The sequence below is a fragment of the Thalassophryne amazonica genome, chromosome 3 (genome assembly GCF_902500255.1).
Source record: "Thalassophryne amazonica chromosome 3, fThaAma1.1, whole genome shotgun sequence".
Taxonomy (NCBI): Eukaryota; Metazoa; Chordata; class Actinopteri; order Batrachoidiformes; family Batrachoididae; genus Thalassophryne; species Thalassophryne amazonica.
In genome coordinates, this window is record NC_047105.1 from 80405146 (window position 1) to 80981861 (window position 576716).

A 576716-nucleotide genomic window follows, 5' to 3' on the forward strand; every position below is an offset into this window, starting at 1 on the left:
ACTACAATTTAAGGAAGCAGAAAACCATAAAGAATGGACAGTAGCTGCATTTGCAATAAAAACACCATCTGCTTACTTTGATTTCACTCTCGTACCGTCTACTTGCTGAATGCTGCTCATCCACCTGTAACGTGCCTGTAGTCAATGTGACGCATGCGCATGACACCCCGCAGGGCATTATGGGAAAAACGACTTTTGCCAAGTCGTTCTAACTGCTTAGACTATATATTTTAATGACTTTGATCATGTTTTAACGACAGAGTCCAATACGTTCGAATGACTTTATACTATGTTAAAACAACTTTATAATATGTTAAAACGACTTTGTAACTCATTCAAACAACATAGCCCAATACGTTCGAACGACTTTATACTATGTTAAAACGACTTTATAATATGTTAAAATGACTTTGTAACTCGTTCAAACGACATAGCCCAATACGTTCGAACGACTTTATACTGTTAAAACGACTTTATAATATGTTAAAACGACTTTGTAACTCGTTCAAACGACATAGCCCAATACGTTCGAACGACATTATGTTAAAACGACTTTGTAACTCGTTCAAACGACATAGCCCAGTACGTTCGAACGACTTTATAATATGTTAAAACGACTTTATCAACATGTTCGAACGACTTTGTAATATGTTAAAACGACTTTGTAACTCATTCAAACTACATAGCCCAGCCAAAATAATTGAATCCACAGTGGTAGTTCAGAGCTTCCGTATATACACTCTAGTCTAAGGCAGTCTAAGGCACACCTGTGCACTAATCATGGTGTCTAATCAGCATCTTGATATGGCACACCTGTGAGGTGTGATGGATTATCTCAGCAAAGGAGAAGTGCTCATTCTCACAGATTTAGACTGGTTTGTGAACAATATTTGAGGGAAATGGTGATATTGTGTATGTGGAAAAAGTTTTAGATCTTTGAGTTCATCTCATACAAAATGGGAGCAAAACCAAAAGTGTTGCGTTTATAGTTTTGTTGAGTGTATTATAGATATGAATGTCAAGTGGATACAAATTTGACACATTCACCAACTAGAGATGCACTTTTTATGGCTGAGTGAAGTCATTGAAAACCTGGATTCAAAATGACATGCCTAAAATAATGCCAGAAAATCCTAACCTCTGCAGTGCTGATGATTTATTGAGATAAAATCAATGTGGTGGCAACAAAGCATTGATAAGCATTTATTGTTTTTGCCGTTAATAAATAGTATTTAACTGGGTCCTATGTAGACATGGACAAGCAGTATAAATGTATTTCCTATATTGATATATCTGGTAGTCAGCTTCTTTTTTTTGGTGAGTTCCAGTCTGCTTGTCAGAGAGGGCCCGAGCACACGACATCATAAAGTAGACTGTGATTGACGGTATCTTAATGGAGGAGGACGGATCAATAAGTAATATCAGCAGGTTTTAATTCAAGGCAACACACATAAACCTTTACCAACTTCACAATGTCATTGGGTGTTCATTAAAGTTTTCTCCACATCCCCTTGGACAAAAAGAGATAAATCCATCAAAAAGTCGTCTCAGTTTTATAGTCCTCTCTCCTCCACACTTCCTTCCCTCCTTTCATCCCCCCTCATCTCCATTTTGATGTCTGTCTATTAGCAGAGGGTGAGGCCTTTGCTGCTCTCACATCCAGGGGCTAAATTAGCTCAATCAGCCCCCTTTCACCTCCCTTACATGTGCTTGAAGCAGAGTGACACACTGCTCCCCTGGGATGGGAGGGAAGGAAGCATCGCACACACTTCCAGCCCAGCGGCCAGAAGAAGGCTCAGGGAGGGGGAGTGAGAGGGAGAAGTTAGGGAAGGAGGCACCATGAAAAGAAGCAGATGGCAAAGGAGACATTGAGGCTTAATTATTTCACCAATTCTGAGGTAAGAGTCCCTCTCAGTTCTAATGAGGCTCCTTAGTTACTGATTTTTTTTTTTTTTTTACTCACCCCTCTGTCGAGGTAGTGTGCCAAACATTTGACCAGTGGTGGGCACAGTTCGACTCATCATGGTTCACCTTCTAGACTTCTCCTACATGTTATATTTCTACTGTTTATCTCCTCGTGATATCTGTTGTTATCTTCATGCTTTTATTTTGACGGTCCTGCTCCCAGTATATGTTACTGGATTTACCTCTTGGACAGTTGAGTTTTCAGGTTCCTGTGCATGCTTACTTCCTAATTCATTGGATTATAAACTATTTAACAGTTACGATTCTTTAACTCTGGTGACAGATTGCCTTCTTTGTGTAACCAGCTCTGCGTTCTACTTCCCAGTATTTCCCACAACAGCTAGTTGTACCTTTGCTAATGGCCTGCTTAGCTAAATGAAGACTGTTTGAACTTGTGTTGTTTTCTTCTCTGGGGTCTTCATTTGTAAAATAGCATTACAATAAGCTCTCAGTCAGTTAGCAAAGCTAACATTTATGTTAGTGAATTTGCTTTGCAGCTAACTTTGAAAACCATTAACAGACTAATTACATTCCACAAAATTTAATTCTACTACCTTTCAGTGAGCTAACTTTTTTTTTGAAGAAACCTTAAAAGCTGAAAATGTTTGTAAACCCTAAAATCATACATGTATGTTCCTCTTGGAGCTTATATACTTGAATCCAGCCAGCAAAACTGCCAACAAACGTCACCTCAAAGAGATGGAGGAGCAGGAGGTCAAGCCAGAGTTTTTCCATGCATATTTTTATGTATTAATATTTCGCATGTAATACTTTACTGACTGTGAATAAACTGTATGTTGAATGTAAAGTAACGGTTTTATTTCATTTGTGTGATTATTTATTTATTTACATCTTTATCATTGTCTGAGCTTAGCATTTTTTAGGAACCTCAATGTTTGTGCTTCAACATATTAACATTTCAACTCTTTAGGTCTGTTTTTCAGGGCTTTAGACCAAGCAAAACAAAAAAAGCCAAAGCTAAATTCATAGACTAAAAGTTAGCGGTTATCGGTAGCTTCGGGTAAATGTTTTATGGGTTGAGTGTCATCACAGTTAATGTTTCAGTCAGCAGATTAGTGGTTATGAAAGTTTCAGACTAGGAGGACCAACGAGTGGTAAAGGAGGTAATGAATGTTGACCCCCGCACTGAGCACACTATATGCCGACGCCAAACGCTGTGCTGCCGTGCCAACATGTCTTTGTGTTTGATTTGTCTCAACCCTTCCTCTCTCCGTCTTACTAAACAGCCACCCTGGAAGTGCAAGGCAGGCACTTCTGCTGCAGTAATAACACTGCATCTATGTGTCTTGGGGGAGACGGGCGAAAAGGTGGCGATCGGAGTGTGCCATAAGATCTAGTCTTTGCAGCTGTGCGGGGATTTATTATGCTTGGGGAGTACATTAGCATCATAAAGACCAGAGAGAATGGGCCTATGGATGAGCGGCAGACATAACCACTACACTTTAACATGTCCCTGCACGTGCACGCGTTTCTGTGTGTGTGTGTGTGTGTGTGTGTGTGTAGATAAGGAATACCATTACCCCTGTTTAACTCAAGAGGCTGTTAAATGGTTTATGGATCATCCTGAAGAAGCAGTGAATATATACATCTGAAAAAGCTGGAAAGATGGATGAATGAAAGAAAAAGGTGACGTGAGGACCAAATATGCAGAGAGCTGCCCTGCTGTGATCAGATTTCACAAAGAGGTCTTAATGTACTGGGGAAAAGTGCAACCAACACAGCTGATTACTTATTTGTGCATGGAGACTGTTCAGCTGTCTGTCATTTCTGAACAGTCACAACGGAGATGTTGCAGCTGAGTTTCCTTCTTTAAAAGCACATCTGAATGAAAGCTCACTTGCTTCTTGTGACTGTTACATGAACAGAATGCCAGAATGCCATGTCATCTCCATAGTGCAGATCTTTGCTGCTCCCCAGTGGCTATACAGTGCAATAACTGATGATGTGTCTCAAACAACCTGCAGGTGATTTATTTCACTGCCACATCTGCTCAAAGCCACAATTCCTTTTGCAGTCTACAGCTTAGATGTTATGTTGGAACACAAAATAGTGTTTTTGATAATAATAAAAAAATCGCTACATTGCACAGTAAAGTTTGCTGAGTAAAATTTACTCTGCTGGGATAACATTTGGTCCCAGTCTAAATAGAATAAAATACACTCCATTATAGAGTGAAATCAGCTCTACCGTCTTGTCAAATAAAGTGTTTCTACTCCAATAACAGTTGATTTTACACTGTGATAAAACTGATTTATCACAGCAGCTTGACTGAGCCACGTCGAAAGGAGTCAGTTGAGGTGGCTCGGGCATCTTTTCCGGATGCCCCCTGGATGCCTCGCTGGAGAGGTGTTCCGGGCACGTCCCACTGGGAGGAGGCCCCGGGGAAGACCCAGGACATGCTGGAGGGACTACATCTCTCGGCTGGCTTGGGAACGCCTTGGGGTTCCCCCAGAGGAGCTGGGGGAGGTGTGTGTGGATCGGGAGGTCTGGGTGGCTTTGCTTGAGCTGCTGCTCCTGCGACCCAACTCCGGATAAACCGGAAGAAAATGGATGGATGGATGGATGGATGGATGGATAAAACTGATTTAGCACTGTGTTAGAGTATATATGTTATCCCAGCAGAGTAAATTTTACTCTACAAAATTTACTGTGTGGTGTTCAGTTGAGCATCTTGCATGGCAGCACCCTGACATTGAAGTGCGTGTGTGTGACTGGCTAAATGTGACACGTTGTAAAGCCTTTGGGGAAACAAAGCTATGATCTACTCAAAAGCTGTTTGTCACATTTATCAATTTTTTTCCCCCTGATAAATTCCACAGTATTTGTCATTTTAGATCAGTAGCTGTTTAAAATGTAACTTTATAGCATTGTGATGCTGTGACTTTGTTTAAAAGCAGCATATTTCACCTCGATCACCTTAGTATTTTCTCTGCTTTCCTGCTGATTTGTTAATGAATTATTACACCTTTGGTGTGGTTTTTCCGTCCGTCTGATTCTGCTTTTTTTTCTCTCTGTCTGAGGTACAGAGGAAAATATGGAAGAGTGGCGTCTGTGGACAGTTGGATGCTGGCCATACGGCGGGATCCCATGCCTTAAATTATTACAGCTGATGTTTTTTTGTTTTTTTTTACAAACTTTATAAAACTTTGTAAAACCTTGTAACTGTTAGAACGTCCTAAGCAGTGGGTCACCCCTTTGAGCCTGGTCGGCTTGAGGTTTCTTCCTCAATATTATCAGAGGGAGATTTTCCTTACCACTGCCACCTGTGTGCTTACTTTGGGAGTTGGTGACGTTAGACCTTTTTTGTGTGATTGATCATTGTTGTGATTTGGTGCTACATAAATGTAATAAATGCATATTTGGAGAAATTATGTTGGATTGGGCAAGCTTGATACAGCAGTGAAATACAGGAACTGCTCTCCTTGCGAGCTGTTTTCTGCATTTATTCCTTCTCACCCACCACTTTATACTTTCATACTTTAGATCTTGTTTTGACTTATGGTATGGAAATTGAAGACTTAACAGTATACCCTGAAAACCCCCTTCTGTCTGATCATTTCTTAATAACATTTACATTTACTTTAAAGGACTACCCAGCAGTGGGGAATAAGTTTCATTGCAGTAGAAGTCTTTCGGAAAGCGCCGTAACTAGGTTTAAGGATATGATTCCTTCTTTATGTTCTTCAATGCCATATACCAACACAGTGCAGAGTAGCTACCTAAACTCTGTGAGTGAGATAGATTATCTCGTTTAATAGTTTTACATCCTCATTGAGCACAACTTTGGATGCTGTAGCTCCTCTGAAAAAGAGAGCCTTAAATCAGAAGTGCCTGACTCTGTGATATAACTCACAAACTCGCAGCTTAAAGTAGATAACCCGTAAATTGGAGAGGAAATGGCGTCTCACTAATTTAGAAGATCTTCACTTAGCCTGGAAAAAGAGTCTGTTGCTCTATAAAAAAGCCCTCCGTAAAGCTAGGACATCTTACTACTCATCACTAATTGAAGAAAATAAGAACAACCCCAGGTTTCTTTTCAGCACTGTAGCCAGGCTGACAAAGAGTCAGAGCTCTATTGAGTCGAGTATTCCATTAACTTTAACTAGTAATGACTTCATGTCTTTCTTTGCTAATAAAATTTTAACTATTAGACAAAAAATTACTCATAACCATCCCAAAGAAATATCGTTATCTTTGGCTGCTTTCAGTAATGCTAGTATTTGGTTAGACTCTTTCTCTCCGATTATTCTGTCTGAGTTATTTTCATTAGTCACTTCCTCCAAACCATCAACATGTCTATTAGACCCCATTCCTACCAGGCTGCTCAAGGAAGCCCTACCATTAATTAATGCTTTGATCTTAAATATGATCAATCTATCTAAGGTGGCAGTAATTAAAGCATTACTTAAAAAGCCATCACTTGACCCAGCTATCTTAGCTAATTATAGGCCAATCTCCAACCTTCCTTTTCTCTCAAAAATTCTTGAAAGGGTAGTTGTAAAACAGCTAACTGATCATCTGCAGAGGAATGGTCTATTTGAAGAGTTTCAGTCAGGTTTCAGAATTCATCATAGTACAGAAACAGCATTAGTGAAGGTTTCAAATGATCTTCATATGGCCTCAGACAGGGACTCATCTCTGTGCTTGTCCTGTTAGACCTCAGTGCTGCTTTTGATACTGTTGACCATAAAATTTTATTACAGAGATTAGAGCATGCCATAGGTATTAAAGGCACTGCACTGCGGTGGTTTGAATCATATTTATCTAATAGATTACAGTTTGTTCATGTAAATGGGGAGTTTTCTTCACAGACTAAGGTTAATTATGGAGTTCCACAAGGTTCTGTGCTAGGACCAATTTTATTCACTTTATACATGCTTCCCTTAGGCAGTATTATTAGAAAGCATTGCTTACATTTTCATTGTTACACAGATGATACCCAGCTTTATCTATCCATGAAGCCAGAGGACACACACCAATTAGTTAAACTGCAGGAATGTCTTACAGACATAAAGACATGGATGACCTCTAATTTCCTTTTAAATTCAGATAAAACTGAAGTTATTGTACTTGTACACAAATCTTAGAAACATGGTGTCTAACCAGATCCTTACTCTGGATGGCATTACCCTGACCTCTAGTAATACTGTGAGAAATCTTGGAGTCATTTTTGATCAGGATATGTCCTTCAATGCGCATATTAAGCAAATATGTAGGATGGCTTTTTTGCATTTGTGCAATATCTCTAAAATTAGAAAGGTCTTGTCTTGAGTGATGCTGAAAAACTAATTCATGCATTTATTTCCTCTAGGCTGGACTATTGTAATTCATTATTATCAGGTTGTCCTAAAAGTTCCCTGAAAAGCCTTCAGTTAATTCAAAATGATGCAGCTAGAGTACTGACAGGAACTAGAAGGAGAGAGCATATTTCACCCATATTGGCCTCTCTTCATTGGCGTCCTGTTAATTCCAGAATAGAATTTAAAATTCTTCTTCTTACTTATAAGGTTTTGAATAATCAGGTCCCATCTTATCTTAGGGACCTCTTAGTACCATATCACCCCAATAGAGCGCTTCGCTCTCAGACTGCAGGCTTACTTGTAGTTCCTAGGGTTTGTAAGAGTAGAATGGGAGGCAGAGCCTTCAGCTTTCAGGCTCCTCTCCTCTGGAACCAGTTCCCAATTCAGATCAGGGAGACAGACACCCTCTCTACTTTTAAGATTAGGCTTAAAACTTTCCTTTTTGCTAAAGCTTATAGTTAGGGCTGGATCAGGTTACCCTGAACCATCCCTTAGTTATGCTGCTACAGACTTAGACTGCTGGGGGGTTCCCATGATGCACTGAGTGTTTCTTTCTCTTTTTGCTCTGTATGCACCACTCTGCATTTAATCATTAGTGATTCATCTCTGCTCTCTTCCACAGCATGTCTTTTTCCTGATTCTCTCCCCTCAGCCCCAACCAGTCCCAGCAGAAGACTGCCCCTCCCTGAGCCTGGTTCTGCTGGAGGTTTCTTCCTGTTAAAAGGGAGTTTTTCCTTCCCACTGCCGCCAAGTGCTTGCTCACGGGGTCGTTTTGACCGTTGGGGTTTTTCTGTAATTATTGTATGGCTTTTGCCTTATAATATAAAGCACCTTGGGGCAACTGTTTGTTGTGATTTGGCGCTATACAAGGTCTATTAGAAAACTAACCGGCAGTTTTATAAAAAAAAAAAAAAAAAAACTATATGGATTTGAATCACGTGCGATTACACCAGACATGCTTGAACCCTCGCGCGCATGCGTGAGTTTTTTTACGCGTCGGTGACGTCATTCGCCTGTGGGCAGGCTTTGAGTGAGCACTGGTCCAGCCCTCTCAGCTGAAATCCTTTGTCTGAGACACTGCTGGAGACGGCGCGCGTTGCTTTATCAAAATTTTTTCAGGACCTGTGAGGGATATCCGAGTGGACACTATTCGAGAAATTCAGCTGGTTTTCGGTGAAAAGTTTAAGGGCTGATGAGAGATTGTGGAGTTTCTTTCACTTTAAGGACAGCTCACAAAGCGGATCGGCGCGGTCGGAGGTGGCGTCCGTCTGGCTGTTTCGAGCTGAAAACTTCCTAATTTAAGGCTCTGTTCACCCAGGTCGTCGTCAGAGAACAGAGAAGTTTCAGAAGAAGTCGGCATGAGGAGTTTATGCGGACATTCCACTGTTAAAGGAGATTTTGTAATGAAAGAACGTGCGGGCAAATTCGCCGAGTCGGTTCCGTGACGACGACGCATATCCTTCCACAGCATGTCTTTTTCCTGATTCTCACCCCTCAGCCCCAACCAGTCCCAGCAGAAGACTGCCCCTCCCTGAGCCTGGTTCTGCTGGAGGTTTCTTCCTGTTAAAAGGGAGTTTTTCCTTCCCACTGTCGCCAAGTGCTTGCTCACAGGGGGTCGTTTTGACCGTTGGGGTTTTTCTGTAATTATTGTATGGCTTTTGCCTTATAATATAAAGCACCTTGGGGCAACTGTTTGTTGTGATTTGGCGCTATACAAGGTCTATTAGAAAACTAACCGGCAGTTTTATAAAAAAAAAAAAAAAAAACTATACGGATTTGAATCACATGCGATTACACCAGACATGCTTGAACCCTCGTGCGCATGCGTGAGTTTTTTCACGCGTGTCGGTGACGTCATTCACCTGTGAGCAGGCTTTGAGTGAGCACTGGTCCAGCCCTCTCGGCTGAAATCCTTTGTCTGAGACACCGCTGGAGACGGCGCGCGTTGCTTTATCAAAATTTTTTCAGGACCTGTGAGGGATATCCGAGTGGACACTATTCGAGAAATTCAGCTGGTTTTCGGTGAAAAGTTTAATGGCTGATGAGAGATTGTCGAGTTTCTTTCACTTTAAGGACAGCTCACAAAGCGGATCGGCGCGGCGCGGTCGGAGGTGGCGTCCGTCTGGCTGTTTCGAGCTGAAAACTTCCTAATTTAAGGCTCTGTTCACCCAGGTCGTCAACAAAGAAGTTTCAGAAGAAGTCGGCATGAGGAGTTTATGCGGACATTCCACTGTTAAAGGAGATTTTGTAATGAAAGAACGTGCGGGCAAATTCGCCGAGTCGGTTCCGTGACGACGACGCATATCCTTCCACAGCATGGCTTTTTCCTGATTCTCTCCCCTCAGTCCCAACCAGTCCCAGCAGAAGACTGCCCCTCCCTGAGCCTGGTTCTGCTGGAGCTTTCTTCCTGTTAAAAGGGAGTTTTTTCCTTCCCACTGTCGCCAAGTGCTTGCTCATAGGGGGTCGTTTTGACCGTTGGGGTTTTTCTGTAATTATTGTTTGGCTTTTGCCTTACAATATAAAGCGCCTTGGGGCAACTGTTGTGATTTGGCGCTATATAAATAAAATTGATTTGATTTGATTTAAAAGAGCTGTATCTACTGGTTACATCTAAGGTTTTCCAGGGAGCTAGTTGGCCTGCCTAGAAGTATAGTAAGTACAGTGGTTGGAACTCTCACAGGTCACGACCTATTGAACAGACATAGGTCAGTACATGTGCCGCCTGTGGGGAGGAACCTGAGACCTTCACTCCACTTTTTGGGCCAGTGTCCAGTATGGGGTAGACTGAGGCAGAGGTTTTTGAGTTCTTTTATTTTGGAACCTGACAAGATTAGGAAACTAGTTAAGAAACTTGGTAACTTGTATCAAGGGTACCAAAAGGTTTAACTAAGAAGGGTCATTTTGGGGGGAGCAGTGGGCCGTTTTGTGGCCTACACTCTACTGGGCTGATAGTTCACCCTCTCTTTCCTAACCTACTGGTTACATCAGCGACATATGTCCTAGTCCACATACAGAGGCTGCGCTGACTGAATCCTTTAAGCAGTGGTGGGCACACTTCCGATAATCCGATAGATAATTATCGAAGATAATGTTTTCATTATCGGATTATCTTTTTAGATAAATTTAAAAACCGTCATCGGACTAATTATCTTCCAATGAATTACCGTCCGATAACTTTTAGACCGATAACATACTAAACTAAGCTGAACAGTGTAAAACATTTTTAAAACTGTTAAAGCTGTTGAGACAACCTGTTAAAAGTTTCCTTATAGGCATGTTGTTCTACCCTCTGCAATCAGAAACCACTCTATTGTCTGTAAGCAAAGGAGAACTGGTGACCAAAAAAAAAGTCATTTCCTTTAACACCATACTGATATAATCACAATGTCACCAAGTCATCCAGAGGCATACATGTTTAACTTATGGTTCAAATTTTAACCACTCATTTTAGACAAGTTATTTAAAATTATTGTCATGCCTGAAGTTTATAAAGTGAAAATATCAGATATATGTTTTCGTTTTAAAGTAATGTGCTAATTTTTAAGGTTTTGTGAGCACATGCTGTGCCAGGCAGCAATGCATTATGGGTAGCATAAGGTAATCTCAGATGTTCACGACAGGACAAATGCATTTCAGACACTGTTCAGGGTCCACAGATAACAGCATTAAACTCTAGTGCCTAAAACTCTCGTGAATTCTCTGGGTTTATAGATGTTAGTAATTCCGACTCCTTATCGGTCCACACGAACGAGGTTGGCGCCATGTTTTTAGTTTTTGTGGAAGTGACGACAAGAGAATAAGGCTACTGATTGGATAGAATTTTAATCAGTACCACCACCCAAAGGTTTGGCAGACTAATTACAACACATTTATATGGTTCGATGTGGATGGATTTTTTTTTAAAGGACATAGTGTGGATGAAGTTTTTTCCCCAAACTGAAAGGGTAAGATATTCGGTTTTACAAATACCCGACAACGTGTGTACATGGCCTTATGTCTGTGAAAGGCACTATATAAATAAATTGACTTACTTACTTACTAATATTGAGTGCACGTTTTACAACATCATAAAAGTTTTAAAACATGCAATTGCGATGACACTTCCAGGGCTCCGTAAAAATGCCCGTTTTTACAAATAAAAATGGAATATTTTACAAAAGCACATTTATCTTTAAACCAACACACGACACACGTCACATTAACGTGTTGGTTTACATAATGGATTACTGAACCAATCACTGTTTAGCACTTTTACCCAGAATGCTTTGTGGTCTGTGTTTGTTACAAAACCTCAGAATTAGTGCCTTATTCAACATTAAAAGATATATATTTTAACTTTGTACAAATGACAGAATTGACATTAATGGAGTTATTCTATCAGTATTTTCAAAAACCCATAAGTTAGTATGACTTTATTTTTCAAGACCTCCGCCTGACCGAGTGTTGAAATTGATAGGGAGCTGGCCTTATGGCTGTTCTCGGTGTGTCTCTGTGGTGGGAGCGCTGTTGTAAACAAGAGCTTCCAGCAGGAGCAGAATGTTGAAAGAAAAATGATTATGATTAGTAAAGAGTTGATTTCGTGGGTGTTCTCAGGATTTGTTTGTGCTGCTTCCTGCAGGGAGCAGCATGGTCAAACATTCTTGCTTATTCTTTAGGTCTTTTACCGCTTTTGATACTTTCAAAAGTGATCGTGTTAAAAATCAATTGCAGCTCTTTAGTAACGGCAAATGTCCCATAAATAACACCGGAATTCATCGGTTATCGATGATCTGTAACTTCCGATACATTTTTGGGTGGTTTATCTTTATCAAAGATAACTTTTCAGTTATCTTATTATCTGTTATCGAAGTTAATTTTTTGGTTATCTGTGCCCACCACTGCCTTTAAGTATGAAATTCATAACATGAGACAGATGAAAGCAGGTATTTTTCGGTTGATATGCAGCACTGGTCTTCAGTATATGCCCACTGAAGTTGAGGACATATAAGATGATCACGTTTGTTTTTAAGTTATTGCAAACACAAAGTGGCATGGGTGGATTAACTTACCTACCCAACCATTTACGTATATATATTTGTGCTGTAAAAGGCCTATGCTGTTACCAGTACAGGGAAAACTCCCCAGGGAAAAGCAAACATGAGTGTTAAGCTTAGGCTTGTGCCCTCGCCCTCTGCGCACTGAAATTCCTCCAGATTCCCTCAGTCATTTAATATTTTACACTACAAAGGGAGAACTATACAATCCTTTCTCATGTTTGAGCAGCACAGTTTACCTCTTAACATCACTTGTTTGAAATAACTAGCCCTAACTTGGGGGTAGCACAGTGGCTTAGTGGTTAGCACTGATGCCTCACAGCAAGAAGTTTGTGGGATCACTTCACGCCCTTTCTGTGTGGAGTTTGCCTGTGTGGGTTTCCTCTGGGCACTCTGGGTTCCTCCCACAATCACAAACAGGCTTATTGAGGGTCTGCTCCTTTCATCTGGAGTTTGTCCCAGACACTGGCTGCCCACTGCTCCTCTTGGTTGGATTGTGCCTCACTGAAATTAGGATAGGTTAAATGCAGAGGACAAATTTCATTGTACACGTACAATGACAATAAAGGTCCTGTTATTACGTCCGCCAAGGATGTAATAAAATCGTCAGCATTTACGAGGTCTGTTAGAAAAGTATCTGACCTTTTTATTTTTTTCAAAAACCTGATGGATTTGAATCACGTGTGCTTGCATGAGCCAACCTTGAACCTTCGTGCGCATGCGTGAATTTTTTCATGCCTGTTGATTGCATCATTTCCTGGTAAGCAGTCTTTGTGTGGGACGTGTGCTGTGCGCTCGGCATTTTTTCATTCCAAGGAAAAAGACGGAGCGACTGGAGCAGCGCAACTGCATCAAATTTTGCCAGAAACTGGGCGACAGCCAGGTAGAAACCACTCGGATTATTGAGACGACTTTCTGTGACGATCCTATGGGCATCACACAGATTAAGGAGCAGTACAACCGGTTTAAAGATGGCCACACAACGGTGGAGAGCGAGCCACACTCCGGGCGGCCATCAACATGCCGGAAGAGGTGGACATCAGCACTTTTTCAGCACATTCCACTGTGACAGAAGATTTGACCATGAAAAGAGTTGCAGCGAAATTCATGCCGATGGCTTCAGCACGAAGCTGACGGAGCAAAAGCACCTCCGTGTTGAAGTCTCACAGGACATGCTGCCTCTTCCACAATTTCTCGGATAGTCACACAACTGAAAAGCCACCGAAAGCCGTCTGAATCTTCCGAATGGTGGAAGAGGTGGGCATCATTTTCAGAGTCCAGCATGTCCTGTGAGACTTCAACACGGAGGTGCTTTTGCTCCGCCGTTAGCAGCCGTTCAAGCCATCGGCATGAATTTCGCTGCAACTCTTTTCATGGCCAAATCTTCTGTCACAGTGGAATGTGCCAAAAAAGTGCTGATGTCCACCTCTTCCGCAATTTCTCGGATAGTCACACGACAATCCCGCATCACCACAGCGTTCACTTTGGAAATGATCTGGTCATTTCAGTATGTTGATGGCCGACCAGAGCGCGGCGCACTCTCCACCATTGTGCGGACGTCTTTAAACCGGTTGTACCACTCCTTAAGCTGTGTGATGTCCATAGGATCGTCACCGAAAGCCGGAATCATCCGAATGGTTTCCACCTGGTTGTCGCCCAGTTTCTGGCAAAATTTGATGCAGTCGCGCTGCTCCAGTTGTTCCGCCATTTTCCTTGCAAAGAAAAAACGACGGGAGACTACACCCATCCTCACACAAAGGCTGCTTACAAGCAAACGACGCAATCGACAGGCGTGAAAAAATTCACGCATGCGCACGACGGTTCAAGGTTTGCTCATGCAAGCACACGTGATTCAAATCCATCAGGTTTTTGAAAAAAATAAAAAGGTCAGATACTTTTCTAACAGACCTCATATTTATTTATTTGACTGTTAGCAGGATTATGTCAAAAGTACTGCACAGATTTTGCCAAAATTTTCACCACAGATAGATATTAGACCAAGGAACAACACATTAAATTTTGGAGGCGATCGGATCTGGGGTCAGATTCTAATCTAATTCATTTTATATAGGCTTTGAAGGATTACTGTTAGCAGGATTATGTCAAAACTACTCCACAGATTCTCACCAAATTTTCAACACAGATATATATAAGGCCATGGAAGACTTCATTAAATTTTGGAGGTGATCTTGATCCGGATCTGGATTCTGGGTCAAGTTTCACTTTATATAGTTTTTGAAGGATTATGTCAAAACTACTTCACAAATTCTCACCAAATTTTCAACACAGATATATATTAGCCCATGGAAGAATCCATTAATGCTTGGGGGTGATCTGGTTCTGAATCTGGATTCTGGATCAAGATTTCACTTTTTATGTGTTTTGAAGGATTACATCAAAACTACTTCACGGATTCTCACCAAATTTGAACCACAGATAGATATTAGGGCATGGAAGACTCCACTGCATTTTGGAGGTGATCTGGATCCGGATTGGTGGATGTCAGAAATCTGATTGCTCTTGTATTATTATTATTATTATTATTACTAACTTGCCTTGTCCCTACCTTTTCTGTTTCAGGACTTCAATGCAGAAATGGATGTATATCAAACAAAATGAAGTTGACACAAAATTAGAAATATCTTGGTTTCATACTGTCTGCAATGAAACAGAAGTCAAAGTAAATATAAGAATCATTGATGGGTTTTTTATTTCCATTTTCCATATCTTCCTAACAATTTCTGAATTGCGGTTGCCAAGCAAAACTGAAAACAAAACACACCAAAATCAAATTATGTGTTGGCTCAAATGCAAGACGCATGGTGCAAGGACATGACGTAAAACATGAGAGTGATCAAACAACAGTACACAGTTGTATTGGTCTAACCTATGATCTATATTTTAGATGTGCTGTAATAAACATCCTATTAGTTTTTAATTAAAAACAAAACACAACATTAGCATCCCATCCTGCCTAGTTAATTAGGTGGTTGTTTGGCTCACATCATGATGAATGTGTGGAAGAGGTGAACAGAGACACATGAAACAAAAGGATGATCAAACAACAGCACAAAACTGTATTATCTGGACCTATGATGTAGATTTTGGATCGGATATAATCATCATGTTCGTTTCAGAATTATGCACATGGTGTTTTAATAAGATTTTGATCAATCAAATGACCTCTCATTCCCAGTGACGTTGCTTTAAATCTCTCGCATGATTTTAGATGCCACCTTTTATCAGGAAATAGGCAAATGCAGAAGTTCAGTGTGAGGAAGGCTGATGTGGAAATGTCAAATTTCCGCTGTTGTCAAACTGTTTTCAATAACTGTAACCAGTCACATGGGAAAAAAGGGGCTCAAGTTATACAATCAGTGAAAATCAGCTTGTGGAGTCTTTGGTTGCAGTAAAACCTGCAGACTTGTTTCTTTTTAGCTCCGTGGTTTGAAACCACCATGTGAAAAATATACACGCTAAAACATTATTAGTAGTAGTATTTTTGTACTTTGTCAACTACACCACAAATTTTAATTCTACCGTCACAAAATGATGCCAAACAGTGGCATCTTTAATTTTAACTACATTTCTAATGGGGTTTCACTCTTGATGCAGGAGCTTCCAGATTCATACTCCAGTGCAAGTTTACAGAGTATCACCCTCATAACATAAAGACGTCCCCCCCTTACACATATGTGCACACTCACACACGTCGTATTACTTCAAAATAAAAACCACTGGAAGCCAGCATCTGGATTCTTGAGAAAGAGTTTATATCTTAAGTAAAATCACAGCCACTTTTCTGTATAGTTTAAATTAGAGCGCCTTCAGGTGCAAAGGTGGAGGAGGCCTGAGCAGGTCTTGGAGTGTTGGCTGAAATGGTTGAGAAATGTACAAATCGGGTGCAGGGGATGAAACACAGGCAGAGTCAGTAATAGTAAAAGTGACATCATGGCAACATAACTTTAAAGAGTTTATGTGAAGTCAGTCATCTTCCAGACTCCATGGAAACCAAAATTAAGGAGCAAAAAAAACAAAAAAAAAAACCTGCTTCATTCAGTCTGACGAGAGCCACTTACAAACTTCACATTCATTAAAAGAGCAGTTTGATTTATAATTAATTACAAAAATGGGCTCTTGCCTGGCTCCAACTCTAAAATAGAGAGAAAAATAAGATTCTATTCAATATAAAAATGGCATCACAAAAGTACATATCCTGATCATTTCTCTAAAGTCAGTTGAAATCTTGCACTTTTTAAATGGCATTGAAACTTTCAATGACTTAAAAACCTTTATACAATAACAATGGCTTTGAGAAGAAAAGCCAGCTTTAGAGGGAAAACGAAACAGAACTAAAACAAATTAATACCAAAAATGCATTTAAGTGACTTACTGGCATAAAACATCTGAAATAAAATCTACTTCCATAATTCTTTCCTGTACAAAGACAAAACAATTACATATTTCCAGTGCTTTGGGAGATAAACAACAAACTTTACAACTGATAACATCTTTTCATTAAAGAAAAAATCCACACACACAACCCACGTTTTCTACCTTTATGAGTACTAATCAGAAGCTTTGTCAAATCAATCATCAGAACTTTATAAGATCTACCACAACAGGTAGGACTCAGGTCGGCACTGACTTGCCCTGGCCACGATAACTGTGCAAGCCCAACTGAGTTTAATTTCTGAAGCACAGCGGCGTGGTTAATGTGCTGATGTGACATTAGCCTCAAAGCACACTGTATGTCCTGTTTATGTACAACCCCTGGCAATAATTATGGAATCACCGGCCTCGGAGGATGTTCATTCAGTTGTTTAATTTTGTAGAAAAAAAGCAGATCACAGACATGACACAAAACTAAAGTCATTTCAAATGGCAACTTTCTGGCTTTAAGAAACACTATAAGAAATAAAGAAAAAAAATTGTGGAAGTCAGTAACGGTTACTCTTTTAGACCAAGCAGAGGGAAAAAAATATGGACTCACTCAATTCTGAGGAATAAATTATGGAATCACCCTGTACATTTTCATCCCCAAAACTAACACCTGCATCAAATCAGATCTGCTCGTTAGTCTGCATCTAAAAAGGAGTGATCACACCTTGGAGAACTGTTGCACCAAGTGGACTGACATGAATCATGGCTCCAACATGAGAGATGTCAATTGAAACAAAGGAGAGGATTATCAAACTCTTAAAAGAGGGTAAAACATCACGCAATGTTGCAAAAGATGTTGGTTGTTCACAGTCAGCTGTGTCTAAACTTTGGACCAAATACAAACAACATGGGAAGGTTGTTAAAGGCAAACATACTGGTAGACCAAGGAAGACATCAAAGCGTCAAGATAGAAAACTTAAAGCAATATGTCTCAAAAATCGAAAATGCACAACAAAACAAATGAGGAACGAATGGGAGGACACTGGAGTCAATGTCTGTGACCGAACTGTAAGAAACCGCCTAAAGGAAATGGGACTTACATACAGAAAAGCTAAACGAAAGCCATCATTAACACCTAAACAGAAAAAACAAGGTTACAATGGGCTAAGGAAAAGCAATCGTGGACTGTGGATGACTGGATGAAAGTCATATTCAGTGATGAATCTCGAATCTGCATTGGGCAAGGTGATGATGCTGGAACTTTTGTTTGGTGCCGTTCCAATGAGATTTATAAAGATGCGTGCCTGAAGAGAACATGTAAATTTCCACAGTCATTGATGATATGGGGCTGCATGTCAGGTAAAGGCACTGGGGAGATGGCTGTCATTACATCATCAATAAATGCACAAGTTTACATTGATATTTTGGACACTTTTCTTATCCCACCAATTGAAAGGATGTTTGGGGATGATGAAATCATTTTTCAAGATGATAATGCATCTTGCCATAGAGCAAAAACTGTGAAAACATTCCTTGCAAAAAGACACATAGGGTCAATGTCATGGCCTGCAAATAGTCCGGATCTTAATCCAATTGAAAATCTTTGGTGGAAGTTGAAGAAAATGGTCCATGACAAGACTCCAACTTGCAAAGCTGATGTGGCAACAGCAATCAGACAAAGTTGGAGCCAGATTGATGAAGAGTACTGTTTGTCACTCATTAAGTCCATGCCTCAGAGACTGCAAGCTGTTATAAAAGCCAGAGGTGGTGCAACAAAATACTAGTGATGTGTTGGAGCGTTCTTTTGTTTTTCATGATTCCATAATTTTTTCCTCAGAATTGAGTGATTCCATATTTTTTTCCCTCTGCTTGGTCTAAAAAAGTAACTGTTACTGACTGTCACAATTTTTTTCCTGATTTCTTATAGTGTTTCTTAAAGCCAGAAAGTTGCCATTTGAAATGACTTTAGTTTTGTGTCATGTGTGTGATCTGCTTTTTTTCTACAAAATTAAACAACTGAATGAACATCCTCCGAGGCCGGTGATTCCATAATTTTTGCCAGGGATGGTATGTGTGTGAGCACATTATCATGCACATGCATATGATGTGAGCAAGAGCATGAAAACTACAAGTGTATTGCTGCAATATCATGCTGGTGTCTGCAGATGTGGTGTGCTGTCTGTCTCCATTTCCCTCCCTCCAGTAGTTAATACTGACCGTGGCCTATTTGGTTATGTTCACAGTACAGGCTGAAGTTTCTCTAATTCAATCCCCCGCCCCACCCACCAATGAGACATAACTATTTTCTGAATAATGTGCACTACTAGATCTTTTTTCTTCTTTTTCTTATCTGCAAAGTTTATATGCAGTCTTTAGATACACATCTCTGGACATGTGTCCTGATTGAGTACTGTCAGGTCAAATGTTATGCCATATGTTCATGTGTCGCGTCTCGGCACATTTCACTGACACCATTAAGTGTCGCCACCTCACAGCTTGGTAATAATGTACATGGAGGATAAGTACAAATGCAACAGTGGTCAGCAAAGAGAGGAGGGTGTTAAAATCTACACATACACTTTTGTTATCTGAATGTGGATTACATGTATATGTACTAGCAGGAGTCCTATATGGGCCCTGAGGCACACTGAGCTTAAGGTGCACCGACACGTGCATGACTTTGATTCACACACTTACACGACTTGTGTCGTGCAGGAGAGTAAACTCGTCTTTAATGGGTGCAGACTGAATTTGAGAGGGACGCCGGCGCGTGCAATTGCGCAAAGAGAATTTTGAAATGTTTAAAAAAATCCATCAAGCATAAATGTCGTGCTACGTGGCGCGATCTGCTCGCCAACACTACATGCAGCTCTTCAAGTCGAGTAAAGAAGAAGTGAAGAGAGTGAGTGGTTGCGTCAGTGGATCGCATGAGAGCGCAGTTTGAACGATTATAATGAGATGTTAAATCTATCATAAACATACTTTAACAGCTTCAGACAAGAAGGAAAGAACATGCAACTGCTTTACCAAGTCATGACAATGTAAACATGACAAATAATTACTTTTTTAGACGACTCCAAATGCTTTCTCCAGCTCATTCAGCGTGTGTGAACGGTGCTGCTGGAGCAGTCCTCTGTGATTCAGGAAGCAATTAGAGCCATTTTCAACAGACAACTTGCAGAGAAAATGATTAATCCGCTATGAAATAATTAATTTATATACACAGCGTCCAGCGTAGAGCACGTGGCAGGCGGTGGAACAAAGCACAGCATCCAGCTGGGCACACAGCGGGTGGGATCATCACGACGACATGCGTGCAAGTGCATGAATCAAAGTCATGCACACATCATTGCACCTTATCCCTGGAAAAAGAAGAGTGAAGTGGATAAGAGTCCTTGACTCCTCCTGGATGTCAGTCTATCTCAGGTTACTTCCCCAGCCTAGGCTGGCACCCATTTACAGCTGGCTGGACTGGGACATTGCAGATGAACAGTCTTGTCCAAGGACACAGACTGGCTGCATGACTGGAATAATACAGATTCTGTATTATTTAATGTTGTGCAGTAATGTGAAGGTAGAACTGTGCTTCACCCAGTCTGAAATTTTGCTCCAATAACACAAATGTGAACTCTAGCAACTAACAACAGCAAACATATAAACATGAGCACTAAGGCTTATAATGTGAACACAGCCGAAGTAAGGAGTGGAGGGAAAAAAGAAAAAAAATACCCTTTTTTCCCTTGTTTGTTGGAAAACAAACTCTGAAGCTTTTAATAGCCATAATTAATATCAACTATCAACCCTGGGCATGACCTCTGAACTTTGTAGGTTAGTAGGTTCAAAAATCAAAAGGCACCTTGGCAAAGATTAGCAACCTGCCATCTGCAACTGTTTCGAAACAACATACCCTGATTACCCGAGTGTAGTGACAGATCAGTTTTTGGTTACGATAATAATGGATTTACTGAATCCTGGAGTATTGCCTCTTACATTGTCTGACTTTTGTGTCCACTCAGCCAAATGGACACATGTGGACATCAATGTTACTGGACTCTTTAATCTGAATTATGCATGCAGGACCATAAAACTATTTCCTTTTAATTCACTAACATTCATTCAATCACTTAAGGTGAGGTTGATGTAAGCGGAAAATAACTTGTCCTCTACTGCGTGAGATGATGCACTCAGTTGTCCTTGTGTCCTTCCATCTAATTAACTGCTGGTTTTGGCCCCTCTTCAATTATGATTCTGAGCCACCTTTATGGAACCACCAAGGCCATACGTATTATATACCTCTGGACCTGTGAGCGCTGTAAATCCTCAATGTGATGGGAAAACTTTCAAGCTGCTCAGTTTACAGTTTACCTCACTAACATTTGTACAAAGTGTTTCTCACTGTGCATGTTCACAGTTAAAGGGAGATAACTATGCCATTAATGAATTTTATCAATGCATGCGCAAACTGTGTGATGTGGGTCGTATGTATCACATGTTACTATGTGTTGGTGGAATTTCTGTTGTCTCAAGTTGGTCTCCCACTGCAGATTTTTGGCCTTCCTGATTCCAAAAATTAGGAAATCGGGATGGATTTATTACAATAGCAGGCAAACGTTCTGTGTCATATTTATTAAACAGTAGGTTAGTGCAGACTACAAACGATTTTGAATGCAGCCCCATGAGAGGACAGCTTCCGAGCACGCTCACAGCTTTACACTGTGCAGTCTACGCACTAACGCCCACGGTTATAACAAGACTTTTCCACAAAGGTAAATGCATCTGTGACCATCTGAAAACTATTTTCTGCTGAAGAGTGCAGCATGCTTTTCATGAGATTATAGATGTCTATTGTAATTCCAGAGGAGATTTAAAGGGGTCAGTGAACAGTGACTCTTTGAATGCACCACTACTCACACACCACATACACTGTTGCACTTGCTGCTTGGTCCGGTCAGTTTCACCCCAGTGTAATGAAATCGGCCAATTATAACACAATCTGCATTGTATTTTAGCTGCCAAATCCAGATTCAAGCAGAAACTATTAATTTCAAGATGCACTGATGAAATAATAACAAAGCCATCCATAAAAATGCAGTAAGACACATGGTATGTGTTGTCTGGCAAAGGCTATGCAAGGCGGAGCGACAGATGATGGTCTAGCTTCTTATAATATGACACTCCACACACGCTCTGGCCACAGTCCATTCTCTTGGCTCCACACTGCACTTGGGCCACGCTCTTATTGCTCACATGCCCTGACTTTTGCAAAATATTGCCCCATATCTGCGCAAATTACATCAGACTATTTATTCACTGTTTGGGATCATGATGTGTACCCACACCACAAAATTTTAGAACATGTTCAGAACTTTCATAATAGCTCAAAAGGACCTACAGTGCTACTTTTACTACCTATTAATGCCTTTTACACCCCATTTTAGGCCGTAATTGAGATGTAGCCAATCGTCAAAAACCTGCAATGGGAAACTAGTACTATTCCTCCTTGTCTCATGTGCTGAAGTCGTTTTGCTGAAGTACCAATATTTTCTAAACTGTTCACATTTTAAAGCAATCTATCTGGCACTTCTGTGTGTGTGTGTGTGTGTGTGTGTGTGTGTGTGTGTGTGTGTGTGTGTGTGTGTGTGTGTGTGTGTGTGTGTGTGTGTGTGTGTGTGTGTGTGTGTGTGTGTGTGTTCTCTACAGTATGTCACCATCTTCTATGCTGAAGCTTGATCTGCGACTGGAGTCAACTGAGGCTTCAGGAGACATCGCAGAGAGCAGCGGGTCTCCGCCCATAGGAGACAATGGCTCGTCCATCATCAGGAAGCCTAAGTCACTTCTCCTCCCTTGCAAATCCAGTCCACCCAGATCACCCAGCCCCGACATGCCATCTGAGAAGTGTGGTATCCCATCACACAAGTCCAGCGACGGCGCAAAGTCAAAGGGCTGGGAGCTGCCCACAGCCGGGAACTGAACAGGCAGCTGGGGCTGGAGATGCTGGGGCGGTGGAAGCAGCTGCCTGGGCTGAGGTGGAGCCTGGCTCTGGTGGTGGAGGTGGTGCTGAGGAAGAAAGTAGTGCTGCTGGGCCTGTGGTTGAGCCTGGTTCTGATGTAGGTGCTGGTTTTGGTGGTGGACCTGTGCATGGGTGTGGAGAAATGTCTCTTCTGGGCTGGTCTCTTGTTTTATATGAGAAGACATCAAGTCAGCCAGGTTGGGGCCAGAGGGAGACGTGTTGGGCAAGCCGTGCAGAAGAGCCTGCATCTCCAACTTCTGTTCAGAGTGGGTGGGGTAGTACTGTCAGTACTGACATATTTGCTGAATCAATGCTGCCATTATTTAGGAAATTTCCCTTCCCAGCAATTATTGGCAAATCCAATAACAACTTAGTTCCAATTTGATGCTAGCATAATGTTTTAATGCATCAAAAGTTCACATTCTGCTCAGCAGTCAATTTGGTTTGAGTCACTGCTTTTAAATGTGATACCTCAAAACAACAAAAAAAAACCTTACTTTGCAAATAATGTGTACTACTGTATTGTAAAAAAAAAGTAGGTTGCAGTATTTTTCAAATTGTAAGTTTGGCTTTGAAACTACAATCAATGTCTAGACTTCCCCACGTCTGATATGTGTATTTTTACGTGTGTGGTTGGTTTATTCATACCTGAATGCGTAGCAACAGCTGTTTGTTCTCCATCTCCATCCTTTTGAAGTTGTTTTCTACCTCTCTGGTCCGCTGCACATCCTTCTGCATACGTTTGATGTATTCTACAGATGCTCTCAGTATAGTGCCCTTGTTCCAGCGCACATCACTGTGCACATACAAAATTACACACATGCACTTGTCATTCTGTGGGTCTGCAACATGCAATGCAGCAGTAAGTACTGACATTTCAATCAACATGCTGCATCTACACTTCAAATGCAGATTCACAAAAGCAGCTTACAGATCGTTTGTTTTTGGGATCATGGCGCCTAGCTCTTTAATGCGATCATTAATGTTGAATCTCCTCCGTCTTTCAACTATAGAAGAGGACAGAAGAGGAAAAGAAAAAAGAAATAATGAGGACAAGAGCAAACAGCAACCTTTAGAGTTCCAAAAATAAAGGTGCAGTATTATCAGTAATAGTTCCAGCGTATGATAGGTTGGCAACAATGGATATGCATAAAGAAAAGGACAGACAGCGACACACACACACACACACAGGTTCACAGGCAATTGCACTTTAATGCCAGAACAGCAGAAATAAGCAGGTTAACCATCCACCCGCTGGTTGCACTGTGTCAGCTAAATCAATGTAGAGTATAAAATGTTTTTTGCAAGGTAGAGATTATGGTGGTTGTGTGGGAGTGTGTACGCATGCCTGCCTCTGTGAGTATAACAATGAGAAGATTGTAACTACCATCATATAAATTATAAATCATGCTGAGAGGGAAACACTTACTCAGATTGTGGTTGTCTTTCTTTTGTCTCTCCTTGGCCAGTGCACGGGCTTCTGTTTCTTTGCAATAACAAAACTTAATTAACTAATGGCAGTGATTGTGCCACATCTCAACACAAACAGTGTTTCAAATGTGTCAACAGATGACAAAGACAGACATAAATTACAGACCAGACTACAAGAATCCTTTAATGACTAAATGACTGGAGAACATCATGACCTTATTCTTCAGTATAACTTAACGTCTTAATTGTTCCAGGCTATAAACAACATCATGCAAAATTTCTCATTTTTCGCACCTGACAGTTCTCTTTTGATAGTCAAATTTGCAGGACAAGAGTTACTGGTCATGGCACCGGCTGGCCCCTTCATCCCAGGACCCGTATAAACATCCAGATGACTGCTGGACAGAGGGAGCTGGGAAGGAAATACACACACTTAGAAAAACCTACGAAGGACAAATACAATGAATCAACTGTTATATGTCAACAGCAACAGGACATCTGCAATAGGAGCAAGGCCAGGAAGAGACATTTTACCAGCTCCTTTTACCTTTAGCGTCCACTTATCTGAAACTACACCAGAGGCTGAAGAGAGCACATGGAAGTTTTGTGCTCCTGGGACACTTTGATGGATTAGTGTGAGGGAAGCTCAGTTCTTAATCCTGAAATTTCAACAACTGTTACATGATGAGTTTGCTCTAACTCATCTCAACAAAGTCTGTCTGTCTGCAGACACTAAAACTCAAAAAGTGTTCAGACTACAGCAAATCTTCGTAGAGATTTGGTTGCCGGGTTAAAGAAGAGCTGAGCATATTTTTCAAAATTTTCTTTCATGCTTTTGTTTCTTTCAAATATTGTGAGATACGGGGTTTACTTTTATCTCAGTCTTTAACATTCTCCCCTCATGATGTCATGAAGTGCTGATTGGAACTTAAAAAACAAAAACAACTGAATGCAATCCTCTGTCAGTTGACAGACATAACAGCACTCAGAGTGCAGCTTACATGTGAGCAGACGGAACGCTCAACTTAATCACACTGAAATGTAGCAACAAGTCAAACTGAGGTCACACTGACCTGAACTTAAACTCCACATTTCCTGAAGAACTCATTTACAACTTAAAACCCGAAACCTGAAGTACTTTTATAAAGTGAGTGGTTGTGTTCAGCATGCAGTAAAGTGCTGATAACAGGAGATAATGCAATAATCTCACACCTAAGTACAGTCTGTCGGACAGAGAGCAGTGGCTGCCTCTATCTTATCTCACTCTCTCTTTATGACATGATTCTCCTGAATGTCCTGCTACTCTTCCATGTTTTGTGGTCTCCTAACACTTGCACTTTAGACATTGCATAGTGAGAGCAACTAAATAGATATGATTTTCTTTTAATTGTACAGTATACTTTCATGAGTGTGAGGACTTTTTACATCTTTTTATGACTTGTGCCGTACTCCCTGAAGTGAGGGCACGTGTGTCACAACTAATCTAATGAGACCTGAAAGATAATAATAAAAGATATCTTATCTGGCGGCTACTGTCTGAGCAGAGAGATCAAATACATTCATAACCACAAACATGCACACAGACCTCTGCAGAGTCTCTCCTGTATGTAAACTATGGGCTCTGTGAAAACTACACAAATCTTCTGAAGACTGCAAGAAATAAGGACAAATTTTCATTAGATGTAAGAACTTGATAATGTAGGGTTTTGTTTTGTTTTTTAGAAATAAGTGTTGGGGATTGTTTGGGGGGAAAATGAACTGTCCACATGATTCTTTGTGGTTCTTCAATGAAAATCCCTCGTGAACAGCCCCTCTAACCACATTAAATCAGTCTTAATCACATTAATCAATTCTAACAGAGAACAATTATATTATGACAGTCACTAACATTATTTTGAATGATCCGATATACAATGCACTTATTACAGTCAATACTGCAATATACAGTAGTGTTCAGAATAATAGTAGTGCTATGTGACTAAAAAGATTAATCCAGGTTTTGAGTATATTTCTTATTGTTACATGGGAAACAAGGCACCAGTAGATTCTCACAAATCCAACAAGACCAAGCATTCATGATATGCACACTCTTAAGGCTATGAAATTGGGCTATTAGTAAAAAAGTAGAAAAGGGGGTGTTCACAATAATAGTAGTGTGGCATTCAGTCAGTGAGTTCATCAATTTTGTGGAACAAACAGGTGTGAATCAGGTGTCCACTATTTAAGGATGAAGCCAGCACCTGTTGAACATGCTTTTCTCTTTGAAAGCCTGAGGAAAATGTGACGTTCAAGACACTGTTCAGAAGAACAGCGTAGTTTGATTAAAAAGTTGATTGGAGAGGGGAAAACTTATACGCAGGTGCAAAGAATTATAGGCTGTTCATCTACAATGATCTCCAATGCTTTAAAATGGACCAAAAAACCAGAGACGCATGGAAGAAAACGGAAAACAACCATCAAAATGGATAGAAGAATAACCAGAATGGCAAAGGCTCACCCACTGATCAGCTCCAGGATGATCAAAGACAGTCTGGAGTTACCTGTAAGTGCTGTGACAGTTAGAAGACACCTGTGTGAAGCTAATTTATTTGCAAGAATCCCCCACAAAGTCCCTCTGTTAAATAAAAGACGTGCAGAAGAGGTTACAATTTGCCAAAGAACACATCAACTGGCCTAAAGAGAAATGGAGGAATATTTTGTGGACTGATGAGAGTAAAATTGTTCTTTTTGGGTCCAAGGACCGCAGACAGTTTGTGAGACGACCCCCAAACTCTGAATTCAAGCCACAGTTCACAGTGAAGACAGTGAAGCATGGTGGTGCAAGCATCATGATATGGGCATGTTTCTCCTACGATGGTGTTGCGCCTATATATCGCATACCAGGTATCATGGATCAGTTTGGATATGTCAGAATACTTGAAGAGGTCATGTTGCCTTATGCTGAAGAGGACATGCCCTTGAAATGGGTGTTTCAAGTCAATGACCCCAAGCACACTAGTAAACAGGCAAAATCTTGGTTCCAAACCAACTAAATTAATGCCTCGCAGATGTGAAGAAATCATGAAAAACTGTGGTTATACAACTAAATACTAGTTTAGTGATTCACAGGATTGCTAAAAAAAGCAGTTTGAACATAACAGTTTTGAGTTTGTAGTGACAACAGCAGATGCTACTATTATTGTGAACACCCCCTTTTCTACTTTTTTTTACTAATAGCCCAATTTCATAGCCTTAAGAGTATTCATATCATGAATGCTTGATCTTGTTGGATTTGTGAGAATCTACTGGTACCTTGTTTCCCATGTAACAATAAGAAATATACTCAAAACCTGGATTAATCTTTTTAGTCACATAGCACTACTATTATTCTGAACACTACTGTAGATATATATCACGGGCATGAATATCAGGTTTTAGGGTTTTATTGATTTTTTTGCCAGGGTGGAGTGATTGTACAGAATACCTCATGAATGATATTAAAAAGTAAGAATTGTGTGATGTTTGTCCTACACATGTCCCTGTGTGGGACAAATAGCTATGTCGATGGGATAAAGGGCAAAGCTGAATGATAGCTTTTTATTTTATGTACGAGGTCTGTCAATAAAGTATAGGTCCTTTTTATTTTTTTCAAAAACTATATGGATTTTATTCATATGTTTTTACGTCAGACATGCTTGAACCCTCGTGCGCATGCGTGAGTTTTTCCACGCCTGTCGGTAACGTCATTCACCTGTGAGCACTCCTTGTGGGAGGAGTCGTCCAGCCCCTCGTCGGAATTCGTTTGTCTGAGAAGTTGCTGAGAGACTGGTGCTTTGTTTGATCAAAATTTTTTCTAAACCTGTGAGACACATCGAAGTGGACACGGTTCGAAAAATTAAGTTGGTTTTCGGTGAAAATTTTAACGGCTGATGAGAGATTTTGAGGTGATACTGTCGCTTTAAGGACTTCCCACGGTGCAAGACGTCGCGCAGCGCTCTCAGGCGCCGTTGTCAGCCTGTTTCAAGCTGAAAACCTCCACATTTCAGGCTCTATTGATCCAGGACGTCGTGAGAGAACAGAGAAGTTTCAGAAGAAGTCGGTTTCAGCATTTTATCCGGATATTCCACTGTTAAAGGAGATTTTTTTTAATGAAAGACGGGACGCAGCCGGCGCGGTGCGGCGGCACAGGAAAAACACCTCTGTGTTGATAACCATTTGTAAAATCCAGGCGGCTTTTGATGGCTTTCAGTGGAGTGAGTATATGAGAAATTGTTTAACAGCTGGACATGTTCCAACTTGTCCTTAAGGCTTCCAACTGAGGTGTTTTTCCTGTGGCGGAGCGTCGCAGCGGCTGCGAGCCGGCGCTGCAATCCGTCCGCACGTCTTTCATTAAAAAAATCTCCTTTAACAGTGGAATATCCAGATAAAATGCTGAAACCGACTTCTTCTGAAACTTCTCTGTTCTCTCACAACGTCCTGGATCAATAGAGCCTGAAATGTGGAGGTTTTCAGCTTGAAACAGGCTGACGACGGCGCCTGAGAGCACTGCGCGACGTCTCGCACCGTGGGAAGTCCTTAAAGCGACAGTATCACCTCAAAATCTCTCATCAGCCGTTAAAATTTTCACAGAAAACCAGCTTAATTTTTCGAACCATGTCCACTTCGATGTGCCTCACAGGTTTAGAAAAAATTTTGATCAAACAAAGCGCCAGTCTCTCAGCAACTTCTCAGACAAAGGAATTCCGACGAGGGGCTGGACGACTCCTCCCACAAGGAGTGCTCACAGGCGAATGACGTCACCGACAGGCGTGGAAAAACTCACGCATGCGCACGAGGGTTCAAGCATGTCTGACGTAAAACATATGAATGAAATCCATATAGTTTTTGAAAAAAATAAAAAGGACCTATACTTTATTGACAGCCCTCGTATATGCAATAGCTATAAAGAGTGTGAATTTGCACATATTTTATTATTTATTGTACTTATTTATGATGCCAAATAGGGATGTCCCAAGCAAGCTTTCTTTTTCATTTGTTTATTCATTTGTTTATTGCTCCAATCCTGATCCAAGTCACTTAATATTGAGTATTTGCCGATACAGAATCCCGATATCAAATCAAATCAATTTTATTTATATAACGCCAAATCACAACAAACAGTTGCCCCAAGGCGCTTTATATTGTAAGGCAAGGCCATACAATAATTACGGAAAAACCCCAACGGTCAAAATGACCCCCTGTGAGCAAGCACTTGGCAGCAGTGGGAAGGAAAATCTCCCTTTTAACAGGAAGAAACCTCCAGCAGAACCAGGCTCAGGGAGGGGCAGTCTTCTGCTGGGACTGGTTGGGGCTGAGGGAGAGAACCAGGAAAAAGACATGCTGTGGAGGGGAGAAGAGATCAATCACTAATGATTAAATGCAGAGTGGTGCATACAGAGCAAAAAGAGAAAGAAACACTCAGTGCATCATGGGAACCCCCCAGCAGTCTAAGTCTATAGCAGCATAACTAAGGGATGGTTCAGGGTCACCCGATCCAGCTCTAACTATAAGCTTTAGCAAAAAGGAAAGTTTTAAGCCTAATCTTAAAAGTAGAGAGGGTGTCTGTCTCCCTGATCTGAATTGGGAGCTGTTTCCACAGGAGAGGAGCCTGAAAGCTGAAGGCTCTGCCTCCCATTCTACTCTTACAAACCCTAGGAACTACAAGTAAGCTTGCAGTCTGAGAGCGAAGCGCTCTATTGGGGTGATATGGTACTATGAGGTCCCTAAGATGGGACCTGATTATTCAAAATCTTATAAGTAAGAAGAAGAATTTTAAATTCTATTCTAGAATTAACAGGAAGCCAATGAAGAGAGGCCAATATGGGTGAGATATGCTCTCTCCTTCTAGTCCCTGTCAGTACTCTAGCTGCAGCATTTTGAATTAACTGAAGGCTTTTCAGGGAACTTTTAGGACAACCTGATAATAATGAATTACAATAGTCCAGCCTAGAGGAAATAAATGCATGAATTAGTTTTTCAGCATCACTCTGAGACAAGACCTTTCTAATTTTAGAGATATTGCGCAAATGCAAAAAAGCAGTCCTACATATTTGTTTAATATGCGCACTGAATGACATATCCTGATCAAAAATGACTCCAAGATTTCTCACAGTATTACTAGAGGTCAGGGTAATGCCATCCAGAGTAAGGATCTGGTTAGACACCATGTTTCTAAGATTTGTGGGGCCAAGTACAATAACTTCAGTTTTATCTGAATTTAAAAGCAGGAAATTAGAGGTCATCCATGTCTTTATGTCTGTAAGACAACCCTGCAGTTTAGCTAATTGGTGTGTGTCCTCTGGCTTCATGGATAGATAAAGCTGGGTATCATCTGCGTAACAATGAAAATTTAAGCAATGTCGTCTAATAATACTGCCTAAGGGAAACATGTATAAAGTGAATAAAATTGGTCCTAGCACAGAACCTTGTGGAACTCCATAATTAACCTTAGTGGAACTCCATAATTAACCTTAGTCTGAAGATTCCCCATTTACATGAACAAATTGTAATCTATTAGATAAATATGATTCAAACCACCGCAGCGCAGTGCCTTTAATACCTATGGCATGCTCTAATCTCTGTAATAAAATTTTATGGTCAACAGTATCAAAAGCAGCACTGAGGTCTAACAGAACAAGCACAGAAATGAGTCCACTGTCTGAGGCCATAAGATCATTTGTAACCTTCACTAATGCTGTTTCTGTACTATGATGAATTCTAAAACCTGACTGAAACTCTTCAAATAGACCATTCCTCTGCAGATGATCAGTTAGCTGTTTTACAACTACCCTTTCAAGAATTTTTGAGAGAAAAGGAAGGTTGGAGATTGGCCTATAATTAGCTAAGATAGCTGGGTCAAGTGATGGCTTTTTAAGTAATGGTTTAACTACTGCCACCTTAAAAGCCTGTGGTACATAGCCAACTAATAAAGATAGATTGATCATATTTAAGATCGAAGCATTAATTAATGGTAGGGCTTCCTTGAGCAGCCTGGTAGGAATGGGGTCTAATAGACATGTTGATGGTTTGGAGGAAGTGACTAATGAAAATAACTCAGACAGAATAATCGGAGAGAAAGAGTCTAACCAAATACTAGCATTACTGAAAGCAGCCAAAGATAATGATATTTCTTTGGGATGGTTATGAGTAATTTTTTGTCTAATAGTTAAAATTTTATTAGCAAAGAAAGTCATGAAGTCATTACTAGTTAAAGTTAAAGGAATACTCGACTCAATAGAGCTCTGACTCTGTCAGCCTGGCTACAGTGCTGAAAAGAAACCTGGGGTTGTTCTTATTTTCTTCAATTAGTGATGAGTAGTAAGATGTCCTAGCTTTACGGAGGGCTTTTTTATAGAGCAACAGACTCTTTTTCCAGGCTAAGTGAAGATCTTCTAAATTAGTGAGATGCCATTTCCTCTCCAACTTACGGGTTATCTACTTTAAGCTGCAAGTTTGTGAGTTATATCACGGAGTCAGGCTCTCTTTTTCAGAGGAGCTACAGCATCCAAAGTTGTGCTCAATGAGGATGTAAAACTATTGACGAGATAATCTATCTCACTCACAGAGTTTAGGTAGCTACTCTGCACTGTGTTGGTATATGGCATTGAAGAACATAACAAAGAAGGAATCATATCCTTAAACCTAGTTACGGCGCTTTCCGAAAGACTTCTACTGTAATGAAACTTATTCCCCACTGCTGGGTAGTCCTTTAAAGTAAATGTAAATGTTATTAAGAAATGATCAGACAGAAGGGGTTTTCAGGGAATACTGTTAAGTCTTCAATTTCCATACCATAAGTCAGAACAAGAGCTAAGATATGATTAAAGTGGTGGGTGGACTCATTTACATTTTGAGCAAAGCCAATTGAGTCTAATAATAGATTAAATGCAGTGTTGAGGCTGTCATTCTCAGCATCTGTGTGGATGTTAAAATCGCCCACTATAATTATCTTATCTGAGCCAAGCACTAAGTCAGACAAAAGATCTGAAAATTCACAGAGAAACTCACAGTTACGACCAGGTGGACGATAGATAATAACAAATAAAACTGGTTTTTGGGACTTCCAATTTGGATGGACAAGACTAAGAGTCAAGCTTTCAAATGAATTAAAGCTCTGTCTGGGTTTTTGATTAATTAATAAGCTGGAATGGAAGATTGCTGCTAATCCTCCGCCTCGGCCCATGCTACGAGCGTTCTGGCAGTTAGTGTGACTTGGGGGTGTTGACTCATTTAAACTAACATATTCATCCTGCTGTAACCAGGTTTCTGTAAGGCAGAATAAATCAATATGTTGATCAATTATTATATCATTTACTAACAGGGACTTAGAAGAGAGAGATCTAATGTTTAATAGACCACATTTAACTGTTTTAGTCTGTGGTGCAGTTGAAGGTGCTATATTATTTTTTCTTTTTGAATTTTTATGCTTAAATAGATTTTTACTGGTTATTGGTGGTCTGGGAGCAGGCACCGTCTCTACGGGGATGGGGTAATGAGGGGATGGCAGGGGGAGAGAAGCTGCAGAGAGGTGTGTAAGACTACAATTCTGCTTCCTGGTCCCAACCCTGGATAGTCACGGTTTGGAGGATTTAAGAAAATTGGCCAGATTTCTAGAAATGAGAGCTGCTCCATCCAAAGTGGGATGGATGCCGTCTCTCCTAACAAGACCAGGTTTTCCCCAGAAGCTTTGCCAATTATCTATGAAGCCCACCTCATTTTTTGGACACCACTCAGACAGCCAGCAATTCAAGGAGAACATGCGGCTAAACATGTCACTCCCGGTCCGATTGGGGAGGGGCCCAGAGAAAACTACAGAGTCCGACATTGTTTTTGCAAAGTTACACACCGATTCAATGTTAATTTTAGTGACCTCCGATTGGCGTAACCGGGTGTCATTACTGCCGACGTGAATTACAATCTTACCAAATTTACGCTTAGCCTTAGCCAGCAGTTTCAAATTTCCTTCAATGTCGCCTGCTCTGGCCCCCGGAAGACAATTGACTATGGTTGCTGGTGTCGCTAACTTCACATTTGTCAAAACAGAGTCGCCAATAACCAGAGTTTGATCCTCGGCGGGTGTGTCGCCGAGTGGGGAAAAACGGTTAGAAATGTGAACGGGTTGGCGGTGTACATGGGGCTTCTGTTTAGGGCTACGCTTCCTCCTCACAGTCACCCAGTTGGCCTGCTTTCCCGGCTGCTCGGGATCTGCCGGAGGGGAACTAACGGCGGCTAAGCTACCTTGGTCCGCACCGACTACAGGGGCCTGGCTAGCTGTAGGATTTTCCAAGGTGCGGAGCCGAGTCTCCAATTCGCCCAGCCTGGCCTCCAAAGCTACAAATAAGCTACACTTATTACAAGTACCGTTACTGCTAAAGGAGGCCGAGGAATAACTAAACATTTCACACCCAGAGCAGAAAAGTGCGGGAGAGACAGGAGAAGCCCCCATGCTAAACCGGCTAAGAGCTAGTAGCTGCGCTAAGCTAGCGGATTCCTAAAAACACACAAAGTGAATAATGTGTAAATAATTTAGAGGTGATTCAGCAGAGGGAGTGCTTTAGTTAAGGCACGTGAAGATTACACTGTGAAACAAATCGTTATCTAGTTATCTAGATCAATCTAACTGCGCAGATTAAACAGCTAACAGATACAGCAAAACACCGCTGTGCTCCGGAACAGGAAGTGATACAATACCGCAGTGAGAGCCAACCACCAGTAGATATGAAGCTTACATTTTTGTAGACAGTGCCAGTGTGAATATGTTTGTCTGTCTGCATGTTGCCCTGCGATACACTGGCGTCCTGGCCCTCTGACTGCTGGGATAGGTGCCAATACCCTGAAGAACCTTAATTGGAGTAAGCAGGTCTAGAAAATGAGTGAGTGAATGAATGAATAAATACACATGCAGAGAGCATACTGCAAATACAAAGTTAAAGTCAATCCACAGTATACGCTTGACAACTGTACAGTTTTGCAAATGCATTAAAAAAGACTAGCCGCAATCCAACCTGATTCTTATTATTTTCTTTTTAACACAAAGATGGAAGAGAATGTAGAAGAAGACAAGACTGGATGAGACAAACAAAAATCTACTGAAACCGTGATTTGGAAAAATGTGTAACTTGAAATAAAATCCACTATTTACCTCAATATCTTGTTGTTTTACTCCACTATTGATGAATCTAAGAACATTACATTTATGGTACTACTACACTTGAATCCAACTCATTTTCCTAAAAAGCGATTTTCTGGCAGATGGAACATATAATAACCCATTTTCATGTAAGACTTTATTTTTGGGTATGCCATTCTGGTAAGTCAAAAAAATTAAGGACACTTCAAATTTTGCTTATTAGGGCTACGCTTCCTCCTCACAGTCCCCCCCCCCCCCCCAAAAAAAAAGATAGTGCTACAGGCATTGTAGCTCACTTGGATGATACAACACATCATAGTTTCAGCTAGAAAAGTGGGCATGGCCAAACTCCAAAAGTCGTATCAAGGTCAAAATTGAAAAATCTTAAAAAGCTATCGGATATGTTTTGGAGCTACCTACTAACTACCCTTGTACCAAATTGCAGCTCAGTATCTTTAAAAACTGCTGACCAGTGGCTCTAGGTGGCATTTTCAATATGGCCACCAAGGCAGCCATGGCTGACACTGGATTAGAATGTCTCAAAAAATTTTGGTGTCCTTATTGGATGGAACATTTATGCCAAGTTTCAGCTTCATTGGCTCAGCTATTTCGGAGAAGAAGATGTTTACACATGCCGTCGCCGATGCCAACAGACGGGCAACCCACGACATCAGCCCACCGGAGCTTTGGTCCAGGTGAACTAAAAAGAGTTGGCTCCTTTCATCACCAACAGGTTCGTAAAATGGGCTTTTTTATTTTCAAGATGGGAATAAGACTGTAATTTTAATCACACATCTCTTGCATTTTCTCCATATCACACCTTTCACAGCTTCAGTTAAGTGTTGTAATCTGCAGTCTATTATAGCCATCTTGAAAGTAACTGACCATCCTCAGCCTTAATCAATCACCTAAACTAATCAATCACTGGATGACATGAGCACACAGTGGCAAACACACAGAAAGATACATACACACTGTACACAGAATAAACCAATCAACCACAGAAGTGCTACTATCAGATAAAACTACAGCAGGCTGTCGAGGTCTACAATTTCCAGTGATAATATTCACAAAGCCATGAATAGTCTAAGACCTAGCTGAGACATGAATGCACATCATTTAGGAGAGGATAACTCAACTGTTCTACATTAATATGACACCAGTGAACACCTTGGGATATATGCCAAAATCTCTGTCCAGGACAAACAGTCCAAAAACGACCACGCCCTTTGTCGTACTGAGTGTTACTTCAAATACAGCTGTATTTTCTAAACTGCAGCAGCTATAGATTAAGGTATTAACAATGTTCAGAATGACCAGTACATGTTTGGATGGGTCATATAAGAGTGTAAAATTTCTATTTTGATATTTTAAGAAAAAATGGTTAAATAAGTGGGTCTTATTCCTGAAATTACAAGTTATTAATGAAATTTTATTTTCAGTCATACTGTTATCAATGGAATACTGATTTGAAGTGAAAAATGCAAAACAAAACTTGTTTCTTTAGCAAACAGCGGTATCTAGAGATCTTAAATGTTTTAAAGATTATCAGGGAAATTTCCCAACAGCCAGTAGCCCACAAAGTTTAAGTTACTAAATATGTGGTGATTTCGGACTGTATGTAGGTTGAATGACCTAAAGTTTTCTCGCAGCTTTCTTTCAAAATATCAAAATTTGAACTCTTACATGACCCTCATGAACATGTACTGGTCATTCTGAACATTCTGAATACCTTGAAAAATATGTAGCTGCTGCAGTGTAGAAAATACAGCTGTATTTGAAGTAACCCCCCGGACGAAAAAGGGTGTGGACATTTTCGGGCTGTTCGTCCCGGATAGAGATTTTGGCATGTCTAAGCTAGGTCTTAGATGAGAATGCCTACCTTCATCTTGATGTGATTCTTTCAGCACCACCATCCATCCATCCGCACACGCACGCATGCTGGCATGCACGCACGCACACCCACCTCCCGCTGCACCGCCCAAGTTGTGTCAGAGGCTCATCTTGTAATCAGGGACCTGAGGCTGGCAGTTAAAGCTGCTACTACAGCAGCACAAGCCATGGTCCCGAAATGTATCACACAGACCAAAGCCACAAAAAGTTCAACACACAACAGCATTTCAATGTCTCACCAGCTGAATCTGTTCTCCTTCAAAAACTTCCACAATGGCATATGTCTTGCTCATCTCCTTCATCCTCTCACTCCTTCCCTCTGTAGGCCAGGACTCCCTCTTCTTCTCTTCTAGGCACAAGCAGTGCACAAACCTCCCTCTGCCACTGCCGTCTTGTCCTGACAGACTGACCGCAGCAGCACCAATCCCGTTATTTCTACTGCCTCCGCTTTCCACCAAACACAAGTGAACTTTCCCCTAACTGGACTTTCAGCCTGTTTTTCCTTACACATATTGCCTTCGTCCCCCTCTCCTCCTCCCTTGCTCCTCCACCTACCCTCCACTCTCCTTCCCCACCTCACTCCCTCCTGTCTTGTAATCAAGTTGAACTCTAACTGCCAGTAGTTTAATTGTTAATTTTCTGAGTTTGTTAGCTCATACACAAAGCGCTGTATAGTCCCTACTGGACTGGTTGTTAGGCTGTTCAAATCATCTCCGACATACATCAGGGATGGAATGTTCAGAGTTTAAGACAATTATTCACTTAAAACCTGTGTATCGGGGGAGAAAACAAAATGTACAGAGCACATACATTTGCCAAGGATGTAATAATGGTCAACAGACGTCAGACAGGTGGTGTTTGTTAGCATTAGTCTTCACAGTATCATAAGCTCTTTATGACATGATACAGAGAGTTAAAGATAAATAACAGGAAAATATGTACACCTTACAAAGTTAAAGTTGAACTGTGACCCAATTGATGGTCTGCATACTTCTAAGGCTGCATTCATCAGCTGCTTACGTCATAAGTGTTTCTGGCTGTCCCAACTCAAAGGCTCCTTGGAATGCGGCCGGCATGTCCAGCCTTCTTTCTTCCGAAAACTAAGGATACAAGCATGGCTTTGAGCCAGTTCATGGAATGAAAACAAAAACCAGAAACTTTTGGTATTTTGCTAGGAACGAAAATGAAACCAGCAACTTTATATTTTGTAATGTTCCGGAACAGAACCACTTATTTAAAATAATGGCAACCACTTAATACTGTTATTATTTCCGTTCTTGAAAGATTTCCCTTTACAATGACCCAGTGAGGACATCAGACTCCATTAATGCTCCGCACCCAAACAGTTGGTGGCGGTAATGCACCATGTCAGTTTGCAAACTGCCAATAAACTTGACTGAAGAAGAAGACGACGACGACCCAGTGAGGTTTACTTCCGCCTGTTTATTCTGCATGTTGTTAGCGGCACAAAGCACTGCTGTCCCATGTTTCACACTGAAAACTGCACATAGAGCAGACAAACATTGACGGACTTCTTTAGAAACACTACATTTATTCGGGTCATTATAATGCATTTTTTTTTATCTTGGTGGATCAAATGGGAGTTCTCCGATTCAGGCTGAGAAACACACCCAGAGCAGACAAACACCAAGGGACTTCTTTAAAAACACTGTTTCTTCAGTAATTTTCACGATACGAAATTGAAGTATTTCCCAAACATCGTCTTCCAAAACAAGAATGTCTCCTTGTCAGGCTGTGATGATGAAAGATAAAGATCGACTTTATTTATCCCGAAGGAAATTATTTTGCTAGAGTACAGAAACAGTAAACAATGGTTAGTTAACTACACAATTACAGAAAGTGGAAGTGGCTATTCATACGTAGCCATATTAGTAACATTCATATGTAGCACAGCCTTGTTATGGTTAGGGGTTTATTATTATTGTTGTGGTCTTGTGAGGACTGTAGCTTTTGCTGTTGAGCACTGATAAGTCTATTTCATCAGCGTAGACCCTCTTTCTCTTGAAAGGCTTTATTTTACTCAGTGTCCCACTTCTGCTGCCTGCTACAGTACGCTGTGTTGTCTTCTCCTTCTTTTCATGTGAGCGCGTTACAGCGCCACATACGGATTTGGCATATATAAGTTTCAGTGTCCCACAGCTGAAATGGATGCTATTAACCAGTTCGGGAATGATATTTTTTTGTTCTAACCGGTTAGGGATCATCAATGTTGGGTTGGAACCCAAAACCTGTGTCGCTGACCGAACGGTTCCCCCTAAAAATCGGTCCGCCCTGCTTTCATTGCGCATGTGTTATTTCGGCCCACAGCAGCATGCCTGAGACAGACCCTCTTCACCCAAAGCGATCAAATGAATGAATGGTGTTGTGTGGGCCGCTGAAGAGGAGGTACTGCTGGCCCACCACCACCAGATGGCGCCCTGCTTGAAGTGCGGGCTTCAAGCATGAGAGGGCGTCGGAGCAACAGAGAGTGACAGCTGTCACTCATCATCAGCACCAGCTGTCACTCATCATCCACATCACCATAAAAGCCGGATTGCAACTCCACCTCCCCGCCGAGAAATCAGCTACCGTAAGAGGTAATTTCTCTGCTGACTTAAAACTGTGTCTTAAACTGAACTCTTTTGCAGCTGTTTTCCTGTGGTGTTTTCCTTATTTGTGGAATTGGCGTTTGGTGTGATCAGCGACAGCTTCGCTTCACACTCCAACCAGATAAGTGGTTAGACAGGAGCTGCACGAGTGTGTGATTGGAGGTGGAGGTGCTCCCTCCCAAAAGAATACAGACTGTGGAATTACTGAGTGTGCGAACACACACTCATCTACACTGTTTCTGTTCTCTGCCAGCAGTACCAGGTCTGACAGCTGGAGACGGTGGCCACCTGGCGATCCAGGACTTGGCGGCTCCGGTGTTCTTCCGTTGGCGGTGAGGGCCGTGTGGGATCCGGCTCGGTTCTGGACGGACGTCTTCTATCCTCAAGCCTGCCCACACGTCACTCTACATATAATTGTCTGTATTACCAAAACTGTATTTGTCTGTATTCCGTTGTGCACTTCACAACATTAAAAATTGTTACTGTTTGGCTTATCCATTGCCCGTTCATTTAACGCCCCCTGTTGTGGGTCCGTGTTCCTACACTTTCACAACAGAATGGGATTATTAACCATCAGATGACAATTCAAAAGTTAGTTTAGAAATGAGGCAATAATTGCCGAGTCGATACTGGTGCTCTGAATTGACATAGTAATATTTGTAAGTAAATGATAAAACGGTAAATGGACTGTATTTATAAAGCGCTTTTCCATCTGCATCAGATGCATAAAGTGCTTTACAATTATGCCTCATATTCACCCATACGCACAAACACACTCACAAACCGATGCCAGGGTCCTGCCATGCAAGGCGCCCAATACACAACGGGAGCAACTTGGGGATTAAGGACCTTGCCCAAGGGCCCTTAGTGATTTTCTGGTCAGGCTGGGGTTTGAACTGAGGATCCTCTGATTTGAAGCCCAATTCTTAACCACTAGACCATCACCTCCCCAGGGAAGTAGAAATAAGTATTGAAAAATGATTATAAAACTACAGGTTACACCCACTGGCTGCAGCTGTCAAATCTTCCAGGCAACAGGGAATGGATCAGAAAGAACTAATAATGCAACAGCAAAAGGCTCTGTGAGTTACACAGTCTCATTTCAAAGTGGTTTGTTCCAGCTTCCAGTGTGTCTGAAGGCCTGAAGCCTGAAGAGTTTTGTGGGACACAGCCCTAATTCAAACTTGTCCATTAGTTTTGGAGACATCTCTTCACCCTCCTCTATTGGTTGAAAACAGCAATAAACCACAAACTACAAAGAGCTCATACACCACCATAGTGTCACATTTAGGTGAACACCAATGAAGAAGTCTATAGAGGTTTGTGAAATCACCAGGCAGGATTTTATTGACATTATAATGTTGGTTGTTCAAGAATATTAAAAAGAAAAGGAAAAATCCTCAAACATAGTTGTATCTCCACATAAATTTATTCAAGTTATCACTGATTAGTCATTCGTATAGATCAGGGGTGCTCAAGTTCGGTCCTCGAGAGCCACCATCCTGACACTCTTAGTTGTTTCCCTGCTCCAACACACCTGAATCCAATGAAAGGCTCATTAAAAGCCTGCTAACGAGTCTTTCATTGGATTCAGGTGTGTTGGAGCAGGGAGACAACTAAGAGTGTCAGGAGAGTGGCTCTCGAGGACCGAACTTGAGCACCCCTGGTATAGATTTTAGCCACATCAACAAACATGTTTTATTATTAGTCACATTTGACTTTGGGAACACATACTAGTATGACTAAAATGTGTCTAAATGTAGAAGACATTTTTGTTGATAAAATCAAGTGTCAAAATCAACACTACTCTGAACCATGGACAATCAACACAAAAATATTAATAAAATCTGTCCATTACTTTTTGATTGACTGTATACACAGACAGCAAACCAAATATGGGTGATCACATAATGTCCATCCCTCCTCTGGGGGTGTAGGGTAAAACATCTGCCTTCCTGTGTCGGTTAGTACTGGTAATAAATACACCAGGGACTGTCCTTTAGAAATATTTTGTCTTAATACTTGGAGTTCCCCTAAAAAGCACTAAATGGCGTGATCATGTGCTTGCTGTGACGCACAAATTTGCCAAAAAAAGAAGAAGAAAAAAATAAACAGGCAGAATTTGAAGTTAATGAAAATGTTGACAATGTTACCAGATTCTATAACACATTTGTGTCAAAAACCAGAAGACTTTCTTTTCAGGTGTAGTAAAATAAAATGCTGTTGCACTTGTACATAGATGAAGTGCTCCACTCCATTCACAGGGGTTAGCTTAACACAAAGTCTTAAAATGCCTTAAAGAGGAACTTTAAACATCTTTTATCTGAAAACCAGCCTTGCAACTTTAGGGGACGCCGACCAGGTGTCCTTTGAACGAGAGTCTCAGTTCTCATGAGAAACACAAACTGCTTTACGGTACTACAAGAATACATACACACTCCCCTATTGAAGCACTGGCGAGAACAAGCCAACACTGGCTTTATTTCTTACAGAGCCAGCAAAAAATAAAAAAAAATCTGTAGGAAAAAGCAAGGATGAGAAAAAGGGGTCAAACACAAGTCAACCTCAGTCGGGCTTTCTCAAGCAGCAACCTGAGCCCGCTGGAATGGACGCCAACATGGAAGTGCAGTACCTTGACTGGCTGCTTGAGGCTGGCTCCAAAACAGAGCACTTTCCCGTAGGACTCCATGTTAACATGTCCAATTATAGAACAGAAATAAACATGTTTAAAGCCTGGTACAAAAATGGTTTTGTGAATTTTTTGGTTGTACTTACTGTGTTTGGCATCTGGACGGATTCAGCGTAAGCCTGAAAATCATCATAATTGGACTGCATGCTGATAATGTCATCAATCACTTCATTTATCTGTGAACAGAAAAAAGCAGGGCAACAGTGTTTCTATTGTGATTATAGCAGCCTTAAGAACTGGAAATGTTTAACTTTTAAATTCATACTGCAACATGACTGTGATTGAATGTTTAGCACATAAGCAAGTGGTAGTCGAATACTCGTGCAGTTTTAGCCAGTGTAGTGAATCTAGAACTGGTTAAATACATCCACTTATAGAGGTGAATGTATTATTCAAGAGAGAAGTTTTTCAGATGATATCTAAGTCATGTAGGCTACTCTGTTTAACTATATTCTCCCACTTAGAAAAAAACAGAGGAGGAGGACAAGGAGAAAAACTGGGCAAAGTCTGTTAGGTTCAAAGATTAACACATTCTGCTTTCATAGCCTCTTGTTAAGCTGTAATTACTGTTGTAAGGCCATAATGAAGCATTTAAATTTCAATGATAACCAAATTCAGTTACTGCTAGTTAGCCATCACTAAAAGACACAGTGACACAAGCAACTTGACTGTATGACTCATTAACACAAAGACAATTAAGCCATTATGCTACTTCCATAAAAAAAGTGAAGATTATGTCACTTAGGAAGTACTATTCAACTCTGACAATGATTATAAAGGCAGGCAATCAAGTCAGATTGTAGAGTTATTTATTCCATCTGGCACATGTCAATATCTATCATGTGCCAATTTAAAAAAAAATTATGTTTATGATGTAGGTGTCGAATCCACACTTGCATGCACCTCTTTCTCGTGGGTAGAGCCAATGTTCAGCATAGCCATAGGGCTGTTAGGGGCACTGTTTCCAGACAGGAGCTGCTCTGTGCACATGTGTGGGGAGTGTCGGGGAAGGGGTGCTGATGCTGAGCTCGCTGGGGGTCCCATAGTTTTAGGAGGGGAAGGTGGCATCAGACCTGCTACTGCATGTACCGTCTGGGGATAGGGAGAGATGGTGAACATACACACAATGGACACGCATATAGTTTAATGACTGATGACATATTGACAGATTTCAATGTTTTACAACACTATGTGAAGGGCTGAATAAACCAGACAACAAGACAGAGTTTGTTTATCAGTGAATAAGCTGATCTAAAGGAAGGCACGTACCTGTTTGGTAGCATAGGTGGTGGACAGATATTCTTTCACCTGTTGCCTCCGAGACTGGCGGATGTGGTAGTCTGTAGGATTCTCAAGATGGGTCTCCACCTGTGGAAGTAAGAGACATTGAACGGATATCTAGATATTTCATATGTAACCTATTATACATAAAAGTAGGTGAATATCTGATTTAGTTTTCAAGATGTTTCACCATTCATACAATGGTTTCTTCAGGACAAAGCAAAGTGATGCAGCAGGCTGAAGTTGTGCATTTCACATTGAAACACTACTGTAAAAACACAATAGTAAGTGTTGAACTGATTGAGTACCAAGCAACTGACATAGGATTTTGTAATGAATGACCCTTGCAAGTACTTTACTTAGCACAAAAAGCAAAGTAATACCACTGTAGTTGTTTGGCGTACAGAAAATAACCCACTTCTTTGCAACACAGGGACTGTGTGGAAAGGGTCAGCTCCATCAGGTTCCTGGGAGTGCAGCTTTCTGACAGTCTCTCCTGGACTGCCAACATCACAGTGATGGTGAAGAAAGCCCAGCAGCGACTCCACTTCCTGAGGGTGCTCAGGAGAAACAATCTGGAGGAGAAGCTGCTGGTGTTGTTCTACAGAGCCACCATTGAGAGCATCCTGACATACTGCATCACAGTGTGGTACGGGGGGGGGGGGGGGGGGGTGCTCAGCAGCAGACAGGAGAGAGCTGCAGAGGGTGATCAAAATGGCCCAGGGGATCACTGGTTGCTCTCTGCCCAGCCTGGAAGACATTGCCAGCTCTCGCTACCTCAGCAGAGCTGCCAGCATCTTCAAAGACACATCCCACCCCAGCAACCAGCTGCTTGACCTACTACCCTCTGGCCGACGGTATTGGTCAATCAAAACCAGGACAAACAGACTCAGGGACAGCTTTCTCCCCAGAGCGATCACTGCACTGAACAATAACAAATCACTCTAATCTGCACCTTTCAAGTTTCTTGTGCAATATCTGTAAACCATGTGCAATATTCCCAAGCAATATGATTCCACAGTTGTATATAATTCTCATTTTACATTTTACTTGGTCCACATTTTATTTTATTTTACCTTGTGTTTATATTAGCTGTACATATACTCTGAATTATTTACTGTTAAATTTCACTATCTTTTATTTGGCTAAAAATTACTCGCACCACGGAAAGCACCTTTTTGGAGTTGCACTCAAATCTCGTTGTAATGCAAATTAAAATGACAAAGGCGATTCTGATTCCGATTCTGATGTCCTTTGTTCCCATGGCAGAGCAGGGAGAGATGGAAAATGTGTAGGACAGGTGATACTTGGGGACCAGTTTGGGAACCACTGCTCTAAATGTTAAAAATGCTGAATTAACTTGATGACTGATTTACCAGATCACTACAAAACAAATACATACACCTGTTTGAACCTCGTAAAAGACGGCATTCAATTTTGGGATATAATTTTCATAACAGGGCAGAGCAGGTCATCTCTGGGGGTTTGCACTGGTGAGGACTCGAGCAATGGAGTCCTCAATGTTGAGGCACCTATGTGTTGAATAATAGCCAGAGAAACATGCCACATGGCTAAACTTTTGTAGCTCACATTCACTCACAATTTAAATGGCATTTCTCATCTGGGTCACCCTTAGTAAGCCTTCACTGTACTAAAGACATTCCAGTGGCACCTAAGGATATTCCGCAGGGACCTAGTACCAAAGACATTCAATTGTCACTTTAGATCGCTGGTTATCATGCAAGTCTCACAGCTACCTATATATTAAAAACCAAGTGGCCTCTGTGTACATGTGTGTGTGCGTGCATGCATTTAACTTTGATCATGGACAAACTGGGGAGAGCTGACATTTTCCATTTGGTGTGCTTATGTATTTTGGGTCAAGGATGAATGCCACCAAAATGGAATGTTAACAGGATTAATATTTTGTACAACGACTAATATATATTTTTGGAGAAACTATGGGTATTAGCTAACAACAGTGAATAATGGACAGTGATAAATACATTCAGGACACTCACGCCATTCCAGCAGGGGCTGGTAAATCATCTATACATTAAAAGCCAAGTGGGCTCTGTGTATGTATATGCGTGCGCGTGTTTGTACCTTCGAACACGAGCAAACAAGGGAGAGCTGACATTTATCATTTAGTATGCTTATGTATTTTGAGTCAAGAATGAACGCCGCCAAAACAGAACATTGATAGGACTAATATTTTTGGAGAAATTACAGATATTATGCAACCACAGCGAACAATGGACATTGATAATTCCATTCTGGACTCACATGCCATTACAAATCATTATAGACTTTGCATAATTTATTAACACCCTTGAAAAATGTCAGGGCCAAGTTTTATAAATACTACCACGCTTGCGCCCATGGATCCCCATAGGCAACGCACTAGTAGCCACTCTAATTTTCAGATGAAGTGAAGGTGAAATCAGACATCAAGCAACTGCTTGACAAAGTCCTGCAGAACAAAGAGCAGATGCACCCTGAGGAGGAACTGAACTCCATTGAAGGAAAAATTACAATGATACAGTAAGACAGGAAGCACCAGGACCCTAAAGACTTGGACTTTTGTCCTGCTACAAAGGTATCTGCATCATGAAACACATCTGTCCAGAGATCTCATGATTCCACAAGCTCTTCCCACATCTCTCTCAATCTCAAAGACTGAGGGCTCAGAGACAAGTGAATGCTGAGACAAGTGAATGTCTCTGCAAGTTTGACATTTTCACCAAAAACATATGCACTTCTGAAGGCCAAGTCCAGGAAGTCACTGAAAATCTGGATTTTTGTCTTAGTCTTATTCGGGACTGCAACAATTCTGTCTTTGCATATTTGACATTTCCTTGTTATGTCTTGTTTTATTTGTTATTTTGTTATTGTTCGTGTGGACAAAGCAGATGGTCACCCCACTGAGTCTGGTTGGCTTGAGCTTTCTTCCTGTATTGAAAAACCCTTGGAGCTTTTCCTTACCGCTGTTTTCAATGTGCCTGCTCATGGGATGGGTAATGTTGGACCTTATTCTTGTGATGCGCCTTATGTTGTGATTTAGCACTGTACAAATAAATTGAATTGACACTAACAAACCAAGACAGTCTGATTCCTCTGACCGTATCATGAACTAATAGATTAAATTGCTTTTCGTGATGCGATCACAAACTGGTCTGAGATGGGGTTGCTGATGCACAACCACCGAAGCTCTCTCACAACATGAACAAAACACTGAGAATTATAGATTCTTTCATAAATCCCATTTCACGCACAAAATGTACTGACACAGCTAAAATGCACACATTACCACAAAATGCAGGAGCCCGTAATAAAGAACTGCACAAATTGTCTCTCTCTCTCTCTCTCTCTCTCTCTCAAACACACACAAACAAAGACAATAAAAGATAAGAACACACAGGCATCTTTGGAATCAGGCAAAATGTCATTTCAGGTTTATCTTCTCCAGTCTGACTCACACTATCACTCCTGTCTGTCCTATCACCAAATATGTCAAACCTCCCTTATCTGCCCCTTTCCTCTCCTGTCTGTCTCCCTACCTGCCTGTTGTTCCACTGCAGTTTTTCATTTTTCTCTGTATTGAACAGCAGTGAACAACAGCAGCAACAACAGAGCACATGAGAGACAACAAAAGGACAGAAATGATTTTGTGAAATTCAGATGAAATTTTCCTTACCTAAAAATTTTAATTTAAAATTTCATTTCAATTTTTTCTCTTTATATGTATCAATAGCATAAGCTCAAAGAGTCTTTATACCAACTGTCTCCACTCTGCATTTTTTTATATTAAAATTCATTTTTCTTTTTATAATCGTGTGGTGGAGTGAAAGCTTTGTGATGTCCCAACCACCCAGCCTGGCCACATTTGTAAGACATTCAATGTCAGATCTTATTCAGAGTCCTTCAAAGTCATAACATATGGCCAAGGAAAGTCTCCTGCTGCATCTGTGTCCCAACCTGCAGGAAGAAAAAATTGTCAAACTTTTATGCATGTCGCTAAAATAAATAAAATAATGTCCCATTACTTCACACTTTTCATCGAAAGATCAATACTGTGATGCCAAAAGCACTAGCCACGTGCACATACCCTTACAACAGTGAGCACACATGAAAATAAAGAAAAACTTTCTAATATTTTAAATAAATATGTCAAATGTGTGATCACCCTTTAACTTTTAAAAATACATGTTTTCAGAACATAAAACTACAGTACATAATTTAATTTAGACATTCGACTGTCTTTTATATGAAAACTGGATTGTACTGAATCAATATTTTACTTTTGTTTTTTAACAATCTTTGGCAACTGCAATTACCACCTGTGAAGTAAGGCTGGTTATTACATATACGAGGTCTATTAGAAAAGAAACCGACCTTTTTATTTTTTCAAAAACTATATGGATTTTAATCACGTGTGATTGCATCAGACAAGCTTGAACCCTCGTGCGCATGCGTGAGTTTTTCCACGCCTGTCGGTTGCGTCATTCGCCTGTGAGCAGGCTTTGTGTGAGGAGTGGTCCACCCCCTCGGCGGATTTTCATTGTCAGGAAATGGCGGAATGATTTGGGCTTTTTTTCCATCAGAATTTTTTCAGAAACTGTTAGAGACTGGCAGCTGGAAACCATTAGAAAAATTTATCTGGCTTTCGGTGAAAATTTTACGGGCTTCACAGAGAATAAGGACTGTTACTACAGCTTTAAGGACGGCTTTAAGGACAGCTTTAAGGACGCTCGGCGCGCTGCGCTCCGTGCCGCCATCGAGAGCCACAAACCACCGGATCATTTCTAAACGGATGGCTCTGTGGATCCGAGACCATCGTGTGCACTTTCTCTGGTTATCACAAGAGCTGGACATCAGCCATTTTCCGGCAGATTTCACTTTTAACAAGAGATTTTGTCATGGAAAGCCGAGCGGAGGCTTCGCGCGTCACGACCGATTTGCTGATGGAGCGAGACAAAGGAACACCTCCATTTTGGTCTCACAGGACGGCTTTGAGATGGCGTTCAGACAGCTGTCGGTGGTTTTTCCATCGAGTGATTATCCGAGAAATTGTGGATGTGCCTAGAAATGCCAGAACATGTCCCGTGAGGCTTCATCACGGCGTTGCTGTGCGCCATGCGGCACCGCCGCGACGCGCGAAGCCTCCGCTCCTCTTTCCATGACAAAAACTCCTGTAACAGTGGAATGTGCCGTTCATTTCTAAACTGGACACTGTGTTTTATCCGGGACGTCGTCTGACTAGCACAGGAATTGTGAAAAGACGTGGACATCAGCACTTTTTCGGCACACTGAGACAGACGTGCGGAGGAATTCCGCGCATCTCGGCGGTGCCGCATGGCGCAAAGCAACACCGTGATGAAACCTCACGGGACATGTTCTGGCATGTCCAGGCACATCCACAATTTCTCGGATAATCACTCGATGGAAAAACCACCAACAGCTGTCTGAACGCCATCTCAAAGCCGTCCTGTGAGACCAAAACGGAGGTGTTCCTTTGTCTCGCTCCATCAGCAAATCGGTCGTGATGCGCAAAGCCTCCGCTCGGCTTTCCATGACAAAATCTCTTGTTAAAAGTGAAATCTGCTGGAAAATGGCTGATGTCCAGCTCTTGTGATAACCAGAGAAAGTAAACACGACGGTCTCGGATCCACAGAGCCATCCGTTTAGAAATGATCCGGTGGTTTGTGGCTCTCGATGGCGGCATGGACCGCGGCGCGCCAAGCCTCCTTAAAGCCGTCCTTAAAGCTGTAGTAACAGTCCTTATTCTCTGTGAAGCCCGTGAAATTTTCACTGAAAGCCAGATAAATTTTTCTAATGGTTTCCAGCTGCCAGTCTCTAACAGTTTCTGAAAAAATTCTGATGGAAAAAAAGCCCCAATCATTCCGCCATTTCCTGACAATGAAAATCCGCCGAGGGGGCTGGACCACTCCTCACTCCTCCTCAATATCTCTGATGAGTTCCTACATGAAAGTCATGGGTCAATGCTGCAGGTCTTCCACTCATTCTAAATTATTTCTAGTTTTTCTTGTTGATGGTAGGGGTTTTGAATAACAATTTTTGACATGATGATTGAGTAATTTCTTGCATGGGATACAAAAAGCATGTCTTTTGTTTGTATAGGAATAGTTGATTATTTCAAATATGAACATCTGCTTACCCACTGATGCAGAAATATATACATTAGACATAAAAAAAACTGTTGCACAGTATTAAACAGGCATGAGAATGAGACATTCTGAAAACCCCTGAAAGTCAGTTGGGGGTCTGTAGTAAAATCAGGCCCATTAACAAATCAAGCCTTACTTTAGCAGCCAAGCAGCCGCTTGAAAAAAGTTAGAAATACTTCATTCAGATCGTCCTAAAAAATATTCAAATTTCAGGAAAAATCCTGAAAATTCTCATGCCTTATTAAATCCTGGAACAATCATTTCTTTAAAAAAGTTAATTAAGAACTTGTGTATTATTCAGTCTGCAAATTATATATCATTTCTAAGATGAACTCCTCTGGTTTAGCAGTCATGTCCACAAATAATTGGACAGCGACACAGTTGTAATTTTGCTTGTTTACACTGCCACGACGGAGTAGAAATGAAATGATCAAGATGTGACTGCAGTGTAGACTTTGTGCTTTCAATCCAATGGTTCAACAAAATGATCAAATTCACCATTGAGGAATAACAGCCATTTTTATACAAAGCCCCTCAATGTTCAGGTGCCAAAGCTAACAGGACAAACTAAACATATCATTGTTAATAGACGTCATCACTGTTGCAGATGGTTTTCTTTAGATAAGGAATGACTACATGAACATTTCCAAGTCACTGAATGTCTTGGACGTCCTTATATCAATCAAAAAGAGATACAAACTGTATGGTACTGTATGGAAAATTTGTCAGTAGGTACTTCTCAAAAATTGAGTGAAGGTACAAGAAGAAGACTGGTGAAGGAAGCCACCAAGACAACCATGACAGTGCTGAAGGAGTTCTGTGGATGCTATCACAGAGACTGGGCATAGAGCAAGTTTTGCTTGTTGAATCCCCAATCACAGCTTCTTGGTGGAGTGGAACAGAGAAGGATTTCCACATTAGGAAACATACAACATCTAGGAACAAGTCTCCCGTGTGTCTTCTAGCAAACTGCAGTTGAAGTTCCACACCTTTTAAACTAAAACATTCTCTCTATTCACATCCAGTGAATCAGCAAAATGTTTAGACTGTATTCACACATATAAACTGACCTTAAGTACTTCCATAGGGACCTGCATGCTTTGGTAATGCTGTGGTGTGCTAATGGCTGGGGTAGGTGCAGGTGGCCCAGCCATACGTTGCTGAATGTACTGCACTGCTCCATTCTGCTGCTGCTGCTGCTGCCGCTCACGCTGCTCCTCTTGCTGCAGCTGGTCTCGCATCAGCTGGAATCACACAATCATAGGGAAGCCGATTAAAACATCTGGGCCTTTAAAGTGATTATGATGTGTGACTACCTGGTGAATTTTGGAATTTTTTTTCTGACCCTTTTATTTATTTACGCAATGGCACAGAAAGCAGAGCGCTTGCTCATTGTTATTGGCTTTTTGTTGTGTGAACGCACAAAAATATAGTAAGTAAATGCTGATGACAAATGAAAGAAAAAAAACAACATTAAGTGTTTTAGTAAAGCTTTGGGTCACCACGTGCTGCCAGAACTGCTTCAGTGCACCTGTGCATTGATTCTATACATCACTGGAAAACTACTTGAACTATTTTTCCAAAAGGTATTCCATCATTTGGTGTGTTGATGATGGTGGTGAAGAGCGCCGTCAAGCATCAATATAAGGGCCCTGTCCCACTGGCGTTTAGGAGGATATGCGCATGAAATGAGGAGACAAAAGCTGAGCGTCCGCAATAAAGGTGGGCGGAAATGACAAATGTCCCGGGGTGGATCAGCGAATACATGAGGAAGAAAAGCGGATATAACAGGGAACAGAAGCGAAGGCGACCGCGGAGGCGCCCCCATGAGGGGCACAGCGGCCGTGAGGCACTCGCTTCATCCGTGCCCACTCTGTCTGCAATAGAGGATGATATTTTTCGTGAATTCCCGTGGGTCACGTGATTCCTGCGGGATTCCCGCGGGATGGGAGTCAAAATTTGATCAATCCCGTGATTGGGATGGGACGGGAATAAAAATTAACAGGAGCGGGCAGGAGCGGGAATGCCAAAAATAGATGATGATTTTCATCTATTTAATGCCGCGTTCACACCGGGCGCGATCAGACGCTACAAATTCGCGGGGGTCGCGTGGCGACGGACGCGCCTCCTTCACCCGGCGTGTCGCTCTGCTTTTGCTGTGAAAATTCACCCTGGTGCGTCATCAAATAGGAGGAGCTTCCATTCCGCTAGCCGGCTCCGGTTGTCAGTCAAGTTAACATGACAGACCTTGATCACACTGAGCGAGTTGTTGTGGAAAGCTCCCAATACAGAGAGTGTCATTATTTGCTGCAGGAGCTGAGTCTGGATGACGGCTGCTTTCAGTGGTCCTTCCGCCTTTGCAGGACCCAGTTTGAGGACCAACTGTCCCGTTCACGCGCGCACATGTAAACAATTAAAAAAAAAAAAAAGAAACTCCGCTGCTTGCTGCAGCTCACTCTTCCACCAAAAAACTCTGTCATAATTGTGTTTAGAAACCAGTCACCATTTGTTCTATTATACACCTGTGTAGTTAATAAGTAAAATAATCTCCATTCGCTTGCGCGCGCACGTAACATAAAAAGAAAAAGAAACTCCGCTCCTGCTGCTGTGGTGCTGCTGCTTGCTCCAAAAACTCTGTCATAATTGTGAAATAAAGGACAAAAGAGACATAAGTCCTGCTCACAGGCTGCTACCAGATACAGGACATGTTTACATCTTCAGTCAAACTCCAGACATCTCCACATCACTACATATTTAGTCCCTGATTGATCATCACGGCGCGAGACATACGGGAGTGGGATGGGAGTGGGACTGATTTTGAGTGGGAGCGGGATGGGATTGGGAGTCATCTTTACAGGAGTGGGACGGGATGGGATTTATTTTTTTACTCCAGTCCAGGATTGGGACAGGATGGGATTTTTTTTTCTGGGAGCGGGATGGGACGGGAGTGAAAATCCACTCCCGTGTCATGCTCTAGTCTGTATGCGCGACATACAATTTGCGACCGTGATGTGGCCGTGCTGGGCACGCGTCATATCTGTTTTGCACGCTGTCCCGGTCCGCCACCAAGCCGCGCCAACCCGTCGGTTGCGGATATCAGCGGATGACAGGGGATATGCGGAGCGTTGGTTGTGTATGTCCTGCGCATGTCTTCAGTATATGTTCAGGCAGTGATGCGGATCTCATCCGCAGCAGGATTTTTGAGCCGCTCAAAAATCCTGCTGCGGACATGCGTGCCTCTGCGGATGATCACGGACGTGTTCGGATGGCGGCCGACTCACACAGGAATGTTACACGGTTATTGCGGTTGTTTGGCGGATGTGGGCCACTTTTGTGCGCATTCCATCCGCAAATCCTCCTAAACGCCAGTGGGACAGGGCCCTAAAGTAGGTGTTCAACTGAGTTGAAGTTTGATGACTGCGAAGGCCACAGTATATGATTTACATCATTTTCATACTTTTCAAACCATTTGATAACCCTGTTGTGCCCTGTGGATGAGTGGAGCATTCTGTGTTTCTCCACTCATTTTAGGTTTTTACCATCATTTGATATATGACTGTATATTACAATATGTACGGCCCAAATAGCCTGGTGAGTTCCCAAGCAGGAAAAATAGTTCCTGAATTCAGAAGTCGTTCAAAAAATGGAATATACTACTGTGCAAAACATTTATACAACATAGAATTTTGATGTATTTTTTCCCCCAGAAAACCCTTGGATTGACTGATCAGTATCTTCCTCTTTAGTATCACAATAAATAGATTACAGACCATTTCAGACGTATTATTATACATATTATGAATATTTTCTATTTGTGCAATGACAAGAATATTTTCATTTGTTGAAAGATAGAATGTTCCATCCAACTGTTATATATGACACCTAAATCAATCACAGTCAAGATGCTATAGATACATGCCATATGCTATAGGTAGTGTCCTCGTATCATGGACACATTTTTATGAAAAGATAGTGAAGTTGTTCAATGGACCAAAATGTATGGAACCAAAATGAATGGTAGTAGGAACCAAATTCCACAAAAAACGCTGCACTATTTTCTGTGAAGCGATTCTTATAACAGCCATTTATACAATCAAACTGTACACAAGTGTCTGAAATCCTGGGAATTGCTTTGACACTGAAATTAAAGAACTGGGTCCACATTCGTAAAATTTCAAAAGGGTTCCCTCAGAGAGTTCCTCACTTATCTTATAAAGGTTGTGATTCGCTGTCCATAAAGAAAAAAAAACAAAACAAAATACGCACATAAAAGTACTCTTAAACATGACATATTATAAGCCTTTACTTGGAAATAACATTTTGCCTATTTTCACTTAGCTGCATGCACATTTATGCTATATTTTATTTACAGTGCATATGGACATTATTCACAGTGCTTCACTTTTCCCATATTTTGTTATGTTTTGGAGTAAATTTATTTTTTCCCCTGAAAATTCTAATCACAACAACCCATAATAACAACATGAAAAAAGTGTTTTGTTTTTGTTGCAAATTTCTTAAAAATAATTTTTAAAAAAGGAATCACTTGTACATAAGTATTCACACCCTTTGCTCAATACATTGTTGATGCACCTTTGGCAGCAATTACAACCTCAAGTCTTCTTGAATATGATGCCACAAGCTTTGTGCACCTATCTGGGGGCAGTTTTGCTCATTCCTCTTTGCAGCACCTCTCAAGCTCCATTAAGTTGGATGGGGAGTGTCGGTGCACAACCATTTCCAGATCTCGCCAGATATATTCAGTCAGATTCGCATCTAGGCTCTGGCTGGGCCACTCAAGGACATTCACAGAGTTGTCCTGAAGCCACTCCTTTGATATCTTGACTGTGTGCTTTGGGTCATTGTCCTGCTGAAAAATGAACCGTCACCCCAGTCTGAGGTCAAGAGTGCTCTGGAGCAGGTTTTCATCCAGGATGTCTCTGTACATTGCTGCATTCATCTTTGCCTCAATCCTGAGTAGTCTCCCAGTTCCTGGTGCTGAAAAACATCCCCACAGCATGATGTTGCCACCACCATGCTTCACTGTAAGGATGGTGTCTGGTTTCCTCCAAACATGACACCTGTCATTCACACCAAAGAATTCAATCTTTGTCTCATCAAACCAGAGAATTTTGTTTCTCATGGTCTCAGAGTCCTTCACGTGCTTTTTGGCAAACTCCAGGTGGGCTACCATGTGCCTTTTACTAAGGAGTGGCTTCCATCAGGCCACACTACCATACAGGCCTGATTGGTGGATTGCTGCAGAGATGGTTGTCCGTCTGGAAGGTTCTCCTCTCTCCACAGAGGAATCCTGCAGCTTTGACAGAGTGACCATCGGGTTCTTGGTCACCTCCCTGGCTAAGGCCCTTCTCGCCTAATCGTTCAATTTAGACGGGCAGCCAGCTCTAGGAAGAGTCCCGGTGGAGCCAAACTTCTTTCATTTACAGATGATGGAGGCCACTATGCTCATTTAGACCTTTAACCCTATTCAGGACCTTTGGGGTCCATTGGACCCCATGGCAATTGCTTTCTCCATATTGTGCTCACTAAAGTCCTGAATAGGGTTGAAGCAGCAGAAATGTTTCTGTACCCTTCCCCAGATTTGTGCCTCAAGACAATCCTGTCTCGGAGGTCTACCAACAATTCCTTTGACTTCATGCTTGGTTTGTGCTCTGATGTGCACTGTCAACTGTGGGACCTTATATGTAGACAGGTGTGTGTCTTTCCAAATCATGAGGTGGACTCCAATTACGCTGTAGAAACATCTCAGTGGATACAGGATGCACCTGAGCTCAATTCTGAACTTCATGGCAAAGGCTGTGAATACTTATGTACATGAGATTTCTTACTTTATTTTTAATAAATTGACAAAAAAAAAAAAAAAGACAAAAATCTAAAAACTTTTTTCACATTATCATTCTGGGGTATTGTGTGAAGAATTTTGAGGAAAAAAAATTTAATCAATTTTGGAAAAAGGTTGTAACATAACAAAATGTAAAAAAAAGTGAAGCACTGTGAAAACTTTCCAGATGCACTGCACATTTTATTTACCATGCGAATAATTTAATGTTGACATTTGATACTAATAATAAAAAACCTTTATGCTGTGTTGCCTCTTTCTATTTACATTAATGCCTTCATTGTCTGAAAACCTGCTATGTTCATAAACGTCTTTTTCTGAACCTGCATGGTCTCAATGTCCAGTGGAAGAAAAATGAACCGACACAATATGAGGTGCTGAAAGTACTGTAGTTAACCTGTGCATCGGCAAAACAGCAAACGGTATTATTTTCACTGGTGTGTGTGTGTGTCTACTGACAAGACAAATCAAAAACTCCTGGAAGAACTTCCTTCAAACTTGGTGGGAATATTACTTGGATAGATATCTAGAGGTGATTACATTTTGGAGTACTTTCATCAAGATAAGTTCATTCCACATGGGAAAATTTGAAAAGGTTAAAGGTCAAGGTCATAGAAAATGTGGTAAAAACACTTTTTTTGTACATCGCAAAATGCTGGATTGCATTAAGATTAAGGCATTAAGGTTCTGTTATTAACCTATAAAATTATTCATGGACTAGTACCTCCCTAATTAGCTGACTGAATTACCTATGTACTGGCCCGTGCTCTGCGTTCTAGGGCGCAGGACTACTTTGTGTCCCTAAGGTGAATAAAAAGTCTGCAGACCAGAGAGCACCTGTGGCCTGCTTTTCGTGCGCCTGTTTTGTGGAAGGATCTCCCATCTATTCTCTCCCTCGCATGGCTAGCATACAGTGCTGGTATAGTATACTTCCTATCCTGTTACTTCATTTTATTAGCAACAGAACAGGTCTCAGCCTCACTTCATCATTATTACTTTGCTGTGGAAATGAATGTCTATTGTGTCGGTGCACAACCATTTCCAGATCTCGCCAGATATATTCAGTCAGATTCGCATCTAGGCTCTGGCTGGGCCACTCAAGGACATTCACAGAGTTGTCCTGAAGCCACTCCTTTGATATCTTGACTGTGTGCTTTGGGTCATTGTCCTGCTGAAAAATGAACCGTCACCCCAGTCTGAGGTCAAGAGTGCTGTTCGTTTGCGTGCACACACACACAGACAGGAACGTCTGTTCTTGTGTGTTTTTACGCCGCAGTTCTTTGGGTCATCAGACACTTTGCTGTTTGATAAAGACATTAATCTGTATTGATTGACTGACTGCTAATTCTATTTTATCTGGACATGAGGAAAAGCTCAAAATATTAACACGACGATCGCTCTTTTAAAGAATGCTTTAAGTCTGACCCGACTCGTTTCTCAATGCGTACTGAAAGTAATCAAGCAAGTAATCAAGCTCTGTTAGGAAGTTTCCACCTTCCTCATTTTTTAAAACAAAAAAGGCAGTTTAATGGTGTGTTTCTCATTTCAAGTGTAAAGAAAATTTGTGGCTGTGAATCATGATTTTTTTTTCTTCCCCTCTATATAAGTCACACCAGACTACAACCCCTGGCAATAATTATGGAATCACCGGCCTCAAAGGATGCTTATTCAGTTGTTTAATTTTGTAGAAAAAAAGCAGATCACAGACATGACACAAAACTAAAGTCATTTCAAATGGCAACTTTCTGGCTTTAAGAAACACTATAAGAAATCAGGAAAAATAATTGTGGCAGTCAGTAACGGTTTCTTTTTAGACCAAGCAGAGGGAAAAAATATGGACTCACTCAATTCTGAGGAATAAATTATGGAATCACCCTGTAAATTTTCATCCCCAAAACTAACACCTGCATCAAATCAGATCTGCTCATTAGTCTGCATCTAAAAAGGAGTGATCACACCTTGGAGAGCTGTTGCACCAAGTGGACTGACATGAATCATGGCTCCAACACGAGAGATGTCAATTGAAACAAAGGAGAGTATTATCAAACTCTTAAAAGAGGGTAAATCATCACGCAATGTTGCAAAAGATGTTGGTTGTTCACAGTCAGCTGTGTCTAAACTCTGGACCAAATACAAACAACATGGGAAGGTTGTTAAAGGCAAACATACTGGTAGACCAAGGAAGACATCAAAGCGTCAAGACAGAAAAGGCAATATGTCTCAAAAATAGAAAATGCACAACAAAACAAATGAGGAACGGATGGGAGGAAACTGGAGTCAACGTCTGTGACCGAACTGTAAGAGACCGCCTAAAGGAAATGGGATTTACATACAGAAAAGCTAAACAAAAGCCATCAATAACACCTAAACAGAAAAAAACAAGGTTACAATGGGTTAAGGAAAAGCAATCGTGGACTGTGGATGACTGGATGAAAGTCATATTCAGTGATGAATCTCGAATCTGCATTGGGCAAGGTGATGATGCTGGAACTTTTGTTTGGTGCCATTCCAATGAGATTTATAAAGATGACTGCCTGAAGAGAACATGTAAATTTCCACAGTCATTGATGATATGGGGCTGCATGTCAGGTAAAGGCACTGGGGAGATGGCTGTCATTACATCATCAATAAATGCACAAGTTTACGTTGACATTTTGGACACTTTTCTTATCCCATCAATTGAAAGGATGTTTGGGGATGATGAAATCATTTTTCAAGATGATAATGCATCTTGCCATAGAGCAAAAACTGTGAAAACATTCCATGCAAAAAGACACATAGGGTCAATGTCATGGCCTGCAAATAGTCCGGATCTTAATCCAATTGAAGATCTTTGGTGGAAGTTGAAGAAAATGGTCCATGACAAGACTCCAACCTGCAAAGCTGATCTGGCAACAGCAATCAGAGAAAGTTGGAGCCAGATTGATGAAGAGTACTGTTTGTCACTCATTAAGTCCATGCCTCAGAGACTGCAAGCTGTTATAAAAACCAGAGGTGGTGCAACAAAATACTAGTGATGTGTTGGAGCGTTCTTCTGTTTTTCATGATTCCATAATTTTTTCCTCAGAATTGAGTGATTCCATATTTTTTTCCCTCTGCTTGGTCTAAAAAAGTAACGTTACTGACTGCCACAATTTTTTTTTCTGATTTCTTATAATGTTTCTTAAAGCCAGAAAGTTGCCATTTGAAATGACTTTAGTTTTGTGTCATGTCTGTGATCTGCTTTTTTTCTACAAAATTAAATAACTGAATGAACATCCTCCGAGGCCGGTGATTCCATAATTTTTGCCAGGGGTTGTATAAATTGCAGGACGTCTCAAACTAGTCACAAAATGGACTTGTGCTCCAGAAAATATGGTACAAACATTATGTGTTTTAGTTGGCAGAATGTAGCTGTACTTTTACCTGCATCCGCAAGCCAATGCGAGAAGCCATTGCTGGGGGCCGAGGGGGCAGGGGAGGGCGAGCCGATGTCAATGCACCGCAGTCCAGCCCGAGAGGTGGAGGAAACTGTGACATAACACAGAAATGAAAAAGGAAAGAAATGTAAAAGGAAGAAATGAAAAGAGGAAAAACATTTTATAATGGATCGTGCAAATTCACAAAAATTAAAAGTAATGGATACAGAAACAATATCAAAAGCTGAACACAGTATCCTTCTACCTAAAAATGTGCATGTGGTCTCAGTATTTCAACCTTCAGAGACATGGTCTCTTGTTCTTGTTATTGTTTGGACTCATGATGAGGAGAGGAAGAGAAATAACACACCTTTAAATTTGCCAACTGAAACACATCTTTGTGGTCAGCTGTTCTTTATATTCATATGTATTTATACTTCTATTGTTATCTATTACTGCAAGTTTAGCTGTTGATTTTCTTTTGTTTTTTCTTGTTTCATTATAAACAATCATGAAAAGACAAATTAGGTTCATATTAATAAGGATGCTACATGCACTTATTTAACTGTTATACCAATGAAGTCATCTTTATGTATACAATATACCACCTATATTACAGAACCATGTGATGCGGGGGCATCCCACCATGTTTGGTCATGAAATCCTGCTTGCACTGAACTCATCACACATTCCTTTACAATGAACCAAATAAGATATAAATACAAAAATATTTTGATAAGTTGTAGCAGTTTGAAAAGACCATTGACGGACCTTAGAAAACTCCTAAACCCTGCATTCAATATTTGAAGTAAGCTAAGCTAAACATAACCCTAACCCATCTCTTTGTACAGATATAATACTGATTTTCACTCAACCCTGTGTGAGGCAGCAAATAAAACATCTCCTTTTGGAGCTATTCAACATATAGGAACCACTGAACATAAGAAATTGTTATCCATCTATCCGAAGGCCTCTACATAAGCAAATATTGAACATAACAACTGGAAAAAAGTTACTTACTTACCATATACTATACAAATTCAACAACTGTAAAACCCAGCAATTTTACTACCTATGAAGTTACAGTGGTAATGTTTTCAGACCTGCAGTCAGTTTGGGGGGGGAGCAGAGAGAGAGAGAGAAAGAGCGAGAAAGAGCAGTAACGTGGGAACCATTAGACTTTTGAGAACCAAACTTTACAGGTATGTGCTTTGGCATAATATCTCAGAGCAGTTTGAAGTAGAAGATCATAGGTCAAAGTCAAGGTCAAGGTTGTGGCTGTTGAAGTAATTGCCCAGTTACACGGCACACGAGGATTCCTGAACGAAGGGGAAAAAAGTCACAATTCGTTGAGAAAAGGTGGACGAAACAGCTTTATCACCGAATAGCCTGCGAAGCAAGAGCGCAAAAGGGACAAAAGAGGAACTAAACAAAACCGAAGCTCACGATCTTGACGCTTTAAACAAAACGCGCCTGGAGCCACTGCTGGAGCAGTGTGTGTCTGCATCTCTGAGTTCCAGGACTCGGTGCTGGGACGGAGCTCATAGCACCTGAGTCCTGGAGAAACTGCAAACAGAAGCTGTGGAGATCTGTGTGCATGTCGGTGGACCCACCTGCTCTGGTTCCTCGTCCAGAACAAAAGAGGGATCATCTCCTCCATCATCAGAATCCTTACTGTTTGATGACACACTGAGCGTTCCCTCTTGCTCCAGTTAAAAAAAAAAAAAAAACTTCTGTTGTGCTGTGGTCACTGCTGTATCACTGTATTATGTTACTAAGCCATATAAATTGATTTATAACAGAAAACTGTCAAAACAGGCAATAAATATAAGTGTAAAGATGATTGAATATATTAGAGCAGTAAATTGATCAGTCCGCGTGAACGCTGCATATTGACTCCCCATGTGCGGTTGGTTATTCCATCAGCTGCCACTGATCCACAACGTGAATTCCGTCTTCCAGAACAGCTCTTTATATAATCATTTGAATCATCTACCTGTTGCCACATGTACATAAGGGCTGGATTGTCATTCCTACACTCATATTGTTATATGTAATAAAAAAATAATAAGCGCAAGCAGGAGATGCAGCTCTCGCTGCCACTGTGTTCAAGCACTGTCAGAAATTACCCAACTTTTTTGTTGTTTCAAATTCAGCAGTTGCTTGTGGCAAAATAACTAATTGTATTCACACAAAAGATTAATTCTGACCTATGTAAGGTGCCTGAGCCCAGTGAAGCTGACCCCCCACCCAGATTAAAAAATCCAAGCAAACAGGCTGAGTTTGCCCTGTAATATCCGACAGTACATGAACGCAGTAGCAGTGATCACAAACCGGCTTCTGCACTGTGTGAAAACATTCAGCTGGTCGAACGAAGTCAAACTAAACAATAATGTTATAAAAACTAAACAAACGATTAAAAAACATCAAGAACGACAGCAAAATGAAACACAGACGAATTGAGGTTTTCGTTGCCCTTCGTTTAAATTTTTCAACAGTTTAAAAATCCTGACAAAGTGCCAGCTGCAGGATCGAAGCTGCGTGAAGGTTAAACGATGTCAACAAAAGTCCAGATTTCTTGTTTTGTTATGTCTTCGTTGCCCTTCGTTAAGTGCCGTGTGACTGGGCCATTACATCCTAAACCAGATTCTCAACAAGGGGTACCGTTGTGGTCATACGTTTCCATACATCTTTATTTAAAAAATAAATTAGCACACACATTTTCATTCATTTTGGATTGTCTGAAATCAACGACAGCCGATATTGTACTTTTGTGTGCACATTTCTTTGAATTGATGAGCTTAGAATCTGCAGTCATTTAGAAATGGCTGCAAGAGATGTTCCTGACTTCTGTAAATGTGTGTATTGGTCATTGGTCATATTACAGATGTACAGTGCTCAAAAGTGTACATACCCTGGCAGAATTTTTGATTTTTTTTTTTTTTTTTTACCATTTTTCAGAGAATGTGAATGATAACACAAAAACTTATTTTTCCACTCATGATTAGTGGTTGGGTGAAACCATTTATTGCCAAACAACTGTGTTTACTCTTTTCATCATAATGACATCACAGAAACTACCCAAATAACCCTGATCAACAGTTTATATACCCCTGTTCTTAATAACATATCAATGACAGCTTCGAGTCTTTTGTGGACGAGGCTCTCTGATGGTAAAAGTGCCACTGAATGTGTCTTGGACTTAATTTACATCAATTACGAAGAAATACAAACAGTATGGCACTCTATGGTAAATCTGCATGGAGTAGACAGTTCTCAAAAACTGAGTGACTTAGCAAGAAGGAGAAGAGTGAGGAAAGCCACCAAGACACCCAGACAACCCGGAATAAGTTATAGGCTTATGTGACTGGGATTGGAGAAATTGTGCACAGTGCAAGCTTTGCATTTTGCTTCACCACTCTTAAGCCCAGGTTACACATAGACGGTTTTGTCGGCGGGTAGTATGTAGACCGAAGTTCATGGTAGTTCCGGCTGTTTTCGCGGTGGAAAGGGGCGGAGCATTTCGCCGGCATTTTGAGCGCGTACTAGCCACAAATACGCACATAAAACGCCGCTAAATCTGCCGAATAAAGCAGCGTTTTAACACCGTAGCATCCGGCACACGTCAGGCAACGGGGGTTAATACCCAGTTCTATCCATTACAATCGCAGGTTAAGACGTGCGTGAGAACGGCGGTGTTCTACTGCCGCCGATAATGCCCTGTGTACCGCTGGATTTATCCAGGCAAATCCTGCGTTACTCCAGGAACTTTTGCATATAGGCACCGCCCCCAGAGTATAATAGGCTGAAGCAGCTGTCACTGCAGGGGAAGGGAGCTCATCTCTCAGCCTTTTCTTCTCCTTTCCTTTTCCCCTCCTCAACGTGTTGCTCGTCTCCATTACAGGGCTACCCTCTGCTTCTGAACCAGACCTCTTGGTAAGTCCTTGCCGCTGCCAATTTTCTTTTAGGAGGCATATTGGAGCTTCTCTGCAAAAATATCTGGAGCTGGCCGTGAGTGAGAGGCCTGCATGCAGCGCGCTAGCGTTTTTATATTGACCGCTGCCTATCGGCCGTTTGGAACGCCATTAACCGGGAGGTGGCATTTAGAACGGTGTACTGTCCGCTAGCGCCGCCGTTTTGTCTGCCTCTGTCGCCGGTTAAAACGCCTTACATAAAACATAGTCATTAAAATCAACAATGAAAAGAAACTACATAAAAACCAAAATAAAAAATATTGTAACATTAATATAAAAATAAAGGAAAACAGTACCAACCATCAGTGACTGTAAGCAGCTTAGAACATATATAAAGATGTCATATCTACTCTCATTGTTTGAAGACGGGGTGTTGTGGTTAAAAAAGATCTCTTGTGGGCTATGGAGTCCACAGTAACCGTGAGGAGGTCATGTGTGAGTCATGTGTTGGTGTTATGAGGTCATCTTGTATCATGTGGACTAACGATGGGGAATACACACCTATTTTACAAAGTCATCCTGTTTACTTTCATATACAAACGCGCCTACTCCCACACTATGAGAAAGGAGTCACAGGTCTGATGGTTCCCCTTTTGTAATAACATGCAGTTATTTCCTGTAAATCTAAGGTCTTAACATCTCTGGGGAACGACTGAAGCCAGTTACTACTGCTGTCTCAGTTGTCAACACACAGTAAAGGCTGCAATGAACTGATTATTTTCGTGACAAACTAGCTATCTAATATCTGAATGCATTAATCAACTGCTTTTCATCAAGTATTCAGCTTTTATCTTGTTGTCTCATGTCAGTAACGGGCACATATTAGCGAAAGGCCCTTACTGATTTACAGCTTAAAAAATTAAAGTTTTATTATATAAATTTTGAGGGGGTTAAAAATAAAGTAGGAATAACCTCTCACACATTTAATTTATTCCATTCCAAGTTTATCTCAAAAAGGATTTACACTCTATTTAAGAAATTCACCTTTTTTGTTTAGTTTTACTAGCTAGGTAGTATTTCAGATAAACAGAAAAATACATAAGTTTTAATATGAAAAAAAATAAGTCTGTACTGTTACTGTAGCTGAACACATGCTGGTGATATTGTGACACTGCACACGTGATGCAGTGACTTTTGCTAGTAAGCAGCTATATATATATACTCGTATATGTGGTTGAATGGCGCATGAAGCAGGAATCGTATGCAAAACATGTAAAATCGTAGCTGCTTCGAACACCTCGTACACCTGTTGCTACAACTATTTTCGCACACCAGCGGCTGAAAGACAGAGTGTGCGCTGTGAGAGCCCATCGAACCCTCTCACAGCAGGTGTCAGCCAAATTCCTGCTGACACACACCAACATGTAACACCGCTCGTTTGGCACTTAGGAAATGTATGGCCATTCACACTATCATCACAAAAACAGTCAGCAGATGATCACTGTAGAGCTGGATGTGAAATTTGTTTAATGCCCTCATGAGTGTGGAGTTGCAAAAAGCCACACACATGGAGAATGTTTCTCGCACGTGTGCGCGTGTGTCACGCATAAAATGCTTATATGTATGTACAGATCTGATCACATGGGGCCGAACAGCAAGGTCTGATCACACGCAGCATGGGGAGGGGTCTGTCAGCTGATCACAGCACACTGACAGCTGGATGACGGCTCAGTGCACACATTACAAACACAGAAACCCCCACCAGGACAGATATATAAATAATTACGACAATACCTACATACACAATTACATAACAAATAATGAAAATGAGTGTCCACATAACACAGAGAGTGACACATTGGTCTGGGCACTTAGCAGACAGGGTGGCGTGTCCGCTCACAGCTGCGGCTGTAAAGATCTCTGCTCCTGGACGGCCCAGCTTGAGAACACGTTCTGTGTTTGGAAGGACATGAACTTACAACATTCCTCCATGAGGCGCGTGTCTCTGCCTGCTGTCCTCACGTGGAAATATATAAAACATCTTTCGCCTTTGCACCAGGATGCAGCAGCCATACAAAGCACCTCCTTCATGTCCTTGTTGATTTCAGGCATTTTTCCGCACTGATTACAGGCCCCCCCACTCTGCCAAAACTGGGGTTAGCTCATCAGGGGCTCAATCTTGATTAGCCAAGCACAACTGAGTTATGGAGTTAGCGTTTGAGAGCAATGAGAGATGAAAAATATGTAGGACAGGGTTCCCTGAGGATAAGGGTTGGAAACCACTGGTTGAGCATTTACTGATGTATCGAGATTTGAGGTGAGGGATAAATTTAATAAACTGATTTAAACTGATCTTTGCAGAATCAATGCATGCCATAATTGCAGCATTTGAGAAACTGAGTGTCAGGGCTTGCAAATGTCCTGGATCAAGACTAAGATCCAGGCTTTTGATGGCTTCCTGGATATGGCCATGTGATGCTTTTCTTTGGGAATAATCAAGCAGAGAGGTACGTCAGTGTTGAGGACCCAGATGGCTGGAAAATTCCTTGGGGATGCCCACATTTGAAGTGACTGGGGTAGATAGATGGTTATTTTCCTGAAGTGAGAATGGACCAGTTGTCTGCATAGATGGTTGCCAACCAGGGCCGAAAAGGTTCCGTAGTGTGGTGGATATAGCGACAGACCTGAGCTGAATTGTCTGAACCACACTCACTTTTCATTACCTCCAGCTCCTGTCACACCGGCATGTTTTCGGATACAACATGTTTGCCTTTGTTTGTAGCTTTGTATACTGTTCCCACACTTGGGTGGACCTACACTTTATGGCCACCAACATTTTCTTTAGGCTGGCCTTTTGTGTACTTTACACAGCCTCATGATCTTTGGATACAGCGCTCCTCTGACTGAAATACAACAGCACTGCCTGACTTTTAAATAACTTTATTATTATTATTATTGTTGTTGTTGTTGTTTTAATAGTTTCAGCTGCAAGTGACAAGTACGTCAGACTCTAAACAACCAATCATAAATCTCTCATGAGAAGTATTGTCTCTATATGGTCATAAAAAGAGAGAATTAGACAGACAAAGTGATAGAAAAGCTCATTGTGTGTGAGGTACAATAAGAAGGGCAGCTCCTATTGAGGAGGACTGAAGCCGCCTGTTGTCCAAAATGTACATTTCAGCAACTGAGGGAGCAAACACTGCCCTCTTTGTGCCCACTGCATGGTCCACATGATAAATACACACTTATGCAGAAATAGACACACACTCACATGCTACTGTATGTACAGGAATGACTATTTCATACAGTTCCAAATTCACCACTGAATTAAAGTAAAATGCTGTAATGTTTTTTAAAGAAAGACACTTTTAAGACCAGTGATGAAATTGAGAAAACTTCTACTTTTCCTGTTCTGACATGTGAAGTCCTGTTGAAATACATGTATAAAAAAAAAGTAGGGCTGTGGAGTAACAAAGCTGTTGGACTTTCCCCAGAAGACTGAAAACAGGTCTGGCACTTTCTTCTATTAATGGTGTTCAAATAGCTGTAACAGAGGTGTAGTCTCTTTAAAGGTATTTGCCTAGACTAACATGCACACATGCTAAATACACACATCCACAGAACTTCGCACTGTGCAAAGACTAATACCCCCGTCACACATAGCCGGAATCACGCAGAGTGGCATCAGAATTATGAAGCGGCGCACATCCGAAAAGTGTCGGATTTCAGTTCCAAAACGTTCTGACAGCCATCTGCGGAAGTCGACACAGTTGATCAAAATCAGCCGCTGGCCCCGAGTGTGATGCACATGTTCAAAACCCTCCGGGCGCCGTTGAGATGGGACACCTATCCGATGGCGGTCCATCTGCAATCTGAGCACCATCTGACTGCAATTTACATATTCTGATGGTGCCAAAACAGGATCCGAAATAATTTGAGGGCATATGAGGGAACCTCAAGATGGATCTGGCACGGCAAAGGCTGCCAGTATGACCTGCACGTGCCATGTATAATAATGTCCACTCTCCCCCCACCCCCGGGGGCACAAAGGAACTGTTGAAATGTATGTGGCACACTTCATCATGATAATAATTATGAATTATTATCATGTACAGGGAATGTGAACAGCGGCTATCAAACCAAAAGCACTGTGCACACAGAAGGCACGCCGCCGCAAATCTGAACAAGCCGTTATATCCACAATAGACCTTACGGTACAGATATTTGTCCATTCCTTGTGGACCAGGAGTGTTTCACAGTGCGGAGGTGGAGCAGAAACCGGCAGCCTGTGGTTAAAATCATCTCACCAAAAATAAAAATTAATTCTTATGTGATAATCCAACCTTCGCGGTGTCCAGAGGTGTGTTGTGCAACTGAAGTGAGCAAAAAAGAAAAAAGAAATTAAAGTCAGACGCAGGGGACAGCATGGCCCAACTGCCAGCAAACTTTCAGTGAAGCTGTCCAGTGGCACTAAGCGTGCGCACTCTTAGTGACTCATATAAGCATATACACACACACACACACACACACACACACACACACACACACACACACACACACACACACACACACACACACACACACACAGAGCTGTGATAATTGCAGCCCCACCCGTGTGCGCGGAGCACACCTGGGCCACGCACACACACGCGCTGTGCACTCACGCACACATGAGGAACACAGTGCTCCAGTTCTGTGCTTGCCATCCAGACGTTTGGATATCGGGCAGTGCAGCGCCTTTTATTGCCGTTTGACGGCAGTCTGTGTCATCTAAACTGTTGTCTACATACGCTTTGGAAGCCATCGTGCAGGTGTGGATGAGGTACTCGGCATGCGTTCTGACACGGCTGACCACGCCTCTTTTCCTCCCGAATGCATCAGATTATGGCAAGATTTGCCATGTCGGCATTGTGTCTCCACATTCTTACTATGTGTGACGGGGGCTTAACAAATGTGATGATTACGAACTCAATAGGGTTGGTAGAAATACCATGCACAGTGACATCCACTGCTATATGCTTCATCCAATACCCACACAATTGGACCACTGTAAACAATTCCATAAGCATGACACACAGTCACGTATCTATATTTCCGCAGTTTAGCATTGTGGCGAGCATGTAGTTTGAATAATCAACAGCCAGTTTGTGCTGAGATGGATTCCTGGTGCTGCAGGCACTGTGGCAATTCGTCAGAAAACAAAACTAGGAAAAAGACAGAGCGCATACCTCTGCCAAGGTGCAACAGTCCTCTGTTTGTCTGGGTTTAAGTGTAGGTATGGGTGCTGTTTTGCCAGAGTACAAATAAATGCAAATAAATTGGAGACATTTAATATTAAGTCCCATAGTTACTCTATATAACATTTATTCTTGAGTTACCCATTTGCTTTTGTTAAATTACCTGCAACCAATCAGTAACTTTAATAAGTATGAAACCAAGTGCATTAACCACTTGGCCACCACCCCTGCTATAGTTACCCCAAGTTATTCAGTTATATTTACTTTTAAGTTACTGCTTTTCTCAATGGTTGTATGCAAGAGCTGCCCCTTAATCTGGATCTGTCCTAAAATTTAATCAACTCTTCCATATCCTAAAACCAACCTAACAAATAATTGTCACTGAAATCTTCTCATGTTTTTCTGAGATATTCTGTTGATAAACAGAAATATAATCCAACTACAATGAAAACATAACCTCCTTGGCAGTGGAAACAATATTAAGGACAGTGGTAGTTACCTTACCATCCACATGAGATGATGCATTACAGATCAGAAAATACTACACACTACTCTGCCTTTGGAGGGCTACACATGTAGATGGCCCAAAGATAGGTTCAAAATGTCAGTTGGGGCAAATTTTTCATAACCAAATGAAACTTTCCAAAACATGAGTAATAAGAATCCTCCAAAACTGACACACACACGCTGGCAAGACATCACTTCCTGATCTTCTGTAATGACACACTGCTACCAGGCAGTGTGGAGTTCCACGGGAAGCCTTCCCATGTTCGGCTATCCACTAGGCTCAGGAGGCATCTGTGACGCAGTCACAGTACACTGCAGCCATTGTGTGTCCAGTGCTGTGATGTCACAGCCTTTTCACTTCAAAAACCCAATAGCAGTGGGAGGATGCAGAGTGGAGGAAGCCAAGGTCAGAGGTCAATTTTGGATTGTTCCACAGATTCGTCACAAACATCTATGCCAAGAATAAACACACAATACACAAAGGTGTGTAGAATATAGTATATGTTAAATATTTTGGCACATGTAACAGCAGCCCCAGGAAGCTGCAATTAGAAACAAGGCTTAAAAAGCAACTACACAGACCTGTCTGACTGCTTTGCTTTGCATGTTAAAAAAAGATCAAATAAATGGTTCACTGGTGGTAAAATTTCAGACCTGCACATGCTGTAGTTTATATAGACTTTTGTATAGAAATTTCACAGATCCACTCACTAACTCCATTAATCCCATGCTTGCCCTGCTAACTGAAAGAAAGAAAGAAAAAGTCTTACTACACATGCAAAGAGCAAGACAGATGTGCACACAGTCAACACACTACACTTGGGGGCAGTGTGGGGCCATGGTACCTGTGCTCAGGAGCATGACATCAATTTGTGGAAGTGTATATTTTTAGAAGTGACAGCAAAATGTCAAGGAGGCCTTCTTAAACACACACAGGCGTCATTTCATAAGAAAGCATGTGCAAAAATGTGAACACAAGCCCATTAAAACTCAAAGACACTTCAGAGGCCGACCGACTAAAATGGTTTATGGGGCAACCAAGTACAAAATTAAAAAAAAAAAGACTAAAAGGTATTTCTGAACATATTTCTGAACTTTCTGAGTTCTGCAAACCCAAAATAGAAACAAAACCTCAAAAACCTCTCAAGTCAACAACACAAAGTGACATGTCAAGGTGAACTCTGACAAATATTGTTTCAGGGACTTGAATATATTGAATCTCCTCCATCTTTCCACATATGCTTTATTCACTCATCTTGACAGATATACAGATAGATATATCTATAAATCTATCTATACCTATATTATATAGAGAGCTGAAAGGGAGAAAATCATAAAAAACCAAGACCTTAAAAATGACCTACAAACAACATGGTTATTGAAAGAAATAGATATCATACCAGTTGTGGTGACAGTAACAGGGCTTATGAAGAAGAACCTGATGAAATACCTCAAGGCAATCCCTGGTCACCCAAGTGCCCATGAGGTGCAGATATCTGAAATTAAGGGAATGGTGACCATCTTGAAGAGAACCCTCGGATACAATGCCAGTAATATTTAGGGATGCAACTGTAGGGCCCAGGTTTTGGGCCCATTGCACTCGGTAAAAAAATAAATCTAAGAGAAATAAAATAAAGGCAAAATATAGACTTAAAAAAAAGGTTAGAAATGAAGCAAAATGCACATGAGCCATCTAGCTTCAGATAAATCATAGCCCATGCTCCTGGTAGTTAATCTTTTAAATTCATATTCTAATCCAATTACATTTGTTCCACAAATCTGATTGGTTAATCATGTGAGATTTCAGACCATAAAGTAACGCGTTGACAGTGGCAAAATATTTGACCGTTTCAAATTTATGTATTACTCCACGCCCTGACCACGTTGCTCCGCATTTGTCAATAATGGAGCTGTCAGATGAGAGCAAGAGAAACAAGCGCAGTGACAACGATGCCAAAATGCGTGGTTTTAAGGTACCATATGAAAGCATTGATGTGGATTCTGATACAGAATTACTCAATGCAGTTAACGAGATGGAGATATCTGTGGGTCTGCTCACAGAATTTCCAGTTTGGCATGAAGACGCTGAATTACTCAATGCAGTTAACGAGATGGAGATATCTGTGGGTCTGCTCACAGAATTTCCAGTTTGGCATGAAGACGCTTTTGCTACGGTAAGCTTTGACGACCAGTGGTGGGCACAGCTAACCAAAAAGTTAGCTTCGATAACCATTAATCCAATAACTGAAAAGTTATTTTATGACGCTAAACTGATAAACTTCTTAAAAATGTATCTTTATTACAGATAACCAGTAACTGATAACTTTTAGTATTGATTCAGACGCGGCCACACCAGATTACACTGTCAGCTTCTGATAAACCAGTTTCACTTTCACTTTTCGCTGCTGGATAAATTCAAGGATCACAAACATAAAAGAATGCACGAAAAATGAATGAATAAAAAAAATAAAACCCCAAACACTGTCATCATCTTTCAAAAGCAGCAAAACACAGTATTAGAAGTCACAGTTTATCTCGTTATTAGATACATCATAATTTATGAACTAAAAAGCTGCTGCTTTTTTCACATGCTTTGAACCCTGTATTTCAGTCAGGGTTAAACAACTGAAATACGTCCATTAATGCATTGATTGGCAGAGTAAAATAAATTTAGTAAATATAAATTCTTACCTGTTAGTTTCAGTGGGATTCATCTGAATAAATACTCCACATAAAGCATCCTTTTTTTTTATATCCAAAACAGTGTCTAAACGTGAAGAAAAGTCCCTCTGTACCCAGCTGCGCTGTGAAATCTCCTCTCCCCCACTGAGTCTTGGCGGTTAAATTACAGCCACAAAGAAAAAAATAAAATAATGTTAAAATTAGTCCGTTTTGTTTTTGTGTCAAGTGGACTCACTCGCTGTAACGTCCAAAGTGAACCTGAACTACACTACCCACAATGCTCCCTGCGTCGACCGGCAAGTCACGTTTTGCGTTTAATAATGACGTCATCAGCAAGAGACAGGCAGCCAGTCTGCTACAAACACACAACAGACGGACTAAAATGTTTGATTTTAGGGTTTACAAACGTTTTTGACCATTAACGTTTGCTCACTTTACCAGCAAAAAAAAAAGTTATCGAACTGAAAGTTATCAGAACTAAATTTAGCGGAAGATAATTGGTCCGATGATGGTTTTAAAACTTATCTGAAAAGATAATCAGCTAGCAAAAATGTTAGCTTCGATTATCTGTTATCGGATTAGCTGAACTGTCCCCACCACTGTTGACAACCGAATTACATACAGAAAAATAAACCGTGCAAATGATGGAACTGAATTAGAATGAGAATAACCCCATTGTGCCTGATGATTTGCGGACGTTAATGCTGGATTACTGTCGCAAATATCCGTTTTACCAGTGATGCATTAGCAGAGCCAGCAAAACTCAATTTGTGACCGTAAAATCCAACATTAATGTCTGCAAATTATCAGACACAACAGGGTTATTCCCTAATTAAAGCAAGACAAGTTAAAACTGGAACAAGTTAAAAAAGAAAAAAAGAGAGAGAGAGAGAGAGAGAGATAATAACTGTATGGGGGATTTTTTCATAATTTATCAGTTTAAGATATTTTAAGCCGTGAGTTAGGCCAAGTCTGGAAGCATGCTTCACCACATCCACAACACCGCTTTGGGTTCTGGACAGCAACCACCCAGGCAGACAACCGGTCCATTCCCACATCTCTGAAATAACCATCTATCTGCAGGCAGGTGAAATGTGGGTGTCCCCTTGGCCTTCTGCTGCTACTGGGATCCTCAACACTCCTTTAAGCCATGAAATTTCAATTCAATTTTCAATTTATTTCATTTTATATAGCGCCACATCACAACAAAGCTGCCTCAAGGCGCTTCACACAATAAGGTCTAATCTTACCAACCCCTAGAGCAAGCACACAGGCAACAGTGGTAAGGAAAAACTCCCTCTGATGATACTGAGGAAGAGGGGTGACCCACTGCTTAGACCACTCGAACAGTTACAAAGTTTTACAAAGCTGAAGAACAGAAAACAGGAAATCAAAACAACATCTGCTGCATCAGCTTCAGGCAGAACATCTCGCGGTCAGTCCAGCGTCCCATTGTCCGCAGACACCAATCCCATGCAGAATCAGTTGGCCAGAAAAACCACACCTAAAGTATAATTTATCAGCAGTAAATCAATAGGAAAGCAGAGAAAATACTAAGGTTACAGCTGGCCGCTAGCCCTAAGTTTCACTAACAGACCCAGAATTTAAATAAAGTTGAGGCTGAGACCTCTTCTGTTACTAATAAAATAACTTTAAAAAGATAGAAAGCATAGTTCCATACTATTACAGTATGCTAGCCATACTAGAAGGAGAATAAATGAGTCTTAAGTCTGGACTTGAATGTCTCTACAGAATCTGTTTTATCTCCATAGGGAGATCATTCCAGAGAACAGTTCCACGATAAGAGAAGGAAATTATGAATAACCAGGGGTGGTGTGACTGAGTGACAGGTAGTGTGTGTCATCTGAGCCTTTCCCATAGCCTCGATACCATAGACAAATCTCTGAGATAATAGGACTTACTGCGAGGTTAATAGGCCACCACAGTCTCGTTTAAACCCTGCGAGATATTGCGGGACTTAACCACTTATGGGGACAGCTGGTCCCATTGTGCAAAATATACACAGCATAACTTCTCATGGAAAAATGGTGTACTGTTTTGTTTTCGGCTTCAATCACCGAAGCAGTCGCGAAAACTGTTTTCTTTTGTTGTTGTTGTTGTTGTTCCCAGCGGGGAAGAGAAGATGAGGCAAATGTGAGAGGTTGTGTCAGTAAGTGTTAGCCTAGACAGCTAACCAGAGTAGCTGTGTTACCTCACCTGCAAAACTGCCTTGACATGTTTGTGCTCCGGGTCATAAACACACCGCAACACATGTCCACTTTCCCACCACAGCGTCACTTTTTCTTTGTATTTTCACTTTGTTGGCATGTAATTTGCCCAAAAACTCAGAGAAAATGCTGTGTTTTTCCCCAGAAATAGAGAAATTATGCCATATGAATCATATTTTACCCCCTTAGTGCCTGCCCTCAAACAAGACTGCACTGCCCAATTGTACTAACAGACCATCGAAGAAGTTTGCGCCTCAGTATTTTCGTTGAGTGAAATTTTTGTGTTATTTAATTTGTATGTTAGCCAATAGAAAGCGCATATCTGCGCGACGCCATGTTAAGAGCCCCGACAGCACTGACTCACAATGAACATATTAATACATAAAGAGGTGGAGTGTGGATGGCTCAGTGTGTGATGAAAGAAGCCTGAACGTGCCCCTCTTTGGGCCCAAATCAGCTAACAGGCTAGCTCAGTTTCAGTGTTTATTAAATAATATTTCTGGGAACTGCCCACTGATTTTTCTAAGAAGTTGCTTTGGTGTGGACATGAAAACTTATGAGCAGTGTTGCCACAGTTACTTTGAAAAAGTAACTTAGTTACTTTACTGATTACTCAATTGTAAAAGTAACTTAGTTACTTTACTGATTACTCAATTGTAAAAGTAACTAAGTTAGATTACTAGTTACTTTTTTAGTTACTTTTCCCAGCTGCCGACAACAACCCTCTGCCACCTCAACATGACAATGATACCTGTTTTGCCAAAACTCACTTTATAGTCACCCTTTCTTGACTTCAATGAAAATAAATACTTGTTTTATAAAAAGTAAAATAAAGATGTCTTTCTTGACCTCATATTTAACTGTTGACAGCACTGTAACAGTAAAACTTGCAATTTCGAGCCTACATTGTTTATAAAGGTAACTATTAAATTCTAACATTTTTCTAACATTTAAATTCTCTCTAAACATTTTACTTGTCGAAATTATTATTATTTTAAGCAATATTAGTTGTAGTAAAAAACGGCTTCAAAATTGCACCTTTAATCTAGGGGTGTTGTGGGGGGGCACATCCTTGCCCCACGCCCCCATTCCATCTAGATTCGCTCCTGCTTTGGCGTTTGAGCACAAAGAATGGATAACATTTATTTATGCAGAAAACATGACCAGATTTACAGGTAAGAAAGTTTTATTGCGTTTTCACATCATGTGGTCCTCAGAAAGAGAGTTTAGGTGCATTTGAGTGGAAAATAGTGTTAGTTGTTGACGCGTCGCGGAGGATCAGCTGTTTTTAATGAGACGATACAGAGCGGCTCAGCTCAGAATTCTAAATAAAGAAGGAAAAAAAGTATAAAAATGTCTTTGTAAAGTTCAGTGCAGGTGTGCTGATCACCGCGCTTTAAGAGGTGAGGACGAGTCGAGCAGCTGCAAAAAACTGCGGATTAAAAGCTCACAGCTCGCTTAAAGTGGGCAGTTCAGTCGAACCCCGACCTCCTGCCCATAGACCAAGTTTAATGCTGTTATCGACCCACAATGAAAAATAATAGTAACGCACAGTGACATGGAGAAGTAACTTTAATCTGATTACTGATTTGGAAAGATTAACGCGTTAGATTACTCGTTACTAAAAAAAGTGGTCAGATTAGAGTAACGCGTTACTAAGTAACGCGTTACCGGCATCACTGCTTATGAGTGGCTTATTTTCTCAATAAACTGAGTAAGTGGACATAACGGATGAAGCTACCGATGGCGGCTAACAGTGCTAACTAACATTGTTAGTATACAACATCAAATAAGATGAGAGTTTCACTAAGTGCAAATATTGCGGCAGAAATGTCTTAGAAGATCTGATAGGACGTTTCACCACACAAGCCATATTATACCAGGTGTTTGTAATCAAACAGCCCAAACATACAGACACAGCCCTCCACAACAGCTACCAGCTACACTGAGAGGACACGAGTTACGGTCGGACGCCACAAGAGGTGGAGTCGCAGAGCTCATCCACTGTCACTCAAAGCAACGACGCCCCCAATTATACAGAACTTTATGGCTTAAAACGCCTTAAACTAAGAAGTCAGAAAAAAATCATCACCCATACAGCTGTGTTGGAGGAGGAAACTATTTATAGACACCAAAACCGTTTTTTTTTTTGTTTTGTTTTTTTACCAGGCTGTAAACATGTTTATCTCTGCTCTAAAGCTGGACATTTTAACACAGAGGCCTATAGGGATGTGCTCTATTTTGGAGCCAGCCTCAATCAGCCATTCAAGGAACTGCAATATTTTGGACTTCCAGGAAGGCTTCATCAAAGCTTACCACTTGGCTGGGGAGAGTGAGTTAGAGCCCAGTGAGGGACGAAGCAACACACACACACACACACACACACACACACACACACACACACACACACACACACACACACACACACACACACACACACACACACACACACACACAGAGTCTTGCCCACGTCCCACCACCCATTTATGGGTTTGCCAGAACTTAAGCAGTGTCAATATGGCGACAACCAGACCCACGCTTTTGGAGCTTCAAAACCGCTCTTTAAAAAAAAATCTAAGCCGACGTAACAGAGGATTGTCCAGTGCACGTACAGTCGGTGGTTCCAAACCTGTGTTTCTTACAGCAGTCAGGTGACACAGTTTCTGTGTGGATTAAAGACTGTCCTTTGGTCCGTGGGAAAATGTTTAAATGATGACACCATTAATCGTAATGGTCCAAACATGGCGCTGCTCTCTGCACTTCATCACTCTCTCAGTCAACGTACATACTTTCGGCATTATCTGTCTGCCTACTGTAATGACTAAAATATCCCTCCCTGCTCTCTGTTCTCCTTTTCAGAAACAGTCTGCTCCCCTGAGCCCTGATCTGTTTTTTTATTGTTTGTTTATTTATTGCTATTGCTTGTTTTATTTGTTTACAACTGTGCATATGTGTGTTTATGATGGTGTGGCATGGGGGGAAGCTGAGAACATGTGTATTATAGCTCTCGACTCTTTGTGAGTGTTTAAGACACATCAGATCATGTAAACAAACTGTATCAAAATTCATAAGGCCACATGCACAGTTAACAAATGAGGGAGGCAGGATTTTGTGACTGGCATAGTAAACATAGCGTCCTTACCCCTTCCATCTTCATTTCACACTCAAAAAACTGTATCCCTTAGCAACATAAGGCATCAAATTAGGCTGCATGGACTTGCAGACAGACAGACTTGCAGACAGACAGATCAGTTTCAAACAACCAAGATGGGTTTTCTGATGGGTCTAATGAAGTCTAATGACGTTTGAGCTATAAAAAAACCTTCCTCCTACTACTTCACTCTAGGCGTAGCCCAATTACCAGTTCCATGGTATACTGCTTTTTGAAAATACCAAGTTGCATAAACCATAAAAATATTGTATAAACAAACCAAACAACAACAACAAACCTGATATAGTTCAAGATGATTCACACCGCAAGCTTTGTGAAGGAGTACGAGACTATTTTGTTATCAATACAAAACAAAAATAAAAAATAAAAATACATGACCTTATCTTTGTGGAGGAAAGCTACCTAACACACACCTTGACACTTGCATGAATTTGATCCCCGCACTGGCACATGATCTTGCATGCCAATGAGTAAACCCGTCGTAAACTGTGTATGAACTGTGCGCGGCTGTGTGCCAGTGTGCAAAGAAAATTAAAAAATGTTCAAGATTTCTGGCACACATTAATTTTGTGCCACTTGCGTGAACTAGTCGTGAACATTGCGCAACTTATTCGAAATCATCTAAAATGAACTTAACTTTACAGATACATTATCTAACTCATAAGAAGGAATGAAAATGCAACTGTTTTACCAATCAATTACAATATATAATACAAATAATTACCTTTGAGCCCAAATTCCAAATGCGTTCTCCACAACACAGCACCTGCAGCAGTGGATAATTTCTCTGTGATTCTGTAAGCGATGAAAGAATGGTTTCATCAGCCAAGTTCTGAGAGCAAATGCGTCATCGGCTACGAAATGATTATTTTATACAGCGTGGCATCAAGGGGGACAAAGCGGGACGCACTGGCATGACCACTTGCGGGGCAGTGTGGGGATCAAATTCGTGCCTTAATTATAAGAGAAGAAACTACTAACTATGAGAGATGAAAAACATACCACCATCCACACCTCCTTGCTGAATTCAAGGTAACATTATTTTGAAATCAATGAGGAGCTGCTCTATTAATTAAGCACCATAGTCTTGATAACAAGGTAGACAACTCAGTTAATTAGCAAACTTAACACAAATGAACACTACGCCCCTCCCCAGCACACACCCATCAATGTCTGTGGTCAAATCTCACAGCAAAATGCAGAGTATGATATTAACATTCATCTAATTGTTGGACAGGTAGAAAAGCTGTTTGGACAACAGCACACTCTACTGCATATTCCAAATTAGACAAGCACAAATTTGGATTTAAAGTGGCCAAACTCTTTATTTTCTCCAAATTTTTGATGCAGAAGTCGACTACAAAAGAGATACATTTGTAGTCTGAAGTGTATGTCTGAGGACAATGCAAAGTCTTGTTTGCCTTTTTATTTGGAGGCGGGTGGGGTCGTTGGATGTTCTTCCTGCGTACAAATGAGAATAATAGTTGTGTACTTATAAACCTCTTGATGGAGTGTTCACTTGTAGCATTCAATTCAATTTCAATTTAATCAGCTTATAAAGCACCAAATCACAACAAAAGCTGTCTCAAGGCGCCTCACATAAAACAGTTCAACACAAAAAATTTAAATAAATAAAAATTACAAAATTCCAATACATAATTATAAACAGAAGTAAAATAATGAAACAGATAAGAAAATAAAAACTATTCATAAGAAAGAGAATAAAAATAGGTTTCAAGTCTTGACTTAAAAATGTCCACAGACTCCGGACTGCCTCACGGTCGCAGGAAGACCATTCCACAGAACGGGTGCACGATAAAGCATGTCTTGGAAGATAGAATTTGGTCAGAATATTTTATATTAATAAATATTACACAACACCAAATATGTAGTGATGACAGTGATGATAGATAGTGGTGACTAGATAAAATTCACACTTCAGTGAGCTTCCCAGCTAATTGTTTCACTAAAAGCTTCATGACCTGAAGCTTCATTCAGTAGCTCATTAAAAGTACTGACATCTACTGGTTAGATATTGTATGGCACATTTAATATATTACAATTTGGAGGTCCCATCGTACAATAAATGTGGCCATAAACCAAGCAATAATGTCGTCATTGCCTAGATGAGACTGACAGACACAGAGGAAGAAAACTGTTTAACACCCAGATACCAATACAGCACACACACAGCTCATTTCTCTTCTGATATCATATAAAATAGTTCAGGCAGATGGATGACTCAAGCACATGAACTGCTCTCATCATTAAGACAGACCGCAAACAATCTTCATTTATGAGAGAAATGTTTAATTGCATGACCTGTTATTTCTCTCATTAACTTTTAGTATGATGGGCAGAGTTCAAATAAGAGTGAACAGAACTCTGTCACTTTCTGCATAATTTATCAATATTTAATTTAGCCACAGGGCGGACCAATTTTTAGAGGGGACCATTCAGTCTGCGACACCGGGTTCACAACGACCGCCACCAGTGCTGTTGTCCAACAGGGTGCCGGTGGAAATTGGGTTACTGCTGTGCGAAGAAGAAAAGGAGGAAAATGTGTCCAGAAAATAGCAGAAGAAGAGGAAAACTAGAAGGGTGGAAGTGAGAGCCAGGACTTTGAATTTTGGCAGTATGACTAATAGCTGGCTGACATGATGGAGAGGAGAAAGGCAGACATATTGTGTATGCAAGAGACCAAGTGGAAGGGAAGTAAGACCAGGAACATAGGCGGTAGGTTCAAGTTGTTGTATCACAGTGAGGATAGGAAGAGAAATGGTGTCGGGGTTATTTTAAAGGAAGAGTATGTTAAGAGTGTGTTGGAGGTTAAATGAGTGTCTGACAGGGTGATGAGTGTAAAGTTAAAATTGAAGGGGTGATGATGAATATCATCAGTGCATATGTCACACAGATAGGTTGTGAGATGAATGAGAAAGATTATTTCTGGAGTGAGTTAGATGAGGTGGTGGAGAGTGTACCCAAGTATGAAAGAGTGGTGATAAGAGATGACTTACAGTAACTGGGCATGTTGGCGAAGGGAACAGAGGTGATGAGGAAATAATGGGTAGAGATTGTATCAAGGACAGGAATATGGAAGGGTAGATGGTAGTTGATTTTACAAAAAGGATGGAAATGGCTGTGGCAAACACCTACTTTAAAAAAACGGAGGAGCACAGGGTGATATATAAGAATGGAGGAAGGTACACACAGGTGGACTACATTCTTTGTAGGAGATGCAAGCTAAAAGAAATTAGAGACTGTACGGTGGTGGCAGGAGAGAGTGTATCTAGACAGCATAGGTTGGTGGTTTGTAGGCTGACTTTAGAAGTGAAGAAGAAGAAGAAGGAGAGAAGAGTGAGAACTCAAGAAAGGATCAGATGGTGGAAACTGAAGGAGGAAGATTGTTGTGTGAAATTCAGTGAACAGGTGAGAGAGGCACTGGATGAAGGGGAAATAATTTTGGACAACTGGAAAAGTACTGCAGATGTGGTGAGGGAGACAGCTAGGAAGGTACTGGGTGAAGAAAGTAGACAGGAGTACAAAGTGCGGTGGAAGGCAAAAAGAGAATTGGCAAAAGCTAAGGAAAAGGCATATAGCCAGCTGCACAAGAAGTTGAATAGTAAGGAAAGGACTGGCAAGACAAAGGGACAGAGCTGGAAAGGATGTGGCAGCAGGTTCGGGTCAATCAATCAAACAACTTTATTTTTCATATTTGTGTCATAAACATTTATCATGAAGAAGAAGGAACGGAAGGAAGATAAAGCTTGTATTTTCTGGTCCTTATAACACAAACAAAGTTAAAAAAAGTAAAACAAAAATAAAAGTAAAAAAGAAATCCATTTTGTTACCTCGATTCCCACCCCAATAGTTTCCTCATCAAGTCACCAAACATAAAAAAATATCAACATTAACATGATTGTCTTACATTTCAGCAGTTACATTCACTTTTCTTCTAACTTACTATATTCTCTCAGAATTTTATCCTTATCCATCCTTTTGAATCCAGAAACATTTGTACAACATTTAATTTCTTCATTCAATGCATTCCAAAGTTTAACTCCATAAACAGAGGGACACGTCTGTCTGATAGTTGTCTGTGCAAACACAGTCCAAAAATTATATTTATTCTATGGCAAACAACCCATGTAATAAAACTAAAATTTCTGGCAAATCATCTGGCAAACTTCGTGGCTTAGCCTTCCACATAATAAGTACAATTTTTAAGTCAACAAGATCCTTAAATTTTAGTTGAGTAGTTGCAATAAACAACTTATTGGTATGCTCTCTGTAACATTTTTTGATGATAATTCCAATGGCTCTTTATGTAACAGATACAAGGACTTAGTGGTATTGCTATATGTATTACCCCAGACTTCAGTGCAACATCTGAAGTATGAGAGAATCATTGAGCAAAGCAGCATATGCAACAAATTACAGTCAAACAAATCTTTTACTTTTAATCAAATTCCAATACTTTTACTAACTTTCCTTTTTATATAATCTATGTGGGCTTTTTGATTTAATTTTTCATCTAAAGCAACACCAAGAAACTTAACTACATTAACTCTTTCAATAATAACTCCACCAATGGTCATTCTCACATCACCACTCTTTCTCTGATTACCAAAAATCATATAGTTTGTTTTGTCCCAATTTAAAGACAACTTACCACTCAACAAAAATATAAACGCAACACTTTTGGTTTTGCTCCCATTTTGTATGAGATGAACTCAAAGATCTAAAACTTTTTCCACATACACAATATCACCATTTCCCTCAAATATTGTTCACAAACCAGTCTAAATCTGTGATAGTGAGCACTTCTCCTTTGCTGAGATAATCCATCCCACCTCACAGGTGTGTCATATCAAGACGCTGATTAGACACCATGATTAGTGCACAGGTGTGCCTTAGACTGTCCATAATAAAAGGCCACTCTGAAAGGTGCAGTTTTGTTTTATTGGGGGGGATACCAGTCAGTATCTGGTGTGACCACCATTTGCCTCATGCAGTGCAACACATCTCCTTCGCATAGAGTTGATCAGGTTGTCAATTGTGGCCTGTGGAATGTTGGTCCACTCCTCTTCAATGGCTGTGCGAAGTTGCTGGATATTGGCAGGAACTGGTACACGCTGTCGTATACGCCGGTCCAGAGCATCCCAAACATGCTCAATGGGTGACATGTCCGGTGAGTATGCCGGCCATGCAAGAACTGGGACATTTTCAGCTTCCAAGAATTGTGTACAGATCCTTGCAACATGGGGCCGTGCATTATCCTGCTGCAACATGAGGTGATGTTCTTGGATGTATGGCACAACAATGGGCCTCAGGATCTCGTCACGGTATCTCTGTGCATTCAAAATGCCATCAATAAAATGCACCTGTGTTCTTTGTCCATAACAGACGCCTGCCCATACCATAACCCCACCGCCACCATGGGCCACTCGATCCACAACATTGACATCAGAAAACCGCTCACCCACATGACGTCACACACACTGTCTGCCATCTGCCCTGAACAGTGTGAACCGGGATTCATCCGTGAAGAGAACACCTCTCCAACGTGCCAAACGCCAGCGAATGTGAGCATTTGCCCACTCAAATCGGTTACGACGACGAACTGGAGTCAGGTCGAGACCCCGATGAGGACGACGAGCATGCAGATGAGCTTCCCTGAGACGGTTTCTGACAGTTTGTGCAGAAATTCTTTGGTTATGCAAACCGATTGTTTCAGCAGCTGTCCGAGTGGCTGGTCTCAGACGATCTTGGAGGTGAACATGCTGGATGTGGAGGTCCTGGGCTGGTGTGGTTACACGTGGTCTGCGGTTGTAAGGCTGGTTGGATGTACTGCCAAATTCTCTGAAACGCCTTTGGAGATGGCTTATGGTAGAGAAATGAACATTCAATACACGAGCAACAGCTCTGGTTGACATTCCTGCTGTCAGCATGCCAAATGCACGCTCCCTCAAATCTTGCGACATCTGTGGCATTGTGCTGTGTGATAAAACAGCACCTTTCAGAGTGGCCTTTTATTGTGGGCAGTCTAAGGCACACCTGTGCACTAATCATGGTGTCTAATCAGCATCTTGATATGGCACACCTGTGAGGTGGGATGGATTATCTCAGCAAAGGAGAAGTGCTACTATCACAGATTTAGACTGGTTTGTGAACAATATTTGAGGGAAATGGTGATATTGTGTATGTGGAAAAAGTTTTAGATCTTTGAGTTCATCTCATACAAAATGGGAGCAAAACCAAAAGTGTTGCGTTTATATTTTTGTTGAGTGTATTTTCATTAAACCAATTTCTCAGTTTTGTCATGGTAAAGGTGATAAAAGATGTACATTTAATTTGCTGACAAGTGAGGAGAGTGTGTTGAGAAGGTGGAGGGAAAATTTTGAGGCGCTGATGAATGAAGAAAATGACAGAGAAAATGATGGATGATGTGGAGAGTGTAAAGCCCCGTTTACACATAGATGGTTTTGTCGATGGGTAGTACGTAGACCGAAGTTCACGGTAGTTCCGGCTGTTTTCGCGGTGGAAAGGGGCAGAGCATTTCGCCGGCGTTTTGACCGCCGTACTAGCCGCAAATACACGGATAAAATGCCGCTAAATCCGCCGAATAAAGCGGCGTTTTGACGCCGTAGCATCCGGCACACGTCAGGCATCGGGGGTTAATACCCAGTTCTATCCTTTACAATTGCAGGTTAAGACGCGCATGAGAACGGCGGTGTTCTGCTGCCGCCGATAATGCCCTGTGTACCGCTGGTTTTATCCAGGCAAATCCTGCGTTACTCCAGGAACTTTTGCATATAGGCACCGCCCCCAGAGTATAATAGGCTGAAGCAGCAGGAATACATGCCTCTGTCACTGCAGGAGGAGGGAGATCATCCTCAGCCTTTTCTTCTCCTTCCTTTTCCCCCTCCTCAACGTGTTGCTCCATCTTCACCACAGGCCTGCCCTCTGCTTCTGAACCAGACCTCTTGGTAAGTCCTTGCCGCTGCCAATTTTCTTTTAGGAGGCATACTGGAGCTTCTCTGCAAAAATATCTGGAGCTGGCCGAGAGTGAGAGGCCTGCATGCAGCGCGCTAGCGTTTTTCTATTGACCGCCGCCTATCGGCCGTTTGGGACGCCGTTAACCGGGAGGTGGCATTTAGAACGGCGTACTGTCCGCTAGCGCCACCATTTTGTCTGCCTCTGTCGCCGGTTAAAACGCCCTTGAGAACGCCGATGTGGGCTCTATCGCCATTTTACATGCCGTTGATTAGGGATACAACGGCGGCCGCCAATTACGGTGGTGTAAACTGCGGCACTACAGGAAGGGGCAGGATGAAACGGGGATTAAAAAGTATCAAACGCCGTTGTTCGCGTTGTCTCCGTCGTCACGTGAATTCTCCGGGAGCGCTCGCGGAATTATTCAACATGTTGAATAATTTTTTCATCGATTCCCGGTAAAGCCGGAACTAAACCACGCCCCCTAGTGCCAGCGTTAACAACGGCGTTTGATCCTTAAGATGGCCAAAAACTCTTCCGGGACGCTTCCGGGAGCTCTTACCGTCTATGTGTAAACGGGGCTTAAATCAGGAAGTACAAGAGATTACCAAGGATGAAGTGAGGGCAGCTATGAAAAGGATGAAGACTGGAAAGGCAATTGGCCAGATGGCATTCTGGTGGAGGCATGGAAATGTCTAGGAGAGATGGCAGTGGAGCTTAGCAATAATAATAACACTTGTGTTGGTCTTTGGACAGGGTATACAATAGGACCCTATAAAGTGGAGGCAATGATAATCTGAGGGTGCCTCTCACCTGTAAATGTATCATAATCTGACAAAATCAATTGCCCTACACCTTTACTGCTCATAGTTTTACTTTGTTGTTGTTATTGTTGTATTGCTATTTTTGCTTGTTTTTTACGTTTTCTGAACCTCATGCCCTTGAAATATCACAATAGATGTGGCTTATGTTTTAAGTCAGAAAGAGATGGTTTATGTTTCCTTCAGCATCATGTAAAAAAAAAAATCAGAGTTTATAAAATCAAAAGTGCTCAAATGTTAAAAGAGCTTTTAAACAGTCACGTTCACGTACAACAAAATATCTGATCTCATTTCCACAAAATGTGTCATTTTTATAAATTAGCATGGGGCTGAAAATTTGACTTTAGCCTCTGACCTATTGACCACTGATTAAATTCTAATGTATTCCTTCCCACCGTAGGTCCAATGTACATGCAAGTTTGATCACAATCGGATTATGATATTGTGCGTCGGTGCATCCGTAAAGTATTCACAGCGCTTCACTTTTTCCACATTTTGTTATGTTACAGCCTTATTCCAAAATAGAGTATATTATTTTTCCCCCTCAAAATTCTACTCACAAGATCCCATAATGACAACATGAAAGAAAGTTTTTTTATTTTTATTTTTACAAATTTCTTAAAAATCAAAAACTAAGAAATCACATGTACATAAGTATTTACACCCTTTGGTCAACACTTTGTTAATCCATCTTTGGTAGAAATTATAGCCTCAAGTCTTCTTGAATATGATGCCACAAGCTTGGTGCACCTATCTTTGGGCAGTTTTGCCCATTCCTCCTTGCAGCAACTCTCAAGCTCCATCAGGTTAGATGGGGAGCATCTCTCCAGAGATGTGAAATTGGCTTCATATTAGATTCACATATGGGCTCTGGTTGGGCCACTCAAGGACATTCACAGAGTTCTCCTGAAACCACTACTTTGATATCTTGGCTGTGTGCTTAGAGTCATTGTCCTGCTGAAAGATGAATCGTCGCCCCAGTCTGAGGTCAAGAGCGCTCTGGAACAGGTTTTCATCCAGGATGTCTCTGTACATTGCTGAATTCATCTTTCTCTTAATCCTGGCTAGTCTCCCAGTTCCTGCCAATGAAAAACATCCCCACAGCATGATGCTGCCATGACCATGCTTCACTATACAGATGGTGCCTGGTTTCCTCCAAACATGATGTCTGGCATTCATGCCAGAGAGTTCAATCTTTGTCTCATCCGACCAGAGAATTTTGTTTCTCGTGGACTGAGAGTCCTTCAGGTGCCTTTGGCCAAACTCCAGGCGGGCTGCCATGTGCCTTTTATTAAGGAATGACTTCTGTCTGGCCACTCTATCATACAGGCCTGACTGGTGGATTGCTGCAGAGATAGTTGTTCTTCTGGACGGTTCTCTTCTCTCCACAGAGGAATGCTGGAGCTCTGACAGAGTGACCATCGAGTCCTTGGTCACCTCCCTAATGAAGGCCCTTCTCCCCTGATCGCTCAGTTTAAATGGGCAGCCAGCTCTAGAAAGAGTCTTGGCGGGTCCGAACTTCTCCTATTTACAGATGATGGAGGTCACTGTGCTCATTGGGACCTTCAAACCAGCAGAAATCTTTCTGTGCCCTTCGCTCAATTTGTGCCTCAAAACAATCCTGTCTCGGAGGTCTACAGACAATTTCTTTGACTTCATGCTTGGTTTGTGCTCTGATATGCAGTCACAACTGTGGGACCTTATATGTAGACAGGTGTGTGCCTTTCCAAATCATGCCCCATCAACTGAATTTACCCCAGGTGGACTCCAATTAAGCTGTAGAGACATCTCAAGGATGATCAGTGAAAACAGGATGCACCTGAGCTCAATTTGAGCTTCATGGCAAAGGCTGTGAATACTTATGTACATGTGATTTCTTAGTTTTTATTTTTAATCAATTTGGAAAAATCTCAAAAAACATTTTTCACATTGTCATTATGGGGTACTGAGTGTAGAATTTGAGGGAAAAAATAATTTCATCCCTTTTGGAATAAGGCTGTAACAAGAAAATGTGGAAAAAGTGAAGCACAGTGGATACTTTCTGGATGCACTGTACATATACAATCCCTGGCAATAATTATGGAATCACCGGCCTCAGAGGATGTTCAATCAGTTGTTTAATTTTGTAGAAAAAAAGCAGATCACAGACATGAAACAAAACTAAAGTCATTTCAAATGGCAACTTTCTGGCTTTAAGAAACACTATAAGAAATCAGGAAAAAAAATTGTGGTAATCAGTAACGGTTACTTTTTTAGACAAAGCAGAGGGAAAAAAATATGGACTCACTCAATTCTGAGGAATAAATTATGGAATCACCCTGTAAATTTTCATCCCCAAAACTAACACCTGCATCAAATCAGATCTGCTCGTTAGTCTGCATCTAAAAAGGAGTGATCACACCTTGGAGAGCTGTTGCACCAAGTGGACTGACATGAATCATGGCTCCAACATGAGAGATGTCAATTGAAACAAAGGAGAGGATTATCAAACTCTTAAAAGAGGGTAAATCATCACGCAATGTTGCAAAAGATGTTGGTTGTTCACAGTCAGCTGTGTCTAAACTCTGGACCAAATACAAACAACATGGGAAGGTTGTTAAAGGCAAACATACTGGTAGCCCAAGGAAGACATCAAAGCGTCAAGACAGAAAACTTAAAGCAATATGTCTCAAAAATCGAAAATGCACAACAAAACAAATGAGGAACAAATGGGAGGAAACTGGAGTCAACGTCTGTGACCAAACTGTAAGAAACTGCCTAAAGGAAATGGGATTTACATACAGAAAAGCTAAACGAAAGCCATCATTAACACCTAAACAGAAAAAAACAAGGTTACAATGGGTTAAGGAAAAGCAATCGTGGACTGTGGATGACTGGATGAAAGTCATATTCAGTGATGAATCTCGAATCTGCTGCTGATGCTGGAACTTTTGTTTGGTGCCGTTCCAATGAGATTTATAAAGATGACTGCCTGAAGAGAACATGTAAATTTCCACAGTCATTGATGATATGGGGCTGCATGTCAGGTAAAGGCACTGGGGAGATGGCTGTCATTACATCATCAATAAATGCACAAGTTTACACTGATATTTTGGACACTTTTCTTATCCCATCAATTGAAAGGATGTTTGGGATGATGAAATCATTTTTCAAGATGATAATGCATCTTGCCATAGAGCAAAAACTGTGAAACCATTCCATGCAAAAAGACACATAGGTTCAATGTCATGGCCTGCAAATAGTCCAGATCTTAATCCAATTGAAAATGTTTGGTGGAAGTTGAAGAAAATGGTCCATGACAAGACTCCAACTTGCAAAGCTGATGTGGCAACAGCAATCAGACAAAGTTGGAGCCAGATTGATGAAGAGTACTGTTTGTCACTCATTAAGTCCATGCCTCAGAGACTGCAAGCTGTTATAAAAGCCAGAGGTGGTGCAACAAAATACTAGTGATGTGTTGGAGCGTTCATTTGTTTTTCATGATTCCATAATTTTTTCCTCAGAATTGAGTGATTCCATATTTTTTTCCCCTCTGCTTGGTCTAAAAAAGTAACCGTTACTGACTGCCACAATTTTTTTTTTCCTGATTTCTTATAGTGTTTCTTAAAGCCAGAAAGTTGCCATTTGAAATTACTTTAGTTTTGTGTCATGTCTGTGATCAACTGAATGAACATCCTCCAAGGCCAGTGATTCCATAATTTTTGCCAGGGGTTGTATATACAAAGATATTTATACTGAGATCAAGATGATTACAAGAACATGAGCGTTTTAATATACTCTATTAGTCACTAATAAAGAGTGAAAAAAAATCCTGGTGGCTATGGATCTTGAAGGGGTGCATGGTTGGCTATTTTGGCTCTGAGGCTACTCATTACAGAAATAAATAAAAACAAAGCTTTAAGTCAGACCTGATTTACCACTAAATTTGAATCCAGTCTTCCGTAACCCTAGTATTATGTCCTCACAAAATAACAGAAATCCATCCATTAGTTTTGCATGCAGGCACGCGCACACACATACACACACACACACACGAAGGGACCACCTTACCTCCTTCTCCTCTGTCAGATGGTTCAGACCTCAAATGGGTTTAATTAACCACTATGTTTCCACAAAAGCAAACACATGCACATACATGTGGGCACGTACACACGTGGATGTTTACCTATTTGAGCGAAATGTTCACAAAGCAGGATATGCAGATTACATTTCAGCATTTGCTGCAGAAAGTGGATGAAAATCTGCAGGGTGAAGTGATAGAGCACACGGGTGGAAAGGTGACAAAGATTGTACAAATAGAAAAAAGAAAAGGGGAAAAAAAGACAAAGATAGTTACAAAATTATCAAAAATGTCAGGGTTCAAATAAAATAAAAAATGGAACAAATTAATCTGACAGAGATAATGTGATTCTGACAGTGGTGCTGAAAAGACAGAGGAGGCAGTAGTGTCTCTAGAAGCAGCAGGTGTGCCACACACACTGAACAATTCAAAAAGACTTTCCACAGCGGAAGCAAAGCAAGCAACAGACCATGGAAGAACTATATTTATGCACTTAGTCACTGTTATGCATCAATGCATTCAAAGTGTGAAGAATTTTTTTCCCCACAGTTGTTTTAAGAATTTTTCATTTAATGATTTTATATTGATTTAATCATTTCTTTTTTCTTTTTCCTCACAAATCAATTATTTTAATAGGTTTAGGTTTACTGTTCATTGTCCAACATGGCTGCAAACCGCCCCAGTGCACGCTGAAGGTCCTGATTTGACGAAGCCAACAGAACTACATCATCCGCAAACAGCAGAGACGAGATTCTGTGGTTCCCAAACCAGACCCCCTCTACACCCTGGCTGCGCCTAGAAATTCTGTCCATAAAAATAATTAACAGAACCGGTGACAAAGGGCCAGGGCTTCTCTTGCAGCCGAGTGTGAAGCGTCCGGGATGAAAATCAGCACCTCCAAATCCGAGGCCATGGTTCTCGACCGGAAAAAGGTGCTTTGCCCTCTTCAAGTCGGTGGAGTGTCCTTGCCTCAAGTGGAGGAGTATAAGTATCTCGGGGTCTTGTTCACGAGGGACGGATGGAGCGTGAGATCGACAGACGGATCGGTGCAGCATCTGCAGTGATGCGGTCGCTGTATCGGACCGTCATGGTGAAGAGAGAGCTGAGTAGGGGGGCAAAGCCCTCGATTTACCGATCGATCTACGTTCTGATCCTCACCTATGGTCATGAGATTTGGCTCATGACTGAAAGAACGAGATCGCGAGTACAAGCGGCCGAGATGAGTTTCCTCTGCAGGGTGGCTGGGCGCTCCCTTAGAGATAGGGTGAGGAGCTCGGTCACTTGGGAGGAGCTCGGAGTCGAGCCGCTGCTTCTCCACGTCAAAAGGAGTCAGTTGAGGTGGCTCGGGCATCTTTTCCGGATGCCCCCTGGACGCCTCACTGGAGAGGTGTTCTGGGCACGTCCCATTGGAAGGAGGCCCCAGGGAAGACCCAGGACACGCTGGAGGGACTACATCTCTCGGCTGGCTTGGGAACGCCTTGGGGTTCCCCCGGAGGAGCTGGTGGAGGTGTGTGTGGATCGGGAGGTCTGGGCGGCTTTGCTTGAGCTGCTGCCCCCGCGACCCGACTCCGGATAAAGCGGAAGAAAATGGATGGATGGATGGATGGATGTCCAACATGGCCTGCAAGTATACTCAGGTTTGGTATGGACAGTTCTGCCGTTACATTTCTGCATTGATTTTTTTTTTCTAGCTAAAGAACCCATGTCCTTTGACTGTCAGTAAAGCTGAGGGGATACTGTCAAGCAGAAAGAACAGAGTTCTTTACTCAATAAAGTCAAATGAACTGCCATCCAAACATTTAACATTTCTGCACAGAAAAAAAATTACTGACACCAGTTTCAAAGAATCACCATTACACTGCAACACTGCATGTGAATCACAATGTGTGCCACCTTCTAAACAGTCTATAAATAGCCAGTGAAGAGACACCCTTGTTCAGAGTCAATATGTGAAATTCATTCCTGCTTTGCTCCAATTACAGCTTTGCTTCTGGTGCAGAAGGTGGCTCACAGGACATGATGTGAAACTAGCAAGGAAAGGAAAAGTAGCTCATCAGCCCCAACACACATTCCAGCTATACCCATAACACAAGAAGACAATGAACCAATATCATCAGTAATAACCACAGTGCACAACTTCCTCTTTCCTTTTAATCACTTTGCACAACTCTTAGTGTTTATTGGCAATGCCCTCTGAATGAAAACAACCATCACTGTTTCCATATCACATTTCTTACACCTTAAGATCGGTTTACAGGTAAACCTTTAATGTTCAGTACTGGCACTTGTTAACACTTGTGCAATCGTACAGTAGCTCAGTTTATCTCACATACAATGCTGCAAAGGGCTTTCTGCCTGTCTAAGAAGACTGCTGATCTGTAGTTGTACATGCTACAAAACTATAAATATAAGCATTTCACATGCATAATATGCTGTAAAATAAATACATATTTACATGTACTGCACAAGCAAAAATTCACTGTCAGACAAAGAGATAACACATTTACTCAACCTGTCATACAAGTACTGCCAGTGCAACAATATAATAATCCAAAAACACAAAAGATATCTCAATAGTCCACTCAGTTTACACTTTCACTTCTCACATTCACATGCATTTATTTTGGCATGAAGGAGCACTGCTTATCATGTGTTAGCTGATTTTCACTGTCACAGGCTTTGCTGAGACATTGTCTCCATTTGGCATCAAGTAATAACAAACCATTATGTTGGTCAACAAAACCATTTAAAGGTTGCAGAACCTCATCCCTGTCCTACCACCCAGTTTGACTTTAAAACGGGGACGTCATGCTCTGAGGTGACAGTGTTCACCACGGCATCACTGTGCCAACATCATCTCAGTTCTTAGTCTGATGTCAGCTATGCAGCAGTGTCTCCTTGTGGTGTGACATAATATAAGTATTTGGGTCACAGCAGTATTTCTCTGTGGCAATGGTTGCCAGTCCTCGTGTATGCCTGACGTGCATGTTTTCCATTTCTCCCTGCTCTTTTCACACATCATTAGTTGGATCAGGTGTGTTCAAGCAATCACAAGTGAGAGGAGAGCAGGGATTACTGGAAAACATGCACAGCAGGTTACAAAAAACAAAAAACAAAACAAAAAAAATATTTGGGAACCGCTACTCGACAGTAACAAAAGATGAAAATTTAAAAAAGATGAAATTTAGGAAATTTTCGAAAACTCTGTCCATTACTTTGTGAGTCACTCCATTTACAGTTAACCATAACGACAAAGGATCACATATAATCATCTCCATAAGGGATGTGGTCTACGAGTGGTCTCGTATATGTGGATGTGGTCTCGTATAATGCAAAAATAACGACACAACTCTCGAAAAGTTACACAGTTCATCAGTTTACAAGCTACAGTTCATATAGTTATTGCTTCTTCAGCTAAATCCATGTTCATTTCTTCAAATCAATGAAAATCTTAACTGATTCAACAGCAAATTACCATGAAAGAAGCTCAGACTGTTAATACAAGTACACCCCACAGAGCAGCCGTGCACAATTTATAATACATATAAACATGGGTTCTTACCAGGGGCAAGCAATTCTCTTACTATTCCACTGACATGTCGTATCCAAGAGAAATCTGCTCCTCCATGTGTTAGCGTGTACACTCAGTGAGACAGAAAGCTGTTTGCTGACTGGGACCAACTAACAAGTGCATGCTGGGTGAGACGCCACTCCTCCCTTCACAGGCGGCATTACAGTACAGTGAGTGACTGTCACTATTAGTCACCATTCCTTCCTCCCCGTCTCTAACCACCAGCGCAGCTTCCTATTCCTCCTCCGCCTCCTCCCACACTTCTCCTCTTCCCCTAAATTAGCCTGAAGGCCATAGCCTGGGGTAACAGCAAGGGGGGCCGTCCAGTAAGACCCACTCCCTCCCCTGCCCTCATGCAGTACCCTTACTTCAGTTGAGTCTTCTTGCTTAAGCAGTATACGATACATACATACAAATGACAAACACAGTTCCCCCACATTTGCGTGCACACATCCACATATCCTGTGGAGCAATTCCTCATTTGTCTGCTGCATCACAGTGTGTGTGCGGGCGTGTGGTCTTATGAAGTATAGTGAAAATGAAACACCATGGTCAACAAATTTTAGTTTTTTCCTGCATGAACTTTGAGAACTGATTTGGAGTAATTTTTGGACCCTGAATCATAATCTGAGCTCAGATTTCCTCGATCACAAATCATGTCTGATCGTCTCGATCATGTCTGGAAACAGCTGTTTTTCTAACTTCATGCCTACTTCTCGTATCAAGCATTGAAGCAAAAGCTTCAAAGGCATAGTTTTTAAACTATGTTTGTGAAATGTGAACAAAGAGCCATAATATCATTTATGGCACGCAGAGGTGTTTGAGACTGCAGCTTTTGCTTCAATGCTTGATACGAGAAGTAGGCATGAAGTTAGAAAAACAGCTGTTTCCAGACAGTAAGTAGTAAGGTTAAGAAATGTTGTCATTTTCAAACATGTTTTGACTGTACCTGCATTAGTTTCTTAACAGGAGTGTTTGTTATTGTGTGACAGGTTCAGCAATTTACAGTTTAGTGAAGACTTTGCCCCGATTCTTCTTTATGCTAAGGTATTTAACATGTCTACGACTTTGAAGCGAAAGGAAGTGCTGCCATGACCCAGATATTTTCTGTTATACCTGTGGTTGCTTCACTTTATCACCTCAAAGACGTAACATCAATACTTTTATCAAAGAGTGTATCTTGTTTATTTTGGAGTACCACTTGGTGACCAGGACAAAAATTGGGCGCCTCACCAAGTTTGCACAACTTGTGCCGAAACACTGAGATCCTGATCTCAAGGAAAGAATGCTAAGTTCAAATTTGTTGAGCCAATGGTTTGGAGAAAACCAAAAAACACTTAGATGACTGATATTTCTACCTTGTAAACATAAAGGGATTTAATAAGAAAACAAACAATACTTGCAATACTCCAGCGTACAATCTGCTATACGACTGGTTCCCCACAGTGATGAAACACCTGTACCCATTTTCACCAAGCTCCCATTGGTGAAAACGTTCATGAGGATGAGTTTACTTCTTCCACATCTTCATCCACTTATAATGATGAAGAAGAAGAGGAGGTATGGAATGCACATCAAGTTTTACTGTACAGCCAGTCCTACTACTGATCGTTTTAAAGTGACAGCGTGTATTGTTTGCATGCTTTTGGTTTAAAGGTGCAAATTTAATTCTGCGAGAAAGACATAAAACAAAGAAAAAATTTGCTTTTCAGTGGTGCCCTACCTGTGATAATGCTCCAGATTGTATTTTTTCAATATACTGAACTTTAGTATTTGTATACTGCGGTCAATAATGCTCACAAGGGGTGCAAGCAACTTTAGTATTTGTATACTGCGGTCAATAATGCTCACAAGGGGTGCAAGCATAAAAGTAGTTTTGGAAATGCATTCATAAGGGAGCAGCTGCCTTCAATTGCAAAGACTATTTCATATATGGGTGCTTAAACACAATGTTTTATCTTTCTGCAAAAAATATAAATAAAAAAAAATGTTGTTTTCATATCTCGAAAACCTGATGTGATTGCCAAAAACTAACACCAGACTCAGATTCAGTGCCCCCAAATTACCCTGAACCCATTGGAAAAACTCCATGCAAAAAAAATCATGTTGACCAGTGTTATATACCCATTCTGGACCCCAAAAATTACACACACCTGACACATCAATTTTAGAAATTATAGAAAGCAAAAAGACTGAAACAAACCTGTACTAATTGCTCAACAGAGCAGCAACATCTACAAATATGGTGACCGGTTTTTTATGGATTGTATGCCTACTCAACTTTAACCCGTAGTTTCCAAATAAAATACATTAGATAATGGTTAATTTGTTACTCTTTTAATGAAAGTCCTGCTTGCTGCATTGGAGACCAGTAAGAATAGGTGTGAGAATAATAATAATAATAATAATAATAATGATAATAATTAAAAACTCCAGACACAATGTGAAAATATCAGACAGAGAGCACTTAAGCATGGTTTACACATAGACGGTTTTGTCGGCGGGTAGTACGTAGACTGAAGTTCGCGGTAGTTCCGGCTGTTTTCACGGTGGAAAGGGGCGGAGCATTTCGCCGGCATTTTGACCGCCGTACTAGCCGCAAATACGCGGATAAAACGCCGCTAAATCCGCCGAATAAAGCAGCGTTTTGACGCTGTAGCATCCGGCACACGTCATGCAACGGGGGTTAATACCCAGTTTTATCCTTTACAATTGCAGGTTAAGACGCGCATGAGAATGGCTGTGTTCTGCTGCCACCGATAATGCCCTGTGTACCGCTGGTTTTATCCAGGCAAATCCTGCGTTACTCCAGGAACTTTTGCATATAGGCACCGCCCCCAGAGTATAATAGGCTGAAGCAGCAGGAATACATGCCTCTGTCACTGCAGGGGGAGGGAGATCATACTCAGCCTTTTCTTCTCCTTTTCCCCTTCTCAACGTGTTGCTCCATCTCCACCACAGGGCTACCCTCTGCTTCTGAACCAGACCTCTTGGTAAGTCCTTGCCGCTGCCAATTTTCTTTTAGGAGGCATAATGGAGCTTCTCTGCAAAAATATCTGGAGCTGGCCGCGAGTGAGAGGCCTGCATGCAGCGCGCTAGCGTTTTTATATTGACCACCGCCTATCGGCCGTTTGGAACACCGTTAACCGGGAGGTGGCGTTTAGAACGGCGTACTGTCCGCTAGTGCCGCCGTTTTGTCTGCCTCTGTCGCTGGTTAAAATGCCTTTGAGGACGCCGATGTGGGCTCTATCGCCGTTTTACACGCCGTTGATTAGGGATACAACGCCGGCCGCCAATTACGGCGGTGTAAACTGCGGCACTACAGGAAGGGGCAGGATGAAACGGCGATTAAAAAGTATCAAACGCCGTTGTTCGTGTTGTCTCCGTCGTCACGCAAATTCTCCGTGAGCGCTCCCGGAATTATTCGACATGTTGAATAATTTTTCGACGATTCCCGGTAAAGCCGTAACTAAGCCACGCCCCCTAGTGCCGGCGTTAACAACGGCGTGTGATCCTTAAGACGGCCAAAAACTCTTCTGGGAGCTCTTACCGTCTGTGTGTAAACGGGGCTTTAATCACAGAGTACTAAGACCTTCTATCCTTGTCCTTCAGAATTATACTACTACAACAGTCACACTTATGGAACAGTGTATTATATCATAGAGATTCAAATGAATTATTTAAGGGCAGCATGCTGGTGAAAGAAAACCCTGGATTCAAACTCAACTCAGCTTGGCTGCTTTTGTCAACATGGCACTCTGTTTCACTGACATGGTCATTGGTTGCTCTGTATGACCAGTCAGAGGCTGGTTAATTTGTTTTACATATTTTGACAAAAGAAGTGCACTGCAAGACATATTTCCAAGAAATGGTCATAACATAAATCATTCAGCCACAAGTCTTTCTGCTTCCTCTCCTCTCCATCATACCCGTTGCAGCATCAATAAAACTTTTTTCCGTGTAATATTATACCCAAATTACTGTCACTCATGAAAGTCTGAATGCAGCCACAATCACTGGTATTAAAATGCCACTCAGTATGTTGTGCCTATCACAACAGAGAACACCCAGCATGGTTCAGCAGCACCAGCTGACAAGAATCCCTTGTTTGTACACAAAGCATTCATCAGTGGGCTCGCTTCACATCTCATAGTGACTGTAGAGTATTTACAGGGCTATTTTGATCCAAGGGCAGGACCAGCCAATAAGCTTGTAGTTTATTGGCTCGGAAAAGTGTATTCCTGTCAAATCTGGCCAATTGCAAGTTGCACGTGTAGGAGCAGTGATAATTAACCAAGGCAGTGTTGTATGCTTGACAGTGGCCTATTGAGGAGGTAAGATCCAGACATGTGCACACACACACACCTTACTTCCTTCCTTCCCGTCAAGGATTTTTGACAGGAACACATAATGCCATTTTTGGAAAAACACTGCAATGTCCAACCCAGTCTCACGGCAGTTTGTGGTGGTATTACGAAAAGTACATTCATCTATGGGTTCATGACAGGGGCATGAAAATGGACTGCTTTTCATGACAGGGGCACAAAATGTGGTGTAACGGGAGAGTCTGGGGGGTTATAGTTGGGGCCAGGGGAGAGTAGACACTTACACTATCATTATGGTTAGTGTTAGGACAAGGGAAGGATTATAAATAGCAAAATAAAAAAACATGCCACAAAAATCAGGCATGACAGAGGCATGAAAAAAATGTGAGACTGGGCTACAATGTCACATTTATATCCTGACCAGAATTTCAGTATTGTACATGTTCTGCTGCAGCCAATCGGACTGCTCATTCTTATCACGTGATGCTTCTGAAGCAATGAGCATGTGATGTACATATATTTGTTTTTATTTCTTCTTATTCAGTGGGTAACTGGACATCACATGCATGCACCAAAAAACAGAAAATGTACCACTGTTAAAACAATATTATACATAAATATTGTAGTCAGTCATTATTTAGAACAGGCATCAATACTGGCCATGCACACATTGTTGGCCCATAACTGTACACTGCTGGAAATGAGCCGTTGTGTTTAGGATGAGAGGGCTCATGGACATTGCCATTTTTACCAGGGAACATTCCTGTGATCTGTTTCATAGTGTGAAAATTCTCCACTGTGACTGGTACAGCTGTTCACACAGGTGAGAGAAAAGAAATATTCTCATTTATATTTCATGTCTACCAGCCCATTTGTGTATAGTGAAAATGAACCGCATAACAGAGTAAACGGATGATGGAGGCCACTGTGCTCACTGGGACTTTCTAAGCTTTTCTGGGGACAGAACGACTGCATCGTATTGAAGGGAGGATGGATAGGGTCAGGTATCGTGAGATTTTGACAAACAACCTCCTTCCCTCAGTAAGAGCATTGAAGATGGGTCATGGCTGGGTCTTCCAGCATGACAATGACCCCAAACACACAGCCAGGGCAACTAAGGAAGGAGGGGCTCTGTAAGAAGCATTTCAAGGTCCTGGAGTGGCCTGGCCAGTCTCCAGACCTGAACTCAATAGAAAATCTTTGGAGAGAGCTGAAACTCGAAACCTGAAAGATCTGGAGATCTGCATGGAGGAGTGGACCAAAATCTCTGTTGCAGTGTGCAAACTTGGTGAAGAACTACAGGAAAAGTGTGACCTCTGGAACTGCAAACAAAGGTTTCTGTACCGAATATTAAGGTCTGTTTTTCTATTATATCAAATACTTATTTCATGCAATAAAATGCAAATAAATTATTTAAAAATCATTCAATGTGATTTTCTGACTTTTATTTTTAGTTTTTATTTATTGATTGATACAGCTGTCCCATTAGTTAACCCTCTGGGGTCAGAGGGCATTTCTTGGACAGTTCACTCGCCTGGCATAAATGTTTTATTATTGCTGTTAACAGCTCTCCCTGCATCCCACAATCAAGTTTTATGCCTCTTTTTTTCAGGACAACCTGTGCTTTCAGAATATATATGATTTTGTTGTGTTTTATAAGTGTAATAAAGGTTTACAATAAAAAATAAGCAAGGAAAAAATAAAGCAAAAAATAATTTTCCACACACATTTATTCAAAACACATAGTAAACTATAATAAACAACTGTTTTGACACTTTACAAAAGTAATTTGAGGTCTTGTGTGAAAATCTGTACTACAAAAAGGTTCAAACAATAAACACAAATGCACATTTTGAACAATATATACAAAATCGTCTATGTGTTTTGTTGTCCACTGATATGGTAAACAGTGCTTTACGCAGAGAAAGCAAGAGTTATCCAGTAACATTCACATGCAAACTGTTGGCGCAATCCTGATAGTTACACACTCTTTGTTTGAGCATGTGAAATTGTCATCAGAGGCTCTCCGTGTGGTCCTGCTTTCACTGATCGCTGTGCGTAATGGCGCAGGGCACACTGAGTATGTACTAATAGTATGTACTCATTGGAGCACACAGGGGGCTATTCAAACGGGCCAACTAGTAACATATCACTCCTGAAAACGATCTTTGGCTTTTCACGTGAGGTAAATGTGCCCTACGATTGGATTTTGGAAAACCATGTGACGGTGAACCAATTCCGATCGGACACTCACATTGCGCACGTCAGCACACAGCTTCTATGAGGAGTACAAAGATGGCCGATGGCTGGCTCAAAATTCCGGAGTTAACTTTTCAGCAAAAAAAAAAAGTACGTTTCTGTCTCATATCATTCAAAAGTTATTTGTAATTTAGTAAAGCTTGGTCTTAGCCGTCGTATACAAGTGTTTAAAGACACTTTTAAAACTGCTCTGGAAGAACACAAGCTTTTCTAATTCTGTTGCTACTGCCAAAAACCTGAAACCATTGGTTCACAAAGAATACACTACATAAAATATGTTAAAGGAGTGCAGAGAGGAGAGTATCCCACAAACAGGCTGTGGACATTCATGGTGTTGATGGTCTTCAATATTTCTACAAAGACCTCAGAAGGTAGAAGTGTGTGTCATTTGTTCTGGACCTCTACAGTTGCAGTGAGCTGTATGTCCAGACCACCACAGACCACCTCTGTAGTTCAACCTACAAAACATACACAACAGCACAGCTACAGTGCAAGTCTCAGCTGAGCTGGCATTCTAACAAGAAGCACACGGACCAACACTAGTCGAAAGAGGATATGAGACACTGGAATGGAGCAAAGATGAGGAAGAAAAGTCACACATTCAGCATATGTCCTAAAATGTCCTACCCACACCCACCTTGAATCATGGGTCATTGTGTCACTTATCACATGCAATGCTGTCTTTCCTATGACTTTCAAGAAAAACTCCCAAGCTTTTGAGACACGCATGCAGTGAATTTCAACTGTTTGTTTCAAAGGGGAATCCTGTAAACACTTCCGCATACAAGACTATTTCCTGGTTTTGTCATGAAGCAGAAAAAATGAACAACTCCTGGGAGACCTTTCCACATGGAAAACATTAGAAGCTGTGTTTACACACACCTGATGCTCTTTCACACTCGAGTACATCCACTGAGCCAGTGTGCCGTGTGAGCGTGTCCGTGTGTAACCATGTTTGCCTGAAGAAAATTAACCCCATGACTAACACAAGCAGACATGAGTCCAATGAGGCTGAAGACGCGTGTATGCCCAGCGCAACTTTCCATATACACAGCAAACAAGACACAATGCTGGCAATAATTTGTGCATTGCAGCAAGATCAGGATTTATTGGAGGCTGCAAAAAAATGTATGTTTGCTTGATAAATCACTTGAATAAATCAGCAGATCAAATAATCATTACAGTTCTAGTTGTGTATGTCCCACATGAACATACGTCTGCTCAGAAAACACTCAATACAAAAAAAGTAGGCCGGTACATCCAGAGTTTATAACCTGCACAAGTTAAAAAAAATGTCTTGCAGAGCAATATAAATATACACATTTCCCAAAACATTTTTACATGTAGTATTTGCACAAAAAAATGTTTTGATACATTTTAACATTGGAATGAACCGGTTCTCACATCAGAGGGCCCACGGCTCTCCATGAACAATCTTGCCTGAAGACAGGGTAGGTCAATGCCCAAGCATGGCCCACCCCAATAAAATGTCTAATTTCATCACAAATAACTCACCTGTTTGTGTCCACTTTTTGTCCTTTTTGCATTCATTAACTGTATTTCATGTCATTTACTTCAATTTCAGGTGGATGTTTAACCAGCTTATTTCAAAAAAAGGTGGTGGACCGATGTTTGGCCCTGTGGCCTCCAAAGGGCAAATATAAGAAGGTGGCGTAACTACATATGCACACCTGATGAATATCAAGCGATCAAAACATTGTACATGTGTATCTAACAATGAAAATATCTTGAAGGAATTCAACAGATTGTTCAAAACATTTTTTAAGTGATTTTTCTACTTTTATTGGCCTTTCACACTTCACACCAAGTGCAGAAACGCACCACACATTGCTCTAAAACCCATTATTTTAATATGAAGCTTTGCGCAAATGCTGCATTGTGGCACTATGTGCAAAACCAGAGATTGCACGATGCTCTGCTGTGAGTGCGCACTGCCACTTGACGTCAAACTCACAGCAGTCAAAGTTCAACTGAATCCAAATTGCATCGCTGCGTGCTGTCAAAGTTCGGCACGTGCAATAGAAATGAGGCATCAGGCCAAAACATGGACGACAACAGAATGCAGAAATGTGTCAGAGGAACATCAGAACTGCTAATTAACAGTCATTTTCTTAAGAAAATCCTTACAATTTTTTTTAATCTCAGGATTAATTTGTGATTACTGTACATTTTGAAGTTGAAAAAGTTTCTGACAGAAAATTTGCAATTAATATCATTTAAAGTAAAAAAAAAAAAAAAAAAGATTCTTTAGAAAATTTTGATGTTCATCTGTAAATTAAAACCATAATGTATCTGTGGTTGTTTCAGATGAGATCATTTCTTGATTAACATGATAATGTACCTTGGACATTTATTTTTAGACAAATAAAACAGCATGAAAAGTAATGTGTACATTTTTAAGTCTGGGAGAGTCCTTCATTTATAATTGCATTTCAACCAGGAAAAAAGATACCGTTAGTCCATAGGCCAAGCAGGTTTTCGATACCACTTAAGGTGATGAAACAACACTTAGAATCTAGCCTCAGTGTACCATGGTCTACATAAAAAAGTATTGCAGCCACCCCAGGGTGGCAGTTGCAGCCAGGTAGGGGTCAATTGATAATTACAATTGTAAAAATGCTCCAGTCATGTTGAAAACTATACCACATTATTTATCTGATCATAACGATTCTAAAAAGGTATAGTTTGGACTATCTAAGAGTGAATGTTTTGGAGTTATGGGGTAAAAACAGCAAAAATGGTGGCAAAGGTCAGTTTCAGTTTGTACAGGGGTCAAAAATTAAAGTTGCTCCAGTTTCAATGAAAAATTATGTAAATTATTGTTTGGGTTAATAAGGTTCTAAAAAGGAATAGTTTGCACCATCTGTCATGCTTAGTTATGTTACAGAGTAACATACGTCACAGAATCCAATGGACATCGTTTATTTCAACCAATAATCACCTTAAGTGGTACCAATTAGATCAAAATTGATGGCTGGTTCATGGACTATGTAAATAAATGTATTTATTATAAAAAAAACAATAGGTGCAACAATGACTGCAGTGTGTCTGTTAAAGATTAATGTATGTTTTCTATGGTCATATTTCATTCTAGTGATTGTGAATGCTTTGAAATTATGCACAATAAGGGTGAGGCTTCTACTAGTGCAAGTGTCTTATTGACTGAACTTTGACTTCCTGGACATGCTTAATGGTTCATTAATTTAATGTTAAAATATAAAAGAGAACAGCATTTTCAAATAGTAAAATAGTTGCTCTTTAAAGAACCTTTGTCTTATTTAGAAGCGTAGCAGCATGTGTTGGTTTTCAGAGATGACAGGTGAGCGGGACCCTCAGGACATTTAACCAGAAGAAGGACTCCTCTGCAGCTTCTCCCTCTTGAAGGAGTTTTTGGACACACTTTCCTCACATTTTGAAAAGCAGAGATATTCTTTTCTTCCATCTAGACTGGAGGTTTTAGCGTTCAGCTCCTTCACTGGAATTTGAAATACATCTGTATTTACTATATTTACAAGGTTCTCTGCACAGTACATGTTGAAATGTTCCTGATGGGGGACAGGTGAAGAAAAATATTTAAACATGAATAAACATGAAACAGCGCTGTGCTATTTTCTTTAAGGTCTGATTACTAGATAGTTAAAAACATTTAAATAAAAAAAAAATCTAAGTAATTTAAAGTTGAGACTGTTCTTGTAGTCAGAAGAGTAACAATTGAAAAACTAGTGTGTAGACTTATTTGTTAAAAACAAAAATAGGTCAAACAGTTAAATAAAAAACAGCTTGACTGAGTGATTGATGCTAAAGGCTAAGCTAGCATTAGCTGTTGCTCAAACTGGGTGGATGTGTGTATCCAAAAGCGAAGAATTTTGGACCAAGTGTGTGCTCAAGCACACCGGCTCTTTCAGCTCCACCCGGCCTCACTGACAAACAGTCGCTGAAAAAAGCTCCTCCCAGCAGGGTGATGTCCGTCACTCGTTCTGGTTTTTGCTGCTATTCTTGAGGTTATGACTCGCAGACTGAGTCGCTTTTTATTTAATACTTTTTTCAGGAACACAAGTCTTCACAAACATAGCAACGGTGAGACTTGTTGAGCCTCCAGAACACAGAGTGATGTAGAAAAATCCACCCCTATGCTCCCTCTGCATATGCAGATGCAGCAACGTGAGTGCCACGTGCGCGATCTGAAAGGCTCATTATGTACCAGTAAAGTGATTTTGGTATTTTGAATCTGAATTACAAGTCACTGACTTTTAGCGCCTGTTTGGTTTTGCTGTGTAAAACTCGACCGTTTTTCTTTGGTGGTCAATTCAGAAGCATGCAGCTGCGCTGCTGGAGAGACCCTGATTAGTTTGTCGTCATCACTATTACTCAACAGACTGAGTGTTGACCTTTGACTTAGCTGAGAGTGACCTCACGGTTCAATGTGTTTACTAACCTCTGACTCTTCATACTATATACCCTCTTTAACGGCACTGATTCCTCTATGTGCACATGTCCCTCTGTCATCGACGCTTCTACACTGGTTTGGGAAATGGAAAGATAAAGGGCCCTTCAACATCTGGATCAAAGGCAGACGGTTTTAAAGCACAGTGTAAGTGCATATGGGCCATGTCCAACTGTACTACAGCATGCAATCTGTGTAATCAAAGTGAGCCACAAGGTGCAATGTAGTTGTATTTACTCACTTATTACTTATGGCATAACATGAAATAAACCAGGGCAGCAAGGTCACTTAGTGGTTAGCACTGTTGTCTCACAGCACGAAGGACATGGGATCGCTTCCCGCCTGGGGCTTTTCTGTGTGGAGTTTGCATGTTCTCTCCATGCTTGCATGGGTTCCCTCTGGGTGCTCCAGCTTCCTCTCGTATCCAAAGACATGCAGGTTAGGTGAATTGGAAGCTTTAAACTGATCGTGCATGTGAGTGTCACTGTATTTGTTTGTCTATATGTGGCCCTGCCTGGCCTCACACCCGAGAACTGCTGGGGTAAACTCCAGCGCCGCCCCCGTGTGACCCTTAACTGGAGAAGCGGGTATAAATCTCAGACAGGTCACCGCTCTGTGGGATGTCAACAATGAGAAATGCATTGACACTTTCAGATAATGCTGCAATTTGACCACTGCACGCGGACAACAGCTTCAACATTGCAAGGTTAAACTTTTTGTATATTGTGCCTAAAACTCTTGTGAATATATTGTCTAGGTTTTTAGATGTTGCTATTGTGTTTGTTTTATGTAAACATGCAAGAATGTCAGGTTGTTTCTCCGTTATTTTCAACGGGATTTGCCCTGAGCTACAATCACTTCCTGTTCTAGTCATTCTGGTGGAAAGTGAAGTTTGCTCAAACACCTTGCTTATTGTCTTGTACAACACTGTTTGTGCTGTTTGCTCCAGAGTAATACACACACACATATATATATATATATATATATATATATATATATATATATATATATACACACACACACACATACATACATACATATATACATATACACTCAACAAAAATATAAACGCAACACTTTTGGTTTTGCTCCCATTTTGTATGAGATGAACTCAAAGATCTAAAACTTTTTCCACATACACAATATCATCATTTCCCTCAAATATTGTTCACAAACCAGTCTAAATCTGTGATAGCAAGCACTTCTCCTTTGCTGAGATAATCCATCCCACTTCACAGGTGTGCCATATCAAGATGCTGATTAGACACCATGATTAGTGCACAGGTGTGCCTTAGACTGCCCACAATAAAAGGCCACTCTGAAAGGTGCAGTTTTATCACACAGTACAATGCCACAGATGTCGCAAGATTTGAGGGAGCGTGCAATTGGCATGCTGACAGCAGGAATGTCAACCAGAGCTGTTGCTCGTGTATTGAATGTTCATTTCTCTACTATAAGCCGTCTCCAAAGGCGTTTCAGAGAATTTGGCAGTACATCCAACCAGCCTCACAACCGCAGACCACGTGTAACCACACCAGCCCAGGACCTCCACATCCAGCATGTTCACCTCTAAGATCGTCTGAGACCAGCCACTCGGACAGCTGCTGAAACAATCGGTTTGCATAACCAAAGAATTTCTGCACAAACTGTCAGAAACCGTCTCAGGGAAGCTCATCTGCATGCTCGTCGTCCTCATCGGGGTCTCGACCTGACTCCAGTTCGTCGTCGTAACCGACTTGAGTGAGCAAATGCTCACATTCGCTGCCGTTTGGAACGTTGGAGAGGTGTTCTCTTCACGGATGAATCCCGGTTCACACTGTTCAGGGCAGATGGCAGACAGCGTGTGTGGCGTCGTGTGGGTGAGCGGTTTTCTGATGTCAATGTTGTGGATCGAGTGGCCCATGGTGGCGGTGGGGTTATGGTATGGGCAGGCGTCTGTTATGGACGAAGAGCACAGGTGCATTTTATTGATGGCATTTTGAATGCACAGAGATACCGTGACGAGATCCTGAGGCCCATTGTTGTGCCATACATCCAAGAACATCACCTCATGTTGCAGCAGGATAATGCACGGCCCCATGTTGCAAGGATCTGTACACAATTCTTGGAAGCTGAAAATGTCCCAGTTCTTGCATGGCCGGCATACTCACCGGACATGTCACCCATTGAGCATGTTTGGGATGCTCTGGACCGGCGTATACGACAGCGTGTACCAGTTCCTGCCAAGATCCAGCAACTTCGCACAGCCATTGAAGAGGAGTGGACCAACATTCCACAGGCCACAACTGACAACCTGATCAACTCTATGCGAAGGAGATGTGTTGCACTGCATGAGGCAAATGGTGGTCACACCAGATACTGACTGGTATCCCCCCCAATAAAACAAAACTGCACCTTTCAGAGTGGCCTTTTATTGTGGACAGTCTAAGGCACACCTGTGCACTAATCATGGTGTCTAATCAGCATCTTGATATGGCACACCTGTGAGGTGGGATGGATTATCTCAGCAAAGGAGAAGTGCTCACTATCACAGATTTAGACTGGTTTGTGAACAATATTTGAGGGAAATGGTGATATTGTGTATGTGGAAAAAGTTTTAGATCTTTGAGTTCATCTCATACAAAATGGGAGCAAAACCAAAAGTGTTGCATTTATATTTTTGTTGAGTGTATATACACATACATACATATATACACATATACACACACACACACACACACAATATATATATATATATATATATATATATATATATATATATATATATATATATATATATATATATATATATATGATGTCTGAAATTCGGTTTGTGTTTATGAAGTTCCATGCAGGTTGAAGGTAGCAGACACAGAATATTTGGAAAATTTGATTTAGCAAATTTTCAGGGCTCTTGTGTATGTTGTCTCTTATATTATGAAAGGCATCAAAATGTACATTTTGGTAGGATAATGTCAATTTGCAATTGTCATCGATTTCTCCGTGTTTTTTTTTTTTTATTACAGCACCTCTCTGGCGCACAAGGGATTACAGGATATCTCAATAGGGCGAATGATAATCATTAAAGCAAGTTACTTTGGCATGATAAGTATTTAACATGTATTTTATCTGCATGTCTCGCTAAGCAGGCGGAACAACATAAAGTAACCCATACTCTGTGGATGCGTGTGTTTTTCATTGCCGCCATTTAAAAATATCAGGGACATATTCACATACCAGCAGCTCAGAAAACATCCACAAAAAAATATGGGCCCTGAAGTCCAGTCCACACAATGTTCATCATACATCTATCCTTCCCCGACTTCACAAAAAGGATTTTGCTCTTAGATTGCAGAATTTTGGAACATTCGGCTGCTGTAAACAATTGATTTCTTTCTATCATTTCCCATCAAAGATGGAGGTATACCATCTCCAGGTGCAGCTTGATGACGTCAGCGCATACCCTCCATTGCAAGACTAAGACGGATTAGAAGCCAGAGTACCCAGAGGGAACACACACAGACACAGGGACAACACACAGAGCCTGATTACTATGTTCCCAGATAATGAGGACTGAACTGCATGGGCAATCCCAACTTTTGCACTTTTGTATGGAGACCATTTTGTGGGTAATTTACTAAGAGCATATGTGAAATTTATGTGTAATTTATTTTGGGAAAGGGATGGTCTAGTGGTTAAGCGCTGAGCTTGAGACCAGAGGATCCTCAATTCAAATCCCAGCCTGACCGGAAAATCATTAAGAGACCATGGGCAACGTCTTTAATCCTCTAGTTGCTCCCGGTGTGTAGTAGGCGCTTTGCATGACAGCAGCCAGACATCAGGGTGAATGTGAGGCATTATTGTAAAGCACTTTGAGTGTCTGATGCAGATGGAAAAGCGCTATATGAATGCAGTCCATTTACTATTTATGTAGTAAGCAGTATGTTAATAGGAATGTTGCATGTGTTAATGGCCGTGAGCACAATATTAAATGTAATCAACCAATTAAGTTAAATTACTGGATGCAGATGCGAGGCACCTCTTTATCCAGAACTAATACACATGGAAGACAACTCTACTCAAATAGCTGTCTAATGTTGTCTGTTACATGTGCTATCATTTCTCCAGTGTTTATCTGATCCATTTTTAAAACCGATTATACTCATCGCTGTTACTAAGTACTGTGCCAGGCTGTTCCATGGATCCACTACTCTCAAGGTAAACAAGAATTTCCTCAAATCCAGATGTGACCTTCTTAAGCTCTTGCAGTGACCCCTCCGCTGTTGCCCTCTGATCATGGTAGGAGTGCATTCACTTGCAGTTTGTGCCTCGTGTTTCAGTACGCATGAACTCTGCTACATAACCGAGCGTGTTCACACACTTGCAATTAAAAAATAAGAGAGAAAAAACCACTCTCCTATTTCAGACATTTTATTCTTGTTTTAACCATGGTGTTTTCACCAACTGGTGAATAATTATGTGCATTCTGCCTGTGAAATGCACACAGCTTTGTGCACAGTTCTCTGTGCATTCCACCTGTGATCCTTAAAAGGAATACGTGGGTTCAGAAAATGAATGTTTGTTGTTACTGAAAGAATAAAGAAATTTTTTGCAGCTTTTTTAATAAAGGCATTTTAAGCATTATTTATAACATTCACTTCTATTTTAAGAACTATTCTTTATTTTTCAAACTGAGCTGTACAAATACAGGACACGTGTCAGGACCCAGTGCATAATGCTTGTCATTATCATTTAAAAGGCAGTTTTTAAGACTCAGTCAGTTTGTGACATATGACTGTCTCAGATTTGCCAGATTTTTTTTTTTTTTTTTTTTTTTGTGGAAGGTCTATGGGCAGACAGAAATTTCAAAAATTTGAAGTCCCTAAATCAAAGTTTTTTCCCTACATTCTCTAGATGGGTCAATTTCTTGAGGGCCAAAATTGACTTCTTGAAAAATTAGGTATGGAAGTTGAAATATCTCGATGTGCCAAATGACTCACCAGCTTCATTTTCATTGGTGTCAATCTGTGATAGGAGTAGTTCTGGAAAATTGCAAATGCTACTTTTTCCTAAAGTGATGCTTATTTTTGGGGCATTTCTGGACTGCACTCTCAACATCCAAAACTAGTTAATGCATGGTATGATTCCATTAGCAAGCCCAATATTATGTTGTTGTCCATTCAGCTGCTCCCGTTATGTTTGGGCTTGCCACAGCGGATATAACTAGAGCCGCACTGGTATTTGGCACAAGTTTTACGCCGGATGCCCTTCCTGGCGCAACTCCAGTGTAACCTGGAGAAATGCACACAGCCGCTGGTGTTCCAAAGAGGTCTCCCACTCCAAGTACTAACCAGGTCCCACACTGCTTAGCTTCTGAAATCTGATGGGATCAGGCTAACACAGAACAGATCATCTGCAGCAAGCAAGCCCAATATTATGCCACTTGAAATTAATATGGGATAATGAAGGTGCAAGAGTACAGGTGGCACTCAAGTCAGTAAAAATGTCAAATTCTGTGTTTATGGGGGTTGCATATCTTTGGGGTGCTGGAGCCTATCCCAGCAGGCTGCTGACCCCTAGACTGCAGACCCCCCTGCCCAACCCACCCCCACCCATGTTTGAAGTAATCTGGTATAGGAAATGAATGAATGAACACACAGATTCATCTAAAATCACCACTGGTAGTACTATGTTTACACTGATTGTACAGATGTATAGGTACATATATCCTGGCTCTACATTCACTCACATATATAATAAATGTACACCATGTAAATAAAGATGCAAAGGAGGCATAATTGTCTTCATCTTTTCTGTGTTGACACTATGGTGCCCTTCGAAGCAAAGTAGTCATTAAATAAGCACACTATTACCATTGGCAGTTTATACATAGCAGCATGCCTCTGGGCTGAGGTGTTGTCACTGATACTGGCCTGACTATTGCTTATAAAAGGCAAGGGGGCAGCACTCAGTAAGTGTAATACAGATTACAAAGCCGCCTGATGCATTTACAAAACAGAACACGGGTGAAATATTTAGATATTAAAATATAACTCTTCATTTCTAAGTAGAAACATGTTTTGGATGGCTATTTTCTTTTATTTCAAATACAGTGCAAATGTTTTAGGAACTGGAAAAAATTTTTATGCACATGTAGTATTTAGTATTTTCTTCCTCATTTTTCCTTAGTGACAGTCAACAAATGTCCAACAATAATAAATAAATAAATCTTTGTAGGAGTAGTGCCTGGTACATGAAAACACAAATGCTCTCAGTTGCCATAAGCAGTGAGGCATCACAAGCAATGGGTGAGGGCGGGTATACGTCACACCTGGCGAATCTGAAGGCAAGAATTCATCTGATGTTAAATCCCTTATCTCACCATCAATAGCTGATTGTACCATTCAGAATCCTTTCTCAGAGAGAGAAACCAAAACAAACACGCTCAGACTGTATGCTGTTATGAAAGACCCGGATGTAGTCAAATTCCAGTCTGCCTGACCCCGGACATAACAGGAGGCTCACTGGTCCAGCATCCATCAGAACCCACAATCTCACACCTTTAATATGCAGTATAGGGAAATAGGAGAGAAGCTTGATCTTGCAGAAGCATCCTCAGCTAAAATTATTGCTCGCAAGAATTTTAGCTGAGGAAAGCTTCTGCGATTAGAAGCGAAACGTCCTTGCGTCAAGCAACCCAGTCCAGTCGAAGATTCAAGGTTCTCTACTATGGAAACCTCCTGGACAACTAGGAGCCTTCACAGAAAGTATAGGGAAATCTTGTGGGCCCACTCACTCATTGGCTGACTTCATTCTTGCTCTACTAATCCGAGGAGAAATCATTTTAAAACTTTACTAAATACAAGTATATGGAAGTAAATCTGTCATCAGAGTTTGAAGTTGAATTTCTAAGGATGAATTTGTTTTGCATCGAAAACCTCAAAAACTTTAACCTTAAAAAAAAAAAAAAAATCAACCTCAAAAATTAAATACAGAAAATTCAACCTCAAAAAATAAAAAGCAGGGAGAAGCAATCGATCGACCCGTTTCAATCATCCAATGTTCAGCAATGTGTCAAATCGTTGTCTTCTTTTGATTTGGTCTTGGTGTCACATGACCAATGGAGCAAAATATGATTGGCTGAATGTTGGATGATTGAGACAGGGATCAATTGCTTCTCCCTGCTTTTGTATTTTTTGAGGTTAAATTTTTTTTAGGTTGCATTTTTTTTTTTTTTTTTACATTGAATTGTTAACGATTTTTTTTTTACGTTTAATTTTTTTTTAAGTTTTTGAAGCTGAATATTTTGATGCTAAACAAACCTTAGAAATTCAACTTCAAACTCTGTTTTTGCTAAAAAAAAAAATTCAAATTCCAAACTCTGATGGCCCAGATTTATTCCATATAAGTACAAACTGATTTTTTTCTTTGCCAATTAGGGACAACTTCCCAAAACAAACCATGTCTTTTTAAAGAAAAGTGATGCACACTTATGAATGAATAAACTAACTGGCATCATTATCTTAAGACTTATTTATTTATAAATACTGCGCGCTCCATTACGTATGTCCACCTGGCACCAGTAACAACAACCTTTAAGACGTATTTGCTCTTCAAAGAACAAAAATAAATAAAAATACCTCAGCAAGACAATTCTGGACTCCGTGTGGACACGCCTCCTGTACAATACAGAAACGTAATTTCTGCCTTTACTGTAACCAGGAACTATTAAAGTCTCGTTGACTCCAAAATGAGCAACAATTCAAAGATGTTGCTGCGTGTTTTGTTTTGGGTTTTTTTTTTTTTTTTTTTTGGTTTTAAGTGGAATGACATGTCGCTTACCCGCTGTGAAGGTCACGCAGAACACTCCGCTTCACCAAAAGTCCGCGTCCAGCTGTCGCGCGCGCTGACAAGCTCAAACGTAGCGGACGCTGTCAGATCAAAAGGTCATCTAAAACGGAAAACTTTTGACTTTCTTCATGTTATCGTTGAGTAAAAGTGCACATAAACGCTCCTGGCACCCCTCCACCGGCAAATTTGTTTTCGTTTTGAACGTCGAGATGTCACAACTTCTGAGCGTCTGCGGTCACCTGCGCTTGCCAATGGAAAAAAATTGCACAGGGTTTCTGGGAAATGTAGTTTTCTTCCACTAAGACAGAGGCCGATCGACAGAGGGTTTTCATTTATATTTGGAGAGATAAACTGAAGAATTTGGGTTTCACCTCACAAGTACTGTTTATGGTCAACGAAGTTACTTTTAAAATAATATATATATATATATATATATATATACATATATACACACACACACACACACACACACAAGTATATATCTGCGGACACAAGTTTACATACAGTCTGGTTAAATTTTTTTCATACTCAGTTTTAACTACTGCATTTGATGTGTGTGTCAAGTCGGAATGCCTACTTTATTACCATCTAAAGTTATTGAAATAACAGTAACAAGATACAGAATATCTGGTTTTTCTTCACTGTGCCAGACTTTCAGTGGGTCACCAGTTTACATACACTTCTTTAAACTGCCAACACACACACACACACACACAACTCGACAAAATCTGTTTTTTAACTCATAAAAAATGCTTAATAACTTAAGCATAAATGTGAATGAGTCAAAACACTACTTAAATGAGGGTACCCTCAAATCATGAAGTCACTTTTCCTAAAACACAAAATTTATGGCATATTAATTAGCTTCTAGCTTACTCAGTAATCTTGGGATTTTAGCATAAAATATACTGAACAAAAGCTCATTATGTGCATAATTCCCCAAAACAAGTTTTTGTGGCATTCCAGTCAAAACAGACTTTTCATTCTTTAAAATAATAGAAGCGGGTTTTTAAAAAAAATAACTGTCTTCCATAATAAGCAAATAATAAATAAATAATAAACTAATTGTAGCCCAAAATTTTCAATGCTATCATTCAAATTTATGTTAGAAAAAAATTATTTTGTTGAGCTGGGGGGCGGGGGGTTCCACAAGGGACCCACTTCTGGCCCATGGCCTAGAATAGATTAACATTCCACTTCTGAATCAGTAAATTACATAATTCAGTCCCTGAAGAACCAATGCCTTGTTGCATTAAGAGAGGGACTCCAAAACTAAAATAATTTCCATCTTGCAACTATTATTTTAAAAAATTTTACATGGAAACAAAGTAGACATTCAGGCAATGTCCGATTTTCAAAACGCATGACTATTCAAGAACATCCAGAAACTGAGTTACATGCAAAACCTTCCGAAAAATATGAAATGGCATAATTCTGAGTTAAATGGGGAAAGGGTGGCTGCATTTCAAGTACACCTGAAGAATCTCGACGTACTGTTGCATCTAAGAGCAGGAAGATTCCAGAGGAAAATTTTGGCTCTTAAGTCACATTCCTTCTTTGGAGCCATCCTAAAAATATCCATGGTACTACAAGCAACTGTACACACTGGGACCACGGTCCCAAGCTTTTTAAGATTTGGGCTTCTTTCCTCAGTGAAATGAGTCTGCATGCATACAGACTCATATCATTGAGGGGAAAAAAGCCCAAATTAACATCCAGGAAATAAACTTTTGGTCTAAAGGTTTAAACAGAACCGCAGAGTGACATTGTCCACCTTTAACAGAGCACTTTATCACCGCAACACCCACCCAAAAAATTAAAATAAAATCTGTCGACATGATCAACTGTAAACTTTCTTCAAACTAATCATGTACATTTTCGACCCATCTGACACTCATGCAGTGGGTTCGGCGACAGATGATATTCAGCACACATTTTTTTTTGAGTCTGATCCAGAACATGTTTGCTTCCGTTGCCTCACCTAAAATGTTAAACCCATTATAAGGGAACTATTCAAACTGGGCTAATTCAGTGATTTATTGAGACAATTTATGGTGCAGGTATTTCAGGGCAGATACATAGACCAATGCACACTAATAGAATCCTCTGCCTGTTGACTTAAGAGCATGGTTGCATAAATTTCAGTAAAATTCCCCCACGCTACATGGAGAAAGTCTAGTCAGAATTTTGCCCAGGCCCGTCTGTTAGTGGCAGTCAGTGGAATTAGCCATTATTACTCCAGCAGAGGTATGAACTCAGAATGACCTTCAAGTCTTTATAATAACACACTGCAATGCTGACATGGGTGACCCTCTGCAATCTGCATTGCTATAAAAACCTGATGTATATGAATGTAGTGGACAAGTCCACTAGCACAATTACAGCAACCAAAATTCATGGATATAAAAAAACGTGTGACAAGCTGTACATTATTGGGTGACCTTTGCAGACAAGAACCTCTACATAAATGCACCATGAGTTACTATACAGTACCTGGTACAGCCACAAGAGAGAAGCAAAACACAAATACAAGTGCTCTCCATGGCAGGGGTGGTGGGCAAGTGGTTAGTGCACTTGGTTTCAGTGTGGAAGGTTCGTGGTTCAAACCTCACCCCTGTCACATCTCTCTATGTAATGTGGAGTTGTGTCAGGAAGGTCATCTGGTGTAAAACTTGTGCCATAATCAATATGGAGACCCACCTTGGATCTGCTGTGGTGACCCCTAATGAAAACAAGAGAGCAGCTGAAGGAACTTACTTTTTACAGGTGCTCTCCATCACAAGGTTAGAGGCTCTTTGAATGAGCAGTTTGAGTTTTTATTTCACTGCAATCTGCTGATCATTTGAGTTCCTCTGCCAATACCCAATCAGTGAAACAACTGCTGTTAACTACAAACCAATGTCTTTTGCCAATGCCCCCACCCCACCCCCTCCAAAACAAACAAACAAAAAAGTATAAACTCCATGTGCTCATTCATGGGGGCTTTACAATATATGTAAATCAAAACTGAATTATTTTCTTGATGGAAAGATCAGTGTCCATCCCATCAATGACAAGTGTCTCCTACCCCATAAGCACAGGGGTGGGCAACTTGTTCCATAAAGGGCCAAGAGGGTGCAGGTTTTCTTTGCAGCCACTAATTCCACCAGGTGATTTCACTGATTAATATCACTTTGAGCAGATGGAATCAGTTAATCAGTGAAATCACCGGTGGAGTCAGTGGCTGCAAAGAAAACCTGCACCCTCTTGGCCCTTTCTGGATCATGTTGCCCACTCCTGCCATAGCAGCTACATCAACACAGTGATTCACATGATTCCATTCAAATTCATGATGCAAAAACTATGACAAACATTCTGTCCTGATTAAATTGGAAGTTGAAAAGACTTGACAGATAGCACCAGGGGGATAATGTTCAAATAATCATTTGGAGATAATATAGACATTTTTGGTAAGAAAAATGTCAGTAGGTTAAAAAAGACAAAAACAAAAAACCCTTAAATCAGCAGAGTGGTCGACCTGGGAGGTGCATTTCTTTGGCTCATCTAATGTAGAATAGCGTCACTAACATTCAAATAACAGTACAGCTGCAGAAAAACACTTTAAAATGGGCAATACAACATAATCATTTAAACCCAGTCAAAATTGTTTTCAGGTCTTCAAGTGAAGTAAATCATGTCAGGATGATAAATTTTTCACCCTGTTAAACCAAAAATCTTTCACAAAGTGACTCTAAAGTACTTTGTCAGAAGTTTAACATCCAATAAATATGCATTGGCAGTATGATTGAAATGGTTTTTGTTGTTAAAAAGAAAAATCACTGCCTTATGAGTGGGCAATATATTCAGTTATCACTGAAGTCATTCATGGGAACATAACAGTCTAGTAGTTAAAGCAGAGGATCTTTGGTTCGATTCCTCGTCAGACCAGAAAAATCACTAAGGTATCTTGGGCAAGGACCTTAATCCTGAAGGTGCTCCCTGTGTACAGTTGAGCGCCTTGCACAGGAGCATGTTGACACTGGGGTGTGTGTGAGAATGGGTGAATGTGGCACACTAAAGCCCTTTGGAGCAAAGCGCTACACAATTAGTCCATTTACCATCTTACTATCGTGTATAATTTGAAATATGATGCACATTTCTCTGTGGCAAACAGAAACTAGCCAAATGAAGATATATACAGCAGGAACATGTATCACTGCACCTGAAACAATATATGGTATTGGGACAACACCTATAATGGACTATTTGGCAGTATGTTAGATCCACTGGCAACACCTAATCTTTAAGTAACACAGCAAAGAATCAAAGGAGAGGAAGAGTGTGTGATGTGTTTGATTTTGGCACTAGATAGTGAAGTGTTTCTTCGATACTTAAAGATCTTTCTCCAACCTCTAATTTTTTTTTTTTTTGATTGTTTTTACTTTCCTTAACTTTGATCCTACTGTAGTTGCTCTGTGTTTGGTTCTCTAAGAATAATCAGCTGGAATTTTTTAAAGTAACTGAATGTTCAAAGTCTCGTCTCATGACTATCTATCCACTATCATTTGTTATTGGTAAATCGGATGGCAAAACAGCAGGATTCTTTGTGAAATATTCTGCTGTAGCAAAAATCGAAGAGAAGAAAGCTCTCATGTGTAAGGTGAAGATGGGTATTGTGGATGCCACCAGTCCATGAGCCTCACACTATGTACAGGATCGAGCACCACCTGGGTCCCACCCTGATCCCCTCTCCATTTCCCACGCTGGAGTGGTGAGTCCTGGAACACCAGACGGACGCGGTGGTGACGCATGTCTGTGCTGACATTGATTGTGAACTGTGAGAAAAGCAAAGACCACAGGAAATTATGAGATCAGACCACAGTCGAAAATACTGGTAGGGTACGTAGTTTTAAGTTAGTGCAACTTTAAAGTGCTTTCAAAGATTTAATGCCATTTACTGTGAAGTGTGCATCCTTGCACTCCTTTGCAACATGCAAAAGAAAATATTTATACTTATACACTGCAAATTGTTAAACAATTTATATTTCATGCACACTCTTTTTAACAGTGTAACAAGTAGTATAGAGTTCAAATGTGATTAATACGAAAGATTTTTCATATTCCAAGTTAAAAGAAAAAAGAGCAATGATACACACTGCGGTTCATTTTTTTACAGCATAACATTCAGTCATAGTCCAAACTTTACCTTTTTGGAATCGTTAAGATCAGACAAATGATGTGGTATATTTTTCAACATGATTGGAGCATTTTTAAATTTTGACCTCTGTGTAATTCTTCACTGACCCTTACCTGGCTATAGCTACCCCCCTGGGATGGCTATCATAGATTTTTGGGGAAGCCATTGTTCACTAAGGCTGGTTTAGTTCCCTTAAGTGGTACCGATTAGGTCAAAACTGATGACTCGCTCATGGACTCATGTCCAAACAACAGTCACTTAAGCCTCATTTACACCGAGCGGTCCAGGTCAGTATGGAAGGGTTAAGCATGGCTTGCCTTTCCGCTGCCAACAGTACGCTTTCTTTGGTAGGTGGAGTATGGTAGACTGACATGCACGTCATCAAGAATGCGTTACAAGCTGTCAGACACCCCTGCCCCCTCCACATGGAAAGGGGTTTAAGCATATCTGCATAAGTGTTATATCGAAATGGTGTTTCATCCACACAGATTATTCATACTTTTTTTGGTCTTGGTGGATCATTTGTAAGATTTATTTTCATCATAAGCAGAATGCTGAAGAGATGATGGATAGCTGTGTTGAACATTGGTGTGAATGAATGGAGTGCTGGGAGGCTTTCACCTTTTAAAATAAGTAATTTTTTCTTCTTGTTGACAAGACAAAGCGCTGGCATTCTCAGGTTCAGGAATACAAAGGCACCCGGAGCAGACAAACAATTAGAGACTTCTTTAAAAATGTTGTGTTCAATCAGTAATTTCCACAACAAGGTATTTCCAGACGTCGTCTCCCAAAATGAGGGCGTCTTATTTGGATAACAGTTTTCGTCAGGCTGTCAATATGAATCCAGTTTAAACTACACAACAGGTAAGACTTTTTCTGTTTACTCAGTGTGTGAATGGTTTTAATATTTGAAACAGTATAAGTTGGAGCTGTATGAATGGTCACGTGGGACCTGTACTGAAAAGAACTATAGGGTCTGTAGATGTTATACTGCACCTCTGTATTTATCTGAACCATCCTGAATAAAGATATATTTATTATTATTGTGTCGTTTCGTAGTGTAGCTTTAGCTTTTGCTGTTGAGCCAATCAATAAACAGCAGTGGGTTAGCGCTTCCCTTTTGTTACTGGCTTATTATTGTGGTACTTCAAGAGAAGGGTTCCAAAACCACATCTAACAATGTGTCTCAAGGATGAAGGCCTGGATGGCACCAGGACCTGATATGATCCACACCTACTGGCTGAAGCAGCTAACAGCACTCCATGTGCACCTGGCAGCACAAATGGGTGGGCTATTAACAGCAGGTACTCACCCAGGCTGGCTAACATGGGACAGAACAATCCTGATCATGAAGGACCCCACAAGGGTACGACATTCTCAAACTATGGGGAAATTACCTACCTAACCACAACATGGAAATGCCTCTCAGGCATCATAGCAACCAAGCTGGCACACAGTAGGCACATGAGTCAACACATGATCACAGCTCAGACGGGCACTGGAAACAATACCAGAGGGTCAAAGCACCAGCTACTGGTTAACCAAGTAGTACAACAGGACTATAAGACCAAGCAGACCAACCTGAGCACAGGCTGGATTGACTACAAGAAACTATACGATGCCTCACATAGATATTTGAGTGCTTGCCACTATACAAGGCTAACAGTGCACTGATAACCTTGATCAAGAACTCAATGGGACTGGATGATGTCATAGGAGGCCAACACCAAGGTAATCACACAAGTCACCATCAAGTGCGGAATATACCAAGGTGATGCACTGTCCCTGCTGCTGTTCTGCATAGGCCTCAATCCCCTCAGCCAACTAATCACAAGGAGTGGATACGGCTATCGATTCAGAAGTGGAGTGACCGAGACACTGACTCACTGATTCACCTCACCAGAGTAAGAATCTACAGCAAGGATATCGGACTGGGTTATCATTCAGACTGGATAAGTGTAATCAAATGGTGGCAAAGAGAGGGAAGGTGATCCAGACTGAGGGGTTGGAGTTGCCAGAAGGCAGGACACGAACATAAAAGGACAGCTATAAGTACCTGGGAATCCCTCAAGCCAATGGGAAGTATGATGAAGATGCAAGAAGGTCAGTCATAGCGAAATACCTCCAGAGGGGAAGAAGGGTGCTGAGAAGCCAACTTAATGGTAGGAATAAGATCTGATGAATTGTAGTTTACCCGAAAAATCACGTCTTATTAAATAAAGCTTTTTTGTATGGGAGTGCTGTGGTGGTGCGGAATATTCTATTTCAATTTTAGGAATAAGATCTGAGCCATCAAAACATACGTCCTAACAGTCACCAGATACCCAGCTGGGAAAATAAGTTCACCATAAGAGAAGATACGAGGTCTATTAGATAATAGACCGACCCTTTTATTTTTTTTTTAACTATATGGATTTGAATGACGTGCGATTACACCAATCATGCTTGAACCCTCGTGCGCATGCGTGAGTTTTTTCACGCGTCGGTGACGTCATTTCCCTGTGGGCAGGCCTCGAGTGAGATGTGGTCCCGCCCTCTCGGCTGAATTCCTTTGTTTCACACGCTGCTCGAGACGGCGCGCGTTGCTTTATCAAAATTTTTTCTGGACCTGTGAGGAATATCCGAGTGGACACTATTCGAGAAATTAAGCTGGTTTTCGGTGAAAAGTTTAACGGCTGATGAGAGATTATAGGGTGTTTCTGTCGGTGTAAGGACTTCCCACGGAGCGGGACGTCGTGCAGCGCTTCCAGGCGCCGTCGTCGGCCTGTTTCGACCTGAAAACATCCTAATTTAAGGCTTAATTCACCCAGGATGTCGTGAGAGAACAGAGAAGATTCAGAAGAGGCCGGCATGAAGACTTTATGCGGACATTCCACTGTTTAAGGACATTTTTTAATGAAAGACGTGCGCGTAAATTCGCCGAGTCTTTTCCGTGACAACTCGGCGAATCTGTGTGCGCCGCGACAGGAAAAAAACCTCCGTGTTGAAAACCATTTGTAAAATTCAGGCGGCTTTTGATGGCTTTCAACAAGTGAGTAACTGAGAAATTGTTTAACAGCTTGGGCATGTTCCAACTTGCCCGTTAAGGTTTCCAACGGAGGTGTTTTTCCTGTCGCGACCCCCCGCGGTTGGGTCCGGCCCGACATGCGACTCTGCCTGCACGTTCTTTCATTACAAAATGTTCGTTAACAATGGAATGTCCGAATAAACTCCTCATGCCGACTTCTTCTGAAAGTTCTCTGTTCTCTGACGACTTCCTGGGTCAACAGAGCCTGAAATGTGGAAGTTTTCAACTTGAAACGGCGAGACGCTGCCGCCTCGAAGCGCAGATCGCCGTCAGGCGCCGTGGGCCGTCCTTACAGCGACACTACCAGACCAAAATCTCTCATCAGCCATTAAAATTTTTTACCGAAAACCAGCTGAATTTATCGAATGGTGACCACTCAGTTGTGCCTTACAGTTTTGAAAAAATTTTGATCAAACAAAGCAGCAGTCTCTGAGCCATTCCTAAACAATGAAAAAAATCGACGAGAGGGTGGGCGACTCCTCACTCAAAGACTGCCCACAGGCGAATGACGTAACCGACAGGCGTGAAAAAACTCTTGCATGCCCACGAGGGTTCAAGCATGTCTGATGTAATCACACGTGATTCAAATCCATATGGTTTTTGAAAAAAAAGAATAAGATCGGATACTTTTCTAATAGACCTCGTATATGCCACTGGTGTCGTAGAGAAGCTTGAATCTTCCACTGGACTAGGTTGCTTGACGCGAGGATGTTTCGCTTCAAATCGCAGAAGCTTCCTCAGCTAAAATTCTTGCTCTGGTAGTCTGACTTCTGTCTCGACTCTTGTAGAGAAGAAGCTGAGGAAGCTTCTGCGATTTGAAGTGAAACGTCCTCACGTCAAGCAACCCAGTCCAGTCGAAGATTCAAGCTTCTCTACTATGGAAACCACCTGGACAACTGAGAGCCTACACAGAAACATTGCCACTGGTGTCAAAACACAAAAACTCCTCACAATCCAAGGAGGTCTCCAGCCCAAAGTGGAGCAATATGAGGCTCTATGAGCAAGAGAAAAAGGGAGAGCAAGGATTAGTGAGTGTCAGAGCCACAATCCAAGATGAGACAAGGAGCATCCATGAATACATCAGAAAGATGACACCCCCGCCGAGATCAGTTGCTACAAGAATGCCTCAGACAGCTGAAGACAGATGTGATAAGGAAGAGGAAAAGATATCATGGAAGACCAAGTGCCTCCATGGGATGTACCATCGACAGATAAAAAGATAAAGGTAGTGGCTGACATCAAGAAGTCCTACCAGTGGCTGACCGGCCTAAAGGACAGCACAGAGGCTCTGATGATGGCAGCACAAGAGCAAGCCCTATGCACCAGATCTATAGAGGCAAGAGATGATCACAGCCAACAGGACCCAAGTTGCAAGATGTGCAGATGTGCCCCAGACACAGACCAGCACATAGTAGCAGGATACAAGATGTAAGCTGGGATAGCATACACTGAGAGGCACAACCAAGTGTTGGGAATCGTGCGCAGGAACATCTGTGCTACATACGGATTAGAAGTCCCCAAGTCCTGATGGGAGACACCACAGAAGGTGGCTGAGAACGACAGGGCTAAGGTCCCGTGGGACTTCAAATTCCAGACAGACAAGCAGCTTCTGGCCAACCAACCAGACATAGTGGTGGTTGACAAGGGAAAGAAAACCACAGCTGCAATCGATATGGTAATCCCAGCTGACAGCAACATCAGAAAGAAGGAGCAGGAGAAAAATCAAGAAATGCCAAGGGCTGAAGGAGCAACTGGAGTAGATGTGAAAGGTAAAGTCTAAAGCGGTCCCAGTGGTAATAGGAGCTTCCCCGTCAGTGCAGGAGGAGTGATTCCCCCCCAGCCTGCTGTGTCTAAATGAAACAAAGGATAATAGTCAGTCATCCTTTGTTTGATCTGGTAGAACTGCAGCTTCTACCCATACAGATTGCGATCGGAGTCTCTACCAGTAGAGATTGCAATGTCAAAGTAGTTCTCAGAGAAACTTGCAACTAAAGTTACATTATTGAGTTTTAAAACCAAAATTTTTGAAAAAACTCCATTTCACATATTTGAAATACACAATGTTTGATGATGCAGAACTACAACACTATTTTAATTGCTGAAAATAGCAAAAATATTACTATGACTTCCCAATTTATATTTCATGACATTTCTGATCAATGTTTACTTTTTTCAAGTATAGTTGGTTTCTGTTGTTGCAAACTCTACTGGTAGAAACTCTGATCCAAATGTTGTCAAAGTGGTACTCAGAGTAAGTTAAGGCAAAAATGGAGTTTCTACTGGTAGAGACTCCGATCACAATCATAGTTTCTACCTTGACACACACACACAGTAAAACTCTCATATAGTAGATTCAGGTGGACCAGCCAATTTTGTCTGTTATAACGAAATCCGCTATATGTATAAAATGGACAAAATCCGTTATATGTATGTAACAGATTATACAGGTACAGTCAGCAGGCACTGAATGATCTAAGGGAATCCCCAGCACCACCAATTAGGCTTACGTATTTCCTTGATTAAACGCCTACCCTTGAATAGGGGCCCACCTCATTTAATGTTCGGATCAAAAATTTGTCTGACAAAAATAAACGCCTGCCTTAAATAAGCGCCGGGTATTATGTGCCCATTCTGAAGGATTACATTTGGTCAAGTCATTCTTTTTCTAAATCAGCTGCAAGTACCTTAAAACCCTAAAGCCTGATTTATGCTTCTACAATTCCATAACTCTGTCGCCATCCAGGGTTTTCATGTATCCCATAATCCCTTGCGTGCCAGAGAGTCGCTGCACTCAAAACAACATAGAGAATCCACATGATGACAATTGTAAATGAATATTATACTATAAAAATGTATTTTTTATGCTTTTCATCATGTTAATAACTGCTGCATGATACCAACTGAAAACTTGCTAAAACAATTATAACAAATATGCGTGGAATTTAATAAACGCAAACCGAATTTCAGACATATTATATATATTAGTCTGGAACAAAGAGGACAAACAGTGTTTTAAAGAACAATAATCAAGACGTTAAAGAGAAAACTTCACTTTCCCCCAGAACGACATGATCAGGAAGCGAGCGCAGCTCACAGCAGCTCCCATTAAAAATAACGGAGAGACAGCCTGTGATTCTCGCATGTTTACATGAAACAAACGCAATAACAATGTCTAAAAACCCAGAGAATATCTTCATGAGAGTTTTAGGTACAATATAAAAACAGTTTTATGTTGCGATGTTAATGCTGTTGTCCGTGTGCAATTAAAGTGCAGCGTGATCAGAGCGTCTCAATGTAGTTCTCAATGTTACTGAGATCTCGCAGCGTGGCGACCTCTCCAAGGTTTTGCGGGATTTCAAACCTGAAAAGGGTGGCTGCAATGACGTTGACGTGCGCATGACCCTTTAAAAGTTCCCCCGTTGCGTCTTAATGCAATTTAACACAGGAACACTTTTTTTCTGGATCAATTTGTCCTTCAAGAGCTCCACTTCTTCATACAATCATCGACCTCCAAACCAACACTACGGCACATGTAATTTTCCTCCATGAACTGCGGGTCATCTGAGCGTCATTTGACTTTGTGTTGTAAAGTTGGTCATATTTGTTGGTGGTTGCCTTTGGTTCTCCACACAAAGGGATATGTGTGAAACTCAACACCATATTACAGTGCATGCAGCAAGCAGCATTTTGTTAATAACCATCTCCCCTGAATTACGCCCCAGATCTGAGCACGGTTTGAATAAACATAAACAGCTAGGCTTTTAATCAAAGAAATACAGTACACACATTCAGACTGCTCTGTCCGGTACATGTGAAGGATTTTTAATGGAAATGCATTGAAATGGGATGGTACGTTCTGTCCAATGTGAGTGAAAATCCATTATACAAAATCCGGTATATACAGTGTTTATTGCATGGAAAACCATACAAAAACATTGGGACTTCTGCTTTTGTTCAGTGAGTGCAAAAATCCGGTTTATATGATGACAGTTTAGGCAAGTTTTACTGTGTGTGTGTGTATATATATATATATATATATATATATATATATATATATATATATATATATATATTGAGAGAGAGAGAGAGAGAGAGAGAGAGAGAGAGAGAGAGAGAGAGAGAGAGAGAGAGAGAGAGAGAGAATGTTGTTTTTATACATACAGTATCTACTAGCTCCTTTTTTGTGTTATTTCTATTCTGCTTGTTGACCTTTTTTGTTTAAACTATGCTGTAGAAACTGCAACTTTCCTTCTTCCAGGTGGCTTAATTTTGGATGTCTGATGCTTACCTTTCATGTTTACTTTAAAAAGAAGTCAATATGACAATAAATCTGTCGTTCACACCACTGTGCAAACTTTGTAGTTAATCCGCAAGTACAGATCAAGTACAGATCACAGCTCAATTACGGTCTGTTGCACCACTACTTTCACAAACCAGTGGGTCATGTGACTTGAAGCATTATTAAATTATTTAAGAAAGTTTGGATTTAAACTTATTAATTGTGATCTATTTGATGGAATGTCAGGCCAAGAAACTCTTGCAGGTTACTGGTCCAATGGTCTGGTTGTTAAAAAGTTAATGTCAAACTATGCGAAGACATAAACAAATCTTGTGTGCAAACTAACCTTAAATCAACTCTGAAGGCCAGCTCAAATAAAAATAAATCTCATGGTAATCCTTTGATTTAATGCACTAACCAATGTGAGGGTCATGCCCATGACCACAGGGATGAAGATGAAGTTGAGGGTCGTGACCTGAAGCACGTAGCAGTCCGAGTCTGGGTTCATGTGGACCTCTTTGTACTGCCTGGGCATGAGCAAGGACTTTGTACCACCATTCTTCCAGTGTCCTTGCTGTGGCAGAGATTATTTGGAAAAAATACAAAAATAGCCAAGATATCAACAGCCATAACAGGACAATCGTAACTTTGCACAAGCATATCATTTTCATTAAGAAATATCACTTTGAAAAAAGTTTTTACCTGCTTCATAAACTTAAAGTTGAATTCCCACAAGGTCTCTGATCGGGTTCCTGAGACCTTTTTGATGCCAAAAAGTAAACACTACAAGAAGAGAAATTAAATATAGAGAAATGATGTTTTGACAGTGGTGACCATATTGTTTCTCTAAAGACCATATGAAAATGAGAAAGCCAAAAATACCTATCTTTTCCCTTCGAACATGGATGTGTCAAACCATTTATTATGCAGGTCTGATAATTTAATCATCAACTCTTGCCTCTGATAGTTAAAACAAGCAAGGTCTGATGCAACTATAAAAGCAATGTTTCCCTATTTCTTATCTACCAATTTTTCAATTAGTAAATTTCCTTCAACAATAGAATATTTCCAAGCTATAATTGGTGACTGATGACGCATCTACCTTGGAATTAAGCAGGGTTGTAGGTGTGGCTTCTGGCAGGGCAGGAATTCTTGAGACTCTTGAAGAAAATGGCTCATACAAATGGAATAAAGAGCGAATCACACGGGCCCGTAGGCAGTGCATCCTGTCAACAGAGTCAGGCTGGAGACGAAACGGCAGATCAACATCAATCTTGTAGTGCCTTCAGAAAAGAGGATTGAAAAGTTAAGAGAAAGAAAACATCAGTTCCACAACATAGCCCATTGAAATTACTACATCCTTTTTTATTATTACACAACATGCACATTTCCTTCTCTGAACCCAGGGAATGAATTCAGTTTGATTCACTCTACCCATCATTTCCAACAATTTAATATAAGCCAAAACCAAATTATCTAAAAAGAAATACAAAAACCATTAAAAAAAAACCTTGCTCAAAAGATTCCTAGTGTAGACACTGTACACAATCACATTAAAAATTAATTACTGCTGATGGCAGACAAATTGTTGAAAAGAAAAAAAAAAAAAATCTCACTTTCTGTAGAGCCTTGTCCAAAAAACTGCTGTGCAGGTGACCATCCAGGCGTTCTTACAAATAAGTGCAAATCGACACACGTCTTCTGGCCGGATATAGGACGACAAAACTAACCAAATGTCCACTGGATATTCTTCTCCATCACTGCTCTCACTGCTTTCTGCATAAAAATTGTCACACACAAAAAAATATTTCTATTCCATATCCAACTTATTCTATACAAATGAAATGACAAAACAATACCTTTTCTCCTCTTGTTTTTCTTTTTGCGTGTGAGTTTAGTTTCATTTTCTCCATTTTCATCGAGGTGAAGTTCATCACTGCTGCCCAAATCCTCTCCATTGACACTCCGTGCAGACGAGAGAACTTCTTGTACAGCACCCTGAGAGGCTTCCAGACTGCACAGTAATTTAACTGTAACACAGTGTTTGGATAACCTAAATTACCTTTTCAAATTGAGTGAACATGGTATATACACCATCATTCACTTACCTTCTTTTTCAACTGCATTAACAACAGCCTTTTTCACCCTCCCTGACTTCACAATGGCTGGATCAGCATTAGCATAATCAGCAACAGTCACTACAAGGAATTCAAATGAATTACCATAGTGTTATCCTGCTTCAATGTCACCTGCTACGAGCTTGACCACAGAAATACTCCCTTTTCACTTTCACCAAGTATAAAAGTGCAGCACCTTTACCTTTGATTTATAGTAATGTATAACAACACACACACAAAAATAAAGGGTAATACCCAAAAAACAAAAATCACTTGTTTCCATTGCGGCCCTTGGTATCACAGACAGAATAGGATGTGGGGAAAAAACTGCAAATAATGTACGCAATCCAAATAAACTGATAATAGGTAGAGATTACAAACAGAAATAGTGGAGTACATTCTCTAGTTCTCAATATATTAAGACTATTTTCTTTAATGTGGACCAATATATTAATGTTTGCACTTGTTATTTATTGGTTTTAGTTTATATCAAATGGATTTAACAGGTTTGGGCTTCAAATTTAACAATAAAGCTTTGAGCAATTGATTTGAAGTAAATATGCTCTCACAACCAGCTTGGGACATCAGTCGCCTATTATCAACATATGACTTGATCAGTGGATTTTCTCAGTGGTGGGTTTATGAAACCTTGCTCACCCACCCTTGTCCTAATAAAATTACACACATATTGGTCAGTTTAGCTTCCTGAGTTGGAGTAAAAAAGTAACTCCACAATCAAAAAACTGAAAACTTGAATAGGAATAATGGCACCTGCAGGTTTCTGTCATTGAAAAATAATCTGTTATATCGTGTTCTATGTTTTGCTCAGATCCACACCTTCTGATAAATGAGTTAAGCCTTTTCACAGTCTTGCTCGCTTCAGGGTCTGATGTGCAAGGTCAAAGAGCAAGAGCCGTAAACTGCAGTCTTGAGGCATCATGACTGACTGCATTGGCAGCGAAAATGACAGAGACTTTGATTATTTTTCCCGATGGAGTGTTGATTCCTTGAAAGATTTTTGTGAAAATGTGGTATTGGTGTCCAAGGAAGAAAAACTGAAGCTTATGCTGCACACGAACTGAAAACTGAGGTTTTGCCCGACTCGACCCACTGCTGACTCCGAACCCAAGTCAGGCTGGCTGAATGATAAGAGACGGTATGACTCGATGGCACTGCCGCACAATTCGCAGGTCCAACGCGACCTGCTGGATGTCGTGCTGTGTGCCACCGGATGCTGTGTTATATAAAACAATTATTTTGTAGCAGATTAATCATTTGCTCTCAGAGATTGGCTGATAAAACTACCTCTAATTGCTCCGGAAGCACAGAGGAATTTTCTCCAGCAGCTTGTCTTGTGCGCTTCTTGGGGTGGAGAAAGCATTTGGAATAATCTCAAAGGTAATTATTTGTAATATTTATATTGTAATGTCTTGGTTAAACAGTTGGATTTTCACTCCTTCTTATAAGCATCTGTAAAAATATGTTTATTATGGATTTAGACCGTTGTTTCACTGACTGACCGAGCATCTGTTTACGTTATTACACATCTCAACCTTTGAACCAACGTGGTCGCGCATGCGCATTCCCAAAAACAGTTCAGTGTTTCAATGATTAATAGTGCAGCAGATAACTGAAACAATCTTTCAAATGGTGATACAAACACCAAATTTGGCACACATATTCTTTAAACATTACTCTTTTGAGAAAGCAGACTATCCACTTGATTGTTCAATAGGTGGCCAAGTAGGGGTCAATGAAGAATTACACAGGGGTCAAGATTTATAAATGCTCCAATCATATTGAAAAGTATACCACATTATTCATCTGATCATACAGATACCAAAAAGGTATAGTTTGGACTATCTTTGATTGAATGTTATGAAGTTATGGGGTAAAAACAGCATAAATGTACCAACGGTCAATCTCAGTTTGTACAGGGAGCCAAAGTTAAGGTTGCTCCAATTTTGGTATAAAGTGATGCAAATTATTGGTTGAGTGAATAGGGTTTTAAAAAGGAATAGTTTGCACCATGTGTCGTACTTAGTTATCATGTTACAGGGTAACATATGTCATATGCCATAGAATCCAATGGACGTTGACATTGTTTGACCTTTACTTTTGACAGTAAACATTCAACACGGTGAAATCTATTTAATTTATTAATCCTATTAGCTCAACCAATAATTTGCATCACTATTAACCAAAATTGGAGCAACTTTAACTTTGGCCTCCCGTACAAACTGAAATTGAACTTTGTCGCTGTTTTTGCCCCATAACTTCATAACATTCAGTCAAAGATAGTCCAAACTATACCTTTTTGGAATCTTTATGGTTGGACAAATAATGTGGTATAGTTTTCAATATGATTGGAGCATCTTTTAATTTTGATCCCTGTGTAATTCTTCACTGACCCCTACCTGGCTGCCTATTGAAAAATCAAGTGGATAGTCTGCTTTTTCAAAAGAGTAATGTCTCAGGACTATTTGTGTTGAATTTGGTGCTTGTATCACCATTTGAAAGATTCCCCTGTAAATATTCTCTAATCTGCTGCACTATAAGACTTTAGTGGTTCGTCTATATCCTGAGCTGCAGTTTGTTTAGTTAAACATGCAACATTTCCTGTTTTTTGACACAAAATAGCAGCGAAGCAGCCGGAATTAAACGGGTGACTTGAGAAGTGTTCAAAGGAAAATCTAACAGATAACATGACACTGCATAAAATTATACAAAAAAAAACCAAACAAAAACGGTAGAATAACAAGCTTTACAAGAATTCATATTAAATAAGTAGCTTTTGATATAACCACAAAGCATCCAATTTCGTACAACATTTGCTAAGTAATATTCTACGCTTTAAAACGAGAATAAATGCAGTTATATATCGAATGTTACGCAGGCTAGCTTTCTGGCTAATGAGCATTCCGACCTGATTCCAAACAAACGTCCCCGGGACGAAATTTCAGCCGTTTTCGGTTCCCTTTCTTGGGCATGTCGACACCAATGATTCGTGAACCTTTAATGGGGCAGCTGGTCCTGCCATGTCTCTATGGCAAGCGGGAGCAAAGAGAAAAAGAGAAAAAAGATAAAGAAATTGAAAAATGTTCCGCCAGGATCTTCAGCCATCATGGAATGACGTAACGCTCAAAGTAACGCGAGAGTGTTGTCTTTTTTTTTTTTTTCTTTTTTTTTTTGCAACATGCCACATTTTTGGTTTTTGGGGTGGAGATAGGCGATACAGGGAATTTTGGTATTGATCCGATACCAAGTAAATACAGGCCCAGTATCGCTGATATCAATACTGATACCGATACTTTTTCATATGTAAGCTTCATAGATCCAAAGGATCTAAAAGACCTAGGATAGAATTTCGCCAAACACTGTACGTGACAACAAAATACTTTATTATCATAATCAACATTTTTGCTTAAAAAAAATCACTAAACACAACTTAAAACTAAATCTCCTGAGGTAGAGGGCTGACAAACCACAATACAAGGGTGCGCTGCTCCGTGTTGTGTGACACAGCACAGCGCTGCTCTTACAGAGAGTAGACTTTGATGAATCTGCGTGCACAGCACTCAGTGTGTGCAGGAGAGAAAAAAAGCTTGAGTATCGATCTTTTTACACAAGGATCGCTCAATATCAATACCAGCGTTGGTATCGATATTATCAATATTAGGATCGATCCGCCCACCTCTATTTCGGGGTTGGTTTTCGGTCATGATAGGTGACTGGAATGCAAACGCGAATGATCCAAATAATTCCTAATTTACTAAGCACATGCTTCACTTGTGTGAAGGTCACAATCTCATAATTTCTTCTTGTTTTATGTATGTCAGTGACTCGTGGGGTTCTCTTGGGGTTAGACCATGTTGGGTCTGCAGAAGCCTTTGACAGTGCTATCAGTGATATGAATGTCTATTATAACTTGATAACTTGAAGATCATATTCCAGTTGCTCTATCTCTGGCGGTTGAAGTGATAACTATAGCCTACCAAATATTACCAACAGTTGCACCCCTAGACTGAACTGGTAAATTCTGTCTGAAGTAGAGTGTAATAGAAATGCCTGTATAATTGAGGTTCTGTTAAAGGATGTTCCTGTATGTGATTGTGTGTATTGCAGAGATAGAAATTGTAGCAATATCCAGTATGCAGATCTAGCCAAATTATTGTTTGACATTACCAAGTGCCTTAAAAATGCTGGGATTCAGGTTTTCAATAATGTTGGAAACAAGAGAAGATTTAATATGCCAGGATGTGGCTGACTTATGCAGAGTTACCAAAAAAACAAAAACAAAAGAAAACAGAACTCATAAAAACTGTAATAAATCCTACAAAGGTACAACAAACTTCAGTCTGCGTAAGATCATTCCCCACAGTTTCAGTTATCTTGGTCACATTGCATAAAAGTCATGTTCTTTCAAAATTATGCCCCAAATGGTATAATTTGTTGGTGAAATAGGCCACCAGGAAAAATATCTTTTTCTTGGTTGACCAAGACATGTTGGGGAAGACGATTGGAACAATAGTCCAATCGTTTAGTTGGACATTTATAAGTGACATTCTACGTATGAGACCTGATCTAAATCCTACTGAACATCTGTGGAAGGATCTGAATCTTGCAATCTGGACAATCTGGAGAAGGCCCCCTTCAAACCTGGAGCAGTTTGCTCAGGAGGTGTGGGCCAAAATACCTGTCGACAGGTGCGGAAGTCTCATTGAGTTACAGAAATCATTTGATTGCAGTGATTGCCTCAAAAGGTTGTGCAACAAAATAAGTTAAGGGTACCATCAATTTTATCCAGGCCAGATTCATTAGTTTGATTTTTTAAGTGATTCTGTCAAACTACAATTCAAAAGCAATGTCTGATTTTCATTAGTTAATTTTCAATATTTGTTATTATTACTTTTGTCAGTTTCAAGTTATTTCAATGACCATTGTGGGTCTTTCTTTCTCTAACGGAATGGTACCGACAATTTTGTCTGTGTGTGTACGTGATCAGACCTTGAGCAACCTTGACTGTGACCTTTAAATCAGTATCAACCTTTTGGAGTAAAATGTCTTAAATTGAGTTTTCCACAATGGATTTACAAATCAGGTTTGAGACAAATTTTGGTTTTCAAATAATCATGATTTTGACAATCCTGCCAGATGTCTTACTGTGTCTGGAATTGGATTTTTTTTTTTCTTAAACAAAAGCCATTTCTCAGTCAGTAGACAATCACATTCAGGAGGTTGTGTCTAATTTATTATCTTTAGCAATTATGTTACATTAATATTTGGATCAAACAGCGCAGCCACATCCACAGCACACAAAGAAAGTTTGTTTCAAAAATATTTTCTATTTATAGTATATGTGGTACAACCAATGGTAAATTGAAGCAAAAATTCATTTTCAGACTTTAGTTTTGCAGCATCTTTTGATATTATTTACTGCCTAAGAGCAAGGTTGGGTAGGATTACTTTGAACAAATACATGTGGATTACATGTATGTATGTACATACATTTGGATTACTTGTAATCTGATTACCTTTGGATTACATTTCAAAGTAATCCTGCCCAACCCTGCCTAAGAGTACTGAGAACTACTGCAGATTAGACTCCACAGAAGTATCTGCAACAAGGATTCATGTAAAAGTCAAGGGGTGTCATACCGATTTAGCCACTGGGTGGCAGCAAATATCCATTTTTTTAATGGAAACATTTGGAGATGAACTTGGCAAAGTCCTACACCAAGGCAAATGTTTCCGAATTTGTACCTCATGAACACTTGTTAAAAGTGGAGCAAATCAGCATGTTCAAATGCCTTTCAACATAGGTTAAATCGGAAGAGACTTCATCTATTATTTATACACAGAGCAACAACAAACCTTGAGAAAGTAGTTCATGAAAACACACCCAAAGACAATCAACAAGACACGGTAAGCCGTAGCTATATAAACTGTACAGACTATGCCAAAGGTTTAACCAGTCTATATAACAACACAGACTGCTTGTTAAATAAATTCAGAGTTATAAACACTTGTATCGCTGCACTAAACTGACATCATGGGCATAACAGAAATATTCACAAAGAATGGCGACAGGGATCCTGAAGGTTTGGAATGGAAACTCCAAGGATATGACCATTTCACGAATTTTGAAGTCACAAGTAGGACAGGAGTTATACTGTGTATAGTAAAGAGGGCTTGAAAGCAACAAGAGAAATAGTTCCAGGAGAAAATACTTTGAAGAGTCTCTCTAATGCTGGGTCAGTCTCCACCAATAAGCCGAGCTTCTGGTTGGAGTAATATACACATCACCTAACAGCAACTTAGAGAATAACAATCACCTCAGGCAGTTATTGCGGAATGCACTTGGGAAAGACACCACTTCCTGTGATGGGCAATCTTAACTACCCAGAGATAAATTGGAATTCAGATATAACCCCTTCAAGCATTCACCATCCAGCAACAGCTTTCTTGGAATGTTTGAGGGATACTTATTTTAGGCATTTTAGGGATACTTATTAAAATTTCAGTCAGGGTTCAGAACAAGGCACAGCACAGAATCTGCACTCCTCAAAGTCCACAATGATGTGGCTCTGTCGCTTGATGCTAAATGTCCAGTTCTTTTAGTGCTTCTTGACTTGACAGCAGCATTTGATACTGTTGATCACAGGATCCTCTTGTCTCGTTTAAAGCACCATGTTGGCATTTGTGGCACAGCATTAAAGTGGTTTAGTTCCTATCTAATGAACAGAACATTTTCTGTCATGATAGGTGACTTGTCCTCCTCTGCTGCAACCTTGTCTTGTGGAGTACCCCAGGGTTCCATTTTGGGCCCCATTTTGTTTTGTCTTTATATGTTACCACTGGGCTCCATTATGGAGAGACATAACATGTCTTTTCATTGCTATGCAGATGACCTGCAGATTTATCTGCCAGTGTCTTCAAATACAAATGACGCTATCAGACGTTTGTCAGACTGCATGGCTGATATAAAGCTGTGGCTACAGCAAAATTTTCTTCATTTGAACGAGGACAAAACTGATTACATTTTGTTTGGTGACCCTGCTCTTCTAGGTTCTGGTTTGTTGTCTGCGTCTTTGAAACCTATAGTAAGAAATCTTGGGGTGGTATTTGACAATTCTTTTAGATTTGACAAACAAATTGACAGCGTGGTAAGAACAAGTTTTTATCAGTTGCGTCTTTTATCTAAGGTTAAACCATTTTTAAACCACACTGACCTTGAAAAAACTATCCACGCTTTTATCAGCTCTAGAATTGACTATTGCAATGCCCTTTATGTTGGAGTTCCTCAGACATCTCTGAGTCATCTCCAGCTGGTGCAAAATGCTGCAGCCCGATTTTTAACAAACATATCAAGACGTCAGCACATCACCCCAGTTCTTTTTAATTTGCACTGGCTTCCAGTCTTTTAGAGTTGATTTTAAAATTTTGATGTTTGTCTTTAAAGCCCTTAATGGTCTGGCTCCTCCTTATTTGACTGAGCTTTTGCATCCTCGTGTCTCAAACAGGTCTTTGAGGTCTGTAAATCAGCTTTTACTGGAAGTGCCCAGGTCCAGGTCTAAACGCTGGGGTGATCGGGCCTTCTGTGTTGCTGGGCCCAAACTTTGGAATAACTTGCCCCCTGAAATGAGAATCATCTCTGACTTGGAGCTTTTTAAGTCCAGGCTCAAGACGTATTTGTTCAGGCTGGCTTTTAACACTCAGTAGCATGATGGTGCTTTATTTTATGCTATTAAATGTTTTTATGCATATTTTATTTGTTTTTGTAATGGTTTTACTGCTGGATATTTGTTTTTACCATGTTTTGTTTTTACATTTTGTTGTAAAGCACTTTGGTCACTTTGAGTGTTGTAAAGGGCTCTAGAAATAAACTTGATTGACTGATTGATTGACTTATCTCATACAGCATGTAACAGAACCTACCCACTACTATGGATAACAGTGACAAAACTTACTTGACTTAATACTGATGAATGAAGATGGTATGGGCAGCAACATACGTCAAATGGCACCCCTAGGGAAGAGTCACCATGCATGTATGTACATACAGACATATCAGAATGGAAAAGCGCAAGACATCTATATCATAAAAGGCACCATGACCAAATGAGGGTGGAAACCAAACAGCCAAAGTGGTGTAGCACTGAATGACATTTGGAGAGCAACTGAAGATTATTCTCCAACAACATCAAGCTGTTAACATAGAATCATGTACCTAAAGTTCTACCATCAATGAAACACCTTAAGAGAAGACTCATCTACATGACAAATACAGCCTTAAGCAAGATAAAGGAGAAGTCAACCTTGTTCCATAAATGCCAACACTCTAGAGATACTAACAACTATAAACACTTTGCTTGCTCTAGAAATAAAAGCAAAGTGTTCTTGTAGAAGCGCAGAATGAGACTGTGAGAAGAAACTGGCACGAGAAGTTAACATTAACCCTAAGGCAAAGGTATGCCAGGACCAAACTCAAGACGAGGACTGGTGTACAGGACCTAGTGACAAATGACACAAACATTCATACAACTGACAAGCAGAAAGCTGAAATACTAAATGAGTTTTTCTCATCAGTGTCCACCCTGCAGGACCCAGGAACCCTTGCCTGATTTCCCCCACAAGACATATGACACACCACTGGATGATATCATCATCAAACAAGAAAATGTACTGAACATGTTGAAGCACCTGAATGTAAATATATCTAGTGGGCCTGATGCCATGCACCCAAGAAATCTTTACAAACTCCGGGATAGCAGGACCCCTCACCAAAATTTTCTGGCAGAGTGTCTCTTCGGGAAAGCTACCTGACAACTGGAAACCCGAACAGATCACTCAGGTTTTCAAGAAAGGCAGCAAGAAGTAAGCCCCCTTGGCTGCTCCCTTGTTTTGCACTCAGGAGCACCATGGCAAATCTGCATGTTGAGCTGGCACAAGTTTCTTTTACACTGGATGACCTTCCTGACACAACTCCACATTACATAGAGAAATGTGGCAGGGTCAGGGTTTGAATCGGGAACCCTCCGTGCTGAAAGTGCACTAACCACTTGGCCACCACCCCTGCCAAGAAAGGCAGCAAACTGTGCGAAAAACTACTGGCCTGTCAGTTTGACGTCAATACTATGCAAGAACTTGGAACAACTGATAAGAGAACAGATTCTGGAACATCTACTGACGAACAATCTGATGACAAAGTGCTAACACAGGTTCATCGGCAGCAGATCATGCATAACTCATAAGTGGCAGTCCTAGACATATGGATGGAAGTTTTAGACAGAAGAGGCAGTATAGACTGTATCTACCTAGACTTCAGCAAGGCGTTTGACTCTGTGCCCCATCGTAGGTTGATCCATAAGCTGCAAGCTTTTTTCATCGAGTGAAAGGTTCCCAGATGGCTAGAGAGTTTTCTACAAGGTCGTAACCAGAAAGTATTTGTCTATGCTGGCTGTTGCTATCAGTTAAATACCACAAGGGAGCGTCCTTGGACCAGTGCTTTTAATCATATTTGTAAACAAAATGCCTGAAGCTGTCCAGTCCATGTTACAGATGTTTGCAGATGATACAAAAATTTTCAGTGCACTCAAGAACACAGCTCACAGAATCAAGCTCCATGAAGATTTAATTATGCTTGAAGAGTGGTCACAAAACTGGCTCCTGTAATTTAATGAAGGCAAGTGTAAAGTGATGCATTTAGGCATACCTCTAAACAAGTTCAAATATATGATGAGAAAAGATGACTGTCTGGTAGAATTAGAACAAATTGCTCTGGAGAAAGACCTAGGCGTCAGTATTTATCTATCCCTGACATTTAGCTCCAACTGCAAACAACAGGTCGTAAAGCGCTTCATGGCACTAGTATGCCCCCACCTTGAGTAAGCTCACGTGGTTTTCTACCCAGTCTACAAAAAGGATTCTACCATAGAGAATGTCCAACGCAGAGTTACCACATTGGTGCCAGACAGACATATGAAAGTCGCTGGAGTTGCCAAGTCTACAGTACAGAAGAGTGTGTGGGGACATGATAAAACCATACATGCATGGCAAAGTAATCAACAAGGTTCATGCAAACTGGACAGTAACAGCACCAGAGGACATGACCTGAACATATAAAAACAGCTTGTAACCAAAATTGTGATGCAGAAATTCCTAACTCTAAGAGCAACAAACACTTGGAATTCCCTCCCCCAAGAGGTTATAGGAGCACCTATACCTAATTCTTTCAAATCTAGACTTGACAAATACTAGGCCGAGTTCCTCTTCAGCCGCTCATCCCTGTATGATTTCTATAAACCCGAAGGCAGCCACTCAGATAGGCCAAATCTTCCAACAGGTCTTTAATGCCTAACATTAGAAGAAGAAGGTATGTATGTAATACATATAATGATCTCATGTGAGCTAATTCTTGTTCCTTTCCATGACTGTCTAAAGAGGCACTCAATAGAACACATCTCTCAGGCTGTTCAAACATATTAACCCCAAAATATATTATATTTTTACAGACATTAAAACCTTTAAACTTATTTTCCACTTAATCTTCACTGTTATCCACAGCTGTCCAAAATGTGTTTGTGCATATTCAAATTTTACATTTTTTTATTCAGGTCCATGCCTTTTTTTCATGACAGACTAATGAAAATGGGGGAAACGCATGCGCATTGAGAAACATGACAAATATGTTCTGCTGGATTTGCCCGAAACTATAACTGGTTCTTTCATGTCTTATGCCCCACTCTTCCACCAAGTTTAATCAGAATCACTCTTCAAGTTTTTGAATCATGGTAGCAATCAAAGTTGCTGTTGCAAACTGGGCAGCTTATATAACTTACCTTTCTCAGTTGAATAAAAACATTTCTTGAAGTTGAGTTTACTTATGTTTTGAAGCAGCAACTGAACTTAAGTTTTTAAGCTGAATCACTCTGATAATTTTTATAGTGCAGTCATGTTCAATCACATTCAGGTCTGGGCTCTGGCTGGGCCACTCAAGGACATTCTCAGAGTAGTCCTGAAGCCACTCCTTTGATATCTTGGTGTAACGGGTACCGTAGCAACGGCACCGTGGTTAACAGATTGACTCCTGTAACACAACCTGTGATGCAGGAGAAAAGGGAGGACACGGCTTGTCAGGTTCAAGGATCTTGCAGTAATAAGGTCAAACACAATACAAGACGCTAAACCAGTCGCCCGCCCTCGCCCCCTGCTGGCATGGAGCAAACATTACAGCATACACATTGAATAGGGAAGCCAAACCAATGCACAAGGAAATGCAAAACTCTTGGGGGTACCTTTTTCAAAATAAAATAAATTAATTCCTTTTACTCTTATTTCCATAAACACAAATGTGACACTTTTGTGGTCGTCACACACTCCCCGACAAAAAGAAATGGGTCCCACCATTTTCTACACAACTCACCTTAACTAAAGTTCTCTTTCTTCCTAACAGGTGACAGGAACAGGTAAGATGTATGGGTGTGATGGTAAGGGGTAAGGCATGTATGTAAAGGGGGGATACAGAGTGGAATAGGGGTTAAGAGGATATGTTGGTGTTGTGTAGGGGTTGAGTGAGTGAAGGGGTTGTGTAGTGTGAGGTGCGGTGTAAGCAGGTGAGTGTAAGTTTGTGTTTGCCATGTTAATGCTAGCTTGTGTTGTCACTGTGGGCTGACCAAGTCTCTCATATGTAAAGATCTGTCTAGGTCATCTGTCCCGACTTGACCTTCTGCCCTCTGTCTGTCGGTCCGGCATCACATTGACCAGAGGCTGTTCTTCCTGGATGGGCTCTGGAGCCTCAGCATATCCATCTTGCTCCTCAGGTCCCGTTTCAACAGACTGGACTTCATCCTGCTCAGGTTCTACTGTCTCTGCTTCTCTTACAGGTACCCGGTCAACTTCAGGTAAGTAGTCTACGTTAACTCTCACCTCTTCTCGTACATGTACTGGAATCGGGCGACTCACGGTGATGGCTGGTCGTTGTGGTGGGGCTACCATAGGTACCTCTTGTATCATATCAGCTGGTATCCTCAGCCAGTAACGAGGACCATCAGAGTCGCAATCCGAGTCGGAGTCTGAATCTGCTCCTGGCACTGGGACTGCACGCTCTGGGATGGCACGTCGGGTCTGGCGTTTACTCTTCTGGGTTCTCTTCTCAGGAGTGGCCTGGCGTGGAGGCTCTTCAACTGGGAGGTCATTCACGAGCAAGAGCAGATTGCGATGTAGTGTTCTTGTCTTTTTCTGGTCCCCAGACTCGAGATACAGTACGTACACTGGGTTATCAGCAAACTGTTCTTTCACGACTTAGATGGCATTCTCCCAGTACGACCTTAGTTTTCCTGGTCCACCACGCTCGCTGAGCTTCCTGACTAAGACTCGATCGCCAGGTTGTAGCACCACTCCTCTTGCTCGCTTGTCATAGAGCACTTTGCCTTGCACTTTGCCTTTGGCGCTGGCCTGCTTGCTGTTCTCACTGTCAATTCGATAGGCCTCAGACATCTGCTTTGCCCACTTCTTTGCGTATCCCTTCGGCGAGTTAGGCTCTGTGTCTTCAAGCAATCCGAACAGCAGATCAATGGGGAGACGAGGATGACGGCCGTAAAGGAGAAAGAAGGGCGAGAAGCCTGTTGACTCGTGCCGAGTACAATTGTATGCATGTACAACTCTCGGGATCTGATCTTTCCATCATTCTTTTTCTTTGTCAGCCAAAGTCCTCAACATCAATCAATCAATCAATCAATTTTTTTTATATAGCGCCAAATCACAACAAACAGTTGCCCCAAGGCGCTTCATATTGCAAGGCAAGGCCATACAATAATTATGTAAAACCCCAACGGTCAAAACGACCCCCTGTGAGCAAGCACTTGGCTACAGTGGGAAGGAAAAACTCCCTTTTAACAGGAAGAAACCTCCAGCAGAACCAGGCTCAGGGAGGGGCAGTCTTCTGCTGGGACTGGTTGGGGCTGAGGGAGAGAACCAGGAAAAAGACATGCTGTGGAGGGGAGCAGAGATCGATCACTAATGATTAAATGCAGAGTGGTGCATACAGAGCAAAAAGAAAAAGAAACAGTGCATCATGGGAACCCCCCAGCAGTCTACGTCTATAGCAGCATAACTAAGGGATGGTTCAGGGTCACCTGATCCAGCCCTAACTATAAGCTTTAGCAAAAAGGAAAGTTTTAAGCCTAATCTTAAAAGTAGAGAGGGTGTCTGTCTCCCTGATCTGAATTGGGAGCTGGTTCCACAGGAGAGGAGCCTGAAAGCTGAAGGCTCTGCCTCCCATTCTACTCTTACAAACCCTAGGAACTACAAGTAAGCCTGCAGTCTGAGAGCGAAGCGCTCTATTGGGGTAATATGGTACTACGAGGTCCCTAAGATAAGATGGGACCTGATTATTCAAAACCTTATAAGTAAGAAGAAGAATTTTAAATTCTATTCTAGAATTAACAGGAAGCCAATGAAGAGAGGCCAATATGGGTGAGATATGCTCTCTCCTTCTAGTCCCCGTCAGTACTCTAGCTGCAGCATTTTGAATTAACTGAAGGCTTTTTAGGGAACTTTTAGGACAACCTGATAATAATGAATTACAATAGTCCAGCCTAGAGGAAATAAATGCATGAATTAGTTTTTCAGCATCACTCTGAGACAAGACCTTTCTGATTTTAGAGATATTGCGTAAATGCAAAAAAGCAGTCCTACATATTTGTTTAATATGCACTTTGAATGACATATCCTGATCAAAAATGACTCCAAGATTTCTCACAGTATTACTAGAGGTCAGGGTAATGCCATCCAGAGTAAGGATCTGGTTAGACACCATGTTTCTAAGATTTGTGGGGCCAAGTACAATAACTTCAGTTTTATCTGAGTTTAAAAGCAGGAAATTAGAGGTCATCCATGTCTTTATGTCTGTAAGACAATCCTGCAGTTTAGCTAATTGGTGTGTGTCCTCTGGCTTCATGGATAGATAAAGCTGGGTATCATCTGCGTAACAATGAAAATTTAAGCAATACCGTCTAATAATACTGCCTAAGGGAAGCATGTATAAAGTGAATAAAATTGGTCCTAGCACAGAACCTTGTGGAACTCCATAATTAACTTTAGTCTGTGAAGAAGATTCCCCATTTACATGAACAAATTGTAATCTATTAGACAAATATGATTCAAACCACTGCAGCGCAGTGCCTTTAATACCTATGGCATGCTCTAATCTCTGTAATAAAATTTTATGGTCAACAGTATCAAAAGCAGCACTGAGATCTAACAGAACAAGCACAGAGATGAGTCCACTGTCCGAGGCCATAAGAAGATCATTTGTAACCTTCACTAATGCTGTTTCTGTACTATGATGAATTCTAAAACCTGACTGAAACTCTTCAAATAGACCATTCCTCTGCAGATGATCAGTTAGCTGTTTTACAACTACCCTTTCAAGAATTTTTGAGAGAAAAGGAAGGTTGGAGATTGGCCTATAATTAGCTAAGATAGCTGGGTCAAGTGATGGCTTTTTAAGTAATGGTTTAATTACTGCCACCTTAAAAGCCTGTGGTACATAGCCAACTAACAAAGATAGATTGATCATATTTAAGATCGAAGCATTAAATAATGGTAGGACATCTACATCTGCAGGATCGTTCGATTGAACCATTCTGCAGGGTTTCCCTGGGGATGGTAGGGTGATGTTCTGGAATGACGGATGCCTGACAGCTGCTGGAGAGTATTGAACAGTTCATTCTCGAATTCACGGCCTTGATCATGGTGTAACTTTGAGGGATATCCAAAGCGAAGGACGAAGTCATTAAAGATGCGCTCAGCCACTGTCTTTCCACTCTTATTATTCATCGGGTATGCCTGAACGAATCTTGTAAAATGATCAATGACCACTAGGACATACTCATAGCCACCACGGCTGGTCTCCAGATGTAAGTAGTCGATACACACCAACTCTAGTGGTGAGCTTGATGTGATACTACCCATCGGTGCGCGAACATGAGTAACTGGCTTCTTTGACTTTATGCATGGACATTTCTCAGTGATATGGTCCTCGATCTCTCTTGCCATGAACGGCCAATAGAATCTCTCTCTGGCGAGGTTGAGGACCCTTTCTGTGCCAGCATGAGCCATGTCATTGTGGAGTTTCTTTAAGACAATGTCTTTGTACTTGGTGGGGAGTACAAACTGCTTTCTGCCATTGGCACACCGGTACAGGAGACCATTTTCCAAGACTAGCTTCCCCCATTCATGGAACAGCCTTTTAGTAGCTCCACTCGCGGCTTTCCGTATCTCATCAGTCAAGGGTGTACCCGCCTCTTTCAACTTGATTATTTCACTGATGGCTTCGTCCGCACGTTGCGCTTCAGCAAACTCATCATGACTGATTGCATTCAAGTGATCGAGGGGAGGAGGCGGGTCGGCTTGGGAGGAGATGTTCAGAGCCGCCACCCAGGCTACGTCTTTCTGCTTGGCTACTTTACTCCCATCCCAGACAGCACGAACCACGTCTTCAGAACACTCTTTGGTGCAGGACTCACTGTACGCTTCAATGTCTAAAGAGAGACGTGACAGCGTGTCTGCATCTATGTTGGACTTTCCAGGTCGGTACTTTATGTCGAATCTGAAATCAGAGAGTTCCCCAACCCACCGATGGCCTACAGCGTTTAGCTTTGCTGTGGTCATTACATAAGTAAGTGGATTGTTGTCTGTATATATCGTGAAGTGAGGTGCATAGAACAGGTAATCTCTGAATTTTTCACATACAGCCCACTTCAGAGCAAGGAACTCTAGCTTCCCACTGTGCAAATGGTAGTTTCGTTCAACTGCAGTTAAGGTCCTAGACCCGTACCCGATGACTCTCAACTTGCCATCCTGGTGTTGGTAAAGGATTGCGCCCAGTCCCTGGTCTGAAGCATCTGTGTGCAACACAAAAGGCGCATTGAAGTCTGGGTACGCCAACACAGGGGGGCTAACAAGAAGAGAAACGAGTCGGTCAAGGGCTTGCTGGTGTCCAGTGGTCCACTCCACAGGTGTTCTGGATGGTAGTTGTGGACCTTTGTCTTTACCACGCTCTACAGCTGCTTGTCCTGGCTTGACTTGTAGTAGCTCATATATGGGCTTTGCTATCCTCGAAAAGTCCTGGATGTAGGAGCGGTAATAGCCCAGGAAGCCAGCAAGCTTTCTCACATCTCCAACCGTCTGTGGCGTCCTGCTGGCTAATGCTTGCACTGCCTCCAGGTCTTTGAGATCGATCCTCACTCCTTGAGCTGACACAAGGCGACCCACGTATCTCACTTCTCGGCGAATCAGCTCACACTTTTCAGGTCTGAGCTTCACCCCGTGTCTCTGAAGTGCTTGAAGTACTTTGCAGACCCCTTCCACGTGCTCGTCAAAGGTTCTTGCATAGCACAACACGTCGTCAAGGTACGGGAGACAGCAGTCATCTCTCAAGGGACCTAGCATCTCTTCCATACTCCGCTGGAAGGCTGCAGGGGCATTTGAGAGGCCAAATGGGATACGGACCCATTCATACAGCCCCCAGGGGGTAATGAAAGTGGTGAGGTGTTGAGAGTCTTTGGCAACAAAACCCTGATGATAGGCTTTTCCTTGGTCGAGGATGCTGAACCAGGAATAGCCACCAAGGGTGTCAGTCAGGTCTTGTATTCTAGGTAAAGGATGTCGATCAGGGATCGTTTTCTGATTCAAGAGATGATAATCTATGCAGAGGCGGAGCGTGCCGTCTTTTTTCCGGACGCAGACCACTGGCGCAGCATAAGAGGACTTTGACTTGACAATCCAGCCTTTCATCAGCAAGTCTTGCACATACTCTTTCACCTCTTTAAACAGTTGCTTGGGGACGGAGGAGTACGCTCTCTGCACTGGAATCTCGTCCTTGAGGTTGATCGACATCTGCAAACTCGGAATACAGCCAATATCATGACTGTCTCGAGCGAAAGCAGCTGATTCTTCCCACAGCATTTTCTTTACTTTGTCTTGTTCTTCTTCACTAAGGTGGCTGAGGTCCACGGGAGGCTGCCACAAGGCGGGAGCAGTTTTAGCAGCTGGTGTTGTTGCTGCATTAGCTACTACTCTGGGCCTGGGCATCTCCTGTGGATTGGTCTCAATCACCCTAGCAACAGTCTGGATGCTACCCAGGACGGTCTTCCTCGGTATAATGACAGGATGCTTTGTAATATTTCTTACTGGTATTGTGACATAAGGTCGCTTTGCCGTTTACATTTCGAGCAGACCCTCCCCAATCTCAAACTCTGTGAGGTAGGCGCTGTTTTCTTCTGGCTCAAACAGGAGAAGGGGGTCTGACTGCTCTACAGCCGGTGGGACCTGACACTTGACCCAGGCTACTTGTCCAGCTGGGACGGAGGTGTCATAATTCCCAGTTCTTAGCAGTCTTGGACACATGGAGGGTTTGTCTGTCTGAATGAAGTTCACCAACAGCTCCACCTGATCCACAGAGGCAGATATTGAATCAGAGAGGAGCGTGGTGAGGGCTGGAACAAGCTCTGCTGGTCTATCCTGAACCACTTCCTCCAGCACATTGAATCCAAGGATTGGCCGTTCTACTGATGAGGAAAGGCACCATTACAGACTGGCTAAGTGTACAGTTTCCGGAAAAGCTGACTTCAATGGGGACCCAGCCGTCAAAAGGAAGAACTCCTCCATTCACAGCTTGTATTTCCAGCTCTTCATCGTCGAACATTTCACTGAGGGGCCGCACCGGTGCATCTGGTAGGTACTTCTTCTTCCAAACCCTATCAATCATGCTCACCTGAGCTCCGGTGTCTAATAACGCATCGACTGTCAAGCCATTAAGGTCACATCGTGCAAGGGCCTTGGCGCCTATAAACTTGGCTAGGTGCCTGCTTGTCTGAGTGGGTAGGGAAAGGGGAGATTGGGGGTCGCTTTCAATGTTTACTTTTGGCCTTTTATTCCGCAAACTCTCTCTTGCACGACTCTCAGAGCTAAACACATTGCACTTAACACTGTGGGACTGAATACGAGGCCCAGTCACTGGTTGTCCCGTTGCAAGCGACTGGCTCCAGTTTTCCTGATGCTTCGGTTTCTTCAGGCAGCCTACTGCTCTGTGACCGTCTTCACCACAGTAAAAACAGTGAGTGCAACCTGGGAGGTTCTGTGCGAGGCAGTTAGCACAGCTATATGACTTGGGTTTCTTTTGTTCCACTTGAGCTTTGCAATGGTGGCAAGATTCAGAGCTGTGAGTCTGCTGTGGCCGTTGCAGTAGCTCAACTTTAGTCATTAACTCTCTACTTTTTCAGTTAACTGCTGGAGTGCATTAGCCTTTGGCTGTTTATCTGGGGCATCTTTCTTTGCACCACTGCCTTGTGCAGCTGCGACTTCAACCTCCACTAGCTCGGTGCTGTGCACGCTTACTTGTTTCTGTTTCACGTCTGGCCCCAAACGTCTCTGTCGCTCATTCTCTGTGTTTGTTATCTTCATCATTTGTTTCAGAATTGTCTCGTCAGACACACTGCTATCAGAAAGCAACGTTCTAAGTTCTCTGCGTATGTCATTATGTTTGTGGCTAAGGCCTTGATATATGGTGTGAAGGAAAATGTCTTGAACTGTGTTCGCATTGTACTTCACTTCTGTGTCAGCGTGTTTTGACGCAAAGAGGATCTTTTGTTTCAGACCTATGACACGGTACAGGAACTGTTGGGGGGTTTCACTGTCATTTTGTTTTGTGCACATCAGCTCTTGGAAGAGTTCTGTGTTGCTCTGACCACCTAAGTGGGACTGCAGGAATCCCTTCAGCTCGTCTATAGTCAAATCGTCTTTGTGCATTAGCATGTCTTTAAAATACCCTGGTCTGATAACTCTGAGAACGCCTCTCAGTATTTCAGTCTCACTGAACTGGTCTTTTACGCCGTCATCGATTTGTCTGCATATGTTGGTGTAGCTTAAATCTGAGCTCTGATCACTGATCTGTCCGCCTTGAACCTTGAACTCATGTCGCAGCATTGAGAGATCCCGAAGGGGGACAACTCGGTCATGCTTGTCCTGTGTGTGTTGTTCAGGTGTGTGTTTGGTGTCAGAGGGAGGTGTAGGATGCACCTGTGTAGAGGGGAGAGTAGGCAGTGACGTGGTGTTCATGTATTGTAAGAGGCTGGAAAGTATTTTCTGTAACTCTGTGTCGGTGTTCTGTGTAGTGGTGACTGTGTGTGTGAGTGGTGGAAAGGTGGTTGGTGAAGGGGTAGCTGAGCTAACCATAGCTGTGTTGGGTGTGTTAGTATTAGGAATACTAGTTGTGGCATTATCAGTTGTCACGTCATCACTAACTACATCTGACTGACCCGTTGTTGCATTCTCACTCAGCTCTGGGGTCGCCATTACATTGTGCGTATCAACATCTGCTACCATCCTAGACTGAGCATTACGAACCTGAATGACATTATTCACAGTATCATTTAGCTCCAACAACACAGCCATACCTGAATCCTCAGATTGCATGAGAGTGTCACTGTTCATGAAAGCTAGGATGTACTCAAAGCAACTTTCTTCCTCGCCAACCTGAAGCGTGGATGCATCCTTCCCCGGCACAGGACCAACACTGTGAGCTAGTTGGAAAAATTAATCGGCCGTCAGAGTGAGCAGACTCTTCTTGATGCCCCACACCAAGCCTTTTCTCTCACTGTCCGCCATGACTGCTGTTCCGTCTTCCTCACTTTTGGTCGCTCTTCCAGGCAACTCTTTCACCCGTGGCTCCAGGTCTGGTTCCAGTTGCGTTGCACCGTCGTCGCTTCACAGGCACTCGTGGTGGTGGATGTACAGCCTGTGCATCTGGGATGATGGATTGTTGAGGTAAATTGCGTCTTCACACGCTGGAGGGCAGGGGAGGCACTGACATCGTGGCTGTGGGACCTAATCTTCCTCCAGATGAATGGGCTGAAGAGTCGCCAACTGCCAGAACGCTTCACACGGCTGATTCTGGTTGTGCTCGTCGCCTGCGCATCTGACGCCGTTCCCCGTACGGGCCACCAAAAATCTGTAACAGGTACCGTAGCAACGGCACCGTGGTTAACAGATTGACTCCTGTAACACAACCTGTGATGCAGGAGAAAAGGAGGACACGGCTTGTCAGGTTCAAGGATCTTGCAGTAATAAGGTCAAACACAATACAAGACGCTAAACCAGTCGCCCGCCCTCGCCCCCTGCTGGCATTACAGCATACACATTGAATAGGGAAGCCAAACCAATGCACAAGGAAATGCAAAACTCTTGGGGGTACCTTTTTCAAAATAAAATACAATAACTTGTATTCAAAATAAAATAAAATAATTCCTTTTACTCTTATTTCCATAAACACAAATGTGACACTTTTGTGGTCGTCACATTGGCTGTGTGGGCCGTTGTCCTACTGAAAGATGAACCATTGCGCCAGTCTGAGGTCAAGAGCGCTCTGGAGCAGGTTTTCATCCAGGATGTCTCTGTACATTGCTGCATTCATCTTTCCCTCAATCCTGACTAGTCTCCCAGTTCCTGCCTCTGAAAAACATCCCCACAGTATGATGCTGCCACCACCATGCTTCACTATATAGATGGTGCCTGGTTTCCTCCAAGCATGATGCCTGGCATTCACACCAAAGAGTTCAGTCTTTGTCTCATCAGACCAGAGAATTTTGTTTCTCATGGTCTGAGAGTCCTTCAGGTGCCTTTGGCCAAACTCCAGGTGGGCTGCCATATGCTTTTTTACTAAGGAGTGGCTTATGTCTGGCCACTCTACCATACAAGCCTGATTGTTGGATTGCTGCAGTGATGGTTATCCTTCTGGAAGGTTCTCCTCTCTCCACAGAGGAATGCTAGAGCTCTGACAGAGTGACCATCCGGTTCTTGGTCACCTCCCTCTTCTCCCCCAATCGCTCAGTTTAGACAGACGGTCAGCTCTAGGAGGGGTCCTGGTGGATCCGAACCTCTTCCATTTACAGATGATGGAGGCCACTGTGCTCAGTGGGACCTTCAAAGTAGCAGAAATGTTCTTGTACTCTTCCCCAGATTTGTGCCTCCAGGCAATCCATTCTCTGCGGTTTACAGACAATTCTTTTGGCTTCGTGCTTGGTTTGTGCTCTGACATGCACTGTCAACTGTGGGACCTTATATTTAGACAGGTGTGTGTCTTTCCAAATCATGTTCAATCAACTGAATGTACCCCAGGTGGACTTCAATTAAAGCTGTAGAAACAGCTCAAGGATGATCAGTGGAAACAGGATGCACCTGAGCTCAATTTTGAGCTTCATAGCAAAGGCTGTGAATACTTATGTACACGTGATTTTAGTTTTTTAAATTTTTAATAAGTTTGTAAAAATCTCAAAAAACTTTTTCCACATTGTCATTATGGGGTGTTGTGTGTAAAATTTGGAGGGAAAAAAAAAAAGAATTTCATCTATTTTGAAATAAGGCTGTAACATAACAAAATGTAGAAAAAGTGAAGCATTCTGAATACATTCCTGATGCACTGTGACAAGACAGAACAAAAGCAAAACACAAGACTGACAGAACATGCAATAACAGAAATGATGCAGCTAAACAATCAGTGTTCACACCGACTTGGCAGTTGAAAAGAAATTGATGTATAGATTACAATTTCAGACTGAATGAATAAATCAGTGATTGTACTGATGACAGATCCATCATCTAGAGTTCCCACAGCTCACCCCAACCCAGATGTACCTTCAGTCACTCCTCAAGATACTTTGTCACCCAGCAAAGCAAGTTCCTGTGTTAAAAAGTTCCAATATATCTTCCATGCATATTGATAGTACAGTAGATAACTGTAAGAATCGTTCATATCCGGTTACAAGCACCAAAATTTGACTGTGTATACCTATTGGTACATATTGTAGAAAAATAACATTAGCCATTTGAATTTTCAATAGGGGGCCCAGTAGGGGTCAATAGAAGAACTGCATAGGGGTAAAAAAAAATTTTTTCCAATCATATTGAAAGCTATACCACATTATGTGTCTGATCACAAAGATTCCAAAAAGGTATAGTTTGGACTATCTATAACTGAATGTTCTGGAATTATGGGGTAAAAACAGCAAGAATGGTGACAAAGGTCAGTTTCAGTTTGTACAGGGGTCTAAAGTTAAAGTTGCTCCAGTTCTGGTAAAACGTGGTGCAAATTATTGATGGAACTAATAGGATTAACAAATGGAATAGTTCTGACTGTGCTGAATGTTTGGTCTCCAAAATAAACGTCAAACAATGTTGACGTCCATTGGATTCTATGACATGTGACATATGGTACTCTGTAACATGATAACTAAGCATGACACATGGTGCAAACTATTTCTTTTTAAAACCCTACTAACTCAACCAATAATTTGCACCATGTTTTACCTAAACTGGAGCAATTTTAACATCTGACCCCTGTACAAACTGAAACTAACCTTTGTCACCATTCTTGCTGTTTTTACCCCATAACTCCAGAACATTCAGTCACAGATAGTCCAAACTACACCTTTTTTGAATCTTTGTGATCAGACACATAATGTGGTATAGCTTACAATATGATTGGAACATTTTTTTTTTTACCCCTATGCAGTTCTTCAATTGACCCCTACTTGGCCCCCTATTAAAAATTCAAATGGCTAAAGTTATTTTTCTAATATATATACCAAAAGGTATACACAGTCAAACTTTGGTGCTTGTAACCGGATTTGAAGGATTCCTCTGCAAATATTCTGTTATCTGCTGCACTATGATGGGGTACAGCCTTGGGATCAAAGAATGACAGGATCAAAGACCAGAAATCAGGTCAAAGATCAACACCATAGAGATAATCGGGATTAAAATGTAGCAATCAGGATGAAAAAGCTGCAATCAGGAATAAAGATCAACAATCAGGATCCAAGATGTGAGCAATAAGGTCAAAAATAAAAACTTTCACAATGAATAATAAAGTGCTGAAAGGAAAACGTCAACAGTGCCATTCTAGTTATTCTTATTACTGCAGAACTGACCAGATCCTAACGTGCTGAATGCTGCTGATGTGTAAAGTTAATGTATATTTGTAATGAATGCGGCTCGTCCAGCTCTGGAAGCGGCGCACGTACGCGTTGGAGATGTAAGGCTGTGATGGGTGGTCTCTTATTTCCAGTGCTGTGTCCTGGAGGTGACAACTGCAGATTCCCAAATGTGTGTGTAAGACAGAGCGGGTGAGGAGGAGGAGGAGGAGGAGTGAGGGTGGGCTCGGTGGAGGAGTGGAGGGATGGAAGGCGGATGCAGATAAAGCTTTATTCAGTCGCTGTGTTAACATCTAACGCCGATGGGATCTTTACGTGGGTTTTAATTTTGCTGAGCGTGTACTATGATCGGCGTCGTGCACGCGGGCACCACCCCTGCAGCCGGAGCCGTCTCCCTCTGAGCTGTCAATCACATTACGGCGGGATTTCGACATGTGAGTGCGCGGCGCGCGCAGGGCGGATCTGCTCACGAGGTGAAAAAACGCCGGTTAATATGGACGGAAGGTCAGCCGTCATCTCATCGTTCAAGTCACACTGATCAAGGTAAGGCGACGTAATGCCATCAAACCGACGTACGCGCGGCTGGTTTTATTGATTTATTTATTTATTTTTGCACGGAATGGGCGTTCATAGGCCCTCGTGTCCATTTTTGTGCGTCCTCAGCGCAGCGCCTTGTTCAGACCACAGAGGAGGCGAAGATGATGTGCGAGGTGATGCCGACTATCAGTGAGGGAGACTCGGCCGGTCCTCCGAGAGGAACCGGCGGCGTCCCCAACGGCTCAGATCAGGAGGCCAACTTCGAGCAGCTGATGGTCAACATGCTGGATGAGAGGGATAAGCTGCTGGAGTCCCTCCGGGAGACTCAGGAGAACCTCATTCAATCACAAACTAAGCTGCAGGGGGCGCTGCATGAGAGGGACGTGCTCCAGCGGCAGATCAACGCCGCGCTGCCTCAGGTGAGGAGCACAGGTGGACTTCCGGGGGGGGGGGTACACAGCATATAGTGGACAACTGTACACTCTAGGTCATTCAGTATATCAATTTTCCCTTTAACTGATCTGCATCACATTCTTTCTTTCAACTTGTCACATTTTGAGTAAAACCGTTGTGACCGAAGGTCAATGTGTGAAGAGTTGGGTAGCAGGGAAAAGCTAAAGGCTTATCCGAACCCTGAGTTTAACAATACTGCTCTGTCAATGGATGGTGCAGGAGTCAAGCACTGAAATGGCCCACACCTAATTAATGCAAACCAGTCTCATGGCATGTCCTGATGCAGCAGCAAGAAATACACATTAATCTATTGGTTTGTCATATTGTCACGAAAAGTGCAAAATTTTCGTCATGGGAGCACAAATGTATTCTAATTAATTCCGTGAAGGGTGCACATAATTAAAAGTGCAGCGGGGGTCAGGGGTGGTTAGGGATGGGTATTGATAGGATTTTATCGATATCGATACCATTATCGGTTCCACTTATCGAGCCGATTCCTTATCGATACCTCTTGTGAATTTTCTGTGTATTAAAAGTAGGCTTTATAGGTTTTCTATGTCAGCAACATTTTATTGAGTCTTAAAGTAAATAAATATCAAATTAGTCGCTGGATCGTTAAACTCTGTACCTAAATAAACTCTACATGGTGGATGCTTGATCTCTGGACATAAATAGAAATAAACAAAACCTGTAGTTGTTGTCAAAAGCATTTCCTTTCAGACATTATTGGCATCAATGTCTTTCCATACATCTGCGCTGAGCTCAGCTGACTGCGCTGCACGTCAGGATGTAATTCATAAAGAATGTAGGATATCTCATTTTGGGAGGAAAAAAAAACGTTTTAGTCGATTGTACTTTATTGTCTGTATTACAGCGTTTGGAAAGAGGTGTCATTTTATTTAAAGCGGCAATTTGCTTTGAAGTTATTAATTCCGAGCAGACTCTGTCTTGGCAGAGAGTCGCACAGCGTTTGGAGCTGTGCCAACGGAACGAAGGACGATTCTCGTTTCTTGACTGCAACAAGACAAGAGTCCCAGTTTGTGACTTTAATCCACATAAAAGTGACTCACGATTGACATATTTTAATGGCTTTGAGAGGGGTTAAGAAGCGGACTTGTCGCTTCTGAAGAGCAGCGAATCAGTGAACCACCGAGTCAGTGGATCGAAGCATTGCTTTGTAGGTTCATGCTTCAAAGTGGAGTCACGCTGCAGAAACGGTTGATTACAGATCCACTGCAGGGTCTGTAATCAACATAGAGAAATGATCATTTTCCCGACAAACACCCTCAAAAACAACGGCCGCTCTGAAGGACCGATAAGGGAATAGTTAAGCAAAAAGACTATTGACATTGGTGGATCGAATCATTTCTTAATGATACCCAAAAAGAACCGGTTCTCGATATCCAACCCTAGTGGTGGTTATGGTTATGGTTAGGGGAAGGAGCAGGGTTAGTAATAGTGAGTAAAAAAAAAACCCTGTCACGAAAATTTGATAAAAAAAAAAGATTTAAAAATGTGAGAGTGGGCTGAATTAATGACAGGAAGGGGCTACCCAAGTCCTCACCAACCCAGTCTCACAAGTTTTTTTTTCATGCTCCTATCACGAAATGAGTCACATTTTTGTGGCAGCATTTTTTTTTAATCTTACTATTGCTAACTCTCCCCCTAACCATAATCATAACCTAACCCTACCCCTTCCCCTAACCTTAACCATAACCCCCCAGACTCCCCCCCCCCCCCCATCACTTTTCATTTCGTGCTCCCCTCACGGAATGTATTTGAATGAACTCGTGCTCCCATTACGAAAATGTGGCACTTTTCGTGACAGTATCAAGAACCAATAGATTAATGTATATTTCGTGATGTTGAGTCATGAAATGCCGTGAGATATGGTAGGTCATCACATATTGGCTGACCAAGCCAATATGTGTTGAGTTGGGAGCGAGAATGTGTTGTTTGAAACCGGTTCTGGAAGGATGTCTGTGATGAACCTGGAATTTTTTGTTTTGTTTAAACCATGGCTGGATTTTCACTTTTTAAAATTCATTATTTCCATCTTGAACATTGACATGCTTGGTAATCCCTTGTGTTTCTGTGGAACCCCTATGTTGTTGTATATGCCATGACATCGCAGGGAGATTTTCCTACATGGCTGAGGTTGTGTGTAAAATTATACTACAGGTGTTCTGCAGTTGTGTTTGCACATGCACGTGATACAAGTCTGGCTTATTGTATCATCAAATTGTGCGCGAGTATACAAATAATGAATGTTTATGTGTACGAATATTTTCATGAGTTGCTTCAAAATGAGATGAAAAAGTACTTGCGTCTGCTTTCTTCAATCCAGTGAAAAATCACATTTGGAATTTGTCCAGTTCTTCATCTGGTAGTGTTTCTATGGTTAGAGATGTCCCAGAGAACACGGCATACTGGATTTAGCTTACTCGTGTTATGGATGCATTTTTACTCAAAGGTGGTGGAGTTGTTCAGTGGAGCAAAATGTATAGAACCTGGATGAATGATAAATGGGACAACATTGCACGAACAATGACATAAAGCATAGAGTGGACTATTTCTCTATACGGTAGGACAAATAATAAATGCCATGTGACATACAATCCAATCAAATGACGAGGATCTGTTTTGGTGTTATACAAGGATAAATCACATCCAAAGTATAGGCAACTGTGATTGTAACATGCCGGTGTTGCAGACCAAACGGTCCCCCCTAAAAATTGGTCTGCCCTGCCTTCACTGCGCATGTGTTAATAGCCGTGGTTCGCGGATTATCATCTCATTTCTGCTTAAAACGGCCTTGTTTCTGCTTAAAACTGACTTTAAAATGAGTTAAGAAATTTTACCTTGTCAATAATCCCATTAATCTAATCCATTTGATCGCTTTGGGTGAAGAGACTCTGTCTTAGATGAGCAGCTAAGCTCTGAAATGGCCCTTGCGCAGTGGAGGCAGGGCGGACTGATTTTTGGGGCGGACCGTTCGGTCTGCGACACTGGTTTGTCATGGTGACATGCAGTCACCTTTGCGGATACATACGAGGTCTGTCCATAAAGTATCGTACCTTTTTATTTTTTTCAAAAACTATATGGATTTCATTCATATGTTTTTACGTCAGACATGCTTGAACCCTCGTGCGCATGCGTGAGTTTTTCCACGCCTGTCGGTGACGTCATTCGCCTGTGAGCATGCCTTGTGGAAGGAGTGGTCCCGCCCCCTCGTCGGATTTTTATTGTCTGGAAATGGCGGAATGAAAAGGACTTTTTTTCCATCAGAATTTTTTCAGAAGCTGTTAGAGACTGGCACCTAGAAACCATTCGAAAAATTTATCTGGCTTTCAGTGAAAATTTTACGGGCTTCACAGAGAATAAGGACTTTGACATGTCCAGCTCTCCACAAGTTATTTTATACTCACTCGACTGGTAAGCACTGAAAGCCGAGATAGACATGTCCCAACTTGTCCTCTAACACTCCGAAACGGAGGTGTTCCTTTGTCTCGCTTCATCAGCGAATCGGTCGTGACGCGCGAAGCCTCCGCGCGGCTTTCCATGACAAAATCTCTTGTTAAAAGTGAAATCTGCCGGAAAATGGCTGATGTCCAGGTCTTGTGATAACCAGAGAAAGAGCACACGACGGTCTCGTATCCACAGAGCCATCAGCTTAGAAATGATCCAGTGGTTTGTGCCGCATCGTCGCAGCTCGCAGCGCGGTGCACCGACCGTCCTTAAAGGGGTCCTTAAAGCTGTAGCTGTGAAGCCCGTAAAATTTTCACTGAAAGCCAGATAAATTTTTCGAATGGTTTCTGGGTGCCAGTCTCTAACAGCTTCTGAAAAAATTCTGATGGAAAAAAAGTCCTTTTCATTTCGCCATTTCCAGACAATGAAAATCCGACGAGGGGGCAGGACCACTCCTTCCACAAGGCGTGCTCACAGGCGAATGACGTCACTGACAGGCGTGGAAAAACTCACGCATGCGCATGAGGGTTCAAGCATGTCTGACGTAAAAACATATGAATGAAATCCATATAGTTTTTAAAAAAAATAAAAAGGACCGTTAATTTATGGACAGACCACGTATCTGTGAAAGTGAGAATGGGACTTTAGGTTGAGTCTACTATGATATTTTTAGAGGAAACCTGGTAAACCGATACCTAAAGGCCTGGTTACACGGCACTTAACGAGGTGCAAGGAAGCCCAAATGAAACAAGAAATCTGGACTTTCGTTGACTTTCGTTGGCATCATTTAACCTTCACACAGCTTCATCCCTGCAGCTTGCACTTCATCAGGATTTCTAAACTGTCGAAAAAATTTGAACAAATGCCACTGAAAACCTCAGTTTGTTTGTATTTTGTTTTGCTGTCATTCTTGATGGTTTCTTGTCATTTGTTTAGTTTTTGTAATGTTAGGGCTCCTTCACACATAGTGCAAATTTGGTCGAAGTGCGCACAAAGTGAGCATGAAGCAGGAATTGTATTCAAAACGTTTGTCTAAGTGCCCCACGACTGTGGAGTTGCTGAGTGCACATGTGATGTGCCAGAGTGTCGGCTCCCCCCTCACAACATGTGTGCGTGTGTTGCGCGCTCCCCCCGCTCTCCCCCACAACACGTGTATGCGTGTGGTTTGTGTGCCTCCCCGGTGAGATGCAGAGTGACACCTTGGTCTGTGCGCTGAACGGACGGAGCATAGCAGCTGTTGACATTCTGGTCCTGGACATCAGAGCTGCAGAACACGCACTGTGCTTTGGCGGACACATGCATGTGTATGCTTGCTGTCCTCACGTCAAAATACATGAAAACATACATCGCTTGTGCGACGGGCTAGAGAGCATGCACATTGACAGGCTGTTCCAGGTGGACCGGACCGCCAGTTCATGTGGACATGCAGCAGGCGATCTGAATGTTACGTTTGTCTGATAGGACAGTGAGTGGCGCACTGCAGGACCATATGACAGGCCAACAGTACAACAAATACGCCACTTTCAGTCACATATCAGCAGAAATACACCATACCATATGCCGTTTGGTCAGTTATCACAACGCTTTAGAAAATACATTTATTTGCTTGTTGATTTTAACCATTTCACGCTCCTGTTATGAGACAGTGGTTGTGGCGCAGTGGTAAAGTTTCTGTCTGGTAATCAGAGCATGCAGGTTCAACTCCCAGGAGTGGCATTTTTTTATTTATTTAACCAGGGCTATTTAACCGTGGGGCTCTGTGTTGCTTCCCGATCAACCGAGTGATCTTCACTAATTATACAGCTGTTTTTTATTTTATTTTCTTCCACATCAGCAGCGCAATGTGGTGCAGTTCCTCCCACAGTGCGAGCAGCTGCAGCAGCTTGCACTGTGTTCCTGCTCGAAAGACACCGGCGCGTACATGAACAGTTGCACCGGGATTGTACACGCCTGCCCGTTGGCGCGATGTTTCATGGTGCGCTAATTCAAACTGTTTCGCCATAATTCAACCAAATGTGCACTATGTGTGAAGGGGCCCTTAGCGTTTAGTTCGACTTCATTCGACCAACTGAACATTTTCATACCGTGCAAAAGCCGGTTTGTGAGCGCTGCTGTGGAGGAGAGATGCAGCTCCTCTGCTGGCAGTACTGGTGTGTGGTGTGGAGCTTCTGCCGCTGCATGTGATGGGGCGAGTGTGGCTGCTGTAAAAAAAAAGGCAGAGAGAGAGAGAAAGAGAAAGAGAGACAGCGCTATCTCTCTCTCCTTCTCTCCTTCTGTCTTGCTCTCAATGCTGAAACAAGAATCTTTAAGTTTGCTTGTGAGTTTAAATGGTAATATTTTCTACTTTTTTCGGGGGGGGGGGGGGGGGGGAGGACACAGAAGCACTCTGAACTTTACGATCTGATGTTCCCAGCCCTGACAAGGAAGCAGTGTGTCCCGCTGTATATGTTCGATCTGGAAACGTGAGTGCCTTTTGCTTTACCGATTTGAGAACAGAGCGCATTTCTGCAATGAAAAAAAAAATTGGCATGTTTGGAGTGTATATTATTTTGGTGGAGTATTTAGCATGTGTGGTTAGTGTAGTGGTGTTTTTTTTTTTTTTTTTAGTAAAAATGAGACGTCTTGTGAATGTTGAGCAAGTGCTTCAGTTTTTTTTTTTTTTCTTAATTGGAGCAAGACGGTGTGCGCAGAGTGTCATCAGAGTCTGAACCAGACAGGATTCTGATGATGAAGGAGATGATCCCTCTTGTTTTCTGCACAAGCAACCAGAGCAGGTGAATCCACCGATGTGCACACAGATCTCCACAGTGGGTTGGATCGCGTGCAAAGGCTGCATACACCACGGTGGCGTGAATAATGCCGCATTGCATCCTTATGCCGCGTTCACACCGGACGACATGTGAGCGACAGCGGCGACAGGTTGCCATGTAATCCCTATGGAAGGATGCGTTGTAGTGCCACAAAAGTCCAAGCCACGCAACGCGACGCGATGGATGCGAATGAAGCAATTGGCGCGTTTGTGGCGCGATATTGCGTCGCGTTGCCCTCCTCCCCAAGTTGAAAAATCTGAACTTTTTCGTCTTGTCGCGTCGCGATGACCAATCAGGGACTGGATATGTAGTGACGTGGAGATGTCTGGAGTTTATACTTGATGTGGACGTGTCCTGTCTCTGGCAGCCAGCCTGTGAGCAGGACTTATGTCCCTTTTGTCCTTTATTTCACAATTATGACAGAGTTTGAGGGGAGAGCGAGCAGCAGTACCGCAGCAGCGGCAGCAGCCATTTTTTTTTCACGTGCGAGTGCGAATGAATCGTCCGTGAAGATAATTTTATTAACTACATAGATGTATAACAAAACAAATGGTGACTGGTTTATAATGAATGAATGAATGAATGAATGAAAATGAATGAATGAATGAAAACTGTTTATTTCGAACATTTGATACAACAACAATTACAAGATAGATCTGTAAAGACAACAACAAAAAAGTTCCTACTGTGTACCCAACATGTCCGAAAAGGGGTAGGGTGAAGCATCAGCTTATTTATCCCTACCCCTTCTTCCCCACAACCAGTAATACCCTTTGCCACATATACACATAGATTCCTACACACCTAAACCGATATCAATATATATATATATACATATACATACACACATATATATATATATATATATATATATATATATATATATATATATATATATATATATATATATATATATATACATATACATATATACACATATATATACACAAACATAAATATACACCTACACATACCTACTTACATACAAAATACTATATATTTACAAGCCGAAGCAAAAAAACAAAAACACCCTAACCCTCATTACCCTTCCTCCTCCCTATACCCAGAAAAAAACATATTTTTGTACCGCTGTTTGAACTGGTTCATGCTTGGACATTGCTTGAGCCCCACTCCCAATCTGTTCCACATCCTCACCCCACAGACAGAAATACAGAAACCTTTTAATGTTGTTCGTGCCCACTGATGCTTTAAATTCAATTTCCCCCTCAGACTGTAATCCCCTGATCTGTTAAAAAACATATTTTTAATATTTGCTGGAAGTAAATTGTTTATTGCTTTATACACAATTTGTACTGTTTGAAAATGAACCAAGTCTGTGAATTTTAAGAATTTGGATTGTAAAAATAGTGGATTTGTATGATCTCTATAGCCAGTATTATGAATAATTCTTATAGCTCTTTTCTGCATTACTGATAGTGATTGTGTTGTACCTTTATAAGTATTACCCCATACCTCTGCACAGTACTGTAAATATGGTAAAACCAGTGAGCAGTAAAGAATGCGGAGTGAGTTGTGGTCCAGAATATGTTTCGCTTTGTTTAGAACTGAAATGCTTCTTGACAGTTTACTTTGTATATGTTTTATATGAGTCTTCCAGTTTATCTTATCATCTATTATCACCCCCAGAAACTTATTTTCATGTACCCTTTCAATATCTACCCCCTCGACTTGTAACTGAACCTGTATGTCTGTATTACAATAGCCAAATAACATGTATTTTGTTTTACTTAAGTTTAATGATAATTTGTTTCTGTCAAACCATATTTTCAATTTTCCCATTTCTATACTGATCCTCCTCAGTAACTCCTGCAAATCCCCCCCCTGAACAAAAAATGCTTGTGTCATCTGCAAATAATACTAATTTTAATATTTTGGAAACATTGACAATATCATTTATATAAATTAGAAACAGTTTTGGACCCAATACTGACCCCTGTGGGACGCCACAAGCATTGTTCAAGCATGATGATGTATATTCCCCCAACTTCACAAACTGTTTTCTGTTACTTAAGTAGCTTCTCACCCAGTGCAACACCAACCCCCTAATCCCATACTGTTCAAGTTTATTGATTAATATGTCTTGATTAATTGTATCAAAAGCCTTTTTAAGGTCTATAAATATTCCAACTGAATGTAATTTGTGGTCTATGGTGTTTGTAACACAATTATGACAGAGTTTGAGGGGAGAGCGAGCAGCAGCGGCAGCCAGGATTTTTTTTTTAATTGTTCACATGTGCACACGCGAACGGGACAGGAGGTCCTTAAACTGGGTCCTGGAGAGGCAGAAGTATCGCTGAAAGCGGCCATCATCCAGATGCAGCTCCTGCAGCAAATAATGAAACTCCCTGAATTGGGAACATCTCATGAGGATGTTGTGAACCCAGGGACAGCGCCACTGGAGACGTTTGTCAGCTTTCCACAACAAACAGAGCACAGCAACTCGCTCCGTGTGATCAAGCTCTGACATGTTGACTTGATGGCGAGCGGAATGGAAGCTCCTCCTATTTGATGAAGCATTGGGCTGAATTTTCGCAGTGAAAGCAGAGCGACACACTGGGCAATGGTGGCGCGTCCATCGCCAGGCGAGGGATGCGAATTTGTGGCGTCGTGTGTTGTCCTGTGTGAACGCGGCATTATATGCACCACGGTAGTGTATCTAGCCAGTCCTTACTGCTCCAGCAATGGCTCCAGGCGCGTTTTGTTTAAAGCGTCAAGATCAACGTTAGCTTCGGTTTCAGTTTGTTCGTCTTTCTTTCTTTTTGTGCTCTTGATTTGCAGGCTATTCAGTGATGGGAAGAGTAGAAAGCTCATTCTGCCACCTTTTCTGAATGATTTGTGACTTTTTTACTTTTTTTCCTTTGCTCAGGAATTGTCATATGCTGTGTGACCTGGCCATTAGACATCCTCAACATCTCTAGACCAGGAGCATAGCCAGTGGTTGTCTCAGCACCAAAACCCCACTACTGAACCAGTTGAACCAGTCCACTGCAGACCCCCTTTCCCCACAGCACAAAAAAAGAAAACAAAAGAAAAAGACAGTCTTGTTGACAGTGTTCGGGGCATTGTATTTTAGATGCTACCATCCAGTGTAGTGACTTGACTGGATTACTGACCTTTGTTTAATGAACAAAGTGAGTATACGAGGTCTCTTAGATAATAAACCGACCCTTTTATTATTTTTTTTAACTATATGGATTTGAATGACATGTGATTACACCAATCATGCTTGAACCCTCGTGCGCATGCGTGAGTTTTTTCACGCGTGTCGGTGACGTCATTTCCCTGTGGGCAGGCCTTGAGTGAGATGTGGTCCCGCCCTCTCGGCTGAATTCCTTTGTTTCATACGCTGCTCGAGACGGCGCGCGTTGCTTTATCAAAATTTTTTCTGGACCTGTGAGGAATATCCGAGTGGACACTATTCGAGAAATTAAGATGGTTTTCTGTGAAAAGCTTAACGGCTGATGAGAGATTATGGGGTGTTTCTGTCGGTGTAAGGACTTCCCACGGAGCGGGACGTCCTGCAGCGCTTCCAGGCGCTGTCGTCGGCCTGTTTCGAGCTGAAAACATCCTAATTTAAGGCTTAATTCACCCAGGACATCGTGAGAGAACAGAGAAGATTCAGAAGAGGCCGGCATGAGGAATTTATGCGGACATTCCACTGTTTAAGGACATTTTTTTAATGAAAGACGTACGCGTAAATTCGCCGAGTCGTTTCCGTGACGACTCGGCAAATCTGTGTGCGCCGCGACAGGAAAAACACCTCCGTGTTGAAAACCATTTGTAGAATTCAGGCAGCTTTTAATGGCTTTCAACAAGTGAGTAACTGAGAAATTGTTTAACAGCTTGGGCATGTTCCAACTTGCCCGTTAAGATTTCCAACGGAGGTGTTTTTCCTGCCGCGACCCCCCGCGGTCGGGTCCGGCCCGACATGCGACTCTGCCTGCACGTTCTTTCATTACAAAATGACCGTTAACAATGGAATGTCCGAATAAACTCCTCATGCCGACTTCTTCTGAAAGTTCTCTGTTCTCTGACGACTTCCTGGGTCAACAGAGCCTGAAATGTGGAAGTTTTCAACTTGAAACGGCGAGACGCTGCCGCCTCGAAGCGCAGATCGCCGTCAGGCGCCGTGGACCGCCCTTAAAGCGACACTACCAGACCAAAATCTCTCATCAGCCGTTAAAATTTTTACCGAAAACCAGCTGAATTTATTGAATGGTGTCCACTCAGTTGTGCCTTACAGTTTTGAAAAAATTTTTATCAAACAAAGCAACAGTCTCTGAGCCATTCCTAAACAATGAAAAAAATCGACGAGCAGGTGGACGACTCCTCACTCAAAGACTGCCCACAGGCGAATGACGTAACCGACAGGCGTGAAAAAACTCTCGCATGCCCACGAGGGTTCAAGCATGTCTGATGTAATCACACGTGATTCAAATCCATATGGTTTTTGAAAAAAATAATAAGGTCGGATACTTTTCTAATAGACCTCGTATGTTGTCAGGAAGTCAGCAGTATTGTCCAGTATTCTTTAGAGAGCTGTGTAGGATCAGACAGCATCAGTTTACATTAGTACCACCACAGTTTACATGCTTCCCGTATTTTCCAGAGTATACTTTTTTTACTAGTTTGGGAGGTCCTGCGATAAACACTTCAGTGTGACTTAAATACTGAAAAATCACACATTCTTTAGCAATAATAATAATAATAATATGTATATGTAATTTAGGTCCTTCAGACTTTTTTTGAGTAAATACTTCAGGGTAGCATGAGCATGGCTAAAACCTTTCAGCTTCTGGGGGGCTCCGCTCCCCCAGACCCCCCGCCCTTTAAATATATATATATATATATATATATATATATATATATATATAATATATATATATATATATATATATATATATATATATATATATATATATAATTTTTTTTTTTTTTTTTTTGCCTTACACATGTACAAATTTGCTCATGAAAGTTTTCCAGCTAAAAGCCCTAAAGGAGGACTAGAGTTGAGTATCGCGAACCGGTTCTTTTTGGGTATCGTTAAGAAATAATTCGATCCACCAACATTAATAGCCTTTTTGATTAATGATTCCCTTATTGGTCCTTCAGAGCGGCCGTTGTTTTTGAATGTGTTTGTCAGGAAAATCATTTCTCTATATACAATTATAGACTTTTGATTTTGGTGTACCCATGATTATGCGGACCATGCTGACCAGGTCCGCATAATCACGGGTACACCGAAATCAAAAGTCCATAACTGCTTTATTATATGGTAAACAAGAAAAGTGGGAGTTTGTCAAACATACTAAAAGTGAAAAATCAATCTCAAGTTTCAGCTCTTTATTATTACTGTCATACTGCACCAACTGACATCCCGTCGATCGACTGGAGATGCCTGTTAAGTCTGTGACGAAGAGTCATCAGGCTTGTTTTCTTATAAAGTGTGCCATTCGCCTGTCTAGCTTCTGTGTAAAATCGACCGAGTACTCCGTCAAGCATCCGTGTGTCATAAGTTTTCAAAGTTGGGCTCCTCTTCAGAAGCGGCAGGTCCATTTCTTATTCCCTCTCAAAGCCATTAAAATATGTAAATCGTAAGTCACTTTTGTGCGGATTAAAGTGACTAAATGGGACTCCTGTCTTGTTGCAAGAAAGAAACGAGAATCGTCCTCTGTTCCATTGCTCCAAATGCTGCGCCGCTCTCTACTGAGTCAAGTTAAAAAGACTTTCAAAGCAAATCACCATTTAAATCAAATGACACCTCTTTCCAAACGTTGTAATACATCCAATAAACTGCAGTCAATCAAAATGTTTTTTTCTCCCCAAAATGAGACGTCTTGCGCTGACGTGCAGCAGCCCAAGACTGTATGGCTGCAGACCTGCAGACTCCAGCAGCCGTCTGAGTTCAGCTCAGATGTATGTAGAGACTTTCATGCCATTAATGTCTGAAAGGAAATGCTTTTGACAAAAACTACAGATTTTGTTTATTTCAATTTATGTCCAGAGATCAAGGATCCAGTGACCAATTTCATATTTATTTACTTTAAGACTCAATAAAATGTTGTTGACATAGAAAACCTGTAAAGCCTACTTTTAGTACACAGAAAATTCGTAGGAGGTATCGATAAGGGAATCCATAAGGAATCGGATCAATAAGTGGAATCGATAATGGTATTGATATAGATAAAATCTTATCAATACCCATCCCTAAAGAGGACAGAGCTCTATACAGAGCTCTCTGCAGCTCTCAACACCTTATTATAATACTACTACTAATAATAATACATTATATTTATATCGCGCGTTACACAGTGCTAAAAGACACTTTACAGAACAGAGAAAATAAAAAGAACAAAACAGCTTTATTATGGAAAGATAAAAAAAACAATAATATTAAATCAAACCTTCACTGTGCCCTTTGATGGAATCACTGTGATGACTGGTGTTCTGTCAAGATAGGTGCACCGTTGAGATGAGGTGCGTGGCACTTAACGAAACTTAATGTGAAGCTAGCCAAACATAACATTACTGAATATAAAGCTAACAAATACAAAGCTAACTGGCTAACTCATTGGAACTGAATGGGAACATAGCCAAACATACAAACTTACTGAATATACGAGGGCTGTCAATAAAGTATAGGTCCTTTTTATTTTTTTCAAAAACTATATGGATTTCATTCATATGTTTTTACGTCAGACATGCTTGAACCCTCGTGCGCGTGCGTGAGTTTTTCCACGCCTGTCGGTGACGTCATTCGCCTGTGAGCACTCCTTGTGGGAGGAGTCATCCAGCCCCTCGTCAGAATTCCTTTGTCTGAGAAGTTGCTGAGAGACTGGCGCTTTGTTTGATCAAAATTTTTTCTAAACCTGTGAGACACATCGAAGTGGACACGGTTCGAAAAATTAAGCTGGTTTTCAGTGAAAATTCTAACGGCTGATGAGAGATTTTGAGGTGATTCTGTCGCTTTAAGGACTTCCCACGGTGCAAGACGTCGCGCAGCGCTCTCAGGCGCCGTCATCAGCCTGTTTCAAGCTGAAAACCTCCACATTTCAGGCTCTATTGATCCAGGATGTCGTGAGAGAACAGAGAAGTTTCAGAAGAAGTCAGTTTCAGCATTTTATCCGGATATTCCACTTTTAAAGGAGATTTTTTTAATGAAAGACGTGCAGACGGGTCCGCGCATCGGGACGCAGCCGGCGCGGTGCGGCGGCACAGGAAAAACACCTCCGTGTTGATAACCATTTGTAAAATCCAGGCGGCTTTTGATGGCTTTCAGTGGAGTGAGTATATGAGAAATTGTTTAACAGCTGGACATGTTCCAACTTGTCCTTAAGGCTTCTAACGGAGGTGTTTTTCCTGTGGCGGAGTGTCGCGGCGGCTGCGAGCCGACGCTGCAATCCGTCCGCACGTCTTTCATTAAAAAAAATCTCCTTTAACAGTGGAATATCCAGATAAAATGCTGAAACCGACTTCTTCTGAAACTTCTCTGTTCTCTCACGACGTCCTGGATCAATAGAGCCTGAAATGTGGAGGTTTTAAGCTTGAAACAGGCACATTCCACTGTTAAAGGAGATTTTGTAATGAAAGACGTGCAGACGGATTCGCGGGTTGGAAACCATTCGTAAGATTCAGGCGGCTTTCGATCGCTTTTCAGTCGAGTGAGTATCAGAGAAAATTGTTTAACAGCTGGGCATGTTCCAACTTGTCCTGTAAGGCTTCCAACATGGAGGTGTTGTTTGTCAAGCGACATGAGCGGCTGCGTCCTGACACGCGAATCCGTCCGCACGTCTTTCATTACAAAATCTCCTTTAACAGTGGAATGTGCCGATAAAGTGCTGATCCCGACCTTCTCTGCAAGTTACATGACGTCCTGCATCAACAGAGCCTTAAATTTGGAAGTGATCAGCTCCTTTCAGCCTGTCGATAGCGGCTCGGAGCGCGGCACACCCTCCGGCGCTGTGGGCCGTCCTTAAAGCGGCAACAATCCTTAATCTCTCTGAAGCCCATAAAATTTTCACCGAAAGCCAACCGAATCTTCAAAATGGTTTCCAGCTGGTTGTCTGGCAGAGTTTCTGAAAAAAATTTAATGCAACAAAATGGCAGTCCTTCAGACATTCTTCTGACAATGAAAAAACGACAAGAGGGGTGGACCAGTGCTCACACAAAGCCTGCCCACAGGCGAATGACGCAACCGACAGCCGTGAAAAAACTCATGCATGCGCACGAAGGTTCAAGCTTTGCTGATGCAGTCACACGTGATTCAAATCCATATGGTTTTTTAAAAAAATAAAAAGGTCCGATACTTTTCTCACAGACCTCGTATGGTGAAAAAAGAGGTATTTTTGTTGCTGCAAATGAGCAATTAGCATAACCAGTTAACCATAAAACCTAAATCAAAAGCTGTAGCCTGACTCATTATATGTGGAACATTCTCTGTATAACTTGTAAACTATGTGGTCATTTCACAATGACACATGTGACTCATGTCTCGTTCTCTAAAATTGTATTGTAGCATTATTAGTTATTATTACTATTATTATTGTTGCTATTATTATTAATATATAAATAAAAATAAATTAAAAAATATAATTATAATTTGTAATACATTTGACTCTTTTACGACAACAAATGCTGAGCCATTAATTATTATACAGAAAATAAATCCACAAACATGCTGAAATGCCAGCAGCTTAATGCTAACTTTAACATTGAAAACGCCATAGACATGCTAACACATTAGCATTGGCGTTAGCATAAAATACATCTATCAACTGTTTCAGAAGACCATAACAGGTCAGTTTAACATAAAAAAGGTAAATATTCTTCACAGACATATGCTCTTTAGGGTTTTCGTGTGGAAAAATTAAGATAAAGTGAAATAAAGCAAATGAAACCAACGAAGCAGCAGCTCGAAGCACTCCTTCATTGGTTCAAGATTCAAAGCAAAGCTCGGTTGATTATATGAAATAAACGAAACAATTGCAGTAAAACAAAATTATTTAGCAACTAATCGATGACTAAATTAGTTGACAACTATTTTAATAATCGATTTTAATGGATTAACTCGATTATTTGTTTCAGCTCTAATTAGCAGGGAGTACTGTATGGAGTGATCGGTGGCTGTAGGTCACCATACTTTAAAAAGATATTAACGATTGTAGTTAAAAATACTGTGATGATGCATCCTGTTAAAATAAATAAATAAATGAAATTTGGTATCTCATAAACAGGCATGAAAAGAAGCTGTTTCTGAGGCTGACCCATTCTGATCACAATGCAACATGTTACATCATGATCAGGATGTCAGCTGGTGTCTGGTTCTTCCCACGTGTGTGAGCAGTGGTCACAGTAATGCATGACTTATACAAGACGATGATCCGGTTTATAAAGGGAAAACAGCATGACAACATGAGTAACATGAAAATCACAACACATATTGCTGTGGTCACCCAGCAGCTTTTCTCATTCACTTTTGGTATAAGCTGTAATGATAACAGCAACAACGAAAAGTGGTTCCACCATGAATTTCTGGACACTGAACATATGAATGACAGGTGGCAGAGTGTTTCAAGCTACAAGAAATTCATAATAAAGTCTACCCAGACATCTTCACACCCTGCGACCCCATCCCAGATAAGCAGTTGAAGGTGTATGTACATCTGTACATCTTCACATCACAACACAATGACACAGAGGTTTTGAACATGCCCAAAACTCCTAGATAAAACCCACATGCTCTGATACCAGGTCAGTAAGAGCTGCGTTGTACCTACACATCGTAACATATACTGAACAGTAGTGTCCCATCCAGATTTCCTAGCAATTTTCCTTAATTTCATGTGACGTCTTCTTTATGTCTGTCTCCCACAGCCAATGTTGGTATGTCACATAGAGTGAAGACCAGCCCAGTTAGAGTGGCTCACTGATCAAGCAAGAGTCCAGTCTTACATGAGCTGTTACAGGACTAAATTTTAATTATAGGTAGGGAATGCCTACATCCCTGATATGCGATTGTGGCTGTTGGTCTTGCTTTGATCCTGTAATCAGCTTCAAAGGCATTGAGGTCAAGGGACAGCTCATGCCTTTGATGGTAAATGGTAAATGGACTGCATTTATATAGCGCTTTTCCATCTGCATCAGACGCTCAAAGCGCTTTACAAATAATGCCTCACATTCACCCCGATGTCAGGGTGCTGCCATACAAGGCGCCCACTACACACCGGGAACAATAAGGGATTAAAGGCCTTGCCCAAGGGCCCTTAGTGATTTTCCAGTCAGGCGGGCATTTGAACCCATGATCTTCTGGACTCAAGCCCAACACCTTAACCACTAGACCATCACCTCAGACCATCCCCTCAGGGGAGGTGATGGTCTAGTGGTTAAGGTGTTCGTCAATAAGGATCAAAGCTCTCTCTGAGCTTTGATCCTTATTGCAATACTTACATTCTGAATGCTTTGACCCTGTAATCAGGAGCTACAGGATCAAAATCAATAATCACATGAGCTCAAATGAATTTGTAAAGTTACATACTTATAGGTATATACTTACTGTTAGTTATTCACAGAGTACCCAGTTATAGTTTCTCAGGTACTTTTCCTTGTAGTACCTAACACACAAAATAAAAATGGTGCTAAATAGCACTAATGTGTGTATGTATGTGATTGTGATTGTTTTGGGACTCAGATGCACCACGTTACAAGGAGTTCCTCTCATATTACCCATTTACTTTACTCAGTTATCTACTGTATGAACCATCAACTTCTTTTTTGTAATTTCTATAGTTACCTTAAGTCAGTGGTGTCTGTTAGTACACGATTGGCTGAATGTGCTAATCGGCAGGGAGAGATGGAAAATGTGTAGGTTATATGATACTCGAGGACCAGGGTTGAGAAGTACTTCCTCAAGTTATTCAGTTACTGTTACTTTTAAGATCTTTCCCTTGATCTGGATCTACACCATAATTTAATCAGTTTTTCCTGAGCTCAAAGGATTCCTCAAGGGACACCTCAAGGAACTGGTTCTTTTCTTTTTGAGAGATTCTGCTGACAACCAACTAAGCAATCAATGAAACAGCAATAAAACCTCTTCAGAGGACATAAACAAGAACACGAACAACAACGGCAACAACAACAACCATCATAATCATAATAATAATAATATAGAAATGCTTTTGTGACTAGACAGGGGGATTTAGTGAGCATATAATGGCTTAATAATGACCATCTTTTGGAATTTAGACGTTTTTTGTCTCATTCGGTCATTATGCATTCATAGGACATATTCTGGATGAGTTTGGATTTTGAACGGCATCAACATGTGCATGTTTAATGATGGGGGTATTAATAAATATGCATATTTTCTTTCTTAATCCAATAGAAAGTGAAGCAATCAGTGAACTCCCACCTAACATGTTCATACTTACATCATAAGAGAACAATAACATGCTCATCATTCCTCAGACATCAGAGTTTTAACTTTCGTCTCAGACGTTTTGAATTGCGAAAAATCACCTTATCTCACTATGTTACAGAGTAAGATAGAAGAATGGATTTTGAAGCACAGCTGTATGTTCCTCAGAATTTATCTGTCTTCCATTAGTCACTGACTATCGCCACAATATTTCATTGAAACACGTGTTAACTCTTTCAGTTGTAGTGTACACAGACTAGCACACAGATTATTTAAAGAAATTTAATTTAACTCGTGCAGTGCCCGTAGGAAGTTTGTATTCCTATAGAAAATTAGGAGCTTAAGTAGATTATTCATAGATGGTCATATGAGGCTGTGTTGGGATGTTGGAAGAGGTGTACTTATATAATTATTTGAATATAGTATTTCATATTGTTTTGAAAAGTCAGTTTTATTATCAATTATATGAAAATAAAAGGATTCCTATTAAACATCACAGTGCACAAGCCATATCTGAAAGCTGAGGTCGATCTGACAAATAGAGAAATGGATGGAATGATGCTACTGAAGTCATAGTTTTGCATACTTAAAGCTCAGGTTCTTGATCGAGGTTCTTCCCTTCAGACACTTCGGGGAGCGCCCTCTCTACACATTCATTTACTAGAAAAGAAGGTGCAACAGGCTAAATAGGAACTTCCAGATATTTTAAGGAGGATCCAAGTATATGTTTTACTCCATGCAGACACAAAGAGGAGGGAAAGGTCCACTTATCATCTTCTGGATGGAACCAGGCTCACCTGCGTGCACTGACCTGGTTTTCGGTGCCATTCTGCAGTAATGTGATGGAGTGAAGGGAGCTGATGGTAAACTAGGGCATCTGTCTTTGAAGATGTGTGGTCGGTGTATGTTGAAATAAGGACGTCTGCAGTCACCGAGTGTGATGACAGTGAAGCAGCGGTCACCCTCTGACCTTATCTGCTGGAAATGCACGGCATTGTGTCACGCAGCGTGATGAGAAGCGTGAGAACCGTGCTGACGGAGGCAGCCTCACTGCAGCCTCTTGTGAACGAAACATGGCCGCTTGCTAGTGTACATGGCCTTGGGCTGCTTGCTTCTACACATTCGTAGTCTGTACGTACGTTAGTGTGTGTCAGAGAGAAGAGAGAGAGGGGGGGGGGTAGGAAGACAGGCTGTCATGCTCGTATCCTAATCCTGCTCGCGTCAGCGTAATGTTTTATTCCAGCAATAATACTATTAGTTATACAGTCACAGACATCATGCAGACATGACTAGGGTGCGCATGCACAAACGGTCTCTCACTCATATAATCGACACACAATCGTGTATGTGTGCACAGGAGTGGTCATTTCTGCACAGACCGTATTGGTTGAGGTTGGATGGAGAAATTTTTACTTAGTTCACCTGAAGAATAAGATAATGTATCCTGTTGCTTTGTGCAACGGTTTCCTGCTTTTGTGTGTAAAAATAACACGCTGTGTCCAGTGTTTCATCCTTAAGTGTGGCAGTGATATGGCAGCAATGTGGGAGCAGTACACAGTGTCGCTGACCTGCCAACTATGTGTCAGCGGGAATTAGGTTGAAAGGTAGCAACATGCAACAAGAGCACAGTGTGTCTGTGCCCTTGACACGAAAATACTATATAACAACTTCCAGTTTGCTGTTGTCATCTCTGCTGTGTTGCCTTCCAGTTACTAGTATCTGTGTTGTAAAGGTGTTAACCCCCAAAACATGATTCAGCTGCAAATCGTGAATTATCCGCAAAATGTGAATACTGAAAAAATATCTCCCAAAACATGAACGCGGGTCTCACAAAACATGAATATCATTCATGATATATATATATATATATATTTTTTTTTTATGGATTTCATGGATTTATATATAGTTGGATTTATATATAGTTTATGGATTTCAGTTTATGGATCATTACTGCAGGAAATCTTGATCGCAAACCCGATCACCGCAAAAATGATTATTTAATTTATTACTATTTTTTTTTTTTTGAGGTGAGGTGTGGAGGTGATCCAAGCGCGCTCTCTTCTGGTGTCAAGCGCCCGGCCCCACTGGGTGTGTCCCCCTCCAGGGACAGTGTCAGGTGAGGACCTTCGGATGGTCCATCTGTCAGACTCAGAGAGGAGAGAAACCTCCATGAACTGGAAAAATAATACTGACCCGAATGAGCAGACAACAGAGAATGGGAAGCGTAAGGACCGTCTACAAAGTGCAAAAACAAGACACCAGAAAAATATTCAGTAAATTCAGGTGTGATGTCACCACATTCACTGCACACATCAGTGGTCTCCTGCTGGTTATACCACAGTCAGGAACTTCAGAAAGACTTGTTTATATTTTACAACTTTTTTTGTCATGCTATACACAGCATGGTGGTGGAAGCACTTTGTTCACACGCCTCCCAATAGGAGTGTCCCTGGATTGAGGCCACCTGGGCCCCATTCTCTATGTGGCTCACAATATGCTAAACCGTTATATTACACCTGAGGTACTTCATGAATGTGTTTATTAAATATGGATTATTGAATAGAAATGTTTGTTATTGTTAACACTAATGTAACTAATGTATATATAGTATGCATGATTTGAGTGTATTTCGTTGCTCATAAAATAAAGAAAAATTGAAAAGAAGTGTGGAAAATCCACTTTTGTTCATCACATAAAATAACATGATTGGACCTCACTTTTTCAACCAGGTCATATTTTTTTCAAACCAACCTCAAGGCAATTGCATTGTGTGTTAGTCAATAGAAAAACCCATGAAATGAAAAATTAAAAGTAAATAAAAGGCCCTTGAGTCAATTTTAAGTACAAAAAAATTAAATTAAAAATGACCCTTGCGGATGTTACGCCGTCTGTCAAAACGAAGTGGGAGATATACGAGGGCTGTCAATAAAGTATAGGTCCTTTTTATTTTTTTCAAAAACTACATGGATTTCATTCATATGTTTTTACGTCAGACATGCTTGAACCCTCGTGCGCATGCGTGAGTTTTTCCACGCCTGTCGGTGACGTCATTTGCCTGTGAGCACTCCTTGTGGGAGGAGTCATCCAGCCCTTCGTCAGAATTCCTTTGTCTGAGAAGTTGCTGAGAGACTGGCGCTTTGTTTGATCAAAATTTTTCTAAACCTGTGAGGCACATCGAAGTGGACACGGTTCGAAAAATTAAGCTGGTTTTCGGTGAAAATTTTAACGGCTGATGAGAGATTTTGAGGTGATACTGTCGCTTTAAGGACTTCCCACGGAGCGGGACGTCGCGCAGCGCTCCCAGGCGCCGTCGTTTCCTGTGCCGCCACACCGCGCCGGCGTGCAGACCCGTCCGCACGTCTTTCATTAAAAAAAATCTCCTTTAACAGTGGAATATTCGGATAAAATGCTGAAACTGACTTCTTCTGAAACTTCTCTGTTCTCTCACGACGTCCTGGATCAATAGAGCCTGAAATGTGGAGGTTTTCAGCTTGAAACAGGCTGTCTCTCAGCAACTTCTCAGACAAAGGAATTCCGATGAGGGGCTGGACGACTCCTCCCACAAGGAGTGCTCACAGGCGAATGACGTCACCTACAGGCGTGGCAAAACTCACGCATGCGCACGAGGGTTCAAGCATGTCTGACGTAAAAACATATGAATGAAATCCATATAGTTTTTGAAAAAAATAAAAAGGACCTATACTTTATGGACAGACCTCGTATAGGAGAAAACAGATCACATCCAGGAGAAAACATCACATCTAGGAGAAAACAGATCATATTTAGGAGAAAACAGTTCATATCTAGGAAAAACAGATGACATCTAGGAGAAAACATCACATCTAGGAGAAACCAGATCACATCTAGGAGAAAACAGATCATATAGAAGAAAACAGATCACATCTAGGAGAAAACAGATCATATCTAGGAGACAACATCATATAGAAGAAAACAGATCATATCTAGGAGGCAACATCATATAGAAGAAAACAGATCATATCTAGGAGAAAACAGATCATATAGGGGAAAACATATCTCAGAGAAATCAGATCATATCTAGGAGACAACATCATATAGAAGAAAAGAGATCATATCTAGGAGACAACATCATATAGAATAAAACAGATCACATATAGGAGAAAACAGATCATATAGGGGAAAACATCATATCTCAGAGAAATCAGATCATATAGGGGAAAACATCATATCTCAGAGAAATCAGATCATATAGGAGAAAACAGATCATATATAGGAGAAAACAGATCATATAGGGGAAAACATCATATCTCAGAGAAATCAGATCATATAGGAGAAAACAGATCATATATAGGAGAAAACAGATCATATAGGGGAAAACATCATATCTCAGAGAAATCAGATCATATCTAGGAGACAACATCATATAGAAGAAAACAGATCACATCTAGGAGAAAACAGATCATATAGGGGAAAACATCATATCTCAGAGAAATCAGATCATATAGGAGAAAACAGATCATATATAGGAGAAAACAGATCATATAGGGGAAAACATCATATCTCAGAGAAATCAGATCATATAGGAGAAAACAGATCACATCTAGGAAAAACAGATCATATATAGGAGAAAACAGCTCATATCTAGAAGAAATCAGATACTAAAGGAGAAAACAGATCATATCTAGGAGAAAACAAACACAATTTCCCATCTTTTTTTAAGAAAATCCTTCTCTGTGCCACACCACCATGTTATTGGTGATGTAACAAACAAAAGTTGCACTATGTGCAGATTCTCCAGTCACAAACACAGAAGCCTACTACTCCTTCAGTGTTGTCACAGGTATCTTGGTGGCTCCCCTCACTACTGTCCTTTCATGCCATTGTGGTGGTGTCCAGAGGCAAAATGACAAAAATTGTTTGACTGACAAGATACTTATGAAGCTAAGTGTATTTCAAAGAGAAACTTTCTCTCTTTTTTTTTTTTTTTTTTTTGACGAGACTTGATGTCAGCACGTATTTGTGTGGACAGCTTGTAAGTGGGCAGGCAGAGTGACTGAGGAACACGACAGAGTTGGACACGACCCTATTTTGAAGTTGATCACTATCAGCTTCCTCCCACACCTCTGTCACCTCTGCTCTCACACCAGCCGCCTCCATGTGAACAAATTCAGTCACTTTACACCACAAAGGCTGTTCTACAGCAGATGGAAATAACAGCTGACGTCCAAACACACACCTCATACTGATGAAGACAGCCTGTATTTGGTCTGTGAGCGACTACAACTTAATCACACTTAGTAGACTAATTACTTAATTACTGCTAATGAACATGTTTATATGTTTTTATGCATGTTGTGTGAGATGGGGGAAGTTTTCTGACGGGAAAATGATATTTGATAGGAAGAAATGTGTGTGTAAAAATAGCTGAATGGAGCTACTGTGATATTCCAAATTGTGGTCAGACTTCAAAAACCATGAAAGAGCCCCTCCCTCAAAAGAATAACAAAATCTCAGTTTATCTTGTGATGCTCCTCCAATACAATTTTACACGACACTATATGGTGCTCTCCAAAAGTATTCGACCCCTTGGTATTTCACACATTTTAATTAGTTTATGCCATTTCAAATACAAAATGTAAACCAGGAATCTCAATATAAAGAGTTCTAAAATTATCTTCCTCAAACTCAAACTGAAAGCAAATCTCTACAGCTTGATATAAATTAATTAAAATATAAAAGCCAAGATGATGAGTTGCATAAGTAATGGGTGCTTTTGGTATAATTCCTATAAATAATATCAGTTATCAAGTTATGAAGAAAACCATACATGTGTTTGACAGGTGTATGGTTTTCTGAAGGGTGCAAAAAGCCATATTCATTGGCAAAACAACTTGATAACAATTTTATCATATACAGTGGTCCCTCATTTATCACGGGAGGTATGTTCTAAAAATAACCTGCGATAGGCCAAATCCACGAAGTAGTCAGCGTTATTTTTTACAATTATTATATATGTTTTAACGCTGTAAAACCCCTCACGACACACTTTATACACTTTTCTCAAACAGACATTAACATTTTCTCACTTTTCTCTCCTGTGTAAACACTCAAAGTTCAAACCTTAGTAAAAAAAAGAACATTTTCCTATAAATAATTATGATGGCTTTTAGAACTAAGGAATTTAATTTTAACGATCAACCTACGAGGTTGGACACATAAGAAATTATTAATAGTGACTCACAATTATTATCACTTTACCAGGGTGTTGCTAGGCCGGTATCGTAGATTTACGTCGACGCTACCTGGCTATACCCGCCCACTGTGTGTAAACAAATGATGTCATAGCGCGCGCGCAGCCCAAAAGCTGTCCGCAAAGGAAAAGATGAAAAGGCCAGAAGTGTGTTTTGGTCCCAATATGGATATTCCGGATGATTTTCTCATGGATAGTACGACAATGAACAGCAGCTAAAGCAGCCAGCTTGATGAGGACGCACTGCTGAATTTGGAGAGCAGCGCGCGCCAGCTGACACAACAAAAGTTAAGTGAGCCAACTTTTTATGTACGCATTATGTGTTGTGTATCTTGTTGTGTGTAAAAAGTGATAATAATGCAAATAACATGCTGTTGTCGTGTGGTATGCATTTTCTGAGTCCCTCCGTTCACGCCCAGTCGCCCAAAATGACAGATATTCGCCAGAACGTCAGGCCTCTGAAAATGCATACCGCCAGTCAGGGGATGGATACATGAACATTTCCAAGTCACTGAATATGTCTTGAACTTTATTTACATGAGTTATGAAGAAATACAAACAATATGGCACTCTATGGTAAATCTGTGTGGAGCAGACAGTTCTCAAAAACTGAGTGACTGTGCAAGAAGGAGAAGAGTGAGGAAAGCCACCAAGACACCCAGACAACCCAGAAGAGTTTATAGGCTTATGTAGCTGTGATTATAGAAATTGTGCATGTTTTGCATTTTGTAGCCCCAGTTATACAGCTTCTTGATGACGTTGTATAGAGGAGGATGTTCTTTCACCAAAACATTAAATCTAGTGTTGCATCTCAGATGTACCTTCTGGCAAATTACCGCTGAACTTTCAGGTCTTCTTTTTAAGAAAATCCTCCTTGAAACCACTTCATCTTGGCTTTTATATTTCTAATTCATTTATATAAACTTGTAGAGATTTGCTTTGAGTTTGAGTTTAAGGAAGATCATTTTTTATTTTTATTTTTTATTATTATTTTTGTTTTGAGAAGCCTGATTTACGTTTTGTAATTGAAATGGCATAAACAAAATTAACTTCTGAATGAATGAATTTAATGAATGATAAATGAATGAATGAATGAAAGAATTTTATTTATTTGGCACATACAAACTCAAAAATAACAAAAAAGTTTATAAAGAAAACAATTTAGCAACATACCCATGTGGCCAAAAGGGTGCATTAGCAAAAGCTTATAAACACAAACCTTTTTTAACATAAAAAAGGTAACATAAACCCAAAAACCAAAACCTTGATCAAACCGAGTGCTAGTCTTTGAGATCAGATTGGGACGAGCTCAGTATGAACAGTTGTAACTACACAAGTGTTTAATGTCATTTGCTCCATGAAGAAAATTGTTTGGGAAAATGCTGTCCAGGACTAATGGTGCTGGTGTCTTAGAAACCTAAAATTAAATTTTATAATCAAAAATACCCCATAGACACTGAAATGATGATTCCCCCCCACCCTCAAACATGATCTCTAAGGACCAATCAGAGCCAAGCACAAGTCCAGACTTGCATGTCATCCGGTTGTTAAGTGTGACATAATGCATTATGTGATTTTCAACTTCCGGCTCCAAACAAAAAAGGCGCGCTGTCATTAACATGGAGAACTGCACTGAGACGATGTGATCAGGCTGCACTTACACCGTTGCACACGGACAACAGCATTAACATTGCAACATAAAACTCTTTATATATTGTGCCTAAAACTCTCCTGGATATACGTATTAACTGGGTTTTAGACGTTGTTACTGTGTTTGTTTTATGTAAAAATGTCAGACGCTCAGGTTGTTTCTTCGTTATTTTCAATGGGAGTTGCTGCGAGCTGCGATCGCTTCCTGTTCATGTCGTTCGGGGAGAAAGTGAAGTTTGCACTTTAACGTCCTGTTTATTGTAATAAATAATTTTTTATTAACAAACAGACATGTATATTTTACCTGTGCATAATAAAATATGTAAAGTAAAAGAAAAAAAAGTTTTATTAACTGTTCTGACCATAGAACCAGACGAATGCGGTTAACGGAGGTGGAGGCGGAGAAGGGAGGGACGGAGGTTTGCGCACAATGTAAACACAAACTAAACTTAAACTGTAAATCCTTAAAAGGATCAAACAGACGTAACTTTAATTGTAAACTTGGAGGTCTTTGGACCCCGAAACAGATTTATCACGTGATGCGTTACGTCAGCGCTTAGCAACCGGATAGTATGTCACAGGAGTTTAAAATGAGCGCTTTCAGGCCTAAATTGTAGGAGAATGTCCACATGTACAGTCATAGAATTTTGGGACTTTTTTGAGATGTTTGACACATAACTCCAGTCACATAGAACTGAACATGTTAGAAAGTTGGGTAAAAATTTTATGGCATAATATAACCCCTTTAAAGATTAAAGTTAGTGAACAAGACTTTCTTTTTTACTGTATTTTTAACCAGTAAGTATTATTTTATTTATTTCATCATCTCCATGACATCAGACCACAGAGATACGGGCCTTTCATCCCCCTCCCTGAGCGTGTCTCTACAGTAAGTCGAGTGCTACATGAGTTCGTGTTGTGATGTCTGAACACCTGTTCTGGTCAGACTATTTTTGTATGGCAGCATACAAATACACACAGAGAAAGACACACACATACACACACACACACACACACACACACATTCTTCTCTGTCCTCCCAAAACAACAGCACACTGTTGCATCTACACTGAGGCACACAAAGATATACATTTTTTTTACTCAGTCTTATAGATACACTGCTGTCCTGTTCAAACGGGGCAACCTTTTTGCACATAGTCATTTTTGCCTCATGCTGAAGAACAAATGGACAAATGACACAAATGTGCAAATGGACTACATTTGTGTGGCACTTTTACATGTAATGCAGATGCTCAAAACACTTTACAATGATGCCTTGCATTAAAACACACACTCACACTTAAGGTCTGATGGAGGAAATACACCTATAAACACGTGATTACAAACCAATTCTCCAACCTTGAGACCACACATAGTACATGAAGGTGTCAAGAGGTCAGCAAAGTCATCATCTGAGAAAGAAGAAGTCCTCTGTAAGCTTTGAGGCCCACTGGTGTCGATGCTTATCCCAGAGCAGCAACTAACATTTATTTTTGTCATTGATTAAACTAGCAGTTATTTTTTGAGGAATCTAACAATTCTTTTTTATTAGTGTATTGATTATTTTATGATGGCTTAATCGTTGAGTTGATTTACTAGTAAATCAGAGTCATACATTTCACAACAGCATTCAAATATTTTGTTATAAAAGTATTTATCTTATGAATTAAAAAAGATTCTACTCATCCATATATATAAAAAATATAACAAATAAAATAGAAAAAAAAATGTTGCACAGTTTTTCCTCTTTATGGCACAAAAAGATGAAAAATAAAATAACATATTTTATATTTTATATTTATATTATATTTTATAAGATATTTTCTCGCCGGCTTCGGGAGGGTTCGCAGCCCACGGAGGAACTGTGATCTAAAGTGGTTCTGTTTGGCTCATCACACCCAGGGAACAGTGTCAAACTAACAACATTTTACAGCCAACAAGCAGCATTTTGTACAAAAACTGTTTTGTTGTTGTTAACAGGCTTCCATTCAAAATTCTTATGAAGTTTGTCTGTTTTGATCCATTGCGGTGTTTTCGCAGTAATTAAAGACGGCTCCATTAAATGTGTCCAACATACGCCGCAATAGAGCCTTAAAAAGTGGTGTAAAAAACGTAGTTTAGATGCACAAAACATGTCAAATACACAGTCACGGTTGGGCGAATAAGATAAGACATTATATTTATCTGCCCAACAGTTGGGTGTATAGCCTTTGCCATAAAATAACATGTTTCTTAAGAAATATTATCATTGTCAGATCAGCTAATCTTGTTAATATTCTGGATTAATACATTGCTTGAAAAGCTGCAGAGAGGTGTGTAAGACTACAGAGTTGTAGTCTTACACACCTCTCTGCAGCTTCTCTCCCCCTGCCATCCCCTCATTACCCCATCCCCGTAGAGACGGTGCCTGCTCCCAGACTACCAATAACCAGCAAAAATCTATTTAAGCATAAAAATTCAAAAAGAAAAAATAATATAGCACCTTCAACTGCACCACAGACTAAAACAGTTAAATGTGGTCTATTAAACATTAGGTCTCTCTCTTCTAAGTCCCTGTTAGTAAATGATATAATAATTGATCAACATATTGATTTATTCTGCCTTACAGAAACCTGGTTACAGCAGGATGAATATGTTAGTTTAAATGAGTCAACACCCCCGAGTCACACTAACTGTCAGAATGCTTGTAGCACGGGCCGAGGCGGAAGATTAGCATCAATCTTCCACTCCAGCTTATTAATTAATCAAAAACCCAGACAGAGCTTTAATTCATTTGAAAGCTTGACTCTTAGTCTTGTCCATCCAAATTGGAAGTCCCACAAACCAGTTTTATTTGTTGTTATCTATCGTCCACCTGGTCGTTACTGTGAGTTTCTCTCTGAATTTTCAGACCTTTTGTCTGACTTAGTGCTTAGCTCAGATAAGATAATTATAGTGGGCAATTTTAACATCCACACAGATGCTGAGAATGACAGCCTCAACACTGCATTTAATCTATTATTAGACTTGATTGGCTTTGCTCAAAATGTAAATGAGTCCACCCACCACTTTAATCATACCTTAGATCTTGTTCTGACTTATGGTATGGAAATTGAAGACTTAACAGTATTCCCTGAAAACTCCCTTCTGTCTGATCATTTCTTAATAACATTTACATTTACTCTGATGGACTACCCAGCAGTGGGGAATAAGTTTCATTACACTAGAAGTCTTTCAGAAAGCGCTGTAACTAGGTTTAAGGATATGATTCCTTCTTTATGTTCTCCAATGCCATATACCAACACAGGGCATAGTAGCTACCTAAACTCTGCGCTGCAGTGGTTTGAATCATATTTATCTAATAGATTACAATTTGTTCATGTAAATGGGGAATCTTCTTCACAGACTAAGGTTAATTATGGAGTTCCACAAGGTTCTGTGCTAGGACCAATTTTATTCACTTTATACATGCTTCCCTTAGGCAGTATTATTAGACAGCATTGCTTAAATTTTCATTGTTACGCAGATGATACCCAGCTTTATCTATCCATGAAGCCAGAGGACACACACCAGTTAGCTAAACTGCAGGATTGTCTTACAGACATAAAGACATGGATGACCTCTAATTTCCTGCTTTTAAACTCAGATAAAACTGAAGTTATTGTACTTGGCCCCACAAACCTTAGAAACATGGTGTCTAACCAGATCCCTACTCTGGATGGCATTACCCTGACCTCTAGTAATACTGTGAGAAATCTTGGAGTCATTTTTGATCAGGATATGTCATTCAATGCGCATATTAAACAAATATGTAGGACTGCTTTTTTGCATTTGCGCAATATCTCTAAAATTAGAAAGGTCTTATCTCAGAGTGATGCTGAAAAACTAATTCATGCATTTATTTCCTCTAGGCTGGACTACTGTAATTCATTATCAGGTTGTCCTAAAAGTTCCCCGAAAAGCCTTCAGTTAATTCAAAATGCTGCAGCTAGAGTACTGACAGGGACTAGAAGGAGAGAGCATATCTCACCCATATTGGCTTCTCTTCATTGGCTTCCTGTTAATTCTAGAATAGAATTTAAAATTCTTCTTCTTACTTATAAGGTTTTGAATAATCAGGTCCCATCTTATCTTAGGGACCTCTTAGTACCATATCACCCCAATAGAGCGCTTCGCTCTCAGACTGCAGGCTTACTTGTAGTTCCTAGGGTTTTTAAGAGTAGAATGGGAGGCAGAGCCTTCAGCTTTCAGGCTTCTCTCCTCTGGAACCAGCTCCCAATTCGGATCAGGGAGACAGACACCCTCTCTACTTTTAAGATTAGGCTTAAAACTTTCCTTTTTGCTAAAGCTTATAGTTAGGGCTGGATCAGGTGACCCTGAACCATCCCTTAGTTATGCTGCTATAGACTTAGACTGCTGGGGGGTTCCCATGATGCACTGAGTGTTTCTTTCTCTTTTTGCTCTGTATGCACCACTCTGCATTTAATCATTAGTGATTGATCTCTGCTCCCCTCCACAGCATGTCTTTTTCCTGATTCTCTCCCTCAGCCCCAACCAGTCCCAGCAGAAGACTGACCCTCCCTGAGCCTGGTTCTGTTGGAGGTTTCTTCCTGTTAAAAGGGAGTTTTTCCTTCCCACTGTCGCCAAGTGCTTGCTCACAGGGGGTCATTTTGACCGTTGGGGTTTTTCCGTAATTATTGTATGGCTTTGCCTTGCAATATAAAGCGCCTTGGGGCAACTGTTTGTTGTGATTTGGCGCTATATAAATAAAATTGATTTGATTTGATTTATAAAAGTATTTAGCTTATGAATTAAAAAAGATTCTACTCATAGTAAGTCCTCGGGGTCGCCACAGCAAATCCAAGGTGGATCTGCATGTTTAATTGGCACAGATTTTACGCCGGATGCCCTTCCTGACGCAACTCCACATTACATGGAGAAATGTGGCAGGGGTGGGATTTGAACCCGTAACCTTCTGAACTGAAACCAAGCGCATTAACCACTTGGCCACCACCCCTGCCATATATAAAAAAATAACTAATAAAATAGAAAAAAAAAATCTTGCACAGTTTTGCCTCTTTATGGCACAAAAAGATGGAAAATAAAATAACATATTTCTTAAGAAATATTATCATTGTCAAATCAGTCAATCTTGATAATATTCTGGATTAACATATTGCTTGTTTGTTCCATAAAACAACATAAAATAGTAAAATGTTTGTTTGGAATCTGTCGCATTTAAATGTTGACACATGCTGCAAGTGAGCCGCTACTTGCTAACATTTTAGCACAGCAGCTGAAGTTGATATGCGGACTGAAACAAAGATTTTCAAGATGATGGTGACATTATTTGTTTCAACGTCACTGACACATTCAATAAAGTGAGACGGGTCAGTAAACCTTTTTTGACAAGTGTGTTGTCCTGTTGCTAAGCTAAACTAAGAATGCTTAGCAGTAACAGCCGTCAGGCAGCCATACAGTTTAGCTGGTGAAAAAAAATAGAAATCAGTGCTGGAGACATATTTTTAATAATGTCAATGAAAAATATCCCCAAACATTCATTAATCATAAACATTAAAGAGGGGAGTTATTTGCAAAGTCATCATCTGAGAAAGAAGTCCTATATAGGCTTTGAGGCCCACTGGTGTTGATCCCTTGGTGACCTAGGAGTCCCCCTAGGTATTGTCCCTTCATTCCACCCGCCTTTCTTTCTGCTTTTGTCTGTGTACATGAGTTTAAGCTTCTTCAGTGTTTCTAGCCTGCTCCGCTGGCTTTACCAAATATTAAAAGTGACACTTCTTTGTTTCACTGCATCTTTTTTTCTGTTTGTGTGCTTTATTTTTCTTCAATATCCATTTTTATGCTAATGTTTAGCCTGAAGGGTACTGTCATGACTTGAATCATCTGTCCCTTGATATTAAATTTGAAAAGAATACTATTGTTGAAAGATCTGTGAATAACTTGTCACCTTGTTTAAAAAGCCATAAGGCTGATTCTGACATATTTAATAACTAAATAAGCCAGTACGTATTTCAGGCACAAATATGCCTGATGTGCAGTTTTTGGTCATAACATCTGTAGACCCCCACAAAAGAACTCCCCCAGGTCTGAGGGGCATTAGTTACTTTCATCTTTCTTTCTGTGTTTGTATCTCATTTGTTATCTCTAACGTTATCAGTAGCCCAGTAGTCCATTAACAGGTCCTTGCGACAGTTCCCATCCTCTTACTCCTTCACCTGACATTCGTCTGCTGCACAGCTCAGTCTGTTATAGTAACGTGATACAGTGCTTTCTGTTAAACTGCATGAGAACATCTCAGATCAGTTCCTCTCAGCTCCCACAGCCACAGTGCAGGAGCTTTTGAAATAGCATCCATTCATATGTGCTTCCATCCACCCGTGGTTTTTGGGTCATAACTATAGGTCTTTGCTAAGAAATTACTCTAAACCAAATATTCACAGACCCAAGGTGTTTGGGATATAAATTCATCTTGCCACCATTTTACATGTTCAGAGGTAATCAGACTTGGACTACTTTTTCTTGGTCAAATCAGATGCGATTGAAATGTCAGAAAGTGCCTGAAAACGTGTTCCTCTACTGCAGTATAATACCCATTTGGTGGAAGCAATAAGGGGATTGCACGTGTCAGTGCGCATGCCTGGAAGTAGCCCTTGCACATTGCATCATGGGATAGTCTGTATGCCTACAGCTGGTGACCGTGGATGTAAACAAAGAGGGATACGGTACTTTTAAATCAATTTTGAACCCAAAAGCTGTACCTGAAGCTGTTATTAATTCACCATTTGAGGCAGCAACAGTAGTGGAACTAAAAAGATGGTTAAAGTGCAGAATTGCAAGTTTAAAAGGACCTGATGGAGAGGTGAGTTCTGACTAACTTGCTTATACGAGTTATTACCTTGTGAGTTGTTGTTGATGTCCATTCAGCTGCTCCCGTTTTGTTCAGGGTCGCCACAGTGGATACAGCCAGATCCACATTGATATTTGGCACAAGATTTATGCCAGATGCCTTTCCTGACGCAACTCCAGTTTTACCTGGAAAAACACACACAACTCCTGGTGTTCCGAAGAGGTCGTGAGTGATGGGGTAACAAATGTTCATAAAACACTTAATATTTGGTGTTTTTCCATGGGGGGGGGGCTGCTGTAGTCAGTGGTGGGCACAGTTCAGATAATCCGATAGCAGATAATTATAGAAGCTAATGTTTTTGCTATCGGATTAGCATTTCAGATAAGTTTTAAAGCCATCATCGGACCAATTATCTTCTGATAAATTTAGTTCCGATAACTTTCAGTCCGGTAACATTTTCTTTGCTGGTAAAGTTTAATGGTCTAAAACGTTTGTAAACCCTAAAATCAAACATTTTAGTCCATCTGTTGCATGTTTGTAGCAAACTGGCTGTCGCTTTTTGATGACATCATTAAGCGCAAAACGTGATTGGCCGGCCAACGCAGGGAGCATTGTGGGTAGTGTAGTTCAGGTTCACTTTGGATGTTACAATGACTTGTCCACTCGACACAAAAACAAAACAGACTCATTTTAATGTTATTTTATTTTATTTTATTTCTTTGTGGCTGTAATTTAATCACCAAGACTCAGTGGGGGAGAGGAGCTCTCATGGCGCTGCCGTGTACAGAGGGACTTTTCTTCACATTTAGACACTGTTTGTTATGTGTCGGACGCAGCTCGGAGAACCGACCAGCGTTTGAAGGACCCAGTATGAAATAAGCAGAGCACGGTACAAAGGCTAACTGAATTTAATACATAACAGTGATCATAATAATAATAAAAGGTGCGGTCTGGCGTGGTGCGCTCCCAGCAGCGCTAATGGTCCGGAGCCAGAAGCTGTTTCGGACCCAAGGACCCCGCCGACACCCCCCAGGTGGCCGCAACAACCGAGTCTGTGAAAGAAGGAACCATTATGTGAGTCCACACTCTACACACAGAACACTTAAAGGTGTACAAACAGCAAACACTTCCTGGCTTGATTACTGATCAGCTTCCAACCTGCAGGCATGGAACATCCCGTTCACAAATCACCACCGCAGTGGAAGCTGATACATGACTAACATACAGCTCAATACAATAAGGTGTGAGGGACACCACATTTACTGACTGTATAACTGTTAGTCACAAAATCCAACGTACCTCAGGAAGTGTGCTGACGAGCGTGAGACCTCACCCTCTCCTCTTTCACAGACCGTGCATCAAACCTGGACATTCTCAGCGTCCGCTGCTGATGAGATGGCTCCCAAGACGACGATCTCACCCGTCTGGTCACAAGGTCGAGTCTCTGGCAAATGCACACTGTGCACTTCAGTCTTAAATGCCAACATACTCCAATCCCTCCAGATGCACCTCAGCTGTGAGTCCTGACGAGTCGCAGGTGATCAGGGTGAAGTCCTAACAGCCTCAGCAACACAGCCACTCAGTCCCAAATGCATGCCACCTGGGAGGAAACACAAAAGGCAAACAAACCGGCAGCCAGGCCCCCCCAGCCATACAACACTGTTTTGGATTTTAAAAAAAGACGCTTTACGAGGTCTGTTAGAAAAGTATCCGACCTTATTATTTTTTTCCAAAAACCATATGGATTTGAATCACGTGTGATTGCGTCAGCCAAGCTTGAACCCTCGTGCGCATGCATGAGTTTTTTCATGCCTGTCGGTTGCTTCATTCGCCTGTGAGCAGGCTTTGAGTGAGGTGTGGTCTACCCCTCTCGTCTATTTTTTTATTGCGAATAAATGTCTGAACGATTTGGATCTTTGCTGCATCAATTTATTTCCAGAAACTGTAAGAGACCTCCAGGTGGACACCGTTCGAAAAATTAATATGGTTTTCAGGGACGATTTTATGGGGATTAAACAGATTACAGGGTGTTACTGCCCCTTTAAGGACGGCCCACAACTGCTGAGAGCGCAGCACGCTCCCAGCGCCGATGGACAGGCTGACACCCCGCACAAACAACCAGATCATTTCCATCGTGAAAGCTTTGTTGATCCGGGACCTCGTCTGATTTTCACCAAAAGGCAGAAGATGTGGACATCAGCACTTTTTCCGGCACATTCCACCGTTACAGGAGTTTTTTTTTCATTGAAAAAGAAGCTGAGGGACGCGCCATGGAGCCATTCATTACGCGGGACAAAACCACCTCGGTGTTGGTCTCACAGGACGGCTTAAAGGTGGATTTCAAACGGATTCCGGTTGCTTTCCAGTCGTGTGAATATCCGATTGTGATTGTGCATGAGCTGAACATGCCAGAACATGTCCCGTGAGGCTTCATCACGGCGTTTCTTTTCGCCATGCAGCTCCACCGCGACGCGCGGAACTCCTCCGCCTTTGTTCCTCTTTCCATGACAAAAACTCCTGTAACAGTGAAATGTGCCTTTCATTTCTAAACTGGACACTGTCTTGATCCGGTATGTCCTCTGACTAGCACAGGAATTGTGAAAAGATGTGGACATCAGCACTTTTTCTGGCACATTCCACCGTTACAGGAGTTTTTTTTCATGGAAAAAGAAGCCGAGGGACACGCCACTGTGCCGCTCTTGATGCGGCACAAAACCACCTCGGTGTTGGTCTCTCAGGATGGCTTTCAGACGGATTCCGGTTGCTTCTCTGTCGTGTGAATATCCGAGAAATTGAGCTTGAGCTGGACATGCCAGAACATGTCCCGTGAGGCTTCATCATGGCGTTTCTTTGCGCCGAGCGGCTGCACCACGACGCGCCGAACTCCTCCGCACGTCTGTCTTAATGTGCCGAAAAAGTGCTGATGTCCACGTCTTTTCACAATTCCTGTGCTAGTCAGAGGACATACCGGATCAAGACAGTGTCCAGTTTAGAAATGAACGGCACATTTCACTGTTACAGGAGTTTTTGTCATGGAAAGAGGAACAAAGGCGGAGGAATTCCGTGCGTCGCGGCGGAGCTGCATGGCGAAAAGAAACGCCGTGATGAAGCCTCACGGGACATATTCTGGCATGTCCAGCTCATGCACAATCACAACCGGATATTCACATGACTGGAAAGCAACCAGAATCCGTCTGAAATCCACCTTTAAGCCGCCCTGTGAGACCAACACCGAGGTGGTTTTGTCACGCGTAATGAACAGCTCCATGGCGCATCCCTTGGCTTCTTTTTCCATGAAAAAAAAACTCCTGTAATGGTGGAATGTGCCGGAAAAAGTGCTGATGTCCACATCTTCTGCCTTTTTGTGAAAGTCAGACGAGGTCCCGGATCAACAAAGCTTTCACGTTGGAAATGATCTGGTTGTTTGTGCGGGGTGTCAGCCTGTCCATCGGCGCTGGGAGCGTGCTGCGCTCTCAGCAGTTGTGGGCCGTCCTTAAAGGGGCAGTAACACTCCTTAATCTGTTTAATCCCCATAAAATCGTCCCTGAAAGCCATATTAATTTTTCGAACGGTGTCCACCTGGAGGTCTCTTACAGTTTCTGGAAAAAAATGCAGCAAAGATCCAAATCGTTCAGACATTTATTCGCAATAAAAAATAGACGAGAGGGGTGGACCATACCTCACTCAAAACCTGCTCACAGGCGAATGAAGCAACCGACAGGCATGAAAAAACTCACGCATGTGCACGAGGGTTCAAGCTTGGCTGATGCAATCACACGTGATTCAAATCCATATGTTTTTTGAAAAAAATAATAAGGTCGGATACTTTTCTAACAGACCTCGTATGTGTATTATTTATTCAAATGAATCTCACTGAAACTAAGAGGTAAGAATTTATATTTACTACATGTATTTTACTCTGCCAATCAATGCATTAATGGATGTATTTCGGTTGTTTAAGCCGCGGGGTTCAACGTGTGTGAAAAAAGCAGCAGCTTTTAGCTCGTAAATGACGGTCTATCTAATACCGAGATAAACTGTGACTTCTAATAATGTGTGTTACTGCTTTTGAAAGATGATGACAGTGTTTGGTTTTTTTTTTTTTTTCATTTATTCATTTTTCATGTGTTCTTTGTGTTTGTTATCCCTGAATTTACCCAGCAGCCCCTGCGGTGCTTAAAGTGAAACTGGTTCATCATAAGCCGGCAGTGTAATCTGATGTGGCCGCGTCCAAATCAATACTAATAATTATCGGTTATCAGTTATCTGTAATAAAGATACATTTTTTCAGCAGTTTATCAGTTTATCGTCATAAAAGATAACTTTTCAGTTACAGTAGTGTTCTGAATAATAGTAGTGCTATTTGACTAAAAGATTAATCCAGGTTTTGAGTATATTTCTTATTGTTACATGGGAAACAAGGTACCAGTAGATTCAGCAAATTCTCACAAATCCAACAAGACCAAGCATTCATGATATGCACACTCTTAAGGCTATGAAACTGGGCTATTAGTAAAAAAAGTAGAAAAGGGGGTGTTCACAATAATAGTAGTGTGGCATTCAGTCAGTGAGTTCGTCAATCTGCTGTTGACGCTACAAACTCAAAACTATTATGTTCAAACTGCTTTTTTAGAAATCCTGTGAATCACTAAACTAGTATTTAGTTGTATAACCACAGTTTTTCATGATTTCTTCACATCTGTGAGGCATTCATTTTGTTGGTTTGGAACCAAGATTTTGCTCGTTTACTAGTGTGCTTGGGGTCATTGTCTTATTGAAACACCCATTTCAAGGGCATGTCCTCTTTAGCATAAGGCAACATGACCTCTTCAAGTATCTTGACATATCCAAACTGATCCATGATACCTGGTATGCGATATATAGGCCCAACACCATAGTAGGAGAAACATGCCCATATCATGATGCTTGCACCACCATGCTTCACTGTCTTCACTGTGAACTGTGGCTTGAATTCAGAGTTTGGGGGTCATCTCACAAACTGTCTGCGGCCCTTGGACCCAAAAAGAGCAATTTTACTCTCATCAGTCCACAAAATATTCCTCTATTTCTCTTTAGGCCAGTTGATGTGTTCTTTGGCAAATTGTAACCTCTTCTGCACGTCTTTTATTTAACAGAGGGACTTTGCGGGGGATTCTTGCAAATAAATTAGCTTCACACAGGTGTCTTCTAACTGTCACAGCACTTACAGGTAACTCCAGACTGTCTTTGATCATCCTGGAGCTGATGAATGGGTTAGCCTTTGCCATTCTGGTTATTCTTCTATCCATTTTGATGGTTGTTTTCCGTTTTCTTCCACGCGTCTTTTTTTGTCCATTTTAAAGCATTAGAGATCATTGTAGATGAACAGCCTATAATTTTTTGCACCTGCGTATAAGTTTTCCCCTCTCCAATCAACTTTTTAATCACACTATGCTGTTCTTCTGAACAATGTCTTGAACGTCCCATTTTCCTCAGGCTTTCAAAGAGAAAAACATGTTCAACAGGTGCTGGCTTCATCCTTAAATAGGTGACACCTGATTCACACCTGTTTGTTCCACAAAATTGACAAACTCACTGACTGAATGCCACACTACTATTATTGTGAACACCCCTTTTTCTACTTTTTTTTTTACTAATAACCCAATTTCATAGCCTTAAGAGTGTGCATATCATGAATGCTTGGTCTTGTTGGATAGCACTACTATTATTCTGAACACTACTGTATCTGATTAATGGTTATCGAAGCTAACTTTTTGGTTAGCTGTGCCTACCACTGGTTGTAGTGAAGATCATATTGGCTACGCATCTTTGAGATCATTCAGATCAGCAAGTGTGCACTGCATCTTCTCTGTGCTGAGCCAAGCACATGTATTTCTCTGTGGACGGGACTCCGAACCACTGGGGAAGAAAAAGAAAGAAAGAAAAAAGAAAGAAAGGAGTTGTTCCTGCACTAAAACACAGCAGCTGCTCTGGGCAGGGGGGATTTTGGGCGGATTTACTAAGTTACGCACCAAATAGCGGCCATGATTTTGCTGAAAGTTGTGGACAAAACTGCTAGTACATTGTTGATTTTGATGGAAGTGGTTTCAGTGGAAAATCCGTTGGTGTGTCTGCCATGTAGGTTTTCTGGCTGCTACAGACTCAGTGGGTTGATGTCGGCTTGAACTTGATAAACTTTCTCTTATTTACAGTCCTTTCAATATTGTGAATGTAGCTACTTGTTTCTGAAGTCCCCGTCACACATAGCAAGAATGTGCCGCAGCCATGCTGCCTCGTCAACACCTGTCAGATCGCATCCAGAGCGTATGCAGATGATACAGACTGGTGTCAGATGGCCATAAAAGGCACTGCAGACTGCCCGATCTTCAAATGTCTGGATGGCAAACACAGACCGGAGCGTTGTGTTCCTCCCTTTGCACAGGACCTGTACTGGACATCAAAGAACAACCAACGTATGGACCGGACTTAGGTCTTATGTGTCCATCCGTGCGCTCACTCACTCCCATTCAGTCACTCCTTCGCTCGTCCCCTTTTCCCAGGGTCACTGACCTCACGTGCGTGTGTGTGCGTAAAAGTGCTGACGAGGAAATGTCCGCTCAGTGTGCGTGTATGTTTTCATAATAAGCCGCTACGTGTGCGCGCACACATGTGCATGCGCGTGCAACCCTTTGCTAAGAGTCAGGACACTTTTGCTTAAAGGTTTGCAGTGAGCTTTCCTACTATATTCGTCAGACGCAGACTTTCCACCAAACTTTAATTTCTTTTTTTCCCCAACAACACAACTCTACATGGTGATTTCTGGTTGAATTATTACATGGGATTTATTTTTGGTGTAGTTGTTTCCAGCGTTCCACCACAGGCTGTGTGGTCCTGGCTCCTGGCACACTGTGCTGCTAAATGCTCCTGGAGGTGAGATTCATGTTTCACATGTTGTCATGGCAAAACAGTTCCATGTCATATGTCTGACAGAATTAAATGTGATCAAGCAATAATTTGTTTCTTACAGTGGTGAGATCTGTTCAGCTCTGAGCCTCTTATGTGCGGTGTGACAGCGTGCGCACCTGCCCACCAGCCGCCGTGGTTTCACAGATCTGATGGGCACAATATTCCACATTATTATCACTTTACTGGGCCGGTATCATAGATTTATGTCGACGCTACCTGGCTATACCCGCCCGCTGTGCATAAACAAATGATGTCATAGCGCACAGCCCAAGAACTGTCCGCAGAGGGAAAAAAAAACTGTCCGCAGAGGAAAAGATGAAAAGGCGAGAAGTGTGTTTTGGTCCCAATATGGATATTCTGGATGATTTTCTCATGGATAGTACGACAATGAACAGCAGCCAGTTACGCAGCCAGCTTGATGAGGACGCACTGCTGAATCTGGACAGCAGCGCGCGTGCCATTCGACACGACAAAAGTTAAGTGAGCCAACTTTTTATGTACGCGTTACGTGTTGTGTATCTCAGTAAAAAGTGATAATAATGCAAATAACATGCTGTTGTCGTGCGGTATGCATTTTCTGAGTCCCTCTATTCACACCCAGTCGCCCAAAATGACAGATATTCGCCCTCTTCTAACTCGGGCAAATATCTGTCATTTTGGGCGACTGGGCGTGAACGTCGAGCCTCTGAAAATGCATACCACTCTCCAAAAGCATGTTATTGTATTATTATTTATGTTGCCCATGAGGAGGAATATTATCTGTACTGTAAGGACTATTGTGGATATGACAGCGTGTCCAGGTCTGCAGCACTGTGCACTGTGCGCTGTGTGACACATTGACCCGCAGTGGACGTGGTGCTTTTGGTTTGTTTGCGCTGTGTTCACATCACCTGCACCTGACTGCGTGCCACATACATATCAACGATCAACAGTTCGTTTGCCCTCCGTGGGGGGGGGGGGGGGGGGGGGGGGGGGGGGGGGGGGTGCTGTGTCGCTGCATTTGTTCTGTGCATGTCAGTACACGGTGGCAGGACGTCAATTTGCCCATTCCTCACACAGTGCTATGATAGCCGCTGTGTGATGCAGATTGATTATGTGTTTATTGTTTGGATGTTTATTGTGTGCCCACCCCAGATGTGTCATGTAACCTTGTATGTGACACTTGCACGGATGTGGTCCCTGCACTGCGGCGCCATGCGTCATGCCAAAATTAAAATAAAATTATAATCTATGACTTAAAGATTAAAAAACCCAGTGGTGGAACACCTCTATGAAGGTATATTATTTATCTGGTTTCTAAAAACCTTTGATCATCAATGATTATTTGACTTCTAAATAAAGGCCATAGTAAAAAATAATTTTATTTACTGCTTTACCACTATATTAATATTACGATAGATCTTGTTAATCCCTGTTTCCTGTACTAGAGCAGTTAGTACGTTTAATTTCAAAACACACACTCAGGTCAGGTAGGTCACATCTGGGAGGACGCCCCGGTGCCACACTACGAAACCGGCATGAGTAATTACTTGGCAACCACCAATCCCCATCTCGTCAAAGTGGCCATCTAACTAAGGAAGCCAGGTGATATTGAGCATCTTGGTGGTCTTGCAATGAGATGGGGTCCTCAGTAAATGTGGTACCTGTGAGCTCGGTCAAGCTCAGGGAAATGTGCCACATATCCATAGTGTTGTCTCTAGGGCTGTCCCGATCAGGTTTTTTTGGCCCCGATCCGATTCCGAGTCATCTGATTTTGAGTGTCTGCCGATACCGAGTCCCGATCCAATACTTTAAAAAACTGAATGAACAATGAACAAATGCTAAATATATAATATTTTCATTTTAATCACCTTATTTTATTATTTATCACTTTAACAGTGCACTTCTCCTTGAGGTAGCTTGAACAATCAAGTAATAATCTACCAGACTTAAAAAAATGTACAAATTTCCATGTTATTTCATTTGTCTAAAAATAAATGTCCAAGGTTCCGTATGTTAAACAAGAAATTATCTAATCTGAAATAACAGGTGGTTTTAATTTATAGATTAAAGGTTTCTAAAGAACCATTTATTGATTTAGCTATTTTAATTACAAGTGTTCTAAACTTTTTTAAACAGTAATCAGAAATTTTGAGGTAACAAACAACAACAACAAAAAAACATTTCCAAGGATTTTTCTTCAGACACATGGTTTCTGTACTGATCTGTGGTTCAAATCCCCGCCTGACTGGAATATCACTGAGGGCCCTTGGGCAAGGTCTTTAATCCCCTATTGCTCCCGGTGTGTAGTGAGCGCCTTGTATGGCAGCACCCTGACATCGGGGTGAATGTGAGGCATAATTGTAAAGCGCTTTGGGCATCTGATGCAGATGGAAAAGCGCTATATAAATGTAGTCCATTTACCATTTGTACAGATCAGTGGTTTCTGCCACTAGTCTTCCGTGTTTTGGCCCGACGCGTCCTTCCTGTTGGACAGCGCGAAGCTACGTCACAGCTCAGAGCTTCGAAAGTTCAAAAGTCAACTTGAAAAGGAAAAGGAAAAAAAAAACAACTTACATTTGCGTCCTGACAGTCCTCAGTGTCCCTCTGATGCTTTATCAGTGTTCAACAAGTTCAGAGCAGCGCAGTGAACGTGAATGAAGACGGAAGCTCTTTAAGACGTGCTCCTAAATGTGATGAGTGCGCACGTCACTCGTGCGCACACCATCTCTCGCTCCGTTTTGCAGACAAACGATCACAGGACAATTTGTTTTTTCTTTTTGTTAATCAAATGATGATCATCGTCCTGATGACTTGGTCAGTACCGGGTCCTGTTGCGCACGGAAGGATGACTGAGCAAGAGTTTCGGTGGGAAAGTGTCCATCATCCTCTTGTCATTCCATCGAGGCGTCAGGCTGAGCGCGTAAACACACAAACAGCAGTTCTGCGAAAGAAACTTTGCACGTGTAACTCCCCCCACCTCTGTCCGGGCAACAATTCCATCGCATCTTCCCAAATTCACTGCGCAACTCTTGTTCCCTTTTCTCCTCTGGAATCGGTTTCAGATGCACGCGTGTGTGAGAATGTCCGGTTGAACTTATGTTTTTTCTTTTGTTCAGTTAAAAAAAAAATAAAAAATTGGGTTGAACTTTGACCGCGTCAGCCTGCCGACAAGCGGCAATGTGCACTCCCGTCAGAAGCGTCGCGTCAAAAGCCGAGCTAAAGCGACGCTTCTGAAAAGCAACGTGTCTCACGCCTCTGACGCCTCTGACGCTTCCGACGCGTGAAAGGCCCATTAATCTGCAATAATGAGCTTGACATAGTGCTGATCAAAATAATGAGGATAAAATCTATATCGGATTCCTGATCGGGATGCAACGTCCGATTTCGCTCAAGTCTGAAACCACGTGATCGGGCCTGATTTCCGATCACGTGATTGGATCGGGACATGCCTAGTTGTAGTGAACCTTCCCTGATAATGCAAGTGATACACCTCATCTTAGTTTCCCTCAGAAATCATTCATTTTGAATCCATGTCATTTCAGTGATACCCAACACGCTATCAGACAGACAAAGTACCACAAAACACAGTTTTATTTCCATTAATTAAAGCAAATAACTATTTTGACAAAATGAAAACAAAACAAAAGATCTGTCTTGAACACCCAATAGAGGGATTGCATACCCGCCATATTGGATTTTGGTCCCGCAGGGGATTATGGGAAATGTGTGCCTGCTGTGGATGCACAGACACAGTCAGAAAGTAAACAAAAGGCTCAGAATTCTGGTGTCGCAGACCGAACGGTCCGCCCCTAAAAATTGGTCTGCCCTGCCTCCACTGCGCATGCGTCATTTCAGAGCTCTTAAATCATTCTAAAGTCAGTTTTAAGCAGAAACGAGGCAATATTCTGTGACACTTTGAAATGATGGACACCCAGTGAATGCAACAGCTAGCAGCTTGTGTAGCTGCAGCGCTCTGATCTCTTCCTCCATCTTTTATGATGAAATAATGCTGAATTTATGTGGAAATGATTGTTGCACAAAAGCTTCAGATATCTGTCGCTGAGATAGATGATGACTGGAGTGCAGTTTGAAGCAGAAATGAGGTGATAATCCATGAACCGTGACTAATGATGCATGCGCAGTGAAGGCAGGGCGGACCGATTTTTAGGGGTGGACAGTTCGGTCAGCTACACCTGCAACCAACAGGGAAGACGCAAGTGCTTAAGTGCAGAACAACAAATGAAAACAGGTGCGTGGAAGTAAGGACAGGAACAGAAATCCACGTGGGAAAAGAACAGAACACAAGGTGACAACAACCAATAAAACAACAGTCAGTGAAATATAAACATAACTGGCATCAAAAGGTGAGAGGAAAATAAATACCAAGGAGAGGAGAAATTATTATGCAAAAACAAACATAATACAAAGAAATGAACAATAAGCAACAGGGGACAAACAAACATAATAACTAAGAACAAACTAAGGGGTGAACACAACACAAAAGAATAATCAGAACTAAGCCGTGACAAACATCTAAGAACTAAAGTGCCAGAGCAACATGGAATACAGAATAAGGAGTGAGCATATAAAGGCAAGAACAGACACGGGATCACGGACCGGTGCCAGAGCTAAAAGGGCAGTACACACACACACACACACAAGCCACTGAGTGGGGATTCACACTCACACGAGAGACGAGGGCAGGGACACACCCACGACACTGACAGGGCACACACGATAGGCGGGGGAAGGACCCGCCTACACACACACACACACACACACACACACACACACACACACACACACACACACACACACACACACACACACACACACACACACACACACACAGGGAGCACTGACAACCAAAGATAATGGCATAAACCAAAAACATAATGGACTAAAAATGAAAACTATAACCGGACAGACCCGCATACAACAGAATAATGACCCAAAACATTATGTCATAGAGCAGCACGGTTGCTTAGTCACTAGCACTGTTGCCTCACTGCTAGAAGGTCAAGGGATTGCTCCCCCCGATTCTGTGTGGACATTACATGTTCTCCCCATGCCCGTGTGGGTTACCATCCAGGTGCCCCGGTTTCCTCCCACTTCCAAAGATATGCATGTTAGGTGAATTGAAATCTTTAAATTGACCACAAGTGTGCATGTGAGTGTGAATATGTCTGTCTGTATGTGGCCCTGCGACAGACACGTCCTGTCCGAGGTATATCATGCCTCACCCCCTGTGAGTGCTGGGTTAGGCTCCAGCAAACTGGGGTATAGAAAATGAATTAACATACAGCCATAGCTACCCAAGAGTTTCTCAAGTCAAAGGTATAGAATTTTCTTCAGTGGTCAAGTCAGTCATCTGACCTCAAATAGAGCATGTTTTTCACTTAATGAAGACAGAAAGACCCAAGAAGAACTAGGGATGCACCAATCCACAATTTTTCACTTCCGATCCGATCCCGATACCTGAATTTGGATATCTGCCAACACCAATACTTTTCTGATCCGCTACCAGAGCTCTGTTTGCTTTTATATTATTATCATTATTGTTGATTTTATAAAGTTGAGCTACAATTTGCCAGAAGGTGTATCTAAGATGAAAGCCTAGATCTGGTGTTTTGGTGAAAGAATTAATTACTTTTATTTTTTATAGACTTTTATAGCCTTATTTTTACAGACTTAAAGAGAAAAGACAGCTCTCTCTCTCTCTCTCTCTCTCTCTCTCTCTCTCTGCCTCTTTCCCTCCCTCTGCCTGTCTGTCTCTCTTTCTCTCTTGCTCGCTTTCTCTCTCCCTTTGTCTCTCTCTTTTTCTTCCTCTTGAAAACAGTGGTTTTCATGCTGCGCAAACTTCAAACTCTTTGGAAACACAAAACCAACTGTAAAATAAATGTATCATCATCGACGCTCACGCACAGGATTTTAATGGAGACTTTTTCCATTTCAGTGGACAGAATCTCTGTTCAGCTTCTCCTCCTCGGCTGTATGCTGAGCTGGTCTTACAGCCTTGGGACAGTGAAGCAGCTAACTTTTTAGCACACATTTTCAGCAACAATTCAGTTAATTTTTCGGAAAATCCATGCTCAACGAACAGACAATTTGAACCCGAGAGCTGTGCAGAAATTTGCCACTAACCGCAGCTAGAACACTGTGGAAGAGAGCTCTCTCAGACAGCCTAGCTTCAGAAACCTCCCCCTCTCCTCCTCTCACTCAGCAGTAAACAAGCAGAAAGAAAACAACAGCAGTTGAGAGGATTCACAGTGGCTCTTCTCCAGTATCGGAAAATGTCGCAGGTTGGATTGGTATTTTACGATACGTGAATTACGTATTGGATCGGTCCCATCCCTAAGAACAACCAGACACTAGAGGGTGCAGTGAATGAAGTCAATCAATTAGAACAACTAATACCCTGTAACATGAATGAATGGATTTATTCTGAACAAAGAAAACACAAAAAAGGGGAAAAAAAATCCAAAAGAAAAATTTGTCAACCAAGAAACAATGCTTGAAAAGGTGCAGGAAGAAGGAAACACTTATGAATTCCTACCCCCTTTCTTGCTATTCATATATTAAAATAACCAACATCAGCTTCAATAACAAACTAACAGACAACATGCTGACAAGCTTGCTGGCAGCAACATTCTAAACTCCTCGAACATTCAACAGGAATTTGATTTGGATGCAACTGAGTCGTTCTCCACACATAGTGCCACCAGTAAAAGTACAAGTACAACATGCTTCTAGTAATTATAAACTGGTGAAAACAAACGAGTCTTTAAATCTCGATTTTAATATCTCCAAGATTCAGATGGTTTGATCTCGGCAGGCAGACTGTTCCAGAGAAGAAGTATCACCTTGTTCTCCTGCTCTGACTCACAAACTCCATGTTGGGGCATTGAAAGACAAGACCTCAGTTGCAAAACATGGACTGGCTTTCAAGTGTAACTCTGTACTGTTAGGTTCTTTTATGTGGTGAGTGATCTCAAAAAGAATTGGACAGGAAACAGACTTCAAAGTTTAGTGCCTACACTGAAGCAGAGAGTCATTTAGCAGCATCTGGAACAAAGAGCCTAGATTTTCTTCCTCTGCTAATTTTTATTTCTGCATCTAGGCCAGTCCCATGTGGGCAGTCCTTAGCCTGTCATGAATCAGTGGCTATGTGATTGGCTGCAAAGTGAAGTGAGAAGTGGGTGTCGTGAGAAGTGGGTGTCGTGCTCATGTTGCATTCAAGGCAGTATGTAAAAATCCTACGGTGTATGCCTGTGTGTCATGTAACAAATCAGAGTGTTCCATCATACCATCCAAATAGATGCAAATACTTTGGTTTTATCAATTAGACAACTATAAAAAGGTCAGATGGTTTTATCAATTAGACAGCTATGAAAAGATGAGTTGTGCCAAATACAAGGACATTTTGGATGTGCGTCAGCCATTTTGTAATATGCATTATGGAACACTACTGGCGATGAGAATGTGCTACATTTGTCTGTTATAGTAATAGTAGTTAGGTATTATCACTATAACAGCAAATAGGTGTCAATCTAGCTGACTTGGTGCTCATTATAGTTCATCTATAGAGGGCGGTCATTATAAACACATTATCAAAGAGAACACATTTCAACTCGTATTTCCTACAGGTCAGAGGCAACTTAAAGACCTCTGAGGTGTCCTTGCACAGTGTTTTCTGTGGCTCATCATGCCACATGCCATCACAAACATTCTTGGGCACATCTGCAGTAATCCATAAGCAATAAAAACACGTGTTAGTGTTCTCTTAAATTTCACCTGCATGTTACCCTGTATTTGTATGGATGAGAGCGCGTGCACTCACAGCCAGCGTTTGTGCATGAGTGGTTGAGGCAGCTTTGTGCAGCGTGGTAGGAAAAATGTTTAGGAGGGGTGGGTGAAGTTAATTGGAAAAAAACACCAAATTTCATTGGTCTGATACTAAAGCCAAAGTCTTATGCTACACGTTACGTAACCACCAAATAGTGATATTTGAGTTGATGTGGAGGAAAGTAGAGCATGAAGTGAAAAGCTGAATGTAAGAAAGCCTGTAATAGAGAAAAATTGAAGGGGTGCACTTCCAGTTTTCACCATGGTTCCCAACACTGACTGAAGTGAAGCGCAAGTATTTACCCTGAAGTATTTTTTTCAAACCTCAGCCTTCCAGAGGTTAACAATTATTCCTACTAAAAATGTGAATTTTTCCACACATGATATGCTTACAAACTGTATACGAGACACTGATGGCATCACTGCCTAACTGATAAGGTGACTGACTTCAGAGCAGAAGACAAAGGGTTTGAGTCCCACTGTGGTTAGGTTTTTTGCATAAAACAAAACTTCCAACACAAATGCTGTTAATTCTAAATGCAAAACGTCTATAAAGAAACAGTTTTGGTGCAAAATCAGTTTTATTACTGTGACTAGGCTGTTAACACCCAGTTGGGTGTTGGGTAGGGTTGTGACAGTGTTGAGACATTTTAGACAGATCATGGTTAACCCTCTGGGGTCCCAGGGCATTTTTTAGACAGTTCACTTGCTTGGCATAAATGTTTTATTATTGCTGTTAACAGCTCTCCCTGCATCCCACAACAAAGTTTGATGTCTCTTTTTTCAGGACAACCTGTACTTTCATAATATACTGTATATGCTTTAGTTGTATTTTATACGTGTAATAAAGGTTTACAATCAGAAATAAGAAAGAAAAAAGTAAAGTGGAAAAATTTCCCACACACATTTATTCAAAACAGCAAACTATAATAAACAACTGTTTTGACACTTTATAATGGTAATTTGAGGTCTTGTGTGAAAGACTGTACAACAAAAAGCTTCAAACAATAAACACAAATGCACATTTTGAACAATATATACAAAATGGTCTATGCATTTTCTTTGTCTTCATCTCAAAGCAATTTCTGTCTGCTATTACACAAAGGTGACATCACAAACTTCTACTTCTACTGTGTTTTGGAGTGTTCTGTGCTGCTCCTAAAGCAGCTTTCATTCACACTTTGGCTCCTTAAACTCTGAGGAGCGACCCCTCCCCCTTGCTCCATTGATATGGTAAACAGTGCTTTACGCAGAGAAAGCAACAGAGTTATCCAGTAACATTCACATGCAAACTAGTGGAGCAATCCTGATAGTTACACACTCTTTGTTTGAGCATGTGAGATTGTCATCAGAGGCTCTCTGTCTGCTTCACTGATCGCGGTGCATTGGAGCAGCGAGGGGGCTATTCAAATGGGCCAACTAGTAACATATCACTCCTGAAAATGATCTTTGGCTTTTCACGTGAAGTAAATCTGCCCTACGATTGGATTTTGGAAAACCATGTGATGGTGAACCAATTCTGATTGGACACTCACATTGCGCACATCATCACACAGCTTCTGTGAGGAGTACAAAGATGACCAACAGCTGACTCGAAAGGCCGCGGAGTTAACTTTTCAGCAAAAAAAAAAGTATGTTTCTATCTCATATCATTAAAAAGTTATTTAGAATTTAGTAAAGCTTGGTCTCAGCTGCAAAAACAGGTTTGTGACTTTTTTTTTTTGCTGTCAAAACACAAAACATGTCTAAAATAGGAAAACATATATGTGAAATCTGTCTAAAAGTAAATTAATCACATAAAAATACTTAAATATAACAAAATTCTGTGCTAAGCATGGTACAACAGCATACACATGGGATATACTGGAACTCTGTATTTTTCAGTATGTAGCAAAAAAACAAACAAACAATAATGTGACAAAATATAACTTTGGCTACGTTTAGCAAACTGTCGCTTTAGTAAAAAGTCTTGTCTGCAGATTTCTCACACTTGTGGCAAAACTCATCTCTTTATGATTGTATCCAGGGAGGCTACTTCAAGAGGTATTTAAAACAAAATTGGCCTTCAATTTTAACTGGCACTGACTTTAAAAGCATTGTGAGCCTTTGATTTAGGTGTAAACATGGAGTGGTTTGACAGTAAAATGCAAAGCAGATACATCTGCTATCAGTCATCACTTTGGATTACAGTTTTCTATGGTTGATTTCTTAGAAATCATACTGTAGTCAGTCAGACAGGAATGCTAGTAATTATGATGTGATTATATTACTTCCAGAAGAAGAAGGGGTTTAATACAAAAAAAAAAAACTAACACAAGTGTTATTTATCAATTTGCATGTTATGAATATTGTGGCAATTTTCCCCACCCCATTACCCAAATTCTCCATAGTAGTTTTTGCCACATTATTTGCCTGTAAACCAATCTACTATTATCAAACAACAGGTATAGATGGTAGGACATCAGATAAGGGGTATGCAGTGAATATATGACATTTAAATGGAAGTTTATACCAGGACTTCATAGGTTTTTGCCTTCCGTCCGTCTGTCCATCTGTCTGTCTGTGCTCACCATAAATCCAGTCCTATTACTGCCAGGGTCTTCAAACTCACAGGGAGCATTCTTGGGACACAATCCTTGAACAAGTTCACATATGGTTAACCTTGACCTATTTTAAGAGGTCAAAAGGTCACATTCTGTTTCCTATTTTTATGCTTATACAGCTGAGGGTATTTTAGCATTGCGTTATATTTTGTTACCCAAGGCCAAAATATGGCCATCCGATATTGCGAAGGCCTTGTCTCCATCCATCCGTCTGTCTGTGCTCAGCATGAGTCCAGTCCTATCACTGCCAGGCTAACCTTGATCTATTTTAAGGAGTGAAAAGATCACATTCTGTTTCCTATTGTTATGCTCATATGGCCGATAGCATAAGTCCAGTCCTATTTAAAAATCATACAATGTGATTTCCTTTTCTTTTTTTTTTTTTTTTAGATTCTGTCTCTCATAGTTGAAGTGTACCTATGAAAGAAATTACAGACCTCTACATTCTTTGTTGGTGGGAAAACTTGCAAAACCGATAGTGGATCAAATACTTATTTACCTCACTGTACCTGCTGGCTGTTTGCTCAAGCAAAATTAACCAAGATGGAGAAAAATGCTCCAAAACAGCTTATTTCTAGGCAAATCTAATATGTTTCTCATATATTTTGTAAAAGTTAGCAAGAAATAAACACTTATGAATCTAAAAGGCTGTTTTTGAAACCAGATACCACCTCTGAAGTGATTTACAAGACATCTTACAAATGTTAGGGCCCCTTCACACATAGTACGAATGTGGTCGAATTGCGCATGAAGCGCGCATGAAGCAGGAATCGTATACAATAGGTGTAAAATCATAGCTGCCTCCAACGCCTCGTACACCTGTTGCTACAACTGTTTGCGCACACCAGCTGCTGAAAGACAGAGTGTGCGATGTGAGAGCCCATTCGATCCCTCTTGCAGCAGGTGTCGGCCAAATACCAGGTGACACACACGCACATCTAACACCTATTGCTTGGCACTTAGAAAATGTGTGGCCATTCGCACTATTAGCACAAAAACAGTCAGCTGACGATCACTTTGGAGCTGGTGGTGAAATTTGTCCAAGTGCCCCTCGACTGTGGAGTTGCCGAGTACACATGTGATATGCCAGAGTGTCGGCTCTACCCACAACACGTGTGCATGTGTTTCATGCACTCCCCCTGCTCCCCCCAACATGTGCGTGCATGTGGTTCGCACGCCCCCCCCAGGCGAGGCGCCTCTCTGATCACAGAGTGACACCTTGGTCTGTGCGCTGAATGGACAGGGGCGTGGCTGGCTGTCTCTGGTCCTGGACGTCACAGCTGCAGAACACGTACCGTGTTTTGACAGACACGCGTGTGTGTGTGCTTGCTGTCCTCACGTGGAAATACATAGAAAACATATATCGCTTTTGCAATGGGCTGGAGAGCGCACACATTGACAGGCTGTCCCAGCTGAAACGGACCGTCAGTTCATGTGGACACGCAGCAGGCGATCTGAATGTCACATCTGTCTGACAGGACATGCGTATCCTGTGAGCAGTGCGCCATAGGACTATATGACATGCCAACAGTGAGACAAATACGTCACTTTCAGTCACGTATCAGCAGAAATACGCCATAACAAACATCGTTTGGCCAGTTATCACAGCGCTTTTTCCTCTTCCTTTAAAAATACGTTCATGTCGTTGTTGATTTCAGGCATTTTTCAGCACCTTTTACAGGACAGTGATGGTAGTGCAGTGGTAAAGTTTCTGACTGGCAATAAAAGCTTTAGTAAATTGCAGGTTCAAATCCGGCATGTATTTTTTTTCACAGCAGCTGCGCGATGTGGTTACACATGCTCTAGCTGCTCAATTTCAATTTATTTTCAATATATAGCGCCAAATCACAACAAAGTTGCCTCAAGGCACTTCACACAAGTAAGGTCTACCCTTACCAAAAAGTAGTATATGCAAGTATGTTTCAAGTATACTTCGAGTTTACTTTTTATATACTAATCAGTACTATTTTTTGGTAAGGGTAACCTTACCAACCCCTCGCACTGTGTTCCCGCTGCGATGGTTTTGTGCATGAAACCGTCGCAGTGGGTTCGTTCATGCCTGCCCATCTGCTCCATGTTTTCGTGGTTCACTCATACGAGCTGTTCCACTGTGATTTGCCCTGATTTGTACTCATTCGTACTATGTGTGAAGGGGCCCTACTGTAAGTGTGCATGCCCTGAGCACACACATCACGTGAGTGGGTCTGGTTATGAGTAATATCAAAACCTCATGCATGTACACATGCACTTCCTCCTGTTGATAGCATAAGAAGGAAAACAAAATATTTGCTATGGAGCCCCCCCCCAACATGTTTCCAAAATAACCCTACATTATAATGCTTGGATTTCGGTAGAAGCTAAAGTTTGTTAGTTTTGTGAAATTTGAAAGGCCGCACGGCTTTAATTTGTTTTATTTACGCACAGGATGCATGCCTCACTTTGTCTGTCGGTGACAAATGTCCTTTTCTTCTTAATTACCTCAGTTTTACATTTGACATACAACAACAAACTTAAATTAAGGTTAGGGTCTGTGTAGTCTGTCTAATTATGTTATCGCTTACGGATGTGGGAAGTGCATTTAGCTCCAGGGACCGTCTTCCTTTTTGTATATGCAGACTTAAAATGTCCTTTTGGATTGATAAAATTGGTTAGTTTCTCAAAACAGCTTCTTGCAGTCTGATTCAATTGTTGTGATATCCTCTGGTTGGTTCTTTCAAATATGCCTTGTCCTCCTGAACGTGCTTAAGCTTTATGTGGCGTCATCAAAATCAAATAGATTACCCGTTAAACCAACTTTTACATGCTGACTAAGTCTGTATAATGCCTGATTGAGCCCATGTATATGAATAGTGCAGGTCAACGTCTGGGGAATTTCCACTATGACATAGAGTTACTGCCAAAACAATGTAGGGCGTATTATTGCCTTATTTTGCCAAGATCTGCAGTCAGCCTTACTTCCTTCCAGCTGATATTATAACCTACATAGTGGTCAGAAAATGAATATTGAAAATACATCAAATAAGTCTAAACCAGATTGGACAAACTACGTAATTATTACATACCTTGCAACACAACTTAATTTTCCGTTCTCTGAAGTGGCACATGGCAAACACATACAATATCATCCTGCTGTCCAATGTTGCTTGGGCTTCACACAGCTTTGTCAAATTTGTAGGGTTCGATACTTCCAAAGTTCTACCAGTTTGGCATATCAGTAAACATGTGATAGCCATCATCACATTTTGTTTCTTGATTCTTTCATTCATCACCACTGTTATTAAGCAGGTAAGCATAGACATCGCTAACATGAAGAGGTGTGTAACTATTTAAAGTCCCAAGTCTACTACACTGTTTTCCCATTGAGATCACAAACAGAGCCGTCCGCTGTAGTCACTTGAGTCTTCATGGTCCCACTCTTCAAAAAATCAGATGAACTTGTGCAGCTTTCTTGCAGACATATGTAGAAATAAAATGAAGTCACTGCATTAAAGTGGCCAGAAGTTCGGCTGACTGCACAAAATTCCAGATGTTGATGATGCAGTGCATTCTGGGTAAATTTGTACCAGTAAGCCATATGGAGAATTCACTGTGAGTGAGTGGGTGTGTTGATGATCTTTCTATCATGCAAGTGGCACAAAACCTGAGGAATACAGACATCCGGGAGTGCAGGAGAAGGGCCATTTACACAAAGAAACAAACAAAAATACAAAACTGAAGAGAAGACAAGAATCAGGAACTCCTAACAAATCAGATTTCCAAATTGAGCAATGGAAAAATTGTCAGAAAAAATTCAGTGAAAGCCAAGACGGACACATCCAGAGTTCGTGTAACAGCTGGAGTAGCTGCTTGGGAGGTATACTGTCCGTACTCGTGGTAGATGTGCTGTTGTTGAGGTGTAGTGACACATGGTGGGTCATTTGCGCTGCCTGTGTGGTTGCATCAAGCCCACATCCTCAAAAGATGTCAATAGACTGTCTGCACGTTGCTTCTGTTACATTCCACCAATAACAATGACAGTTATGCTTTTTGCTTTTATTTTCAGGTAAATGTATCATAACTCCAATTTGTGTGCAAACTGGGATTTACTGCAGACCTATCCATGGATATTTGTTAAGCAAATTTTCAAAGGATTGACCAAAGACAATGACGTACATGTGGGCAAAGGAGCAAATTTTACACATCGGTAAAGAAACCAGAAGTTATGTTTTCGTGCCAGGAAATCAAAGCTCTTAAGAGTTCTTAATAACAATTACAAGAATCATTTTCTAAAAAATATTTGATGACTTACCCAGTAAATCATCATCTGTTTTTTGCTGTTAGTGTCAGAGGTTTTACTCGCAAAACATAAACGGAGCCTGTCTTCGGGTTAAGGCTCAGTTTTACTTTTGTGATGCTGCTGCATTGTGTGTCCTCTGGCATTCACAAATAAAATAAATATTGGTAATCAAACAATGTGAAAGTTTTTCTGAGGAACTGATGTGTTTCCCCACCTATTCTTAACTGTGCACGACTTCTGGTGCATTTCCAAAGAAACTGTTGATTTTATGCACTCTAAGAAATGAAACTGCATTCAGATAATAGTGTTGAACCACAATGTTTTTTTTTTCATAGAATATAATCCCCTTGGGACAGATAATATGCTCGGCTATGTTTTGCTGGGCAAACAGGGTGAAAACGCTTACAGTCATGTTTTACAACCACACAGTCAACACTTGTTGAGGGAGAACCCATGTGCAGCAGGACAAAAATAAAATGTGGACTTCACAATGCTTCTATCTAACCACCTTTTTGTCTCATGTAGATTTTCATGAGGCACAGAGCCGTATTGTAATGGCTCATTGCTTGGCCTTGGCATTAAGGTGCCTTGGCCTTTGCTACACTCGAAGAAATAAAATGATGAATTTAACTGATAAAGTTAAAGTAACTTTTTCCACATAACATTGTCAATTAAGTGCAAAACAATATTGTAGTTGAAATTAATTAAATCAAATGAAACATTACTACTTAAATCCTTAGGGTTGGCCTTGGTCTTTGTTATAGCCTTGGCCACGACCTTTTTTTACAGCCTTGGCCCTGGCCTATGCTACGGCCTTGGCTTTTGCAATGGTTTTGACTTTGCTGTGGCCTTGGCCCTGGCCCTGGCCCTTGCTACATCCTTGGCCCTGGACTTTACTACATCCTTGGCCCTAGTCTTACTGTGGCCCTGGCCTTTGCTACATCCTTGGCCCTGGTCTTACTGTGGCCTTGGCCCAGACTTTTTCTATGGCCTTGGCTTTTGCAATGGCCTTGACCTTTGCTGTGGCCTTGGCCCTGGCCCTTGCTACATCCTTGGCCCTGGACTTTACTACATCCTTGGCCCTAGTCTTACTGTGGCCTTGGCCCTGGCCCTTGCTACATCCTTGGCCCTGGACTTTACTACATCCTTGGCCCTGGCCCTTGCTACATCCTTGGCCCTTGTCTTTGCTACAATCTTGGCCCTAGTCTTGCTGTGATCTTGGCCCTGGCCTTTGCTACATCCTTGGGCCTGGTTTTTGCTGTGGCCATGGCCCTGGTCTTTGCTGTGGCCTTGGCCCTGGCCTTTGCTACATCCTTGGCCCTGGCCTTTGCTACATCCTTGGGCCTGGCCTTTGCTGCGGCCTTGGCCTTGGCATCGGGGGTTCAAAGCCCTGGTCATCGCAACAACATTAAAAGCATTTTTAAGGCATATGGAATTTTGCTGTAGTTTTTCTTTCAAGTAAATTTTTAAAATAATTAGCTTACTGTGATTGATAACATTATATCCATCCATCCATCCATACCTGCTTACTCCAATTAAGGGTCACAGGGGAGGGGGGCTGGAGCCTTTCCCAGCAATCAAAAGGCATGAGGCAGGGTACACCCTTGACAGGAGGCCAATTTGTCACAGGGTCACATATAGAAAGACAAGCTCATTCTTACTCACATGCACATGTACAGTCAGAGTCACGATTTCTCCTAATCTGCATGTCTTTGGAAGTGGGATGAAGTCAGAGCACCCAGAGGGAGCCCACGCAAACACAGGAAGAACATGAAAACTCCACACAGAAGCCCATGTGGGAAGAAATCGCATGACCTTCTTCCTGTGAGGCAACAACGTTATAACCACTAAACCACTGTGCTGCCTGATAACGTTATGAAGCTAATACAAGTTCTAGTCAAAAATAACTGGCATACGCAATGAACACATGAACCATTATATAATTATTAATAGTTGTTTTCCTAAATATTGTCACGTGTTCCCATTTGATTGAAGTTGCCCCATTTGCTCTTCTTGATGTTGCGTTCATAATATGTCACGTGTTGGATATGTGTTCTTTGTGAACCTCTGTTTTTGTATAGTCTATTTTCTTTTTGACCTTGAGGTTTGGTTAAACCCTTGACCTTTGGGGTTTGGCCCATGACTAGAACACCAGCACAGAGAGACAACCCAGATAAAGACAGAAGAGAGACGAAACAGAAAGCTTTCCACCACTCAGCAGCTCACTGGCACTACACCTCTGTGTGTGTGTGTGTGTGTGCCTTTCAAACCATGTGTCCATTTCTTTTTAACATCATCCTCGAGCAGTTCCCTCGTCTACTTTATATGTATATTTAATTATCCACTGTTCCAGCTCCCCAGTGCTCTGACAGGGTCAAACTGGCCCCTGGCAATAATCTGCTCACAGCTTTCGGGCCCCTGAGCACTAATGTAATATTAGTGTGCAAATCTTGTTCCCCTCACCCATCACACCATGGCTTCATTGCTCCATCTCTCAGTGGCATCCATCCTTTGCTCCCTCCATCCCTCTGCCAGTACCATCTGGCTCTCAGCACCAGGCACATTTAGCCCAGCCAGGCGCCAATTTGTCCCCCTGGCTGACAAGGAGAGAGGAGACCAAGGGAAGCAAGAGTCATGCAGGCTGAATAAAATGTAGTGGAAAGAGAAAGAAAGTGAGTTAGACAGAAATGCAGAATAAAGACTACCTGTCCCCACGGTGCACACACAGCGCTAATGGGGAGAATGAACATGTGTGTGTACGTGTGTGTCTTTGGGGGAGCTGCTATTTCTTGTAATAAGAGCAGAGTGATTGGAGTTGCTGGACCACCAGTGGGGACGCCGAGACGAATGAAGGAGGGATGGAGGACAGGACAGAATAAGAAAAGAGAGGAGGAGGAGGAGGAGGAGGAGAATTGGGGAACAGGAGGATGTGAGATGAGGTTTTCCAGCCGGCAGTTAAGCCCACAGCGGTCCTGCCATGTCTAACAACTACACTACTGGAAGTCTGTCAGTTCACTTTCTCTCTTGCTTCACTTCGACAGCGGAGATACGATTAATGTTGGACTGAGGCAGAGGAGGAAGTGTGCACGTCTGTTTCAGGCAAGGAGTGCTCCCGTGAAGTCACCGTCTGTATATGTGATTAAAAGAAACAAACATTTAGTGCATACACACACATGCAGTACATACATGCATGCATAACCACTCACGTGGCAGCGGGGAAATAATATGTCTTCTAGACCCAAGTCCTCCCAGTCAGAGAGTTAAGCAGCAGCAGCAGAAGCTACTGTAAGTCCCTGACTGGACCCTTAAAGGGATTTATAGAACTTCAAAATGCTTCATTTGCTCCATGAAATACAGCTTGTCAGTGTCTCACAACATAGCTCACCCCCTACTGCTGACTGTCAATAACACACACACACACACACACACACACACACACACACACACACACACACACACACACACACACACACACACACACACACACACACACACACACAGATCTGACAGAGTGTGCTGTGCAAGTGAAACGCAGGATTTGTGAGAAGGGCACCACTGTAGGACAAACATTTGCTGTATATACTGTAGCTAAGGGGAGTGATGGTCTAGTGGTTAAGCATCAGGCTTGAGATCAGAGGATCCTCGGTTCAAACCCCAGCCTGATTAGAAAATCACTAAGGGCCCTTGGGCAACGTCCTGAGTCCCTGAGTTGCTCCCGATGTGTAGTGAGCGCCTTGTATGGCACTCACACACCGACATCAGTGTGTGAGTGTGTTTGTGTGAATGTGAGGCATAATTGTCAAGCGCTTTGAGCGTCTGCTGCAGATGGAAAAGTGCTATATGAATGCAGTCCATTTAGCACATAAGCATACCACATAAAGCACCTATTTCTGCATAGGCATTTGCATATTATATTGTTTGAATAATTCAATTTAATTAAATTTATTTCATTTATATAGCGCCAAATCACAACAAAGTTGCCTCAAGATGCTTCACTTAAGTAAGGTCTAACCTTACCAACCCCAGAGCAGCAGTGGTAAGGAAAAACTCACTCTGAGGAAGAAACCTCAAGCAGACCAGACTCAAAGGGGTGACCCTCTGCTTGGGCCATGCAACCGACACAGTTGACAAAACAATTGACAAAATGAATATACAGGAAATTCTGCAGGTGCACAGGACGGGAGAGTTGCAGAAGTAGACACCACTCCCATCTCTGGATGGAGCCGCTCCTCAAACAGAGAGAAAAAACAGAATCAGGCATCGGAAAGACAACAAATACAGTATAGTTTTTCAGCATTAAGCAACAAGAAAAACAGAAGAAATACTAACGTGATCAATTTATGCAAATTAAATATTACCGTCCATTCCTAACTCTAAAAAGTAGCAATCTACCTGCCAGAGCCAGGTGATTTGTGGGTGTCCACTTGGCCCTAGACCTTTTCCAGTTCAACAGTGAAGCCCCTGCATGCTGCTGCTCAGGTAAGCAGGCCACATGGTTGTAGTGCTGTACCTGATGTTTCCTCATAGTGTAAACAGTACACCTTATCTTATCCTGAGACAAACATAGCCAAACAGCTCTGTCCAGCAAACCCATAAACTCTTAGCTCAGTAACATCTTCCCAGATATTTCAAATGTTCCAGAAATATGAATGTCATTGCTGAGACAAGTGAATTTCTCAGCAGGTTCAACACTTTCACCACCTACAGATACACTTCTTGATGGCTGAGTTCAGGAAGTCATTGAAAGCCTGGATCTTAATCTTGATCAAGGCCCATCGCAAATCCAGACAGTCCAACTTCTCACTCACTATCTCTCATGCCGCAGTCAGGGGATCCATTGAGTTTACAAATATCACAGCATCTTCCACAAAATCAAGGTCAAGGTCCTTGTCAACAAAGGCGCCTACGCAACTGGTTTCCACAACACCCAGTCCAAGCAAGCACTGAATAGAACAGGGCCAGAACACAGTTCTGTCAAATTCCACAATTCATTGGGAAGAATTCCGAGATTTTGTTTCCACTCAACATAATGCTTATAATGCCCGTGTACAATATAGTCCAGCTATGATGCCCGGCCACTTGTTTAGGGATCCTGACAATTTCCAGGATGATCCACAATGCAGCCTAATCATTCAAATCAAACAATCTGTAAAAATCAATATATGCTGTAAAGTAGTGTTGGCAATATTCAGACATGCATTCAGTGAGTACTCACATAGCTTGGAGGCATTCAGTGGTTGACTTCTTTATGCCGCGTTCACACCGGCGTGACGCGAGCGACAGCAGCGACAGGTTGCCATGTAATCCCTATGGAAGGACGTGTTCTAGTGCCAAGCCATGCAGCGCGATGCGATGGATGTGAATGAAGCGACGCGAGTGAAGTGATTTTGAGCAATTGGCGTGTTTGTGGCTTGATATTGCGTTGCGTCACGTCGCGCTGCCCTCCTCCCCAAGTTGAAAAATCTGAAATTTTTTGTCTTGTTGCGTCGCGATGACCAATCAGGGACTGAATATGTAGTGACGTGGAGATGTCTGGAGTTTGACTGAGTTGGATGTGAACATGTCCTGTCTCTGGTAGCAGCCTGTGAGCAGGACTTATGTCCCTTTTGTCCTTTTTTTCACAATTATGGCAGAGTTTTTGGAGCGAGCAGCAGCCCCATAGCAGGGGGAGCGGAGGTTTTTTTTTTTTGTTTATGTACGCGTGCGAGCGAATTGTCCCTAAAGATTATTTTATTAATTAACTACACAGATGTATAATAAAACAAATGCTGACTGGTTTCTAAACACAATTATGACAGAGTTTTTGGAGCGAGCAGCAGCCCCGCAGGAGGGGGAGTGGAGGTTTTTTTTTTTAAATTGTTTACATGTGCGCGCATGAACGGGACAGGAGGTCCTCAAACTGGGTCCCGCAGAGGCGGAAAGACCGCTGAAAGCAGCCGTCATCCAGACGCAGCTACTGCAGCAAATAATGATACTCCCCGAATTGGGAACGTCTCATGACGTTTGTCAGCTTTCCACAACAACTTGCTCCGTGTGATCAAGGTCTGTCATGTTAACATGACTGACAACCGGAGCCGGCGATGATGATGCACTGGGGCGAATTTTCGCAGCGAAAGTAGAGCGACACACCGGGCGATGATGCGCGTCCGTCGCCACGCGACCAACGAAAATTTGTGGCGTCTGGTCGTGCCCGGTGTGAACGCGGCTTTAGTGTGAAACCAGACTACCATATAGTTGCTGAACAAGTATTTGGCACTCAGTCATGTGGAAAAAGTCCACTGGTTGTTCAATGCAGACTGACAGGTCAGCCACCAGAACCCTGTCACTGAACATGTCCTCTATCCTGGCAGAAGGATCATCCTTATGCACCTGCTCAAAGTAACTGACCCAATGTGACAATCCTGAGAGAGTAATCTCTCAGGACCTTGCTACCACTTGTCATGAAGTGCGTTGCAGTGGGATGAGGTGTAGGTTTGGAGGAATGTAATGCTTCATTCCTCTGTAAGAGGCATCAGACATCTGATATTTCACCTGCTAACAAATTCCTCCAACACCATGTTAACTCAATTGGTAATTGAGTTAACATGGCTTTAAAAAGGAATAATTTGGACCATGTGTCATGCTTAGTTATCATGTTACGGGGTAACATATGTCACATGTCATAGAATCCAATGGACATTGACCTTGTTTGACATTTACTTTGGAGACCAAGCATCAAACTGTCAAAACAGTCAAAACTATTCCATTTGTTCATCCGATTAGCTCAACCAATAATTTGCATCACTTTTTTACCAAAATTGGAGCAACTTTAACTTTTGACCCCTTTACAAACTGAAACTGACCTTTGTCACCATTTTTGCTGTTTTTACCCCATAACTCCTGAACATTCAACATAGATAGTCCAAACTATACCTTTTTGGAATCGTTATGATCAGACAAATAATGTAGTGTAGTTTTCAATTTAATTGGAGCATTTTTAATTTTGACCATTGTGTAATTCTTCCGTACCTGCTGGCCTATTGAAATTCAAGTGGCTAGTCTTTTTTTTTTTTTCAAAAGATGTCTAAGGAGTATTTATGCCAACTTTGGTGCTTGTTTCAGTTATCTGCTGCACCATCAGACAAGATCATCCCAGTCAGGTGTGTTCAGCTAATCAACAGCTGGCTGAACAATGGAACACACCTGATTTGGCTCAATATGTGGAGTTAGAGCAGGGAGAAAAGTATAGTACGTTGGCTCTGGAGAACCGGGATTGGGAAACGCACCTCTAATAAATGCCATGCAGTCAGTCTGCTCTGTGTAGTCCTGATCCCGTCAGATCTGAGAAGCTAAGCAGAGTGGCTCCTATAGTTCATACTTGGATGGGACACCTCTTCAGAAGACCAGGGGTGTAGGTGCATCATGAAGGACATCCGGCTTAAAACTTCCACCAAATCCAATTGCAGATCCGTAATGGATCTGCTGTGGTGACCCTGGCAAAATGCCACAAGGCCACAAGGTGGTGCCCTCAAGGCAAAACGCGAAACTATCGTGAAGCAAATGCAGCCATGGTTTGGCTTCTGTGTCTGTTCCTCTGTGTCCTGTATGCACTCTGCTTGGCAAGAGGACGAAGGGGGAGGGAAATGGTGTGTTTGAGTGTCTCACAGCCTCACAGTGCGGTGGCACCACAGCGAGCTGAGTTTTTCAAACATATTTTTAGGCTTTTCTTTTCTTTCAAAGTCTCCTCTGAGTGTCTCTGTGAGTGTCCTCACTGTGGTTAAACTAAAAACATACCTGCACACCGGCAACACGTCAACAACAAACACCATCTTATTTTTCATTTTTAAACACACCTAAAATCGCTTTCTGGAGATGACTTAACGTTTCTGCTCAGAGACTGCAAACCGCAGGGGCAAATTCAGATGGAAAGAGGGGGTTGTGTGGGGTTGTGTGGGGGACGTGTCCTCCACAACACCCCTCGATTAAAAGTCCACTTTTGAAAACATTTTTCATACTACTACTTCTTATAATAATAATAATAATAATCATTTTAACAACTAAACAACTAAAATGTTTAAATCAGTATTACTCTGGGTCTAAGGTTTACTATTGTTCTGGACTAAATTTAATTGATTAGCCATATGAAGATAATTTTTTTAATGTAATGCCTAAGCATTACTGGGTCTGTTTGGGGTTCTAGTTTTAAAATCAGGTTAGTTAACCCTCTGGGGCCGACGCCGTCGTATACGACGACTGAGACCAAGCTTTACTAAATTATAAATAACTTTTTAATGATATGAGATACAAACTTACCTTTTTTGCTGAAAAGATAACTCTGTGAACTTTCGAGCCAGCCATCGGCCATCTTTGTACTCCTCAGCGAAGCTGTGTGATGACGTGCGCAATGTGAGTGTCCAGTCAGAATTGGACAGTTGTTTATTATAGTTTGCTGTGTGTTTTAAATAAATGTGTGTGGAAAATTATTTTTTGTTTTATTTTTTCCTTTTTTATTTGTGATTGTAAACCTTTATTACACTTATAAAACACAACAAAAACATATATATTCTGAAAGTACAGGTTATCCTGAAAAAGAGATAAAACTTGATTGTGGGATGCAGGGAGAGCTGTTAACAGCAATAATAAAACATTTATGCCAAGCGAGTGAACTGTCCAAAAAAATTCCCTCTGACCCCAGAGGGTTATGATGAGGGAAGCCAAAAATATGAAAATGATTACAGCTCTTGTGGTTAGTAATCTTATCAAACAAACATGTAGGTTGTGTTGACAATTTGGGATAAAGGCAAAGAAAATGTGCAAAAGAAAAAACAAATACAACACAGATTAAGCAATACCACTAATAATTTTTTGGGGGGGAGTGAGAAAAATAGTCACCAAAATCCTCCAGAATGCATCCCTGAACATCAAAAACCCCAAACTTTACCAACAAAACTCCACTTTCACCACACAAGAACCCCCCCCCCCCCCCCCCCCCCCCCCCACACACACACACACAATTTCAGATGGCTACAAGTCTGAGATTTTAATTGGTATTGAATGAAGTACTATCACATAATGTGATAGTACAGTTGAATAACATTTGACAGACAGTTTTGATTGCTTGAACTTTGACTTTTTATTACTTGAATATCAATTATTATAACTTAGTTTGTTACCTTGTTTTGTTCACATAGGTTGCGAAATGTGGTTGATTAAACAGTTTATTCTGTTGCAGTCATGTACAGTAAAACTTGCATATAATGGCTTCAGGTGGATCAGCAAATTTTGTCCGTTATAATCAAAATCCGCTATATGTATAAAATGGACATAATCCGCAATATGTATGAAATGGATAAAATCCGTTATATGTATAAATTGGAGGAAATCTGCTATATGTATCAAATGGATAAAATCTGTTATAGGGATAAAATGAAGAAAATCCGTTATATGTATGTAACGGATTAGTTATAACCAGAAGGCACCGAATGATCTATGGCAGGGGGTGCCCAACCTTTCTTGAACCGAGATCTACTTTTAAAGTTGACAGTGTATCGAGATCTACCAAGCCATATCAAAAGCCATAGCGTGGCTGCAATTTCTTGTGCACCAATATAACAATTTCCTGGCACACAGATAAAGTTTTAACAATAATAATGCATTGTGCATGGTGCAAAGAATAAGCACATAGGCCTAGGACTGGCCCATAACAACACAACATCAAAAAACTCAAATTACACAATGCCTAATTAAAGTTGGAAAAGTTGTTCGCTACCTTAAGGCCTGGTCACACGGCATACGATGATTCCTGAACGAAGGTAAAAAAGTAAGAAAAGTCACCATCTCCTAGCTTCAAATGAAACATGCCTGGAGCCACTGCTGGAGCAGTGTGTGTCTGCATCTCTGCGTTCCAGGACTCTCGGTGCTGGGACGGGGCTCTGTAGCGCCTGAGTCCTGGAGAAACTGCAAACAGAAGTGCGTGATCTGACCCACTGTGGAGATTGGGCACACGTCGGTGGATCCACCACGTCCAGAGTCAGTGAGACATGTGAGGGGTTTGCAATGAAAATGCATTGTGATCGGACAGGACATTTTGTCCGATGTGAGCAAAAATCTGTTATGCAAAATCTGTTATATACAGTGTTTATTACATGGAAAACAATACAAAAGTATTGGGACTTTTGTTTTTGTCCAGTGAGTATAAATATCTGGTTAATATGATGACTGCTTAGCCGAGTTTTACCCAAATTTGTATGATAAAATGCAGGAAATGCAAGGAAAAGGGAAAATTTTCCAGGGGAGCATGTCCCCAAACCCTCTACCTTCCTCTTCTTTTTCAGTTCAGTTTTCAGCATTCACACCCCTGACTGAATCTTCTGTGTTGTTATGCAGCATGCAAGGAAACATGGGGAAATTGTTTTTCACTTTGGTAGAAATAATTGGGACCTTAAATCTGGAAACAGGCCTGAACCATTTCTCCAAACCTAACCTTAATCTTTACTCTAATCCTAACCACAAACACAAAGAGATCAGCAGCGGTCTGAAGTGGTGGAGAAATATGATTTCCAAACACACTGCCATGCTGACACAGTGAGTTGGTGAACGGATGGTAAAAGCTCCGACAAAGTATTGCTATTTGACGAATGAGGATGGGTTGAAATAGTGTGCTGGAGACCTTGGAGACGACATGCACTCTAATGAGTTAAGTGGCCAACATGCTTGAATAAGATTCATTACTCCTCATATCAAGACACCGATATTCCTACAGGTCTGTTCTGCTTCAAATCTTTGCTGTATAATCTCAAAACTCCATTTCCCAGCAGAGAATCAGCTTTTGCCAGACAATCCAAAAGTAATAAGAGAAACCAAAACATCACTCTTGCAAGATTGCCTTGGTGTAATCTTTGCAGCTTCAGATGCTTGTTTTTGTTTGTCTTTTTTTCTTTGGGGGGGTGTAAAGCTAGGCGCATGACTGTTTACAGGTGAGGTGACATAATATGTAGCATATCTGCATTTTAATGTAGTAGATGCCAGTATTACTTGGCGGGCAATGTGGTGGGCAAGTATTGCTCTCTTTCTCAAAACAGACGGTTCACAGTTCAAGACCTCCCATTCTCCATGTAATGTGGAATTCTGTCAAGAGGGTTGTTTGGAATAAAAGTTGTGCCAAAATAACATGTGGGCAGAGGTGTCAAATCCAGCTTCAGAAAGTAAAAGTCCAGCCACATATTCGTTCCATCTTCCCAATAAACCAGTTGATTACTCAACAAAAATATAAACGCAACACTTTTGGTTTTGCTCCCATTTTGTATGAGATGAACTCAAAGATCTAAAACTTTTTCCACATACATAATATCACCATTTCCCTCAAATATTGTTCACAAACCAGTCTAAATCTGTGATAGTGAGAACTTCTTCTTTGCTGAGATAATCCATCCCACCTCACAGGTGTGGCATATCAAGATGGTGATTAGGCACCATGATTAGTGCACAGGTGTGCCTTAGACTGCCCACAATAAAAGGCCACTCTGAAAGGTGCAGTTTTGTTTTATTGGGGGGGGATACCAGTCAGTATCTGGTGTGACCACCATTTGCCTCATGCAGTGCAACACATCTCCTTCGCATCATCCGTGAAGAGAACACCTCTCCAACGTGCCAATGCCAGCGAATGTGAGCATTTGCCCACTCAAGTCGGTTACGACGACGAACTGGAGTCAGGTCGAGACCCCGATGAGGACGACGAGCATGCAGATGAGCTTCCCTGAGACGGTTTCTGACAGTTTGTGCAGAAATTCTTTGGTTATGCAAACCGATTGTTTCAGCAGCTGTCCGAGTGGCTGGTCTCAGACGATCTTGGAGGTGAACATGTTGGATGTGGAGGTCCTGGGCTGGTGTGGTTACACGTGGTCTGCGGTTGTGAGGCTGGTTGGATGTACTGCCAAATTCTCTGAAACGACTTTGGAGACGGCTTATGGTTGAGACATGAACATTCAATACACGAGCAACAGCTCTGGTTGACATTCCTGCTGTCAGCATGCCAACTGCATGCTCCCTCAAATCTTGCGACATCTGTGGCATTGTGCTGTGTGATAAAACTGCACCTTTCAGAGTGGCCTTTTATTGTGGGCAGTCTAAGGCACACCTGTGCACTAATCATGGTGTCTAATCAGCATCTTGGTATGGCACACCTGTGAGGTGGGATGGATTATCTCAGCAAAGGAGAAGTGCTCACTATCACAGATTTAGACTGGTTTGTGAACAATATTTGAGAGAAATGGTGATATTGTGTATGTGGAAAAAGTTTTAGATCTTTGAGTTCATCTCATACAAAATGGGAGCAAAACCAAAAGTGTTGCATTTATATTTTTGTTGAGTGTAGTTCAGCTCTTCAGGCAGGTGGATGAGCTAATTATTGAGATCACCTGCTTAAGGTGCACAGGTAGAAGCAACACATGGGAGGGTTTTTACTTCCTGAAGCCGGATTTGACATCTCTGCATGTGGGACGTTGTGGGATCCACTGTGGTGACCCTGAGCAAAAAGTTAAAAGACCTTATTTCTTACACAAGGTGCTGTTTTCTGCTGTGCCAAGCTTGGCACAGCATAGGTATCGTGTGCATGGAGTACTGAAGTGTGGGGAGTAATTATATTGATTGCACACAGTAGTATTTTCAATAGTGTAATAATCGTGGCTTGGTTACATACACACACACAAACAAATGGTGCTATGTAGCAGTAAAAGTGGTTCTTTGGCTCATAATCACAAAGGAGCCATGTATTGTTGCTGTATGGCACCACTATGGTGCTATGTAACATTGGGCACCAAAGTGGTTCACCTATGATCACAGGGCAACCACATTTGATGACATATATATATCACCAAAACATGATGCCCCTGACTACAAGCTTGTAGTGAAGATGAAAAAGAAGTGAACGGATGAATCAAGACAGGAGTTACAGGTCTGTTTTGATTGCACAGACTGGAGCGCCTTTGAAGCTGCATCTACAGACATTCATGGACTTTGTGACACTGTGACATCTTACATCAGTTTTGTGAGGACCTGTGTGTGCAGATCAAAACCTTCTGCGCATACAGCAACAACAAACCTTGGTTTACTGGGAAACTGAGAGAGCGCCACCAGGCCAACAAAAATTAAGACAGTCTCCTGTACAAAAAGGCCAGAAACACACTGACAGATCAGAGTAGTAAAGAGGATCTACTCTGATAACCTGAAAAAACAATTCTCAGCCAAGGATCCTGGGACAGTGTGGAGGCGTGTTCAGCATGCCACCAACTACAGGAGGCCATCCCCCAACCTGCGGAGAACCCCCAACTGGCTGAGGAGCTGAACTAGTTTTACACCAGGTTTGAAATAGACCTACACACACTCCTCACCTACCCCAACAACAATGGACTACCTGCTCCCCTGGACACATCTCCCCCCCTCCCATCTGCAACCCCACCCGCACTCACGATCTGCGGAGAGGAAGTATGCCTGCAGTTTTGCAGACAAAAGATCAAGAAGACTCCAGGACCCGATGGTGTCTCTCCTTAATGTCTGAGAGCCTGTGCTGATCAGCTGGCCCCTATCTTCACCCAGATTTTCAACAGATCTCTGGAACTGTGCGAGGTCCCCTCCTGCTTCAAATGCTCCACTATTATCCCAGTCCCAAAGAAATCCTCCATAACAGGACTAAATGACTACAGGCCGATTGCCCTGACATCTGTAGTCATGAAGTCTTTTGAACAGTTGGTGTTGAGCCACCTGAAAGACATCACAGGACCCCTGCTGGAGCCCCTGCAGTTTGCCTACCGGGCAAACAGGTCAGTTGAGGATGCAGTCAACATGGGATTGCATTATATCCTGAGTCACCTGGACTCTGCACGTGAGGATCCTGTTCGTGGACTTCAGCTTGGCGTTCAATACCATCATCCCTGACAATCTCCACCAAAAACTCTCCAACCTCTCTGTGCCAGCTCCCACCTGTCAGTGGATCTCCAACTTCCTGATGGACAGGACACAGCAGGTGAGGGTGAGGAGCATCACATCCAGTACATGGAGCACTGGCGCCCCTCAGGAATGTCTGCTCTCCCCACTGCTCTTCTCTCTCTGCACCAATGACTGCACCTTAGGGAACCCCTCGTATCCACAAAGCAACTCAAAGTCCTCTCAAAGAGCTCCTAACTTAGCCTAAAAATTAAAAGAGTGATCCAAGAGGTGTCTGAGAGCAACTCAGAGCAAGGAGGGGACAGAAACTCCAATCATTGTGAGGAGGCGGGGTTGACCCCGTTCCTACGTATGACTCAGTCCTCCAAGAGCTGTGATTGGCTGTCACAAAAACAAATGCGCTCCACACTCCGAGTTATGAATGGACAGTGAAATCATCTGATCATGTAACTTGAACTGCATTAAAAAATGTGTAATCATGAGGATAATATAATGTCATGATGATGATGAAACTCAGCAAACTTAAATGAATCATTGCACAACTTGAAAATGTTTGAACATACTTCATTCACATGCCGATTATTTATATATTAAAAGCATGCATGCTTTGCGTGTGTGCATGCGTGCGTGAGTATATTTAGTTTATTCATTCTGTTTGTCCCCTTCTCCTTTGCACACATTTTTTATTGCACATTATATTTGTACATTTTTATTGTGAATTATTTAGTGTTCAGTGTATTTATACATGCTTGTACAGAGCGAGTAAAGTTTAAACTGGAGCCAAAGTCCTTGTATTCTTGTAGATACTTGGTGACTGAAGCCTATTCTGATTTTGATTCTGATTATTTTTGTTGTTTTTCCTTGAAAAACAGTGGAAGCTTTGCAGATGTGTTTGAATTATGGAGCAATATATATATATATATATATATATATATATATATATATATATATATATATATATATATATATATATATATATATATATATATATATATATATATATATATATATATATATATATATATATATTTTTTTTAATTTATGGACCACTTTGAAAATAAGTCAGACATAAAACTATGATACCTCCGTTGTTACTCAGCTAGATTCTCTTGGGTAACAGAAGTGAGAGGTGTTGAAATCTTACTTACAAACTGCTTGGAGTGACAAATTGCCCACACGAGTCAGCACTTGGCAGTAGTGTGTGCGGCTGGACCGACACACCAGAGGCACACACACACGCACACACAGAGTGCAGTCAGAGTTTTATGCTTCTCTGACAGATTTACACGTTGATGTGAGTGAGATGTTCAGAAAGCTGTAACGTCTGGCCAAAATGCTGCAGCGCTGAGCAGACTCAGACACTACAGCTTCCTGATTAAACAGCCACACTTTAGAAGCACATATTGGAGGAACTAACAAGACAGGTTGCATCCACAGATTGGTCTGAGATCATCTTGTCTCGGCAGTAATCAAGAGCTGTTTATTCATCACCACCTACAACATGCCTTCATTCTCAGCCGTGGCCTGCTATTCATTTAGCTCCAAATCCATTCACAGACATGTGGGCTGGTGCTGAAAACATGCTCAAATTTGTGTGCACCCATGTAGAAATGTGTGTCACTGAGTTTGTAGCATGGACTGAAAAGATACTAGACAAACCGTCCACGATGTCACCCACAGGTTTTCTGAAGAGTGGTTTTGAAACTGCACAGTGACGGCTCCAAATGCTGCTATCTTGGCCTGAATCCACCTAACGCCTGACTAGGGTTGGGTATCGAAAAGAATCCTTAAGGAACGGTTCGATCTACCAACATCAATGTCTTTTTTGCTTAACCATTCAGTTCAGATAGAAAGATTATTGTCACTAAGTTACCTTGTATTTTGTTTAGGAATTTTTCTTTCAGCTCAGAAAATCACAGATACATAACCAGACATACTGTGGTGGGAAACTTTACACTACCTGCAGCTCGAACTAATGCCATTAAGAACACTGTCATCTTTAGGGGTATGAAGAAATGGAATTTATTACCTGATCACATCAAACTCACTTCAAATGAATGTTTTTTTTTAATTTCTGAAATTGCAGTTATTGACATGACATGCAATCTGGGTTAAATCTTTAAACATTTATAGACAATTTTTTTATATGTATATAAACTGACCATGTGTGATGATTCATTTGATTGGAATTTTTTATATACAGTAGTGTTCAGAATAATCAGTGGTGGGCACAGATAACCAAAAAATTAACTTCGATAACAGATAATCAGATAACTGAAAAGTTACCTTCGATAAAGATAAAACAATAAACCACCCAAAAATGTATCGGAAGTTACAGATAACCGATAACAGATAAATTCCAATATTACCTCTGACACAACTACAACAAATTTAATAGCTTATAATAATATTAAAAACAACAGACCCCAAGAATGAGACCACACTTCTCTTTCAACATTTGGCCCCTGCTGGAAGCTCTTGTTTACTACAGCGCTCCCAGCACAGAGGCACCCCGAGAGCAGCCATAAAATCAACTCTTTATCAATTACAATGCTCCGGTCAGGCGCAGGTCTTGAAAAATAAAGTCATGCTGACTTATGGTTTTGATTATAAATAACATTAATACCGATAGAATAACTCCATTAATGTCAATTATGTCATTTGTACAAAGTTAAAATATAACATATATCTTTTAATGTTGAATAATGCACTAATTCTGAGGTTTTGTAACAAACAGATCGCAAAGGATTCTGGGTAAAAGTGCCTCTGCTAAACACTGGCTGAGTCTCTCTTTTTGGAGCGAGGCGGAGGGGAAGGCGAAGGGCTACAAATCCCTCCGTTCGGAGGGGTAGGAGGAGCTTACTGCTGTCTCTGAAAAAACAAACATGGCGCTGAAAGAGCCGCACAAATGAAGTGGCTTTCATTACAAATTACGCTGTTTAGAAAGTTATAACTTGCCAAAAAACTTTACAGGCAGTTGTCTATGACAGCAACGTGTATGCTGCTGGATGCATGTTGCGTATGTTGTCGTTCTGAAGAATATCGTAACGTTGCTCATGCGCTGCGTTATAATGCATATACACACGAACGATACGATAAGACACTTTTATATCTCACAATGGAGAAAATCACGATAAAGTGTAAGCACGTTAATTTGTATGTTCATAAATCTTTGGATAATATCAATCACTGCTGTTGGATTTCAAGGTCTGTAATGTGTGTGTATTTTGTAAACAAACGGAGCCCTCAACACACTCATCTAATAAGCTTTCAGGCAGAAAATGAAAAGTTTCATCAATGGGAATAAGTTGGAAAATATATACACACACATGTATATGTGTAACACATAACCTGACTTCCTAATAGACTGATATTATTTGTCAAGGAAATTTCTAAATGAAATAAGGCTGGATGCAAAAAATTGGAGAATTTGAAAAAGAAATAAGGTTGTAATTCCATTAAAAAAGTGAAACTTGTATAATGTATACATTCATTGCAGACAAAAAAAGCCATTTGCAAAGCCAAAAAAGTTGATTTGACAATCATCTGACATAACCGGGGTCAAAATAAATAGAACACTGCTATCTACTGGTTCCCACATGCTTAGTGAACACTACTGACCAGTAGATGGCAGTAGAGGCCTTGAAAACAAAATTCCAGATACAGTAATCCCTGTCTGCTACATTTAAAGTGTGTGGAATTTAACAAACACAAATAAAACCAACATCTATAAACGCAGAGAATATATTCAAGAGAGTTTTAGGCACTAGAGTTTAATGTTGTTGTCCGTGGAGCCTGAACAGAGTGTCTGAAATGCATTTGTATATCTGATATTTCTTACCATTGGCAGAAGTTTCTAAACTTCTGCCACCAGTAGAGGCAGAAGTTTCTGCCTCTACTGGTGGTTGGCTCTCACTGCGGTATTGTATCACTTCCTGTTCCAGAGCACAGCGGTGTTTTGCTGTGTCTGTTAGCTGTTTAATCTGCGCAGTTAGATTGATCTACTTAACGAGATAACGATTTGTTTCACAGTGTAATCTTCACATGCCTTAACTAAAGCACTCCCTCTGCTGAATCACCTCTAAATTATTTACACATTATTCACTTTGTGTGTTTTTAGGAATCCGCTAGCTTAGCGCAGCTACTAGCTCTTAGCTGGTTTAGCATGGCGGCTTCTCCTGTCTCTCCCGCACTTTTCTGCTCTGGGTGTGAAATGTTTAGTTATTCCTTGGCCTCCTTTAGCAGTAACGGTACTTGTAATAAGTGTAGCTTATTTGTAGCTTTGGAGGCCAGGCTGGGCGAATTGGAGACTCGGCTCTGCACCTTGGAAAATCCTACAGCTAGCCAGGCCGCTGTAGTCGGTGCGGACCAAGGTAGCTTAGCCGCCGTTAGTTACCCTCCAGCGGATCCCGAGCAGCCGGGAAAGCAGGCCGACTGGGTGACTGTGAGGAGGAAGCGTAGTTCTAAACAGAAGCCCCCTGTACACCACCAACCCGTTCACATCTCTAACCGTTTTTCCCCACTCGGCGACACACCCACCGAGGAACAAACTCTGGTTATTGGCGACTCTGTTTTGAGAAATGTGAATTTAGCGACACCAGCAACCATAGTCAATTGTCTTCAGGGGGCCAGAGCAGGCGACATTGAAGGAAATTTGAAACTGCTGGCTAAGGCTAAGCGTAAATTTGGTAAGATTGTAATTCACGTCGGCAGTAATGACACCCGGTTACGCCAATCGGAGGTCACTAAAATTAACATTGAATCGGTGTGTAACTTTGCCAAAACAATGTCGGACTCTGTAGTTTTCTCTGGGCCCCTCCCCAATCGGAACGGGAGTGACATGTTTAGCCGCATGTTCTCCCTGAATTGCTGTCTGTCTGAGTGGTGTCCAAAAAATGAGGTGGGCTTCATAGATAATTGGCAAAGCTTCTGGGGAAAATCTGGTCTTGTTAGGAGAGACGGCATCCATCCCACTTTGGATGGAGCAGCTCTCATTTCTAGAAATCTGGCCAATTTTCTTAAATCCTCCAAACCGTGACTATCCAGGGTTGGGACCAGGAAGTAGAGCTGTAGTCTTACACACCTCTCTGCAGCTTCTCTCCCCCTGCCATCCCCTCATTACCCCATCCCCGTAGAGACGGTGCCTGCTCCCAGACCACCAATAACCAGCAAAAATCTATTTAAGCATAAAAATTCAAAAAGAAAAAATAATATAGCACCTTCAACTCCACCACAGACTAAAACAGTTAAATGTGGTCTATTAAACATTAGATCTCTCTTCTAAGTCCCTGTTAGTAAATTATATAATAATTGATCAACATATTGATTTATTCTGCCTTACAGAAACCTGGTTACAGCAGGATGAATATGTTAGTTTAAATGAGTCAACACCCCCGAGTCACACTAACTGCCAGAACGCTCGTAGCACGGGCCGAGGCAGAGGATTAGCAGCAATCTTCCACTCCAGCTTATTAATTAATCCAAAACCCAGACAGAGCTTTAATTCATTTGAAAGCTTGTCTCTTAGTCTTGTCCATCCAAATTGGAAGTCCCAAAAACCAGTTTTATTTGTTATTATCTATTGTCCACCTGGTTGTTACTGTGAGTTTCTCTGTGAATATTCAGACCTTTGTCTGACTTAGTGCTTAGCTCAGATAAGATAATTATAGTGGGCGATTTTAACATCCACACACATGCTGAGAATGACAGCCTCAACACTGCATTTAATCTATTGTTAGACTCGACTGGTTTTGCTCAAAATGTAAATGAGTCCACCCACCACTTTAATCATACCTTAGATCTTGTTCTGACTTATGGTATGGAAATTGAAGACTTAACAGTATTCCCTGAAAACCCCCTTCTATCTGATCATTTCTTAATAACATTTACATTTACTCTGATGGACTATCCAGCAGTGGGGAATAAGTTTCATTACAGTAGAAGTCTTTCAGAAAGCGCTGTAACTAGGTTTAAGGATATGATTCCTTCTTCCTTCTGAAAAAGAGAGCCTTAAATCAGAAGTGCCTGACTCCGTGGTATAACTCACAAACTCGCAGCTTAAAGCAGATAACCCGTAAGTTGGAGAGGAAATGGCATCTCAGTAATTTAGAAGATCTTCACTTAGCCTGGAAAAAGAGTCTGTTGCTCTATAAAAAAGCCCTCAGTAAAGCTAGGACATCTTACTACTCATCACTAATTGAAGAAAATAAGAACAACCCCAGGTTTCTTTTCAGCACTGTAGCCAGGCTGACAAAGAGTCAGAGCTCTATTAAGCCGAGTATTCCTTTAACTTTAACTAGTAATGACTTCAATGACTTTCTTTGCTAATAAAATTTAACTATTAGAGAAAAAATTACTCATAACCATCCCAAAGACATATCGTTCTCTTTGGCTGCTTTCAGTGATGCCGGTATTTGGTTAGACTCTTTCTCTCCGATTGTTCTGTCTGAGTTATTTTCATTAGTTACTTCCTCCAAACCATCAACATGTCTATTAGACCCGATTCCTACCAGGCTGCTCAAGGAAGCCCTACCATTAATTAATGCTTCGATCTTAAATATGATCAGTCCATCTTTATTAGTTGGCTATGTACCACAGGCTTTTAAGGTGGCAGTAATTAAACCATTACTTAAAAAGCCATCACTTGACCCAGCTATCTTAGCTAATTATAGGCCAATCTCCAACCTTCCTTTTCTCTCAAAAATTCTTGAAAGGGTAGTTGTAAAACAGCTAACTGATCATCTGCAGAGGAATGGTCTATTTGAAGAGTTTCAGTCAGGGTTTAGAATTCATCATAGTACAGAAACAGCATTAGTGAAGGTTACAAATGATCTTCTTATGGCCTCAGACAGTGGACTCATCTCTGTGCTTGTTCTGTTAGACCTCAGTGCTGCTTTTCATACTGTTGACCATAAAATTTTATTACAGAGATTAGAGCATGCCGTAGGTATTAAAGGCACTGCGCTGCGGTGGTTTGAATCATATTTATCTAATAGATTACAATTTGTTCATGTAAATGGGGAATCTTCTTCACAGACTAAGGTTAATTATGGAGTTCCACAAGGTTCTGTGCTAGGACCAATTTTATTCACTTTATACATGTTTCCCTCAGGCAGTATTATTAGACGGCATTGCTTAAATTTTCATTGTTACGCAGATGATACCCAGCTTTATCTATCCATGAAGCCAGAGGACACACACCAATTAGCTAAACTGCAGGATTGTCTTACAGGCATAAAGACATGGATGACCTCTAATTTCCTGCTTTTAAACTCAGATAAAACTGAAGTTATTGTACTTGGCCCCACAAATCTTAGAAGCATGGTGTCTAACCAGATCCTTACACTGGATGGCATTACCCTGACCTCTAGTAATACTGTGAGAAATCTTGGAGTCATTTTTGATCAGGATATGTCATTCAATGCGCATATTAAACAAATATGTAGGACTGCTTTTTTGCATTTGTGCAGTATCTCTAAAATTAGAAAGGTCTTGTCTCAGAGTGATGCTGAAAAACTAATTCATGCATTTATTTCCTCTAGGCTGGACTACTGTAATTCATTATTATCAGGTTGTCCTAAAAGTTCCCTGAAAAGCCTTCAGTTAATTCAAAATGCTGACAGGGACTAGAAGGAGAGAGCATATTTCACCCATATTGGCTTCTCTTCATTGGCTTCCTGTTAATTCTAGAATAGAATTTAAAATTCTTCTTCTTACTTATAAGGTTTTGAATAATCAGGTCCCATCTTATCTTAGGGACCTCATAGTACCATATCACCCCAATAGAGCGCTTCGCTATCAGACTGCAGGCTTACTTGTAGTTCCTAGGGTTTCTAAGAGTAGAATGGGAGGCAGAGCCTTCAGCTTTCAGGCTCCTCTCCTCTGGAACCAGCTCCCAATTCGGATCAGGAAGACAGACACCCTCTCTACTTTTAAGATTAGGCTTAAAACTTTCCTTTTTGCTAAAGCTTATAGTTAGGGCTGGATCAGGTGACCCTGAACCATCCCTTAGTTATGCTGCTATAGACTTAGACTGCTGTGGGGTTCCCATGATGCACTGAGTGTTTCGTTCTCTTTTTGCTCTGTACGCACTACTCTGCATTTAATCATTAGTGATTGATCTCTGCTCCCCTCCACAGCATGTCTTTTTCCTGGTTCTCTCCCTCAGCCCCAACAAGTCCCAGCAGAAGACTGCCCCTACCTGAGCCTGGTTCTGCTGGAGGTTTCTTCCTGTTAAAAGGGAGTTTTCCTTCCCACTGTCGCCAAGTGCTTGCTCACAGGAGGTCGTTTTGACCGTTGGGGTTTTTCCGTAATTACTGTATGGCTTTGCCTTACAATATAAAGCGCCTTCGGGCAACTGTTTGTTGTGATTTGGCGCTATATAAATAAAATTGATTTGATTTGATTTGATATTTTCACTTAATAAAACTTCCGACACGACAGTAATTTTAAATAACTTGTACAAATTTGTTTGGTTAAAATTTGAACCATAAGTTAAAAATGTATGCCTCTGGATGACTTAGGTGATATCGCGAGCATATTGGTATGGTGTTAAGGAAATGTTTTTTTTTTCTTTTGGGGCTGTTTCTCCTTTGTCTGCAGAGGATTGAGATGCTTTTTATACAAGCGGCTCTCTTCTGTTTGTAAAGGTTATAGCTGTGCGTCTGTTACAGAACTTTTAACAGGTGAGTGCTAAACTAATTTTAAAAATGCTTGTCGCTGTTCAGCTTTGTTTAACGGTTTAAAAGTTATTGGACAAAGATTAATTGGAAGATAATTGGTCCGATAATGATTTTTAAAGTTATCTAAAAAGATAATCCGATAAAGAAAACATTATCTTCGATAATTATCTGTTATCGGATTATCGGAAATGTGCCCACCACTGAGAATAATAGTAGTGCTATGTGACCAAAAAGATTAATCCTGGTTTTGAGTATATAACAAGGTACCAGTAGATTCAGTAGATTCTCACAAATCCAACAAGACCAAGGATTCATGATATGCACACTCTTAAGGCTATGAAATTGGACTATTAGTAAAAAAAAGTAGAAAAGGGGGTGTTCACAATAATAGTAGTGTGGCATTCAGTCAGTGAGTTCGTCAATTTTGTGGAACAAACAGGTGTGAATCAGGTGTCCTCTATGTAAGGATGAAGCCAGCAGCTGTTGAACATGCTTTTCTCTTTGAAAGCCTGAGGAAAATGGGACGTTCAAGACATTGTTCAGATGAACAGTGTAGTTTGATTAAAAAGTTGATTGGAGAGGGGAAAACTTATACGCAGGTGCAAAAAATTATAGGCTGTTCATCTACAATGATCTCCAATGCTTTAAATGGACAAAAAACAGAGACACATGGAAGAAAACGGAAATCAACCATCAAAATGGATAGAAGAATAACCAGAATGGCAAAGGCTCACCCATTGATCAGCTCCAGGATGATCAAAGACAGTCTGGAGTTACCTGTAATGCTGTGACAGTTAGAAGACGCCTGTGTGAAGCTAATTTATTTGCAAGAATCCCCCGCAAAGTCCCTCTGTTAAATAAAAGACATGTGCAGAAGAGGTTACAATTTGCCAAAGAACACATCAACTGGCCTAAAGAGAAATGGAGGAATATTTTGTGGACTGATGAGAGTAAAATTGTTCTTTTTGGGTCCAAGGGCCGCAGACAGTTTGTGAGACGACCCCCAAACTCTGAATTCAAGCCACAGTTCACAGTGAAGACAGTGAAGCATGGTGGTGCAAGCATCATGATATGGGCATGTTTCTCCTACTATGGTGTTGGGCCTATATATCGCATACCAGGTATCATGGATCAGTTTGGATATGTCAAAATACTTGAAGAGGTCATATTGCCTTATGCTGAAGAGGACATGCCCTTGAAATGGGTGTTTCAAAAAGACAATGACCCCAAGCACACTAGTAAACGAGCAAAATCTTGGTTCCAAACTAACAAAATTAATGCCTTGCAGATTTGAAGAAATCATGAAAAACTGTGGTTATACAACTAAATACTACTTTAGTGATTCACAGGATTGCTAAAAAAGCAGTTTGAACATAATAGTTTTGAGTTTGTAGCATCAACACCAGATGCTACTATTATTGTGAACACCCCCTTTTCTACTTTTTTTTAATAATAGCCCAATTTCATAGCCTTAAGAGTGTGCATATCATGAATGCTTGGTCTTGTTGGATTTGTGAGACTCTACTGAATCTACTGGTACCTTGTTTCCCATGTAACAATAAGAAATATACTCAAAACCTGGATTAATCTTTTTAGTCACATAGCACTACTAATATTCTGAATACTACTGTATATTTTGCAGTGATTTTGCAGTCAGTAACGGATGAAACCAAAGTTAAAAGTTGGATCACGGTGTCAAAGTGACTGTGTGTTTGAAGCCACGGAAGAAATAACACCAGTGAAGCTGCGAGAAGGAGGACAGAGCTGTCCAGGAACGCAGGATGAGAGAGCACAAAAGGGCGATTTTGAAGACATAACACAAAGATAAAAGTTGGTTCATGGTGACTGTAAGCTGCGGAAGAAATAAATAAATTATTATTATTGTTTGTTTTGTTGTTTTTTTTTGTAAGTGATCCACAGTTGCAACAGCGGGTGTATATACAGTGAGGAAAATAAGTATTTGAACACCCTGTGATTTTGCAAGATCTCCCACTTAGAAATCATGGAGGCGTCTGAAATTTTCATCTTAGGTGCATGTCCACTGTGAGAGACATAATCTAAAAAAAAAAAAAAAAATCCAGAAATCACAATGTATGATTTTTTTAAATAATTTATTTGTATGTTACTGCTACAAATAAGAATTTGAACACCTGTGAAAATCAATGTTAATATTTGGTACAGTAGCCTTTGTTTACAATTACAGAGGTTAATCATTTCCTGTCATTTTTCACCAGGTTTTCACACACTGCAGCAGGGATTTTGGTCCACTCCTCCACACAGATCTTCTCCAAATCTTTCAGGTTTGGAGTTTCAGCTCCCTCCAAAGATTTTCTATTGAGTTCAGGTCTAGAGACTGGCCATGCCACTCCAGGACCTTGAAATGCTTCTTACAGAGCCCCTCCTTAGTTGCCCTGGCTGTGTGTTTGGTGTCATTGTCATGTTGGAAGACCCAGCCATGACCCATCTTCAATGCTCTTACTGAGGCAAGGAGGTTGTTTGCCAGAATCTCACAATACATGACCCCATCCATCCTCCCTTCAATACGGTACAGTCGTCCTGTCCCCTTTGCAGAAGAGCACCCCCAGAGTATGATGTTTCCACCCCCATGCTTCACGGTTGGGATGGTTTTAATAATAATAATAATAAATTTTATTTCTAATGCACTTTTTGTTTGATACCAAACCTCAAAGTGCTACAAGGGCAAACAGAGAAAACAGATAAAACAACAAAATACAGCAATTTCAACAATTTAAAACAGTGCATTAAAAAAAAGCAAACAGCATTTAGTCCATATATGCTTTTCTAAAAAGGAAGGTTTTCCAATGAATCCAATGAAAGACTCGTTAGCAGACTTTTAATGAGCCTTTCATTGGATTCAGGTGTGTTGGAGCAGGGAGACAACTAAGAGTGTCAGGAAGGTGGCTCTCGAGGACCGAACTTGGCCACCCCTGTTCTAAGCCGTGTCCTGGGCGGGAGCAAATGGTGCTGTTGGCCTGACCGGGTCTGGGTTGATGTTTGTGGTGTGAGCAGTTCGGTGAGGTAAGTGGGGGCCGCACCGTGCAGACAGTGATGCGTGTGCAGAAGGATTGTGTATTCTATACGGAGGTGAACAGGGAGCCAGTGGAGGGTGTGGAGGATGAGAGTGATGTGCTCATGTTTCCGCACCCTCATCAGGATCCTGGCAGCGCTGTTTTGAACATATTGGAGCTTTTGAAGGCTCCTGCCAGGGATCCCAATGAGGAGTGTGTTACAGTAGTCCAACCTGGAGGAGACAAAGGCATGGACAAGCTTCTCTGCAGCAGGGAGGGAAAGGGAGGGGCACAGTCTGGAAATATTTCGTAGGTGAAAAAATGAAGTTTTGCATATGGAAGTAACGTGAGCATCAAAGGAGAGCTGGGGGTCAAACTTAACCCCCAGGTTGGTAACAGAGGGAGAGAGGGTAATGGTGTGGCCAAAGAATGAAACAGAGGTGATGGGGGAGGAGCGTAATTGATTTGAGGTTCCGGTTTGGATGGCTTCTGTTTTTGAGCCATTTAGCTGCAGGAAGTCTTGACTCATCCATGCCTTGATCTCCTCCAAGCAGGAGCTGAGATGGGTGAGGTTGGCGGAAAGTGGGTTTGAGGGAGAGATCTTGAATATAGTTGTGTGTCATCAACATAGCAATGGAAATTGATTCCATGCTTGCTGATGACACAACCGAGGGGAAGCATATAGATGGTGAAGAGGGTAGGACCAAGAACGGAGCCCTGGGGGACCCCGCAAGTGACTGTGTGAGGGCTGGATTTCGCCTCCCCTCCAGTGTCATGCCAAAGTAGTTTTCCCATCAGAATATGTATCCTCTGGCGCGGGAGCGCACACTCACTCAGTGCAGCGTCTTTTTTGGACTGCGTTTAAAAAATGTGATATCTTGAATGGATGCTGTGAATTAAAAGCCCATCTTTTAAAGGGACCAAGTGTGGGAGGGCTGGAGGTTTGGACCAAACCCATACCTAAACGTCACCAACGTCGCTTTAACATGGCACTACGTGGATCATATGTGGCTCGACGTGGATCATATGCGACGACACAAGCCATTCGAGGTTGGGCGGAGCTCAAATGACAGGTCGGTTGTGGCTCACTAGAGGCTGATATGTGGCACATGCGAGGTACAGAGAGGCGCCTTAAGCCCCTGTCACAGTGGCGTATTCATAGAGCTGCTCATTACAGCGTTGTGTTTCATTTAAATACACCTGAAATACGCGCGTACTCAGCCTTTTTCAGTGTTCGTTCATACTTGCAGCTGCGTGTGTTCGCGTTTTAATGTGTGCACACAGTTGCGTGTACCATGCCGCTATTAAAGTTCAGTGCTATTTTCTGCCTCCGTGGAAGTGCGCTGTTTTCTACTGCATGGTGTGGTGCGGCTCAAAAATAGTCATTTAACATTTTTTTTTTTTTTTATGCAGTGAGTGCGCGTTTATTTTATTATTTTATTAAAGAGTCACAGCTCTTTTCAGCTTTGATCAGACTGATCGATCAGGGCATTTGATGAGCGCACCGACATGCAGCGAGTGCACGTTTATTTTAAAGAGTCACAGCTCTGATTAGACACACAGAGAGAGAGAGAGGGAGAGAGTGAGGGAGGGAGAGCGCGTGCGAGAGCGCTTTTATGGAACGACAACACAGTCCTCATATAATGAGTCCAGTATGATAAAGTGAAGCAACGATCTTGCAGTATTTATAGCTCCAGAAGAACAACAGGGAGATGTGAAATGGTGTACAGTACCGTGTTGAAGAGTGGGCGGGCTCACAATAGCGGACAGTAGCACGTCGCTGCGTGTACCCGCGTGAAGGCTCCATGCTGTGCTGTACGCCGAAGAAAATTAAACATTTAATTTCTTCCGTCCTACGCGCGTAGCCCTCAACATACTGCGGTGTATTGAGAAAAAACTCCTCGTGAAGTGGGCGGAGAGCTGCTCATTACAGCGTAGACTGTAATGATTTGCTAAGCTTATAGTTAGGGCTGGATCAGGTGACCCTGAACCATCCCTTAGTTATGCTGCTATAGACTTAGACTGCTGGGGGGTTCCCATGATGCACTGAGTGTTTCTTTCTCTTTTTGCTCTGTATGCACCACTCTGCATTTAATCATTAGTGATTGATCTCTGCTCCCCTCCACAGCATGTCTCTCCCTCAGCCAGCAATTGCTGGGCAAGAGGCAGGATTAGTAGTGTGAGATAGGAACAGAAATGTCTATTTTTTGTGATTTTGAGAATAATAATATCTCAATAATATTGAGAAGATATTCTTCAAAAATGTGTTTGTCCTTGTTCTGCCATGGTCTCAGGGCCCTACTCTGAGGCTGTGGGGCCCAGGGTTCCGTGAGAGCAGAATGAGGTGTTAATCCGTGAACCGTGTCATCAGGGGGGGACCAATTTTTTAGGGGGACCATTCGGGTCGGCGACACCGGCGCTTCAGCTCCGCTGGCATCACTCTGTACAGTCACTGAATAAAGCTTCTCCCAGCAGGGTGATGTCCAACACTCTTTATTCTGTTTTTTTCTCTTAATATTGTGGTTATGACTCACAGACTGAGTGTTTCGCTTTCTCCTGTCGCAAATCCATGATGGCGATTGTCCAGGTTGTTCACCGGACCCTTAAAAAGCCAGATAGTGATGTGGAAATCTCCGCCCCTTCTGCACGTCCACAAGCATTGTTGCCACATCCACACACAAGCTAATGTGTCATAATGATCAGCCGACTCACTCGGAGCAGAGCAGAGCTACAACCAGAGGCTTCTACTGCATGTAGCATTTTAAATGGAAAAATCAGCTATACAGACCAAAGCTGAAGCTGTAAACACTCTGTTTCTGCTGTAACGTTGGGGATTTTAACTTGGGGGTCTATGGGGAGTGGGTCACTTTTGGAGTCAGCCTCAATGGGACATTCAAGGAATTGCAAGATTTGCCATTTTTACATTGGCTCCAGTTTTCAGTGCAGGAGTTTGCCGTGTGGTTTGTAGCAAAATAGTTTAGTGGCTTTTTTTTTTTTCTTTTTTGCATCAAGTCTCGATTTAGGTTTTCTCTGTGTCATACAGAAACCTGACATGAATACTCTATAGCTGCCTCTGCAAAACTCCATTAACCATGCGAACATTACTAACACACCAGACTGTTCCCTGGCTTCAAAGTCTCTCATTTCTGTTCCCCTGACTTGCACTCAGATTTATCAGCAGTCTTAGCTTTAAGCATGTGTGCTGAGTGGCCTATTAGTTAGCTATCATTCCGTCAGATAAGGCTTCATATCTTTCAGCTGGCTTGCTGTACTTACAACTTTACCCCGATGACATGAGGTAGAGGCAGAGCTGCTGAGATGGAAGTCTGGTGTGCAAACATCCAGGATTCAATTCTTTTTTAAATAATTGTACACTATTAAAGAAGCACGCTGGTATTTTTCAACCAAGGCTCAATTTTTAGATGGTTTTGGGGGGGGTATATTTTCACTCTCAACAAAAGCAAAAGTTATAATATTGATTTAGAATGCTAATGCCATCACAGGCTAACCAGCTAATTGGATGTGACAGTCTAAAAACAGGGTAAAAACACTTCTTTTCACCACTGAACAAGTGAAAACAACATTAGATGCCATTACCATGAAGATGATCTCCCATTGAGGCTTTTCAGGTTTCAAATCCCGCAAAACTTCGAAGAGGTCGCTGTGCTGCGAGATCTCAGTAACATTGAGAACTGCATTGAGACACTCTGATCACGCTGCATTTTAACCGCTGCACACAGACAACGCCATTAACATCGCAACATAAAACTATTTTATATTGTACCTAAAACTCTCATGAATATATTCTCTGGGTTTATAGACGTCGTTATTGCATTTGTTTTATGTAAACGTGAGAATCACAGGCTGTCTGTCCGTTATTTTCAGTGGGAGCTGCTGTGAGCTACACTCGCTTCCTGATCATGTCGTTCGGGGGAAAGTGAAGTTTGCTCTTAACTTCTGATATTGTCTTTACAACACTGTTTGCGCTTATTAAATTCCACGCAGATTAAACTGTAGCAGACACGGATTATTGTTATAATTGTTTTAGCAAGTTTTAAGGGTATCATGCAGCACTCTCTTATTAACGTGATGAAAAGTATAAAAATTACATTTTTGTAGTATTTTGTAGTCATTTATAATTGTCATCATGTGGATTCTCTATGTTTTTTTTACTTGCAAGCAGCTCTCTGGCTCGCAAGCAATTATGGGATACGTGAAAACCCTGAATAGTGGCAAATGCGTACGTTTGCCTCAGTAAATGTAAAGAAATATTTTAAAATGATGATGATTATACAGTGAAATCTTACTCTAGCCCCAAGGGTAGTGGCAGTTGGTCCATAGGGGGCGCTCAGGCACTGCTGTCCCAGATGTGGAGGGGAAAATTATAAAACATTTAAAAAAAAAAGTATTATCAATGTCGATTAGTTTTATTTAATAGTATGTGCCTGCATGTAATCTGAATTATTAAAACAACATTTCCACCAGCTGACTCTCATTCAACAGTGCATTTCCACTGACAGAATGTATCATTTTGCTTCTTGGTTGCTCACTCAAAGACCCCTTGAAGTGCAGTGAAATGACCAATTGTTTATAGTTGCTAAGGAAAAATAATAAATATTTGGCCAATCAGCGTCCCCAAATTTAATAGCTTGGGGACGATAGAATTTTGCCCCTGGACCAACTGTGTATGGTTGCTAAGGAAAAGTAATAAATATCTGACCAATCAGCATTGCCAAATTTAATGGCTTGGGTCGCCCCTGAAAGTGCTGCTGTTTTTGGTGGAAACAAAAACCCCACCGATGTTTGGGTTATTTATTTTTTGTCTGTGTGTTTTGCTGGAGTAAGTAAGGGGGGAACCTAGGATAAAGGAGCGACTACAATCTGCCACACACTGGCTGCGCTCACGTCAGCGGCTGGGAGTTTGGTAGGTGGAAAAGAAGCAGCACAACGCTGACTAAAAGCAGCTCCCAGCCTCAGTTCTTACAAATGGAGCCAAGTCTGTTGGAGTTTTGAGTTTGTTTGTTTTTTTAAGGAGGCGTGTGGTCGCACATTGCGCTCAGGTCTGCAACAAAAAAAAAAATGCGCAAACTGCTTCGCTGAATAGTTCAGAGCAGGACGACTGTCATAAGTCATCGCTGTTTGATGAACATTTTCCTCTACTTGCACCCACCCTGTGTGTTTTCTTAAGAGCTGATGTAACGTGAATTTCTCCTCTGTGAGATCAATAAAGTTTATCTTTATCTTATCTTATAACGGGGACAAGGTGTGAGGATTTGGAGAAAAGTTTTCTGGATCGAGTCTCGGTTGTGGATTTGACTGTTTGGCAGCTCTTTGCCTCTTTAAAGTGAGTCACGACTTGCTCCTCTCGATTTTGGCCTCTCTCTCTCTCTCTCTCTCTCTCTCTCTCTCTCTCTCTCTCTCTCTCTCACACACACACACACACACACACACACACACACACACACACACACACACACACACACACACACACCACCTCTCTCTCTTTTCGTACAATCACTCAGTCCCCCAGACCCCCACTCATCTTAGAACCCCCACACACTCCCCCCCCCCTCTTTTTTGGAAGGTGGTGTGAACATTGTAGTATGTACATAATGTTCTTTTGTCAACTGAAGAATTTTTCCATATTTTGAAAGAGTCTAAATTTGATGATATTTTCTATTTTGTTAAGGGGGTGTCATTGTGAACCCCAGGATCTGTTTGGCTGAAGATAATGGCAGTGCAGTACAGTTTGGTGTACTATGTGTGTAATTGGTGTCAAAAGGGTGAAATGTTCTTTGCTCAAGAACTTGAGTGTTGTGTTGTATTTGATACTGTTCCTTTCCAAAGTATAAATGAGGCCTAATATAGCTGTAAATGGTTAACTTTATCTGTGAAACTGCTGATTTTGAGAAGGCCTTGGGGCAACTGTTTGTTGTGATTTGGCGCTATATAAATAAAATTGATTTGATTTGATTTGACATCTTCTCCCTAATCTGTGAACACAAAATCCATTATTCAAACTACATACCTGAAACCCTAGATTCTTGTTACAAAACTGAACATTCACCTCAAAACACTTTTAACTGTGCTCAAAACCAACTAATGGTTTCAGAATCAGTCACAAAGCAGTCAAAATTAAAATCGTGCTGAGCAGTGATCACACAATACATCAAACAATGGAAGACACAGTGTTCAGGGCAAATAGCTCCTGGAGGATTTTTTTATTCATTGCAATACAGAACTGTAAAAGAAATAGGGGAAATCTGCAATCAAAAAATAAAATATTACAATGAAAATAAATAAGGAATCGAGAAGCTCACTGAGCTTCATCATGCCTTTGGCCTGGGTCAGGCCACAGGACTTCACCGACATCACAAGCGATATTCTCCCTTCAGAGGCAACGGGGGAAGAAGGCTCTAGTGTGGCGCAACCAGCCTTGGCACGAGTCTTCATGTATGTCACCACAAGCCAACTCCATGGCCTGCAGGAGCTCAACCCTGATATAGGGTTGCCTGTCATAAACCTTCCACCTCCAACTTGAGAAAACTCCTCTATGGGGTTTAGGAAAGGGGAGGATGGTGGGAGGTACAAATTGATGAGCTGGTCATTGATGTTAAACCATTCCCTTATTTCAGCAAGTGTGATGGAAGCTGACATTGTCCCAAACAATGACATAAGTATATTGATCATTCAGCTCATTCTGCCTCTCTGTCAAAACATCCCGAAGACCTGCAAGAAAAGTTAGAAGGTGCTGAGTGTTACATGGCCCCACTGTGACATGTTGATGGAGAACCCCATGGTTGCTTATAGCAACACAAATGGTCACATTGCCACCACGTTGACCAGGGACATCAACAATGGCTTGCTGACCAATTATGTTCCGGCCCCTCCGTCTGCTCTTCGCAAGATCAAAACCTGCTTCATCCACAAATATATATTCATGGGGTCTTTCACTGGCATCCAGTTCAAATATATGAAGAAATAGATTGTTTTCCTAAGTGAACAAGACAGGCCGATACTGATTAGTAGATTAGTAGATTTGTACTGCAAAGCCACTGAGTCTGATAGTAGTATGTACGAGGTCTGTTAGAAAAGTATCCGACCTTTTTATTTTTTTCAAAAACCATATGGATTTGAATCACGTGTGATTGCATCAGCCAAGCTTGAACCTTCGTGCGCATGCGTGAGTTTTTTCACGCCTGTCGGTTGCGTCATTCGCCTGTGAGCAGGCTTTGTGTGAGCACTGGTCCACCCCTCTCGTTGTTTTTTTATTACGAATAAATGTCTGAACAATTTGGAGCTTTGCTGCATCAATTTTTTTCCAGAACCTGTGAGAGACCTCCAGGTGGACACCGTTCGGAAAATTAATATGGCTTTCAGGGACGATTTTATGGGGATTATACAGATTAAGGAGTGTTACTGCCGCTTTAAGGACCAAACCACCTCGGTGTTGGTCTCACAGGACGGCTTAAAGGTGGATTTCAGATGGATTCCAGTTGCTTTTCAGTCGTGTGATTATCCGATTGTGATTGTGCATGAGTTGGACCTGCCCCAACATGTCCTGGAAGGCTTCATCATGGCGTTGCTTTGCGCCATTCCGCACGTCTGTCTCAATGTGCTGAAAAAATGCTGATGTCCACTCTTTTCACAATTCCTTTGCTAGTCAGACGACATACCGGATCAAGACAGCGTCCAGTTTAGAAATGAACAGCACATTCCACTGTTACAGGAGTTTTTGTCATGGAAAGAGGAGCGGAGGGACGTGCCACGGAGCCGTTCATTACACGGGACAAAACCACCTCGGTGTTGGTCTCACAGGACGGCTTAAAGGTGGATTTCAGACGGCTGTCGGTTGCGTTTCAGTCACTCCACCGCGCGTCGCGGTGGAGCTGCATGGCGCAAAGCAACGCCGTGATGAAGCCTTCCAGGACATGTTCCGGCATGTCCAGCTCATGCACAATCACAATCGGGTAATCACACAACTGAAAAGCAACCGGAATCCATCTGAAATCCACCTTTGTGCCGAAAAAGTGCTGATGTCCACGACTTCTGCCTTTTTGTGAAAGTCAGATGAGGTCCTGGATCAACAAAGCCTTCACGTTGGAAATGATCTGGTTGTTTCAGCGGGGTCTGAGCATGTCGATCGGCGCTGGGAGCACGCCGCGTTCTCAGCAGTTGTGGGCCGTCCTTAAAGCGGCAGTAACACTCCTTAATCTGTATAATCCCCATAAAATCGTCCCTGAAAGCCATATTAATTTTCCGAACGGTGTCCACCTGGAGGTCTCTCACAGTTTCTGGAAAAAAATTGATGCAGCAAAGCTCCAAATCGTTCAGATATTTAATCGCAATAAAAAAACGACGAGAGGGGTGGACCAGTGCTCACACAATGCCTGCTCACAGGCGAATGACGCAACCGATAGGTGTGAAAAAACTCACGCATGCGCACGAAGGTTCAAGCTTGGCTGATGCAATCACACGTGATTCAAATCCATATGGTTTTTGAAAAAAATAAAAAGGTCGGATACTTTTCTAACAGACCTCGTATGCAGTAATATTGTACTGTGTCTGAATGTACACTTACTTGGACATACTCATATCTGAGCTCTTTCACTCTCAGAGTTGCATTCAAAGGGTACCCTATACTCCTGCTTCGTGTGCACCCTGTTGCGCTTGAGGACATGGTCAATGGTGGAAAGGCTGACGGTGTTTATTGCTTCAAAATTGACATTGTCTTCAGTCACCCAATGTTGGATTTCTCAGAGTCTAATTGTGTTATTTTGTAAGACCATATCAACTATCAGGGCCTCCTGTGGCTGAGAGAACATAGGGGTCCTTCCACCGTCACCTGGCAGTCTTGCAATTCTACACAAGTGAAAATACAGTCAAAGAAAAGGCAATAGGACAGTGACACAGTAAGCTTTGGCCCAGTGAATTCTTACATGTAAACATCTGCCGTAACTGTGGACTTTGTACTGTGTGGCCTACTGTATACAGTATGGACATTTACACTGTACCTGTTCTCTTGTCTGAATCTCCGGATTATTGAAGCCACTGAGAAACGGCTGATGTTACAGTTTTTTTAAATTGCTAAAACACATTTCACAAAACTCTCCCCTATTTTCTCAAAACGCTAAGCCTGCAAAAATGTAAACACTATATGCATCATTACACACTACAACAAAACAACTGAAAACACAATGTTCAGTGTGTGAGAATGTCCTTTTTACGTTTGTTCGCAACTGCCAAAGCATAGTATCTGTATCTGAACAGTATCTGTTCTCAAAATATATTACTGTAGAGTATGTAGCATTCATAGATTTGTGTGTTTCATATGAACAGTATAAATCTACAGAGAATACAGTATGTACACTACTGTATCACAACTCAATGCAAACACTACAGAGGATCCATTACACACAATACTCATTGAAGACACAATGTTCAGGGTGTGATGGTTTTTTTATTTATTGAACTATACCACACACACACACACACACACACACACACACACACACACACACACACCATTGTGTGGCAACACATCGTCGAGCTGGGTCAGGCCACAGGACCTCATCTACATTGCAAGCGTGATGGCGCGAGTTTGCCTTGCTCTCCCTCCTTGGCCTGCTCCACTCCCTCCTTGGCCTGCTCCTCTCCCTCCTTGGCCTGCTCCTCTCCCTCCTTGGCCTGCTCCTCTCCTTCCTTGGCCTGCTCCTCTCCCTCCTTGGCCTGCTCCTTTCCCTCCTTGGCCTGCTCCACTTCCCTCCTTGGCCTGCTCCACTCCCTCCTTGGCCTGCTTCTCTCCCTCCTTGGCCTGCTCCTCTCCCTCCTTGGCCTGCTCCACTCCCTCCTTGGCCTGCTCCACTCCCTCCTTGGCCTGCTCCTCTCCCTCCTTGGCCTGCTTCTCTCCCTCCTTGGCCTGCTCCTCTCCCTCCTTGGCCTGCTTCTCTCCCTCCTCAGCCTGCTCCTCTCCCTCCTCTGACTCTAACTCTCTTCCTCTGATTCCACCTCTGTCCATTGTGGTACTGTATACATTTGGAACCTTCAGCAAACTGTGCACTCTGAGCTGGCTTCTATAGGTGTGGTCACATAATTTGCAACAAGTGTCTACAATGCTGAGTCGTTATGTTTAATGAATGAAGCCAGGTGTGTACATTGTGTTCAGGTTTTGCTGACTGTGGCAAGCATTTTGCATCACTTGAGCTTTAAATTGAGAATCTGAGCAGAGTTTTATGCAACTTGTGTTTTAGCAAGGCAAAATGTGTTTAGATTGATGAGAAAAGGAGGACTGCGTTTTGTGAATTGTGTCTTCATGTGAAATGTGTTTATGGTTTTGGCAAATGGGGGCTAGTTTTATTAAATATGTTTAGAGAACTGGCCATTTGGTTTAGAGAATTGGGTTTTGTGTTTTAGCAATTAAAAAAACTGTATATTGGTTGTCATATCATTAGATACATGTGTTATCAATTTTGAGTTGATGTACCTGGTCTACCTGGTGTCAATTGTGCTTTAATTGTGTTTATCTTCTGCCTGGTTTGGTTGGCAAGAAGTGCATCAAAATGTGTTTTATTGTATGAGAATGTGTTTAGAGTTTTGCAGAAAGAGTGAATGTGTTTTGCAAAATACACCTACCAAGGTGAAAGTAGTCTATAATAAATGTGTTCAGGCATTTGAGAATTTGATTCAGGGAATAGAGTTTAGTGTTTTAACAACTGTGAAAAATCATACACATAGTACTTTTACAGTACAAAAACTAACAGAAATCCTGTGCTTTTAGCACTTGTACATAGTAAAAAAAAAGTATGTAAAAAAGAAGTCCTGTGCATTTACATGTATCACTTGTACAGTACAAATCTAACAGAAATCACTTGTATACAGTAAGCCTACGTAAAAATAAAGTACAAAAATATACATGGAATACTAGGCCTACAAACAGTTAGACTGACCCTCCATTACAATACTACAGTACATTGGCACAGTGATGTACTGAAACATATATTTACTTCCAGTGTACTGTGGTACAGTATATAGTATAGTCATACAGTAATTCCTGTCAATATTTACATACTATAATGTCAGAAAAGGTCATGACCTGTTCTCTTCTCTAAATCTTTTGATTCTGGTGGACACAGTGAATCTACTGATGTTTGGTTGGACCCGTTGTCCAGCCTCCCTCAGGCTCATACCATGGACAAGAACATATTCAATCACAGTAGCTCTGATTTCATCAGATATTACTCTTCTTTGTCTTCACTGAACACTTCGACCACCTCGACCACCTCTCACATGAACTCCTCCTCTCAGATTTCTATCCGTTGTCGTGACTCACAAACCAGTGCTCTCTGAACTGGCTTATATATGTTCCCTCACATCATTGGACACAAGTGTAATCAGTTTTGAGTTGTTGTGTTCACACCAGTGCTTTAACTGTGTTTGACCTTTGCCACCTGTGCTCACCATTATGCTACACAGGTGCATCACAATGAAAATGTGTTTGCAAGTTGTGTCTAAACAGGTGAAAAGTGCTTATGGTTTTGCCAAAAGAGTGACTGATTCAGCCAGTGGGTTCAGACAACTGAGCATTTGGTTCAGACAACAGGGTTTAGTGTTTTAGTAATTGAGAAAAACTGTAAATGATTATTGTGGAATTGTAGTAATTTTCCGACTGTTCATTTGTATGCCTGTACTGGACCAGGCAGGGAAATCTATTGGCACACCAGCCCCACCAAGATTTTTTTCACCAGCCGCCACTGCGCAAGGGTCGAGCACTGCTGTCTACTGATGCACTACAAGTCGATTGCCAATGAGGAACTCATTCTGCAAGACAGAGCCCGTCATTGGCAACTACAGCGGACAGGAGTGCCACCAGACTACAGTAAAGCTAATGTAAGCAGCTAACTCTAGAATCGGTCACATTTAGGGTCTGATTTAGTACAGTAATGTGTGCCTAAAAATGTGCAAACTCCATAGCAGATGCCGCATTGGTTGCTGAGGTGCAAGAAATGCAGCCGCCATCTTGCACCGGTAATCATAGTGACTCCATCACAAGACACAGTGAAGGTTTGATTTTCTAATCTTATTTTTTATTCATTCTATATTTTATTTGTTCTTTATTATTTTCTCTGTTTTGTAGTGTCTTTTAGCACTATGTAAAGCGTGATATAAACAGAATGTATTATTGTTCATTGTAAGGCGCTGCAGCGCTGCAGAGAGGGTGAAGCTTCAACAAAGCAGCTCCAAAGGTGTCCACAGTCTCACACACACACACACACACACACACACACAAACACACACATGGTCCAGGAGGAGATTGGAGCGGAGGATGTTTTTCTGCACCACACTGCCAAACTCACCTCTCTTGGCCTGCAGAAAGGGAGCATGAGAAAGAAGCTCTGCAAAAAAGTCCTCTTTCAGGGCTTTTAGCTGGGAAACTTTCACAAGCAAGTTTGTACATGTGTGAATATGATTTGGGGCGGGACGTCATGTTCTTGTGTTAATCTGACAATTTACATTTACTTTACATTTTATTCTCTCTCTGCTTTGTACAGCCTTGGAACTCTCTTTCTCTCTCTGACCTGATATGAAGAAAATTGATACTCTATATATGATTTATATATATATATATATACAGTATATATATACACGAGGTCTGTCAATAAAGTAACGGTCCTTTTTATTTTTTTCAAAAACTATATGGATTTCATTCATATGTTTTCACGTCAGACAAGCTTGAACCCTCGTGCGCATGCGTGAGTTTTTCCACACCTGTCGGTGACGTCATTCGCCTGTGAGCACGCCTTGGGAAGGAGTGGTCCCGCCCCCTCGTCGGATTTTCATTGTCTGGAAATGGCGGAATGAAAAGGACTTTTTTTCCATCAGAATTTTTTCAGAAGCTGAAGCACCTGGAAACTATTCGAAAAATTTATCTGGCTTTCGGTGAAAATTTTACGGGCTTCACAGAGAATAAGGACTATTACTACAGCTTTAAGGACCCCTATAAGGACGCTCGGCGCGCCACGCTCCGAGCTGCGTCGACGCGGCACAAGCCACCGGACCATTTCTAAACGGATGGCTCTGTGGATACGAGACCGTCGTCTGCTCTTTCTCTGGTTATCACAAGAGCTGGACATCAGCCATTTTCCGGCAGATTTCACTTTTAACAAGAGATTTTGTCATGGAAACCCGAGCGGAGGCTTCGTGCATAAAGACCAATTCGCTTTGGAATTGAGACAAAGGAACAACTCTGTTTCGGCGTGTAAGAGGACAAGTTTGGACATGTCCAGCTCTCCACAATTTCACTGATACTTACTGGACTGGTAAGCATTGAAAGCCGAGATCGACATGTCCAACACGCCGAAATGGAGGTGTTCCTTTGTCTCGCTTCCAAAGCAAATCGGTCGTGACGCGCAAAGCCTCTGCTCGGCTTTCCATGACAAAATCTCTTGTTAAAAGTGAAATCTGCCGGAAAATGGCTGATGTCCAGCTCTTGTGATAACCAGAGAAAGAGCACACGGCGGTCTCGTATCCACAGAACCATCCGTTTAGAAATGGTCCGGTGGCTTGTGCCGCGTCGTCGCAGCTTGGAGCATGGCGTGCCGAGCATCCTTAAAGGGGTCCTTAAAGCTGTAGTAACAGACCTTATTCTCTGTGAAGCGCGTAAAATTTTCACTGAAAGCCAGATACATTTTTCTAATGGTTTCTAGGTGCCAGTCTCTAACAGCTTCTGAAAAAATTCTGATGGAAAAAAAGTCCTTTTCATTCCGCCATTTCCAGACAATGAAAATCCGACGAGGGGGCGGGACCACTCCTTCCCAAGGCGTGCTCACAGGCGAATGACGTCACCGACAGGTGTGGAAAAACTCATGCATGCGCATGAGGGTTCAAGCATGTCTGACGTAAAAACATATGAATAAAATCCATATAGTTTTTGAAAAAAATAAAAAGGACCGTTACTTTATTGACAGACCTCATATATATATGTATATATATATATATATATATATATATATATATATATATATATATATATATATATATATATATATATATATATATGTGTGTGTGTGTGTGTGTGTGTGTGTGTGTGTGTAATGATTATAACTTATATAACACACACATGCACACACATACGAGGTCTATTAGAAAAGTATCCGACCTTATTATTTTTTTCAAAAACCATATGGATTTGAATCACGTTTGTTTGCGTCAGACAAGCTTGAACCCTCGTGCGTATGTGTGAGTTTTTCCACGCCTGTCGGTTGCGTCATTTGCCTGTGAGCAGGCTTTGAGTGAGGAGTGGTCCACCCCTTCGGCAGATTTTCATTGTCAGGAAATGGCGGAATGATTTGGGCTTTTTTTTCCATCAGAATTTTTTCAGAAACTGTTAGAGACTGGCAGCTGGAAACCATTCGAAAAATTTATCTGGCTTTCGGTGAAGATTTTACAGGCTTTACAGAGAATAAGGACTGTTGCTACAGCTTTAAGGACGGCTTTAAGGACGCTCGCCGCGCTCCGTGCCACCATCGAGAGCCACAAACCACCGGATCATTTCTAAACGGATGGCTCTGTGGAGCCGGGACCGTTGTGTGCTCTTTCTCTGGTTATCACAAGAGCTGGACATCAACCATTTTCCGGCAGATTTCACTTTTAACAAGAGATTTTGTCATGGAAAGCCGAACTGTGTGTAATTATATGTATAATGTATGTGTTTGCAGTGTTTGCTAAATACCTGTCTAAAGTGTAGGCTATACCATAATATTCTATTACTGTTAATCCCACTATGAATACTAAAATACGACGAACCATTTGTTCTCTATCATAGCTACATGTGTGACGTTTGCAGAAAAGAAAACTGTGTGAAAATCAGTTTAGTATTCAGAGTGTTACGATGGAAAGCCAAACTGAGGCTTCGCGCGTCACAACTGATTTGCTGATGGAGCGAGACAAAGGAACACCTCCGTTTTGGTCTCATAGGACGGCTTTGAGATGGCGTTCAGACAGCTGTTGGTGGTTTTTCCATCGAGTGATTATCTGAGAAATTGTGGATGTGCCTGGACATGCCAGAACATGTCCGTGAGGCTTCATCACGGCGTTGCTTTGCGCCATGCGGCACCGCCGCAACGCGCGGAATTCCTCCCCACGTCTGTCTCAATGTGCCGAAAAAGTGCTGATGTCCACGTCTTTTCACAATTCCTGTGCTAGTCAGACGACGTCCCGGATAAAACACAGCTTCCAGTTTGGAAATGAACGGCACATTCCACTATTACAGGAGTTTTTGTCATGGAAAGAAGAGCAGAGGCTTACTGTATATATACTGTCTCTTCAAATTACTAAAATAGTTGACTTTACTGTCACTATCTGCTTCTCTGTCATATATTAGTGTGTGTGTGTGTGTGTGTGTGTGTGTGTGTGTGTGTGTGTGTGTGTGTGTGTGTGTGTGTGTGTGTGTGTGTGTGTGTGTGTGTGTGTGTGTAATTATATGTATAATGTATGTGTTTGCAGTGTTTGCTAAATACCTGTCTAAAGTGTAGGCTATACCATAATATTCTATTACTGTTAATCCCACTATGAATACTAAAATACGACAAACCATTTGTTCTCTATCATAGCTACATGTGTGACGTTTGCAGAAAAGAAAACCGTGTGAAAATTAGTTTAGTATTCAGAGAGTTACGATGGATTACTGTAAATGCGCGGACACTCCATTGCACTGAGTGGAGCGGGTCGGATGACCAGTTCAAGATGGCGGCACCACGGCTCGTCAGCGGCAACAGGCAGCAGCGGTCGATGTGGTGTCTGCCCTTTATAATGTCTATGCTACAAACAATTGAGAAAACTGTTCGGGTTACCATTTGGTCTCAGTCTAAATCGAGTAAAATAAACTATTATAGAGTGAAATCAGCTCTATTGTCAAATCTAGTTTTTCTACTCCAATAAGAGTCATTCACAGCATGATGGAGTTGATTTTACACTGTTTTAGAGTATACGAGGTCTATTAGAAAAGTATCCGACCTTATTATTTTTTCAAAAACCATATGGATTTGAATCACGTGTGATTACATCAGACATGCTTGAACCCTCGTGGGCATGCGAGAGTTTTTTCACGCCTGTCGGTTACGTCATTCGCCTGTGGGCAGTCTTTGAGTGAGGAGTCGTCCACCCGCTCGTCGATTTTTTTCATTGTTTAGGAATGGCTCAGAGACTGTTGCTTTGTTTGATAAAATTTTTTCAAAACTGTAAGGCACAACTGGGTGGACACCATTCAATAAATTCAGCTGGTTTTCGGTAAAAATTTTAACGGCTGATGAGAGATTTTGGTCTGGTAGTGTCGCTTTAAGGACGGTCCACGGCGCCTGACAGCGATCTGTGCTTCGAGGCGGCAGTGTCTCGCCGTTTCAAGTTGAAAACTTCCACATTTCAGGCTCTGTTGACGCAGTAAGTTGTCAGAGAACAGAGAACTTTCAGAAGAAGTCGGCATGAGGAGTTTATTCGGACATTCCATTGTTAACGGTCATTTTGTAATGAAAGAACGTGCGGGCAGAGTCGCATGTCGGGCCGGACCCGACCGCGGGGGGTCGCGGCAGGAAAAACACCTCCGTTGGAAACCTTAACGGGCAAGTTGGAACATGCCCAAGCTGTTAAACAATTTCTCAGTTACTCACTTGTTGAAAGCCATTAAAAGCCGCCTGAATTCTACAAATGGTTTTCAACACGGAGGTGTTTTTCCTGTCGCGGCGCACACAGATTTGCCGAGTCGTCACGGAAACGACTCGGAGAATTTGCGCGCACGTCTTTCATTAAAAAAATGTCCTTAAACAGTGGAATGTCCGCATAAATTCCTCATGCCGGCCTCTTCTGAATCTTCTCTGTTCTCTCACGATGTCCTGGGTGAATTAAGCCTTAAATTAGGATGTTTTAAGCTCGAAACAGGCCGACGACAGCGCCTGGAAGCGCTGCAGGACGTCCCGCTCTGTGGGAAGTCCTTACACCGACAGAAACACCCCATAATCTCTCATCAGCCGTTAAACTTTTCACAGAAAACCATCTTAATTTCTCGAATAGTGTCCACTCGGATATTCCTCACAGGTCCAGAAAAAATTTTGATAAAGCAACGCGCGCCGTCTTGAGCAGCGTGTGAAACAAAGGAATTCAGCCGAGAGGGCGGGACCACATCTCACTCAAGGCCTGCCCACAGGGAAATGACGTCACCGACACGCGTGAAAAAACTCACGCATGCGCACGAGGGTTCAAGCATGATTGGTGTAATCGCATGTCATTCAAATCCATATAGTTAAAAAATAAAATAAAAGGGTCGGTTTATTATCTAAGAGACCTCGTATTTATCTCTATTTTGACTGCGACCAAATGTTATCCTGGTAGCGTATATTTTACTCTGCAAAATTTACTGTGTATAGGCTGAAAAATCTAGGAGTATTTCATTTTGGGATTCTTTTCTTATATGCACATACCATGTCAGCTGAGAGTGTATGCATGTGTGTCTTTCACCCGTTGCTTCTGTGCACTGACTTAAATGGGGTCATTATTAACTGGGAGGTTTCCATGTCTCCATAATAGCCTGAGAGCATTTCATCATGTTCCAATGAAGGCATACCCTAATGTGCATGTGTGCCAATGCCATGTTTTGTTGTCATGATAATGAGTAATTTATTTATTCCTTTGCATGGTGTAGCCTGTGTAGTTAGAATATCATTAAAATCCCATGTCTTATGACCAGATGATCCTTGGGTCGATTACCCATCAGGGAAAAAAGTCATTAAGTTACCTTGAGCTGGTCTTTTTAATCCCAAATTTGCTCCCAGTGCACAGTTGAGCACCTTACATGACAGCACTCTAATGTGTGTGTGTGTGTGTGTGTGTGTGTGTGTGTGTGTGTGTGTGTGTGTGTGTGTGTGTGTGTGTGTGTGTGTGTGTGTGTGTGTGTGTGTGTGTGTGTGTGTTATAATGGGTGTGAATTTGAGGCATCATTCTGAAGTGATTTGAACATCTGCATCAGGCCTAACATTCTTGGCCTGGATCAGTCCCACATACACGTATATGCAACATCATCTATATGTCCATGTTTACGTGTCAGTGATGGTCAGTAAGCATTGCTAGAGTAATGGGGAATGTGCTGTGGGCCACCCCAGTGCAAGAAGAACATCATTCACACTTAGCTGATTTCTTCTCACTCTACCGCCATATGCCCTGCACCCTCTCTTCATGCCCTCAATTCCACACTCTAATAGGCTTTCATTTACTCATACATTTGCTCACACTATTGCATGTAACACTGTGATACTACATGCCAGTCAGTTGTTTTCATCACTTTTGACATTTAAATCTTAAGTAACCCTCTCGGTGTACAAATACGAGGTCTCTTAGATAATAAACCGACCCTTTTATTTTTTTTTTTTAACTATATGGATTTGAATGACATGCGATTACACCAATCATGCTTGAACCCTCGTGCGCATGCGTGAGTTTTTTCACGCGTGTCGGTGACGTCATTTCCCTGTGGGCAGGCCTTGAGTGAGATGTGGTCCCACCCTCTTGGCTGAATTCCTTTGTTTCACACGCTGCTCGAGACGGCGCACGTTGCTTTATCAAACTTTTTTCTGGACCTGTGAGGAATATCCGAGTGGACACTATTCGAGAAATTAAGCTGGTTTTCTGTGAAAAGTTTAACGGCTGATGAGAGATTATGGGGTGTTTCTGTCGGTGTAAGGACTTCCCACGGAGCGGGACGTCCTGCAGCGCTTCCAGGCGCTGTCGTCGGCCTGTTTAGAGCTGAAAACATCCTAATTTAAGGCTTAATTCACCCAGGACGTCGTGAGAGAACAGAGAAGATTCAGAAGAGGCCGGCATGAGGAATTTATGCGGACATTCCACTGTTTAAGGACATTTTTTTAATGAAAGACGTACGCGCAAATTCGCCGAGTTGTTTCCGTGACGACTCGGCAAATCTGTGTGCGCCGCGACAGGAAAAACACCTCCGTGTTGAAAACCATTTGTAGAATTCAGGCGGCTTTTAATGGCTTTCAACAAGTGAGTAACTGAGAAATTGTTTAACAGCTTGGGCATGTTCCAACTTGCCCGTTAAGATTTCCAACAGAGGTGTTTTTCCTGCCGCGACCCCCCGCGGTCGGGTCCAGCCCGACATGCGACTCTGCCCGCACGTTCTTTCATTACAAAATGACCGTTAACAATGGAATGTCCGAATAAACTCCTCATGCCGACTTCTTCTGAAAGTTCTCTGTTCTCTGACGACTTACTGCGTCAACAGAGCCTGAAATGTGGAAGTTTTCAACTTGAAACGGCGAGATGCTGCCGCCTCGAAGCGCAGATCGCCGTCAGGCGCCGTGGACCGTCCTTAAAGCGACACTACCAGACCAAAATCTCTCATCAGCCGTTAAAATTTTTACCGAAAACCAGCTGAATTTATTGAATGGTGTCCACTCAGTTGTGCCTTACAGTTTTGAAAAAAATTTTATCAAACAAAGCAACAGTCTCTGAGCCATTCCTAAACAATGAAAAAAATTGACGAGCGGGTGGACAACTCCTAACATTCATCCATCCATTTTCTTCTGCTTTATCCGGAGTCAGGTCGCGGGGGCAGCAGCTCAAGCAAAGCCGCCCAGACCTCCTGATCCATACACACCTCCCGCAGCTCCTCCGGGGGAACCCCAAGGCGTTCCCAAGCCAGCCGAGAGATGTAGTCCCTCCAACGTGTCCTGGGTCTTCCCCTGGGCCTCCTCCCAATGGGACGTGCCCGGAACACCTCTCTAGCGAGGCGTCCAGGGGGCATCCAGAAAAGATGCCCGAGCCACCTCAACTGACTCCTTTCGATGTGGAGGAGCAGCGGCTCGACTCCGAGCTCCTCCCAGTGACCGAGCTCCTCACCCTATCTCTAAGGGAGCGCCCAGCCACCCTGCGGAGGAAACTCATCTCGGCCGCTTGTACTCGCAATCTTGTTCTTTCGGTCATGAGCCAAATCTCATGACCATAGGTGAGGATCAGAACGTAGATCGATCGGTAAATCGAGAGCTTTGCCCCCCTACTCAGCTCTCTCTTCACCACGACGGTCCGATACAGCGACCGCATCACTGCAGATGCTGCACCGATCCGTCTATCGATCTCACGCTCCATCCGTCCTTCACTCGTGAACAAGACCCCGAGATACTTAAACTCCTCCACTTGAGGCAAGGACACTCCACCGACCTGAAGAGGGCAAAGCAACTCTTTCCGGTCGAGAACCATGGCCTCAGATTTGGAGGTGCTGATTCTCATCCCGGACGCTTCACACTCGGCTGCAAACTGCCCCAGTGCACGCTGAAGGTCCTGATTTGATGAAGCCAACAGAACCACATCATCCGCAAACAGCAGAGACAAGATTCAGTGGTTCCCAAACCAGACCCCCTCTACACCCTGGCTGCGCCTAGAAATTCTGTCCATAAAAATAATGAACAGAACCGGTGACAAAGGGCAGCCCTGGCGGAGGCCAACGTGCACTGGAAACAGGTTTGACTTACTACCGGCAATGCGAACCAAGCTCCTGCTGCGGTCGTACAGGGACCGGATAGCCCTTAGCAAAGGACCCCGGACCCCATACTCCCGGAGCACCCCCCACAGGGTGCCCCGAGGGACACGGTCAAACACCTTCTCCAGATCCACAAAACACATGTGGACTGGTTGGGCGAACTCCCATGAACCCTCGAGCACCCAATGGAGCGTGTAGAGCTGGTCCAGTGTGCCGCGACCAGGACGAAAACCACACTGCTCCTCCTGAATCCGAGGTTCGACCATTGGTCGAATTCTCCTCTCCAGTACTCTGGAATAGACCTTACCGGGGAGGCTGAGGAGTGTGATCCCCCTATAGTTGGGGACACACCCTCCGGTCCCCTTTCTTAAACAGAGGGACCACCACCCTGGTCTGCCAATCCAGAGGCACTGTCCCCGATCGCCACGCGATGTTGCAGAGACGTGTCAGCCAAGACAGTCCCACAACATCCAGAGACTTAAGGTACTCAGGACGGATTTCATCCACCCCAGGAGCCTTGCCACCGAGGAGCTTTCTAACCACCTCGGTGACTTTGGCCTGGGTAACGGATGAGTCCGCCGCTGAGTCCCCAGTCTCTGCTTCCTCTTCGGAAGACGTGATGATGGGATTGAGGAGATCCTCGAAGTATTCCTTCCACCGCCCGACAACATCCCCAGTCAGGGTTAACAGCTCCCCACTCGCACCGTAAACAGTGCTGGTGGAGAGCTGCTTCCGCCTCCAGAGGCGCCGGACGGTTTCCCAGAATCTCTTCGAGGCCAACCGATAGTCCTCCTCCATGGCCTCCCTGAACTCCTCCCAGACCTGAGTTTTTGCCTCTGCGACTGCACGGGCTGTGGCATGCTTGGCCTGCCAGTATCTGTCAGCTGCCTCCGGGGTCCCACCTACCAACAAAGATAAGTAGGACTCCTTCTTCAGCTTGACGGCATCCCTTACTTCCGGCATCCACCACCGGGTTCGGGGATTGCCGCCGCAACAGGCACCAGAGACCTTGTGACCACAGCTACGAGCGGCCGCATCAACAATGGAGGTGGAGAACATGGTCCACTCGGACTCCATGTCTCCAACCTCCCTCAGGATCTGGGAGAAGCTCTCCTGGAGGTTGGAGTTGAAGACCTCGCTGACAGAGGGTTCCGCCAGTCGTTCCCAGCAGACCCTCATGATACGCTTGGGCCTGCCAGGTCTGACCGGCTTCCTCCCCTCCCAGCAGATCCAACTCACCACCAGGTGGTGATCGGTCGACAGCTCTGCCCCTCTCTTCGCTCGAGTGTCCGAGACACGTGGCCGAAGGTCAGATGATACGACTACAAAGTCGATCATCGACCTCTGGCTCAGGGTGTCCTGGGCCACGTGCACTTATGGACACCCTTGTGCTCGAACATGGTGTTCGTGATGGACAAACTGTGACTACCACAGAAGTCCAACAACTGAACACCACTCGGGTTCAGATCGGGGAGGCCGTGCTTCCCGATCACCTCCCTCCAGGTCTCACTGTCGCCGCTCATGTGGGCGTTGAAATCCCCCAGGAGAACAATGGAGTCCCCAGTCGGAGTGCTATCTAGTACCCCTCCCAGGGACTCCAAGAAGGTCGGGTACTCTGCACTGCCGCTCGGCCCGTAGGCCGAGACAACGGTGAGAGACCTGTCCCCGACCCGAAGGCGTAGGGACGCGACCCTCTCGTTCACTGGAGTAAACTCCAACACATGGCGACTGAGCTGCAGAGTAATAAGCAATGCGACCCCAGCTCTCCGCCTCTCCCCATGGGCAACCCCAGAAAAATGAAGCGTCTAGCCCCTCTCCAGGAGTTGGGTACCAGAGCCCAAGCTGTGAGTGGAGGTGAGCCCGACTATCTCTAGTCGGTATCTCTCAACCTCCCGCACAAGCTCAGGCTCCTTCCCCCCCAGCGAGGTGACATTCCACATCCCAACAGCCAGGGGCTGTGAGCATGGACTGGGCCGCCGGGCCACCCGCCCTCGACCGCCACCCAATCCTCTCTGCACCCGACCCCCATGGCCCGCTCTGCAAGTGGTGAACCCACAGGAGGGCGGGCCCACGTCGCTCTTTTGGGCTGAGCCCGGCCGGGCCCCATGGGCTAAGGCCCGACCACCAGGCGCTCGCGCGCGAGCCCCAACCCCAGGTCTGGCTCCAGGGTGGGGCCCCAGCTCCGCCATACCGGGCGACGTCTCGGTCCTTGATTTTTTACTGGTCATGGAGGTTCTGAACTGCCCTTAGTCTGACCCGTCACCTAGGACCTGTTTGCCTTGGGAGACCCTACAAGGGGCACAAAGCCCCCGACAACATAGCTCCTAGGATCATCCGGATACACAAACTCCCCCACCACGATAAGGTGGCAGCTAGAGGGGGAGTTTTTTTGGTAACAATTTTTACAAAAAAAAAAAAAAACTACTTACAAAACTCAGCAGGAGGGAGCAACATGAGCAACATAAAACCAACATAAGTAAAGTGAAGGAACCACCAAATATATAAAGGCAAACATAGGCTTAAATACACACGGGGTAATGACACAAATGCATGTCAGGTGAGGATCATACAATCAATCACAGCTGGTGAAGTAAACACAGGAAGAAGTTATCAAAAACATACCACCTGGCATTCACACCAAAGAGTTCAATCTTTGTCTCATCGGACCAGATAATTTTGTTTCTCATGGTCTGAGAGTCCTTCAGGTGTCTTTGCTAAATTCCAGGTGGGCTGCCATTTGCCTTTTACCAAGGAGTGGCTTCCATCTGGCCACTCTACCATACAGTCCTGATTGGATTGCTGCAGAGATGGTTGTCCTTCTGGCAGGTTCTCCTTTCTCCACAGAGGAATGCTGGAGCTCTGACAGAGTGACCATAAGATTCTTGGTCACCTCCCTGACCAAGGCCTTTCTCCCCCAATCGCTCAGTTTAGATGGGCGGCCAGCTCTACGAAGAGTCCTGGTGGATCAGAATTTCTTCCATTTACAGATGATGGAGGCCACTCTGCTCATTGGGACCTTCAAAGCAGCAGAAATGTTTCTATACCCTTCCTCAGATTTGTGCCTCAAGACAATCCTGTCTTGCAGGTCTATAAACAATTCCTTTGACTTCATGCTTGGTTTGTGCTCTGACATGCACTGTGTTAGCTATGGGTCCTTATATAGACAGGTGTGTTCCTTTTCCAAATCATGTCCAATCAGCTGAATTTACCCCAGGTGGACTCCAATTAAGCTGCAGCAACATCTCAAGGATGACCAGTGGAAACAGGATGCACCTGAGCTCAATTTTGAGCTTCATGGCAAAGACTGTGAATACTTATGTACACTTGATTCCACAAATTTGCAAGAGTCTAAAAAACCCAAACCGTTTTCACATTGTCATTATGGGGTATTGTGTGTAGAATTTTGGGGGAAAAAATTATTCCATCCATTTTGGAATAAGGCTGTAACATAATAAAATGTGGAAAAGTGAAGTGCTGTTTATACTTTCTGGATACACTGTATGTATGTATATAGCTATAGCTGTATATAGTGTATATAGCTCGTTACTTATTCGTGGCATGTTTTGCGACCCCAGGTGGTAGTGACATGCCTATTTTCAGGGATTTTGTTCAAAGCCTACTGATAGTCCCTCACCATGCAAGTGATACTTCTCATTTGAGTCTCCCTCAGTAACTGTTTGTTTGAGACAGAGTCACTCAACCATGTGACAGAAGTTGTGAACTAGTTGTGAACGTCCTCATCACCTTAGGTCACTGGTTAGCATCCAGGTCTCACAACGATACAGTAAGAGAGGAAGCACCAGGACTATTGACTATTGGAATTCTCTACATTCTCATCTCCTTTAAATGAATATAGTTCAGTTACAGTTACTACAAAACTCTACTACTAAAACTACTAAAACCAGAAAAAGAAACACATTACATCTCTTGTAACATCTCTGAATTGACAACCTGTTTGCTTAAGAATTGATTTAATGTTCTTTGTTTGGTTTACAAAGCTCTTTGTCAACTGACACGTCTTGGTGATCTATTGATCAGATTTGCTTTTAACCTGTGAACCCTCTGGTAGTGGCCTTTTAACTAACCTAAAAGTCGGAACAAAACCACATGGTGAGACATGCTTTTATTACTTCTGTCCACATCTCAGGAACAGCCTTTCTCAGGGCAGCAGATTGTTGATATTTTTAAAAAATAAACTCAAATTTGCTTTTTAGTCTGGCTTTAAAGTAAGTTATATTGATTTATCTCTAATTATTTATTGTATTTAAACCTTTTTAATCTTGATTTTACCTGTTATCTGGCCATCAGGTAAAGATTATTTATCTATATTTGTTTCCGTATTTTTGTCACGTCTAATTATGCTTCTGATGTTTCCTCCGTTTTTTTATTTTTTTATTTTGATTGAATGTTTTTATTGTTTTATTACTTTCAAAGACATTTACTGATTTTGGTGTGGTTGGGAGGGGAGTTGTTATTGTTCTCGCCATCCATTTTCTGTACCTGCTTACTCCAATTAGGGTGCGCTGGAGCCTATCCCAGCAGTCGGGTGTGAGGTGGATCCACCCTGGACAGGGTGCCAGTTTGTCGCAGGGCCACACATAGACAAACAAACACAGCCACAACTACAGTCAAAAGTTTCCAATTCACGTAACCTGCATGTCTTTGGATGTGGGAGGAAGCCGGAGGACGCAGAGGGAACCCACGCAAACACGGGGAGAACATGCAAACTCCACACAGAAAGACCCCAAGTGGGAATCAGTCCCATGACCTTCTGCCTGCCCTGTTGTTGTAGTACTGTGTGAAGCAATTTCTGTTGCATTTATTTTCATGAAAAGTCCTACATAAACAGTCTGATTGATTGATTGAGTAACATTGCTGTTGGAAGATGGTATTTTAATATATGTGGTATAGCTGAGGGTCTTAATCATGTTCTCACATTCTCTGTAGAAGTGTCCAGTTTGTGAAGTCAGACCACACACTTGATGTTGTGTACCCAGAGATTCATAAATGTCATATCTCGGTCTATTGCCTCCAACTCCATTGCTTCCTGAGTCATGATCCTGACCAAATCTCCATACAGTGTGTCTTTTTGGATTTAATATTTCTTGCCTACTCTGTTATTTGTGTTCTATTTTCCTTTTGGCTGACTAGAGCCCATGTTATTTGATTTTCCTTCTGCCCTGCATTGCTTCATGAGTGAAGTCTATAAATAAAGTCAAATGACCTTATTTTCCAAACAAGTCACAGTTTCTTTTCTAGTTTGGGAGGTCTTGCGACTTATATGTAAAAGAAAAAATAGTGGTGTAGTAATACACAATAATCACTGTTATGTACATTCTCAGTACAGTGGAAACAAGAACTGTAACATTCTACATATTTATTTTTCTTTAATTCTTGTCAAATATGTTTCAGATTAACTGTGATTTATACTCGGGTGAGAATTATAGTCCAGAAAATATGGTAAGCATTTGGACTGTTGAGATGGAAACCCAATATCTAACACACATAACAAAGCTGTGTTTTCGTGATTTTCACAGGACTGACTCTGTATAGAAGAACATTGCTGTAAAATTGTTTTAGTGTGGACACCGTGGTGGAGGCGGAGGCGGCGGTGTGGTTGTTAAACTGATAAGCTTGTGACCAGAGGAAATAAAGCAAATGAGGGAAGACGACACACAGAAACTGTGAATGAGACACACAGACGAGATGCATGTCGTTGAGTTTCTTAAAGGTCACAAGAAGCTCCTCACCCAACATCAGTCAGGGTCATATTCTTCTACTCCTCCTCCCATCCCCTTTTGCTTTCTTCCACTGCCACCCCCCCCCCCCCCCCCAAAAAAAAAATTTGCACCATCCTCTGCCTCTCCAGTTTCAGTCACATCCTCTTTCCATTATGATCTGTTCAGACTTCACGCCTGATTGTTGTATTCTCTCTCTCTTTCTCTCACTCTCTCTCTCTCTCTCTCTCTCTCTCTCTCTCTCTCTCTCTCTCTCTCTCTCTCTCTCTCTGTCTTCCAGTGATGACATGTCAGCAACTGAATGTCTCCACTCTGCTCTTCTTTTCTAATCTAACCTCTTGTACCATCTTGCATAAGCCAAGTAAATTGTGTGTGTGTGTGGGGGGGAATGTACGCACACTCATGTGCACACTCATTCTGCACAGTTCCGTGCTTTAATTGGTCTGGCTGTCAGGAGGGCGATGGCTGATTCGTAGCATGTACCACAGCCACACACACCCTATTTAAATGGGATTCTATTTTCCTTCCCTCTCAGTCTTTTGCAGACAGTGTAGTTTCACTGTCGCCTGTTTCTGTAATGCTGTACTGTTTCCATAGCGGCAAAATTAATAGATCTCCCTGCTCGCAAACAATACAGCATCTCAAAGAGCGATGCCAAGAGCTCTAACAGTGAAACTGTATACAAATGAGCTCCATCTTCACTGTGGTGTGTTTGTGGCTTTTTGCTATGTTACAGTTTTTCATAATTGCTGAGACACATTTCCTGAAACCATCCAGTTTTCCGAAAACTGTAAACACAGAACGCAGTTTTCAGACTGCAGTCACAAAACCTCTGACTCCTTTTGCAAAATCAATCAACTCAAAATACTTTAATATGTGATCAAAGTCAAAGATCGGACACAAAGCCCCATCAAAATAATAACACGACCAATAAATAGTGCAGCAGATATCTGAAACAATCCTGCAGCTGGTGATACAAGCATCAAATTTGGCACAAATACACCTTAGACATTACTTTTTTGGAAAAACCAACTGGCCACTTGAATTTTCAGTAGGGAGCCAGGTAGGAGTCAATTGAAGAATTACACAGGGGTCAAAATATTCAAATGCTCCAATCAAATTGAAAGCTATACCACATTATTGTCTGATCATAACAATTCCAAAAAGGTATAGTTTGGACTGTTTGTGACTGAATGTTATGGAGTTATGGGGTAAAAACAGCAAGAATGGTAATAAAAGTCAATTTTAGTTTGTACAGGGGTAAAAAATTACAGGAAGGGCAAAAACTGTACAGGTTCTCCTCACAACCAGTCACCTCAGTGGGTGGTTTTTCTGATGAGCTGCTGACTTCAACTTAAAGTCTTGGTCATCTGCGAAATCACCTGGTGATCAAACGGAAAGAAAACCTGCACAGTCTTGGACCTTCAGGCCCGTGTCCCCTCTTGTGCTTCTCAGATGGTTTCCATCAATTTTTTTGTTTTAGCAACTTTAAGCTCATGCATGCCGACTGTGCACTCTAAACTGCTTCATATTGGCTTCATCACATCATTTGCAACATAGCGAGGAGGGAATCTGTCAAACTCTCCTATAATTGTGCACTTGGTGACAAGTTTTTGAATTTGGTATGATGGTAGATATGACCTAGGAGATTTCAAAACTATCGCATACAAAGTGAGCCTTCCCCCTGGTGGCCGGTATGCACACAATCCTATATGACCACCGTGAAAACGAAAAACGCCATATCTCAGTCACTAAATCTTCATTGCTGCAGCAAGATTTTAAAATAATGTTGCTCTGGGAATTTTGTCTTTTTTTTCAGGGGTTTGTCACCAGTACCTGACTTATCAGTGAATATACTGTACATTGTTAAGACTTCATAATTATAGGGGAAAGGTTTGTGGTTAAGGGTGGATAGATATGACTGTGCATGACAACACAGACCCATATTAATATAGTTTCTTTTTCAGAGTCTCAAGGTGAAAGTTGTTCCTGTTAACCTGATATAACTGTATCCATATCAGCACGAGTGAAGATCAGCCCATCGTAGGAAGCAAGACTACAGACTGGGCACTGTGTTCCCTGTGCCAAAGCGAATCTAAAAGGACATTCGTTGTCCGTTCAAGAAAGAATGCCATCATGAAGCGTACAGGTCTCTTGACATGGATCTCCTCAGTTTCATTGAGAATGAAATACCACTTCCGCTTAGTGTCACCTTGAACTGTCTAGATGACGGTCCTGGAGTTGCAAGCACTTTGTTGAAAAATGAGGCCAAATACCACAGTGGGTGCAGAAGTGGATGTCGCAACCATGTGGTACAGAGAGTGTTGGAAAAGAGGGCCCCGGATGATAAATCTGATGAAGAGGACATGGTCAGTCTTAAAAAGACAAGATCAAGTTTTAGTGCCTCATTGAATGGAGAAAAAATGAAGTGTATCTGCTGTGAGCTTGTCCTGAGCAATAAGCAGGTTGACATCAGCGGCTTATCTCCATGTCAGCAGGAAGACGCTGACACCTGTATGATGTTGCACCTGCATCACGCTGCTCAGCAAAGTCACACCAAAGCCTTCCTCATAACTGTGGACAGCGATGTCGTGGTACTGGTTGGTTATCAGCCACTTCCATGAGTTGGGCCTAACTGAACTGTGGATTGGGTTTGGACATGGCAAATCTTACAAAGATATTCCAGTCCATTCAGTTGTTCAGATTCTAGGTCATCAACACACTACAGCTCGTCCACTCTTTCACGCCATGACAGGTTGTGATATTACATCAGCTCTGTATGGCATTGGGAAGACTTCATGGAATACTTGGAAAAGCTTTCCCCAAGTGAATGAGGCATTTGTAGCATTAATCCAAGATCTAGAATGTCTCAAACTTGATTCTCAGCACATGCAAATCCTGGAGTGCTGGGTTGTACTTATATATAGCAAAAACAGTGACACAGGTTCCCTGGATGAAGCAAGGAGGCAGATGTTTACAAGTGGTCTCAAGGACCTAGATTCAATTCCTCCAAACAAGCAGGCTTTCTTCCAGCATTCGAAGTGGGCGCTCCTTTGCGCAGCATTCATCTGGAAGCAGTCTCTCTGCAAAACTCCACAGATTCCATCTCTTGGCGACTGGGGCTGCACATGGAATGCCAGAACCAGAGAATGGGTGCCACACTAGACTGACCTGCCAGATGTGAGCCAAGCTTGCTCTATGCTGCTGCATTGTGGGTGTGAGGCAACTGCAAGTGCAGTAAAGCTAGACTTCTCTGGACTTCTCTGTGTAAATGTCAGGGAGGCTGCACAAACAGCACCTCATAGGAACTTGTTTGATTGCGTATTCTGTTGTTGATTGCTGTCACCCATGATTAAGTATAACCAACCAGAACATACAGATAAAATGTTGACAAATTCTTTACGATAAACAGCAAGTACTTTATTGTGACGTTAAGAATTTAGTGCTAAGCCCTTGATCACCAGTTTTAAGTATCTTTCAGTTTCTCTACTGGTCCAACCACCTGAAGGTATAGTTCAGGTACTTTCAGTTTTGACATTGATCCTGGGGAGAATGGGAACTTCAGATGGGCAAAGTTCAGTCTCATGTGCTTGTTGTCATGTTTAGAGATTCACAGGAATAAGAATGATATTTAACCCCTAAACCCCCCACATGATGAGTTTATCCACAAAAGGTTGAAATGTTGATCTTGAACTGATAAAGTATTTGCAGTGGTGTCATTGATCATGCAAGGATCAGAATGACAGATAGGCAAAACTGTGGTGCTATGCACATAACTGTCTATACTACTGTATGTTTGATGTCATATTAAGTATTTCAAATGACTTAAAGTATATTGTCTATTTATCCAAGGAAAGTTGAAGTTTTAGTCTAGAAGTTATAATACAAGATTTCAAGTATAGCTGGCATTGATCTTCTAAAGGAAGAATAGACATTTAGTCCATGCATGTTGCAGCTGTTTGCTATAGTGTGAAAAAGTTCTTTAGAAGGCTATTTATCCAAGATAGGCTACAGTTTGCTTTCCACTCTGATAACTCAACCTCCCAATTTTAATCTAATTGGACCCAAGAAAAAAAACACAATTTGCATGAAACCATGTAAAAATATCACCCTGAAAATCACACTTTACAACAAAACTAACCCCAAAAAGATATTTTTATATCCAAAAATGTTGAAAACTAGGTATTACACATGAATTTAGAACAAACTGTGACTGAGATATGACATTTTCCTTATTTCACAATGGCCATTTTGGATTTTGCACATAACGGCCACCAGGGGCAGTTTCTCTTTCTATGCAATGGTTTTTGAAATCTTCCAGGTCATATCTACCACCATACTCGGACTGATAATCTGTGATTTTGGGCATTTGCCCAGTGGGCCGCTGCACGTTTTCATGTGCGTGGGCCGGCCCTCCCATATTTATAGAGATTATGGAAATACAGTGTTCTTGAACCGTGCGCTGCTGTCAACACGAGGAAAGTCCGTGATCGGTGAAGCTACAGCATTTAATCGGCGCAGCTGCAGAACCACTTCCTGAATTTGTGTCAAAATATAAGTTCTGTAGTGTTTCATACACGGCGCAGTCTTATTCTAGGTTTCAGTTTTGTTTCCGTTCGATCACAACGGTGACTTACATCGAGCACAATGATTGACATGACCAACAGCTAATGACAATTGGAGAAGCATACAGGGTGGCCAATCAGATTGCAGGAAGAGCAGGCGGCCGCTCCCGCCCCTGCAGTGTTGCCAGATGTACGATAATTATCATATTTGTACGATAGTTTTACCCTCTGTACAATGTACGATCAATAATGGGAAAAAATCCAAAATGTACGATAATTTCAGTTGGTTGCCCAAACACACATCTCTCTCTGACACCCAAGAATCATTTTGCAGGCGTTGCACTCAGGCGGCATCAAAGACACACCACACACAGGGCTGCTGCTGGCTTTGGCCGCCCGGGACAAAGTCATTTGAAAGCCCGCCCCCTCCCCATACAAAGTAATGAGTTCCATCCAATCTGTGCCGTGACAGGAAGATTCCCCAACCAACATCATCTTCTTTTTTTTTTAACTTTATTTCAACAAATGCAATAACAAACGAACAAAACACAAGAGCAAAGAGATATACAAGAAAAATAAAAAAAGTTCAAGTTCCTTATGGAGGTGTCAACATTTTTTCTGTGTTGAACAAAATCTGCACAAGTGTCCATGGCATCGGATGACGACAGCGACCTCGAGGTTGAATTCGACTCTTTCTAGTCTGGTAATTAACACGTTTGTGTCCCTTCACAGAAAAAAAAAATCTTTCTAGTTGTGCGTTCTAGTTTCCCCATTACTATAATTACTGTTTAAAAATGTGACATAAAATTCTTTGGAAATTAAAAAAACCCCGCTAAAATAGCTGCGTTGTATGCGTACTATGTACATGTACTATGATCAAGGTGAAATGACAGTGAAAGTGTGTGTTTAGGTGTGTGTTCATGGTGTTTAGGTGTATAGTATTTGTTCATTGGGGGTTTGGTATGGACGGGTGGGTGTGCGTGTTTGGGGGTGGATTCGTCGGGCCAATAGTGGGCTGGTCCAGAGGAAAAATGCCAGGGCCGAAATTTGTTCCCAGTCCGACCCTGTCTACCACCATGCCAAATTTCAAAAAATTTGGCATCAAAAAAGAAGTGTAGACAAAGTTAGACACCAATTAGCGAGAATATCTAGCAATTTTTGAAAACCCAGAGGTGCTCTGGTCAAACCATCACAAAGAAGAAAAATGAAAAAAAAAAAAAAAATTTTGTGTGCTTGCAGAAAAATCAGGAGGGTTGCTACTTTGCACTTCTCTTTTAATGGCCAGTCATTCGATATATGTTTGCATCAGCACTTACAGAAACTGCGTGATGCCTCCCAAATGAGCAGCTCCCAAATTCTGAAGCCTTATCCTTCTATTTTGGCCACAAATGTCTCTGCGTTTACATGCATGTTTGTGTCAAGTGAAAACCAGCCAAAAACCTGAAGAACAATTCCTTTTTAATATTTTGTGAGTAGTGAAGGTAGTCCTAAACTTTTAAACTATCATGCTAATTTAGGGGATTATCTCACTGGACTGCAACAGCTTGTGAACGGTATTGGCGAGGGATCTCTCAAAATTTATTTCCACAGCATCTTTTCACATAATAGCAGCTCACAGCCATCCTGGGCACTGTGCGTAAACATGTCATATTTCAGCCACACGAGTGCCGATTGACATTCACAAGAGTGCTGCGCGGCATTCAAGTGGCACTCGCATGCTATGTATGTGCAGTACTCATGAATTTTGGCCATATGTTAGCCACCAGTCCATGCAACACTCAGCCCAGATTTGAGCAACATGTGCTAACATGTCATTAGTACCAGTTCAGTGACATTGCAACTGCAAAATTGCTGCTGAATTTGCCTGTTTTGTTATGATTTTCTGTCTCCACCTACTCTACAACACTAGCAGCCCATAATGACTGCCGGAGCCTTCTGTACCTTTGGCAGTCAGCCATATCATAAAACTCTCTAGTAAGTCAGCAGTTGAAAGTATTTGGGATTAATTATTGATATGGAGCTTCCTTTTAAAGTTCATCTTAAACACTTGATCTCCAAATTAAGGGTGAAGCTAGACTTCTTTTATATAAATAAGTCATGTTCTTCCTTAAGGGGTTGGAAGCTCCTGATAGCTACCTTCTTGCCTGTACTGGACTATGGTGATGTCGTGTATATGTGCACTTCAACCAGCTGTCTGCGGTCCTTGACCCCGTTGTATCATTGTGCTCTGAGACTCATCATTGGTTGTAGCCGCCGCACCCATCACTGTGAGTTGTATGCTAATGCTGACATGCCATCTTTGAATGTAAGCTGATATACACATTGGATGATGCTCGTTTACAAGACTCTTATTGGGTTGGTTCTAGTTTATTTATCCAGCTTACTCCGGAGATCTGAAAGCCATTATGCTTTGTGCTTGAATGATGTGTTGGGCTTTCGTGTACCTCGTGTTTGCACTGAAATGGGGAATAAAGCTTTGAGTTTTTCTGCTCCTTCTGAATGGAATGTCCTCCAATCTGAATTGAAACTGTCTGGGTTAGTCTTTTCGAACGCTTTCCGCTCTATTTTAAGAGACCGCGAATGGAATTATTTTGCACAGTGCCCGTGTTTAAACAGTTTAAACTTATATATTGTTATCATGACCAAGCTGATTGTTTTATTTGTATATTGCTTGTATTTTATTTGTTTTTAACATTTTCTTCCTGTTGTTAACTTGTTTATTATGATGTGTGCTGCTGCTTTTCTTGGCCAGGTCACCCTTGTAAAAAAGTTTCGATCTCAATGGACTTTTGATCTGGTTGAATAAAGGTTTATATATATATATATATATATATATATATATATATATATATATATATATATAAACTTGTAGCTTCCATGGTTCATAGAAAGTTAATAAAGCACTATTTCTACAGTTTGGCATTTCTGGAAAAAAAAAAGGCTACATTTGTCATCGACACCAGTGGGACAGATGTGTTTTCTGCTGTCATTCAAACACCTCAAAATTATTTGTTTAATTTGCACTGATACTCAAATTTGGATTCAGCATGAAGCAATGAACTGTGAATCCACTTTGTCAAGGGAGAAATTTCTTGGTTTATCCCGAATTGACATGTTAACTATAGAAAAACAGTTGGAACAGGAGTGGTGTCATCTACAGATGGTAGACACACAGCTGAGTACCAGCTTTGGCTGGAGAAGTAACCTGCAATGGACTGAAGAAACATGTAGGAGGAGGACTGTCATCTACCGTACTTCACGGTACGGAATCCTGGGATAAGCACAGACACCAGCGGGCCTCAGGTGTGTGTAGGACTCACACACATAAATCCATAAATGTACAGACTCCACACACCACCCCACCATAGATCTAGTTGGCTCTTATTTAATGCTGACCCAACAGAATATCCATCCCCTCAGTGCTCACTTCACCCAAAGGGCGTTGCAGTAATGAGTACTATGATTATTTATGGGCATGTACACATAGAATCCACTCAGAATTCTGCTGTTTGGTTTCTTGCCCAAGCAATCTACCTGATTGTCAATCTGTTGATCACTCAGACTCTGTATATGCTCTGTGTGTGTGTTTTTACATTGAGAGTTTAGGGTTTTCTCTCCTCACCTCTCACAGCCCTGCAACGCCAGTCTCCATGGAGACAGGAGGAAGGAGAGGGAGGGGATGATCTTGACTTCCTGACACCTTCTGTCCTGTGGGAGACCAACTGTCAGCAACTCCTTCTGTACATGTTTGTGTGCATATCGTCTCTTATGTATTAGCAGGGTTAATATTTTTACTGCTTAAACGTGAGCTGCGCTACCTGATGTGTAGATCATCCGTCATTAAAGAAGGTGGCATTATATGAAAAATTAAATTTTTTATCTAAATTTGGCTATTTTGCTACTTTCGTGGGTGTTTATACCCATGTTCATGTGTGTGATCTGTACACACATGCTGCAGCACAGTATGGAAGTATAGGGTATCACATTTGTTTGGAGCTACATAGAAACATAGTAAAACACTCCATCCTTTTTTTCCACATAATTTCCATATGCAGAGATGCATTTTTCCGATTAGTGCTCTGTAGTGCATTCTGGTAGAACCATAAAACTGCACTGCCTAAGCTACTGATGGCCATCACTCAGTGTCATCCTCAAATATCCATTTTTTCCATCAGTTTTTAATACAGGTTATAATAACTGCTAGGTGGAGTGAACAGGGTGGGTGAGGTGTCAGTCGACAGTAATGTAGAGCTGCTATGGCAGTTTAACTGGAGCAGAATGGTGCAATGTGTGGGTGGAAGATGATGCCAAGGTGGATTTTACCACTGTGCCTTTTAACACATCAGTGCAGAAGGTCAGCATAACATTCGCCCTTTGATGTCGATGTAATTGCTGTCTTGACTCTCCCAGAAGCTAGTGGGCCAGATAATCTTTGTCCTTGGAGATGCCGCATGTTTTCCACTTGTCAAGGCGCTCTCTGCATGGGTTGTAATGATTGTAAAGTTCTTCTTTGCAGGATGAGGCTCTGAAATGAAATTACATCCATTCATCCATTTTCTATACCCGCTTACTCCCATTAAGGGTCACGGGGGGGTTGTAGTGACATGAAATTACAAAGGGTTGTTATTGTTTTTAGAATTACTCAGGTGTTTCTTAGACTAAAAGTTCTAATTTCAAACTCTCAACATTAAATGCTCAAACCAAAATGCACAAAAAAACTTTGTACATTTCTCAAAAATCATTAAAGACAGGGAGCATTACTGTCAACCTGAGCTGGAATTGTTTTTGTTCTCCACCATTTTGTCTGCGGGTCCCATGTTGCACAAACTCTGTGAGCATCCTTTTCACTGGATCTTCATTATCAGTCCGTCACCTCAGTCCTGATTTGTTGGGACACCAGTGGGGACGTCATTGTGTCAATTCAACGTGGGCACGTTTGGCCTTTTGGAGACAATGCTGTTTATTACGTCTGCCAAGAATGTAATAAAATCATCAACGTTTATTTATTTGTCTATCTGTCTGTCTTTTAGCAGGATTAAGTCAAAGCTACTGCACAGATTTTGACGAAAGTTTCACCACAGATAGATATTAGGACATTGAAGACTCCACTGAATTTTTGGAGGTGATCTGGATCCGGATTCTGGATCAGGATTTCACTTTATATAGGTTTTGAAGGGTTACGTCAAAACTACTTCATGGATTCTTACCAAATTTGCACCTGTTTGGGCAGTATGTCTCATGGTCATGTTCTTGTCTATTTGATAACTTCATATGTCCTCTGGGACGCCATGATGCGTACTGTTCTTTTGCTTACCACGCTACACAGACAAAAACAGTTTTAATTTTACACATATTGTTTATATACAATGCGAGCAATCACCACACATAAATGTCAAATGCAACATTTTTCAACCAATCACATAATTTAAATGATCCACGCAACGGCCCACCCATCTGGGTGCGGAGCTGAGGAGAGGAGGAAAAGGCAGGCAGAGCGCTGTGTGTGTGTGAGCAGTGTGCAAGCTGTTGTAGAAACTTTGTTTCACTTAGTGAAAGTGTCTTTCAGTACAACAGAGTTTGCTCCACACAACTTGCACATTAACCCGGGAAAGTCGGGGAAACCCCCCTTACACACCACAGATAGATATTAGGGCATGAAAGACGCCACTGAATTTTGGAGGTGATCCATGTCCGGACTGGCAGACGTCAGAAATCTAGGATTGCTCTTGTTTATTTATAACCCCAATTCCACTGAAGTTGGGACGTTGTGTAAAATGTAAATAAAAACAGAATACAATGATTTGCAAATCCTCTTCAACATATATTTAATAGAATCACAAACACAAGATATTTAATGTTCAAACTGATCAACTTTATTGTTTTTGTGCAAATATTTGCTCATTTTGAAATGGATGCCTGCAACACATTTCAAAAAAGCTGGGACAGTGGTATGTTTACCACTGTGTTACATCACCTTTCCTTCTAACACTCAATAAGCAATAAGTGTTATTCGCAGATAACGTCTAACTCGGGCAAATATCTGTCGTTTTGGGCGACTGGGCATGAACGGAGGGACTCAGAAAATGCATACCGCACGACAACAGCATGTTATTTACATTATTATCACTTACTGAGATACACAACACGTAATGCGTACATAAAAAGTTGGCTCACTTTAACTTTTGTCATGTCGGCTGGCGCGCGCTGCTCTCCAAATTCAGCAGTGCGTCCTCATCAAGCTGGCTGCTTTAGCTGCTGTTCATTGTCGTACTATCCATGAGAAAATCATCCGGAATATCCATATTGGGACCAAAACACACTTCTCGCCTTTTTATCTTTTCCTCTGCGGACAGTTTTTTTTTTTTCCTCTGCAGTCAGTTCTTGGGCTGTGCACTATGACGTCATTTGTTTATGCACAGCAGGCGGGTATAGCCAGGTAGCGTTGACATAAATCTACGATACCAGCCTAGCAACGCCTCGGTAAAGTGATAATAATGTCCAGTACCGTACTGTTCATATTACTCAATGACTGATGAAAATGAAGTAAAAGACATATTCAGTGAGTTGAAAATGTTGATGTTTCTACCCCCACGACTTGTCCAAAGATAACTGACTATAAAAGTGAGGATTTGGTTTGTATGTATACTCGTGCAGGCTGTTGTTGTCGTTTTGACTTTTATATTTCTAATTTGTTTCTGTCATATTGGAGAGATTACTTTTCACTGTGAGTTTAAAAGGCATCATTTTAGAAACTTTAATGTAAAAATCTTCGACTACCACCATATATACATCAGTCGTGACCAACGCTGAAGTGATATAAACCAACACGTGTGTGTGAGTGAAGGTTTTGAGGTGTACCTGTATGACATCACTCAGTTGCATGCTGAGAATTGTCTACTGCAGGCACGTGGCTTCTACAATATTTATAGCATCCAAGAACAGATGAGCTCACTCAGTCAACTCAGTATGAGCGGCTTCACATCTCCAAACACACCAAGAGCAAAGAAGTGGTTGAGCAGTTAATCACGCAAGCCTTCCCTCCATCCACCCCTTCACATAAATATTTCCTCAACTTTTTCTTTCTTTAACTCACTGGCCTGAACTCGTTTCATAACCAGCTTAAAATTACAGTAGTCTCACTAAGCACAGCAATTAGACAAGTCTGAGTGTGACCCTGTGCCATATACGATTATTTTTACACTGAAAAATTGTATGAGAGTGACATGAAAAGTATCTTTCTTCGCAGTCAGAATGAGTTGCCTCTGAGTCATAAGGGCAGAGACTGGTCCTCATGAGGGATTAAACTTTCAGCAAAGGTTCCACCATACTAACCCAACACATCTTGCATGGTGTGGGTATGTGTTATTATGACTCTATTTAATAGGTGAACCTTTAATTGTATAACCTCAGAACAGCCAAAACCTGTGATTTTTGCCCCCCACTGGACCCCAGGTTGGGAACCAGGGGCTTAGACAGCTGCTCCTCTTTGATTCGGTAAAAATGTTTGGAATTGGAAACTAGTGTTGGCGGATGTTTGCGCTCTAGTCTATGGTTTAGACTATATGTCGCACCAGAGTCACATTTGTCCCCCCCCAAAAAAAGTGTCACAAACAGGAAAAAACACATACGAGGTCTATTAGAAAAGTATCCGACCTTATTATTTTTTTCAAAACCCGTATGGATTTGAATCACGTGTGATTACATCAGACATGCTTGAACCCTCGTGGGCATGCGAGAGTTTTTTCACGCCTGTCGGTTACGTCATTCGCCTGTGGGCAGTCTTTGAGTGAGGAGTGGCCCACCCTCTCGTCGTTTTTTTCATTGTTTAGGAATGGCTCAGAGACTGCTGCTTTGTTTGATCAAAATTTTTTCAAAACTGTAAGGCACAACTGAGTGGACACCATTCGATAAATTCAGCTGGTTTTCGGTAAAAATTTTAACGGCTGATGAGAGATTTTGGTCTGGTAGTGTCACCGTAAGGACGGCCCACGGCGCCTGACGGCAATCTGCGCTTCGAGGCGGCAGCGTCTCACCGTTTCAAGATGAAAACTTGTTGACCCAGGAAGTCGTCAGAGAACAGAGAACTTTCAGAAGAAGTCTGCATGAGGAGTTTATTCGGACATTCCATTGTTAACGGACATTTTGTAATGAAAGAACGTGTGGGCAGATTCGCACGTCGGGCCGGACCCGACCGCGGGGGGTCGCGACAGGAAAAACACCTCCGTTGGAAACCTTAATGGGCAAGTTGGAACATGCCCAAGCTGTTAAACAATTTCTCAGTTACTCACTTGTTGAAAGCCATCAAAAGCCGCCTGAATTTTACAAATGGTTTTCAACACAGAGGTGTTTTTCCTGTCGCGGCGCACACAGATTCGCCGAGTCGTCACGGAAACAACTCGGCGAATTTGCGTGCACGTCTTTCATTAAAAAATGTCCTTCAACAGTGGAATGTCCACATAAAGTCCTCATGCCGGCCTCTTCTGAATCTTCTCTGTTCTCTTAAATTAGGATGTTTTCAGGTTGAAACAGGCCGACGATGGCGCCTGGAAGCGCTGCACGACCTTACAGCGACAGAAACACCCCCTAATCTCTCATCAGCCATTAAACTTTTCACCGAAAACCATCTTAATTTCTCGAATAGTGTCCACTCGGATATTCCTCACAGGTCCAGAAAAAATTCTGATAAAGCAACGCGCGCCGTCTCGAGCAGCGTGTGAAACAAAGGAATTCAGCCGAGAGGGCGGGACCACATCTCACTCAAGGCCTGCCCACAGGGAAATGACGTCACCGACGCATGAAAAACTTACGCATGCGCACGAGGGTTCAAGCATGATTGGTGTAATCGCACGTCATTCAAATCCATATAGTTAAAAAAAAAATAAAAGTGTCGGTTTCTTATCTAATAGACGTTGTATAAGTCACATTGGTCTATAAGTCAAGTTTATTTTTGTAACATGGTGCTTCTAACATGCAAAAAGAAAGCATGACAGGAAAATCATTTATATTGTTCTCCTTGGCAATTACGTGGGCAGGGAGACGTAATCGCACCATTGATCAAGGAGAATTCCACCTTGATCACTTTCATTATTTATTTATTACTCAAACATTGCATTAGCAAGCACAAGCTAACAAGCTTATTAATGTTATTGTACAAGCCAATAACAACAACAAAAAAATGTTATTAGAAGTGCAAGAGCAGTTTTAACAATACAGAGCTAAATGTGCTCACGTTTACCTCACTAAATATAAATTCATTCATTCATCTTCAACCGCTTTTCTGGGTTTGGGTTGTGGGGCAACTGCTCCAGCAGAGGACACCAAACTTCCCTTTTCTGTGCCACATTGACCATCTCTGACTGGGGGATCCTGAGGTGTTCCCAGGCCAGTGTGGAGATATAATCTCTCCACCTAGTCCTGGGTCTTCCCCGGGGTCTCCTCCCAGATGGACATGCCTGGAACACCTCCCTTGGGAGGCACCCAGGAGGCATCCTTACCAGATGACCGAACCACCTCAGCTGGCTCCTTTCAACGTGAAGGAGCAGCAACTCTACTCCGAGCTCCCTACGGATGACCGAACTTCTCACACTATCTCTAAGAAAGACACCAGCCACCCTCCTAAGGAAGCCCATTTCAGCCGCTTGTACCCGCGATCTAGTTCTTTTGGTCATGACCCAACCCTCATGAGCATAGGTGAGAGTAGGAACGAAGATTGACCAGTAGTAGATGGAGAGCTTTGCCTTTTGGCTCAGCTCCCTTTTCGTCACAACAGTACAGTAGAGCGAATGCAATACCGCCCCTGCTGCGCCGATTCTCTGGCCAAGCTCACGCTCCATCGTCCCCTCACTTGTGAACAAGACCCCGAGGTACTTGAACTCCTTCACTTGGGGCAAGACCGCATTCCCTACCCGGAGTAGGTAATCCATCTGTTTCCTGCTGAGAACCATGGCCTCAGATTTAGAGGTGCTGATACTCATCCCAGCCGCTTCACACTTGGCTGTGAACTGACCCAGTGAGTGTTGGAGATTACCAGCCGATGTAGCCAACAGGACCACATCATCTGCAAAAAGCAGTGATGAGACCCTGAGCCCACCAAACTAGAATCCCTCCTCCCCCACTAAATGTAAATAAACTTTTTAAAATGGCAGATTATACAGATTATACTTAGCCTACTGCACCCACTTCTCAAACATTAAAACCATAGACTGTACATATACTGGACAGAGCCTGTATGACTCCTGCACTGATTCACGATGAACTCATTAATGCATAAATAAATGTAGTGGGGCAGCTCTGTGTGTGATGGAAAAAGCTTGAACATGCCCCCCCTCCTGAGTCCAAAGCACAAGCTAACAGCTAACCTTGGTTTGGGTGTTTATTAATTCATATTTCTGGGGACTGCGCAGTGGCTCTCATAACAGTTTACTTTGGTGTGGACAAAAGTTATCCGCTGCATTAAGTGCACCTACCCACAGCTGCTAAAAGTGCTAAATGGACTGCATTTATGTAGCGCTTTTCCATCTGCATCAGATGCTCAAAGTGCTTTATAATAATGCCTCACATTCACCCCAATATGAGGGTGCTGCCATACAAGGCACTCACTACACACTGGGAGCAACTAGGGGATAAAGGACCTTGCCCAAGGGCCCTCAGTGATTTTCCGCTCAGGTTAATATTCCGGTCAGGTTAATATTGTATGCTAATGTTGCTAACAACATTAGCATACAATATTAAATAAGACGAGAGTTTAATTCAGCATGAATATTGCAACAGGGATGTCTCTGATGCATTAAGCCGTTTCACCGCACAACAAGACAGATTATTCCAGGTAACATCTTCAGGTAATTATTCAGGTGATTATTCCAGATAATCACATCTTCATCAGACTCTAATGAAGATGTGATTTGCACATCGAAACGTTAGTCTTTTACTATGTCTTTAGCACCTTAATAAACTTTTCAGCACCTACTATTGTGTTGCACCAGCTGTTTTCCTTTTATACAAGATTATTCCAGGTGTTTGTAATAAAATACTCCAAACAGGCACAAAAGCGAGTGGCTCCGTTTCAGAGCCACAGCTGCTGTCACTCAGTTTAGATTAGATTAGATTAGATAGAACTTTATTGATCCCTTGGAAAGACTCCCTCAGGAAATTGAGGTTCCAGCAGCATTGTATAGCAGCACACAGGGTAAGAAGCACACAGAGTATCAAAAGTGAAAGTTAAAAATCAGTTTGCAGATAGGAATATAAATAGACAAATATAAATACCAGAAATACTGATTGCGACTGGTTTACTGGCTACTACTGTTCCTCTCATTCCCGACCTCTGTCTTCCTGTTACTTCCTGTGAGGAGTTGTACAGTCTGATGGCCTGATGGACAAAGGAGTTTTTCAGTCTGTTGGTCTTGTACTTTGTGGCTGAAGAGGCTCCTCTGGTTACTGATGACGGTGTGCAGACCATGCCCACAATTATAAAGAATTTTATTAATTAAAACATGTTGAACTAAGAAGTTAGAAAAATCCCCCCCCCCATACAGTTGTCACGGAGGAGGAAACTGTACAGACTAAAACTGTTTTTGTACCAGGCTATAAACATGTTTATTTCTGTTCTAAAATTGGATGTTTTAAAATGGGCTTCTATGGGAATGTGCTCTGTTTTGGAGCCAGGCTCATGTGGCCATTCAAGGAACTGCACTTCCTGGTTTGGGGGCTTGAGTGTTGATTAAAACATTCATTGACTGTGTTATGCAAATAAGTTAAGTGTTCTCTAACACCTCGCCCCTCTTCCACATTCAGATCAAGGTATAGCAGCAACATTCAGATGTCACAAGTGTAGACTGTGCCATCTTGTGGTCATAGATGATAATGCAGTATATTTTTGCCTTGATGAAACGCAAGTCCCACAGCCAGGCACACAAGTAAAAAAAAAAAAAAAAAAGTGTGACTATAATCTGGAATACATGGTATTTGGAAAACCTTTATTGTATTTTGTATCAGTTTCATAGTTTGGACAAATTGTAAAGGTGAAAAGCTTCTGTGATGTTGTTTCAGTTAAGATATATTAAAACTGACACATTTGTCACTTCTATTCAGACAACACTACTCACACAATTTCAGTTTATTTATTTTAATTTATTTTCATTTATATAGCACCAAATCACAACAAAGTTGCCTGCAGAGGCTTCACATAAGTAAGGTTTAACCTTACCAACCCCCAGAGCAAGTACACAGGCGACAGTGATAAGGAAAAAACTCCCTCTGATGATTTGAGGAAGAAACCTCAAGCAGACCAGACTCAAAGGGGTGATCCTCTGCTTGGGCCATGCTACCAACACAATTTACAAAACAATTCACAAAACGAATAAACACAACATTTTTCAAGTTTGACAAGAAGTAAATTGATTATATCAAGAGGAGTCACTCATGACAGAAAATATTTGGGACCACTGGGTTGGTGTCACATGGATAGACATGTTTGATAAATGTTAGAGAAAATCAATGCAAGTCAATGCAATGCTCTCAATAATAATAATAATAAACATAGTTGATGTTGTGTGTAAATGCATTTGTAAGGCTGGAGAGTTCAAGACAGAAAAATCACACTTTGTGAATAAATTATGCAACATCTGGTGATGGATGTGCACGACCACGAGCCTGCAGTGCCTCATGCCGTGGCCATCAAAATATGATCCAGATTAGAGAAAAGTCATTTTTAAAGAGCTATATGCTGCCGTTTCTGTCTCTCTGCGTTTGAATTTATGTTTGTTGTTGTTCACCGCTCTGCACAAACAGGACAAACAGAAGACTTCATCCTCTGCCACAGCATATTGTTCACACACAGGTTTTTTTTCCAGGACTCAATCCCTCATCAAACAACACCGTAAACAAATGTTTCAGTGTTTGTGGTTTGGGTGCAGCAGGGGAGCAATGGATTTACTGCATGTTAATTGTGTACATATTGCAGCCAAAAACTGTATATAAACTGAACAAATCCTCCATGAGGTCACCCACTGATTATCTGAAGAGCTGCTTTGAAATTTACAGTGCAGCTGGAAAGTATTCACAGCCCTTCATTTTTCCGAAACTTATGTTGCAGCCCTATTCCAAAATGGAGTAAAATTCTACTCACAACATGACAACATGAAAAAAAGTGTTGAAATTTTTGCAAATCAAATCAATCCAATTTTGCTTCAACACAGAGCACTACAGGTGCCCACAACTGCAGAGGGAAGGGCTAAAGAACAACAACTTCTCCGGAAAGCCCTCACGATATGTGGGTACCCACAATGGTCCCTGGACAAAGTGCAGAAGTCCCAGAGAACAAAGAGACCAGATAGACAGGAGATGGAGACAAGAAGAAGAGGAGTGTCTCTCCCTTATTTAGCAGGAGTAGGGGAAAAACTACAGAGGATCTTCAGACAGCACAAAATCCCAGTTTACTTTAAACCTGTTAACACCTTGAGACAGAAATTAGTTCACCCTAAGGACAGGATCCCTAGTTACAAACAGAGCAATGTAGTGTATTCTATCAGATGCCAGAAAAACTAACAAACACTACATAGGTGAGACTAAGCAACCTTTACACAAAAGGCTATTCCAGCACCGCAGAGAGGGCGCCAGTGGACCTCAGCCTGCAGTTCATCTCCACCTTAAAGGCACTAACCACACATTTGAGGACAAGGAAGTTAAAATATTAGCCAGAGAGAAGAAATGGTTTGAGAGAGGGGTTAGGGTTAGGGTTAGTGTTAGGGTTAGGGAGGCATTCTAAGTGAAACAGTTGAAACACAGCCTTAACCGGGGAGGGGGTCTGAGACACGTTTTGTCCCCTGTTTACAATGGGGTACTCAGATCAAAGCAGTTTCAGTCCTTTGTTCATGGTAATGAGTCATTCACGTCATCAGCAGAGGCGCCAGTCCCATCGTTAGGAGGGACAGCTACCCTGTCATTAGGAGGGTGCTAACTAGAGCACAATAGGTGCTAATTGAAGCAATTGTTTAATCACTAGCCAATAGCAATCTGCCTCTCGGTAGGAGGCATCTGGTTAGATTTAAAACTCCAGCTTTTGTGGCTTCTGTTTGCTCTTCTCGACAAGGGTCAGACAGGTCAGACTACCAGAGCAAGAATTTTAGCTGAGGAAGCTTCTGCGATTTGAAGTGAAACGTCCTTGCGTCAAGCAACCCAGTCCAGTCGAAGATTCAAGCTTCTCTACTATGGAAACCACCTGGAAAACTGAGAGCCTACACAGAAACATTGCAACCAACTGTGGGCATGAGGCCCTGGCACTGGTACGTAAGCTGGAAAAGACTGCTAAAAAGATAGCTGACTTTAGAAACCACTTAAGATTTAACCTGAGATGCAAACAAAACAACGTTATTCCCAAATGCATGAAGCAAACGGCACTAGAAGCAGGTCACACAGCAGAAAAGATCCAGCACAGTTACCTTAGGAGGATTTTGGGTCTTAGAATTAGAAGGCTTCATTTTAAAATATTAGACCTCCAAAATGATCTTGGTAGTCTTCACAAAAGGTTAGAAACTTTAGCGGGTGAAGAGGCCCATAATAAGATCACAAAGTTCATAGTTAAAATTCAAATGTCTGAGCATTTAAAAAGTAAGGAGAGGCAAATCAGGAAGTTTCATAACCTTTTAGTGCAGAAAAGGCGTACTTTCAGTGGGAGTATTTTTAAAGATACACCCAGACTAATTAGTGACAACAGGGAAAATTGAGTAAAGAATCTCTCCGACAGGGTTCTTACACAGACAGAAAAGGATGTGCTCGCTAAAGGACTAAATTTCTCAGTGACCCCTAAACATATTCCGACAGTAGATTACATCAATGCAGTAGAGTCAACCATTAAACATAACAGTTTGTCAGAGACAGAAGCTGGGGACCTCCGACTAAGAGTCACAGCAGTGCTGAACAGTGCTAAGCCTCCTCCGTCCAACATCACAGGAGAAGAACGGAAAGCTTTGTCAGCACTGCAAAAGGACCAAAGCATCCTTATCCTGCCAGTGGATAAAGGCAGATGCACGGTGGTCCTGAACACATCTGACTACGAGGCCAAGATCAACAACTTGCTCAGTGACTCCAATACATACGAGCGTCTGAAGAGAGACCCCACAAGCAGCTATAAGAAGAAAATCATTAACCTGGAGAAAGAGGGACTCATCGACAGGCAGACATACTACAGACTGTACCCTGGGGACGCCACTCCGTGCATCTATGGACTGCCCAAAATCCACAAACAGGACGTGCCACTCAGGCCTATTGTATGTAGCACAGATTCCATCACGTACAATTTGGCCAAGCACCTCAAGTGGATTTTGGCTCCTCTAGTGGATAACTCAGACCACCATGTGGAGAACACACAAGATTTTGTGAAACAAAATCAAGGACCTTCAGTTGGAGGTAGATGAAACTATGGTGTCATTTGATGTGACATCGTTGTTCACCTGCATCCCCACTGCTGAGGCCGTCTCAGCTGTGAGGCAGAGACTGCTGGAGGATGTGTCTCTACTTGAAAGGACCAAACTTACACCAGACCACATCTGCCAACTCTTGGAGATCTATCTTAACACCACGTATTTCCTGTTTAGGGGGAATTACTACAGGCAGATCCATGGTTGTGCAATGGGGTCTCCGGTATCCCCCATTGTGGCCAATCTGTACATGGAGCGAGTGGAGAAGAGAGCCTTGACGTCTTTCACGGGCATCCCTCCCAGTCACTGGTTCAGATATGTCGATGAAACGTGGGTTAAAATCAAGCAACAGGAGGTTGAGGACTTTACAGAGCACATCAACTCGGTGGACTCCAATATCAAGTTCACACGTGAGGATGCCAGAAACAACCACTTAGCCTTCTTGGACTGTGATGTTACGATTGGAGAGAACAGGCAGCTCCAGACAGGGGTTTACAGAAAACCCACTCACACTGACCAATATCTGCTCTTTGGCTCAAACCACTCCCTTGAACACAAGCTCGGGGTGATCAGGAGTCTTCAACACAGAGCCCTACAGGTGCCCACAACTGCAGAGGGAAGGGCTAAAGAACAACTTGTCCGGAAAGCCCTCATGGTATGTGGGTACCCATGATGGTCCCTGGATAAAGTGCAGAAGTCCCAGAGAACAAAGAGACCAGATAGACAGGAGATGGAGACAAGAAGAACAGTGTCTCTCCCTTATTTAGCAGGAGTAGGGGAAAACTACAGATGATCTTCAGACAGCACAAAATCCCAGTTTACTTTAAACCCGTTAACACCTTGAGACAGAAATTAGTTCACCCTAAGGACAGGATCCCTAGTTACAAACAGAGCAATGTAATGTATTCTATCAGATGTCAGGAAAACTGTAACGAACACTACATAGGTTAGACTAAGCAGCCTTTACACAAAAGGCTATACCAGCACCGCAGAGAGGGCACCAGTGGACCTCAGTCTGCAGTTCATCTCCACCTTAAAGACACTAACCACACATTTGAGGACAAGGAAGTTAAAATATTAGCCAGAGAGAAGAATGGTTTGAGAGAGGGGTGAAGGAGGCATTCTATGTGAAACAGTTGAAACCCAGCCTTAACCGGGGAGGGGGTCTGAGACATGTTTTGTCCCCTGTTTACAATGGGGTACTCAGATCAAAGCAGTTTCAGTCTTTTGTTCATGGTAATGAGTCATTCACGTCATCAGGAGAGGCGCCAGTCCCATCGTTAGGAGGGACAGCTACCCTGTCATTAGGAGGGTGCTAACTAGAGCACAATAGGTGCTAATTGAAGCAACTGTTTAATCACTAGCCATTAGCAATCTGCCTCTCGGTAGGAGGCATCTGGTTAGATTTAAAACTCCAGCTTTTGTGGCTTCTGTTTGCTCTTCTCAACAAGGGTCAGATAGGTCAGACTACCAGAGCAAGAATTTTAGCTGAGGAAGCTTCTGCGATTTGAAGCGAAACGCCCTCACATCAAGCAACCCAGTCCAGTCGAAGATTCAAGCTTCTCTACCGGTGTGTAATGAGTACCTTGTATGGCAGCACCCTCACATCGGAGTGAATGTTAGGCATTTGTGTGTAAACTGGTTTGAGCATCTGATGCAGATTGAAAAATGCTATATAAATGCAGTCCATTTATGTGATTACTTAGTTTTTTATTTTTAATAAATTTGCAAAAATCTAAAAATAAATTGTTTTTTTGCATTGTCATTACGTTGTATTGTGTGTAGAATTTTGAGGAAAAAAATAAATTTTATCCATTCTGTAATAAGGCTGTAACAACAAAATGTGGAAAAAGTGAAGCACTGGGAATACTTTCCATATGCACCGTAAATGGGCCATTTATAATGTCACCATCTTGCCAGTGCTCCTGGACAACCCATAAATGGGAAAAGAGGTGGCACATGGACAAGATGGCATGTCCTGGGTGTGATTAATGAAGCCTAAATATGCCCCTTATCTCTGACTTATCAAACAAGTTTAAGCTAATCAGCTAGTCTTGGTTCTGGTGCTTGATTAATGCATATTTTTTTGCGCAAGTGCAGTCGTTCTCATAACGTATGGCTTGGGTGTGGTTATTAAAAATTATTACTGGCATATTGCTTCAGTAACCATAAAGTCACCGTGGAGATAATGCCACAGTGCTCTTGAAACCTGCTAACAGTGATAAAGGTGCTAACATATTAATTACACAACACAAAATTTCACTCAACTGAGTCTGGAGTGTGGAGCACAAACCTCTAAGAAAACTGCTCAGAAAGGAGAGACAGTTGAGTCCACAGCAACTAGGATCTGGACTCTGGACTCGGTGCACAGTGCTCAAGGCAAAGATGCCTCTAGTTTGTTATACTGGTGTTTTTTTGGGGGGGCTTATATTATCTTAAAACAATGGTTTTCAAACTGCGGGGCACAGAGTGCCTTGATTGGAGAGTGACATCAACTCCATTTTGGGTCTAACTGCGCTGAACGTCAAAGGTTCCTTATGTTAAACAAGAAATAATCTAATATGAAATAACAGGTAAGTTATGGTTTTAATTTACAGATGAAGAAAGGTTTCTAAAGAACCTTTTATTTATTTATTTGCTATTTTAATTACAAGTGTTCTAAACTTTTTTTTTACAGTAATCAGAAATTTTGAGGTTAAAAAAAACATTTGCAAGGATTTTTCTTCAGAAAACTGCTCTATAAATGAGCAGTCACATGTTTCACACTTTTCATTTTTTAGCGGTTTCTGCACCGATCTGTTTTGTACAGATCATTGGTTTCTGCCACTAGTCTTCCATGTTTTGGCCCGACGCGTCGTTCCTATTGGACAGCGCAAAGCTACGTCACATTTCAGAGTGGCGAAAGATGGATTGGGTTGAACTTTGACTGCTTCAGCCTGTCGACAAGCGGCAATGCACGCTCCCGTCAGAAGCGTCAGTTTAGCTCTGCTTTTGACGCGATGCTTCTGACGCCTCTAAAAAGCAACACGTCTCAATGAAAATAATACTTTTTAGACCGATTCGTGATGCTTTCAAAGTGTCCGGTGTGAAAGGCCGTTTAGATGTTCGTGCGTGTCACATGGAATTTGGCTGGCACCTGGTATCCTTAACTGGTATGAGAGAGTACACATCCATCGATACACAACCACACATTGAAATTAAGCATGAACTGCTGTAGCTGGGCAATGCAGCGGAAAATGAACTGTAGAAAGTACTTCAAGTTATACTAACCCTGTGTGAAGATACCTCTGTGAATATTCTGTGATATCCTGTGGAAAAGGAGTTTTGTTTGATTTTCTTGGCTATGGAGGCACTTGAAGATGCCTCATTCAGCTCTTCTTAGTGCGGTCTCTCATTGCTGGTTTTTAGCCCCAGCTTGTATCCTGATTCCAGAATTGAGGAAATCTGGCTGATTTATGAAAACAGCAGACAAAATTTGTATTTCCTCCTCCTCTTATGTCTGTTTAAGAATGAGTGTGAGTGCCATGTATTATCAGTTATCAAGTTTTTGTACCAATGAATATGGCTTTATACACCCTTCAGAGAACCATACACCCTGAGGCCGATTCTTTGGTAAAACAACTTGATAATTATTTTATCATATATGTTATGGTCTGGACGCAGGTTGAGCAGCAGTCCAGCGTCTGACTGAACCCAGCGCTAAATAACCAGAAGCAGTTCCAAAAGAAACAAATGTATTTTCTTCCCACTGTGCTGTACACAAATACAAAATAAATGAGTCTGGTGGGGTGAAGAGGCGGCGCGCTCTCCCAGCGCCTCAACGGATCGGAGCCCGAACGTTCTGGACTCAGGAGTTCCGCCGACACCCCCCAGGTGGCTTTTCCCAAGACTGTACTCTGTGAAGGAGGAACAGAGGTGAGGTTATTCAGTACTTTTATCAAGAAAAACTATTTAGAGGCACACTTATCAGCAACACGTTCAGGACTGATTTCAGGCTTAATTCAAAAGAACAGCTGCTCACAGCTTGTGGAGGATTATCAATCTGCACGCCACAGCCGAGAGAAGCAAACAAGACGATTCTCTTCAATACTTAAATTTAGCTGCGCAACAACGCCACATTATATTCACAGATAAGCTTTTAAGGATAATCACCTCTGACGTGTGCTGACAGCGCTTGCCTCTCACCCTCGTCCTCCTTCACAGGCGCAATGTCAGCTTCTGGAGCGGCCCTCAGCGTCCTCAAACGGTCATATTCTCCGGCACTTAAGCCCAAATCACTGCTGGCTTAAATGCAGTTCTTCATCTCTTCATTGGTACCAGCTGAGAGTCCCCAGAACTGCACGTGAACGTCACAGGTGTCATAGATCGTCCTGATTAGAGAATTGCACGTGAGTGCAACAGGTGCAGCAGATCACCGTGACAGAGGTGAGAGACTCTTCTGCAGCACATTCTCCCCAGAGATCAGCCCCAAACCACCTGGGAAGGAAAACAAACACAAAACCGCAAAACAGTGTCCAGCCAAGCCCCCCAACACACAACAATATACCTATAAATGCACGCAGGACACAATGCGCGTGCTCTCCCTTCGCTCACTGCCTCTGGGGGTACAGATGCGCGACCCACAAAGAATCCAAGTCATGGCCACGGAGCTCTGCGGCTGCATAACCAAGACCATGCAGCGGGCGCTGCGCATCAAAACAGCGAGCGTAGTCTCTGGACCTGTTGCTGCATGCAGCTCGGCACAGCAGACAGGGGGCGGTGTGAGTGGCCCGCTGCGGCGCTTACCGAGCCCGCAGACTCAGTAAGCGAACCGGAGGCAGTAAGAGCAATCGTGATGCCGACCGGTGTCACGTACAATTCTTTCTGCCTCGCTTAGGAAATAGCACATGGAACTTGAGGTGGATAGATGATGAAAGAAGCAAAACACCTTCGCAATTTATGTCGATATTTTGATGAATTTCTTCATTTGCAGCAGCTTCATTAAATAAATGTACTCAAATGATTATCAGCACTATGGCGAGCTTACAGGCTAACCTCCGCTAGCACTAGAAGACAGTTGCCAATTATGGCTTCTGAAACAAGGGAGAAAAAAAAGAAACAGCACAGTTCAGCTGAAGCAATAGTGGACGTACGTGACACTGGTGGGAAATACACACGTGGAACAAGAGGTGAAGCTCTTAACAGACAGAATATTTTACGTCCACTAATGCTTCAGCTGAACGGTGCTGTTTCTTTTGTTTCTCCCTTGTTTCAGAAGCCATAACTGGCAACCGTCTTCTAGTGTTAGCAGAGGTTAGCCTGTTAGCTCACCGTCATACTAATAATCATTCCAGTACATTTATTTAATGAAGCTGCTGTAAATGAAGAAATTCATCAAAATATCAACATAAATTGTGAAGGTGTTTTGCTTCTTTCATCATCCATCCACCTCAAGTTCCAAGCGCTGTTTTCTAAGCGAGGCGGAAAGAATTGTACGTTACACCTGATTGGCTAATTACTCGGGTGGTATGAAAAATATTACCCGTCCGCAAAAAGGGTGTATTGCTATTTATTCTTTAGTGTTTTATCCAATCATGTTGGCGTATCATTTATAGGTATATGATAATGCTGGTTATTGCTGAATACCCCCACGTATGGATGAGTCCCATTACTTTAGTGTTTGTGTGATATCCGATCGCGTAATTCTGACCAATGATATACCGATCCAGTATATGAGCTCACTGTACCCTAAACAAAGCTTCAATCTATTTTCTTATCACAGGCGTGCATCCATAAAGCACTGTTACAACTACATATATGACCTGAACACAGAGGTGGACTCAGTCAGCAGTAAAATCTATCCTCCTTAGGGACGTTACACACATTGCATCAGTGCACGTTTAAAGAGCAGACCTGATATTTTTGAACAGTTTGACTTGAAGTCGCACAAACAGCTCAAGAGTTTGATATTAAGTGGCCTTCCTTCATTAAATATTATTTTGTGCATAACCATCAAATTCATAATCATCCGACCAGGCAGGCTGCACATTTGCATTTACCTTTGCGTAGAGCGACTCGTTATCAGCATCACATCAGATATCATGGCGTTAAATCTTGGAATGATAATGTACATCTTGTAAATCCATCTATCACCTTATATACATATAAAAGTGGACTAAAAGCGAAGATTCTGCAGGAGTATTTACAAGATTTGTTATAATCTGGAAAAAAATGGTGTAATTCTGTTGTATTCTGTTATGTTTGCTTTCTTCAGGAGTGAATTCTCTATAAGCCTTTTTGGCTTCCACCACTCCCTTGCACATTACTTATGTTGTATTTTTTTTCTCTTTCTCTCTCTTTTGTTGTTTTTTGTATATACATTAGTTTGTATGAATTTATTTTGTGCTAAATAAATAAATCAAATCAAAATTCCATCCTGTGTTGGAGGCAAAGGCTGTGGGGAAAGGACAGGATGATGAGAGGGGCTGGTCGTGCCTTAGTCCTTACAGTTACAGTTATTGTAGTCGTACACACACACATACACACACATCGAGATAGAATTACATCCTGCCACTGCAGTTTATGAAGGACAAGAGCAGCGTTCCTGACCTCCACAGATCGGGGACGCGACTCACTCGTTGTCGTTCTTAGGTGGTGAATAACTGCAGAGAGATTAATGAAAGTTATAGTAGAGCAGCTCATATTATTTACACTGAATCAGAATCAAAATAGCCTTTATTCGACAAGAATACAAGGAATCTGTGCACTCTCTCTGTACAAGCATGTATAAATATACACAAAACACAAAATAATTGACAGTAAAAATGTTTAGTACAAAAAGGAGAGTTCTCCGTACTTCTGTACAGAAAAAAAAATCCGGTGCAACCAGGTAGGACTGACTTGTAGAAAAGGAAAACAGCTGGTGCAACACAGAAGTAGGTGCTGAAAAGTTTTTTAAGGTGCTAAAGACATAGAAAAAGACTAATGTTTTGATGTGCAAATCACATCTTCATCAGAGTCCTGAAAAGACGTGGATGGTGCAGGCTAGATACTACAGGAGCCAGGTGTCATAATGCGTAAAGGGGGTGTGACCATCCGTCAATCAAAGCACTCACTCAATTTATAATTAGTTCATAATTAGAGACACACCGCACATCATTTTTTTTTTCATTTTTCTATATCTTTACCACCTTAATAAACTTTTCAGCACCTACTTCTGTGTTGCACCAGCTGTTTTCCTTTTCTAAAAATATTTAGTGTTTTAACTTGTACTTTTATATTTTATTATGCATTTTACCTATGGTTTGTTTTTATACTTTTCCAATGATATAGTCATTTATTTATTTATGGTTTTAATGCATTTATACTATTTTCATGGTAGGAGCACTGTTTTACTCAATTTTTGTGCAACACTGTGAACATTCTGTTTGTAAAATGTGCTATAGAAATAAAGTGGATTGGATTGGATTGGAAAAATGTGCAATAAAGAGCAGAATGTGCGCAAAGGAGAGATTGAAGTATCACATTAATGTGGAAAATGCAGAAACATTGCACACTTGCATCCTGCTTTTCTGGATGAGCTCCAACCTGCAGACCCCAGCTGGACAAACTGATATAGAAAATAGTGGATTAAACCATTAAGAATTTTTTATTTTAGTCCTTGTGCACCAGGGGTGCAGCATGCATGGTATTGATCACTTGTGCGTGTCTGACTGTGTACAAAATAACTCAAAAACTGATAAGTAGGTTTTCCCCAAACTTGGTAGGATCATTCCTCTGGTAACTGGTGATTACAATACAGGAAGGTCAAGGTTAAAGTCATTAAAAATTTAATGTATGTTTTGCTCCAGATGATTCAAAGCTTGTCAATCTGCTAATCTTTTGTCATTTGTTACTGAAGCCATGATGACATCACTAAAATGTTATGAAATGATCTCTCTCTCTCTCTCTCTCTCTCTCTCTTTACTCCAAAAAAACATATTTCCTCCAATATGCAACGAACAGAGGGCAAGATAATGGTCATACTCTTACAGCACTGTATTATGTGCACGTGCACGTGGTCATTGTGTGGAAGAAGTAATCAAGTGAAGTTAGGCAGCAGCAAGAAGAGAGATTTAGGAAACGAGAGTAACGCTGAGAAGCAACTGAGAGAAGCTGATGGATTAAAAAAATACAAGCGGTAGCTCTCTCCTGTCAGCAGATTTGGCAGAAAATAACTCCTGAAAAGTGTCACATTTCTGCTGTTTTTGTCTGAGCTGCTGATGTGCATGTTCATATTTTGTAATCTCACACACACACACATATATATATATATATATATATATATATATATATATATATATATATATATATATATATATATATATATATATATATATATATATATATATATATCCTGAATATCAGTTTGTCAGAATGTTTTGAACATTCCCACTGTGTTTTTCCAACCCACGATGGATTTCACCAGTTGTCCTGAAGCTGACGCAGTGACCTCATATTCTGCAGGTTTTGCTCATTTGTGTGGAAGAATTGCTGCATTTCTGACTTTGCTTCTCTTCTGTGTGAGAATCTTGTGCTGCCAGCAGGTGTCGCTGTCTCCCCTCTAACATGTAGCCTCAGTGTCAAGCAGTCAGGCTGCTCCAGTGGACGTGATAATAGATGATGGTGATGAGAATAAATCCTGCAATGAGCTGTCGGCTAATCATCAGGATGTTTCCATATCTGATTGATTATTTGTTTCTCATAAAGGTCACAGTGCTGAATGATGATATCTCACCGCCTAAACATTTTTGGAAAAGTGTGTGGTATGAGCACAAGAGAATAGAGGGACAAGAAGTAATGGATGATAAAATAGAGCAGAAATGCACAATGATGTTGGTGAACAGTTAAATCATTGGTGATTAATAAGCTGTTTGCTGCTTCTAACCTGATGAAGCAGAAAATAAATTCTGCTGTGGGCACGTTTTTGGGCTGTTAATCACCTTCACAAAGGTGCACGTTTGCTCTCAGGTTTTCATGAAAAATGTTGCCAAAAAATAATTTAAATCTTCCATTTCAAAAATATTTGGACACAGCAGCGTGAAATATTAAATGTCCGTCGCACGGAAAAAAAATTCCTCATATGATGCACTCAGTTTGTGTGACATAGTGGTTAGCACTGCTGCCTCACAGCAAGAAGGTTCTGGGATTGATTCCCACCTGGCCTTTCTCTGTGGAGATTGTAGATTAGATTAGAAACAATTGGGAAGACTCCCTCAGGGAAACTGAGGTTCCAGCAGCATCGTATAGCAGCACACAGGGTAAGAAGCACACAGAGTATTAGTAAAAAACAATTTGCAAATATAATTTAAATACACAAATATAAATATAAATACCAGAAACACTGCTTGCTACTGGTTTACTGGCTACTACTGTTCCTCTCCTTCCCGTCCTCTGTCTTCCTGTTACTCCATCACCATGAATGTGTTTGTCAGTCTATATGTTGACGTGCAACACACTGGCAGCCCGTCTAGGGTGTACTGTGCCTGCTCTCCATTGACCACTGGGATAGGGCCCAGCTCCCCTGACCCTAATTGGAATAAGCGGGTCTAAAAAAATGAATATAACACATTTAATATACATTAGAACAAATTTAATTCATGTTTGAACTGTTTTATGCTCAAATATTCTTGTTAGATTAGATTAGACAGAACTTTATTGATCCCTAGGGAAGACTCACTCAGAGAAATTGAGGTTCCAGCAGCATGGTATAGCAGCACGCAGGGTAAGAAGCACACAGAGTATCAAAAGTGAAAGTAAAAAAGAAAAACAGTTTTCAAATATAAATACACATATATAAGTACCAGACATACTGATTAATACTGATTTACCGGCTACTACTTTCGTTCTCATTCCCACCCTCTGTCTTCCTGTTACTCCTCCTCCCCCTGAGTGAGGAGTTGTACAGTTTGATGGCCTGATGGACAAAGGAGTTTTTTAGTCTGTTGTATGCAAACATTTAGGTACCCCTGGACAAATTACACATTTCTGTTGCATGTTATATAATTAAATTCATCATTAAAAACATTTCTTCAAAGAAAAATTATGCTGTTTAATTTAAAATTTAAAACAAATCTCCAAAATATTATATAATGCAAAACTCAAAAAATATATATAGTAAGCTCCTTCAGCATCTCCCTTGTTTTCAGCATAGCAGGTCCAAGGTGGATCTGCATGTTGATTTGCCACAGGTTTTACACCAGATGCTCTTCCAGATGCAACTCCATAATGGAGAATGGGCAGGGGTGGGTTTGAACTGGGAACCTTCCGCACTGGAAACAAGCGCACTTAACCACCACCCCTGTCCCACATATTCATCTTAAAATTCAACTAAGTCATTGATTCTGAAATAGTGGGCCACAGCCCCCTAGTGGGTCATGTGTAGTTACTGTAGGTGGTCCATGAAAGGTCATTAAAATAAAGGCAAAACAATTTGGATTTTTATGTAAAATTACACAAAAAATATTTTGAAATATAATCATAAGTAAGAATAAATAAGTTGCCCCTAAGGGCAAGGGATACAACTATAAACTGATAAATTGACCATCAGCCCTTAACCCATACTAAAAGACTACAGTAGGGTTAGCGTTTTATCCCAACTTGAAACCTAAAATTTGGTACCAAAAAAAAGGCATTCATAAATGTCAGAAATGCCTGTGGGTCCCCCCCCCCCCCTTTTTTTTTCTTTTTTTGGCAGGCAGTGCTTTGATGTCTCAGTGTTAATGTATAAAATATTTGACTTTGAGTGTTTTACAGTTCTTGGGTTTTAGGATGTGGAGGGGTTAGCCATACGGAAGGATGGAATCCCACACACGGGATTCAAATTATGTTAGTATTCATTTATCTGACTTCCTTTAACATAAACATATAGAAATACTTCATCGTAGTGTTGTGTGTCAATTGTGATAAAAAGTTGGGAGGGCTGCAGAAGATGAGCGGCGATGTTCTTAGGCTTGGGAATGGCTGAAATAAATCTTTACAGCCAGTGCACTTCAGACAAGACATGTAATAGATACAAGGAAATGAAAGAAAATAAATTAATAAAAATGAGATGATGCATTCATTTTCTTTATACACTTACTCCAGTTAAGCGTGATGGGGTTAGCTGGAGGCCATCCCAGAGGTCACTAGGTGACAGGCAGGGTACATCCTGGACAGGATCCCAGTCTATCACGGGCCGGGGCCACAAATAGACACACACATTCACACCTGCAGCCACGCCTATGGTCAACTCCACACAGAAACGCCCCAGGTGAGAAGTGATCCCTGGGCCTTCTTGCTCTGACACAACAGTGCTAACCACTAAGGAGCGCTGTCAAAACTAGCACGTATTATACATAATTGTTACACTTTCCAATTAAATTACATGACTTTGAAAATATTTGGACAAAAACATTTTTTTCTTTTCAATATCGGAAAAGTAAAAATATGTATTAATATGCACAGGGATTCCCAAAACATTTCCATATAGTTTTTAAACAAATAAAATACAAAGTGCACACTGTGGTGGCAGCACCTTCAGGTGGGAGGTGGCCAAAGGAAAGAGCCAGCAAAGGATGGAGGGATTATATCTCCCAACTGGCTTGGGAACACCTAGGGATCCCCCAGGAACAGTTGGAGGATTTGGCAGAGGATAGGGAAATATGGATTGAGCTGCTTATTCTACTGTCACCACTATCTAGATACGTGGCAGAAAATGAATGAATGAATTATCACACGACATAGTGTTTTCGTGCCATAAAATGGGCACTTTTTCAGTCTTCCAACCACAAAAGAATCATCACCAATACCAGTCATATTTGTTTTTGTTGTTGAGATTTCTGTAATGTTTCGACACTCCCTACACCTTCTTTCTTTTTCATTATAATGTACCATGATAATTTAAATGAAAGTGCAGTTTTCCCATGCACTGATGCTGTGTGTCACCACATCCATCAGACCTGAGAACTGTCTTGGAACCTTATGGTAAGCACCCAGGCACACAGTTGTGTCTGGATGTTTACATACACTCATGAAGGTCATGAATTTCATGGTATTGTTGGGCTTTTATTGATGTCTTTGAACTGTTCTTTTGCCAGGGTGGAATGATTGTACAGCATACATCATTTATAACTTTAAAAACAAGAATTGTGCGCACAAGATTGAATGCATTTTCTCTAATCCATACAGGCTCAAATATATACATATACCCCACTAATATTTGGTTAAATATCACTTAGCAAGCTGCACCTCGACCAGATGCTTTTGCTAGCCATCAGCAAGCTTTTGGCATGATTCTAGCTGGATATTTGACCACTCTTCTTGGCAGGATTGGTAGAGTTCATTTAAACTGGTTGGTTTCCTGGCACAGACCTGGCTTTTAAGCATAGTCCACATACAGTGAGGAAAATAAGTATTTGAACACCCTGCAATTTTGCAAGTTCTCCCACTTAGAAATCATAGAGGGGTCTGAAATTTTCATCTTAGGTGCATGTCCACTGTGAGAGACATAATCTTAAAAAAATTCCGGAAATCACAATATATGATTTTTTTTTTAATTATTTATAATTTATTTGTATGTTACTGCTGCAAATAACTTTTTCAACACCTGTGAAAATCACTGTTAATATTTGATACAGTACCCTTTAGTTGCAATTACAGAGGTCAAACATTTCCTATAGTTTTTCACCAGGTTTTCACACACTGCAGCAGGGATTTTGGTCCACTCCTCCATACAGATCTTCTCCAAATCTTTCAGGTTTGGAGTTTCAGCTCCCTCCAAAGATTTTCTATTGAGTTCAGGTCTGGAGACTGGCCAGGCCACTCCAGGACCTTGAAATACTTCTTATGGAGCCCCCCCTTAGTTGCCCTGGCTGTGTGTTTGGGGTCATTGTCATGCTGGAAGACCCAGCCATGACCCATCTTCAATGCTCTGACTGAGGGAAGGAGGTTGTTTGCCAAAATCTTGCAATACATGACCCCATCCATCCTCCCTTCAATACGTTGCAGTCGTTCTGTCCCCTTTGCAGAAGAGCACCCCCAGAGTATGATGTTTCCACCCCCATGCTTCACGGTTGGGATGGTTTTCTTGGGGTTGTTCTCATCCTCTAAACATGGTAAGTGGAGTTGATTCCAAAAAGGTCTATTCTGGTCTCATCTGACCACATGACCTTCTCCCATGCCTCCTCTGGATCATCCAGATGGTCACTGGTGAACTTCAAACGGGCCTGGACATGTGCTGGCTTGAGCAGGGGGACCTTGCTGCCCTGCAGGATTTTAAACCATGACAGCATCATGTGTTACTAATGTAATCTTTGTGTCTGTGGTCCCATCTCTCTTCAGGTCATTGACCAGGTCCTCCTCTGTAGTTCTGAGCTTTCTCAGAATCATCCTTACCCCAACAGAGTGAGATCTTGCATGGAATCCCAGACCGAGGGAGATTGACAGTCATCTTGTGTTTCTTCCATTTTCTCTTAAATAATCATTAACAGTTGTTGTCTTCTACCAAGCTGCTTGCCTGTTGTCCTGTAGTCCATCCCAGCCTTGTGCAGGTCTACAGTTTTGTTCCTGGTGTCCTTAGGCAGCTCTTTGGTCTTGGCTATGGTGGACAGGTTGGAGTGTGATTGATTGAGTGTGTGAACAGGTGTCTTTTATACAGGTAACAAGTTCAAACAGGTGCAATTAATACAGGTAAAGAGTGCAGAATAAGAGGGCTTCTTAAAGAAAAATTAACAGGTCTGTGTGAGCCAGAATTCTTGCTGGTTGGTAGGGGATCAAATACTTATTTGCAGCAGTAACATACAAATAAATTATTAAAAAATCATACATTGTGATTTCCGGATTATTATTATTATTTTTATTTATTTTATTTTTTTTAAGATTATGTCTCTCACAGTGGACATGCACCTAAGATGAAAATTTCAGACCCCTCCATGATTTCTAAGTGGGAGAACTTGCAAAATCGCAGGGTGTTCAAATACTTATTTTCCTCACTGTATTTTCAACAGGTTTGAGTTCAGGACTTTGGAAATGCCTTTAAAGAAGTTTAATATTAGCCTGTTTTATCTAACCCACAACCAGTTTTCATGTGTGTTTGTGATTATTGTCCTGTTGAAACATCCAATTGTTTCACCAAAAGTTTCAGCCATCTAGCTGTTGATGTAAGATGATGGTGAAGAATTTAGCCCTCATTTTCATTATCCCATCTACTTTGTCCAGTGCACCTGTGCCACTGGCAGCAAAACAGCACGATGCTACCACCACCATGCTTGACAGTTTGTACAGTGTTCTTCAATTTGAAAGCCTCGCCTTTACTCCTCCAAGTCTTGTCATTATGGCCAAAAAAGTCAATCTTTGTCTTATCTGACCATCAAACTTTTCTCCTGAAGGCATTTGGCTTCTCCATGTGTGCAGCTACAAATTTAAGTCTAGCTTGAAGGTGTTGAGGGCTTCTTTCTTAGTCGGCATCCTCTCAGTTCATGGTGATCTAAAACTTTACTGAGTCTTGGTGGTTCCTATTTCCTCTTATCTGGGGGTGACAGTTTGGGTTTTCTTACAGACCTTTGGAAAGTGGTGACACAGCTGACTAACTTGTTGTTTGAAGTGATGTTCTTGGAATCTGCAGCTGTTTAGAAATGGCTGCAAGAGACCTTCCCATCTTGGGCAAATCTGCAGTTCTCCTTCTTGGACTTCCCTGAGTTCCTTGGCCTTTCCCATTGTTCTGAGTATTGTCAGTACAGTGAGTGCTGTCAAACACGTCCTTTTTATGCCGGCAAAGAGAAACTACCGGTTGTAATCAATCATGATGACTAACCAGGAGTTAATAGGTCTTGGCCTTGTCATGTTAAAAGACACTGTAAAACCTTCAGCACCACTTATTAAAAGCTATAAGCAAACATATGTATATATTAAAGCTTGTATTTATAATTTTGACCATGCAAATTAGAGAAGATCCAAAATAAATTCAAATTTGGGCACCCAATTCTTGTTTTTAAAGTCAATAATGATGTACGAGGGCTGTCCATAAAGTATAGGTCCTTTTTATTTTTTTCAAAAACTATATGGATTTCATTCATATGTTTTTACGTCAGACATGCATGAACCCTCGTGCGCATGCGTGAGTTTTTCCACGCCTGTCGGTGACATCATTCGCCTGTGAGCACTCCTTGTGGGAGGAGTCGTCCAGCCCCTCGTCGGAATTCCTTTGTCTGAGAAGTTGCTGAGAGACTGGCGCTTTGTTTGATCAAAATTTTTTCTAAACCTGTGAGACACATCGAAGTGGACATGGTTCGAAAAATTAAGCTGGTTTTCAGTGAAAATTTTAATGGCTGATGAGAGATTTTGAGGTGACACTGTTGCTTTAAGGACTTCCCACGGTGCGAGACGTCGCGCTGCGCTCTCAGGCGGCGTCATCAGCCTGTTTCAAGCTGAAAACCTCCACATTTCAGGCTCTATTGATCCAGGACGTCATGAGAGAACAGAGAAGTTTCAGAAGAAGTCGGTTTCAGCATTTTATCCGGATATTCCACTGTTAAAGGAGATTTTTTTAATGAAAGACGTGTGGACGGGTCCGCGCGTCGGGACGCAGCCGACGCGGTGCGGCGGCACAGGAAAAACACCTCCGTGTTGATAGCCATTTGTAAAATCCAGGCGGCTTTTGATGGCTTTCAGTGGAGTGAGTATATGAGAAATTGTTTAACAGCTGGACATGTTCCAACAGAGGTGTTTTTCCTGTGGCGGAGTGTCGCGGCGGCTGCGAGCCGACGCGCGGACCCGTCCGCACGTCTTTCATTAAAAAAATCTCCTTTAACAGTGGAATATCCGGATAAAATGCTGAAACCGACTTCTTCTGAAACTTCTCTGTTCTCTCACGACGTCCTGGATCAATAGAGCCTGAAATGTGGAGGTTTTCAGCTTGAAACAGGCTGATGACGCCGCCTGAGAGCGCTGTGCGACATGTCGCACTGTGGGAAGTCCTTAAAGCGACAGTGTCACCTCAAAATCTCTCATCAGCCGTTAAAATTTTCACTGAAAACCAGCTTAATTTTTCGAACCGTGTCCACTTCGATGTGTCTCACAGGTTTAGAAAAAATTTGATCAAACAAAGCGCCAGTCTCTCAGCAACTTCTCAGACAAAGGAATTCCGACGAGGGGCTGGACGACTCCTCCCACAAGGAGTGCTCACAGGCGAATGACGTCACCGACAGGCGTGGAAAAACTCACGCATGCGCACGAGGGTTCAAGCATGTCTGACGTAAAAACATATGAATGAAATCCATATAGTTTTTGAAAAAAATAAAAAGGACCTATACTTTATGGACAGACCTCGTATGCTGTACAATCATTCCACTCTGGCAAAAGAACAGGTCAATGGCATCATTAAAAGCCCAAAATGACCATGACATTAATACCTATGAAGACTGTATGTAAACGTCTGACAATAATGCAATAATTGTAAGTGAATATTTCCACGGCTTCTACAGTTTCACCACAAACATAGTGATGTCTGGACATCACTGAAAGCCTGGAGCATAGTCTTGATCCAGGACAATCCCAATCCCAATTCCAGACACTGTGATTCCTCACTCAGCTTCCCAAGTGCTGCAATCAGGAAAACCATTGATATAATAGAAAATACTCAAAATGTAAAGATTCATGTCTGTTTTACTTTCTGTGTTGGGTTTTTCACATTTCAGTAAGGACCTCTGCTCTGCAATGTTAAGGTGAAAAATTTATGTTAAAAAAGACTGTGGCATGTGACCAGGTTAAGATTTAAGAGAATAATCTAACTACTCTGTGGACATTGACAAAATATGTGGAATATTGTTTGCAGTGAAGGTGTTTGTGAGATCCCACTGAGAACGAAGTGACGAAACAGGCTGGCATTTATAAATAGAAACAGTACGCACAATGTCATGCAGGAGGAAAATAGGTCTATTGAATTTGTGTTGAGTAAGCAGTGAGCGAGGTTTTGTGAGGAGGAAATAGAGCAGCTAATATCAGTCTGATTCTTAGGAATTTAACAAATACATTATTTTATGTGTTTGAGCAAAGACAAGTGGCTAATCTAAACCTCGGCCGATTACTGTGAGCTGCTCCTCCTCCTCCAGCTGATCCACCACAGCACTGCAGCAGCTCCTCTTCTCCATCATCCTGGGTGCTCCTCTGTTCCTCCTCTCTGTTCCATCCTGTGCTGGGCTGCAGTTGGAGGAGGCTGAGGAGAGGAGTGTCCCAACAGAGAACAGAGGGAGCAGCACAGGAAACTCAAATAGTTCAGCTGCAGTCGATGCCGGGCAGGACTCAAAGACACCACCAGCCCTCGTCTGAATCCTTTGTGTTTACAGGCAGAACTGGATCTGACATATTTTGTCTCCACCATGAACCCATCAGTGAAGATTTGGCTTTAGAATGGGCCTCGCCATCCTCCTGTTCCTGACTGAGACTCAGCGCCTGTCTCTGGACACAGTGAATGATTGTCTCAAGCTCAAACGGCTCTCCTTGTGGTTTCCATGTGTCCTCGCCTGAGTATTGATTCCAGCGCTGATGACTCTTTTCTAGAACTGAGATATGGCCTCCACTCCACTTCCTCCTTTTCACCACTGTGCCACAGTCATGATGCAAAGAGTGATTTATGCTTCACAGTGATGCAAATTGCACACCGGCGTAAAAAGCTTTTATGTGATCACACCCTCTCCATGAAGGTCAGTGCTGCCAGCCTTTGTGTCTTTAGCTCAGTGAAGAATGTCCACAAACAGAAAGTACTATAGAAATGTCTGAATGCACACTTTCATTTTATAGCCCTCCCAACATTTACACAGTATCTCATCATGCGGCCATGCTTGTGTCTTTGTGTACAGAGGCATCCTCTGAGGAGTAGATGATTGTTTGATAACTATATTTTCATATTATTGAGGTATTTTTTACATGAACATAACTCATTAACAATACTTTATACTTACACCATAGGTATTCCTAAGGAGTCAGTGAATTGAAAGGATTGTGGGGTTGTTTGGTGAACATATATTCATATGAAGGATGAAGTGATTTGTGTATGTAAGGCAGCGAGAGAGAGAGAGAGAGAGCATGATAACTCAACAGTACATGATACACACTTGATACTTAAAACATGGATGCTACCAGAGGGGTAGATGGTTGTTTGGCAACTATATTTTCATATTAATGAGGATAAAGTGATTTTTTTTATATGACCATGATAAGTCAGTACATGATGCACATGTAATCCGGGTTGTTTGTAAATATAACTTCAGATTACTAAGGATAACATGATTTTATGAGTGAGCATGACACCTCACAAACAGCACATGATATACTCTAGATACTTACACCTTAGGTACCCCCCAAGGAGTCGATGAGGTGATAAAATTTACAGTTGTTTGGTGAATACATCTTCATATTAATGAGGATAAAGTAATTTTACGTGTGAATATGATAACTCACAATACATGACTTGAACTTGATACTTATACCATTGGTAACTGTCATGGTTCGTATACACTGAACTGAAAATGCAGACAGTGAGCACACAGGATGTATGGGGGAAAAAATTAGTTTATTCTACTACTCAATTCAGTCCAGTCCAAAAAACAGGGAGGAGTCCAACAGTCAAGGAGCAGGAACATGGAGCCGAGGAGTAGGCAAGGAAATACACTAAGCTGTAGGGGACACAGGAATGCAGGAACCAAAATGTAGGAGCAAAAATAGTCCAGCAAACCAAGGGGGAACAGTGAAGAACTTAAATAGTGACATATAATGAGGAGACAAGAGACAGGTGTGGGGACTGTGATGAGACACACCTGTGAAGGAACACCAAGTGACAGGGCCGTGCCAACAATCACACAGACACAGACTGACAAACACAGTGAAACACCAACCTACAAGAAACCCAGGGTGAGTAAAACTAAAACCCCAAACCCCAAATGCCTGTGCATTGACAAAAGGAGATCTCAAGCACACATCAGCCACAGAAAATCAAAGCAGAACTCAAAAATGGCAAAAGTATCAAACAAAGGTAAAGTGTCAAAAAGCAACAACATTTAACAAACAGGACACAAGACAGGGACAATAGGTGGAATACAAGAGGTGCCCCCCTTGGAGGAGACGTAATCATTAAATCTTGGGTTTGTTGGGCACCTGTATTAATGATGATGGTACAATTTTTGGAAACATCTTGTCCTTGAGATTGCTTTATGATAAAGACTTAATGCTCAGGACGTGTATATTATGGAGACATAAATAGGATGAGACGTGGGGTAACATGTGCCTTGTGAGTGACTGAACTCCACTGAATGCCCATTACCACCCACATTAAATTGTCATCACTACTGTTGTCTTACAAAGTGATTACTTGGTCTGCACACATCTGCTTAAATGCTCTCTTGAAGGCTTCTGCCAGCCCTTGGCTGCTGTGCTCCTCCAAGGAGCAGCATGTGGCACCGTCATCCCCATGCACCGTCTCCCAATGGTGGAACAAGCTACACATTTCTCAAGAATGGGTGAAATTTTGACTCACTGGGTGCAATGTTGAGAAATGTTGGTTTCTCAGAATGCAAAAAGTTGAAGAACCATGTCCTGCTTTTTCTGGATCAGGCTCAGAACTTCTCAGCCTCCCTTCGTATACTGTCTTGGCACAGACACAAGGACATATAGGGATATGTTTATTTGGGTACATTCAAAATATGCACCCTTGGCAGGAGAGGATACAGCTGAAGCTGTTTTTGTTATGTTGTGATTGCGTGCCTTGCCGTATCTTTGTTGTGACATGAGATGCAAAACTGAAATTGTTTGAGTTTCTCCTTTCAGCCATGTACGGGCAGCATCCCCCTTTTACCTCTCCCTTCCACCATCTTTTGTCCCCATTCTGACACACTGCTGAAAAAAGAGACCCGGTTTTATTTATTTATTTATTTTTGCTTTATTGAAGAAAACTGAGACGCGTGAATGGATACTATTCTCGCCTTAGGCCTGCGATAGGCTTAGAGGAGCAGAGAGACTGGAGAACTCTGATGCCTCTTTGTGTGCTCAACTAAAAGGATGTTGGAGAGACAGAGAGGGGCGGGGCTAATGTGTCATTGCCGCACCGTCTGACTGCTGTAAAAATGCTTTTGCTGCATCAATCAACTTTATGATGCATATTCAGACAATTAAATACCTATTGATAAGCCTGTATTTAACCATAATGGTTTATTGGGTTTCTGCCAGGGTTCATTTTAAAGCTCTTCAGAGTGGTTAGAACTCTTTCAGATTCACTAACAATCAAATCATTAAACGTATTCCACATTTTTCTAAGTGTGCCTTGGTAGCCTGAGCAGGATCGACTGAGCCCTATGTACCCTGAACATGTCTGCTGTTGTGTTACAGCTTCCATCAGTCCTCTAATTAACCCGAAAGTGCTTCACACAGACTGATTTGCCTATGGGTCACAATATTTATGAAGAATCCAAATTTGCTGTCTCAGCTTTAAAGTATAATTTAAAAATGTATGTGCGCTGATTCCCCCCCCATCTTTCTATGAGCTATTAGTACCTGTGGGCGTGAAGATAGTAAGGGCTACGACAATCTGACATTTGACCGCTTGACCCCAAATGACTGACCTCTGGCTGACCTTGCTGGGACAATTCCAGAATCCACCTGTGTGCTACCTTTAGTCCGAAACAGCTTGAAAATCTAATTTGTTGACCAAGACCTTTGCCAAAATGAATTCGTTAAGGGCAATTTCTGGGTCAACCTTCAATGATGTACCAGGATTGGTAGAAATCAGTAAAGAACCTTGGGAAGAGCAGGCCAACAACAGACAGGCAGACATGACCCTGACCAAAATGAATGACCTCTGGCAAATTTGACATTGCTGGGGAGTTCCAGAAGCCACTTCCATGTACTGTATGTGCCAAATTTTGTGCAAATCAAAATGAAAAACTTAAAATTTTGGCCTGTAATCCCACTGACCTTGACCTCCAATGATTGACCGTTAGCAAATTTAATCTTGCCTAAGCAAGAGCCACTTACACAGGTCCGTCACTCCAGAAATTGATGCCAAAATTTTAACAATTATTTCAACCAATGTATTTATTTAGCTGGGGGAGGTGTGTGTGGATCGGGAGGTCTGGGCGGCTTTGCTTGAGCTGCTGTCCCCGTGACCCGACTCCGGATAAAGCGGAAGAAAATGGATGGCTGGATGGATGTATTTATTTACCACTATATAGAGATACTGTATATATTCATCTATTTCTCTATGGATATTGATTAAATTCTTTGTTAAATTAATTATTGAATTTCTAGCACCACAAGTTTCTGGAGGGTCTGATATGTACTAGTGTGGTGGACATTGGTGTAAGGGCCTGGTCACACAGGACATGGCGATAGCTGAACAAAGGATAAAAGTCAAAAAGTCACAAATTGTCGAGAAAAGCTGGACAAATGAACCTGCACCTATCCCATCACCGAAAAGCCTGTGAATCAAGAGAGCAAAAAGGAACAAAACAAAACTGAAAGTAACAAAAGAAATATTAAGCAAACGTCAACCTTGACGCTTTAAACAAAGTTAAAACAAAACATTCACAACGACGTGACCAACAGTGGGTATGAGACCAGTTCCAGCCCTTTGTGGCTGGCTTGCGTGTGCATACACGTTGTGCAGACAAACAACATCCCGCACCCAGCCCTGTCCTCATGTCCGCAGTACTTGCAGGTGCGGGATGTTGTTTGTCTTCACAACAACGTGTGTGCACACAGGCCAGCCACAAACAGCTGGAACGTGCATAAATAGTTAGTTGATAAAACGTTCTTACCGCTATTGTTTCTGTACGACAACGTTGCTTTTTCTCCCAAACATGGACAAGTCATTAGTGATATTCAATTCAGTCTACGAGGTCTATTAGAAAAGTATCCGACCTTATTATTTTTTTCAAAAACCATATGGATTTGAATCACGTGTGATTACATCAGACATGCTTGAACCCACGTGGGCATGCGAGAGTTTTTTCACGCCTGTCGGTTACGTCATTCGCCTGTGGGCAGTCTTTGAGTGAGGAGTCGCCCACCCTCTCGTCGATTTTTTCATTGTTTAGGAATGGCTCAGAGACTGCTGCTTTGTTTGATCAAAATTTTTTCAAAACTGTAGGGCACAACTGAGTGGACACCATTCGATAAATTCAGCTGGTTTTCGGTAAACATTTTAATGGCTGATGAGAGATTTTGGTCTGGTAGTGTCGCCATAAGGACGGCCCACGGCGCCTGACGGCGATCTGCGCTTCGAGGCGGCAGCGTCTCGCCGTTTCAAGTTGAAAACTTCCACATTTCAGGCTCTGTTGACCCAGGAAGTCGTCAGAGAACAGAGAACTTTCAGAAGAAGTCGGCATGAGGAGTTTATTCGGACATTCCATTGTTAACGGACATTTTGTAATGAAAGAACGTGCGGGCAGAGTCGCCGGACCCGACCGCGGGGGGTCGCGACAGGAAAAACACCTCCGTTGGAAACCTTAACGGGCAAGTTGGAACATGCCCAAGCTGTTAAACAATTTCTCAGTTACTCACTTGTTGAAAGCCATCAAAAGCCGCCTGAATTTTACAAATGGTTTTCAACACGGAGGTGTTTTTCCTGTCGCGGCGCACACAGATTTGCCAAGTCGTCACGGAAACGACTCGGCGAATTTGCGCTCATGTCTTTCATTACAAAATGTCCTTAAACAGTGGAATGTCCGCATAAAGTCCTCATGCCGGCCTCTTCTGAATCTTCTCTGTTCTCTCACGACATCCTGGGTGAATTAAGCCTTAAATTAGGATGTTTTCAGGTCGAAACAGGCCGACGACGGCGCCTGGAAGCGCTGCGCGACGTCCCGCTGCGTGGGAAGTCCTTACACCGACAGAAACACCCCATAATCTCTCATCAGCCGTTAAACTTTTCGCCAAAAACCAGCTTAATTTCTCGAATAGTGTCCACTCGGATATTCCTCACAGGTCCAGAAAAAATTTTGATAAAGCAACGCGCGCCGTCTCGAGCAGCGTGTGAAACAAAGGAATTCAGCCGAGAGGGCGGGACCACATCTCACTCAAGGCCTGCCCACAGGGAAATGACGTCACCGACGCGTGAAAAAACTCACGCATGCGCACGAGGGTTCAAGCATGATTGGTGTAATCGCACGTCATTCAAATCCATATAGTTAAAAAAAATAATAAAAGGGTCGGTTTATTATCTAATAGACCTCGTATTTCATTTATCCGAATCCATTGCAAGCAGAAGATCATTCACCACTTTAGTGAGAGCCGTCTCTGTGTAATGATATTTTCTAAAAGCAGACTGCAGTGGCTCAAAGAAATTATTCTCAGTAAGATCGTCCACAAGCTACTGTGAAACCATTTTTTCCAGAATTTTAGAGCAAAATGATAGATTTGATATAGTTTGATATAGCCTATAGTTTTTCAATACACTAGGGTCAAGATTAGATTTCTTAAGTAATGGTTTAATCACTGAAGATTTGAAACATTTAGGAACAGATTCAGAAGTTAATGAGAGATTAATCATTTCCAGCACAGTCGGCCCAAGAGTGGGCCACAGGTCCTTAAACAGTTTTGTTGGTATAGGATCAAATAAGTTGTGCTTTTTTGTATACTCATTAATTCTGTAAATCTAGGTAATACCTCAGTAATGGCACCCACCTCAATAGAAGGTTGTAGTGGCTGGGTTAAGGCATGCTGGGATATGCTCAACCTAATGCCTTCTATTTTCTTCTCGAAGTAATCCAGTTAATCTTGTGCTGTAAAAGGAGAGCGAACGACAGGTAGTTGTCCATGTATAAGTGTTGCCACCGTGTCGAACAAGAACTTTGAGTTATGCTTGTTTTTGTTGATCAAATCAGAGTAGTAGGTCTGCTTTGTAGCCAATAATGCATGCTTATAGTCTAAGATAGCATCACGCCACGCAAGGTGGTATACTTGTCATTTTGAATTACACCATTTCCATTCTAGACCTCTAGCCTTATGCTTGAGGTCACGCAAGTAATCATTGAACCAAGGTGACTGTGTTTTGGGGGACTGTGGTTTTAATATAGGTGGTGCAGTTATGTTGACTGCAGTTTTGAGCACTGAGTTTAAATGATCCACAAGTCTGTCAACCGATTGGGTATTTTCCAAATGTGAAGCTATCAGGCAGTCTAGCTTCGAGTTCAGTTATAGTTGAGGAGTTGATGTGTCGCCGCAGTGATAAATAAGGTTGTTGTTTCACTAAACACGGCAGTGAAACTGTGAACCTAATACATGAGTGATCAGAGACCACTGATGCAAGAGGCATGATGTCAATATCTGTGACAGCAATACCACATGCAAGAACCAAATCCAGGGTATTTCCACTAATGTGCGTCAAGTCTTGAATGCTTTGCTGGAATCCTAATACATCCAAAATTTCCATAAATGATTTGCAGAGGGGATTATTTATATGAATGATGAAGTCACCAATAATCAGAATGTTATTTGCACGAGTTGACAAGTTAGAGATGAACTCACCAAATTTATCTAAGAATTCAGAGTGTGGGCCAGGGGGCCTACATACAGTGACAAAGTAATATGGCTGATTTTTATTCTTCTGACCTTGGCAATACGTAGCATCGTGGGCAGAGCGAAGAATCAGATGTTTAAACGAATTGTAATTGTGATCCCCAACAGGTAATAGACTAAACCTAAATTTATAAATAAGAAAAACACCCCGCCTTGCTTTGCATCACGAGGGACTTGACTAAATGTGTATGCCGGTGGGCAGGCCTCATTTACGGGGAGAACAGCTGTAGGCCAGCTGTAGCCAGGTTTCGCATAACCCAGTCATATCTAAGTGATGATCCATAATTATATCATTAATCAGCAATGATTTTTAGGACAGTTATCTTATGTTAATGAGACCCAGACAAAGGAACTCAGTGGGGTTGACAGTTGGACCATTTGGATTTAGGGGTGGTTCCAGAGTAGCATATATAAGATGCCTGTAAGTAGGTTTAGGTTTGAGACATTCCACACGGGTTGTAGGTAACAGACACAAAATATTTGATATTACTGGAATAATATCCATCGTCAATTTCAACGTCATCCAATGTAGTAATGGGTATTAGGTTTGCAAAGCATATCCCTCTATAATTTTTATGGACACGTTTGCAGAAACAGGCCACGGTTTCAACTTGTTGAATTTCCCTACCTGTCACATAAACTGCACTATCACCATAGTGGATTTTCTGCACTAATTTCGCCGCTAAGCAAATAGATTCCACACCCACATTTGTCATAAGCCTTGCAGGTCTCTAATCACCTGCTCTGTGGCCTGCTGTAAAGTCTGAATGTTACCCTCCTTGTAAAACTCTATCTATGTTCACAGACAAGATGGTGGCACCTTCCCCAGTAGGGTGAAGGCCATCCGGCATCAGCAAGCCACGGTGGCCCCAAAACAAAGGCCAGTTATCAATAAAACTAAAGCTTGCTGTCTACAAAATTGCACCAGCCACCTATTTAACAATGTCAGCCTGCTAAATGCCTCATCATTACCCAGGAAGAGGAGGGAACCAGAGACTATTAATTGATGACAACACATCTTTCTGGCAAGGTCACAAGTCCTCTCTATGTCCATTTTTGTGACCTAAGAATGCTTCATTCTGACATCATTGGCGCCGACATGAATAACTGTCTGACTGTATCTAGTGTCATGTTCCTTTGTCTGTCTACCTTTCTGCAGCATCAGTACCCTAAGATGAGAGGCAATAGATTTAACGTCAGCTGGCATCTGTAACCTAACTTTGTGAGTGATACAATCCCCTATCATAAAGCCCGGTGTTTTGGCCTGAACAGAAGAATGGAAGTCACCCGTGAGCTCAAAGAACTCACATCAGGCATATCCAAGGGAGAAAACCAGTTCACAGTGGCGAGTGTGTTTGGGGTACCGCAACCGGCACCAAATCCTACGTGACTTCGTCCACCTAACCATGGTCCGAAAGCTGTCATCCACAGCCGGTGTTTCTAGGCTAATGCTAACTGGCACGCTAGCCGGCCCAACACTAACCCCGTCTGGAGTCCCCGTAACATTTAACTCCACTAAGCTAAGAAGCTGTTCTAGCTTACGGACATGGCTCTCTAAAAGAGTCACCCTATCTGCCAGCATTGTGCAGTATTTATGTAAAGTGTAAAGTAGAGTACTTTGTGCACCAGAAAATCCAAGAGTGTAGTCAAGCTAGTGCGAGGTAACTGCTAACAAAAATGCTAACTACTCCTAAGATTCACACAGGAGTAAAATACTGAGCTACAATCCCCACAGTTACAATGAAAAACTAACAGAAGTATTAGACTGGTAGTAACAAAATAAAAGAAATGATTTTTAAAAAATGCAGCTGTCCTAGCTAACGCAAGTTAACCGCGAGCGAAACGCTAACCACTCCTCTGATTCACAACAGGAGAAATTTAGTTAAATAAGATTCACAATAGATGCACTTAAAAGAAGTGTTAAACAGGAATAGAAGAAACGAATACAACCTTGTTGCGATTAGAAGCACACAGTCTGTCAGAAGCATGTTGCCAGAACTATGAGCCAGTGTCTGCAGCTCACAAATGAATCAACCAGAGGTTTACAAGGATGTTATATTCAGCTTGTCTGAGCTTTGGTTGGGACTTGGGAAGTTGGACGAAGTTGGACAAAAGTCAAACGGAATGCTGACATTACAGAAACTATGCAAATCATAAGGAACCGTCAAGACAGAAAGCAAAACGAAATACGAATGAATAGAGGTTGTCGTCGGGATTCGTTCATATTTTTCAACAGTTTGAAAATTCTGACGAAGCGCCAGCTGCAGGAACAAAGGTTAAATGATGCCTCCGAAAGTCAACATAAGTCCAGAGTTCTTGTTTCGTTTTGGGCTTTGTTGTTCTTCGTTAGTCCTGTGTGACTGGGGCTTAAAAAACACCTTTGATCCCAAGGACCTTGACCTTAGCCAAAACAAATCCTTCAAATGGCACTTCTAGGGTTGACCAACAGCCACATACAAAGTTTGGTGGGAATCACCAAAAGACGTGGGAATAGTAGGGGAACAGAGACAGGCAGACTAACAAAATTTGCTTAAATTCCAATATGATTTTTTTTTTTTTTCTGTATTCTGAGGCACATGGGAAAGCTTTTAGAAAAGTTTTCAGGGGAAAGTTGTTCCTCCACAGTGTCAGTAAGCTGGAGATCAGTCGAGTACCAGAAAAGCTCGTCTCTCCAGTCACACAGTCGTGCAGAATTTAGGATCTCAGCATCTTTGTGCACATTTTGATTCTGTTTTAATGTGAGCTGACATGGATGTGCATATTTGCCTGTGTATGTCTACGTTCAGCCTATGAAGCGCTCGTGTAAAGTTTCCTTGTCACTCAAACACTTCACCTTCCTAACGAGCTGTTGTCATGGTGATGGAAGTAGTGAGCCAATACTCCAATCTGTCTGTCTCTCTCTCCCCCCCTCTCCCTGTCTCTCTTTCTCTCCCTGTCTCTCTCTCCCCCCCTCTCCCTGTCTCTCTTTCTCTCCCTGTCTCTCTCTCTCTTTCTCTCTCTGGCTCTCTCTTTCTCTCCCTGTCTCTCTCCCCCCCTCTCTCCCTGTCTCTCTCTCCCCCCCTCTCCCTGTCTCTCTTTCTCTCCCTGTCTCTCTTCTCTCCTCTCTCCCTGTCTCTCTCCCTCTCTCTCTTTCTCTCCCTCTCTCCCTGTCTCTCTCCCTCTCTCTCTTTCTCTCCCTGTCTCTCTCTCCCCCTCTTTCTCTCCCTGTCTCTCTCTCTCCCGTCTCTCTCTCTTTCTCTCCCTGTCTCTCTCTCTCCCCCCTCTCTCTCTCTCTCTCTCTCCCTCTTTGTCTCTCTCTCTCTCTTTGTCTCTCTCTCTCTCTCTCCCTCTCTCTCTTTGTCTCTCTCCCTCTCTCTCCCTGTCTCTCTCCCCTCTTTGTCTCTCTCTCTCTCTCTCTTTGTCTCTCTCTCTCTCTCCTCCTCTCTCTCTTTGTCTCTCTCTCTCTCTCCCTCTCTCTCCCTCTCCTTGTCTCTCTCTCTCTCCCTTTCTCTCCCTGTCTCTCTCTCCCTGTCTCTCTCTCTCTCCCTTTCTCTCCGTCTCTCGCTCCCTTTCTCTCCCTGTCTCTCTCTCTCCCCCCCCTCTCTGTCTCTCTCTACCCCCCTCTCTCTCTCCCCCCTCTCTCCCTGTCTCTCTCTTTCTCTCCCTGTCTCCCTCTCCCTCTCGCCCCCTCTCTTTCTCTCTCTCCCTGTCTCTCTCTCTCTCTCCCTCCCTCTCCCTGTCACTCTCTCCCTCCCTCCCTCTCCCTGTCACTCTCTCCCTCCCTCCCTCCGCCTCTCTCTCCCCTTTCTCTCTCTCTTTCTCTCCCTCTCCCCCTCTCTCTCCGTCTCTCTCTCCCTCTCTCCTCCCTCCCTCTCTCTCTTTCTCTCCTCTCTCCCCCTCTCTCTCTCTCCGTCTCTCTCTCCCCTCTCCTCTTTCTCTCCCTCTCTCCCTCTCCCCCCCCTCTCCCCTCCTCCCCCCTCTTTCTCTCCCCTTTCTCTCTCTCTTTCTCTCCCTCTCTCTCTCCCTCTCTCTCTCCCTCCCTCTCTCTCTCTCTCCCTCTCTCCCCCCTCTCTCTCCGTCTCTCTCTCCCCTCTCTCTCTTTCTCTCCCTCCTCCCCCCCTCTCCCTCTCTCCCCCCTCTTTCTCTCCCCTTTCTCTCTCTCTTTCTCTCCCTCTCTCCCTGTCTCTTTCTCTCCCTCTTTCCCCCCCTCTCTCCCTGTCTCTTTCTCTCCCTCTCCCCCCCCTCCCTGTCTCTCTTTCTCTCCCCTCTCTCCCCCCCCTCTCCCTGTCTGTCTTTCTCTCCCTCTCTCTCTCCCTTTCCCCCCTCTCTCCCTCTCTCTCCGTCTCTCTCTCCTCTCTCTCTCCCCCTCTTTCTCTCCCTCTCCTCTCCTCTCTCTCCGTCTCTCTCTCTCTCCCTCTCTCTCTCTCTCCCCGTCTCTCTCTCTCTCTCTCCCTCTCTCTCCTCTCTCTCTCTCTCCCGTCTCTCTCTCCCTCTCTCTCCGTCTCTCTCTCTCTCTCCCCTCTCCCCGTCTCTCTCCCTCTCTCTCCGTCTCTCTCTCTCTCCCGTCTCTCTCTCCCTCTCTCTCTCGTCTCTCTCTCTCCCTCTCTCCCGTCTCTCTCCCTCTCTCTCTCCCCGTCTCTCTCCCTCTCTCTCTCTCTCCGTCTCTCTCTCTCTGTCTCTCCGTCTCTCTCCCCCCCTCTCTCCCTCTCCCTGTCTCTCTCTCTCCCGTCTCTCCCCCCCTCTCCCTCTCCCTCTGTCTCTCTCCTTCTCTCCCTCTCTCCCCCCCCTCTCCCTCTATATCTGTCTCCCCCCCCTCCCTCTTCATCTCTCTCCCCCCTCTCTCCCTCTCCCTGTCTCTCTCTCTCCGTCTCTCCCCCCTCTCTCCCTCTCCCTGTCTCTCTCTCTCCGTCTCTCCCCCCCTCTCCCTCTCCCTCCCCCCCCCTCTCTCCCTCTCCCTCTGTCTCTTTCTCTCCCTCTCCCCCCCCCTCTCTCTCTCTCTCTCCGTCTCTCTCCTCCTCCGTCTCTCTCCCCCCTTCTCTCCATCTCTCTCCCCCCCCTCTCTCTGTCTGTCTCTCTCCCTCCCCTCTCTTTCTCGCCCTCTCTCTCTGTCTCTCTTTCTCGCCCTCTCTCTCCCTCCCCTCTCTTTCTCGCCCTCTCTCTCTGTCTCTCTTTCTCGCCCTCTCTCTCCCTGTCTCTCTTTCTCGCCCTCTCTCTCTCCCTCTCTCTGTCTCTCTCCCCCCCTCTTTCTCTGTCTCCGTCTCTCTCTCTCCCTGTCTCTCTCTCTCTCCCTGGCACTCTCCTCCCCACCCCCCTTTCTCTCTCTTGGTTGTGATGTTGTGATATCAGTATCTCTCGCTGAGACTTGCTCCTCGTCCCTGCATTCATCCTCCATCCTCAGTGAGTTCTTGCCAGGGTTTTACATCAGAGTTAATGTTGTGTGTTTTTGCTCCACACAGCTGAAAGCATTTCGCTCATTATATATTCTGCCTCTGATGAGGAATGATCAGTGTCGGACATGCGTTCACTGTCCTCTCCCTCTCCACAACCACTCATTTCTGCTGCTGAAGGAAAATTTCATGCCTTTACTGATTCTGCTCTTATGATGAACAGCGTTCCTTCAGACAGCCTCAGATAGATGCTCCTGTCTTCCTTGGCTTCTGGTGTAGTTAAGTACTTCCTTTGTAGAGTAGCATTTATATTTTGTGTTTTTAGTGGGAAAAAGAGGGAGCCTGAGGAAAAGCAAACTGATTAAGTAATTTTGCAGCCAGGGTAATAACCAGAACAACTGAAAGCCATTATAGCGATAAATGTTCAGTTTCAATACATAAGAACACAGTTTTGGAATCTCTTACCTATTCAATAATTTCAGTTTCATGTATTTCAATTTATTTAGTTTATATATCGCCAAATCACAACAAATCTGCCTCAGTGCGCTTCATACAAGTAAGCTCTAACCTTACCAAACCCTAGAGCAAGCACACAGGTGACAGTGGTAAGAGCTCCTTCACACATAGTGCGAATTTGGTCAAATTGCACATGAAGTGCGCATGAAGCATGAATCGCATGCAATACATGGAAAATCGTAGCTGCCTCTAACGCCTCATAATCCTGTTGCTCCAACTATTTGTGCACACCAGTGGCTGAAAGACAGAGTGTGCGCTGTGAGAGCCCTCTCACGGCAGGTGTCGGCCAAATTCCAGGTGACACGCACGAACATCTGACACCGCTTGTTTGGTACTTAGAAAATGTGTGGCCATTCATACTATTAACATGGCAACAGTCAGCAGATGATCACTGTCGAGCTGGGTATGAAATCTGTCTAAATGCCACACGAGTGTGGCTTTGCAAACAGACACAGTGGTTGTGTGTGCTCAACTGACAGGGGGTGTAATCACTGACAGAGCAGCTGTGGAGATCTGTGGTTCTGGACGTCACCCCTGGCGAACATGTATCGTGTTTGGACAGACATTAACTAACAACTGTCCACTGTGACGCGCGTGTGTCTGCTTGCTGTCCTCACGGGGACATACATAAAAACATATATTGCTGTTGCAATGGGCTGCAGCGAGCACGTGCACGCCACACACATTGACAGGCTACCCCAAATGATCTGGACTGTCAGATCATAACACGTACCGGGCGATTTGAATGTCACGCCACCACGTGAGCTCTGTTCCACATGAGTTCCACAGTGTCTGTCCTGCTGTGCGCTGTCCATAAGACATGGGTGTTGGGCAGGACACACGCACGGGGCAGGCGAGACACGCCACCAGCAGATGTGGACATGATAAGAGCGCCCTGCTTCTCATTCATGTCATTTCATTACTGCACATCCGTGACCATGGGTCATCTACAGAGGAACAGATGGACATTTTCCCGCACCTTTCACAGGACAGTGATGGTAGCTCAGTTTTAAAGTTTCTGACTGGCAATCAGAGCTTTTGGAAAGTGCAGGTTCGAATCCCGTGGGTGGCATGTTTTTATTTTTTCAGAGCAGCTGCACGATGTGGTTGCACATGGCGCAGCTGCTCGCACTGTGTTCCCACATGCACGAATCGTCGCAGCGGCATCGTATACGCCTGCCCAACGGCTCAATGTTTTTGTGGTTTGCTCATACAAGCTGTTCCGCTGTGAGTCACCCTGAGTTGTACTTATTCGTACTGTGTGTGAAGGGTCCCTATAGAAAAACTCCTTCTGATGATATTGAGGAAGAAAACTCAACAGCCAACACTCAAAGGGGTGACCCACTGCTTAGTCCTTTCTACCAAAAAAGTTTACAATACAGAATACAACACAACAGTAATTGACGATAGTCCACGCAGGAGTGCAGTCCCCCGTCAGGAGGGGAGGGGGTTGGGGGTTCTGTGGTCCATTTAAAAACACACTAAAAACCTTGGCAAATTTTTGATGTTCGCTCTTGTCTTTTTTCATTTCTGAGGTTTTGGACTCGCATGTAAGGCGATCTGAAGAGTACACCAAACCTAACTTAACCATAAGCCAGCTGATTTGTTGCATGAAACCAGGACTTCAAATTTTCTGAGCTGAAAATTCTGAGATGAAATTGATAAAAACTTTAAAGTTAACTTAAAAAGATGAGTGACCACACATAGCCATCCCCATACAAAACACTGCAACATTTTACTCTTGTATTTTCTCTGCTGTGTCACACTAGGTGTCCTGTTACATCACCCCCCCCCCCCCCCCAAAAATGGCCCACTTTATGAAAGTATACTTGTAAGGGTACTTTAATTTTAAGTGCAGTTAGGTTTGAGTATACATCTAGTTATATTTTAGAATTGAAGTGAACTCATCACTAGTCATAGCTATTCCTTGGTGGAGAGGAAGATAGTCTTTTGATCAATTCATGGACAGGATGGTGGAGACTAAGATGACGGGCCCACTCTTGTCGCACACTTTTTCTTACAGATGCTGCACATGATTGCTGCGGGAACTTCAGCCAGTCAGGATCTTGTTTTGTCTCCTTACACTTTCTCCTCTTCTCCTCTGTGTTGTTTGTTCAATTTTTTTTTTGAGACTTCCACTCTAGTGCGGATCATTGCTTGCGAACTGGCTCGTTCTTTTGTATGTTCTTCGTGAGCCTTATAGTCAGTGGAACAGTTCTTGAGGTTGTGCTTCAGGAGGTCCTTGTAATGTTTCCTCTACCATCCTCTGGACCATTTTTCTTTGCTCAACTGGTAGTAGAAGATCCACTTAGGAAGTCGGCTGTCATCCATTCTAACAATGTGACCCACCCACCAGAGCTGGTTCTTGATGATAGCACACTCTATGCTCTCTAGCTTAGCGTCAGCCAGAATGCTGACATTAGTACAGTAGTCTTCCCAACTGATGCAGACAATACTCCTTAGGCAACATTGGTGGAATTGCTCGAAGGTCTTCAGGTCATGGCGGTAGGTGGTCCAGATGTCTGATCTGTACAGCAGAGTTGACATGACGACAGATTTGTAGAGGAGTTTTGTCTCATGTCAAAGGTCCCTGCTGTTGAAAACATGGGTGTGTAGCCAGATGAAGGCAGTTCCTATTCACTTGTCAGTCTTGGATCTCATTATCAATGTCAGTGTTTGATGACACATGGCTGCCCATGTATGGAAAGTGGGTCATGTTCTCTAGGACCTGTCTGTGCAGTTTCACAGCAGGGAGCTCTGGATTGACCATGTTGGGTGGACACTGATACAGGATCTGTGTCTTCATCAGGTTATTGTGAAGAACAAGCTTTGTGTAGGCTTCTTCAAAGGTTTCAAGGATTTTCTGAACACCTTCTTTCGGAAAGGATGACAAATTGCTGTCAGCATACTGGAGCATAGGGGTGACAACGCAGCCCTGCTTTGCTGTTGATTGAACATTGAAGACTTCAGTTTTTGTGCCATTTACTAGAACTGTGGCTGACATGTCATCGTGGAGAAACCTCAGGAACTTGATGAATTTCTCTGGACAGCCCATTTTGCTCAGAATTTTCCACAGAAGTGGGCATGATACACTGTCAGAGACTTTGTAGATGTTGGGAATCACTGAGTCTTTCAGGTCTGCTGGTATTTCTTCTTGAGTCCACATTTTGACAATTGCTGCAGTTGGCATTCTAGAAAGGGACCTCCTTCTTTAAAGACCTCAATGGGAATGTAGCCTTCCTTGAGCACTTTGTTGTTTTTCATGCCTTTAAGGGCAATGAGAGTTTCTTCGAGAGTTGGGGTTCGGCTGAGTTATTCAACATTGTCTTGTTTTGGTAAATGGCTGAGCACTTTCTCCTCTTTCACGTTTTTGTTGGTGTTCAAGAGGTCTTCAAAGTGTTCTTTCCACCGAGTACTGATGTCATCTCTGGTCTTCACCAGGCTTAAGCCATCTTTGCTTCGAAGAGGTGCTTGTCCTTAGGTGGAGGAGCTGTAGATTGCCTTGGTGTCATTGAAAAAGCCCCTGCTGTCATTTAGGTTGGCAAAGGCTTGGATTTCAGCAGCCTTGTTGATCCACTGCTGATTTTTCAGTTTGCAAGTTTCACTGCAGAGCTGCTATGCTTTGCTGCAGTTGAGACTTTTTTGTTTTGCATGGTCAGAGTTTTCTAGAGATCCAGGAAAGCTTTTTGGTTTTGGTGAATGAGTCTTTGGAGGACCTGTTTACTCTCATCAATCCAGTCCTGGTGCTTCCTCATCTGGTACCCGAGTGTTTCTTGGCAGGCTGTTGTTATGGCTGTCTTGAGCTACTCCCAATGCTTAGGAGCCAGGACATAGTACTTTGTGGGGAGTTCTTTTATCGGGTGCTGTTGAAACTCTGCTTTTGCTTCTGGGTCTTCAGGTTTGGCAATGTTGAACATTTTGACAGTTTTGCAGTGTCCAGCCCTCCTCTTGGAGTGAATGTTTAGCTGGATCCTGGAGCAACTTCCCTGTTAATTTATTGCTGGTGAATTAATGCCTTAGGTGCAGTTATTTCCGGCCTGCCGATTCAGTTGTTTATTTCTCTGTTTGAAGGCACTGACAGGACCTTTAATGGATGCTGGCCCTGCATTCCAGCACATTGGACTGACCTCGTTGGACTGCTTTTTAATTTCAGTCAAGGACTCTGTTTTTGTTGTTCTTTTGTTTTTTTTCTGTTTCTTCTGTTTGTAAAGAAATTCTTCTAGAATTTATAAAAACCTTTAAACTGTTAGAATGGCCTCAACAGTGGGTCTCCTGTTGCCAGGAGACTTTAAACTTTTCCTTTTGCCTGAAGATTGTGTTAGTGATGACAAGATTGTGTTTGGCGCACTTCGTGAACAGCAGGGTACCATTCATATAGGTGCCAGCCTGACTCCAGAAAGAGCAAAGAAGGTGCAGGTTTTTTTGTAATCGCCAACTCTTGCTGTGATTGCAGATAGAATAGTGTCCAGCTTTTTCTTCATGGTCGCCATTAAGTGTTGGTGCATAAGCACTGATGATTGTGGCATGGCGAATGCTCGCAAATCAGAGATGGAGTGTCATCAGTCATTCACTGACACCCACTGAGAGTTCAGGCACTTTTGAAAGAAGAGAGTTGTGGATTTGTTGTTTCTCCTCAGGAAGCACTTTCCAGAAGAAAGTGTAACCTCCTTGCTCCTTTCACTCAAGGGGACAATGTTGAGGCCAAGTTTCTGGAGTTCATAAGCGATAAGAGTTGTTCATCTTCCTGGTAGCCTGACTTTTTTTGTCTATCAAGGTTTGTATGTTTTATGTACCAAATTTCATCACTTTTGTCTTTGTTTTTCTACCACAGAGCTGATGACCCTCTGGATGCAGTAATCCAGACAGGCTAAGGTGAAGCAGGCTATGTTTAGGGCACTTTTTCTTGCCCCCTCCCCTTTCATGGTGAGCAGAACGGATCCTAAATAAGGCTACTCAGTCACAGATGTAATTACCGAAAAGAGTCTGATTGAATCACACATCTGCTGCTTTTGTGCTGGGTCCAAACTAAGGGCTTCCAGATTCACTATCCTGCCTCTGTCACTCTTTACCAGTCACTGAAAGACTTGTGGGTGTGCAGTGCAGCATAGAAAATCTACATCCATGGCTGATCTAGAGAAAATTGTGCATGAGTTTGTTTAACATGGGAATGTCATTGCATGTTGACAAACACACAGTCCTTGACAGATCCTGAGTCTGGCCAGATGGCTGGGAAAAGCCAGATGATCAGGGTCTGAGGACCTGTTGCAGTATTCATCCACCTTCACAGCCGCTGGGTGACAAAGCCATCACCTCCTCTGCCTAATCCGCCATTGAGAACTTGTTTCACCGGATCCCCGTTGTCTTCTCATGTTCAGGAGTCCTGTTGGGCCTTCATGGCTACCGTAGCGGCCACACAAGGTCCCCACCATATTTTCACCCCAACAGCCAAACCTGATCTGTTGCCCAGGTGTCATGTCATGGGCATGGGGTTGGACTTTGGCACCCTCATCAGTAGTAGTTAGTTACCAAGAGACCTTAGTGATTTTCCAGTGTGTGCAGGATTCAAACAAAGAAATCTGTGGTCACAAGACTACCTCTGTAACCCCTAGACCATCATCTCTGGTAATACAAGCGTAAGCCACTGCAAGTATATAGGGGAATATCCAAGCATATGCTTTTCAGTATATCAATCAATCAATCAACTTTTTTCTTATATAGCACCAAATCACAACAAACAGTTGCCCCAAGGCGCTCCATATTGTAAGGCAAGGCCATACAGTAATTAAGAAAAACCCCAACGGTCAAAACGACCCCCTACGAGCAAGCACCCGGCCACAGTGGGAAGGAAAAACTCCCCCTCAACAGCAAGAAACCTCCAGCAGAACCAGGCCCAGGGAGGGGCAGTCCCCTGCTGAGACCGGTTGGGGCCGAGGGAAAGAACCAGGAAAAAGACACGCCGAGAAGGGGGGCAGAGACCGATCACCAACGACCAAATGCAGAGTGATGCACACGGAGCAAAAAGAGAAAGAAACAGCGCACCATGGGAACCCCCCCACAGTCCACGTCCAAAGCAACACAACCAAGGGATGGTCCAGGGTCACCCGATCCAGCCCTAACTATAAGCCTTAGCGAAAAGGAAAGTTTTAAGCCTAATCTTAAAAGTAGAGAGGGTATCTGTCTCCCTGATCTGAATTGGGAGCTGGTTCCACAGGAGAGGAGCCTGAAAGCTGAAGGCTCTGCCTCCCATTCTACTCTTACAAACCCTAGGAACTACAAGTAAGCCCGCAGTCTGAGAGCGAAGCGCTCTAATGGGGTAATATGGTACTACGAGGTCCCTAAGATAAGATGGAACCTGATTATTCAAAACCTTATAAGTAAGAAGAAGAATTTTTAATTCTATTCTAGAATTAACAGGAAGCCAATGAAGAGAGGCCAACACGGGTGAGATATGCTCTCTCCTGCTAGTCCCCGTCAGTACTCTAGCTGCAGCATTCTGAACCAACTGAAGGCTTTTTAGGGAACTTTTAGGACAACCTGATAATAATGAATTACAATAGTCCAGCCTAGAGGAAATAAATGCATGAATTAGTTTTTCAGCATCACTCTGAGACAAGACCTTTCTGATTTTAGAGATATTGCGTAAATGCAAAAAGGCAGTCCTACATATTTGTTTAATATGCGCTTTGAATGACATATCCTGATCAAAAATGACTCCAAGATTTCTCACAGTATTACTAGAGATCAGGGAAATGCCATCCAGAGTAACGATCTGGTTAGACACCATGCTTCTAAGATTTGTGGGGCCAAGTACAATAACTTCAGTTTTATCTGAGTTTAAAAGCAGGAAATTAGAGGTCATCCATGTCTTTATGTATGTAAGACAATCCTGCAGTTTAGCTAATTGGTGTGTATCCTCTGGCTTCATGGATAGATAAAGCTGGGTATCATCTGCGTAACAATGAAAATTTAAGCAATACCGTCTGATAATACTGCCTAAGGGAAGCATGTATAAAGTGAATAAAATTGGTCCTAGCACAGAACCTTGTGGAACTCCATAATTAACTTTAGTCTGTGAAGAAGATTCCCCATTTACATGAACAAACTGTAATCTATTAGACAAATATGATTCAAACCACCGCAGCGCAGTGCCTTTAATACCTATGACATGCTCTATTCTCTGTAATAAAATTTTATGGTCAACAGTATCAAAAGCAGCACTGAGGTCCAACAGAACAAGCACAGAGATAAGTCCACTGTCCGAAGCCATAAGAAGATCATTTGTAACCTTCACTAATGCTGTTTCTGTACTATGATGAATTCTAAAACCTGACTGAAACTCTTCAAATAGACCATTCCTCTGCAGGTGATCAGTTAGCTGTTTTACAACTACCCTCTCAAGAATCTTTGAGAGAAAAGGAAGGTTGGAGATTGGCCTATAATTAGCTAAGATAGCTGGGTCAAGTGATGGCTTTTTAAGTAATGGTTTAATTACTGCCACCTTAAAGGCCTGTGGTACATAACCAACTAACAAAGATAGATTGATCATATTTAAGATTGAAGCATTAAATAATGGTAGGACTTCCTTGAGCAGCCTGGCAGGAATGGGGTCTAATAAACATGTTGATGGTTTGGATGAAGTAACTAATGAAAATAACTCAGACAGAACAATCGGAGAGAAAGAGTCTAACCAAATACCGGCATCACTGAAAGCAGCCAAAGATAACGATACATCTTTGGGATGGTTATGAGTAATTTTTTCTCTAATAGTCAAAATTTTGTTAGCAAAGAAAGTCATGAAGTCATTACTAGTTAAAGTTAATGGAATACTCAGCTCAATAGAGCTCTGACTCTTTGTCAACCTGGCTACAGTGCTGAAAAGAAACCTGGGGTTGTTCTTATTTTCTTCAATTAGTGATGAGTAGAAAGATGTCCTAGCTTTACGGAGGGCTTTTTTATAGAGCAACAAACTCTTTTTCCAGGCTAAGTGAAGATCTTCTAAATTAGTGAGACGCCATTTCCTCTCCAACTTACGGGTTATCTGCTTTAAGCTACGAGTTTGTGAGTTATACCACGGAGTCAGACACTTCTGATTTAAAGCGCTCTTTTTCAGAGGAGCTACAGCATCCAAAGTTGTCTTCAATGAGGATGTAAAACTATTGACTTGATACTCTAACTCCCTTACAGAGTTTAGGTAGCTACTCTGCTCTGTGTTGGTATATGACATTAGAGAACATAAAGAAGGAATCATATCCTTAAACCTAGTTACAGCGCTTTCTGAAAGACTTCTAGTGTAATGAAACTTATTCCCCACTGCAGGGTAGTCCATCAGGGTAAATGTAAATGTTATTAAAAAATGATCAGACAGAAGGGAGTTTTCAGGGAATACTGTTAAGTCTTCTATTTCCATACCATACGTCAGAACAAGATCTAAAATATGATTAAAGTGGTGGGTGGACTCATTTACTTTTTGAGCAAAGCCGATAGAGTCTAATAATAGATTAAATGCAGTGTTGAGGCTGTCATTCTCAGCATCTGTGTGGATGTTAAAATCGCCCACTATAATTATCTTATCTGAGCTAAGCACTAAGTCAGACAAAAGGTCTGAAAATTCACAGAGAAACTCACAGTAACGACCAGGTGGACGATAGATAATAATAAATAAAACTGGTTTTTGGGACTTCCAATTTGGACGGACAAGACTAAGAGACAAGCTTTCAAATGAATTAAAGCTCTGTCTAGGTTTTTGATTAATTAATAAGCTGGAATGGAAGATTGCTGCTAATCCTCCGCCCCGGCCCGTGCTACGAGCATTCTGACAGTTAGTGTGACTCGGGGGTGTTGACTCATTTAAACTAACATATTCATCCTGCTGTAACCAGGTTTCTGTTAGGCAGAATAAATCAATACATTGATCAATTATTATATCATTTACCAACAGGGACTTAGAAGAGAGAGACCTAATGTTTAATAGACCACATTTAACTGTTTTAGTCTGTGGTGCAATTGAAGGTGCTATATTATTTTTTCTTTTTGAATTTTTATACTTAAATAGATTTTTGCTGGTTATTGGTGGTCTGGGAGCAGGCACCGTCTCTACGGGGATGGGGTAATGAGGGGATGGCAGGGGGAGAGAAGCTGCAGAGAGGTGTATAAGACCACAGCTCTGCCTCCTGGTCCCAACGCTAGACAGTCACAGTTTGGAGGATCCAAAAAAATTGGCCAGATTTCTAGAAATGAGAGCTGCTCCCTCTAAAGTGGGATGGATGCCGTCTCTCCTAACAAGACCAGGTTTTCCCCAGAAGCTTTGCCAATTATCAATGAAGCCCACCTCATTTTTTGGACACCACTCAGACAGCCAGCAATTCAAGGAGAACATGCGGCTAAACATGTCACTCCCGGTCTGATTGGGGAGGGGCCCAGAGAAAATAACAGAGTCCGACATTGTTTTTGCAAAAAGATTCACATTATATGTGAAATATACTTAGATTTTTCTGTATACGAGGTCTGTGAGAAAAGTATCCGACCTTTTTATTTTATGCAAAAAATATATGGATTTGATTCATATGTTTTTACGTCAGCCAAGCTTGAACCTTCGTGCGCATGCGTGAGTTTTTCCACGCCTGTCAGTTGTGTCATTCGCCTGTGGGCAGGCTTTGAGTGAGCACTGGTCCAACCCTCTCATCGTTGTTTCATTGCGAGGAAATGGCGGAATGATTTGGGCTTTTTTTCCATCAGAATTTTTTCAGAAACTGTTAGAGACAGGCAGCTGGAAACCATTCGAAAAATTTATCTGGCTTTCGGTGAAAATTTTATGGGCTTCACAGAGAATAAGGAGTGTTACTGCAGCTTTAAGGATGGGCCACAATGGCGCACATCGCGCCGCGCTCCGAGCCGCCATCGAGAGGCAGAAACCACCACATCATTTCTAAACGGATCGCTGTGTGGAGCCGGGACCGTCGTGTGCAATTTCTCTGGTTATCACAAGAGCTGGACATCAGCCATTTTCCAGCAGATTTCACTTTTAACAAGAGATTTTGTCATGGAAAGCCGCGCGGAGGCTTCACGCGTCACGGCCGATTCGCTGATGAAGCAAGACAAAGGAACACCTCCGTTTCGGAGTGCCAGAGGACAAGCTGGGACATGCCCAGCTCTCCACAATTTCTCTTATACTCACTCGACTGGTAAGCACTGAAAGCCGAGATAGGCATGTCCCAACTTGTCCTTTAACAGTATACACTAAATATACTTAGATTTTTCTGTGTACTTGTCCGTATACATAAAACATTTCAGTGTAAGTGCAGGTATAGTCAAAATAAACTTTTCTCTATACTTGTCACTGTAAACTAACTATACTACAAGCATGGTCTCTTAAGTATATCTTTGAGTATATAAATAAAATGAAAGTATACTCACTCTTTTAGTTTAAAAGAGATATCCTACTAGTAAACATGGATAAACTTGTTTTTTGTGAAAGTGCACTCTTTGCAGACACTTTAACATCTAATTATTGGCCTTCTAACAGCTTCCAAAGTAACAGCTGGGGTGCACATCAAGTGTCTGTGATACCAACCAATCATACAACTGAAGCCACCAATGCCTGTTAATTGTCAAACATCAATGCAATGAGCTCTGACCAGACTCTACAGCAGATCTGGCGTGATTGAGGAGTGCACAAAATTCTGTAGATGAGACAAGAAAGTTGTTGAGTTAATGTAAATGCAGTCGCCATATTTCTAAACACACACACACACACACACACATATATATATATATATATATATATATATATATATATATATCAGTGGTGTAGTCTACGTGGAACGCAGGTAGACGCCGTCTATTCACCTAAAATGACCGGGAATTTCCGTCTACCCACTTCAAATTGCCCCGGGGAACGTGACGGTGTAAATAAAATAAGCGCTTATTGACTGTAATTTTATTTTCTCCCTTTAAAAGACAGCCATCAGGTGTCCATCACTGCAGAGTGCACCGTATGTCCCACCCCCGCTCGCTCTGCTAGATAAGAATTTTAATTGGCTCATAGAGAGATGGGGCGGGGCTACCAGCTAATCAGCACGAAAGCCGCACACAAACAAGAAGAATGCTGGAAGTATCGATGGTGATTAAACAAGAAGAATGCTGGAAGTATCGATGGTGATTATTACCCAAAAAAATTAAAAGAAAACAGACCTTGGTTTTAGATTTTTTTTTTTTTCCAAAACATCCACCTGCTGCTTCAGGGCCGATTGATGAAATTTGCACCCTGAGTGGAGGAGATAAACCTGGCGCTGTCTGCATTTCTGGTAAGTGGGCTAGCCTACGACAGCTAGTTTTTTATTTGTTCACTAAGCTAATGGGCCTTTCACACTGAATACGTCAGGCGCGTCAAAAAATGGTCTAAAAAGCATTATTTTCAATGAGACGCGTTGCTTTTTAGATGCTGACGGAAGCGCGCATAGCCGCTTGTCGGCAGGCTGACGTAGACAAAGTTCAAGCCAATCCAACTTTCTGAGCCGTGACGAACCTTTGCGTTGTCCAATAGGAACGACGCATCGGGCCAAAACACGGAGGACTAGTGGCAGAAACTATAGGCATATACAACCCCTGGCAAAAATTATGTAATCACCGGCCTCGGAGGATGTTCATTCAGTTGTTTAATTTTGTAGAAAAAAAGCAGATCACAGACATGACACAAAACTAAAGTCATTTCAAATGGCAACTTTCTGGCTTTAAGAAACACTATAAGAAATCAAGAAAAAAAGATTGTGGCAGTCAGTAACGGTTACTTTTTAGACCAAGCAGAGGAAAAAAATATGGAATCACTCAATTCTGAGGAAAAAATTATGGAATCACCCTGTAAATTTTCATCCCCAAAACTAACACCTGCATCATATCAGATCTGCTCGTTAGTCTGCATCTAAAAAGGAGTGACCACACCTTGGAGAGCTGTTGCACCAAGTGGACTGACATGAATCATGGCTCCAACACGAGAGATGTCAATTGAAACAAAGGAGAGGATTATCAAACTCTTAAAAGAGAGTAAATCATCACGCAATGTTGCAAAAGATGTTGGTTGTTCACAGTCAGCTGTGTCTAAACTCTGGACCAAATACAAACAACATGAGAAGGTTGTTAAAGGCAAACATACTGGTAGACCAAGGAAGACATCAAAGCGTCAAGACAGAAAACTTAAAGCAATATGTCTCAAAAATCGAAAAATGTACAACAAAACAAATGAGGAACGAATGGGAGGAAACTGGAGTCAACGTCTGTGACCGAACTGTAAGAAACCGCCTAAAGGAAATGGGATTTACATACAGAAAAGCTAAACAAAAGGCATCATTAACACCTAAACAGAAAGAAACAAGGTTACAATGGGCTAAGGAAAAGCAATTGTGGACTGTGGATGACTGGATGAAAGTCATATTCAGTGATGAATCTCGAATCTGCATTGGGCAAGGTGATGATGCTGGAACTTTTGTTTGGTGCCTTTCCAATGAGATTTATAAAGATGACTGCCTGAAGAGAACATGTAAATTTCCACAGTCATTGATGATATGGGGCTGCATGTCAGGTAAAGGCACTGGGGAGATGGCTGTCATTACATCATCAGTACATGCACAAGTTTATGTTGATATTTTGGACAATTGAAAGGATGTTTGGGGATAATGAAATCATTTTTCAAGATGATAATGCATCTTGCCATAGAGCAAAAACTGCAAAAACATTCCTTGCAAAAAGACACATAGGGTCAATGTCATGGCATAGGGTCAATGTCAATGAGCAGATCTGATTTGATGCAGGTGTTAATTTGGGGGATGAAAATTTACAGGGTGATTCCATAATTTTTTCCTCAGAATTGAGTGATTCCATATTTTTTTCCTCTGCTTGGTCTAAAAAAGTAACCGTTACTGACTGCCACAGTCTTTTTTCTTCATTTCTTATAATGTTTCTTAAAGCCAGAAGGTTGCCATTTGAAATGACTTTAGTTTTGTGTCATGTCTGTGATCTGCTTTTTTTCTACAAAATTAAACAACTGAATGAACATCCTCTGAGGCCGGTGATTCCATAATTTTTGCCAGGGGTTGTATAAGAGTAGACTCCGTATTGACCGCTGCTTCCTACTGGTGCTGGAAGGGGCACCCGCTCCGCTCAGTGTCATCTATTTGACAGGCGCAATGAAGTGTCAGTGCGTTTAATCAATCATAACTCGCTGTATACAAAACGGATTTTCACAATTTTTTTTTGTTTCAAACGTTATGCATGTAGCCATTAGGCAGGGCACATGGTTCAATGAATGTAATTTTAATATTTATAGTGGGCTTAAAAGTAATATATTCTGATATACCTATAGGGTGCATTGGCTTAATTCTTTGCATTTCAGAATATTGAAGTAAATTGTGATATGAATTCAATTGACTATATATACACTCAATAACATTTTTGTAATCATTACTTTTTCTACTCAAATAAAAAAAAAGAAAATGTAGACCTCACACTCCAGAATGAAATACTTAGACCATTTATAGTAAGAGTGCCAACATTTCTCAGACAACCCATTTGGCATTGTCCTAAAGTGGGAAATGTATTTAGTATAGACAAATCATTCAAATTCACATGCAATGAAGATAGACAGACATACACACACACACATATACATATATATATATATAGAGAGAGAGAGAGAGAGAGAGAGAAAGCACATTTTTAACACTAAAGCCTACACCTACTCTTTGGAGGTAAACCGGGAAGCTGAAGATGGATGGAATAACACCATCCCACAGTCAGACAATCTGACCTGTCCTGTCGAAATCATCATTCTTAAAGTGTTCACTGCACAGCACAGAAGAATCATTTGCAGTGAATCCTTCTCTCCTTACTGCTACTTCCCATTTCTTCCGGACATCTTTGTCTTTGGGAAACCTTCAAAACAAAAATGGCCAATTTTGGAGAGCCTACAAAAAACACTGTAAATGTTTACTTATTTACTTCCTCCTACTTTCTTCAACAAAACTCCTATTTTAATGCATATCTACAGATAATGAACCAAAGCTGCTGAAAACTATGAGTAAGCTTGTTTTGCAAACTATTGTACAATCAGATATTCTGTTGTCAGGATTTTTAAGGATGTAAGTGGGTGGGTTTGAGACACGAGAGGTAGCCTATACTGTTTTAAAGTGAAATAATTAGCTACATGTGAATAATGCAGTCTCTGCCACCTGTGTAAAATTAGCTGATCATTGTTATACCAGTAATATTTATTTTATTTCGACAGGAGCATTCTTTTGGCACTTGTAATACAGCTGTTATGTCTCAGTTAGCCTCCGGCACTAAACTATAGTTAGCCGGCCAGCATCTCGCTAGTGGTACAGTAAGTAATATTCTATTCACAAAATACAATAATAATGTTCAATCTTACTTGTGAAAAGTAATCCCCCCATCCATGCTTCCAATAGTCCGCCTATGTGAACAAAAATAGGCTGCACAATGGGCAGGCATCTTCTGTGACTTTGTGGACTTGTTTTGTTTACAATAGGACTAATTGGTAGGACGCCCCTTCAAAGATGGCGGCCACATTTCTTGCGCCACAGCAGCCAATGCGGGTCTATTCATATATATGCCTATGGCAGAAACCACTGATCTGTACAAAATGGATTGGTGTAGAAATAAACCACTGATCTGTACAAAACAAACGTGTCACAAGACTGCTCATTTATGGAGCAGTTTTATGAAGAAAAATTCTTGGAAATGTTTTTTTGTTGTTTGTTACCTCAGAATTTCTGATTACTGTTAAAAAAGTTTAAAACACTTGTAATTAAAATAGCTAAATAAATCAATAAATGGTTCTTTAGAAACCTTTCATCTGTAAATTAAAACCACCTGTTTTTTCAGATTAGATAATTTCTTGTTTAACATAAGGAACCTCAGACATTTATTTTTAGACAAAATAACATGGAAATTTGTACATTTTTTTTTAAGTCTGGTAGATTATTTATATCTCATTTCAACCAGAAAAACAGACACTGTAAATAAATACAAATGTTTATTATAAATGCAACAGGAAATAATTTAACAATGACTGCAGTGATTGTAAAGTAGGATTTCTGTGACATAAACCTCTTGATGAATTTTTTTAATGCTCATTTCAACTTGTAATTTTGACAAAATATGTAATTGCCTTTAGTGTTGTTATCAGGACAGAGGTATTTCTAAAAATATGAATTTGAGCACAATAAGTGGAGAGCTTCTACTTGAGCAAATGTCTTTTGACTTTGATTTGTGGACATTTTTAATGATCCGTTCATTTATTGTTAAAATATAAAATGAAACAGCTTTTTAAAAAATAATAGAGTTTTGCCGGTAATCTACAGATGTCTCTTGAGCTTGAGTCCCGTTGGCTGTTGGATAGTGTAGTTTTAAAATGACTGGAATTGGTAAGTCGCATACTCTCAGTAGTTGCATGGTTGTCTTAGTTAGTTAGTTGGTTGTCTTCATACTGTACTTTTGTGCCACTGATTTGGCCTACAATGTTTTTGTCATGGGTTGAAAAGGTTTCTGCAAAGTCAAGCATCTACCATATTTTCATTGTTGTATGTGAATTTTCTGGGAGCTAGCTTCTGTCCCAGTTTCTGTCCTTCAGCCTAGCTGCTGTCCATCTAATGGAACTTAACATATACTAATACTAGCTTGTTTATACTGGGTAGGTTTCCTTATGGACCACAAAGTCTACAGGTTCCAGTCCCCCGTCTGGACCTGATGATGGACTGTCAACTTTAACAGAGATTGTGGTAGGAGGCGTGAGGCTCTGCAGCCAGTGCATGCTCATGTAGACCGGTGTGTTCTGTTTTGTTTTTGTTTATGCGTCTAAACTGTCCACAAACAATGTGGGGCCATGCGGATTATATGAAGGGTGAATCTTGCAGCTGCTGAATTTGACAGTACAGGCTCATATCCAATACTAAATAGAGGGAGGAAAAGTGAACTCTTGCAATATACTTAGTTGGGAGGCAATAATCTGCTCCTTATTATTGTTAAGAGAACTTTTCTTTCTTAATAAGAAGGAGTCACAGTCACTTTTTTTTTTTGAGTGACTGTGACTTAAAGTTGTCTTATTTACTGTTAAACAATACACAGTAGCTTGCATATGATACTTTTGGCTGGATTTAAACATTGTTTATTCCTGGTTTATGACCTGATTAAATTTCTTTATTAAATTAGGTTTTCAGATGCCAAAAAATAAATGTATTTGATCTTTGTATTTTTTAATCACTCTTTTAGATTTACTGTTGTATACTGTATTTTGCAATTGGTGCAAATTACTTACTTACATTCTAACACATTTCTCACATTTATAGTGGCAAATATAGAATATAAATGATCAGATGGAAAGTATAGATCTATTTGTTGTTATGGTGTTAAAAATGTTAATAACCGGGGCGCAATGCATGAGGTTGATGACGGACAAAAAACACAGTCTACCCACTTCAAAAATGTAGACTACACCACTGATATATATATATATATATATATATATATATATATATATATATATATATATATATATATATATATATATATATATATATATATATATATATATATATATATATATATATATATATATATATATATATATAAAAGAGGTCTATTAGAAAAGTATCCGACCTTATTATTTTTTTCAAAACCCGTATGGATTTGAATCACGTGTGATTACATCAGACATGCTTGAACCCTCGTGGGCATGCAAGAGTTTTTTCACGCTTGTCGGTTACGTCATTCGCCTGTGGGCAGTCTTTGAGTGAGGAGTGGCCCACCCTCTCGTCGATTTTTTCATTGTTTAGGAATGGCTCAGAGACTGCTGCTTTGTTTGATAAAAAATTTTTCAAAGCTATAAGGCACAACTGAGTGGACACCATTCGATAAATTCAGCTGGTTTTCGGTAAAAATTTTAACGGCTGATGAGAGATTTTGGTCTGGTAATGTCGCTGTAAGGACGGCCCACGGTGCCTGACGGCGATCTGCGCTTCGAGGCGGCAGCGTCTCGCCGTTTCAAGTTGAAAACTTCCACATTTCAGGCTCCATTGACCCAGGAAGTCGTCAGAGAACAGAGAACTTTCCGAAGAAGTCGGCATGAGGAGTTTATTCGGACATTCCATTGTTAACGGACATTTTGTAATGAAAGAACGTGCGGGCAGAGTCGCATGTCGGGCCGGACCCGACCGCGGGGGGTCGCGACAGGAAAAACACCTCCGTTGGAATCCTTAACGGGCAAGTTGGAACATGCCCAATCTGTTAAACAATTTCTCAGTTACTCACTTGTTGAAAGCCATCAAAAGCCGCCTGAATTTTACAAATGGTTTTCAACATGGAGGTGTTTTTCCTGTCGCGGCGCACACAGATTCGCCGAGTCGTCACGGAAACGACTCGGCGAATTTGCGCACACCTCTTTCATTAAAAAATGTCCTTAAACAGTGGAATGTCCGCATAAAGTCCTCATGCCGGCCTCTTCTGAATCTTCTCTGTTCTCTCACGACGTCCTGGGTGAATTAAGCTTTAAATTAGGATGTTTTCAGGTCGAAACAGGCCAACGACGGCGCCTGGAAGCGCTGCAGGATATCCAGCTCTGTGGGAAGTCCTTACACCGACAGAAACACCCCATAATCTCTCATCAGCCGTTAAACTTTTCACCTGAAACCAGCTTAATTTCTCGAATAGTGTCCACTCGGATATTCCTCACAGGTCCAGAAAAAATTTTGATAAAGCAACGCGCGCCGTCTCGAGCAGCGTGTGAAACAAAGGAATTCAGCCGAGAGGGCGGGACCACATCTCACTCAAGGCCTGCCCACAGGGAAATGACGTCACCGACGCGTGAAAAAACTCACGCATGCGCACGAGGGTTCAAGCATGATTGGTGTAATCGCACGTCATTCAAATCCATATACTTAAAAAATAAATAAATAAAAGGGTCGGTTTATTGTCTAATAGACCTCGTATATATATATATATATATATATATATATATATATATATATATATATATATATATATACGCAATGCAAGAAATTCTAGCCTGTGAGCTGGGTAGTTCATCTGGGATTTTGACAGTGTTTTGCTAGTGAAAGCGACTGGCCTTGCAATTTTCTCACCATCTTGAAGCTGGGAAAGAACAGCTCCAATTCCATCAAATGAGGCGTGAATGAAAGGCTTTCCAAAGTCAGGATGGGCTAGGGTCACACTATGTGACAAATCGTATTTCAGGGTGTCAAATGCTTCCTTACACTCGGATGTCCAATCATCTGCCGAGAGTACCACCTGACCAGAGCACTTCTCATGTATCCTCTTGCGTCTGGTTTTTCCCCCAGTTTTTTGTTCTGAGAGGAGCTTGAAAAGGGGTCTCGCCTTAGTGGAGCAATCCTCAATGAAATGCTGATAATACAACACCATCCCCAAGAATGACCGAATCTTTTTTTTGCGAAGGAGTAACACCGTCACTGTCCATCAAATCAGACACCTGTACATGATTAATGGCATCAACCTTTCCAGGGTCTGTCTGCACCCCTGACTCAGAGATGACATGTCCGAGAAACCTAACAGATCTCTGCAGGAAGTGGCACTTTTTTGGTGCCAGTTTGAGGTTATGGCTCTTCAGGCGAGAGAATACCATCTCCAAGTGCTCAAGTGCAATCTGCTCATTAGGCCCAAAGACCAAAAGATCGTCCAAGTAGCACAAAAGGCTGGTGAAATTCTCATCTCCAAAGATTGACAGCATCATCCGCATGAACGTAGCTGGGCTGTTGGACAGACCCCGAGGCATCCGGTTGTATTCATGCAGGCCAAAAGGGGATGAGAAGGCAGTGTACTTCTTGTGGTCCTCATGCAAGGGCACGTTGTAGAAGCCAGAGGTGAGATCCATGGTGGAAAAGAAGACATTTCCTCCCAGTGCAGCGAGAGCGTCAGCCTGATGAGGCAGTGGGTGTGCATCCTTCACTGTCCTAGCATTGAGCCATCTGAAATCCGTGCAAATGCGCAGATCTCCATTTTTTTTCCAAACGAGGACGAGGGGCGATGCATACTCGCTGGAGGACTTACGAATGATGCCTTTCTCTTCCATTTCACTGAGGGCTGTTCTCAGCTTTTCATAGTGGCTTGGTGGCACTCTGCGGTAGGGCAAACGAAATGGCTTCTCATCCACTAGATGTATCTTGTGCACAAAGTCAGTTGCCTCCCCACAGTCCATTTTGTGTTGTGAGAAGATTGACTTATGCCTCTCAATGATCTGGAGAAGCCTGTCTCTCCACAGGTCAGAGACTGCACATGAATCCAAGTCCAAATCAGACAGACCAAGCTCGTCTAATGCTCTCCTAACATACTCCTTGGAACTTGGCTTCGTAGCATCAGCCAGGGATTGAGAGTGCACTCGGATGTGGTCAGGTTGGGACAAATCCTCAGTTGCAACACAGGGAAACACATCCGCGAGTTTTGTGTTCCTCTTCAGCACTATGGGCTCATTGGTAGGATTGATGATTTTCATGAGCAGACATCTGTCACCCCACATAGGTGTAAACAATCCTGCCAATCAAGACATTTCTGGGTCCGCATCTTGCACGGGTTGGTTCAACAATCACTGTACTACCAACCGACACAGGTGCAGAAGCAGGAAGCTTGCCCCACACGAGGTGTTCACTTTGTGGCTGTAGTGTCACACACCGCTGCAATTTCAGTGTGCCAACCTTGTCAGGCACCGTGTCACCTCTCCACCTCTCTGTGTTGGAAAGAAGAGAAAAGAAGTGGTGGCAGTCATCATCAGTTACACTACTGGGCTCAGACATGAGGCGCCAATAGCCGTCAGTCTTTCTTAACAGTCGGATAATCGTCTTTATGGCATTGCTGCCCAAGATCATGTCATCAGTCTGTCCAGGTACCACGAACATGGGGATAATCATTTTGCAATCATACACCTCTACTCCGACATCGCCCACAGCTGAAGGCGTGACTTGATGACCCCCACATCCAATAATGATAACATCATCCGCAGAGTAACGTTTCATATCTGGATTATGACGCAGGAGGCGCTGTACAGCAGATTCACTCAATGCGCACCCTGTCGATCCACTGTCCATCATTGCCTTCAGAGAGACACCTGCTGCAGTGACGGTGGTGTAGAACAAGCTGTCTGACTTCTGAATTCTGTGTGTGCCTTGAAATATGACAGTTTTGATGAGGGCACACTGGAACAGACCGACTCAAAGACTGACTCAAAGTCTTCAATATTAACTGAGGGAGGAACACCAGTAGGATCCGCACCGTCCTCCCCTTGATGCAGATCCTCTAGTTTCCCAACTGTGCAGATGCCATCTGCCCGGAGCAGCTGCGTCTGGAGTGACCGGCTGAGAAACATTTAAAGCAGAGGTTCTTGTCACAGCAATGAGTGAGTGCAGAATGGTTTGCATCGCCACAGACAGCACACGGTAGTTCATTCAGACCCTCAATCCTGGGGGCTCTCACTCTAGGCTGCCTGGTGGTATTAGCTTGGGTTGGAGTAGTTCCCCCCAGCAGAACTTTCTCCAGCATACTGATGACACGTTCAAGAGCCGCCAGGTCTGATGACTTGGGTGTGTGAGGGTCTGTTAAGTCAGGCGGAGGTACCGCAGTGTGAAGCACCTCAACATTGTTCACATACACATTCTCACTGGGCTTCCTACTCACAGCAGCAGTAGCACCTCTCAAACCTCTCTCAGCATGGTACTCTACTCCTCCAACACATCCTGAACCTCCGCCGCAGTCCACTTATCAATTGTCTTCGACCTGAAAGTCATAGCAAGCTCTTTGCAAGGACAATTCTTTATAAACATATGCGTAACTTCCAGACTGGGGCAATGTAGTTCCTTGCCCTGTTCTTTGAGGTGGTCAGCAGCGACATCTGCAGCTTGGTTGAGCCTCAGCCAGTAGTCATACGCATCCTCGTTACTCTTTGGGAGTGTAGTGTAAAAGTCTGCTAGGGGAACTGGGGACAGCAGCAAAATGTTTCCGGAGGAGGGCATAAATGGCATCTGGGTTTAGAGTCACGTCGATGCCGCTGTTCCTTATTCCAAACTTCACAACATCTTTAGCTCGACCTCTGAGGTGAATGAGTATCTCCTCAGCCTGCTGCTCTGGCTTGACATTTGTCCTCTGTATGTAACCCTTCATCAGGTCTTCCCACTCGTGCACATCCACAGAGTCAGAGTTATCTCCTGTGAAGGTTGGAGGCTCTTTCACCTTCCTAGGAGGCAGTAGTTGAACTTGTGACAAATTCTGACTATGTGTATACAAGTTAGTGGGGGCATCGTGTACATTTGGGGGGCTTGGTGTAGGTGTACTATGCATCGGGCTGAGGCGTGCAACTACGCTATCCGCTAGCTGTTGTCCAACATGCCTGATAATGTCGCTCAATTGACTGACTACATCAGAAGGTGAAGCAGGGTTTTGCGTGAATGTAGCAGTAACCGGTGTGCTCTGAGTAGGCTCAGCATGACAGCTCCGAGAAGGAACTCCATCCCCACTGACTGAAGAGGTCCCAGACAGCACATGCTCACCCCCCATCACATGAACAACACCCCCCTGTACATGTATGTAGCTCATATTCAAATCTCCACTCAAAAAGGATCTCATAAAACACAATAAAAACTGAAAAGAATATAATAAGACAAAAGAACTGGTGGAGCAACAACCAGATATGCTATAGACTGGCAGATACTCTGTCCACCTGGAAGTGCAAGGTGGAAGCTCTCCAGCAAGGTAATCCCGGTCCAGGGTGAAGAACCAGCAACAGATCAACAGGTCACGGCACCAATGTGACGGGTCGCAGGCTACCACACTGCTGTTGCTTCCAGAGACGACGACCAGGTGGATTATGCGGGGTACTTTATTACAACACCTCTTTTTTTCTGCAACACAGCATATAGCACCGCAGTGGTGTGGGAAAGATTGCGTCAGTGTCGGGACAATCTGAATACACCACAGTGAAGTCCTCTTTTTTCTGTGCTTGACAGTAATTAAGTCAATCGTTGCAATTAAATACAGAAATCTATTCATATAAAATAAAACAAAAGAAAAATACATTCTAATGTGATCGTATAGTGTATTATTTTGTTGTTCTAACATCATAAATTAACAATCCCTACATAATCATTATATGACATGAAGCATCTTTGAAGAACACAATAAACATCTACTATGAGATATCTTACCAGTGACTCATTAACATTAAATACAGAACTACATGAACAAATGCGAGCCCTTTAATTGAACAAATAAAAGGTGCTCACACAGGCTGATAAACAAAATAAAACATCAGGAAAAGTTACATTTACAGGAAAAATACACAAGAAAATATTACCTGCAACACAGCATATAGCACCACAGTGGTGTGGGAAAGATTGCGTCAGTATCGGGACAATCTGAACACACCTGCCACGAGGGAAAACATGTAAGCTAGTTTAGCATCATTAATAAGTCTCTAAACATCTTTTTTTTTGGTCCAATAACTCACAGAAAGTGGTCAAAGCAGTTAGCTTAAGTCACACTGAGTACATGCCGCAGCAAAATGTTAAATATAACTATCTGAAATGTAAAGAAAATAATTAATTATCCCGGACCGTAGAAAAGGACGTCTTACCACAGTGAAGTCCTCTTTTTCTGTGCTTTACCCAAGTCCACCACTGCGCCACTAGATGGCGATGTTGCACCTTTTTGCCATAATTTAACAGGCACAATTCAACCCCGTTATATATATATATATATATATATATATATATATATATATATATATATATATATATATATATATATATATATATATATATATATATATATATATATATATATATATATATATATATATATATATATACGAGGGCTGTCAATAAAGTATAGGTCCTTTTTTATTTTTTCAAAAACTACATGGATTTCATTCATATGTTTTTACGTCAGACATGCTTGAACCCTCGTGCGCATGCGTGAGTTTTTCCACGCCTGTCGGTGACGTCATTCGCCTGTGAGCACTCCTTGTGGGAGGAGTCGTCCAGCCCCTCGTCGGAATTCCTTTGTCTGAGAAGTTGCTGAGAGACTGGTGCTTTGTTTGATCAAAATTTTTTCTAAACCTGTGAGACACATCGAAGTGGACACGGTTTGAAAAATTAAGCTGGTTTTCAGTGAAAATTTTAATGGCTGATGAGAGATTTTGAGGTGATACTGTCGCTTTAAGGACTTCCCACGGAGCGAGACGTCACGCAGCGGTCCCAGGCGCCGTCGTCAGCCTGTTTCAAGCTGAAAACCTCCACATTTCAGGCTCTATTGATCCAGGACGTCGTGAGAGAACAGAGAAGTTTCAGAAGAAGTCTGTTTCAGCATTTTATCCGGATATTCCACTGTTAAAGAAGATTTTTTTAATGAAAGACGTGCGGACGGATTGCAGCGTCGGCTTGCAGCCGCTGCGACGCTCCGCCACAGGAAAAACACCTCCGTTGGAAGCCTTAAGGACAAGTTGGAACATGCCCAACTGTTAAACAATTTCTCAGATACTCACTCCACTGAAAGCCATCAAAAGCTGCCTGGATTTTACAAATGGTTATCAACACGGAGGTGTTTTTCCTGTGCCGCTGCACCGCGCCGGCTGCGTCCCGACGCACGGACACGTCCGCACGTCTTTCATTAAAAAATCTCCTTTAACAGTGGATTATCCGGATAAAATGCTGAAACCGACTTCTTCTGAAACTTCTCTGTTCTCTCACGACGTCCTTTCAGCTTGAAACAGGCTGACGACGGCGCCTGGGACCGCTGCGCGACGTCTCACACTGTGGGAAGTCCTTAAAGCGACAGTATCACCTCAAAATCTCTCATCAGCCGTTAAAATTTTCACCGAAAACCAGCTTAATTTTTTGAACCGTGTCCACTTCGATGTGCGTCACAGGTTTAGAAAAAATTTTGATCAAACAAAGCGCCAGTCTCTCAGCAACTTCTCAGACAAAGGAATTCCGACGAGGGGCTGGACGACTCCTCCCACAAGGAGTGCTCACAGGCGAATGATGTCACCGACAGGCGTGGAAAAACTCACGCATGCGCACAAGGGTTCAAGCATGTCTGACGTAAAAACATATGAATGAAATCCATATAGTTTTTGAAAAAAATAAAAAAGACCTATACTTTAATGACAGACCTCGTATATATATATATATATATATATATATATATATATATATATATATATATATATATATATATATATATATATATATATATATATATATATATATATATGGCACATTTTTTTGCAGAAATTTCTAAAGCTGCTTTCGATATCAAAAACCAACTCCTCAAAGGCTAATGGGTATGTGTTGTTGCTAATGTCTGATGACGTTTTAAAATACAGTGGAAAAAAAAAATCCACTCTGCAGCACTCACTTTCTGATTGTGCATGTGTACATGATAAATGTGCAAGTTTCTTTTTTCTTTTTTAATTGTCTGCACTTCAGTCTCTTTCCTTCTCTCTTTTTCTGCAAGCACAGAGCAAAAAAGCAATTTTTTTTTCATCCTTTAATCCCAAACGGCTTAAGGAAGCGAAGGGGAAAAATCCCTTTACAATGCCTGGGCTCAGCGGTAACCACTTGCGATCACACATTGTGGTTGGAGGCAGAAGAGCATTTTCCTCCAGACGCCCAGAACCTTCTCTCGCCTGCACACGATGCACACAAGACAAATATCTGACTTGTTTTGTCAAAGCGGCGTGTTTGCACTGCATGTGAAGCTGAATGCAGTTTGTGGGATTTTAAAGTGGGGCTGGTGTTAGCATTGCGTCGTGCACGCAGCTATTTGTTTGTGTTTGTGAGGACAGAATAGACAACAAAAGTAAAATAAGCTGCCAGAGGGAATGTATTATTGCAGGAGAAAAGTGAGAGTTTTTTTGTGCCTAGAGAGTGATGTGTTGTGTGCCTTTTCATTTATAGCAGCTGTGCTTTCTATCCTGTATTAATTATGTCATCAGAGATTTTGAAGTATTGATTTTATCCATTCTCATCCCCCACTATTGAAGCAGTTTATGTGCAGTGGGTGTCCAAAAGGCAGAGGGATGAAAGGATGTACTTTTAAGTGAGTTGTCCTGTTGAGCTTTTTGCTATGATTGAAAGAGACAGTGAGCTCTAACATCTGTCGGTGGATTTGTGCTGAGCTCCTCTGTTGGTGCACTGCTGTGCAAGAAGAAAAAAATAAACAAGCTGACCCGTGTTTCCTCTGCTGGGGAGGGAAAAAAGCAGCGGCGTGCATCTTTCCTTCAGTAAAAAAAAACATGCATATCCAAATACATAGCCAACAAAACGATTCAGGAACGATCATTTTTCTTATGGAACAATAAGAAAATGGTAAATGGACTGCATTTATATAGCGCTTTTCCATCTGTATCAGATGCTCAAAGCGCTTTACAATTATGCCTCACATTCACCTCGATGTCAGGGTGCTGCCATACAAGGCACTCACTACACACCGGGAGCAATAGGGGATTAAAGGCCTTGCCCAAGGGCCCTTAGTGATTTTCCAGTCAGGCGGGGATTTGAACCCATGATCTTCTGACTCAAGCCCAACGCCTTAACCACTAGACCATCACCTCCCCCTTAGACAAACAATGTACATTTTTTAAAATTTGTGTTTAATGTCTTTAATTAATTAGAATAAGCCCAAAGTGGAAAACCACACACTCATCCCAGCAGTCATGGAGCATGAGGCGGGGTACACCCTGGACAGGATGCAGGGCCACATACAGACAAACAAACACATTCACACCCGCACACCAGTGGTGGGCACAGTTCAGCTAATCCGATAACCGATAATTATCGAAGCTAATGTTTTTGCTAGCAGATTAGCTTTTCAGATAAGTTTTAAAACCATCATTGGATCAATTATCTTACGATGAATTTAGTTCCGATAACTTTCAGTCCAGTAACATTTTTTTTCCTGGTAAAGTGAGCAAAGTTTAACAGTCAAAAACGCTGTAAACCCTAAAATCAAACGTTTTATTCCATCTGTTGTGTGTTTGTAACAGACTGGCTGCCTGTCACTTGCTGATGATGTCATCATTAAGCACAAAACATGATTGGCCGCTCGAAGCAGGGAGCACTGTGGGTAGTGTAGAAGTTAACTTTGGACATTACAGTGAGTGAGTCCGCTTGACACAAAAACAAAACGGACTAATTTTAACATTATTTTATTTTATTTCTTTGTGCCTGGAATTTAATTGCCAAGACTCGGTGGGGGAGAGGAGCTCTCACGGCACAGCTGTGTGTACAGAGGGACTTTTCTTCACGTTTAGACACTGTTTTGGATTTACAAAATGACACTTTATGTGGATTATTTATTCAGCTGAACCCCACTGAAACTACCAGGTAAGAATTTATATTTCTTACATGTCTTTTACTCTGCCAATCAATGCATTAATGGACATATTTATTTAAAACATTGTTTTTTTAAAACATTTAAAAACATTGTTTTTATTTATATAAAACAATGTCGGACTCTGTAGTTTTCTCTGGGCCCCTCCCCAATCGGACCGGGAGTGACATGTTTAGCCGCATGTTCTCCCTGAATTGCTGGCTGTCTGAGTGGTGTCCAAAAAATGAGGTGGGCTTCATAGATAATTGGCAAAGCTTCTGGGGAAAACCTGGTCTTGTTAGGAGAGACGGCATCCATCCCACTTTGGATGGAGCAGCTCTCATTTCTAGAAATCTGGCCAATTTTCTTAAATCCTCCAAACCGTGACTATCCAGGGTTGGGACCAGGAAGCAGAGTTGTAGTCTTACACACCTCTCTGCAGCTTCTCTCCCCCTGCCATCCCCTCATTACCCCATCCCCGTAGAGACGGTGCCTGCTCCCAGACCACCAATAACCAGCAAAAATCTATTTAAGCATAAAAATTCAAAAAGAAAAAATAATATAGCACCTTCAACTCCACCACAGACTAAAACAGTTAAATGTGGTCTATTAAACATTAGATCTCTCTCTTCTAAGTCCCTGTTAGTAAATTATATAATAATTGATCAACATATTGATTTATTCTGCCTTACAGAAACCTGGTTACAGCAGGATGAATATGTTAGTTTAAATGAGTCAACACCCCCGAGTCACACTAACTGTCAGAACGCTCGTAGCACAGGCCGAGGCGGAGGATTAGCAGCAATCTTCCACTCCAGCTTATTAATTAATCAAAAACCCAGACAGAGCTTTAATTCATTTGAAAGCTTGACTCTTAGTGTTGTCCATCCAAATTGGAAGTCCCAAAAAACAGTTTTATTTGTTGTTATCTATCGTCCACCTGGTCGTTACTGTGAGTTTCTCTGTGAATTTTCAGAACTTTTGTCTGACTTAGTGCTTAGCTCAGATAAGATAATTATAGTGGGCAATTTTAACATCCACACAGATGCTGAGAATGACAGCCTCAACACTGCATTTAATCTATTGTTAGACTCGATTGGCTTTGTTCAAAATGTAAATGAGTCCACCCACCACTTTAATCATATCTTAGATCTTGTTCTGACTTATGGTATGGAAAATGAAGACTTAACAGTATTCCCTGAAAACTCCCTTCTGTCTGATCATTTCTTAATAACATTTACATTTACTCTGATGGACTACCCAGCAGTGGGGAATAAGTTTCATTACACTAGAAGTCTTTCAGAAAGCGCTGTAACTAGGTTTAAGGATATGATTCCTTCTTTATGTTCTCCATGTTGTGAAAGTGACGTGACACGGACCCACAACAGGGGGCGTTAATGAACGGACAATGGATAAGCCAAAAAGTAACAATTTACTGTTGTGAATCACACAACGATGTACAGACAATAACAATATAGTGACTGTCAATCATACACCAGGTGACGTGTGGGCAGGCTCGACGATAGAAGATGCCTGGCGAGAGAGAAGCCGGATCCACACAGCTTCCACCACCAACGGAGCTGAAGAACACCGGAGCCGCCAAGCCCTGCGCCCCAGGTGGCCGCTGTCTTCAGCAGTCAGACCCGGTACTGCTGGCAGAGAACAAAGACAGTCCAGATGAGTGTGAGGACGCACACTCAGTAATCCCACAGTCTGTATGCAGTAAGGAGGGAGCACCTCCACCTCCAATCACACACTCGTGCAGCTCCTGATTAACCACTTATCTGGTTTGGGGTGTGAGGTGAAGCCGTCGCTGTCACACCAAACGCCAATCCCACAGATAAGGTAAACACCAGGAAAACGGCTGCAAAAGAAGTTCAGATTATTATTCGACGTTCGAGTCAGCAGAGAAAATTACCTGATTGGTAGTTGATTTCTCGGCGGGGAGGTGGAGTTGCAGTCCGGTCTTTATGGTGGTGGTGATGAGTAGTGGATGAGTGACAGCTGGTACGGATGATGAGTGACAGCTGTCACTCCTGGTCGCTCCGACGCCCTCTCGTGCTTGAAGCCCGCACTTCAAGCAGGGCGCCATCTTGTGGTGGTGGGCCAGCAGTACCTCCTCTTCAGCGGCCCACACAACACTCCAATGCCATATACCAACATAGGGCAGAGTAGCTACCTAAACTCTGTGAGTGAGATAGATTATCTCGTCAATAGTTTTATATCCTCTTTGAGGACAACTTTGGATGCTGTAGCTCCTCTGAAAAAGAGAACCTTAAATCAGAAGTGCCTGACTCCGTGGTATAACTCACAAACTCGCAGCTTAAAGCAGATAACCCGTAAGTTGGAGAGGAAATGGCGTCTCACTAATTTAGAAGATCTTCACTTAGCCTGGAAAAAGAGTCTGTTGCTCTATAAAAAAGCCCTCCGTAAAGCTAGGACATCTTACTACTCATCACTAATTGAAGAAAATAAGAACAACCCCAGGTTACTTTTCAGCACTGTAGCCAGGCTGACAAAGAGTCAGAGCGCTATTGAGCCGAGTATTCCTTTAACTTTAACTAGTAATGACTTCATGACTTTCTTTGCTAATAAAATTTTAAGTATTAGAGAAAAAATTACTCATAACCATCCCAAAGACATATCGTTCTCTTTGGCTGCTTTCAGTGATGCCGGTATTTGGTTAGACTCTTTCTCTCCGATTGTTCTGTCTGAGTTATTTTCATTAGTTACTTCCTCCAAACCATCAACATGTCTATTAGACCCCATTCCTACCAGGCTGCTCAAGGAAGCCCTACCATTAATTAATGCTTCGATCTTAAATATGATCAATCTATCTTTATTAGTTGGCTATGTACCACAGGCTTTTAAGGTGGCAGTAATTAAACCATTACTTAAAAAGCCATCACTTGACCCAGCTATCTTAGCTAATTATAGGCCAATCTCCAACCTTCCTTTTCTCTCAAAAAGTCTTGAAAGGGTAGTTGTAAAACAGCTAACTGATCATCTGCAGAGGAATGGTCTATTTGAAGAGTTTCAGTCAGGGTTTAGAATTCATCATAGTACAGAAACAGCATTAGTGAAGGTTACAAATGATCTTCTTATGGCCTCAGACAGTGGACTCATCTCTGTACTTGTTCTGTTAGACCTTAGTGCTGCTTTTGATACTGTTGACCATAAAATTTTATTGCAGAGATTAGAGCATGCTATAGGTATTAAAGGCACTGCGCTGCAGTGGTTTGAATCATATTTATCTAATAGATTACAATTTGTTCATGTAAATTGGGAATCTTCTTCACAGACTAAGGTTAATTATGGAGTTCCACAAGGTTCTGTGCTAGGACCAATTTTATTCACTTTATACATGCTTTCTTTAGGCAGTATTATTAGACAGCATTGCTTAAATTTTCACTGTTACGCAGATGATACCCAGCTTTATCTATCCATGAAGCCAGAGGACACACACCAATTAGCTAAACTGCAGGATTGTCTTACAGACATAAAGACATGGATGACCTCTAATTTCCTGCTTTTAAACTCAGATAAAACTGAAGTTATTGTACTTGGCCCCACAAATCTTAGAAACATGGTGTCTAACCAGATCCCTACTCTGGATGGCATTACCCTGACCTCTAGTAATACTGTGAGAAATCTTGGAGTCATTTTTGATCAGGATATGTCATTCAGTGCGCATATTAAACAAATATGTAGGACTGCTTTTTTGCATTTGCGCAATATCTCTAAAATTAGAAAGGTCTTGTCTCAGAGTGATGCTGAAAAACTAATTCATGCATTTATTTCCTCTAGGCTGGACTATCCTAAAAGTTCCCTGAAAAGCCTTCAGTTAATTCAAAATGCTGCAGCTAGAGTACTGACAGGGACTAGAAGGAGAGAGCATATTTCACCCATATTGGCCTCTCTTCATTGGCTTCCTGTTAATTCTAGAATAGAATTTAAAATTCTTCTTCTTACTTATAAGGTTTTGAATAATCAGGTCCCATCTTATCTTAGGGACCTCGTAGTACCATATCACCCCAATAGAGCGCTTCGCTCTCAGACTGCAGGCTTACTTGTAGTTCCTAGGGTTTGTAAGAGTAGAATGGGAGGCAGAGCCTTCAGCTTTCAGGCTCCTCTCCTGTGGAACCAGCTCCCAATTTGGATCAGGGAGACAGACACCCTCTCTACTTTTAAGATTAGACTTAAAACTTTCCTTTTTGCTAAAGCTTATAGTTAGGGTTGGATCAGGTGACCCTGAACCATCCCTTACTTATGCTGCTATAGACTTAGACTGCTGGGGGGTTCCCATGATGCACTGAGTGTTTCTTTCTCTTTTTGCTCTGTATGCACCACTCTGCATTTAATCATTAGTGATTGATCTCTGCTCCCCTCCACAGCATGTCTTTTTCCTGATTCTCTCCCTCAGCCCCAACCAGTCCCAGCAGAAGACTGCCCCTCCCTGAGCCTGGTTCTGCTGGAGGTTTCTTCCTGTTAAAAGGGAGTTTTTCCTTCCCACTGTCGCCAAGTGCTTGCTCACAGGGGGTCGTTTGGACCGTTGGGGTTTTTCCGTAATTATTGTATGGCTTTGCCTTGCAATATAAAGCGCCTTGGGGCAACTGTTTGTTGTGATTTGGCGCTATATAAATAAAATTGATTTGATTTTGATTTGATATTTCAGTTGTTTAAGCCGCAGGGTTCAAAGCCTGAGAAAAAAGCAGCAGCTTTTTAGTTTGTAAATGACGGTGTATGTATTACCGAAATAAACTGTGACTTCTAATACTGTTTTTTACTGCTTTTGAAAGATGATGACAGTGTTTGGGGTTTATTTTTTTATTCATTAATTGTTTGTGCGTTCTTATGTGTTTGTGATCCTTGAACTTACCCAGAAGCAAAAAGTGAAAGTGGCTTATCAGAAACCGACAGTGTAATCTGATGTGGCCGCATCTGAATCAATACTAAAAGTTATCGGTTATCTGTAATAACGTTAATTTTTTAGCAGTTTATCAGTTTAGCGTCATAAAAGATAACTTTTCAGTTATCGGATTAATGGTTATCGAAGCTAACTTTTTAGTTTGCTGTGCCCACCACTGCCGCAGACACCTACGAGAATTTAAAGTTTCCAATCCACCTAACCTGCATGTCTTTGGATGTGGGAGGAAGCTGGAGCACCCAGAGGTAACCCACACAAACAAGGGGCGAACATGCAGACTCCACACAGAAAGGTCACAGGTGGGAATCGAACCCATGACCTTCTCGCTGTAAGGCAACAGTGCTAATTACTAAGTCACCGTGCTACCTTAAAAAACATTTCATGAAAAAGTTGCTGCATTATTTGGAATGCAAACAGATTGCTGGAAGGAGACTACACTGTAAAAAAAAAAGTATGTGAACTTAATGGAGAAATCCTGTGAAATCACAGCATAAAAAAGTGTAAAAAGAAAATCGATAGAATCGTGTTGAATTTACAGCAATAATGTGTAAAATGTCGAAAGAAACCAAACTGTGAATTTAACAGTACAAATGTGTTAAAACAGTCATAAACCTTTGTAAAATTTACAAATGAATGTAGTTTAAACACAGAAAATACCAAAAAGTGTACAATACAGTTAGAGTTTCACAAATACAGTAAAATACTGATAATTAAAGGTTTGAAAAAAAGAGGTGATGTGTCTGTTTAAACTACATTTTGAGGATATTTAAACATAATGTGACTGTTTTGCAGAGATTTTATCTTCTAAATAGACAATAAACAGGTTTACACTGTAAAATTTACATATTTTATGTAAATCCATTTACATATTCACTGTAATTTTTACAGAATTCCCCTGGCAACCACAGCTGCCAAAATGTTTCCGTAAAACAAGTTTTGTTTTGTTTTTTTTGCAGTGTAGTGAGGGAAGCCACTTAGGGCCCTGTCCCACTGGCGCTTAGGAGGATTTGTGTATGGATTGCGCACAAAATTGGCCCATATTCGCCAAACATCCGCAATATCCGTGTAACACGCCTGTATGAGTTGGCCGTCATCCGGGGCGGACAATCTGTGAATGCATAACAAACACGTCACGTAAACCCAAAGTACTATATGTGCCAGAAAGTGACATACCTGCCAGTCAGTGCCGGTCCGGCTGTGTAGATCCACAAAGACGTAGCTGCTGCAATCGTGTCTCCTCCAGGACTTTTATTTAACACCAGCAAAAGGAAGAGTTGCTATTTAGCCACAACTCACGCTGAAGTCTGTTTTCTGTGACACTCTTAAAAAAAATAAAAAAAAAACACCGTCTCACACCCCGAGCAGCTTCCCCCCTCCCGCTCCCCAAACTCATGAACAGTTAACCCTCGTATGACAAAATGAACATTAACTCTGTGATCAACTTGTCCAAGTCCAGCAAATGCTCCAGAGGCTGTATTGTTGGTGTGAATAGTGATGCCGAAAGGCCCGAGTGAGCTTCTAATATGACCGCAATGCAGATGCCGTGCACGCGCAACACGTGCGCGATGCATTCATAATACATCCGTAACACTGCCGTGATAATCTCAATGTGTCGGATCAGTTTCCTCACTACATGAGTTATATAACCGTGATTGTTCATCATATATTCGCTATATATTATTAATATATCCATAATTCATACTGGGATATTTGTCATTTTTGGCCATTTTTGTTGCGTACGACAACGAACACCCGTAATTTGTGTACTCAATTCATGTGCTATTGATCCTCTCCCCAGTGGGACAGGGCCCTAAGACATGATTGCTGTTAGAGAAATTGTGCATTGTGTAACTTTTGTCTGTTGCATCATCAGTTATTCCGCTTCATGATGAAGCGGTAAAGAGGAGGATTTTCTCAAGAACTACTTGAGAAATTTCAGCTGTAGTTTGCCAGAAGGCACATGGGAAACCCAATTGTTGTTGTTGCTGTTGTGCTGAAGAAAAATGTTTTCATATGTTTGGAATAATTTGACACCAAAATCAAGATGATATAACCAGCCAAAAATCTACTTGGGGACAACACAGCGGGTCTTGTTACCTCAGACACTGTTTGCAGTTATCAAAAATGCTGATGTGTGTCTCTCGTGACAGCAGCCAGCACATCAGAATCCAAAAGCAGAAAGCTACTTTTAATATCAAATGTGCCAGTAAACGTTTTGGATGCGGGAATGTGTTGCCAATTTCTATTGAAATGTGTGTTCATTTAATCCCACTTATGAAGCCAATAAAACCATCACAGTGGTGATTTAAAAAAAGCATGAGAAGGAACGTGTTGTCATGGCAGTGATGTCATCATTCCCCTAAGGATGCACTTAATGTCAGATGGAGCGAGTGCAGGAACTGATGGGAAGGGATGTGCATGATTGCAAAGCACTTCATACTCTCTATTGTTCATTGGTTGCTCCCTACTTGGCTTACTGTGCTGAAGTTTGGGGCAATAATTATAAAACTACATTGCAACCATTAGTTATTCTTCAAAAAAGAGCATTAAGAACAATTCACAATGTAGGTTATCAAGATCACACCAATTCATTGTTTATTAAATCAAAATATTAAAACATCACAATATGATTACATTTAATACTGTGTAATTAATGTATAAACTGAAAAATAAGCAACTGCCCCTCAGAATTCAAGAATGTTTCAAGGAGAGAGAGGGAAAATATAATTTAAGGGGCTTGTATCATTTATAAAAGGAACTGATGTTTTCTGAATATGTGAAAACTGTCTAAATTCTCTGAATTCTCTGAAAATTCAATTCATGTTTGAAGGACTATATAGCTGTTGGTTAAAGTATGGACAATTAAGTTATTAATTTTCTGTTATTTATTTATTTATTTATTGGATTATGCGATGTGTGCTGTTATTGGTGTGGATATGATGAGGAATTTGAGTTTATTGATTATTTTAAGATGTCTATGTTTGCTGTTCTGCTCACTTTGTTTTGTTTTGTTTTGTTTTAGTTTTGCTGTAATAAGTAAAAGTAGCTAAGGTAAAAGGAGTAGGTGTATATAAGCTTTCCTTCTACCTACACCAGTTTTGTTTTATTTTGTTGCAAAGTTCTTTCCTTGAACCGAATAAACTTGAACTTGAACTTGGATAAATGCATGCAAATGCAGCGGACAGTGAAACAGTGCATGAGAGGGTGTGCCGAGTTTGTGTTAGGCAGTGTGGTGTAAGGTGTGAGAATGTCGCACTGCCCCATCAGTCTTGTCCAGCATCAGGCCCAACTCTAAGAAATGCAAGACCAAGACTGTCTCAAGGTACACCAGGACTTTGACGTGCATCTTTTGTGTGGGAGAGACAGCACGTGAGCCTCTGGGTATTGGTTTGGACCACAGCTAAGCAAATAAAAAATGCCAACTCAGCCACAAGAGATGTTGAACCAGTATGAACGCACAAACAGGACTCACATGCACACTCACAGAATGAGCATGATCCGCCCAGACTCTGCTTCAATGTGATCACACCACAGAATTAGAAACAGCTTCCAACAGGAACAGTGCATGTCACTGGACTTCCACAGCAGCTTGCTTCTCCTCTAGTCTTTCTGACTCTGATTGACAGCTCATCTGCAGAATGGCAGAAAAACTTTTACGAGCACGTGTAAATGGTTTGGAGCTGGAGATCAGCAAATACATAGAACCTTTTCAACACAGTTTGATCTTCTGATCAAACTGGTAATTGCTTGTGAAATAGTAAAATATATAACTACTGGGGGACTCAGCAGAGGGCATACCGCCTGTGGAGGAAAAATTGCTATTTTTTTCATGTCTGCAGGAGCAGAGCATACTGGGCCAGGGTCATCTGTCGCTTGCTTGTCTTTGTTGATCGAACATGTGTGTCTCCAAATTCACAACTAAACATGTGATCATGGCCCAGACAAGCCAAAGGACATGTTTGTATTATGATTTTGTTTTCATTATGGGAGAGGTCCTTAACAGGGCTCTCAGTGTGTGGAAAGCCAGAAGGCTCTACAGGAGTATTTGCGGGACCTGTTGTAATCTCGAACAGGGGCACCTGTTTTCTGCATTGACCATAAATAAATCTCTCTGCATTGTATGTCTGAATCCTGAGTGCTCCTTGCATCGCCTGTCTCATTTTATGCTGACATCATCACAGAAATTCCACAACACCTCCATCGATGCACCAAAGATCAAGCAGCCTCATTAACCCCAACCAATATTCCAACACACTAATTATGGCCACTTTACTTTCATAATTCATTCTTACTGGATTTGTACCGTTATCTAGTGCCGCACAAAACTGAACCTTTATCTATGCATTGTTACCTTAACAAGCCCCGACCCGTGTACATTTATCCCTGATTGCATTAAACACTGATCACTATGGATTGGCACGGAGACACGTCATTTCCGCGAAAAGGCGAAAATTCATACTTCCGCAACTGGCCGAAAACAAGCTGGGGCTGTATTGATTGTCTATTGAAATCAGCTAGTTTTGTTTTGTTTCTAATTTGCTGATAGCGCTCACTGTCTGGAACAATGAGATTTATACACCAAGCTGACCTGAAATGAACCACTGTACATTAAATTGACTTTATTGATGAATCTGACCCCTTTGAAAAGTGACCAAATTACATGTATTTGTATTGCGTTCTGCAGTGTTTTCATTCCAGAGGGCGGTCAGCTAAAGTCCGCAGCAACCCATAGTGTCATGCCTGGCCCCAAGCCAGGCTTTGATCCCTTTTTTGCCCCTTTCTTTGCCTCATCTTTTGTTACCACTTTGATTTATTAGTTGTTTATTTTCATCATGTGTTTATTTTATGTTCTGTTTTTGCTTTGCCACTTTGTTTCTTTGTTACTTTTATACTTTATCCATTGTCCAGTTCCGTTCTTGTTTTGTTCAGCCAGTTTGTGTTTTCATTGTTTATCACTTGTTTATTTTTCTTCTCATTTGTTATATTATCTGTTGTGCTTTAGTGTCAGGTTTTTTTAATCACAGTCTCTGTTTTATTTATAGTTTGTTTAGCCACTTTGTTTTTAGTCAGTTCCAGTTTATTTTTTTCTTGGTGTTTATTTGCTGTCAGTTCTCATGTTCATGCCCGGTTTGTTGTTGTATTATATTCTGCCCTCCATTTCTGTTTTAGTTCCATTCTGTTTTTCCTCATTGCCATTTGTTTGTTTCCACTCCACACCTCTACACCTGCCATCATGTCTTCATCCCTCACTCATATTTGTTTGTGTTCACTGCACCTGCCTCGTATCTTTCACTCACACTCTTGGCACCAGCTCATGTGTCTTTGTCTATTACATCACTCCACTTTGTGCACTCCCCTCCTCACAGTTTTGCCAATGTATAATCTTTGTTCACTAGCCACGCCCCTTTCTAGATCTTTCCTCACGTGCACCTCATTAACACCACCTGGCCCTCATCTCACATCCTGATTAGTCCACCTGCATTTAAACCTCACAGTCCTTCACTTCCTTGCCAGATTGTTGTCTCAGTACACTTTCCAGCGCCTGTTTATCAGTCCTGTTTTTGTCAAGCCATGTATCAGACTACTGCTCTGTGTTACCTCGACCATGCCTCTTGCCTCTTCCTGGATGTCTGTTTGCTTGTGCCATTGAACCCTGCTCATCCATGACTGCGTCTCAGCCTAACTCTTTGCTCCACTGAGTGACCACATGTGTACCATACCTGAGCCTGAATTAAAGACCATGTTTTCTCTTACACCAAAGCCTAGTCTGGGAGTTTGCATTACGGGTCCTACCGCTCCTGGGGCCGGGTCGCCGCCCGCCATGGCACATAGCCTTGATTGGCGACACTATAGCAGTGGGTCATGCCCACTGAAGTCACTGTCTGCTATGTTGTGTATTAGATTAGTGCATGGGTTAAAGTTCTCTGTCACCACGACGGATTTCCGTCATTTGGAAAATTTAACCACACATACGCGCGCACACGTTGTGTCATACGTGTTTTGGGGCCGAAATATGATAGTCTCACTGTCAAAGCAGCATCCCATTCTGCGCTAATCAAAGCAGCAGCAATGTCAGCGTGGACTGCGGAGGAAGGGAGTGTGTGAATTTTCACTCCTCTCCGCTCTGTTTACTGCTTGCAATGAGCCACGGTCCTTCTCCTCCCTGTCCAGGGGGGAGGAGAGAGAGAGATTTTTATCAGTCGGACCTGCGGCCCGGAGGACCGACACCCAGCTGCTAAGACGGTGGCAGCAGCAGAGAACGAGTCACTTGGAAGAAAAGCGCTTAATCAGTGAAGTTCCACAAAAACCACACATGAAGGATATATATTTTTTCTTTCCTTTTTTACACGAGGGGCCGTAACTTCAGCTTGTCGGTGAGCCCACGTGACACCGGCAACACCACGCGCATTTGAAGGAAGGAGTCACGTTTCACATAACGGAGGACATTATCTTTAACTTCAGATGATGAAGTGTCAGATAATGATCCAGTCCGGGTCTGAGGGTTGGCTGCCCCTCGGAAAAGCCACGTTAATGAGGAACGAATAAAAACTCCGGTGGGACACAGCGGACGAGCCTCCTTTATTGATCGCACCAAAGTCCTGGTTAGTGACTTTAATCGAGAAAAAAGGTGAGTCACGATTGATATCTTTAAATGGCTTTGATGAAGTTTAATTTGCGGTGCGCTACGTTTGTTTTACGAGTGAGAGCATTTTTTTTTTCCAACTTTATTTAGAATTTTTCAGTAACACAAATACAGTTCTGAAACACAAGATATAAGAATTCAACAATCGAACATATACCCCAAACCCACCGTACGTGCCCACAGATTATATTGAATAGAACAATAAAGAAAGCAACAATCATAAGCCACACACAAAAAGAAAAGGGATGCTACAAAAAATTTTCAAACTATGACACTCTGAAAAGAAAGATTACTTACATACGCCAGAAAGGGATTCCAAATATTGACAAATTTATGTTGCAAACCAGATACACTGAGCCTAATTTTCTCACACTTAAGGAAATACAATACATCTCTAATCCACTGAATGTGAGTAGGTGGACGAGCAGATTTCCAGTGCAACAATATTAGCCTTCTTGCTAATAAAGTTGTAAAGGCAGTCATGTCCCTGTATACGGGGGAGAGCCCAGGCAGAGAGGGATAAACTTCAAAAAGTGCAGTAATCGCCACAGGGGCAAGTGTAATACCAGACATTTTAGATAATGTATGGAAGACCTCACACCAGAAATTTTTTAAAGCCGGGCAAAGCCAGAACATGTGAAAATAATCCGCAGGGTCCTGTTGACAACGGTCACAGGCTGAAGATGTCCCTTCAAATATTTTCGCAAGCCTGGCCTTAGTGTAATGGGTGCGATGCAAAATTCTACACTGTGTGAAACAATGTTTCACACAAATGGAAGATTTATGAACCCAGCGTAGGATTTCTTTCCAATTTTCGTCCGGAATAACCTCTCCCAAGTCAGTTTCCCAACTGGTCTTGACCGCCACAGAACTGTCTGGACAAAGATTAAAAATATTTAAATAAAAATATGAAATTGCCCCTCTAATAGATGGAGCGGGTACTAAAAATTTGTCAAAGTCTTGACTGTCCGGGATAGAAGGGAAACATTGAAAAGTGGTTTGAATAAAGCTACGCACTTGGAGGTACCTAAAAAAAAATGCACTTGAGGCAGTGAAAACCTCTCTGCCAGTTGTTGAAAAGATGCAAAGACACCCCCCACATACAAATCTTTTACAGTTTTCAATCCCAATTTTGTCCAAACTGAGAAAGCATCATCAATTATAGAAGGAGGGAAAGCTGGATTGGCCATGATCGGAGCTGTAGTAGATAAAGTCTGAAATCCAAAATAACGGCGAAATTGGCACCATATTCTAAGACAAGAAACAACAATTACATTCTTAGAGTAAGCTTGGGGTGAGAATGAGAGAGGTAGATGTAATAGGGTCTTTAGTGTGACTGGTTTTGAGGAGTTGGCCTCAATATCCAACCAGAGTGGAACATGTTCAAGGGATTCATATTGAAGCCAATAGCCCAAATTTCTAATGTTAGCTGCCCAATAATAGAACAACAGGTTAGGAAGTGCCATTCCACCAATCACCTTGGGTTTCTGTAATGACTGCAGTTTCAGTCTAGGAGGCTTCTTACCCCAGATAAAGTCCAGAATGAGACTATCAATCTTGCAAAAAAAGGTGCGAGGGAGGAAACTTGGTATAGTTTGAAACAAATAAGAAAACCTGGGAAAAATATTCATCTTGATAGAATTTACCTTGGCCGCTATGGATAGACTAAGAAGAGACCAACGATCCAAATCATCTTTAACTTGCGATAACAGTGAAAAGAAATTTTTCTTTAAAAGGTTATTAAATGTATCTGCTATAAATATACCTAAGTAACGGAAGCCAGACTTAGCAACCTTGAATGGAAGAGTTTGTAGAGGGAATTCCTTGGCAGGTTTATTAATGGGAAAAACTTCACTCTTGCCTAGATTCAATTTGTACCCAGAAACCTTACCGAAGGACTCTAATATTGACAGGACAGCAGGGATTGAGCTAGGGAGATCTGATACAAATAGCAACAGGTCATCTGCATACAGAGAAACCTTCAGCTCCACACCGTTTCGAGAAACACCTGTAAATTTAGGGTGTGTCCTCAAAGCAATTGAAAGTGGTTCCATGACAATTGCGAACAATAAAGGACTAAGTGGACACCCTTGTCTGGTCGAGCACGTCAGAGGAAAAAATTTAGAAGTATAACCATTAGTCTTAACCGCAGCCTGTGGCGACATATAAAGTAACCTAAATCAATTTTTCCCCAAAGCCAAATTTACGTAGAGTGAAAAAAAGATAGTCTCATTCTACTCTATCGAAGGCTTTTTCCGCATGCAGTGCAACTAAGACCTCCGAAAGTGTCGAAGATGTTGAGTTATAAACCACATTAAGCACTCGTCTAATGTTAAAAAAAAGTGACGGCCCCGAATAAACCCTGTTTGGTCAAGGGAGATAACTGAAGGGAGAACTTTTTCCAATCTCTGGGCCAATAATTTGGACAATATCTTAAAATCTGCATTTAATAAACTAATAGGCCGATGGGAGCCGCACTGTAAAGGATCCTTGCCCTTTTTCACCAATACAGTAATACAAGCTTGGGACAGAGTTTCAGGAAGGACCCCAGCTCTAAAGGACTCACAATACATATTCAACATTAAAGGTGCAAGCTGTTTCCAGAATGTCTTGTAGAACTCTGCTGGAAACCCGTCCGAACCCGGGGATTTGCCACTGGTCAATGATTTAACTGCCAGTTCGAGTTCTGCAAGTGTAATTGGTTGTTCCAAATCATCTACTAAATTTGGGCCAATGGTAGGGACATTAATTTGGTCGAAGAAAGGTTTAAAATCTGTTGTTGACATGTGTTCGGAGGAGTATAGGGAACTATAAAAATCCATAAAAGCTTTATTAATTTCTAGTGGATCTGACGTGACACCAGCAGAGGATTTGATTTGTGGAATTACTTGAGAGGATGTAGTACGTAAACGGTGTGCCAATAGTTTACTAGTCCGATCGCCTTGCTCATAATATGTCGACCTGGAGCGAAGCAGAAGCTCCGAGGTGTATTGTGTCATTTCTAAGTCATATTCTGTCTGCACAGAGATCCATTCCTTAAAAACATCTGATGAATTTGAGGCAGCATAAAGGGAGTCTAAATGTGATAGACGCTGTGCAAGTTGAGCCAATTTCTCCTTTCTATGCCTTCTCCTGTGTGCTACATATGAAATTATCTCTCCCCTTATAAAAGCTTTTAGAGTCTCCCACAACAGAGAGGCCTTAACATCAGGGTTTTCATTAACTTCCAAAAAAACACAATTCGTTCAGAAACAAATTTGACAAAATCCTCTTCAAGGAGTAGGCTAGAATTAAGATGCCAGGGTGGGCGGAAATTTGAATGTTTGCAAAAACGAACCTTCATAGAAACAGCTGCATGATCTGATAGGACTATTGGGTTGTATTTACAATCTGAAATGGACATAAGAAGTCTACTATCCACCAGAAAGTAATCAATTCGTGTAAATGTATGGTGTACATTCGAGAAAAAAGAATATTCTTTTCTAGTAGGATTATGAAAACGCCAGGGGTCAATGACAAACTCTTCCATAAAGAGATTAATAGTCTTAGCTGATTTAGAGTAAACCCCCGTAGTTGGTGAAGATCAATCTAATTTAGGATACAGCCAGCAATTAAAATCACCCCCCAGAATCAGTTGATGTGAAGAGAGATCTGGCAAAAGAGAAAAGAACCTCCTAAAAAAAAGCCTCATCGTCCCAAACAGATGCATAAATGTTAGCCAAAACAACACTTATGTCATAAATACGTCCAGTAATGATAAGAAATCTACCAGAAGGATCAGAAGTGGTATTACAATGAATAAAAGGTATTGACTTATGTATCATAATAGCCATCCCTCTCGACCTACTAGAAAAGGAGGAAAAGAAGACTTGGCCAGTCCAACCTCGCCTCAGTTTTGGCAGATCAGAAGTTGTCAAATGGGTTTCCTGAAGATAAGTTATTTGGGCACCAAGATGGCGTACATAGTGTAAGATCTTATTACGTTTAAGTGGGTTATTCAGTCCTTTACAGTTCAGAGTAACAAATGTAATATCCCCTCCTATGGGACTAGTGACCTTCACCTGTGCCATAAGTAAAAGCCCAAAATAATAATAATAAAAACAGCATCCCGAAAAACATTTGGTAAAAACATAAAAACTGCTCTATAGTTTAGACACGTACAGTACCCCTCCCCCAGAACAACAAATAACCAAACACACCCATCCCACAAAGAACAACTGAGGCCCCAACCCCCTCTCCACACACCTGTGAAGGAAGCCCCATCCCACCCCGTAAACACACCAAATTCTGTCGCTCTACACAGTTTAAATTTCCTGCTCCTTGGCGACCAAGGGGGGTGCAATAAATTATAAATGCCCCATAAAAGAAATAAAAATAACAAAAGATAGCAACAGTGATAAAGTTAAGGGCACACAGTGCTGTATTCATCATACATCTTAGGTCCAACAACACTAAACCAAAAACAGCTACTCAGTTAACACTTGTTCAGACAAAGCTAGAGTATTAAATCCTAATTTAGCGGCGTAGTATAATATTCCTGGTCTGAAACTGGGTCACTCGTACAATCACTGGCCGCGGAGCCTCACCGTCCTTTGGTTTAGCACGTAGCGTGTGGTGAGCCTTATCCAATATAGGTAAATCTTCAAGCCGTAGCACGTCCCGTAAAAACTTAGCTATAAAGTCAGTGGAGCGAGGGCCCTCTGCACCCTCAGGAATACCCACAATTCGGATATTATTCCAACGGGAGCAAGCTTCCAAATCCTCACACTTTTTGTTTGGGGACTGCACCGTAGATGATAGCTTTTCAACCACGTCCAGAAGGCTAGCTAGTTTACCTTCATTGTCATTAGCCGACTGCTCCAATTCCCGTATAGCTCCGCCGTACGAGACGACCTTCTCCTCCAATGGTTTCAAAGCAGATGTTATCTCTTTCTTAACAGTCTCTGAGACCACAGATTCAAACTTAGAAATTATATCAGTACGCATATCCTCCATTTTATCCTCAAATCTCTGCAGCAAGGCCTCATTACCATGGAGCTTCTCTTGTGTCTCGGGGTCAGGTGAGTGTCGTGGCTTCGAGCGGCCTGATTTGGTCGACTCCCCTTTGGGCCTCGTAGTAGCCATTGAAGGAAAAAATAAGTAGCAAAAGCAGTTTCTGGTCACTTACGGAGATAAAATTGATTGTTGGACAGCAATAAAGGAGCGTTCAGAGCACTAATATATACATTTATCAACACTTTCCCCAGGAGCTCGCCCAAACACGTCTCACATGTTGAAGCTCCCTCTAGCGCCCCCTCGAGTGAGAGTATTTTACCGATTAAATGTGAATAAGACAGTTTCAAGTTTCTCAGTGCGCATGAAAAATTTGACTTGCTCTTTTAAAGAGCACCCCCCAGAATAAATACTGTGTTTTTACTTGACAGTTTGAGTGACTTTTAGGTTTCAGAGGGCTTCATACCCATTAAAATTCACCAGAATACACAAAATTTGACTTACTCTTTAAACAATGTTCTGGGGGAAGCACCCCCAGAATCAAGACACCCCACCACCACCACCACCACCACCCTTTTATGTACCTTTATGTTCAGGTTTTGCATTCTTTTTATGCTTTGTCTCTCCTTAGAGGCTATTTAGAATAGATTTGTATACTGTATAATGTGTTTATTGTATTTATTGAGGAAAAAACAGTGTGTGCCCCCACTACGCCACATTTTAGGGAATTGCTGGCATTGATTTTTGCCAGGAAAAAAATTCAGTCAGATGAAAATTTATTGCTTTAACCCATGGATTAGTGGCATTAACTTAGTCAGACATCTGGGTCACATTCATGTGACTGAGTGTAGCAACAATCGGACTGAGAATAGCAGCTGTCAGACTGAGCTTAGTAACATAGCTGCCGTACTTGTACTGGGTGAGAATGAAGTTGATGAAAATAAATAAAAAACTAAATTCATTGTAACTTCAATCACTATTTTTTTAAACTGACTTTCTGGCAAGCTGAATGGTTTGGGTTTTTACTGCTTCAGTTTTGTACACTGTAATGCGGTGTTAGTTACTGACATGTCTGTTACTATATTGTAAAAATAGCCTTCTATGTCTACACAACTAATCTCCCCTTTAACTCTTTCACCAGTAATTGCCATCATGTTAGAGGATTGCAAAGAATTGCCTGTTAAGATAATGATATTCACACTTCAAAAACCTTATTGAAGTTTATATACTACAAAAAAAAACAAGCGTAGTACTGTTGCAGCCTTCTCTCAAAGTCTTAAAATTAATGAGCCATCATTTCACAGCTCAAGTGGGCATAAAATTTCAAAGTGTGTTTGTGGCGCTCTTAAAAGGGTATTCTGACATCTTACATAATATTTGAAGAAGGCAGCGATACAGCTACCTGGACTAGCACACTGCACCAATAACAGGAAAGGTGCAATCATATTTTATACTGAAGTAATTGTTAACCTGTTTAACCTCTGTGTGTGTGTGTGTGTGTGTGTGTGTGTGTGTGTGTGTGTGTGTGTGTGTGTGTGTGTGTGTGTGTGTGCGTGCGTGCGTGCGTGCGTGCGTGTGTGCGTGCGTCAGCTGGACGGATTTTCATCAAATTTGGTAGGAATTGTACTTGTGAAGACATCTCAAGATGATTAAGTTTTGGAGAGCATCAAACAAAGATCAAGGTCAACAAAAACACAGTTCAACTAAAGCACTAAACTAAAGCACCTCCGCTAACACTAGTTTCCAATTCCACACATTTTTACCTTGGAAAAAAGTTTCAAGGTCAAAGTCCTGTTAGAAGTGGCTTTTCATAAGCTAAAATAATATGAGGTCTGTGATGAAAAAAGCGGTCCTTTTTATTTTTTATTTTTTTCAAAAAATAAATGGATTTGATTCATATGTTTTTACGTCAGACAAGCTTGAACCCTCGTGCGCATGCGTGAGTTTTTTCACGCGTGTCGGTGACGTCATTCGCCTGTGGGCAGGCCTTGAGTGAGGAGTGCTCCACCCCGCCCGTCGGAATCTCTTTGTCTGAATAGCCGCTGCGGACGGCGCGCGTTGCTTTATCAACATTTTTTCTGGACCTGTGAGGAATATCCGAATGGATACTATTCGAGAAATTAAGCTGGTTTTCGGTGAAAAGTTTAACGGCTGATGAGAGATTATGGGGTGTTTCTGTCGCTGTAAGGACTTCCCACGGAGCGGGACGTCACGCAGCGCTTCCAGGTGCCGCCGTTGGCCTGTTTCGACCTGAAAACATCCTAATTTAAGGCTTAATTCACCCAGGACGTCGTGAGAGAACAGAGAAGATTCAGAAGAGGCCGGCATGAGGACTTTATGTGGACATTCCACTGTTTAAGGACATTTTTTAATGAAAGACGTGCGCGCAAATTCGCCGAGTCGTTTCCGTGACGACTCGGCGAATCTGTGTGCGCCGCGACAGGAAAAACACCTCTGTGTTGAAAACCATTTGTAAAATTCAGGCGGCTTTTGATGGCTTTCAACAAGTGAGTAACTGAGAAATTGTTTAACAGCTTGGGCATGTTCCAACTTGCCCGTTAAGGTTTCCAACGGAGGTGTTTTTCCTGTCGCGATCCCCCGCAGTCGGGTCCGGCCCGACATGCGATTCTGCCCACACGTTCTTTCATTACAAAATGTCCGTTAACAATGGAATGTCCGAATAAACTCCTCATGCCGACTTCTTCTGAAAGTTCTCTGTTCTCTGACGACTTCCTGGGTCAACAGAGCCTGAAATGTGGAAGTTTTCAACTTGAAACGGCGAGACGCTGCCGCCTCGAAGCGCAGATCGCTGTCAGGCGCCGTGGGTCGTCCTTAAAGCGACACTACCAGACCAAAATCTCTCATCAGCCGTTAAAATTTTTACCGAAAACCAGCTGAATTTATCGAATGGTGTCCACTCAGTTGTGCCTTACAGTTTTGAAAAAATTTTTATCAAACAAAGCAGCAGTCTCTGAGCCATTCCTAAACAATGAAAAAATCGACGAGAGGGTGGACGACTCCTCACTCAAAGACTGCCCACAGGCGAATGACATAACCGACAGGCGTGAAAAAACTCTCGCATGCCCACGAGGGTTCAAGCATGTCTGATGTAATCACACGTGATTCAAATCCATATGGTTTTTGAAAAAAATAATAAGGTCCGTTACTTTTATCACAGACCTCGTATAACGCAATGCTAAAATACCCTCAGCCGTATGAGCATTGTGTTCTTTATAATTTGCAGTTGTTTAATTAATTGTAAAGATACCTATTGTAGTTTGTAAAATTTGTGCATGTTCAATAAAGCCCCTCTATCAATTAATCAATCAAAACAATATTTATGTTTTAACAGTGTCTGCAAGAGACCTTGTATGTACGCATATATGAGCTTTTGACAAGAGCGGAAGTTGTGCAAATCAAGCAATATTTGTAGATCACCCTGTTGTGTCATTAATACCTGCATTTGCAGGTATTAAAGACACAAATTTTACATTTTGAGTGAATTGTCTTGTAAATCAGTTCAGAGGTGTTATTAGGTTCCAAAAACAGCATTTTCAGTTTTAGAAGTCTTTATTTCTTGCTAGCTGTTACATAATATATGAGAAAAGTGTTTCTAGTCAAAAATGAAGCGAATTTAGCAACTAGCAACACCAGGAAGTGGTGTAACCACACTAACGCTCACGATATCATGCTGTAATATTAGGTACAGAATGTGATTTTTTAACATCTTAAAATACCTCTTAAAATAGGTCAAGGTTAGCCATCTTTTAACTTGTCCAAGGTCTGTGTCCCAAGAATGTTCCCCGTCAGTTTGAAGGCCTTAGCAGTAACTTATGCTGAGCAAGACAGACAGATGGACGGATGGACGAAAAGCCTTTGCAATAACCGATCAAATATAGATCAAAAGGGCTTTTCAATGTTAACATCAAATATCCGCTAAATCCACAAAAATGATCAGATGTGGATGAAACTATTCATTGAGAATGCCAGTTTGCACCTCATTGTCAGAAATGAGAGTGACTGAGGCACTTTTGTTTGAGATATAATGCAAAATGTACATCAAATGGGCTTTTCAAAATTAAATTCAAATGTCCACAAAATCCACACTGAGATCCGAATCAAACTTTTTCAGGTGATAGTGAGTGCCAGTCTGCACTTCACTTTCAAATATGAGAGTGACTGGGGCACATTTGATTAAGATCTCATATAAATATATACATTAAATGGGGGGCTTCAATGGCCACAAAATCTGTAATCCAGATCAAACTTCGTCAGTCAATAAACAATACCATCCTACATAATGCTGTCAAATATGAAAGAAATTTGCTGCTGTTTGACAGTTATGAATTTTTGAAAATTCGTTCAATGTTAAAGATAGGGATTTTTCTAATTTTCCAAGATTTTTCCTCACTTTGCCCTTTGATCTATGACCTTAAAAATATAATCAGTTTTTGCCTATCAGGATATGAATCCTCTGTTTAAAAAAAAAAAATCATAACAATATATGAAAGATTATGGGTTCCAGGCTGTTCACAAACAAAGAAACAGGTGTGAAACATAACCTACACCCAACTTTGCTGGCAGGGGTTAATAAAAATGCTATATCTTGCAACCAATAGAGCAAGAGAGATGTTCTGAAGCAAACCAATTTGTTATTTATTGGCATAAGTGCTGTCATGATGATGTCACAATGAAGCTATATAAAGAAGTTGTTTGTTCAATGAGCACAGGGTTTGCATCAACTCACTGATGCTTTTAATTTTTCCTCATTTTATTTTGGGTGCTTGGCTATACCTTTCAAGGGACAAATAGTTGCCAGGCAAAAATGGCAAAAATAGGTGTCTTCATACACTTTATTTCTTTTTCATCCACATTTTACCACTTACAAGACCGGGTAGTAAGGTAGCCTTAAGGCTCATTTACATATGTTAATCTACCCGTGCTTGTCAAACAGCGTAAAAGTCGCCACCGACATACACTGACACATCCTTTATGGTGGCAACTTGGCATGGATGTTAAAAGCATCCACTAGATGACTCATTAGACCCTCTTGGTTGTTTCGGACAACTTCAAACATGTCACAGTGGAGAAAATCATAATAATGTTTCTGCTGCAAAATAGTAGGCAATTAATTCGATGGATGTGGGCTTTGCGGCCGTTAAATACTTCATGAAAAGATTTTATGTGTAAAATTTCTTTAAAATTTTTTGATAGTTTTGATGGTGTTTTTTATGTATACTGAAAAACAAATGTCCGCAGAGTGTGGACAGACGTCTCTGTCCATAACTGTGTCCGTCAACATCTGTCTGATGCTTCACTGAAATAACTGAAAAATGCTGAAAAGACTGGAACCGGCCATACCAGAAAGCACTTTAGTCCACGTGTTGAGTTCTTACTAATTTTGGATGTCTGCAGTTGAAGATGCAGTGACGTCTTTGCTGTACGTCAGTTAGTTTTGTCAGAGCATTGTTATTATTACAGCAGTTTATTAATGTTTTCCACATGAATCACTTGTATCGTTCTGTAGGAACAAAGCCTTGCACCAGCTTGGCTCATTATAGAATGAGTTTGTTTGTGCCAAACATGCTTAAAACGTGGGACTATTGTCACCAGTGATGCCGGTAAGTAACGCGTTACTCTAATCTGACCACTTTTTTTAGTAACGAGTAATCTAACGCGTTAATCTTTCCAAATCAGTAATCAGATTAAAGTTACTTCTCCATGTCACTGTGCGTTACTATTATTTTTCATTGTGGGTCGATAGCAGCATTAAACTTGGTCCGTGGGCAGGAGGTCGGGGTTCGACTGAACTGCCCACTTTCAGTGAGCTGTGAGCTTTTCATCCACGGTTTTTTGCAGCTGCTCGACTCGTCCTCACCTCTTAAAGCGCGGTGATCAGCACACCTGCACTGAGCTTTACAAAGACATTTTTATACTTTTTTTCCTCCTTTATTTAGAATTCTGAGCTGAGCCGCTCTGTATCTGGTCGTTAAAAACAGCTGATCCTCCGCGACGTGTCAACAACTAACACTATTTTCCACTCAAATGCACCTAAACTCTCTTTCTGAGGACCACATGATGTGAAAACGCAATAAAACTTTCTTACCTGTAAATCTGGTCATTTTTTCTGCATAAATAAATGTTATCCATTCTTTGTGTTCAAACGCCAAAGCAGGGGCGAATCCAGATGGAATGGGGGCGTGGGGCAAGGATGTGCCCCCCTCACAACACCCCTAGATTAAAGGTCCAGTTTTGAAGCCGTTTTTTACTACAACTACTAATATTGCTTAAAATAATAATAATTTCGACAAGTAAAATGTTTAGAGAGAATTTAAATGTTAGAAAAATGTTAGAATTTAATAGTTACATTTATAAAAAATGTAGGTTCGAAATTGCAAGTTTTACTGTTACAGTGCTGTCAACAGTTAAATATGAGGTCAAGATAGAGGTCTTTATTTTACTTTTTATAAAACAAGTATTTATTTTCATTGAAGTCAAGAAAGGGTGACTATAAACTGAATTTTGGCAAAACAGGTATCATTGTCATGTTGAGGTGGCAGAGGGTTGTTGTCGACAGCTGGGAAAAGTAACTAAAAAAGTAACTAGTAATCTAACTTAGTTACTTTTACAATTGAGTAATCAGTAAAGTAACTAAGTTACTTTTTCAAGGAGTAATCAGTAATCAGTAATTGGATTACTTTTTCAAAGTAACTGTGGCAACACTGATTGTCACACAGCATTGACAGTGTGTCTTTGGTCCACAAAACTGCAGAATCGTCACCACATCCCTTGAGACTGTATAGGCATTTATGCTCAGTCTCACAAAAACAATGGATGGACTGTGTTATTTGTTAAACTCATGTGTTTTGTGTAGGAGTTTGCCACCCTGACGAAGGAGCTGAACATATGCCGGGAGCAGCTGTTGGAGAAAGAGGAGGAAATATCTGAGCTGAAAGCTGAAAGAAACAACACCAGGGTGTGTGCATCAGTGTGTGTTCGTACACAGTTGTCTGTGGTGTCTGAGATATCAAACAATGTTTCTTAGCCTGTATTCTCTTCAATTGTGCATGCATATGTGTGTGTGTATGTGTGCTTGTGCACTGTAGCTGCTACTGGAGCACCTGGAGTGTCTGGTGTCTCGTCATGAACGCAGCCTGAGGATGACAGTGGTAAAGAGACAGGCACCACCGCCATCTGGAGTCTCCAGCGAGGTGGAAGTCCTCAAAGCCTTGAAGTCACTGTTTGAACACCATAAGGCTCTGGATGAAAAGGTGGACACACACATATACAGAGAGAGGCAGATATGAACATAGAACATTGGTGGAGTCAGGGTGTGTTGGTACTACACACACACACACACACACACACATATATATATACTTAGAAATCATGGAGGGGTCTGAAATTTTCATCTTGGGTGCATGTCCACTGTGAGAGACATAATCTAAAAAAAAAAAATCCGGAAATCACAATGTATGATTTTTTTAATAATTTGTTTGTATGTTACTGCTGCAAATAAGTATTTGAACACCTACCAACCAGCAAGAATTCTGGCTCACACAGACCTGTTAATTTTTCTTTAAGAAGCCCTCTTTTGCTGCACTCTTTACCTGTATTAATTGCACCTGTTTGAACTTGTTACCTGTATAAAAGACACCTGTTCACACACTCAATCAATCACACTCCAACCTGTCCACCATAGCCAAGACCAAAGAGCTGTCTAAGGACACCAGGGACAAAACTGTAGACCTGCACAAGGCTGGGATGGGCTACAGGACAACAGGCATCTCAGGCAACAGGCAACAGAATCTCCCTCGGTCTGGGATTCCATGCAAGATCTCACTTTGTGGGGTAAGGATGATTCTGAGAAAGCTCAGAACTACAGAGGAGGACCTGGTCAATGACCTGAAGAGAGCTGGGACCACAGTCACAAAGGCAGTCTGTGAGGCAGTCTGAGTTTGTGGACATTTTTAAGTCAAGACTCAAAACCTATTTTTATTCTCTTTCTTATGGATAGTTTTTATTTTTATTTGTTTTATTCTTTTACTTCTGTTTTTATTTATGTATTTGAATTTTTTATTCATTTTTAATTATTTATTCAATTTTATGTTGACTTGTTTTATGTAAGGCGCCTTGAGACGGCTTTTGCTGTGATTTGGCGCATTATAAGCTCATTAAATTAAATTAAATTAACACATGATGCTGTCATGGTTTAAAATCCTGCAGGGCAGCAAGGTCCCCCTGCTCAAGCCAGCACATGTCCAGGCCTGTTTGAAGCTCACCAATGACCATCTGGATGATCCAGAGGAGGCATGGGAGAAGGTCATGTGGTCAGATGAGACCAGCATAGAGCTTTTTGGAATCAGCTCCACTTACCATGTTTAGAGGATGAGAACAACCCCAAAAAACCATCCCAACCGTGAAGCATGGGGGTGGAAACATCATACTCTGGAGGTGCTCTTCTGCAAAGGGGACAGGACGACTGCACCGTATTAAAGGGAGCCATCCTCCCTTTAATACGGTGCAGTCGACCTTGTGCTCCAGGTGTCCAGTGAATGATAAACAACAAAATGGCCCTACTTGGATGTGTCTGGAATGTTTCTCCTCTGTGGAACAAAAATGAGCCCAAAATATTGCGAACCCGATTAAAACGTTTGATAAAACTGATTTTTGCACAAATCCAAATAAAACAAGTGCAAATTCACAACTTTTTCCACACACTGAAAAATTAAATAAGACCTTCTTTCTTTATCTTCACCAAAATCTTCACCAAAAATCAGGCCAAATGCCATAACACTGTATCAGTTCTCTTAATATTTTCTTCTTTTTTTTCATATTTTTCATAACCTGGATGCAATGTTTATCATTGCATCCAGGTGCAATGTATTGGGTTATGTATTGCGAGATTTTGGCAAACAACCTCCTTCCCTCAGTAAGAGCATTGAAGATGGGTCATGGCTGGGTCTTCCAGCATGACAGTGACCCCAAACACACAGCCAGGGCAACTAAGGAGGGGCTCCGTAAGAAGCATTTCAAGGTCCTGGAGTGGCCTGGCCAGTCTCCAGATCTGAACTCAATAGAAAATCTTTGGAGGGAGCTGAAACTCCAAACCTGAAAGATTTGGAGAAGATCTGTATGGATGAGTGGACCAAAATCCCTGCTGCAGTGTGTGAAAACCTGGGGAAAAACTACAGGAAACCTTTGACCTCTGGAATTGCAAACAAAGGCTACTGTACCAAATATTAACATTGATTTTCACAGGTGATCAAATACTTATTTGCAGCAGTAACATACAAATAAATTATTTTAAAAAAAAGCATACATTGTGATTTCTGGATTTTTTATTTTAGATTATGTCTCTCACAGTGGACGTGCACTTAAGATGAAAATTTCAGACCCCTCCACGATTTGTAAGTGGGAGAACTTGCAAAATCACAGGGTGTTCAAATACTTATTTTCCTCACTGTATATATATATATATAGATAGATAGATTTCAATTTATTTTCATTTATATCTCGCCAAATCACAACAAACTTGCCTCAAGGTGCTTCACACAAGTAAGGTCTAACCTTACCAACCCCAAGAGTAAGCACACAGGCGACAGTTGTAAAGAAAAACTCCCTCTGATGATTTGAGGAAGAAACCTCAAGCAGATCAGACTCAAAGAGGTGACTCTCTGCTTGGGCCATGCTACTGACACAATTTACAGAATAATTCACAAAACGAAAATGCAGGAAATGTTGCCGGTGTGCAGGGCAGGAGGGTACAGAAATATAAAACAGACACCACACCCATCTCTGGATGGAGCTGCATCTTAAACAGAGAGAGAAAAAACAGAATCAGGCATCAGAAAGACATCAAATACAGTATAATTTGTCAGCGTTAAGCAACAAGAAAAACAGAAGAAATACTAAAGTGACCACCGGCCACTAGCTTCACTAAAAGACCCAGAATTTAGATAAAGCTGAGGCCGTGGCATGCTCTGTTTCCTAATAAAATGAATTAAAACAGTAAAAAGCATAGTAATATACTATGCCAGTTCCCTAGCCATACGAAAGGGAAAAGAAGTGCGTTTTAAGTCCATATATACATATATATATATATATATATGTGTGTGTGTGTGTGTGTGGTCTGGCTTGGATTTGTTGCAATTGCACTTTGGATCTGGGCCATGTAGTGGGTGAGACCCATTAAATTAAAAATAATAATAGTGTTGAAACAGAGCATGATTTATGCATCAATTTTCATTAAGCTTGTGTAAATACTGAAGCACATCCAGAAATAGATAATGTTACATTTTGGTGAAAATTTAAAAATGTGTTTGTTTGTTTTTTTGTTTGTTGTCAACATTATGCCTCATGTAAGAATATATACAAAGTAAAGTTCTCTGATATTTCTCATACTCATATCTTTTGTTATTAAGATGGGTTCATGGGAGTGTTCTACACTGGATTCAGCAAACACTCGTAAATTCAGAGTATTGTATTAACTATGGGCCGCACGGTGGCTTAGTGGTTAGCACTGTTGTCTCACAGCGGGAAGGTCATGGGTTCAATTCCCGCCTGTGGCCTTTCTGTGTGGAGTTTGCGTGGGTTTCCTCCGGGTGCTCCGGTTTCCTCCCACATCCATTTGTTGTTCGCCCTTGTGCAGACGTCCTCATGCTTGGCTGGGGTGTTTTTTGGTTTCAGGTGCGCGAGAGGCTTCGGGTGTCTCTGGAGAGAGTGGCCACTCTGGAGGGACAGTTAGCAGCTACTACACAAGAGGTGAGCTTTGCAACCCTGTGTGTGTGTGTGTGTGTGTGTGTCTGTGTGTGTGTGTGCGCGCGTGTTCGTCCGTGGCTGTATGTGATTTTGGTTCAGTCGCCTGTTGAAGCCTGCAGTCGGATGTGATAAGACATCATAAATGGTGCAGATAAATACTTACTGCAGCCTTCAAATTCATACTTCACAATCAGAATAGCCTTTACTCGCCAAGTATCCACAAGAATACACGGAAATTGACTTCGGTTTGAAGGTACGGGAAACCGGGCACGGTGAATCACGGGGCAAAGTGAATCAGTGGCTATATCTGCAAAACTACATATATATTTGCAGCAGTTATGCCATATTTTTATGCATAAAGACACACCCCCCCCCCCTTATAAATTAGTGTTTTGTTTTTGGATACATTAAGGGTAAAACTAAGTGGCAAGTGAAGTCAATTTTTTCCTATTAAAAGGAAATTTTGTGGATGTCAGTGTCTTTGTATTTATTTCTCACAACAGAAGAAAGGTGGGCCAAAAAATTGTGATTAGTTAGAAGACTACCCCGTCCAAATGATGAGTATGTGTTATGTCTTCTCCAGACTATCAGCTATTTGATAACATGACTCGTGTGTCACATGCACCCGGGGCACAGTGAATCAGTCTAGAAAGTGATTTACTAAGCCCCAGTATCAAGTGGATAACTTGTTGAAGCTTATACATTTATTTTTCCATGAATTATTTTGATAATTTGTATATATAAACAACTGTTTTCACGTTTGAACAGGAATGATGAGAGTTGTATTTATAATAGTTTCTAAAGGACTTAACTCACTATATAAGACTATATAAGTGACTTAACTCACTATATAAGACTCTACTGGTGGTTGGCTCTCACTGCGGTATTGTATCACTTCCTGTTCCGGAGCACAGCGGTGTTTTTCTGTATCTGTTAGCTGTTTAATCTGCGCAGTTAGATTGATCTAGTTATCTAGATTACGATTTGTTTCCCAGTGTAATCTTTACGTGCCTTAACTAAAGCACTCCTTCTGCTGAATCACCTCTAAATTATTTACACATTATTCACTTTGCGTGTTTTTAGGAATCCGCTAGCTTAGCATAGCTACTAGCTCTTAGCCGATTTAGCATGGCGGCTTCTCCTGTCTCTCCCGCACTTTTCTGCTCTGGGTGTGAAATGTTTAGTTATTCCTCGGCCTCCTTTAGCAGTAACGGTACTTGTAATAAGTGTAGCTTATTCGTAGCTTTGGAGGCCAGGCTGGGCGAATTGGAGACTCGGCTCCGCACCGTGGAAAATTCTACAGCTAGCCAGGCCCCTGTAGTTGGTGCGGACCAAGGTAGCTTAGCCGCTGTTAGTTACCCCCTGGCAGATCCCGAGCAGCCGGGAAAGCAGGCTGACTGGGTGACTGTGAGGAGGAAGCGTAGCCCTAAACAGTAGCCCCGTGTACACCGCCAACCCGTTCACATCTCTAACCGTTTTTCCCCACTCGACGACACACCCGCCGAGGATCAGACTCTGGTTATTGGCGACTCTGTTTTGCGAAATGTGAAGTTAGCGACACCAGCAACCATAGTCAATTGTCTTCCGGGGGCCAGAGCAGGCGACATTGAAGGAAATTTGAAACTGCTGGCTAAGGCTAAGCGTAAATTTGGTAAGATTGTAATTCACGTCGGCAGTAATGACACCCGGTTACGCCAATCGGAGGTCACTAAAATTAACATTAAATCGGTGTGTAACTTTGCAAAAACAATGTCGGACTCTGTAGTTTTCTCTGGGCCCCTCCCCAATCAGACCGGGAGTGACATGTTTAGCCGCATGTTCTCCTTGAATTGCTGGCTGTCTGAGTGGTGTCCAAAAAATGAGGTGGGCTTCATAGATAATTGGCAAAGCTTCTGGGGAAAACCTGGTCTTGTTAGGAGAGACGGCATCCATCCCACTTTGGATGGAGCAACTCTCATTTCTAGAAATCTGGCCAATTTTCTTAAATCCTCCAAACCGTGACTATCCAGGGTTGGGACCAGGAAGCAGAGTTGTAGTCTTACACACCTCTCTGCAGCTTCTCTCCCCCTGCCATCCCCTCATTACCCCATCCCCGTAGAGACGGTGCCTGCTCCCAGACTACCAATAACCAGCAAAAATCTATTTAAGCATAAAAATTCAAAAAGAAAAAATAATATAGCACCTTCAACTGCACCACAGACTAAAACAGTTAAATGTGGTCTATTAAACATTAGGTCTCTCTCTTCTAAGTCCCTGTTGGTAAATGATATAATAATTGATCAACATATTGATTTATTCTGCCTTACAGAAACCTGGTTACAGCAGGATGAATATGTTAGTTTAAATGAGTCAACACCCCCGAGTCACACTAACTGTCAGAATGCTCGTAGCACGGGCCGGGGCGGAGGATTAGCAGCAATCTTCCATTCCAGCTTATTAATTAATCAAAAACCCAGACAGAGCTTTAATTCATTTGAAAGCTTGACTCTTAGTCTTGTCCATCCAAATTGGAAGTCCCAAAAAACAGTTTTATTTGTTATTATCTATCGTCCACCTGGTCGTTACTGTGAGTTTCTCTGTGAATTTTCAGACCTTTTGTCTGACTTAGTGCTTAGCTCAGATAAGATAATTATAGTGGGCGATTTTAACATCCACACAGATGCTGAGAATGACAGCCTCAACACTGCATTTAATCTATTATTAGACTCTATTGGCTTTGCTCAAAAAGTAAATGAGTCCACCCACCACTTTAATCATATCTTAGATCTTGTTCTGACTTATGGTATGGAAATAGAAGACTTAACAGTATTCCCTGAAAACTCCCTTCTGTCTGATCATTTCTTAATAACATTTACATTTACTCTGATGGACTACCCAGCAGTGGGGAATAAGTTTCATTACACTAGAAGTCTTTCAGAAAGCGCTGTAACTAGGTTTAAGGATATGATTCCTTCTTTATGGTCTCTAATGCCATATACCAACACAGTGCAGAGTAGCTACCTAAACTCTGTAAGTGAGATAGAGTATCTCGTCAATAGTTTTACATCCTCATTGAAGACAACTTTGGATGCTGTAGCTCCTCTAAAAAAGAGAGCTTTAAATCAGAAGTGCCTGACTCCGTGGTATAACTCACAAACTCGTAGCTTAAAGCAGATAACCCGTAAGTTGGAGAGGAAATGGCGTCTCACTAATTTAGAAGATCTTCACTTAGCCTGGAAAAAGAGTCTGTTGATCTATAAAAAAGCCCTCCGTAAAGGACATCTTTCTACTCATCACTAATTGAAGAAAATAAGAACAACCCCAGGTTTCTTTTCAGCACTGTAGCCAGGCTGACAAAGAGTCAGAGCTCTATTGAGCTGAGTATTCCATTAACTTTAACTAGTAATGACTTCATGACTTTCTTTGCTAACAAAATTTTAACTATTAGAGAAAAAATTACTCATAACCATCCCAAAGACGTATCGTTATCTTTGGCTGCTTTCAGTGATGCCAGTATTTGGTTAGACTCTTGCTCTCCGATTGTTCTGTCTGAGTTATTTTCATTAGTTACTTCATCCAAACCATCAACATGTTTATTAGACCCCATTCCTACCAGGCTGCTCAAGGAAGCCCTACCATTATTTAATGCTTCGATCTTAAATATGATCAATCTATCTTTGTTAGTTGGCTATGTACCACAGGCTTTTAAGGTGGCAGTAATTAAACCATTACTTAAAAAGCCATCACTTGACCCAGCTATCTTAGCTAATTATAGGCCAATCTCCAACCTTCCTTTTCTCTCAAAAATTCTTGAAAGGGTAGTTGTAAAACAGCTAACTGATCATCTGCAGAGGAATGGTCTATTTGAAGAGTTTCAGTCAGGTTTTAGAATTCATCATAGTACAGAAACAGCATTAGTGAAGGTTACAAATGATCTTCTTATGGCCTCGGACAGTGGACTCATCTCTGTGCTTGTTCTGTTAGACCTCAGTGCTGCTTTTGATACTGTTGACCATAAAATTTTATTACAGAGATTACAGCATGCCATAGGTATTAAAGGCACTGCGCTGCGGTGGTTTGAATCATATTTGTCTAATAGATTACAATTTGTTCATGTAAATGGGGAATCTTCTTCACAGACTAAAGTTAATTATGGAGTTCCACAAGGTTCTGTGCTAGGACCAATTTTATTCACTTTATACATGCTTCCCTTAGGCAGTATTATTAGACGGTATTGCTTAAATTTTCATTGTTACGCAGATGATACCCAGCTTTATCTATCCATGAAGCCAGAAGACACACACCAATTAGCTAAACTGCAGGATTGTCTTACAGACATAAAGACATGGATAACCTCTAATTTCCTGCTTTTAAACTCAGATAAAACTGAAGTTATTGTACTTGGCCCCACAAATCTTAGAAACATGGTGTCTAACCAGATCCTTACTCTGGATGGCATTACCCTGACCTCTAGTAATACTGTGAGAAATCTTGGAGTCATCAGGATATGTCATTCAAAGCGCATATTAAACAAATATGTAGGACTGCTTTTTTGCATTTACGCAATATCTCTAAAATCAGAAAGGTCTTGTCTCAGAGTGATGCTGAAAAACTAATTCATGCATTTATTTCCTCTAGGCTGGACTATTGTAATTCATTATTATCAGGTTGTCCTAAAAGTTCCCTAAAAAGCCTTCAGTTAATTCAAAATGCTGCAGCTAGAGTACTGACGGGGACTAGAAGGAGAGAGCATATCTCACCCATATTGGCCTCTCTTCATTGGCTTCCTGTTAATTCTAGAATAGAATTTAAAATTCTTCTTCTTACTTATAAGGTTTTGAATAATCAGGTCCCATCTTATCTTAGGGACCTCGTAGTACCATATCACCCCAATAGAGCGCTTCGCTCTCAGACTGCAGGCTTACTTGTAGTTCCTAGGGTTTGTAAGAGTAGAATGGGAGGCAGAGCCTTCAGCTTTCAGGCTCCTCTCCTGTGGAACCAGCTCCAAATTCAGATCAGGGAGACAGACACCCTCTCTACTTTTAAGATTAGGTTTAAAACTTTCCTTTTTGCTAAAGCTTATAGTTAGGGCTGGATCAGGTGACCCTGAACCATCCCTTAGTTATGCTGCTATAGACGTAGACTGCTGGGGGGTTCCCATGATGCACTGTTTCTTTCTCTTTTTGCTCTGTATGCACCACTCTGCATTTAATCATTAGTGATCGATCTCTGCTCCCCTCCACAGCATGTCTTTTTCCTGATTCTCTCCCTCAGCCCCAACCAGTCCCAGCAGAAGACTGCCCCTCCCTGAGCCTGGTTCTGCTGGAGGTTTCTTCCTGTTAAAAGGGAGTTTTTCCTTCCCACTGTAGCCAAGTGCTTGCTCACAGGGGGTCGTTTTGACCGTTGGGGTTTTACATAATTATTGTATGGCCTTGCCTTACAATATAAAGCGCCTTGGGGCAACTGTTTGTTGTGATTTGGCGCTATATAAAAAAATTGATTGATTGATTGATAAGACACTCACACATTACAGAGCTGGTTTACTGGATTACACTATGTACCAAATTTTTATTTTTGTTTTGTTCCTGGGTACACAGTGTGTTTTCCTAACCTGTTATGCCTTAAATAAATAGAAAATAGCTGTTAGTCCACAGAAATTTTGCTTCTGTGATCAGGACAATGATATTTTGAAATTTGTCTGTTTTCAAGAATATTGTTGATTCACCTTCACTATTACTGAGTAGTCTTCTAGAATATTCTTTAACTGCTAGAACTGTCCAGAATTTTCTAGAAGTTTCCAGAATTATCTAGAAATTTCAAGACACTTTTAGAACTTTCTAGAATGTTAAAAAAAAAAAAAAAAAATCAAAGTTTGTGCTGAATGTAGTCATTTTTCCATAGACCTTAGACATAAGCAGTTGAAATATAACACTTAGAAGCCAGGAACAAAAATTGTGTTACATAGTGTTATAGTTTGTATATGCATCAGCATATATTTAATAACTTTGAAGAAATATTTATAATCATGTGTATTTTCACATATTCTTAGTTGATTCACTGTGCCCTGTGAATTAATGTTCGGGGCACAGTGAATCAAAAATTTTTAAATTGATTTTAAACACCTGTAAATTACACTTGGGGAGAAATAAATAACACAGCCTTATAAACAATAACTTGCTGTATTAAATCCACAATAGAATGACTTAAACCTGCATAATGTGTTTATGCTGCCACAAAACAACATTTCTGATCCACTGTGCCCCGACTTCCCCTACTTGAAGGTATTTCAAATGTTGTCTGCAGCATGCTGGCAGCCTGAGCGACAGACGTCCCTTTGGGACAAAGAGTTTTGTTCTTGGATTCATATAGAGTGTATTAAATGTGTGAGCGTGCTCATTTTATTTTTAATCTCCACTGCAGCTGAACTCGGTGAGACAAAGGAAGGACAGTGACGCAGTGGAGCGAACAGATGGATCCAAACCTACATGGAAGGTCTTGGTGGCTGTGTGGTTGTTTTTATGTCTGCCCATAGCGTGTGTGTTTGTGTGGCTGCATGCTGCTTTGTGTGTCTGCCTGTCCTCACACACACACACACGCTCACAGAGCCAGTGGAGTTTCACAGAGCTTAAGTCCGCCTTTACCTTTCAGATAATGGTAATTGAACCATTTGAACCAGATCCTTGGAGGTTTGGAGGCAGACCTGAAACCGGTACACATGCAGCCGTGTCTGCAGCTCTCCACCAGGAAGAACAAATCCCAACATGATTGGATGTTTTCTGGATGTAGAAGAAACACCTATTCCTGTGGCCCAGAAGAAAAAAATGTTGAAATATTAAAACATGAGTCAATACCTTATCTTTATAATACCTTTAAGAAAGGAAGAAGTAGTGAGCAGATGTAGAGGGAGCAGCTGAAGGCCCTCATTTATGATATACGTATGTTTACACACAGATTTGTTGCCTCCGATTAAAATGAGAAATTTGTTGGCAACGTCAAAATTTCCTTACAGTCAAAAAGTAAATTGGTCGTCAAATTTGCCAAGAACTATTCAGAAAACATAAGGATTTGTGAAGCAGATCTGGTTCCCAAATTAAAAACAGAAAGTTCTAACATAGAGAAAACTAAAATGGGACTCAGCGCATTCTTCCGCCAACAAACCAAATCTCACGTTCTTCGACATCAGCACTGTGCATATGCCTTATATTTTTTGTTGGCTCAAGGCAGATACCATTTAGTTTGGGACCAGTTCCAATTAAGGGACTTTATCCAGAATATTGTTTTCCACCACCTTTTTTTTATTGCATTTAGAAAAAAATCTTGGATATGTCTCCTTAATCAGATCTGCTCCAAATGGTTAATGGTTTCCTCTTTGGCCCATATTCCACATTTTCACCAAGTTTCAAGAAAATTGTTTTTTTAATTTGTGCGCAACCTTGCTGACAGTCAGACAAGCTGGTCAGACAAATCTGTTGACAAACATGTTTTTCAAGTTATAGCTCAATCTCACTCTTACCACAATTTTCAAAAATTGTGGAAAAGTCATTTGTAAGAAGGTTAAATGATTTCATAACTTAATATCACATACTTAGCGAACAGCAGTATGGTTTCAGGAAAAATCACACTACTTCACTGGCTGTAATTAATTTTGTTGAACAGATTACAAATGCAATTGAAAATAAGCAATATTCTGTAGGTTTTTTTTTTATTATTTACAGAAAGCATTTGATACTATAGACCATGCTGTGCTATTCAGTAAACTACAGAGGTATGGTATCAGGGGACAGGCACATGACTGGATAGCTAGCTATATGGTATCAGGGGACAGGCACATGACTGGATAGCTAGCTATTTCTACAATATCAGTGTGTATCAGTATCATTATCAGTATACTGGTGGGACAAATTCTGAATTCATGAAAATTACTTTTGGGGTGCCCAGGGTTCAGTTCTGGGGCCTTTGTTGTTTCTTCTATATATTAATGACATATGTTTAGTTTCCAAGTCTCATTTGTATTTTGTTTCCTGATGATACGACTGTGTTTTGTAGTGGGGATCACTTGGGACAGACCTTGGACATGATGGAGTAGGAGCTACAGACGTTTAAACAATGGTTTGATTCAAACAAATTATCGCTCCACTTTGGTAAAACAAAGTGTATCATATTTGGAAACAAGGCTAGGAAATTCTGCAGAAATTTATCATTAAATGATATTGAAATTGAAATCGTAACGGATACTAAATTTCTTGGTGTTGTTATTGATGATAAACTGAGCTGGAAAACACATATTAATTGTGTTAAATCTAAAATGTCAAAAGCCATTGCAATTTTGCATAAAGCACAAGATTTTATTTCCCAACGCTCATTAACAGTTTTATATCATTCATTGCTTGTTCCATATGTGACCTACTGTACTGACTGACGTATGGGGAAATACATATAAAAGTCATACTAATCCGATATTTTTGTTGCAAAAGAAAGCTATAAGAATTATTTATAACAAATCAAATTGCGAGCCAACGAATCCATTGTTTGCCTGTTTACATGTTCTAAAATTCTGGGACTTGGTTGAGTACATCACAATCCAAATTATGTTGTTGTCCAGTCGGCTGCTCCCATTTTGTGTTTGGGGTCGCCACAGCGGATACAGCCAGTTTTATGCCGGATGCCACTCCTGACGCAACTCCAGTTTTACCTGGAGAAACAAACACAACCCAAGAGGTCTCCCATCCAAGTACTAACCAGGTCCTGCACTGCTTAGCTTCTGAGATCTGACAGGATCAGGTTGACACAGAACAGATCGGTTGCACAATCCAAATTATGTATAAAGCTAAAAATAAACTGTTACCACAACATGTCCAGGATCTGTTTAAACTGAGGGACTCCACTTATAATTTGAGAGGAATTTTATTTTTGAGAAATTAAGGATCCAAACTACTGCAAAAAGTCATTGTGTTTCTGTTAAAGGTGTTAACATCTGGAAAAACTGTCTTGACAATATTAAAGTACTTGATACTTCAGTAGGCTTTAAAAGACTTTACATGAATAATAAAACTGCTTGTTATAGTTGGTTTGGCTTGGTTGGGTTTTGTAAATTGGAGTTCATTGACTAATTTTGCACACTTTTTTTGGTATTTGTCATCATGTTATGTGTGTGAGTGTGTGTGTTTGTGTGTGTGTATATATATATATATATATATTAGGGCTGGGCAACGTTAACGCGCTAACGTTGCGTTAATTATTGAGGTCATTATCGCCGACAATTTTGTTCCTCCTCTTAATGCTCTGCGTTTTTTTTTTGTTGTTGTTTTTTTTAGCCTTTTATGACTGTTGCTCGTTGCCTTTTATTTTGAAAGCGTCAGTCGGGGGAAAGCTTATGCTGCTGCTTCCTGCTGATAGCTGAGTTCACACAGAAAACGACACGAGGATCGAGAAAAGTACAGGCTATGCAACGCACAACAAAACAAAATGCAGAAAGACGCCGAACTTTTGAATGGACATTTTTGTCACAAAGTTCTACAGGATCAGGCCTGGATCCAGACTGGTTTGGACCGATGCAGGTGCATCGGTCAAATTTTTTTTTACACATCGTTCCTCATCGGTTAAAAAAAAATGTTGAATAATCTTGAATAGCCGAACGTGTCCCCGCGGTGAACACAGCTTTTCTGTGGTTTTCATGTCAACCTATAGTCCGTAAATTATACGGATTTTTCCGAGTTTCAGAGTCATACGGACGTACAAATAAAGTCGGATATTCAGGGTTTGGTCTGTAATAAACCGTTTCTGCAGCGCGGCTCCACTTTGAAACCATGAACCATTGAAGCAATGCTTCGATCCAGTAGCTCGTTGGTTCTTTGATTCACTGCTCTTCAGAAAGGGCAAGCCGCTTCTTAACCCCTCGCAAAGCCATTAAAATATCGTCAGTGACTTTTGTGTGGATTAAAGTCACTAACTGGGACTCTTGTCTTGTTGCTGTCAAGAAACGAGAATCGTCTTCTGTTCCGTTCACACAGCTCGAAACGCTGCGCGGCTGAGACAGAGTCCGGTCGGAATTAATAACTTCAAAATGAATCGCCACTTTAAATAAAATGACACCTCTTTCCAAATGTAATACAGACAAGAAACTACAATCGACTAAAACGTTCTTTTTTCCTCACAAAATGAAACGTGCTGTATTTTCTTTTCAAATTACATCCTGAAGTGAAGCACAGCAGCTCTAAGCTCAGCTCAGATATATGGAAACACATTCATGCCAATAATGTCTGAAAGGAAATGCTTTTGACAAAAACTACAGATTTTGTTTATTCCTATTTATGTCCAGAGATCAAGGATTCACCATGTAGAGTTCATTATGTACAAAGTTTAAGGATCCAGTGACCAAATTCATATTTATTTACTTTAAGACTCAATGAAATGTTCAATTTCAATTCAATTTAATCGGCTTATAAAGTGCCAAATCACAACAAAATCTAAATATACTAAAACAAATACATCACAATTGTACACATATCAAATTGTGGTATGTGTACAATTGTGACGTATTTGTTTTAGTACATTTAGTCATGGACATGAATATTGTTATTTTGATATGAAACAGGATAACAAATGACCTGCCAGTGGTTTTATATTTGATTTCATTAGTGTGTTTCAGTTGAAATTTACATTTTCAAATTTATGCAGTGTTCATTTATTTACATTTTCAAATAAAACTGTGCTTTTAAGCGGCTTTTGAATTCATTTTTGGGTTTCACATATACCATGCGATTAATCATGATTAATCACAGAAAGTCATTGAGTTAATGCGATTAAGATTTTTTATGTTTGCCCACCCCTAAGGCAAACATAAAAAATCTTAATCGCATTAAAAGCATTTCCTTTCAGACATTGGCATGAATGTGTTTCCATATGTGAATCAAAGAACCAACGAGCTACTGGATCGAAGCATTGCTTCAATGGTTCATGGTGTCAAAGTGGAGCCGCGCTGCAGAAATGGTTTATTACAGAGCAAACCCTGAATATCCGACTTTATTTGTACGTCCGTATGACTCTGAAACTCGGAAAAATCCGTATAATTTACGGACTATAGGTTGACATGAAAACCACCGAAAAGCTGTGTTCACCGCGGGGACACGTTCGGCTATTTGAGATTATTCAAGATTTTTTTTTTTTTTTACCGATGACGAACGATGTGTAAAAAAAAAATTTAACCGATGCACCTGCATCGGTCCAAACCAGTCTGGATCCAGGCCTGATCCTGTAGAACTTTGTACCGAAAATGTCCATTCAAAAGTTCGGCGTCTTTCTGCATTTTGTTTTGTTGTGCATTGCATAGCCTGTACTTTTCTCGATCCTCGTGTCATTTTCTGTGTGAACTCAGCTATCAGCAGGAAGCAGCAGCATAAGCTCGTCCCCGACTGACGCTTTCAAAATAAAAGGCAACGAGCAACAGTCATAAAAGGCTAAAAAAAAAAAAAAACGCAGAGCGTTAAGGGGAGGAACAAAATTGTCGGCGATAATGACCTCAATAATTAACGCAATGTTAGCGCGTTAACGTTGCCCAGCCCTAATATATATATATATATAATATATATATATATATATATATATATATATATATATATATATATATATGACAGGAGTGAGGTAGGCATACAAATCATTCAAGTATTGTTAAGAAATGGCATGTTCCACTTTAGGGATCTCTCAAAATGTATTACAAGATTTTTTAAGGCATGAATATGGGACATGTGTTGTAATATTAGAATTACAGGTAAGAAACCTTTATAAATGTTATAAACCCCCTCAAAATGTTGTTTTTACCTCTTTTGTGGAGGTCCAAGACTTAATTAATTCAAACCATGTTCAAGTTGCAGAATAATCATTTGTCTGGTGACTGCTGTGGAGCCAAGGTATCTCCATTAGGTTAGGTCACTTAGCTCACATACATGCTCCCTGACATGACCTGAGCTTTTATTGCTCAGTGGAGGTAGGCACTCCCACCATGTACTTATTAGCAGTAATAGTGTTAATTTATTCGGCTAAATGTTCTTGAAGGTAAATTCTTCAAATATGACACTGAGAATTGCATTGTCACACAACGTTCAAACATTAATAAATTTGCAGAAAGTTTCAACTTGCAGCCTGCACATTGTTGGGTCTGCTTTATTGAAAGCATGCAATTTTTCATCCCAGGCAACTCTCGGAGGAACAGAACCTCTAAATATGACAGGATTAAAACTACATTTTACCTGATGTGTGCTACACCCTGATAGGCAGGTGGGGGTGAAACGAAATCTGTGTGAGTACAGCTAACATGGTCACACTAACATTAAACTGTACACCAGGTATGTATTGTTTCTGACCATTTATTGTCCCAGTGTGTGTGCACATGCGTGAGTATGTGCCTGTGTGTGTTCAGTATTCATGAGCAGACAAAATGTGAATATGAAGGAGTGAGGGTGATCACTCACTGTGGCTGCCCGCTGCATAGCCCGTATGAATATATGTCCCTGAAGGTTTGTGTAATTAAGACTCTGGAATTAACTACATTTTGAGAAGAGAAACAACATCAAAACAACAACTTGTCAGCCTCACCTCAAACAACCCTAACTACCCTCCTATATGCAAAAACTCAACACTTTAATCTAGGTCACATTCAACTTCATCCAGCAGCTGTCCATAAACTCCACACACACTGCATGCAAGTTGGTATCTGTGTGATCTACGCATCTGTGTCATCAGATACATTATTTGTGCAAGAATGTCTATGTATCCATTAATTGTGCGCATCCATCTTACAGAGACTGCCCAACGGTTCTATAGACACCAATGAAGACCGCAGTCGGGTGACTGAGCTTCAGGAGCGTTTAGATCAGACTAATAAGGAACTGACGCAGAGCCGTGAGCACTCTGCTTCTCTCAACGCCCGCGTGGTCAATCTTGAGGCAGAGCTGGCAAACGCACGCCGAGAACTCAGTCGCAGCGAGGAGCTGTCACTCAAACAGCAAAGGGAGCAGAGAGAGGTGAGAGTGAAGGATGGACGGATGACAAGCGTATCGGCATCACATCATAAGCGTTTGTCATTGTGTGGAAATCTTCCAAAAAGCACCAAAGCCTTACAAGCTGCTGCAACATCATTGCATATGATCTGTTTGTGTGCTTCGACAACTTTTGATTTGATGGCGACTAAAAAAAAAAAGGTTTTCTCGGGTACCATCAGACAAATATGGGCAGTTATAATAATATACATGTATTTCCCCCTAGACTGTTAGACTACACTTGCCTTTGAATTTCAAAAGCCCATTTTCCATTTCAGAAATGTACAGCAGATTTTGTACATTTTTGGCAGCAAAAAGAACATGGTCACTGTCAGCAAGTGGGAAAGTCTTAAATTCTGGGACACATGCATTTTTAATATGTTAATATGCATCTTTTACTTTGATTTTACAGATGCTTTTTTTTTTTTATTTAATTGGTGTATCTTGAAATAAATCATTTCTGATTGAATGTGGATTTGGCTGCTCGGTTATTTTTATCTCACACTCTAAAAAGGAAGCACTGTCTCAACAAAAAAATTTATGTAACAATTTGCATAGATTTTTTAGGTTATTTTAACTTAGTTATTTCAACTGTGGGCAGCACGTCGGCTTAGTGGTTAGCACTGATTCCCACCTGTAGCCTTTCTGTGTGGAGTTAGTGTGTTCTCCCCGGGTGCTTCGGCTTCCTCACACATCCAAAGACATGCAGGTTAGGTGGACTGGAAACTTTCAATTGGCCATAGGTGTGTGTGCAGGTGTGAATGTGTATGTTTGTCTATATGTGGCCCTGTGACAGACCGGCGTCCTGCCTAGGGTGTACCCGGCATCACGCCCTATGACTGTTGGGATAGGCTCCAGCCCCCACGATCCTTAATTGGACTAAGCGGTTGAAGATGTGTGTGTGAGTCAACTGTCAACTGAGTTAATGCCACAAGACTTCTCTAGTTAATTTGAAATAAGTTTTAAAAATCTATGCAAATTGTTACATCACTTTTTCTCGCTGAGACAGTGGTTCATTTTTTAGAGTGCAGGCCACATTTTAAGCTAAAATTAAAACACAGTGCAGATTATTCTCTGTTTTGGAGCGAGCAGTGAGCAATTTTATTGGAGTAGGGGGAAAACTGACCAAAGCAGGTAGCAATCTGCCTGGAGGTCAGCTGTCGCTGTGCATGTGTGTTTGTGTGTGTGTGTGTGGTGGTGGGGGGGAGACCCAGTTTTGTGAGGCATACAGCTCTGTGAGTGACACGCATCACTCATTCAGCTGACAAATGGCTTGCAGTTTCACATTCGTGTTTCTAAATTTAAATTATACATTTTTCATTTTAAAATCAATGAAGAGATTCTTATTAAAGGTTTTAGCCTCCTCACATGCATTGTTTTGTGTTTAGCCTGTCTCACTGTTGTCCGGGTGTTGGTGCAGAGAGAGGACATGGAGGAGAGGATAACAACGTTAGAGAAACGCTACCTGGCAGCTCAGCGGGAGACCACCCACATCCACGACCTCAATGACAAACTGGAGAATGAACTGGCCACCAAAGACTCTCTGCATCGACAGGTTCCTGTCTTAGTACACACAGTTACACTCAGAATACACATTGCAAAGCTCTGAAACATGTCCTCCAAATGAATAATGAAGAGAATCAAGCACCTCCCTCAGGTTCACGTATTGGTCGGGGTGAAGCTGAGTTCACCTCCACATGTGGAAGGTCCGCGGTCATGTCCAGCATGGTCATGTCCAGCTTAGTCATGTCCTCACTACATGCTCACTGATCACGCTCTCTCCTGTGACTGCACTAATGTCCCTCATATGTCTGTGTGTGCCAGAGCGAGGAGAAGGTGCGCCAGCTGCAGGAGATGCTGGAGATGGCAGAGCAGAGGCTGGCTCAGACCATGAGGAAGGCTGAGACTCTGCCAGAGGTGGAGGCTGAACTGGCACAGAGGGTGGCAGCACTCTCCAAGGTAACAAAACACGCACACTCAGTTTGACAAATCATAGTAAATGTTTCACAAACAACTACAATGGTGGTTCAAGGGAGGGGCTGGAAGGAGGCCACCGCCCCCTCACTAACATGGCCCTCCTTAGGGTTCCTCTAAACACAAAAAAAGTTGTCAAATGACATAGAAAGTTAGCACAAGGTGGCTAAAAATTAATTTACCCAGAATAGTAATTGTTGGACACTTATTAAATGCACCTTACCCAACCCCTGGGCAACAACACTGGCACTGTGATAAGGAAAAACAACCTCTGTTTTTTTTTATTATTATGGAACGAAACCTCAAGCAGTGGAGACTCAGCATATTGCCATAGAAGCCCATGTTAAAATGTCCAACGTTAGAGGAGGAATAAACATGTTTACAGCCTGGTACCAAAAAACAAACAGTTGGCTCTATAGGTGGTGTCTTCCTCCATGACAACTGTACAGAGAGTGAAATTTACGTATATATTACAGCAGGTAAAATAAGTATTTAACACATCAGCATTTTTCTCAGTAAATATATTTCTAAAGATGCTATTAACACAAACTTTTCACCAGATGTTGGCAACAACCAAAGTAATCTGTATATGCAAAGAAACCAAAACAAATAAGTAAAGAAATTAAGTTATCTGTAATAAAATGTAATGATACATCGAAATACTATTGAACAAGCTTACTGAAGTTTATTTAATACTTTGTACAAAAGCCTTTGTTAGTAATGAGCAGTGCTGCCACAGTTACTTTGAAAAAGTAATCCAATTACTGATTACTGATTACTCCTTGAAAAAGTAACTTAGTTACTTTACTGATTACTCAGTTGTAAAAGTAACTAAGTTAGATTACTAGTTACTTTCCCCAGCTGCCGACAACAACCCTCTGCCACCTCAACATGACAATGATACTTGTTTTGCCAAAACGCCCTTTATAGTCACCCTTTGTTGGCTTCAATGAAAATAAAAACTTGTTTTATAAAAAGTAAAATAAAGACCTCTTTCTTGACCTCATATTTAACTGTTGACAGCACTGTAACAGTAAAACTTGCAATTTCTAACCTACATTGTTTATAAATGTAACTATTAAATTCTTTCTAACATTTAGGTGCATTTGAGTGGAAAATAGTGTTAGTTGTTGACACGTCGTGGAGGATCAGCTGTTTTAACGAGCAGATACGGAGCGGCTCAGCTCAGAATTCTAAATAAAGGAGAAAAAAAGCATAAAAATGTCTTTGTAAAGCTCAGTGCAGGTGTGCTGTTGTCACCGCGTCATAGCTGCTGCAGAAAATCGTGGATGAAAAGCTCACAGCTCGCTTAAAGTGGGCAGTTTAGTCGAACTTCGACCCCCTGCCCACGGACCAAGTTTAATGCTGCTATCGACCCACAATGCAAAAATAATAGTAACGCATAGTGACCTGGAGAAGTAACTTTAATCTGATTACTGTTTTGGAAAGATTAACGCGTTAGATTACTCGTTACTAAAAAAAGTGGTTAGATTAGAGTAACGCATTACTCAGTAACGCGTTACCGGCATCACTGGTAATGAGAGCTTCAAGATGCCTCCTGCATGGACAAACAAGTCACATGCATTACTAGGGATGGGTATTGATAAGATTTTATCGATATCGATGCCATTATTGATTCTGCTTATCGATCCGATTCCTTATCGATTCCCTTATCGATACCTTGTGAATTTTGTACTAAAAGTAGGCTTTACAGGTTTTCTATGTATTTCACTGAGTCTTAAAGTAAATAAATATGAAATTGGTCACTGTATCCTTGATCTCTGGACATAAATAAAAATAAACAAAACAGTGTTTCGCTTTGAAGTTATTAATTCCGACTGTATTCTATCATTCTAACTTGACTCGTCAGAGAGCCGCGCAGCGTTTGGAGCTGTGTGAACAGAACGGAGGACGATTCTCTTTTCTTTCTGGCAACAATACAGGAGTCCCAGTTAGTAACTTTAAAGTGGTGAAAAACAAAAAAGCTGAAACCCAAAATTACCCCCAACACCACGTGCATGAAAATGTTTCAGTTCTAGAAGCTCTGAAATGCAATCTGGGACTATTCCAGATGATAAATTGCAGTGAGTGCAGCATCCATTTAGTGAGAAAAAAAAAATAACTTTCCTTATTCAAATTCATTCCAGTAGTATTCTGCTTTTACTAGGATGCAGCAGTTTTCTAGTTTGGCAGATAGTTCTGGAGGAAATCACTGAAGAAATTAACACATTGAAAATATGGTTTGACCGAAACAAACTGTCATTAAACTTAAATAAGACAGGGATGAAATGGAGGTGTAAGAGTCACTAGGTGTTCACAGGAAACACTTATTTATTTCTGTATGTATGTATTTATTTATTTATGTATGTTCATTGTTAGTTGCTTTTATATTTTCTGTTGTGTTTCTATTCAGGTTCTTTTTGTCTCTTTCTCTAAAATTGTATATAATAATCATTAGATTATTAATATATAAACAAAAATAAATTTAAGAAATATTACAATTTGAAAACAAATACACCCGAATGTGATGACAGCTGCAACTGCTTAATGCTAACTTTAACATTGAAAATGCCATAGACATGCTAACGCGTTAGCATCACTCCCATTTTTAAGTTATAAAATACATCTATCAACTGTTTCAGAAGACCATAACAGGTCGGTTTAACATAGAAAAGGTAAATAATACTCAAAGATGTATGCTCTTTAGGGTTTTAGCGGGGGAAAATTAAGCGAAAGAAAGAAAGAATAAACGAAGCAATAGATCGAAGCATTGCTTCAGTCTGCAAACCACTGCTTTGATTGGTTCAAGGTTCAAAGCAAAGCCACGCTGCAGAAAAGTTGATTACGGACCCACTGCAGGGTCCGTAATCAATGTAGAGAAATTATAATTTTCCTGATAAACACCCCCAAAAACAACGGCCACTCTGAAGGACCGATAACAGAATCATCAAGCACAAAGCTTATTGATGTCGGTGGATCGAATCATTTCTTAACGATACCAGAAAGGAACCATTTCTCGATACCCATCCCTATGCATTACTCAAGTGTGATTTTGGTCCATTCTTCCACACAAACAGTCTTCAAATGTTGAAGGTTCTGTGGACCTCTTGAAATGAACTCTGATCTTTAGTTATTTCCATGGATTTTCTATTGGATGGAAGTCAGCTGATTGGCTGGGCCATTCCAGCAGCTTTATTTTCATTCTCTGAAACCAGTTGAGAGTTTCCTTGGCTGTGTGTTTGGGATCACTGTCTTGCTGAAATGTCCATCCTCGTTTCATCTTCATCATCCTAGGACCTAGTAGATCTTTACCAAGAATGTCTCTTTACATTTTTCTATTCATCCTTCGTTCAGTTATATGTTTGTCAGTGCCGGATGCTGACAAACAGCCCCACACCATGATGTTTCCACCTCCAAACTTTACTGTTGTTATGATGTTTTTGGGGTGATGTGCAGGGCCATTTATGGTGTGTATTATGGAATCCAAAGCGTTACATTTTGGTCTCATCTGACCAGACTCTGTTCTCTCAGTATTTCATAGGCTTGTCTAAATGTTGTGCTACAAACTTTAAATGAGCTTCAACATGTTTTTTCTTCAGCAATGGAGTCTTGTGTGGTGAGTGTGTATACAGGCAATGAAGAGTTTTACTTATTGTTTTCTTTCAAACAATTGTACCTGCGAATTCCAGGTCTTTCTGAAGCGGTCCTTGGCTCTTGGACAACTGTTCTAATAATTCTTTTTACTCCTCTATCAGGAATCTTGCGAGGAGCAACTGATCATGGCTGGTTTATGGTAAAATGAGCCAATGGCATCAGTATGTTTCACAACAATAAGGTTGCAAAGATCTTGAGAGAGCGCTTTGCTTTTCCCCATCATGAGATGTTTCTTGTGTGACACCTTGTTAATGAGACACCTTTTTATAGGCCACCAGTTGGGACTGAACTAGCGTCAGTGCACAGCTATTTTCAGATCTCTCCAGAGATGTTCAATTGGATTCAGGTCTGGGGTCTAGCTGGGCCACTCAAGGACATTCACAGAGTTGTCCTGAAGTCACTCCTTTGATATCTGTGTGCATTGTCCTGCTGAGAGATGAACCATCGCCCCAGTCTGAGGTCAAGAGCGCGCTGGTTTTCATCCAGGATGTCTCTGTACATTGTTATATTCATCTTTCCCTCAATCCTGACTAAGTCTCCCAGTTCCTGCATCTGAAAATCATCCCCATAACATGATGCTGCCACCACCATGCTTCATTGTAGGGATGGTGCCTGGTTTCCTCCAAACATGACACCTGACATTCACACCAAAGAGTTCAATCTTTGTCTCATCAGACCAGAGAATTTTGTTTCTCATGGTCTGAAAGTCCTTCAGGTGTCTTTTGGCAAATTCCAGGTGCCTTTACTAAGGACTGGCTTCTGTCTGGGCACTCTTCCATACAGGTCTGATTGGTGGATTGCTGCAGAGATGGTTGTCCTTCTGGAAGGTTCTCCTCTCTCCACAGAGGAATGCTGGAGCTCTGACAGAGTGACTATCGGGTTCTTGATCACCTCCCTGACTAAGGCCCTCCTCCCCCGATCGCCCAGTTTAGACGGGCGGCCAGCTCTAGGAACTTCTTCCATTCACAGATGATGACGGTCACTCTGCTCATTGGAACCTTCAAAGCAGCAGAAATGTTTCTGTGCTCTTCCCCAGATTTGTTCCTCGAGGCAATCCTGTCTCGGAGGTCTACAGATAATTCCTTTGACATCATGCTTGGTTTGTGCTCTGACATGCACTGTCAACTGTGGGACCTTATATGTAGACAGGTGTGTGCCTTTCCAAATCATGTTCAAGCCACTGAATTTACCCCAGGTGTACCTCAATTAAGCTGTAGAAACATCTCAAGGATAATCAGTGGAAACAGGAGGCACCTGAGCTCAATTTTTACCTTCATGGCAAAGGCTGTGAATACTTATGTACATGTGATTTCTTAGTTTTTTATTTTTAATAAATTTTCAAAAATCTGAAAAAAAAACTTTTTTACATTGTCATTATGGGGTGTTGTGTATTTATTTCATTCATTTTGGAATAAGGCTGTAACATAAGAAAATGTGGAAAAAGTGAAGCGCTGTGAATACTTTCTGGATGCATGATATCTTGCTTTGTCTGACCTCACTTGCTCTATGATTCTCTCTCTGTCTCTTTCTCTTGGAGTGTGCGCACACAGTGAGGAAATATGACAGCAAACCGCTCAAAATTTAGCATATATGTCAAAAAAGTGGCAGATCTCTGTGGAAATGTAGCATCATCTGTAGCGCAGAATCTCCACATGAGAAAACAACACACACAAGTTCCGTGCACTGTTGCACAGAAAGGTGTTTTTGCATCACCTCTGTGGATCGGATGCGTTTTAAGCCACACAACAAACTCACAACTGCTGCCGTCTTGTGTAAAGGGTGCCCTTGTGTGATACATCCAATAGATTGTTAATTTAACACAAATCAACCAAGTTTATTGTACTTTAGTAGAATAATTTTGCATGCTTCAACTCAACTCTAGATTTTTTTCAGAAGACACACAACATTCTGAAAGACTCATTCCATCCTGCTAATTATCTGTTTGAACTGTTGCCCTCAGGGAAATGTTACAGGTCCACAACACGCACCACAAGATTCATGGACAGTTTCTATCCCAAAGCTCTCACCATACTCAACCCTGATCTGAAAACAAACCCACTCATATCTGCCAGCATTAATCAATAACATCAATACCTCATGCAATTGCTCTGCACTTTATATTTTGCGCTACTTGTTTTAATTTGTAATGCATACAATGGCACTGAGCTGATGGCATATGTATATGTATATGTATGATGCCATGAATGTACTGAATGGATGAGAGAGTGAGAATGTATTTTTTTATTGACTATTTATTAGGCTATCATTTTTAAGTCCACTACATGAGTGCAGTGAATTTCATTCTATTATGGTGCAATGACAATACATTTCTGTTCTATTATATTCTTCAGTTATTTGCGTTATCAAAACTTAAAAGAATGAAAGCAAACCATTCCTCAAACTATCTGAGTTGAAATTGCACATTAGATTTTTACAGACAACTGACGTAGGCTTACCACCAGAGCGTGATCTGAGACCTCAGACCTGCATCCCTCCCTGCAAAACAGCTCCAGTTTCTTCCGTCTGGCATTTCAGGCACTTTGTCAGACAGTACTGAGGAGATGTTTAGTAGTTCTTTAGTGAATCCTTTAAAACAACACTCCTTTTCTCAAGATGATCACATCGGCAGCTGCCCCCGTCCCTCACCTTCTTGGGGCCGGGCAAGGCAAATGAAAAAGGGAATCAGTGATATCATCCTTGGAGTTCTACTGATGTGTGGGTGTCTCCTCCTGCAGGCTGAGGAGCGCCATGGCAACGTGGAGGAGCGGCTGAGACAGCTGGAGTCACAACTGGAGGAGAAAAACCAGGAGCTGGGAAGGGTGCGTGTGTGTGTGTTGGGGGGTGCTGATGCTTCACATTAACCAGATCCTGGGCTTCCCTCATGCATGCATGTACAAATTCCAGCACACACTTGCGTCCATTTTCTTGGTGTATTGTTGCATGAATTTGAACCATCATCCTTACGTTTTTTTCACAGTATTATGCACCTCCAACCCCCAGTCCCACACTCACACCCACCAGACTGATTGGCTGCTATGTTTAGATGCTGAATCACTCACACTCGGATAATTTCTCTGCGTGTGCGATCTCATGACTATATTTAGTTTAAGCAGCTCTGTGAGAATGCAGACGTGTTGTTAATTTCCTTGAATGAAATGACTGCATGCTACATATTAAGAAGCACAGATTCTTTCATTGATGAGAATGCAGTTAACCCTTTTCTCAGTCATATAAACCGCTGTAATTAAATCATCCTGGCAGCGAGCTCCACTGCTGACCGAGACACCGTACATCTGGCACCTGGTGATCTTGAGCTAAATCGACACTATATCCTATAATCCACACAGAGATGATTGATTAACTGCACAAAATGCGCTGAAATGATGACGATTTGATGATGTCACACTCCCTGTGCTCCTCAGGCTCGTCAGAGAGAGAAAATGAACGAGGAGCACAACAAGCGTTTATCTGACACCGTGGATCGTCTGCTGACCGAGTCCAATGAAAGACTGCAGCTCCATCTGAAGGAGCGCATGGCTGCCCTGGAGGACAAGGCAAGGCCTTTTCGCAACACAAGTGATGTCATTAAAGGTCAAACAAATGGCATTTTACATATTAAAGCTACAGTGTGTAGGGTTTAGTATCATCTAGTGGTGAGGTTGAAGATTGCATCATGCTGATGCCAGTCATGATTTTGTTTTCTTTCATGTTTTTTGCTTCTTTTGTGATGACGAGTCATGCTCCCGTGCCATCTCTTATGATAAGCAATGTGTATGATCCTCCATTTCACAAAAAATAAGGGTTTGCAAACTTGTCGGTTTGCACTAGCAATCAGTGGACAGTGTATAAAATGGTAAATGGACTGCATTTATATAGCGCTTTTCCATCTGCATCAGACGCTCAAAGCGCTTTACAATTATGCCCCACATTCACCCTGATGTCAGGCTGCTGCCATGCAAGGCTCCGCCCACTTCACACCGGGAGCAACTAGGGGATGCCCAAGGGCCCTTAGTGATTTTCCAGTCAGGCTGGGATTTGAAACGAGGATCCTCTGGTCTCAAGCCCAACGCTTTAACCAGTAGACCATCATCTCCCCCGTATAGGGGAGCAACTACTGATTGTTTCTTTTTTTTCTTCAGTCCAGTCTTGTAAAAGGATTTTCTTTCACCAAAACATCAAATCTAGGCTTGCATCATTGGAGCTGAACTTCTTTTTAAGGTCTTCTTTTTAAGAAAACCCTCCACTGTACCACTTCATCAGGAAGCTGTATAACTGGTGACACAAAATGCAAAACATGCACTGTGCACAATTTCTCCAGTTACAGCCACAGAAGCCTGTAACAACCTCTGGGTTGTCTGGGTGTCTTGGTGGCTTTCCTCACTCTTCTCCTTCTTGCACAGTCACTCAGTTTTTGAGAACTGTCTACGCCACACAGATTTACCATAGAGTGTCATACTGCTTGTATTTCTTCATAACTGATATAAATAAAGTGCAAGACATTCAGTGACTTGGAAATGTTCATGTATCCATCCCCTGACTTGTCTGAAGAAAACTGACAATAAAACTAATTATTTACAGGTATTATATCAAAGGGACCCATTACTTATGCAACTCATCATCTTGGCTTTTATATTTTTAATTAATTTATATCAAGTTGTAGAGATTTGCTTTGAGTTTGAGTTTAAGGAAGATAATTTTTGATTTTTTTATATCGAGAAGCCTGATTTACTTTTTGTATTTGAAACAACTTCAAATGTGTGAAATACCAAGAGGCCAAATACATTTTGCAAGGCAGTGTATGTCCGTTTTAGGCTGCTGTATCAACATGGTGGTGCAACACGTCAGCCTTCATGAAGAGGCCCACTCCCATGTAGATATGAAGGGCTCATTCTAAACTTACAAAAACACAGTGATTCGTTGGAAGTAATTATACACTAATGAACAGATGGTTCTGAATGCTATGTTCTATTTGTGACAATAAACTCCCTTAAATCCTGCACACTGTAGTTTATACACTCAACAAAAATATAAACGCAACACTTTTGGTTTTGCTCCCATTTTGTATGAGATGAACTCAAAGATCTAAAACTTTTTCCACATACACAATATCACCATTTCCCTCAAATATTGTTCACAACCAGTCTAAATCTGTGATAGTGAGCACTTCTCCTTTGCTGAGATAATCCATCCCACCTCACAGGTGTGCCATACCAAGATGCTGATTAGACACCATGATTAGTGCACAGGTGTGCCTTAGACTGCCCACAATAAAAGGCCACTCTGAAAGGTGCAGTTTTATCACACAGCACAATGCCACAGATGTCGCAAGATTTGAGGGAGCGTGCAATTGGCATGCTGACAGCAGGAATGTCAACCAGAGCTGTTGCTTGTGTATTGAATGTTCATTTCTCTACCATAAGCCGTCTCCAAAGGCGTTTCAGAGAATTTGGCTGTACATCCAACCAGCCTCACAATCGCAGACCACGTGTAACCACACCAGCCCAGGACCTCCACATCCAGCATGTTCACCTCCAAGATCATCTGAGACCAGCCACTCGAACAGCTGCTGAAACAATCGGTTTGCATAACCAAAGAATTTCTGCACAAACTGTCAGAAACCATCTCAGGGAAGCTCATCTGCATGCTCGTCGTCCTCATCGGGGTCTCGACCTGGCTCCAGTTTGTCGTCATAACCAACTTGAGTGGGCAAATGCTCACATTCGCTGGCATTTGGCACGTTGGAGAGGTGTTCTCTTCACGGATGATGCAAAGGAGATGTGTTGCACTACATGAGGCAAATGGTGGTCACACCAGATACTGACTGGTATCCCCCCCCCAGTAAAACAAAACTGCACCTTTCAGAGTGGCCTTTTATTGTGGACAGTCTAAGGCACACCTGTGCACTAATCATGGTGTCTAATCAGCATCTTGATATGGCACACCTGTGAGGTGGGATGGATTATCTCAGCAAAGGAGAAGTGCTCACTATCACAGATTTAGACTGGTTTGTGAACAATATTTGAGGGAAATGGTGATATTGTGTATGTGGAAAAAGTTTTAGATCTTTGAGTTCATCTCATACAAAATGGGAGCAAAACCAAAAGTGTTGCGTTTATATTTTTGTTGAGTATAATAGCAGCCAATAGATATTTTCTGCATAAATGTGGAGTGGAGTCATGGTGTCCTACACACAGAATGAAGCAACACTGCCCTCTGTGTGTTGTATTTGTAATTCAAGCTTTTCTGTTGTTTTCAAAGCCAGACCAGCCGTGCATGCACGCTTTGTGCATGTAAGTCCCGTCCTGTGAAACAATTGCATTACAGACAGTTACAGATTACAGATAGTTGACATATGTACCCCATCACTTGACATCGTTCAACACATGGTCAGTTGTGTTCTTGTATATTTCGATTCAGTCACCTGAACATACCTAACTGAGCTGATCGACTCTGATTATCCCTCGTCACTGAAATGGACTCGGTCCCTCCATGCTTGTCATATTTTGAGAGCCCTAGAGTTCTCTGTTGCCCCTTTCTGAGACCTTATATACTTGTATCATATTGTAAATGGACACAAATGTGGCTTCTACACATATGACCTTGACCCATATTTCCAAGGTCATCTATGAAAATGGCAGACGAAGACATCCACCGTCTCACCCCAAAATACCACGTTTTCTCTCAAAATATCAATTCTAGAGCTTATATTTGTATGGAACACCTACAGCAAATCATGCACCTGACTCACTTTAGCACACTATATATACACAAATGGATAAAAATTTAACTTTTGGGGTAAAATTTGCCTTCTCAGCACCAAATTCTCTACTAAAGTTTGCATTGGACACCCATAGCAAATCATTCATCCAAGCTGCCTTAAGCCAACTGCATTTGACCTTGGACCTTATGGTCAAGGCCGCGCGTGAAATTAAAGCTACTCTTTCCTGTACTATTTGGGCTTTTTCGACTCATTTTTCACTATTCCCCGGCATGAAATAGGGGGTCCATTGAAAGGACTCCATGCATCTGTCCGTGTTTATTTATTTAATTTGTCACCAAGCCGTATCAGCATAATCCTTGGGATCTCAGGCAAGTATTGGCTTGTTAGTTCAGGGACAAATGTTGTATGTGCAGTACGTTTGGTCCCAAGGATCAGAATTGGGAAACATCAGTTTATAGGCCCGTCATCTCAGAACACATGAATATACAGCATGTTGCATCAGAGACACCTTGTGATAATTTTATCTTTTCCTGTTCCAGAACTGTCTCATTCAGGATCTTGAGAACTGCCAAAAGCAACTTGAAGAGTTCCACCACACCAGGGTCAGTACTCTTTACGTCACTGGCTGCACCGTGTCCTCCTCAGTGCCTGCTCGTAACCCTCATCACATCCCTCTGTGCTTCAGGAAAGGCTGATTGGAGAGATTGAGAAGCTGAGGAATGAGATCGACCATTTGAAACGCCGCAGTGGGGCGTTTGGGGATGGAACACACCCACGGTACAAACCCGAGTGCACTCATTCCTCTGTACTGCAAAATCTTGAGTGATAATTTAACTATTAACTCTGTTCCCAACTTTATATAATCTTCAATAGTTACAAGTTAAAGTCTCACTTTTGACAGTGTTACAATATGAACTCTTTAACAGTTTTAATTTTTGGACACTTTCTGCTTTGTTTTATGAAATCAAGAGTATTTGTAACACTATGGAGAGTACTTTAATGTTGTGTAGAGAAAAATGTGTAACTGCACTGGCGTTGCATGTGGGAATGCCACAGAGAAGGGCTTCAGGTTGGGTTTAAACCCACAACCTTCTGTTTATGAAGCAAAATCATTGTATTGTTTTGTTTTTGTTTTTTTTGTTGTTTTTTTTGTTTTTTTTTTTTTATTTCACACTCATCTGCAGTATATGGATATAATGATACATTGCAAGTCAGTTAAAAATTAACATAAATGTGTGAAGATTCAAATCAGATGAGATGAAGAATTAATCACGATGCTATTTCACTGATGGACACACCAGAGATTGAGTTGAAGTTGGTTTGAGGGTGGATATACTGTTTCAATATCAAACATCACTCTGCTTTAAAGATGTTCCTGGTGACGCAAAGCACAGCTTTGACACATAGGTTTCACGAAAAGATGCGCTGAATTCCAGCAATGTGCGGTTGGGTGACACAAACAATATTTTAGAACATTCCCAGATGTAATCTTAACACATAAATCAATAAACACTGCATTTTCTCATGACTGGAGCTGCGCAGAGCCGACAGCCCATTGGAGTGTGCCACTTTATCACAAGATGCTTTAGAACCAGTGGGCAATGAGAAAAGTAGAAATTGCATTTATATTTATATACTGTTTTATTGAAATAATTTGCTTTGCTAAAAAGATTTCAAGGTTATATGTAGATTTTTTTTAAATTAGGACAATGCCTATTATAGTGGATATTATGTTTGTCTGCTCCTTTCTCTGCCCCTGACTAAGGCAGTGTCTCTGGAGTTGGTCCCTGGATGCTGGACTGTGGCTGCCCACTGCTCCTAGTGGTTAGATTATGTCTAACTGTATTTAGGATGGGTTAAATGCAAAGGACAAGTTTAGCTCTATGTATGTATGTATGTATATATGTGCAATGACAATAACGTTTGTATTCTGTTCTGTTCTTGGAGATGTTAACACTCCACTTTTTGCTGTATACATTACTGATTGTCCATATATCTAACCTCAGGTCTCACTTGGGGAGCTCCAGCGACCTTCGCTACTCCATGGTGGAGGGCCAAGATGGCCACTACAGCACAGCTGTGATCAGGCGAGCACAGAAGGGCAGGCTGTCAGCACTACGAGATGATCCAAATAAGGTGCTGTGGTCTTTCCCAAGCCAACACAACTCCACAGTACCTCACACTCAGTAGAGAAACGTGCAGATATGTGTCCTGCTAACCACCTACCCAGCTCCTTATAATAAATCCATGTCCGCTTTGCTAATAATTATTAGTGCTTGTCAGAACTGTGGCTTGTGATCTTCATACTCATGCCTAACTTACCATTCTCTACTAACCTCTTTGTCTCTCTGTCACCTGCTGCCATGGACATGCTGTCTCATGTAAGTTCTCATACCTGGACATATACATACTACTCCGTTCCATGTATGTTAATGTGTGTGCTACCACTCAGGATTCATCCACAGCATCACTTCTGACACACTTGGATGTGATCGTTATGGGTATGGTAGAATCTGTTTGTGTTGGTTGCAAATGTAACTGTTCTGAAAGGCAACGCTATTAATGTAAATTTCTTCTTTGCAAACTTTGAAAGGGCTAAATTGTGCAAGTGCCAGTTTTATGTTGGTGCATGTACAAATTTTCTGGCTGTAAGGCTCCATAAAAAAAGAAACATTAGTTCACCATCCTCACCCGCATTCTGAAATCGGCCCACAACTATTTTTATTTTCTATTTTGGCAAATTTCATTGACTGTGGTACAGCCATTGCAAGATCCAGCATGCCCGCTAGGCGGCGAGTATGCTTTGGCCGATGTTTACCAAGCTGGACCCAGAAGTTGAGGATTGTTGTCATTGACGACCACACAGTTATGGGGCCATTATTGTAGCAAAAGTATTTGCAAATGCGTATTTTGATCTGTGTGTGTGTGTGTGTGTGTGTGTGTGTGTGTGTGTGTGTGTGTGTGTGTGTGTGTGTGTGTGTGTGTGTGTGTGTGTGTGTGTGTGTGTGTGCAAACAGATCCACAAATGCATAAAAAAATCTGTGCGTGTGTATCCGTGTGTCTGTGAAAATCATGCCACTCAATTGGATGTGTTCTTACATGTGACTTTTGCTACAGTTCTGCTGCGTTAGATCTGTAAATGCATGCAGCGATGTGTGTGTGTGTGTGTGTGTGTGTGTGTGTGTGTGTGTGTGTGTGTGTGTGTGTGTGTGTGTGTGTGTGTGTGTGTGTGTGTGTGTGTGTGTGTGTGTGTGTGTGTGTGGAGACTTGTCTGTGTGCCTCCACCAGACGGCGCAAGCACCAATGACATCGCTCATCACTGTCATTTTAAGACTGGCTGGTCCCTCGATGAGATCAAAATACACATTTGCAAATACTTTTCCTACAATAATGACCCCATAAATGTCCAAAAGACAAATGTTGGGCTGCAAAAGACGAGACAATTTTCCAAGTCAACGATGCAACAGTGTGTCGTTTATGCTGGACACACAGCATAAACGACACACAGCTTTGTTTCCGCCCCTGAAACCATCCACCAATCACAGACGGGGACTCACACAGTTTAATTTGCATGCAGTATCTATAAATGAGTGGTCACACTGGTCTACAAATATTTAGAAGTTGTCTGCTTCAGAAATGAAATGTGCTATTTATTATTGATTTTTGCATGTTGAATTCAAATATAACAATAACAATGGCTAAATCGCTACTGTTTCCAAGATATACAAGGTTTTACATTTTGTGTCTACATAAATATATTGTGTTAACAGTAAAGTTTTCATAAAAAATCATAATGTAACACTTTAAAATCAGCAGCGCAGTAATAGCATTTCTTAACAATACAGCCAATCAATAATTTCAAACATTTTCATTCTTTATTTCAGAAGCATTTTGGCTGTAGACCAGTGGTATTGGAGCCAAAATCTCATTCGTTTTGTTAAATGCAAATTACATATATGTACAGAGTCAGTGTTAATCTGTCTGTTTAATTTGCTTTTACAAAATAAACTCAATCAACGATATTTAATTGACACGCAGCTATGGAGCCATTATTGTAGCAAAACTATTTGCAAATTTAATGCAATCTGCATTTAACGAAACGAAAGCGGTTTTGGCTTCAATAACCGTTCATTTATAGATACTGCGTGCAAATTAAACTGTGAGTCCCCGTCTGTGATTGGTGGATGGTCTCAGGGGCGGAAACAAAGCTGTGTGTTTGTGCAATGTGCAATGTCATTGGTGCTTGCGCCCTCTGGTGGAGGCACACAGACAAGTCTCCACACACACACACACACACACACACACACACACACACAAATCGCTACACGCATTTACAGATGCAGAACTGTAGCAAAAGTCACATGTAAGAACACATCCAATCGAGTGGCCCAGTTTTGACAGACACACAGATACACACGCACAGATTTTTTACGCATTTGTGGATGTCAGTGTCAGTGTCAATGTCAAATTTATTTATATAGCACATTTAATACAGAAAAAACTGCCCAAAGTGCTGCACACACCCAAAAAATAATATAGTAATAATGAAAAACACAACATGAACAAAATGGCTAAAATGATAATCATAACCAAAACAGGAATCGACTAGCTTGAGTCGAAAGCCAGAGCAAACAAATGAGTTTTTAACAAAGACTTGAAGATGTTTAAAGACGGGGCCATACAAACATTCTAAGGAAGCCCGTTCCAGAGTTTACACACACACAGATTTTTTTTTACACATTTGTGGATCTGTTTACACACACACAGATCAAATTACGCATTTGCAAATACGGAATTTTGCTACAATAACGGCCCCATATACAGTCAGTAGCTCTGTGTCACTCACACACAGTATGCATGTTTATCACGCTACTAGCGTGCAGAACATTGACTGTATTCAACATGGAAATAAGATTTATTTTAAAATGTCTGATATTTGCAGTCCCTCAATTGGTATGCAGGTGCTATGTGTGTCATTTTTCAGGTTTGAAATAACATTGTATGTACCTGTTTCTAAGAAAGAAAAAAAAATCCACCCTCCCGCATCATTTTTCTGATGTCAAGAATGATAAACCAATGGGGGGTTTTTTATGGGGCCTAAGTAAAATTTAGGCATTTAGTTGGATTGCTTATATGTCACAGGAGTCCACATACAGACTGATACTTGCTCTGTGCCATGTAGGTTTGTGCCAGTCTTTACCACCCTAAAAGTGTTGGTGGCACTCTGCACTTTTCTGATTTGCACTCATTGCTTAACATTATGAACACTGTATCATTAGCATATAATAGTGTTGTGACTAACTCAACATTTTTTAATAACAGGTTTTAACAAATGAGACAGCTGCATTTGAAAGGGAATGTTTCCCCAAGCTGGGGTAAAGTTTTTACCATGGCACAGCCAATGGACGAGAGTTCCCTATGTGTGGTGGTCAGTCAGTCAGTCAGTCAGTCAGTCATGTGACATATCACTTGTGAGCAAGATTACTTCAGTTGTACAAGACCACTTGTCGCCAGACTTGGTATATACATGTATATATATATGCATAGTGACCCCGAGAAACCTGTTTGTTTTTAGGGCAAAAAGGTTGAAAGTCAAGGTCATTGGCGTGTACTTTGTAAAAATGTTGAGTGCAATAACTTTTTTCCTAATTCCTGACCGATTGACGCTAAACTTGGTTTGTTTGTTAGGCATATAGGCAAACACTGTTAAGTGGGTTAGTGCAGACTATCAGCTTGATTACATTGGTCTTGACAAAAGTCATTTCTTGTGTAACTCCTCTGTTGTAAGCACAAACACCGCCCTACTCAACACTTACTGATTGTGCGAACAAAGATCAGCACATTTGAATGGACCAAGTTTGACAGATTTGAACTTTCAGTGTGGGGTGCCTCTGTGGCGTGAGTTTGTGTTTTGCAATGCTGATATCTTCGCAGGTGGAGGAAGGTCCAATTCTTTAGGGTCCTTGTGCTGTCTGGCTTCCTGTATGGTTGTATGACTTGGAACTAACCAGTGATTTAAGGTGACGACTGGATGTCTTTGGTACTAGGTCTCTTCAACAATCATTGGGTACCACTGGAATCACTTTGTATCAAGGAGGAACGTCAGCTATGACATTTTGGCCATGTGATGCCGTGATCTGTGCATGACCCAACATGCAGGTGCCTCAGTGTTGAGGAGCGTAGCTGCTGGACAAACATCAAAAGGAAAAGTCCATTTCAAGTGGCTGAGGCAGATAGATGGTTGCTTTCTTGAAATGAGGATGGACTGGTTGTCTACCTGGGTGTTTGTCATCCAGGGTCCTGGGTGATTTTGTGGTGTTGCAGATGCAGTGATGCGTAACACCAGCGCACGCTCCCCACCTTACTTGACTTTTGTTGATAGTTTTACTCAGTGCCGTTCATCGTGTCTGTGTAAATGCTCCTGTCTTGTCCTGCAGAAGATAACTGTGTGTTAACAGTCGTACTTGTTGTGTCCAGGTGTATGCTGTATTTGAACAGGACTATCCATCGCTGCGTGGGAGTGTCAGCCACCTACTTGGAAGTGACATTGAGGCAGAATCTGACTTGGATGATGAGGTTAGCTCCACCCTGCTTTCCCCTAGTGGCCAATCAGATGCTCAGACTCTTGCTCTCATGCTGCAGGAGCAGCTCGATGCCATCAATGAAGAGATCAGGTGAGAAATGCCACGCACTTTCCTATTTCATATTCATATTACACGGCACATACTATACTTTGAGAAATGTTTGTTCCGCTTCTCTGAGATCCAACTTCCACCAAACGTGCATGTAGAATGACTCCAGAATTGCCCTTATAAAGGGTTTGTTTTGGCAAAGGTCAAGGTTATTAGAATCAAAAGCAAAATTATATCTTTTTTCACTCCAATGTCCGCCATGTTTGGTGGGTTCCGGAATTGAACAGGTGTCATCAAATTTACCAAATACCATATTTACCAAATGACAGCTGCAGACTCCCAGAAATATTGCTACAACATTGTAGGATGAAACCAAGATTTTAGTGGAAAATATTTAATAGGCTTGGGATACGTTCCATACCTCTACCCGAGATTGAGCCACAGACTTTGTACAAATGAATTAAGTGTCTTACCACTCCTCCACCTTGGCTGTCATTGAGAAGAAATGGCTCAGAACTACGTGAACATGTTTACATTTGATTATCTTCAACACTGTTGCTATGTTGGTGGGATTCAAGAGAATGACGTGGCAACATTAAACCTCAACCAAAATACAATGTTGCATTTATGTTTGCTGGGAATGACTTCATGATGAAGTCACAAAGATGTCAAAATATAAACTTATATGTAGTTTTTAAAAACACTGTTCCTACCATCTGTGGTCCCTTGAAGCTCACTGCATCTGTTGCTGGGAATAAATATTTTTTGTTTGTAGAGCACACAGCGTATGTATCAACCCTCCGATGTCTTTTCTTTGTTTTATTTTTTATTATCATGTTTTTATGTTTGCTATTCAGTCATTCCATTCAGTACCCATTTCCACACTGGAAAACAATTATGAAACTACATCAAGAAAATAAGTTCTAATATTGACACAAAAAAGAGAAAATATCAATTCTTTCAAGAGTAATTGTGAGAAAAACATGAATAAACACAAATATCTGATTATTAAGAGATGAAAGAATTCAGCATTTTAATTTAAAATTATGTGATACTTGGTCGCTGTTGAAATGTTCAATGTTTAATTGCTACCTGGTCTCACGGCAAGTCGTGATTCAGCAACACGAAATGTACATTAATCTATTGATTTGTGATATTGTGACAAAAAGCGCCTCATTTTCGTCATGGCAGTACGAATTCATTCTAATTCATTCTGTGATGGCTGCACAAAATTAAAAGTGAAGCGGGGGAGGGGTTATGGTTAGGGTGGGGGGAAAGAGTAAGATTAGGTTATGGTTAAGGTTAGGGTCGGGGGTAGGAGTAGGGTTAGGAATAGTGAGTTAAAAAAAAAACCCTCACGAAAATTTGACTCATTTCGTCACGGGAGCATGAAAAAAAAAAACGTGAGACTGGGCTGTTAATTGTAAAAGCTGTTACGATTGTGTGACTACAGAATGATCCAGGTAGAGAGAGAGTCAGCTGACCTGCGCTCTGATGAGATCGAGTCTCGTGTGAACAGCGGCAGCATGGACGGACTCAACGTGACGCTTCGGCCCCGGGCCCTGCCCACCTCTGCCACCGCTCAGTCTTTAGCATCATCCTCGTCCCCACCCACCAGCGGACACTCCACGCCCAAGCATCATTCACGTAACCCCAGCCACCACCTTGGCATCATGACACTGGTCAGACAGCAAACACGTGCAAAAACACCTGGCTGTGCAGTATGCTGCTCGCAAATGTATGTTTTTATAATGTGTGCTGTTTTGTGTGTCACAGCCAAGTGATCTGAGGAAACATCGCAGGAAAGTAGCAGTAAGTCAGACTTCTTTGTTTATTTGTTTGTCTCACTTTTACTTCTGTAAGTGAGCTCTGTTACTGTTGTGGTGTTTCCAGTCCCCAGTGGAAGTGGACAAAGCCACAATCAAGTGTGAGACGTCGCCACCATCCTCCCCACGCAGTTTACGACTCGAAACCAATTTTGCCCAATTTACAGGAAGCCTTGAGGATGGCCGAGGGTAAAACACACACACACACCTTAAGAAGTACACATACATACCTTTAAAACTCTTTCCCTAGTTAGACAGGATAAGGAGCTGGCCTACCAGTAGGTGGACCTGGGTTCAAATCCCTGCCATGCTACACTTAGTATGCATGGTCACAGTCCACCCCAGTGTAATGGGAAACAGCTTTCGCTGGAGAAATAGCCGACGTCGGACTGGAGACCTATTAAGGAGGAGGCTCTTACCCACTTCACGTTTCCTAAGCCAGAGATAAGCACGAAGACTCATGGACCTTTGGGCCTATATTACTCTTCTTGTTAGATAATGTGTTATTCCCTGTGCTGGTAACAGTATTAGTAAAAATGTGGATGAGGTTAATCCATCCCATCCAGCTTGTGTAGACAATAACACAGCAACAATAAATGCTGTCATCATGTAACACCAAATTAAAACAGTACAAAATGAGGGTGGGGTTATTAGATGATATTTAATTTGATGCACCACATCAATAAAAAGGCAATTTTATTTGCCTATGTAGTATCCCATAAACCTGTCTGCCACCTGCTGGTTATCAATCAATCAATCAATTTTTTTATATAGCGCCAAATCACAACAAACAGTTGCCCCAAGGCGCTTTATATTGTAAGGCAAGGCCATACAATAATTATGTAAAACCCCAACAGTCAAAACGACCCCCTGTGAGCAAGCACTTGGCTACAGTGGGAAGGAAAAACTCCCTTTTAACAGGAAGAAACCTCCAGCAGAACCAGGCTCAGGGAGGGGCAGTCTTCTGCTGGGACTGGTTGGGGCTGAGGGAGAGAACCAGGAAAAAGACATGCTGTGGAGGGGAGCAGAGATCGATCACTAATGATTAAATGCAGAGTGGTGCATACAGAGCAAAAAGAGAAAGAAACAGTGCATCATGGGAACCCCCCCAGCAGTCTACGTCTATAGCAGCATAACTAAGGGATGGTTCAGGGTCACCTGATCCAGCCCTAACTATAAGCTTTAGCAAAAAGGAAAGTTTTAAGCCTAATCTTAAAAGTAGAGAGGGTGTCTGTCTCCCTGATCTGAATTGGGAGCTGGTTCCACAGGAGAGGAGCCTGAAAGCTGAAGGCTCTGCCTCCCATTCTACTCTTACAAACCCTAGGAACTACAAGTAAGCCTGCAGTCTGAGAGCGAAGCGCTCTATTGGGGTGATATGGTACTATGAGGTCCCTAAGATAAGATGGGACCTGATTATTCAAAACCTTATAAGTAAGAAGAAGAATTTTAAATTCTATTCTAGAATTAACAGGAAGCCAATGAAGAGAGGCCAATATGGGTGAGATATGCTCTCTCCTTCTAGTCCCTGTCAGTACTGTAGCTGCAGCATTTTGAATTAAATGAAGGCTTTTTAGGGAACTTTTAGGACAACCTGATAATAATGAATTACAATAGTCCAGCCTAGAGGAAATAAATGCATGAATTAGTTTTTCAGCATCACTCTGAGACAAGACCTTTCTGATTTTAGAGATATTGCGTAAATGCAAAAAAGCAGTCCTACATATTTGTTTAATATGCGCTTTGAATGACATATCCTGATCAAAAATGACTCCAAGATTTCTCACAGTATTACTAGAGGTCAGGGTAATGCCATCCAGAGTAAGGATCAATCAATCAATCAACTTTTTTCTTATATAGCGCCAAATCACAACAAACAGTTGCCCCAAGGCGCTCCACATTGTAAGGCAAGGCCATACAATAATTATGAAAAACCCCAACGGTCAAAACGACCCCCTATGAGCAAGCACTTGGCCACAGTGGGAAGGAAAAACTCCCTTTTAACAGGAAGAAACCTCCAGCAGAACCAGGCTCAGGGAGGGGCAGTCTTCTGCTGAGACTGGTTGGGGCTGAGGGAAAGAACCAGGAAAAAGACATGCCGAGAAGGGGGGCAGAGATCGATCACTAATGATTAAATGCAGAGTGATGCATACGGAGCAAAAAGAGAAAGAAACAGTGCATCATGGGAACCCCCCACAGTCTACGTCTAAAGCAACATAACCAAGGGATGGTCCAGGGTCACCCGATCCAGCCCTAACTATAAGCCTTAGCGAAAAGGAAAGTTTTAAGCCTAATCTTAAAAGTAGAGAGGGTATCTGTCTCCCTGATCTGAATTGGGAGCTGGTTCCACAGGAGAGGAGCCTGAAAGCTGAAGGCTCTGCCTCCCATTCTACTCTTACAAACCCTAGGAACCACAAGTAAGCCCGCAGTCTGAGAGCGAAGCGCTCTAATGGGGTAATATGGTACTACGAGGTCCCTAAGATAAGATGGGACCTGATTATTCAAAACCTTATAAGTAAGAAGAAGAATTTTAAATTCTATTCTAGAATTAACAGGAAGCCAATGAAGAGAGGCCAACACGGGTGAGATATGCTCTCTCCTGCTAGTCCCCGTCAGTACTCTAGCTGCAGCATTCTGAACCAACTGAAGGCTTTTTAGGGAACTTTTAGGACAACCTGATAATAATGAATTACAATAGTCCAGCCTAGAGGAAATAAATGCATGAATTAGTTTTTCAGCATCACTCTGAGACAAGACCTTTCTGATTTTAGAGATATTGCGTAAATGCAAAAAGGCAGTCCTACATATTTGTTTAATATGCGCTTTGAATGACATATCCTGATCAAAAATGACTCCAAGATTTCTCACAGTATTACTAGAGATCAGGGAAATGCCATCCAGAGTAACGATCTGGTTAGACACCATGTTTCTAAGATTTGTGGGGCCAAGTACAATAACTTCAGTTTTATCTGAGTTTAAAAGCAGGAAATTAGAGGTCTTTATGTCTGTAAGACAATCCTGCAGTTTAGCTAATTGGTGTGTGTCCTCTGGCTTCATGGATAGATAAAGCTGGGTATCATCTGCGTAACAATGAAAATTTAAGCAATACCGTCTAATAATACTACCTAAGGGAAGCATGTATAAAGTGAATAAAATTGGTCCTAGCACAGAACCTTGTGGAACTCCATAATTAACTTTAGTCTGTGAAGAAGATTCCCCATTTACATGAACAAATTGTAATCTATTAGACAAATATGATTCAAACCACCGCAGTGCAGTGCCTTTAATATCTATGGCATGCTCTAATCTCTGTAATAAAATTTTATGGTCAACAGTATCAAAAGCAGCACTGAGGTCTAACAGAACAAGCACAGAGATGAGTCCACTGTCTGAGGCCATAAGAAGATCATTTGTAACCTTCACTAATGCTGTTTCTGTACTATGATGAATTCTAAAACCTGACTGAAACTCTTCAAATAGACCATTCCTTTGCAAAGAAACCTGGGGTTGTTCTTATTTTCTTCAATTAGTGATGAGTAGAAAGATGTCCTAGCTTTACGGAGGGCTTTTTTATAGAGCAACAGACTCTTTTTCCAGGCTAAGTGAAGATCTTCTAAATTAGTGACACGCCATTTCCTCTCCAACTTACGGGTTATCTGCTTTAAGCTACGAGTTTGTGAGTTATACCACGGAGTCAGGCACTTCTGATTTAAAGCTCTCTTTTTCAGAGGAGCTACAGCATCCAAAATTGTCTTCAATGAGGATGTAAAACTATTGACGAGATACTCTATCTCACTTACAGAGTTTAGGTAGCTACTCTGCACTGTGTTGGTATATGGCATTAGAGAACATCAATCAATCAATCAATTTTTTTTTTTATATAGCGCCAAATCACAACAAACAGTTGCCCCAAGGCGCTTTATATTGTAAGGCAAGGCCATACAATAATGATGTAAAACCCCAACGGTCAAAACGACCCCCTGTGAGCAAGCACTTGGCTACAGTGGGAAGGAAAAACTCCCTTTTAACAGGAAGAAACCTCCAGCAGAACCAGGCTCAGGGAGGGGCAGTCTTCTGCTGGGACTGGTTGGGGCTGAGGGAGAGAACCAGGAAAAAGACATGCTGTGGAGGGGAGCAGAGATCGATCACTAATGATTAAATGCAGAGTGGTGCATACAGAGCAAAAAGAGAAAGAAACAGTGCATCATGGGAACCCCCCAGCAGTCTACGTCTATAGCAGCATAACTAAGGGATGGTTCAGGGTCACCTGATCCAGCCCTAACTATAAGCTTTAGCAAAAAGGAAAGTTTTAAGCCTAATCTTAAAAGTAGAGAGGGTGTCTGTCTCCCTGATCTGAATTGGGAGCTGGTTCCACAGGAGAGGAGCCTGAAAGCTGAAGGCTCTGCCTCCCATTCTACTCTTACAAACCCTAGGAACTACAAGTAAGCCTGCAGTCTGAGAGCGAAGCGCTCTATTGGGGTGATATGGTACTACGAGGTCCCTAAGATAAGATGGGACCTGATTATTCAAAACCTTATAAGTAAGAAGAAGAATTTTAAATTCTATTCTAGAATTAACAGGAAGCCAATGAAGAGAGGCCAATATGGGTGAGATATGCTCTCTCCTTCTAGTCCCCGTCAGCACTCTAGCTGCAGCATTTTGAATTAATTGAAGGCTTTTTAGGGAACTTTTAGGACAACCTGATAATAATGAATTACAATAGTCCAGCCTAGAGGAAATAAATGCATGAATTAGTTTTTCAGCATCACTCTGAGACAAGACCTTTCTGATTTTAGAGATATTGCGTAAATGCAAAAAAGCAGTCCTACATATTTGTTTAATATGCGCTTTGAATGACATATCCTGATCAAAAATGACTCCAAGATTTCTCACAGTATTACTAGAGGTCAGGGTAATGCCATCCAGAGTAAGGATCTGGTTAGACACCATGTTTCTAAGATTTGTGGGGCCAAGTACAATAACTTCAGTTTTATCTGAGTTTAAAAGCAGGAAATTAGAGGTCATCCATGTCTTTATGTCTGTAAGACAATCCTGCAGTTTAGCTAATTGGTGTGTGTCCTCTGGCTTCATGGATAGATAAAGCTGGGTATCATCTGCGTAACAATGAAAATTTAAGCAATACCGTCTAATAATACTGCCTAAGGGAAGCATAGATAGATTAAATGCAGTGTTGAGGCTGTCATTCTCAGCATCTGTGTGGATGTTAAAATCGCCCACTATAATTATCTTATCTGAGCTAAGCACTAAGTCAGACAAAAGGTCTGAAAATTCACAGAGAAACTCACAGTAACGACCAGGTGGACGATAGATAATAACAAATAAAACTGGTTTTTGGGACTTCCAATTTGGATGGACAAGACTAAGAGACAAGCTTTCAAATGAATTAAAGCTCTGTCTGGGTTTTTGATTAATTAATAAGCTGGAATGGAAGATTGCTGCTAATCCTCCGCCCTGGCCCGTGCTACGAGCGTTCTGACAGTTAGTGTGACTCGGGGGTGTTGACTCATTTAAACTAACATATTCATCCTGCTGTAACCAGGTTTCTGTTAGGCAGAATAAATCAATATGTTGATCAATTATTATATCATTTACCAACAGGGACTTAGAAGAGAGAGACCTAATGTTTAATAGACCACATTTAACTGTTTTAGTCTGTGGTGCAGTTGAAGGTGCTATATTATTTTTTCTTCCTCGTTAAGGTTTGGAACAAATGTCTTGTTGAAATTAGATTATGTGGTTCTTTAGTTTGTTTTAAGAAACATTAGAAAAATGTAATAATTTCCGGATATAATGAAAAATATAATTGAATTAAATAATATAGTATATAGTATGATAGTATGATGTATAACCTTGTTAAGGTATGGTATGTATCTGTGGTGTATATATGTATATATAGGAGTGTGAGCAAAAATGAATATGTATTTATGAGTCTGTGTTTTTTGAGCATAAGTGCTAATAGTGTTGGACTTGGACTTTTGGTATGGGTGTGTGGTGTATGCACAGCACACAGCACACACTCCAAGACCTAACCTGACCTTGTAAATGGTGAATTTTGTGCATGTGAGTGCAACAAAGTCTCTGACACCACCAGTCAACTGCAGAGTAAACCACAGCAAATGTTACAACAGCTGCAAGAGCAGTAACGCTGCCATCATCTTCTCTAGCTTCTCACAGCTGGATGAGATAGTCAATTTGTCTTTTGTGAGAGCAGCTGCTACCCTGAAAATAGATATATCACTTCTTTCTGCCATTACACTTCAGAAATAGTTTAAAAAAAAAACTGATTTGTGGAGCATCTGGAATTTTTTTTGCATTGAGTCATTAATGAGATGTGAAACTGGATCAGCAGCTTATTCATCATCCTGAGTTATTTTGAATACAGAGCAGAATATGGGGATGTCATCAGAATGTAAATTAAGAGATTATTTACTTTATTAAAAGCATCCAACCTTTGCAGGTAAAAGTTATCCGGAGACATATCCCTCATCTTTTTTTTTACCTCCACCAATGAAGGTGGGCGGAAGTTATGTTTTCACCTCTGTCTGTTTGTTTGTTTGTCTGTTTATGAACAGCCTGTAACCTACAATTTTTCATATATCATCATGAAATTTTTACAGAAGATTCATATCCTGATAGGCAAGAACTGATTACATTTTCAAGGTCAAAGGTCAAAGTCAGGAAAAAAAACTTGGAAAATTAGAAAAATCCCTGTCCTTTAACATTGAATGAATATTCAAAAATTCATAACTCTGTCAAATAAGATCAGATTTCATTCAAATTTGAGAGTGTTATGTAGGATGGATGGTATCCTTTATTGACTGGCAAAGTTTGATCCGGATCTGATTCAGACTACAAATTTTGTGGCCATTCAAATTTAACATTGAAAACCCCATTTAATTAGAATCAGAAACAGAATGTATATTTTATTATTGTATATTTTGCATTATTTCTGAATCAAATGTGCCCCAATCACTCTCATATTGGAACCTGAGGTGCAGGATGCCACTCACTATCACCTGACAAAGTTTGATCCACATCTGATCCATATTACAGATTTAGCAGATATTTGATTTTAACATTAAAAAGCCCTTTTGATCTATATTTTATATTATATTTTAGCTTATGAAAAACCACTTCTAACAGTACTTTGACACTGAAACTTTTTTCCAAGGTAAAAATTTGTGGAATTGGAAACTAGTGTTGGCTGAGGTTTGTTCTGTATGAGGCTTGCGCTGTATGAGGGCAGTGTTCTAGTTTATGGATGCGGCTTTGAGAAATCTGTGCATTTTCCATTAAACCACATTTAACTGCATTTTTTCCCATAAAAAAATGGAATCCTGGGTTTTGCATCTGAATTCTTCATTTATGAAAAAAATAATCCCCTGTATGTCAACACAAGGTTTTCAGATTTGCAGATTTCAGCGCAACAGTCTTTGTTTGGTGTTAAGTCCTCTCACTGTTTGAACTGTCATCAGCAAACAGAAGAAAGGCATCAAGTCTTCTATTGGCCGATTCTTTGGGAAGAAGGAAAAGGGCCGATTGGACCAGTCTGCGGGCCGGGATGGACAGCCCCTGTCAGCTTTATCAGGTGCACCCTGCATATCATAGCCCCAGTGTGACACGGATGCTGCATGACACAAAGCGTTCTTTAGCAGAATAGACGGTAATGCTTTTATGATGTGTTTCAGATTTTGAGATGGTCATTGGTGACACGATGACTTTGGGAAAACTGGGAACACAGGCTGAGAGGGACCGCAGGATGAAGAAAAAGTAAGAGCACTTTCTTTTTATCAGACGTTTCATGCTGTTTTTTCCCGTCTTCCTGCTCCATGACCCACCTAACAACAAAAATATTGATTAACAAGATCATACACAGTGTCCATGAATGCTGTGGACACTGTGTTCTATCTGAAGAATGACTGGTCACATGCTACTAATTTTGATGTCATATTATTGGGAACATGTAACTTTCTGGAGGCTGCAGCGGAACACTTTGTTAGAAAGTGAAACATTGCTATGGTAAGAGCGTACACAGCAAAATTTACCTACAACACAGCTCTTAGGGCCCTATCTTAATCTATAGTGCACAATATCAAGTGTGCACATGATCTATGCTTAGCCTAGCCTAGGCTCACATGTCATACATCACACTGACAAATAAAGGAATCTTGGGGTAATTTTTGATCCTTCGTTGTCCTTTGGCCTCCACATTAGAAATATTACTAGGACTGCTTTCTTCCATCTGCAAAATATAGCGAAGATTCGTCTGTGGCTGATGCTGAGACCCTGATTCATCCATTTGTCTCTTCTCGACTGGACTACAGCAGTGTTCTATTTTCTGGTTTACCACAGTCCAGCATTAGGGGTCTCCAATTGATCCAAAATGCTGCTGCCAGACTTTTGACGTGAAGCAGAACGTTTGACCATACTACACCCATTTTGGCATCCCTTCACTGGCTTCCTGTCCCAGTGAGATCAGATTTTAAGGTTCTGCTACTAGCCTGTAAAATTGTTCACAGACTGGCGCCTCCCTACTTAGCTGACCTAATTAAACCCTACGTACCGACCCAGGCGTTGCATTCTCAGAGTGCAGGACTACTTTGTGTTCCTAGGGTGAATAAAAATTCTGTGGGTCATAGAGCTTTCTCTAATCGTGCCCCTGTTCTGTGGAATGTTCTCCCTGCGTCAATAAAACAGTCAGATTCTGTAGAGACTTTCAAGTCCAGACTTTAGACGCACGTATTTTCCCTTTCGTATGGCTAGCATACTGGCATAGTTTGTTACTATGCTTTTTACTCTTTTAAATTAATTTTATTAGGAAACAGAGCGGGCCACGGCCTCAACTTTATCTAAAGTCTGGGTCTTTTAGGCTGGGTTGCACCAACGTGGTTTAAACTTTAATCTACATTTAATCTCAGTTTACTTTTTAGTCATGTTGCACCAAACTTAAACTTAGTTTAAATTTAGTTTCCACTAATCTCTGGTTAAATCTAATCCATGGCTAATCTCAGATTTAATACCCCAATTAAACTTAGATTAATTGTGAGTCTGTTGCACCAGTGATTTTAACCCAAGGATAAACCTGGATTGCCTGTTTAATATAAACCACCCCTGGAGGAGGTTTAAATTAGTTATTCGGACAACATGGCTGCTGTTATTCGTCTGCTTGAGTTACAAGATAGAGTTCCACGCAGAAATATTCGAGATAGGCTAAACCCTGTTGAATTCTACAGCATCAGTGAGTTTTTCTAGCGGAACAGATTCACAAAAGAGTCTGTATTGTACCTCAATGAAAAAGTTGGACCAGCTATCAAGCACAGAAGCCGCATCGGATTTTGCCTTGCTTTTTAAATTCTTCCAGCTGCCTTTCAGCTGAGCCTTGTCCCTGGCCTCCTTTATTCCCGTTGCCCCATTGAATCTCTCCGTTAATGATGCCCACGCCTGCTCCTTCTTTTCTGTCGTTAAATTATCAGTTTTTTTGTCCTCTATAATTTTCCCAAATTCCTCCATTAGCCATGCCAGTAAATTTTTCTCAAAAGAAGAAAAATTGGATGCCCTTTGATGAGGTGCCATCTTCACTGATGCCATCTTCACTGCTCGAGTGATACAATGTAACGGCCGGCACGCGACAGTGTTTACAAATATATCAAACAGGCCATTCCAAAGCACTGAACGCAACGGCCCATTATATTATTATATAATTCAATATGTCATCATTTGTTTGTTTACAGTCAATGTTAGTTGTATGTTTTGTCTATTTATGCATACATTTGACCATACCCATTAATGGCGGCTGATGAACATATTTAAGTTTATTTTAATCCTTGATTAAACCAGTTTAGGTAATCCAGGTTTAAATTTAAGACGTGCAACACATCTCAGATTAATTTAAAACCAGATTTAAACATGGATTTACTAAATTCAGTTTAGGCCTAAACTAGGTTTAATTTAAGGTATGTTGGTGCAACCCAGCCTTAGTGAAGCTTAGGGCTAGTGGCCAATGATCACCTTAGTCTTTCTTTTGTTCTTCTTGTTGCTTAATGCTGACAAATTATACTGTATTTCTTGTCTTTCTGATGTCTGATTCTGTTTTTTTTTCTCTCTGTTTGAGGTGCAGCTCCATCCAGACATGGGTGTGGTGTCTGTTTCTGAAACCCTCCAGTCCTGTGTACCGGCAAAATTTCTTGTATATTTATTTTGTCAATTGTATTGGTAGCTTGGCCCAAGCAGTGGGTCACCCCTTTAAGTCTGGTCTGCTTGAGGTTTCTTCCTCAAATCATCAAGGTAGTTTTTCCTTACCACTGTCGCCTATGTGCTTACTCTAGGAGTTGGTAAGATTAGACCTTACTTGTGTGAAGCGCCTTGAAGCAACTTTGTTGTGATTTGGCAATATATAAATGAAATAAATTGAAAATTAAATTAAATCTAAAGTGCATGGCATACAATCTAAAGCTCGCGATCTAAAGCACATGGCACACAGTGTAACCCGTATAGCACACAATCTTCAGAAAAAAGTAGCATCTTGAGCCTCCAGATATGTTTTCCGGGTGAGCCTGAGATGTTTTTGAAGTACCTGTTTAACAATGCACCAGTACTGTCCCTGACCACACCTCATTTTAAGACCAATGCAACCTCATACACAGGGGTGCTTTAACACCACCCGAGACCCCTGGGCTACGGAGATTCAGGAGGCCCCCCTGCAGCCATCACATATAGTGTATATTGACAAATAATGAATGTTTGAGTTCAATGGTACAAATATTTCATGCGGTGATAGAAGAAATGTTCCATTCAGTGAAGCACCGCATGAAATATTCATTCCATTGAATGAATAAAAAACATTATTTGTTTTATATAACTGCTAAAAATTTTATTTTTATATATATATAAGAGAAAAGGGACTTAGATTTTGGCGTGCGTCACTGGTCCTTTGACGTGAGTAGGCTCCAAACAGTCCAACACAAAGTTTAAATAGCAGTCCAATCCAAACCATAATTGTTCTCAGTCAACTTGCAAAAACGGTCAGATAGTTCAAAAACAATTCTGACGTTGTAGTACAAAGCTGATGCCGTGCAGACGTCTTCGTGTACACTGCTGTTTAGCTTTTTTCAGCAAAAATTCACAACAGAAATTTGTTGAGCTCCTCATCCAACAGCAGGTCCACTTCACCTAGACACATCTCAGATGGCTTACGGCATAGTGGATTTGTTTTTTTCTTTTGTGTTTAAAGAATGAGCAGCGTCAATAAGCTGCTAAGAGTTATAGCCGCTAGCATGTGTGTGCGGTACGCACACGGTGGTTGCAACATCCAATGGTACAGTTCATGTGGACCCAAATTTGCATGCTAAATGGAACAAAAATTGCACGGTAAATGGAGCACAATGGCAAATGGGACAAATGATCAATATCATGTGACATACAAACCCTCAATCAAATGACAAGGATCTTTTCATTGACAATGGATCTTTGTTATTTGATTGGTGCTTTGTATGTCACATGACATGGATTATTCATCCTATTTGTATTGCGTTGCATTTTGCGTGCAATTTGGTTCCATTTACTGCAAATATGGTTATGTACATTTTGTACCATTACATTCTATGAACGTCGCCCACGCACACATTAGTGGGGGCGGCGTGTAGCTAAACATGACAGAGTTTGTTTTGCTGATGGACAACGATTTGAAGGACCTAACTGATGGTGCTAATTCTTCTAACACACATACACACACACAAAAATAAATAAATAAATCCACTAAACTGTAAGTTGGACTAATTTCTGCCATGATTTTTCACTGGACTGAAGTTTTTTGTTTGTTTTTTTTTGGAAGTACACAAAGTCAGTGCACGGCATCACAGGCTACATCGTCAGAATTATTTTTGAACTATCCAACTGTTTTTTCAAGTTGACTGAGAACAATTTTGGACTCATATTTAAAGTTTGTGTTGGACTGTTGACGTCAAAGCACCAATGAAGAACACCAAAATGTAAGTCCCTTTTTTGTTGTTTACAACTTAATAAAATATCAAATGACAAGGATCTATTTTAGCCGTTATATAAAACAAATAATGAATGTTTTTACATTCTTTCAATGGAACGAATATTTAATTCGGTGAAATATTCATACCATTGAACTCATAAACATTCATTATTTGTATATTATTATATGGAAGCGACGCTACATGATGATTAGCTGATTACTGGTCGGATATTTTCCCATATCGGACCAGTTACCATGACAGTCAGTTTGCAACGCATATTTTCGTTACAAACCAGGAAGGTAAAAACACTATTAGAAACACGAAGTCAGACATGGACGTACTCCATAAACATCTAAACAGCATCAGAAAAAACACACAGATTGAAAGCTTACCAGTTAACGACAGGACCATCTGTTAGCAAGTGGAGGTGAAGAAAGCGAACGAGCCCAACACTGTCAGCAGCCTGTTCAGGTGATACTGTAAGTTTGTGTGTTATATATATGTAATAGCCGTATAATAAATAAATTAATAACCTCGCTTGCTTAATAACCCTTTAATATACACATATGTGAGCACATACTGTACACAGGAATAGAGGCTATGTGTTTGAATGTTACATGATTGACAAATAACTTGCATATATTCTGAAAGAACAAAAAAAAGCCAATTTACCGTAATCATTGACTCTGTGCCATTTATTTAATCTCAAACGGCACAAGCCACTGATGCACAGAAAACACAGAGATGTAGCATATCATTTCATGACTCCAATAAGCTATTTAATTCAAGAAATATACCATCTTTGCCATGAAGCAATTCACTGAAAATAAGAAATAGGTTATACATTGAAAATAGCCCAGAGTAAAGAACAGAGCCGTGTGATTTGTTCAATGCACAGAGATTATGCTGCAGTCATTTTCATCATGATTTATAAGGGTGTGAATCTTTCAGTATATCACAATTTGATTCCGATTCAGGGGGTCATGATTTGATTCAAAATCGATTTTTGATTAAAAATTATTTTCAATTCTAAATAAATTCAGTACACAGAGCTGCTAAGTTCAGAAGTTACTCAAGTGTGCTGCAGTGTGCTAAGAAAGATGGTGTGACAAATGATACCATGAAAGTAAAGTGTGTCTAAGATCATGGAGTTTTATATTTGAGAAAGGCAACGTATATCAATGAATAACTATATTAAAAATTATATTAGTTTTTCACAAAGCTGTAGGGGTGCAAGTCTTTTCAATCAATCAATCAATCAATTTTTTTTTTATATAGCGCCAAATCACAACAAACAGCCGCCCCAAGGCGCTTTATATTGTAAGGCAAGGCCATACAATAATGATGTAAAACCCCAACGGTCAAAACGACCCCCTGTGAGCAAGCACTTGGCTACAGTGGGAAGGAAAAACTCCCTTTTAACAGGAAGAAACCTCCAGCAGAACCAGGCTCAGGGAGGGGCAGTCTTCTGCTGGGACTGGTTGGGGCTGAGGGAGAGAACCAGGAAAAAGATATGCTGTGGAGGGGAGCAGAGATCGATCACTAATGATTAAATGCAGAGTGGTGCATACAGAGCAAAAAGAGAAAGAAACAGTGCATCATGGGAACCCCCCAGCAGTCTACGTCTATAGCAGCATAACTAAGGGATGGTTCAGGGTCACCTGATCCAGCCCTAACTATAAGCTTTAGCAAAAAGGAAAGTTTTAAGCCTAATCTTAAAAGTAGAGAGGGTGTCTGTCTCCCTGATCTGAATTGGGAGCTGGTTCCACAGGAGAGGAGCCTGAAAGCTGAAGGCTCTGCCTCCCATTCTACTCTTACAAACCCTAGGAACTACAAGTAAGCCTGCAGTCTGAGAGCGAAGCGCTCTATTGGGGTGATATGGTACTACGAGGTCCCTAAGATAAGATGGGACCTGATTATTCAAAACCTTATAAGTAAGAAGAAGAATTTTAAATTCTATTCTAGTCTATTCTAAGTCTTTTGAGATGTAACAGGTGTTGGATGTAGTTATTCTTTCTGCACATTTAGAATTGGCTGGAGATTTGATTTGTGACATTTTTTAATGTAGTGTGTTTTGTAATGTAAGAGCCACAACTTCAGCCAATTTAATTTAAAGTTCAATGTGATGCAAACTTCATATTTTATTATTTTGTGTTATACAAGCGAAGTAACGTGCAGCAGCACGAAGCTCACTCATGGTACAGGGAGTCCCAAACAGGAAGTGCCAAATTTTGAGTCCACAGTGAAACAGGAAATGTCAAATGTTGAACACTTCCTGAATCCCACGAGATGTGGGATCTCGTGGGATTGGGCACTGAGCATGAAAATGACAAATGTGTCAGTTGGAGACAGAGGCACTTCCACTGTGTGATGTGCTGCTATGCGCTGAGTGTAATATTGGGCGCCTGGTAACCACAGAGCACCATGAGCAGAGCACATCCTTTAAGTGAATCAGTGACCATAAATTACTATTTGTAACAGTTAAATATTTTAACTTAAAAATAACCAGAAGTTCTGTTTTTGAGCTTTGCTCCTGATCAAATGGCTCCTGGCTGTGTGGATCTTATAAACTGCTGGGCTCAGAGAGCAGATTTAGAACTTAAATTATTCAGAGACCGTAACTTTCTTTTTGATACAGTTGAACATTTCCAGAAAATGGCTGTAACTCTAATGTGATGACCAATCATAGTAAAGACAGCAGTTCAATTTACTTATTTTCACATGTGTAAGAGAAAGATTTAACAGAACCTAAATAATTATATGTATTTTAACATTTGTATTTTGAAAACAATCTGACACCAAATAAAAATATGGATTGTTTGGATCATATGATGTACTAGCTGAGGCATATTGACAGTCCACCAGTCTGCATGCTGTACACAGCAGGTACATTTTAAGTAAAAAAAACACACACTTTAACTCAGTCATGCCACGCGCTGGCCCATTCAGATTGTAATTAAAGTGCACCCTAGCCAGCCGCTACTACTAAGTGTGATGCTTGCTACCTGACCTGCGAAAATAAGGGCTCCAGTGAACAGGTCGTGATCAAATATATAAGGCTGACAGTGTGTGTTTGCGCACATACGTATGCTTTCAGCCTAAGTCACCATAACATGTTTGGTGTTGATTGCTTAATTACTGTGGCTGTGCATAGAGAACACGTGCACACACACACACAGACACACACACAGTCAGCGTTATATATTAGATGCACTTAATTTTTTTTCTCTGTCCATGTCTGCATTTGTCTCTCTTTGTTTTAAATTCCCTCCTTAGACATGAGCTTCTAGAAGACGCCAGGAAACGAGGTCTGCCCTTTGCCCAGTGGGACGGCCCTACTGTCGTGTCCTGGCTTGAGGTATTCAGTCAGTGTCCAATTATCTTCCACGAACATAAAACTCCTTAAAACACTCCTCTGTTGTGTCATTGTGTCAGTCTGTTTCTACATCCAATTTAAATGCAGTGATACAAAACACCAGATTGTAATGATCTGTGCTGACCTATCTGACCTATTTCGGTTATAATGGCGGTGACACTGGACTGTCTTGATGACTTTCACCAGCTGTGGGTGGGCATGCCGGCGTGGTATGTGGCAGCCTGTCGTGCCAACGTGAAGAGCGGAGCCATCATGTCAGCTCTGTCTGACACAGAGATCCAGAGGGAGATCGGAATCAGTAACCCTTTGCATCGGCTCAAACTGCGCTTGGCCATCCAGGAGATGGTCTCTCTGACCAGCCCGTCTGCACCTCTTACCTCCAGAACGGTAAACAAGCACAGCAAATGCACACAGCTTTGGATATATATGTAACTGTGCACAACCAACTGATAAATCAAAAAATATAAACACAACAAATAAATGTAAGAATGCTGAGGAAAAAAAAAAACATGCACTCAAAAAGCTTTTCCACTTTTAAGCTTCACTTCCACCCTGCGTCCTCAGGAAGACTGTGAAAAGCTTCAGTATGGGGGCGTGTCCAGCGTCAGGCAAAAATTTCAGTTTGTTCAGATTTTGTATTGATTTGAAAAATGACATTTAAAAAAAACAACTTAATAGCATTGTAAAACAGGAAGAAAAAAGTAAAAGAAGAAGGTATAGCACGCAAAAAAAGAAGAGAAGGTACAGCACCCATGCCCCCTGGTGGGGTTATGATGGGAGTTTTTTGGGGTGGGGAGGGGATTGGATTGGACACCACCTGTTTCTGATTTAGGGTTGTATGTTTACTCCAAATTTTTCTGAATGGGTGGGCAGATAGATGGCTTCTTTTGGGAGGTGGGGATGGACCAGTTGTCTGCCTGGGTGGTTACAGTCCAGGACCTGAGGTGGTTCTGTCGTGTGCTGGATGCACCAGCGCATGCTTCTAATACCTGACCTGACCTGATCCAACAGCACCATCAAGCTCCGCCTTACAGCCACGTACCCTAAACTTACCCATGAACATCATCTTAACCATATTGGTTTAAGTTATCATTAAGTCCTGTTACTGTTGAAGGAAAGTGGATCACTGGTTTATCTCATGTGCTTTCACTGGAGGAGGTCTGAGACGGGAGGCGTCCCCACACTGAAGCTCTGCAGGCAGACTCTTGCTTTTGTCTCGGGGTTTACTTGTCTTTTCCTGCTTCCATAAAATGCATGGGGTTCTGCGGGAAATGACACACAATCACTGCCAGATATAGCTTCAACGTACCTGCCTGGAATAGTACACTCCCTCCCTTGGCATCACTCACCACAACATGTGCCTGTGTGTCTGTGTCTCTGTGTGAATCGTGTGGGGGTTGGGGGGGGTGTCTTCTGTGTGGACATGCACACATTGTTGAATGTGTGCTGTTTGTGTTTATGTGCGTTTTGCGTGTGTATCCGGGTGTGTTCTCGTCTTCTGAGCAGTCCTCCGGCAATGTGTGGGTGACTCATGAAGAGATGGAGAACCTGGCTTCTTCTACTAAAGCGGTTAGTACCATCTGGGTGCTCCTCCCCACCAGACACTTTGTCACACTCACACTGTCCCCACCGCGACACACATATGTCCACTCCTGGAAGACCACCTTCAGAGAGTCACTACATCATATACCCCGCCAAATAATTTGTGCTTGTGATGGTACCTGTATGTGAGTGTCCAATGTAACCTGTGCTCACCTGGTCTGTGAAGTCCTTGTTAGCTGCAGATAACATGTAGTTATAACTGATGTGATTAGATGAAGAGTCAAAACTAACAGAATTGTTGTGTGTTGGGTGAGTTCCTTGCTGTCTAACCATGTGTGTCGTCTCTAACATGCTGCCGCTCAGGAGAATGAGGAAGGCAGCTGGGCACAGGTAAGGCTTAGTGTCACACAGCTCAGCCTGCACTCACATTCTTCTTTAGCACAGATCCAAAAGAAGGCAGTCACATTCCCCTGTGGTATAGAGGAGATGGGGAAATTTGGCAGGAATATAGTGCCTAACGAGGTCACGTCACACAAAATTGTTTGTAATCAAGCTTTTCAAACTGATGATCATTGGGGTTTCATGTCAAATATCCCCAAAGTCTCACAATTGTGTGCATGTTTATTTGTATACTTCCACGTCAGAACCAAAATTAAGGCCTGGAATAGTTTGTTTTTTGGGGCTTTCACACCTACCCTGCTTGGTTTGGACTTTTGCACACTTTATTTTGGTTCATGAGGTGTGAGGTTGTATGTGCTGCTGCTGTGCATCACCACATCTGCAGAAGTACCTTGGGTCCTGATTAGCCACAGCTACTTGGTGATTTGCAGTTGACTGGTGGATCAGGCACCAGAACCCTGACACTGGATATATCTAACATCTTGGCTGGAGGATCAGCCTCATATAGTTGGTAGATCCATACCATATAGGTGATTTTTGGACTGGGAAAAAAGATCCAGATCAAATTACTCCATGGTTCTGTTTGATTACAGTATGAAATCATTTTTATGCCCCCATTCAATGAGGTTACCCATTGTGGAGCATTGTGTTTTCCTCCCATATGGACATCTGTCCGTCTGTTCATCCTTCCATCTGTAAACTTGTCATTTCCAACAAAAACTAAAGAATACCTTGTCTGATTGAAACTATTTTGGTGGTGTACTGAGGGATGCTGGAGGAAAGTTCCTTTTGAAAATGGTCATCATCTGTTATCCAGTATGGCCACTACAGATGCCATCTTGATTTTTGTTTCCACACAGTAACTAAAGAACATGTCTCGGTGGTGAATTGTTAAAGGTTCCTTTTGAAAATGGGGGTTGTCTGTCATCCAGTATGGCTGCTACTGACGGCAACGTGATTTTCGTTTCTGCGTAATAACTAAAGAATGTCTTGTCTGATTGAAACCGTCTTCTGTGGTGTATTGGGAAAGGTATCCTTTTGAAAGTAGGGGTCAATACACCACATGCCAATTGTAAAGCAGTCTTTTAGTATTCAAACAGATCATATACCATCTTTATAGCACTAGTCTTCTGCTATAGAAATACTTTCCCAACTTCACTGTCAATTCTACTATTAATCCTTATACCAGTTTAACATAAGAGCAGGACCATATGTCACACTTTGTATTGCTCTTGTTGGGGATGATTTAGATGTTTTGACCAACTGCAGGAAATTTTAGCAAATTGGGTTATTGTCCCTCTTGTTATTGGTGTTTTAAAACTTAAAAAAGTAAAATACATTTATGTTATTCCATTTCAGTAGGTTTTTTGGGCAATAAAGCATGTTGGCCCATTGTGCAAAAGTCACCTTTCTCTTTACACTACTCACATCAGTAAGTTCTCTCCCTGCAGACTCTGGCATATGGAGACATGAATCACGAATGGATAGGAAATGAGTGGTTGCCCAGCCTTGGCCTGCCTCAGTACCGCTCCTATTTCATGGAATGTCTGGTGGACGCACGCATGTTGGACCATCTAACGAAGAAGGACCTGAGGAGCCACCTAAAGATGGTGGACAGCTTTCACAGGTCGGTGGCTGCAGCACTTACCTGCCGTTTGATCAGCCCTGGCTTTCATCTGCTAGCTCCATAGATTACCAATCGAGATGAGAAGGCTAATGATGTGCGTGTTTGTACTCCTCTCTGTGTGTGGGCTTGTTACACTGAAGTGTTTGTTCATGTGTACCAGGGCGAGTCTGCAGTACGGGATCATGTGCTTGAAGAGACTCAATTATGACAGGAAAGACCTGGACCGCCGGAGAGAGGACAGCCAGCATGACATGAAAGGTAAACGTCACACATACATACAGTGGCGAAATAGACCAAAAGAAATACACCAATGTCCACACAACAGTTCAGTTGAGCACAGATTCAGCAGTAATTAGATCCACCAGAAAGTCTCACGTATGATTCAGTTTGGTCAGCTTTGATTCTTTTAAACGTCATGCTTTTGAAATTGACATTTGTAAATTATTAGTGTTCAGGAATATGATATGATATATGATATGATATGATATGATATGATATATATATATATATATATATATATATATATATATATATATATATATATATATATATATATATATATATATATATATATATATATATATATATATATGAAAAATTCAACAGTTGTTGAATTGCAAATCTGATCTTAACATTGTAAAGCATTCGGTGGCTTGAGTCTGTGACACAAAAATATATCTGGTGTTGTCCTTCAAAATTGGCAAAATTAGCATGTTTGTCAGCAATACCTTGGAGCCAAGTTAAAATAGATTCTATCAACAAAAAGCAAAAGTCAATAAAAAGATTTTGGGAGCTTTAAACCAGTGTGAAGATTTTCCCTATTTTTTCTGCGCACAACTACCATTTTACTACCATGGTAGAGTGGCCAGACGGAAGCCACTCCTTAGTAAAAGGCGCATGGCAGCCCACCTGGAGTTTGCCAAAAGCCACCTGAAGGACTCTCAGACCATGAGATTTTAACTATTAGAGAAAAAATTACTCATAACCATCCCAAAGACGTATCGTTATCTTTGGCTGCTTTCAGTGATGCCGGTATTTGGTTAGACTCTTTCTCTCCGATTGTTCTGTCTGAGTTATTTTCATTAGTTACTTCATCCAAACCATCAACATGTTTATTAGACCCCATTCCTACCAGGCTGCTCAAGGAAGCCCTACCATTATTTAATGCTTCGATCTTAAATATGATCAATCTATCTTTGTTAGTTGGCTATGTACCACAGGCTTTTAAGGTGGCAGTAATTAAACCATTACTTAAAAAGCCATCACTTGACCCAGCTATCTTAACTAATTATAGGCCAATCTCCAACCTTCCTTTTCTCTCAAAAATTCTTGAAAGGGTAGTTGTAAAACAGCTAACTGATCATCTGCAGAGGAATGGTCTATTTGAAGAGTTTCAGTCAGGTTTTAGAATTCATCATAGTACAGAAACAGCATTAGTGAAGGTTACAAATGATCTTCTTATGGCCTCGGACAGTGGACTCATCTCTGTGCTTGTTCTGTTAGACCTCAGTGCTGCTTTTGATACTGTTGACCATAAAATTTTATTACAGAGATTAGAGCATGCCATAGGTATTAAAGGCACTGCGCTGCGGTGGTTTGAATCATATTTGTCTAATAGATTACAATTTGTTCATGTAAATGGGGAATCTTCTTCACAGACCAAAGTTAATTATGGAGTTCCACAAGGTTCTGTGCTAGGACCAATTTTATTCACTTTATATATGCTTCCCTTAGGCAGTATTATTAGACGGTATTGCTTAAATTTTCATTGTTACGCAGATGATACCCAGCTTTATCTATCCATGAAGCCAGAGGACACACACCAATTAGCTAAACTGCAGGATTGTCTTACAGACATAAAGACATGGATGACCTCTAATTTCCTGCTTTTAAACTCAGATAAAACTGAAGTTATTGTTCTTGGCCCCACAAATCTTAGAAACATGGTGTCTAACCAGATCCTTACTCTGGATGGCATTACCCTGACCTCTAGTAATACTGTGAGAAATCTTGGAGTCATTTTTGATCAGGATATGTCATTCAAAGCGCATATTAAACAAATATGTAGGACTGCTTTTTTGCATTTACGCAATATCTCTAAAATCAGAAAGGTCTTGTCTCAGAGTGATGCTGAAAAACTAATTCATGCATTTATTTCCTCTAGGCTGGACTATTGTAATTCATTATTATCAGGTTGTCCTAAAAGTTCCCTAAAAAGCCTTCAGTTAATTCAAAATGCTGCAGCTAGAGTGCTGACGGGGACTAGAAGGAGAGAGCATATCTCACCCATATTGGCCTCTCTTCATTGGCTTCCTGTTAATTCTAGAATAGAATTTAAAATTCTTCTTCTTACTTATAAGGTTTTGAATAATCAGGTCCCATCTTATCTTAGGGACCTCGTAGTACCATATCACCCCAATAGAGCGCTTCGCTCTCAGACTGCAGGCTTACTTGTAGTTCCTAGGGTTTGTAAGAGTAGAATGGGAGGCAGAGCTTTCAGCTTTCAGGCTCCTCTCCTGTGGAACCAGCTCCCAATTCAGATCAGGGAGACAGACACCCTCTCTACTTTTAAGATTAGGCTTAAAACTTTCCTTTTTGCTAAAGCTTATAGTTAGGGCTGGATCAGGTGACCCTGAACCATCCCTTAGTTATGCTGCTATAGACGTAGACTGCTGGGGGGTTCCCATGATGCACTGTTTCTTTCTCTTTTTGCTCTGTATGCACCACTCTGCATTTAATCATTAGTGATCGATCTCTGCTCCCCTCCACAGCATGTCTTTTTCCTGGTTCTCTCCCTCAGCCCCAACCAGTCCCAGCAGAAGACTGCCCCTCCCTGAGCCTGGTTCTGCTGGAGGTTTCTTCCTGTTAAAAGGGAGTTTTTCCTTCCCACTGTAGCCAAGTGCTTGCTCACAGGGGGTTGTTTTGACCGTTGGGGTTTTACATCATTATTGTATGGCCTTGCCTTACAATATAAAGCGCCTTGGGGCAACTGTTTGTTGTGATTTGGCGCTATATAAAAAAAAAATTGATTGATTGATTGATGAGTAACAAAATTCTCTGGTCTGATGAGACAAAGATTTAACTCTTTGGCGTGAATGCCAGGCATCATGTTTGGTGGAATCGAGGCACCATCCCTAAAGTGAAGCATGGTGGTGGCAGCATCATGCTGTTGGGATGGCTTTCAGTGGGAGGAACTGGGAGACTATTCAAGATTGAGGGAAAGATGAATGCAGCAATGTACAGAGACATCCTGGATGAAAACCTGCTCCAGAGCGCTCTTGACCTCAGACTGGGGTGACGGTTAATCTTTCAGTAGAACAATGACCCTAAGCACACAGCCAAGATATCAAAGGAGTGGCTACAGGACAACTCTGTGAATGTCCTTGAGTGGCCCAGCCAGAGCCCAGACCTGAATCCGATTGAACATCTCTGGAGTAGGCATGTGAATCTCATCACTGACAACGATTCGATACACACCTCTATACATGACGATACTGACGATACGATGCAATACGATTCACCCCTGTAACTGATTCAATGCGATTTGATATGTATTTGATGGCCTTGCTGACCTGCCACTGGAAGCGAAGCAGAGAACCAGCGAACAGCAGGTCGAAGCGCTGCTTCATTGCTTCACTACCTCTAACCTTAGTGACATGAAATTTGGGGTTCCACAGGGGTCTGTCTTAGGCCCCCTGCTTTTCTCCCTTTATATAGCACCCCTTGGGCACATATTGCGGCGTTTTGGGATTACCTTTCACTGTTATGCAGATGATACTCAGTTATACATGCCGATAACTGCTGGTAATCTCGTTCACATAAAATCCTTAGAAGATTGCCTTGCAGCAGTGAGAAGATGAATGTCTAGAAACTTCCTACTTTTAAACTCTGATGAGACTGAAATGATGGTTCTTGGTCCAGTGAGACATCGGCATCAATTTGACCAGTTAACGCTCAGCTTTGGCTTGTGTGTCATACATCACACTGACAAAGTGAGGAACCTTGGGGTAATTTTTGATCCTTCGTTGTCCTTTGGCCTCCACATTAGAAATATTACTAGGACTGCTTTCTTCCACCTGTGAAATATAGTGAAGATTCGTCCCATCTTGTCTCTGGCTGATGCTGAGACCCTGATCCATGCATTTATCTCTTCTAGATTGGACTACTGCAATGTTCTATTTTCTGGTTTACCGCAATCTAGCATTAGGGATCTCCAATTGGTTCAAAATGCTGCAGCCAGACTTTTGACACAAAGCAGAAAGTTCGATCACATTACACCCATTTTGGAATCTCTTCACTGGCTTCCTGTCCCAGTGAGATCAGATTTTAAGGTTCTGCTACTAACCTATAAAATTATTCATGGACTGGCACCTCCCTACCTAGCTGACCTAATTAAACCTTACGTACCGGCCCGGACTTTACGTTCTCAGGGTGCAGGACTACTTTGTGTCCCTAAGGTAAGAAGTCTACGGGTCACAGAGCTTTCTCTTATCGTGCCCCTGTTCTGTGGAATGATCTCCCTGTGTCAATAAAACAGTCAGATTCTGGGGAGATTTTCAAGTCCAGATTTAAGACGCACTTATTTTCCCTTTCACATGGCTAGCATACTGGTACAGTTTTGTTTTACGCTTTTTACTCTTTTAATTTATTTATTAGTAATTGGAGCAGGCTGCGGCCTCAACTTTACCTAAATTCTGGGTCTTTTAGTGAAGTTTAGGGCTAGTGGCCGGCGATCACCTTAGTACTTTTCTTGTTGTTTAATGCTGGCAAATTATACAGTATTTTTTGTCTTTCTGATGCCTGATTCTGTTTTTTCTCTCTGTTTAAGGTGCAGCTCCATCCAGAGATGGGAGTTGTGTTCGTGTTGGCGATCCTCCTGTCCTGTGCGCCAATAGCATTTCTTGTATATTCGTCCATGAATTGCTCTGTGAATTGTTCTGTAATTTATGTTTGTAGCATGGCCCAAGCAGAGGGTCACCCCTTTGAGTCTGGTCTGCTTGAGGTTTCTTCCTCAGAGGGAGTTTTTCCTTATCACTGTTGCTCTGGGGGTTGGTAACGTTAGACCTTACCTGTGTGAAGCGCTTTGAGGCAACTCTGTTGTGATTTGGCGCTATATAAATGAAAATAAATTGAAATTGAAATTGAAATTTAAGATTCAAACAGATCAGCTGCAGTCTGCAATCAATGTAGAGAAATGCTAATTTCCTGATAAACATCCTCAAAACAACAGCCGCTCCGGTGTCCCAAACTGAAGGAGCGATAAGGGAATCGTTAAGCAAAAAGGCTATTGATGTCATCATTGGCTGGTAAGGTTAGACCTTACTTGTGTGAAGCGCCTTGAGGCAACTTTGTTGTGATTTGGTGCTATATAAATGAAAATAAATTGCACACTGACTGAAGCGATGCACTCGCATCACCCATGTTTGTATCTAGATACTGATTAGTATCGATTAAACTCCACATGCCTACTCTGGAGAGATCTAAAGATGGCTGTGAACCGATGCTCCCCATCTAACCTGATGGAGCTTGAGATGTGCTGCAAAGGCGAATGGACAAAACTCATGTTGTAATTACGGTGTGTTGTGAGTAGAATTTTGAGGGAAAAGATAAATGTACTCCATTTTGGAATAAAGCTGTAATATAACAAAATGTGGAAAAAGTGAAGTGCTGTGAATACTTTCCAGATGCAATGTAAGTACAGAGGTGCAGTATAACATCTGCAGACCCTATATTTCTTTTCAGTGAAGTCCTCGTGCCATCATTCATACAGTTCCAACTTATACTGTTTCAGATATTAGTAAATAAAAACATATAATATTACCTGTTGAGTCATTTCAACTGGATACATCGTCATAGCCTGCTGAAAACTGTTGTCTGCATAAGACGCCCTTGTTTTGGAAGACGATGTCTGGAAATAGTTGTGCATAAACGCAGTGTTTTTAAAGAAATCCATTGATGTTTGTCTGCTCCAGGTGCGTTTCTCAGACTCAGCCAGAGGACGCTGGCGCTTTGTCCCACCACCAACAACAAAAAATAACTTATTTTAACAGCTGAAAGTCCTTATTGCAATTATTTTTATCAGGGTCACAGCACGCCATTTATTCACAATCCACCAAGACAAGAAAAAAAAAGTATAGTCAATTACACTGTCAACAACAACATGTCATTCATTATGAGCAGCAGAGCTTAGGCAGATATCATTGTTTCAGAAACGTTAAATATTGCTTTGTCCTTCATACTTGTTTTGTCCATATGAAGACATGAAGGTGGCATTCTCAGATTTATCCACTCTGGGACCCATTTTGAGAAAGTATTGTTTTCAGCCACCACAAATGCTGATATGACTGAACCCATCTCTGTGTGGACAGGGCCTCGGTCAGTCATGGGACATTTTACTTGTGAGCGAGACTACTTCACTTGTACTCACTTGATTGTTACCAATCTTGGTATTTGTGTTAGGCATGGTGACCCCAAGGAACCTATTGTTTTTGAGGTCAAAAGGCCAAAGACTAAAGTCATTGAAATGTACTTTGTAAAAGCCTTCTGCCAAAAAAGTGTCACTTGTTCATGGTAAAGTTATCATCTTTTGTCCAGGGCATTGTGTGTTAGTGCAGAGTATGTACTTGTTTTGTTTTTACCCCATCAAAAACCTGTTCATTTTGTACTTCTCACTGTTGTGTCTGAATGAAGTGCTGCTATCCTCACAGACGGGAGATGACTAGTGTTTGTTTCAGTGCACGAGTATCAGATTCATTTACGTTTTACTGAAGTTAAGGGGAGCAATACAGAGAGCGATGAAATCAGCTTTCACACCCTAAATATATACACACACAAATATACAACATAACGCATCCTGTCTCATCAGGCCATCTAGTGGACTCGCTCTATAGTGTCACGTTGGCTGCAGACAGCTGCACCTCAGACTGTTAAGAAGCTAAATGAAGGAAGGCAAAGTTTGTGTTTCCAAAGCACCACATACTGAGAGTGCCACACATAATCACACACAAACACACACGCACATTCAGATTGAGCCAGCGCTCCCGACCTCATGACCTTGAGTTCTGCACATGAACTTGGCTCAGCTGTTGTGTCAAATCAGAATCCTGCCCTGATTACACACAGCTCCGCCTGTTCTGAGTTGGAAAGTGGGCTGACAGCTGTCCTCTAAATGAACAAAGGGAGCGTGGCGGCCAGTTAACACTGCGACATGCACATTATCTCTTTATTTCTCTCTCGCGTGCACAACTTCAAGCTCCCTGCTCCTGTTTTCTGGTGATACTCTGACATCTATGTGTCCCACAGTTCCACATGTGTGAGGTTCTCTGCTTTGCTTCAGATGTGCTGGTGTGGACCAATGAGCAGGTGATCCACTGGGTGCAGTCCATTGGCCTGCGGGAGTACAGCGGAAACCTGTTGGAGAGCGGCGTTCACGGAGCGCTTGTTGCACTGGATGAGACCTTCGACTACAGCAGCTTAGCACTCATCCTGCAGATCCCCATGCAGAACACACAGGTGCTCATAGAGGAACACATGCAGTCAAGTCCATAAGTATTTAGACAGTGACACAATTTTTGTTATTTTTGCCCTTGTGCCACGGGGTGTTGGAGATTTTCCCAGCAGTCACTGGGCGAGAGCGGGATACAATGTGTTTTAGACTACATTTACATTAATTGTTAAAAAATTATGAACAATATGCTAAATCTGTTTGGAGATCCAGAGTGGCCATGCAAATAAAACACTAGTGAAGGAAGCCAGCAAGACAGACAACTCTGAAGAGGTTATAGGTTTCTGTGGTTGTCACAAGAAATTGGCAATAGACTGACTTTTCTCTGTTGCATCTCCAGTTATGTTTTCCAAGGGAAGTGGAACAGAGAAGGATTTTCTGAAAAAGATGTAAAATTTCAGCTACAGTTTGCCAGAAGGCACATGGGCGACACATGCCTAGATCTGATCTGTGTTCTTGTTAAAATCCATCTATTTTCTATTCCACCATGAAAATGTGACTGGTGGTGCAACAGACCAAAACTTGCACTGTCACATTTTCTCCAATCACAGCCTTAGGGCCCTGTCACACTGGCGTTTAGGAGGATTTGTGTATGGATGCGCACAAAATTGGCCCATATTCGCCAAACATCCACAATATCCGTGTAACATGCCTGTATGAGTCGGCCGTCATCCGAACACGTCCGTCATCATCTGCAGAGGCACGCATGTCCGCAGCCAGGATTTTTGAGTAGCTCAAAAATGTGGATGCGGATGACATCCGCCTTACATACTCCATATATACTCAATTCATACACAATACATACTCACTCTATGCGCTCTATATCTGCTGTTAACCGCTGATATCCGCAACTGACGGGGATTTGGGCTTGACAGCGGACTGGGACAGTGTGTAAAACAGATATATTGCGTGCCCATCATGACCACATCACAAACTAAAATATGTTGTAGAGAATGCATACAAATTGGCCACGAATAAAGCGTTTTTATTACATCTGCTTTGCAGCTGATTTGCGGACAATCTGTGAATGCATAACAAACATGTCACGTAAACCCAAAGTACTATATGTGGCAGAAAGCGACATACCTGCCAGTCAGTTCCGGTCCGGCTGTGTAGATCCACAAAGACGTAGCTGCTGCAATCCAGGACTTTTATTTAACACCAACAAAAGTTGCTGTTTAGCCACAACTCACGCTGAAGTCTGTTTTCTTTGACACTCTCAAAACAAAAAAAAAAAACACCGTCTCACACCCCGAGCGGCTTCCCCCCTCCCGCTCCCCAAACTCATGAACAGTTAACCCTCGCATGGCAACATGAACAAACTCTGTGATCAACTTGTCCAAGTCCAGCACTTGCTCCAGAGGCTGTGTTGTTGGTGTGAATAGTGATGCCAAAAGGAGCGAGTGCGCTTATTTTATGACTGCAATGCAGATGCCGTGCACGCGCAACACGTGCGTGATGCATTCATAATACACCTGTAATACTGCTGAGATAATCTCAATGTGTCGGATCAGTTTTCTCACTACATGCTTTATAGAACCGTGATTGTTCATCATATAGTCGCTATATATTATTAATATATCCGTAATTCATACTGGGACATTTGTCATTTTTGGCCATTTTTGTTGTGGACGACAACGAACGTCCGCAGTTTGTATACTCAATTCATGCGCAATTAATCCTCTCCCCAGTGGGACAGGGTCCTTAGAGGCATATAACTCTTTCAGAACTGTCTTTGTGTCTTGGTGGCTTACCTCACTAGCCTCTTTCTTGCGCCGTCACTTAGGTTCTGAGAGCAACCTACTCCATTAATATTTACCATATAGTACCATACTGTTTTGTATTTTTTTTTTCTTTATTGATTGATGTAAGAACAGGCCTATTCTTACATACATAACTACCCTCAGATGTGGTTATAAATTACGTTGTAATAACACAAATTGCATAATTAATTGTGGGTAACAGAATAATGTTTTTAAGTAAAGATTTAAAAGATTCAACAGAGTTTGATTCTGTGGGCCACATTCCCATATAGAACTAGCATGAGATTAAGAAACCTTGATAGCCTGCTGACTTCTTTTTCACCAATTGAGACAAGCCTGAAACCTGAGAACAAAAGGGATGGTGAGCTACATGAAGTTCCACAAGTTCAGAGATGACAGGGCACCATACAATTCAGTATTTTATGTTAATCTCAAAACCTTGAATTATGACCTCAGGGAGTCAGTAAACTGAGACTAATATTGGGGTGATGTGATCACATTTCTTTTAAAAATTACCATAATGAGTTCTGGATGAACAAAACATATTGGTGAATCTATCAGCCACAGATGAAACAGGCTGAAACTTTGCAGTAAAAGTGAAAATAGACATTTCTGTAACATGCAAATCAAAGGGAAATTAAAGTACGTTAAATCTGTGTGGAGCAGGACATTCTCAAAAACTGACATTAAGACTACTCACAGACACCCATGACAATGCTGAAGGAGTTACATGCTTCAGTGGCTTTGATTGGAGAAACTATGTGTTCAACATGTTGTTGCGTCAACAGCCACAGATTTGTAGTGGAGTAGCTCAGAGAAAATCATACAAGATTGAAGCCTAAGCAAGCGTCTCCCATGTTTTGTTTTTTTATTTTTTTGGCAAACACAATCCTAGGTTTAGTCAGATTAGTTAGTTTAGATTAGGGATAAACCGATAATCGGCTCGGCCGATTATTGGCTATCGACCATGCCAATTATCGGCATTGGTCGATAATCGGCCGGGGCGCTAAGGCGATTATCGAACCCTGGCCGATTATTGGTCAATCCCTAGAGAGCACCCAGAGGGATTATCAGCCAATGTCAATTATTGGCCCAACCGAATTATCGGCCTATCTCTACGGAGCACCCTGAGGGATTATCGACCAATGCAAATTATCGACACATCCGATTATCGTCTAACTGTTGTGTGGGCCGCTGAAGAGGAGGTACTGCTGGCCCACCACCACCAGAGGGTGCCCTGCCTGGAGTGCGGGCTCCAGGCACCAGAGGGCGCCGCCGCCCCACAGGAGCAGCCTCGGTAACAGCTGTCACCCATCACCTGAGACAGCTGACGGCAATCATCAGTGGGGTATATCAGCAGGACGGCATCTCCACCTCATCGCCGAGATATCGTTCTTACCGGAGAGGTAACGTATTGACGCTAACAGAGTGTATCTTTTTGGATTGAGCTAGGTATTTGGATTACTGTTCCAACGAGAGGTGGAGGTAACTTTCCTGCTGTTCGGAGTCCTGGGTGCAAACGCGCCCCCATCTGACTGTACTTTGTTTCCTCGCCAGCAGTACCAGGTCCGACACGCGGAGGCAGTGGCCACCTGGGAGTTCGGGACTTGGCGGCTCCAGTATTCCCGGGGTCCTGTGGCGGAGGAAGCCGTGTGGTACCGGTCTTACCTTGGAGAGGCGTCTCCTATCTTCGAGCCTGCCCACACAACACTTTTGTGAATTGACTGTTGTCCATTTCTGTGATTGGTTGTATTCGTTGTGCACATTCACAACAGTAAAGCGTTGTTATTTGACTTACTCCATTGTCCGTTCATTTGCGCCCCCTGTTGTGGGTCTGTGTTCCTACACTTTCCCAACAGGATATCTCGGCCAGCGTCATGGATCCCGAGGGGCGTCAACCGGCTGTTGAACGGCCAATGGAAGAACAAGGCGCACAGGCGTCCGCAGGAGGGGTAATCGGTGAGTTGCAGCGGATCCTCACCGCTTTCACGACTCGGTTAGATTTAATGACCGAGCAGAACGTCCTCCTGAACCGCAGGGTGGAGGCTCTCGCCGCGCAGGTGGAAGCACGCCCTCCGGGCGCCGCTGCGGCTCTCCCTCCCGTAGACCCTGTGCGTAACAACGACGTTCCACTGGTTGTCCAACGACCCCTCCCACCTTCCCCTGAAGCATACATAAGCCCCCCAGAGCCGTACGGAGGCTGTGTGGAGACGTGCGCGGATTTCCTTATGCAGTGTTCGCTCGTCTTCGCACAGCGTCCCGTCATGTACGCGACCGACGCTAGCAAAGTAGCTTATGTGATAAATCTGCTTCGTGGTGAGGCACGCGCTTGGGCTACAGCGCTCTGGGAGCAAAGTTCACGGCTCCTTCTGACATATGATGGGTTTGTGAGGGAGCTCAGAACGGTGTTCGATCACCCTAATAGAGGAGAGACCGCTTCAGCCGTGCTGCTGTCAATGAGACAAGGGCGCCGGAGCGCAGCTGCCTATGCAGTCGACTTCCGCATCGCGGCTGCGAGGTCCGGCTGGAATAGCACTGCCCTCCGCGCCGCCTTCGTAAACGGACTGTCGTTGGTCCTCAAGGAGCACCTGGTGGCGAAGGACGAACCGCGGGATTTAGATGGGCTTATCGATCTTGTCATACGATTAGACAATCGGTTAAATGAGCGCCGTCAGGAACGAGACGAAGGGCATGGCCAGGCACGCGTCGTCCCTCTCCCTTCCGGTTCCGACCGCGTTCCGCCCTCCCCACGCTCCACGGCCCCTGCGCTCCGTGCGATCACAGCTCCCCCTGCTGATGAAGCTATGGACACGAGTAGGGCAACATTTAGGGCACCGGTCACACAAAGGAGGCTGGCCCGCGGAGCGTGTTTTGTTTGTGGCTCGATTGAGCATCAGGTACGAGACTGCCCCGAGCGGTTAAACACCAACGCCCGCCCCTAGACACTGGGCTAGGGGGGGGCCGAGACGTTCACGTGGGACACACCCACATCGCCACACGACTCCCAGTTACAATCCTTTATGAGGATTTAACCCTGAAGGCCCCAGCACTGGTGGACACGGGCTCAGAAGGGAATTTGCTTGATAGCAAATGGGCCAGGGAGATAGGGTTCCCTCTGGTGGCGCTTACCTCGCCTGTGCAGGTACGGGCACTAGATGGCTCCCTACTCCCTCCAATCACTCACAAGACACCACCAGTAACTCTGGTGGTGTCGGGGAATCACCGGGAGGAGATCGAGTTTTTCGTGACTCCGGCCACCTCCCGTGTGATTTTAGGTTTTCCCTGGATGTTGAAGCACAATCCCCGGATCAATTGGCCGTCCGGGGTAGTGGTTCAGTGGAGCGAGACCTGCCATCGGGTATGTTTAGGTTCCTCGGTTCCTCCCGGTTCCCAGGCCAGGGAGGAGGTCAGAGCCCCGCCCAATCTAGGGACGGTGCCGGTGCAGTACCATGACCTTGCGGAGGTGTTCAGCAAGGATCTGGCACTCACCCTTCCCCCGCACCGCCCGTATGATTGTGCCATTGATTTGGTTCCAGGCGTTGAGTTCCCGTCCAGCAGGCTGTACAACCTCTCACGACCTGAACGCGAATCAATGGAGACCTACATCCGGGACTCTTTGGCTGCCGGGTTGATCCGGAATTCCACCTCCCCGATGGGGGCAGGTTTCTTTTTTGTGGGGAAAAAGGATGGCGGATTACGTCCATGCATTGATTACAGGGGGCTGAACGAAATCACGGTTCGTAACCGATACCCCTTACCCTTGTTGGATTCGGTGTTCACGCCCCTGCATGGAGCCAAGATATTCACCAAGCTTGATCTTAGGAATGCGTATCACCTGGTTCGGATCCGGAAGGGAGACGAGTGGAAGACGGCATTTAACACCCCGTTAGGTCATTTTGAGTACCTGGTCATGCCGTTCGGTCTTACAAATGCTCCCGCGACGTTCCAAGCATTGGTCAATGATGTCTTGCGGGACTTCCTGCACCGATTCGTCTTCGTATATTTAGACGACATACTCATCTTTTCTCCGGATCCTGAGACCCATGTCCGACATGTACGTCAGGTCCTGCAGCGGTTGTTGGAGAACCGGCTGTTTGTGAAGGGCGAGAAGTGTGAGTTTCACCGCACTTCTTTGTCCTTCCTGGGGTTCATCATCTCCCCCAACTCCGTCGCTCCTGATCCGGCCAAGGTTGCAGCGGTGAGAGACTGGCCCCAACCCACAAGCCGTAGGAAGCTGCAACAGTTCCTCGGCTTTGCGAATTTCTACAGGAGGTTCATTAAGGGCTACAGTCAGGTTGTTAGCCCCCTGACAGCCCTGACCTCACCAAAAGTTCCCTTCACCTGGTCGGATCGTTGCGAGGCCGCGTTCAAGGAGTTGAAACGGCGCTTCTCGTCTGCACCCGTTCTGGTGCAGCCCGATCCTAGTCGCCAGTTAGTGGTTGAAGTGGACGCCTCGGACTCAGGGATAGGAGCTGTGCTGTCCCAGAGTGGGAAGACCGATAAGGTCCTTCATCCGTGTGCCTATTTTTCCCGCAGGTTGACCCCGGCTGAACGGAACTATGACGTCGGCAACCGAGAACTCCTTGCGGTGAAAGAGGCTCTTGAGGAGTGGAGACATCTGTTGGAGGGAACGTCCGTGCCATTTACGGTTTTCACTGACCACCGGAACCTGGAATATATCAGGACCGCCAAGCGGCTGAATCCCAGGCAAGCCCGCTGGTCACTGTTCTTCAGCCGTTTTGACTTCCGCATCACCTACCGGCCCGGGACCAAGAACCAGAAGTTGGATGCCTTGTCCCGGGTACACGAAGACGAGGTCAAAACGGGGTTGTCGGATCCACCGGAACCCATCATCCCGGAGTCCACTATCGTGGCCACCCTCACCTGGGACGTAGAGAGAACCGTCCGGGAGGCCCTGGCACGAAGCCCGGACCCCGGGACTGGACCACAGAACAGACTTTACGTCCCACCAGAGGCTAGGGCTGCAGTCCTGGACTTCTGTCACGGCTCTAAGCTCTCCTGTCATCCAGGGGTGCGAAGAACCGTGGCAGTTGTCCGGCAGCGCTTCCGGTGGGCGTCCCTGGAGGCCGACGTCCGGGACTATATCCAGGCCTGTACCACCTGCGCCAGGGGCAAGGCCGACCATCGCAAGGCCCCGGGACTGCTACAGCCGCTGCCCGTGCCTCATCGCCCCTGGTCCCACATCGGCCTGGATTTTGTCACGGGCCTCCCGCCGTCCCAGGGAAACACCGTGATCCTCACGATAGTGGACCGATTCTCCAAGGCGGCCCACTTCGTGGCCCTCCCGAAGCTCCCAATGGCCCAGGAGACAGCGGACCTCCTGGTCCACCATGTCGTCCGCCTGCATGGGATACCATCAGACATTGTCTCCGATCGCGGTCCTCAGTTCTCCTCGCATGTCTGGAGGAGCTTTTGCCGGGAACTGGGGGCCACGGTCAGTCTCTCGTCCGGGTATCACCCCCAGACCAACGGGCAAGCAGAGCGGGCCAATCAAGAACTGGAGCAAACACTGCATTGTGTGACAGCCGCGCACCCGGCGGCCTGGAGTACTCATCTGGCCTGGATCGAGTACGCCCACAACAGTCAAGTGTCATCAGCCACCGGCCTCTCCCCCTTTGAGGTTTGTTTGGGGTATCAGCCCCCGTTGTTCCCGGTGGTTGAGGGAGAGGTCGGTGTGCCCTCGGTCCAGGCCCACCTGCGGAAGTGCCGTCGGGTGTGGCGTGCCGCCCGTTCTGCTTTGTTGAAGGCCCGGATGAGGGCGAAGACCCATGCAGACCGGCGGCGGACCCCGGCCCCTACGTATCGCCCCGGGCAGGAAGTGTGGTTGTCCACAAAGGACATCCCGCTACACGTGGCCTCCCCAAAACTACAGGACAGGTACATAGGACCGTTTAAAATCCTCAAGGTCATCAATCCCGCCGCGGTGAGGCTTCAGCTTCCAGCCTCACTGCGGATCCATCCAGTATTTCATGTGTCGAAACTCAAGCCCCATCACACCTCGCCCCTCTGTGCACCCGGTCCGGCACCACCTCCTGCCCGGATCATCAATGGCGAGCCGGCTTGGACAGTGCGCCGGTTGTTGGACGTCCGTCGGATGGGCCGGGGCTTTCAATATCTGGTGGACTGGGAGGGGTATGGTCCCGAAGAACGCTCCTGGGTGAAGAAGAGCTTCATCCTGGATCCGGCCCTCCTGGCCGACTTCTACCGTCGCCACCCGGACAAGCCCGGTCGGGCGCCAGGGGGCGCCCATTGAGGGGGGGGTCCTGTTGTGTGGGCCGCTGAAGAGGAGGTACTGCTGGCCCACCACCACCAGAGGGCGCCCTGCCTGGAGTGCGGGCTCCAGGCACCAGAGGGCGCCGCCGCCCCACAGGAGCAGCCTCGGTAACAGCTGTCACCCATCACCTGAGACAGCTGACGGCAATCATCAGTGGGGTATATCAGCAGGACGGCATCTCCACCTCATCGCCGAGATATCGTTCTTACCGGAGAGGTAACGTATTGACGCTAACAGAGTGTATCTTTTTGGATTGAGCTAGGTATTTGGATTACTGTTCCAACGAGAGGTGGAGGTAACTTTCCTGCTGTTCGGAGTCCTGGGTGCAAACGCGCCCCCATCTGACTGTACTTTGTTTCCTCGCCAGCAGTACCAGGTCCGACACGCGGAGGCAGTGGCCACCTGGGAGTTCGGGACTTGGCGGCTCCAGTATTCCCGGGGTCCTGTGGCGGAGGAAGCCGTGTGGTACCGGTCTTACCTTGGAGAGGCGTCTCCTATCTTCGAGCCTGCCCACACGACACTTTTGTGAATTGACTGTTGTCCATTTCTGTGATTGGTTGTATTCGTTGTGCACATTCACAACAGTAAAGCGTTGTTATTTGACTTACTCCATTGTCCGTTCATTTGCGCCCCCTGTTGTGGGTCCGTGTTCCTACACTTTCCCAACACTAACCCTAGTTTAGATTATTTCATCTGCCTGTGGCAGACAGATGGCTACCTTTGAGAGTGGGATGAACCAGTTATCTGCCTAGGTAGTCACCATCCGGGACGGTTCTGTATTGTGTGTGTGTGTGTGTTTTGTGGCTACACGGTTGCAGCATCCTTTTGCCTGTCAGTTATTTTCAGATCCGGACTGCACATTGTTTCCTCTGCTCACAGCAGTTGTGTTTTGTTCCTCAGGCGCGGCAGGTTCTGGAGCGGGAGTTCAACAACATGTTGGCCTTGGGAACTGATCGCCGACTGGAGGAGGTGACCTTTCACGCTGCTGCTTTTGTCAAATCGGTGCTGTTGCTTACAGGCCAACTGTCAACACTCACATTTTTCCACATTCCTGTAGAGCGGGGATGACAAATCATTTAGACGCTCTCCATCTTGGCGCAAGCGATTTCGTGCACGGGAGGGAGGAGCGGGTCTTGGAATGATGGCGGGCTCCATGGAAACGCTGCCTGCTGGCTTCCGTATGCCGTCAATGTCAATGCCGCCCTCTGTGACTCTGGGACACCGAAAACAGCTCCAGCCTGAAGGTGTGTTGCTGTAATAACTACTTCAGCCTTCCTGTTCTCTGTGTGTTTGCGCGCTTTCTGTTCTCTTACCTTGGCCTGATTAGCTGCATGCTGTGTCCTCTCTGTCTTGCTTTGCCACACCTATGCTCTCTCAAGTTCCTCCCCCGGCACCCCCGAGGCTCGACCCCTCGGCCGTGCGGACCTACTCGTGCTAACTCCTCTCTGCTTACTAACAGGAGCGCTAATGCTAACAGGTAAGCTAACAGAAGACTAGCTAAGCTCACAGAGGTTAGCATGGCTTTAGCTGTGTGCCACATGAGACAAAACAGCAGCACAAACGTTTAGTAGCAACTAAAACATAACACCGTTAGAGTAAAGACTCCAGTGTTAATCCATCAGGCTGATATTTTCTTTTTACTTGTTTGTTGTGTTTGCAGGACCACTCAAAAACTAATGGATTCCATTTTATTTTCTGATAAACCTGCATCACAACCACTGATGTGAACACAGCTTTTAAATTAACTGATTAATTTGTTTTTACTTACATTTTACAGTTAAAGGACAATGTCAGTTTTTTACTATCTTAGTTACTTTGTTGGCAGGTAGCTGAGTGGATAAGGACCTGGCCTTTCAATGTGTAAACCTGGGTTCAAATCTCACTCATGCAACCGGTCAATGTACATGGACATCACCTTTAATTTACATTGTCTCCATCCACTCAGCTGTAAATGGGTACCAGCCTCAGCTGGGAAATAACCTGCATCAGACTGGTGTCCCATTCTGGGGGAGTTGTCGAGTCAGAGCCGCTTGATGTGATGGAATCTGGAGATAAATGCCAGCACCAGTGGGCCTATAGAGGACTTAGTTACAGAAACATTTATATAATTAATTATGAATACTTATTACAGTATAAGTAATGCATGCATTGAGCTTTGAGAAACCACACATAGTTGAGTAAGATGTTTTGTTTGTTTGATTGTTTTTTACTGTATGTAACTTCATATTACAAGTTCTTTGTGACTTCATCATGTTTTTTATACCAATTAATCACAAATATTTTACAGATCAATATGAGCCTTTAACCAAATCTCTAGCCACATTGGTAGCGTTATGGTGAATGTGTTTTAGACAGTGTTTTGCTTGACCGTCACGCTGACCTTTGTCCAATTTATTCAAATACTTAATAATCTGGAGACAATAACCCAAGTAATATTCTCATTCTAACCAAGTTTGGTGAAAATCCATCCAGACATTTTTTAGTTATTTTGTTCACACACATGCATAAACCCAAACACACACAGGAGGGAAAAGGATACCCTGCTCCTGGGAACTGAGGGTTTTAAAAAAGTGCACATTACTGATTTCATGTCTGATCAGGAATCAAACCAAGGCTCATCTGGTCACAAACCCGTCTCTAGGCCACGACCTCCCCGGCAGTGACCAACAAAGAAAAACCCATCATGATGCAGTTAGTTTACACCTACTCAGCTACCTCCAAAATAGTGTTGACATGCATGTCTAATTCAGGTAGATGTGGATTTTCAAGTTGTTTTTTTTTTTTTTTGTTTTTTTTGTACTTTAGATTTTAATTATTCATTTTGTGTTATCACAACAATATGGTAAAATAACAAAAATGCATGATCCCTTTTTACAGAGTGAGGGATCGGCCCTTGATGTTTGCATCAAAGCCTATTTTCAATAAATTCTGTAAAGGAAAACGTGTGTCAAGAAGGCACCTGCAGTAGAGCTCTAAATGAACTCAAACCCTTGTTTTCCCGAGCATTAAAATTGCACACAGTAGTTATTAACACTTGCATTTTATGATTATTTACAACATATATTGCTGGTGATACCACTGGATATCTTTTGGACATTTTTACGATACACCACATATGCTGTGAACCAACAAACCAGAATTAAAGGACATGTCGCACGTTTTTACCGTCCCAGTTAGCAACACAACAGCAGAATATTCATGACTGTAAGTCTCTCTGCGCACATAATTAGTGGTCTTTGATGTTTATTATTGCTCTCCATGAGCAAGTTAACAGATACATTTCCAGAAAATGTCTCACTCTGGAATTCTTGGCATTTCTCAGCCTGTGACATACATATTAGGAAAACCGAAACATCCCAATGGCTGACAGACACAGCGAAACGAATGTGGTTACGTCCGATAACGAAGCTTCTGTGCTTTTAATTGAAAGTGATGGCTCGGATTGGCAGAGGAGACAACACACTTCACAACAAAACTCTTAACTTTTTCAGAGTCTGTCAGCTTTTGGAACCTGAAGTTTCGTGACCAGTGTTGCCATAGTTACTTTGAAAAGTTACTTTATTAGTTACTTTATTAGTTACTTTATACAGTTACTTCATTAGCAGCTTTATGCAGTTATGTATTAGGAGCTGCTGACAACTTGGCATGAGGGCTTAGTGTTTAGCACTGTTGCCTCACAGCAAGAAGGTCATGGGATTGATTCCCACCCATGGCCTTTCTGTGTGGAGTTTGCATGGTCTCCCTGTGTTTGTGCGGGTTTCCTCCGGGTGCTCCGGTTTCGTCTCACATTTAAAGACATGCAGGTTTGGTGAACTGGAAACTTTATAATTGTCCAGGTCTCCCTTGCAAAAGAGATCTTGATCTCAATGGGACTAACTTGGTTAAATAAAGGTTAAAATAAAAAAAAAAAATAAGCAGTGTAACTAGTAATCTAACTTTGTTACTCTTAAGAATCAACAAAGTAACTAATCAGCAAAGTAACTAATAGTTACTTTTCTGAGTACTCAATCTTAAAAATAACCAAGTTAGATTACTAGTTACTTTATTAGTTACTTCAGCAGCTGCTCACAAGTTGTCCACAGCTGCTAATGAAGTAACTGTAAAAAGTAACTGTAAAATGTAACCGTGAAAAGGAACTAATAAAGTAACTTTTCAAAGTAACTGTGGCAATACTAGTCATGATGCTGCTGTTTGTGTCAGAGGATGCTGGTTTACTGCCGCCATGTACATAGACGTGGGCTGTCTCCACCACGCTGTTTTTACAGACTGCCTGGACATGCAGATTAATGTCTCATATTGGAAAAACTCAGAAGACGCTATTTTCAGGAGATAATGAGCTCTCTATCTAATGTGCCACAATCGTGACAGAATTTGAGCTGAAGTCAGAGCTGCAATCAGACATTATGCATGCGCATGCAATCAGAACCTGATGGCAAGTGGACCTGGACATTATTCTCTGACCTGCTATCTGTACCTGAGGACGAGTGAAACTTGAAAATGATCTCTAGCTGTCGATCTGAGTGATGACTAGTGGACTGTTTTCTTGGCTGGTGATCGTGCATGTATGATCGCGATGCATGCATGGGGCCTTCTTTAATGTGGACTTTTTATTTGGAAATCTTTACAACTGGGTGAGTGGAATGTTCATTGTTCATATTTTTCATCTTTTACTTTGCGTTCCTTTCAATGGAGCTTTCAATGAAAGTAAAATTTTTATTTGAGAGAGTCTGTGGGAATTGATTTGGATGTTTGTGTGTGCAGCATGCTGTTTTAACACGCATGTCAGCTGTTTTATTGACGCTGTGAACATGGACGTGAAATGTCACAGATCTGATCACATCTGTACAATCACACAGATGTGATCAGATCTGTGACATTTCACATCCATGTACTAAGCGGCCATAAACAGCTGACATGCGGGTCATGACAGGCAACATGATGACACACACACATATATATATACAGTAGTGTTCAGAATAATAGTAGTGCTATGTGACTAAAAAGATTAATCCAGGTTTTGAGTATATTTCATATTGTTACATGGGAAACAAGGTACCAGTAGATTCAGTAGAGTCTCACAAATCCAACAATACCAAGCATTCATGATATGCACACACTTAAGGCTATGAAACTGGGCTATTAGTAAAAAAAGTAGAAAAGGGGGTGTTCACAATAATAGTAGCATCTGCTGTTGACGCTACAAACTCAAAACTATTATGTTCAAACTGCTTTTTTAGCAATCCTGTGAATCACTAAACTAGTATTTAGCTGTATAACCACAGTTTTTCATGATTTCTTCACATCTGTGAGGCATTAATTTTGTTGGTTTGGAACCAAGATTTTGCTCATTTACTAGTGTGCTTGGGGTCATTGTCTTATTGAAACACCCATTTCAAGGGCATGTCCTCTTCAGCATAAGGCAACATGACCTCTTCAAGTATTTTGACATATCCAAACTGATCCATGATACCTGGTATGTGATATATAGGCCCAACACCATAGTAGGAGAAACATGCCCATATCATGATGCTTGCACCACCATGCTTCACTGTCTTCACTGTGAACTGTGGCTTGAATTCAGAGTTTGGGGGTCATCTCACAAACTGTCTGCGGCCGTTGGACCCAAAAAGAACAATTTTACTCTCATCAGTCCACAAAATATTCCTCCATTTCTCTTTAGGCCAGTTGATGTGTTCTTTGGCAAATTGTAACCTCTTCTGCACAAGTCTTTTATTTAACAGAGGAGCAGAGACTTTGCGGGGGATTCTTGCAAATAAATTAGCTTCACACAGGCGTCTTCTAACTGTCACAGCACTTACAGCTAACTCCAGACTGTCTTTGATTATCCTGGAGCTGATCAATGGGTGAAAAATGTTCCAAACAAAAGTTCCAGCATCATCACCTTGCCCAATGCAGATTCGAGATTCATCACTGAATATGACTTTCATCCAGTCATCCACAGTCCACGATTGCTTTTCCTTAGCCCATTGTAACCTTGTTTTTTTCTGTTTAGGTGTTAATGATGGCTTTCATTTAGCTTTTCTGTATGTAAATCCCATTTCCTTTAGGCGGTTTCTTACAGTTCGGTCACAGACGTTGACTCCAGTTTCCTCTCATTCGTTCCTCATTTGTTTTGTTGTGCATTTTCGATTTTTGAGACATATTGCTTTAAGTTTTCTGTCTTGATGCTTTGATGTCTTCCTTGGTCTACCAGTATGTTTGCCTTTAACAACCTTCCCATGTTGTTTGTATTTGGTCCAGAGTTTAGACACAGCTGACTGTGAACATCTTTTGCAACATTGCGTGATGATTTACCCTCATTAAGAGTTTGATAATCCTCTCCTTTGTTTCAGTTGACATCTCTTGTGTTGGAGCCATGATTGATGTCAGTCCACTTGGTGCAACAGCTCTCCAAGGTGTGATCACTCCTTTTTAGATGCAGACTAACGAGCAGATCTGATTTGATGCAGGTGTTAGTTTTGGGAATGAAAATTTACAAGGTGATTCCATAATTTATTCCTCAGAATTTAATTGTCTAAAGGAAATGGGATTTACATACAGAAAAGCTAAACGAAAGCCATCATTAACACCTAAACAGAAAAAAACAAGGTTACAATGGGCTAAGGAAAAGCAATCGTGGACTGTGGATGACTGGATGAAAGTCATATTCAGTGATGAATCTCGAATCTGCATTGGGCAAGGTGATGATGCTGGAACTTTTGTTTGGTGCCGTTCCAATGAGATTTATAAAGATGACTGCCTGAAGAGAACATGTAAATTTCCACAGTCATTGATGATACGGGGCTGCATGTCAGGTAAAGGCACTGGGGAGATGGCTGTCATTACATCATCAATAAATGCACAAGTTTATGTTGATATTTTGGACACTTTTCTTATCCCATCAATTGAAAGGATGTTTGTGGATGGTGAAATCATTTTTCCAGATGATAATGCATCTTGCCATAGAACAAAAACTGTGAAAACATTCCTTGCAAAAAGACACATAGGGTCAATGTCATGGCCTGCAAATAGTCCGGATCTTAATCCAATTGAAAATCTTTGGTGAAAGTTGAAGAAAATGGTCCATGACAAGACTCCAATCTGCAAAGCTGATCTGACAACAGCAATCAGAGAAAGTTGGAGCCAGATTGATGAAGAGTACTGTTTGTCACTCATTAAGTCCATGCCTCAGAGACTGCAAGCTGTTATAAAAGCCAGAGGTGGTGCAACAAAATACCAGTGATGTGTTGGAGCATTCTTGTTTGTCTTGTTGTTCTTGTTATTTTTCATGATTCCATAATTTTTTCCTCAGAATTGAGTGAGTCCATATTTTTTTCCCTCTGCTTGGTCTAAAAAAGTAACCGTTACTGACTGCCACAATTTTTTTTCCTGATTTCTTATAGTGTTTCTTAAAGCCAGAAAATTGCCATTTGAAATGACTTTAGTTTTGTGTCATGTCTGTGATCTGCTTTTTTTCTACAAAATTAAACAACTGAATGAACATCCTCCGAGGCCGGTGAGTTTTTGCCAGGGGTTGTAGATAGATATATACTCAACAAAAATATAAACGCAACACTTTTGGTTTTGCTCCCATTTTGCATGAGATTAACTCAAAGATCTAAAACTTTTTCCACATACACAATATCACCATTTCCCTCAAATATTGTTCACAAACCAGTCTAAATCTGTGATAGTGAGCACTTCTCCTTTGCTGAGATAATCCATCCCACCTCACAGGTGTGCCATATCAAGATGCTGATTAGACACCATGATTAGTGCACAGGTGTGCCTTAGACTGCCCACAATAAAAGGCCACTCTGAAAGGTGCAGTTTTGTTTTACTGGGGGGGGATACCAGTCAGTATCTGGTGTGACCACCATTTGCCTCATGCAGTGCAACACATCTCCTTCGCATCATCCGTGAAGAGAACACCTCTCCAACGTGCCAAACGGCAGCGAATGTGAGCATTTGCCCACTCAAATCGGTTACAACGACGAACTGGAGTCAGGTCGAGACCCAGATGAGGACGACGAGCATGCAGATGAGCTTCCCTGAGACAGTTTCTGACAGTTTGTGCAGAAATTCTTTGGTTATGCAAACCGATTGTTCCAGCAGCTGTCCGAGTGGCTGGTCTCAGACGATCTTGGAGGTGAACATGCTGGATGTGGAGGTCCTGGGCTGGTGTGGTTACACGTGGTCTGCGGTTGTGAGGCTGGTTGGATGTACTGCCAAATTCTCTGAAACGCCTTTGGAGACGGCTTATGGTAGAGAAATGAACATTCAATACACGAGCAACAGCTCTGGTTGACATTCCTGCTGTCAGCATGCCAATTGCACGCTCCCTCAAATCTTGCGACATCTGTGGCATTGTGCTGCGTGATAAAACTGCACCTTTCAGAGTGGCCTTTTATTGTGGGCAGTCTAAGGCACACCTGTGCACTAATCATGGTGTCTAATCAGCATCTTGATATGGCACACCTGTGAGGTGGGATGGATTATCTCAGCAAAGGAGATGTGCTCACTATCACAGATTTAGACTGGTTTGTGAACAATATTTGAGAGAAATGGTGATATTGTACATGTGGAAAAAGTTTTAGATCTTTGAGTTCATCTCATACAAAATGGGAGCAACACCAAAAGTGTTGCGTTTATATTTTTGTTGAGTATAGATAAAAAAGTCTCCGTAGCTGCTTGTTGCGAATGTTGTATACTTTGAAACCGGTCACGGAAGTGCACAAAGTCATCCTAGTGGATCATCGGATAGTCACCAACAACCTACATCTTAATTGTTATGAATTCAGTGCAACATGTCCTTTAAGCTCTAAGACTAGTGCAGATTTGATATAAAATGATATATTGTAAAGAATACACAGAGCTGCCTGCATTTTTTTTATTTATACCACTAACGTGATAGCATTTTTTAAAGTAAGCTGTTAGCATTATCTTGTTGCTTTTTTGGAGCATATATTAAAAATTCACAGTATGGATTAATTTCCAAATCACATTTTTTAAAAGTACTTTCTCGTTTAAAAAAAAACCTGTAGTCACTGGCCTGTATAAAGTCATGATTGTTAACTATATTTAAAGATTACCCTCTTTGTGAAAAATAAAAAAAAATAATAATTAAAAAGTCAACTTGTCCTTTAAATATAGGTAAGTTTAATGTTAAATACCTTCAAAGTCCCACATTTCTGTGACTATGCAGGTAGAAATTACACAGTCACATTCAGAATTTGTGCCTGAAAAGGGTTGTTTTACACATTTAGGAAGTCCATACACTGTTGAGGCACACCCTGTGAAGTGGTCTGTGCCCTGAGCAACACACAGACATCCCTTATTGGTAAGGTATATATATATATATCACCGAGAGTCTTAAAAACAGATAGTAAAATTTCTAATATGGATTGCTGTGACATATCATCATGGGATCTAAAACTAAATGTCTCAATCCTGAATTTTGATTATAGCAGGAGAGTTTGTAGATGCGCAAAAATTGTGAAGCTTTGAAGGTGTTTTAATCTGAAACTCCAACTATATGGAACTGTTAAGAGCAGCTGGAGAAAAAAAAAAGATTTTTCACAATATGACCCCTTTACATGACAAAAATTGTCCAAAGGGTTTACTTTTAATATATTTAGATGTTTCCATGTTTGTTCTTCTCTCACTTTCTTTTTTCTCTCTTCCAGTGCATTCTCATTACCTATACGGACACATGCTTGCGGCCTTTTGAGAGTGATATGCCAAATCTGGAGAGGGAGAACTCGGTACCAGCTCCTTTGGTGCCTAGGCTCACCTCCCACCCTTCACCTCTCAACACTCCTTCGGACACGTGCAATACAGAGGCCAACTCTGACCTTTGAACTCTCGAGAGTGCTCATTCGCTGCGCTCGCTGCTGTAAAAGGAGACTCGTCCCAGTCTCGCCCAGTTTACCCCAGTGCTCCCAGTAGCCTTGTTGTTGTGGTGTCGTGTTCCCGCTCCCTTTGGTCTCAGCTGTGGGTTCTCGTCCTGGTTCTAAGAGTCGCCAAGTTCAAATTGATCTCAGTCATCATGTTCCCCTGTGACAGAACAGGTGGTTAAGATGTAAAGAAGAAAAGAATATTGTGGTGTCCAAAGCCTTGGCGATGAGTTTTCCTTTGGGTTTGGGGGAACAATGATGCGTAAAGAGTAGATCCCACTGCACATTACCCCTCTACCGGTTATGCAAGGTATTACTCATGAATTGTCTTTGTACATAAAAAGGATTACATATGTTTTTTATAGAAATATTATATAAATATATATTGGGGAAAAAAAAAAATATATATATATATATATATGGAAAATATTATAATATCATGGCTGTATGAAACCCAAGGCCCTGTATTCAGTAGTGACTGTTCTCTCTCTTTCTTTCTGTCAGACCTTTGTGTGTCTCTTTGCTCTAAGTGTCTGAATCCTAAGTGGGCGGGACATAATAAGAAGGGGTGTGGTTATACAAGGACTCCTCATCACAGGTTCATGGGTCCAATTTCAGATGTTCCCTAATCTTCTTTTGACAGTACGTAGCTGTTATCTCTCTCCTTCTCTCTCGCCTTCTGTGCAACACTATGTAGCCTAGAATAGAGATGATCCTTTGATTTGATGGGTGTGTGTGTGTGTGTGTGTGTGTGTGTGTGTGTGTGTGTGTGTGTGTGTGTGTGTGTGTGTGTGTGTGTGTGTGTGTGTGGGTGTGGTGTGGGTGTGTGGGTGTGTGTGACAACCCAAAGTCTCTATGCTTGATGACGCGAAGACGTACATGAAAAAAACACTGTAGCTCTTCTTTATTGATTCCTCACTTTCTTCTCTCTCCCCTCAAACTGCTGCTCTACATCAGCCAATGATACACACATCAGAGTGAGACAGAGACGTGTAATTGTGTGCCGTCACCTCCCATTTGTTTGCCATGGAGATGATGTGCCAGTGAGCAGTCAGGGCTCTTGACTGACCAACACCTCATCCAGTGAGAACACAGTATGTGAACCAGTGCTGGATGAGTGTACAGTCTTTTTTATTTTCCTTTTTCTAAAGTGTGTAAAAGGTGTAATGTGCTATGTGGCAGCTATGAGTACTGTGTCTTTATTCCAGGTGTGAAATAATGCTGACAAATCAAGATTTTATTATTTGGCTATTTAAAAGGGTGTACTGTATTTATGACCCTATTATAGATATGATTAAAGCTGTTTTTTAATGATTTTTGAATATTGTGTTCTTTCTGACAAGTTGTGGCCTCAGAAAACTGAAATGTTAGCTTCCTGTATTAACAAAGTTGGACTGAGCTTAGTAACACGGCACCATGTTTGTATTGTGTAGGTAGGAACGGAGTTCCGCCTGTTTAGAGGAATTAAACAGGCACCAAAAAGTGTGTTTGTTGTACTGCTGACCAAGAGACAATGGGGCCTCATGTACAAAGACTTGCGTGGATTTCCTACTGATACCAAAACCGTGAATCTATCAAAGTGTGCGTAGGCATGGATCCACGCACGTTCCGTTTGTACATCCCACTGAACGTGGAATTGAGCATTGAACCAAACTCCTCCCTGGCCACGCACTATTTAAATATGTAATTTCATGTAACTAGGCACTTGGAGCAGGGAATCCCCACGACGTCATTAGACAACATGAACACAGGAAAGAAATTATACTATAGATGACTGGAAATTACATGGAGACACTCAGGGATAGTTTATTTGCTACACTGTTAAACGGATTAATCATGAAACTGGAAAAATGTTCATGGAAGCTACAGAGCGTGTGTGTGTGAGGACTACACACTGTGAGCTCAGAACAGAACACACACTGACATTAATAAGGTGAGGCGCATCTCTGCTGACATTGTCACAATCAAAACGTTACACATGCGTTTATTGGCAAATTCTGAACACAGGAAGCCTTTTAAGAAGCTCTGCAGCTCACCATCAAGCAAAAATAAAGACATTAATAATAATAATAATAATAAACATATTTGAATGCGCACATGTCCAAATGCGCCTGTGCTGGTTAACGTTCGGATTAATTACACGAATGCACTATACAGCTAGCAGGCAGCCATCGTGCACTATGCCAGCCTCCAGTCTGATGCGCATTCATGCATCACATATGATGTGAACATGTGTGCAATCAGTGGGTCTGATCACATTAGGGAAACTGGCTCTCACTGCAAATGGTGCTTTAATGTTGGAATGTGATGTATCTTGATGACATTCTGGCATGGCTGGGCTCAAGGTTGACTGGCACTCTCCTGACCGATCAGCCAGCTCCCACTGGAATTCCACTGTTTCCAAGAAGTGCAGCGTGGTCAGTCCCTGTGTTGGCACAGACAACCCCCAACCTATTGCGCTCTGGGATGGCCGTAGTTCTGCACACACCCCCAGTAACACAGACCTTGGCAATTGACATCGGTTTGTGAGCCAATTATCGTCATTTGCAAGAAAATCCTTGCATTCCCTGAATGCACGCTCATGTTGGATAGGACCATTTGCAAGGTCCACTGATGCTAACGCAGCCACTGTTAGTGCTATTATACACATCACTTTGCGCATGGTTTTATATCTATCCATATAATTGCAAATACGTGGGTGTGTTAATTGTTCATCAGTGTGTTGCTGATGTGCACATGCACATCACTCTGATGTGCACATCAGCAACACACCTCTACGTGTCTGCAGTGGAACAATAGCTGTAGAAACGTGTACGCCAGCCAAGATTTTTTGCGTGACGCACTGCACATTTCCATTGTCATATACATCTGAATGTTGGCGTGCAGACGATTGTATAGCACATTTTTGTGTGTATGCACACTTTGTACAAGAGGTCCCCTGGACATTAAATACAGTATATCAAAAATATATAGCCACATACTCACATTTTATCCATGCACAGACCACTTTTTGCGTCATTAATTAATTGCTCTACCTTAATCCCTCACTCTGCTGACTCACCAGAGTACACACTTTTTCTCTGACCAAATGGTGTCAGTTACACTATAAAGCCAGCAGGGAGGGCGTTCCTATATTAGCCGAAAAACACTACATACTATTACATACATACTAGTACTATAAAACATCACATCAAAAACATAATATTCCCTAATTTTGGGGCCTTTTCTACAAGTATTGTTTTGAGAAAATGTATTAAGTAACATAAGTAGTGATAATCCTGTATAAGCATGCATTTTTGAATGCTTTTTGTTATATCTATTTGGATTTGTGTGTTTGTACAGCAGGAAAAATAAGCATTTAACACATCACCATTTTTCTCAGTAAATATATTTCTAAAGGTGCTATTGACATGACATTTTCACCAGATATCATTATCAACCTGAGTAATACACACATATAAAGAAACCAAAACGAATAAGTACAGAAATTATGTATAATAATGTGAAATGAAACAGGAAGAACATGATGAAAGGAAGGTGCAAAAGAGCATGGAAAGCCAAAACACCAGCTGAAATTTATCAGAAATTAGGAAGCAATCCTGCCCTTTATCAGTGCAAATAAATATCAGCTGGTTCAGTCCCAACTGATGGCCTATAAAAAGGTGTCTCATTACCAAGGTGTCACACAAGAAACATCTCATGATGGATCAAAGCAAGGCTCTCAAGATCTTTGCAACCTTACTGATGGCACACAAAATATACTGATAGCATTGGCTAACAGAAGGTTTCTAAACTTCAGAATGTTCCAGTGAGCACTGCAGGGCCATAATCAGAAAGTGGACAACATCATTTCACCATAAACTAGCCATGACCAGGTGCTCTTCGTAAGATTTCCGACAGAGGAGTGACAAGAATTATTAGAAGGGTTGTCCAAGAGCCAAGGACCACTTGTGGAGAGAAACTGAACAGTTGATTCCAAGAAAACAATGAGTAATGCATTCAAACGCCATGGCCTGCATGCACGCTCACCACACAAGACTCCATTACTAAAGAAAAAGCATGTTGAAGCTCATTTAAAGGTTGCTGCACAGCATTTAAGGCCCCTTCACACATAACATGACTGAAGTTGACTGGCGCACAAAGGAGGAATCGCATGCCACTCGTGAAAAATCGGAGCCACCTCGAATGTTGCTAACTCTCCACCATGACACATGCGCAGTGAAGGCAGGGGAGTGCTGACCGGCACAAACACGGCAGAGAATCCCCGGGTGAAGTGTGGGAGTTTCATCACAAACCATTCAGCTCGGCTCAGTAAACTTAAAAGCATACTCGCTGTCACCTATGGCGGACCTCCCACACGCCACCCAGGGATTAGTCTCTTCCGAGAAACAGCAAAAGAAAACAGGAAAACGGTGTACTGTTTTATTCTCGGCTGCAATCACCGAAGCAGTCGTGAAAAGTGCAGTTTTTTTCAGTTCCCAGTGGAGAAGGCAAATGGGAGACGTGTCGGAAAGTGTTAGCCTACACAGCTAAACAGAGTAGCTCTGTTCTCTCACCTGCACAACCACCTCGACACGTTTGAAGTCCCGGGTCATAAACCAATCGCAACATTTTTGCTTTGCATTTTCACTTTGTTTGTGTGTAATTTGCCCAGAAATGTAGAGAAAGTGCCATGTTTCTGTTCCCGGAGGTAGAGAAATTACATCATATGCGTTTATATTTTACCCCTTTAGGGTTCGCTCTCAAATGAGACTGCGCTGCCCAATTCGTAACATAAAATTTAGCAAAAATCTTCAGCTAAATGACAACATTTTTAATGCACAAATCTGAACACCTGATGTTCACAAAATGATTTCTGGATCTCACAGCCATAGACTGTGTATATCCCAGCAGATTCAACATATGCACATGCATATTCCCCACCATAGACATTACGTAGACACCTCATGGACTGCATTGCCTATTGGAGCTGACGTATCAGAGCAGCTGCCATCTTAGATGGGTCCCTATTGCACCGCCAGTGGATTTATTTGTACTGCGGAAGGTGTATCCCCAACTACAATAATCCATAGCTCCTCGAATTTTACCCAATTTTCTCACAGTTTGGTTTGTTAGAAAAAGCAGAGATTCAGTTACAGGATGCTGCCTGCCACACATGAAAAATGTGTACTTTCATGCTGAAAGACTTTGTCTTGTGTTCTTTAACAAAGACATATGGCGTGACATCAATCAATCAATCAATTTTTTTTCAGCGCTTTCTGAAAGACTTCTAGTGTAATGAAACTTATTCCCCACTGCTGGGTAGTCCATCAGAGTAAATGTAAATGTTATTAAGAAATGATCAGACAGCAGGGAGTTTTCAGGGAATACTGTTAAGTATTCAATTTCCATACCATAAGTCAGAACAAGATCTAAGGTATGATTAAAGTGGTGGGTGGACTCATTTACATTTTGAGCAAAGCCAATCGAGTCTAATAATAGATTAAATGCAGTGTTGAGGCTGTCATTCTCAGCATCTGTGTGGATGTTAAAATCGCCCACTATAATTATCTTATCTGAGCTAAGCAGTCAGACAAAAGGTCCGAAAATTCACAGCGAAACTCACAGTAACGACCAGGAGGACGATAGATAACAACAAATAAAACTGGTTTTTGGGACTTCCAATTTGGATGGACAAGACTAAGAGACAAGCTTTCAAATGAATTAAAGCTCTGTCTGAGTTTTTGATTAATTAATAAGCTGGAGTGGAAGATTGCTGCTAATCCTCCGCCTCGGCCCGTGCTACGAGCATTCTGGCAGTTAGTGTGACTCGGGGGTGTTGACTCATTTAAACTAATGTATTCATCCTGCTGTAACCAGGTTTCTGTAAGGCAGAATAAATCAATATGTTAATCCATTATTATATCATTTACTAACAGGGACTTAGAAGAGAGAGATCTAATGTTTAATAGACCACATTTAACTGTTTTAGTCTGTGGTGCAGTTGAAGGTGCTATGTTATTTTTTCTTTTTGAATTTTTATGCTTAAATAGATTTTTACTGGTTGTTGGTGGTCTGGGAGCTATGTTCCCTATGTTATGTCCAAATAACTCAATTTTAGTTTCATCAGTCCACAGCACCTTATTCCAAAATGAAGCTGGCTTGTCCAAATGTGCTTCAGCATACCTCAAGCGACTGTGTTTGTGGCGTGTACGCAGAAAAGGCTTCCTCTGTATTACAGCATCATACAGCATTTCTGTGTGCTGTGTAGTTGACCGATGCACAGAGACACTATCTGAGAGCAACATCATGTTGTAGTCTTTAGAGCAGGTCTGTGGGTTGACTATGACTGTTCTCACCGTCCTTCACTTCAGCTTATCTGAGATTTTTCTTGGCCTGGCACTTTGGGCCTTAACTAGTACTGTGCCTGCAGTCTTCCATTTCCTCACTATGTTCCTCACAGTGGAAACTGAAAGCTGAAATCTCTGAGATAGCTTTTTGTATCCTGCCCCTAAACCATGATATAGCACAATCTTTGTTTTCAGGTCATTTAAGAGTTGTTTAGAGGCTCCCATGTTTCCATTTATTAGAAGAGATGCAAAGAAGGGAAACATTTGGAAATGGCCACCTTAAATACCCTTTCTCATGATTGGATTCACCTGTGTAAGGAGGTCAAGGGTCAATGAGCTTACCAAACCAATTTTGTGTTCCAATAATTAATGCTAAATGTATTCAAATTAATAAAATGACAAGGGTGCCTAAATTTATGCACCTGCCTAATTTTGTTTAATTAATTATTGCACACTTTCTGTAAATAGCAGAAACTTAATTTCACTTCTCAAATATCAGTGTGTTTGTCTGTTATATGATATATTTAACTGAAATCTCTGATCCAGACAACCAATGATTTATAAAGGAAAATAATGAAAATTATCAGGGGTGCCCAAACATTTGCCTACAACTGTAATGTCTTTGCTCCCCACCACGTTAACGTTAGCTCATTAGCATTGCGTTACATGACGTTGAGTGAGTTCTAAAACATGAAATTGTTTTCAAAATGTGAATAATTAAAATAAATCACCACTTTCAGTCCATCTGTTCAGCAATGGTATGAAATGAAATTTAATATAACTTTCTGCAGGCTAATCACACTCAAATAGCATCTCCCACAACCAGTTGACTTCCGTGGTAAAATATGTGGTTAAAACAAAGAATTCGACAACTTTATACTACAACCTCAATTCCATTGAAGTTGGGACGTTGTGTAAAATGTCAATAAAAACAGAATACAATGATTTGCAAATCCTCTTCAACCTATATTCAACTGAATACACCACAAAGACAAGATATTTAATCTTCAAACTGATAAACCTAATATAAGTTGAAGAGGATTTGCAAATCATTGTATTCTGTTTTTATTTACATTTTACATGTCCCAACTTCATTGGAATTTGGGTTGTAAAAAACTTAATTTGTCCAATTCAGATAACATAACAAAGTACCTCTGTTGTCCAAAAAGCATTTCTACTTGTCCAGGACACTTGGGTGACTGTCAATACCAAACCCTGCTCTGGTCATCAACTGGTATGCTGGCTTGTGCCCGAAACAAATATGGTCACTGCTGTAGCATGCAAAAGTGAAAGTGGTGTGACATGAAGAGGGTATATCCATTAGAATATCATACAGCCAACATTTACTAACATGTATATGCGGACATGATCGAGCGAAGCGTCTACCATCAGTTTGTGGTTTTTTACAGCTTTTAAGACAATGTTGTCTGTTTGTGACTTTTTCTCCACTGGGGCTGAATTTTTATGCCATTTCCAGTTTGTGCCTCCGTCTACCATACAGAGAGTTCGCTCCTATTAACAATCAGCTTAATAGCTTGTGTTAAACAATGTAAAGAATGGGTACAATATAGTATTAGAACCAGTCAGACCAACAGTGTCCTCATCAATTACAGTCCACCTGAAAAGCGATAGGCTCAGGGAGAGTAAGCAAAGAGGGAGCTGCTAAACCAGCACAAAACTTTAAGTCATTTTATCATAAAAGCAAAATTACTGCCTAACAAAATGGAACAGCTGAAACCTCCCGTGTCTGTACAGAAAAACACTGGCTCAAACTGACAATGTATGGAGAGGCTAACAGGCTAGCACTACAGGTCAAGCAGCTAACCACTATGGCAAGAAAAGTGGTTAGAGACACAATGTGAGACATAATGTGATTACGTGCATGAAGACTCTGAAGCATATTTTAAAGAAAAATGGTCTGTTTCGGCTAGGGGACGGTCAAAAAAAAAAAAAACATTCATAAGGCACATTAACAGGTGTTGCTACTTAATATCACTGTTGTATAAATAAACTATATTTCATACGGAGTCTTACAGCTGTGCAAGTTGTAGCAACTTACTCCCTCATCTCACGGGATCCCATTCTCTCGTGAATCCTGTTGCTGTCTGTGTGTGTGTGTGTGTGTGTGTGTGTGTGTGTGTGTGTGTGTGTGTGTGTGTGTGTGTGTGTGTGTGTGTGTGTGTGTGTGTGTGTGTGTGTGTGTGTGTGCGCGTGCATATGCGTTCAGTCTCCCCCCACCTGATTCCACTCACTGTGTGCTCTGATAGGCATGAGCTTTAATATGAAATTAGGTTATTGGGAACGCAAAAACTATCGCAAGGGAACGCAAAAGTATTGCGAGGGAATGCAATAATCTGGGCCAAAAAAAATGAACCACCATGTCCCTCGGCGGGCTCCGTAATATACTGTTCTCTGAAATATGAAGATTTATGAAGAAAATGTCCCTTGGAACATTATTGCAAAGGCTCTGCTCCACCAAGAATAAACCTGTGATTTGGGGGGTTTACAAATGTTCTGACTGTTAAACTTTATTTTTAAACATGTTAATGAGCTTAAAGTTGGAATAACTAAGTTTAGTGGAAGCTAAATCATCTACTAAGGGTTTTCAAAGTTAGCTGGTTGGTTGAAAAAGTTAACTTTGTTAATCATTTCTTCAATCTTTGATATCATTATGATGGTGGAAATGGTGACAGTGCAAAGTGACAAGTTAAAGTTGTACTGAAAATGGTCTTTATTTCAAGGATTGGACAGAAAATAACACTTATTTGGAACATCTACAAATACACAACAATCAGTTATAAAAGTCAAAAATAAGTTAGCAAAAACAAAATACAAAATAAAAATGACAAAACCACTCTGTAGAAAAAGGGAACGTATTTACATCATCTAGCATTCAGAACATGTTTAAATTAAGCAGATCTTGGTCAAAACTGCCATGTTATATATTGGCCCCACAAAAAAAAGTATGTTAAGCTTAAAAACACACACAAAAAAGAATGAAAGAGCAATGAAAGGTCTTTTAAAAAGTAAAATACACTGACTCATCACTCATCTTCAACCGCTTACTCCAATTAACGGTCACAGGGGGGCGGGCTGGACCCTATCCCAGCAGTCATAGGGCATGAGGTGGGGTACACCCTGGACAGGACATTTTTAAATTAAAGTTACAGTTTGTTGTCAATAGTGGTGAGGTTTCAGATTGGATCATGCTGTCGACAGTAATGATTTTTTCTTCTCTTGACATTTTTGCTTCTTTGGCTACAAGGACTCATGCTCCCTTCCCTTCTCTTCTTATAAGCCATACGTATGACCCTCCATTTTTTTTAAATGAGGGTTATTCGAAGATTATTATTTGAAGATTATGAGCCTGGACGATAGTAACCGGCAGATGGTGTGTATATAGGAGAAACCGCTGATTGCTCCTCTTTTTGTTTCCATCTTCTGGCTGCACTGTAAAATGCAAAAGATGGAGGATGTCATGTCCCTTTTGGGCTACTGTATCAACATGGTGGTGCAACATGACGCCCTCCATGGGGGCGCCCACTCCCATGTAGATATAAATGACTCATTTTAAGCTTATGAAAACATGAATTCATTGTAGGTAATTACAAACTAATGAAACCACGGGTATGAATGCTATATTCCTTTTCTGTTAATAAACACCCCTAAATCCTACATACTGTAGCTTTCAGTAAGGGGGGGGATAAAACTACATTGAGACTTGGAGACTGGAGGCCAGCCTGGTAGAGATCCACTGTCGTCTTGGGTGGTAATGGCATGCAGGAAAGTTCTTGAATCTCAACTCAGACTGAGCTCCTGAAGCTTTGACACACAGGTCTGGACCACAGGATAAGGCAGGAAACAATGGGAATAAGGCCTCATCATGAATACCGAAAGAGGAATTGTTTTTGGCAAACAGGCCCTCAGATTAGCAGAGTGACAATTCACATATATAACATTTCAAATTTAGCATAAAAGCATCAAAGAAAGTTGGAATTTGGGATTGGTTTTCATGCTGCATATATGTGGCCTTGCCACGAGTGTCATTCAGCTTCTTTTTGGGCTCCCTGTGCTTCCATGGGTTTGCTGTGCAGTGGCTCTATTTGGGAATGTCCACAGGAAAGGCCACAGCTCCGTCCTCCGCAGAGATGCTGTCTACGATGGACACCAGGGCGTGCATGTTCCCCTGCTCTGGAGAGTCGGCAGCACTCAGGAGATCTGTAAGGTTGGTGAGAAGAGTCTCAGATCGTGCGAGTGAAGGAGCGGCGACTTGCTTGCATCGACGTACACGTCGTACTCACCCTCACTGCTGTAGCTCTGTGTGCACTGCTCCGGGGTGCTGCTCCACTCAGGACTGCTGCAGCAGGTGCTGCCCGAACTGGGCTCACTGGAGGACGACCCCTGTTACCAAGGAGACACATACACAAGTTCCTGCCCATCACACTGTGTTATGACATGACACATACCATCGTACACAGTGTGCACTACAGTGCAGTGTAACACCACGGGTGAGTCAGCCAAAGTACACTAAGCAAGACCACAAAACACACAACTACAGCAAAAAGGAAGAATCTGTAACAGGCTGGTGTGATTTTGATGGTGGCGTTATTAGACTTCTTTTAGAGTCAGTTTGTATGATCACACCAACAAAAAATCTGTTGTGGTTGCCCCATAAACTGAAAATGAGTGTAAGCCAGTTTCTTGAAGGCATAAAAGCGTAATGAAAAAAGAACAGTAAAGGATATAACAAAATTATTTTAGAAACAGTCTTACTTCTTCCCATTTTTGCTGCTCATGTTCAGTATCTGTCTCTTATTCCAACCTAACATCTCCCTGTCTCCTGCACCTTCCTTTGTCTTTGGTGTTCTATGTCCTACTCACTCTGGGTTGAGCTGGGCTCGGCCGGTAGTGCAGTCCCAGCTGTCCTGACTCAGTGTCCTGCTGGTTGAGAGAGGACACCAGAGCTTGCAGCCTTTCGATGTACTGGATGGCACTCCGCAGGATCTCCACTTTGGGCAGCCTCTGATTGGGGTTCATCAGCGTGCTCCTCTTCAGAGCATCAAAGGCCTCATTCACCTTCTTCAGACGCCTTTTCTCTCGCAGAGTGGCTGCCCTTCGACGGTCCATTGTTACCGTCTTCCGTTTGCACAGCTTGCAGGCCCAGGGCAGACACTGACCCGGGCAGTGGGGCTCAGCGTGAGGCGACAGGCTGGATGGAGACACTTTGTCTTCTGTCCCTGTCACCCCGACTCCAACACCGCCAGACAGACTCCCACACAACCCCATAATGGAGTTCCTCTCCTGGTAGCCTGCTTGGTCGTACGCCCCGGGTAGGCGAGTGGGGAAATAGGTGTCTCCTCCCTCGTAGAAGCGCTGGTCAGGGAAGAAGTAAGGGTTGGTCTCAAAAAGCTCCATGTAGCCTGGATGTAGGGGATAAAAATCCCTGATCCCCCTGAACTGCTCTACTGTACGTGGTTGTCGGATCCCCACCTGGAGCGTGCGTGCTGGACTGTACGTGTGCTTGCTTGTCTTCAGTCTGGCCCCAGTTTGTGATAAGTGGAAGAATTGTGAGGAACAACTGGTGTGGAGCAACTGTAGGCCGGCATTTAAACCCCTCTGCCTGCCGCAGGATCACAGGGTTAAATTTAGCACGAGCCCCCAGAAACCTGACACGACGTTTAGCTGTTGCTGCACATCTACACTTCATATCTCTGTTGGGCCTGGGCCCTGCTCTCTAGGGCTTTAAGGCCCATTCGTGCGTGTGTATATACAAGGTGTGTATATCCTCACACGCCTGTGTGTCTTACAAGTACAGGATATGATCAGATACCCATGGAAATGGGACAGGTAACCTCAGATCAAAGATGTCCTTCTTAATAAGCTAATCCTAGACTCGTGTCACTGTCCATGACACCATACATAAGTCCCCTGAGATGGGGGTGGTACGGCAGGGGAGGAGGGGCAGGGACAGTCTGGAGACAGCTGTCACTTCCACCAGGAGTCAATGATATGCAATGACACAAGTTGTTAGACTCTTTTATGATGTGAATTGTGGATTGTTATAACCTACTCAGCAACACATCTGATTCAGATTTATGCCAAACTATGCCACAAAACAGAGCAACCCAACAACTCTGTGCTACATATGCAACTGCATTAATATATGCTGACTTTTCTTGTACAGTGACCTTCTCAGATCCACGCAGATCTGTGAGAGTTTGAGATCATTATAAAAAGTCCAGGACAACACTAATACACACATGATGAGGACTGGCCTTCATTCTCCTGACCTCTTCCAGCCAGCAGTGGCATTAGCCTACCTTTTAGGTGTTAATCCTTCCAGGACATGACTCACCTCATAGCTCACCGTCTAATTCAGGCCTGCTTCCGCCAACGTGGCTAAATAGTCAGCAGAGAAGCAGCCTACAATGACAGGCAGAGTGTTACAGTACACTTTATATCCCAATGTATCCTATATGAGTGCTGTAGCTTCACTACAGTTGTGATTAGACATTTATGTATACTCATCATGGGCATGAATATCATGGTAATTTTGGCCTTTGAGTGATGTCCTTGAACTTTTCTTTTGTCAGGGTGGAATTATTGTACAGCATATATCATTAATGACTTTAAAAACAAGAATTGGGTGCACAAGTTTGAATTTATTTTGGATCATCTTAAATCCATAAAGGGTAAAAATTATACATACAGGCTCAAACATATTTATACATTCACTTAAATCTTTTAATAAGTGGTGCTGAAGGATCTACAATGTCTTTTAACATGACAAGGCCAAGGCCTATTAACTCCTTGTTAGTGATAACTACAACTGGTAGTTTCTCTTTGCCAGCATAAAAGGGACGTGTTTGACAGCACTCACTGGACTGACCAATACTCAGAACAATGGGAAAGGCCAAGGAACTCAGGGAAGTCCAAGAAGGAGAACTGTAGATTTACACAAGTTGGGATGGTCTCTTGGGGCCATTTCTAAACAGCTGCAGATTCCAAGATCATCAGTTCAAACAACTGTACATAAGTACAAGTTAGATGGATGTGTCACCACTTTGCCAAGATCTGGAAGAAAACCCAAACTGTCACTCTCAGAGAGGAAATTGGTTAGGATGTTCACGAACATCCATGAACTGGCATGAACTGGAACCTTCAGCATCACTGTCCACAGTGAAGTGAGTTCTACATCACCATCGACTGAGAGGGTTCCAACCAAGAAAGAAGGCCCTGCTCTAAAATCAACAATTTCAAGCTTGACTGAAATTTGCGGTTGCCCACATCGACAATGCCTTCTGAAGTAAAGTTTTCTGGTCAGACAAGACAAAGATTGATGTATTTGGTCACAATGACAAGAGGTATGCTTGGAGGAGTAAAGGTGCGGCGTTCAAACCTAAGAATGCTGTGCTAACTGAAAAGAATTGTGGTGGTGGCATCATGCTCTGGGGCTGTTTTGCTGTCAATGGTAGTCCTGCATTGCACAAAGTGGTTGGAATAATGAAGGTCAAGGACCACCTGCAAATTCTTCGTCACTTGGCCATATTTGGGTGTTTCAGCACGACAATCATCCCGAACACACCTCAAAAATGGTTATGGGTTAGATAAATTAGGCTAATACTAAGCTTCTGGAATGACCTTCCCAAAGCCCGTACCTCAACTCTATTGAAAATTTTTGATGTACGCTTAAAATCCAGGTCCGTGCCAAGAAACCAACTAATTTAAATGAACTATACCAATTCTACCAAGAAGAATAGTCAAATATCCAGCCAGAATTATACCAGAAACTTGCTGATGGCTACCAAAAGTGTCTGGTCGAAGTGCAGCTTGCTAAGGGGTCATTTAACAAAATATTAGTGGGGGGGAGCCTGTATGTATAATTTTGACCCTGTGTGGATTACAGAAGGTCCAAAATGAATTTAAAAATAATGCACTCAATTTTTGTTTTAATGGTGTATGCTGTAGTCACTCCACACTGGCAAAAGAACAGTTCAAAAACATCAATAAAAGTCCAAACGTACAATGACATTCATGCCCATGATGAGCGTATGTAAAGTTCCGACCACTCCTGCACAAACATAATAACACAGAGTCCGAGATAACTGCAAGACCACTTTCCCCTGACGACTTTGCAAAACAAGCCAAGGTTTCCTACAGTGAAAGATCTGCTATGTCACAGCGGTAGACTTCTGGATGGGTTGTATAGTCTTGATAGCACAACATACAAACCATTTCCCTTCAGCATTACACCAATGAGGGCAGCACAGTAACTTACTGGCTATCACTGTTGTGTCACATTGAAAAGTTCCCAGATTCACTTCTGACCCGGTCCTATCTGTGTGGATTTGTGTGTTTTCACCATGTTTGCATGAGTTCCCTCTGGGTGCTCTTGCTTCCTCTCACCTTCAAACACACATAGGTTAGGTGAACTGGTGACTCTAACTTGACTGTAGGTGTGAGTGAGAGTGTGAATATGTGAGTGAGTGAGACTGTGATATATTGGCGGCCACCCTAGGGTGGACCTTGCCTAATGACTGCTGGGATAGGCTCCAGGCCCCCTGTGACCCTCAAGTGGAATAAGCGGGTTTAGAAAACAGATGGATGGTGTACACCAATTTAAATAATAATAAAAAAAAATGTTTAAAAAGTAATGGACAGGTATTCAACTGTTTTTTATAAACATTATGTTGAGCTTATAGCCTATACATGTTGAAAGAAATAACTGATTTGCTCACCTAGACCAATGCCTCAAAAGTCAATGGGATATATGGTCAGACCAGATAGCTCAGTGGGATAAGGAATTCTTACCAATATGTTGATCTGGGTTCAGTTCCTTGTCACGCTACCTGTCTATCTTCTTGAACAAGACACTTCATCTGTATTATCTCAGTCCACCTAGCTGTATTGGGGTACTGGCCTTGGCTGAGGAAGTAACCTGTGTTGGACTGGTGTCCCATCAAGAGTGAGTTGTGGAGTATCATCAACTCTGTGCTGCAGAATTCAAGCATGAGTGCCAATGTAGAACTTGCTGCTTTTATTATTATTATTATTATTATTATTATGACTTGAAAATGACTGATTGGATCAAACAAAAACTTGGCCTCCCTGAAAATCATAAGGCCAAAATTTGGTCTCTAGCATCACTAGTTACTGATATTTGAGTAGCTGTTTTTGGCTCAAGTTCATTTGAGTCTTCAGAAACTTTTACCATGGAAATAATTTGACATAAAAAAAAAGACTGTTGGACCAACAGTTCCTGTTGTATGATGTAATGTCCATGGAAGTACTTACAGACTGGAGAATAAAGCATTGTGCATAATTTATTTGTCTCTTTCTTGTTTTATTATTTCTTTATAGCAGTTCTGTCATTTCAGAAATGCAACAGAAACAACCACAAATCAGAAAAAGCTGGGACTACATGTAAAATGAAGATAAAAATAAAAATGTTGCACTATTCTCAGTTTCTCCACTCACAGAAGCCAAACGTTGTTCCAGAGTTGTGTAATTATACTACGATAGTAGAATATAAAGAAGGGAAAAAAGAAAAAAATAGACAATATAATTGTCAATCGCAATTATCTGCCTAACAATTAATCGTCTGCAGAAATTCCTAATCGTGACAGCCCTACGTACAGCACAGCGTTCAAAATTTGGTAAAACAAATAAAAATTTGTCAAACAAATAAACATTTGTCATTTCATAATTGGAAGGCATACGGAAAGAAACAAACACTGTGGACAGTAATTATTAATATTATTGTTCTTTTAATATTAAGAGAAGCTATGTTCTAATTCTGGGAACTATTTTTTGGTCCAATGTTGCAAAATTTACTGGGACTCTTTAATGGATCTACTCGTGCTCCATTAGACCATCCTGGTGTTTTATTGGAATTCTTTAATTAGTATGTTACTGATAGAGGCGGAAAACTCAGATATGTAAAACTACTGTATGTAGGATTTAGGGATGATTATTAGCAGAAATAAAATAAAGTATCATAACCATCTGTTCATTAGTACCTGCAACAACAAATCAATGTGTTTTCAGTAGCTTAGAATGAGCCCTTCATATCTGCATGTTGCACCGCCATGTTAATATGGTAGTCAGATAGAGAAAAACGTACTCTGCCTTTCACTTTTACAGTGCGGCCAGAAGATTGAAGAAAATATGAGGAAACAGTGGTTGCTCCCCTATAAACTGTCTGGTTGCCACTGCAGGCTAAATAGTTTGAGAACCCCCATTTTTGTGAAATGGAGGATCATACATCTTGCTTATTGCATATTACAACAGAAGGTAATGGAGCATGAATCCCCATCAACAAAGAAGCAACAACTTGAAGGGAAACAATCTTATGGCCAGTGACAGCAAAACACACTCTGCAACCTCACCACTAGATGACACTAAATCTTACACACTGTAGCTTTACGTCTGTCAAGGGTGTGATAAAAGTTTTTTTTTTTTGTCTGTCTGTTAGCAAGATTATGTCAAAACGACTGCACGATTCTCACCAAATTTACACCACAGATAGATATTAGGGCATGGAAGATTTCACTGAATTTTGGAGGTGATCCAGATCTGGATCTGGATTCTGGTTCAAGATGTCCATTTATAATGGCTTTGAAGGATTAGGTAAAAAAAAAACCTACTTCACGGATTCTCGACAAATTTTCACCACAGATAGATTTTAGGGCATGTAAAGTCCGAGTCACAATGTGAATCATATGTCTTTTATTTTGAGTCCTCATCAGCCCTTGGCGGATGTCAGAACTCTTGGATTGCTCTTGTATACGTGTGTTCTGTGTCTATATGTTCATTCCAGTATTTCTTTGTTCTTTTCAGTAAAAACTCTGCAACAATTGTCACATATAAAAAGCTTTGAGTGGCGGAGGGAGACAGCTCAGGTCTAAGTGCTGTGGCAGCAGCGTGTCTGGGTGGCTGTGATTTGGTTCTTTGGGGTTTGAGGGTTGAGCCAGAGCACAGGGTTGTGGCTCCGTGAGCGGCTGCGGTGGCCTGTCAGGTTAGTCTGTGATGGATGGTCACTGATGGTGGAATGAGTACAAAGATGCCCGTGTTAGACTTAGGGTTTGAGCGGGGAGGGGGTCTGCAGTGTGTTGGAGTCACTCATACCTCTCTGTCATCTTAAGCCATTGTCAGCAGAACTAGAGAACTTGTGCGTGTGCACGTGCATGTTGTAAGGTCAGCTACACACTTGTGTTTGAAGAGAAATCCTCTCTCAGTGTTTTTTAAGTGGACACTTGAGATGGAGTGAGCTCGTGTGGAATTATTTGTAGATAATGTCAGCCTTCAGTTCAGTTCATGCAGATTAAAGCAGCTGAAAGCTCAGATTTTCAATGGAGCTGTTTAGGATTAATGTTATAAAGTTGTTCTTTTTTCAAAGACAATGATAAAGTGACCAGGAAATAGACACAATATAAGAGTCCTGTACTGAACAATAACCCATTAAATGTAGTTTCTATTGGATAGCATTATATAATACTGGAAAATATTTCAATGTACATGAGGTGAACAAAAAAAAAGAAAGAAACTTATGTAGATATGACAAAATAACACTGAAAAGCAGACAGTTATACATATTTGCATTTCAAATCAATTCAGTTTTTTGTTACTTATTGTGTGTGTGTGTATATATATATATATATATATATATATATATATATATATATATATATATATATATATATATATATATATGCGGTTGTGCTCAAAAGTTTACATATTCTGGCAGAATCTTTGTTTATTTGGCCATTTTTCAGAGAATATGAATAATAACAGAAAAACTTTTTTTTTCACTCTTGATTAGTGGTTGGGTGAATCCATTTATTGACAAACAACTGTGTTCACTCTTTTTTAAATCATAATGACAACAGAAACTAACCAAATGATCCTGATCAAAAGTTTACATACCCCTGTTCTTAATACTGTGTATTTCCCCTTTAACATCAATAACAGCTTGGAGTCTTTTGTGGTAGTTTTTGACGAGGCTCTCTGATGGTAAAGTTGCCACTGAATATGTCTTGGACTTTATTTACATTAATTACAAAGAAATACAAACAGTATGGCACTTTATGGTAAATCTGCATGGAGTAGACAGTTCTCAAAAACTCAGTGACTGTGCAAGAAGGAGAAGAGTGAGGAAAGCCACCAAGACACCCAGAAGAAGTTATAAACTTATGTGGCTGTGACTGGAGAAATTGTGCACAGTGCAAATTTTGCATTTTGCGTCACCACTCTTAGCTTCATAGTGGAGTAGAGCAGAGAAGGATTTTCTTTTTCCAAAACAAATCAAATCCAGGCTTGCATCTCAGATGTGCAATCTGGTAATTTGTAGCTAAACTTTCAGGTCTTCTTTTTAAGAAAATCCTCTTCTATACCACTTCATCATGAAGATGGATACCTGGGGATACAAAATGCAAAGTTTTTGTGTTATCATACGCGGAGTCTAAAACACCACGATGCGAAGCAGAAGTGGTGTTACTCTGTGAAGTGCATTCAAACCAGCACGGCTTTGAGTTGTTTAATCCACTTATACCATGGTCCCACACAGTGAGCTAACACAAATATTTATTTAAGTTAACTTTTTTCGTGTTCTCTTCTACTTTCCCGTCGTCAGTCTTGTCCAGTTTGTCCGATGTTAAATCTTTATGCCGTTGCTTTTGCTGTTCCTCCTCTTTCCATTCCTCAAATGTTTTATTTTGGCCAAAAATATTAAAATTCACTTGGAAATCCATGTTTTATCGCATTTCTGTCATTCATCTGTCAAAACACAGCTGATCTGCGCCAACTGATTTGCACATTGCTATGGTGATGACCAGAGCAGAGTGATTATAACAGTGACTTAACTCGCCGAACTATGTGTGCGTATACATGAAAATAGTGCCTGCCCTTTCTGGAACAAGTTCAATACCTCTGATCTAGATAGACAGAATTCTTTAATGTCACCGTGTGTGTGTGTGTGTGTGTGTGTGTGTGTGTGTGTGTGTGTGTGTGTGTGTGTGTGTGTGTGTGTGTGTGTGTGTGTGTGTGTGTGTGTGTGTGTGTGTGTGTGTGTGTGTGTGTGTGTGTACTTGAATGGAGATTGCTGTGTCACTGGCAGCACTGTTCCAGTTCTCCTCTGTGACGAGCAGCAGCACATTGCAGGACAGCTGAGTGGCGAGGAGGAGGAGAAGGAGGGAGGAGGCGGTACTACTCACCACAGGTTAACAGCTTTAAGCTCACCAGAGACCTGGACAATTTCCATCTGCCTGCAACCTGGAAACTCCAGCATGTAATGTGAGGACATCAGAATAAACAGTGAAGGCATGCTGGATAAGGTGATCACTGCGAGGTCAGACTGAGATGCAACAAAAATTATTTAAAGGATTAATAATTTTGAATTTATATAAATAATTTTGAATTTATGAATTCAGTTCAACCAACTGAGTTCATAAATTCAAACTTTATTTGTCCAGGATTCTTATTCCGACACCAGTGCTCTCTTTTTCAGGCCCACTCTGTTCACACACAGTTACACCTGGATGCTGAGCAGCACACCTCTGCAGGCTGCTGAGCAGCTCCTTCAGAGCAGAAAAGGTATCAGTGCCTTGCCCATTGGCATCTCAGTAGTCATGTCTTCCACCTTCCAGACATGCAGTGCTGTGAAAAAATGTTTGCCCCCTTGATGTTATGTGTAGACGCGGGTTGAGGAGCGGCCCTGCGTCAGACAGAACCCAGCGCTAAAAATAACCAGAAAGCGGTTCCAACAACAGAAACAATTTATTTTTCACCTGTGCATAATAATGTGTACAAAATTAAAAGAACGTCCTTCTGGTGGAGTGACTGTTGGCGCGCTCTTAAGCGCCCAAAAGGATAGAAGCCCGGCGTTCCTGGACCCACTACCACCAGACAAACACCCCCCAGGTGGACACGACAAACTGACTCTCTGTGAAGCAAAGAAGAGGTGAGGTAAGTCAGCAGTTACAACAATATCTTTCAAAAGACACACGCTATCAGCAACACATTCAGGTCTGTATCTTTTTAACTTTATGCAAATGAGCAGCTTCTCACAACAGGTGGAGGATCACTTATCCGCACGCCACAGCAGTGAGAAGCAAGCTGCACAATTCAAGTACACTGTGTAACAAAACACCAAGTTACTATCAACAATTAATCAAACACTTAATTACCTTTAACGTGTGCTGACAGCATGTGTCCTCACCCTTCCCTGCTTCACGGGCTCGATGTGTCAAACCCAGGCGCGGTCCTCAGCGTCTCACAAACGAACATCACAAGGTCGAGTTCCCGGCAGTTCTGCTTGAATCACACATGCCTTAAATGCAGAACGCCATCCAATTATCTGCTTCAGCTGAAAGTCTTTAAGGTTGCATGTGAGCACCAGTCACAGGTGCTACACATGATGTTGATGAGGGTGAGGATTCTTCAGCCAGCACCTTCTCCACAAACAAATCAGTTTCCATGCCATCTGAAGAGCAAAGAAAAGAAAAGAACACCAAAACATCCAGCCACACCCCCCAACACACAACACTTGAGTTTTTACATGTTTGGCATTTTTTAGGGCATCAAAAACCAAAAGGAAAATTCAGGCTTTTATATTAAAATTTCTAACATTCTACACTTTAAACTCACAGTGAAAAGTAATCTCTACATCATGAATTAAAATAAATAAAAATCTAAAAGCAAAAATGATGGTGTGAATAAGTAAGTGCCCCTTTAGTATAGCACATGTAAACCATCACTTTTACATACAGTTTTCTACAGACAGGTCAGGGGATGGATACATGAACATATGCCCAAGATACTGACAATGTCTCCGACTTTATTTACATCTGTTATGAAGAAACCCAAACTATGTGGTGCTCTGTGTAGATCTGTGTGGAGTAGATAGTTCTCAAAAACTGTGTAGATAGTTCGCAAGTGACTGTGCAAGAAGGACACAAGTGAGGAAAGCCACAAAGACACCCAGCCAACCCTGAAGAAGTTGCAGACTTCTGTGTCTGTGACTGGAGAAATTGTGCATTCTGCAAGTTTTGCATTCATAGTTTCATAGTAGAGTGGAGCAGAGAAGAATTTTCTTTCACCAAAACAGATCAAATCTAGGCTTGCATCTCCGATGTGGCAAATTGTAGCTGAACTTTCAAGTCCTTTAAAAAAAAAAAAAAAAAAATCTTCCACTTCATCATGAAGCTGTATAACTGGTGATGCAAAATTCAAAGTAGCTGCCACAACTTGTATATAAACATCTGACCATAACTGTGTAAAGCACCACATTTCTTTTTCTTCACTACTATCTCATTAAAATACCAAATTTGAAATTTCCAAATGTTCATTCAAAAAATTTGAGAATTTTGTTATTTTAATTACATTGTATATTAAAGAAAATACAACCCCAATTCCAATGAAGTTGGGATGTTGTGAAAAATGTAAATAAAAACAGAATACAATGATTTGCAAATCCTCTTCAACATATATTCAATTGAATACACCACAAAGACAAGATATTCAATGTTCAAACTGATAAACTTTATTGTTTTTGTGCAAATATTTGCTCATTTTGAAATGGATGCCTGCAACACGTTTCAAAAAAGCTGGGACAGTGGTATGTTTACCACTGTGTTACATCATCTTTCCTTCTAACAACACTCAATAAGCGTTTGTTGAACTGAGGACACTAATTGTTGAAGCTTTGTAGGTGGAATTCTTTCTCATTCTTGCTTGATGTACGACTTCAGTTGTTCAACAGTCCAGGGTCTCGTTTGTCGTATTTTGTGCTTCAGAATGCGCCACACATTTTCAATGGGCGACAGGTCTGGACTGCAGGCAGGCCAGTCTAGCATCCGCACTCTTTTACTACGAAGCCACACTGTTGTAACATGTACAGAATGTGGCGTGGCATTGTCTTGCTGAAATAAGCAGGGATGTCCCTGAAAAAGATGTTTCTTGGATGGCAGCATGTGTTGCTCCAAAACCTGGATGTACCTTTCAGCATTGATGGTGCCATCACAGATGTGTAAGCTGCCCATGCCATGGGCACTAACACACACCCCCATACCATCACAGATGCTAACTTTTGAACTTTGCGCTGGTAACAATATGGATGGTCTTTTTCCTCTTTTGTCTGGAGGACATGATGTCCATGATTTCCAAAAATAATTTGAAATGTGGACTCATCAGACCACAGCTCACTTTTCCACTTTGCGCCTGTCCATTTCAAATGAGCTCGGGCCCAGAGAAGGCGGCAGCATTTCTGGATGTTGTTGATGTATACCTTTCACTTTGCATGGTAGAGTTTTAATCTGTACTTGTAGATGTAGCAACGAACTGTGTTAACTGACAATGGTTTTCTGAAGTGTTCCTGAGCCCACATGGTAAGATCCTTTACACGATGTTGGTTTTTAATGCAGTGCTGCCTGAGCGATCAAAGGTCACAGGCATTCAGTGTTGGTTTTTGGCCTTGCCATTTACATGTAGAAAGTTCTATAGATTCTCTGAATCTTCTTACTATATTGTGGACTGTAGATGATAGAATCCCTAAATTCCTTGCAATTGAACATTGAGAAACATTGTTCTTAAACTGTTGGACTATTTTTTCATGCAGTTGTTCACAAAGTGGTGATCCTTGCCCCATCTTTGCTTGTGAATGGCTGAGCCTTTTGGGGATGCTCCTTTTATACCCAATCATGACACTCACCTGTTTCCAATTAGGTGTTCTTTGAGTATTCATCATTTTTCCCAGTCTTTTGTTGCCCCATCCCAACTTTTTTGAAATGTGTTGCAGGCATCCATTTCAAAATGGGCAAATATTTACACAAAAACAATAAAGTTTATCAGTTTGAACATTAAATATCTTGTCTTTGTGGTGTATTCAATTGTATATAGGTTGAAGAGGATTTGCAAATCATTGTATTCTGTTTTTATTTACATTTTACACAACGTCCCAACTTCATTGGAATTGAGGTTGTAAAAGGCTTTTCAGATTTGCAAACATTCATTACTTGTCACCTCAGGGCATGATACACAAAGACCAAACAACAAACAACTGTGGCAAGGAAAAACTTCATAAGTGTTTTTGGATTATAGGAAAAAACTGCAAGCAGACCAGACTCTGAGAGGTGACCAGCTGCTGTGGCCTTACTAACAAAACATAACAAAGAATTATCAGAGCATGCACTGATAGAAATTTTGCAGCTCAGCAACCATGTATTGTCCAGTGTTCAAAATGGTGAAACGGTTGGACAAGAAGACTGTGTCAATTATAGTCCCAGTGAAACAGACTGAGTTCGTAAGTCAGTGACTGTATCAACACTAGATCATTCATTGAGGCAAGAGATTTCCCATCACTCACCCCAACCCAGACATACCACAACCTCTCCCCAAGTTTCCCCGTCATCCAGCAATGGGTGTTTCCAAGTTCAAACGTTCCAATACAGATTGCAAGCATAACAACGCAAGTACACACCCGTTCTAACATGAGCTAACTATGAGTTCATCCCAGACCGCTTCAAAATCCTAAATTCTTTCAATACCAACACTCAGAGTGCCTAACTTAGATCCAGAGAGTGCTGCTCAATCATCATTCAGAAGTTCACGTTCACATGTAAAAAGATGTGATCCATCCAACAAAGTAATACATTATGAATGAAGTATCCAATGAAATAATCTCCAAGCACACGCTAAAGACATTTGCAGGACTCAACCCATCTGGATAAGGAAGTCTTGATGATCAATGTGCACTTCCATAGATAATGAACAGAGGATAATAATAAACTTATCAACATGAGGTTCTTGTAAAACTATTAAATAATTCATCCTAAATAATAAACTTCAAAATGTAAAAGTACTGTAAATGTGATGCTTTGAAAGTTGAGTCTGGGAGCATCCGCTGGTGCTGCACTTTACCACATCCATGGCATGACAGAACTGCCTTGGGTCCTGGATGGCAACCACTCAGGCAGACAATTGGTCCATCTCCAAATCTTGAAAATAACCATCTTCTGCAGCCAGGTGAAATGTGGGCTTTCATCCATCATTTTTGCAATGCTTTTGCTTTAAAACAGGGTTTTGTTTTGTTTTTTATTATTGTTGTTATTATTTTTGCTGTTGTTATATCTAAGATTGTTTTTAATTTTTTTATTTATTGATTTTTGTGGGGAGTTGTGCTTAGTGAAATGCTGCATGTGCCAGATTAAACTCAAAACAACAACAACAACAAAAAGGTGTACTCAGAAAGTACATACTCTGGTGGGGTAATTATGGCCAACTGTTTCACCAAATGATAGAGTGTGGCAGTCAGAATTCCGAGTTTTAGTCCTATGCAGTGTTGTATAAAGTACCGGAAAATCACACTTAAGTAAAAGTACAGATACCCATTAAAAAAATAACTTTGGTAGAAGTTCAAGTCACCGATTGAAATGCTACTCAAGTAAAAGTCTTAAAGTATCTAGTATTTATTGTACTTAAGTATGACAAGTAATGTACAACTAAATGTACTCAAGTATTGAAAGTAAAAGTACAAGTAAATGTTAATAATCAAAAACGGACTGATTTTTTTTAATATTACAAAGTTTATCTTGGCTTGTAAATGGCTGGTAGTATTAGTCAAAATACTGAAAATTGTGCACATCACACAAAAACACTTCAGAAACAAGGTTTCAAAACCTAAATGAGAGCAGGCTACTCACTAGGTATTCACAGGAAACAGTTATTTATTTCTATATGTATTTATTTATTTTCATTGTTACATGGTTTTGTCTTTTCTGTTGTGTTTTGTTTCATTAGGTTCTTTTTGTCTCTTTCTCTAAAATTGTATTGTAACATTATTAGTCTATTATTATTGACTATTATTGTCTATTATGTAGACTATTATTGTTGTTGCTATTATTAATAGTAAGTCCCTTCGGCTGCTCCCTTGTTAGCACTCGGGGTCGCCACAGCAAATCCAAGGTGGATCTGCATGTTGAATTGGCACAGGTTTTACACCAGATGCCCTTCCTCACGCAACTCCACATTACATGGAGAAATGTGGCTGGAGAAATGTGGCAGGGGTGGGATTTGATCTCGGAACCTTCTGCACTGAAACCAAGCGCATTAACCACTTGGCCACCACCCCTGCTGTTGCTATTATTAATATATGAATAAAAATAAATTAAAAAAATTACAATTTGACTCTTTTACGACAACAAACGCTGAGCCATTAATTATACAGAAAACAAATCAACACAAACGTGCTGATGCGAACAGCTTAATGCTAACTTTATGGCTAAAACGCCATAGCATTAGCATTAGCATCGGTCCCGTTTTTAAGTTATAAAATACATAAATTGTTTCAGAAGACCATAACAGGTCGATTTAAGATAAAAATATTAAATATTATTCACAGACATATGCTCCTCAGGGTTTTAGCAGGGAAAAATTAGGATAAAGCAAAATTAAACAATGAATCCACGAATCGTAGATCGAAGCACTGCTTCGATCTGCGAATCACTGCTTCGATTGGTTCAAGGTTCAAAGCAAAGCCGCACTGCAGAAAAGTTGATTACAGACCCGCTGCAGGTCTGTAATCAATGTAGAGAAATGATCATTTTCCTGACAAACACCCCCCAAGTGCGCAACTGCAAAAAAGTCTACCGGACACGCCTCATGACAAATCAACCTGACTTCGTTGCAGTCACTAGCTGTTTCTGGGTGAAAACATAACTTTTTTCGTGTGTGTGTGTGGGGGGGGGTTTGTAACGAGTAACGGCATGGCGCATAGAAAATGTATTGGAGTAGAAGTATGCAATTGACGTCGGAAATGTAGTATAAAAGTGAAAGTAAGCTGAATTAAAAAAACACAAGTAAAGTACAAAGTCTCCCAAAACGTACTTAAGTACAGTAGTGAAGTATTTTTACTTTGTTACTATAGACACTGGTCCTATGTGACCTTTATGACATCATAGAGAAGGAATGCCTAAGAATGAAATCAAAGAAAAACTTTTAAAGCGATTAAGTCTGGAGTAGTTTCTGAATACCCTCAAAATTTGCTTAAATATTCCTCAGCCAACGGACTACCTTGTCACAAACCTTTGTCATCATGTACCCATCAGTGAGTTACAGAGTTCACAGACAATCACATGACACCCCCCACCCCACACACACACACACACACTCTCCTCTGTTAGCTGGTGGTGGTAATAATAAATCGTCCAGCTGTCTGAGCTCCAGGCCAACCTTGGTGTCAGGTGACAGATATGAAATTCTCCATTGTTATTTTTTTTTTTAACATCTTGGAATTTGCAATCTTACTTTTGAAGAATTTTTTTACCCAATAAATTGCAGGCCAGTATTTTGAGAACTCTGCTGCAGCACTGCAAAAACTTATATCTAAGAAAGTAAAAAAAGAGACTTATTTAAAGAAAATTTGACTTAATTTTTGTCTAAATAGAAAAATAAACATGTCAAGCATTTTTACATAAGAAACAATGTCTTATTTTGGGAAAATGCATCTCACTTTTTCTGAAGTTTTTTTTTCCAGCTAATATCAAGCTGTATTTATCCAGTAACAAGGAAAGGCAATGGATTTCAAATCATCCAAGCAAAGGAACAAGATTGTTTTCCTTATTTTAAGACAGAGGCTAATCTTAAAATAAGAATTATGTCTAGTATTAAGGCACATTTTGATTATTCAGTGCCTGGACATTTTGCTAGTTTTGAGAATTCTACCCAAGTAAATTTTTCTTATCCCATTGGCAGAATTTTGTTTTTTTTTGTTTGTTTTTTTGCTTAACACAAGACAGTTCGGCCAGATTTCGGATTATTTTGCTTATTTTGAGAGGGACAGTTTTTGCAGTGGGGGGGGGGGGAGCGGCACATGCAGCTCATTAAAATGTACCTCGGTCCATTTTGACGTATAATCCCCACACAGTGTTCCTCCATTTCTCCCATCATGTGTGTACTGGATAAATATCTTCAGGAGAGGACACAGTCACCATAGTGACAGGAGCAGAAGTCTGTCGCCATGATAACCGCATGCTCCAGTATCAGACTTTGACATCACGCGCTACAAATGCCTCTCCATCCTGCTGATGTGACACTCTAACAGTGGAAAAAATGACAAAGCAGTGTCCTCCTACTCGTCCAACAAAATGAAAGTAAATCATTATCCTAAGTGCGATGTGTGTGTGTGTGTGTGTGTGTGTGTGTGTGTGTGTGTGTGTGTGTGTGTGTGTGTGTGTGTGTGTGTGTGTGTGTGTGTATCCCTGCCCCAGTGTTTGTGTTGAGTAATGAACCTTACATAAGCCTCGGTGCTGAAGCGTTTGACTGATGTGACACTACTACAGCCTGGCACCAGGAGAATACTCCCATTCATTTCTTTTCCGAATGAAGCGCCCCACCTGTGTTTTCACGGGGCTCTGAGTAGGGGGGGAGTAACAGTAGTTTTTGTGGCTGCTCACTGGGGCTTTTATCGCACAGTAATCCCCTACAACAAACAGAATGGCTGGCATGTGCATGTGCAGCTGTCGCTGTCTTAGTGCAAGTGGTGTCATGTTAAATCACAGGAATGGACCGAGCCCCCCTCCAGCCATCCGATGCCCTTCCCTTCACTGGCATCTCACTCAGTGCAAGGCTGCAGCACACGCACAGGCTCATAGCAACACACATAACCCACTAACATACAGTACTTCACAGCACATCACAGAGTTACAGTTATTCACTGTAAAACGCCTCAGCCCCACACAACCCGACTATTTACGCACATCACTGCAAGCAACGGCTGCATAGCAAACTACAAACAAATACCAAGCGCTGGGCACTGACGGTTTCACCACAGCGAATCACAAAGTTATACCACAGACGAAAGCTCTCATTAAATCTATCCAGTTTCATTTGATGCCAATTTATACCTCGATGTTTCTGTAAGTGTGAAGCACACTCAGCGTCTATCCATGAGGACGGCATGCATGTCAGGCTGAGAACACGTTTGCTCCTGCTAAGGGATGGACATAAAAGATTAAATGAGGAAAACGCACATGAACTGAAAAATGGAATGACAAATACTGTTTAGCATTCATCACGCACAATACTTAAATGAAATACATCATTTAAAATATTTAAACACACACACAAAACCACACCTACTCAACCAACTTTTTCTGTCTACATCATCAAACTAGGCCCAAAATAACTGACTGGTCTACAAGTACTTGGAAAATATACATTGCCTACAGTGAAAATTTGTGTGCCTGTGAAAGTACAACAACAATTCTACAAAATCAAAGTTGTTGGAGGATGAAATCTCTGACTTCCTTCTCTGAATTTGCCACCTCCATGACAACATAAAAGGTCACGAGCAGGCCAGTCTACAACCTAAGAGCCAAAAATATGATAAGCCAGTGACTGTGGTTTTCTGAGTAATATTTTGGATGCAAAATGACTGATTGGTGTAAACAAATGTCTGTTGGTATTATGAATGGTAGATCGTATTTATCACTCTATTTCCAACCTATGTTAATGAGTAATGCCAGTATAGCAACTTCGTTGCTGGACTTAATTCTACAAAAACCTTAATTGCCACTATATAGCCCCCACCTCCACTCCGAAAAAAACAAAAAAAACAAAACAAAACAAAAAAACTAAACCAAGCAAACATAATCTAACTTTCAAAATTTTGAAACTTTTGAAATTTACTATAAACTGAATCATCGTCCATGATCCACTAGTCAATTTTGACCTAATCAGTACCACTTAAGGGGATTAAACAACACTTAGAATCCAGCCTGAGTGCACCATGGCCTACACAAAAATGTGCGATAGCCATCCAAAGGTGGCAGCTGTAGCCAGCTAGGTGTCAATGAAGAGTTACACAGAGGTCAAAATATAAAAAATGCTCCAGTCATATTGAAAAGTATACCACATTGTTAAAGTTACTCCAGTTTCAGTAAAAAGTGATGCAAATTATTGGTTAATAGGGTTTTAAAAAGAAATTGTTTACAATATGTGTTGTTATGGTTAGAGGTTTGGATGGAACCAGACTGTTGCAGGCAATGGACCCAAACGCAGGGAGCTGGACACAGAACAGAGTACAAAGGAAAATATATTTGTTGCTAATAAATAAGTGCTGCACTGGGGTGCCTGCAGTGTGGAGCTATGGCTCGCCTCCTGGCAGTGAAATGAGGGAGCTGCAGGATCCTGAGCAGTCTTGAAGGATAATATCAACTGTTCCAATGTTCAGGACCAGGTGGAACACTTGCCTCCGTGACCAGGAACTATGGGGAATAAAGACACACAGTGAGTGAATGCACTCGTAACGCTGGAGCCTCAAAACAGTCACAGTTCATAAAAGGCACAGGTTGTTTCAGAGGTCAGGAAATAAAGTTGGCTTCTTAAGAAATAAAGTTCACTGTTCAGGAATTGTTCACAGTTCATAAGTTGTATCCAAAAGTCAGAGGTCAAGTGCTGCATGTTGTGACACAGTTCCAATCAAGCAGGACTTGATACAGCTGGGTTCTCAATTATTTGATATCAGAATTCATGAAGTTCTTAGGAATAGTTCTTGGAACAGTTCTTTATCATAGCACAGTCACAAACAGGGACGAGGGAGAACGGGTTCTCACTGAGATGAGGAGGAACTTAATTGGCATGTAGTCAAGACATACTCTGCACCAAAAGCCAAGGAGTTCCAAAGTGATGTTGCTGTGCAGATAGTCAGAGCCAGGATCCAGGTCTGCTTGGGAGCCGTACCAGAATCATCTGGAACATCCGGAAGAGACAGTTCGCTCTAATACGGGAATTAGAGGGGAGCCCAGGTTACCTGAGCTTAAGCTGCGGGATGCTTCGGCATTTTAAACGCACAGCTGGAAGCCGCAGTCAAGGTCACAGGGTGGCATTTGGGTTTGATCCTCTTGAAGACGGCCTGGATCATTAAAGGTGGCTTTGGAAGCTGGCAAAGCAAATTGAGGCAAGCAAAGCAAACAGACAAACACGGCATTCAAGTATCTGGCAATACATGAACAAGGTTTAAATATTCTATCAATGATCAAGTCACTCATCTGATCCAGGTGTGAAACAAAACTGAAAGCGCCATCTAGTGGAGAAACGAACACATGACACTGGTAAAACAAAGTTAAAACCAGGATCAGAGGAAAATCCTGACATGTTGTGTCATGCTTGGTTACCATGTTACGAGATATCAAGTCATAGAATCCACTGCACGTTGACCTTATTTGACCTTTACTTTGGAGACCAAACATTCAACAGAGACAAAATTATTCCATTAATTAATCCTTTTCATTCAACCAATAATTTGTATCACTTTTTTTTTTTTTTTTTACCAAAATTGGAGCAACTTTAACTTTTGACCCCTGTACAAATTGAAACTGACCTTTGTCACCATTTTTGTGGCTTTTACCCCATAACTCCAGAACATTATAGATAGCCAAACTATACCTGTTTGGAATCTTGATGATCGCACAAATTATAATACAATAACATGCTTGAGGCCTGACGTCCATGCCCAGTTGCCCAAAATGACCGATATTCGCCCGAGTTAGACGAGGGTGAATATCTGTCATTGCGGGCGACTGGGCATGGACGGAGGGACTCTGAAAAATGCATACCACATGACAACTGCATGTTATTTGCATTATTATCACTTACTGAGATACACAACATGTGGAATCACATTTCAAAACGCACGACACCCAGCAAACACGTACATAAAAAGTTGGCTCACTTTATCTTTTGTCGTATTGGCTGGTACCGCTCTGCTCTCCAAATTTGCCTTTGGGCGTCCTCATCAAGCTGACTGCTTTGGCTGCTGTTCATGGTCAGACTAGCCATGATAAAATCATCAGAAATATCCATATTGGGACCAACACACACTTCTTGCCTTGTCTGCTGACAGTTCTTGGGTTGCGCATGCTATGACGTCATCACTTTATGCACAACGAGCGGGTACTGGGATACCCGCCGCTACCCAATACCCACCCACTACTGCGGGCGGGTATGGACAGGTAACGTAAATGTAAATCTATGCTACCGGCCCAGCAACGCCTCAGTAAGTGATAATAATATGGCGTAGTTTTCAACATGATTAGAGCATTTTTACATTTTGACCCTTGTGTAATTCTTCATTGACCCCTACTTGGCTACAGCTACCACCCTGGGATGTTTATCATACATTTTTGTGTAGGCCATGGTACACTGATGCTGGATTCTAAGTGTTGTTTCATCACCTTAAGTGATACTGATTAGGTCAAAATTGACTACTGGCTCATGGACTATGATTCAGTTCATATAGTGCCCTCCAAAACTATTGGGCCGCTGGATATTTCACACATTTTAATTTGTTTATGCCATTTCAAACACAAAAAGTAAAGCAGGCTTCTCAATGTCAAAATTTCTAAAATTATCTTCCACTCATCACTCATCTTCAACCGCTTTTCTGGGTTCGGGTCGTGGGGTAACAGCTCCAGCAGGGGACCCCAGACTTCCCTTTCCCTTGCCACATTGACCACCTCTGACTGGGGGATCCCGAGGCATTCCCAGGCCAGTGTGGAGATATAATTTCTCCACCTAGTCCTGGGTCTTCCCCAGGGTCTCCTCCCAGATGTGCTTGGAACACCTCCCTAGGGAGGCGCTCACGAGGTATCCTTACCAGATGCGAAAACCACCTCAGCTAGCTCCTTTCAACGCAAAGGAGCAGCGACTCTACTCCAAGCTCCCCACGGATTACCGAACTTCTCACCCTATCTCTAAGGGAGACACCAGCCACCCTCCTGAGGAAGCCCATTTTGGCTGCTTGTACCTGCGATATAGTTGTTTCGGTCATGACCCAACCCTCATGACCATAGGTGAGAGCAGGAACGAAGACTGACCAGTAGATCAAGAGCTTCGCCTTTTAGATCAGCTCCCTTTTTGTCATAACAGTATGGTAGCGTGAATGCAACACCGCCCCTGCTGCGCCGATTCTCTGGCCAATCTCACGCTCCATCGTCCCCTCACTCATGAACAAGACCCCGAGGTACTTGAACTCCTTCACTTTGGGCAAGGCCGTATTCCCTACCAGGAGTAGGCAATCCACCGGTTTCCTGCTGAGAACCATGGCCTCAGATTTAGAGGTGCTGATCCTCATCCCAGCCGCTTCACACTCAGCTGCAAAATGATCCAGTGTGTTGGAGATCACAGGCTGATGAAGCCAACACAACCACATCATCTGCAAAAAGCAGTGATGAGACCCTGAGCCCACCAAATGGAAACGCTCCTCCCCCCGACTACGCCTCGATATCCTGTCCATGAATATCACAAACAAGATTGGTGACAAGGCGCAGTCCTGGCGGAGGCAAGCCTCCACCGGAAACGAGTCCGACTTACTGCCGAGCACCCGAAAACAGCTCTTGCTTTGTGAGTACAGAGATTGGCCCTGAGAAGGGACCCCCTCACTCCATACTCCCGGAGCACCTCTCACAGTATCTCCCAGGGTACCCGATCATACGCCTTCTCCAAGTGCACAAAACACATGTAGACTGGGTGGGCATACTCCCAGGCACCCTCCAGGATCCTTGTGAGAGTAAAGAGCTGGTCGGTTGTTCCATGACCAGGACGGAACCCACATTGTTCCACATTGTTAGTGTGATGCCCCTGTAGTTGGCACACACTCTCTGGTGTGTGGCAACTACCAGAGAGTGTGTAAAATTATCTTCCTTAAACTCAAACTCAAAGCAAATCTCTACAACTTGATATAAATTCATCTCATGCATACTTTCCTATGAATAAAGCAAAAATTACTAAACTTTAACAAGCAGTTCTTTTACCTTGAATCATGTTTTTTTTGTCAAAGTCAAACCAAATAGCCAGAGGCATTTCATTGCCCCCCCCCCCCGGACACTTATTTTGAATTCCACTTTCCTATTCCAATCTTTGTTTTCCTCTGGCTCCACTGACCTTCTCCTGTGTCAGCAGAGAGATTTATTTAGCGACCTGGTTTCTGGAGCGACCAAATACTCAGAGACAACAGAGGGAATGTATGTGTGTGTGTGTGTGTGTGTGGGGAGGGGGGGGGGAGTCCACAGAAACAGAAGACATCAGAAGGCCACAAACAATAAATACACATACACACAGAAGACACTTCACAATGGTATACAAATAAACATCAGAAAGAGAAATTTTATAGACACACACACAAAGACATTCCAGCATTGTTTCTTAGTATTTTACACACAAGAGGACAAAGAGGGTATGTGCCAAGTTATTCTAGGATGTTTGGATCCGGGTGCTGTCACCATGGCAACCCGTGGATCCCCTACCACTCCCGTGGCCGTGTCACTCACGAGCTGACAAGTTCCGGGAGCTGTGTCACGCCATTCTCCATTTTTATACTCCGTGACATGCACAAGTTGGTGTTCCTGAATTAGAAGCACAGAGGAACCATTTTGAAATGTCTGCAACTAACCAACCACACAACAGCAACACCTTCCTACTTTCACTGATATTTGTTCCAATTTGTGATGGCAAAGAAGTATAAAAACCCTCTGTATGAAACGCTGAGTAAACCTGCCATTTCCAAGCTTGACAGACTGGTTTAACTTGTAAGACATTTTTAATCGAACAGTTTGTTGTATTTGTAAGATGTCCAAAATCACTGAGGAAAAAATGCTTTCATATACTGGGAGGGATGTTTGTGTCCATTCAGTGATCTGTCTCCAGAAAACAAGTTGTAAAATTGATGCCTCACTGTAAATTCAAAGGGTGCCAGTAAGTGCAAGTTACAGTTCATTTCACCACAATTAAGTGCCCAGGGTGGGTGTGATTCAGACTTAAATGAAGACTTCATCTTCACCAACAAAGCTATCACCCCTCCCACCTACCCCGGTGTAGCAGAGAAGTGTCAAGGTGGAACTAATGCTGCCTCAAAAACAGAGCTCATTGACAGCACCTCGTGGTTCACCACATTTCTCATCTGTCCATTTGGTGCAAAGAGGAAAACATTCTCAAGGGTTCCAGTTCGTGAGGTTGCCACGTAGAACATGTCATGTGAAAAAGAAGGCTCAGAGTCTCCACCTTTGAGCCTTGTTGGTCGTCAAGCTCGACAGGAAACTGAAGCCTTCTGGAAAGGTAGATCTGATTGAATCATCAATAATCGAGGGAGGACGATGACTTCACCTTTGTCAGTGTCACTGGAATTGACTGCTTCGATGACGTGCTGATGCAGTTGGCGGATGATGAGCGAGTCCCATTGGGACATCAAACGTCACTCCAGGTATGTCAAATAGGGTTATGACAGATCTCAAATTTATTAGCCTGGGGTTATAAATGATGAACTTTTACCTAAAACTCAAAAATGACTTTTGTTTTGCCAGACCTTGAAAAAACCTCCCGCACCTAAGACAGTTTCATATTTCACATTAAAACACCTCGTGGCTCAAACACTCTTTATTATAACATGTCAGTTTTACATACAATACACATGAGGAATACATGAAAATGAGTACCACCTGTCACTGAATTCAATGGACGTTGACCTTGTTTGACCTTTACTTTGGAGAACCAAACATTCAACACAATCAAAATTATTTCATTTATTAATCCTTTCATTTCAACCAGTAATTTGCATAATTTTTTACTGAAAATGGAGCAACTTTAACTTTTGACCCCTGTACAAACTGAAACTGACCTTTGTCACCATTTTTGTTGTTTATACCCCGTAACTCCAGAACATTCCGTCACAGATAGTCTAAACGATACCTTTTTCAAATCGTTATGATCAGACAAATAATGTGATATAGTTTTCAACATGACTGGAGCATTTTTACATTTTGACCTCTGTGTAATTCTTCTCTGACCCCTTGCTGGCTACAGTTACCACCCTGTGATGGTTATACATTTTTATGGAAGCCATGGTACAGTGAGGCTGGATTCTAAGTGTCATTTGGTCACCTTCAAGTGTTACCAATTAGGTCAAAAATTGATGACTTGTTCCTGGACTAAAAGCTCAAAATTGAGCTCAGGTGCATCCTGTTTCCACTGATTATCTTTGAGACGGTTCGACAGCTTAATTGGAGTCCATCTGGCGTAAATTCAGTTGAGTGGACATGATTTGGTAAGGCACACACCTGTCTACATATAAGGTCCCACAGGTGACAGTGCATGTCAGAGCACAAACCAAGCATGCAGTCAAAGAAACTGTCTGTACACCTCCAAGATAGGATTGTGTGGAGGCACAAATCTGGGGAAGGACACAAACATTTCTGCTGCTTTAGAACTCCAGCATTTCGCAGTGGAGAGAGGAGAACCTTCCAGAAGGACAACCATCTCTGCAGCAATCCAACAATCAGCCCTGTATGGTAGAGTGGCCAGACAGAAGCCACTCCTTGGTAAAAGGCACATGGCAGCCTGCCTCGAGTTTGACAAAAGGCTCCTGAAGGACATGTTTGGAGGAAACCAGGGACCATCCCAACAGTGAAGCATGGTGGTGGCAGCATCATACTTTGGGGATGTTTTTCAGCAGCAGGAACTGGGAGACTAGTCAGGTTTGAGGGAAAAATGAATGCAGCAATGCACAGAGACATCCTGAGTGATAACCTGCTCCGAGGGCTCTTGAACTCTGACTGTGGTGACTGCTCATCTTTCAGCAGAACAATGACCCCAAGCACACAGCCAAGATGTCAAAGGAGTGACTTCAGGACAGCTCTGTGAATGTCCTTGAGTGGCCCAGCCAGAGGCCAGACCTGAATCAGATTGAACATCTCTGGCGAGATCTGAAAATGGCTGTGCACCGACGCCCCCCATCCAACCTGATGGAGCTTGTGAGGTGCTGCAAACAGGAATGGGCAAAACTACCCAAAGATAGGTGCACCAAGCTTGTGGCATCATATTCCTAGAAGACTTGACGCTGAATTGCTGCCAAAGGTGCGTCAACAAAGTATTGAACAAAAGATGTGAGTATGTACATGTGATTTCTTAGTTTATTTTTAATAAATTTGCAAAAAATTTTAAACAAAAACCTTTGTCATGTTGTCATTATGGGGTGTTGTGAGTAGAATTTTTTTGGGGGGGGGATTTACTCCATTTTGAAATAAGGCTGCAACATAAAATTTGTGGAAAGTGAAGCGCTGTGAATACTTTCCAGGTGCACTGTGTCTATGAATAAATTTTAAAATCAGGAGTGTGCATAATACTAAGACTGTACACCCCATCACAGACCTGCAGTGTTCGTTCCACATCTAAGCATGCTAGCCAAAAATAATGTAGACAACTAAATTGCAGCAAAGAGTAATCAAGTGTTGGAGGCAGTGCAGTCAAGGACATGAGGCTGGCTTGTCATACAATGACATTCAAAACTCACACCTTTGCCATAGGTATTAAAGGCACTGCGCTGCAGTGGTTTGAATCATATTTGTCTAATAGATTACAATTTGTTCATGTAAATGGGGAATCTTCTTCACAGACTAAAGTTAATTATGGAGTTCCACAAGGTTCTGTGCTAGGACCAATTTTATTCACTTTATACATGCTTCCCTTAGGCAGTATTATTAGACGGTATTGCTTAAATTTTCATTGTTACGCAGATGATACCCAGCTTTATCTATCCATGAAGCCAGAGGACACACACCAATTAGCTAAACTGCAGGATTGTCTTACAGACATAAAGACATGGATGACCTCTAATTTCCTGCTTTTAAACTCAGATAAAACTGAAGTTATTGTACTTGGCCCCACAAATCTTAGAAACGTGTCTAACCAGATCCTTACTCTGGATGGCATTACCCTGACCTCTAGTAATACTGTGAGAAATCTTGGAGTCATTTTTGATCAGGATATGTCATTCAAAGCGCATATTAAACAAATATGTAGGACTGCTTTTTTGCATTTATGCAATATCTCTAAAATCAGAAAGGTCTTGTCTCAGAGTGATGCTGAAAAACTAATTCATGCATTTATTTCCTCTAGGCTGGACTATTGTAATTCATTATTATCAGGTTGTCCTAAAAGTTCCCTAAAAAGCCTTCAGTTAATTCAAAATGCTGCAGCTAGAGTACTGACGGGGACTAGAAGGAGAGAGCATATCTCACCCATATTGGCCTCTCTTCATTGGCTTCCTGTTAATTCTAGAATAGAATTTAAAATTCTTCTTCTTACTTATAAGGTTTTGAATAATCAGGTCCCATCTTATCTTAGGGACCTCGTAGTACCATATCACCACAATAGAGCGCTTCGCTCTCAGACTGCAGGCTTACTTGTAGTTCCTAGGGTTTGTAAGAGTAGAATGGGAGGCAGAGCCTTCAGCTTTCAGGCTCCTCTCCTGTGGAACCAGCTCCCAATTCAGATCAGGGAGACAGACACCCTCTCTACTTTTAAGATTAGGCTTAAAACTTTCCTTTTTGCTAAAGCTTATAGTTAGGGCTGGATCAGGTGACCCTGAACCATCCCTTAGTTATGCTGCTATAGACGTAGACTGCTGGGGGGTTCCCATGATGCACTGTTTCTTTCTCTTTTTGCTCTGTATGCACCACTCTGCATTTAATCATTAGTGATCGATCTCTGCTCCCCTCCACAGCATGTCTTTTTCCTGGTTCTCTCCCTCAGCCCCAACCAGTCCCAGCAGAAGACTGCCCCTCCCTGAGCCTGGTTCTGCTGGAGGTTTCTTCCTGTTAAAAGGGAGTTTTTCCTTCCCACTGTAGCCAAGTGCTTGCTCACAGGGGGTCGTTTTGACCGTTGGGGTTTTACATAATTATTGTATGGCCTTGCCTTACAATATAAAGCGCCTTGGGGCAACTGTTTGTTGTGATTTGGCGCTATATTAAAAAAATTGATTGATTGATTGATTGACACCTTTACACACCAGTGAGTACACGACAACTCTTTCACTCCAGTAAACTGACCAACTCCTGACGATTTACAAAATTTAATTTTATTCCACAGCATTAAAACAACCACTGTACCTGTACCATGTACCAAACACAAGGGGAGGCTTCAGGCCAATAATTGAAGCAATTACAATTCCATCCCGTGTCTCACTGGTAATATACAAATCCCTCTCAAAAACTAGAATATCATAGAAAAAGTTCAATTGAATTTGTCAATTATTTCAGAAGTGGTCATATTCCGGACTAATTACATTAAAGTTTTAATTACAGGACTTCCGGCTTGGCTACGGAGGAAGATGGTCGCATAAAGTGGGCTATTTAACCCACTCTAATTAACTTGATACGAGACTTTTGTCATCTACTATTCAAATATGAGTGGGGGGACCAAATCTAAGAGCAAGAAGATGCCAGAAAAACAAGAGAAAGAAACACCGTCTCTGGGCACGCAGATCGCAGCTGATGCTAACGCTAAGGGGGCAGAATATGGCGGTGACCCGACAGAATCCGTTCACGCTTCTTTAATAAAAATAAGTGAACAAATCGCTTCTTTAAGAACGGAGTTAAAAACGGACTTGGACACATTCAGAAATGATTTCAAACAAGACGTGAAGAAGGAGTTGAACGAACTCGAGCAGCAGATGGATCAGCAGCTAACCACCGTATCACTTTCGATTCAGGACCAGGGTGAGAAACTTGGGGAGGCTGCTGCACGAATTGACAAGCTGGAAACATGGTCAGCCACGGTACATGAGGCACTCCAACAATCACTTAAAGACCAGAGGGCGCTGCTAAACAGGGTCTACGACCTAGAATCGAGGTCAAGGAGGAATAATTTAAGAATTTATGGAGTGCTTGAAGGAGCGGAGGGGTCCTCAGTGCTACAGTTTGTGGAGAAATTGATAATTGACGAGAAGCTAACTGAAGATGGGACGGATCTGCAAATACAACGTGCACACCGCTCACTCGCATCAAAGCCGAACCCCAGTGCACCGCCTAGATCCATAGTGGTCAATTTTCTCCAGTTCAAGGTAAAAGAAACAATACTCAAAAACAAGTTTGGCAAAAGAAAATCTTATTTGGCGGAAAGACTTTGTCGTTTGACCATGATTATACCTCAGACGTGGTGCAGCGCCGCAAAGCGTATAAATATGTTAAATCTGTTTTGAAAGAGAAGGGCATTCGCTTCCAGACGCCTTTTACGCGTACGCGTATTCACTGGGAGAGCGGATCGCAGATCTATAACAGCGCCAAGGAGGCCGAGGAGGATTTGCGCAACAGGGGTTTCCCCGTCAGATGCGTGAGTGAGGATGACTCCAGTGGCTCTACAGCGGTAGCGCTACAAGGACTGGACCAGACAGTGTAATGGCAACGTGTCCAACATCGCGGATCTACAGCTCAGCATGCACAAGAGCGCCTGCAGGAATTTCATTGTAATAATGCCACTTGATTTAATTGGCCAAATGAGGATCTGCCTGGGAGAATGAACACTGTAGGTACAAACTATAGTTTTGTTTTTTGTTAAATGGTTTTCGCTCTTAGAGAAGAGTTGTTTTTTTGTTTGGGAGGTTTAGCCATTATTATAATGAATGGGCTCCAGCACGATGCAGAGTCAACAGTTGAGATTTATTACATTGAATGTCAGTGGACTAGGTAATCCAGTAAAGAGGTCACGGGTCATGACTAAGCTAAAAAAAAGATAATGTGCACATTATTTATTTACAAGAAACGCACTTGTCAGCCCAGGAGCATGATAAACTTGTTAAGTTTGGATATAATAATGTGTTTTACAGCTCACATGCTGAGAGTCATAAGAGAGGGGTAGCGACACTTATCTCTAAATCTGTGAAATTCAAAGAACATAAGGTAATAAGAGATGACCAGGGAAGGTATGTCATAGTAAAGGGTATAATAGAAAATACAACTCTAACTTTGATAAATATCTGTGCACCCCCTGATAGTGATGGATCCTTTTAAAAAATGCTGTTTGATATTGTTACAGTGGAGGCAGAGGGGATATGTGTTTGTGCTGGAGACTGGAACGCAGTTCTAGATTTAAAATGGAATTCTAGTAGTAAGAATACTTAATACAACTTTGGAGGAAATTGGCATGGTGGATGTGTGGAGACTTTTTCACCCGTCAGAGAAAGATTACACCCATTACTCAGTGCCTCACTCTGTTTACTCAAGGATAGATTATTTTCTAATGAAACAGGAGGACTACTATAGAGTATTAGAATGTAGAATTGGAGTTGCAGATGTGTCAAACCATAAATCAGTTTATTTAACTATTCAATTAGACAAGAGGCAGAAAAATACTGTATGGAGACTTAATGTTGGACTATTGAACAATCAATCAGTTACCGAATATATCAAGCAAGAAATAAAATTATTTATTGAACAGAATGATGACGGCCAAGTTGACCCTTCAATAATATGGGATACGCTCAAGGCAGTATTGCGTGGAAAAAATCATAGCCAAGACAACATACATAAAGAGAATTAGAATGGAACAATATCTAAAACTAACAAATGACTTGAAAGACCAGGAACACAAATTGAAATTAAAGAAAGATCAAGAGACAAAATAAAATACAAAAGTTGAAATCAGAGCTTGTAAATTTTTTAGATCAGGAAATAGAGAAAAAAAAAGTAGATATTTCAATCAGACATTATGACCTTGGCCCAAAGTCAACCAAATTACGTAAACAAGCTGACGCTGCAATCCTTAAAATAAGAGATCCAATTTCACAAAAATTAGAGACAAATCCCAAGGAGATAGAAAACGTTTTATAAATACTATAGCATGTTGTATTCACAAGAGGGTGCCCCTGACAAGGAATCAGCTCAAATGTTTTTAGATCAGCTAGACCTTCCTTACATTGGGGAAATACAAAATAAAAAACTCACAAGTGAAATTACCATGAAAGAATAAGATAAAGCAGTAAGTTTAAAAACAGGTAAGGCTCCAGGTAGTGATGGCTTCCCCACAGAGTGGTATAGGGTATTCAGGGAGGACCTGAAGCCACTCCTTCTTAGAGCCCTTAACTATGTTCACAAGGAGGGTAGAACGCCACCATCATGGAGGGAGGCAATTATAACTCTAATCCCTAAAGAGAACAAAGATAGAGAAAATTGTGCTAGTTACAGGCCAATATCAATTTTAAATGTTGACTACAAATTGTACACATCTATTATTACCAAGAGAATTAATACATTTATTGCAGACATAATAGATGAGGACCAGACTGGCTTTGTAACAGGGAGGCAAAGTCATGACAGTATTAGAAGAACCCTCCATATACTACATAACAATACAAAATCAAACTTGAAAGCAGCCCTAATTAGCCTCGACGCTGAGAAGGCGTTTGACCGAGTGGATTGGGATTTCTTGTATTTGACGTTAGAAAAGTTTGGTTTCACTGAAGATTCAATTAGGTGTATAAGGGCAATTTATCAAAAACCAACAGCAAGAATAAAGGTGAATGGTTCATTGACAGAGTGTTTTGAGTTGAGTACAGGAACTCGACAAGGGTGTTGCTTGAGTCCCACCTTATTCGCTCTATACATCGAACCGCTGGCCCAGGCAATACGGCAATGTGTTGACCTGAAGGGAGTTGAGATAGGTGGAAGAGAGCAAAAAATTGGACTTCGCGGATGATATTTTGTTGTATCTTGAAGATATTAATATCTCCTTTCCTAGACTAATGGATCTATTACAAGAATTTAATATATATGCAGGATATAAACTGAATGTCTCAAAAACTCAAATTTTACTCCTTAATCATACCCCCTCTGCTGCACTGTTGAGTAAATATTGTATCACGCTGGATGCAGAAAAAATTAAATATCTTCGTGTGTTTTTGACCAAGGATCCATCACTATTGTACGAGGAAAATTATAACGTAATCAAAATTCGATAGCAGATATTGAAAGATGGTCCACGTACCCATTAGACTTCACTAGTAGGATAAATACAATAAAAATGAACCTTCTGCCAAGATTACTTTATTTATTTCAAGCACTTCCTGTTGATGTACCGTCTAAGCAATTCTCAGAGTGGGATAAGATGATTTCCAGATTTATTTGGAGTGGGAACAGAGCCAGACTCAGATATTCAACATTACAGTTGCCTAAAGATAAAGGAGGTATGGCCCTTCCTAATTTGAAACTGTATTTTTATGCTGCACAGCTCCGTTACCTCTGTTGCTGGTGTGACCCTAATTATTTTGCTAGATGGAAAGAGGTGGAGACATGTATTCCTGGGCAACAGGTACAGACTTACTTGGGCGAGGACAGTATACCCGATGGTTTAAAAAAATGATCTTAATCCAGTGACTAAATATGCATTGGATATTTGGTTCACGTTGGCGAGACAATTTAAATTGAATGAAGAAAGGAAAATTCTACAATGGATAGCCTTTGATAAAGACTAAGCCGGGTATGCTTGACTCAACATTTAAGAGCTGGAGCTATAAAGGCCTCACTGCCTTTTATACAGTGGTGAAGAATACTGAGATGAGGAGTTTCCAGGAATTGAAGGATAAATTTGGACTTAGCAATCAGGATTTCTTTCGATATTTGCAGATCAGAGAATATTACAATAAGGACATAAAATTCAACGGGAGTGACAAAACTAATGCAGTCTTGGATCTGTTGCTGGCATCATATGATTCAAAAACTCAATTATTTCCCGATTATATGTTAGCCTAATGGCCAACCATAAATACTCTACTGTCGATGTTAAAAATAAATGGGAAGGGAAAAAGAGATGCTTATCACAATCTCTGATGAAGAATGGCTTCAAATATGTAAATTGGCTCAGTCCTCAACCTGTTTACTTAAGTGGCGGGAATTTAACTGGAAAAATCTTATTCGCTTTTTTACCACTCCATCAATAAAGAGTAAACAACCAGCAATGCCGCAGGTCTGTTGGAGGCAATGTGGGGTGGATGATGCCAACCATACTCATGTTTTTGGAGTTGCCCAAAAATTATAGTTTTGGAACACTGTATGGTTGACCTTAAAATTTTGAAATACCCCATTCCCATGACAGGTATAATTTTGTATCTGGGTAGCATAACGAAGGTGGTTAGAACAGATGATCATTACCTGATTAAAATACTGCTGACAGCTGCTAGAAAAGCAATAACCAGGAAATGGCTCAAGCTTGAACCTCCCACCTACAACCAATGGACTGAGATTGTACAAGAAATATTCACAATGGAAAAGATGACGCACACTCTGAGACTCAAGGAAGCAGTATTTAGAGATAAGTGGGATAAATGGATTACCTACAAAGGAACACGGACAGACACTGAATAGATCTTACTATGCTGATGTATCATTTGTTACCTCCCTCTGTTTACATTGTTCTTATTGTGTGTTTGTTCAGGCACTGGCCTTGTTTCTGTTCTTTTAAAATTGTGCAAAAATCAATAAAAATTTTAGGTGAGAAAAAAAAGTTTTAATTACAGCCTACAGCACAAAATAAATAAATAAATAAATAGATAATAAAAGATCTAACCCCCAGAATCATAGGGAAGACCAACTTGAAAGTTGTCCAGAAGATACTCTGCTGAAAGGGCCGGCTGTTCACAAAGTGCTGTATCAAAGCATATTCACCAAAAGATAAGAAAAGGTGTGCAAGCAACAAGGGATAGCCGTACCCTTGAGAAGACTGTCAAGCAAAGCCGATTCAAGAACTTGGAGGCGCTTCACAAGGAGTGGACTGAAGCTTCAGTCAGGAGCCACCACGCAAATTTGTTCAGGAACTGAGCTACAAATATCAGGTTCCTCGTATCAAGCCACTCCGGAACCAGAGACCATGTCAGAAACCTCTAATGTGAGCCAAGTGGTCCACTGTGTTTTATTAAAGCCAGAGTCAACACAGCCATCTACCAGATTACCGAGCACTTCATGCTTCCAACTGCTGACAGTCTTTATAGAGATGTTCATTTCCTTTCCCAGAACTTGCAACTACTAGCAACTGGTTTGCTAACCATGGTATTACTGTACTTGATTCGCCAGCCAATGGGGCTGACCTGATCCCCATAGAGAATTTCTGGGGTATTGTCAAGAGACAAAAGAGACACCAGAAACAACAGTCCAAATAAACTACAGGCTGATATCAAAGCATCATGGGCTTCCGTAACACCCCAGCTCCATGTCATTCCACACTGATGCCGTAAAATGTGCAAAAGGCGCCCCGACAAAGTATTGAGTGCATAAACCATTTTCAGATGTTCAACATCTCTATTATCTTTCTTAAATTGATCTTATGAAAATAGTAATATTCTGAGAAATGCCCCCCCCCCATTATTTAGAGCCGTGGTGTCCAAACTATTCCAGAAAGGGCCGAGAGGGTGCAGGTTTTCTTTGCAGCCACGTTCAGTCCTGCCCACAGACCAAGTTTAATGCTGCTATCGACCCACAATGAAAAATAATAGTAACGCACAGTGACATGAAGAAGTAACTTTAATCTGATTACTGATTTGGAAAGATTAACGCGTTAGATTACTCGTTACTAAAAAAAGTGGTCAGATTAGAGTAACGCCGGCATCACTGATATATATATATATATATATATATATATATATATATATATATATATACACACACACACACATTATATATATATACACTCAACAAAAATATAAACGCAACACTTTTGGTGTTGCTCCCATTTTGTATGAGATGAACTCAAAGATCTAAAACTTTTTCCACATACACAATATCACCATTTCCCTCAAATATTGTTCACAAACCAGTCTAAATCTGTGATAGTGAGCACTTCTCCTTTGCTGAGATAATCCATCCCACCTCACAGGTGTGCCATATCAAGATGCTGAGTAGACACCATGATTAGTGCACAGGTGTGCCTTAGACTGCCCACAATAAAAGGCCACTCTGAAAGGTGCAGTTTTATCACACAGCACAATGCCACAGATGTCGCAAGATTTGAGGGAGCGTGCAATTGGCATGCTGACAGCAGGAATGTCAACCAGAGCTGTTGCTCATGTATTGAATGTTCATTTCTCTACCATAAGCCGTCTCCAAAGGCGTTTCAGAGAATTTGGCAGTACATCCAACCAGCCTCACAACCGCAGACCACGTGTAACCACACCAGCCCAGGACCTCCACATCCAGCATGTTCACCTCCAAGATCGTCTGAGACCAGCCACTCGGACAGCTGCTGAAACAATCGGTTTGCATAACCAAAGAATTTCTGCACAAACTGTCAGAAACCGTCTCAGGGAAGCTCATCTGCATGCTCGTCGTCCTCATTGGGGTCTCGACCTGACTCCAGTTCGTCGTCGCAACTTCGCACAGCCATTGAGGAGTGGACCAACATTCCACAGGCCACAATTGACAACCTGATCAACTCTATGCGAAGGAGATGTGTTGCACTGCATGAGGCAAATGGTGGTCACACCAGATACTGACTGGTATCCCCCCCCAATAAAACAAAACTGCACCTTTCAGAGTGGCCTTTATTGTGGGCAGTCTAAGGCACACCTGTGCACTAATCATGGTGTCTAATCAGCATCTTGATATGGCACACCTGTGAGGTGGGATGGATTATCTCAGCAAAGGAGAAGTGCTCACTATCACAGATTTAGACTGGTTTGTGAACAATATTTGAGGGAAATGGTGATATTGTGTATGTGGAAAAAGTTTTAGATCTTTGAGTTCATCTTATACAAAATGTGAGCAAAACCAAAAGTGTTGCGTTTATATTTGACCTTATATTGACCTTATTGTGGTGGAGGGTGGACTTTTTTCTGGTTCCGGAGCACAGCGGTGTTCTGCTGTATCTGTTAGCTGTTTGAACTGAGCTGTTTGAGTTCTTTGAATTAACAGTCTTTTTCAAGACTTTTTTACTTTTTTTTACTTTTTCACCGTGCTCCAACGCCTAAAGAAGACCTCTAACGGTCGAAGCATCGCGACGGAGCTCTTTTATCAGCTAACCTTCATCAGCGTTGGCAAGCTAACTAGCTTGCTAACGCTTTCGTTTTTATTTTATTTTTTAGCACTGTTGTCGTGCTGCTCCACAGCCTGCCTAGTGGATTTTTATTTTATTTTAGCACTGTTGTCGTGCGTTACCTGTGCTGCTCCACAGCCTGTCCAGTGGATTTTTATTTTATTTTTTACCACTGTTGTCGTGTGTTACCTGTGCTGCTCCACAGCCTGTTCAGTGGATTTTTATTTTATTTTTTAGCACTGTTGTTGTGCGTTACCTGTGCTGTTCCACAGCCTGTCCAGTGGATTTTTATTTTATTTTTTACCACTGTTGTCGTGTGTTACCTGTGCTGCTCCACAGCCTGTTCAGTGGATTTTTGTTTTGTTTTTTGGCACTGTTGTCGTGTGTTACCTGTGCTGCTCCACAGCCTGTACAGTGGATTTTTATTTTATTTTTTACCACTGTTGTCGTGTGTTACCTGTGCTGCTCCGCAGCCTGTCCAGTGGATTTTTATTTTATTATTTTATTTTATTTTTTTTATTTATTTATTTTATTTATTTTTTTTAGCACTGTTGTCGTGCGTTACCTGTGCTGCTCCACAGCCTGTCCAGTGGATTTTGATTTTTATTTTATTTTTTTGGGCGCTGTTGTCGTGCGTTACCTGTGCTGCTCCACAGCCTGTCCAGTGGATTTTTATTTAGCGCTGTTGTCGTGCGTTACCTGTGCTACTCCACAGCCTGTCCAGTGGATTTTTATTTTTATTTTATTTTTTAGCACTGTTGTTGTGCATTACCTGTGCTGCTCCACAGCCTGTCCAGTGGATTTTTATTTTTATTTTATTTTTTAGCACTGTTGTTGTGCGTTACCTGTGCTGCTCCACAGCCTGTCTAGTGGATTTTTATTTTGTTTTAGCACTGTTGTCGTGCGTTGCCTGTGCTGCTCCACAGCCTGTCCAGTGGATTTTTATTTTTATTTTATTTTTTAGCACTGTTGTTGTGCGTTACCTGTGCTGCTCCACAGCCTGTCCAGTGGATTTTTATTTTTATTTTATTTTATTTTTTAGCACTGTTGTTGTGCGTTACCTGTGCTGCTCCACAGCCTGTCTAGTGGATTTTTATTTTATTTTAGCACTGTTGTCGTGCGTTACCTGTGCTGCTCCACAGCCTGTCTAGTGGATTTTTATTTTGTTTTAGCACTGTTGTCGTGCGTTGCCTGTGCTGCTCCACAGCCTGTCCAGTGGATTTTGATTTTATTTTTTTTTTGGCACTGTTGTCGTGTGTTACCTGTGCTGCTCCACAGCCTGTCTAGTGGATTTTTATTTTATTTTTTACCACTGTTGTCGTGTGTTACCTGTGCTGCTCCGCAGCCTGTCCAGTGGATTTTTATTTTATTTTATTTTATTTATTTTTTTTTAGCACTGTTGTCGTGCGTTACCTGTGCTGCTCCACAGCCTGTCCAGTGGATTTTTATTTTATTTTTTAGCACTGTTGTCGTGCGTTACCTGTGCTGCTCCACAGCCTGTCCAGTGGATTTTTATTTTATTTTTTACCACTGTTGTCGTGCGTTACCTGTGCTGCTCCACAGCCTGTCCAGTGGATTTTGATTTTATTTTTTTGGGCGCTGTTGTCGTGCGTTACCTGTGCTGCTCCACAGCCTGTCCAGTGGATTTTTATTTAGCGCTGTTGTCGTGCGTTACCTGTGCTGCTCCACAGCCTGACCAGTGGATTTTTATTTTATTTTTTAGCACTGTTGTTGTGCGTTACCTGTGCTGCTCCACAGCCTGTCCAGTGGATTTTTATTTTGTTTTAGCACTGTTGTTGTGTGTTACCTGTGCTGCTCCACAGCCTGTCTAGTGGATTTTTATTTTGTTTTAGCACTGTTGTCGTGCGTTACCTGTGCTGCTCCACAGCCTGTCTAGTGGATTTTTATTTTGTTTTAGCACTGTTGTCGTGCGTTACCTGTGCTGCTCCACAGCCTGTCTAGTGGATTTTTATTTTGTTTTAGCACTGTTGTCGTGCGTTACCTGTGCTGCTCCACAGCCTGTCTAGTGGATTTCTATTTTGTTTTAGCACTGTTGTCGTGCGTTACCTGTGCTGCTCCACAGCCTGTCTAGTGGATTTTTATTTTGTTTTAGCACTGTTGTCGTGCGTTGCCTGTGCTGCTCCACAGCCTGTCCAGTGGATTTTTATTTTTATTTTATTTTTTAGCACTGTTGTTGTGCGTTACCTGTGCTGCTCCACAGCCTGTCCAGTGGATTTTTATTTTTATTTTATTTTTTAGCACTGTTGTTGTGCGTTACCTGTGCTGCTCCACAGCCTGTCTAGTGGATTTTTATTTTGTTTTAGCACTGTTGTCGTGCGTTGCCTGTGCTGCTCCACAGCCTGTCCAGTGGATTTTTATTTTTATTTTATTTTTTAGCACTGTTGTTGTGCGTTACCTGTGCTGCTCCACAGCCTGTCCAGTGGATTTTTATTTTTATTTTATTTTATTTTTTAGCACTGTTGTTGTGCGTTACCTGTGCTGCTCCACAGCCTGTCTAGTGGATTTTTATTTTATTTTAGCACTGTTGTCGTGCGTTACCTGTGCTGCTCCACAGCCTGTCTAGTGGATTTTTATTTTGTTTTAGCACTGTTGTCGTGCGTTGCCTGTGCTGCTCCACAGCCTGTCCAGTGGATTTTGATTTTATTTTTTTTTTGGCACTGTTGTCGTGTGTTACCTGTGCTGCTCCACAGCCTGTCTAGTGGATTTTTATTTTATTTTTTACCACTGTTGTCGTGTGTTACCTGTGCTGCTCCGCAGCCTGTCCAGTGGATTTTTATTTTATTTTATTTATTTTTTTTTAGCACTGTTGTCGTGCGTTACCTGTGCTGCTCCACAGCCTGTCCAGTGGATTTTTATTTTATTTTTTAGCACTGTTGTCGTGCGTTACCTGTGCTGCTCCACAGCCTGTCCAGTGGATTTTTATTTTATTTTTTACCACTGTTGTCGTGCGTTACCTGTGCTGCTCCACAGCCTGTCCAGTGGATTTTGATTTTATTTTTTTGGGCGCTGTTGTCGTGCGTTACCTGTGCTGCTCCACAGCCTGTCCAGTGGATTTTTATTTAGCGCTGTTGTCGTGCGTTACCTGTGCTGCTCCACAGCCTGACCAGTGGATTTTTATTTTATTTTTTAGCACTGTTGTTGTGCGTTACCTGTGCTGCTCCACAGCCTGTCCAGTGGATTTTTATTTTGTTTTAGCACTGTTGTTGTGCGTTACCTGTGCTGCTCCACAGCCTGTCTAGTGGATTTTTATTTTGTTTTAGCACTGTTGTCGTGCGTTACCTGTGCTGCTCCACAGCCTGTCTAGTGGATTTTTATTTTGTTTTAGCACTGTTGTCGTGCGTTACCTGTGCTGCTCCACAGCCTGTCTAGTGGATTTTTATTTTGTTTTAGCACTGTTGTTGTGCGTTACCTGTGCTGCTCCACAGCCTGTCTAGTGGATTTCTATTTTGTTTTAGCACTGTTGTCGTGCATTACCTGTGCTGCTCCACAGCCTGTCTAGTGGATTTTTATTTTGTTTTAGCACTGTTGTCGTGCGTTGCCTGTGCTGCTCCACAGCCTGTCCAGTGGATTTTTATTTTATTTTATTTTTTAGCACTGTTGTTGTGCGTTACCTGTGCTGCTCCACAGCCTGTCCAGTGGCTTTTTATTTTTATTTTATTTTTAGCACTGTTGTTGTGCGTTACCTGTGCTGCTCCACAGCCTGTCTAGTGGATTTTTATTTTATTTTAGCACTGTTGTTGTGCGTTACCTGTGCTGCTCCACAGCCTGTCTAGTGGATTTTTATTTTGTTTTAGCACTGTTGTCGTGCGTTGCCTGTGCTGCTCCACAGCCTGTCCAGTGGATTTTTATTTTTATTTTATTTTTTAGCACTGTTGTTGTGCGTTACCTGTGCTGCTCCACAGCCTGTCCAGTGGATTTTTATTTTTATTTTATTTTTTAGCACTGTTGTTGTGCGTTACCTGTGCTGCTCCACAGCCTGTCTAGTGGATTTTTATTTTATTTTAGCACTGTTGTCGTGCGTTACCTGTGCTGCTCCACAGCCTGTCTAGTGTCGGATTCCCTGTTTGGGAATCCGCTAGCTTAGCGTAGCTACTAGCTCTTAGCCGTTTTAGCATGGCGGCTTCTCCTGTCTCTCCCGTACTTTTCTGCTCTGGGTGTGAAATGTTTAGTTATTCCTCGGCCTCTTTTAGCAGTAACGGTACATGTAATAAGTGCAGCTTATTCGTAGCTTTGGAGGCCAGGCTGGGCGAATTGGAGGCTCGGCTCCGCACCGTGGAAAATTCTACAGCTAGCCAGGCCCCTGTAGTCGGTGCGGACCAAGGTAGCTTAGCCGCCGTTAGTTCCCCCCTGGCAGACCCCGTGCAGTCGGGAAGGCAGGCTGACTGGGTGACTGTGAGGAGGAAGCGTAGCCCTAAACAGAAGCCCCGTGTACACCGTCAACCCGTTCACATCTCTAACCGTTTTTCCCCACTCGACGATACACTCGCCGAGGATCAAACTCTGGTTATTGGCGACTCTGTTTTGAGAAATGTGAAGTTAGCGACACCAGCAACCATTGTCAATTGTCTTCCGGGGGCCAGAGCAGGCGACATCGAAGGACATTTGAAATTGCTGGCTAAGGCTAAGCGTAAATTTGGTAAGATTGTAATTCACGTCGGCAGTAATGACACTCGGTTACGCCAATCGGAGGTCACTAAAATTAACATTGAATCGGTGTGTAACTTTGCAAAAACAATGTCGGACTCTGTTGTTTTCTCTGGGCCCCTCCCCAATCAGACCGGGAGTGACATGTTTAGCCGCATGTTCTCCTTGAATTGCTGGCTGTCTGAGTGGTGTCCAAAAATGAGGTGGGCTTCATTGATAATTGGCAAAGCTTCTGGGGAAAACCTGGTCTTGTTAGGAGAGACGGCATCCATCCCACTTTAGAGGGAGCAGCTCTCATTTCTAGAAATCTGGCCAATTTTTTGGGATCCTCCAAACTGTGACTGTCTAGCGTTGGGACCAGGAGGCAGAGCTGTGGTCTTATACACCTCTCTGCAGCTTCTCTCCCCCTGCCATCCCCCTATTACCCCATCCCCGTAGAGACGGTGCCTGCTCCCAGACCACCAATAACTAGCAAAAATCTATTTAAGCATAAAATTCAAAAAGAAAAAATAATATAGCACCTTCAATTGCACCACAGACTAAAACAGTTAAATGTGGTCTATTAAACATTAGGTCTCTTTCTTCTAAGTCCCTGTTGGTAAATGATATAATAATTGATCAACGTATTGATTTATTCTGCCTAACAGAAACTTGGTTACAGCAGGATGAATATGTTAGTTTAAATGAGTCAACACCCCCGAGTCACACTAACTGTCAGAATGCTCGTAGCACGGGCCGGGGCGGAGGATTAGCAGCAATCTTCCATTCCAGCTTATTAATTAATCAAAAACCTAGACAGAGCTTTAATTCATTTGAAAGCTTGTATCTTAGTCTTGTCCATCCAAATTGGAAGTCCCAAAAACCAGTTTTATTTGTTATTATCTATCGTCCACCTGGTCATTACTGTGAGTTTCTCTGTGAATTTTCAGACCTTTTGTCTGACTTAGTGCTTAGCTCAGATAAGATAATTATAGTGGGCGATTTTAACATCCACACAGATGCTGAGAATGACAGCCTCAACACTGCATTTAATCTATTATTAGACTCTATCGGCTTTGCTCAAAAAGTAAATGAGTCCACCCACCACTTTAATCATATTTTAGATCTTGTTCTGACTTATGGTATGGAAATAGAAGACTTAACAGTATTCCCTGAAAACTCCCTTTTGTCTGATCATTTTTTAATAACATTTACCCTGATGGACTACCCTGCAGTGGGGAATAAGTTTCATTACACTAGAAGTCTTTCAGAAAGCGCTGTAACTAGGTTTAAGGATATGATTCCTTCTTTATGTTCTCTAATGTCATATACCAACACAGAGCAGAGTAGCTACCTAAACTCTGTAAGGGAGTTAGAGTATCTTGTCAATAGTTTTACATCCTCATTGAAGACAACTTTGGATGCTGTAGCTCCTCTGAAAAAGAGAGCTTTAAATCAGAAGTGTCTGACTCCGTGGTATAACTCACAAACTCGTAGCTTAAAGCAGATAACCCGTAAGTTGGAGAGGAAATGGCGTCTCACTAATTTAGAAGATCTTCACTTAGCCTGGAAAAAGAGTTTGTTGCTCTATAAGAAAGCCCTTCGTGAAGCTAGGACATCTTTCTACTCATCACTAATTGAAGAAAATAAGAACAACCCCAGGTTTCTTTTCAGCACTGTAGCCAGGCTGACAAAGAGTCAGAGCTCTATTGAGCTGAGTATTCCATTAACTTTAACTAGTAATGACTTCATGACTTTCTTTGCTAACAAAATTTTGATTAGAGAAAAAAATTACTCATAACCATCCCAAAGATGTATCGTTATCTTTGGCTGCTTTCAGTGATGCCGGTATTTGGTTAGACTCTTTCTCTCCGATTGTTCTGTCTGAGTTATTTTCATTAGTTACTTCATCCAAACCATCAACATGCTTATTAGACCCCATTCCTGCCAGGCTGCTCAAGGAAGTCCTACCATTATTTAATGCTTCAATCTTAAATATGATCAATCTATCTTTGTTAGTTGGTTATGTACCACAGGCCTTTAAGGTGGCAGTAATTAAACCATTACTTAAAAAGCCATCACTTGACCCAGCTATCTTAGCTAATTATAGGCCAATCTCCAACCTTCCTTTTCTCTCAAAGATTCTTGAGAGGGTAGTTGTAAAACAGCTAACTGATCACCTGCAGAGGAATGGTCTATTTGAAGAGTTTCAGTCAGGTTTTAGAATTCATCATAGTACAGAAACAGCATTAGTGAAGGTTACAAATGATCTTCTTATGGCTTCGGACAGTGGACTTATCTCTGTGCTTGTTCTGTTGGACCTCAGTGCTGCTTTTGATACTGTTGACCATAAAATTTTATTAGAGATTAGAGCATGTCATAGGTATTAAAGGCATTGCGCTGCGGTGGTTTGAATCATATTTGTCTAATAGATTACAGTTTGTTCATGTAAATGGGGAATCTTCTTCACAGACTAAAGTTAATTATGGAGTTCCACAAGGTTCTGTGCTAGGACCAATTTTATTCACTTTATACATGCTTCCCTTGGGCAGTATTATTAGACGGTATTGCTTAAATTTTCATTGTTACGCACATGATACCCAGCTTTATCTATCCATGAAGCCAGAGGATACGCACCAATTAGCTAAACTGCAGGATTGTCTTACAGACATAAAGACATGGATGACCTCTAATTTCCTGCTTTTAAACTCAGATAAAACTGAAGTTATTGTACTTGGCCCCACAAATCTTAGAAGCATGGTGTCTAACCAGATCGTTACTCTGGATGGCATTTCCCTGATCTCTAGTAATACTGTGAGAAATCTTGGAGTTATTTTTGATCAGGATATGTCATTCAAAGCGCATATTAAACAAATATGTAGGACTGCCTTTTTGCATTTACGCAATATCTCTAAAATCAGAAAGGTCTTGTCTCAGAGTGATGCTGAAAAACTAATTCATGCATTTGTTTCCTCTAGGCTGCACTATTGTAATTCATTATTATCAGGTTGTCCTAAAAGTTCCCTAAAAAGCCTTCAGTTGGTTCAGAATGCTGCAGCTAGAGTACTGACGGGGACTAGCAGGAGAGAGCATATCTCACCCGTGTTGGCCTCCCTTCATTGGCTTCCTGTTAATGCTAGAATAGAATTTAAAATTCTTCTTCTTACTTATAAGGTTTTGAATAATCAGGTCCCATCTTATCTTAGGGACCTCATAGTACCATATTACCCCATTAGAGCGCTTCGCTCTCAGACTGCGGGCTTACTTGTAGTTCCTAGGGTTTGTAAGAGTAGAATGGGAGGCAGAGCCTTCAGCTTTCAGGCTCCTCTCCTGTGGAACCAGCTCCCAATTCAGATCAGGGAGACAGATACCGTCTCTACTTTTAAGATTAGGCTTAAAACTTTCCTTTTCGCTAAGGCTTATAGTTAGGGCTGGATCGGGTGACCCTGGACCATCCCTTGGTTATGTTGCTTTAGACGTAGACTGTGTTTCATAATTATTGTATGGCCTTGCCTTGCAATGTGGAGCGCCTTGGGGCAACTGTTTGTTGTGATTTGGCGCTATACAAGAAAAAAGTTGATTGATATTTTTGTTGAGTATATACACACACACACACACACATTATATATATATACGAGGTCTGTCAATAAAGTATAGGTCCTTTTTATTTTTTTCAAAAACTATATGGATTTCATTCATATGTTTTTACATCAGACATGCTTGAACCCTCGTGCGCATGCGTGAGTTTTTCCACGCCTGTTGGTGACGTCATTCGCCTGTGAGCACTCCTTGTGGGAGGAGTCGTCCAGCCCCTCGTCGGAATTCCTTTGTCTGAGAAGTTGCTGAGAGACTGGCGCTTTGTTTGATCAAAATTTTTTCTAAACCTGTGAGACACATCGAAGTGGACACGGTTCAAAAAATTAAGCTGGTTTTCAGTGAAAATTTTAACGGCTGATGAGAGATTTTGAGATGATACTGTCGCTTTAAGGACTTCCCACGGTGCGAGATGTCGCGCAGCGGTCCCAGGCGCCGTCGTCAGCCTGTTTCAAGCTGAAAACCTCCACATTTCAGTCTCTATTGATCCAGGACGTCGTGAGAGAACAGAGAAGTTTCAGAAGAAGTCAGTTTCAGCATTTTATCTGGATAATCCACTGTTAAAGGAGATATTTTTTTAATGAAAGACGTGTGGACGGATTGCAGTGTCGGCTCGCAGCCGCCGCGACGCTCCGCCACAGGAAAAACACCTCCGTTGGAAGCCTTAAGGACATCTCGCACCGTGGGAAGTCCTTAAAGCGACAGTATCACCTCAAAATCTCTCATCAGCCGTTAAAATTTTCACTGAAAACCAGCTTAATTTTTCGAACCGTGTCCACTTCGATGTGTCTCACAGGTTTAGAAAAAATTTTGATCAAACGAAGCGCCAGTCTCTCAGCAACTTCTCAGACAAAGGAATTCCGACGAGGGGCTGGACGACTCCTCCCACAAGGAGTGGTCACAGGTGAATGACGTCACCGACAGGCGTGGAAAAACTCACGCATGCGCACTAGGGTTCAAGCATGTCTGACGTAAAAATATATGAATGAAATCCATATAGTTTTTGAAAAAAATAAAAAGGACCTATACTTTATTGACAGCCCTCGTAGCTCTCCATCAGCCCAGCACTGGGTGTAATCAGAACAAAGACATATGTTATATATTCATTACATTTATAGCTGCTACCATACAACTTCTGACGCAGGAAATACACCACCAAGACCTTTCCCCACCTGCTGGAAGAAAGAATAAGCACAAGCAAAGAGAACAAAATTGTATTCACACAAGACTTAAAACTGATCATCAACTGTTCCTGCCCTGACCAAGTATGAATATTAAAACTCACACATTCAATAAAGACAAACAAATCAAATCTGACAGGTATTACAGGGCAGTGTAATCCTTCAGTCAACCTCCCACAAGTAAGTACTTTGCAGTTAACTTTGTATCGACATCACTGAGGACATCTGGCAAGCCTGTGTGTAGAACCACGACGACGTCATGAAAAATAATGATTTAGGGCTGCCATGTAATAAACCTAGTAAGTGCAGCATTTTGCTGCTTCATTGACGACTGCTGCATCAACAATTCATACAATCTAAATAAATTACATGGCAAGTGCTCCTCATCAGTTTCCAAAAGGAGAAAAAAAAAAAAAAAATCCTTCCTAGATCAAATATATTAGCATCAAAAATTAAATGACAAATTGTGGTCTGCAAATTTGACGTCAGCTTGACAAATGTTCATATTGACCATGCATTAACAATAAAATGCTTATACTTTAGCTGAACATTTTATCAATTACATTTAATCCTACATTTTAAAGCATATTTCGATTAGCAGTTCAGCCGTATCCTAGTCTTATCAGCTCAAAAATTGCACAGGAGTGGGAACATTCACAGAAAACTTTTACAGTGTCACAGATATTGATCAAATAGAAATAAAAAGTTTTTAGAATATGCCTGCCTGTTCTTCATAACTAACCATTGATGCTAAATGCCTGAGAGGAGAATGACATACTTAGGGCTGCAAAAATAGGAAGAGCTGCATATTACAGTTTAGTGATTATTTTAATAAGCATTAGAAGTGTCCCCTCAGATTTCAGCTTCTTAAATGTGAATAGCTTTTGGTTTGTAGTACTAGTTTCTTTACTCCTGTTTTACAGCAAAATGATTATTTGAAGACAACCTTGATTTGAGGAAATTGGATGACATTTTATGGACCAAACAGCTAATCAATTGATCATTTTCCTAATTAATTCTGAATTCTGATTTTTTTGCAGCCCTAAAAGATAAAAAATACAGCCATGGAAAAGGTTAAAAGAAAAAATATCAAGTGACATATCTGCACCAATTTCTTCATCAATGTCTAGATGTTGATCAGTTATTCAATGGATAAAGAAAAAACAAACAAAACTAACAAATTTTGTATTAAGCACCTGCATGGTAACATTCAAAACAAGACCTTAGACCTTTGTGACCAATGGAAAAACTCCATAGCCTGGGAGAGGAGGAACAACAACAAAAGACAAAACACACCTTCATATAAACAGAAAATTATGCAACAGCTCACAAACACTGAATTACTGTGCGGCCTGCATATAAATAAATAAATACTTATACCGCTGTAATTCCCTTGTTCAAAGGGGGGCGATAAACCATTTGGTGAATCCGCAAATGTCAAGGGTTCACAGGCAGCTTTGTTGGGCAGTGAGATGCTAAATAAATCACAGGCCAATACATGCTTTCCCACCAAACGCAGTCATCAGCAACATAAAAGATAACTGCATTGGTGCCACAGGCCGGACACTCAAAACACCAGATAGATGCTACACACATCAGTGTGCTACATCCATTTGCATACAAGTGTGTGGATACATACAGTTGTGGTCAAAGGTTTACATACTCCTGTGGATGCTATGGTAATTTCTGGCTTTTAATGATGTCCAATTCTTTTCTCGGGATGCAATGACTGTATGGCAAACATTAAAAGCTTCAAAAAAACAAAACATTTGGTGCACAAATTTGAATTATTTTGGATGTTCTCTAATTCACAGGGTCAAAATACAGGCTCAAATATATACTACACATCCACATAAATAAGTGGAGCTGAAGGTTCTACAATGTGACACGGTCAAGGTAATTTCTTTTTGCCGGCATAAAAAAAGACATGTTTGACAGCACTCATTGGGCTGGCAATACACAGAACAGTGGGAAGGCCAAGGAACTCAAAAGGTGCCTTGACGCTTGCATGCATTTTGGCTCTGCACTTTGTGACAATGCCACCCACTGTGTTCCCAGCTGAATGCTGCGCTTGTGCCACTGGACACTGTGTATATAAAATAATTATTTTGTAGCGGATTAATTATTTTCTCTGAGTTTGGCTGATGAAAACACCTCTAATCACTTCCAGAATCACAGATGACCATTTCAGCAGCAGCTCCCCCCCCCCACCCCTTTCTCTCCTGCACTTCATGAGGTGGCAAACACATTTGGAACAGTCTAAAAGGATTGATATTGTAATAGCTTGGTAAAACAGTTGCATGTTCATCCTTCTTATGAGTAGCTGTAAAATAAAGTTTATGATTGATTTAACATCTCGTTATAATCGTTCAGATGACTTGCACTCACACTCTGTGCAATGTTCACTTTAAGTTCGCATAGTTAATGCGTGACAAAGATTTCGAACATTTAAAAATTTGCTTTGTGCACTTGCATGAAGCCACACACAGTTTATGAGTTTACTCTCCTGCACGGCACATTGCATGCAAAGTCATGTAAGTGTCAAGGTGCCTTAAGAATGCAAGTGCAGATTTAAAGAAGATGGGAAGGTCTTTTGGAGCCATTTCTTAACAACTGCAGATTCCAAGGCCATCAATTCAGACAACTGTTCATTAGTACAATTAGTCAGATGTTGGAAAGAAGACCCAAACTGTCACCTTCGGATGAGAAGAAATTGGAATCATCAGGAACCACCAAGGCTCAGGTCTGCCAGTAACTGGAAACTGCTGGAACACCAGCGCCACTGCCCACAATAAAGCAAGTTTTGTACTACCATGGACTAAGGGAGTCAATCAAGAAAGAACCTCGGCTGCACAACTGACAGCTTCAAGTTAGACTAAAATTTGCAGCTGCCCACAAGGACAAGAGTTTATGGTCAGACAAGACAAAGATTGAGCTATTTGACCACAAGGACAAGAGTTATGTTGAAGGAGTAAAGGTGATTTTCAAACAGAAAAACACAATCAACTGACAAGCATGGTGGTGGTGGCATCATGCTCTGGGGCTGTTTTGCTGTCAGTGGTACTCCTGCACTGCACAAAGTGGATGGAATAATGGAAGAGGACTGCCTCCAAATTGTTCATCACCTTAAATCAACTGCTAGACAGTGGAATGTTCAGTACAGAATTGGGTGTTCAACAGGACAATGATCCCAAACACACATCAAAACTGGTTCTGGATTGGATAAAGCAGGAATTTGGAGTGGCATTTCCAAAGCCATCACTTCAAGCCTATTTAGAAATTTGTGGGTTACACTTAAAAGCCATGTTTGTGAGCGGAAAACAACAAATTTAAATGAACTCTACCAATTCTGCTAGGAAGAGTGGCCACATATTCAGCCAGAATTATACCACAAACTTATTGATGGCTACCAAGCGTCTGGTCGAGGTGCAGCTACCAAATATTAGTGGAGGTGTTTGTATATATTTGAGCCTGTATGCATAATTTTGACCACATGGATTAGAGAAGATCCCCCCCCCCCCCCCCCCCAAAAAAAAAAAAAATCAGGGTTGTGTACACAATACTTATTTTTAAAGCCATGAACGAACTATGCTGTACAATCAATCCACCCAAACATAAGAACAATTCAAAAACAATTAAAAGCCCAAAATTACAATGACATTCATGCCCATGAGTGTGTGTGTATGTGTAAACTTCCAACCATAACTGTAGATAACAAAGGTGCAGTCCATTAAGCATCACGTTTAGATTCTTATAGTTTATACCTTTGCTATTTGCAGAAATGTTTTAATAGATGCTGAAAGATGTGTACAGGTAGAAAGTCTGAAATGTCATGGAAAACTTCTTGAACATATTCTGCTTCAATATACAACCACATCAAAGCAATGTCAAGGTACAATTTTACATTTCAGTGCTCACTCTCTATACACACATCCAGTACAGAACTATTTAAATGTTCAAATAAATTGCTTGGTGTCATCGGCCAATTCCAGAAAGTCGACACTTCGTTTTGCGTATCTACTTTTCAACTAGCAGGCTCATACGAATGCTTGCACCAGTCAGCATTAACCGACCTGAAGGGAAGGATTAACCAAGTGCTATACTCGTGTCAATGTGTGGATTTTAAGGCCCAAGTTACTGTGAGGAGAGGTTTTAGATCAGAATGTATACAGCCATATGGTCCAATGTATTTCAAAATGTTATTTACTGAACTCGCAGTCTGTTTGGTGTGTGTGTGCGCGCCATTTTAGAGGACAAATATCTTAATAACTTTCTGAATGACTTTTCCACATCCTGGACAAGGAGCCTTGAACTTGTGTAGCCTCCGAGCACATGGAAAGCAGGTTAGCAGGTGAGCTGTGCGTCCGTGTATAATATTTCCATTACGTGGACGCACTTGACATAACTTGCATGGCTCCAGCAGTGCCTCGGGCTTAATTTCTACCTCCATGCCAAGACTTTCCTGACTCTCTCCTCCTGAAAGCTGCTCATGTTTTGGCAAGGCAGACAATCGAGGCAATTTGCCCTTCCCAGTAATCACAGCATGCAGTGGTCTGTCAGCTGTGGAGTGGGAGGGCAGAATGATGGGGTCAGATACCGTCCTGCTGCAGTCTGGGATATCGATGCCCGTGTCACTGTCATCCTCCTCATTATGTGTGAGGATGGAGCTGCATGCCGGGATGTCGGGAACAGAAAGGGAATGAACAAGACGGGGAACATCTTTATACCAGTTCTTTCGTAGGGCCCAACAGCGAACACAGTACCTCTGGAGGGGTGTGTTAAATTTCCTGCATTCTGTGCACTGCCATGCATCCTAAGGAGAAATTAAATACAAAGCTCTGTGTTCACATGTGAGAAATTCAACAATCAAAAGGCCCAAACCACAATATACTTGGAAAAAAACAAAAAACAAAAAAACAAAAAAAAAAACCAGTAGCTGATTCAAACCTGAATGGAGAGCTCTGTATCAGTGTCATCACTCAGACACTGAGAGTCTTCATCTGGCTCCTCCTGCATCTGAATATATAATAATAATAATTATTATTATTAACTAGTCAGTGAGATACATTTGTTCAGTGACAGAAAACATTACAACTGTGAAAATTACAATCAGTCTTAGTCTTAACAGGGTCTCATGGGTGCTACAGACTGGGATTTCAGTGATGCTGGAACTTCATGCAACAAGAATCAAAAGGAATTTAGTCTGCACATTATTTATTCAAAAGACAAACACCGCGCTAAGGAACATAAGTTAATGGGTTAATTATTGTACCAGTCATAAAACCAGACTAAACTGTCATTTAGAGGGTTTTGGCCAATAAACATATGCAACATCGTCATCAGTTTGACCAGCTAACGCTTAAGGCTCACGTGTCATGCATCACACTGAGGAACCTTGGGGTGATTTTTGATCCCACACTGTCCTTTGACCTCCACATCAGACACATTATGAGGACTGCTTTCTTCCACCTGCAAAATATCACGAAGATTCGTCCCATCCTGTCTATAGCTGTTGCAGAGACTCTGAGCCATGCATTTGTTTCTTCTAGATTGGACTAATGCAATGTTCTATTTTCTCGTTTACTGCAGTCCAGTATTAGGGGTCTCTAACGGGTTCAAAACACTGCTGCCAGACTCTTGACAAGAAGCAGAAATTTTGACCAGATTACACCCATTTTAAGGTTCTGCTATAAAATTGTTTACAGACTAGCACCTCCCTACTTAGCTGACCTAATCAAACCCTATGTACCGGCCCGGGCTCTGCACTCTCAGGGCGCAGGGCTACTTTGTGTCCCTAGGGAGACTAAAAAGTCTGCAGGCCACAGACCCTTCTCTTATCATGCACCTGTTTTGTAGAATGATCTCCCTATGGAGATGCAACAGTCTGATTCTGACATTCACGTCCAAAGCTAGGACACACTTATTCTCCCTGTCATATGGCTAGTATACTGGCATAGTATGGAACCCTGCTTCCTATCCTTTTAAATTAATTTTATTAGTAATGGAACAGGTCTCCGTCTCAACTTTATCTAAATTCAGGGTCTATTAGTGATACTCTGGGCTAGCAGCCGGTGATCGCCTTAGTAATTTCTCTGCTTTCCTGTCGATTTACTTCTGATGAATTATACCATAGGTGTAGTTGTTCCGGGAGACCGATTCTGCTCTTTTTCCCCTCTGTCCGAGGTACAGATAGCGGGACAACTACTGAACATAGGATGCTGGAATGCCAGACTGCACATTGCAGTCTGCGTTTAGAATGTACATTGTTGCAGGAACAGGCCCACTGGCGGCACGAGGACTGCTGGATGAGCCCTGCCTGTGGCAAACCGCCTGCGTTGACGCCTCATAAAATACGTATTCTTTTGCTATAATGTCAAGTTGTTTTGAGTTCTGTTTTCTGTTTCTTCACCTTTGTAAAGCTTTGTGAAAACCTTGCAACTGTTAGAGTGGCCTAGGCAGTGGGTCGCCCCTCTGAGTCTGGTCTGCTTGAGGTTTCTTCCTTAATATCATTACAGGGAGTTTTTCCCATACCACTTTCGCTTGTGTGCTTGCTCTAGGGGTTGGTAAGGTTAAACTTTGCTTGTGTGAAGCGCCTTGAGGCAGCTTTGTTGTGATTTGGCACTATACAAATTAAATAAGTTGAACTGACATAAACGTGCAATGTATTTAAACATTTGAAAAATCAGCACATTATTTATAAGGCAAATGCTGCATTACTGATCAGAAGCTACGAGCGAATTAATGTTAAGGTAACAAGTGTAAAACACGAGTGAACTGCTTCTTAAAGCCACTAAACAGATCATATGTGAGGTAAATGTCTGAAAACTCTTGTAAAACATTTTTAAAACATAAACTCACTGGTACTTTAGCACAACTTCATCTTCAGTTTGGCACAGGATCCATTAAAAAAAATAAATAAAAAAACTGAACTTGCTGTTTCACACAATCAAACAAATGTTTTTTCCATGTATGTGTATCGATATACCTAAAATTATAGTTCTTTTATTCAAGTGTGTTCTTTTAGTTAGAAAACATCTTTCTTCTTCATTGTATTCTACTACATTGTAAAACACAACGAAGAAGAAAGAAGACAACTGTATAATGACCTCTGCTAATAAATTAGCCTCCGCTCTGAATGATAACCGCACATGGACCAGAAGAAAGCCTGGATCTTATTTGATTCCATGTTCATAACACAGATTCTGCCATTTGGAAAAACCAATGTTCGTCACTTAGCAATAATGATGATGGGCAAACGCACTGTGGTTGGGTATCATACATCTCCCAAAGTGAATGATACTGATACAAGAAAAAAAAAAAAAGTGCACAAAGTGCAAACCCATCTCTCTGTGGCATGTAAGTGGCCTTCCGTTTAAGAATTCAGGTGAACCTAAGCAATATGATGGATTGCTGGTAGGGGTCAGCCGATTATCGGCTGCGATATTCAGCATTTTTAAGGATATCGGTATCTGCAATTTGACAGTTTATTTTTGCAGTGCTGGAGGTAGCAACTCAGTGGATCGCCAAGTTCCGCCTTCACCCGCTGTGCCCTGCAGCTTCACTCTGAGCTGCGGCACACAGCTGAAAGCAGTGTCTCTGTCTGAGTAAAAGAACAAACCTCATCAAAATCCTTCATTAAATAATCCACAGTTCCTTGTGTCCGTAGCTGCGGTTACATTCAGAAATTAACGGTTTATTTTACAGATTAAAGGCTTCTTGTTTCCAAAAAGCTCAGTGTTTCTTCAAGAGGAGAAAACACTAAACAGCAGAGACACTGTTTAAATCAAGGGGAGGGGAGGGGAGGGGTAAGAGCAAGCGGCAACACTCGAGCTCGCATTTTGACCCCAACCAGGAAATGCAGTTCCTTGACTGGCCACATGAGGCTGGCTCCAAAACAGAGCACATTTCCGTAGAAGCCCATTTTAAAACATCCAACTTTAAAGCAGAAATAAACATGTTTAAAGCCTGGTACAAAAACCAGTTTTGGTCTCAATAGATAGTTTCCTCCTCCATGACAACTGCACGGGGGTAACGTTTTTCCTAACTTCTTAGTTTAAGATGTTTTAATTAATAAAATTCTGTATAACTGTGGGCATGGTTGCTTTGAGTGGCGGCGGCTGTGGCCGTCAATGACTCTTTTCATAGTTTCCAAATGAAACTGAGCCACTGGCTTTTGAAGGCTTGTTGTGCAGTGAAACGGCCTAACGGATCATCTAAGACACCCCTGTTGCAATATTCATGCTGAGTGAAACTCATCTTATTTAATTTTGTATGCTAATGGTGTTAGCAGTTTTAGCAGCTATCAGTAGGTCCACTTAATTGCACAATTACTAACAAAACATGCGGTGGATAACTTTTACTATCAACACCAAAGTAAACTGTTGTAAGAGCCATCACATAGTCCACAATTGATATTGTGGACTATATATTAATAAAGACCCAAACAGAGGTTAGCAGTTAGCTTGCGCTTCGGCCTTGGGAGACGGGCATGTTCAGGCTATTTTGCCACACACACTTCACCCCTTTATGCATTAATGAGTTAATCAGGAATCAGTGTGGGTGGGGCTCTCAACATGGCGACGCCCAGAAAAGGGGGTCATAAAGCCATTTGATTCATGACTTTTTTTCTGTGTGAGTTTAAATGTAGACTGTCACAATGTAGATTGTCCAGCTGCTGTCACTTTGGTTTCCATCCAGTATGGTGCTATATTGGTGGTTTCAGTCTTTTGTTCATGGTAATGAGTCATTCACGTTATCAGCAGAGTCGTCAAGGGAGCCATCAGGAGAGGGACAGCTGCCCTGTCATTAGGAGGGTGCTAACTAGAGTACAATAGGTGCTAATTAGAGCTATTGTTTAGTCACCAGCCTATAGCAATCTGCCTCTAGGTAGGAGGGGTCTGGGTAGGTTTAAAACTCCAGCTTTTGTGACTTCTTGATTATTCTTCTCTAGAGTCAAGACAGAAGTCAGACCACCAGAGCAAGAATTTTAGCTGAGGAAGCTTCTGCGATTTGAAGCGAAACGTCTTCGCGTCAAGCAACCCAGTCCAGTCGAAGATTCAAGCTTCTCTACTGATTTCTTAGTGTTTCTTAAAGCCAGAAAGTTGCCATTTGAAATGACTTTAGTTTTGTGTCATGTCTGTGATCTGCTTTTTTTCCTACAAAATTAAAACAACTGAATGAACATCCTCCAAGGCCGGTGATTCCATAATTTTTGCCAGGGGTTGTAGTCATGCACATTACAAGCAAATACGAACAAATGTCTTTTTAACAAACCGCAAATCCTGCCAAATGACACCAACAGTTAATTAGATGGACATCTGTTCCTGCAGCAGCACAAAGAGAAACAGTCAATCAATCAATCAATCAATCAATTTTTTTATATAGTGCCAAATCACAACAAACAGTTGCCCCAAGGCGCTTTATATTGTAAGGCAAGGCCATACAATAATTATGTAAAACCCCAACGGTCAAAATGACCCCCTGTGAGCAAGCACTTGGCTACAGTGGGAAGGAAAAACTCCCTTTTAACAGGAAGAAACCTCCAGCAGAACCAGGCTCAGGGAGGGGCAGTCTTCTGCTGGGACTGGTTGGGGCTGAGGGAGAGAACCAGGAAAAAGACATGCTGTGGAGGGGAGCAGAGATCGATCACTAATGATTAAATGCAGAGTGGTGCATACAGAGCAAAAAGAGAAAGAAACAGTGCATCATGGGAACCCCCCAGCAGTCTACGTCTATAGCAGCATAACTAAGGGATGGTTCAGGGTCACCTGATCCAGCCTTAACTATAAGCTTTAGCAAAAAGGAAAGTTTTAAGCCTAATCTTAAAAGTAGAGAGGGTGTCTGTCTCCCTGATCTGAATTGGGAGCTGGTTCCACAGGAGAGGAGCCTGAAAGCTGAAGGCTCTGCCTCCCATTCTACTCTTACAAACCCTAGGAACTACAAGTAAGCCTGCAGTCAGAGCGAAGCGCTCTATTGGGGTGATATGGTACTACGAGGTCCCTAAGATAAGATGGGACCTGATTATTCAAAACCTTATAAGTAAGAAGAAGAATTTTAAATTCTATTCTAGAATTAACAGGAAGCCAATGAAGAGAGGCCAATATGGGTGAGATATGCTCTCTCCTTCTAGTCCCCGTCAGTACTCTAGCTGCAGCATTTTGAATTAACTGAAGGCTTTTTAGGGAACTTTTAGGACAACCTGATAATAATGAATTACAATAGTCCAGCCTAGAGGAAATAAATGCATGAATTAGTTTTTCAGCATCACTCTGAGACAAGACCTTTCTGATTTTAGAGATATTGCGTAAATGCAAAAAAGCAGTCCTACATATTTGTTTAATATGCGCTTTGAATGACATATCCTGATCAAAAATGACTCCAAGATTTCTCACAGTATTACTAGAGGTCAGGGTAATGCCATCCAGAGTAAGGATCTGGTTAGACACCATGTTTCTAAGATTTGTGGGGCCAAGTACAATAACTTCAGTTTTATCTGAGTTTAAAAGCAGGAAATTAGAGGTCATCCATGTCTTTATGTCTGTAAGACGATCCTGCAGTTTAGCTAATTGGTGTGTGTCCTCTGGCTTCATGGATAGATAAAGCTGGGTATCATCTGTGTAACAATGAAAATTTAAGCAATACCGTCTAATAATACTGCCTAAGGGAAGCATGTATAAAGTGAATAAAATTGGTCCTAGCACAGAACCTTGTGGAACTCCATAATTAACTTTAGTCTGCGAAGAAGATTCCCCATTTACATGAACAAATTGTAATCTATTAGACAAATATGATTCAAACCACCGCAGCGCAGTGCCTTTAATACCTATGGCATGCTCTAATCTCTGTAATAAAATTTTATGGTCAACAGTATCAAAAGCAGCACTGAGGTCTAACAGAACAAGCACAGAGATGAGTCCACTGTCCGAGGCCATAAGAAGATAATTTGTAACCTTCACTAATGCTGTTTCTGTACTATGATGAATTCTAAAACCTGACTGAAACTCTTCAAATAGACCATTCCTCTGCAGATGATCAGTTAGCTGTTTTACAACTACCCTTTCAAGAATTTTTGAGAGAAAAGGAAGGTTGGAGATTGGCCTATAATTAGCTAGATAGCTGGGTCAAGTGATGGCTTTTTAAGTAATGGTTTAATTACTGCCACCTTAAAAGCCTGTGGTACATAGCCAACTAACAAAGATAGATTGATCATATTTAAGATCGAAGCATTAAATAATGGTAGGGCTTCCTTGAGCAGCCTGGTAGGAATGGGGTCTAATAAACATGTTGATGGTTTGGATGAAGTAACTAATGAGAATAACTCAGACAGAACAATCGGAGAGAAAAAGTCTAACCAAATACCGGCATCACTGAAAGCAGCCAAAGATAACGATACGTCTTTGGGATGGTTATGAGTAATTTTTTCTCTAATAGTTAAAATTTTGTTAGCAAAGAAAGTCATGAAGTCATTACTAGTTAAAGTTAATGGAATACTCAGCTCAATAGAGCTCTGACTCTGTCAGCCTGGCTACAGTGCTGAAAAGAAACCTGGGGTTGTTCTTATTTTCTTCAATTAGTGATGAGTAGAAAGATGTCCTAGCTTTACGGAGGGCTTTTTTTATAGAGCAACAGACTCTTGTTGACTCGGTGTTGTCCCAAACACTTAGGCTAATGTACCAGCAGAGGCTATCTTCTAAAGATGTAGCGTAAACAAGAAACAAAAGTAGTAGAGGTAGTGAAATGAGAAGAAAAAAGTTCTTTGCTCTTCAAGTTTTTTGTTGTTTTTTTTTTACTGGAAGGCAACACTTAAACAAAAACAGGGAATATATTTTTTTCTATTCTATTTGAAAGTATACTTATGTGGACTGTGTAAAATGGCAAGAACAGTTCTTAAGAGTCCTGTGCAAAAATTGAACAAGAAAACAGTTCATTATCTTACAAACGTACTACAAAGGTTTTTAATATTTTAATTGCACTGCACATTTACCTCACATATGATCATGTGTTCAGTGGCTTAAAGAAGCAGTTTCCTCACGTTTTGCACTTGTTACAATAATCAATTAGGTAATCGCTTCTGATCGCTAAAGCGGTGTTTGCACTAAGAAAATAAATAATGCATAATAATGAGTTTTCTAACATTAACTGCACTGCAAGTTCACATCACATATGATAGTCTGTTCAGTGGCTTAAAGAATGAGCTTACTCATGTTTTGTACCTGGCATAGTAACACTAAGAAAATAAATAATGCATAATAATGAGTTTTCTAACATTAACTGCACTGCAAGTTCACATCACATATGATAGTCTGTTCAGTGGCTTAAAGAATGAGCTTACTCATGTTTTGTACCTGGCATAGTAACATTAATTAGCTTGATAATTGTGCTGCTTATATTAACGGCATGTGTGTCCTATAAATAAATAGTGCTACGATTAAATTCATTTTGCTTATCATTGCATGAAGTAGTAAATGTAAATTACAGTCTGGTGCGACACGCTGGAAAAAACAAAATATGAACGCAGGCTGTTGCATCATTTCATATGCATTTCTATTGGTTAGTCAGTAGAACTAAGTCACAGAATATCAAACACTGCCTGATACTATTCCCCAGGTTAATGCTGGTCTTGAGCTTGACAACAGTTCTACTTGGAACCTCTCACATGGTACGACAAATGACCACAACTTCAGAGCAACAACCAATGATGTCATCACATTCCTTTCACTGTGCTAATCTTTCATCTGGCACAGCTCAAAAATCAGTGTATACAAGGCATAAAAAGACAAGGCACAAAGTCTCACATCTCGATCTGCCTTCTCCTCCTTCAATCCATCATCTTCAGGCGGTGTCTCTCCTTCTCCTCCACTCCCTTCTTCCAGCACTGCTTCTTTCATCTCCACGCTCACCTGTTCACTCTCGCCCTCAGTCAGGATCCAGAGGTCGTCTGTGGTGTCTGACACAATAGCCGTATCCTCCTCCTGTGCATGAGACAGCTGACATGTCAGTCAGCCCGCCACTGTTAGGCTCCAATTTAAGGTGTTTAAAAAACAAAACAAAAAAAAAAACATGCAAAATGTTTTCAGTGGACAGTCCAATAAATAGTTTCTTACTTGATTTGTGTGAATGTCGGTGGAGCCGTTGCTCCTCCGGCTGTAGTTACTCCGAAGATTGCCAAGAAACCACCACGGCAAGCCGGAGAGATCCCACTCATCAAGAGTTACATCCAGTTTGGGCCGTTTGCAGGCTGAACGTGGCAGGTCTTCAAAGGAGTCTGCATAGATGGCCAGCAGTTACATACACTCAGCCTTCTAAACAGATCGTGTCCTTATTCATAAATGTCTTATGCACAAATTAACATTTACAACTCATCTGGTAGCATCTTTAACCTTGTAGCATCTTCATATGTGCAATATTGTGTGTCCTTTATTTATTGTATGCTGAGCGCCAGACTGTGGCTGCCCACTGCTCCTAGTGGTTGGCTTGTGTCCAACTGCAATTAGGATGGGTTAAATGGAGAGGACAAATTTTGTTGTATGTATGTACGAGATCTGAGAAAAGTATCCGACCTTATTATTTTTTTAATAAACCATATGGATTTGAATCACGTGTGATTACATCAGCCAAGCTTGAACCCTCGTGGGCATGCAAGAGTTTTTTCACGCCTGTCGGTGACGTCATTCGCCTGTGAGCACGCCTTGTGGAAGGAGTGGTCCAGCCCCCTCGTCGGAATTCCTTTGTCTGAGAAGTTGCCGAGAGACCGGCGCTGTGCTTGATCAAAATTTTTTCAAAAACTGAAGCACATCCGAGTGGACACCATTCGAGAAATTCAGCTGGTTTTCGGTGAAAATTTTAACGGCTGATGAGAGATTTTGGATTGTTTCTATCGCTGTACGGACATCCCACGGAGCGGGACGTCGCGCAGCGCTCCGAGGCGACGTCATCATCCTGTTTCAAGCTGAAAACCTCCAAATTTAAGCCTCTGTTGACCCAGGACGTCCTGAGAAAACAGAGAACTTTCAGAAGAGGTCGGAAGCAGCGGAAAAACACCTCCGTTGGAAGCCTTAAGGACAAGTTGGAACATGCCCTGCTGTTAATTTCTCAGATACTCACTCTACTGAAAGCCACCAAAAACCGCCTGGATTTTACAAATGGTTATCAACACGGAGGTGTTTTTCCTGTGGCGGGCACGCCGCGCCGGCTGTGAGCCGACGCGCCAATCCGTCCGCACGTCTTTCATTAAAAAAATCTCCTATAACAGTGGAATGTCCGGATAAACTGCTGATTACGACCTCTTCTGAAAGTTCTCTGTTCTCTCACGACGTCCTGGGTCAACAGAGGCTTAAATTTGGAGGTTTTCAGCTTGAAACAGGATGACGACGTCGCCTCGGAGCGCTGCGCGATGTCCCGCTCCGTGGGAAGTCCTTACAGCGATAGAAACAATCCAAAATCTCATCCGCCGTTAAAATTTACACCGAAAACCAGCTGAATTTCTCGAATGGTGTCCACTCGGATGTGCCTCACAGGTTTTCAAAAAATTTTGATCAAGCACAGCGCCAGTCTCTCAGCAACTTCTCAGACAATGAAAATCCGATGAGGGGGCTGGACCACTCCTTCCACAAGGCGTGCTCACAGGCAAATGACGTCACCGACAGGCGTGAAAAAACTCACGCATGCTCACAAGGGTTCAAGCTTGGCTGATGTAATCACACGTGATTCAAATCCATATAGTTTTTAAAAAAAATAAAACTGTTGGTTTCTTTTCTAATAGACCTCGTATATGTACAATGACAATAAAGGCACTATTCAGCCATTTACCCTTTCAGCTTGGGACTCCGACGAGGGTGGTCGCATCTCCTCCACTCTCCCTCATCTCTGCTCTCTGCTTTAACCTTCAAGTCCCTACTTCACCAGACTGTGAATTTGTCAAATTGTATTGGATAGTGTATAATTGGATTAACCATGGAATTGATCAGCTGGTCTCTGAATGCTGTTGACACCATCTTTTCTACAAGAAGGTGAGGACCAGGGGATCCTACCTGCCCAGATGGAACGTATCCTGCGGGCTATGTTCTCGACTCCTGGGAGTCGTGGCGTGTTTGCATGCTTTGCGCCTTTCTCTGTTGAGGACATCGAGGATTTATTCATATTTGGTCTTATGATAGCAGGGCCGGTACTTTCTGGCTTATGTGCTGCCCTGATCTACCGAAAAATTGGCAAGACAGCGGCATCAAAAACCACGGCCCCTCGCTTGTCCGTCATGATTATCGAGTTGGGCAAGGCAGTGCATTCTCAGACTGCGATGACTCTTGAACTCAGACGCAAATTGGATGACATCTTGGAGCAGATGCACGCCTTACAGATGAAGATGAAGATTTCGGAGGCCGGGGAATATTCTTAATTGGGAATATTCTTAATTCATAATTGGGATTTGGTTGTTCAAGTGAAGCTGTAAAAAGTGTTTTTCACTGCTCAAACCACAACACGGCAGGCTTATCAGCCTGAAGGACAAATTGCCCTGCTGTTTTCCTCCAGAGGAATGTCTTCGGCCTTGGTGAACATTTGGCTGTTTTCTTATCTCAACTCACAAAGACAAACTGTTTCACACGTGGGCGCAGTTTGGTGGGGGATATGCCCCCCCCCCCCCCACCTTCTGACATATATGTGTGTACTTGAAACATGCTATGCCAGTCTTATGTGCAAAACCATGTCAGAAGAGTATCTTTGTTTCTGCAAGTTTGTATTTTTAGCAGCATTGACTTGTTTACAACACCGGTTTCTTGTTTGTCACATTCTGAATTTTCTGGGACTGCATTTGCCCAGATTTGAAACCAAAAATAGTTGCCTCTAGGGACTAGTGTCTACACACAAGTATCAATGGACCATATGCTAATTGACTAAATTCTGAAAGTTAGAAAAGTAAATCAGAAAAGCTATCTGGGACCTCAGAAAGCCCATCTGCAATTATTGCTTGATCTCCAAAAGCAGTCTATGCAAGCGAAATTATGTTCAGTATGAGTGTTGTCATTAGTGCCACTTTGAAAATTAAATTCATAAGTAATTTATCCTAAACTTATGATCTGTTGTTTTTTCAAACTTGTGCAAAAACAAATCTTGAGAAAAAAAATACAGTATGCGATAGTTAATAATTATTAAGAGCCTGTTCTTTCATATTTATGAATACATTTTACCACATTGCAGTTTTTTTTTAATGAAAACTCAACCTATCATTCTTTTTGAGTTCTACACATGTGGTGATACCTTATTTAAACCAGGATGTTAATAAAATCAGTCCTGGCTATTCTCAGAATAAAGTACTTATATCCACAGTTTCAAATTGCATAAGTCAAATGGTGTCCACTTTATGGTCTTCTCAAAACATTAAAATTACTGTTCTGGATGTTCAGAATGCAACTGAGCTTATAAAATCAAATCAATTTTATTTATATTGCGCCAAATCACAACAAACAGTTGCCCCAAGGCGCTTTATATTGTAAGGCAAGGCCATACAATAATTACATAAAAACCCCAACGGTCAAAACGACCCCCTGTGAGCAAGCATTTGGCGAGAGTGGGAAGGAAAAACTCCCTTTTAACAGGAAGGAACCTCCAGCAGAACCAGGCTTAGGGAGGGGCAGTCTTCTGCTGGGACTGGTTGGGGCTAAGGGGAGAGAATCAGGAAAAAGACATGCTGTGGAAGAGAGCAGAGATCAATCACCAATGATTAAAAGCAGAGTGGTGCATACAGAGCAAAAAGAGGTGAATAAAAAAAAACACTGGGTGCATCATGGGAAACCCCCCCCCCAGCAGTCTAAGTCTATAGCAGCATAACTAAGGGATGGTTCAGGGTCACCCGATCCAGCCCTAACTATAAGCTTTTTCAAAAAGGAAAGTTTTAAGCTTAATCTTAAAAGTAGAGAGGGTGTCTGTCTCCCTAATCCGAATTGGGAGCTGGTTCCACAGGAGAGGAGCCTGAAAGCTGAAGGCTCTGCCTCCCATTCTACTCTTACAAACCCTAGGAACTACAAGTAAGCCTGCAGTCTGAGAGCGAAGCGCTCTATTGTGGTGATATGGTACTAAGAGGTCCCTAAGATAAGATGGGACCTGATTATTCAAAATCTTATAAGTAAGAAGAAGAATTTTAAATTCTATTCTGGAATTAACAGGGAGCCAATGAAGAGAGGCCAATATAGGTGAAATATGCTCTCTCCTAGTCCCTGTCAGCACTCTAGCTGCAGCATTTTGAATTAACTGAAGGCTTTTCAGGGAACTTTTAGGACAACCTGATAATAATGAATTACAGTAGTCCAACCTAGAAGAAATAAATGCATGAATTAGCTTTTAGCATCACTCTGAGACAAGACCTTTCTAATTTTAGAGATATTGCGCAAATGCAAAAAAGCAGTCCTACATATTTGCTTAATATGCACATTGAAGGACATATCCTGATCAAAAATGACTCCAAGATTTCTCACAGTATTACTGGAGGGCAGGGTAATGCCATCCAGAGTAAGGATTTGGTTAGACACCATGTTTCTAAGATTTGTGGGGCCAAGTACAATAACTTAAGTTTTATCTGAATTTAAAAGCAGGAAATTAGAGGTCATCCATGTCTTTATGTCTGAAAGACATTCCTGCAGTTTAACTAACTGGTGTGTGTCCTCTGGCTTCATGGATAGATAAAGCTGGGTATCATCTGCGTAACAATGACAATTTAAGCAATGCTTTCTAATAACACTGCCTAAGGGAAGCATGTATAAAGTGAATAAAATTGGTCCTAGCACAGAACCTTGTGGAACTCCATAATTAACCTTAGTCTGTGAAGAAGACTCTCCATTTACATGAACAAATTGTAATCTATTAGATAAATATGATTCAAACCACCGCAGCGCAGTGCCCTTAATACCTATGGCATGCTCTAATCTCTAATAAAATTTTATGGTCAACAGTATCAAAAGCAGCACTGAGGTCTAACAGGACAAGCACAGAGATGAGTCCACTGTCTGAGGCCATAAGAAGATCATTTGTAACCTTCACTAATGCTGTTTCTGTACTATGATGAATTCTGAAACCTGACTGAAACTCTTCAAATAGACCATTCCTCTGCAGATGATCAGTTAGCTGTTTTACAACTACCCTTTCAAGAATTTCTGAGAGAAAAGGAAGGTTGGAGATTGGCCTATAATTAGTTAAGCTAGCTGGGTCAAGTGATGGCTTTTTAAGTAATGGTTTAATTACTACCACCTTAAAAGCCTGTGGTACATAGCCAACTAATAAAGATAGATTGATCATATTTAAGATCGAAGCATTAACTAATGGTAGGGCTTCCTTGAGCAGCCTGGTAGGAATGGGGTCTAATAGACATGTTGATGGTTTGGAGGAAGTAACTAATGAAAATAACTCAGACAGAACAATCGGAGAGAAAGAGTCTAGCCAAATACCAGCATTACTGAAGGCAGCCGAACATAAAGACATGTCTTTGGGATGGTTATGAATAATTTTTTCTCTAATAGTTAAAATTTTATTTGCAAAGAAAGTCATGAAGTCATTACTAGTTAAAGGAATAATCGGCTCAATAGAGCTCTGACTTTTTGTCAGCCTGGCTACAGTGCTGAAAAAACACCTGGGGTTAGAAACCCCATGTTATCTAGAAACTGTTGGCTTCTGGGGGCCTAAAGCGGTCCCCAGACCCCCAGCCTATGAGCTTCAGCCCTGAGGGTCTTACACTTTGTCTCCCCCCAATTTCTAGTTCTAAACTGCACCCTTGGTTTCACAGGACTGACGCATGCTCCACTCCCTCTCCCACCCCCTCCTACCCCCCATCACACACACCCCCAATTCCGGCTTCTGCTCACGTCATCCCTTCCCTTCTGCGGGGGCAGTGTGGTTTTAGCTGCAGCAGCTCCCCGTTCCTCCCCCAAGCTGACGGTGGTGCAACTCAGGATCGCTGCGAGACCTTCCACCACTTCCCTTAATTCGGATAACGAACCTCTTCAAATTTAGTGCACATAAACAATGTCAAATGTGTATGTGCTGTCTTTAATTCTGATGTGTGCCATTATTACGGTAAACAAGTAATAATTGTGGACTAATTGCTCTCTGAGGTAACTGGAGTGTAAACATAATTTCTCCACTGTGAGATCAATAAAGTACGAGTATATCTCATCTCATTCTCTAAAGTTATCAATTTTTTTCAAACCCAATTTGTCACTATCACACACCTTGGACTTTTATTCTGTGTTTTTAATCTATTCATGGAGTTCATTGATATTTCGTTCTGTGTCATCTGACGTTTTTTACTGAATGACGATAAGAACGAGTGTAAGTCTTGACGGAGGCAAAAGAGACTAATTTAACTTTTTTTTTTTAAACTTTGTCTTGGTGGATCATGGGATTTATTTTTATCATGTGCAGACTGTTGAGTCAACTGATGGCTGTATTAAATGCTGACATGAATGAGGGGCTGTGACTCTTCCAACTTTTAAAAAAAGGTAACTGCCTTGTCGCACAAAGCGCTTGCGTCGCGGTCTGATCGGTCTCCCCAGCCTGTCTGATCAGACCGTCTGTCTGGTTCAGGCTCAGAAATGCATTAAGAACAGAAAAACCACTAAGGGACATCTTTAAAATGCTACGTTTCTTCAGCCATGACAAGGAACTGTATTTTCAGACATCGTTTTCCAAAATCAGGATACTTTATGTGGGTAGGTTTTCGTTAGATTGTGATGATGAATCCAAGTGAAACGATCAGGTAAGACTTCATATTTACTCCGTGTGTGAATGATTTTAATATTTGAAAGTCTATTTGCATGAGGACTGCAGCTTTTAGCCAATCAACAGACAGCAGAACTTACCTACAACTTATGTCCCGCATGTGCAGGACATATGAGTCATACGCTGACATGGGTCCAAAACATTGTGCATGCCCAAACTTTTTCAGGGTACTCACCGTACATCATCATGCTTCAATGTGCTCTTAACTTATACAAAACTTACCCATAATTTTTTAGACATACTCCAGCATTTTTAATACGGTCAGCATACGCTGGCTAAATCGTCAAGTTGTGGCAAGGGTGTAAACAAACCTAAATCTCTAGATTGCACAGCTCAGATATTTGCTCCATACTAGTTAAGGAGCTGTTACTTTTAGTTGATGTGGACTTTCTTAAAGTTCACATCAACTTCAGACAACTGAACTGTTAGAATGGCCTAAGCAGTGGGTCACCCCTCTGAGTATGGTCTGCTTGAGGTTTCTTCCTCTTTAAGAGTTTTCCTTACCACTGTCTTCTATATACAGTGAGGAAGATAAGTATTTGAACACCCTGCGATTTTGCAAGTTCTCCCACTTAGAAATCATGGAGGGGTCAGAAATTTTCATCTTAGATGCATGTCCACTGTGAGAGACATAATCTAAAAAAACCCCGGAAATCACAATGCATGATTTTTTAAATAATTTATTTGTATGTTACTGCTGCAAATAAGTATTTGAACACCTGTAAAAATCAATGTTAATATTTGGTACAGTAGCCTTTGTTTGCAATTACAGAGGTCAAATGTTTCCTGTAGTTTTTCAACCAGGTTTGCACACACTGCAGCAGGGATTTTGGTCCACTCCTCCATACAGATCTTCTCTAGATCTTTCAGGTTTGGAGTTTCAACTCCTTCCAAAGATTTTCTATTGATTTCAGGTCTGGAGACTGGCCAGGCCACTCCAGGACCTTGAAATGCTTTTTACGGAGCCCCTCCTTAGTTGCCCTGGCTGTGTGTTTGGGGTCATTGTCATGCTGGAAGACCCACCCATGACCCATCTTCAATGCTCTTACTGAGGGAAGGAGGTTGTTTGCCAAAATCTCGCAATAAATGACCACATCCATCCTCCATTCAATACGGTACAGTCGTCCTGTCCCCTTTGCAGAAGAGCACCCCCAGAGTATGATGTTTCCACCCCCATGCTTCACGGTTGGGATGGTTTTCTTGGGGTTGTTCTCATCCTCTAAACATGGAAAGTGGAGCTGATTCCAAAAAGCTCTATTCTGGTCTCATCTGACCACATGACCTTCTCCCATGCCTCCTCTGGATCATCCAGATGGTCACTGGTGAACTTCAAACGGGCCTGGACATGTGCTGGCTTGAGCAGGGGGACCTTGCTGCATCATGTACTACTAATGTAATCTTTGTGACTGTAGACGCAGCTCTCTTCAGGTCATTGACCAGGTCCTCAAGTCTAGTTCTGAGCTTTCTCAGAATCATCCTTACCACAAAAACTGAGATCTTGCATGGAATCCCAGACCGAGGGAGATTGACAGTCATCTTGTGTTTCTTCCACTTTCTAATAAATAATCATAACAGTTGTTGTCTTCTACCAAGCTGCTTGCCTGTTGTCCTGTAGTCCATCCCAGCCCTGTGCAGGTCTGCAGTTTTGTCCCTGGTGTCCTTAGACAGCTCTTGTGGACAGGATGGAGTGTGATTGATTGAGTGTGTGAACAGGTGTCTTTTATACAGGTAACAAGTTCACACAGGTGCAATTAATACAGGTAAAGAGTGCAGAATAAGAGGTCTTCTTAAAGAAAAATTAACAGGTCTGTGAGAGCCAGAGTTCTTGCTCTTTGGTAGGTGTTCAAATACTTATTTGCAGCAGTAACATACAAATAATAATAAAAAAAATAAAAATCATAAATTGTGATTTCCGGGTTTTTTTGTTTTTTTTTCAGATTATGTCTCCCACAATGGACATGCACCTAAGATGAAAATTTCAGACCCCTCCATGATTTCTAAGTGGGAGAACTTGCAAAATTGCAGGGTGTTCATATACTTATTTTCCTCACTGTAAATAAAATGAATTGAATTATGCGGGTGACTGTATGAGCCTATGTCTGGCTGTTTCCTATATGTAGCATCAGAATTACTCAACTATGTCTGAATGATGCACCAATGTTTCAGTACTTTCACTATGATTTGAAGACAATTCTCAAAAGGGCCACACATACAACGAAATTTGTCCTCTGGATTTAACCCAGCCTAATTACAGTTAGACACAATCCAACCACTAGGAGCAGTGGGCAGCCACACTCTGGTGCCCGGGGACCAACTCCACATGTAGAGACATTGCTTTGGTCATGGGCAGAGAAAGCAGCAGACAATAAATAAGCATGTTTTTGAGTGATTGTGGGAGGAAAGCACCCGGAGGAAACCCACATAGACATGGGGAGAATATGCAAACTCCAGAGAAAGGCCCAGGAGGGAAGTGATCCCAGGACTTTCTTCCTGTGAGGCACAGTTCCAAGAGTGTAAGGGCAAAAAAAAAAAAAAAAAAAATCCTTGCAGGTGAAACCCCACCACACTTTGTACAAATAAGCACGAGACAAGTCGAATCATGCGGCACATCAAGGAAACCCCAATTAGTGCCACATCTGCGAGGGAATAAGAATTACGGAGGATAACCGTCTGAATACTCAGACTACGCTCCAACACACCCCAACTGATTTGTGCACATGCCATGCACATGGGCCTCCGATCACAATACAAATGTAGGTGGAACACATTAGGATCACCTAGACAAATGTCAGAATATTACAAATGGAATTACATTGCCGTAGGAGTGAGGTCCGATTACAGGTGGAGGAAATATAATCCAGCAGCACTTGAGGTGCATTCAGGCACAGTTGGGACTAGGGATGCACCGATCCTGTATGTATTTACTTGTAATCATAAAACTGCTCCAATACAAGACACCCAATATCTCTTTACAGCAGCGCAATATCAACCTCTCAATTGTGTTTGTATTGTGGGTCGATCGCGGCAGCCCATGGGCAGGCAGAGGACTAACTTAGTTACTTTTAAAACTGAGTACTCGGTAAAGTAACTAACTTACTTTTTGAAGGAGTAATCAGTAATTGGATTACTTTTTCAAAGTAACTGTGGCAACACTGATGCTCACAGACATAAGTAAAGTTAGTGATGGACAGTTTCAGTTCTGTTCCTGGTGTGATGATGTATATTTTGTAGCGCTGAAGTCCACAGGCTACATTTCAGTGAGATGTTTGTTAAGAAACACACGGTTAATGTGAAAGGACAATCTGTTGTCGTCAAAAAGTTATGTTACATGATTTAAGTGAAATGTTTGTAAATAAAAACACTAATGAGATTGGTAGCAGTTACAGTCAAAAAACATGTTTTCAAAGTCATCATAAAACTGTAATGGTATCTAAGTATTCGTATCAGTACTCGGTACTGATGAATACCCAAACGTAAGTACTTGTACTCATTCTGGGAAAAAGTGGTTTTGGTGCATCCCTAGTCGGGACATTCCGTCAGGATCCGAAATGGCGGATCATTTCGAACTTCCCCGGAACACGATCAGAATGCTTTGGCTGCCGTTTTCATGCTGTACAAATATTTAGATTGCAATCAAATTGCCGCCAGAACACACTCCGACCGCCGTCTGATATTTTTCCCACCTCAAATGTTTTTCCCACCTCAAAATCTAAGGACATTGTGGTGGTGTTCTTTGCATCTCAAGGAAGCAAGAGCATTTTTCACATGATATGGCAAATAAGGTTAAATGCACATCAAAGTCAGCACACTTTTGGTACATTATGTCCAAATTCCATTTTTTAGTAATTAACTGCGGGGCAGCACGGTGGCTTAGTGGTTAGCACTGTTGCCTCACAGCGAGAAGGTTGTGGGTTCAATTCCCGTGGCCTTTCTGTGTGGAGTTTGCATGTTCTCCCCGTGTTTGCGTGGGTTTCCTCCGGGTGCTCCGGTTTCCTCCCACATCCAAAGACTTGCGGGTTAGGTGGATTGGAATCTTTAAAATTGTCCGTAGGTGTGTGTGTGGGTGTGTCTGTGTTTGTTTGTCTATTTGTGGCCCTACGACAGACTAGCGTCCTGTCCTGGGTGTACCCCGCCTCGCGCTCTATGACTGCTGGGATAGGCTCCAGCCCCCCGCGACCCTTAATTGGACTAAGCGGTAGAAGATGGATGGATGGATGGTATTTAACTGCATGGCCCCCAGAGGGTTAATTTCTTCAACTGTACATTTTACATAAACTGTAAGACAGAATAAACAAATTCTGAAAACATCAAGTTAATATCTTTTCTAGTTTTTGATTTCTGGCCAAGTAAACATGGTCACAAACGGAACACAGAGGGTTCACACGGACACGCCCCCTTTTTCAAACCACTACAGAATCTAAAAGAAACAAGATATTGAGCTGCCGCCAAGACCATTCTTCTTCTCTTACCATGAGCTACAAAATATATCAAAACCAGGCAATTCTAAAACTATAAAACTGGGACTTCCCCTTATTTTGGATGATTTAATATGGAATGACCCAGATATGTTCATGTATCCATCCTAAACTTGTCTCAAAAAAACTGGCTGCAAAAAATTATGATTTGTATTAAAATTAATAAAAATGATAAATCATATTTAGTGAGTTATTAGTAGTTAGTTAGTTATTAGTTATTTATGACCTCTGAAATGGAGATTATGTATTCAAATGGTTGTAATTCCTCAATAATTAATCTCCTTGCATTAAAGCTGCAAGTCTACACTACTGGTACATTTGATTGTTTTAAAAACGCCACTGTGGTGGTGCGCAGAGGCAAAAATTACAAAAATTGTGTGACTGACTAGTTACAGAGTCAACTGTAGGTTTTGTGGTCTTGTGTCGTTACAACAGTTTCACTAAAAACACATGTTCAATATAATTTTTGTTATTAACTCAATCGTGAAAGTCAATACATTATTCTTCATTTTATTGACCAACAATTCTTTAGCAGACTGAATAGGTGCATCAACTCTTACAAATACTGTATTAATTTAATAAATGTTTTTCTGCTCCAACATATTAATGGTCACCATTCTTCATCTTGAACCACTCCTTTTTGGTCATTATCCACGTGTTAACACCCAAGAAGGGAAGCAATGAACTGCATGCTTACCCTCATCTGTTTCTCGGGGTCGTCTCTGGGAGGGTGTCTGCAGGAGGGGCCCATCACTGCCAGCCTCCAGCCCAGCTTTGACCACACCCCCACACGCCTACACAGGTTAAAAAAAAAAAAAATGCAGACAATGATTTTAAAAAAATAGAGCCATGACTGGATGCTTTGAGGACTCCCAGCTCCTTTTCAAGGTTGCCTTCAAGTAAGGGGTGGTGGAAAAGGGACAAGGGGGGGTGGCAAAATAGGTACGGGCCAGTGGGATGGGAAGAGAAATCATACTACAAGATAACTGGAGGACTGATAAAATGCCGTTAAAGAAAGGGGCATATACAGAAAAACATTTACAGAGTAACTGCAATTATATAAACGTTTGAAAGTTACAGAGTCATTTACAGTTGTGGTCAAAAGTTGAAATACACAGATTATAGTCATGAATCTCAAAGCAATGTTGGGCTTTCAATGATTTGTTTCAACTACAATATTCTTTTTCTGGGGCAAAATACACAACACACATGTTAAATTTAGAGGGATAATTTGGTGCACAAGCACCACGGTGGCTTAGTGGTTAACACTCTTGCCTCACAGCAAGGATGTCATGGTATTGCTTCTAGGCTGGGGCCTTTCTGTGTGGAGTTTGCATGTTCTCTCTGTACTCATGTAGGCTCCCTCTGGGTGCTCCGGCTTGGAAACTTTAAACTGACCGTGGGTATGTTTGCGTGTGTGAATGTGTTTGTCTGTCTATATGTGGCCCTGCAATAGACTGGCATCCTGTCCAGGGTAAATCCCACATCATGTCCTATGACTATTGGGACAGGCTCCAGCTCCCTGTGACCCTAAATTGAAATAAGTGGGTAGAGAGAATGAATGAATTTGGTGCACAAGTTCTGAGCTTTCATAAACCAGCGTACAGTTAAAACTATACCTACACAGTCAAAATATACATACAACCACTAAGATTATTAATTCAGCAGTGCTGAAAGTTCCAAAATATCAGTTATCTTGCTAAGGCCTCTTAAACGTCCGATTAGCCAACAAACTAAGAGTTTGATTAACACACAGTATAACAGGAAAGGAGCTCAAGTCAGGAGTGTCTCTTGGATTTCTAAAGAACTGTAGATTCCAAGATTTTTAGCTCAGTTAACTGTATGGAAGTACAGCATGTAGCCACTTTACCAAGGTCTGGAAGAAAAACCAAAGAGTTGCAATCAGCTGAGGGGAGATTAGTTTGGTTGGTCAGGAACAACCCAAGAACCACCAAAGCACAAACCTGTCATGACCGGGAAGCTGCTGAACGTGAGTGCCACAGTCATTGGGTTTTATCATCATGGACTGAAAGGGTCACACCCACACACACACAAAAACGCAGTCCATTCGAATAACCTAATGTATGTCTGGAGGAGGATGCATTGAAGGCCAACAACACTATACCCGTTCAACATGATGTGGCCCTGAATAAAAATTAAGGTGTCCACCATTTTACATAATATTTAAAAAAAAAAAAAAAACAATTTTTTTTTTCGTACCTGATGACGCATTTGCTTTCAGAACTATTGGCTGATGAAACCATTCGTTCATAGAATCAGAAATTGTTTACAGCTGCAGGTGTCTTGTCCATGTCATGTAGTGGAGAACGTTTTTGGAATCCTGTCAAAGTTAACAATTTATTATATATATGTGTATGTGTGTGTGTGTGTGTGTGTATATATATATATATATATACTCAACAAAAATATAAACGCAACACTTTTGGTTTTGCTCCCATTTTGTATGAGATGAACTCAAAGATCTAAAACTTTTTTCCACATACACAATATCACCATTTCCCTCAAATATTGTTCACAAACCAGTCGAAATCTGTGATAGTGAGCACTTCTCCTTTGCTGAGATAATCCATCCCACCTCACAGGTTGTGCCATACCAAGATGCTGATTAGACACCATGATTAGTGCACAGGTGTGCCTTAGACTGCCCACAATAAAAGGCCACTCTGAAAGGTGCAGTTTTGTTTTATTGGGGGGGATACCAGTCAGTATCTGGTGTGACCACCATTTGCCTCATGCAGTGCAACACATCTCCTTCGCATCATCCGTGAAGAGAACACCTCTCCAATGTGCCAAATGCCAGCAAATGTGAGCATTTGCCCACTCAAGTCAGTTACGACGACGAACTGGAGTCAGGTCGAGACCCGGATGAGGACGACGAGCATGCAGATGAGCTTCCCTGAGACGGTTTCTGACAGTTTGTGCAGAAATTCTTTGGTTATGCAAACCGATTGTTTCAGCAGCTGTCCGAGTGGCTGGTCTCAGACGATCTTGGAGGTGAACATGCTGGATGTGGAGGTCCTGGGCTGGTGTGGTTACACGTGGTCAACGGTTGTGAGGCTGGTTGGATGTACTGCCAAATTCTCTGAAACGCCTTTGGAGACGGCTTATGGTAGAGAAATGAACATTCAATACACGAGCAACAGCTCTGGTTGACATTCCTGCTGTCAGCATGCCAATTGCACGCTCCCTCAAATCTTGCGACATCTGTGGCATTGTGCTGTGTGATAAAACTGCACCTTTCAGAGTGGCCTTTTATTGTGGGCAGTCTAAGGCACACCTGTGCACTAATCATGGTGTCTAATCAGCATCTTGGTATGGCACACCTGTGAGGTGGGATGGATTATCTCAGCAAAGGAGAAGTGCTCACTATCACAGATTTCGACTGGTTTGTGAACAATATTTGAGGGAAATGGTGATATTGTGTATGTGGAAAAAGTTTTAGATCTTTGAGTTCATCTCATACAAAATGGGAGCAAAACCAAAAGTGTTGCGTTTATATTTTTGTTATATATATATATATATATATATATATATATATGTATATAAAACAATGACAATGTTATTTTTAACCCGTTCAGGATAAATTTGTTCTTCCATCACTGACTGGCATTCTTTCGAGTAACTGGACCTGCCAAGTAGATGCATAGAAAAAGTTGGGAATACGGTTGTCATTTTCCGGAGCTACAGAATTTCTTACAGCGTGGCTATGCACATGCATTTAACTTGACTGAACAGGGAAGAGCCGACAGACACTTCAAACTCAACTCTTAATTTTTTTTTTTTTTTTTTTGAGTGTGTCAGATTTTGATCCAGGTGTGTGAGAAGCCTGCTCTCTGTAGTGGAGCACAAAACTGTTTTAGCAGGATGCGTGAACATGCATCTGTATTTCTTCCACTCACACTTTTCACTGTCATTAACAAGGATCATAGTGAAGAAGGCTGTTCTTTTACTGCGAATGCACTGAAATCAGTACTTATTACTTTAAAAATGACTCAATACGACACACACACAAAAAAATAAATAAATAAATAAATAAATCACACATGAAGTCTGCAATTAATCCACGGCTCACATACTTTCCAAACTGTGGGGAGCAGTCCATACGGATCAACCGTGATCTGTTACACCACTGCCCCAAATACATTAGAGTTGGACAACATATTCTTGAGGGTTTTCCTGTTAACATGAATGTGGTACAATCATTTCGCTCCAGAAAAATGGCTCAAAAAGCACCTGCCATGATTTTCTTGTCCATGATGAATGTATGTAAACATCTGACCACAACTGTATTTAACATGTTGAGAGACAGAAAACACATACAGTGTTCATGGCAGGAAAATTCATAAGGTCAAAAGTCATAAGGAGATTGAACACTGTAATTCAGAATTTCATTTATCAGCTTATAGAAAAGACATAATTCAAATGTGAATCACCAAACAAAAAAACAAAAAAAAAAACAACCCTGAATTCACAGACGGAAAGCCTTAAATGTAGCACAGTAATGTTGAAGAATGGTACAAAATTGGACAGAAGAGTTTTGGAACATGGGGTTGGTGAAGAAGGGGGAGGATAGTGAAGGCTTCAGACAATCATTTGGCCCGTGACTTGAACAGGAGCTGAGATCCTCCAGACTGGAGCAGAGAAGAGAACTCTGACAGACAGAGACAGTGACTCTGCCCCCCCATCCATTGGAAGGAACTGGTGGGTCACAACAGCGTTGGAAACACCACCAGACCAGACCAAGGATGGGTTGTACAGAGACGGTGCCACTCTGTACAAATGCACACCGACGGAGACAGCAGACCCTTTTAACCACCTCATTACACACAAGCAGTCAAGAGCTCACTTTCCACTCTGAAAGCTCTTGATGAACTGGTGCTATACCATAAATGTACTGGTCTCACGCCAGTATACAGGATACAGGGTTCTAGCTAGCACAAACGTGCGTTACGGCCCCTTACGCTATCATTTTGGACCATTATGCGGTCTGTAATCAACCGTTTCTCAGGGCGCGACTCCAGTTTGAAGCGTGAATTAATGAAGCAATGCTTCGATTCTGAAGACCGCTTTTTTGATTCGCTGCTCTTCAGAAGCGGTAAGTCCGCTTCTTAACCCCTCATAGGCATTAAAATATTATGAGTCACTTTTATGTGTTTTAAAGTCACTATAACCGGGACTCTTGTCTCGTAGCCAACAAACAAGAATCGTCCTATGTTCCATTGGCACAGCTCCAAATGCTGCGTGGCTCTCTGCTGAGACAGAGTTCGCTCGTAATTAATAACTTCAAAACAAATTGCCCCTTTAAATAAAATGACACCTCTTTACAAACGTTGCAATACAGAAACTACAATTGACTAAAACGTTTTTTTCCTCCCAAAATGAGACGTCCTGCATTCTTTATGAACCTGAAGTGCAGTACAGCTGCAAGACCTCAGCTCATAGGTACAGAAAGACATTCATGCCAATAATAATGTCTGAAAGGAAATGCTTTTGACAAAAACAAACATTTTATTTCTGTTTATGTCTAGAGATCAAGGATCCACCCTGTAGAGTTTATTATGTCCAGAGTTTAAGGATCCAGTAACCAATTTCATATTTATTTACTGTAAGACGCAATAAAATGTTCAATTTCAATTTAATCAGCTTATAAAGCACCAAATTACAACAAAAGCCATCTTAAGGTGCCTCACACAGAACAGTTCAGCATAAAAAAAAAATAAAAATTTTTTTAAATACCTAATTTAAAAAAGTAAAAGAATAAAACATAAAATAAAAACTACTCATAAGAAAGAGAATAAAAATAGGTTTTAAGTCTTGACTTAAAAATGTCTAGGGACTCCGACTGCCTCACTGAGGGCCATGTACTAGCTAACCCAGAATGAGATTGCCCACGCAACAAGCTTCCCCAGCCTTCTGGACACGATGAAGGGACTTGGGCTGTCGTACCTGACTTTTCCCCTTTGGGTACCCCAAGAATGGCCAATTTTTAGCTTAAATTTTCAAAGGCCCCCCTCCGGTTGCTTCGCTTCCTCGACATTACCACTACACTAAAATTTTATCCTAGCTAGAACCCTGGGTTAACACATTCTACAACTTGGACCAAAACTGTACCATTTTTCAACTGCTACAAAGACACTGGCCCAGTTTATATATTAGAAGGGCTGTGTGTAATGAGGTAAGAAAACTTGGGGGTCTCTGTTTCTCCTGAGCACCATGCTTCAGCTTTACCTGACCGTGATCCTCCACTCCGCCCTCAACACATTCACGGCTCACAGAAAGATTCTCTGCAGCGTCTGCATTTCAGATAAGACACAGTAACAGAAAAAGGACATCCCCACCCTTTAATTGTAGCACACTCACACTTTAATGAACTCTCTCACTGCGGATCTGTAGGACAAGTTGGACAATGACATACATGTGTTCCTACACAGAATCCACTTATCCCACAAAAAAGCACAAACTGTCACAAGCACTCCATGTATGGAATAAGAAAACTCTTTCTGGGATACAAGGAAAGAATGTGTCAGACACATAACCACCATATACTCAGGATTCTGTATGATTCACTGGACACAAGTTAGTTTAATGCTTTCATACAATGCTTAACTGACAATTTCCCCAATAAAAAAAATTTCAAAATGAAGGTATCACTTACCAGCACAACTAAGTACAACCAGGTATTTCTTGAGCATCTCATACACTGGGCTGCAACATTAGAAAACAAGAATTTAGGATGTTATTCCTCATTTTAGAACAGTATATTGCTTGGATGTAGCAATGTCTGCCCCACCCCGACAGGTCAGTATTGGCTTTGTGATCCTCGATACATTCAGAATGCCACCTTTTGTTAGACAATGCAGTTGTCATACACAGATTGGGTGGCCTACACTATGTTAAATTCTTCATCAAATATTTAAATAGTTGGAATGTGATCTTAATAAATATTTTAGTGTACTGAGCAAGTATGTTAAAAGGGAAACTTTCAATTTCATTCTTGACCAAAAATTGTGATAAGGACAAACCCACTTGTAGAGGGAGAGAGAGAGATCCAGCATAAGCAGGGTGTGTTTACCTGGGGTTTTTTGACAGAAAAACTCTCCACTTCCAGCAGTTCTCCCAAAGGATCATCTTGGCAGTGGACAATGTGCTGCCTCTGTTTATCATACAGCTGCTTTCCCATGATGTACTGACCCAAGTAGTGCATCACCTACACAAAACAATGGATAATACTAAACATCAACATGCAACCACAGGGAACATTTTTATCCAACAAGAATCCAATACGATGAGTGCATCCAACATTATGTTAATATGTTACCATGTTAAAAATAAATAAATGCATTTAAAACCTTTTACAAAGCATGAAATCCAAGTGGAGATTTCATACGCCTTCATTTTAATATGTTTCTCTGCGCCTCTCGACTATCAGTGCTGTCCATTTTATGAACAGACAAGACAGGATCAGTTTTTATTTATTTTTTTGCCTCCTTGCTCTCGGCCGAGACGGACGCATTTTTCCTCTCTCCCTCCCTCCCCATCTTTCCTGCTTCTGTGGTGTGTTGTCTGTGAGGCTGCCAACTTTGCTCTTCTGGAAAACGGCAAAAATGGATCTGTTAACGTGGTCTCTGAACGCAATTGACACTATTTTTTCTACAAGACACTCGGGGCGGAGGACCCGACCTGTCCTGCCGGGACACGTGATGGGTTACGTGCAGGTCATGTGTCTTTACACGCTGTCTGTGGAGGACGTCGAAGATGTGTATATATTTGGCTCGGTGGTGACCGGCTTTCTGCTGTGTGGAGCGGGCATAGCGCTGGTTTACCGGAAAAATAAGAAGGTGGAAGCGGCAATAACTGGCCCGTCCAGACTGCCCCACATGATTGATTTGATTGGAAGGGCAGTGTCAGCTCAGTCGGCGGGTGTTAACCGCACGTTGGAAAGCATCTCGGAGGATGGCTGCACTGGAAAACCGCTTTGATCGTCAGTAATGACCACATCTCCTATATTCAGATGTATTGAAAGCCACTCTGTTTCAGACTGTGGAATCTTTCAGGCGTCTGCTAATCTGGATATTCATTCGGCTTCCCAAAACACAGCTGCACTTCAAGGCCACTGTGATAAAAACCTCCTGAAGAACAACACTTAAGCCTCGCTCCCTGGTCTCCCCCCACCCTTACCTTCTCCAGCTCTGACGTTGACTGTGGACAGTGGACTGTTCAGGGCTGGGCCCCTTTTCCCTCCAGGATGGACAAACAAGGCCGTTGATGGCGCCTAAAGGCTGCCTCCGAAGTGTTCTGTCTGATAACTGGACTTTTCAAATCTCGGTCGTCGTCTCGTCGTCTTTCGTCTGTGTGTGTGATCATTGTTTTTTTTTCCTGCATTGCTGCTGTGTGGTTTAACGCAGTAGCTATGAAGGTTTTTCTCTCCCTAGTTTTACCTTGTGAGTGCTTTTTATATGTGTTCATGTACCGGGCCAGCTTATGTGTGTTGTGTGTGTGTCGTCTGTTGTCATGAGGCCGGTCATGGTTTGCTCAGCCCTGCTGTTGACCTAGGCAAGGATGTACATCTGGAGCTGGTCCCCGGGTGCCTAAAGGCGACCTCTGCTCCTAACTGGCAATTAGGATGGGTTAAATGCAGTAGACACAATTCATTGTGCACGGAACATGTTCCTATGTGCATATGACAATAAAATTCTTTTGAATCCTTGAATATAATCAGTTTACATCAGAATGACCGCACAACACCACTACAGAGAAGAAACCCTATCTGATGATGTCTAACTGTGTCAGAGTCTGGGTAAGTGTTTGTAAGAAGAACAGAAAAGGACTACAATTCTAATGCTACTGAATCTGAATGCAAAACTCCTCAAATTGTAGCTGTACAATGAGTTCAAGCTCATAACGTTTCAACTGTTACACTCCAAAATGTTGAGGTAGACAGTTAAAATAACAGCAGCCTTGTAATGATACAATACTTAACCCCTGGTTCCACCGAATAATGAACGATGAATAATGAGCCACGTAGCATGTTTTTTTGGGTACGAGTCCAGTTAGTCAACAAAAGTGGGAGAATAGTGGCTCTTACAGGCAGAATATTCAGCTAACAAGGCTCATCTCTGAGCGTGGCGCTAATTTCAAGAAGTTAAAAATTTGGCAACTGCGTGGGGCAGTTTGTGTACGAGGTACTATAAGGATAAACAAGCCCTCTCACGCGCTTTGCCGTGACTAGGGATGGGTATCGAGAACCAGTTCCTTTCGGGTATCGTTAAGAAATGATTCGATCCATCGACATCAATAACCTTTTTACTTAACGATTTCCTTATCAGTCCTTCAGAGTGGCCGTTGTTTTTGGGGGTGTTTGTCAGGAAAATTATAATTTCTCTAGATTGATTAATCAACTTTTCTGCAGCGCGGCTTTGCTTTGAACCTTGAACCAATCGAACCAGTGCTTCGATCATTGCGTCGTTGATTAAGTTTTTTTTTTTTTCGCTTTCCCCTGCTAAAACCCTAAAGAGCATATGGCTGTGAGTATTATTTACCTTTTTATGTTAAACCGACCAGTTATGGTCTCCTGAAACAGTTGATAGATGTATTTTATAACTTAAAAACGGGACAGATGCTAACACGTTAGCATGTCTATGGTATTTTCAATGTTTTTCAAAGTTAGCATTAAGCAGTTGTAGCTGTCAAGCGTTTGTTGTCGTAAAAGAGTCAAATGTATTACAAACTGTAATATTTTTTAAATTTATTTTTGTTTATATATTAATAATAGCAGCACAACAATAATAGTAATAATAACTAATCTAATGATTATATACAATTTTAGAGAAAGAGACAAAAAAGAACCTGAATAAAAACACAACAGAAAATATAAAACCAACTAACAATGAACATACATACATACATACAGAAATAAATAAGTGTTTCCTGTGAACACCTAGTGACTCTTACAGCTCCATTTCATCCCTGTTTTATTTAAGTTTAATGACAGTTTGTTTCGGTCAAACCATATTTTCAATTTGTTAATTTCTTCAGTGATTTCCTCCAAAACAATCTGCCAAGTTAGAAAATTGCTACATCTAGTAAAAGCAGAATACTACTGGAAATGAATTTGAATAAGTTTTTTTGTTTTGTTTTGTTTTTTTTTTCACTAAACGGATGCTGCACTCACTGGAGTTTATTGTCTGGAATAGCCCCAGACTGCATTTCAAAGCTTCCAGAATTCAAATGTGCAAAGAAAAACTGTTTATACAGGTGCTTTTTAAAATTGCAAACAAAGGAATCAGAACATAAATACAAAAAATATAAAAATAAACTATTAACAATAATTAGGAAACAAAAAAAGATTATTACAGTGAAAACTAAATAAGAGTAAAGATAATATGAGGGTAACATGGGGAATTATAAAAAGTGTGATTGATAGTGATGGAACGAAAGAAACTATTCCAAATTACTTTGTTAAGGAAAATAAAGAGATATATTATATAAAAGAAGTTGCAAATGGGTTTAATGATTATTTTTCAAATGTAGGGTCAAGTCTGGTGGGAAATAAACCAATAATAGAAGATACATTATGTACATTGGTAAATACGGTCAACAGTATTTTCCTGGACAATGTGGAAAAAGATTAAATAAGAAATATTGTAAAAAACTGTGTAAGCAAAAGATCAACTGACCATGAAGATTTAGACATGGTGACTGTAAAAAGTATAATAGAAATTGTTATTGAACCATTTACTTATATTTGTAATCTGTCTCTGTCAACTGGGGTTTTTCCAGATGAAATGAAAATTGCTAAAGGTAGTCCCATTATATAAAAATGGAGACAAACATAATTTTCCTAATTACAGGCCAGTATCATTGCTTCCACAGTTTTCTAAAATTACGGAAAAAGTTTTTGTAACAAGATTGGATAAATTTATTGAGAAACATCATATTTTAAATAATTCTCAGTATGGATTCAGAACAAACATTCGACAGCTATGGCAATTATGGAACTAATAGAGAAAATATCAACAACATAGATAATAAGGATTATTTTGTAAGTATTTTTATTGACCTGAAAAAGGCTTTTGATGTTATAGACCACTCAAGATTGCTCCACAAGTTACAACAATATGGAATAAGAGGTGTTGCACATCAGTGGGTAAAAAGCTACTTAGAAAATAGAAAACAGTTTGTTCAGATAAATAATACCACATCAGAATTGTGTAACATTATTTATGGAGTACCACAAGGATCGGTACTTGGACCCAAACTGTTTATTTTGTATATCAATGATTTGTGAATGTATCCATGTGCTTGGCAGCATTTTATTTGCTGATGATACAACGCTGTTTACTCTGGATCAGATATACAGGAAGTAGCACAAGTGATAAATACAGAGTTGGAAAAAGTTAAACATTGGTTTGATATAAACAGATTGTCACTAAATATTAATAAGACAAATTTCATATTGTTTAATGATAGAGCGAAAATAAATAATGTGTCATTACAAATAGATGGAATGGATATACAAAGGGTTAAAAGAAATGAAATTTTTAGGAGTCATGATTGATGAAGATCTTACATGGAAGTCCACACATAAATTACATAAAAGGAAAAATAGCGAAAGCCATTGCTGTTTTTGCATAAAGTAAAATATTCATTAAATAGTTATGGTTTATTAACATTGTACAATTCATTGATTGTCCCATATTTAACTTACTGTGTAGAAATCTGGGGATCAACATATACAACCTATATACAACCTTTATTTATTTTGCAGAAAAGAGCTTTAAAAGTGATTAGTAACAGTGGTTTTAGAGATCCATCTAATCCATTGTTTATTAAGTATAGGGTACTTAAATTTCATGATTTAGTCGATTTGAAAATATTACAATGTACCAAGCTAATAAAAATACTTTACCAACAAACATTCAAAATATGTTTGAAAAAGAGTAAGTAGTTATAAATTGAAAGGAATAGAAGTCTTTAAAAAACAAGATTTAGAACCAAAGTAAAGGAAAGGAGTATTGCAGTAAATGGTGTCAAATTATGGAACAATCTTAATAAAGAAATTAAAGAATTAAGGTCGCTTAAATTATTTAAAAAACATATTAAATTAGATGTATTAAGTAAGTATGAAACTATGAAGTAAGTCAGTGGGCTGCAAGAAAGTCAAAAAAAAAAAAGTAACTTAATGTTTGGAGTGTCTTAAGTTTAAATGTAACCTATCAGTGATGTAATCTATTAATTAATGGTCATAATTATGAAATGGGTCAGTGGTATGTGACAAGTTAAAGAAATGCAATCTGTTAAATAATGTTGACTATGATGCTGTATATTGAAAGATTGTATTGTTAAAAGGGGCAGAAATCATAAGACTTGTTCTTCTTTCTGCTCCTTTCATTCTGGTATTGTGGTGCTTTTGTTTTTCTTTTAAATGAATGAAATAAATATTAAAATATATATATATATATTTTTGTGCGGGTGGTGTTGGGGGGTAATTTGGGTTTCAGCTTTTTTTGTTTTTCACCACTTTCATCCCTGAATATGTGAAATCGTGAGTCACTTTTGTGCAGATTAATGTTACTAACTGGGTCTTGTTGTGAGGAAAGAAACGAGAATTGTCCTCCGTTCTGTTCACACAGCTCCAAATGCTGCGCGGCTCTCTGCCGAGTCAAGTTAGAACGATAGAGTCCAGTCGGAATAATAACTCAAAGCGAACACAGTTTTGTTTATTTTTATTTATTTAACTGAATGAATGGATTTTGGTGTCTCTTATCAAAAATAACCCGGAAACGTTTACCATGTGAGTAAAAACCTGGAATTCTGGTAATTTCCGTAAGACTTTGATCACTGGATCAGATAAGCTCTGCTGTGTGCACACTGATGCAACGACTTGCACGCAAGACTAGCTGGGTGAACACGCAGAAATGCTGCATTTAATGACTAACACTGGTGAACTGCAGCCTGATGCACAGATGCGCACACCAGTGGACTGTGACAGAAGTGTCTTTTTTTTGGACTGCATTTAAAAAAATATGATAACATTTTGAATGGATGCTGTGAAGTGAAACCCACACTTTAAAGGGACAAGTGTGGGAGGGGTGGAGGGTTGGACCAACCCATGGCGCTACACGACCATTCCAAGGCTGGATGGAGCTCAAATGACAGGTCTGTCGTGGTTGATTAGGTCGACTGATACCTGGCATATGCGAGATACTTAGTGGCACACAAAAGATTCTTCATAGCAGAAGTGTGATAGATTTATACGTGGACCATTACTCAAATAATCACTGAAATTCTGGCAAATTTATTATTCGGTGGGAGTAAGGCTTTAAGGGACAAACTAATCATTTGCATGACAGATCACCTCTTTGAGTGTGAAGACATCTTCCTGGGCTCCAGCCACACGCAGAATCTGCAGGAGAGGTGCTTTGGGTTGCACCTGAAAGACAGTGCCGCTGCTCAGCATCAAATGCAACACATGTGAGAAAAGTGTGCAAGTAAAGCTTTTTATTGTACCTGATTCCCCTCTCCAGGTAGGACCTGCATGCTGTGCTCGACTCCGACGGCTGGATTAATAGGGCGCTCATAGTAAAGGAACAGTCTGCAAAGCGGAACAATTTCTAGATTAGCATCATGCTAGGCTAAAACGCTACAGTGTCAGACTTACGTGGTTCTATATTAAACTTTAAATACTGAAAATCATTAAAATAACACTTTAAAACAACGCCATATTATAAGAAATGTCTCTGAATTTAAACACAATGAGCCCAGTTGCAGATGATGGTGTGAACCACTCACAACAAGCACCAGGCCAAACTAGTAGGAAAGCTAAAGTTGAGTAAAAAAAAATAATTATAAAATACTGCCGAAAATCCGGTCCCAAATATTTCGAAGATGTAACATATTTCCGACGGATCGTGGACATGGTTAATGACACCAGCTAACACTTTAGCTCAGCTACTGCAACCGCGGCTAACATGCTAACGCTAATCGTAGAACAATGCCTTCGTCCCAAATATTCTTACCTTGATGAGCTCACATGCTAGATGTGTAGCGTTGCCCTAACAGCTAACCTACAAGCGTAAAACACAAAAATACAATATAAACACATGTTATAGTGTCAGTAGCTAACGCGACGCCCTCAAAAAATATTCAAATCTATGTTGCACAACTTCCGTAAGCACTATACAGCTTTGAATGCAGTGCCCCCTAGTGGGCATCGTCTGCATTAACACGAATTTGGTTAAAAACAACTAAATGGTGTTTTGCCGCCATCTACTGTTACAGACTATGATTCAAGCCTTGTGTAAAATGAAATATGCAGGTAATAAATTGGATATCGGTGTAACAAGGAGAGAGAGAGAGAGAGAGAGAGAGATCCTATTTTCATTCACAGGTCTAATTTGCATATGGCGTGAAGCTGAACAATATCCTGTTTTGTCTTGTTTGCTTGGGGGTTTTGTTCGTTTTTTTTTTGTTTGGAGAAAACAGATGGGACTAGATGGCAGCAATTTTGTACGCACACACACACAAAGTTTACATACCCTGGCAGGATTTTTGCTTTTTTTTGGCCATTTTTAAGAGAATATGAATGACAACACAAAAACTTTTTTTCACTCATGGTTAGTGGTTGGGTGAAGCTATTTATTGTCAAACAACTGTGTTTCCTCTTTTTAAATCAAAATGACAAGAGAACTACCCAAATGAACCTGATCAAAAGTTTATATACCCCTGTTATTAATACTGTGTATTGCCCCCTTTAACATCAATGACAGCTTGGAGTCTTTTGTGGTGGTTGTGGACGAGGCTCTCTGATGGTAAAGTTGCCACTGAATATGTCTTGGACTTTATTTACATCAATTACAAAGAAATACAAACAGTATGGCAATCTATGGTAAATCTGCATGGAGTAGACAGTTCTCAAAAACTCAGTGACATTGCAAGAAGTAGAAGAGTGAGGAAAGCCACCAAGACACCCAGACAACCCAGAAGAAGTTATATGCTTACGTGGCTGTGATTGGAGAAATTATGCACAGTGCAAGCTTTGTATTTTGTATTTCCTTTCCGATCCGATACTGAATAAAATTCAGGCTGGTATCGGCGATACCGATCAGATACCTTGTGCAAATATACTTAATGTGTATGGTAAATCTAAGAAAAGTAATGTATTTCAAATTATAGCTTCATAAAGAATTACTTTGTCTTTGCATTCATCAAACATCTTTACAAGCTGAGTCTCTGTCACTTTTTTTCTCCCTTGGAGTTTATATTTTGGGTCAAGAGCTCTCACAAATCCTTGGAAACTTTGGTCTTCTATTATGGACAGAGGCTGGAGATCCTTCACAATCATCTCTCCTAGGCACCTTGTGAATGTTGCTGTTCTTGGGGAATCATCTTCAAATGATTTAAGATCACACTGCAAAACAAAACGATGCGGGCTACTCTGCAGTGCTTATTAGATTCAACTATGTATGTAATCTCTCCCAATAGCCTACAATAAGGGGATACAAAAACACTTGCTGTTTTATAATACTAGGTGACTCAAACTGAAATTGCCAGTAAAATATTAAATTAAATAAATAAATGCTGTTGGGGAAAGTGTAGTGACACGGACCCACAACAGGGGGCGCAAATGAACGGTCAATACATGAGCCAAAAGGTAACAATTTAATGTTGTGAATGTGCACAACGATTATACAGGACAATCACAGAATCTAATAGCAGAACAATACCCAAGGTGACGTGTGGGCAGGCTCGAGGATAGGAAGACGTCTGTCCTGAGAAGAGCGGGACCACCTATTTCTACCGCCACAGAACCCGGTGAATACTGGAGCCGCCAAGTCCCGAATTCCCAGGTGATCACCATCCCCGACTGTCGGATCTGGTACTGCTGGCGAGGAGCACAAACAGTGAGATGTGGGTGTGTGCACACCCAGTAACAAAAACAGTCAGAAGGTGGAAAGTCACCTCCACCTCTAATCACACACTCGTGCAGCTCCTGTTAAACCACTTATCTGGTTTGGGTGTGAAGCGAAGCCGTCGCTGTTCACACCAAACGCCAATCCCGCAGATAAGGCACACCACAGGAAAACGGCTGCAAAAGAGTTCAGACTTATGACACAGTTTTAGATACAGCAGAGAATTACCTTCACAGGTAGATGATATCTCGGCAACGAGGTGGAGACGACGTCCGGTCTTTATGGAGTGAGATGATGTAGTGTAGATGGGTGACAGCTGTCAAGAGATAATGAGTGACAGCTGTCACCCCCGGCTGTGTCCGTGGCGGCAGCGCCCTCTCGTGCCTGAAGCCCGCACTTCAGGCAGGGCGCCCTCTGGTGGTGGACCAGCAGTACCTCCTCTTCTGGCGGCCCACACAACAGGATCCCCCCCTCAACGGGCGCCTCCTGGCGCCCCACCAGGCTTGTCCAGGTGACGGCGGTAGAAATCGGCCAGGAGGGCGGGATCCAGGATGAAGCTCCTCTTCACCCAGGAGCGTTCTTCGGGTCCATACCCCTCCCAGTCCACCAATACATCCGACGGACGTCCAGGAGCCGGCGCACCGTCCAAGCCAGCTCCCCGCCGATGATCCGGGCAGGAAGCGGCGCCGGTCCGGGAGCACAGAGGGGTGAGGTGTGGTGAGGTTTGATCCTTGACACATGAAAGACCGGGTGGATCCGCAGTGAAGCCGGGAGTTGGAGCTTCACTGCGGCAGGGCTGAGGATTTTGAGGATTTTGTATGGTCCAATATACCTGTCCTTGAGTTTCGGGGAGTCCACCTGGAGGGGGATGTCCTTCGTGGATAGCCACACCTCCTGCCCGGGCTGGTAAGCAGGGGCCGGGGATCGCCGGCAGTCTGCATGGGTCTTCGCCCTCGTCCGGGCCTTCAACAAGGCAGAACGGGCGGAGGGCCACACCCGACGGCACTTCCGCAGGTGGGCCTGGACCGAGGGCACACCGACCTCTCCCTCTACCACGGGAAACAATGGGGGCTGATACCCCAAACACACCTCAAATGGGGAGAGGCCGGTGGCAGAGGACACCGGGCTGTTATGCGCATACTCGATCCAGGCCAGATGTTCACTCCAGGCCGTCGGGTGTGCGGACGTCACACAGCGCAGGGCTTGCTCCAATTCCTGATTGGTCCATTCTGCCTGTCCATTGGTCTGCGGGTGATACCTGGACGAGAGGCTCACAGTGGCCCCCAGTTCCCGGCAGAAGCTCCTCCAGACATGTGAGGAAAACTGGGGACCACGATCAGAGACGATGTCAGTAGGTATCCCATGCAGACGGACAACGTGGTGGACCAGGAGGTCTGCAGTCTCCTGGGCCGTGGGGAGCTTCGGGAGGGCCACGAAGTGGGCCGCCTTGGAGAACCGGTCCACTATCGTGAAGATGGTCGTCATGCCCCGGGACGGCGGGAGGCTTGTGACAAAATCCAGACCGATGTGGGACTAGGGGCGATGAGGCACATGAAGTGGCTGAAGAAGTCCCTGTGCCTTCTGGTGGTCTGCCTTGCCCCTGGCACAGGTGGTGCAGGCCTGGATATATCCCCCGGATGTCAGCCTCCAGGGACACCCACCAGAAGCGCTGCCAGACCACTGCCACAGTCCTTCGCACCCCCGATGACAGGAGAGCTTAGAACCGTGACAGAAATCCAAGACAGCAGCTCTTGCCTCTGGTGGGACATAGAGTCTGTTCTTCGGCCCTGTTCCGGGGTCCGGGCTCCGTGCCAGGGCCTCCCAGACGGTCTTCTCCACGTCCCAGGTGAGGGTGCCACGATAGTGGACTCCGGAATGATGGGCTCCGGTGGATCCGACAGCTCAGTCTTGACTTTGTCTTCATGCACCCGGGACAATGCATCCGATCTCTGGTTCTTGGTCCCGGGGCGGTAGGTGATTCGGAAGTCAAAACGCCCGAAGAACAGTGACCAGCGGGCTTGCCTGGGGTTCAGCCGCTTGGCAGTCCTGAATATACTCCAGGTTCCGATGGTCAGTGAAAACCGTGAAAGGCACAGACGCTCCCTCCAACAGGTGTCTCCAGTCCTCAAGAGCCTCTTTCACCGCAAGGAGTTCTCGATTGCCGACATCATAGTTCCGTTCAGCTGGGGTCAACCTGCGAGAAAAGTAGGCACACGGGTGAAGAACCTTATCGGTCTCTCCGCTCTGGGATAGTACGGCTCCTGTCCCTGAGTCAGAGGCGTCCACTTCAACCACAAACTGGCGGCTAGGGTCGGGCTGCACCAGAACTGGTGCAGACAAGAACCGGCATTTCAACTCCTTGAACGCAGCTTCGCACCGATCCGACCAGGTGAAGGGGACTTTTGGAGAGGTCAGGGCTGTCAGGGGGCTAACTACCTGACTGTAGCCCTTAATGAACCTCCTGTAGAAATTTGCAAAGCCGAGGAACTGTTGCAGCTTCCTACGGCTTGTTGGTTGGGGCCAATCTCTCACCGCCGCAACCTTGGCCAGATCAGGGGTGACGGAGTTGGAGGAGATGATGAACCCCAGGAAGGACAAAGAGGTGTGGTGAAACTCACACTTCTCGCCCTTCACAAACAGCGGGTTCTCCAACAACTGCTGCAGGACCTGACGTACATGCTGGACATGAGTCTCAGGATCCGGGAAAAGATGAGTATGTCATCCAGATACGAAGACGATCGGTGCAGGAAGTCCCCGCAAGACGTCGTTTACCAATGCTTGGAACGTCGCGGGGGGCGTTAGTGAGGCCAAACGGCATGACCAGGTACTCAACATGACCTAATGGGGTGTTGAATGCCGTCTTCCATTCGTCTCCCTTCCGGATCCGAACCAGGTGGTACGCATTCCTAAGGTCCAGTTTGGTTGAAATTTGGGCTCCATGCAGGGGCGTGAACACTGAATCCAACAGGGGTAAAGGGTATCGATTACGAACCGTTTATGTCATTCAGCCCCCTGTAATCAATGCATGGACGGAGTCCGCCATCTTTCGTGCCCACAAAAAAGAAACCTGCACCCATCGGGGAGGTGGAATTCCGGATCAACCCGGCAGCTAATGGGTCCCGGATGTAGGTCTCCATTGATTCGCGCTCAGGACATGAGAGATTGTACAGCCTGCTGGACGGGAACTCAATGCCCGGGACCAAATCAATGCACAATCGTACGGACGGTGCGGGGGAAGGGTGAGCGCCGATCCTTGCTGAAGCAAGATCGTGGTACTCAACCGGCACCGCCGTCATATTGGGAGGGACTTTAACCTCCTCATTAGCATGTACACCGGGAGGAACCGAGGATCCTAAACAAGTTCCAGTGCAGGTTTCGCTCCACTGAGCCACAACCCCAGACGGCCAATCAATCCGGGATTGTGTTTATCATCCATGGGAAGCCCAAAATCACGCGGGAGGTAGAAGGAGTCACAAAAAAACTCAATCTCCTCCCGTGATTCCCAGGACACTACCAGGGTTACAGGTAGTGTCTTGTGTGTGATGAAAGGGAGAAGAGTTGCCATCTAGTGCTTGCACCCTCACTGGCAAAGAATAAGCGCCACCAGAGGGAGCCCTACCTCCCTTGCCCATCTGCTATCCAGCAGATCCCTTCTGACCCCGTGTCCACCAGTGCTGGGGCTTGAAGGGTTAAATCCCCGCTCAGGATTGTAACTGGGAGTCGTGTGAAACATGTGTATGACCCACGTGAATGTTTTGACTCCCCCTCAGCCCAGTCTCTAAGGCGGGCGTTGTGTTTTGACCGTTTGAGGCAGTCTCACTGCTGATGCTCACTCGAGCTGCAGACAAAGCACTCCCTGCGGACCTGCCTCCTCTGTCTGAATGTGGCCCTGCTCATGTCCCTAGCATCGTCAGCAGGGGGAGCTGTGGCCACCGGAGCGCTGGGCTGTGCAGCATGGGGGAAGACGGCTCCCTTTCGGACCGGGAGGAAGAGGGACGGCTTGTGCCTGACCACGCCCTTCGCCTCGCTCCCGTCACGTTCTTCTAACCGATTGTCCAATCGTATAACCAAATCGATAAGCTCAGCCAAATCCCGCGGTTCCTCCTTAGCCACCAGGTGCTCCTTCAGGACCGACGACAGTCCGTTTATGAAGGCGGCGCAGAGCGCAGTCATATTCCAGCCGGATCTCACAGCCGTGATGCGGAAGTCGACTGCATATTCGGCTGCGCTCCGGCGCCCCTGTCTCATTGACAGCAGCACGGTAGACGCGGTTTTGCCTTGTTAGGGTGATCAAAACGGTTCTGAGCTCCCTCACAAACCCAGTATAAGAGGCAAGGAGCTGTGAACTTTGTTCCCAAAGCGCTGTAGCCCAAGCGCGTGCCTCACCTCGAAGCAAATTAATCACGTAAGCCACCTTACTGGCATCAGACGCGTACATCACGGGACGCTGTGCAAAGATGAGCGAACACTGCATAAGAAAGTCCGCGCACAGTCTCTACACAAACCTCCGTACGGCTCTGGGAGGCTTATGTATGCTTCAGGGGATGGTGGGGGGGGGGTCGTTGAATGACCAGTGGAATGTCTGTATTCGGCACCGGCGTCGGCTGGAGGAGGAGCTGCAGCAGCGCCCTGAGCGCGCATTTCCACCTGCGCGGTGAGAGCCTCCATCCTGCGATTAAGGATGATGTTTTGCTCGGTCATCAGGTCCATCCGAGCAGTAAGGCGGTGAGGATGTGCTGCAACTCACCAATCACGCCTCCAGCCGACGCCTGTGCACCCTGCTCTTCCATTGGCTGTCCAACAGATGGTTGACGCCCCTCGGGATCCATGACGTTGGCCGAGATATCCTGTTGGGGAAAGTGTAGTGACATGGACCCACAACAGGGGGCGCAAATGAACGGTCAATAGATGAGCCAAAAGGTAACAATTTAATGTTGTGAATGTGCACAACGATTATACAGACAATCACAGAATCTAATAGCAGACAATACACCAAGGTGACGTGTGGGCAGGCTCGAGGATAGAAGACGTCTGTCCTGAGAAGAGCCGGGACCACACGATTTCCACCGCCACAGAACCCGGTGAATACTGGAGCCGCCAAGTCCCGAATTCCCAGGTGATCACCGTCCCCGACGGTCGGATCTGGTACTGCGGGCGAGGAGCACAAACAGTGAGATGTGGGTGTGTGCACACCCAGTAACAAAAACAGTCAGAAGGTGGAAAGTCACCTCCACCTCTAATCACACACTCGTGCAGCTCCTGTTAACCACTTATCTGGATTGGGTGTGAAGCGAAGCCATCGCTGTTCACATCAAATGCCAATCCCGCAGATAAGGCACACCACAGGAAAACGGCTGCAAAAGAGTTCAGACTTATGACACAGTTTTAGATACAGCAGAGAATTACCTTCACAGGTAGATGATATCTCGGCAACGAGGTGGAGACGACGTCCGGTCTTTATGGAGTGAGATGATGTAGTGTAGATGAGTGACAGCTGTCAAGAGATAATGAGTGACAGCTGTCACCCCTCGGCTGTGTCCGTGGCAGCAGCGCCCTCTCGTGCCTGAAGCCCGCACTTCAGGCAGGGCGCCCTCTGGTGGTGGGCCAGCAGTACCTCCTCTTCTGGCGGCCCACACAACAAAATGCCACAATAATTGACACCAACCGCGTGTCATTTAGACAAACCTCAAAAGTTCAGTTACTTTCCACTGTGTTTCTGTTAATGATATACATTACATCAAATGACTGAAGTATCAAAAGCATTGATATTTTGATTTGAGAATTGATTTTAGAGCATAAAGATCTGGTATCAGAGTTACCGATATTCATTGTTGATCCGCACTTTACTAGTCCGAGACTTATGTGAGAGGTCAGCTTCAGTAGAGTTCCGGTTTAGGGCACAATTTAAACACACCTCATGAACAAGACATCGGGGCACAGCAGAAGTTCATCCTAGGTGCTAAATCTCTTCGAGAAAACCCTCTCAGCTTGGGAGAACTTGTCATTATAATTGCTCATGAACTTACTGAATAAAACCTTGTTATTGTCAAGTGCTCCTTAGGAGTCACGTGCTCCAGCTAGTCCTTGGCGAGCATGACCTCATAGAGGAGGAGGACTCCAGTCAGCTACTCAATGCCAATGTTCAGACCACAGACATCTGATTTTTTTATTTTTTTTTTTTTCCTGAAGTCAGATCTTCTGAGGCAGTCTGTCCACCCTGTTGTTTGCAAATGATCAGATCAGATTTATGTGTCCAGACATCACAACTAATCACAGCTCTACAGTCATGAATGATGGATGGAAAAATGGTCATTGGCCCTGCGAGAACCAGGCATCCATTTGACCATATAATGTTTCACCCTAGATGTGTGTATTATATGCAGATTACACTGATAAAGTGAAAAACCTCGGGTTAACCTCTGATCCCACACTTTCCTTTGACCTACACATTAGGGAAATCACTAGGACTTCTTTCTACCACCTCCATAATATTGTGAAGATTCATCCTATGCTGTCTGTGGCTGAAACAGAGACTCTGCTCCAAGCCTTTGACTCTTCTAGACTGGATTCCTGCAATATCCTATTCTCTGACTTGCCACAGTTCATTATTAGAGCTGGTTCAAAATGCTGCTGCTAGAACTTTGACGAGGAACAGAAAGTTTGACCATATTACCCTGATTGTGGTCTCTGTTCACTGGCTTCCTGTCACTGCAAGGCCAGATTTAAGGTTTTGTTGTTATTAACATATAACATCTTTCGTGTACTAGTGCTCTCTATCTAGCCAATCTAATTAAACCTTACATTCAAAAAATCCCAAATGTGGCCTGTGTTCTGCGTTCTCAGGAGACAGGATCACTGTGTGCCCCTCAGGTTATAAAGAAGTCAACAGGCCACGGAGCTTCTCTTATCGTGGACCTGTTCTGTGGAACAATCTGCCTGCTGAGATAAAAGGTCTGATTCTGTGGAGTCATTTATATCCAGATTAAACAACCATCTGTTTTCCCTTTGTATGACTAACATACTTGTGTTGTATCAAACCATTTTCCCCTCCTTCTTAATTGTGTTGTTAACAGTGGAGCGGGTCTCAGCCTCATCATATCTAACTTTTTGCTTTCGTGGTGGATCTGTCACAGTGTCTTTTCAGTTTAGAACCAAATAGTATTCCAGTTTGCTCTGGTGTTTGGTTGATTCTTTCCAGTGTGTCAGTTTTCTTTTTCTTTTCTTATAAACTGGTTTAGGCCAGTGTTGTCCCAAGTATTCCAGAAAGGGCCAAGAGGGTGCAGGTTTTCTTTGCAGCCACTGACTCCAGCAGGTGAAGCCGGAGCACCCAAAGGGAACCCACGCAAACACAGGGAGAACATGCAAACTCCACACAGGAAGGACACAGGTGGGAATCGAACCCAAGACCTTCTTGCTGTGAGGCAATAGTGCTAACCACTAATCCACTTTACTGCCAAACAAACACATAAATAAATAAATGAAGAAAAAAATCTGGCAAATCTGAAGGGGGCATAAATCAGCAATCTGCCCAAATCTTAAAAAAAGGCAGTTCATCACATCTGACAATTTGTGGCATCAAAATAAAATGTTTTATCTTAAATAAAGGTTTATCTTTTTCTCCTAATTTCTCCTGTAAATTCTGTTACTCCTGTTGCCTTTGTTATTTTGTCAACTACAAGTTTTTTTGTGGCATAATTGTTGGCAAACTTGCAATACAAAATATTGGTGACATTTCTAGAGAAAAAAAGTCGAGGAAGTGAATAACTCTAAATTCAGTGTAATGTGGATTTATTCTGAAAAAGGTCATTTATTGAACAGGTGTTCCAGAAGAGAGCAGATCAGCAGCAAGCAAAAAAAAAAAGTGCTTCATAGAAAACCATTTGTGATTGGTTAATCATTTGTGCAGTTTATGTCATTTCAAACACAAATGTGACACATAACAGAGAAGACATCACAGATCATCCAGCAGGTTTTTCACAGTGCTGGTGGGTGAAAGGTCATGGGCCTCCTTCTGCTCACTGAGCTCTTTTTGAGTTCAGCCGTCTCCAGTCCAGGTTCTCCTGTAACACTCTCAGCTCCTCCTGACGCCTCTGGACCATCATGTCTCTCTCCTCTCTGACTTTAGCCAGTTGCTTCCGGTGTTTGTTGACCAGCTGCTCTTTTTGGTCACATTCCTGATGGTGACTTTCCCTGCACTGATGGTCCATCTTCAGTGCCTGCTGGCTGCTCTCAGCTCCATTTTCTTTGATGTGCCACTTTTTCTTCTCTCTCATGTATTTTTCATGGAGGAATTTGTACTGGTGGCTAAAAACAGTAAAATTCTTTTTTCAGTTTTTGGAGGTCTTCCTTGAGGTTCTGTTCGATTCCTCCTTGATTTTTATTTCCTCAATGAGTCGAACAGCGAAGTCGTTCAGAGACACGATGAGTTTGTTGGTGTCGGGCTCCATACCAGCAGAGGGAGCTAGAGGTTGGAAGCTGAGTGATATTTGACTTCCTCAGCTGCTCCAACTCACCTTCCAGTTTGGTTACAGTCAACCTCAAGTTTCTTGAAGTCTGAATTAGTTGTTTGTGCTTTTTGTCAGCCGCAGTTTTTGCCCTCTTTGCCAGCCGCTCTGCGTCCATTGTCCTCTCGTCTGCTAATTCCAGCTCAGACATCAGTTTGTCCACGGTCCTCTCCTCCCGGCTGGTCAGCAGCTCTCTGAGAATATCATGACGCCACTGTGCTTCCAGCGCTCTGCTGCTTCCAAGTTGGCTTTGAGAGCCTCCTCTTTCCTCAGCTGCTTCACCTCCATGTCCTTCAGCGAGTCCTCCAGACGTTTCTGGATGTTTTCATGCTGTGCCTTCAGCTGCAGGTTATCATCCTGAGCTTTTACAAGGTCTGACATAAAGTCTTGAAGTTGCTGGTTTGCAGACTTCAGCTTTTTTTTTCATTTCAGCTCTCTCATGTCTGAACCTGAGCTCCTTCTGGTGCAGTTCTCCCTGACAGCATTTCAAATCCTGCTGCAGCTCCCGATTCTGCTTCTTATAGTTTTTTTTATCTCCATTTTAAGCTTCTCCATGTCATCCTGATCCTCTGTTGGCACATCCATCTGCTCTTTTTGCTCCTTTTGAGCTTCACTCTCCTCTGCTGACTCCTGAATATCTTTCTATTCATTTTCCTCCTGCTTGTCCTCTCAGGAGGCAGGTATCCATCTCTGTCTCTGTCTCAGTCTTTGTCTCTGCCTTGGTCTCTGTCTCTGTCCCTATTCTAGCTTGGACCTCACTGTCTTTTCCTTTATTAAACACTGCTGGGTCAGTTCCCTTCATTTTCATCCACAGAGATTTAGCAAACATTTTAGCCATAGCTTGAAACTTAGCTCGTCAGATTTAACTGCCTTAAAATTATTTATTTTTGCCAAGTTTATGGCTGTGGTTTATAGCTTGAAAAGCCTGAAGCCTGTTGTGATACTGAACAAAATGCTCAATCCTTTACGGCACGCCAGCACCGTTTCCAAACAGCCCCACCTCACGTTAAGGCATTGCGGGCACGCGAACAGTTGGTGGCGGTAATGTACCGTATTGGTTTGCAAACCGCCAGTAAACTCGAACGAAGAAGACGACGACGACGACGACAACCGGGGGCGTTCAAAGGAGAAGAGATGTAAAGTTGACAACGAAAATAGAAGATTTAATAATGACTGGTCTGGTAAATATGTGCACGTAGAAAATGCCGAAGGCAATCCCATGTGCCTGCTGTATTATGACTGTTGCTCGGTGAATAAGGAATATAACGTGCGGAGGCACTTCATTACGACTCACTCCCGTTTTGACAATGAATATTCACCGGATGCTCGTCAAATAAAAATAAAAGGACTTAATACGAACTACAAGCGAAGCACTGCAATCTTCTCCCGTAGCTGCACTCTGCAGCAGAAGACAACGACAGCATCCCTGCGTGTTGCGGGTTCTTGCTAAAAAGAAAATGCCGTTCACTGACTCCGAAACAGTGAAAGAATGTATATTAGCTGCCGTCGACGAGCTGGTAGCGCACAAGCTAAAACAGCAGGTAATGTCTTCAATCAAGTCAATCCCTCTGTCAGATACAACAGCTGCAAGACGAGTGGATGTTTTAGCCACAGACGTTTCGAGACTCTTCTAACTCAGTTGAAGAAAAGAAAGTTGAATTCATGTCGCTGGCTGTGGATGAGTCAGCTGACAGCTCCGATATACAGTAGCACAACTTTGTATGTGCGATTTTTCAACGGTGATTGTTTCAAGGAGGATCTGTTGGGCCTAATTCCACTGGAGCGACAAACAACAGGGGAAATAGTTTTTCAAAAGATTATTGCTTTTAAAGACAATGGACTGGACCTGGAGCGTATTAACCTGGTTACAGATGGAGCTCCCTCAATGGCAGGAAGGGTCAAAGGACTGTAACTGCAGTGTCTCCACTGGCTCGTTGACCAGAGTGTCTTCTGCTCTCAGCTTAGTGGTGAGTTGAAAAGTACCGTGGAGTCTGTGACTGTTGCAGTGAACTTTAAAAGAGCAACATCCAGTCTTCAATACAGGTTGTTTCGCAGACTACTTGCTGATATGTCAGATGAGCACTCTGACCTACTGTTACACAACAACGTCTGGTGGTTAAGCCAGGGCAATGCACTTCAGAGAGTCTGTGAACTGAGGGAGGAAATTATCACCTTTCTATGTGAATGCAAGCACAAGAAGGCTGAAACATTTCTGACAAAAATGCTGGATGAGAAATATGTCTCAGAAATGTGCTTTTTAAGTGATATCATATATCATTTGAATGGTCTTAATCTGAGTCTTCAGGGGAGGGATAAACCAGTGGCTGATGTGGTTGAAAAGATGACTGCTTTTATAAAAAAAAAAAAAGACATTTTCGCATGTGATCTTAATGACAGCCTGCTGCACTTTCCCACACTCAGTGACTTCATTAGTATATACTTTTGATGTTCTGTTAAATAAAAAGGGAAAAAGAAATGCAGTAGCATTTGTCTCAAATGTACATCCGAGAGTAATAGTACAGGTCACGAGAATGTCCGGCCCACAGATCATAGTATTCTGACAAATTTGGCCCTCGGAAAAATATAGTTGAATAGCCCTGCCCCAGGCCATCAAATACAGCCATAGGGTATTGCAAAGGCTTTTCGTCCGTCCGTCCATCTATCTGTCTGTGCTCAGCATAAGTCCAGTCCAACTGCCAGAGTCTTGAAATTCACAGGGAGCATTCAGACCTTGGATAACTTCAAAGATACAGTAGCTAACCTTGATGCATTTTTAAGAGGTTAAAATGTCACATTCTGTTTCAGTCTGATCCATTTTGTTTTTGCAGGGTTGCCAACTCTCACGCATCTGGCGTGACACTCACTCTTTCAACATCAATCTCACGCACAAGTAAGAAATGTCACGCCAAAATAAAAATATCTCCCGTTTATTTTCTGTTGATGACTAGATTAGACCAGACCAGACCAGAGCGCACTGTTTCTTAATGAAAAGAGAGGATAAGACGTCAACTGATACGTCAACTGCCTCATGAAGACTTTAGAGAGAGTTCGAGCAAAGCTGCGGAGCTTATGGTTCTGAAGTCAGCCACTGAGGCGGCAATAAGAAGATTTGGATAACAAGGTAAGCCCATCAAAAGCCTAACTTTGGGTTCCTTGCCACTTACAGACGGAGCCTCATCAGTCCGATTGTGTGTTGAGACGAAAGGCTTCATCTCAACACACAAGACGAAGAAGAATTCAGTCTGGTGAAGTTGGGACTTCGAAGGTTGGAGACAGAGATAGAGACAACAGGAGGAGAGGGGGGAGGAGGAGAGTTTGTGAATCGAAGCCTCTTTTTAAAAACAGGGTCAGTTTTTATTCCAAGAATTGGTTCAACAAGAGGACAGTCAATTTATTTATTTTTTTAAAAAATAAAGAAAACTATATATTTTTATTTTATTAACTTTTATGGGTTTTATGTATGTATTAATGTATTTTTGCCTGTGAGTATTTTGTTGGGCCACAATGGAAACAAGCCTCTTTTTTTTTTTTTTTGCTTTCTTCTGTTACCCTGTATTTATGTATGTAGTTATATGTTTGTATTATTTTTTGCATGTTTCCATTTTATATGAATTAAAATCATTTGTTCCATGCAAGTGCTATGTTAACGATTGGCCAGCAGATGTCGCCATCTTTAATTGCTTCAAACACTGAACCATTTCAACACATTTGCTTCATCTTGATTCAGTGGTTTAAAACGCCTCAGTTTCTCCATCAGTATAATTATCAATAAAATACATCAGCAACCACACGTTTTCAGAGCATGTGCACAAATAGACTTACAATCACAAATACTTGCTAACCAGGACATTAAATAATGTACCATATGTCCTTTAAATGACCTAGTTTGCAGCTAGTTGAAGTCTGTAGCCGACTGTCTCAACACACAATCGAACTGATGAAGCTCCGTCTGTAAGTGGCAAGGAACCCAAAGTTAGGCTTTTGATGGGCTTACCTTGTTATCCAAATCTTATTGCCGCCTCAGTGGCTGACTCAGAACCATAAGCTCCGAAGCTTTGCTCAAACTCTCTCTAAAGTCTTCATGAGGCAGTTGACGTATCAGTTGATGTCTTATCCTCTCCTTTCATTAAGAAACAGTGCGCTCTGGTCTAGTCTGGTCTAATCTAGTCATCAACAGAAAATAAACGGGAGATATTTTATTGTGGCGTGACGTTTCTTACTTGTGCGTGAGATTGATGTTGAAAGCGTGAGTGTCACGACAGATGCGTGAGAGTCGGCAACCCTGCAAAAACAAAATGGATCAGACTGAAACAGAATGTGACATTTTATCCTCTTAAAATACCTCTTTGGGATATGGGCCCAGGAATTTAAGCATAGGTTTTACATCAAAATAAAAAACAAAACAAAAACCTTGGTTCTGTTATTGTAAAATCTGCTATCAGGATTGTTTAAACATGTTGACAAAACTCTGGCAAAATCTCATTCACTTTAAATACGGCGGTTACTTTTACTGTGAAAGAAGTTGTCATATAATGTGATCATATAGTACACGCAAATGGTGTAATACATCTTTAAGAGAATCTGGCCACTGCGCTTGTGTAGTCTAGTGCGCATGTCCATGCGCAGTGGAAAAAAAGCTTAGAGAAAGTAAGCTGTGTTCGTGTGTGTGTTCCTGTGAGTTCTCTAACAATATAATAATCCTCTGTGGAATATAATCGTGTGGACATTTGGATTATTTACATGGTGTCAGAAGTCTTGACGGACACTTCGCTTTGTTTGGAAGATGGCCAAGTTTAATCCACCGGAGAATTTCAGATTCGATCATCCGAATGAGTGGGCTGATTGGCGGCAACGTTTTCAGCATTATCGTATGACTATGAAACTGTTTAAGGAAGATGGAGAAGTACAGGTCAGTTCACTGATATATGCTATGGGCTCTGAAGCTGAGAACATTTTCAAGTCGTTCACTTTTGACGAGATGGGAGGAGGACTTTGAGACTGTATTAGAAAAATACGACGAGTACTTCTTCCCCAAGCGAAATGTGATTCACGAGCGCGCTTGCTTCTACCAAAGATCGCAGCGGCCCGGGGAAAAGGCCGAAATGTTTATCAGAGCGCTGTACGAAATGTCCGAACACTGTGATTTCGGTGCACACAGAGAGGAACACATTTGTGACCGTATTGTCGTGGCCATCCTTGATAAAGAACTGTCACGTAGGCTACAGTTGGAGTCTAAGCTAACGCTAGCTGACACGGTGCAAACCGTCCGCCAGTCAGAAGAGGTGGCATTGCAGGTGCACCAGCAGCAGGGGGAGGCATGCGTCTCTGTGCAGGAAATATGCGGGAAGCTGCAGACAAAGGAAAGTCAAGATGGCAGCCCCAACAAAAAGAAAATGGACAGAGAGGAGATCCAAAATGCGGCAGGTGTGGAAAAATGAGACAAAGATCCTGAATGTGCCCAGCTAAGAATTCTACATGCAACAACTGTGGGAAAAGGGGCCACTGGGAAAGGAAATGTCGCAGCAAAGCAGTTAGAGAAGTAACTGAGGGGGCAGAGAAGACACAATTCTTCCTGGGGGCAGTGACTAACACAAAGAGAAATGATGAACTATGGACTGTGCAGTTCACAATTGGGGCAACGCCGGTCAAATTTAAGATTGGCACTGGCACTGACACAAATGTCATGGGAGTGGAGACATTCAGCAAATTAGTTCCAGAAAAGAAATTGGAGCCCTCCAACGTCACACTGTACAGCCCGGGCGGTCAGCTGGACTGTCTGGGGAAATTCACAGCCAACGTTGAATACAAAGGCAAGCCCTACTCCTTCCCAGTGTATGTCATCCATGGCCAGACAGCAAACAGCCTGCTCAGCAGAGACACTGCAACCATGGTGGGACCGGTGAAGCGCATTGAGGAAGTTCACAAGGCATTTGGTGAGCACGGGATTCTCAAAACAGATCCAGTCAAGATCCAGTTAAAGGAGAATGCTCAACCATAGGCCATGCACACCGCTCGCCGAGTTCCCTTACCCCTGATGCAGAAAGTTAAGGAGGAACTAAAGCGAATGCAGGAGAATTACATCATTGAGCCGGTGACCGAGCCAACAGACTGGTGCACGTTCATAATGCCCTTCGGGAGGTACGCTTTCAAAAGACTCCCGTTTGGCATCACTAGTGCTCCCGAAATCTTCCAACGCAAGATGGCGGAGACTCTCAGCGACCTTGATGGTGTGGCGATGTTTATGGACGGACACCAGAACAGCACGACCAGCGCCTCAGCAAAGTGCTCGAGAGGATTGAGTCAGCCAGTCTGAAGCTCAACAAAGAAAAGTGCAAGTTCAGACAGAACACGCTTCATTTCCTGGGCCTGGTCATCGACGAGTCGGGGGTGACACCCGACCCTGACAAGGTAAAAGCCGTCTGAGAGCTACCAGCACCACACGACATCCAGGGACTGAGATGAGTGCTGGGAATGTTCAACTATCTGGGGAAATTCATACCGAACCTGTCTACAATAGGCCAGCCATTGTACGTACTGCTCAAGTCCAAGTCAGCTTGGGTATGGGAACATGCCCAGCAGGAGGCATTTCACAAGATCAAAGAGTGCCTCTCTACCTCTCCAGTCCTGAAGTTCTATGACATGAACAGACCAACTGCTGTCTCAGCTGATGCCAGCAGTTATGGCATTGGCGGTGTGCTGCTTCAGCTGCATGACAACGACTGGAAACGAGTGGCATACTGCTCTCGCCGACTGTCTAATGCGGAAACCAGGTATGCACAGATTGAGAAGGAGTGCTTGGCGAGTGTGTGGGCTTGTGAGAGATTCAAAAAGTACCTGTACGGTCTAACGGACTTCAAGCTGATCACAGACCATAAGCCCCTCGTCCCCCTCATGAACAAAAAGGACCTGGACAATGTGCCAATACGATGCCAAAGGCTACTCATGAGGCTTATGAGATTCAAACCAACTGCAGAGTATGCACCAGGAAAGACACTGACTGTGGCCGATACACCGTCACGCAGCCCACTACAGTGCCAGCAAGAGGAGAGCGACACTCACAGCGAGGTGGCGTGTTACATATCCGCCATCGTGGAGAACATGCCGGCTACCCCAAACAGGCTGGAGGCCATCAAAGTAGCCACAGCGGCCGACCCAGTCTACAGCTGGTGTTGCAGTACATCAAAGCAGGGTGGCCAGAGTACATTGGGAATGTACCAACAGCAGTACGTGAGTACTTTCCAATAAAGAATGAACTGTCTGAATTCAATGGCATTGTCACCAGGGGAAGCCGAATGGTGATTCCAGACACCCTGAGACAAGACACATTGGACCGCATTCATGATGGGCACCAGGGACTGACCAAATGCAGAGAGCACGCCCAGGCGGCTGTATGGTGGCCCGGCATCTCAGGTGAAATCAAGCGGAAAGTCCAGTTATGCCAGGTCTGCCGTGAGTTGAAACCTACACAGCGAAAAGAGCCCCTGATCTCAACTCCACTACCCGACCGCCCCTGGAAGAGAATCGCCATTGACCTGTGTGAACACAAGACATACTTACCTCTTGTCATGTCAGACTACTTTTTCGAGATTCCTGAAAATCCTCCACTTACCAACAACAACTGCTTCACAAGTCATCACAAAGCTGAAGGCAGTTTCGCCAGATTCGGATGTCCAGATGAGGTGGTGTCTGACAACGGGCCCCAGTTCTCATGTCAAGAGTTTACAGACTTTGCCAGAGACTTTGATTTCATGCACATCACATCGAGCCCTCACAGTCCCCAAGGCAATGGACATGCAGAGCGGGGAGTTCAGATCGCAAAGAGGATTCTTAAAGAGAAAGACCCTCTGCTTGCCCTCATGTGCTATCGGTCCACACCTTGCACCACCACTGGTGTGAGCCCAGCAGAGCTGCTGATGGGCTGCAAAATCAAAACAACCCTGCCAACACTGGAGGCGAATCTTCAGCCACAATGGCCTGACCTAGTGGCAGTCAGAAACAAAGATGCAAGTGAGAAGCAAAAACAAGCCTTCTACTTCAACCAGCGATACGGTGCAAGGCCCTTGCCATCACTGAAATCTGGTGATCCTGTCTTCGTGAAGCTGGACCACCAGAAGGCGTGGCAAACACCTGCTGTGGTCACCAGAGAGAGCATCATGCCACGCTCCTACATCATCACAACTTCGCAAGGAGAGAGCGTGAGACGCAATCGGCGTCATCTTCAGCATGCCCCAGCAGCAGCAGCAGTCCCCTGCGTCCCCGCCGAGTGCCAGCCGGGTGATGCCAGCCATCCGCCTGACCTAGCAACCCCCACTGGCACCCCTTTGCCAACCACCGGCGTCGTACCACCAGACAAGCCAGACAGACCCTTTCATACCCGGTCTGGCAGACTCAGTAAACCTGCTGAGAAACTAAACCTGTGAAGAAACAAAAACAAAAGAGAAAAGAAACATTGTGGGGGAAAAAAAAAAAGATTGGTTGTGAAAAAAAAAGAAGAAAATGTTCATTGTGATTGTGAATTTCATGTCGATGTTACCTTGTTTACTTAAGAGATGGGTAATGGACTGTGGGGAGGAGATAAGGGGAAAGAAAGTTTTAAATCAGTTCCTAGGCTGTGATAATCCAAAAATTGCAGTATCCGTTGAATGCATGTCTTGAATGCAATATCTTTAGAATGTTCAGTAATACCCGCGTTGTGCCTTTGCTTCTTTACTGGGAATATCAAAACTTAAAAGGGGAGATGTCATATGTGATTATATAGTACACGTAAATGGTGTAATACATCTTTAAGAGAATCCGGCCACTGCGCTTGTGTAGTCTAGTGCGCATGTCCATGCGCAGTGGAAAAAAAGCATAGAGAAAGTAAGCTGTGTTCGTGGTGTGCGTTCCTGTGAGTTCTCTAACAATATAATAATCCTCTGTGGAATATAATCGTGTGGCCATTTGGATTATTTACAGAAGTCATACTGTCATTTCATTGTTTTTTTCCCCCTCCTTATACATTTAATCTGTTGCAGTTGATTGAATAATCACACCCCAGTATTTCAATTCATTGACTGATGCATTAATGACACACTATGAAACAATTTAATTTTCACTTTGTATACACAAACCTCTAAAAGTTAGTCTAAGTTGAAGTTTTACATCCGAAGGGGGCATTAACTTTTCAACTGCTTGAACAAAAATGTGGCATTCATGCCAAAGAGTTCAATCTTTGGCTTATCAGACCAGAGGATTTTGTTTCTCATGGTCTGAGAGTCCTTCAGGTGCCTTTTGCTGCCATGTGCTTTTTACTAAAGAGTGGCTTCTGTCTGACCAATCTGCCCTACAGGCCTGATTGGTGGATTTCTGCAGAGATGGTTGTCCTTGTGGAAGGTTCTCCTCTCTCCCCAGAGGAATGCAGGAGTTCTGACAGAGTGACCAGCAAGTTCTTGGTCACCTCCCTGACTAAGGCCCTTCTTATAGTTCTTGGTCACCTCCCTGACTAAGGCCCTTCTTCCCTGATCAGTTTTAGATGGGCTGTCAGCTCTAGGAAGAGTCCTGGTGGATCCAAACATCTTCCATTTACAGATGATGAGTCCACTGTGCTCATTGGGACTGTCAAAGCAGCAGAAAGGTTTCTGTACCCTTCCCCAGATTTGTGCCTCATGAGAATCTTTTCTTTGACTTCATGCTTGGTTTGTATCTGAAATGCACTGTCAACTGTGGTACCTTCTATGTAGATAGCTGTGCCTTTCTAAATCACATCCAGTCAGCTGAATTTACTCCAAGTGGACTCCAATTAAGCTGTGTAGAAACATCTCAGGGACGATCAGTGGAAACAGGAGGCACCTGAGCTCAATTTTGAGCTTCATGGCAAAGGCTGTGAATACTTAAGTACATGTGGTTTTAAAATTTTTAATAAATTTGTAAAAATCTCCAGAAAACTTTCACATTATGTGTAGAATTTTGAGGGGAAAAAAATCTTCCATTTTGGAGTAAGGCTGTAACAAAATAAAATGTGGAAAAAGTGAAGCTCTGGGAATATCTTATGGATGCACCGCATGTGGCCCTGCGATAGACTGGCATCCTGTTCAGGGTGTACCCTGTCTCTCGCACATTGAATGCTAAGATAGGCTTCCCCCCGTGACCCAAGTAGGCAGAGAAAGGAATTAAGTCAACACACACAAAAGAGATTTTATTTCCTTCACAATTCATCATTTTCATGCAGAAGATGCAAACTTTGTTATAATATATAGTGCCACAGAATACCTCAGTTCAGAGACATCATCTCTAATATCTGATAGCACACAAAAATAAAGAAAATAAAATGGAATGGAGCTCATACCTAATGGACTGAAGGTTTGACAGAAATCTGATTTACAAAGGCAAAAATGCAATGTTTTCACAGATTTGAAAATACAGTGCAAAGGTAAGTCATTGGATTCAGTAAATAGCTGGATTTGTTCTGACGTGTGAAGAAAGAAGCATCAAGCATATGAATTTGATTCATAAGTCCCTCATCAGTCCAAGAAAACATGCCTTTATATTAGTTTTTCTTATTACAATAGCTTATTTGCTGGGATATTATTGCCTCTGTTGAAGAAAACATTCCATAAGCCTACAACATGGGACAAAAGTTACAGTTCTTACATACAGGAAAGAAAAAAAATAGCCAGCCAACATCCAAGCTCAACAAGCCACATAATAATATTGACAACATCTACTATGAAAAAATGTAAATCACCGTTGTCGGTTTTTTGTTTGTTTTAAAGTTGATGCTCTGCATGACCACAGAACACTGACAATTATATCATTCTGGGTATTTTAAAAGTTTTCTGAAATTTTTCTGGGATGTACCAATATAGCAATGGTACAAGTATTTGATTAAAAGGCAAATATGAAGTAGCTTGGTAATATTTTATCTGATTTTATGACTTATGGTTAAAAAAAAAGTTAAAACTGTTCCATTAGTAAGAGGAAAGATACACGATTTAAAACAAAAGGACCCAGATTTCTCTGTGTGTGTGAGTGAAAATGGTTACAAAAATACAGGGGCAGATATGGGGGGGTCCCTTTCGTCATGGACCAAAAAAAAAAAAAAGTTCTTAACCCTCTATTCAGCAACAAGTGACTCAGCTAGGTGCCATGATTCAGTAAGGTGTAGCAAAGATGTTCACTTTTTTAGCCACAGACATGTCAAATGTTCTCGGTTACCTGTCGCCATAATGTCATAGCATCTCATTCAAGATTGTACAATGGAAGCTCAAATTAATAAAATGAGTTATAAAGTTTTTCTCTGTGGTTATGTTCGTGGTGAAATATGCACCAAAATACAGGAAATGGGATTTAAAACATCAAAATTTCTGGGGAGCCCTCCGTTGGAAGCCTTAAGGACAAGTTGGAACATGCCCTGCTGTTAAACAATTTCTCAGATACTCACTCAACTGAAAGCCACCAAAAGCCGCCTGGATTTTACAAATGGTTATCAACACGGAGGTGTTTTTCCTGTGGCGGGCGCCGCGCCGGCTGTGAGCCGACGCGCCAATCCGTCCGCACGTCTTTCATTAAAAAAATCTCCTTTAACAGTGGAATGTCCGGATAAACTGCTGATTCCGACCTCTTCTGAAAGTTCTCTGTTCTCTCACGACGTCCTGGGTCAACAGAGGCTTAAATTTGGAGGTTTTCAGCTTGAAACAGGATGACGTCGCCTCGGAGCGCTGCGCGACGTCCCGCTCCGTGGGAAGTCCTTACAGCGATAGAAACATCCAAAATCTCATCCCGTTAAAATTTACACCGAAAACCAGCTGAATTTCTCGAATGGTCCACTCGGATGTGCCTCACAGTTTTCAAAAAATTTTGATCAAGCACAGCGCCAGTCTCTCAGCAACTTCTCAGACAATGAAAATCCGATGAGGGGGCTGGACCACTCCTTCCACAAGGCGTGCTCACAGGCAAATGACGTCACCGACAGGCGTGAAAAAACTCACGCATGCTCACAAGGGTTCAAGCTTGGCTGATGTAATCACACGTGATTCAAATCCATATAGTTTTTAAAAAAAAAAACTGTCGGTTTCTTTTCTAATAGACCTCGTATATGTACAATGACAATAAAGGCACTATTCAGCCATTTACCCTTTCAGCTTGGGACTCCGACGAGGGTGGTCGCATCTCCTCCACTCTCCCTCATCTCTGCTCTGCTTTAACCTTCAAGTCCCTACTTCACCAGACTGTGAATTTGTCAAATTGTATTGGATAGTGTATAATTGGATTAACCATGGAATTGATCAGCTGGTCTCTGAATGCTGTTGACACCATCTTTTCTACAAGAAGGTGAGGACCAGGGGATCCTACCTGCCCAGATGGAAACGTATCCTGCGGGCTATGTTCTCGACTCCTGGGAGTCGTGGCGTGTTTGCATGCTTTGCGCCTTTCTCTGTTGAGGACATCGAGGATTTATTCATATTTGGTCTTATGATAGCAGGGCCGGTACTTTCTGGCTTATGTGCTGCCTGATCTACCGAAAAATTGGCAAGACAGCGGCATCAAAAACCACGGCCCCTCGCTTGTCCGTCATGATTATCGAGTTGGGCAAGGCAGTGCATTCTCAGACTGCGATGACTCTTGAACTCAGACGCAAATTGGATGACATCTTGGAGCAGATGCACGCCTTACAGATGAAGATGAAGATTTCGGAGGCCGGGGAATATTCTTAATTGGGAATATTCTTAATTCATAATTGGGATTTGGTTGTTCAAGTGAAGCTGTAAAAAGTGTTTTTCACTGCTCAAACCACAACACGGCAGGCTTATCAGCCTGAAGGACAAATTGCCCTGCTGTTTTCCTCCAGAGGAATGTCTTCGGCCTTGGTGAACATTTGGCTGTTTTCTTATCTCAACTCACAAAGACAAACTGTTTCACACGTGGGCGCAGTTTGGTGGGGGATATGCCCCCCCCCCCCCACCTTCTGACATATATGTGTGTACTTGAAACATGCTATGCCAGTCTTATGTGCAAAACCATGTCAGAAGAGTATCTTTGTTTCTGCAAGTTTGTATTTTTAGCAGCATTGACTTGTTTACAACACCGGTTTCTTGTTTGTCACATTCTGAATTTTCTGGGACTGCATTTGCCCAGATTTGAAACCAAAAATAGTTGCCTCTAGGGACTAGTGTCTACACACAAGTATCAATGGACCATATGCTAATTGACTAAATTCTGAAAGTTAGAAAAGTAAATCAGAAAAGCTATCTGGGACCTCAGAAAGCCCATCTGCAATTATTGCTTGATCTCCAAAAGCAGTCTATGCAAGCGAAATTATGTTCAGTATGAGTGTTGTCATTAGTGCCACTTTGAAAATTAAATTCATAAGTAATTTATCCTAAACTTATGATTGTTTTTTCAAACTTGTGCAAAAACAAATCTTGAGAAAAAAAATACAGTATGCGATAGTTAATAATTATTAAGAGCCTGTTCTTTCATATTTATGAATACATTTTACCACATTGCAGTTTTTTTTTAATGAAAACTCAACCTATCATTCTTTTTGAGTTCTACACATGTGGTGATACCTTATTTAAACCATGTTAATAAAATCAGTCCTGGCTATTCTCAGAATAAAGTACTTATATCCACAGTTTCAAATTGCATAAGTCAAATGGTGTCCACTTTATGGTCTTCTCAAAACATTAAATTACTGTTCTGGATGTTCAGAATGCAACTGAGCTTATAAAATCAAATCAATTTTATTTATATTGCGCCAAATCACAACAAACAGTTGCCCCAAGGCGCTTTATATTGTAAGGCAAGGCCATACAATAATTACATAAAAACCCCAACGGTCAAAACGACCCCCTGTGAGCAAGCATTTGGCGAGAGTGGGAAGGAAAAACTCCCTTTTAACAGGAAGGAACCTCCAGCAGAACCAGGCTTAGGGAGGGGCAGTCTTCTGCTGGGACTGGTTGGGGCTAAGGGGAGAGAATCAGGAAAAAGACATGCTGTGGAAGAGAGCAGAGATCAATCACCAATGATTAAAAGCAGAGTGGTGCATACAGAGCAAAAAGAGGTGAATAAAAAAAACACTGGGGGCATCATGGGAAACCCCCCCCCCCCAGCAGTCTAAGTCTATAGCAGCATAACTAAGGGATGGTTCAGGGTCACCCGATCCAGCCCTAACTATAAGCTTTTTCAAAAAGGAAAGTTTTAAGCTTAATCTTAAAAGTAGAGAGGGTGTCTGTCTCCCTAATCCGAATTGGGAGCTGGTTCCACAGGAGAGGAGCCTGAAAGCTGAAGGCTCTGCCTCCCATTCTACTCTTACAAACCCTAGGAACTACAAGTAAGCCTGCAGTCTGAGAGCGAAGCGCTCTATTGTGGTGATATGGTACTAAGAGGTCCCTAAGATAAGATGGGACCTGATTATTCAAAATCTTATAAGTAAGAAGAAGAATTTTAAATTCTATTCTGGAATTAACAGGGAGCCAATGAAGAGAGGCCAATAGGTGAAATATGCTCTCTCCTAGTCCCTGTCAGCACTCTAGCTGCAGCATTTTGAATTAACTGAAGGCTTTTCAGGGAACTTTTAGGACAACCTGATAATAATGAATTACAGTAGTCCAACCTAGAAGAAATAAATGCATGAATTAGCTTTTAGCATCACTCTGAGACAAGACCTTTCTAATTTTAGAGATATTGCGCAAATGCAAAAAGCAGTCCTACATATTTGCTTAATATGCACATTGAAGGACATATCCTGATCAAAAATGACTCCAAGATTTCTCACAGTATTACTGGAGGGGCAGGGTAATGCCATCCAGAGTAAGGATTTGGTTAGACACCATGTTTCTAAGATTTGTGGGGCCAAGTACAATAACTTAAGTTTTATCTGAATTTAAAAGCAGGAAATTAGAGGTCATCCATGTCTTTATGTCTGAAAGACATTCCTGCAGTTTAACTAACTGGTGTGTGTCCTCTGGCTTCATGGATAGATAAAGCTGGGTATCATCTGCGTATACAATGACAATTTAAGCAATGCTTTCTAATAACACTGCCTAAGGGAAGCATGTATAAAGTGAAATAAAATTGGTCCTAGCACAGAACCTTGTGGAACTCCCTAATTAACCTTAGTCTGTGAAGAAGACTCTCCCATTTACATGAACAAATTGTAATCTATTAGATAAATATGATTCAAACCACCGCAGCGCAGTGCCCTTAATACCTATGGCATGCTCTAATCTCTAATAAAATTTTATGGTCAACAGTATCAAAAGCAGCACTGAGGTCTAACAGGACAAGCACAGAGATGAGTCCACTGTCTGAGGCCATAAGAAGATCATTTGTAACCTTCACTAATGCTGTTTCCTGTACTATGATGAATTCTGAAACCTGACTGAAACTCTTCAAATAGACCATTCCTCTGCAGATGATCAGTTAGCTGTTTTACAACTACCCTTTCAAGAATTTCTGAGAGAAAAGGAAGGTTGGAGATTGGCCTATAATTAGGTTAAGCTAGCTGGGTCAAGTGATGGCTTTTTAAGTATGGTTTAATTACTACCACCTTAAAAGCCTGTGGTACATAGCCAACTAATAAAGATAGATTGATCATATTTAAGATCGAAGCATTAACTAATGGTAGGGCTTTCCTTGAGCAGCCTGGTAGGAATGGGGTCTAATAGACATGTTGATGGTTTTGGAGGAAGTAACTAATGAAAATAACTCAGACAGAACAATCGGAGGAGGAAAGAGTCTAGCCAATACCAGCATTACTGAAGGCAGCCGAACATAAAGACATGTCTTTGGGATGGTTATGAATAATTTTTTCTCTAATAGTTAAAATTTTATTTGCAAAGAAAGTCATGAAGTCATTACTAGTTAAAGGAATAATCGGCTCAATAGAGCTCTGACTTTTTGTCAGCCTGGCTACAGTGCTGAAAAAACACCTGGGGTTAGAAACCCCATGTTATCTAGAAACTGTTGGCTTCTGGGGGCCTAAAGCGGTCCCCAGACCCCCAGCCTATGAGCTTCAGCCCTGAGGGTCTTACACTTTGTCTCCCCCCCAATTTCTAGTTCTAAACTGCACCCTTGGTTTCACAGGACTGACGCATGCTCACTCCCTCTCCCACCCCCTCCTACCCCCCATCACACACACCCCCAATTCCGGCTTCTGCTCACGTCATCCCTTCCCTTCTGCGGGGGCAGTGTGGTTTTAGCTGCAGCAGCTCCCCGTTCCTCCCCCAAGCTGACGGTGGTGCAACTCAGGATCGCTGCGAGACCTTCCACCACTTCCCTTAATTCGGATAACGAACCTCTTCAAATTTAGTGCACATAAACAATGTCAAATGTGTATGTGCTGTCTTAATTCTGATGTGTGCCATTATTACGGTAAACAGTAATAATTGTGGACTAATTGCCTCTCTGAGGTAACTGGAGTGTAAACATAATTTCTCCACTGTGAGATCAATAAAGTACGAGTATATCTCATCTCATTCTCTAAAGTTATCAATTTTTTTCAAACCCAATTTGTCACTATCACACACCTTGGACTTTTATTCTGTGTTTTTAATCTATTCATGGAGTTCATTGTATATTTCGTTCTGTGTCATCTGACGTTTTTTACTGAATGACGATAAGAACGAGTGTAAGTCTTGACGGAGGCAAAAGAGACTAATTTAACTTTTTTTTTTTAAACTTTGTCTGGTGGATCATGGGATTTATTTTTATCATGTGCAGGACTGTTGAGTCAACTGATGGCTGTATTAAATGCTGACATGAATGAGGGGCTGTGACTCTTCCAACTTTTAAAAAAAGGTAACTGCCTTGTCGCACAAGCGCTTGCGTCGCGGTCTGATCGGTCTCCCCCAGCCTGTCTGATCAGACCGTCTGTCTGGTTCAGGCTCAGAAATGCATTAAGAACAGAAAAACCACTAAGGGACATCTTTAAATGCTACGTTTCTTCAGCCATGACAAGGAACTGTATTTTCAGACATCGTTTTCCAAAAATCAGGATACTTTATGTGGGTAGGTTTTCGTTAGATTGTGATGATGAATCCAAGTGAAACGATCAGGTAAGACTTCATATTTACTCCGTGTGTGAATGATTTTAATATTGAAAGTCCTATTTGCATGAGGACTGCAGCTTTTAGCCAATCAACAGACAGCAGAACTTACCTACAACTTATGTCCCGCATGTGCAGGACATATGAGTCATACGCTGACATGGGTCAAAACATTGTGCATGCCCAAACTTTTTCAGGGTACTCACCGTACATCATCATGCTTCAATGTGCTCTTAACTTATACAAAACTTACCCATAATTTTTTAGACATACTCCAGCATTTTTAATACGGTCAGCATACGCTGGCTAAATCGTCAAGTTTGTGGCAAGGGTGTAAACAACCTAAATCTCTAGATTGCACAGCTCAGATATTTGCTCCATACTAGTTAAGGAGCTGTTACTTTTAGTTGATGTGGACTTTCTTAAAGTTCACATCAACTTCAGACAATGACTGTTAGAATGGCCTAAGCAGTGGTCACCCCTCTGAGTATGGTCTGCTTGAGTTCTTCCTCTTTAAGCGTTTTCCCTTACCACTGTCTTCTATATACAGTGAGGAAGATAAGTATTTGAACACCCTGCGATTTGTGCAAGTTCTCCCACTTAGAAATCATGGAGGGGTCAGAAATTTTCATCTTAGATGCATGTCCACTGTGAGAGACATAATCTAAAAAAAACCCCGGAAATCACAATGCATGATTTTTTAAATAATTTATTTGTATGTTACTGCTGCAAATAAGTATTTGAACACCTGTAAAAATCAATGTTAATATTTGGTACAGTAGCCTTTGTTTGCAATTACAGAGGTCAAATGTTTCCTGTAGTTTTTCAACCAGGTTGCACGACACTGCAGCAGGGATTTTGGTCCACTCCTCCATACAGATCTTCTCTAGATCTTTCAGGTTTGGAGTTTCAACTCCTTCCAAAGATTTCTATTGATTTCAGGTCTGGAGACTGGCCAGGCCACTCCAGGCCCTTTGAAGATGCTTTTTTACGGAGCCCCTCCTTAGTTGCCCTGGCTGTGTGTTTGGGTCATTGTCATGCTGGAAGACCCACCCATGACCCATCTTCAATGCTCTTACTGAGGGGAAGGAGGTTGTTTGCCAAAATCCTCGCAATAAATGACCACATCCATCCTCCATTCAATACGGTACAGTCGTCCTGTCCCCTTTGCAGAAGAGCACCCCCAGAGTATGATGTTTCCACCCCCATGCTTCACGGTTGGGATGGTTTTCTTGGGGTTGTTCTCATCCTCTAAACATGGAAAGTGGAGCTGATTCCAAAAAGCTCTATTCTGGTCTCATCGTGACCACATGACCTTCTCCCATGCCTCCTCTGGATCATCCAGATGGTCACTGGTGAACTTCAAACGGGCCTGGACATGTGCTGGCTTGAGCAGGGGGACCTTGCTGCATCATGTACTACTAATGTAATCTTTGTGACTGTAGACGCAGCTCTCGTCAGGTCATTGACCAGGTCCTCAAGTCTAGTTCGGAGCTTTCTCAGAATCATCCTTACCACAAAACTGAGATCTTGCATGGAATCCCAGAACCGAGGGAGATTGACAGTCATCTTGTGTTTCTTCCACTTTCTAATAAATAAGTCATAACAGTTGTTGTCTTCTACCAAGCTGCTGCCTGTTGTCCTGTAGTCCATCCCAGCCCTGTGCAGGTCTGCAGTTTGGTCCTGGGTCCTTAGACAGCTCTGTGGACGGATGGAGTGTGATTGATTGAGTGTGTGAACAGGTGTCTTTTATACAGGTAACAAGTTCACACAGGTGCAATTAATACAGGTAAAGAGTGCAGAATAAGAGGTCTTCTTAAAGAAAATTAACAGGTCTGTGAGAGCCAGAGTTCTTGCTCTTTGGTAGGTGTTCAAATACTATTTGCAGCAGTAACATACAAAAATAATAAAAAAAAATAAAAATCATAAATGTGATTTCCGGGTTTTTTTGTTTTTTTTTCAGATTATGTCTCCCACAATGGACATGCACCTAAGATGAAAATTTCAAGACCCCTCCATGATTTCTAAGTGGGAGAACTTGCAAAATTGCCAGGGTGTTCATATACTTATTTTCCTCACTGTAAATAAAATGATTGAATTATGCGGGTGACTGTATGAGCCTATGTCTGGCTGTTTCCTATATGTAGCATCAGAATTACTCAACTATGTCTGAATGATGCACCAATGTTTCAGTACTTTCACTATGATTTGAAGACAAGTCTCAAAGGGCCACACATACAACGAAATTTGTCCTCTGGATTAACCCAGCCTAATTACAGTAGACACAATCCAACCACTAGGAGCAGTGGGCAGCCACACTCTGGTGCCCGGGGACCAACTCCACATGTAGAGACATTGCTTTGGTCATGGGCAGAGAAAGCAGCAGACAATAAATAAGCATGTTTTTGAGTGATTGTGGGAGGAAAGCACCCGGAGGAAACCCACATAGACATGGGGAGAATATGCAAACTCCAGAGAAAGGCCCAGGAGGGAGTGATCCCAGGACTTCTTCCTGTGAGGCACAGTTTCCAAGAGTGTAAGGGCAAAAAAAAAAAAAAAAAAAAATCCTTGCAGGTGAAACCCCACCACACTTTGTACAAATAAGCACGAGACAAGTCGAATCATGCGGCACATCAAGGAAACCCCAATTAGTGCCACATCTGCGAGGGAATAAGAATTACGGAGGATAACCGTCTGAATACTCAGACTACGCTCCAACACACCCCAACTGATTTGTGCACATGCCATGCACATGGGCCTCCGATCACAGTACAAATTTAGGTGGAACACATTAGGATCACCTAGACAAATGTCAGAATATTACAAATGGAATTACATTGCCGTAGGAGTGAGGTCCGATTACAGGTGGAGGAAATATAATCCAGCAGCACTTGAGGTGCATTCAGGCACAGTTGGGACTAGGGATGCACCGATCCTGTATGTATTTACTTGTAATCATAAAACTGCTCCAATACAAGACACCCAATATCTCTTTACAGCAGCGCAATATCAACCTCTCAATTGTGTTTGTATTGTGGGTCGATCGCGGGCAGCCCATGGCAGGCAGAGGACTAACTTAGTTACTTTTAAAACTGAGTACTCGGTAAAGTAACTAACTTACTTTTTGAAGGAGTAATCAGTAATTGGATTACTTTTTCAAAGTAACTGTGGCACACTGATGCTCACAGACATAAGTAAAGTTAGTGATGGACAGTTTCAGTTCTGTTCCTGGGTGATGATGTATATTTGTAGCGCTGAAGTCCACAGGCTACATTTCAGTGAGATGTTTGTTAAGAAACACACGGTTAATGTGAAAGGAACAATCTGTTGTTCGTCAAAAAGGTATGTTACATGATTTAAGTGAAATGTTTGTAAATAAAAACACTAATGAGATTGGTAGCAGTTACAGTCAAAAAACATGTTTCAAAGTCTCATAAACTGTAATGGTATCTAAGTATTCGTATCAGTACTCGGTACTGATGAATACCCAAACGTAAGTACTTGTACTCATTCTGGGAAAAAGTGGTTTTGGTGCATCCCTAGTCGGGACATTCCGTCAGGATCCGAAATGGCGGATCATTTCGAACTTCCCCGGAACACGATCAGAATGCTTTGGCTGCCGTTTTCCATGCTGTACAAATATTTAGATTTGCAATCAAATTGCCGCCAGAACAGCACTCCGACCGCCGTCTGATATTTTTCCCACCTCAAATGTTTTTCCACCTCAAAATCTAAGGACATTGTGGTGTGTTCTTTGCATCTCCGGAAGCATAGAGCATTTTTCACATGATATGGCAAATAAGGTTAAATGCACATCAAAGTCAGCACACTTTTGGTACATTATGTCCAAATTCCATTTTTTAGTAATTAACTGCGGGGCAGCACGGTGGCTTAGTGGTTAGCACTGTTGCCTCACAGCGAGAAGGTTGTGGGTTCAATTCCCGTGGCCTTTCTGTGTGGAGTTTGCATGTTCTCCCCGTGTTTGTGGGTTTCCTCCGGGTGCTCCGGTTTCCTCCCACATCCAAAGACTTGCGGGTTAGGTGGATTGGAATCTTTAAAATTGTCCGTAGGTGTGTGTGGGTGTGTCTGTGTTTGTTTGTCTTTGTGGCCCTACGACAGACTAGCGTCCTGTCCTGGGTGTACCCCGCCTCGCGCTCTATGACTGCTGGGATAGGCTCCAGCCCCCCGCGACCCTTAATTGGACTAAGCGGTAGAAGATGGATGGATGGATGGTATTTAACTGCATGGCCCCCAGAGGGTTAATTTCTTCAACTGTACATTTTACATAAACTGTAAGACAGAATAAACAAATTCTGAAAACATCAAGTTAATATCTTTTCTAGTTTTTGATTTCTGGCCAAGTAAACATGGTCACAAACGGAACACAGAGGGTTCACACGGACACGCCCCCTTTTTCAAACCACTACAGAATCTAAAAGAAACAAGATATTGAGCTGCCGCCAAGACCATTCTTCTTCTCTTACCATGAGCTACAAAATATATCAAAACCAGGCAATTCTAAAACTATAAAACTGGGACTTCCCCTTATTTTGGATGATTTAATATGGAATGACCCAGATATGTTCATGTATCCATCCTAAACTTGTCTCAAAAAAACTGGCTGCAAAAATTATGATTTGTATTAAAATTAATAAAAATGATAAATCATATTTAGTGAGTTATTAGTAGTTAGTTAGTTATTAGTTATTTATGACCTCTGAAATGGAGATTATGTATTCAAATGGTTGTAATTCCTCAATAATTAATCTCCTTGCATTAAAGCTGCAAGTCTACACTACTGGTACATTTGATTGTTTTAAAAACGCCACTGTGGTGGTGCGCAGAGGCAAAAATTACAAAAATTGTGTGACTGACTAGTTACAGAGTCAACTGTAGGTTTTGTGGTCTTGTGTCGTTACAACAGTTTCACTAAAAAACATGTTCAATATAATTTTTGTTATTAACTCAATCGTGAAAGTCAATACATTATTCTTCATTTTATTGACCAACAATTCTTTAGCAGACTGAATAGGTGCATCAACTCTTACAAATACTGTATTAATTTTAATAAATGTTTTTCTGCTCCAACATATTAATGGTCACCATTCTTCATCTTGAACCACTCCTTTTTGGTCATTATCCACGTGTTAACACCCAAGAAGGGAAGCAATGAACTGCATGCTTACCCTCATCTGTTTCTCGGGGTCGTCTCTGGGAGGGTGTCTGCAGGAGGGGCCCATCACTGCCAGCCTCCAGCCCAGCTTTGACCACACCCCACACGCCTACACAGGTTAAAAAAAAAAAAAATGCAGACAATGATTTTAAAAAAATAGAGCCATGACTGGATGCTTTGAGGACTCCCAGCTCCTTTTCAAGGTTGCCTTCAAGTAAGGGGTGGTGGAAAAGGGACAAGGGGGGGTGGCAAAATAGGTACGGGCCAGTGGGATGGGAAGAGAAATCATACTACAAGATAACTGGAGGACTGATAAAATGCCGTTAAAGAAAGGGGCATATACAGAAAAACATTTACAGAGTAACTGCAATTATATAAACGTTTGAAAGTTACAGAGTCATTTACAGTTGTGGTCAAAAGTTGAAATACACAGATTATAGTCATGAATCTCAAAGCAATGTTGGGCTTTCAATGATTTGTTTCAACTACAATATTCTTTTTCTGGGGCAAAATACACAACACACATGTTAAATTTAGAGGGATAATTTGGTGCACAAGCACCACGGTGGCTTAGTGGTTAACACTCTTGCCTCACAGCAAGGATGTCATGGTATTGCTTCTAGGCTGGGGCCTTTCTGTGTGGAGTTTGCATGTTCTCTCTGTACTCATGTAGGCTCCCTCTGGGTGCTCCGGCTTGGAAACTTTAAACTGACCGTGGGTATGTTTGCATGTGTGAATGTGTTTGTCTGTCTATATGTGGCCCTGCAATAGACTGGCACCCTGTCCAGGGTAAATCCCACATCATGTCCTATGACTATTGGGACAGGCTCCAGCTCCCTGTGACCCTAAATTGAAATAAGTGGGTAGAGAGAATGAATGAATTTGGTGCACAGGTTCTGAGCTTTCATAAACCAGCGTACAGTTAAAACTATACCTACACAGTCAAAATATACATACAACCACTAAGATTATTAATTCAGCAGTGCTGAAAGTTCCAAAATATCAGTTATCTTGCTAAGGCCTCTTAAACGTCCGATTAGCCAACAAACTAAGAGTTTGATTAACACACAGTATAACAGGAAAGGAGCTCAAGTCAGGAGTGTCTCTTGGATTTCTAAAGAACTGTAGATTCCAAGATTTTTAGCTCAGTTAACTGTATGGAAGTACAGCATGTAGCCACTTTACCAAGGTCTGGAAGAAAAACCAAGAGTTGCAATCAGCTGAGGGGAGATTAGTTTGGTTGGTCAGGAACAACCCAAGAACCACCAAAGCACAAACTGTCATGACCGGGAAGCTGCTGAACGTGAGTGCCACAGTCATTGGGTTTTATCATCATGGATGAAAGGGTCACACCCCAACAACACAAAAACGCAGTCCATTCGAATAACCTAATGTATGTCTGGAGGAGGATGCATTGAAGGCCAACAACACTATACCCGTTCAACATGATGTGGCCCTGAATAAAAATTAAGGTGTCCACCATTTTACATAATATTTAAAAAAAAAAAAAAAAACAATTTTTTTTTCGTACCTGATGACGCATTTGCTTTCAGAACTATTGGCTGATGAAACCATTCGTTCATAGAATCAGAAATTGTTTACAGCTGCAGGTGTCTTGTCCATGTCATGTAGTGGAGAACGTTTTTGGAATCCTGTCAAAGTTAACAATTTATTATATATATGTGTATGTGTGTGTGTGTGTGTGTATATATATATATATATATATATACTCAACAAAAATATAAACGCAACACTTTTGGTTTTGCTCCCATTTTGTATGAGATGAACTCAAAGATCTAAAACTTTTTCCACATACACAATATCACCATTTCCCTCAAATATTGTTCACAAACCAGTCGAAATCTGTGATAGTGAGCACTTCTCCTTTGCTGAGATAATCCATCCCACCTCACAGGTGTGCCATACCAAGATGCTGATTAGACACCATGATTAGTGCACAGGTGTGCCTTAGACTGCCCACAATAAAAGGCCACTCTGAAAGGTGCAGTTTTGTTTTATTGGGGGGGATACCAGTCAGTATCTGGTGTGACCACCATTTGCCTCATGCAGTGCAACACATCTCCTTCGCATCATCCGTGAAGAGAACACCTCTCCAATGTGCCAAATGCCAGCAAATGTGCAGCATTTGCCCACTCAAGTCAGTTACGACGACGAACTGGAGTCAGGTCGAGACCCGGATGAGGACGACGAGCATGCAGATGAGCTTCCCTGAGACGGTTTCTGACAGTTTGTGCAGAAATTCTTTGGTTATGCAAACCGATTGTTTCAGCAGCTGTCCGAGTGGCTGGTCTCAGACGATCTTGGAGGTGAACATGCTGGATGTGGAGGTCCTGGGCTGGTGTGGTTACACGTGGTCAACGGTTGTGAGGCTGGTTGGATGTACTGCCAAATTCTCTGAAACGCCTTTGGAGACGGCTTATGGTAGAGAAATGAACATTCAATACACGAGCAACAGCTCTGGTTGACATTCCTGCTGTCAGCATGCCAATTGCACGCTCCCTCAAATCTTGCGACATCTGTGGCATTGTGCTGTGTGATAAAACTGCACCTTTCAGAGTGGCCTTTTTTGTGGGCAGTCTAAGGCACACCTGTGCACTACTCATGGTGTCTAATCAGCATCTTGGTATGGCACACCTGTGAGGTGGGATGGATTATCTCAGCAAAGGAGAAGTGCTCACTATGACAGATTTCGACTGGTTTGTGAACAATATTTGAGGGAAATGGTGATATTGTATGTGGAAAAAGTTTTAGATCTTTGAGTTCATCTCATACAAAATGGGAGCAAAACCAAAAGTGTTGCGTTTATATTTTTGTTGAGTATATATATATATATATATATATATATATATGTATATAAAACAATGACAATGTTATTTTTAACCCGTTCAGGATAAATTTGTTCTTCCATCACTGACTGGCATTCTTTCGAGTAACTGGACCTGCCAAGTAGATGCATAGAAAAGTTGGGAATACGGTTGTCATTTTCCGGAGCTACAGAATTTCTTCAGCGTGGCTATGCACATGCATTTAACTTGACTGAACAGGGAAGAGCCGACAGACACTTCAAACTCAACTCTTAATTTTTTTTTTTTTTTTTTTTTTTTTGAGTGTGTCAGATTTTGATCCAGGTGTGTGAGAAGCCTGCTCTCTGTAGTGGAGCACAAAACTGTTTTAGCAGGATGCGTGAACATGCATCTGTATTTCTTCCACTCACACTTTTCACTGTCATTAACAAGGATCATAGTGAAGAAGGCTGTTCTTTTACTGCGAATGCACTGAAATCAGTACTTATTACTTTAAAAATGACTCAATACGACACACACAAAAAAAAATAAATAAATAAATAAATAAATCACACATGAAGTCTGCAATTAATCCACGGCTCACATACTTTCCAAACTGTGGGGAGCAGTCCATACGGATCAACCGTGATCTGTTACACCACTGCCCCAAATACATTAGAGTTGGACAACATATTCTTGAGGGTTTTTCCTGTTAACATGAATGTGGTACAATCATTTCGCTCCAGAAAAATGGCTCAAAAAGCACCTGCCATGATTTTCTTGTCCATGATGAATGTATGTAAACATCTGACCACAACTGTATTTAACATGTTGAGAGACAGAAAACACATACAGTGTTCATGGCAGGAAAATTCATAAGGTCAAAAGTCATAAGGAGATTGAACACTGTAATTCAGAATTTCATTTATCAGCTTATAGAAAAGGCATAATTCAAATGTGAATCACCAAACAAAAAAACAAAAAAAAAACAACCCTGAATTCACAGACGGAAAGCCTTAAATGTAGCACAGTAATGTTGAAGAATGGTACAAAATTGGACAGAAGAGTTTTGGAACATGGGGTTGGTGAAGAAGGGGGAGGATAGTGAAGGCTTCAGACAATCATTTGGCCCGTGACTTGAACAGGAGCTGAGATCCTCCAGACTGGAGCAGAGAAGAGAACTCTGACAGACAGAGACAGTGACTCTGCCCCCCCATCCATTGGAAGGAACTGGTGGGTCACAACAGCGTTGGAAACACCACCAGACCAGACCAAGGATGGGTTGTACAGAGACGGTGCCACTCTGTACAAATGCACACCGACGGAGACAGCAGACCCTTTTAACCACCTCATTACACACAAGCAGTCAAGAGCTCACTTTCCACTCTGAAAGCTCTTGATGAACTGGTGCTATACCATAAATGTACTGGTCTCACGCCAGTATACAGGATACAGGGTTCTAGCTAGCACAAACGTGCGTTACGGCCCCTTACGCTATCATTTTGGACCATTATGCGGTCTGTAATCAACCGTTTCTCAGGGCGCGACTCCAGTTTGAAGCGTGAATTAATGAAGCAATGCTTCGATTCTGAAGACCGCTTTTTTGATTCGCTGCTCTTCAGAAGCAGTAAGTCCGCTTCTTAACCCCTCATAGGCATTAAAATATTATGAGTCACTTTTATGTGTTTTAAAGTCACTATAACCGGGACTCTTGTCTCGTAGCCAACAAACAAGAATCGTCCTATGTTCCATTGGCACAGCTCCAAATGCTGCGTGGCTCTCTGCTGAGACAGAGTTCGCTCGTAATTAATAACTTCAAAACAAATTGCCCCTTTAAATAAAATGACACCTCTTTACAAACGTTGCAATACAGAAACTACAATTGACTAAAACGTTTTTTTCCTCCCAAAATGAGACGTCCTGCATTCTTTATGAACCTGAAGTGCAGTACAGCTGCAAGACCTCAGCTCATAGGTACAGAAAGACATTCATGCCAATAATAATGTCTGAAAGGAAATGCTTTTGACAAAAACAAACATTTTATTTCTGTTTATGTCTAGAGATCAAGGATCCACCCTGTAGAGTTTATTATGTCCAGAGTTTAAGGATCCAGTAACCAATTTCATATTTATTTACTGTAAGACGCAATAAAATGTTCAATTTCAATTTAATCAGCTTATAAAGCACCAAATTACAACAAAAGCCATCTTAAGGTGCCTCACACAGAACAGTTCAGCATAAAAAAAAAATAAAAATTTTTAAATACCTAATTTAAAAAAGTAAAAGAATAAAACATAAAATAAAAACTACTCATAAGAAAGAGAATAAAAATAGGTTTTAAGTCTTGACTTAAAAATGTCTAGGGACTCCGACTGCCTCACTGAGGGCCATGTACTAGCTAACCCAGAATGAGATTGCCCACGCAACAAGCTTCCCCAGCCTTCTGGACACGATGAAGGGACTTGGGCTGTCGTACCTGACTTTTCCCCTTTGGGTACCCCAAGAATGGCCAATTTTTAGCTTAAATTTTCAAAGGCCCCCCTCCGGTTGCTTCGCTTCCTCGACATTACCACTACACTAAAATTTTATCCTAGCTAGAACCCTGGGTTAACACATTCTACAACTTGGACCAAAACTGTACCATTTTTCAACTGCTACAAAGACACTGGCCCAGTTTATATATTAGAAGGGCTGTGTGTAATGAGGGTAAGAAAAACTTGGGGGTCTCTGTTTCTCCTGAGCACCATGCTTCAGCTTTACCTGACCGTGATCCTCCACTCCGCCCTCAACACATTCACGGCTCACAGAAAGATTCTCTGCAGCGTCTGCATTTCAGATAAGACACAGTAACAGAAAAAGGACATCCCCACCCTTTAATTGTAGCACACTCACACTTTTAATGAACTCTCTCACTGCGGATCTGTAGGACAAGTTGGACAATGACATACATGTGTTCCTACACAGAATCCACTTATCCCACAAAAAAGCACAAACTGTCACAAGCACTCCATGTATGGAATAAGAAAACTCTTTCTGGGATACAAGGAAAGAATGTGTCAGACACATAACCACCATATACTCAGGATTCTGTATGATTCACTGGACACAAGTTAGTTTAATGCTTTCATACAATGCTTAACTGACAATTTCCCCAATAAAAAAAATTTCAAAATGAAGGTATCACTTACCAGCACTAAGTACAACCAGGTATTTCTTGAGCATCTCATACACTGGGCTGCAACATTAGAAAACAAGAATTTAGGATGTTATTCCTCATTTTAGAACAGTATATTGCTTGGATGTAGCAATGTCTGCCCCACCCCGACAGGTCAGTATTGGCTTTGTGATCCTCGATACATTCAGAATGCCACCTTTTGTTAGACAATGCAGTTGTCATACACAGATTGGGTGGCCTACACTATGTTAAATTCTTCATCAAATATTTAAATAGTTGGAATGTGATCTTAATAAATATTTTAGTGTACTGAGCAAGTATGTTAAAAGGGAAACTTTCAATTTCATTCTTGACCAAAAATTGTGATAAGGACAAACCCACTTGTAGAGGGAGAGAGATCCAGCATAAGCAGGGTGTGTTTACCTGGGGTTTTTGACAGAAAAACTCTCCACTTCCAGCAGTTCTCCCAAAGGATCATCTTGGCAGTGGACAATGTGCTGCCTCTGTTTATCATACAGCTGCTTTCCCATGATGTACTGACCCAAGTAGTGCATCACCTACACAAAACAATGGATAATACTAAACATCAACATGCAACCACAGGGAACATTTTTATCCAACAAGAATCCAATACGATGAGTGCATCCAACATTATGTTAATATGTTACCATGTTAAAAATAAATAAATGCATTTAAAACCTTTTACAAAGCATGAAATCCAAGTGGAGATTTCATACGCCTTCATTTTAATATGTTTCTCTGCGCCTCTCGACTATCAGTGCTGTCCATTTTATGAACAGACAAGACAGGATCAGTTTTTATTTATTTTTTTGCCTCCTTGCTCTCGGCCGAGACGGACGCATTTTTCCTCTCTCCCTCCCTCCCCATCTTTCCTGCTTCTGTGGTGTGTTGTCTGTGAGGCTGCCAACTTTGCTCTTCTGGAAAACGGCAAAAATGGATCTGTTAACGTGGTCTCTGAACGCAATTGACACTATTTTTTCTACAAGACACTCGGGGCGGAGGACCCGACCTGTCCTGCCGGGACACGTGATGGGTTACGTGCAGGTCATGTGTCTTTACACGCTGTCTGTGGAGGACGTCGAAGATGTGTATATATTTGGCTCGGTGGTGACCGGCTTTCTGCTGTGGAGGCGGGCATAGCGCTGGTTTACCGGAAAATAAGAAGGTGGAAGCGGCAATAACTGGCCCGTCCAGACTGCCCCACATGATTGATTTGATTGGAAGGGCAGTGTCAGCTCAGACGGCGGGTGTTAACCGCACGTTGGAAAGCATCTCGGAGGATGGCTGCACTGGAAAACCGCTTTGATCGTCAGTAATGACCACATCTCCTATATTCAGATGTATTGAAAGCCACTCTGTTTCAGACTGTGGAATCTTTCAGGCGTCTGCTAATCTGGATATTCATTCGGCTTCCCAAAACACAGCTGCACTTCAAGGCCACTGTGATAAAAACCTCCTGAAGAACAACACTTAAGCCTCGCTCCCTGGTCTCCCCCCACCCTTACCTTCTCCAGCTCTGACGTTGACTGTGGACAGTGGACTGTTCAGGGCTGGGCCCCTTTTCCCTCCAGGATGGACAAACAAGGCCGTTGATGGCGCCTAAAGGCTGCCTCCGAAGTGTTCTGTCTGATAACTGGACTTTTCAAATCTCGGTCGTCGTCTCGTCGTCTTTCGTCTGTGTGTGTGATCATTGTTTTTTTTCCTGCATTGCTGCTGTGTGGTTTAACGCAGTAGCTATGAAGGTTTTTCTCTCCCTAGTTTTACCTTGTGAGTGCTTTTTATATGTGTTCATGTACCGGGCCAGCTTATGTGTGTTGTGTGTGTCGTCTGTTGTCATGAGGCCGGTCATGGTTTGCTCAGCCCTGCTGTTGACCTAGGCAAGGATGTACATCTGGAGCTGGTCCCCGGGTGCCTAAAGGCGACCTCTGCTCCTAACTGGCAATTAGGATGGGTTAAATGCAGTAGACACAATTCATTGTGCACGGAACATGTTCCTATGTGCATATGACAATAAAATTCTTTTGAATCCTTGAATATAATCAGTTTACATCAGAATGACCGCACAACACCACTACAGAGAAGAAACCCTATCATGAGATGTCTAACACTGTGTCGAGTCTGGGTAAGTGTTTGTAAGAAGAACAGAAAAGGACTACAATTCTAATGCTACTGAATCTGAATGCAAAACTCCTCAAATTGTAGCTGTACAATGAGTTCAAGCTCATAACGTTTCAACTGTTACACTCCAAAATGTTGAGGTAGACAGTTAAAAAACAGCAGCTTGTAATGATACAATACTTAACCCCTGGTTCCACCGAATAATGAACGATGAATAATGAGCCACGTAGCATGTTTTTTGGGTACGAGTCCAGTTAGTCAACAAAAGTGGGAGAATAGTGGCTCTTACAGGCAGAATATTCAGCTAACAAGGCTCATCTCTGAGCGTGGCGCTAATTTCAAGAAGTTAAAAATTTGGCAACTGCGTGGGGCAGTTTGTGTACGAGGTACTATAAGGATAAACAAGCCCTCTCACGCGCTTTGCCGTGACTAGGGATGGGTATCGAGAACCAGTTCCTTTCGGGTATCGTTAAGAAATGATTCGATCCATCGACATCAATAACCTTTTTACTTAACGATTTCCTTATCAGTCCTTCAGAGTGGCCGTTGTTTTTGGGGGTGTTTGTCAGGAAAATTATAATTTCTCTAGATTGATTAATCAACTTTTCTGCAGCGCGGCTTTGCTTTGAACCTTGAACCAATCGAACCAGTGCTTCGATCATTGCGTCGTTGATTAAGTTTTTTTTTTTTCGCTTTCCCCTGCTAAAACCCTAAAGAGCATATGGCTGTGAGTATTATTTACCTTTTTATGTTAAACCGACCAGTTATGGTCTCCTGAAACAGTTGATAGATGTATTTTATAACTTAAAAACGGGACAGATGCTAACACGTTAGCATGTCTATGGTATTTTCAATGTTTTTCAAAGTTAGCATTAAGCAGTTGTAGCTGTCAAGCGTTTGTTGTCGTAAAAGAGTCAAATGTATTACAAACTGTAATATTTTTTAAATTTATTTTTGTTTATATATTAATAATAGCAAGCACAACAATAATAGTAATAATAACTAATCTAATGATTATATACAATTTTAGAGAAAGAGACAAAAAAGAACCTGAATAAAAACACAACAGAAAATATAAAACCAACTAACAATGAACATACATACATACATACAGAAATAAATAAGTGTTTCCTGTGAACACCTAGTGACTCTTACAGCTCCATTTCATCCCTGTTTTATTTAAGTTTAATGACAGTTTGTTTCGGTCAAACCATATTTTCAATTTGTTAATTTCTTCAGTGATTTCCTCCAAAACAATCTGCCAAGTTAGAAAATTGCTACATCCTAGTAAAAGCAGAATACTACTGGAATGAATTTGAATAAGTTTTTTTTGTTTTGTTTTGTTTTTTTTTCACTAAACGGATGCTGCACTCACTGGAGTTTATTGTCTGGAATAGCCCCAGACTGCATTTCAAAGCTTCCAGAATTCAAATGTGCAAAGAAAAACTGTTTATACAGGTGCTTTTTAAAATTGCAAACAAAGGAATCAGAACATAAATACAAAAAATATAAAAATAAACTATTAACAATAATTAGGAAACAAAAAAAAGATTATTACAGTGAAAAACTAAATAAGAGTAAAGATAATATGAGGGTAACATGGGGAATTATAAAAAGTGTGATTGAGTGATGGAACGAAAGAAACTATTCCAAATTACTTTGTTAAGGAAAATAAAGAGATATATTATATAAAAGAAGTTGCAAATGGGTTTAATGATTATTTTTCAAATGTAGGGTCAAGTCTGGTGGGAAATAAACCAATAATAGAAGATACATTATGTACATTGGTAAATACGGTCAACAGTATTTTCCTGGACAATGTGGAAAAGATTAAATAAGAAATATTGTAAAAAACTGTGTAAGCAAAAGATCAACTGACCATGAAGATTTAGACATGGTGACTGTAAAAAGTATAATAGAAATTGTTATTGAACCATTTACTTATATTTGTAATCTGTCTCTGTCAACTGGGGTTTTTCCAGATGAAATGAAAATTGCTAAAGGTAGTCCCATTATATAAAAATGGAGACAAACATAATTTTCCTAATTACAGGCCAGTATCATTGCTTCCACAGTTTTCTAAAATTACGGAAAAAGTTTTTGTAACAAGATTGGATAAATTTATTGAGAAACATCATATTTTAAATAATTCTCAGTATGGATTCAGAACAAAACATTCGACAGCTATGGCAATTATGGAACTAATAGAGAAAATATCAACAACAATAGATAATAAGGATTATTTTGTAAGTATTTTTATTGACCTGAAAAAGGCTTTTGATGTTATAGACCACTCAAGATTGCTCCACAAGTTACAACAATATGGAATAAGAGGTGTTGCACATCAGTGGGTAAAAAGCTACTTAGAAAATAGAAAACAGTTTGTTCAGATAAATAATACCACATCAGAATTGTGTAACATTATTTATGGAGTACCACAAGGATCGGTACTTGGACCCAAACTGTTTATTTTGTATATCAATGATTTTGTGAATGTATCCAATGTGCTTGGCAGCATTTTATTTGCTGATGATACAACGCTGTTTTACTCTGGATCAGATATACAGGAAGTAGCACAAGTGATAAATACAGAGTTGGAAAAAGTTAAACATTGGTTTGATATAAACAGATTGTCACTAAATATTAATAAGACAAATTTCATATTGTTTAATGATAGAGCGAAAAATAAATAATGTGTCATTACAAATAGATGGAATGGATATACAAAGGGTAAAAGAAATGAAATTTTTAGGAGTCATGATTGATGAAGATCTTACATGGAAGTCACACATAAATTACATAAAAGGAAAAATAGCGAAAGCCATTGCTGTTTTGCATAAAGTAAAATATTCATTAAATAGTTATGGTTTATTAACATTGTACAATTCATTGATTGTCCCATATTTAACTTACTGTGTAGAAATCTGGGGATCAACATATACAACCTATATACAACCTTTATTTATTTGCAGAAAAGAGCTTTAAAAGTGATTAGTAACAGTGGTTTTAGAGATCCATCTAATCCATTGTTTATTAAGTATAGGGTACTTAAATTTCATGATTTAGTCGATTTGAAAATATTACAATGTACCAAGCTAATAAAAATACTTTACCAACAAACATTCAAAATATGTTTGAAAAAAGAGTAAGTAGTTATAAATTGAAAGGAATAGAAGTCTTTAAAAAAACAAGATTTAGAACCAAAGTAAAGGAAAGGAGTATTGCAGTAAATGGTGTCAAATTATGGAACAATCTTAATAAAGAAATTAAAGAATTAAGGTCGCTTAAATTATTTAAAAAACATATTAAATTAGATGTATTAAGTAAGTATGAAACTATGAAGTAAGTCAGTGGGCTGCAAGAAAGTCAAAAAAAAAAAAGTAAACTTAATGTTTGGAGTGTCTTAAGTTTAAATGTAACCTATCAGTGATGTAATCTATTAATTAATGGTCATAATTATGAAATGGGTCAGTGGTATGTGACAAGTTAAAGAAATGCAATCTGTTAAATAATGTTGACTATGATGCTGTATATTGAAAGATTGTATTGTTAAAAGGGGCAGAAATCATAAGACTTGTTCTTCTTTCTGCTCCTTTTCATTCTGGTATTGTGGTGCTTTTGTTTTTCTTTTAAATGAATGAAATAAATATTAAAATATATATATATATATTTTTGTGCGGGTGGTGTTGGGGGGTAATTTTGGGTTTCAGCTTTTTTTGTTTTTCACCACTTTCATCCCTGAATATGTGAAATCGTGAGTCACTTTTGTGCAGATTAATGTTACTAACTGGGTCTTGTTGTGAGAAAGAAACGAGAATTGTCCTCCGTTCTGTTCACACAGCTCCAAATGCTGCGCGGCTCTCTGCCGAGTCAAGTTAGAACGATAGAGTCCAGTCGGAATTAATAACTTCAAAGCGAAACACAGTTTTGTTTATTTTTATTTATTTAACTGAATGAATGGATTTTGGTGTCTCTTATCAAAAATAACCCGGAAACGTTTACCATGTGAGTAAAAACCTGGAATTCTGGTAATTTCCGTAAGACTTTGATCACTGGATCAGATAAGCTCTGCTGTGTGCACACTGATGCAACGACTTGCACGCAAGACTAGCTGGGTGAACACGCAGAAATGCTGCATTTAATGACTAACACTGGTGAACTGCAGCCTGATGCACAGATGCGCACACCAGTGGACTGTGACAGAAGTGTCTTTTTTTGGACTGCATTTAAAAAAATATGATAACATTTTGAATGGATGCTGTGAAGTGAAAACCCACACTTTAAAGGGACAAGTGTGGGAGGGGTGGAGGGTTGGACCAAACCCATGGCGCTACACGACCCATTCCAAGGCTGGATGGAGCTCAAATGACAGGTCTGTCGTGGTTGATTAGGTCGACTGATACCTGGCATATGCGAGATACTTAGTGGCACACAAAAGATTCTTCATAGCAGAAGTGTGATAGATTTATACGTGGACCATTACTCAAATAATCACTGAAATTTCTGGCAAATTTATTATTCGGTGGGAGTAAGGCTTTAAGGGACAAACTACTCATTTGCATGACAGATCACCTCTTTGAGTGTGAAGACATCTTCCTGGGCTCCAGCCACACGCAGAATCTGCAGGAGAGGTGCTTTGGGTTGCACCTGAAAGACAGTGCCGCTGCTCAGCATCAAATGCAACACATGTGAGAAAAGTGTGCAAGTAAAGCTTTTTATTGTACCTGATTCCCCTCTCCAGGTAGTGACCTGCATGCTGTGCTCGACTCCGACGGCTGGATTAATAGGGCGCTCATAGTAAAGGAACAGTCTGCAAAGCGGAACAATTTCTAGATTAGCATCATGCTAGGCTAAAACGCTACAGTGTCAGACTTACGTGGTT

General features: G+C 41.7%; 5 protein-coding genes and 2 long non-coding RNA genes across 17 annotated transcripts in view; 3 read left to right on the top strand and 4 right to left on the bottom strand.

Annotated features, from left to right (window-relative positions):
* Positions 1-20797: 20797 nt before the first annotated feature.
* On the bottom strand, positions 20798-110529 carry tfeb (transcription factor EB). 4 transcript variants are annotated; one of them, XM_034166930.1, is made up of 11 exons: positions 110270-110529; positions 58216-58320; positions 50021-50194; positions 42751-42849; positions 42385-42573; positions 41568-41657; positions 24438-24555; positions 24142-24198; positions 23644-23719; positions 23361-23508; positions 20798-22969 (listed from the first exon to the last, which is right to left on the bottom strand). In XM_034166930.1, exons 2-11 carry the CDS (start codon positions 58243-58245, stop codon positions 22397-22399), a joined length of 1554 nt encoding a protein of 517 aa, XP_034022821.1. In that variant the 5' UTR covers positions 58246-58320; positions 110270-110529; the 3' UTR covers positions 20798-22396. The 4 variants fall into 4 exon arrangements, with proteins under 4 accessions (XP_034022821.1, XP_034022823.1, XP_034022822.1 ...); XM_034166932.1 differs by having other exon boundaries at positions 24142-24192; positions 110270-110528; XM_034166931.1 differs by lacking the exon at positions 110270-110529 and adding an exon at positions 91391-91626 and having other exon boundaries at positions 22397-22969.
* LOC117507145 lies at positions 26444-48753 on the top strand. Its single transcript, XR_004559631.1, has 3 exons — positions 26444-26455; positions 41417-41544; positions 48741-48753. It is a non-coding gene; the product is annotated as an uncharacterized LOC117507145 (long non-coding RNA).
* tmem183a (transmembrane protein 183A) lies at positions 94590-128047 on the bottom strand. 2 transcript variants are annotated; one of them, XR_004559629.1, is made up of 10 exons: positions 127844-128047; positions 124909-124998; positions 124660-124830; positions 124417-124576; positions 123903-124083; positions 123503-123583; positions 123219-123374; positions 114806-115092; positions 96942-96948; positions 94590-94601 (listed from the first exon to the last, which is right to left on the bottom strand). XR_004559629.1 is itself a non-coding variant. In XM_034166933.1 (8 exons), exons 1-8 carry the CDS (start codon positions 127905-127907, stop codon positions 114907-114909), a joined length of 1089 nt encoding a protein of 362 aa, XP_034022824.1. In that variant the 5' UTR covers positions 127908-128047; the 3' UTR covers positions 114645-114906. The 2 variants fall into 2 exon arrangements, 1 of the variants encoding a protein (XP_034022824.1); XM_034166933.1 differs by lacking the exons at positions 94590-94601; positions 96942-96948 and having other exon boundaries at positions 114645-115092.
* On the top strand, positions 110793-114091 carry LOC117507144. Its single transcript, XR_004559630.1, has 2 exons — positions 110793-112810; positions 113045-114091. It is a non-coding gene; the product is annotated as an uncharacterized LOC117507144 (long non-coding RNA).
* Positions 128048-148113: 20066 nt separating the features above from the next.
* On the top strand, positions 148114-437818 carry ppfia4 (PTPRF interacting protein alpha 4). 5 transcript variants are annotated; one of them, XM_034166935.1, is made up of 31 exons: positions 148117-148454; positions 148575-148867; positions 355152-355253; positions 355384-355548; positions 358967-359041; positions 365438-365509; positions 371815-372036; positions 373472-373606; positions 373876-374010; positions 380415-380498; positions 381102-381233; positions 384940-385002; positions 385086-385177; positions 386407-386536; positions 390878-391074; positions 392486-392714; positions 392809-392844; positions 392926-393047; positions 400352-400464; positions 400565-400646; positions 408134-408215; positions 408420-408620; positions 409740-409802; positions 410139-410165; positions 411626-411801; positions 411962-412059; positions 419138-419313; positions 428264-428332; positions 428421-428607; positions 428743-428840; positions 437050-437818. In XM_034166935.1, exons 2-30 carry the CDS (start codon positions 148610-148612, stop codon positions 428799-428801), a joined length of 3582 nt encoding a protein of 1193 aa, XP_034022826.1. In that variant the 5' UTR covers positions 148117-148454; positions 148575-148609; the 3' UTR covers positions 428802-428840; positions 437050-437818. The 5 variants fall into 5 exon arrangements, with proteins under 5 accessions (XP_034022829.1, XP_034022826.1, XP_034022830.1 ...); XM_034166939.1 differs by having other exon boundaries at positions 390899-391074; XM_034166936.1 differs by lacking the exon at positions 428743-428840.
* Positions 437819-446313: 8495 nt separating this feature from the next.
* On the bottom strand, positions 446314-449685 carry myog (myogenin). Its single transcript, XM_034166940.1, has 3 exons — positions 448470-449685; positions 447890-447989; positions 446314-447806 (listed from the first exon to the last, which is right to left on the bottom strand). Exons 1-3 carry the CDS (start codon positions 449001-449003, stop codon positions 447688-447690), a joined length of 753 nt encoding a protein of 250 aa, XP_034022831.1. The 5' UTR covers positions 449004-449685; the 3' UTR covers positions 446314-447687.
* A 47012-nt stretch (positions 449686-496697) lies between these two features.
* The window catches only part of mdm4 (MDM4 regulator of p53), an 80537-nt gene continuing 518 nt past the window's right edge, over positions 496698-576716 (bottom strand). The window contains exons 1-11 of one of the 3 annotated variants that reach the window (XM_034166943.1): positions 531120-531226; positions 530611-530695; positions 530459-530533; positions 524174-524308; positions 523757-523806; positions 523330-523394; positions 517778-517874; positions 505948-506108; positions 505639-505830; positions 497792-497860; positions 496698-497657 (exon numbers count right to left, since the gene is read on the bottom strand). In XM_034166943.1, the coding sequence (XP_034022834.1) occupies positions 497091-497657; positions 497792-497860; positions 505639-505830; positions 505948-506108; positions 517778-517874; positions 523330-523394; positions 523757-523806; positions 524174-524265 (1293 nt within the window). In that variant the 5' untranslated portion in view covers positions 524266-524308; positions 530459-530533; positions 530611-530695; positions 531120-531226 and the 3' untranslated portion in view covers positions 496698-497090. Of the gene's footprint in view, positions 497658-497791; positions 497861-505638; positions 505831-505947; positions 506109-517777; positions 517875-523329; positions 523395-523756; positions 523807-524173; positions 524309-530458; positions 530534-530610; positions 530696-531119; positions 531227-570118; positions 570253-576406; positions 576482-576558; positions 576645-576716 lie in introns of those variants that run through there. The other 2 variants (XM_034166942.1, XM_034166941.1) reach the window with 2 other exon arrangements.

Coding starts and splice junctions, on each gene's coding strand:
- tfeb (XM_034166930.1), bottom strand. CDS start 58,245: ATGGCTTCTCGCATTGGCTTGCGGATGCAG. Junction 41,658..42,384: donor GCTCTACCCACGAGAAAGAG/GTGCATGCAAGT, acceptor TTCTGTTCACAG/ATAAATGAAGTGATTGATGA. Junction 24,556..41,567: donor CCGTCCAGATGCCAAACACA/GTAAGTACAACC, acceptor TTTCCTTCCCAG/CTCCCTCTGTCCAGCAGTCA.
- tmem183a (XM_034166933.1), bottom strand. CDS start 127,907: ATGCCCAAGAAAGGGAACCGAAAACGGCTGAAATTTCGTCCCGGGGAC. Junction 124,577..124,659: donor GAAAAACAAGAGGAGAAAAG/GTATTGTTTTGT, acceptor ATTTTTATGCAG/AAAGCAGTGAGAGCAGTGAT. Junction 123,584..123,902: donor CAACCCTGCTTAATTCCAAG/GTAGATGCGTCA, acceptor CTCTTCTTGTAG/TGTTTACTTTTTGGCATCAA.
- ppfia4 (XM_034166935.1), top strand. CDS start 148,610: ATGATGTGCGAGGTGATGCCGACTATCAGTGAGGGAGACTCGGCCGGT. Junction 374,011..380,414: donor GGGTGGCAGCACTCTCCAAG/GTAACAAAACAC, acceptor CTCCTCCTGCAG/GCTGAGGAGCGCCATGGCAA. Junction 391,075..392,485: donor GCCATCAATGAAGAGATCAG/GTGAGAAATGCC, acceptor GTGTGACTACAG/AATGATCCAGGTAGAGAGAG.
- myog (XM_034166940.1), bottom strand. CDS start 449,003: ATGGAGCTTTTTGAGACCAACCCTTACTTCTTCCCTGACCAGCGCTTC. Junction 447,990..448,469: donor CGAGCCCAGCTCAACCCAGA/GTGAGTAGGACA, acceptor CCTTGGTAACAG/GGGTCGTCCTCCAGTGAGCC. Junction 447,807..447,889: donor ACAGAGCTACAGCAGTGAGG/GTGAGTACGACG, acceptor CCAACCTTACAG/ATCTCCTGAGTGCTGCCGAC.